Genomic DNA, 531,574 nt, shown 5'->3' on the forward strand with positions numbered 1-531,574 from the left:
CAGGTTTTATTCTCATTAGGACAGTGAGCAGTGAGTCCAACAGATCAGGACTCGGCTGCTGTTGGAAAGATGGTTTATTACACACAGATCCCGAGAGGAAGAGGAGGGGGCCACACAGGAAAGCACTAGGGCCGCTCAGGAGGCAGAAGGAGACAGGAACTGTGGGCAGGAGCCTTCACTGTGGTTTCTGAGGGAAGGAGCAGGCGGGGCGGAATGAACAGGCTGAGGCTTGGCCGGTCTGGATAATCTCAGAGGATGTGGGACACAGGCCATCCCTGGCTGTCTGGGACCTGCCCTGGGCTGATGAGGTCCTGAGTGTGAGACCCAGGAAGACAGGTGGGGGTGAGCAAAGACTCTGGTCCCAACCACTTTTTTTTTTTTTTTTTTTTTTTACTTCTGACTCCCATCCCTGCTGATTCCTTAACTCAAATACAGCCACAGAGCCCAGGGGTGTCCCGAATGGAACCCAGCAAGTATGTGCTTGAATCCATTGTAGTACATTCTTTGGTAATAAAGGGTCACCTTTCAAATGTAGGGACCTGTGGCCAGTGCCAGGGGATGTCCACGCAAGGATGTCAGGAGTTCCTTCAGAAATCACCCTGGGGGATCCCTGGATGGCGCAGCGGTTTGGCGCCTGCCTTTGGCCCAGGGCGCGATCCTGGAGACCCGGGATCGAATAATCTGGGGGATCCCTGGATGGCGCAGCGGTTTGGCGCCTGCCTTTGGCCCAGGGCGCGATCCTGGAGACCCGGGATCGAATCCCACGTCGGGCTCCCAGTGCATGGAGCCTGCTTCTCCCTCTGCCTGTGTCTCTGCCTCTCTCTCTCTCTCTGTGACTATCACAAATAAATAAAAATGTAAAAAAAAAAAAAAAAAAAAAATTTTAAGAAATCACCCTGGGTTTCTTCCAGTAGCCAGGCCAGCACCTGGCAACCAAATTCCTGTGTAGGGTCCTTACCACATAATAGTGGTGACACAGAGAGGCAGGGCTGGGATACCTTCGGAGAACAAAGCCTGGCACATGTAAGTGATTGTGCTGATTGTGATTCCTGCAATCTTAAAGAAATAAGATTTTATTTCTTTATTTTAGAGAGACAGAGAAAGCACGGGTGGAAAGAGGGTTGGGGAGGGGCAGACGGTGAGGGAGAGACAATCCCAAGCAGATGCTGCGCTGAGATCATGACCTGAGATGAAATCAAGAGTCAGTCACTTAACCGACTCAGCCCCCAGGGGCCCCTTGTGCTGGTTGTTTTTATTGCCACAGACAGATGTGGGGTATTTGGGAACCGAAGCCAGCTTGAGGAGAGGATCTGTCTTGATCTCTCATCACCAAAGAACACATTTACGATGGGCTGAGATGTTCAGTTACTCGATTCTGTAGGGGAAGCTGCTGGTGTCCGCAGCTTCATTCAGGGTTAAGGGCTTCAAATCTCAGCAGAACACCTGTTCCTTTAGGGGCTCGCACTCCAGTCTGGTCCATGTCCCGTCTAGTTATCAATAAATATTTGTTCACAATGAGCTAGCTCTTCTCTTCAGATACTATTTCACTTGGGGGGGAAAAAATCACAGGAAAAAGTATATGTTTGTGAAAACATGGAATATCCCTCGAAGTTGGCACCCAAAACTGACATAAGTTTCTCTCTTCAGAGTGGGGAGCTGGGAAACCAGAGGACAGGAAGGGCATGCTTTTCTTACATGCCCTTTTGCGCCTTTGGAATTTTTGCCATAGGCAAGTACTATCTGTGCAAAAGAATGCATTAAACTCATTCAGAACAGCCATCATAAAACTCCGACTTCTTGCTTGGAATTCACAGGATCTTTGTGCAGAGGCGCGAGGAGGTTCTGTGCAGGGAAAAATCAAGAGCAAACAACCACCACCTTGCATCCAGAGCTTCCTGCAGGCGCTGCACCTCCGTAAGTTGTCACTCCATCCCCAAATGATCACACCATAGGAGTCAGGGTTCTCCAGAGAAACAGCACCAATAAGATATCCGGAGATACACGATTTAGTGTTGGAGATTGGCTGTCACAGTTACCAAAGGGGAGATGTCCCATGATCTGACACGTACAAGCTGAAGACCCAGGAAAGTGTGATTCCACCTCCTTTTTTCTTTTTTTAGGATTTTATTTATTTATTTGAAAGAGAGAGCAAGAGAGCAGAAGTGGGGAGGAGGTGGGGGACAAGGAGAGGGAAGAAGTAGGCTCCCCACTGAGCAGGGAGCCCGATGAGGGACTCGATCCCAGGACACCAGGATCATGGTCTGAGCAGAAGGAAGATGCTCAACCACTGAGCCTCCCAGGCACCCCATGATTCCACCCTCTTCTGCCAGTTTGCTTCATCCAGACCCCCAAGGGTGGGACAGTGCCCACCCAGTGCCCACCCGCACCCCCAGGGGACCAGGTGATGCTTCTCCCTTAGCCCCACCCATCAAAAGTTAACTTCTTCTGGTAATGCCCTCACAGACACACCCAGAAATTATGTTTTCCCAGCTGTCTCTATGTCCCTCAGCCCCATGAGGTCAATGTAAAATCAACCATCACACCCATGAATTTTTCACAATAATCCTGCAAGGCAAGTTTCAGGATCCCTGCCTCACAGGTGACAAGCCTGAAGTTTAGAGATGCCATGCCCAGAGGGGGAGGCACCTGGAGGCCCTACCTGGGGAGGAGGCAAAAATGCAATGGAGCAAATGTAATGACCTGATGGGCTTTATTCAATGATTCATGAATGGGGCAGCAGCCCACCCAGTGGGTAGAGGGGACGCGGAGGATCTGTACAAAATGGAAGGATTAATTTAATGGTCAGAAGTGGGGACTTGACAAGGAGGTTATTAGCAAAGAAAAGATGGACTGTTTTGGGCAAAGTCACCTCCTTTTGGGGGTGGGGGGAGGGGGGGTGACCTCACAAGTGAGGTCCCAGGCCTTGAGAGGCTGAAAATGCCATTCGATGAGGTATGAAGTCTTGGGGGGTGTAGTGACAGTGAGTGAAAGTGACTCCACTGCAGGCCTGTTGTTTCTTTGCTTTGTTTTTTTAAAATAAGATTTTATTTGGGATCCCTGGGTGGCGCAGCGGTTTAGCCCCTGCCTTTGTCCCAGGGCGCGATCCTGGAGACCCGGGATCGAATCCCACTTCGGGCTCCCGGTGCATGGAGCCTGCTTCTCCCTCTGCATGTGTCTCTGCCTCTCCCTCTCTCTGTGTGACTACCATAAATAAATAAAAAAAATAAAATAAAGATTTTATTTATTTATTTATTTAAAAGAGTGAGCAGGAGAGCACAAATGGGGAGAGGGGCAGAGGGAGAGGGAGAAGCAGGCTCCCCACTGAGCAGGGAGCCCAATGTGGGGTTCAATCCCAGGACCTCGAGATCATGACCTGAGCTAAAGTGATATGCTTAACCGACTAAGCCACCCAGGCACCCACACACACACCTTTTTAAAGAAAAAATCCATCTTATGCTCATTACTCAAGTGCACATCCTCCTCAAAAGTTAACAGTTGATGGAGGCACCTGGGTGGCTCAGTCGGTTGGATGTCTGCCTTCAGCTCAGGTCATGATCCCTGGGTCCTGCTCTGCGGGGAGTCTGCATCTCCCTCTCCCTTGCCCGAGCTCTTTCTGCTTGTACCCTCTGTCAAATTAATTAATTAACTAAAAAAAATGTAACAGTTGATGGCAAAATCTTCCAAGCTTATTGCAACCCATTTATCTCTATTAAGCGTTATATAACATAGCATGTATTTTTAATTATTTTTTCTGCATGCATTTTTTTAAAGTTTGTATTTGTTTAATTTTATTGGAGAGAGTGAGAAAGGGCATGAGCAGGGGGCAGATGGGGGGCAGAAGGCAAGAAAGAATCCCAAGCAGCCTTCAAGCCCAGCTTGATGCAGGGCTTGATCTCACTACCCTGAGATCATGACTTGAGCCGAAATGAAGAGTAGGAGGCTTACCAGACTGAGCCATTCAGGCTCAGAAAGAAAATATATTTTCCCCTATCCATCGTAGGTTGTGTGGTTGGGACTCTGTGAGTGAGACTGGCAAAGACAGACGAAGGAGAGAAAATGAAACAGAAGTTTATTAACATGGGCATTGCATGGAGACACACTGGAGCACACAGGGCAGAGCAACCAGTGTGGTGGTTAGAATTTAAGCTTAAATAGACCATCTTATAATAACCGTAAGAATCACCTAAGTTAAAACCAAGGCAAAGGGGATTTGGGCTGCTGGTCAGAGGACCAGTGTTGGAACGTGACAAGGAAAAGAATGGGAAAAGAATGTTAAGCAGATGGGAGTCCCAGCCTTCCCCACTGATTTGCGTGGAGAGCCCTCCACTTCCTGTGTGAGAGAGGCAGACTCTTTACAAATGGAAATTACCTTTATAAATGTAAATTTCCTTTACAAAAAAACCCTTGTGCCCTGTTTTTAGAGGTTTTCCTGAATCTGCTGGTTTTCAATGGCTATTTTGCTCAAAAAAACCCCAAAGGCCAAAGAGGCCTATTTTGGGGTGGCATATGCTGGCGCCCCAACCCTTCTTCTCCCCTCCGGTTGCCTGGGAACTGCTCCCAGGACCCCCATCTGAGGACCCTGTGCCTACAGAGGTTGACCCAAGGTACCGATCTTGCCATTCTTGATGTAGTTAGTGTTCAGAATTCTGTAGGGTGGCACGTGGTTGGCGCTCCTGCAGCCCACTCTAGGCTGGACCCCACCAAGGCACAGGGTGCCTTAGGGGCCCAGGGAAAAGGCAATCCCATCAGATGTTAATGTTTGTTGCTGTCGCAGCCACAAAAGTACTTCTCCAAAAACAGCCAGCCCTCTCTCCAGGCAGAAACAGCTGAGCCACATTTGGAGTGCTAACTCTGTGTGTGTGTGTGTGTGTGTGTGTGTGTGTGTGTGTGTGTGTGTTAAAGAGATTCAATGTTTTGGAAGGAAAATCAAATCAGAGTGAATGTGAATGTTATCCATTGCAAGCCTTATGAAGAGGATTTGGTTGGGACTCCCGGGTGGCTCAGTGGTTGAGCATCTGCCCTTGGCTCAGGGTGTGATCCTGGAGTCCCTGGATCAATTCCCACGTTGGGCTTCCTGCATGGAGCCTGCTTCTGCCTTGGCCTGTGTCTCTGTCTCTCTCTCTCTCTCTGTGTGTCTCATGAATAAATAAAATCTTTAAAAAAAGGAGGATTTGGCAAATTGTTTCAAAAGTATTAGCATTCACAGACTGTTTCTATCAATTCTAGAAATTTGTCCTAAGAAGATAATCAGATATGTGCCCAAGTGTGTATGTACAAGGACGTGCATCATAGCTGGATTAATAAATAGCAAAATGGGATAAATGCGGACGCCCAACAATACAGGGATGCTCAAATAATTACAGCCATGTGGTGGGCACTGTGCAGTTATCAAAGACCAGATCGATCTTTTCCTGGGGATGGGCGAGATGCTATCCAACCTGGCTCTTGGGATCTCCTAGAAATAGAAACTGACAAGAGGCTAAACAGGTTTCAGGCAAGGCTTTATTGGGGTTTAAGCTCCAGCACAGGGGAGGCTCACAAAGGAAAGAATCCTCAGGCTGACTCCCCATGGAGGGTGTTTTAAAGAAACCCAGGAGAGGAAAGGGTCCTACCGAAGGATGCAGGGCTGTGGACTTATCAGCACCTGTGCACTCAAAGATGATGCTTCTCTCATGTGGCATGTCTAACTAGCATGTTCAATCTCTACCCCCAGCATGTGATTTTTATTTTATTTTATTTTATTTTATTTTTTTTATGATAGTCATACAGAGAGAGAGAGAGAGGCAGAGACACAGGCAGAGACACAGGCAGAGGGAGAAGCACTCTCCATGCATCAGGAGCCCGACGTGGGATTCGATCCCGGGTCTCCAGGATCGCGCCCTGGGCCAAAGGCAGGCGCCAAACCGCTGCGCCACCCAGGGATCCCTGATTTTTAGTATTATGACAGGAAAAGTTGGGGAAGGGTCACCACTGGGGTCCATCTTGGTGCAGACTAGTTTGGTCCACTCTTTGCCAGTCTTTGTTGTGAGCATCTCCCTCTCAGCTTGCATCCTCCTTCCCTCTGAATTCCTGCAAGATAAGCTATACAAGAAGCATAGAGCCTTAGCTTTTTCTTCTCCTTACGGAGGCAGCCGAAGATTTTGCGGTCAGGGTAAGGGGACCCATGTCCAGCTCCTGCTCTGTCTCTGGGGTGGGGACCACCAAGAATAAGAGGTACTTTTGGAGGTGATGGATATGTTCACTGTCGATTGTGGTCACAGTTTCCCAGGGGTACATGTATGTCAAGACTTACTGAATTGTACACTCTAACTTGTGTGGCTTATTGTACATCAGTTATGCCCCAACAAAGATGTTTGTTTATTTATTTATTTATTTATTTATTTATTTCTTTATAAGATGTTTTTTAAAAGAACCCTGAAAGGGGCACCTGGGTGGCTCAGTCGGTGAAGCATCTGCCTTCAGCTCAGGTCACAATCCTGGGTCCTGGAATCAAACCCCTCGTCAGGCTCCCTATTTCACAGAGAGCCTACTTCTTCCTCTGCCTGCCGCTCCCCCTGGTTGTTCTCTCTCCTCTCTGTGTCAAATAAATAAATAAAATAAAATCTTTTTTAAAAACATAAAAATTAAAAAATAAAAGAACCATAAAAAAGAACCGAGCATTCAACCAAACAATGTTTCAAAAATATTCAATTAAATGGCACATGTTATCAAAATAAAATGAAGGTGGAGGGGAATAATTTAGCTCAGACTTTTGGGAGAACAATTTGGTGGTTTGCTGAAAAATGTGAAAGTGTCTTAACCTAGAAAATTTCCCTTCTTGGTGTTATCTTACCAAGGACACAGCTGGAATGATCTTACACACAGCAGTCCAGTGCCATTATACCCAAAAGAAAAATCCCACTTCACAGTTGCTTGCAAGGCCCTCTGTGACCTGGCAGCCTACCACCTGCAGCCACTCTGGTCTTGCTGTTCTTAGAGCCTGCCACGCTTCAGAGCGCTCTGTCTGCTGCTCTTCACCTGCGAGGCTGGAGTGTGGGTCCTTTCTCCATATGTTCAGGTTCCTGTGCAAATGTCCTCTCCTCACACTGGGCTTGCTGCTGCAAGTCCCTCCCCACAGCGGTGCTGGGACACAGCATGCTTCTGGAAAAGGAAAGAAGCTGATGTGTATTTCACATCATTTACCAGAATAAGGTCCAAATGGATCCAAGTTTGTTTTTTTTTTAATAATTTTTTAAAAGATTTTATTTATTTATTCATGAGAACACAGAGAGAGAGAGAGAGAGAGAGAGGCAGAGACACAGGCAGAGGGAGAAGCAGGCTCCATGCAGGGAGCACCAGACGTGGGACTCCATCCTGGGTGTCCAGGATCATGCCCTGGGCTGAAGGTGGCACTAAACCACTGAGCCACCCGGGCTGCCCTTTTTAATTTTTTTTAAAGATTTTATTTATTTATTCATGATAGACACACATACACACACAGAGAGAGAGAGAGAGAGAGAGAGGCAGAGACACAAGCAGAGGGAGAAGCAGGCTCCATGCCAGGAGCCCAATGTGAGACTTGATTCCAGGACTCCAGGATCACACCGTGGGCCAAAGGCAGGCACTAAACCACTGAGCCATTCAGGGATCCCCTGGATCCAAGTTTTAAATGTAAAATCTGAAAGCATACAAGTGCTGGAAGAGAATATAGGAAAATTTCTTCGAATAATCCTAGAGTGGGAGGACGCATGGGTAGCTCCCTGCGAGGAGCCTGCTTCTCCCCCTGCCTATGTCTCTTCCTCTCTCTGTGTGTGTCTCATGAATAAACAAGTAAAATATTTTTTAAGAAATCCTAGAGTGGGGATAAATTTCTCCATGAGTCAATAGTCAGAAATCAATGGAAATTGATTTAACTATAGAAAACAAATCTTCATTAAAAAAATCAGAGTTGAAAGATAAACTGATTAGCCATCAGAGATATGCAAATCAAAGCCATAGTGAGATACTCCTTCATCCCCACTAATAAGGTGTTAAAAAGCAAAATTCAACTGAGTAAATTTGAAGATCTAATTGGTTTTAATGATTCATGAATTGGGCAGCATCCCACCTAGTAAATAGAAAGGAGCTCCAAGAAGTTGTACAAAATCGAAGGCTTTTACGGCCAGAAAGGGGCAGAAAAAAGTTTCTAGCAAGAGTGGATTCTTCAGGCAAGGTTACCTTCCCTTGGTGGAAGGCAGGGGCCTATCAAGCAGACGACCTCCCTAGTATTGATTAGGAAATTCTAGACTGTTTAAAATTCCATTTTTAGGGATGCCTGTGTGGCTCAGCGATTCACCGCCTGCCTTTGGCTCAGGGTATGATCCTGGATTTCCAGGTTCAAGTCCCACATTGGGCTCCCTGCATGGAGCCTGCTGCATATGCAGGGAGACCTCTGCCTATGTCTCTGCCTCTCTCTGTGTGTGTCTCTTGTAAATAAATAAATACAGTCTTTAAAAAAAAAATAAATTTCCATTTCTGGGAGAGGCTGAAACTGCAGTTAGGAGTTAAGTCTTTGTTTACTGATGTGGGGTTCAGCACAGATGACTCCATTTGGGGGCCTGTCACAGCTTTGTTTTTTTTTGTTTTCTTTTTAAATGTATTTATTCATTTGAGAGAGAGAGAGAGAGAGAGAGAGAGGAGGGCAGAGGGAGGAGAGAGAAACTTTAGCAGACTCCTCACTGAGCTTGGAGCCCAAAGCAGGGCTCAATCTCATGACCCTGAGAACATGATCTGAGCTAAAACCAAGAGTTAGACACTCAACTGACTGCCATCTGGGGGTACCATGGGGCCTGTTGTGTTTTTTTTTTTTAACAATGGCTATAATCAAAGCTATCGGTAATAACAAGTGTTTGTGAGGATGTGGAGAAAGGGGAACCCTCGCGCACCACTGTTGGGAATGTAAAATGATGCTTAGCCAAAAAGAGGAACGAAGCCAAATGTTTCTCATAGATGAGTGGATAAACAAAACATGATCTATCCATACAATGGGACATTATTCAGTCATGAAAAAGGAAATTAGAACTGACATATTACAACATGGTTGAACTTTTTGTTTTGGGGAGGAGGGAGGGAGAGAGAATCTTTTTTTTTTTTTTAAAGATTTTATTTATTTATTCATGATAGTCACAGAGAGAGAGAGAGAGAGAGAGAGGCAGAGACATAGGCAGAGGGAGAAGCAGGCTCCACGCAGGGAGCCCGACGTGGGATTCGATCCCCGGCCTCCAGGATCGTGCCCTGGGCCAAAGGCAGGTGCTAAACCGCTGCGCCACCCAGGGATCCGAGAGAGAGAACCTTAAGCAGGCTTCACACCCTGTGCAGAGCCCGATGTAGGGTTCAATCTAATGACCCTGAGATCATGACCAGAGCCAAAACCAAGAGTCAGATGCTTAACCAACAGAACAATCCAGGCACCCCTTGAAATATATACTTTAAATGAACGAGTTGTATCATATAGAACTTTATTTTGATAATGCTCATTATAAAAAGACATACCAGTTAAAAAGTTATTTTTTCAGCACAATCTATGAAAAGGCCAACAACCTAGTAGAAAAATAGGCAAAATGTATGAGCAGTACACTGAGAAGAAATACAAATATTCCCCAAGTTTGCAAAAAGATTCTCAGCCTTACTCATAATGAAAAAAAAAATACAAATTTAAATGCACTAAGACAGTATTTTTCACTTCTGGGACTGGAGAACTCATCCCAAGCAGGGGGGAGGGCAAACCAAGACAACTCCAAGGAGGGTGTAAGGATTAATTTTATTTGTCAACCTGACTAGGCCAAGGTCGGGGGGGAGCCGATATCTGGTCCCACATGATTCTGGGTGTGCATATGAGTCTGCTTCTAGAGGAGATTAACATTTGATTCAGTGGATTAAGTAAATTAACCTACAGTAAAACTTGCAGGTGGAAGAACTGACTTTTGTGCAGTTAACCATTGCAGCAACTTCATTGCAGTTTATAAAGCAAAAGACAGGAAATGCAAAATGTCACAGGACACAAATAAATCATGGTAAAATAAACTATACGATGGAACACTGCGTACCTTCAAACAATATATAAAGTTAAATGACCCCCCCACCATACTCCCTCTCTATGCAATTACAGGAAAATAACACCAAGACATCTTTTTTAAAAAATCTTTTTAAAAGATTTTTTTTAAGATTTTATTTATTTATTCATGAGACACACACACACACACACACAGAGGCAGAGACACAGACAGAGGGAGAAGCAGTCTCCATGCAGGGAGCCCAATGCGGGACTGGATCCCTGGTCTCCAGGATCACACCCTGGGCTGAAGGCAGCACTAAACCACTGAGCCACCCGGGGCTGCCCCCAACACATCTTTTAAAAGGAGAGGGCTATAGTAAACCATAGCAAGTTTCCTTTTACACGAGAAAGAAGGGAAATATATATATATATATATATATATACACTCTCATTTTTTGGTTGCTGTTCATGATTTTTTAAAGTTTTAATTTAAACTCTAGGGAGTAAACATACATTGTAATATTAATTTCATGTATACAGTATAGTGATTCACCACATCCATACATCACCTGGTGCTCATCAGAAGTACCCTCCTTCATCCCCATCACCTATTTCCCCACCCCCCCCACCACCTACCTCCCCTCTGTAACCAGTGTAATCAGTGTGTTCTCTACAGTTCAGAGTCTGTTTCTTGGTTTGCCTCTCTGTCTCTCTTTTCCCCTTTGCTCATTTGTTTTGTTTCTCAAATTCCACATAGGAATGAAATCATATAGTATTTGTCACCCTCTGACTGATTTTGCTTAGCATAACACCCTCTAGTTCTAGCCACATCATTGCAAATGGCAAGATCTCATTCTTTTTTGATGGCTGATAATACTTTATTGTCTATATTCACCATATCTTCTTTATCCATTCATCAGTCAAGGGGCACTTGGGCTGTTGCCATAATTTGGCTATTATAGACAATGCTGTTATAAATACTGGGGTGCATGTACCCCTTTGAATTCTGTATTTTTGTACCCTTTGGGTAAATACCCAGTACTGCCATTGCTAAATTATAGTTTTATTTTTAACTTTTTGAGGAAACTCCATTCTGTTTTCCAGAGTGGCTGTACCAGTTTGCACTCCCACCAACAGTGTACAACACTGTATCCTTGTATCTGTATCCTTGCCAACACCTGTTGTTTCTTGTGTTGTTGATTTTAGCCATTCTGACAGGTGTGAGGCAATATCTCATTGTAGTTTTGTTTTTTTTTTGTTTTGTTTTTTTTTTTAATTTTTTTATTTATTTATGATAGTCATACAGAGAGAGAGAGAGAGAGAGGCAGAGAGAGAGAGAGAGGCAGAGACAGAGGCCGAGGGAGAAGCAGGCTCCATGCACAGGGAGCCCGACGTGGGATTCGATCCCGGGTCTCCAGGATCGCGCCTTGGGCCAAAGGCAGGCGCCAAACCGCTGCGCCACCCAGGGATCCCCCCTCATTGTAGTTTTGATTCGCATTTCCCTGATGATAAGTAGCATACATGACTCATTTTGCTTGTTTTTTTCCCCCTTGTATTTTTATAAGGAAATATTGGAAGGATAATACAAGAAACCTAAGACTGATTACCTGTGTGTCAGATGGGGCAGATACCACTTTCCCTAGATCTTTTTAAAAATATTGATTTGATATTCAAACCACATTAGTGATCAGAGCATATTTCCCACTCAAAAAATAAAATATCGGGATCCCTGGGTGGCGCAGTGGTTTGGTGCCTGCCTTTGGCTCAGGCCGCGATCCTGGAGATCCGGGATCGAATCCCACGTCAGGCTCCCGGTGCATGGAGCCTGCTTCTCTCTCTGCCTGTGTCTCTGCCTCTCTCTCTCTCTCTCTCTGTCTGAGTGTGACTATCGTTTTTTTTTTTTTTTTTTAAAGATTTATTTATTTATGATAGACATAGAGAGAGAGGCAGAGACACAGGAGGAGAGAGAAGCAGGCTCCATGCAGGAGCCTGATGTGGGACTCGATCCCAGGTCCCCAGGATCACGCCCTGGGCTGCAGGCAGCACTAAACTGCTGCGCCACTGGGGCTGCCCTGAGTGTGACTATCGTAAATAAATAAATTTAAAAAAATTTTTAAAAAAATAATAAAATAAAATAAAATATCCCCTCCTCACCCACATGCAGTGCTTCTAGACAGTGAGCCCCAAGAGGGTGGCATTATTTTGTTCTATTTTGTTCATCTGTTGTATGTCCCCAGCCTGAGAAAGGTGAGGCACACAGCAGGTGCTTAAGAAACGCATTTGGGATGAATGGTTGAAGAGAGTGAGATTGGAAACCAACTAAAAGCGAGAAACAACAGGGACGCCTGAGTGGCTCAGCAGTTGATTGTCTGTTTTTGACTCAGCGCGTGATCCTGGGGTTCTGGGACCGAGTCCTGCATCGGAGTTCCCACAAGGAGCCTGCTTCTCCCTCTGCTTATGTCTCTTCCTCTCTCTCTCTCTCTGTGTCTCTCATGAATAAATAAATAAAATCTTAAAAAAAATACACAAGAAACAACAGAGAATGCTTGAAATAGATAAAGGTGCATTCAAATTGTATAATATCATAAAGCAGTGAAGGACGTAGGTCCAGACCAACTGATTTCCAAAATGTACTGTGAAGGGGGAGGGTAGGAAGCAAGTTCCAGAACCGTATACACAACTTAGTTTGGTGTCACTAAAAGAGAGCTCTAAAATAAAACTGTGTATTTCTAGATATACATAAGGTGTGATGTAAGAAGTGCAAAAAGTCTGGAAGAAGATCTTCCAACACTAAGGATGTTGGTTACTTCTAGAGAGGGGAGTTGGATGGAGGTGGGAAGGGAGGGGACGAAGGGGCTTCCAGGCAGCTTCCATTTATCCCCAAGAGAATCCATCCGTTGGGGAAAATGAATAATGTTAAATTAAGAAGAGAAGATGAGCACTTCATAGGCCCTACTCTACGACTTTCATTTTGTAAAAAGCAGGAAAGGAGGGTCTTAAGATCTATAGAAAGCAGCACAAAGGACAGAAAGGAGGGGCGCCTGGGTGGCTCATCCCCTTAAGCAGGTTAAGCATCAGACTCTAGGCTTCCCCTCAGTTCATCGCTGTCCTGGGAGGAGCCCTGCTTCCCCTCGGGGCTCCCTGTGAGCCGCCGGGAGGTGCCCTCTCTGCACTCCCCCCACCCATACTCCCTCTCGCTAAAATAACTAATAAGTTCTTAAAAAAGAAAGAAAGAGAGAAACGAAGGAAGGTAGGAAGGAAGGAAGAGAGGGAGGAAGAAAAGACCCACCAGAAAGGAAATACCCCCCAGCGTTAGGCCCTGAGATTCCAGGCAACCTTGTGAAGCTTTTTATTTTCATTTGACGGTTCAGTGTTTCCTGCGCTTCCACGACGAACGCACTTTACTGTGTGATTCGAAAACGTGATGAGGACGGACCAGAGCAGCGAGCTGCGCGGCGCCCACCCCGACCCTGCGCCGCCAGCCGCGCCGCCCCCGGGCGGGGACCCCGAGCTCGGGCCCTCGCTCCCCGGGCCGCGCCGCCGCCCCTCCCCCTCCCCTCCCCTCCCCCCCTCCCCCCACCCACACACTCGAAGCGCTAACCAGCTGCCCAGCGCGACCCTGGGACGCAAATGGAGCTGTGGGTGGGCCCCGGGGGGGATGGGTGGGGGGCGTGGGCGCCCTCCCCTGCCCCCAGGACCCCCGGCACCCAGGCGGGCTGCTGCGTCGGTGGGTCCCCCTCCGCGCCGTCGTTTCCGCGTCCCCGCCCCCCGCCGAACTTCCCCCTCCCCTGCCGTCCAAAGCGAGTGATCGCAAGGAAATCGCTCGTCTGGCAGCCAATGAGCGTCCAGGCAATTTCCCTCTTTCCCATTCCACACCAGTCTTGGCGGGTTGGCCCGCCCGGCAGGGGACCCGGGGGCTGTTCCGGATCAGGGTCGCGGACCTTAGGGAAGGTGGAGTGTCCTGCATCCCAGACCTATTGGAAGACCCGGAAGAAGGGGTTCATCAGTCTCTGGGAGAAATCTGGGGAGGGAAATCTTGGAGCAGGTGGTATCTGACTTTGAAGGAGAAGTGAAATTTTTCCATAAAGGAAAAGAAGACCGGGCTGTATTTCAGGGTCAAGTTCAGAGCGGGAGCTGGGCTCCTGCAACCTCCAGGCATTGGAAGCTGATGTGTGGGTGCTCTAGGCATCCGCCAAAATGTCCCTTTGACACACAATGGAATATCCAGCCACAAAAGGGAAAGAAGTCCTGATACCTGCAAAGACAAAGATGAATCATGAAAACACGAAAGGAGCCTGACACCAAGATCACATAGTGCTGGATTTCATTCATATGAAACATCCAGAGTAGGCAAAGCTGTAGAGGTAGAAAGTAAAGTAGTGCTTGCCAGGGAGGCAGCAGGTATGAGAGGAGCACTGCTACTGGGAATGGGGTTTCTTTTAGGAGGGGATTTGTGGGAAATGTTCTGGAATTGCATCATGGTGGTGGTTGCGCAACCTCTTGTATATATTAAAAACCACTGAATTGTATACTTTAAAAGGATGAATGTTATAGCACGTGAGTCATATCTTAGGTTTCTTTTGGGGGGGAGCACTCGCAAGGGCAGGGAGGGGCAGAGGGAAAGAGAGAGAGAGTCCTAAGCAGTCTCCTCCGCACTCTACATGGAGCCTGACGTGGGGCTTGATCTCAGCACCCTGAGATCACACCCTGAGCCAAAATCAAGAGTCGGATGCTTAACCATCTGAGCCACCCAGGTGGCCTTATAGCGTAGATTTTTTTTAAATGGGGGAGGGTTATGAGCAGAACCCCAGGTGGATGCAGCATTGGCCTGGCTGCTGCCCGTTTTGCAACAGAGGAAAGTGTACCAGCTCTGGGCCACGCAGTGGGCAGGGCTGCAGCTAAGCCAGAACTCAGGTGCCCTGTGAGCATTTTCTCTGGAGTCAGGACTAGGTTTGATTTACCGCATCTCCCTTCCTAACGTCTAGCTCATGGCTGTGCACAAAGACAAGCGGTGAGTGGGGAAGGCACCCTGAGCAGGGAACAGTAGGAACAGATGTCCAGAGGCTGGAAGTGGAGTGAAGTCTTGAGGGAAGGAGCACAGAATTCATCGAGGCTTGTTTTTTTGTTTTTGCTTTTTTTAAAGATTTATTTATTTATTCATGATAGACACATAGAGAGAGAGGCGGAGACACAGGCAGAGGGAGAAGCAGGCTCCATGCAAGGAGCCCAATGTGGGACTCGATCCCACGACTCCAGGATCACGCCCTGGGTCGAAGGCAGGCGCCAAACCACTGAGCCACCGAGGGATCCCCTGTTTTTTTGTTTTTTAAATATTTTATTTAGGGATCCCTGGGTGGCTCAGCAGTTTAGTGCCTGCCTTTGGCCCAGGGCATGATCCTGGCTGGAGTCCCGGGATCGGGTCCCACATCAGGCTCCCTGCATGGAGCCTGCTTCTCCCTCTGCCTGTATTTCTGCACCCCGCCCCCCGTCTCTCATGAATAAATAAATAAAATCTTTTTAAAAAATAATAAAGATTTTATTTATTTATTTATTTAGAGCCCAAGAGAGAGCACCAGCAGCGGGGGCGACAGGCAGACAGAGAGGGAGACACAGGTTCACAACTGAGCAAGGAGCCTGGTGCAGGGCTTGATTGCAGGACCAGCCCAGGACCCCGGGATCATGATGTGAGCTGAAGGCAGACAGCTGCCTGAGCCTCCCAGGCGCCCCTTCATTGAGGCTTGTAAGCACAGCCTGGGTGGCTCCTTAAGTACAGATTTAGGAAGGCCTTCAAAGCAGGCCCAGTTTCATGGGTGTGCCACCCATGCTGTTACAAGAGCCAGCAATCAGAGTGGCCCTGTGGTTGGTTTAATGCTCAGCTGTCACCGTCCTCAAATGCTTTTTTTTTTTTTCTTTTTTTTTTAAATTTTTATTTATTTATGATAGTCACAGAGAGAGAGAGAGGCACAGAGACACAGGCAGAGGGAGAAGCAGGCTCCATGCACCGGGAGCCCGACGTGGGATTCGATCCCGGGTCTCCAGGATCGCGCCCTGGGCCAAAGGCAGGCGCCAAACCGCTGCGCCACCCAGGGATCCCCGTCCTCAAATGCTTAATCATTTTCAAACAAGAGTCTCTGCATGTTCATTTTGCCTTGGACCTGACAAATTATGCATCTAGGTCTGCCTGAGGCCACAGGGTGCATCAAAGTTGTTGTGACTCAGAAGGTGACCTTAGGCACACCACGAAGAAGGACAGACAGGAATGAAGTTTAAAGATTCTTGAGGAAGAATTTGTGATGGGTTGAGGACACGGAAAGGAAGGGCCCACTGGGAAGGGCATGAGGGAGCTCATACCCATCTACCCACCCATCTATCCACCCATTTACCCACCCATCCACCCATCTACTCACCTGTCCCTCCATCCATCCACCCATCTACTCACCTATCAATCATTCAGCTAACATTTCTGAGACCCAAGATGAGTTAGGTGGGGTTACAAAGGTTTCTACCTTTAGGAACTTATGCTCCATTGAAAATATAAGCTAGCCTTACCTACCCCATGCTAGGTCATGCACCCTGGGTCCCCCTCCTTGTTTTTTCTCCTTTGCCCTTTCTTTTCACACAAAAGAGTGAATTTGCTGCTTGTCTGCTTCTCCCACCAGAATGAGGGCTCCTGAGGACAGGGCTTGGTTTAAAGGCTCTATTACTGCAGAGTTCCAGTATCTAGAACAATCCTGGCACATTGGAGGTGCTCAGTACATATTTGTCTGATGAATGAATGAATGAATGAATGAATGAAGAAATGAATGAATATGGTTCAGATCAGGGCTGGATTCAGATTTCTTTTGAGAGAGAGAGAGAGTGAGAGAGAGAGAGAGACCACATGCACAAGCAGAAGAGGAGTGAGAGCCAGAGGGAGAGAGAGAGAGAAAATCTTAAGCAGACTCCACCCCCAGCACAGAGCCTGATGTGGAACCTGATCCCAGGACCCTGAGATCATTACCTGGGCTAAAACCAAGAGTTGCCCACTTAACCAATTGAGCTACCCAGGAGCCCCTAGATTCAGATCTTTTGAAAGCCCTCCTTGCTAAAAGGATTAGGGTGACTTCCTCATATGTAATTTAAAAGATACATACTAAAATGAGTATAAGAAAATCCTTCAGAGTTTTAATTTTCCCCTTGGTGGTTATTTGCTGCTTTCTTGGACATAAGAAATATAACACACACACACACACACACACACACACACACACACACACACACCTATTTTCTGTGTGTCCCTGCTCCACTGGCCCCTGAAACTTGCCTTTCTTCCTGGTGGGTAGCTCAGCCCTATCATTTCACCTGGGGAGGGCCCCTCTGGTGAGGATTTGGGAGGATCAGAATGGGGTGTAGTGTGGCCGGGTGGGGGCTCACAGGGGAGCAAAGCTGGTGACGGAGGCAGGGCCAAAGCAAGAGGCTTGGAGCCATATCTAGGTTGAAAGGCAGATGGAGGTGAGCCAGAGAAGGCATCTGAGAACAGGTCCCAGCGGAGGAGGAAAACCTGGGACCAGAGTGACTCACAGGTTACAGGAGGAGAAGGCTCCCGGGAGAGGAAGATGAGGCAATAGTGAAATGTAGCACAGGCTTCCAACAGGATGGGATCTAGAGAAGGAGGCAACTGTGGTTTGCCAAGTGGCCTCTGCTGGTCCAGGGAGCTTGTGGGTCACCACAGTCACTAATGAGCTTCGGGAGGACTCGTGCTGGAGGTGAAGGACAAGATGCAGGATGAAGGGGCCCCTGAGGATCTCACATTCTGCAGTCACTCCCTGGTTAGCTTGTTGCCTGGCATACAGCAGGTGCTCAATAGATTCTTAAAAGTTCTCCCACCCCTCCGAGATGAGTTGGTGTATTTGACCTTCCTTTTATTTTTTTATTTTTTAAAGATTTTATTTATTTATTCAGGAGACACACACACACAAAGAGAGAGAGAGAGAGGCAGAGACACAGGCAGAGGGAGAAGCAGGCTCCATGCAGGGAGCCCGATGTGGGACTTGATCCCGAGATTCCAGGATCAGGCCCTGGGCCGAAGGCTGCGTTAAACCACTGAGCCACCCACGCTGCCCGACCCTCCTTTTATAAATGAGGAGGGCATGCTAGGGACAGGAGGGGACAGGCCTGGGGCAGAAACTGGGGCAGGGCAGTGACCTGAGGCCCAGACGGTTTGTGGAGCATGGAAAGCAGATATGCTTGCTCTGGCTTAAACCTAGAATCTTCAAGTGTTTCCTGCTTGGGATAAGGACCAAAGGAACGTGTCATTGGACTCGGCAGAGCCAGTGCTTTTCTCAGGCCTTGATATTTGCAGTCATCCTAGGTCTTTTTTAAAGGAAAAGAAAATATGGAATACATTGGAAATGTGAGGATAACACCATGTATGAGTAGGAAGGTGCAGTACAAGCTGGAGGTCTTGTACAAATGGTCCCGCGGTTTACCAGCTGCCCTGTGCTGCTCCAGGGGGCTCGTGGGTGTGGGTGCCCCCAACTCTTTCCCAGCAAGGTCTCCCCTAGTGTTGCATTGCTGCAGAAACGCAGGAGGATGCTATGGGCAAAAAAAGAGGTCCAAGCTGCTATCTCAATGTCTCTGCCTCTAAGAAGTTTGACCCTGGGTGGCCTGAGAAGTGAGCCCATTTATAACAAGAGACCCCAGAGTCCTAGGAATGTTTGAAGGCCCTCCTCTCTCATCCTTCATTCTCTGAGACGCTTTGTACCAAGTGTCAGCTCTCGGAAAGGCATCCGGCTCTCATGCACAGTAATGTGTGTCGGATAGGATTTTCAGTAAGTCAAAAACAGGACTCTCAAATACAAAGTGAGCAAATGTCAAAGATTTAAATTTATCTGTGAAGGAAAGAAAAAAATAAATAAATAAATTTATCAGTGAAGGACCCAACAGGATGGTGGGAGGAGGAGGATTCTAGAGGCTGAGTCCAGAAGTTCTGACAGAGGAGAAAGCTGGAACATGATGGCTAGGGAACTATTTCGACTCTGTGAGTTAACAGAAAGTATGCATAGGGGCTCTGCCCACCCCCCCACCCACTCCCGCCCCTGCCCCGCAGAGCTCCTGAAATCCTTGCAAACTCCTAAGCAATAAGAGCGCTGGCACCATCTGTCCAGGCGACTCTGGGGGGACCCCGGGCTGGGGGCTGGTCAGCAAAAAGACCAAGTCAGTATGAGAAGCTTGAAATTCTTGGCTGCCCCCTAGCCCCATTCTTCAGAAAACAGAGAGGGGCTGGAAATGGAGTTAGCAATCCCTCATGCCTACATGAGGGAGCCTCCAAGACACCCCAATAGCACAGGCTGGTGAATGTACCCACGCTTGGAGAGTGATGCATGCCAAAGCCATGGAGACAGAAGCTCCAGACTTGCCCTATGTGCCTCCACTGGGCTGTTCATCAGCATCTTTGTCATATCCTCTAATAAACCAGCAAGTCTAAGTAAGTGTGTCCCTGAGTTCTGTGAGCCACTCCAGCAAATTCCTTGGACTCCAGGAGGGGTCTTTGGAACCCCTGTAGAGGGTTGGCCAGAGCACACATAACAACCTGCTATCTGAAGTGGTGGGCACAGGGGAGCCTTTGGTGAGGATCAAGCCCTTAGCCTGTGGGATCTGACGCTATCTGGGTAGACCATGTCAGAATGGAGTTGAATTCCTAGACACCCTGCAGGTGTCTGAGAATAGCCTATTGCTGTGGGAAAAACCTCCCCGTGTTTGGTGACTAGAAGTATCAGAAGTGAAGTGCTATGATGGTGAGTAGATGAGTCACAGAGCAAACAGACACAGGGCAGGAAGAGCTGCGTTTTCCCTACACAGGAAGGTGGAAAAAAATCTGAAGTTTATCCTAAGTAGGTACAAAACTCCTTAACATCCTACAGGGCAATGAAATCATACCTTTGAGTCTCTTTTCTTTTCTTTTCTTTTCTTTTCTTTTCTTTTCTTTTCTTTTCTTTTTTCTTTTTCTTTCCCTTCCCTTCCTTCCCTTCCTTCCCTTCCCTTCCCTTCCCTTCCCTTCCCTTCCCTTCCCTTCCCTTCCCTTCCCTTCCCTTTCCTCCCTCCCTCCCTCCCTCCCTCCCTCCCTCCCTCACTCTCTTCCTTTCTTTCTTTTTCTAAAATTTTGTTTATCTGACAGGGCAGGCACAAGCAGGGGGAGCAGCAGAGGGAGAGGGAGAAGCAGGCTTCCCAGCGAGCAGGGAGCCCGACAAGGAGCTCTGTCTCAGGACCCCAAGATCATGACCTGAGCCGAAGGCAGACACTTCACCGACTGAGCCACCCAGGTGCCCTGGAATACTTTTTTTTTTTCTACTTTTTTTTTTCCTTGCATCTAATGCAAAGGATTTCTGTTGGACAAAAATCTACTGGTTAACACATAGAATCTTCATAGAGTCTGGGGCCTGGTCGAGATACGTTTCCCCAGAGAAGAAGCAAATCCTTGGATGGGCCAGTTAGACAACAAGCCCATGAAATAATATTCAAATACCCTTTTGCCTTGTTGCCACATTTCAGATTATTTTTCTTAACCTGTGTGAGTCAGGAGTTTGTAAATGGCTTTGGGAGGTTCAAGAATTAAATTATTTACCATGGTTTACATGCGTGCATTTTTTCTGGGGAAAAGGTTGTAGCTGCCAGTAGATTCTCACTAGTGACCCTCCCAGCATAAAAGCCACTGACCCAAGGCGCTAGCTGCCCATCTTCTTCTCCCTCCAAAGCGGGGGAATTTCCTTCTTGACACAGAAGTCTTCTGCTAATGCTCTCACTTGGATTTCTAGGCACCTACTTGCAGGCGCTGTGGGGCAGGGGGGTCAGTCACCTCTTCCCTATATTTGAGGTCCCAGTGTCCAGGCTGGTGCAGTTCCAGCTAGGGACAGTCAAGCTGTCAACTTCCAGGAGTACCCACTGAGCTGTCACCAGCTTTGTGACCAGCACGATGCTCTGGTCCCACTACAAGCTCAGGTCCAGGCCCCAGTGCACACTCTCCAGGCAGGCTGGGCTAGTTTGCGCAGACCTCGGAGATGACCGGGATCTGAAGTCCGAATGGTGGCCCTTGAACTCTTCTGACATTTTCCATAAAGAGTTCCCAGATTTATTTAAAATAAAACTCTACAGTTCAAGAAGCCCAACTTTTTTATCCATGGCTGGCAAGTAATGCATCGGGTCTTGGCAGTCTGGACTTTGGAATAAACATCTGTTGAAAGAGTGGATGTGCCTCATGCTGATCGCAAGCTCTGGCTGACAATCATATCTGCATTTCTGATGACTAAACCAGGAAATAAGTTATTCATTGACTACATTTTATTGTTTATAAACAAAAGCTTTTATTATTTTTTTAAAGATTTTATTTATTTATTTGACACAGAGAGAGAGCACAAGCAGGGGGAGCAGCAGGCAGATGGAGAGGTAGAAGCAGGCTCCTAGTAGGAGGAGGGAGGCTGATGAGGGGCTTGATCCCAGGACCCCGGAGATCATGACCTGAGCCCAAGGCAGACGCTTCACTGACAGAGCCACCCTGGTGCCCCTTAATTTTTAATTTTTGAAATTGAGGCCTACCATGCAGGTAGCAAGAACAGTAAGCGCATAATCTGAGGGATATAGAGCCCTGCATTTTCATATTACTCCACTGAGCCCGCCTGTGGCCTCCTTACTCTGTTTCTCAGTCACCCATCACTGCAATTATTATGCACATTTGTTATAGAAATCATACAGCAAGGGCAGCTGGGTGGCTCAGTCAGTTGGGTGTCTGCCTTCAGCTCAGGTAATGATCTCAGGGTCCTGGGATTGAGTCCCATGCCGGACTCCCTGCTTAGTGGAGCCTGCTTCTCCCTGCACCGTCCCCATACTTGTGCTCTCTCTTTCTACCAAATAAATAAACAACAAATAAATCATATAACATATAAATATTTTGTGTGTTTGTTTGGTTTTCTTTTATATGATATAAGATCTGTAGGATCCATCCACTTGTGTGTTAGCACTCTATTCCTTTTTTTTTTTTTTTTAAGATTTTATTTATTTATGAGAGACACAGAGAGAGGCAGAGACACAGGCAGAGGGAGAAGCAGGTTCCCTGTAGGGAGCCCGATGTGGGATTTGATCCCGGATCCCAGATGCCCTGAGCTGAAGGCAGATGCTCAGCCACTGAACCATTCAGGTGTCCCTTTATTCTTTTTTTGTTGCTCCTTATTGCTCTACTATATGGAGAAATCACAATATATTTATCCATTCTATGTCGATGGCCCCATGGGTTGTTTCTGGATTTTTGTCCATTTGAGTGAAGCTTCTTTTTTTTTTTTAAGATTTTATTTATTTACTTGAGAGAGAGAGAGAGAGAGAGAGAGAGAGAGAGAGAGAACGAGCACAGAGGGAGAGGGAGAAGCAGACGCCCCACCGAGCAGAGAGTCACCAAGTCCCAGAGCCCCGAGATCATGACCTGAGCTGAAGACAGATGCCCAACCGCTTAAGCCATCCAGGCACCCCTTGAGTGAAACTTCTGCAAACATTCTTGTACCAGACGTCTTTGCGCAGACATGTGCTCTTATTTCTCTTCAGTGATACTCAGGAGCAGGATTACTGACTGGGTCATAGGGCAAGCCTATTCAAATAAGAATACCCTTTGGTTGTTACTAGGAGTTCCTGTCACTAGCACATGGTCGAGCTGTGTCTGAAACAGTTTGCTTGCACCTGCATGCTTTACCTCATTTTGTCCTTACCAAACTCCAGCGATGCTGGCTGAGCAAATATTATTGCCACCTGACGTGGGACTGCTGTTATTTGCCCACTACTGACAGCAGCTCAAGGTTCAAGTTCAGAGGGTTTCAAAGCACTGGAGAGGAGAGAGAAGCACAGAACTCCGGGATTACAAAATTGTTTCCTATGGGAAGTGAGAGCTAAATTCTAGAAAATCCCACATGTTTTGGGATCAGAACCGGCTGGGAGCTGCCAGCAATGAATATGGCTGGCAGGAGAGTAGGACTCAGCCGTGCTCTTGGCAGCCCAAGAGGGCCTACAAGCTTTTTTTTTTAAAAGATTTTATTTATTTATTCATGAGAGACACACAGAGAGAGGCAGAGAGAGAAGCAGGCTCCATGCAGGGAGCCTGACATGGGACTTGATCCCAGGTCTCCAGGATCAGGCCCTGGGCTGAAGGCAGCGCTAAACCACTGAGCCACCCAGGCTGCTCCAGGCCTTACAAGTTTTGTATTACAATTGTTGTGCTATTTTAGGTTGGCCAATGGTATTCTTGGTATGTTTTGTGTGTGTGTGTGTGTGTGTGTGTGTGTGTGTGTGTTAGGGGGATGTGTTTTTATTTATTATTATTATTTTTTTAAATTTATTTATTTATTCATGAGAGACATAGAGGCAGAGACACAGGCAGAGGGAGAAGCAGGCTCCCTGCAGGGAGCCCGATGTGGGACTGGATCCTGGATCATGGGATCAGGACCTGAACCGAAGGGTGGCGCCCAACCACTGAGCCATCCAGGTGTCCCACAGGGGAATATGTTTTTACAAAAAAACTTTTGTCTTTCAGAAATCTGTACTCAAGAACAGGTAGACAGAACAGTAGGATTTCTGGATTTGCTTTAAAGAAATCCAGAGGCAGTGGCAGGGGTAGACAAAAACAAGCTTGGCCCTCACTTGATAATTGTTGAAACTGTTTTGCTTGGTTATCCAGGAGTTTATTGATTTCATTAACTTTTATATGCTTGAATTTTTTCATAAAAAGATATTTTCAGGCAGCCCGGGTGGCTCAGCCGTTTAGTGCCGCCTGCAGCCCAGGGTGTGATCCTGAGACCCGGGATCGAGTCCCACGTCGGGCTCCCTGCATGGAGCCTGCTTCTCCCTCTGCCTGTGTTTCTGTCTCTCTATCTCTCTCTGTGTCTCTAATGAATAAATAAAGAAAATCTGAAAAAAAAAAAAAGATATTTTCAGAGTAAAAAAAGGGGGGGTTTCTTAGTGATAATAAAGACAGTACATGCATTTTTTTAAAAAGAGGTTTCTGTATAGCCACAATAGGCAGCTGCGATAGTATGTTCCTTTCAAACTGGGGAAGAATTGAAAAAAGAACAAAAACAGAAACGGACCTTGAGAAAGATTACTCTAGTTTCTGAGGCCGACTCTGGGATATTTTTGGCCCAAAGAGAACACAGGATTCGACAGGCCCGGAGCTCCCCAGAGGCCTAGTTCCTGGGCTTTTTATTAATAGTGGCTGCTAAGCGGCCCTGGGGAGCTGCAGTCTCGGGGAGCAGAGCACAGGAGGAGAATGAGGCCTCTACGCTCTGGCTGGAACTGCTGGCGGGCGTGGGCTTCCTTACCGTGGCCCAAGAGCCCAGTCACTGGGGCACAGGTGACTGTAGCGACCTGGTGGCCCCATGGACAGCAGTCCTGCCTTTGCCCCTGCCTCACCCGGCCTGCAAGGTGACACGGGGACGTGCGCAGGGAGGTGTGTAAGGTCAAGGCCACAGAGCCCTGGGAACATACACAGCGCAGGGCTGATCCCAGAGGGGAGCACCATGGGACTTAAGTGAGGAAGAAAGTGACCTTGGGCTGGGACCTGCAGACCGCCAGCTGTTGTGTTCCAGGGAAAGGAGAGGGAAGAGCATTTGAGACAAGCCTGGAAAGCCTACTTGCCATGATTGTGGAGTAGAGGATGCAGGTCTCTGCAGGTGTGCCCTGGCCCAGCCCACCTGCTTTGGCAGGCTGTGAAATCTGGAGGGGAGGGGTGGGGGGTGTCGCAGCCTGGGATCCCTGGTGGGCAAGATGGGAGCCGGCAGTGGCGGGAAATCTCTAACTTCTAACTTCAGAGAAATGCAAATTAAAATAAATAGCATTATCTACACGCTCTCCTTTAGGACTGAGAAACATGAAGAGAGCGGATAGAGACAGACAGCACTGATGGTCCCTAGAGACAGGACTCCACTCCCATGCCTGGGTAGGAATAGATAGATGCCAGTAAGCTTTTTTGGGGCGGCTCTGCAAGTGACACCAATGTCACCAAAATGTCACAGGTGCCTGCCCTTTGACTCAGTTGCTTCACTACTAGGGATCTACAGAGAGAAATCAGAGCTCAGAGAGGCCCACTCACAGCCAGTGCAGCTTTATTTATACCCGCAATGGTGAAAAGGGGCTCTAAGGGCCCGTGGGGCGCGTTCATCACCGAGACAGAGGAGGTCATCTCTGTATCTCCACAGGCCCAGAGGCTGGAAGTGGAGTGAGTCAGGGGAAGGAGCACAGAATTCCCGAGGCTTGTTTTTTTGTTTTTGCTTTTTTAAAGATTTATTTATTTATTCATGATAGACACATAGAGAGAGGGCGGAGACACAGGCAGAGGGAGAAGCGGCTCCATGCAAGGAGCCCAGGTGGACTCGATCCCACGACTCCAGGATCACGCCCTGGGTCGAAGGCAGGCGCCAAACCACTGAGCCACCGAGGGATCCCCTGTTTTTGTTTTTTAAATATTTTATTTAGGGATCCCTGGGTGGCTCAGCGATTTAGTGCCTGCCTTTGGCCCAGGGCATGATCGGCGGAGTCGGGATCGTCCCACATCAGGCTCTATTGGAGCCTGCTTCTCCCTCTGCCTGTTCTGCACCCGCCCCGTCTCTCATAATAAATAAATAAAATCTTTTTAAATAATAAAGATTTATTTTTTTTTTGGAGCGAGAGAGCAGGCAGCGGGGCAGGCAGAACAGAGGGGGGTTCACTGAGCAAGGAGCCTGGTGCAGGGCTTGATTGCAGGACCAGCCCAGGACCCCGGGATCATGATGTGAGCTGAAGGCAGACAGCTGCCCAGGCCTCAGCGCCCTTCATTGAGGCTTGTAAGCCAGCCTGGGTGGCTCCTTAAGTACAGATTTAGGAAGGCCTAAAAGCAGGCCCAGTTTCATGGGTGTCCACCCATGCTGTTACAAGAGCCAGCAATCAGAGTGGCCCTGTGGTTGGTTTAATGCTCAGCTGTCACCGTCCTCAAATGCTTAATCATTTTCAAACAAGAGTCTCTGCATGTTCATTTTGCCTTGGACCTGACAAATTATGCATCTAGGTCTGCCTGAGGCCACAGGGTGCATCAAAGTTGTTGTGACTCAGAAGGTGACCTTAGGCACACCGAAGAAGGACAGACAGGAATGAAGTTTAAAGATTCTTGAGGAAGAATTTGTGATGGGTTGAGGACATGGAAAGGAAGGGCCCACTGGGAAGGGCATGCGGGAGCTCATACCCATCTACCCACCCATCTATCCACCCATTTACCCATCCATCCACCCATCTACTCACCTATCAATCATTCAGCTAACATTTCTGAGACCCAAGATGAGTTAGGTGGGGTTACAAAGGTTTCTACCTTTGGGAACTTATGCTCCATTGAAAATATAACCTAGCCTTACCCATGCTAGGTCATGCACCCTGGGTCCCCCTCCTTGTTTTTTCTCCTTTGCCCTTTCTTTTCACACAAAAGAGTGAATTTGCTGCTTGTCTGCTTCTCCCACCAGAATGAGGGCTCCTGAGGACAGGGCTTGGTTTAAAGGCTCTATTACTGCAGGAGTTCCAGTATCTAGAACAATCCTGGCACATTGGAGGTGCTCAGTACATATTTGTCTGATGAATGAATGAATGAATGAATGAATGAAGAAATGAATGAATATGGTTCAGATCAGGGCTGGATTCAGATTTCTTTTGAGAGAGAGAGTGAGAGAGAGAGAGACCACATGCACAAGCAGAAGAGGAGTGAGAGCCAGAGGAGAGAGAGAGAGAAAATCTTAAGCAGACTCCACCCCCAGCACAGAGCCTGATGTGGAACCTGATCCCAGGACCCTGAGATCATTACCTGGGCTAAAACCAAGAGTTGCCCACTTACAATTGAGCTCAGGAGCCCCTAGATTCAGATCTTTTGAAAGCCCTCCTTGCTAAAAGGATTAGGGTGACTTCCTCATATGTAATTTAAAAGATACATACTAAAATGGAGTATAAGAAAATCCTTCAGAGTTTTAATTTTCCCCTTGGTGGTTATTTGCTGCTTTCTTGGACATAAGAAATATAACACACACACACACACACACACACACACACACACACACACACACCTATTTTCTGTGTGTCCCTGCTCCACTGGCCCCTGAAACTTGCCTTTCTTCCTGGTGGGTAGCTCAGCCTCCATTTCACCTGGGAGGGCCCTCTGGTGAGGATTTGGGAGGATCAGAATGGGGTGTAGTGTGGCCGGGTGGGGCTCGAGGAGCAAAGCTGGTGACGGAGGCAGGGCCAAAGCAAGAGGCTTGGAGCCATATCTAGGTTGAAAGGCAGATGGAGGTGAGCCAGAGAAGGCATCTGAGAACAGGTCCCAGCGGAGGAGGAAAACCTGGGACCAGAGTGACTCACAGGTTACAGGAGGAGAAGGCTCCCGGGAGAGGAAGATGAGGCAATAGTGAAATGTAGCACAGGCCAACAGGATGGGATCTAGAGAAGGAGGCAACTGTGGTTTGCCAATTGGCCTCTGCTGGTCCAGGGAGCTTGTGGGTCACAGTCACTAATGAGCTTCGGGAGGACTCGTGCTGGAGGTGAAGGACAAGATGCAGGATGAAGGGGCCCCTGAGGATCTCACATTCTGCAGTCTCCCTGGTTAGCTTGTTCCTGGCATACAGCAGGTGCTCAATAGATTCTTAAAAGTTCTCCCACCCCTCCGAGATGAGTTGGTGTATTTGACCTTCCTTTTATTTTTTATTTTTTAAAGATTTTATTTATTTATTCAGGAGACACACACACACAAAAGAGAGAGAGAGAGGCAGAGACACAGGCAGAGGGAGCGGGCTCCATGCAGGGAGCCCGATGTGGGACTTGATCCCGAGATTCCAGGATCAGGCCCTGGGCCGAAGGCTGCGTTAAACCACTGAGCCACCCAGCTGCCCGACCCTCCTTTTATAAATGAGGAGGGCATGCTAGGGACAGGAGGGGACAGGCCTGGGGCAGAAACTGGGGCAGGGCAGTGACCTGAGGCCCAGCGGTTTGTGGAGATGGAAAGCAGATATGCTTGCTCTGGCTTAAACCTAGAATCTTCAAGTGTTTCCTCTTGGGATAAGGACCAAAGGAACGTGTCATTGGACTCGGCAGAGCCAGTGCTTTTCTCAGGCCTTGATATTTGCAGTCATCCTAGGTCTTTTTAAAGGAAAAGAAAATATGGAATACATTGGAAATGTGAGGATAACACCATGTATGAGTAGGAAGGTGCAGTACAAGCTGGAGGTCTTGTACAAATGGTCCGCGGTTTACCAGCTGCCCTGTGCTGCTCCAGGGGGCTCGTGGGTGTGGGTGCCCCCAACTCTTTCAACAGGTCTCCCCTAGTGTTGCATTGCTGCAGAACGCAGGAGGATGCTATGGGCAAAAAAGAGGTCCAAGCTGCTATCTCAATGTCTCTGCCTCTAAGATTTGACCCTGGGTGCCTGAGAAGTGAGCCCATTTATAACAAGAGACCCCAGAGTCCTAGGAATGTTTGAAGGCCCTCCTCTCTCATCCTTCATTCTCTGGGACGCTTTGTACCAAGTGTCAGCTCTCGGAAAGGCATCCGGCTCTCATGCACAGTAATGTGTGTCGGATAGGATTTTCAGTAAGTCAAAAACAGGACTCTCAAATACAAAGTGAGCAAATGTCAAAGATTTAAATTTATCTGTGAAGGAAAGAAAAAATAAATAAATAAATTTATCAGTGAAGGACCCAACAGGATGGTGGGAGGAGGAGGATTCTAGAGGCTGAGTCCAGAAGTTCTGACAGAGGAGAAAGCTGGAACATGATGGCTAGGGAACTATTTCGACTCTGTGAGTTAACAGAAAGTATGCATAGGGGCTCTGCCCACCCCCACCCACTCCCGCCCCTGCCCAAGAGCTCCTGAAATCCTTGCAAACTCCTAAGCAATAAGAGCGCTGGCACCATCTGTCCAGGCGACTCTGGGGGGACCCCGGGCTGGGGCTGGTCAGCAAAAAGACCAAGTCAGTATGAGAAGCTTGAAATTCTTGGTCCCCCTAGCCCCATTCTTCAGAAAACAGAGAGGGGCTGGAAATGGAGTTAGCAATCCCTCATGCCTACATGAGGGAGCCTCCAAGACACCCCAATAGCACAGGCTGGTGAATGTACCCACGCTTGGAGAGTGATGCATGCCAAAGCCATGGAGACAGAAGCTCCAGACTTGCCCTATGTGCCTCCACTGGGCTGTTCATCAGCATCTTTGTCATATCCTCTAATAAACCAGCAAGTCTAAGTAAGTGTGTCCCTGAGTTCTGTGAGCCACTCCAGCAAATTCCTTGGACTCCAGGAGGTCGTACAGGGGTTGGCCAGAGCACACATAACACCTGCTCTGAAGTGGTGGGCACAGGGAGCCTTTGGTGAGGATCAAGCCCTAGCCTGTGGGATCTGCGCTATCTGGGTAGACCATGTCAGAATGGAGTTGAATTCCTAGACACCCTGCAGGTGTCTGAGAATACCTATTGCTGTGGGAAAAACCTCCCGTGTTTGGTGACTAGAAGTATCAAGTGAAGTGCTATGATGGTGAGTAGATGAGTCACAGAGCAAACAGACACAGGCAGGAAGAGCTGCGTTTTCCCTACACAGGAAGGTGGAAAAAAATCTGAAGTTTATCCTAAGTAGGTACAAAACTCCTTAACATCCTACAGGGCAATGAAATCATACCTTTGAGTCTCTTTTCTTTCTTTTCTTTTTCTTTTCTTTTCTTTTCTTTTCTTTTCTTTTCTTTTCTTTTCTTTCTTTTCTTTTCTTTCTTCTTTCTTTCCTTCCCTTCCCTTCCCCTTCCCTTCCCTTCCCTTCCCTTCCCTTCCCTTCCCTTTCCTCCCTCCTCCCTCCCTCCCTCCCTCCCTCCTCCCTCACTCTCTTCCTTTCTTCTTTTTCTAAAATTTTGTTTACCTGACAGGGCAGGCACAAGCAGGGGGAGCAGCAGAGGGAGAGGGAGACAGGCTTCCCAGGCGGCAGGGAGCCCGACAGAGCTCTTCTCCAGGACCCCAAGATCATGACCTGAGCCGAAGGCAGACACTTCACCGACTGAGCCACCCAGGTGCCCTGGAATACTTTTTTTTTTCTACTTTTTTTTTTCCTTGCATCTAATGCAAAGGATTTCTTTGGACAAAAATCTACTGGTTAACACTAGAATCTTCTTAGAGTCTGGGGCCTGTGCAGAATACGTTTCCCCAGAGAAGAAGCAAATCCTTGGATGGGCCAGTTAGACAACAAGCCCATGAAATAATATTCAAATACCCTTTTGCCTTGTTGCCACATTTCAGATTATTTTTCTTAACTTGTGTGAGTCAGGAGTTTGTAAATGGCTTTGGGAGGTTCAAGAATTAAATTATTTTGGTTTACATGCGTGCATTTTTTCTGGGGAAAAGGTTGAGCTGCCAGTAGATTCTCACTTGACCCTCCCAGCATAAAAGCCACTGACCCAAGGCGCTAGCTGCCCATCTTCTTCTCCCTCCAAAGAAATTTCCTTCTTGACACAGAGTCTTCTGCAATGCTCTCACTTGGATTTCTAGGCACCTACTTGCAGGCGCTGTGGGGCAGGGGGTCAGTCACCTCTTCCCTATATTTGAGGTCCCAGTGTCCAGGCTGGTGCAGTTCCAGCTAGGGACAGTCAAGCTGTCAACTTCCAGGAGTACCCACTGGCTGTCACCAGCTTTGTGACCAGCACGTGCTCTGGTCCCACTACAAGCTCAGGTCCAGGCCCCAGTGCACACTCTCCAGGCAGGCTGGGCTAGTTTGCGCAGACCTCGGAGATGACCGGGATCTGAAGTCCGAATGGGCCCTTGAACTCTTCTGACATTTTCCATAAAGAGTTCCAGATTTATTTAAAATAAAACTCTACAGTTCAAGAAGCCCAACTTTTTTATCCATGGCTGGCAAGTAATGCCTGGTCTTGGCAGTCTGGACTTTGGAATAAACATCTGTTGAAAGAGTGGATGTGCCTCATGCTGATCGCAAGCTCTGGCTGACAATCATATCTGCATTTCTGATGACTAAACCAGGAAATAAGTTATTCTGACTACATTTTATTGTTTATAAACAAAAGCTTTTATTATTTTTTAAAGATTTTATTTATTTATTTGACACAGAGAGAGAGCACAAGCAGGGGAGCAGCAGGCAGATGGAGAGGTAGAAGCAGGCTCCTAGTAGGAGGAGGAGGCTGATGAGGGCTTGATCCCAGGACCCCGGAGATCGACCTGAGCCCAAGGCAAGCGCTTCACTGACAGAGCCACCCTGGTGCCCCTTAATTTTTAATTTTTGAAATTGAGGCCTACCATGCAGGTAGCAAGAACAGTAAGGCATAATCTGAGGGATATAGAGCCCTGCATTTTCATATTACTCCACTGAGCCCGCCTGTGCCTCCTTACTCTGTTTCTCAGTCACCCATCACTGCAATTATTATGCACATTTGTTATAGAAATCATACAGCAAGGGCAGCTGGGTGGCTCAGTCAGTTGGGTGTCTGCCTTCAGCTCAGGTAATGATCTCAGGGTCCTGGGATTGAGTCCCATGCCGGACTCCTGCTTAGTGGAGCCTGCTTCTCCCTCCACCGTCCCCATCTTGTGCTCTCTCTTTCTCAAATAAATAAACAACAAATAAATCATATAACATATAAATATTTTGTGTGTTTGTTTGGTTTTTCTTTATATGATATAAGATCTGTAGGATCCATCCACTTGTGTTGGCACTCTATTCCTTTTTTTTTTTTTTAAGATTTTATTTATTTATGAGAGACACAGAGAGAGCAGAGACACAGGCAGAGGGAGAAGCAGGTTCCCTGTAGGGAGCCCGATGTGGGATTGATCCCGGATCCCAGATGCCCTGAGCTGAAGGCAGATGCTCAGCCACTGAACCATTCAGGTGTCCCTTTATTCTTTTTTGTTGCTCCTTATTGCTCTACTATATGGAGAAATCACAATATATTTATCCATTCTATGTCGATGGCCCCATGGTTGTTTCTGGATTTTTGTCCATTTGAGTGAAGCTTCTTTTTTTTTTTAAGATTTTATTTATTTACTTGAGAGAGAGAGAGAGAGAGAGAGACGAGCACAGAGGGAGAGGGAGAAGCAGCGCCCCACCGAGCAGAGAGTCACCAAGTCCCAGAGCCCCGAGATCATGACCGGCTGAAGACAGATGCCAACGCCTTAAGCCATCCAGGCACCCCTTGAGTGAAACTTCCCAAACATTCTTGTACCAGCGTCTTTGCGCAGACATGTGCTCTTATTTCTCTTCAGTGATACTCAGGAGCAGGATTACTGACTGGGTCATAGAGCAGCCTATTCAAATAAGAATACCCTTTGGTTGTTACTAGGAGTTCCTGTCCAAAAAAATACACAAGAAACAACAGAGAATGCTTGAAATAGATAAAGGTGCATTCAAATTGTATAATATCATAAAGCAGTGAAGGACGTAGGTCCAGACCAACTGATTTCCAAAATGTACTGTGAAGGGGGAGGGTAGGAAGCAAGTTCCAGAACCGTATACACAACTTAGTTTGGTGTCACTAAAAGAGAGCTCTAAAATAAAACTGTGTATTTCTAGATATACATAAGGTGTGATGTAAGAAGTGCAAAAAGTCTGGAAGAAGATCTTCCAACACTAAGGATGTTGGTTACTTCTAGAGAGGGGAGTTGGATGGAGGTGGGAAGGGAGGGGACGAAGGGGCTTCCAGGCAGCTTCCATTTATCCCCAAGAGAATCCATCCGTTGGGGAAAATGAATAATGTTAAATTAAGAAGAGAAGATGAGCACTTCATAGGCCCTACTCTACGACTTTCATTTTGTAAAAAGCAGGAAAGGAGGGTCTTAAGATCTATAGAAAGCAGCACAAAGGACAGAAAGGAGGGGCGCCTGGGTGGCTCATCCCCTTAAGCAGGTTAAGCATCAGACTCTAGGCTTCCCCTCAGTTCATCGCTGTCCTGGGAGGAGCCCTGCTTCCCCTCGGGGCTCCCTGTGAGCCGCCGGGAGGTGCCCTCTCTGCACTCCCCCCACCCATACTCCCTCTCGCTAAAATAACTAATAAGTTCTTAAAAAAGAAAGAAAGAGAGAAACGAAGGAAGGTAGGAAGGAAGGAAGAGAGGGAGGAAGAAAAGACCCACCAGAAAGGAAATACCCCCCAGCGTTAGGCCCTGAGATTCCAGGCAACCTTGTAAAGCTTTTTATTTTCATTTGACGGTTCAGTGTTTCCTGCGCTTCCACGACGAACGCACTTTACTGTGTGATTCGAAAACGTGATGAGGACGGACCAGAGCAGCGATGCGCGGCGCCCACCCCGACCCTGCGCCGCCAGCCGCGCCGCCCCCGGGCGGGGACCCCGAGCTCGGGCCCTCGCTCCCCGGGCCGCGCCGCCGCCCCTCCCCCTCCCCCCTCCCCTCCCCCCCTCCCCCCACCCACACACTCGAAGCGCTAACCAGCTGCCCAGCGCGACCCTGGGACGCAAATGGAGCTGTGGGTGGGCCCCGGGGGGATGGGTGGGGGGCGTGGGCGCCCTCCCCTGCCCCCAGGACCCCCGGCACCCAGGCGGGCTGCTGCGTCGGTGGGTCCCCCTCCGCGCCGTCGTTTCCGCGTCCCCGCCCCCCGCCGAACTTCCCCCTCCCCTGCCGTCCAAAGCGAGTGATCGCAAGGAAATCGCTCGTCTGGCAGCCAATGAGCGTCCAGGCAATTTCCCTCTTTCCCATTCCACACCAGTCTTGGCGGGTTGGCCCGCCCGGCAGGGGACCCGGGGGCTGTTCCGGATCAGGGTCGCGGACCTTAGGGAAGGTGGAGTGTCCTGCATCCCAGACCTATTGGAAGACCCGGAAGAAGGGGTTCATCAGTCTCTGGGAGAAATCTGGGGAGGGAAATCTTGGAGCAGGTGGTATCTGACTTTGAAGGAGAAGTGAAATTTTTCCATAAAGGAAAAGAAGACCGGGCTGTATTTCAGGGTCAAGTTCAGAGCGGGAGCTGGGCTCCTGCAACCTCCAGGCATTGGAAGCTGATGTGTGGGTGCTCTAGGCATCCGCCAAAATGTCCCTTTGACACACAATGGAATATCCAGCCACAAAAGGGAAAGAAGTCCTGATACCTGCAAAGACAAAGATGAATCATGAAAACACGAAAGGAGCCTGACACCAAGATCATATAGTGCTGGATTTCATTCATATGAAACATCCAGAGTAGGCAAAGCTGTAGAGGTAGAAAGTAAAGTAGTGCTTGCCAGGGAGGCAGCAGGTATGAGAGGAGCACTGCTACTGGGAATGGGGTTTCTTTTAGGAGGGGATTTGTGGGAAATGTTCTGGAATTGCATCATGGTGGTGGTTGCGCAACCTCTTGTATATATTAAAAACCACTGAATTGTATACTTTAAAAGGATGAATGTTATAGCACGTGAGTCATATCTTAGGTTTCTTTTGGGGGGGAGCACTCGCAAGGGGCAGGGACGGGCAGAGGGAAAGAGAGAGAGAGTCCTAAGCAGTCTCCTCCGCACTCTACATGGAGCCTGATGTGGGGCTCGATCTCAGCACCCTGAGATCACACCCTGAGCCAAAATCAAGAGTCGGATGCTTAACCATCTGAGCCACCCAGGTGGCCTTATAGCGTAGATTTTTTTAAATGGGGGAGGGTTATGAGCAGAACCCCAGGTGGATGCAGCATTGGCCTGGCTGCTGCCCGTTTTGCAACAGAGGAAAGTGTACCAGCTCTGGGCCACGCAGTGGGCAGGGCTGCAGCTAAGCCAGAACTCAGGTGCCCTGTGAGCATTTTCTCTGGAGTCAGGACTAGGTTTGATTTACCGCATCTCCCTTCCTAACGTCTAGCTCATGGCTGTGCACAAAGACAAGCGGTGAGTGGGGAAGGCACCCTGAGCAGGGAACAGTAGGAACAGATGTCCAGAGGCTGGAAGTGGAGTGAAGTCTTGAGGGAAGGAGCACAGAATTCATCGAGGCTTGTTTTTTTGTTTTTGCTTTTTTTAAAGATTTATTTATTTATTCATGATAGACACATAGAGAGAGAGGCGGAGACACAGGCAGAGGGAGAAGCAGGCTCCATGCAAGGAGCCCAATGTGGGACTCGATCCCACGACTCCAGGATCACGCCCTGGGTCGAAGGCAGGCGCCAAACCACTGAGCCACCGAGGGATCCCCTGTTTTTTTGTTTTTTAAATATTTTATTTAGGGATCCCTGGGTGGCTCAGCAGTTTAGTGCCTGCCTTTGGCCCAGGGCATGATCCTGGCTGGAGTCCTCGGGATCGGGTCCCACATCAGGCTCCCTGCATGGAGCCTGCTTCTCCCTCTGCCTGTATTTCTGCACCCCGCCCCCCGTCTCTCATGAATAAATAAATAAAATCTTTTTAAAAAATAATAAAGATTTTATTTATTTATTTATTTAGAGCCCAAGAGAGAGCACCAGCAGCGGGGGCGACAGGCAGACAGAGAGGGAGACACAGGTTCACAACTGAGCAAGGAGCCTGGTGCAGGGCTTGATTGCAGGACCAGCCCAGGACCCCGGGATCATGATGTGAGCTGAAGGCAGACAGCTGCCTGAGCCTCCCAGGCGCCCCTTCATTGAGGCTTGTAAGCACAGCCTGGGTGGCTCCTTAAGTACAGATTTAGGAAGGCCTTCAAAGCAGGCCCAGTTTCATGGGTGTGCCACCCATGCTGTTACAAGAGCCAGCAATCAGAGTGGCTCAGCTGTCACCGTCCTCAAATGCTTTTTTTTTTTTTCTTTTTTTTTAAATTTTTATTTATTTATGATAGTCACAGAGAGAGAGAGAGGCACAGAGACACAGGCAGAGGGAGAAGCAGGCTCCATGCACCGGGAGCCCGACGTGGGATTCGATCCCGGGTCTCCAGGATCGCGCCCTGGGCCAAAGGCAGGCGCCAAACCGCTGCGCCACCCAGGGATCCCCGTCCTCAAATGCTTAATCATTTTCAAACAAGAGTCTCTGCATGTTCATTTTGCCTTGGACCTGACAAATTATGCATCTAGGTCTGCCTGAGGCCACAGGGTGCATCAAAGTTGTTGTGACTCAGAAGGTGACCTTAGGCACACCACGAAGAAGGACAGACAGGAATGAAGTTTAAAGATTCTTGAGGAAGAATTTGTGATGGGTTGAGGACACGGAAAGGAAGGGCCCACTGGGAAGGGCATGAGGGAGCTCATACCCATCTACCCACCCATCTATCCACCCATTTACCCACCCATCCACCCATCTACTCACCTGTCCCTCCATCCATCCACCCATCTACTCACCTATCAATCATTCAGCTAACATTTCTGAGACCCAAGATGAGTTAGGTGGGGTTACAAAGGTTTCTACCTTTAGGAACTTATGCTCCATTGAAAATATAAGCTAGCCTTACCTACCCCATGCTAGGTCATGCACCCTGGGTCCCCCTCCTTGTTTTTTCTCCTTTGCCCTTTCTTTTCACACAAAAGAGTGAATTTGCTGCTTGTCTGCTTCTCCCACCAGAATGAGGGCTCCTGAGGACAGGGCTTGGTTTAAAGGCTCTATTACTGCAGAGTTCCAGTATCTAGAACAATCCTGGCACATTGGAGGTGCTCAGTACATATTTGTCTGATGAATGAATGAATGAATGAATGAATGAATGAAGAAATGAATGAATATGGTTCAGATCAGGGCTGGATTCAGATTTCTTTTGAGAGAGAGAGAGAGTGAGAGAGAGAGAGAGACCACATGCACAAGCAGAAGAGGAGTGAGAGCCAGAGGGAGAGAGAGAGAGAAAATCTTAAGCAGACTCCACCCCCAGCACAGAGCCTGATGTGGAACCTGATCCCAGGACCCTGAGATCATTACCTGGGCTAAAACCAAGAGTTGCCCACTTAACCAATTGAGCTACCCAGGAGCCCCTAGATTCAGATCTTTTGAAAGCCCTCCTTGCTAAAAGGATTAGGGTGACTTCCTCATATGTAATTTAAAAGATACATACTAAAATGAGTATAAGAAAATCCTTCAGAGTTTTAATTTTCCCCTTGGTGGTTATTTGCTGCTTTCTTGGACATAAGAAATATAACACACACACACACACACACACACACACACACACACACACACCTATTTTCTGTGTGTCCCTGCTCCACTGGCCCCTGAAACTTGCCTTTCTTCCTGGTGGGTAGCTCAGCCCTATCATTTCACCTGGGGAGGGCCCCTCTGGTGAGGATTTGGGAGGATCAGAATGGGGTGTAGTGTGGCCGGGTGGGGGCTCACAGGGGAGCAAAGCTGGTGACGGAGGCAGGGCCAAAGCAAGAGGCTTGGAGCCATATCTAGGTTGAAAGGCAGATGGAGGTGAGCCAGAGAAGGCATCTGAGAACAGGTCCCAGCGGAGGAGGAAAACCTGGGACCAGAGTGACTCACAGGTTACAGGAGGAGAAGGCTCCCGGGAGAGGAAGATGAGGCAATAGTGAAATGTAGCACAGGCTTCCAACAGGATGGGATCTAGAGAAGGAGGCAACTGTGGTTTGCCAAGTGGCCTCTGCTGGTCCAGGGAGCTTGTGGGTCACCACAGTCACTAATGAGCTTCGGGAGGACTCGTGCTGGAGGTGAAGGACAAGATGCAGGATGAAGGGGCCCCTGAGGATCTCACATTCTGCAGTCACTCCCTGGTTAGCTTGTTGCCTGGCATACAGCAGGTGCTCAATAGATTCTTAAAAGTTCTCCCACCCCTCCGAGATGAGTTGGTGTATTTGACCTTCCTTTTATTTTTTTATTTTTTAAAGATTTTATTTATTTATTCAGGAGACACACACACACAAAGAGAGAGAGAGAGAGGCAGAGACACAGGCAGAGGGAGAAGCAGGCTCCATGCAGGGAGCCCGATGTGGGACTTGATCCCGAGATTCCAGGATCAGGCCCTGGGCCGAAGGCTGCGTTAAACCACTGAGCCACCCACGCTGCCCGACCCTCCTTTTATAAATGAGGAGGGCATGCTAGGGACAGGAGGGGACAGGCCTGGGGCAGAAACTGGGGCAGGGCAGTGACCTGAGGCCCAGACGGTTTGTGGAGCATGGAAAGCAGATATGCTTGCTCTGGCTTAAACCTAGAATCTTCAAGTGTTTCCTGCTTGGGATAAGGACCAAAGGAACGTGTCATTGGACTCGGCAGAGCCAGTGCTTTTCTCAGGCCTTGATATTTGCAGTCATCCTAGGTCTTTTTTAAAGGAAAAGAAAATATGGAATACATTGGAAATGTGAGGATAACACCATGTATGAGTAGGAAGGTGCAGTACAAGCTGGAGGTCTTGTACAAATGGTCCCGCGGTTTACCAGCTGCCCTGTGCTGCTCCAGGGGGCTCGTGGGTGTGGGTGCCCCCAACTCTTTCCCAGCAAGGTCTCCCCTAGTGTTGCATTGCTGCAGAAACGCAGGAGGATGCTATGGGCAAAAAAAGAGGTCCAAGCTGCTATCTCAATGTCTCTGCCTCTAAGAAGTTTGACCCTGGGTGGCCTGAGAAGTGAGCCCATTTATAACAAGAGACCCCAGAGTCCTAGGAATGTTTGAAGGCCCTCCTCTCTCATCCTTCATTCTCTGAGACGCTTTGTACCAAGTGTCAGCTCTCGGAAAGGCATCCGGCTCTCATGCACAGTAATGTGTGTCGGATAGGATTTTCAGTAAGTCAAAAACAGGACTCTCAAATACAAAGTGAGCAAATGTCAAAGATTTAAATTTATCTGTGAAGGAAAGAAAAAAATAAATAAATAAATTTATCAGTGAAGGACCCAACAGGATGGTGGGAGGAGGAGGATTCTAGAGGCTGAGTCCAGAAGTTCTGACAGAGGAGAAAGCTGGAACATGATGGCTAGGGAACTATTTCGACTCTGTGAGTTAACAGAAAGTATGCATAGGGGCTCTGCCCACCCCCCCACCCACTCCCGCCCCTGCCCCGCAGAGCTCCTGAAATCCTTGCAAACTCCTAAGCAATAAGAGCGCTGGCACCATCTGTCCAGGCGACTCTGGGGGGACCCCGGGCTGGGGGCTGGTCAGCAAAAAGACCAAGTCAGTATGAGAAGCTTGAAATTCTTGGCTGCCCCCTAGCCCCATTCTTCAGAAAACAGAGAGGGGCTGGAAATGGAGTTAGCAATCCCTCATGCCTACATGAGGGAGCCTCCAAGACACCCCAATAGCACAGGCTGGTGAATGTACCCACGCTTGGAGAGTGATGCATGCCAAAGCCATGGAGACAGAAGCTCCAGACTTGCCCTATGTGCCTCCACTGGGCTGTTCATCAGCATCTTTGTCATATCCTCTAATAAACCAGCAAGTCTAAGTAAGTGTGTCCCTGAGTTCTGTGAGCCACTCCAGCAAATTCCTTGGACTCCAGGAGGGGTCTTTGGAACCCCTGTAGAGGGTTGGCCAGAGCACACATAACAACCTGCTATCTGAAGTGGTGGGCACAGGGGAGCCTTTGGTGAGGATCAAGCCCTTAGCCTGTGGGATCTGACGCTATCTGGGTAGACCATGTCAGAATGGAGTTGAATTCCTAGACACCCTGCAGGTGTCTGAGAATAGCCTATTGCTGTGGGAAAAACCTCCCCGTGTTTGGTGACTAGAAGTATCAGAAGTGAAGTGCTATGATGGTGAGTAGATGAGTCACAGAGCAAACAGACACAGGGCAGGAAGAGCTGCGTTTTCCCTACACAGGAAGGTGGAAAAAAATCTGAAGTTTATCCTAAGTAGGTACAAAACTCCTTAACATCCTACAGGGCAATGAAATCATACCTTTGAGTCTCTTTTCTTTTCTTTTCTTTTTTTTCTTTTCTTTTCTTTTCTTTTCTTTTCTTTTCTTTTCTTTTCTTTTCTTTCCTTTTTCCTTTCCTTCCCTTCCCTTCCCTTCCCTTCCCTTCCCTTCCCTTCCCTTCCCTTCCCTTTCCTCCCTCCCTCCCTCCCTCCCTCCCTCCCTCCCTCCCTCACTCTCTTCCTTTCTTTCTTTTTCTAAAATTTTGTTTATCTGACAGGGCAGGCACAAGCAGGGGGAGCAGCAGAGGGAGAGGGAGAAGCAGGCTTCCCAGCGAGCAGGGAGCCCGACAAGGAGCTCTGTCTCAGGACCCCAAGATCATGACCTGAGCCGAAGGCAGACACTTCACCGACTGAGCCACCCAGGTGCCCTGGAATACTTTTTTTTTTCTACTTTTTTTTTTCCTTGCATCTAATGCAAAGGATTTCTGTTGGACAAAAATCTACTGGTTAACACATAGAATCTTCATAGAGTCTGGGGCCTGGTCGAGATACGTTTCCCCAGAGAAGAAGCAAATCCTTGGATGGGCCAGTTAGACAACAAGCCCATGAAATAATATTCAAATACCCTTTTGCCTTGTTGCCACATTTCAGATTATTTTTCTTAACCTGTGTGAGTCAGGAGTTTGTAAATGGCTTTGGGAGGTTCAAGAATTAAATTATTTACCATGGTTTACATGCGTGCATTTTTTCTGGGGAAAAGGTTGTAGCTGCCAGTAGATTCTCACTAGTGACCCTCCCAGCATAAAAGCCACTGACCCAAGGCGCTAGCTGCCCATCTTCTTCTCCCTCCAAAGCGGGGGAATTTCCTTCTTGACACAGAAGTCTTCTGCTAATGCTCTCACTTGGATTTCTAGGCACCTACTTGCAGGCGCTGTGGGGCAGGGGGGTCAGTCACCTCTTCCCTATATTTGAGGTCCCAGTGTCCAGGCTGGTGCAGTTCCAGCTAGGGACAGTCAAGCTGTCAACTTCCAGGAGTACCCACTGAGCTGTCACCAGCTTTGTGACCAGCACGATGCTCTGGTCCCACTACAAGCTCAGGTCCAGGCCCCAGTGCACACTCTCCAGGCAGGCTGGGCTAGTTTGCGCAGACCTCGGAGATGACCGGGATCTGAAGTCCGAATGGTGGCCCTTGAACTCTTCTGACATTTTCCATAAAGAGTTCCCAGATTTATTTAAAATAAAACTCTACAGTTCAAGAAGCCCAACTTTTTTATCCATGGCTGGCAAGTAATGCATCGGGTCTTGGCAGTCTGGACTTTGGAATAAACATCTGTTGAAAGAGTGGATGTGCCTCATGCTGATCGCAAGCTCTGGCTGACAATCATATCTGCATTTCTGATGACTAAACCAGGAAATAAGTTATTCATTGACTACATTTTATTGTTTATAAACAAAAGCTTTTATTATTTTTTTAAAGATTTTATTTATTTATTTGACACAGAGAGAGAGCACAAGCAGGGGGAGCAGCAGGCAGATGGAGAGGTAGAAGCAGGCTCCTAGTAGGAGGAGGGAGGCTGATGAGGGGCTTGATCCCAGGACCCCGGAGATCATGACCTGAGCCCAAGGCAGACGCTTCACTGACAGAGCCACCCTGGTGCCCCTTAATTTTTAATTTTTGAAATTGAGGCCTACCATGCAGGTAGCAAGAACAGTAAGCGCATAATCTGAGGGATATAGAGCCCTGCATTTTCATATTACTCCACTGAGCCCGCCTGTGGCCTCCTTACTCTGTTTCTCAGTCACCCATCACTGCAATTATTATGCACATTTGTTATAGAAATCATACAGCAAGGGCAGCTGGGTGGCTCAGTCAGTTGGGTGTCTGCCTTCAGCTCAGGTAATGATCTCAGGGTCCTGGGATTGAGTCCCATGCCGGACTCCCTGCTTAGTGGAGCCTGCTTCTCCCTGCACCGTCCCCATACTTGTGCTCTCTCTTTCTACCAAATAAATAAACAACAAATAAATCATATAACATATAAATATTTTGTGTGTTTGTTTGGTTTTCTTTTATATGATATAAGATCTGTAGGATCCATCCACTTGTGTGTTAGCACTCTATTCCTTTTTTTTTTTTTTTAAGATTTTATTTATTTATGAGAGACACAGAGAGAGGCAGAGACACAGGCAGAGGGAGAAGCAGGTTCCCTGTAGGGAGCCCGATGTGGGATTTGATCCCGGATCCCAGATGCCCTGAGCTGAAGGCAGATGCTCAGCCACTGAACCATTCAGGTGTCCCTTTATTCTTTTTTTGTTGCTCCTTATTGCTCTACTATATGGAGAAATCACAATATATTTATCCATTCTATGTCGATGGCCCCATGGGTTGTTTCTGGATTTTTGTCCATTTGAGTGAAGCTTCTTTTTTTTTTTAAGATTTTATTTATTTACTTGAGAGAGAGAGAGAGAGAGAGAGAGAGAACGAGCACAGAGGGAGAGGGAGAAGCAGACGCCCCACCGAGCAGAGAGTCACCAAGTCCCAGAGCCCCGAGATCATGACCTGAGCTGAAGACAGATGCCCAACCGCTTAAGCCATCCAGGCACCCCTTGAGTGAAACTTCTGCAAACATTCTTGTACCAGACGTCTTTGCGCAGACATGTGCTCTTATTTCTCTTCAGTGATACTCAGGAGCAGGATTACTGACTGGGTCATAGGGCAAGCCTATTCAAATAAGAATACCCTTTGGTTGTTACTAGGAGTTCCTGTCACTAGCACATGGTCGAGCTGTGTCTGAAACAGTTTGCTTGCACCTGCATGCTTTACCTCATTTTGTCCTTACCAAACTCCAGCGATGCTGGCTGAGCAAATATTATTGCCACCTGACGTGGGACTGCTGTTATTTGCCCACTACTGACAGCAGCTCAAGGTTCAAGTTCAGAGGGTTTCAAAGCACTGGAGAGGAGAGAGAAGCACAGAACTCCGGGATTACAAAATTGTTTCCTATGGGAAGTGAGAGCTAAATTCTAGAAAATCCCACATGTTTTGGGATCAGAACCGGCTGGGAGCTGCCAGCAATGAATATGGCTGGCAGGAGAGTAGGACTCAGCCGTGCTCTTGGCAGCCCAAGAGGGCCTACAAGCTTTTTTTTTTAAAGATTTTATTTATTTATTCATGAGAGACACACAGAGAGAGGCAGAGAGAGAAGCAGGCTCCATGCAGGGAGCCTGACATGGGACTTGATCCCAGGTCTCCAGGATCAGGCCCTGGGCTGAAGGCAGCGCTAAACCACTGAGCCACCCAGGCTGCTCCAGGCCTTACAAGTTTTGTATTACAATTGTTGTGCTATTTTAGGTTGGCCAATGGTATTCTTGGTATGTTTTGTGTGTGTGTGTGTGTGTGTGTGTGTGTGTGTGTTAGGGGGATGTGTTTTTATTTATTATTATTATTTTTTTAAATTTATTTATTTATTCATGAGAGACATAGAGGCAGAGACACAGGCAGAGGGAGAAGCAGGCTCCCTGCAGGGAGCCCGATGTGGGACTGGATCCTGGATCATGGGATCAGGACCTGAACCGAAGGGTGGCGCCCAACCACTGAGCCATCCAGGTGTCCCACAGGGGAATATGTTTTTACAAAAAAACTTTTGTCTTTCAGAAATCTGTACTCAAGAACAGGTAGACAGAACAGTAGGATTTCTGGATTTGCTTTAAAGAAATCCAGAGGCAGTGGCAGGGGTAGACAAAAACAAGCTTGGCCCTCACTTGATAATTGTTGAAACTGTTTTGCTTGGTTATCCAGGAGTTTATTGATTTCATTAACTTTTATATGCTTGAATTTTTTCATAAAAAGATATTTTCAGGCAGCCCGGGTGGCTCAGCCGTTTAGTGCCGCCTGCAGCCCAGGGTGTGATCCTGAGACCCGGGATCGAGTCCCACGTCGGGCTCCCTGCATGGAGCCTGCTTCTCCCTCTGCCTGTGTTTCTGTCTCTCTATCTCTCTCTGTGTCTCTAATGAATAAATAAAGAAAATCTGAAAAAAAAAAAAAGATATTTTCAGAGTAAAAAAAAGGGGGGGTTTCTTAGTGATAATAAAGACAGTACATGCATTTTTTTTAAAAAGAGGTTTCTGTATAGCCACAATAGGCAGCTGCGATAGTATGTTCCTTTCAAACTGGGGAAGAATTGAAAAAAGAACAAAAACAGAAACGGACCTTGAGAAAGATTACTCTAGTTTCTGAGGCCGACTCTGGGATATTTTTGGCCCAAAGAGAACACAGGATTCGACAGGCCCGGAGCTCCCCAGAGGCCTAGTTCCTGGGCTTTTTATTAATAGTGGCTGCTAAGCGGCCCTGGGGAGCTGCAGTCTCGGGGAGCAGAGCACAGGAGGAGAATGAGGCCTCTACGCTCTGGCTGGAACTGCTGGCGGGCGTGGGCTTCCTTACCGTGGCCCAAGAGCCCAGTCACTGGGGCACAGGTGACTGTAGCGACCTGGTGGCCCCATGGACAGCAGTCCTGCCTTTGCCCCTGCCTCACCCGGCCTGCAAGGTGACACGGGGACGTGCGCAGGGAGGTGTGTAAGGTCAAGGCCACAGAGCCCTGGGAACATACACAGCGCAGGGCTGATCCCAGAGGGGAGCACCATGGGACTTAAGTGAGGAAGAAAGTGACCTTGGGCTGGGACCTGCAGACCGCCAGCTGTTGTGTTCCAGGGAAAGGAGAGGGAAGAGCATTTGAGACAAGCCTGGAAAGCCTACTTGCCATGATTGTGGAGTAGAGGATGCAGGTCTCTGCAGGTGTGCCCTGGCCCAGCCCACCTGCTTTGGCAGGCTGTGAAATCTGGAGGGGAGGGGTGGGGGGTGTCGCAGCCTGGGATCCCTGGTGGGCAAGATGGGAGCCGGCAGTGGCGGGAAATCTCTAACTTCTAACTTCAGAGAAATGCAAATTAAAATAAATAGCATTATCTACACGCTCTCCTTTAGGACTGAGAAACATGAAGAGAGCGGATAGAGACAGACAGCACTGATGGTCCCTAGAGACAGGACTCCACTCCCATGCCTGGGTAGGAATAGATAGATGCCAGTAAGCTTTTTTGGGGCGGCTCTGCAAGTGACACCAATGTCACCAAAATGTCACAGGTGCCTGCCCTTTGACTCAGTTGCTTCACTACTAGGGATCTACAGAGAGAAATCAGAGCTCAGAGAGGCCCACTCACAGCCAGTGCAGCTTTATTTATACCCGCAATGGTGAAAAGGGGCTCTAAGGGCCCGTGGGGCGCGTTCATCACCGAGACAGAGGAGGTCATCTCTGTATCTCCACAGGGAACCGTCGTCCAAGGGGGGAGCCAAGTGAAAACAAGAGTGTCACAAACAGCACATATCCTGTGACTTCACTTCAAACAGCCTGGAGAGCGCACACCAACAGTTAACTGTAGTAGCAGCAGTGACGGGGGCGGGAACAAGAGAGAACTTTCATTTTCTCTTCTAAACCTTCCAGTGGTAACCACCAAAGGATACAGGCAGAAAGATGGAGGCAAGCATGGCCTTTTCATTGCCCAAAGAAGTCACTGAGCTCTAGGAGAGCCGGGTCTCTGTTCATAAACCTGGGGCCTTTACGGAGCACCTGTTACCTGCAGGGCCACCAGCTAGAGGGAAGGGAAGGCGCGGGGCGGGGCGGGGCGGGGCGGGGGGGAACCGCTGCGCCCCTGACCTGAGCGCCCTGCGGCAGCTGCCGGCCCAGGCCCCGGGGGTCCGCCCACGCAAGGGTCTCTGGGTCACTCTGTCCCCACTACCAGCCAGGTCTTTCCTGGCACCTACACTGCTTTAGGCGCCTGAATGATTAATTTGCCAAATCTTACCAAAGCCCCCGAGGGAGGTGTTTTTCTCCCGGTTAGATGAGGAGGAAGAGGCCTTCTCAGAAGGGTCGCGGGAACTCGCAGCAGCGGGTTGGCTCCGCGAGCCACGCGGCCTCCGGCTCGCCTGAGCTGTCACTCCGGGGACAATGTCCGATTTGGGGATTTGGGGCGACGGCTCTGGAGTTAGACTTGGCTCCAGCGTCGGGTCCATTTTCTCAGCCATATGGTCATGCGCGAGTTAGTGATCCTTTCTGCAGCCCCGGCCGGGATCGGCTATTTATGGGGGCGCTTTGCGGATTAGAGGCGGCAATGGCTGTGGAGGGCTCGCGTGAACCCCGCACCCTGCTAAGCACTTTTACGGGCTTGGCCCACGGGAGTTGGCCCATTTTTCAGATGAGAAAACCGAGTCTCCGGGCTGAGGAATCTCGCCCCGGGCCCCAGGCTGGCAGAGGCGTTGGCCGCGTGCCCCCAGCAGCCTCAGTTTCCTCACCCGACACGCTCCCCGGGGAGCCGCGGAGGCCCCGCCCCGTCCCGGTCCCGCCCCCCCCGCGGTCCCCCCCCCTCCGCCCGCCCCGCGCGGGGAGTCTCAGCCCCGCCCGCACCGCAGCCCCGCACGCTCCAGCCAATCGGCGGCGGCGGCGTCGGGTGCACTCGGCCTCGCCCGCGGCCCTCCAGCCCCCGGCTCTCGCTCGCTGAGCGCTCAGTGCGCCGCCGCCTCCGCCGCCTCCGCCTCCGCCGCCGCCGCCGCGCCTCCGTTCGCTGACTCGGTAAGGCTGGGCCGAGGCTGCGCCCGCGGACGGCGCGCGGGCCTGCGGGCTGCGGCGGGCTCGGGGGGGGCGCGCGGGGACTGCCCGGGTCCCGACCCAGGCGGGGGCGGGGGGAACCCCCAGCATCCCTCCACCCGGACGGCGGGTTTCGCCCGGAGCCCGAAACGCGAGCGCGGCAGGGACTCCTCACCTCCCGCCCCGGATCGGATCGCGGGGGGCGGGGGGCGTCCGCCGGGGGCCGGTGTGCGCGCGAGTCCCCGGTGCGGGTCCGGTGCGGCCGCGAGAGGGATGCTCGGCCCCCGGACTTGGCAGGATGCGCCAAGCCCGGGACTAGCAGGGCCACTGGCTTCTTTGCTCGCTCCTCTCCCCCTCCTCTCCCGGGAGTGGATTGGGTGTGAGGGTACGCCCGAGGGTCGGCCCGCCGGCGGGTGCGGTGCCGGAGCTGGAGGGATGCGCGGGTCTCCGGATTTGGCTGGATGCCCCCGGCCCGGGGCCACGAGGGGCGCCGGCTCCCACATCCGCTCATCCCACCCTTCTCTTAGGAATGGTTTGGGCGTGGGGGTCCGTCCGAGGGGCGGCGAGGCTGCAGGACGGATGCTCGGCCTTCTGGACTTGGCTGGGCGCCGTCCACCCGCTCTCGATCCCGCCGCATCCCTCCCCCCATCGGGGTAGACTGGGTCTGGGGGGCCGTCCTGGGGTTCCAGGCGGGAGCTAGAGGGACGCTGGGGCCTCAGGACTCCCCGGCGCGCCGTCCGCCCCCCTCCCCGGCTGCCCCCGCATTGCAGCCGTCGGGACACGCCCTTGACGCGGGGCTCCAGGCGCGGCCCCGAGCGTCCGCCGGGGACCACAGGGGCGCCCGGCCGGGGTCTCCGCTGGCGGACGCCCCCCACCCCCCGGTGAGGCCCTGGGTGCGGGGCAGGTGGGCGCCGAGCGTCCGCCCAAGGTCGCGCCCCCCGCCGCGCGGGGGTGGGGGAGGGGCGTCACGTGACCGGGTCCGGGCTCCCTGGGCCCGCAAGCCCCGGCAGGCGCCGTCCGGAGCCCCGACGGGTGCAGCCCTGACCTCCGCTCCCTCAGCGAGGCCACGACCATTTCCTTTCCTTTCGGTTTGCTCGGAAAGGCCGTGGGTCAGCGTGTTTGTTGGCTTTCGTGAAAGCTGGAGGGAACCAAGGTGAGGGCCGACTTGAACACCGAGAGTTAACCATCCCGTATAATTAACCAGGTTCGGTGCAGAACACGCTTAAGCAGTCCCCGCTCAGGACAAGGCCTTCGGTTCCTCGGTGCTCCCTGGGTTGAATTATTTAAAGGGAGATTGTTGTGGGGGAACTGGTAACTTTGTAAGTTGCCGAATAAAATAGAAATCCGTTTAACCTTTTGAAACGTGTATTTTGTTACACCATCCTCTTGCACCGGCGTCGGGTTTCTGGCCATTCCAGATATTCAGGCGTGTTGATTTCCTCCCGAACCTCAAACTAAGGGATTAGAACGTGGCTGGACTCCCTGGTTTTTTTTTTTTTTTTATTTTGTGCCAGCGAACAGCACCCCTCCCAGCCCCCTTTCTCCGAAGTATTTAAGGTGACTCGCGGTGAGTGTGCACGGAGGACGACCTTAATGCAGATAGATGAGCTGGTCTTTGAGGGGAAGCAGGGTCTGGTGGGAAGGCCTATGGGGCCATCGCGTCCCTCGGAACTGAATGCAGCCTCAGACCGAGGGGTCTGGTGGTTGAGCCTCTGTGAGCCTGGGGGCTCCTCTTCGCCTCGAAACGACCCGTTTCCTTCCTGTGAAGCATTGCTAGACCCGGCCTCGCACCCTGAACTCCCATCTGTTGGAGTCCAACAGAAAAGGGCCACCTTTGGGGGCGCACATACTTTGTGTCAGGGTGGCAGAAACTGGCTTCCTGCGCAGGCCAAAATAAGCTTTCGAGTTGGTCCCGAAAACAAGTGGCCTAACCCGGAGGCCCAGGGAGTAAACCTGGCGTCCCCGCTGCTGCCGCCCTTGGCCCGACCCTGGACGCGCGGTAACCCAGCGGTCAAGCCTGGGCCTCCGGGGAGTCCTGGGGCCAGGGCCGCGCTGATGCAACCCGGCCCTTCGCGCCCATTCATAGAAACACTTCATTTTTCCTGGGGCGGGAGTCCCTTCCGGGCGCGCTTTGGGCGCCTGGGGCGCGGGGCTGCGGGCCGGCCGTGGGGCGGCAGCCGGCGCCCGCAGCCCTTCGGTGCCCTCGGGGTTGGCCACGCGGGGCCGGGCCTTCCCACGGACAGGCGCTGCGTGTCGCCGGGGGAGGAGGACGGGCTGCGCCGGCGATGCGCGCCAGCTCGCTCCGGAAGGTCTCTCGGAGCCGGGCGGGTGGAACAGGATCTGAGCGCCGGGGACGCGCCAGGCCGGGGGCGGGGCTCGGGTTAACCTTTCCCCTACTTTTCGCAGCCGTCACGTGACGCCCGCGGGGGGGGCGGGGGGGCGGGGCGGGGCGCGGCGGCCGCAGCTGCCCGCGGCGCCCTCGAGGACGCGTTCCAGGCGAGCAATTAAAGACGCAGGCGGAGCTCGGAGGGCGGTGGGGAGGTGGGAGGCGGAAAGCGCGCCCGCTGCGGCCCGGGGCTGCTGCTGCACTTTGATCCGGTGCAGTTTTTCCTTTGTTGGAGAAAAGGTTTAGTCATTCTGCGTGGTTCTTACCGGCAGGCCAGAGTGCTGCTGCCGCTGCCGCCGCTGCTGCTGCTGCTGGTGCTCCTGGAAGCCTCAACTTCGCTTCCGGAAGAATTGGTGCTGTTAAGGCTAAAATAAAATTGGCATGTTCAGAGTGCGTGTCACAGATTCTCTGCTGGCTTTGATGGGGCCTCTTCTCTTTCTCCCCAGATGCTTGAGCCACTCCTGAGCAGCTCTTGCCAGCACTGTTCTGTTTGACAGATAAGTAAGGACAAGCACAGGGTCCAACATGAAGGCGGTGCTTAGGGGACCCAAGGATGCGCAGAGTTGGCCTCCGCGCCCAGGTCCCCGCTCCGGGGACCACCCTCTCACAGTGCCTTGGGTGCCTGTAGAAAGAGTCTAGGCTGCACAGGGCGTGCTTTAAAAAAAAAAAAAAAGGAAGAAAGGAAAAAAGATCTGGTAATTAACACAAGTAAAGAATATGTTCTTTTTGTTGATTTCTGACGCTTATGCCGCTTTTTGTGAACTTCACCTTTTACCCAGCGCAAATATGGGTGGACCTTGGGTTCCCAGCAGGCCCTGGGTGGAAGCCAACTGACCTTTTTGGGGTAAGGTGATCCTGAGCCTCAGTTCTCTGGAATGTCCACCTTTACTTTCCTGTAACGTGGGTTGTTTTTCTGCCTGTTTTTGGAAGTCAACAATTGAAATTTTGCTGCTGCCTTAGGCTTGCCTCTCTCAGTGTACAGTATATTTGCCACCGTGGAAGGCTGCGAGATTGCACAAGATTATCAACTAGTTGTTGGACACCAGGTAACTCAGGTAAAAAAAGAAAGGACTCCATACCACCAATGCTGTGGGTTCACCACCCACCTGTCCCCGCGGAACCTGAGTGTTCTAGATTCTTTCTGACCGTCCCTGAGTGCCACCTGCTACCTTTGCTTCCCACGTGACTCTTAAACTTGCCTTCCTGCTGATTCCTGTGACCCAAAGTGGCCTTTCAGATATTAATCCAGAGAAGAACATTTGGGATCCGTTCTCCCCTGGATTGCTGCACTTTTCTGATGCGGTGGGGTCCTTAGGGGCTGTGAAAGTCTGTGCCAGGGAAGCAAGCAGCAGACAGAGGAAGCTGTTACGTTCTTCCACCTGCCCGGTGCCCTTGTTTTGCCTTGTGACTGTGCTCAGGGATGTCTGGATGGGAGACCTGCAAGCTCCATACCTCCCACATCAAGGGAGGGACCAGTGACCTCCTCTTCCTACCAGTCTACTGGCTTCCTCCTGAGTCCCGAGGAGGCTGTTGATCCCCAGCGCACCCCTGTCTGGTCACCTCTTTGTTTCCGTGCCCTGGTGAGAAATACGGCTCCATGCAGATGGGACTCGTCCAGTTTCTGAGGAGTCAAGTTCTGAGGGTTAATTCCTTCTCTTTAGAAGCCCTGGCACCTCCTCCCACTGCCCCAGTAAAAGGTAATACGTGTTTAGGTTAAAAGCAAACACAAAATAACCTTGCCTTTAAGAAGTTTTCTTAGGCTGTAACTCTGACTTTACATTTTATGAAAGTCTTCCTCATTTATGAGATAACGCATCTGTCACTAATTTTCCTAAATGTCAACTCCTCTACTGCCCTTAAAAAGATTTAACGTGAAGAGTTTTGGTTTCTTTCTATTTTTTCAAAAACACTCTGTTGTACAATGGGGGGTTAAGGTTAGGGTACGATAAGGTGTACTAGAAATGGATCAGCAGCGCTCCTGCAAGCTGAATACCAGAGTGAGGAGGTCGGTCTGGGAGGTATCTGATGCTGGCAGGGCGTGCAGGGAACGGGGAGAGGGGGGAGAGGGGTCTAGGAAAGAAGTAGAGGGCAGATACACGTGGAAACCCACGTTCCTGGAGCATGGGACCGTAGTTCGGAAGGTACAGTGTGTTCCTACATACTGTGGTGTCAGGCCTATTACTTGATGTGAGGGGGACATATTCTGCATACTTGATGTGCCAGGAAACGATGTTAGGATAAGGCAGTGACATTTGTTCAAGGCCTCCCTCTCTGTCTCCTTGTCTCCCTGTCTCCTACACGCACGCGCGCGCGCGCGCACACACACACACACACACACACACACGGCTAAGTGGCAGAGCTGGAGTTCGAATCCAGATCTGTGTTCTCCAAACCTTGTGCCCCGTCTGTCTCCCTGTCCCAGGCTGCTTCCCAGACCCCTGTGCAGGCAGTGTTGGGTGTTAGCATTGCCCCCACCCCACCCCCCTGGATATGACACTGAATCAGCCTTATATGTGTTTCTGGATTTCCAGTTCCTCATCTGTAAAATGGTGCCTCTGACACCTGTTGATTTGTCTCATGAGTGGGGAGGATCCAGTAAGAGGCCAGATGTGAAAATAGTTTCAAGGGTATGAAGTAGGCATGAGTTTTAGCAAATAATACCATAGCCTCAGGCATGTTTTATGGATAGGACCATCCTCTCCAGGCCCTGAGCTGGAACTGGGGCTTGGCAAGGTCAGCGGCATCTCTGGGTGCAAGAGTGAGGAGCGTGCGAGGGAAAGCCACCTTGCCCTTGGTGTCAGGAACATTTGTGGGAACGATATCTTGCTCTGAGCAGCAGAGGTTCAGGGATCTCTTTTGGGTGGAGGCATGCTTCTTCCAGCAGAGGGGCCGCCATCGGCATGGCTGGTGACACAGGTGCTTATGGATCTGCATCTGGAGAAAAATACTTGAGCGGAGCACAGATGATTGGGGCCTGGTGAGGCATTTTGTATTTTCTTCATAAAAACATGACTCTCGGTGACCTTTCCCGAATTCTTTTCTCTTGCGTGGATCATATTTCTTTGTATTTTTCTGATTGGCCATTATTTACTAGAGTGGGCACGATATCAGGTGTACATTTGAATTTGCTTTATTTTTATGCTAGCTCTGTGGGCAGAAGTTGGGTTTTTCCGGAGCCATAAAACAAACTATGATGATTGAGAATTCCCTCTATAATCTGCCTTGACTCAGCATCCTTACCCCATAAACGTGAATGGTGCCCCGTGAAAGACCGTGCTGCAGGCTCTGCCCACAGTGTCTCCTCTGGAGAGTTTTTCCAGGGTTGGAGGCCCGAGCATCCTCCCTGGTGAGGAGTACGGCCTGTGCTGTTGGAGACCCTGCCTGGTGTTCCACGTGGCTGCTAAGCCGTTGCTTCCTGTGGGTAACCTTTCCTCAAAGGATTCCCACCACAGCTGTTGACCCGCTAGATGAGATGGGCCGCCCTTTGCCGGATTTTAATAGCAGGCTGAGCCCACTCCTGTGCGCGCGTGAATTGTGCAATTCAGTGGAGAGGCTGGTGCCTGTGAATAATTTTAGCGTTGGCACCAATCGTGTTTGTAGTTACTGTAGTTTTATTGCTGACTGCAATCACATCGTTTCGGTTACAACAGGATGACCTAATTTTATATTTGTGTAGCTTTAGGAATCTTACGTGGAACTTTTAATGGAGTACCTACCACTTAACTTGGGAGGTAGGCACGTGGTGTTTGGAGTTGGACGTGGGTCTGCTGGCTGTGACCTTGGGCAGGTGTCTTGGCACCTGCACGTTGATCTGCCCCTTGGTAAATTCTGTGCCCCTTCCCTGGGTTCTCCTGGGAATCAGATGGGTAACGCGGGTGAGACGCGGGTCATGTTGTCCAGTAGCCACAGTTTGGTAGAAGGAATATTTTTGTGTTTTCATTGTTAAAAGCACAGGAAAGAATCTGCTGCATTTGTCTGTCTGCCTACCTACCTTTCTCTCTCCTTATCTGTTGTTTTTAAGGTTAGGTTGAAAGACCTCTGACAGCAACTAATTACATATTTTGGATATCACAGGGCAGGTTTTACTGTTTGTTTATTACGGAGGTGATTTCCATATCTGAATTTACCCCCCGGGCTGTTTTGGAAGCCGGCTAAGCACTTTGCATTGTGCTGACCTTTTACCTCCTTTCCTTAGCCAGCTGCCTGCCCCAGAATCCTGGCGGATGGGGGTGGCACTGGGCCAGCTCCTCCTGAAGGGTAAGGGGACTAGCTTAGGGATGGCTGATGTTATGATTGCTGGCCGCTGACCTTGTGTGAACAAATTATGGTGAGGAAGAGTTGATGGAGGAGGAGGACAAAGCAGGCACATATGAAAAATGAACTACAGAACAATTTTTTTGTCCAAAGATGGGGTGAGTGGCATTGGGCAGTTATCAAAATTAAAGTAGTCTTACTGAAACTAAAGTATGTGTTACGTCAGCCCCCACCCCCCGCCCCCAGCATTCACTTGGCATTAAGTGTTAGAGAGCTGTCTGTCTGTGGTCCTCAATGGATTCAGAGTAGAACAAGGATTTGTGTCCTGGAGACACTCCTCACTTCCGTTGGGAGATTAAATGAAAGATTTTTTTAAAGTTTTTAAAAAGGTTTTTATTTATCAGAGAGAGAGGGAGGGAGCATGCACATGTGAGATGGAGAGGCTGACTCCCCGCTGAGCATAGCCTGACTCAGGGATTCGATCCCAGGACCCTGATATCGTGACCTGAGCGGAAGGCAGATGCTTAACCAACTGAGTCACCCAGACGCCACCTAAATGAAAGATTTACAAATGAAAGTCACCTTCCAGCCTGTGTGGGGAGAATCACCAGCTGAAACCTGGTGGAACTCGGTTCTCTGGGAATGTGGGGTCAAAGGCAGCCTGCAGAAGGGGAGTTTGAAGCTAAGTGTGAACCCAGAAGATGGGAATGGAGAGAGAGCAAAGGCATCCCAGCTGTGAGTTGGAGTTAGCAGGCTCTCCCGGCCAAGGCCCAAGTGGGGGTCTGGCTTGGGAAGCTGTAGGAACAGCCGCATAATAGACCAGTGATGTGAATTTATAAAAATTGCCATAAATAGGTCGTTGCTCTCAACTCGGATCTTGGTGTCTTTCCGAGAGCAGATTAACATAAGATGCTTAAGTTCTCTGGTGCAGACCTTGTAGACTCTCTCTCCAGTAGTGGGCTTCATGATTTTTAAAGTAGCACGTCACATGGTTCCCATGCTCAGCCTGGGGGTGCAGCGCCCAGGTGTGTTCCAGGCCGGGAGGTTCATGCAAGCTCACGTCAGCTGGGGCTCCCAGGTGGGCACTCTCCACCAGAGGCGGCCAGAGGTGGTTTCTGCCGTGCCAGGAAAAATAAGCAGGTCCACAGCCCCACAGCATGCCAAGCCACATAGACCCAGGGGGCTTTCTTTCTATCTTCAGCACTTTGGGTAAATTTCTTCACGTCTCAAGTGCCTCAAGTGGCCACTTCCTGGTTTACCCCTAAACTGGTCTGGCAGGTGCACAGCAAGAGGTGGCCTGACATCAAGAATAGTCCCCAAGGGGCCTTCCCCCTAGCACAACCAGGGCTTCTGGGGGAGGAGGAGCCAGCCTGTGTTCCCAGAGGGTGCGTCTGCTGTCACTCTCTTCCCTCCTGCTCAGATTTCTTGTCAGGGCTTCCGGTGGAGATGATTCGAGGGAAATAATGAGTGACCCAAAGGGGAGTAAAGCTCTCTTTTATGCTTTTGTGGTTTCTTTGCAGCCTCTCCCTCTCCCTCGTCTTTTCTGCTTTTCTCGCCGGTACAGGTGTTTTCTCTAGCCATGTGAGAACTCGGAGTGCAGGTGCGCATCCTGCTGAGCAGGAGGTGGATCCCAGCAGTCATGCCCTGTAAACTTTGTTCCCAGAGAAGCCACCTCTTTCCACCCAGGTAGATAGGTGCTCAGGTGAGGATGGTATGGTGGCAGTGGGGGTGAGGGGCAGCATACCTTTCCAGACTATCAGGTTCTGGTGCTTGCACCCAGCACAGGGGTGAGGTGCAGCATGAGGACACTCCAGCCTGTGTGCATGCCTGGGCCTAGCAGGCAGTGGCGGTGTTAGGGAGGGAGAAACGGGGAGGGTGTGTGGAAGGTGACGGGATGAATTTGCGGTTGACTAGCTTTGGTGTCAGTGGAGGTGTGCATGAAATGGTGAGTTGTGTGTGCAGGGAGAGGTTAGAGCCCCAGGCAGGGTCCTGCGGGGGGCTGAGTCCTGGGGTGCAGAGGGGCTGGAAGAGGAACCAGTGGCCCCCAGCTCAGAATCCTGAGAATCCCTAAGAGGGGCGAGTGGCAGGAGCAGAGAGATTGTGGGAAGGTGTCTGTGCCCGGTCACCTTGTCCAGGAGTGAGTGAGGCCAGCCCATGGACACTAACAGTTTAGTTGTATGTCATAGATTGGACACTGCAGAGCCCAGTGACAGCCCCAAGGGGCAGGGAGGGAGGTATGGCCTGCCCTCTCCAGGGCCACTGTGCTGTGGCCTTCACTGTTGTGCTGGAAGGTTGGTTGGAGGGATAGTGAAGAGGCTGTCGATCGTAAGTGGCCTGCATCCACACGCAGGCCTGGCCTGCCAACTGGCCCAGGGCCCTTCCTCTTCCAGGGTGTTGGGGTTTCCAGCTGTGCTGACAGAATGACAGGACAGCCTTGCCTGGCCAGGGTCTCCCGGGAGGCCAACCCGGGAACGGAGAGTTCAGAGACTGGGCAGTGTCACATGGACACAGCAGGTTCATCGGTACTATTCCAGACTGTGTGTGCAGCATGTATGATTGAAAACTTTTAGAACAGAAGACAGCCTTGCCGTGTAGTACAGTGACGTTCACTGGGGCTCTTTTGAGGTCCCCTGATTCATAATTGTCCATGAATTAATTGATGGCTTGTCTCCTTCCCCTGGGCAGGTTGCCTCTTTCCAGCCTCCGGCGTGGTTGGCCTCCCCTCCAGCCTTTGGGAAGTGACGGTAGCTGTGCCTATATCAGTTACTCCGGCTGTCCTTCTGGGGAGACGGGGAGGCAGGGCAGGCGGGCAGGCTTCACCCACACCCACCTGGGTGAAAGGTGAGGGTGTGCCCCGCTTCCGGTGCAGAGCGAGCAGTTCCTGCCAGGGTGCAGTAGGTCAGGGGTGCTGGGATCCCACAGACAGTCTTTGTTGTTGTTGTTCTAGGTGTAGTTGGGTGGGTCGGTAGATATTCTTATGTTGTGGACACAGTGGAATGCAAGGGCAGGCTTGTGGGCAGACAGCAGCCCTGGAAACAGACCCCTCCTTATTTGACTTTGTCTCCATGCCTGGTTAAGGGGCCCAGCCATGGCTCTGTTGAGGCTGGCTCGTGGCTCGTGGGGCTCAGGGGTGAGGTGTCCCCAGAAGGCAGACACACTGATGAGCTCACAAAGGGCCTGGGAGCTTTGAAAGTTCATTCCTGAGGGTCAGATGTAGCGCTGAGCTACAGTGGACAGGTATTTTATTTTGTTAGATACGTTTTAAGAAATCATGATTTTTTTTATTTGAGAGAGCGCGCGCACGAGTAGGGGAGCTGCAAGCAGAGGGAAAGGGAGAAGCAGACTCTGCTGAGCAGGGAGCCCAATGTGGGGCTCGATCCCAGGACCCTGAGATCACGACCAGAGCCAAAGGCAGGTGCTTCACGGACTGAGCCACCCCGGCGCCCTATTTTAAGAAATTATTAAGAGAGAATCACAAACGTACAGGAGAAAAGAGCCCAGCATAGCAGACCCCGATAACGGCCGCTGCCCGACTTCACCAGTTCCCACCGGTGGCCAGCTTCTACCTCTGCTCCTCTGTGCGCTCCACCCCCAGGGATCTTGAAGCTGACCCTAGACTTGACGAAAGATGAAATTGCATTGATAAATACTTCAGCACGTGTCGGTAAAAGATAGTAGCTCGTTTAAAACATAACCACACTATCCTATGCCACCTAAAAATATTTAACAGTAATTCCTCGATGCTATGAGCTGACAGTTGTTTGGAGGAGGAGTCCTCATTGAGTGGGACACTGATGGCCCTGCCCACCTGCCTTACCTGTTTGGGAGAGAAGGTTTAGGCACATGAAGGTTGAATAGATGACACTTGAGTTTCAGGAGGCTCGAGAGGCTGCATTTTAAAAATAGCAGCTTTAGGGGCACCTGGGTAGCTCAGTGGTTGAGTGTCTGCCTTTGGCTCAGGGCATGATCCTGGGGTCCTGGGATCGAGTCCTGCATCAGGCTCCCCTTGAGAAGTCTGCTTCTCCCTCTGCCTGTGTCTCTGCCTCTCTCTGTGTGTCTCATGAATAAATAAAGTCTAAAATAAATTAAAATAAATTAAAATAATAAAATAAAATAAACAACCGCTTTATGGCGGTATGACTTCACCCACTGTCCCTATGCCCACCCAGAGCATGCACTTCAGTGGGTTGAATCCATTCACACACAGGGGCACCCAGCACCATCCCTCCCCTCGGCCATCCACCCCACTCAGTGGTCATGTGTACCCCAACCCCCAGCAAACACTTCTTCCTTCTGGCTCTGTAGATTTGCCTGTTCTGGACACTTGACATAAATGGAGGTGTACAGTATGTGGCTTTTTGAGTCTGGCTGCTTCCTTCCTATAGTAGGATATCCTCAAGGTTCATGAGTGTGGTAGCGTGTGTCAGGTGCTTCACTCCTTTTTAATAGTAAAGAACATTCTATTGGATGAATAGGCCACATTTTCTCTACCCATTCATCAGTGGAAGGACATTTGGGCTGTTTCTGTTTTGTTTTTGTTTTTTTTTTTGTTATTTGAGTAATGGTGTTATGAACCTCTGTGTACAGGATGTTGGGTGGACACGTGTTTGGTTCTCTAGCATGGACACCGGGGTGTGGAAGTGCGGGGCTGTGTACTAACACCATGTTTTGAGAAACCACCAGACTGGTGTCCATAGCAGCTGCACTGTTGTGCATCCCCAGCGGCAGCACATGGGGGTTCTGGATTCTCCACCGCCTTGCCAGCACTTGTTACCCTCCATCCTTTGGATTCTAGCCATCCTGGTGGGTGTACAGTGGCATTTGGCCTCAGTGTTGATTGGCATTTCCCCGACAGTGATAGGAGGTAGCATTGAAAGCATATATTGTTTTTCTTTTTCTTTTTTTTTAAATATTTTATTTATTTATTTATGAGAGACACAGAGACACAGGCAGAGGCAGAAGCAGGCTCCATGCAGAGAGCCCAACGTGGGACTTGATCCCGGGTCTCCAGGATCATGCCCTGGGCTGAAGATGGCGCTAAACCACTGAGCCACCTGGGCTGCCCCTTCTTCTTCTTCTTCTTCTTCTTCTTCTTCTTCTTCTTCTTCTTCTTCTTCTTCTTCCTTCTTCCTTCTTCCTTCTTCCTTCTTCCTTCTTCCTTCTTCCTTCTTCCTTCTTCCTTTTCTTCTTCCTTCTTTCTTCTTCTTCTTCTTTTTTTTAAACGCAGGCTCCGTGCCCAGCATGGAGCTTGCACTCAGGACCCTGAGATCAAGACCTGAGCTGAGAGCGAGGCGGACGCCTAACCGTTGACGGAGCCACCCAGGCGCCCCTGTGATTGTAAATGTTTTTAAACACGAGTCTGTGGATGCCAGGACAGAGGGTGGGATTTTCACTTACTAGATTTGCACAGGCAGTTCTTCAAACCTTTGTCTGCAGATACTGCAAACCTGGTTCTGCAGATACTGTCTCGCCTGCCTCCCTGACAGAGGTCAGACCCCTGAGCAAACACTGGACCCACACCTTCAGATAGAATTGACTGCAGACGCTATGTTTAGGTTCCATCTCCTGCCATTAATAATCCCTCACATCTGTATAAAGCCCTGGAAAGAGCTTATAAATCATCCCGAGGGTGGCCAGTCCGTAAGTTTGTTTGGCATGCTTCACTCTCTGCAGAGTGATCTCTGTGACACCTGCCTCCTGCCACATGTGTAGCCTGCAGTCTTTGTGGGGAGGGGTTAAGAGGTGGCCTTGAGGCGCTAGCAGAATCCTTGAGCCACCTGGATAGCTTTTTGAGAACAGGATTCAGAGCTGTTGAGGTGCCCTCTTCAACATCCTGCATTATCTGCAGGAGCCCTTTGCTTGGAGATCTTGCTGCTTTCAGACATGGGATCTGTTTCTTCAGAATCGGCCAGGCTAGGGAGCTTGGCTCCATGCCTGCTGAATAACACGTAGATAACCATGAACACTTTGCAGGTTGCGTTAAGCTAAGGTGATTCCCAGTGGATTGAGTTTTGCCGACTTGCTCTTTGCCTCCATGATCATGAAAGCAGGTTGTGTGCTGACTCTTCCCAGGTGTGCCCAGGTGTGCCTGTCCCAGCCTCTCCCTTTGCCCCTAGCCACGTCACATGTGGTTAAGTCCACACACCACTCCTCTGCTCCCACCCCCGACTTGTCGTCCCCAGGCAGAGACTCTCCTGTGTCAGGCAGTGGCTCTTCTGAGCCAGTGATCAAGCCTGAAGCCCCAGGGTGCCTCTGAAGCCTGTCTGGCTGGAGCGGGTTGTCCTCCTCACCCCCACTCATGCCACTTTGGGCCACTGTCTCCTGGAAGACTGACTGCCCTTACTTCTTACTGGTCTCACGCCCTGCCCTGCCCACCATCCATACTGCAGCCAGAGTGGTCTTCTGTCTGTTAAAGACTTACTCATTTGAGAGAGCATGTGAGAGAGCATGAACGGGAGATGCAGAGGGAGAGGGAGAGGGAGAGGGAGAGAGAGAATCTCAAGCACACTCCCCACTGAGTGCAGAGCCATACATAGAGCCTCATCTTGCCACCCTGATACCATAACCTGAGCCAAAACCAAGAGTTGGATGCTTCCTCAACTGAGCCACCCAGGCGCCCCCAGAGGGGTCTTCTTGAGACAGAAACAGTAACTTAAAGCCCCTGGATGCTCTTCCTTCACCCTTAGCATAAAACCCAGCTGCCTCCCCTGGCTGCCTGTGGGTCATCCTCTCTGACCATAGCTGCCTGCTCTTGACACCAGCCACCCTGTCCTTGACCTGCCCTTGACCTCTGCCCAGAGTCCTGTTTTACCTTTGGGCCTGAAAGGCTTGCCCTCCAGCTGATCCTTCTGGGCTTCCATGTCATCTAGGAGGTCCCCTCTTGGACCCTCTCTACTTTTTGGCCTCCCTATGTGAGCTCTAGAGGGGCAGGAGGAGGACTTTACTGCCAATGTCTGCATCCTCCCCGTGGCTGGCATGTGGGAGGCAGTCAACAAACGCTTGCCGAAGGAGCAAATAAATGCAGGCCGCATGCCTCTCTGGGCCTGTAATGGAACCATTTGTTCCAATTAGCCGAAGACTAATAAGCTAGTTTGGCTTTTGTAACTGGGCATCTTTGAAAGCATGACACCTGTTTATATTGGTAGGTCCTCCTCCCACTCAGTAGGCTTCAGAAGGTAAAAACAGGAGAAATTGTGATAAGAAAACATACAATTTTGGGTTTTCATTATAGTTCTTGGTAGCTTTTCCCCCTTCTGTTAGCTTCCTTTTTATTGTGGGGCATCCGGTATAGAGCTTAGGAAGAAGGAGCATGGTCCCGGGGCTCCAGGAGGTAGCAGAGGGGCTGGCTGTGCCGGAGGGAGCCGTGAGGTGCATCCTGAGTCCCCAAGGAAGAAGACAGGAACCATGAGGAAGGGAGCCGGAATAGACCTGGCTCTGAAGCCGTTGAAAGGAAACACACTTTTATTGGTTGAGGCAGGGCAGCTAGCCTGAGCAGAGACACCCATAGACACCCACTCCGGAGGATTCTCTGTGTCTCCTTTTCATGGAGTCTTCAGTGGCGCCTGAGCCGGTCTCTCAAGACAGCAGCCACATGCATCCCCCAGAGTCCAGTGCTCCTGCCTGGACACAAGGGGTTCAGGGCCATCAGGGACTCATCTGTGGACTCTCTGGGTTTCTTCTGTGCCAGACTCCAGGAGGTTGGTGGGTGGCAGTGAGATTGGCAGGTGGCTAAACGGCTGCCAACTTCCTGGGTCAGCTGGGTGTGGCCTGGAGGCCTGATGGTAGGGGTGGGGGTGAGGTTCCACTCCTGGACTCCACCGGCCACCCCGGGCCTCTGAGCAGAGGGGACAGTGGGCTGGGTAGTGCTGGACAGGCCGGGGAGGGGCCAGTGGCCCCTGGAATTGGGTCTATTAATGGAATATGAAGTTTGTTAGATGGCTGGGAAAGACTAAATTCAGAACACATCCCAGGTCCAGGTAAGGGGCTAATACCTGGTAAAATGCTGGTTGTGTCACACTGTCCCCTTCTCCTAGGAGATTGCCGAAGATGGCGGAAGCTCACCAAGCCGTGGCCTTCCAGTTCACTGTCACCCCAGACGGTATCGACCTGCGGCTGAGCCATGAAGCTCTTAAGCAAATCTATCTGTCTGGACTACATTCCTGGAAGAAGAAGTTCATCAGATTCAAGGTTTGTGGATCCTTGTTTAAATCTATGTGGTGCTCACGCTAGCACCTGAGAATGCGTCTGGGTGCTGGTGCAGGATGGGTGTGTCAGTGCTGACGGGCACGGGGTTGGTACTTCATCGGGACTTATGAAACACTTCCACATGTACTGGCTCACTGAGTTCTTTTACTTTTATTTATGTATTTATTTTAAAGATTGTATTTATTTACTCATGAGAGACACACAGAGAGCCAGAGACATAGGCATACGGAGAAGCAGGTTCCATGTGGGGAGTCCAGTGCGGGACTTGATCCCAGGACCCTGGAATCACAATCTGAGCCGAAGACAGACGTTCAACCACTGAGTCACCCAGGTGTCCCAGGCTCACTGAATTCTTGAAGAAATTCTGTAAGGCAGGCAGGCTGGTTTGGCACCCTGTAGGCAGGTAAGGCGGTTGTTCAGGGAAGCAGAGTAAAGACTAAAATCCACGTCTCTGAGTTCAGAACTCTTTACACCTTGGAGAAGGAGGATCATTTCCAGCTGTACGAATCGCAGTGAGTTTATCTAACAGATGCCTCGCTGATAAGACAGTCAGATGTTGAAATATATGCATGTAAATTCAAATAGAGTTAACTTCACATGTTCTCAATTCTGTTTACCTGAAAGACTGGGAATTTATTCACTTTTTATAAAGATATTTTATTTATGAGAGAGAGCACGCACATGAGCAGGGGGAGGGGCAGAGGGAGAAGCAGACTGCCTGCTGAGCAGGGGGCCTGACTACAGGGTTCCATCCCAGGACCCCAGGACCGTGACCCAAGCCAAAGGCGACGCCCAACCGAGCCACCCAAGCTTTTTTTTTTTTATTCAAGCACAAGTCTCGTTTTCCATAATCATAATTTTTTTTTCACTTAATCATAATTTATTTTGAAAATCATAGGAGGAATAAGATGCATGTTTGGAAAGAATTCAAATGAGATGACAGTTCATCAAGTTACCTGCCGCAGGGAATGAGGAAAACTCATAACCGTTTATTTATTTTCCAGTTTCCTTTTCAGAGGGTGTAGCTCAGACTAGCGCTGATGAGAAGGCCAAGGAGCCAGAGTAGGTGAGAGCAGTGACTCAGAAGGGCGACAGGCCCCCTGGGAACCGGCCTGGCTGGGCAGGTGCTGCCCCGGGTGGGGCTGGGGGTCCCCGCACACGGCCCTGGCAGCTCCCGCGGTCGAGCAGGCGCCACCTACAGGGGGAAGCGCGCTCTGCCACCTGACCTTCCTGAGAGCAACACCTTTTACCGCCAAATCCAGGGAAAGAGAGACTTGGGTGCAGAGCTGTGGCCATGTGTCCTTGCACCCCAGTGGAAGTGTTCTTTGGTTTCAAAGACCTTGTAGTACTGCTGGCAAGACCAGTGGATAGGAAGAGAGAGGATCAATAGTGCATGGCTGCACCTGACTGCATGGTTACAGAGGACCATGTGGCTCGGAGCTGGAGGGGCCGCCGGGGGAGGCTGGGGTGAGTGGGAGACCTCTTATCTGGACCCTTCTTGCTTTGGTTTTAATGTAACGTAATACATGTATGTGTCTTCACCTTAAAAGAACGTTTACTTCAGAGAACACCAGGAGAAACCCCCACTTTGTTTAAAATCTCTTTCTCGGGGCACCTGGGTGGCTCAGTGGTTGAATGTCTGCCTTCGGCCCAGGTTGTGATCCCGGGTTGAGTCCCACATCGGGTTCCCTCTCAGGGAGTCTGCTTCTCTCTCTCTGCCTATGTCTCCCTGCCTCTCCTTCTGTATCTCTCCTGAATAAATATATAAAACCTTAAAAAAAAAAAATCTTTCTCTTAGACCTCTAGACAATAGGAAATCTATGGGAATAACATGGAAGGATGCAAGTAGCTTCTAAAATAATTCAGAAGAGCTTTGAGAGTTTTTAAATCCATTGTCTTGGTCAAATCAATCTCTTATTAAGAAGGCTTTAGCAAGAATTTTTTTTTTTTTAATTTAATTTAGTAGTTTCGAAACAAACACCAAAATAAAGAGAATAAGGAGGGCAGCCCCGGTGGCGCAGCGGTTTAGCGCCGCCTGCAGCCCGGGGTGTGATCCAGTCCCACATCGGGCTTCCTGCATGGAGCCTGCTTCTCCCTCTGCCTGTGTGTCTGCCTCTCTCTTCGCTCTCTCTGAATAAATAAATAAATAAATCTTTAAAAAAAAAAAGAGAGAATAAGGAGGCACACTGCTTACCTGGGTTCCAGAATTTTATTTCATAATGTGCTTTCTCATTTCTACTTTTTTTGTGGTTTTTAGGGTGGGGAAGTAGGAAGGTTTGGCTGAAGGATCATATCATAGCAAATTCTCAGCCTGGAATGAGGTCTCCTGAAAATATTTGGGGGTCAACAATACAGCCTCATGATTCAAGAGCAACAGGAGGGGTGGTTTTGGAGCTGGTCTTGGGGCATCCCCAAGGTGTAGCAGGTTGGGAGAGAGGACTTCATGGTTGGTTCAGTTATGAGTCAGTCTAGGTAGAGCTCGGGAATCAGTGTTAATAAACTAGTGCCTTGGGTGATTCTGATGTCTTGGGGTCACTCTCAGAGGAATCTGCTTCAGGGAGAGATTTGGCTCAGATGTAGAAGAAGAGAAGGAGCTGGAGGCTCTGGGGAAGATTTCCTCCAGGGACAACGTGGTCACTTAGCCACCATGTGCTACGAATGCCTCCTTACCACTCTGCCCAGGACTCAACGATACATGTTCTGTTTCTAGAATGGCATCATCACTGGCGTGTACCCGGCGAGCCCCTCCAGTTGGCTCATCGTGGTGGTGGGTGTGATGTCAACCATGTATGCCAAGATCGACCCCTCGCTGGGAATAATTGCAAAAATCAATCGGACCCTTGACACTACGTGAGTACTCTTTTCATATCTTAGATTGTCTAGGAAGCTAGCGATTTCTGTTGCTAATAATTTTATGTCTCTTTAAATATAATGACCATTCCTGTTCTGATTGAATCATTTGAAGCTTTGCTCTTCTCCGTAGGCTTTCTTCTGTGTTAAGGTCCACAGGGAGTTTATGGTCTCTTGCAGCTCTTTTTCTGGAGACAGCCTTGGGCCTGGGTTGTGCTGGGACATCGTGTCAGGGCCTGAGGTAGTGTGGTCAGTGCACATAGCCTGGCTGCAGTACCGCTTTTTTTTTTTTTTTTTTTAAGATTTTATATATTTATTCATGAGAGACACACACAGAGGGAGAGAGAGAGAGACAGAGACACAGGCAGAGGGAGAAGCAGGCTCCATGCGGGGAGCCCGATGTGGGACTCGATCCCGGGTCTCCAGGATCAGGTCGTGGGCTGAAGGCAGCGCTAAACCTCTGAGCCACCCGGGCTGAGGCTGCAGTATCCTTAAAAGAAATCTCTGCTTCAGGAACTGGTTCTGGATACGGTCAGTTCTTTGCACTGGAGTCCATGATCCTAACAAGTAGCTGCTCTGGGGGAGACCTCAGCCCCTTAGCTCTCTGTCAGAGTGGCATCAAACCCCAGAGGGAACCCTAGCACTCCTGAGAGTTTCAGGTTTTTCTAGGAGCTTGAAAATAGGCTCTCTTTTCACCATGATGTTTGGCCTAGAGGAGCCTCTGGGTTATTATGTTTCTGGGAAGGTGTATGTAGTGCGAGAGCACTTATGGAACCCTCCCGGCGTCCTTCCTCTGCTGCAGTCCCAGGGATGGGCCCTGACATGCGTGTAGGACCCCCTAAGGTTCAGACTCTACGCTGTGGTGACCTCTCACTGGGGTAAAGTGAAGAAAGGTACACAGGTACGAAGTCTCAGAGAGGAAGCAAGGGACTGGAATTCAGACCCAGCTTGGCACATCTCCAAAATCTAAGCTTCCTGCAACATGCCCTGAGCCTCCATTCAGAGAACCTTCCTGCCACACATACAACGGGCACCACTCCCTGGTTGGCATTTGAGTGACCAGATGATAGAACACAGGCATCTCTGTCACCCTGTTTGCATCTGGCCCTTTGTCTAGAATATTTATTTTTATTTTCTGGCTAGAAAGTATCCCAGTACCTCTATGTCGCCGTAGCTGTTCTGTGCCAGACCTTCCATTCTGTGTCTCTGTTTCTCGTTTGCACTGACAAACCTTCTAGGTCTCTTCCTAGAAAAATGATGGTCTCCCAAGTCCTTGTCACATAGCCAGGCTTTGTTTGGGGCAGTGGTTGCGTGTGGAGGGTAGGGTCCCCTGATGGACCAGATGGTAGCCCAGGGGTGTCCTCACGTTTCCTGGGGTGTACCTGGGGTGTCAGGTGCTGGCCTGAGCAAAACAGACTCCAGGCCTTTTGATAAACCAGCACTTTGCTGGTTGTTTGGATTTAATGTCGTTCCTGCAGAAAGGAATAAATTGGCAGGGTAGGACTTTAGATGAAAACTCTCAGCTCATGACTGAGTCAGACTCCGATGACTTTGAAGAAGGAATTCAGTGTGTGTGTGTGTGTGTGTGTGTTTTAAGATTTATTTATTCATTCATGAGAGACACACAAGAGAGGCAGACACACAGGCAGAGGGAGAAGCGAGCTCCCCATGGGGAGCCAGATGCTGGACTCCATCCCAGGTCCTGGGATCATGCCCTGAGCCGAAGGCAGACGTTCAACCACTGAGCCACCCAGGCGTCCTGGAATTCAGTGGTTTTATGTAAAGGTGTGAACTTCTGCCTTGAGTGGGTGCCCCTTCCCCTTCCCCTGCTTCTTGTTTAAAGCCCAGAGTCCAGCCGAGTTGCTCATGGCCTCCGAGCTGCCTCAAGAACGCTGGCTCCTGCCTCTATAAGCATCTGCAAGGCCTAGAATAAAAATTCCATCATTTCAGGGGAAGTGTGCCTGGGCTGGACGCCTGCTGATTCCTTGCTCTGCCTGGGGGCTGGGGAGGCTGAGACAGCGACCCTGACACTCCCCATGCTCTGGCCAAACCGTGTTCCTGCTGTCAAGACCCTTGTAGACAGCTGGCCTCTGCATGCTAGGTCGTGCTTTTTTTGCATCCTCTTTACACTGTTGTGGGCTTAATACAGATTTTTTTTTTAAGATTTTATTTATTTATTCATAAGAGAAAGAGACACAGGCAGAGGGAGCAGAGGGAGGAGAAGCAGGCTCTATGCAAGAAGCCTGATGCAGGACTCGATCCTGGAACTCCGAGACCATGTCCAGAGCCGAATGCAGATGCTCAACCGCTGAGCCACCCAGGTGTCCCTTAACACAGATTTTTAATTTACTCTCCACTGTGGGCTCTTTTTTTTTTTTTTTTTTTTTTTTAAGGAAGGCTTTTTTAAATTTTTTTTTATGATAGTCACACACAGAGAGAGAGAGAGAGAGAGAGAGAGAGAGAGGCAGAGACAGAAGCAGGCTCCATGCACCGGGAGCCTGACGTGGGATTCGATCCCGGGTCTCCAGAATCGCGCCCTGGGCCAAAGGCAGGCGCTAAACCACTGCGCCACCCAGGGTTCCCTCCACTGTGGGCTCTTTTTTTTTTTTTTTTTAATTTTTATTTATTTATGATAGTCACAGAGAGAGAGAGAGAGAGAGAGGCAGAGACAGAAGCAGGCTCCATGCACCGGGAGCCCGATGTGGGATTCGATCCTGGGTCTCCAGGATCGCGCCCTGGGCCAAAGGCAGGCGCCAAACCGCTGCGCCACCCAGGGATCCCCACTGTGGGCTCTTAACACTGGATTATATTTAAAAGTGTTGGCTATTTAAAGCCCTATAATAATCTGGATCCTTATACGATTTGTCTCTTTGTGTCTGTAAACCGATTGCAGTGAACTGGGCCATCCCTGGCCCAAATTTAGAAGGACCGGGTTAAGGGTCAGTGTTTTCCAGGCATGGGTCATTCTGGAACCTAGGTGGCTGCTTGTTTGCTTTCTTTGAGAGATGGCAACTGAGAAAGTGAGACAGCACACAAGTGGTAGAGAGAAGCAGGATCCCCGCAGAGCAGGGAGCCCAATGATGCAGGGCTCGATCCAGGATCATGACCCAAGTCGAATTCAGATGCTTCACCGACTGAGCCACCCTGGCACCCCAGGTGGCTGCTTTCACAAGCGCAGATGTACCTGGCCCAGCAGGGTGTGCTCTGCTTTTGTCTGACTCCTGCAATCTCAGAAAGAACCTGTTCTTTAAAAGAAAACTTTTTTTGTGAATGCTTGTCATTGAAGCGCCTGTGTGTGTATATCATATAAAAATTGTGAACGTGTATTTATTTGCTAATGTTAAAATACTGTTCGGTTTTTGTTGGTCAATAGGTATGTGTGTCTTTTCCTTTAGTGACATAGTCCTTTGGAATCTAAAATGTAGATTATCTGAAAGATAGGTTCTTAACTCCTAGCTCCAAGCTTGCTTGTAGATTATATTGTCAGCAAAGAATGTGTAGGTGGAAAGTAGAAGCCACAGCTGAGTCTGAACACAAGATTTGACAGATTATAAGGAAAACATGAGTTTTGAAGCAAAACTATTTTACCTTGAAGACAATTTGTTTCAATACTTACGTATCATAAGATGTTAACTTGATGGTTTTTAAATATTGGAGATACCTGTAGGTTATGTATACTGGTTTTAATGATTTGAAGCACACTGAAATATTTTTTTTTAATTTTATTTTAAAAAAATAAAATAAAATAAAATTTTATTTATTCATGAGACAGAGAGGTGGAGACATAGAGGGACAAGCAGGCTTACGTATGGAGCCTGATGCAGAACTCGATTGCATGACCCCAGGATCATGACCTGAGCCAAAGGCAGACACTCAACCATTGAGCCACTCAGGTGCCCCTGAAATAATTTTAAAAAATGAGATATGATTGATATATAATGTTATGTTAGTTTTACGTGTGTAACATTACGATTTGGTAGACGTATATAGCTTAAACTGATAACCACACATCTAGTTAAGTAACACTCCTCTCCACACGAGTACAGATTTTTTTTCTTGTGATGAGACCTTTTAAGATCTACCTTCCTAGCGATTTTTAAATATACAATATGGCACTGTTACCTATGATCCCTAAGACTTTTTTGTCTTAATGCTGGAAGTTTATACCCTCTTTATTAAGATTTTATTTTTAAGAATCTCCACACCCATGTGGGGCTCGAACTCACAACCCTGGGATCAAGGAGTCACACACCCTACCAATGGAGCCAGCCAGGCGCTCCTGGTAATATGTACCTTTTGACCATGGTCCCCCCCCCCCCCCCCCACTTTGCCTGTCCCCTGCCTCAGGCAGCCACCAGCCCATTCTCTGTGTCTGTGAATTTAGAATTTTGTTTTAGATTCCACGTATAAGTGAGATCCTGCAGTGTTTGTTTTTCTCTGACTTATTTCGCTTGGCATAAAGCCCTCAAGCTCCATGGTTGTCACAAACAGCAGGATTTCCTTCTTTTTTATGGTCGAATAACATTCCATCATATTTATATAGCACACCTTCATCCACTCTCCCATCAATGGACACTTGGGTGGTTTTCATGTCTTGGCTCTTTTGGATGATGCTAAATTGGACATGAGGGTGCAGATACGTTTTCGAGAGGGTGATTTCATGTCCTTCCGATAAATACTCAGAAGTAGAATTGCTGGATCATAGGGTAGTTCTATTTTTAGTTTTTTTGAGGAAGCTCCATACGGTTCTCCGCAGTGGCTGCACCCTCAGTGGCTGAGGGTTCCCTATTCTCTGGGTCCTTACCAACATTTTGTTATTTAAATCCTTTTTATTTTATACTAGGTTGTGGTTTCCAGAGCAACTAAAACTAAAAACCACAAAGATTTTTGACAGTCCCATCTTTACCGTACAGTCTATCCCCTTCCTTAGCCAATGAAAACATTTTCTCTTAAGTTTATTATTACTATTATTTTTTAAATATTTAATTTATTTATTTGACAGAGAGAGAAAGAGCACATACACAAGCAGGGGGAGGGGCAGAGACATAGGCAGAGGGTGAAATAGGCTTCCCGCTGAGCAGGGAGCCCCATAAAGGACTCGATCCCAGGACCCCGGGATGATGACCTGAGCCAAAGGCAGATGCTTAATCAACTGAACCACCTAGGTGCCCCTAAGTTATTTATTTATTTTTAAAGATTTTATTTATTTATTCATGAGAGACACAGAAAGAGAGAGGCAGAGACACAGGCAGAGGGAGGAGAAGAAGGCTCCATGCTGGGAGCCCGATGTGGGACTCGATCCCAGGACTCCAAGATCGCTCCCTTAGCCGAAGGCAGACGCTCAACCGCTGAGCCACCCAGGCATCCCCTAAGTTCATTATTTAAATGATCATTTTGTGGGGCGCCTGGTGGCTCAGTCAGTTGGGTGTCCGATTCTTGATTTTGGCTCAGATCGTGATCTCAGGGTCCGGAGATAAAGCCCTGCTTCGGGCTCAGCATTCAGCAAGGAGTTTGCTTGAGATTCTCTCTCTCCCTCCTTCTGCCCCTCCCCCTGCTCACTTGCACTCTCTGTCTAAATAAGTAAATAAAATCTTTAAAAAAAAGATCATTTTATGCCATCAGTTTCTTCATTTATACATAAGTATGCCTGCCTAGATCAAAAAGAAGCTTTTTTGATATAAATGGCTGTAATGGTTTCCCCAAATGATCTGAGTGTCCCATGACTAATGGTGAAACCCAAAGGTAGGTTTGAGGAGGAGGGGCAGGAAGGGAATGGCCCAGAGTTGCTGTGAGCACCCAGCTGAGCAGGTGGAGGTGGACCTGGGGCATGGGTTTCATCGTGGGCAGGCCACCACCTCCCATGTCACCCGTCACCATCCCTAGACCCTGGAGAAAGATGTGCATCTTTCCCTGAGAACACAGGAGGCCTGGTTTATCCTGAGGATAGGAGAGCGGTGTCTGAGTCTTTCAAGAGTTAGGCTGATACTTAGCGAACGTGGTGTTCTTGGAATGTGGTCTCATTTGTGTTCAGGAAGGAAGGCCGCTCTGGCTGGCAGCGTGTGGCATCCACCCTAATGTGTTCTGGGCTTATGTCGTGTCCCTAGGGGCTACATGTCCAGCCAGACAAAGAACGTGGTCAGCGGCATCCTCTTCGGCACGGGCCTGTGGGTGGCCCTCATCATCACCATGCGCTACTCCCTCAAAGTGCTGCTCTCGTACCACGGCTGGATGTTCGCCCAGCATGGCAAGATGAGCCGCGCCACCAAGATCTGGATGGTAAATGACCCTCCCTTCACTCTTGGGGCTGTGTGCATTTTTTAGAACTGCTTTTTTTGGGGTACGCTTGCTGTACAAAAGGCCTCAGAGCAGTTTAGGAGTGTGCATGGCTCGTTGTGTCTGGAGGTAAGTATGCACCTGGTCCATCAGTGCCGCAAACCTAGCCTTCCCCCTACCCCCAACGCTTCCTCATGTCCCACCCTGCTTTTCCTTTGCGGTTAAGAGCATGTAAGCAAAATCTGCCCTCTTAGCAAAGGTGTAGGTGCACAGGGGCAGCGTGATCAGGGGCCCAGTGCTGCAGGCACCTGCCACCCCCGCCACCCCCCCTTCACCATAGTATTCAGTCTTCACTCAGCACAGTGTCTCAGGCGGGTGGCTTTTACTTTGAAAGGGAGATCCTCATGGGACCTTTCCCCTTCTACAATTGGTTGACCTGGGAGTTGACCTCATTGCTCCAGAGCCGTTGATTCATCTTGACTCATAAGTGTGGGCCAAAGAGTATATTTTTCTTTAATGATGTTTGTCACTTCTGAAGGTGGTATGTTAACGTCTTGCCATCCGGATTATCCATCAAAGAGAAGGGACGCCCATCCACTTCTTTGTAGCTTTTCTGACTAAGTCGAAGGCAGACGTTAGGTGGATTCCCCTGCCGACCGGTCCGACCTGGTCTCCCTGATCCACCCCGTGCTTCAGGGTGTCCTGCTGGCTCCCCTGGGCCGCAGCCCGAGCGGCCCTGGTTTGCCGTGCGCATGGATGCCTGTCCCGGATTCCCTTCCTCCCCGGGGCTGCTTGGGAGAGGCACCCCCACGCCCGGCCCACTCTCACCCCTGGGGTGCACTCTCCCCTGACCGACTTCCTGCGCTGGCCTGGGTGTAGTTTCACTGATTGGCAGAGTCAGAGCTGGTGCCCACCCTTGACGGAGTGAGCTAAACGGCGATCCCCGGGGTGGCCCTCCTGGCGTGTGTCCGGTGGAGTCCCAGCTGCCCGCTGTGAGCCCAAGAAATGCCTTCGAGGTCTGAGATCTCAGATCCCAGTGTGAGATGAGCAGGTGTTAGATCCTTCCAGAGGAAAGCCAGGGCCGAGAGTGGGCAAATGTGTGTTGTCTGCTGGGCTTGAGGCAGCCTCCTTGCTGCTCCACTGGGATCGGCTCGAGGTCTGAGCTTCTCAGCTTTGCCTCTGCTCACCCTTGCCAGCACTTTGAGTCAGTCCCCAGACCAAGAGCGGCCTTGCGGAGGTAGCTGGGTGGATCTTGGGCCACGTGCAGACATACAGTCAGCCGGCAACACCTGGGTGCGCATCCTCGCCAGGGCATATCGAAGCATCCATCAGACCTGGGCTTTCATCAGGCCGGTTTCTGTTTGGGGTTCCCTGTTTGTTTGCTAAGGCCTGGGAGTGTCGGGGTGGAAGACCACAAAAAAATCAGTAGTCAGCAAATTGAGGGCTGGCTTGCATCTTTAATGTGGTCTCATGTTTTAAAACATTCCTTTTATTTTTAAAGGGTATGGTCAAGATCTTTTCCGGCCGAAAACCTATGTTATACAGCTTCCAGACGTCACTGCCACGCCTGCCAGTCCCGGCCGTTCAGGACACCGTGAACAGGGTAGGTACAGCTTCGAGCTCACTGGAACACTCCCACTCCCCCATGTGTCAGTCCTCCTGGGATTAAGATTTATGACCCATAGCAGTTGGCTGGCTATACTCAGCGCCGTACTTGTCTAGCTATTGGAGGAGATCTTCCTTTCTGACATATCAGCACATAGGAGGTGTTTTGTTTTTTGATGTTTTTATTTTAATTTGTTTTTTTAAGATTTTATTTATTTACTCACAAGAGACACAGAGAGAGGCAGAGACCTAGGGAGAGGGAAAAGCAGGCTCCCTGCAGGGAGTCCGATGCAGGACTCGATCCCAGGACCCCAGGATCACTCCCTGAGCCAGAGGCACCCCATGAGGTACCTTTTTTTAAAAGGCAGCACATTTGATAGAGAAACAGCTTTGGAAAAAATTTTTTAAACATCTTTGTTGGCAGCCCGGGTGATTCAGTGGTTTATTTTTTTTATTTTTAAAAGATTATTTATTTAGGGGATCCCTGGGTGGCGCAGCGGTTTGGCGCCTGCCTTTGGCCCAGGGCGCGATCCTGGAGACCCGGGATCGAATCCCACATCAGGCTCCCGGTGCATGGAGCCTGCTTCTCCCTCCTCCTGTGTCTCTGCCTCTTTCTCTCTCTCTATGTCTATCATGAATAAATAAAATAAATCTTTAAAAAAAAAAAAAAAGATTATTTATTTATTCATAGAGACACAGAGAGAGAGAGAGAGAGAGGCAGAGACACAGGCAGAGGGAGAAGCAGGCTCCATGCAGGGAGCCTGACGTGGGACTTATCCAGGGTCTCCAGGACCACTCCAGGATCACCACCGGAGCTGCCCTGACTCAGTGGTTTAGCGCCGCCTTCAGCCCAGGGTCTGATCCTGGAAACCCATGATGGAGTCCCACGTCAAGCTCCCTGCATGGAGCCTGCTTCTCCCTCTGCCTGTGTCTCTGCCTCTCTCTCTCTCTCTCTCTGTCTCTCATGAATAAATAAATAAAATCTTTAAAAAATGAATAAACAGCTTTGTGTGATATAATTCACATATCATGTGGTTCCCTCAAAGTGTCCAATTCAGTCGTCTTTGGTATGTTACATAACTAGTTGTTTTAAATTGTGGTACGTAGTATGTACTATAAAAGTGACCATGTTAGCCACTTTAAGGAGGCAGTTGTGTGGCATTGAGTACATTTTCATAGTGCAGCCTCCACCATGGGCTAGTTCCAGAACTTTCCATCACTGAAACCCCACATGCATTAGCCTGACACCCCATTTCATGTCTCCCCCGCTCCCTGACCCCTGGCACCCACCAACCTGCGCTGTCTCTGTGGGTTTGCCTGTCCTGGATGTTTCCTATAAATGGAATCCTACAGTATGTGCCTCTGCATCTGGCTCTTAGACTGTTTTGAGGATTTGTCTATGCCGGAGTATCTCTCAGCATATCCGACTGGACGATTGGACCACACTGCGTTCCTACATTCATCTGTTGGTGGATGTTTGCCTGGTTTCCAGCCTGCAGCTGTTGTGAACGGTTTTGTTCAAGGACCTGCTGGCACTGGGGTGGGTTGAGGCCTGGAAGTGGGACCTTGGGGTCTGACGGGACCTCTGTGTCACCTGGAGGAGCAGCCGGGCTGGTTGCCACTGCAGCCAACCAGGGCTGGCTTCTGCTTTTGGCCCCATTTTAAAGACTAAGCAGGACATGTTTTGGCTTTTGCAACCAGGCCTGTTGGCTTTTCAGGTTTCTTCTCCTCTCTGCTCTCATGTGTCCTCACCTGCGACGTGGTGACAGAAGCCCAGTCCCGTGGGAGAGTGAGCAAGCTGCTGGCATCTCTGGCTCAGTGGGCATTGCCACTAGGTGGATTGACACGTTTCCCCATACACTGAGGGCCTTACTTTCTATAAGTTTGCTCGTGTGCATTGCAGCAACTTTAGATGACGGTCTCCAAACCCTGCACGTCTGACCTGATACGTGAGCACACTCACTTCAGAGTGGTGCCAGTCAACATCCCGGGGGCCCCAGAACCCTGTCCTGGAGGCCTGGCCTTGACCTGATGCTTGGCCTTCCACAATCCCATCCATTGTGCTGGCTCCTCCTTCCCACCCTGGTGTCTTGGGCTCACTTCCTGGCACTGTCCTAGCACTGTCCTGAGCCATGATCCAGTGGGAATCAGGGTTTTGATTGAGGGCCGAATGATGGGAACTATGGAGATGTCCTTGTCGGCCAAACCGTGATCTTGTCACTCTGGAATTTGCTCTAGTGATCTTGTGGCGATGCGGGTCTGGAGAATTTAAAGGGCAGTAAATGATGAAGAAGTGTGATTGTGTCATTGTCGCTGACATAAAGCCACATGGCTAACTCGTGTGAGGACCCACAAAACCTACCACATGGGAGAGGTTTTTGTTTTGTTTTTTAAGATTTTATTTTTAAGTAATCTTCTTGCCCAACACGGGGCTTGAACTCACGACCCCAAGATCAAGAGTTGTACGTTCCGGGGCACCTGGGTGGCTCAGATGATTAAGTATCTGCCTTTGGCTCATGTCATGATCTCAGGGTCCTGGGATGGAGCCCCATGTTGGGCTCCGTGCTCAGCAGGGGGTCTGCTTCTCCCTCTGCCTACCGCTCTTCCTGCTTGTGCTCTCACTCTATTTCTCTGTCTCAAATGAATAAATAAAATCTTTTAAAATTTATCTACTTATTCATGAGAGACACACAGAGCGAATGGAGACAGGCAGAGGGAGAAGCAGGCTCCTCGTAGGGAGCCCGATGTGGGACTTAATCCCAGGACCCCGGGATCAACGCCCGGAGCCAAAGGTGGACGCTCAACCACTGAGCCACCCAGGCGTCCCAAGCTGGGGAAGATTTTTAAATTCTTAAGCAGGTTTATATGTTTTCTAAGGCACAGATAAGGGATCTGTGTGTTTTAACTCGGCATGTGTGCTTTTCATTAACCCTGTAGTATCTGGAATCGGTGAAGCCTCTGATGAAGGAATCAGACTTTAAACGGATGACGGTCCTTGCTCAAGATTTTGCTGTCAGCCTCGGACCCAAGTTGCAGTGGTATCTGAAGTTAAAGTCCTGGTGGGCCACAAACTATGTAAGTGTATACACCTTATTTCTTGGTGGTGATATTTTCGTGTGCAAATACTTGTCCATGCCACAAACCAGCAGGGCTTCCCCGTGCATGGCAAGTGAAACAAGGTGGGATGTGGAAGAGGAGGTATTAAATGTGATCAGATGACACCAGATGATGAGGCTGGAGTGGCTGCAGTCATTGGGTGGGCAATGTAGGGGCAGGGAACGGCAGGCAAGCTTGCTCAGGTGTGCGCTGTTTTAATCAGGTGACCCGGCTACATGGGTGTGTTGAACTCACACTTGCACTCAGGCTCCTCCAGGCACTGTGATGGGAGTGCCGCCGAGCAGTGATGGCACTCCTGGCACCCCGCCGGCCTGTGTGGCTCCTGCTAAGCTTGCTGGGGGTCTGTCCTATTTGCACCCACAGGTGAGCGACTGGTGGGAAGAGTACATCTACCTGCGGGGACGAGGGCCACTGATGGTGAACAGCAACTACTATGCCATGGTGAGTCCCCTAGGCGGGCAAGGCGGGCATCCCCATGGGCCTGGGGACCACCCAGGAAGCTCCTGCCCCTGCCTACGCTGGCCGGACTTCCTTCCAGGGCCCAGGACCTGCTTGCTGGGCCCGAAAGCTGTGTGGACTTTCTTCTGTGTTTGCCCTGAGCCACCATGGAGAAATTAGAGCCGCAGGAATACTTTCAAGCCCATCAGCTGCCCCTCACAGCAGGGCCTTCCCCTGTTGTCACAGCGGCGTGTGGCCTATGTCCCCGCCACCTCCAGAGCTCAACACCTGGCGGCCCAGGGTGTAGCTTCCTCCTTCTCTGCTCTGGGATGCCAGATTTTTCTTTTTCTCCAAGGCAGTGATAGCCCAGGAGGTCACGTCCCATTGTTTTGTTAGCAGTCCCACAGTCTGGGTTCTGGTAACTGGCGTTTACTACCTTTAGTAACTGGCCATCTCATTATTCTTTGTCTCTTTCTTTCTGTTCTTCATTTCCATTTATTTTCTTGTAGAACTCAAAATTGGCAAAGTATAGGAAATGTACTTTCAATTTCTTCTTTATCAGAGCAGGTGTGATTGAACGCCTATGGAGATACTTTAGCAGCGTGGAAATGCTCTCCTGTGTATGTTAGCTCAGCTTTGCCTGCGAACGTTCCCTCCGCTAACACATGTTTACCTTTTCAGGACTTGCTGTACGTCTTACCCACTTCGATTCAGGCAGCGAGAGCGGGCAACGCCATCCATGCCATTCTGCTCTATAGACGGAGGCTGGACCGGGAAGAGATCAAGCCGGTATGCCCACAAACTGCTTCCTAAAACATTTCTTTTTAGGGTGCCTAGGTGGCTGAGTGTCTGCCTTCGGCTCAGGTCATGATCCCAGGGTGCTGGAATCGAGTCCCAAATTGGGCTTAGAGCCTGCTTCTCCCTCTGCCTATGTTTCTGCCCCTTTCTCTCTCTCTCTGTGTGTCTCTCTCTCATAAATAAATCTTAAAAAAGAAAAAACATTCTTTTTAAACAGCTTTGGTGACTTTGTTGTCATACAGCTGGATGAGTCCCATCACTTTAAATAACGTAGCTCTGAAACCATCCCCACAGTCCAGGTGTAGTGAGCACATCCATCACCCCAAAAGTTCGTTGTGCCCCATGGTCTTGCTGCACCCTGCCATCGCCCGCCAGCTATGCCTCATTCTGCCTTCTGTCACTCCGGATCACTTGAGCTTTCCAAAGTTTGATGCAAATGAGATCTTGCAGTAGGTACTTTCTCTCTCTCTCTGTCTAGTTTCTTTCACTCTGTGTAATTATTCCAAGATTTAACTCTCCTCGCGTACCCCGAATGGATATACGTCTGTTGTACCGCAGCCCCGAGATCTGCCCCAGAAGAAAAGCTCTTGTTTGCTTTTGGAGGAAAACAATTTAGCTGGTGAATTATTCCAGGGAAACAGACATTTCTTTCTTAAATATCCCCGGGTTAAGTGTCAGTTTCTAAATAATCTGTGGTTTAAGTGTCGGTTTGTAAACGATTGATGAGAGCGTGCCCCTTGGGAAGGAAGGGTGCAGGAAACTGAGCCCTGGCAGGTCCAGTGATCTTGGTGATGAGGGTCAGCATCCTGGGGAAGAGCTGCTCTTCCCAGCATGGAAGCGATGAAGTCAAATGATATGTGCAAGGAAAACAAATCCAGTGTGTAATCTGCTCCTTCCCCCCTTTCCCCACCCCCTGAGGAATTTTTTGTTTGTTTGAAACATATTTTTGTTGCAGATTCTTCTTTTGGGATCCACAGTTCCTCTGTGCTCTGCTCAGTGGGAGCGAATGTTTAATACCTCGCGGATCCCAGGAGAGGAGACGGGTGAGTGAGGCTCCTTCGCAAAGCACTTTCTTGCTCCTTCCTCGCCGTGTATGGAAGGTGGCAAAACTCAGCGCACAGATTTGTGCTGACCGCTTCTGAGCATCTGCGATTTTATTTTAGGCTCAGGAACACTGGTCTGTTGAATTTCCTTGGCCTTTATTAGGCCCGGGCATGCGGCTTTTCTTCAGACTTCACAATTTCCCTCTGGTTGAAGGCTGTCTTCTAGGGTGTTCTTCCCACGTCTGGTTAGGAGTCTTCCTTGTCTTCATCTGGCTCCCTCGGAGGAGTTGTGCTCTGGCTCACACACATGTTGGCTTGTGCTTGGGAGACTGGACTTGGAATCCAGCAGCTCACTTGGGGCAGCCTGACCTGGGACAGCGGATCCCACCCTCGACCCTCGCAGAATGCCGGGCGGCCACGTAATTATACAAGCCACGATGCTCTGGAGAATGAGAGGGAGAGATGTGCCATCTGGGACTGTCCCAGGCCAGCCAGGGCTCAGGCTGTGTAGGTAGGAGATACTGGCCACTCTCAGCTAACAAACCGGGTCCTGTCTGAGACCTCGTGGTGGGCCATTATGATGACCCGTCGCTGCCTTTGAAGCTAACTGTATACAGAGTCCCAAGCTCATCCAGCTTTTGGGGGCTGTCGTGACAGCCGGGTACCTCCAGACTGTGAGCCCCAGGCAGTAACTTGTCCCGTGGACGTAGGCATGTGGGTCCTCAGACACAAAAGCTGGCCTCCGGGTAGGCTTCTGTAAGTGGATTCAGCTTGCCTCAGACCCAGGGCTCAGGGGCTTTCTGGAAACTCACTCTAGCAGTGCACTCAGTGCTTTTACAGTGGGGGTATTTCTGGCTAAGAAGTCAGCCTTTATTATGTCTCTCATACTCTGGAGTCCAGTGATCGGTGGCCAGATTTTTGTGAAAAGCAGATGAATTGGCAAAAAGCACTTTTGGGACAGTTGGGGACAGTAATTGCATTCTTAATTTTTTTTTTAATAATTAAAAAAGTATTTATTTTAGAGAGAGATTGTAGGGGGGAGGAGCAAAGGGGGTAAGCAAGAATCAGTGGGAGATTCCCCACTGAGCACAGAGCCCCCATGTGGGGCTTGATCTCATAACTGGAGCCAAAACTGAGAGATGCTCAACCAACTGAGCCACCCAGGCACCCCAGTCATAGCGCTTTTAAAAGTGGTTTTAATAAAACGTCCTACAGTTTTTCCTCTTACCCATGATTTCGCATTCCGTGGTCTCAGTTACCCGTGGCCAGCTGTGGTGTGGAGGCTAATGATCCCCCATAGCAGCCTAACCCCGTGTCACACCTACATCACTCCTAACATCGTCACAAGAAGACAGAACAGGACAAGGTGTTTTGAGAGAGAGCAGATCCACATAACCTTTGTTAGCACACATCATTATTTTGTTTTATTTTTGTTAATTTTTAAAAGAAATTTTAATTACTTATTCAAGAGAGAGAGTGAGAGGCAGAGACCCAGGCAGAGGGAGAAGCAGGCTCCATGCAGGGAGCCTGATGTGGGACTTGATCCCAGGACTCCAGAATCACGCCCTGGGTCAAAGGTAGGCGCTAAACCCCCACACAGGGATCCCCTATTTTTGTTGATTTTTAAACATACCTAGTTTATAAATTAAACTTGATTAAAGTTATATTGATTAGAGAAAACAATAGCGTGTTTGGGGTTCGGTACATTCCACGGCTTCAGGCACCATGGGGGTCTTGGACACATCCGCCTCAGATTGGGGTGGGGGGGCTTCCGCTCTGCTTTTCTCTGCCAGGGTCAGAGTTCTTCCCAACTTCTTTGTTTTTGTTGTCTTCAGTATATTTTTGATTTGTAGGCTACTGAATATATTAGTTTTTAGGGCCATTGTAACAAAAGCACAGACTGTGTGGCTTAAACATTCACTGTCCACCCCTGTCCTGGAGGCTGGAAGCCCGAGGTCCAGGTGCAGGCAGGTAGGTCCTCCTGAGGCCTCTCTGCTTGTGTGTAGATGACCACGCTCTCCCTGAGTCCTCACGGGGTTGTCCCTCCATGTGTCTGTGTCCTAATTTTTTTTTTTTTTAAGATTTTATTTGAGAGAGAGAGAAAGAGAGTCTAGGGGGAGGGGGAAGGGATAGGGAGGAACAGACTCCCCCCTGAGCAGGGAGCCTGACGTGCTCAAGCCCAGGACCCCGGGATCGTGACCTGAGCCTAAGGGAGACACTTAACCAACTGAGCCACCCTGGCACCCCTGTGTCCTAATCTTTTCCTCTAAGTACTCTAGTCATATGAGATTAAGATCCATCTTAATCACCATGTTTTGACATAATTACCTCTTTAAAGGCCCTACCTCCAATGCAGTAGCCTGTGAGAGTCTGCCTCCGGCCTGTGAGTGGGAGGGGCTCAGCTCAGCCCAGAACTCAGGTTAGAGGAGCACAGATGATCTCAGACACTGAGCTTCTACCCAGCTATGTTCTCAGTAATTTAAACAGCTATTTGAGGGAGGTTGGTTGGATTTTCTGTGGTTAATCATGGCTCTGAGAGGCCAGTGTTCCCATCCTTGAATCTCGATTCTTTTTTCTTAGTTTATTTTGCTGGCAGGCCCTGGTGTAGTGTTGAACGGAAGTGGCCCTAGTGTGCATCGCCTTATTTCTGACTCTAAAGTGAAGGCTTTAAGTGCATGTTTGTCCTGGTTTTCTGGGAGAAACCCTTGAACAGGCTTAAGTTGTTGGCCACAGCTGAATACATCCAGTGAGTGGCTGAGTGGAGCTGAGACGAGGTCAAGCCTGACTCCAGAGCTCTCTGCTCTGGTTCTGTACTGAACCTTCTGCAGGCTCTTGAGACGTGGACGGATGAGCTGAGTGGAGGGACGTGGGGTGACAGGGTGGGGCCGCTGGGAAGTCGAGGGGTCTTTCTCAGCGTTCCCTCACATCCTGCCTCTGAATGTTGTGTCTCACCCCCCATCCTGCTCAGACACCATCCAGCACATCAGAGATAGCAAGCACATCGTCGTGTTCCACAAAGGGCGGTACTTCAAGGTCTGGCTCTACCACGACGGCCGGCTCTTGAAGCCCCGGGAAATTGAGCAGCAGATGCAGAGGATTCTGGACGACCCGTCGGAGCCTCAGCCTGGGGAGGCCAAGCTGGCGGCCCTCACTGCGGGAGAAAGGTGCGCGGTGGCTCTGGGACATAAGTCCCACCAGGGGCTTGGCTGGGGGACAGGCGTGTGTCGGTGACTCACCGTGGCCGTGGGGCAGGGCTGGGGCCCCGCCGGCGGGTCCCCTCTGGCTGTGTGTGTGTGTGTGGCAGGTGGGCTTGTGTCTGCACGGGGACCAGGGCACATGCGGGCGGGAGTTAGGCTCTGTCACGGGGCTGCAGGCGTATTTAATTCAGGACACAGAACAAGTGTGTTTATTTAAGATTTTATTTGAGAGAGAATGAGCAGAGGGAGAGGGGAGAAGCAGGCTTCTCCACTGAGCAGGGAGACTGATGTGGCTCGATCCCAGGGCCCTGAGATCATGACCTGAGCTGAAGACAGATGCTTCACTGACGGAGCCACCCAGATGCCCCCCAAAAACAAGTTTAAACCAAGGCCTCTGAGTCAGGAATCAACTTTCTGCCATGTCTGAAGATCATTCAGAGGCTTTTGTTTACCTGAGGAATTAGCTTGTAAAGATGGGGCTGGCCTCCCAGCTTTGGCTCTGTGCCCACTGGGTTGCGTAAATCTTTGGGTGGGGGCCTTGTCCTGTGCGCAGTAGGATGTTGAGCACATCCCTGGCGGCCAGGAGCAGCCACCCTGTTGTCACAGAACTGTCCAGACATTGCCCACTGTCCCTGGGGGGCGGTACTGTCTGCAGTTGAACATCCGAGTTACGGCGATGTGGCAGCTGTTGGGGCAGTATGAGGAGCCCTTCTCATAGAAGAGTTTTCCCCTGCACGCAGAGGGTGGCAGCGGGCCAGCAGGAGTGACGGGTGTCTGGGGGAGCGGACTGCACGCCCCATGCTGGGAGCGACAGTGGGTCAGGACACCAGAACGCAGAGCAGAGAGGGTCCTCATGTGTCTGACTACACTTGGGCTGGATTCAGCTGTCAAAGGGGCTACCCCAGGGACCCGAGCAGGTGTATGGAATGATCCCAGTCCCGGGGCTCCCCAGGCAGTGAGGGCTGGAACAGGCCGTGTGAGCTGGAGGGGAGGCTCGGTGCCAGAAGCCCAGGAGGGATATTGGGCCATAACTGGGGCTCTGCAGGCTGGATGGAAGAGCAGAGGGCGGCGTGTCCTGGAGACAGAGCTCCCTTCCCACATGCTCATGGGCATCAGTGGGCTCGCTGGCCACTGGTTACAACGTGCTGCGAGGAGTGGGTTTGCCTGTGACCACCCACCCTGCGGGGCTCGTGGGCACCCGGCCCACCCCAATCTGTCTACAGTCCTTCTAATAGAGGCCGAGTGTATACATGGGTATCTTACCCTCTCCCCAGCTCTTCACATAGATGCTGAGTGTATGTACATGCCTATCCTCTGCCCGCCCTCTCCCCGAGCCCTTCACATAGACACCAAGTGTATACATGGGTGTCTTGTCCCCCAGAGTCCTTCACATAGACACTGAGTGTATATGTTGGCATGTTACCTCCCTGGAGCATTTCACATAGATGCCGAGTGTATACATAGGTGTCTTGCTCCCTCTCCCCCTGGAGCCCTTCACATAGATGCCGAGTGTATATGCTGGCATGTTACCTTCCTGCCCCTTCACACAGCACTAGGTGCATAGTAGCCATCCTGTTGTCATGGTTGCCCCTGGCAGACGGAGTAGAGTGGTCTGGGCCAGGTGTGTGTGTGTATCCTTGTATTCACAGGTGTGTTGGCATCACAGGCTGCCTTGGAGAGAAGAGGGCGGGAGACAGGCCAGATGACTCTGATCTGGAAGGGTGGGTGGGGTGAAGGACCCCAGGAGGGCCTGGGTGAGGGGCCCAGGAGCAGTCAAAGCAGCCACAGCTGGGGTGACTCTCAGGAAGTGGGTGTCACATCAGCTCCTTGGATCCCACGTGAGGGAGGATGGAAAGAGTCACTCTAGGTGGACTCCCGGGGTGCCTCCTTGTCCCAAGGTGTCCTGTGGTTATTAGTAGCATGGACTGGGGCAGCTTGTGTTTGAAGCTCTCTCTGCCACCAACTAGCTGTGACCGCATCTCCGTGCCTGTTTACCCCTCTGAACGATAGAAACTAGTTTTGATCAGTGAGCTAGCACATGGATAAGGGCTGGAGCAGAGCCAGGCAGGACTTGAGTGCTCACATGAGCTTGCCAGAACTTCTTCAGGATGGCCCCTGGTTTGGGCCCAAGGAGAACTTCTTGGGGTTGCTGCCCCCAGGTGGCTGAGCTCACGGCGTGCATTCTTGTTGCTCAATCAGCATTTATTTTTTGTTTTTTTAAAGATTTTATTTATTTATTCATGAGAGACACACAGAGAGAGAGAGTGAGAGGCAGAGACACAGGCAGAGGGAGAAGCAGGCTCCATGCAGGGAGCCCGACGTGGGACTTGATCCTGTATCATGCCCTGGGCGGAAGGCGGCGCTAAACCGCTGAGCCACCCTGGCCGCCCTCAGTGTTTTTTGTTTGTTTGTTTGTTTTTTCTCAATCAGTGTTTAGCAAACAGAAGTGCACACCATGCCTGTGCTCTGCTCTGGAAATCCGGCAGACAGTCATAAATATGTAGTTTCCCTTAAATTTCTACAAAACAGTGAAACACCCTGTCATTTTGAACATCACATATAAGTAGATGTCAGTCACCACGTTGCTACAGGTTTAACTCCCTTTAACTCTTGTTTCAGAGTACCCTGGGCCAAGTGTCGCCAAGCCTATTTTGGACGTGGGAAAAACAAGCAGTCCCTTGATGCTGTGGAAAAAGCAGCATTTTTCGTGACACTAGACGAAACAGAACAAGGGTATAGGAAGGAAGACCCAGATGCATCGATGGATAGCTATGCCAAGTCTCTCCTTCATGGCAGGTGTTTTGACAGGTAATATTGCTCACACCAGCCTCAGGTGGAGGAATAAGGCTTGCATAAAAACACTTTGGTTCTCTTTTCTGTGCGTGTGCGCGTGTGCACACACACACAGCTCAAGCAGCAGACTTGAGATTTTCCCCTCCGTGCACGACCACCTCTGATGGGAGGTGCTAGTGAGAAGAGTGGCTGTGGTGCCTTGACCAGGCAGGAGAAGGTGGTAGACAGGGCTGACCTGGATGTCGGCTCTGGCTTGCTCACTGAGCTCATGACTATCCTGGAGCCTCCTTTACCTAGTTTGTGCAGGGCCGTCCTGCCTGCCTCGCACGTAGGGGTGAGGTCGGCCCAGGATGGGGTGTGTGGCTCCCGGACAGCACATGCTGTCCCATCTCTCTGCAGATGCCTTATCGATTCCCTTCATGTTAGAGTAACATGTTCTGTTCTGCTGGCCTCTGGTGCATAACTGCTTATCTTTGTGTCTGATGACAGAGAAGTGACCAGAGTTCTGTGTGTGCTTTTGTTATCACTTTGCAGAGATTTTTGACCGCCAGCCAGCTGTTCGGGGTGGGGCGGGGGTGGGGCAGTAGGGGTGGCAAGTGGGGGGCAGATGACCCATGCAGAATAAAATCAGTGCCTAGTTTTTGTTCAACTTGCTTTTTTTTTAAAAAACGGTTAAGTCCCATGAACATTTGTGTTCCATGCAGGTGGTTCGATAAGTCTTTCACGTTCATTGTCTTCAAAAATGGGAAGATGGGCATGAACGCAGAGCACTCCTGGGCTGATGCGCCCATTGTCGGGCACCTGTGGGAGGTGAGTGTTTGCAGCTTTGACATGAATGTGGGGCCTGCCGTTGCAAATCCAAACCCCAGACTGCATTTCATTGTGTGATACCTGCCCCCTGAATCTAGAACACTTCTTAACACACGTTGGTGCTTCGTGTGATGTTAATTGGCTGAACAAAACCTAGGTACCTGTGTCCTCATCTACTGAAACTTAAGTTCTTTCAGTAGAAACACATTTAATGCCATCTCCAGGTGGAACCAAAAATAATGAAATGAGAGTCGGCTTTCAGGCAGGGATTTCAGGGAAGAATTCAGCAAAACCTTCTTTGCTATGTTTTCAAGATTTGTCTCATGGGCTGAGTGTTAGGCCAGCTAGAAGCAAGCATATTAAAATCCTGGTTGATAAAAATGCAACGTGCTTTTTACCACATCATTTAATTCTTAAAATTACCAATTTAATTTAAAAACCACCAAACCCAAACCCCTGTCATCCCATCCCTCTACCCAGCTTGTTAAAATGCAACGTTGGATCAGCCCTGAAAATTCTTTAAATTTTAAAAAACTCATTTCCCCCTGAACTGTGGTAACAGTCTTCATGTTGGCACGAACAATCGAAGGAAGGTTTTGCTTTCTTAACTCCTCTGGTTCTTGTTTGAAGAAGCTTCCAAACTCTGAGATTGTCAACAGTGGACCTGATCCAGAAATTCTCTATTATCTTGGTTTGATGAAACTCAAGGGTAACTTGGTTAAAGCTACAAGGCCCTTTGAAATTCACACTGAACGCTCAGACTGTACTTTGTGGTCTTCCTGCTGCTCTAGCGAGTGGAGTGGAATAATGTGACCCTAATGTTGCTGTTATCTCTGGGAGCTGCACCTTTGCAACCACAGAGTGAGGACCTCCTTGGCCCTCACAGGGCATGGAGCTCGGTCATGTACCTGAGATGATGAAATCATAGTGAACTTGTGAAGACATCTTAATGCATGACCTCTTTCTCTTTTAACTTCTGTGAAGGCTTTGAATCTCGATATTTATTTTTTAAAATATTGGTTTATTTAAGAGAGAGCGTGTGTGTGCACGTGTGCACGAGCGTGGGGAGGGGTGAGGGAGAGAGACTCAACTAGACTCCCAGTTGAGCACAGAACCTAACACAGGGTTTGATCACAGGACCCTGAGATCATGACCTGAGCGGAAACCAAGAGTCAGATGCTCAACCAACTGAACCACCTAGGCGCCCCTCAATGTTTATTTTTAATGTATCGTATGTATTTTTTTCCCTAGAGTCATACAAATCCTGGAGGGTGTCCTGCTGTCTCTTGGCAGGGCCTTGGCATGGCCTTGGCATGTGCCCCCTCCTTTGCCCAGAACACTCTTCCCCTGGCCACCAGCCCTGCCAGGCTTCACTCCTTCCAGGCAGTCCCCTCCCCCTCTCCTGCCTCCTCCCAGTCCTGGGTTAGGACAGCCTGATACTCCTTCCGAGGCTTCTCTTGACCATCTTACCCCTGGTTGGGGTCTCAGCAAAACCTAACCTGCTGTTCCTTTAGCCAAGTGAGATTTCTCTATGTAGGGAAAAAAGCATAAATGAAGGGAAAATGAAGTGTTCCAAAACAGTCTCGAAGATAGTAGTACTATTGGTCCCAAGACATGAACGTATAATAAAGGCAGTCAAGTCTCTTGACCGCTGCCAGTCTATTGATGCCAACAAAGGCTTAACAGTCCTTTCAGCTTAAAACCCAGTGAAGATCCAGCCTCCTTTGCCCTTGGAGGTCTGTCCACCCAGCAGAATAGTCCAGGTCTGCTGGCACCTGTGCTAAGGTCCTGAGTACTAAGTGCATGTTTGTGGATGAGACAGAACCTGAGCCACAGGTGGTGTGGACGACACAGGGTAACTGACCAGGTGGAGTAATCGGGATGTTGACAAGGCCATGCTTAGGTTTTAAGTTCTCCGGAGGAGATAAGGGTAGAGGGATTGTGTGTTAGCCCAGGACCATCACTTAGAAGTGCTGGGGTTTAACTGTTACTATCAGCTGACAGCATGGCCTGTGGTCCCAGGGACGAGCCGGGAGCCCCAGAAGCTTCCCTTGGGGATGGGAACTGATCTGCCCTCTTGTCAGAGGCCCAGGCCAAATTAGAACAAGAGCCAATCTGACCATGGCAAGCCAGTTAAGAACAAATCTGGCCAGGGTTGGATCCTGTTTGCTGCCGTTTGTCTGAAGCTTCACTGTGTTGGGCTCTCTGGGTGCTTTGATGCAGAGCAGCTCAGATACAAATAGGCCTGGCTCCTTTGCCTGCTCAGATCTGTGTGGATGCCAGCCATACCTGCATGTGGCTACCTCCCCGCGCCCTCACGCTGGAGCCCCTGACGCCTCACCACCGGGCAGTGCCACCAGCTGGACTTTGGTTGTGGTTTTGTCTTTTGACTTCTTTGGGCGGGGGGGGCCCTCCCCCGCTAAGATATAAGCTCCCTGAGTGTGAGTGTAGGGATTCCTTTTTTTAAAAAAAACTCTTTTTTATAATTATGAAGATATAATTGACATACCATAAAATTTACTGTCTTAAAGTGTACAGTTTGCTGAGTTTTGTGTATTTACAATCACCAGCATCTAACTTTAGGATGTTTTCATTCTCCCCAGAAGGAACTCCTGCCCATGCCTGCCCCCACCCCTGGCAACCACAAATCTACTTTCTGTTTCTGTGCCTTTGCCTGTTCTGGCCATTTTCGTGGGTGGTTTCCACATTCTGACTACTATAAATACCGCTCCAATGAAACATTCGCGTAGTAGTGAATGTATATTTTCGTCTCTTATGCGTGTGTACCCAGGAGCAGAATGGGTAGGTCAATGTCTGTATTTATTTAACTTCTTGAGGAAAGGCAGAAATTCTGGTCTGTTTCGTACACTGTTCTCTCACTGATGCTCAGAGGGCTGCTGGTGGCCATAGTAGCTGCTCAGTAAATACAGCTGAAGATGTTGATTTGGGTTTCCTCACCAGCGGCAAGAGAACATCACAGCTGCACCTGGGTCCTGGCTCACCGGGAGCATGAACTGGGGCACACGTCTTCCCCCTTGGGAGGCTGTCTCCTCATTTACACAGTGGGAACACTGGGGACTGCCTTCTGGGCCAGCTGTAAAGGCAGTGGGGTGGCACCCGGAGGGCACCTCCAGCGCAGCTGGGACCTGGAAGCAGGCTTCGAGCGGTGTCATGTATGACACGTGCTGGAGTCCTGGCTGTTCTCACTAGCCCATATGCTGGGGAGCCTCCCAAGCCAGGGCTGTTGCTCTCTCCTCTGAAATGGAAATAAGAACTTTCACGGTACAGGACCCCTAGGTGGTTCAGAGGTTAAACTTCTGCCTTTAGCCCAGGGCATGGTCCTGGAGTCTCAGGATCCAGTCCCGCATCCGGCTCCCTGCAGGGGAGCCTGCTTCTCCCTTTGCCTCTCTCTGCTTCTCTCTTTCTGTGTCTCTCATGAACAAATAAATAAAATCTTAAAAAAAAAAAAAAAAAACCTTTCGTGGTAGGGGGCTGTATGGAGGATGTCAGGTGCACAGAAGCATACTCCCAACATACCTCCAGTAGCTACTGCTAAGTCGTCATGGTATCTTGATGAAAAATAAGGTTCTGTGTACTTTGGAGGTCATTACAAAGATGTTTCATGTAACACTGTTGACCACGATAATCTTCTCTGACTTGACGTGTGTATCTCTTCATTTGACAGTACGTCCTGGCCACTGACTGCTTTCAGCTGAGCTATGCAGAGGACGGCCACTGCAAGGGCGACCCCAACCCGAACATTCCATACCCCACCCGGCTGCAGTGGGACATCCCAGAGGAAGTGAGTCTGGGTTCTCAAACACCTGTTAACTTACCTGGGGTGGGAGACAAGCTTAAAGGGTCACAGCCAGCTTGTCCATGCCTGCTTCCTGAGTATGCATCAGCTCAGCTGAAGGCCACAGAGCTGAACTTTGTCCCTGTGTGGGTTCTTCCTGGGGCCCTGGAGCTGTTTCAACTATTGCTGCCTCAGGAGCCCCAGTAAATAATACTTCTGCTTCCAGTTTTGGTGAAGATTGCCAACAGAGATTTCTAGCTCAGACTTGGCTAGATATCAATCATAGTGAAAGAGCAAAAAACAAAGTCACTTCCTTCAGAGTTGAAATACTCTGAAAGCACAACTTATCATTTTTGTTGTGCTTAATGATTTTCATACGCAGGCCACTCAGACGGAAGCATTTTGAGGAAGGAATGTGAGGGTTGGAAATACCACAGTCCAGCTCATCAGATCCAAGCAGGCGTTCCTGGAGCCCAAGAGACTATTGTTGAAGTAGAATATGCCACATGTGGTGCTACACCCTCAGCTGGTCCTTTTGTCCTGCATCTCCAGAGGCTAGTGTGGGCTCCTCGGTGACTGTGTAGCCTCTGCCAAAGAGGGTAGGCTTAGGATGCTTGGACCTGACCCAATCATTCACTATTTCAATTTTTTTTTAAAGAATTATTTTCTTTTATTTTTTAAATTCTTGTAAAGATTTTATTTATTTATTCATGAGAGACCGAGTGGGGCAGAGACACGGGCAGAGGGAGAAGCAGGCTCCCTGCAGGGAAACTGATGCAGAACTCAATCCCAGGACCCCAGGATCATGCCCTGAGTGAGCCAAAGGTGGACGCTCAACCACTGAGCCACCCAGGTATCCCTATTTCAAGTTTTTCTATAGATTTAACTTTCTCAATAGTTTCAGTTTGCCAACACAATGGAGCAGAAAGTCCAGAGAGCTCCCTCACAGCTGCCTGCCCCCTCCCAGTGCATACACATGCAGCCTCCCCCACCACCCATGTCCCCACCAGGGTGCGTCTGTCACAACCCCTGAGCCTTCACGGACAGGTCGTCCTCACCCAGAGCTGGTTGTTGATGTGGGGCACACTCAGGGTCATGCATTCTTGGCATTTGGACAGATGTATGATGGCCTGTGTCCACCAGTGCAGCCCAGAGATCAGGCACTGCCTGTGCCTCCTGCCCCCCAAGCACCTGGCGACCAGCAGTCTCATCACAGTCTCCACAGACCTGCCTCGTCCAGAATGTCCCCTTCTTGGAATCCTATCGAATGTGGCCTTTTCAGACCAGCTTCCTTCACAGCCACATGCATTTAGGATTCTTCCACGTTCTTTCATGGCTTGGTGGCTCATGTCCATTGCATGCTTATGCCATAGTTCGTTTCCTTCCTTCCTTCCTTCCTTCCTTCCTTCCTTCCTTCCTTCCTTCCTTCCTTCCTTCCCTCCCTCCCTCCCTCCCTTCCTTTATTTCATTCATTCATTCATTCATTTATTTACTCATGAGACACACAGAGAAAGAGGCAGAGACATAGGCAGAGGGAGAAGCAGGCTCCATGCAGGGAGCCCGACGTGGGACTCGATCCCAGGACTCCAGGATCACGCCCTGGGCCAAAGGCAGACGCTCAACCCCTGAGCCACCCAGGTGTCCCATCCTTTTTTTGTGTATCCATTTGTTTTTCAAAATGGGTTCCTCGGGGATCCCTGGGTGGCTCAGTGTTTTAGCGCCTGCCTTTGGTCCAGGGTGTGATCCTGGAGTCTCGGGATCGAGTCCCACATCGGGCTCCCTGCGTGGAGCCTGCTTCTCCCTCTCTCCCTCTCTCTCTCTCTCTCTCTCTCTCTCTCTCTCTCTCTCTCTCTCTCTCCCCCTCTCCCTCTCTCTGGGTCTCTCATGAATAAATAAAATATGAAATGAAATAAAATGGAAATGGAAATGGAAATGGAAATATATCCTCATGGTCACCACAGTGGATTTCAAAAACTGAACTCGGACTGTGTGAGATGCACTGAGGGGTCCCACTTGGACTGAGGAGCCCCCAGCTCCTCCCAGCATTCCTTCTGCCCGGGTCACCCCAGCACTCTGCGGCGAGCAGGGGACCGTGGAGAACACTTCCTGAAAGAAATGGGAAGGAACTGGGATGTGTGTATTTTCCAGTAACGGCCCCTGTCAGCTGCACTAAAGTCAGGAACCCTGCCCTCCCCACCAATAAGTAAAACCTCTCTCTCCTTTTTTGTCAAGTGTCAAGAGGTGATAGAGACTGCCCTGAGCAGTGCAACCCTGCTGGCGAACGATGTGGATTTCCATTCTTTCCCTTTCCACACCTTTGGCAAAGGGCTGATCAAGAAGTGCCGGACAAGCCCGGATGCCTTTGTCCAGCTTGCTCTCCAGCTGGCACACTACAAGGTACGAGCCTGGGGTTTTGTCACAAGCGCTTCAGGGTCCTGAGCACATTTCCAGAGCTGCCTGGCTTTCAGGGGGGAGGTGGTGGTGGCTGGACACTTGTCCCAGAGGGAAGCCACCATCACAGAAGCACCACCCGCTGGTTCTTACTCACATGCCATCACCCAGGCCTTCTGCCACAGGAGGGATGGGACGCGTGGTGAGCAGAACCCCTCTTGGGGGCAGGGGTCAAGTCTAGAAAAGAAACCGATACAGGATAGCAAAAGAGGTGATGTTAAAATAAACTAGAACAGATGGGCCAAAATTGTACTTAGAACGGACTCTACCATATAGTCTTTGACAAAGATGATTGAATCACGAAGATTTCTTTTCCCAAGTAACATAGGCACTGACATGCATGCTCCCAGAGCAGTCGGATGGAGGCACAGCCATTGTAAGAGCTCTTTTTCCGATGGAGTGAGAGACTGAAAGAGGAACTGGGTTGAGGAATTGGATTTTAGAATTAATAATTGGATGTTTAAAATTGATGAGCAAACATTTCACCTAAAATGGTGATTAGGGTGATAAAAGGAGGGTTAGGGTGATAAAAGGAGGTGCCGTCTCAGATACAGGGAAGATTTTCCTAAGAGAGCCCCAGGGCCCGTGGTAATACATTTGAAAATCTTGCAATGATTATTTTCTGCAGCGACAGAGGTTAGTAAAGGTGACCCGAGGCAAGGTAAGAAGGCAGGAGGCAGTACCCACGATGAAAGGCAGAAGTTGGAGAGCCACTCACTAACGTGAACCTGCTCGGAAGCTGCTGCATTGTTTTGACGAGCGTAGGGTTCTGGAGGCTTCAGAAAGCTGGGAGCTGCCTGGTTGATTCCCAGGACCAGCTTCATGCTGAGCATTACAAGGAACAGCTGAGAGCCGCCCGGGTATAGTGCTGAGTGCCTCACAGGAGCTGGTTAACAGCGGCTTGGAGGGCCTTTTTCATCTCCGCTTTACTCAGGAGATGGGGAGCTCCATTGCCTGAAGTCTACAGCTCACGGTGGCACCGCTGAGCTTGCATCTAGGCAGGCTGCTTCTGGAACCCATGTCTTAATTTGATGGACGTGAAAAAGAACCATAGGATCAGCGTTGCTCATGAATATAAACACAAAAAAACTAAGTAAAATCTTAGCAAATAGAATCTAGCAGTATATTAAAAGTGTAAGCAGCAGTAGCAGCTTATGGTCCCAGCAGCAAGGAGATGGTTTGGTGTTAGTAAATCCAGTCACAGATTAAATTATATTATTAGATCAGAGAAGAAAACAGTCATTTTGACAGATACTAAAAAGACATTAAAATCCTGGCAGGCATTCCTGATAACAGCTCTAAGTAATAGGGGCTGTTTCCTTCACCTGATAAATACCACCATGTATTAGTAGCCAGAGTGTGGCTTGAGAGGTGAAAAATGTGAGATAACCCCATTAAAACAATGGGGCTGTGATGAGGCTGCCTCCAGCAGCTCCGCTGTTCTCACTGTTCTCGAAGGCCTTTCTGGAAGTACAGTGCGTACAGCTGGGATCATTGGGCAGGAGGAGCATCGGTATGTCTTCTCAGGAGATAGAACCTCCAGAAAAGCTTCTATAATTAAGAAGAGTACTCAGTAAGGAGCCTGGTACAGAATCCTACAAAGAATCAGCAACAAATTATTGTGCTTTAGTAATGAGCACAATGTGGCACTGGGCTGTAACGTGCGCCACGCTGTTCTCTGTGGTAAAGGTGGGGTTTGACATCGGTGTGAGAGGATGAGTCCGTTAGTGGATAGGACTGGGAAAATTGGTTTAGATGGTTCCTTTTGGGAAACAGCCTGGTAGGAAAACGGGAGTCAGAGCAGAAGTTGGTTCAGGGGAGCAGAACAATACAAATTATCAGTGAACGTACATGGAAAATTAAACTTTTGAGGAATCCGATAAGTGCAACGTAAGTAACACTGGATTTTTTGCCTACATGATTCGCAAAGGTCTTCTGACCCTTCCGTGTTTGTACAGGGGAATTTAGGGAAGTGCGTGTGTGGCAGTTGGGCTCATCTAGCTGGAAGTATGTGTCCTGAAAGTATAACCATTTCCCTGGCAAATTCTTCCTTGAGAATTGTATTCTTTAAGGACAGGTTCACAAAGATGTGCTGAAATATCACCCTCGGTAAAAATTTGAATCAGGCTAAATCAGTCTGCATGAAACATGTTAAATTATGGTATTTTTGTACAACGGACTATTGCGTGACCATTAAATGTGTCTGTGGTGTAGTAAAAACGCTTGAACATAAAACACCATGTGAAAGTTTTATTCACTACGGTGATCTGCAGACTGTGTCCCATGGGCCACATCCAGCCCCTCACCTGTTTTCGTGTGGCCCTTGAGTTGAATGGTGTTGTGTTTTTAATAACTGGAAAAAAAAACCCTCAAAAGAATAATATTTTGTGATGTGTGAGTATCCAATGTAATTTCATTGTTCACAGAGAACATTTTGTTAGCACTCAGTCACGCTCGTTTTGGCTGTACTATCCGCAGGTGTTTTGAGTTATGGGGCATGAACGAGCAGGTGCAGCACAGAACCACCTGACCCACAGAACTGTGATACTTGCTACCTGCCTGTTATAGAACATGTGTCCCAGCTCTTGCTTTATTAAATGCAAAATCTAGAAGAGATTTAGATGGAAAATCCAATCTAGATGGAAAATCCAGCAAGGTGCTGTGAAGGTTGATTTGTATTGTCTCACATTGTTCTGTGTTGACATTTTTTGCACAAGCTCGTATTACAATTACTTTTTAAGAAACCAAATTCCTCTGTCAGAGTAGAAGATCACTTATTTATTTTTGATACTTCCATTGGTCCTTTGTCCTCTGGCTAGAAATAATCACCTGCCCCCCCATTCAGTTCTTTATGTAGCCCTCAACCTATTAAGAATGGTCCGTGGATTAAGATGACCCATTAAAAATGTGGGGCAGATCTTTCCATTCAGAAGAAGTTTCATACGTGCTCGGTTGAGCACCAGCTGCGTTGGGGACACGGCTCTCTTTGTGGAGATGTTGTTCAGACCCTCTCTGCTCAGCTCAGAGCTGCGGGATCTCCCCGTGGCTCTGCATAAATCCAGATGTCCTGCATGTTCTGGGGGATCTCTCCCAGACTTCTGACCCTTCTCTGTGCCCCTGGACCTTGTAGGCAGTTTGGGAAAGCCTTTGGGATCCCATTTCACAATAACGTTTACAAAGCATTAAAGGAAATACATATGGTCACAGAGTTAATTGGTTGATAAAAATGCACGTCAAAATATTAAATGTAAATTTGTGGTGCAGTGGATGTAATTAGGCACTAAATTTGGGATAGTGGATCTAATAACGACTATAATTTTGAGTAGTTGTAAGCATGTATGATATTTTGGGGTATCTGCAACAACTATAATTTGTTGTGCAAATAGCTATGATTTTCTCTTCAAAGTCACCACAGTGTTCATAACTACTGTGGTTTTTGCCTGTGCTACTTAATGCAATATTTCAGTTTGAGGTTAGTAGGAATTAAAACATACCTATTTTTCCCTTCTGAGTTAACACATTCCCAAGGTTAGTGACCACCGGCCTGATCCCTCTGCCCTTCCAGCCTTCTCTAATATAATATTTGTCTCATGGACTCAGCTTTAGCTTTTTTGCTGTGCTCAGATACGTCAAGCCCATTCCTACCTCAGGACATTTGCACTTGCTCTCCACGGATAGTTGCTGTTTCCTAGATTGATGTATGGTTGGTTAGGTCTTTACTCAAGCGCTCCCACCTCCTATTAAAATAGCCTGCACTCTATTGCTCTTCCGTCACCCTGCATTGTTTCTGTTCGGTGCACCTGTCACTGTAATATCGAATATCCACATTTCTCCCGTTAGAACATTTGCCCCACGAGGGCAGAGACATGATCTATCTATCCCCAGTGCCAGGAACGTGCCAGCCACAGAAGAATAGGCATCAGTAAATGACAACTGATTGAAGGTTCTTGGCTGTGGTCATAATTTTAGTCAAATATGCCTGTTTGTTTCCTGCATTTGGGTCATGTTTATTTTTCATTTAGAAACTAGACGTGAAAAACCCCCAAGTGCCACCAGCCTGAACACTGAGCCCCGGGGCAGCCGATCCCAGGGTGTGACAGGTTTGTGTCCTCACACCATGCATGTCAGTATACCTTCACAGACCGTGTCTTTTCATCCCCCTCGTTAGGAACCGGTGGTGTTCTGTGGGTGGCAAGCGGCTGCTCTCCCGATGGTGGCTGGTTGTGGCAGGAGAAGTGGCTTGGCTCTCTGAGGGCCTGAGCAGCCTGACAAATGTCAGTGCATTTGCCAAGAGGTTTTTAGATGATCATTTAAAAAGATTGTGGGTGTCGTACATGACTGTGCTGCCCACTCACACAATTAAAAGCCTGATGTTGGCAAGTGGACCTCACGTAAATCATTGGATTGTGTCTCCCAAGCTGACTTTATTAAATTGACTAAAATGCCGGATTTGTATTTCTTCTTCTATCTCCCGCTCTCCTCTCCCTCCCCCTCTCCCGACTGCTTCATCATGTGCCCCTCTGAGAGCTGGTAGGAGGTTCTCTGAAAGGCGCATTTGACAAATAACCTGGACCCCTGCTTACCTGTTCTATTCTTATTCTTACTCTACATAGAATAGAATGAGGAGTTAGAGCCCCTCTTGGACCCCATCCAAGGGAAAAGTAATGACTGGTGTATGGAAGAAGTGTGGTGAGTTGGTGGCTCTTTGTGTTGGGCGTTGGGGGCAGCGTGGAAGCCTTTCGTGTGGGGCAGCACAGGTGGATGGCAGTCAGCGGCGGCTCGTCACAGACCTCCTGGCCTGTGTTCCTCACCCCGTGGCCTGCTCGCCTCATCACGTTACAGGCAGGACTGGGGGAGGGACAGAGCCCCGAAGGCCACTCACAGGCATGGCCCGCACACCAGGAGATTCAACCTTGACTCTGGCACCAGCTTTCCTTACCAGCACCAGCTGGTGGCAGGGTGTCCTCTGTCACCACGGGGCCACCGGGGCCCGAATGCCGAGAGGTGTTGTCCGGTCATAACAGGAATAATCGGGGTTCACAAACTGCCATTGACCACTTTCCCATCCGGGCTGGGAACCTGTGTGTCTTCGAGCCGTGGGCAACCTGACTCCCTCCCACGGCGCATGTGGTGGGACGCCGTGTGCTCCTCGGCCCCCCCCCCCCCCCCCCGCACCCCCTGTCGCTTCTACCTGTAGCCCTTGATGTACTGTCATCCTGTCACCAGCAGGGTCTCCACTTCAGATGCTGCCTCCTCTGTCATCCTGTCCTCCTCCTGGTCCCTGATGCCACTGTTCTGGACCCCACAGCGCCTCCGCCCGTCTTGCCCTCCCTTTTCCCTCTCACTGGGCATGACTCCTCGGTCTGTTGCCCTCCTCCCTGACTATCCCATGGCCCCAGGCACATCAGGACCACCCCTGGTTCAGGCCAGCTCTCCCCTGCGTGGCCTTGCACCCAGGAGGCTGGCATGGCTGCACTCAGACCCCAGAGCACTGGCTCCTTCACTTCAAATTATTGAGCGCTCACTCTGGTGGACCCCCAGGTAGCCCACTCTTAGCCCCTCCATGCCTGTTCCATACCCCTCTTCTCCGACTCCTAGCACCTCCCTGCTTCCTCACCCTCAGCAGACTAGCCGCCTTCTGGGTTCACTGAGAAAAGGAGAAAACATTGCAAAGAGACCTCCTGACCACTCCCCCCCTGGCTACACCCACCTCACTTCATTTCCCCTCCTCTCTGGTGCGGCAGCTTGGCCACCTGCCCTCCTGCTGGGGGACATTACTCCGGACCTGTCCCTTCTCTACTGGGTCATCCTCATTGTCATCCAAACACGTTAGAATATTTCCTGCCAACACCTCGTGTCTTTTAACAATTTCAGACCGTTGCATGCGCATCACCTTGTCATGTGTTCCCTCCATAAATGTGTCTGCACTTGGGTAGGTGTGTGATGCTCAGGAACTTGTGCCATGGCATCAGTTGCATCTGGAAATAGAATCTGGGCTACCCAGAAACTGACCCCCACCCCCAGGCCTTTTCAAAGCTAACGAGTCTCCATCTGCCTGCTGCACAACCCTGTGTGAAGACTGATGAGTAAAAGCTAAAGCTGACCGTAACCCATCCCTTCTTGTGCGTTTGAGGCCCTTGGCGTGCCCTGCTTTGTATTAAAATACTTTTCCTCTCCCAGGACATGGGCAAATTTTGCCTCACGTACGAGGCCTCCATGACCCGGCTCTTCCGCGAAGGGAGGACGGAGACTGTGCGTTCCTGTACCACTGAGTCATGCAACTTTGTGCTCGCCATGGTGGACCCCACCCAGACGGTAATGTGGCCCCAGGCTGAGAGGTGGTGTGTGCACCTTCTCCAGGGGTGCTGGATTCGGCTTCTCTCCCTGCCTCCTTTCAAGGGAACTGAATGTGGTCAGGATGTGCACAGAGAGGTTAACATTTGTACAGTTTCCTGATGTCTCCAAATCTGCTTGGATTCCTTATGAGTCTAAACTAGACTCTCACCCAGCATGGAGAGGCATGGGACTTGGTGCAGTGGGACAGTCTTAGGAGCTGATGGGTGGGTGGGGAACCTGGAACCATGCCCTGGAACCTTCTCCGTGGGGCTAATGGAGCCCACGGCCCACATTCAGGCCCCCTGCACAGGCTCGGGGCTTGAGTTTCCTCCACACTGCCTTTGAGCATCCTGGCAGGAGCCTGGGGGGTATGCTATCCATTCGTTCTAAGGAGCAGAGACGACTCTGAGTTCCGTAAACTGCTGGCCACACAGCTAGGATGTGGCAGAGGCCAGATCTGCACCCAGCAGGCCAGGTGCACGTTGCAGGTGGCGGGGGAGATGCTGGGTAGGGTGCTCTGCTCTGAGGAAACTTTGTTCCCAAGGACTAAGGCTTTTGATTCTTTGGAAGATATCAGTAGGTGTGAATGAGGTGTGCTGGGCAGGCTGCACATGGCACCAAAAGTGCGTCTCCACCGTGCCCCCCCAGCCGCCCCCAGCCTCTGGGCCACCCCATCGGCAGCATGCATCTGGGGAGGGGGCAGCTGGTCAGTGGGGCTTCTGCTGTGGCACTTCTGCTCTGCACGTCTCTCCCAGAGACCCCCTGATGCCTGCTTTTATGGTGCTGTCTGGCCATTGGAGGGAAAGGCCTGGTACATGCATCCCGCACGGTGACGTGAATCTCCCACCCTTGGCTGCTTAGGTGGAGCAGAGACTCAAGTTGTTCCAGATTGCATCCGAGAAGCATCAACATCTGTACCGCCTCGCCATGACTGGCTCTGGGATCGACCGCCACCTCTTCTGTCTTTATGTGGTTTCCAAATACCTGGCCGTCGATTCCCCCTTCCTGAAGGAAGTAAGTCCCCTCTGTGAGTGGCAGCTCACCTGGCTTTATTGGCTAACTGAATACTAAGTCAGGGCAGCCTCACAAGTGGGAAACAGCCCCACAAACAGGTTTTTGGGCTAAACTGTCATCATGGTGTCAGATCTGAGCTGTGTCCCTTCAGCCCCCGGGAATGCTTTGTGTTGGGTTTACCCTCCTGACCTCCTAGACACAGATAACCTCGAGTATGGATCATAGTAAGATGTGCTCAACTAATTAGGAAGTGATGAGCTCTTGCGTATTTATTACTCTTTTTTTTTTTCTTTAAGGTTTTATTTATTTATTCATGAGACACACAGAGAGGCAGAGACATAGGCAGAGAGAGAAGCAAACTCCCTGCAAGAAGCCCCATGTGGGACTCGATCCTGGATGCTGGGATCACCCTGGGCCGAAGGCAGATGCTCAGCTACTGAGCCACCCAGGCATTCCTGTCACTCTTGTTTGTTTTTTCACTCTTGTTTTTTAAGAGAATGTCATTTTAAGTTATAAAATTTAATTTTTAGGCACGACTGGGTGGCTCAGTGGGATCCTGGGATCGAGTTCTGCATAGGGCTCCCCATAGGGAGCCTGCTTTTCCTTCTACCTAAGTCTCTGCCTCTCTCAGTCTCTCATAAAGAAGTATACAAAATTGGGCAGCCCCAGTGGCGCAGTGGTTTGGCGCCTCCTGCAGCCCAGGGTGTGATCTTGGAGACCCTGGATCAAGTCCCACGTTGGGCTCCCTGCATGGAGCCTGCTTCTCCCTCTGCCTGTGTCTCTGCCTCTGCCTCTGTCTCTGTGTGTGTCTCTATGGATAAATAAGTAATATCTTTAAAAAATAAATAAATATACAAAATTAAAAAAATAAATAAAATTTAATTTTTAATAATGTTCTGCTTAACAAGCAGCTTGCAAAATTCCTGAAATTGAGCTCCAGCACAGCACAGCCCCCTTTCCGAATCTTAGTGAACCTGCTCCCTTTTCAGCTGGTGTTGGGCCTTCCAGTCCACATGTCCTCATCTGCCCTGTGCCCTCTACACACACTCTGCCCTGAGCCAGCAATGCTTTCAGGGACACAGGCCTCCGGTGTCTGAGAGCCCAGAGACCCAGAGAGCCCTTTCCTGCCTCCCACTGGGGCGGCGCAGGGACAGAAGCAGACAGCTCTGGGAAAAATGTCATTAGAGCATCATCTTGTTTTACTCAACAGGTCTTATCAGAGCCTTGGAGATTATCGACCAGCCAAACTCCTCAGCAGCAGGTGGAGCTGTTTGATTTGGAGAGGAATCCGGAATATGTGTCCAGCGGAGGGGGCTTTGGGCCGGTGAGTGTCTGAGTATTGATATACATGGAACTGCACATCCAGAGACAGGACGTCTGCCTCCGCTTCATGTCTCCCTGGACTTTGAGCGGGAGTAACATGAGCACCCCTTGTGTTACTTTGTTGAGTGCCTTGCCCCCTCACCGCCCACCCCAGGGAATTCTGCAGGTTATTAATGCTATTTTGTATTTAAAATGTGAGAGGGTGCCATTTTCACATCATCCTCACCACCCCCCCCCATGTTAAACTTCAACTTACTGGTTCTATAGGTTGCTGACGATGGTTATGGTGTATCGTACATCCTTGTGGGAGAGAACCTCATCAATTTCCATATATCTTCTAAGTTCTCCAGCCCTGAGACCGTAAGTACAACATGAAGGCCCTTTTCTAAAGACCAGAGTATTTTTTACTGTTTTCTTCTTAATTTGACAGAAAATATCAGTTCAACTGTATGCTCTTACTTGGTGGGGACATTTTCAAATAAATGAAACTTTAAGTTCTTTCACCTAATTTTACTTCATTGCTATTTTTTTTTTTAAGACTTTATTTGAGGGCAGCCCGGGTGGCTCAGCGGTTTAGCGCTGCCTACAGCTCAGGGCGTGATCCTGGAGACCCGGGATCGAGTCCCACGTCGGGCTCCCTGCATGGAGCCTGCTTCTCCCTCTGCCTCTCTCTCTCTCTCCTCTCTGTGTATTCTCATGAATAAATACATAAATAATCTTGAAAAAAAAAAGACTTTATTTGAGAAAAAGAAGGAGCACATGTGTACCAACGAGGCAGAGGAGGGACAGAAGGAAAGGGAGAGGGAGAAGCTGACTCCCCACTGAGCAGGGAGCCTGATTTGGGACTCAGTCCCAGGACCCTGAGATCATGACCTGAGCCAAAGGCAGATGCTTAACTGACTGAGCCCACTGGCCGCCCCTCTCTAACCTAGTTTTAAAGAAATCATCTTATTTGGTTGCAAATATTTGTTTTTGCCCATAGGAATAGTTTTAAATCTCAATGTTGGAGTGCTCATGTAACTCTCAGACTCTAATGTTGGAGGGTGGACTGTGGTCAGTGTGCACATGGAGAGACATACCATATAAGATGAAGGACGGTCTTTGGTGTTCTCTGGGTGTGGAACCTCTTTCCTTGCATGGCATGCTTAATTCTTGTTTCTCTTCTGCCTTTCTACATTGTATACTACCTGAAAGCATTGCCAAGTTCACTGTTAGCAGAGAGGATTGGAATCCATTTATTGTCGTTTTTTTTTTTTTCTTTAAGATTTTACTTATTTATTCCTGAGAAACACAGAGGCAGAGACACAGGCAGAGGGAGAAGGCTCCCCAGGGAGAGCCTCATGTAGGACTCAATCCCAGGACCCCAGGATCACAACCTGAGCCAAAGGCAGACACTCAACCACTGAGGCGCCCCTATTTATTGTGCTTTATGTAATGCATTGACCCTTGGGGAGGCCTTAAATCAAGACCACACCCACACAAACATATATAAATGATTATCTCTGGGAACCCGCAGCATTTCTCCAGAAAGTGGAAATTCACAATGAAGCTGTTAGGTCAAAGCTTAGAGCACTGACAAAAAGGAATGTTTGTTCTTTGCATCAGGTTATAAGTAGAGAAAGGCTCAAGTGTGGAGATTTCCAGGTCATAACATGTGTTTTGTGTTTTTTTTTTTGTTTTTGTTTTTAAATGAAAGGACTCGCATCGCTTCGGGAAGTACCTGAAACAGGCCATGAGTGACATCATCAGTTTATTTGGGTTCAGCTCCAACTCCAAAAAATAATTCCATTAGAGCCGCCGTGAAGGAAAACGAGCTCTTCGGATAAAAACCAAATGAAAAATAGCTGTGGATCCTGATCGTAGTTCAGGATGAAAAATTGCTCTACAAAACTCAGAAGTTTTCCTTCCAAGGGTTTGATGTTTTTCTTTGTATAGAACAGTAGGTCTCAACCATGTGAAGTAAAACTCCACTACTTCCTGGCAAGTCCTGACTTTGAGAAAGTTTGATAAAATCCCCTCCCCCCCAACCCCCCCCCCCCCCCCCGAAAGCTTTTGCATCTTCCTGGGCTTCCTGAGGGACGAAAATATGATTGAGCTAATTAAGGGAGTAGTGGGGTTGTGACTTCACACATTGGAAATGCGAGTGGCACGTTTCCTTGGTGGTGACCAAATACCTGGTACTTAAACGGGCATTTACTTTAACCGGAGCTTGTTTTGTTCAGAGAGGAAAGCATCTGAGCTTTGGAGATGGGGACCTTTTGTAGCTGATGCATATATAATGCACTAACTGAAACGCTGTGCTTTTGGAAACAGTTTTTGTTGCTGTGGGTAACCCTGTCCTCATTTGCCTCTCCGTGCTTGAAGCAAGTAGTATGCCACACATGTTTAGTTTTACTGACAGAGCAAGTTGTCAAAACCCAGTGCCTTAACAATGCAGGGCCCTAAGTGAAAGGGAGACCGTGGGGAAGATTTACTGTGTCGGGTCTGCAGGTAGAATCATGAGTGTCTTACTCCCTTCCAAGTTTATGGAGTGGGTGACCTGAAAAAGTGTTTCCTATGGTTTCCTTCCCCCTAGAAAGACCAGTTCCCTCCTGAGGGCAGCTGGCCTGGATCCCCCCCAGTCAGACCACCTTCTTCGTATCATTAAGCAACAAAAGAAAAGTGTGTGTGTGTGTGTGTGTGTGTGTGTGTGTATACACACATGTATGTGTGTGAGAAATGGGGAGCAAGGGATGTTGTGGTTAAATGTGAGGTGTCTGGAGCAGTTGCTGCAGAATGAAGGGTAAGCTGTGCCTCAGGACTGCTGCTTATCCAGGCTGACAGCAAGGAGGGCATGACGTTTACCACTGATGAAGGAACAAAGCTTGAGAAATAGAAATAACCTCAGAATGGTCAGGAGAGTGCAGTGCCAGCAGGCCCTGGGAGTGCTTCCCAGTCCCACCTGGCAAGAGAGAACCACGTTCCTTCCCAGAAGAGATGGAGGTAGATGGACATGGTAGGCCACATCATCTCGGTGACTGATGAAGATGCTGTGGGTGACAGGTGCTAGGTTGAACACAGTCTGCCCTTTAGATGGGTGTGCCTTGGGGGATCCCTGGGTGGCTCCGCGGTTTAGCGCCTGCCTTTGGCCCAGGGCGCGATCCTGGAGACCCGGGATCGAATCCCACGTTGGGCTCCCTGCATGGAGCCTGCTTCTCCCTCTGCCTGTGTCTCTGCCTCTCTCTCTCTCTCTCTCTCTCATTCTATGTCTCTCATGAATAATAATAAATAAATAAAATTTAAAAAAAAAAAAAAAAAAAAAAAAAATAGATGGGTGTGCCTTTATTGAAAGTGTCTGAGTGACCAAAAAGCAATTATGCACTGAATTGTCTTCAGTATTTAATGTAAAAATAAAGCATCATGGAATGAAAAGACCCACCACTGCCTCTGGGCTGTAATGACAAGCTTAGCTGTCCATTTTTAAAACTCTGTATTTATTTTTCTGACCACTTTGTTCTGATGGGGTCGTGCACTCCAGTGATACAATGACCAGGCTGGGCTGTTGGAAGAGAGAGGGGCGCTTGCTGCAGAGCACATGTGTTTTATTTCCATATATGTTGTCATGTAAAAATCCCACCTAAATGGGCCAAAGATTTTTTTTTTCTCTTAAAAGCAAGAAGGAATGAAAACAGACAAAAAAGCTAAAATGAAAACCAACAACTATGCTATCAACACCCCCCAGCCCCCATTCATCTGTGGTTCACAGTTAAGGAGGTTGTGGGGGGAGGAGCCCACTCTGCCCCAGGGCAGGCGTGGCTTCCAGTCAAAGCTGGATCAGTCGCTGTCGGAGCCACATCAATCCTGTGCTATTGACCACTGACCTTAGTGTTCACATGTGAATTCAAACGTTGACGTGTAGCACTTAAACATATTTGGGCTTGTTTCTCAGGTTTAAATATTTCAAATGTAATTAATTGTTTTAACCAGTGCAGTTATCAATGCAATTTTATATTTCCTAAAAGAAGGAAGAGTGGGTTTTTATTGTACATGTTGAAAAGAAGAGGGAAGAGTATTATGTATTTAATTTAATTTGGAATAAGCCATAGTCTTAAAGAGCTGTGGTTTGAATTTGTTATCTTGGGCTGTCCACTGCATGTAGATACAATATGCTCTTTTGGATGTAAATCTGAGAACTGCAGTATGAATGTTATCATTAATAAAACATTAATCCCAGTTTTTGTTTCTGGCTCTTTTGTTATGTGAATAAGGAGGTAGCGCTGATGCTGGAGACAAAAGGTGAGAGACTACAGGAGGTTTGCACAGATGGCCTGGCCTGGGCAGAGTGACCTGGCTTAGAAGGGAAGCTGCGGAGTTGGGCTGTGGTTTCCACTCTACGTTTATGCATTTGCTCCCTGTCCCTGTGCCTGGAACAGTGTCCAACACGTAGTAGGTACTCAAATATCTGTTAAGTAGATGCACAACATTACCTTTCTCAATAGTCTTTATTGAGCACCTGCTGTGTGCTAAGCTCTGCTCGGTACAATGGGGACCCCAGTTCTGGCTACAGTGGAGATCGAATCCAGTGGGAGGAGAGAACCAAGACAGCCATTCAGAGGACCTTCAGCGTCCTGAGGCAGATGAGAGGATCATGTGTGGGCAGAGGTAGCTGGCTGAGAAAGGAGGATTTGAGTGGAGGTCTGAGTAACAAGACAGCTGGCTTTGGCTGATCCAGCAGAGCTGAAGAGCATCTAGGAGTGTTGAGGAGGTGCTGGGCCTTCGAGTCTGGCTGGCTTGTGACTCACACTGGAGAGCTGTGCATGCTTCATGCATGGGAACTGCTCTGTAAAAATATGTGAATGGTATGGTCTTGCTCATGCTATTCAAGCTAATCAGATTGTTTTTTGTTTTTTAACGAGGGCTCTTCAGTTTATTTCAGCTGCCTTTAGTTTGGGAAGCCCAAACTGCGTTCTCAGCCCTGCCCTGAACTCAACTGACTTTAACCATGATGCGATTATTTCAGCCCTAAAAGAAGTGAGGCCATCGGCCCTGTGAGGCCCTGGAAACGCCTGGAAAGATACCCAACTGAGGAAAGTGTCTCCTTTGGCGGGCAGCACCACTGGAATGGCACAGTGCTTAAGGGATCTTCAGCTCTATCTGTAGCATTTCAGTATCTCAATAGAGTCATTATTCAATGCAATGAATATGCTAATTTTGATCTGAACAAGTGAGGCTGGTCCGGGCGCCTAGGTTTCCTCAAGTGAACCTAGAGCCCAGGCCCCAGGAACCTCCTTCCTGGCCCTTCCCCCACAGCCCCGCCCCCCGGCCCGAGGCCCCGCCCCCTGCGTGGCCCCGCCCCCCGGTGCCCCGCCCTCAACCGCCAACCGCCGCGGGCACGTGCGGGCCGGCTCCAGCCGGCTCACCCCGCCCCGCTCCGCATCCCCGCTCGGCACCGCAGCAGCCCCGCGGCCCAGGTGCGTCCCCCGGGGAGGCCTGAGCCCGCGCCCCTCGGCCGCCGTCGGATCTGCTCCTGGGCCCCGGGCCCGGCCTAGGGGTCTGCAGGCCGGGAGGGAAGGTGGGTTCCCGGTAGGCTCCTCGGGATGGAGGGACCCCCGCCCGCTCCGCCCCTCGGGATGGAGGGACCGCCCCCCCGGGATGGAGGGACCCCCTCTCCCCGGTCCGCCCCTCGGGATGGAGGGTCCCCCTCTCCCCGGTCCGCCCCTCGGGATGGAGGGTCCCCCTCTCCCCGGTCCGCCCCTCGGGATGGAGGGTCCCCTTCTCCCCGGTCCGCCCCTCGGGATGGAGGGTCCCCCGCCCGCTCCGCCCCTCGGGATGGAGGGTCCCCCTCTCCCCGCTCCGCCCCTCGGGATGGAGGGACCCCCTCTCCCCGGTCCGCCCCTCGGGATGGAGGGTCCCCCTCTCCCCGGTCCGCCCCTCGGGATGGAGGGACCCCCTCTCCCCGGTCCGCCCCTCGGGATGGAGGGTCCCCCTCTCCCCGGTCCGCCCCTCGGGATGGAGGGTCCCCTTCTCCCCGGTCCGCCCCTCGGGATGGAGGGTCCCCCGCCCGCTCCGCCCCTCGGGATGGAGGGTCCCCCTCTCCCCGCTCCGCCCCTCGGGATGGAGGGACCCCCTCTCCCCGGTCCGCCCCTCGGGATGGAGGGACCCCCTCTCCCCGGTCCGCCCCTCGGGATGGAGGGACCCCCTCTCCCCGGTCCGCCCCTCGGGATGGAGGGTCCCCCTCTCCCCGGTCCGCCCCTCGGGATGGAGGGACCCCCTCTCCCCGGTCCGCCCCTCGGGATGGAGGGACCCCCTCTCCCCGGTCCGCCCCTCGGGATGGAGGGTCCCCCTCTCCCCGGTCCGCCCCTCGGGATGGAGGGTCCCCTTCTCCCCGGTCCGCCCCTCGGGATGGAGGGTCCCCCGCCCGCTCCGCCCCTCGGGATGGAGGGACCCCCGCCCGCTCCGCCCCTCGGGATGGAGGGTCCCCCTCTCCCCGCTCCGCCCCCCGGGATGGAGGGACCCCCTCTCCCCGGTCCGCCCCTCGGGATGGAGGGACCCCCGCCCGGTCCGCCCCCCTGGGATGGAGGGTCCCCCTCTCCCCGCTCCGCCCCTCGGGATGGAGGGTCCCCCTCTCCCCGCTCCGCCCCTCGGGATGGAGGGTCCGCCCCCCCGGGATGGAGGGACCCCCTCTCCCCGCTCCGCCCCTCGGGATGGAGGGTCCCCCTCTCCCCGGTCCGTCCCTAGGGATGGAGGGACCCCCTCTCCCCGCTCCGCCCCTCGGGATGGAGGGTCCCCCTCTCCCCGGTCCGTCCCTAGGGATGGAGGGACCCCCTCTCCCCGGTCCGCCCCTCGGGATGGAGGGACACTGCCCCCCTCCCCCAGTCAGACCCTCTGGATGGTGGACTCACCCTCCCTGGCCCTCGGGATGGAGAGACCCCCTGGGGATTCCGGGGCGGACCGCCCACCTCACCTGGTGTGTCCTTGCAGGTGCTCGGCTCCAGGCCGGAAGGAATCCAGTGGCTAGGGGTGTGGGGCGATGCCGGCCCGAGGTCCTGGCAGTGGACATGGAGGAGGCCCCTCTGCTTAGCAGGATGTCCAGTCCGGAGGAGGAGATCGTGACAGACCTTTTCAGTGCCGAGAATCCGTTTGTTTCTGAAAACCTGACCCTGAAGCCCCCGGTAGTGGTGAAGCACGAGGAGGACGAGTTCCACGTGTTTAAGGATGCGTATCTGAGCTCTGCGGACCCCAAGGAGCCCCTCCTGCACGTGTTCAACCCCCCGCTTCACGGGGACTGTGAGAGTCAAGTCAAAGTGGAGCTGGTGGTGGAGGACAACGACGAAGAAGAGATGCTGGCGGAATACCCAAGTCTCCCCGAGCTCCCCCCACTGGAGGACGCCGTGCTGCCCGTGGCCCCGCAGCCGCTGCCACCACTGCCGCAGCCCTACAACGTGCACTTCCTGTCCTCCCTGCTGGCGCCGCATAGGAGTCCTGCTGTGGTGCCGCTGGGCGCCTGGGCCCGGGAAGGAGCTGCCCACCCCGGTGTCCGGGTGATTCCAGTAAGATCCATGTGGCAAGTAGGCCCACGACCTCGGTGCCCCGCCCAAGATAGAGAAGTGAGACCATTGGCTCGGGCCAAGATTCCCCTCTCCAGCCTTTCCACACGTCACTAGCATCCCTGGTTGGATGCACTCATTCCAGCTGAGCACCTCCCTTTGTAAGCCTGGTGTTGACTACCCCGCCAAGCCATTGTCCCTGCAGGAGATGAGGTCCTGAGCAACTGGTTCAAAGTAGCCTAACACTGCAGAGAGCATGCAGCAGAAGAGGGAAGCAGCTAGAAGTGTGTGGCCCTGGGCCTGTTGCTATCACTGGGTTTAGGAAAGAAGCCTCATTTGTGTTTCCCAGTCACTAGTGGGGGAAAAAATGCAATGCAATTGTGTTTTCGTGAAATCAAGACATGAGAGCTTCTCTCTGCTAATAAGGGATTGTTCCTTAACCATATGTAATATAAATCAGAGTCTACGTGAATTCCTGCTAATTTTACCCTAACTAGTGTCTTTAGCTATCATCACTGGTGATTTTCTGCTTTGTTCTTGCTGAACCTAAACAAATCAATTTTTAAAGGAAACGATCCCAAGGGTATGTGTATTGGCCCTCTAAGGGGGCCTGGTTTGAAAACCTAGATTACTTAGCCACAAAATCATTGTAGTATTAAGTTAAACCTCCACAGAGCACTTTGGAGTTGGTGTTGGATGACTGTAGCCTGACTTCAGGAATCAGCCAGAGCTTCAGGAGCTGAAATTTCTGCCTTTCTGGTTCTCCTTTCATGCAATCACTACTCTTTAGTGTAAAGGAAAGCTGGAGAGGAGAGGCTAGACTTCAACCACCCTCGCAGTTTGACATAGAGGAACCCTAGAGCTCACCCAGTCCTACCAGCCTTCACCCACGATACAGGTCTTCCTTGAATCTTTTTCAAATGGCTTGAAATGGCCCCCGCTCCACTTTGCTTCCAGGCCAGACTTGGGTTCTTGGCACCTCTTGCCTGTTGGGCTTAGTATGGCTGCCTTCCTGTACAGAGTGGACCCAGTGAGAATTTACCAGAACAGGAATGGAACTAGCTTATGTCAAAATCATAAAATTCTCTTTTAATGTAATCCAATTTTAACAGAATGTGCAGTTAACAAAATAGAGGAGAGGGTATTTGCATATTTATTTGCTTTTTAAATATTTTATTGCCTATTTCCTAGTTAGGTAGTAAAATGAAAAAGATACAGCATGAACATGTTTATCATTTAAACAGAATGGGATTATTTTTAGTAAATACTGAGAATGAATTGCTAATTTCCTTTTTCTAGAAATTCATTCCCACGTTGACCTTTATTTCTATCTCTTCTGTAAAAATGGGACTTTGCTGAGTATAAGTAGTTTGGATCATAGTTGCATGTGGCTGAGTTGATAAATTTACTATGTAAGTACTTGTTAGTTACAGAGTGGTAAATTAGATGTAATAAACTCAGATGGCGTGTGCCTGGTAAGTTCCTCAAAGCAGAAAGCAGAATAAAATTTAAAATTTTCTCTTTTCTATAAAATTTGAATTATCAAAATAAAACCATAACTTGAAATACAGCTAAACCTTCCTCTTTTTGAAGATGTATACCTTCCTGCTAGTCTGCTGTGCTAAGGAACCTACCAGTAATTATTACCTGTGTGGGTTGCCAATCTCACTGTTCCACATCTCCGTATTCACAGCCATAGCTATACCTTGGAAACATTGTTACCTGAGCTGGGATTTTATATGAGGTCTGCAGAATGCAACCCTACAATCACTGTCTTCTTGGAAGGACCCCAGGACCTGGCTCTCCTGTACTCTGCAAACGGGCACTCTGGGCAGGTTCAGGAAGGCAGGGACAATGCAAAGTGTGGGTTGGATACTGTTCCCAATCCTCCTCATGTTCTTAGCAAACTTTAGAAGGAATCCTCACAATTTTGGAACGCTCAAATCTGATGGTAATTTTTTTTTAACCACCGAGTCTTTCGTTCTTAAATTCCATTAATTTTCAGTACTATCACTGGCATTTCACCCTCTGCTGATTTCACTGTGCGTCACTGAGTTGGCTGTTGTTGGAGAAGATGGCTTAGAGACAGAGTTGGCAACTCTCCTTGCCCTCAGCATTTCTTATTAGTTATCATCCTGCCACTCAGGAAAGCGCTACCATGTAATTGTAAGTTTTGCTGTAAATACATTATCAGTATCACTGAAACATCTGCCGGGATTGTAGGCTTCTTGAGAAAAAACCAAAACAATCATTTGGAACATTTAATACAACTTAATGAGCATGCTCTAAGAATGGTGAGAAAGGATCCACATTTGAGGCCACTTGGGGGAAGGTCCCACAAGGCTGCCAGCTCCTTTAGAGTGGACGGCTGTTGAGTAGCTTGAGAGGCACCAAGGCAACTGGGACGTCTTCTTAGTTCCTTACACAGTGTGTTTGAGACAGCATGAGCACCACATCAAAAAATCACACCTTCACACTTTGCAGACAGGTCGCTTTGGTTCTCAGGGTCCTTAGTTCCTGGAGAGTCTGATCAGATGACTTATCACCCTCCTTGTTGTGTTCCTCCCCCCCACCCCCTCCAGGGTGAATAATAGAGAAGAAGTAAAGGTAAGGATGCTATTTTTTTTTTTTTAGATTTTATTTATTTACTCATGAGAGACACACAGAGAGAGAGGCAGAGACACAGGCAGAGGGAGAAGCAGGCTCCATGCCGGGAGCCCAACGTGGGACTCGTTCCCGGGTCTCCAGGATCACTCCCTGGACTGACGGCAGCACTAAACCGCTGAGCCACCAAGGCTTTCCGCTCTTTACTTTAAAAACATAACTTTGGGGATCCCTGGGTGGCTCAAGTGGTTTGGCGCCTGCCTTTGGCCCAGGGCGCGGTCCTGGAGTCTCGGGATCCTGGCATGGAGCCTGCTTCTCCCTCCTCCTGTGTCTCTGCCTCCCTGTGTCTTTCATAAATAAATAAATAAATAAATACATAAATAAATAAATCTTTAAAAAAACATATAACTTCTACACAGAATTTTCTCTAGTTTGCAACTGTGAAGCCCAGGTCCACAGTGTGGTTTCTAAAATAACAATTGCTTTTTTTAGGTGGAAATAAAGGAAGCAGGTGGTACAATTATAAGTAACAATCCGGAGGAAGCAGCTTTTCAGAACCCTCTTGGCCCTGAATCCTGTTGCAAGTTCCCCTCATCACAAGAAGCAGAAGACACCTCTGGCTGCTCTCACAAGAAAGACTCTAACCCAATGGTAATGATGCCCAAGAAAACGTGTCTCGCTAACATTATCTTAAATATTTGACTCTGATCATTGCTAAGACCATAGGAATTGTTGATTTTGGCCACTGGTTTTCATCCTATTTACTTGAGTCCACATTTTTGGTTGCATCCATCAAAAGCAGAATGTAATTGGGGCCTTCCCAATGCTCTGTTCACTTCTGAAATTCTCATTTCTCAGGTATTAACAAACCAAACAAAGATTAGAACATTGCTGTACTTGCCGAGGAGAGGAACCACAAGTCCCCTTGGCAGTGCAGACTGGGGTGGGCCCAGGGGTGGGGCAGCCTGCAGAGCTGCATGGTTTGGCAGATGGGGCTGCTTCCTGTCCCGTCTGCCCTCAAATTCCTGATTATACCAAGTGACACTCGCGTGAGATAGTCTATTACACATGTGGTTCATGTGATTGTTTGGCATGTTTGTGTTTTCATGTAATCCTCCCGTCAGTACTATAGCCTAGACATTATTTTAATCTACGTTTCATAGATAAGAAAACAGAGATGCTACCTGGCCTGCTTGTAAGTGGTGTATCTGGGGCTCCTGGTCTGAGTATGGTGAGGACTGGGAAGGAGGGGCCCAGAGGATCGGGCCCCATCTGTCCTTTGGCAGAGTCCAAAGAACCAGAGATTGCCTTTTCCTTGGTAGCTCGTTATTCCAAGAAAGGTAGCCTAGGCTGTAAGGCACATACTTTAGGAAATATTTGAAAATGAGCTCATCACAGACTTTGGCTCAACTGTGGCATATGCCAGTACCTGCCGCTCTGTCTGTGGTTCTGCTCAGGTGCATGGGTTCCGAGAGCAGAGCTTTTCCAGGATACCTGGACCAGGTGAGCAGGATGAGAACTTTTCCAGTTATAACAGAGTACTGGGTAGCGTGTGCTCGCTCTTGGGGCAGGGGGTAGGGTGGGGGACGCCCAGGCAGAGCCCAGGAGAGCCTGCTCTTGTGCACGTGTGTACGTGTGCATGTGTATGTATGTGTGTGGCTATAGCTTTGTGCACGTGTGTGTGTGCGTGTGTAGGTATGTGTGTGGCTATAGCTTTATGTTCTAAATACAAATAAAATGCCAACCAAACACGAATACTGGCCTCTTATCCAATGTCAGGGTGATCTAAAGTTTTGACCCAGTGATCAGCACTTTGTTAACATAGTCTCTACGTGTGTTATTCTGCTAACATCGATCCTTTATGCTTATTTGGGCTTTCCTGTCTGGGAAACCCTAAGGCAACCTGAAGTCCGAGACCACAGCTTCTTTGGGTATCTGTGGCTTTACCATCAGAATTAGAAGCTGTGTGTGGGCAGAAACCATGACTTCTCTTGCCTTCATATTCACACCTCACTGCCTTGGATGAGATGGCACCCGGGGCAGGGGGGGCTTTGCTTGACCTGTGTCTTTGACTGACGGACTCACCTGGCTCACTAAGGATTTATTTATGCTCAGAATCCAACTAGGTGATCTGAGAAAGCCAGTCAGGCCCAGGAAAACTGATATGGCTTCTTAGAATCTTCCAGTTCTTGGATTAACCTTTCTAAACTGTACTTGTAGGAAATAAAATAAATGGACATTAAAAAAAACCCACATGTAAAATAATAATACATAGCAGGAAAGAGTAACGTAAAATAAAAGATTATTTATTCTAAGTCTGTGACCAGTTCTAGGGATGGTGTTGAGGATGAAGTCTTTCTTACAGTTAACTGGATCTAATGGGACTGGGGTTGGGCAGATCCACGTACTCTTCATTCACGCAGATGGTGGAATATAAGGATGGCGAAGGAAGCTTTGGTGCATAGTCACCCCATCCTTACCCTAAATCTCCGTGGGCAGCAACCTGTAGAGGAAGGTATGAGCAGGAACTTGTATTCACACACTGAACACATCTCACAAAGCACTTCCTGGGGGATTTTTGCCCTGTGAGACATGGAGTAAGAGTAGAGTAAGAAATGGAAAACAGTTCTTCATCTTGCTATTTTTTTTCCATTGAAACTTAAATTCTGGATTAAAGTTATTTTCTCAGATTTAAGTTTATTTAGGTTCATATTACTGGATATCTTTTAAAAATGAAACCTGATCATTATTTTTCATTTTAGGTGATATGTCAGTTGAAAGGGGGTACACAAATGCTGTGTATAGACAATTCTGGGACAAGAGAACTAAAAGCACTTCATTTGGTTCCTCAGTATCAAGACCAAAATAATTATCTACAGTCAGGTACAGAGTACATTGATTAAAAAAAATATGTCATATTTGATATGTAAGTTGGTAAGTGAATATGTTTGGCTTTGTCTATAGAGTAAAAGTAAATAGGCAGTTAGGTTATTAAAAAGGCAATTTGGCAAACCTCAGAGCCCTTATGAGTGAACTAAGAATAGAAACAAAAATCTTTATAGACTAATTTATGTACATTGTGTTCTTGAATAGTTACCCTGTGCTTCCTTCCCCTAGCTGCAGAGAGCCTTGTGATCCTAACAAATGATTGCTTTTACCAACAAGTGGATATGCCTAGAAGGAACTGGGGTTGAAATATCAGCCTTTCCCGAATTGGGTGGGTGGGGGGGTTAATGGTTCAGGTGTGGTGTTTTTTTGTCTGTTCTTTTGTTAAGATTTTTTTTTTTTTTAAGATTTTATTTATTTATTCATGATAGTCACACACACACACACAGGAGAGAGAGAGAGGCAGAGACACAAGCAGGCTCCATGCACCGGGAGCCCGATGTGGGATTCGATCCCGGGTCTCCAGGATCGCGCCCTGGGCCAAAGGCAGGCGCCAAACCGCTGCGCCACCCAGGGATCCCTTTTGTTAAGATTTTATTTATTTACTCATGAGAGACAGAGAGGCAGAGACATAGGCAAAGGGAGAAGCAGGCTCCATGTAGGAAGCCTGATGTGGGACTTGATCCCGGAATCATGACCTGAGCCAAAGGCAGCTGCTCAACCACTGAGCCACCCAGGCGCCCCTCAGGTGTGGTTTAAATTATATACATTCAAATGGAAACATTTTCATATAATTAGTGAGAACGATGATTATGCTTTAATCACCATGACTTTGAAATAAGTATATCAAATGCTGATTTTCTCTGCCATTCACTCAGAAACATCCTTAAACAGGCATAATAATACATGACCTATAAGTACATAATTATCCTCAAATTACTTATAAATGATAAATGAAAGAATAAATAGCATAAGTTTAGGATTGTGTTTGTAAAAGTTAGACCCTAATTCTTGAAAACTAAGCATCTCTATATGGATTATATACATAATCATGTAATTCTACATCTTGAGTTAATCAGAATATTTTAATTATCAGATATTTTGCTGACCTTGCCAATGATTTATTTTTGTTTTACTTTTTGTTGAAGTATAATTAACCTACCACATTATATTAGTTTTATGTGTACAACAGTGGATTGACGTTTGTATACATTGGGAACTGAACGCAGTAAGTCTTACCATCTGTTGCCACACAAAGTTGATACAGTATTATTGACTATGTTCCCCATGCTGTACTTGCCTATAATTTAGATCAATATTAAATACAGATGTCATTTCAGTGGAACTTTGGAGTTCAAGGCTATAGGAAATATTGCAACTCCTACCCCATCCTGATAGTCTCTTTATTCAGGACCATAACATGCCTTCAAGGCATTTACTTTCCTGTGATGCAGAATCGGGATTGGAGCTTTGTCTTCCAGGAGACCTTGGTCCAGTCCCACCATGGATTTTCTGGCTCCAGTCCCTGTAGGTCAGAGTGGCATCAGATCCTCTGCACAGGCAGAGAAGGCTTCTTTCCTAATTCCCTTCCTTCTGGAACATGACAAAATCCTCATGCCTTTAGGTCCACAGAAGGAGAGAGTTTATACAATGTTCTCTAAATCTCCTTCCTTGTCATAGAATCATACCCCCCCCCCAACAAGGTACATATGAAATACCAGCATAAAATAAATGCATCTTGTTACCGAAGTCTCAAGGTAACATCACTCAAAGGATGCATAAGCCTGGAGCAGGAAGTGTGTTCAGCTGGTAGGGGATTTGAAACACTAAGACACATTTCTTCCTCAGCTTGGACTTATTGAACATGGAGGTTTGCAAGGGCCTGCATATCTCAGGAATGTTTTTCACTGCACCCTTAGACCAAATATCAATCAGTTCCAGCAGTTAAATAGTTTTGGGTCCAAATAGCCCAATAAGTATTTACCTCCTAGTATGTTAGTAACCATTTGAAAAAAAGAATGCACATAAATTGAAAGTAGTTCACATGATGTCCAACAGATGTCGCTGTGCTTTCCTTGACTGTGTGACCATGACCCTGTGGTGAGTTCACTGATGCGCCTGCAGGCACCCAGACACAGTCATACAGTTTGGGAACCTGGACACCTGGCAACAGTTTCGTTTTTAGTATAGTAGGCTATCCCTAAAAGCTTAAGTTAAGCAGTTTTATGGCCAAGAAAAAAGGGTGGTAATAACTTAAAAAAAAAAAAACATGACTCAAAAAGTTTTACAGAATAAAAAAACAAATAGGATCAGGATATGTTTAAATTATTTTGCACATGATAAATCCCTGATACATGATCATGTTTGTACTTCCATGTGCAAGCAGAAAAGGAACAATATATGTTATCAATTAATTTTAATTGTCTTCCTTACAGATGTCCCTAAACCAATGACTACTTTAGTAGGAAGATTTTTGCCAGTACCAGCAAAATTAAATCTCATTACACAACAAGTGAGTCATTGTTTTAATAAAAAAAAAAAAAAGTACATTTGGGCATTATTTTCTCTTAAAATTTCAATTGTTGAAGTTGGAATTACTCAGGAAACATAATTTATCCTGTTTTAAAATCAATGGTAAAACCTTTTCCAAGTATTCAGTAGCTTCCCCACGGTGTCAGACGCTGGGTGTTGGGAGGGAATGGAATGATTGCAGACAAGTTCTGGGCCTGCCAGGTGGGGCCGCCTCGCCCTTCCCCACAGCCTCCAGACCACCTTTCTGCCTCCTCTACGGCCCTGCTGTCTATCCACCAGCATAAATCTCCCATTTGGTGTAGAGCCTTCTTCAATGGTCACAGCATTTCTGCGTGTTTTGGTTTGTTTGTTTGCCTGCATCCACAGGAGTAGAGATCTCATGAGTCTAGTTTGTCTCTGTAAACTGAGAACTGGAACCAAACCTGGCACTTACAGGACATTCACATGGAGTGACTTTCGCTCAATAGGGCAGGCGCTGGTCAGAGCACTTGGACTACATCAGTGAGCTAATAATGCTAAATGATCCCCCTGAACAAAAGCAAAAGCAAACACGTGACTCTACCCCCTGCAGCTTGCGTTTTAGTGTGGGAGACAGACAATAGGCAAATCTAGTCCATAAACTATATTATATGCTAGGAGAGCAGGGAATGGGCATAGGGTACAGAGGCTCTGTGAGAGGAAGGCAGAATACAGGTTTAAACGGACCAGTCACAGTTGGCTGCATTGAGAAGGTGACAGTTGAGCAAAATCCTGAAAGAGAGGAGAGGGTGAGCCGTGTGACTGTCACATGGAAGAGCACCCCAGGCAAGCAAAAGAGCACAACACAGGGTCAGCCTGCTGTGAAAACAGCAGATAGTGATGAGGGGGTCAGGGGGAGGGGATGGAGTGAGCAAGAGGAAGGGAACAGAAGGTGAGGAAGGATGGATGTAGATGGCATTTAAAGCCTTGAGATAAGAAGGTTGTGGGGCAGCAGGTATAAACAGTCAGATGTTAGTCAAGTGAGTAAATAAATATTTCTCAAATGATAACGTTAGCCAGGAGGGCAAAGAGTATTGATCAGTGCAGGAGATCCTAAGCTGTGATCCCCTGAGCACCTGACGCAGAGTCTTGCAGATGCTGCACACAAGCCTCCTGCCTTCTGGCTGCCTCCACTCCACCATCTTCCTTTCTTCACTGTGTCAGCCCCAACCAGAGAGACCCACTTGGACTTGCTCTTGCACATCACAAGGTCCCTTTGGACCACAACTCCTGTCTGTCCACCACCTCCCCATCTTTTCTTGGCTGTTATTCCTGGCCTCATGTCGGGTGCTTCTGACTTCTTACCCTTGAAGCAACCACTTTAGGAATGCATTTGCTGCTTTCTTGCCAAACTTCCAGTTCTGTATATATATTTCTAAGTATTTTATTTTTAAGTAATTTCTGCACCCCACATGGGGCTTGAACTCAACCGAGAGATCAAGAGTCACACATTCCACCAGTTGAGCTGACTAGATGCCCCCAAAGTCTGTATTTTTTAAGCATGTAATGACTCACACTGTGGTGCACGGACCAGGAGCCTGGGCATCATCTGGAAACTTATTAGAATGCAGGATCTCAGGCCCTGTCCTAGACTCGCTGACCCAGAATCTGCGTTTTTGCGAGATCCCAGGTGATGTGAGTGAGGAACCCTGCCTTGGAGTTCACGTCTTTACTCCTAAGTGGCCAACCTTTGCTGAAGAAGGTCATGGGTTCCAGGATAAAGCTGCTCGAGATTTACTACCTATGCCATACTTAAGACAACTCTTTTTCTCTGCTTTATTTTGGGGCTAAATAAGCAAAGGGGAAAGGAGAAATTGTACCTGGTTTATCCAAAGGATTGCCTCGATCCTGAGAACTGTGAAATCCCTTCTCTAAAACACTGCTCAGGTTTTGACTGTCACTGGGGACATAGGCCTGATAGGTGTCTGGTGATGGGAAAGAGGAGGTTTCAGTAATTTGTGAATGCTTCCCTCCTGTAAATTGAGTGAGGAGGGCAGAGCTCCACACGGAAGGGAGGGACCCCTGGGGTGAGGCTCCCCGGAGGGACAGGGCTTTGTGCTGAAGGGCATGGACCCAGGGTGGCTTCTCAGTGTTTTCCAGCCCTACAGACAGTGATAACACACAATTTAACAAGAGGCAGAGAGAAAAAAATGAGTAGGATGAATAAAATATTTGTTTTTCCAGGACTGTACTTTTTAAGTTTTAAGTAATCTCTACACCTAACATGGGGCTTGAACTCAAAACCCTGAAATCAAGAGTCACATGCTCTCCCGACTGGACTGGCCAGGTGCACCCGCCACCCCCCCCTCCCCGCTCCCCTGCAAGACTGTACTTTTTATATAAAGCTTACTTTTAAATTTCAAGTGTTCAGGGGAGGAATTTCAAGTGTTCATCCAGGTGAACAGGATAGGGTATTGAAGTGTGACATATACAAATCATGTTGAAACCTAAATTTATGTAATACTTTACATTTCTTCAGGCTTAAAAGAATTAGGTCATTCCTGACTTTGCTACCCTTTCCTTTTCCTGGGAATATCCTCTGTGAGCCACGCTGTGAGTAATAGAAAGAAAAATAAATGAAAGCCAGGAAAACAAAGGACACAGAGGGGGCAGAGGTTGTGACATTGCTTTTGGACTTGTTGAAACTGACTACAAAGTTGTTTTTTATTTTTATTAGATGAGACACTAATGATTGATAAGCCTTCAGATTTTTTAAAAATATTTTATTTATTTGAGACGGAGAGCAAGCACGAGTGGGATGAGGGGCAGAGAGAGAAGCAGACTCCCCACTGAGCCGGGAGCCCAATGTGGGGCTTGATCCCAGGACTCTGGGATCATGACTTGAGCTGAAGGCAGACGCTCAACCAGCTGAGTCACCCAGGCACCTCAAGAGCTCTTATGCTATACCAAGAATGTACTCATAATTAAAGAACAGTTTCAGTTTACAGAAGTTTGTGATGGAATTTAATTCATAATTTGTAGTCATAAAAATGAAAAAGCCATCCTATAGTGTCCATGGCCAGCCGCTTGACTGCTGTGTGTGGCTGCCGGGCCCTGCATCCCTACCCTGCGGCCCCCAGTCCACACAGGCAGGGCTCTCTCGTCCCCGGCACGGTGGCCGGGAGGGTCTGGGACACCATGGGCTAGGCTCCCCGACTGCTGCAGAGAAGCCTGGGCCAGAGCCCACTCCAGTGTGAGGGGAATTGTCATGGTGGTGGGGCCTGACGTCGTAAAGTGATTGGGTTGTAAACCTCCAGAAGAACATCAGTTATTTTTGTCTATACCTAGGGGTTGGCTGGATGGAACTTTTAAAACATGTACTAATTAGAAATATGCTTGTCTTTGACTTTACACAGCTTGAAAATGGAGCCTTACCGTCCATAGTCAACGGGTCTATTTTCCCTTCGGGATCCACTCTTCCAGGACCACCCAAAATAACTTTGGCTGGGTAAGGATTAAAAGCAATCAATTGTCACTTACTTTAATATAAGAGTTTATTCTAAGTTCTAAATCAACTGTAAGCCTTGAAGACCTCTAAACAATATATTTTACATTAAGCAGCACCACTCACAATGTCGCCCTGTGTGTCTGGTTTGTCGCTGGAAGGGCTTCCACTTTGTCCACTGTCCCGTGTCGGTGATTCAGGGGTCTGCTGCCATTTAGAGCTCTGTCTTGGTCTCATATGAGTTTAAACTGAGATGGTTTATTTCTGTTTCGCAGTCATCAACATCAGTAATGCTGCGGCATGCACTTAACACCGATGATGGCCTAGAGCGTCTTTATGGGCCATCTTTGCCTGCTGCCGAGTCCCTGATGGGTCAGGCCACACTGAGTGGCAGGTGCCGAGGACACAGTCCACATGGATGTGGGCTGCCCTTAGCTGGGGCCTTGTGTTGCCATTTTAAGGTCACATCTATAATTGTAACTAATTAAACTAACCAAGCTGGTTGGAACATTCATCTGCTAACAGTGGACGGGACAGCCCGTCCCGCTCGTGGAGCCTTTGAGTTGGTTACAGAGGTCAGTCTGTTCCTGCCTCTGTGGGTTTGGGGTACACAATCCAATGTTGTCAGACATCCCAATCAGGTCATGCAGTTGATGATGTGTTCACCATGGGCTCAGGTGCTCTCCAGGCCACTGCTGGGCTCATGGCGTTGGTGAGTGGGAGGAGGGATGACTAGGGGCAGTGTGGAAGGCCAAACCAACCCCTTGGCAGAGTTCTAGATCTGTCAATGCCTTCCCCTCTGCATTGCCGCTGGAGCGTGTTGGGGGCTCTCGTGGTTCACTGCTGCTGTGGTTTGAACAGCCTGTCTTTCTGGTGGTTGTCACATGGTACCTGGGCAGACGATGGCTTTCAGTTCGTTGGACGGGATCAGGCTGTGTGAAGCATTCTCCTTGCTCCACTGTCTTGATGAGAGATCAGGGAGGGTGTGTAGTCACTATTATGGTACTCGGTCCTGTCATCATGGCTCTTCAACATTTCTGAGCAAAACAGAAGCTGCATAGTGACTTGTAGTTCCTGCTGGCAGCCTCCCACCTTTGGTTACCCTGCATGACCTATGATGTTACCATCCCTACTATACTCCCTTTATCTTTCTCGGAATCTGGGAGCATCTGGCCAACAGTGTGGCATTACTCTGTGCTTTAGCTGGTCTGGAGCATTCAAGGGAATTTGGCGCTTGTAATGCTTCATTTCAAGTGTGTGCTCTTGGAGTCCCGGTGCAATCCGAGGTCTCTCTGTGTCATGGCTGCCAAAATGCCCTTGTGGCGGATAGTAAGTATCTGTGACCTCACCGGTGTTGTCAAGTTCTATCTCCTTCCAAAGTAGTTTGGCTTCTTCCATCTATATTAAACTATTGTTTTCGAATTTTATGTCATTGACAATCAGTATCAAGTAATTTGACAGCTGATTATATATTATCTTCTGTCCTCCAATTTTTCAATCCTATATGTCTCATGTCCCAAATTATTTGTTGGATTACTCCTGGACTGGTACTATAAATTTTTATACGTGTATTTTTTGGTATTCCCTGAAGCACTTATCACAGTCCTGACCACTTGATGATCCCTCAGGAAATGCCTATTGTTATCTTCCTGATACAGGTTGTTCACTGAGCTATATATACTCTGTCCTCCCACAGTTGTGGCAGGTCACCCCTGGAATGTCTCCATGCACCCCATCCCATTTTTTTTTAAGATTTTAGTTATTCATGAGGGACACACAGAGAGGCAGAGACACCGGCAGAGGGAAAAGCAGGCTCCCTACAGGGAAACTGATGTGGGACTCGATCTCAGGACCCCAAGATTACACCCTGAACCGAAGACAGGTGCTCAACCACTGAGCCACCCATTTTTTAAAGGAAAGAATTTTTGTTGCTCTGGACAGCAGTGCCAGGCCACTGTGGGCCCCATTTTTGGGGCAGGGCTTAGGGCTGAGGGCAAGGTCAGTGAAGTAGGTGTGCAAGCCCACTCCTCTGCATAGCATAGCCTGTGTCTGAATCAGGGTGCATGGGCCAGGGGGCAGTGTAGCCAGATCTGCCACCCTCAGGCACCTTTGGGGACAGAAAGCCGTCGTTCTGCTATGTACAAAGGGGAAAAGTAAACCCGAGGAATAATAAATTAATATAGCATTCAGTGATGTAGTTTCTGGGACATTATCTTTAAAATGGGAGCATCTCCAAAAGTAAGAGCAGCTCCTCCGTGAGCTGGGTACCAAGTATGGGAGGGGATGGGGTGTTGCTAACAGAAGCCTCGATGGTGAGGCTGGGGTGGAGGCCACTAAGTCCGGCATGCCCATGCAGGAGGAACCTGTGCCAGGGCACAGGGAATGAGGGGCTGAGCTAGGATTTAGGATGGACCCCAGTTGGGACTCCAGGTAGTTGAGTAGGTGAGTGCACAGAGTACAAGCAAAGGGGCTTGCCTGGCACACTGTCCTCCGGGCATTTGTATTAGCTACGACCACGGCTCAGAGTATTTCCGTGCTCCACGTGGATACTGTGGCAAACGTGAAGCGTGTGCCACATACCATTGTGGTTTCTGTAGGAAGCCCTAGAGCAAGCTGTGTCCCTGGCCTGAGATAAGACTACTCACATCATCTCAAAGAGTGCTTTGCTGTATGAGATGGCCACACATGATGCAGCAGAGCCCTGTCGCCAGGACCCTCCTTTCCACCTCAGTGTATTAAACTTCTCACATAACTAATATTCGAAGTTCCTCAGTGAGCAGTATTGTAAAGCAGCACTTGGAGCTTTTCCCGATTTTTAATCCACAGCAGCCCCTCATAGTTAGCATCCAGGACTAATGTGTCTCTCCTCCTCTGATCTTCCTCATGATGGCTCCTGGGCTGATCCCCAAGAGCACTTGGGAGAGAGGTCTCCCTCGAAACCTGCTTTGATGTTGGGGTAGTTCTAGAGTGTGGACAGCTCTAACACTGCTGGAACAACATAGAGTGATGATTCACCTCTTCTTGAGATTATACTATTTGTCAGAGTTCAGATTTTGGAAAATACAAAACAGTTGAAATAAAGGAGCTATTTGGTGTGAGGGTCCCCACACAATAGGGGTTGAAACAGATCAAGGGAAGAAAGTCCAGAAGGCTTCTTGGGGAGGGGACAGCGATAGGGTCCTGTTCTGAATCCCGCCCTCCGACCCCCTGGGGGATCTGTGGGCACACAGGTGGGATTGGCCAGGCTAGATCCATCATATTGTAGATATGCACACCACTTCCATTTCATGATCAGGCTCCAGTAAATAATACCCATAACTCCCTGGTGTTGAAGTTTTCAGTATTTGTTCAAAAACACCAGATGCTTAGCTAATTCTCCTTTTAAATAGTAATGATCTGAATATTCTCTTTTTTAATCTTTATAGAGTAACTCTTAGTTCATGGGACACAAAGTCTAAAAAGCCATGTAACTGTACCAAATCCCAGTGTCTGAAATTGTAAGTAATCACAAATCCTTCATTATTAAATAGAAATAAGGTTGTTTAGAAGTCAGTAAGTGGCACAGAGTCCAGACAAGCCTCGGTGGCGAGCAGTGCACAGTCTACAGCCGAGGTCTGACAGCCATGTGCTAGCACTCACCGCCAGCCAGAGCCGCCAGACGCCGTGCCTTCTGCACAAGCCTGGGTCAGGTCTCTTGGGATTATCTTGGCCCATTAACTTAGTAAAGGACCCGGCCTTGCACCTCCCGTAGTGTGACTTTCTTGGGTTTTGGTTTACATCTCTGCCCCTCGGACAGGTGCTGACCATGACATCCTTGTGGAACCCTAACTATGACATTTCCACATCCTGGTTTTTACAAGTTTGGTGGATGGGTTCACTTCATGTTGAATTTTCTCAGAAAAATCCTGCCCCACGGATGCCAGCTCACAGGAGGCTCAGGCAGGGGCAGTAGGGCAGGTTGTGCAGCAGAGTCATGGGCCATGGGCACACAGTGTGGCTGACATGGGAGGTGGATCCAACATCTGCTCCTGCTCTGCCACGTGTGGACGGTATTCATGCTGCCTGCCCTGCTCTCGGCTTTGCCCGGTTTCTGTCCTGAAGGCTTGCCTGGCTTTGAGGTGACATGTTGGAGGGGGAATCCATCCTCATCCTGATGTCTAACCTGTCTCCACGTGGTTTTTCCATTGCAGAGCTCCTGCTGAAGTCACTGGGAGCTCCGCTGATGGGATAGTGACTTGGGGGGTATACAAGTGGGTACAAAGCCAGAAGTCCGAGAAACTTGGTTCACTGAAAAGACAAATCCATTTCTTTCGAAAGCAGTGCTGAAATCTAGGGTTGACCATGTGAAAACATTTGAGCTATCCCTGGTTTAGTCTGTGAATGCCAGCCACGCACCTCTCTGAACGCTGGACGCGCCATGAGACCACTAACATGCAGCTCTGGGTGAGGAGGAAGGAGAGCGGAGGGAAAAGCCTGGACCGCGTGACACTGTCGAGCCAGAGTGGCTGGCCCAGATGGAGACGTCCGCTGCGGTGGAAGACAAAGTGGTAGCGTGTAGAGTGGACAGAGCCAGGATTAGGGCGGGCCTGGGGACCAAGCTGCCCAGCTGTAGTCTTGTCTGGGGACTGGGGAGACCCAATGACCTGGGAAGCCTAGAGCAAGATGTAGAGATTATCAGGTGGGGCTCTAAGAAGGGTTTAACTTACTGATGACCCCACAATGGAAGCCCAAGGACATGGCTTCCTGCCCAGAAGCAGTTTTCCAGATTAATAGGTGACTGATGCATTAAAGAAAGAATCTGCCATCCCAGGTGGGCTGGGTCAGCATTGGAACAAAGGAAAAGGAGGTTCAGAGTGTGTCCTGTGCTCTCAGACAGAGGAGGCACTGTCTCCGAGGGACGTGGGCACCGCCTTCTCAAGGGAAAGGATGTGTGCTGTGTGCAAGAGGCTTACGGCACTCACGTCCTGCTTCAGGACCCTGCACCTCCGACCCCACGCTCAGCACGTCACACCGCCTGGCCGTGATCTCACTGCCCTGGGAGCTCCACGCTGAGAAGCTGGGGGCCTCAAGCATGATGAGCCCTGGAAGGGGATGTTATTTGCACCTGAAATGAACACGTGGCATTCTGATCAGTGCATCACGGTTTGTTGGCATCAATCACTGAGAAACCAATGATCCCTGGAAGGGTTGTTTTCGGAAAGGCTGAGGAGTGGGTAAACTCACCCACCTGTGCAGAGGCAACCACCAGGTCTCTTGGTGGCCGACCGTGCTTGGCGGCAACATGACTGTTTCTGTGCGTGCGCTGCAGGTGCTGGGGAGCTTCGGCCGGGACTCCTTGCTGGGAGTGGATGCTCTGTGGCCTGCCCCACCATCACATAATGAGATAGCTTTCAGTTTCCTTTACTCTTTTTCTCCCCACAAGTCATGTTCTTACAGTGACAGAAGATCATTCTCTTGGGGTGTGCTGGTCTTGCTTCACTGGGAGTATTGTAGGAGAAAGGTCCAGAGGGATTGCTATGAATTGGCCATCAATGAAGCGAGAAACACATTATTGTATTTTTTGAAAATCACAGCGATACACGCACATGGGTAAAAATCAGTCACAATAGCCAGATGACAATGGAAAGTAATAGTACCTTGTTCCACCTCTTCCCATTCTCTGGACTCCTCCCTAGAAGCGACTGTTTTATTGGCTTCTGTTTTCAGGCTTTCTGGGGGGATTATCTACCGCTTGTCCCTGTGAGGGTTTCACTCTGCACCCATGTCCCTCCCTCCCTCTTCCAGAGAAGCTAGAGCCACCCCTGCTAAATCCTCTCCTGGTTTCCTCGAAACTTTTACATAATGGACTTCGACCTTTCTGTGATGTGTCATTAGTCAGCGGAAGTTGGGAATTATTTTTAAATGATAAAATTAGTCTATACAATTAAAATGGCATTGATGTAAACTTAATAAAAAGGTAGATAAATGTTTTGTGATTATCTTATTGAAAATTCACTGATTATTTAAGAGTTTGTGAGCAGTGCACTTCTCCCTTTCCACTGCTACCTATGTCTTAATATTTTCATATATTTTAAACATTGATCTGCTTCATATGTAGTTTATAAAAGCATTGATTGTGAAAGTCACTTCTGTAACAGGATTTTTTTTTATGTAGGCTGTGACATAAGTGTGGTATTCCAGACCTCTGGGCAGTAACTTCACAGAGTGGGGAGGAGTGCTCTCTGTGGGAAAGAGGTCTCCTGAGTTAGTTCACTCTGAAAGGAGGAACCCGCTTTACGGGTATGGATGCTTTTCCACACAGTTTTAATTAGTCCTGAAATACATTAGTCAGCAAATCGAAACAAAGTTTTTTAAGTATCCTTCATTTTGATTCAATTTTTGCTGAGATGCTGGGTGGGATTTGTTAGGAGCAGTTATATCATCCGCATTGTTTTCACCCTAATCAAATCCAAATCAAGATTTTAATCATAGATTGGGCAGTCTCTAATACTGGTTTTTCAAATGGCCTTTTGTCTCTGATTATAATTTTATAATTATTATATAATTATATTACATAATAATTATAATTAATCAGAATCCTGTGGCTAAAAGATCCAATCTGGGTAATCATTTTGTATAATCTCCTCTTTCTTACTTATACTTTAGATTCCTTCTTTTCTGTTACAAAATGTCAAATATTCTAATTCACATTCAGTAGCTCAAAATTCTAATCTTTGCTTGTCTGATTCTAGTGTTCTCTTGATTTTTCACTTGTTACCACATGTATTTTGCAAATATTTACAAATTGTAAATTATAATCACTGGGACTTTATATACAGGAATTCTGAGATTGGCCTGAGGGTGCATTCCTGCAGGGAGAGTTTGTGTTTGCTTCTTCTTTGGCCTTGGTGGCACTTCCAATTTGGACAACTTAAAATTTTTCCTAAGATCTTATTTTAGGACACAGTATGAATTCAAACCCAGATGAGCCCCCTCCTCCCAAGCCAGTGTCCAGATGGATGCATTTTCTTGCCTTTTCTTCTGCAGGGCATATTTTCCTAGCGCACTCACTCACTCCCTGGGTGTAGACCCTCCACTCTTCAGTCTGATGCCAGCTCATGGAGCTGATCTCCTGCTGGGGTATGCCCTAGGCTTTGGGTCGATACATGTAGAACACTTAGAGCAATGGCTGGCATATTCTACATGTTCTTAAACACATTTGCCTTTGGTTTCGGGATCACAGATACCCTCAGATGGCTGCAGCCTTCAACTTTAGCTTCCTTCTCTAAATTTTTGTTTTTCTATGATTTTTTTGGCCTCTGAGGGGGCTCCTTAAATTTTTAGGAAATGCTGAAATATGCATCTAAAAAGGTTTTAAATATTTAATGCCAATGTTTTTTTTTTTAAGATTTTAGTTATTCATGAGAGACAGACAGACAGACAGAGAGAGAGAGAGAGAGAGGGGCAGAGACACAGGCAGAGGGAGAAGCAGGCTCCATGCAGGGAGCCTGACATGGGACCAGATCCTGGGTCTTCAGGATCATGCCCCGGGCCAATGACAGCGCTAAACCGCTGAGCCACCCAGGCTGCCCAATGCCAATGTTTTAAAGTGTTTTGAAGAATTTGTCAGAATGGCCAATGAATTAAAAATAAGTTTAGAATATATGTCATCTCGGGTCTTTTCAAACACATTGAGACTCTAAAATTCTAGAGTACGGTGTTCCTGTGTCCGAACTATTTTCTTGGGCAGCATTTTCACTTTCTTGTTAAGTCGCAGAGTAGAATTACCCAGAAGCATTGAAATGTTGCCCACTTCCCAGCACTAAAGTAATCTCTGTCTCAAAGACAGCACCTATAACAGAGTGATGCTCCTTCATGTGTTTCACAGACAAAAGAGGGACCACCAAAGCTCACTTGGTGGCTGTGGATGTGGTTTCCTAGGCAACAGGAAGAGTGGCCCATGGAAGGGGGCCAGTGCGAGTCCCTAGAGCAAAGAACACATAGACCATGTACAGCAGTGGTGAAAGCACAAACTCTGGGTGTGCTCCTGGAGACCGCCAGCCACACTGGTTCATCCACCAGCTGGCAGTCAGACTTTCTGCCATGGGAGATTTGGAGCCCTGAAGCCCATCTCCACCAGGTCTGTCAAGCAGGGGAGCCTCAGACCGTAGAGGACGGTGCTTTGTTAGCTCTCTTGCTGCTACCAACTGGAGCAGAGCAGTTTGGGCCTTTTCAGAGAGGGAAGTGATTTTGCAGGGAATTTTGAAGGGAATTCAAGAAATCCAGCCATATCCCAAGTTTAAATAGTTGTGCTGTTAAGAGTTTGTTCTAAATTTATGAAGTTTGTTTTTTTCCTTCTGGCCTTAAAGCACCTGGAATTGATATTTATGAATGGGATTAGGTAGGGATCTAATTTCATTTATTCCCCCATTTGTACAACTAATTGTCTAGCACCATTTATTGCAAAACATTAATATAGTTCCAGTGATATGCAGCACATTTCATGTTGGCTGTCAGGGTGTGATGTCTGTGTGCGGTTCTGGTTCTGGTTCTGGGTTCTCAATCCTGCTCTGTGCATGGATCCCACTTGTTATAATGATTCGTCTCTGGACCTCCTTCACTTTTGTATTTAAACAACTGTCTTGTCTGCAAGTAAGGACCATGACATATTTCCCTATCTTTATTCTATTTTCTTTTTTTCTTGTCGTATCGTATTAGCGAGGGCCTCTACCACAGCCTCTACCATGTTGGGAAGTACTTTTGCTCCTGGTTTTATTAGTAATACTTCTAATATTCCCTTGCCTGGCCCTAAATAAGATATTTGCTATAGGTTTTAAGGATATACTCCATGGTTACATGCTGTATAATAGAGACTCTAAACTGCAGTCTTTTGGGGGCTCACATGGCAGCTTCAGCTTAGTCTATCAGCCTCCCTTGTCAGCTGTTCTGCCGTCCTCAATGGAAGGCTTCCCCACCTTCACCTTCATTCCAGCCTCTAGGGAAGAGAAAAAAAGGTGAAGGCACCCTTCTCACCTTTCAAGGCATAACCAGAAATTGCCCAAATCACTTCCACTCTTGCTCCACTGGCCAGAACCTTGTCCTGTGCTCAGATTAGGTGAGGTTGGAAGCCAGGAATTGTGGTCTTGAGTGGAGCCACCCACGTGCTCATCTGAAATGCTACTGCTGTAGAATAGGGGGACAGTGGCTACTGTGGAAGGGCTGCTCCTCCACTGCACACCTGCATCAAGCTAAGGGGGTTTCCTTCTAGTTCTTATGTTCCTAAACATAGGTGTTCTGTTTTTTTTTTTTTATTATTATACATGAGTGGTGAATTTTATCAGTCTTTTTCCTGCATTTGTGGAAATGATCACTGTTTTCTTCTCTTAATCTTATAATATGATCTATTACAATAAATTTTCTAATGTTAATCCTTGTACTCTAGGGATTGAACCCAAATTGACCATGATATACCTATTTTACCTTTTTGTAAACACTGCACGATCTGGTTTTCTAATAATTCTGCCTAGGGCTTTGCATCTTTTCTAGAGTGGAGTAGATCTACAATTTCCCTTTCTTCCATGTCTAAAATTTAGTTTTACAAAACCAGTGTTTTGTATTTCTAATAAAATGCACTGTTAGGCTTCCCTACCCCTACCCCAGGCTCTTCTGTGAAGCCTCTGAGAAAGTTCAGGTTAGGTGGCACTTGTTTGTCCTTGAAGTGTGATAACCCCTCTGCTTGTAAAACCTTTGGGGTTGGGGATCTTTGTGGGCTGCAGTGGGAGAAGGGGACAGGCTACCTGGTCACTTTCTCTCATTGCTATTGCTTTTTCTAAGTTTTTATTTATTCTGGAGTTGATGTTGATGTTTTACATTTTTCTTGAAAATTGTTGAATTCTCTAAATTTTAAAATCTACTTGTATATTCTTATTTATATATTCTTGTATTGTTTTAAAAGTTGTCTCTGTACCTTGTACATTTTCTAAGTTTCCACTATTGTTGCATGTCTCTCTTCTTTTTCTTGATCTTTCCTATGGGAAGTTGGCCTATTTTGTCAGCCTTTTCAGGGCATTGGCTTTTGGTTTTCTGGATTTTCTTGCTTATATTTCTGTTTCCTATTTCAGAGGTACATTAAATTTTGCTCTTTACTATTTCCCCTGCACACCTGTATTATTTTACTCTCTTGCCTTGCTAGCTTTTTGTGCTAAATGCTTATTTTCTCTTTTTAATTTTTTTTTTTTTTTTTTAGGAAATGCCTTTAAACCTTAAGATTAGCCCCTGCACTGCTTTAATGCACACACGAGTTGGTATGAGGTGCTTTTGTTGTTACTCAATTGGAATATTTTTAAATTTTCATTGTAACATTCTCTTCACCCATGAGTTATTCAGGTGCACATTTTGTAGTATCCAGATGTGTATGTGTATATGTATGTTGATATATGTTTAAACTACATTTTAATTGTTAATTTTTTGCTTTGATTATTGTGTGGTCAGATAATGTGGTCTCTATGGTATCAATGCTCTGAAATGAACAAAGACTTTCTCTATGAATTAATGTTTGATTGATTTTTAAAATATATTAACTTAAACATGTATATTCTGTACTTGTTGGATGTATTTACTATCCATTAGGTCTGGTTTGTTAATTTTGTTGCTTAAATGTTTATTAAATGTTGTGTAATTTATCTGTTTTTGATAAAAATATGTTAAGACCTCTCACTGGTTGGGATTTTTCTGTTTTTCCCTATAATCCCATTTGGTTGATATGTATTGAGTCTGTAGTAAAGGGCATATAAATCTATGGTTGTTGTATCTTTTTGTTGAATGCTTCCATCAACTGTTAAATATACTCTGTATCCTGTTGCTTTTTGCCTTAAGTACTTTCCTTGTGGACACTCATGTTGTCACCCTTGTATTCTCTGGTTGGTGTTACCAAGCACACTCCCACTCATTCCTCTCTGCACACACATTCTGTGAGGGTGTTTTATTTTAGGTGTGACCTCTGCAGTCCAACTATAGCTGGATTATAAAAAAGCAAATCTAATAATTCACATCTTTTAATAGGCTTCTTTAATCCATTTGTACTCTTTTTGTCATTATTGATATGTGTGGACATATTTGTACCACCTTATTTTTTTGAAGTTTTAAAATTTATTTATTTAAGTTTTTTTTTGCCCCAGTCAGATGGCAGCATTCCATACATACTTTGTATATCTTGTTTTGTCATGGAGGGTTTTTTTGTGGTAAAATATACATAAGAAAAAATTTATGATTGTAACCATTTTTAAATGTACAATTCAATGGCACTAATTACATCCACCATGTTGTGCAACCATCACCAACATCTACTTCCAGAACTTTTTTATCATCTCAAATAGAAACTCTGTACCCAGTAAATAATTGTTGTCTCCTCTCCCCAGTCCCTGGAAACCTCTGTTCTACTTTCTGTTCCTGAATTTGCCTACTCTAGGGACCTGATATGAGTAAAATCTTTTGTGTCTGGCATCTTTCACCCAGCATCCATGGCTCATCCCTGCTGTAACATGTATCAAAATTTCATTCCTTTTTAAGGCCGACTCCTATGCCATTGTGTGTATAGACCACATTCTGTATGGCTCTTCATCTGGTAATGGACATATGGGTTGTTTCCACCTTTTTGGCTACTGTGAATAATGCTGCTGTGAACATTAGTGTACAAGCATCTGTTTTGAGTCCCTACTTTCAATTATTTTGAGTAGATATACCCAGAAGTGGAATTGCTGGATCATATAGTAAGTCTGTGTTTTAACTTTTTAAGGAACTCCCATACCGTTTTCCACAGTGGCTATGCCATTTCACATTCTCACCAGGAATGCACAATATGCACAATAGCATCTTATTTTGTGTTTTTCTGATTACAGGTTGTTTTTGTTGTTTTGTTTTTTTTTTTTTTGCTTCTTTTTGCCTGATACATGTTTTAGGAAATTAGCACTGATGGCAAAATAGAGGAGGTTGAAAGTGAAATTAGTTAAGAGGCTATATCACAAGACTGTAGAAGAGGTGAGAAAGACCTGAACTGAGGCAGGTATGGTAGCAATTAAGAAAAAAACAGACATATACATTTACTCATTTATTCCACAAATATTTTTGAATGTCTGTGATTTCAGGAGTGAGGAAGGCTGAGGTGAACAAGATAGTTTGTTGTTGTTGTTTGTTTGTTTGGGGAGCAGCTCACTCTTTATTGATAGAAGGCCCTGAGTCACTTGGAGCCGGTGTACTTGGTGATGGCCTTGGTGCCCTCAGATATGGCATGCTTGGCCAGCTCCCCAGGCAGTAGCCAACGCACCGCCGTCTGGACCTCCCAGGATGTCAGTGTGGTCTGGCCCAAGTACTGGGCCAGCTGGGCAGCTTTGCCAGCCAGCCGTTCAAACACATCGTTCACAAACGAGTTCATGATGCTCATGGCCTTGGAAAAGATGCCGATGTCAGGGTGCACCTGCTTTAGCACCTTGTAGATATACATTGAGTATGTTTCCTTGCGCCGGCTATGCTTTTTGGACTTTTTATCACCAGAACCATGTCCCCTGCGGCCCCCAGACTGTGGCTGCTGCCCATGCTCGGTGCCCATCCTCCTGCCTGTCCTCTTGACACACACGGTCTAAGGGGGAGATGGACATGAATAAAATAATCATATACATAAAGGTCATTGTGGAAATGTGGAAAATGTGCCAAAGGAGTAGTAGTGGGTGTGTGTAGGGGAGAGTTGATCAAGTATGAAAGCCAGCAAAGGCTTCCCTAAGGCGCGTATTTAGATGAGGAGAGTTAATCAGATGGAAGTGGATTGAGAGTGGATGACTAAGAGTGTTCTAGACAGAAGAAATAGCACATGAAAAGGCCCTGTGGCAAGAGAAGGAAGGAACAGGGTTCTGGAATGGAAAGGAGGCCAGTGCCACTGGTGTAGTATTGTTTACCTTCCAAAATATATAAAATAACCTAAATGTTCAGTATGAAGAGAGTTATTTTTTTTTAATTTTTTTTTAAATTTTTATTTATTTATGATAGTCACACAGAGAGAGAGAGAGAGAGAGGCAGAGACACAGGCAGAGGGAGAAGCAGGCTCCATGCACCGGGAGCCCGACATGGGATTTGATCCTGGGTCTCCAGGATCACGCCCTGGGCCAAAGGCAGGCGCTAAACCGCTGCACCACCCAGGTTTCCCTGAAGAGAGTTATTAACTGAATTATGATGCTGCTGTAGAAGGGGACACTGTGTAGTCACTGAAATGGTGTTTAAATCAATGTATGTGGGAAATACTCATAATATTGATGAGTAATAAAAACAAGTAGTTAAACTGATTACTGATATTGATAACTAACAAAAACACACTGAAACAGTGTATAGAATATGATCTTGTTTTTGTTTGTGTATAATATGTAATTGAACAACATATGTTTATTTCAGTATGCATAGTTTTAGAAAGTCTGAAATATGTTCACCAAATGGTCATATGTGGAATTCTGAGTGATTATAATTTTTTTCTTTTTGCTTATTGATATCCAAAAACTTGTCTTCAACAAATGTGATTTACTTGTATAAAGATAAAATTTTTAAAAAGACATTTATGAGCCAGAATCAGTAGACTTGAAAACTCCTTAGGTGTGGGGAAAGGTAACTATCAGAAGGGACTCGGGATAATGTTAGCCATGGGTGGCCCCATGGATGTAGAGAGGGAGCATAGCTTGAACAGAGAGGGGTGGGAGAAGATTGCAAGTTAAAGGCCAGACACACTGAATTGGAGGTAAAAATGTCTGACAGGAAGTTGAAAATGTGTTTCTGGAACATAAGAGTGTCACAGCAGCTGAGACAGACGTGCAGTGAAGAGGTCCTTTCATCCCCAGTAAGGAGGTTGTTGATTGCTTTTGAGAGCCAGTGGGGCAGAGAAGAAAGTTGGAGTGAGGTAGAGTAAAAGGTGAATGGGTGACGAGGATGGATAAGCAGCAGATGTAGATAATCCTTTCATGATGTTAGTGGAAGAATAAAATGAGTATTTTAGGGTAAGAGAGTAGGTTTGATGATAAAGATTTAAAAATCTTCAACATAAAGTTGAAAAAAGTGAAGGGCAAGAGTTAATAAATCAAGTCATTCAGCAAAGTATGTAGAACAAGAGAAGAATTGTGCCTGGCCTGGACCTCAGTGAATAAGGGTAGTTTGGGTATAAAATTCTGGATTGTTGGTTTTCCTTTCAGAGCTTTGAAGATACTGTTTTTACTATTTCCCATTATTTCTTTTTTTTTTTTCCCATTATTTCTAACAATAAGTAAGCTGCCAGTCTAGATAATCTGTCTTTTTCTCTCTGAGGCTTTTAACATTTCCCTTCTATCTTTTCTTTTTTCTCTGTATTTATCTTTTTGGGGGCTCGTTAAGTTTTTGAAGTCAGAGGATCCACAACTTTCAACAGTTCTGGAACATTCACAGGCATCCTCATTCCACAGCCTCTTACCTTAGTTCTCTTCTGTCCTGTAATGCTGATCTGCCATTTGCTAGTCCTTCTAACTATGCACCATTCCTCTTAACCTCTTTTCTGTGTTTTTAATCCCTTTGTCTTTTATGATGTGCCGCAATCTAATTTCTTTATCTTTCAGTTTATCCTTTCTTGCTTTTAATTTAGTTATTATTTTTATCCATATTATATACACATAGAGGTTTTTAAATTATATATATATTTATATTTAAAATATTTTATTTATTCATAAGACACACAGAGGCAGAGACATAGGCAGATGGAGAAGCAGGCTTCCTGCATGGAGCCTGATGCAGGACTCAATCTCAGGACCCCAGGATCAACCTCAGCCAAAGGCAAATGCTCAACTGCTGAGCCACCCACGTGCCCCTATTTTTATCTTTTTTAAAGATTTTGTTTTTAAGTAACCTCTATGTCCAACATGGGGCTCGAACTCACAATCAAGATCAAGAGTTGCACACTCCATTAACTGAGCCAGCCAAGCACTCTACACACAGAGTTTTAAAAGCCAAGTAATTATGTAAGACTTGTGACAAAGAATGGTAGCTCCCTGACAATTGTCCATTATTTTTTGATCTCCAGGAATTGTCAACACTTTAAACAGAATCTTTTAATATTTCCACATATGTAAATAATATGCCTGCTTTGCTAACTTCTTGACTTTTCTATTTGGGCATAATCTCTTATTTTAGCATCATGGAAGATGTGGGTTTGGCTCTGTTTCCTCCCCCCTCAACACACACACACACACACACACACACACACACACACATTTCCCACATCCAGACATTAGAAATATGTGGTTAGATCAGTAGTGTTTATATTTCACAACTAGGAAAACACTACTCACTGCTAGACCTTGATTAATTTCCTTTCCTGAACTTCTCCATCTTTTCCTTTGAGTTAGTAGTTGGTACTTAGCTTTCTGTGTACATGGCATTAATTTAACTCTGAACTGCCCTCTGGGTGTATAGCTGTCTTCCCACCATGCTCAGATCTGCTACATACTAGGCTGTGTTGTCAGAGGAAGCCTTTCTCAGAGCCATTTGCCTGCCCCACTCTGGATGGGATGGCTTCCAGGCCTGATGGACAGCTCTGACCATGGACTCTCCCTCTGCCACCACACCAAGGGCTTCCTTTGCTTCCTTCTCAGGTTTGATTCCCTGATTCCTGGATCCCAGTCATCTCCCTCATTTGACTCACTGCATCATTTGATGCAGCACATCCTCCAAGAACATCCTGAGAGAGGGTGCACAGAGATTATCTTTCCAGAACCCCCATGTCTAAACCTGCCCGAATATGTCCTCACACCTAGACAATTATTTTGGATTGGATAGTTATTTAGATTTCCAATTTCAGTTCGATTTTAAATGTTGAATTTTTCTGCAGAATTTTGAAGGTTTTGTTGCATTCTTCTAGTTTTCACTACTGCTATTGAAATTTTGATAGTATCTTTGTTCTTGCCCCTTGTGTGAAACCTGCTTTATTCTTTCTGGAGCCTTGTAGGATCCTCTCTTTGTTCTCTGTGCTTTGAAACTGGATAGTGAAGTCTTGCTTTGCGACTATCTCACCTCTTGTGCTGGACACTTGGCAGTCTTTTTAGTCTGCAAACACATGCCAGATCTCTAATTACATAAATCTTGGACTTAGGAAACAGATTCTACATTTTTCTTTCTCCTGTTGTTTTTACTTCCCTTTTTGGGGGGTGGAGGGCAGGGGTCCTACTTTTCATATCTTCTGTTAAGATAATGCTCTCTGTGATTACTCCCCCCCCCCAAACATCATTTTTATACTCTGTTTTTTTAAGTATAATTTTCTTGCCTCTTAATCTGTCTAAGGCTGCTAGTGCTCACACACACACACACACACACACACACACACACCCCGAGTTTCCTTTCCCTAAACAGTGTGTTTTTTTGGGCTTCTTGTCTTTCATGTCAGGTTTCCTGAAATATCTGCAGATCTCTGGCTGTCACTCCACTCACATTTAAGAATGAGGCATAAGCTTCCTGGGGACTCTTGGTGGTATGACTAAGCCATCTTTTGGGGGACTCACTGTGGGGCTCTTTCTCTCTGTATTCTGTCTTGGTCTGGTTGGCGTCCTGAAAGAAGGCTTTTCCACTGTGGCGCTAGGATTCTAGGGGTCAAGGAGAAGAAATCCTCAGGTCTCAATATTCACCTTTCCTCCTTTGGTTCATTGTGATACCCACCCGTCCTCAACTGTTTTACCCCAGAAAGTAATTTCAGTATCTTGCTACAGTGGTGGAGAGAAGGGTGCTGGAAAGGGGAGGAGCCTGGGGGTTCTAAAGAGAACTTCAACCAGTTCTCTTCTCATCCTACCCTCCTGCACTCCACTCCAGAGCAGACTGCAACTGCTGCATCCGAGTCTTCAGAGCTGCTTCTGCTTCTTCCCTCTCTCCTGATGGGCCAGGGTTCAGGATTCTTCAGTCTGTCATTTATAACTCTCTCCCCTCTGCTTCCCAGCCTCCAAATTTCTGTCATCTCTTCCTTCTTCTGTCCATCCCAGGGGTCAGGAAGCCTTAGGAGACACACTCATATTACCCCTGTGCTTCAGAGAGGGATGTATCTCCACTCCTTCCATGAAGTAGATTTGTGGAGAGGTTGCCTTTCAAGGATCCATGCTTTACATGGTGCGGGTGTTGGGGGGCTCTCTGGTGCAACTCCTCTCATAGTCCTGACTCGGTGTCCTGTCTCCTGCATGAGCAGGCTCTGAGTCACCAGGGACCTGCAGATGCCCCAGGACAAAACTTAGCAGCTACAGAACTCTTCCCTCTAGGTGCATAGTTTTTTCTTTATTTTACCTCTGATAATCTCTTTTACTTTCTTTTGGCTTGACATGCATTTTAAAATATTATTTTAAAAAATTGAAACAAATGTTAAAAGAATAACGTTTAGGAATTCTGTGGGGACTTTTACATACAGTAAGGTTTCTAGAGATATCTATCTGGTCTACCACGTTGCCAGACATTGGCCTTCCTGGCATCACACAGCACTGTAAAGGAAGCATGTCTATGGGATGTCCTGAGCTCCCCTGGGTGGCCCCTTGAGACTGGTAGGTTGGATGCCACGACTTCCATTTTATAGCTCAAGATGCTGAATGACAAATAACCTATATCAGTTAACATGGGGACCTGGTGGCAGAGCTGACATGAGAAACCTGGATTTGAAGCTCTTTTCAATGACTCATGCTCTCAGGAGGGAGCAATGTGGGTCTTCTCCAGTCACGAACGGAAGCTGTGGAGTGGCTGATGAACTCCCGAAACCTCCCTGGGGTTCAGGTTATAGGTAAGATATTGGGAGTCCTTGCCTTAACACTGAATTTTTACATGAGTTGAGAAACATGTCATATCCCTGCCCACACTGAACCATTTGAGCCACAGGCCTATAAATGCCTCTGTTCTGCAGCATGAGAGCAGGAGTCTTACAAGAGCACAGCTGTAGACAGCTGATGGTTTTTCAAGGAACACCGTTTCTGTCACCGAGTAATACCTTTATGACCTCCAGAATACCAGGGCACAGTGGACACATTTGGGGACAAATTCTGCTAAAAAAGCTGTTCTGCAGAATCTGAGTTCCCCAACAGCACTTTTATTATAAGAGAATATGACAGCAGTCACTTCGTACGTGTGTTTCTTCCACCATCCGTCTCTTCCCCCCTAGGTCAACAGGGAGTGGAAGTAAGATCAAGCCCAAGCCACATTCAGCCTCCAGGCCCCATTAGTTTTCACTCATAGTCAATGTCTGGCCAGGAAGAGAACTCAGCTTCAGTTGTGTGGGTGGACTGGGAGTGGTGGTGGTTGATGGTGTCTGCCTGCCAGTGCTCCAGCACTGGTAGTGCTCCTGGGAGAGATTCAGTGGGCACCTAGGGACAGGAGGCAATGGACAACAAGGGACAGGATCCAGGAAATTGTTTTGCTCTGCAAACTCCTATATTATGAAACCAGTGGTTTTAACTGGTTTCTCTTTCTCCTCTGTCACTGGAGAGCATCATCCCAGGTGTTGTAGCTTTCATAAAAAAGGAGTCAGAATCATCTAAATAAAAGTTGTACTGAACTACAGCATGTTGGCAGGCTCTTTTCCTATGTGGGTGCTATTGTCATTTGCTCATGCCATCCACACCTTTGACACACTGTGTTGTTGCTTCACAGGTACTGTGATTGCTTTGCCAGTGGGGACTTTTGCAACAACTGCAACTGTAATAATTGTTGTAACAATCTACATCACGAAATCCAACGGTTTAAGGCCATTAAGGTAACAATTTTTCCACTAAATACATGCATTCTAAAAGTGTTTTAAAGTGCTTAAGATATGGGGTGTCTGGGTGGCTCATTAGGTTGAGCGTCTGACTCTTGATTTTGGCTCAGGTCATAATCCCAGAGTTGTGGATCCAAGCACTACACTGGGCTCTGTGCTCAGCACAGAGTCTGCTTGAGGTTCTCTCTCTCCCTCTTCCCTTTCCCCTGCTCACACACTCCCTCTCTTTCTCTAAAAATAATTTTTTTAAAAAAGTGCTTGAGATATTCATAAAGCTGTCATCTCTAGAGACTCCCAACTGATTTCAATATTGGGAAAACCCAAAGTGTTGATGAGTATACACTGAGTAGGATTCTTCCTGAAGGTGGCCGTGGACAAGAGCTGTAAGGAGTTAGCAGCCAGAGAAAGATCTTTATTCTCTACCATGTGGGATGACTTCAGTGGCACAGCACTGTTGGAAGGTTCTGATTTCAGAATGTACAAATGTCCACTTTGTCTTGTGTTGGGGTTTAGAGATTTGGTCCTGTCATGTAGTACATAAGCCTGAGCTTGAGGAGTGTAGCCTGAGAGGTGTAGAAAGTCTGCTGTTCAGAGAACTGGGTAGAGGTTCTCAGCCACAACTCATGTCTAATTTTTATTCTCCATAGCTCTCAGGTAAGGGGAGAATTTGGACTTTCCTCAAGGGGCCAGCAGCAACTCTGGCAGCCCTGCGCTTGCTAACAGCTACATACAGGAACCTGCAGTTTTCATCCCTTCTTGTAGGCATAAAAGATCATTAAAGAAGGGAGGATGGGTAGGCATGGGGCCACCAGCCTGCTCTGGGGGCATATTTTGGTGCCCCTTGTTTGCAAAGGGCAATGAAGGACTATCCCATGTAGACTTGAGACTGTCATGCTGTCTCGTGGTTGGTCTGTTTTGTTTCTACAATAATTTAATTCTCCTCTTGAATTACAGATAAATCACTTGAAAATATCTTACCCATTTTGATATAGCCGGATCCAGGGGACAGAAGAAAATTTTGATGCCTCTAAACTTTAGTAGTGTAGCATTTTCTTCAGGGTTAAAGGATTGTCTATCATTGGATGTATATAAGTTTTATTTAAAAAGTGTTGGCATTTTCAAGAATTGCTGGTAGGAACATAAGTTGGTACAAGCACTTGGGGAGGTTGTTTGACAATAGCCTCTAAAGATGAACCTTGGTACATGCTATGATCCAGCAGTTTCATTCCTGAAAACAGAGACAATAAAAATGAGTGCATGCGTCGACCACAGACACACACAGTAGCCCCACCCTGGAAACGACCCAGTGTCCATCAGTGGTAGAATGTTGTATCGTATGGCGGACTACTACACTAGTGAAGAAGGCAGTCCCACCATGCACTGCACGTGGATAAGTCCCGTGGGCACTGTGCTGCTGAAGGAAGCCGGGCACAACAGGGTACGCCACAGGGGCCCACATACAGTGAAAGCAGTGGAGGTCAGCACGGTGGCTCCCACTGGGGTGTCAATGGGTACCAGTCCTGGGAGTTCCTGGGGGCTGGACTACCCTCCAGTCTGAGCTGGGCAGAGGTTACACAGGGCACACTGGTGCTCTGTTCATCATGCTCCACCCCACGGATGGGTGCATTCCCTGCCCCTCACCTTCCATAGAAATAAAAACATACAGTAGCAGCCTCACTTGAGGCCAGTGCTGCCCAAAGGACCTTCTGTGGTGATGGGAAGGCCTTGTGTCAGACGGCGCAGACCCTAGCCACTAATCTGTACGAGGAGAGCAAAGGGCAGGGGGTGCTACTGTGTTCCTCAAATTGCATCAAATCACTTCGTTAATAAAAACATGCACACATTTGTCTGTCTAGATGGATCATAGAAAGATACATAAAAAGAGTTAAACCAGCCAGGATAAAAAGCTGAGCATGTTGTGTCAGCAAGGCGTGGCCCGGTGGCCGAGTGTCTGGGCTGGGTTAAGCATAGGGAGAGGGATTCGAGTCCATCACTGGCCATTTATTACTTAACCTCTTGCCCTTGATTTCTTCATCTGTGAGACAGAAACAATAGTATTTGTTCCCCAAGGCTGCGGTGAGGATTAAGGGAAAAAGTGCACATAAATCGCATAGAAGGGTGCCTGGAACACAATCAGTGTTTAATAAATGTGAGCACCATGGCCCCAGCTGTCTCAGGAAAAAAGTACACAAGAAATGCTGGAAAGGAAATAGAGCCACACGGACACAGTCTTTAATATCCAGTTATTTTACAATAAGCATGTCTGACTTTGAAACTCAGGAAAAAAACAATGCCTTTTACAGTGTAAAAGAATTAAATGAAACAAGAAGGGGACACACTTTCTTTTTTTTTTTTTTTAAGACTTTATGTATTTAATCACAAGAGACACACAAAGAGGCAGAGACACAGGCAGAGAGAGAAGCAGGCTCCCTGCAAGGAGCCCATTACAGGACTCCATCCCAGGACCCCGGGATCACGACCTGAGCTGAAGGCAGATGCTCAACCACTGAGCCACCCCAGCATCCCGGGGATGCACTTTAACTATGGAAGGACACACTGCCTCGTGTGGCTCTTTCTTTGTTTATTTTATTTTATTTAAATTCAATTAATTAACATGTAATGTATTATTAGTTTCAGAGATAGAGTTCAGTGATTCATCACTTGCATGTAACACCCAGTGTTCATCCCATCACATGCCCTCCTTCATGCCCATCCTCCAGTTACCCTGTCCCCCCACACTCCCCTCCAGCAACCCTCAGTTTTTTTTCCCTATGATTGAGAATCTCTCATGGTTTGTCTCCCTCTCTGAATTCATCTTATTTTATTTTAACCTCCCTTCCCCTGTGCTCCTCTGTTTTGTTTCTTAAATTCCACATATGAGTGAAACTGTATGATAATTGTCTTTCTCTGATGGACTTACTTCACTCAGCATAATACCCTCCAGCTCCATCCATGTGGTTGCAAATGGTGAGATTTCATCCTTTTTGACGACTGACTGATAGTCCACTGTGCTGTGTGGCTCTTCTAAAGCAGCAACTGGATTAACACAGCAGACAAATGAACTTTCACGGAATGTTGTTCAACTTTCACTGAATGTTGTTTTTAAATAAAAGGTACATCTTGATGGAGTTTTGTGTTTTCTGCCTTAGGCATGTCTTGATCGAAATCCAGAAGCTTTCCAGCCAAAAATTGGGAAAGGGAAGTTGGGAGATGTGAAGCCTCGGCATAACAAAGGCTGTAACTGCAGGCGCTCAGGCTGTCTCAAAAATTACTGCGAGTGCTACGAGGTGAGCCCCCCACCCCACCCCCCAGGGCCCTGGGCTCAGTGACACAGCAGATGTACCCACAGTTCCTCCGGGAGGCTGGCACCTGCTTCGGGCCCACTGCATGGCCCTGCCCACTCTGCCACAGCACTTCGGGAGCTCCCAGAGGTGGGCCTTGCCTCTTGCTCGCAGAGCTTTGTCTCTGGGCTGGCACTCAGAGACCACAGTGGACAGTGGGCCTTGGCTGGCGGACAGCACACGTCGTGGTGCAGAGCCGCCCGTGGACCAGAGCGTGTGCCTGCTCCTCACAGACCCACTGGGGCGGAGAGGCTTGCTCTCTCTCTTCATCTTCCCTCTTCTTTCTTGGTGTTGAAGGAAAGCGAGGGAGAGGAGGGAAGAGCTCTCAGACCTCAGCTGCAAAGCAGCCAGGTAACTCTTCCTTAAAAAGCTCTCCTTTGGTTTGCTTGAGGTCTTTGCAGGGGGTGGAGTGGGGGGGAGGCACCTGTGAATTTTACTTTTAAAAGGTTGTCACAGATGATTGGGCTTGAGAAGAGTCCTCGTGATTCGGGGGACACATGTTGGAAGGCCTGAGTAAGCAGGCCAAGCAATCCCCCAGCTGGGATTGTGAGAATGCAAAGTCGTGCGGAGATACAGAATTCAAACAGTGAGGCACCTCCCCAGCGAAGCAGTTTTCAGATGCACTGACAGCATCCCTGCCTGCTCTTCACAGTACCCTCCCTGCTGCCTGAGACAGAGAGAAGGCTCACTTTCTGGAGGCTGAGCCTCTGCCAGGCAGCAGCCCACATGAGGTGCAGCTGTCCTGTAGTCTCCAGAGGGGACTGGAGATCCTGAAAAGCCTCTTGCTCAAAACAGCCAGAGGTGCAGAGTAGAACACAATAGATACCCTTCGATGTGCATCTCTGAGCTGACGAGATCTGAGGGACAGCCCTAGCAGCTGAAAGAAAGAGGGAGCCACAGCAGTTGGCAGGGCCAGCTTTCAGACTGCCCGGTGGCATGTGTAAGCAAGGGGTTGGGCCCTGGCTTGCCAGGCATGCTCCCTGTGGCAAGAACCGAATTCCACCCACAAGTAAGCAGCAAGGCCTCCCCTCACACCCACTCAAGGCCTGTCTTCGGTGGGTTTCAGCCTCTACCCACCTACACATTCCCCACAAGAGCAGAGCCAGCATGACATGGGCCCACCTAGGAGATGCTGCAGGCTCGATTCCAGACCACAAAGCAACAGAGCAAATACCGCATCCAAGCCAGTCAGATGAAGTTTTTGGCTTCCCAGTGAAGATAAAAGTCCTGCTTACAGGACACTGCAGTCTATTAGGTGTACAGTAGCATTAGGTCTAAAAAACAAGGCGTGTACCTTCATTAAAAAACCCTAATTATTCCCTGAGCTCTTAGTTACCATCACTGGACACAGATCATAGCAAACATAAGAATAACGAAAGGTTTGAAATGTTGAGATAATTACCAAAATGTGACTGAGACACAAAGTGAGCAAATACTGTTGGAAAAATTGTGTCAACAGGCTTGCTGGACACAGGTTGCCACAGACCTCCCGTGTGTGAGAACCACATTGTCTATGACATGCAGTGAAGTGAGGTGAGCTGAGACAGCTAGAATCTTATGACCCATGACACAGTCAGGGGGCAGCACTCTGCTGGCATCCCCTGCAGAGAAGGGAGAGTGACCCCCTCTCTGCTCGGGACTCATGCTCACACTCACATGCCAGCCTTCCAAATCCCCTCCCTGTGTTTGGTGTGAAAATTGCAGATTAAACACACACACACACACACACACACACACACACACACACACACACACACAGGGTTACCTAAGGTCCACATAGAATGTGTTGTTTTTTGATGAATTATAGTGCAGTCTGATTTTATTGAAGTATTTTATGTTACCAGGCCAAAATTATGTGTTCTTCTATTTGCAAATGCATTGGTTGCAAAAATTATGAAGAAAGCCCAGAACAGAAAACACTAATGAACATGCCCAACTATATGGAAATTGGAGGGTTTGAAGGCAACCATCATTTGTCACCAACTAAATTCTCAGGACTACCAAAATTCAGAAAAGATAGGTAGGTACTGTGAAAAGATAGGTAGGTACTCCAAAGAGGGGAAACAGGTTAATTTGAGGACAGTTAATCTCTATACCGGAAAGAAAGTGTGTGTGTCCATGGGGTGGGCATGAGGGATGGGGCGGAAGCAGCAGCTCCCCTGCTTGACCAGCCTTAGGTCCCACTCTGTGTTTCCTCGGGGGCCCCACTGCTGAGACTGCTCTGTCCATCGGTCTTCCTGGGCTGTTACCCGTTTTGTGCACAAGCAGAAGGGCCTTGCAGGGACTGTTGATAGGCCACTGCCCTTGGGCAGTGAGGCCACAATCTCAAGACAGAGACACACAGACCTGAAGTACTCCTTACCATATGAAGTGACAGCGTGCCTACTGTGTCCCTTACTGGAGGGTTCATGGATCTCACAGTAGGTGGATAGTGTCCCATTTAACTATTCCGAGGCCATACTATAATCCTAGCAGATCTCAAAGGTTGAGTGATAATTTTACTATATAGACTAGATTTATCCATTAAAAAAAATGGCTTTCAACTCAATACCATGAATGAAATCATGAAAAAGCACCAGATATCATTAATTCATATAATTCTGCAAAGCCAAGTTTATGCTTATTTGGTCAGAGACATCAGAAACACCATCACTGTGACCTGCAAAGGTCTTTATCAGTAAACATTTACCAGATGTGGCTTCATCTTCTGTGAAGGGGCAAGCGAACATGTTATCTCCTGGCACCGGGACGCTGTGTGTCAGGCTGAATGTGATGGAGCCTCCACATGCTGGAGTCTGGCCTCAAAATACTGTGACTCTTGACCCAAGGGCAGCCCTATTCCTTGAGCTTCAGCAAAAGTCGTTGTGTGTTGTCTGTCTAGAGAGATTTCAACCAATTCCAACTCCTGTGTCTATTTCCATAATCCAATACTTTTTAAGACTATAGGAAGTTTTCCAGAACTTCTGCAGTCTGAGCACTGCTTGGGCAAGTGTCTAGCTAAGCCAGGTTGCCCCTCGAGCCCAGCGGGGGCGCATGGACAGTCTTGTATGATATGGTCTTGCCACCTTTGGGAACCTGGTTAAGGGTTCTAAGGGGCGTTGGGAGGGGAGGCCAGGCTGACAGTGTCCCTCCAACGGGGCAAGTCCCCAGAGCCCTTTGGCATCCTGGAGTGCCAGATGCCCCTGGGGAGGATGGGGCTGACACTAGGACACTGGCTTTCCTGAGCATACATATTCTGCTCGGAGTTTGGACCAGGCTGCATGGCTCACCTGTAAGGCTTATCTCAATCTGAGATTCCTGCTTCCACCGCTGCACAGCCCACCAGCGTGATGCAGTAGCCCCGGTGCCTCTGAATGTTGTAGTGGATCTAACTTTGAGGATATTCAGAATCTGCTGTGAGAAGGAATGTCAAGAGGTAGACCGTTGCCTGTGCTCTGTGTTACTCTTCTGAAAGCAGTCCTTCATATTGTCACAGTTTCCAACATTAGGAAGATACCATTCGATTTTACTGGTGACGTTCTTTAAAATACCATGACAAGGACGTCCCCTTGAACATATAAGATATTTAAAATGTGGAGCTGAGGACGGTGGCCTGTAACTGCTCTGTTTCTGCCAGGCAGTCTTCCTCGTGCATCTCCTGGGAGGTGGTGGAGGCCACGTGCGCCTGTCTGCTGGCTCAGGGTGAAGAGGCCGAGAAGGAGCACTGCTCCGAGTGCTTGGCGGAGCAGATGATCTTGGAGGAGTTCGGGAGGTGCTTATCACAGATTCTCCGGATTGAGTTTAAATCCAAAGGGTTGAAAATTGAGTAGCGTTACAGCATGGTAAAATCTGAATGCACATAGAATTTGCTTCAATATTCTAAGGGAAAGAAATCTATAGTTGAGAGGTGGTTTGAGGAACACGAGGCCGGGTTTGCATCAATGGCTGTGTCACTGAGGTCAGGCTTTCCCTCTGCATCCGGGTGCCAAGGGGATTTACTCAGAGTGGGTGAGGGTCTTGGTGATCAACGGCTTTTGAGGAAGCACAGACACAACTAACCGTTGTTGTCTGGCCCTGGAGAGAGAGCATGGATTCCTGTGATGCTGGGAGGATTGTCTGTATTAACAATGAGGGATGGAGGGAGGAAGCAGGCTCTGGAGAGAAATAGCAGTTCATTGCCACTGGCTTCACCCAGTCTTGCAAATTTTCCTCTCGAGGCATCTCTGCCTAAAAAGCCATAATGATTTTTTACTAAAATTATTTTGAAATACTTTCTCCAGATGGGCTGCTAAGATACAGCGTAAAATCTCTCAACAGCCCTGAGTCCCTTGAGGAATTCCTGAGTGTGAACATTTTCCCAGAGTCACACAAATGCTCTGTCTCCCTTAGGGCCACCATGAAACACAGGCCGTAGGGTCATACTTATGGGGCTGAAATTTATCTAGTTTCTTGTGTGTTTTCATTTGAATATGGAAAAGCTCTATTATCCAATTAACTTCTCCCTAATTACTGTTCTAATATTATTACTGTTTGTTAAAATATGGTTGAAGTAACTAGTTTGCAGAAGCCAGCAGGTAAGATTAGTTATTAAGTTGACTCTCTTTTAGTTCTTTTGAAAAAGCAAAATGGTTAAAATTTCAAATGTCTTCCATTGTTGTAATTAACTTAGTAACTATAAATATATTCATCCTGTTCTGTGTTTATGAATAGCATTGGCCCCTTAGAGTATGTTTAGAAAATTTACTTGCCAGCACAGCACCGGCATAAGCAAGGGGCCCAGCGGCTGGCTGGCGTTTAGTAGAGTTGTATTCAGAACAGCAAGTTCTGATGGGAAACCCTGGAGGGAGAGAAATAAACTTAATTCTTCACCATTTCAATTCCCCTTTGGCTCCTCCGGATGGAGATTCATGGTGCAGGCCAGAGGCAGAGGCCTGGGTGCCCCGGGGCTAGGGGCACTTTCAGCCCCCTGTGCATCTAGGAAGGGGTGGGAGGGGTGCTGCTGGAGGGGACCCGTCCACTCCACCCTCGGCGTTGGTGGGGTCCTGAACCAGGGCTTCCTGATCCCCTTCTTGGGGGGCGGCCTTTCCTCTGCGTCTGTCCTGAAATGCTGCCAGTGGCAATGTCTGCAGGGCCTTACCAGTCACTTCACATTTTCTAGGAGCCATATTTGAAAAAGTGAAGAGGAGTAGGTGAAATTTATTTTAGCAATCTTTTATCTAACCCCATATATTCAAAACACTGTCATGTCACGTGTAATCAAAATAAAAATGATTGAGGTATTTCACATTCTTTTGTATGTACCACATCTTTGAAGTCCAGCGTGCATCTTACAGGCACATCTCTGCGCACACCCAGCACATTTTAGAGGCTCTGGAGCCGCATGGCACAGGTATGGAGGGAGGTAAAGGGAACACTGTTCTCCAGAACTATTCTGAGATAAAGAGCTGCCTATAGAGGTCCCGAAGCCAGGGGTGGTCACCTACAGAGCCCCAAGGAGGAAGATGAGCAACAGCCTTCGGGTCAGGGACCCAGCACTACCCAGGAGCTGGCCGGAGCCCAGGTTCGTGTGAGGCAGGGGACCTTTCGTGCCAGGCCAGAATACTCTGACTGTGGCCAGCTATACTGAGCGGGAGCCTGAAAATTAAGGGATGGCCCATCCCTGTGGAGTTTCTTGCCAGGGAGAATTTATTTATTTATTTTTGAAGATTTTATTTATTTATTCATGATAGTCACACAGAGAGAGAGAGAGAGGCAGAGACACAGGCAGAGGGAGAAGCAGGCTCCATGCAGGGAGCCCGACGTGGGATCCGATCCCAGGTCTCCAGGATCACGCCCCGGGCCAAAGGCAGGTGCCAAACCGCTGCACTACCCAGGGATCCCTGCCAGGGAGAATTTAGTAAGCCCATACAGCTTTTAGAAAATTCAGTATGATAAGTGAGAGCCAAGTAGAGCCGTGTATCAAACCAGTGTAATGCCCAAAGGTGACAGTTACATAGGATGACTTAAAGATCTAAAAGTACATCTTCTGGGATGCCTGGCTGGCTCAGTGGTTTAGTGCCTGCCTTCGGCTCAGGGCGTGATCCTGGAGTTCCAGGATTGAGTCCCACATCGGGCTCCCTGCATGGAGCCTGCTTCTCCCTCTGCCTCTCTCTCTGTGTATCTCTCATAAATAAATAAATAAAATCTTTTTAAAAATAAAAAAAGTACATCATCTGTTGCTGGTAAAGAGCCAAGGCCATTTTAAAACTATATAAAAATAAACATAGCATGCCTTGCTTCTGGATGTGGCTGTGCAAAATGAACTGCCTTGTAGCTCTCTCCTGTATCTACTAAGGCCGCCTCTGTGATTAGGGTGAGACTATCTGCTGGGTTTTCAGAGGGTTTTTTGGTGTCGTTCCTCCCCAAATGCAGCTTAGCTTAAAGCTTGCCTTTTCGAGAATCTGAAAAGAAGTCATAACATGACATGCTGAAAGAAAGCCGCTTCTCCCCTCAGAATAATAGTTAGACATGAGACAGGTGGCATATCCCCTCCACCAATCTATTCTCCATGTCTCTGGACACCAACTGGGTGTCCTAATATTACTCAATTTAGTTATGTCGCTAACTTCCTGGAGTTAGTGTCGGATGACCCAGGTTAAGGGCTCAGTCCCCGCACACTGTCCTCAACTTCAGACACCAGCCAGACACCAGTTGCAAGTACTGGGTCCTGAGGAAAACCCATACACTTCTGTCTGACTTGGCTGTAGTTGGAAGCTTCCAGGAACGCCTCTTTGGGTCTGAGAATCTGCTATAACAGCTCACAAAACTCAGGGAAACATTTTACTTGCTATTACCAGTTCATTGTAAAGGATATTGAAGGATTCATATGAGCAACCTGAGGATGAAGTACATAAGGCAAGGTTCAGGAGCGCACTCTGTCCCTGTGAAGCTTGGGGCGCCACCCTCTGGCCTGTGGTATTCACCAACCCCCAAACTCTGAACCCTGTATTTTAGGGATTTTTATGGTGGCTTCATGTCATAGGCACAATCAAGTATCAACTCAGCCTCTAGCCCCCTCTCCTCCTTGGAGCATGTGGCTTGGTCTTTCTGGTGACAAGCCCCCAGCCAGGAGCCCACCCAGAGTTGCCCCATTAGAACAAAGGCACTCCTACCACCCAAGAAATTACAAGGGCTTTATGAGCTCTATTAGGAAACAGCATAGAGACCAAATACATATTTCTATGTTGCACATGCTGAAAATTTTCCCTCAATTAACCACAAGCTTGTACCCAATACAGAAAACATGAGAACATAGGAAACGGAACCTTCTGCTGCCTGGGGAATCTGAGCAGAAACCTGTGTGTAGTCCTCTTCTTGGCTCTGAAGCTCTTCATCCCCTTACAAAACCCTGCACTGATTCCCTGAAGTTCCACTGAGTGTGGTCGAATTCCAGTGGGGTTGTGGCTTAAAACCACAAGAGATAAATTATTATGTGAACTAGGTGAGGACACTGATTGAGGGAAGTGAAGGTGGAAGTTTCTTCTAAGATGCAGATGGTGCCTGGGGAATCCGTGTGGGGAAGAGAAGAGCACTGGAGGGGCAGAGGCAGCTCCTGCTGCAGGGAGCTCTCCCCACAAAGGACACCAGGCTCAGGAGGGCAGAGGTGACAACATCAGTCAAGTGCTGTCAGGGTTCCGAACTCTGGCCATTCCCATAGGTGTGTGGCCATATCTAGTTGTTTTCTGTTGCAATTCCCTGATGGCCCACAACCTGGAGCATCTTTTCATGTGCTTGCTTGCCTTGCCTTCTGTGTATCATTTTTAGCAACTTGTCTGCACAGGTCTTTTGCCCATCTTTAATTGGGTTCTTCATTTTCCTGTTGCTGAGTTTTAAGAGTTCTTTGTGTATTTTGGATAACAGTCCTTTATCATATATATATGCATTTTGCAAATATTTTCTTCCAGTCAGTGGCTTGTCTTCTCATTCTTTCAATAGTGATTTTGCAGAGCAGAAGTCTTAAATTTTAATGAAGTCCAGCTCATTAATTGTTCTTTTATGGATCGTGACTTTGGTGTTATATCTAAAAAGTCATGGCCATGCTCAAAGTCATCTAGATCTTCTGTGTTATGGGAGTTTTAGAGTGTTGCATTTTATGTTTATGTATATGGTTTACTTTGAGTTTCAATTTTTGTGAAGTGTGTAAGATGTGTCTAGATTCCCCCACCCTTTTCTTGCATGTGGTTGTCCAGCTGTTTCAGCAGTATTTCTTGAAAACACTGTTTTTGCTCCATTGTGCTGCTTTTGCTCCTTTGCCAAAGATCAGTTAACAATATTTATGTACGTCTATTTCTGGGCTCTTGATTCCATTCCATTGATCTATTTGTCTATTCTTTTGCCAACATCACACTGTCCTGATTATAGCTTTGTGGAAAGTCTTCAAGTCGGGTGGTAGCCCATCCTTCAACTTTGTTCTTTTTCTTCAATATCATGTTGGATATTCTCAGTCTTTTTCTCTCCATATAAACTTTAGAATCTGTTTTTTAATTCCTATAAAATAACTTTCAGAGATTTTAATTGGGATTTCATTGATTCTGTGGATCAAGTTGGGAAGAATGGACATCTTCAAAATATTGGGTCATCCTATCCATGAACATGGAATATTTCTCCAGTGATTTAGCACTTCTTTGATTTCTGTCGTCAGAGTTTGTAGTTTTGTTAGATTTGTACCTATGTATTTCACTTTTAATGATGCTAGGGGTGCTAATATAAATGATATATTTTTAATTGCAAACTCCACTTGTTCATTGGTGTTAAACAGGAAAGGAATGAACTTTTGTGGGGTTTTTTTTTAAGATTGATTTTTTAAAACTATTTTTTTAAATTTTTTTTTAGATTTTATTTATTTATTTATTGAGAGAGAGAGAGAGAGAGAGAGAGAGGGAGAATGGCTGGGACACAGGCAGAGGGAGAAGCAGGCTCCATGCAGGGAACCTGACGTGGGACTCGATCCCGGATCTCCAGGATCACACCCCAGGCTGCAGGCAGTGCTAAACTGCTGTGCCAAGCCAATCTTGGGGCTGCCCCAAGATTTATTTATTATTTGAGAGAGAGAGAGCAGGGGGGAGGGACAGAGGGAAAAGGAGAGAGAGAGACTCTCAAGCAGACTCCCCACTGAGCATGGAGCCGGATGTGGGGCTCGACTCCATGACTTGAGATAATGACTTGAGCCAGAACCAAGAGTTGGTTACCCAACAGACTGAGCCACCAAGGTGCCCCTAAAAGCAATTAACTTTTGTATATTAACCTTGTATCCTGTAACCTTGCTATGATTGCTTTTTAGTTCCAGGAGTTCTTGTTGTTGATTTTCTGGTTTCCTACGTAGACAGTCATGTCATCTGCAAACAAAGACAGTTTTATTTCTTCCTTCCCAATCTGTATGCCTTTTATTTCCCTGCCTTCTTGGAAGGACTTCTTGGAAGGACTGGAACTTCCTTCCTTCCTTCCTAGCTAAGACTTCCACTACAGTGTCCCCAAGGATGAGAGGGGACATCCTTGCTTTGTTCCTTATCTTAGCAGGAAAACTTTTGGTTTCTTACTATTAAGTATGATGTTAGCTGTAGGGTTTTTTGGTAGACATTCTATATCAAGCTGAGGAAGCTCCCCTCTATTCCTAGTTTGCTGAAAATTATAAATAGGTGTTAGGTTTTGCTAAATGCTTTTTCTATATCTACTGATATGATCATGTGACTTTTTTTCCTCCTTAGCCTGTTGATGTGATGATTACATTAACCGACTTTTGAATGTTGAACCAGATTTGCATATGTGGGTTAATAAATTCCACTTGGTCATGGTGTGTAATTCTTTTTATATGTTATTGGATTTGATTTGCTAATATTTTGTTAAGGATTTTACATCTCGGGCAGCCCGGGTGGCGCAGTGGTTTAGCGCCGCCTGCAGCCCAGGGCGTGATCCTGGAGACCCCGGATCAAGTCCCACGTCAGGCTCTCTGTATGGTGCCTGCTTCTCCCTCTGCCTGTGTCTCTGCCTCTCTCTCTCTCTTGGTCTCTATGAATAAATAAATAAAATAAAATAAAATAAAATAAATAAAATCTTTAAAAAAAAAAAAAGCCCTGTCCCTTTTAAAAAAAAAAATGTTCAGACTTGGCTGAACCTGGCTGGCTCAGTTGGTACAGCATGTGACTCTTGATCTTGGGGTTATGAGTTCAAGCCCTATGTTGGGTGTAGAGATTACTTTAAAAGAAGTAATTAAAAAAAAAAAAAGGATTTTACATCTCTGTTTATGAGAGATATTGGTCTGTGGTTTTCTTGTAATGTCTCTGGTTTTGGTATTAGGGTAAAGCTAGCCTCATAGAATGAGGATATACTTCCATCTTGGGAAGAGGTTATAAAGAATTGGAATAATTTTTTCCTTAAATGTTTGGTAGAATTCACTTGTGAACATATTAGGGCCCTAAAATATATTTGAATAGCTTTTTAAAAACTAAACTTTTTATTTTGAGATGATTGTAGATGCATGGTTATTTGTAATAAATGATACAGAGAGATGCTATACACCCTTTATCCAGTTTTCCCCAATGGTAACATCTTGCAAAACTTAAGTAGAATATTACAACCAGGATGCTGACTTTGATACAGTCAAGATGCAGAACATTTCCACCACTTCAAGGATCCCCAAGTCATCCTTTATTTATTTATTTTTCCCAAGTCATCCTTTAAAGCCATATCTATCATCCTCCTTTCTAAACCCTGGGAGCCACTGACCTGTTCTCCATTTCTATACTTCCATCATTTCAGGAATGCTATATAAAGGATCATACAGTATGTAACGTTCTAAGATTTTTTTTTTTTTTTTTTACTCAGAGGAATTCTCTGGAGATTCACCTGGATTGGGGCATAGCTTAGTAGTCTGTTACTTTTTCTTGCTGAATGGTAGGTGCGTGGGGTGGATGGATGGCAGTTTAACCATTCACCCATTAAAGGACATCTGGGCTGTTTCCAGTTTTTTTGCTATTACAAATAAAGCTACTGTGAACATTTGTGTGCAGGCGAATTTTCATTCATCTGGGTTAAATGTCCAGGAGTATAATTGGTGGGTTGAATGGTAGCTACATGTTTCATTTTTAAAGAAACTACAGCTGTTTTCCAGAGTGGCTGTACCATTTCACATTTACAACAGCAGTGGATGGGTGGTCCACTTTATCTGCATTCTTGCTAGCAGTTGGTGGTATCACTATTTTTTTATTTTAGCTGTTCTGATAGGTATTTAGTGGAATCTCATTGTGGTTTTAATTTTTATCCCCCTACTGACTAGCGATGTTGAACATCATTTCATATGCTTATTTTCCATCTGTATGTCTTCAGTGAAATGTCTGTTCCTGTATTTTGCCCATTTTTAAAATTGGATTGTTTTCTTCACTGTTGAGGTTTGAGAGACCTTTATATGCTTCAGAGAAATATATCCTTGGTGTGATATCCCTTAATGTGACATGTGGTTTACAGATATTCTTTCCTGGTGCTTAACTTGTCTTTTCCTCCTCTTCCTTCGTAAGAATTACATTAACCCATATATCAAGATGGAGAGAGTCAGCTTTACTCTGTTACAAAGACAAAAAGAAAACCTAGAACTCACCACTGTATCATCCTTGGGTTCTGAGGTCTTCCCTCGTCTTGACCTTTCAGAGTCTTATGCTTGCTTTATACAAAATGTCCAGGGTTGTACTTAGCAAGGGAATCAGGAAGGATTACATCTACTCCATCTTCCTGAAAGCAGAAATCAGCAAACTTTTCTTTAAAAGTTGGATCAGAGGTGGTCAGGCTTTCTGCTTTCTAGAGCCATCTTAGTTTGTATCATGGATAAAATAGGGTGAAATCCAGGCTGTAAAATGGAGCACAGAACCTCTTGCTTTGCAGTGTATTAAAGCAAAAGTTCATGGGCTGCACAGTAATCAGCTGTGATCTTTTGTGTCTTTCTGAGACTCTGTCCCTGCACTGGGACTCCTTAGCCCCCCACACCTCTCCCCTTCCTCCTTCTCCAGGGGCCTCAGGAGCAAGACTCTCCTCCTCAGGCTCTGGACAGACACTGGGGAGGGGCTCCCCGGCTTTGGCCTCAAACTGTGGAAGGAGGGTCTTGATGTCAGTCAGCTTTCATGACTGCACTTTCATGGCATGGAGAGAGCTGCCTCCTGAAGCAGGTAAATAACCTCCTCATTCTCCGTCCTCTTTCACTCAGCAGGTCATCTGGGTTGTTGTCAGAACTACCTATAAATTCTTCACTTCCCCTCATGGCTGGCGGACTTTTTGTCTTAAAAATTCTGCCATTGTCGGCAGCTGAAGTATCCGGGATGGCTGTAGCCCGTTCCAGCCGCGTTCTCTCTGGAAGTGAAGTGTCCTCCACAGATGCCCCGTGAGGACTGTCCATTCATCCATCACGCTGCTGGGCCACTGAGGGTACCAAACCTCTCTCGGTCCCTCACTTCCCTTCCCTGGGGAGCAGACCAGCAGCAGCACTGGGCACTTGCTGGGAGGGCGAGCTTGGGCTCCCCAGAATCAGACTCCCAGAGGAGGCACTAGAGGAGGGCCCGGCTGAGTCGTGGTCCCACAAGCCCCTCCCAGGTCTGGGAGAACTAAAGAGTATTCAGTGTGAGAGAGGACAAAGGAGGCTGGTGGCCACCCGAGATACCGACCAGAGATGCCCGTGTGGCTGGGTGTGCAGAGGACCCGGTGGCTGCTGTTGCACACTGAGCTGGGAGAGTGACCCAAGTCTGAGCACAGCGCTTGCGGGGGGAGGACAGAGCTGATGGAGTCCTGGAACCACGTGGGAGCCGTGGGAGCCGCAGGAGCCTGGGGGGGGCCAGCTTCACAGCGTGGGCAGAAGGACGCAAGGGCTCGGGGCCCTGCCAGCAGGGGCTGGGTAATCGGCCTGAATTCTCACCTGGGGGAGCCTTAGAACACGGCGGGGGGCCTCCAGACTCTGTGTCCCCCCCACCCCGGACGCTGATGTGCGGCAGGGGGCAGAGCCACTCTGCTGTCATTCTCCCTCCCCCTCCCCCAGCTCAGACCTGCCCCCGAAAAGGCTCTAAAACTCCAAGTTCCAGTCACTGTTAACAGGCTTGGCGTGATCTGTTGTTGGCGTGATCTGTTGCTTGGTGTGATCTGTTTCTGTCCCAGGACCCGCCCCACATCTACTATGCCATCCCCCAGGCCGCCCCTCTGCTCACCCACACGTAGCTGAGGTTTCCCAGACACCTGGCTTTCTGCCCTGGCCACATGAATTTTGCTACATCAATCCCCACCTCGGCCCCTGCCCCCGCCCTCTGGTTAGGACTTTCCTCCTCTGTCTCCCTGTCACAGGCACCTCGTAGTTCCCTCAGCCACTATGGTTAGGGCTGCTTTAGGGTTTTTGTTCCCATCTCTCTATAAAGTGCCAGCTCCCTGCAGCCAGGGCTTCTGTCCATCCTGGTTTTGATTGTGTGGGTAGTGGACTTCTCTTCGTGGTTGTGTTTGACTCACTGAAGACCAAGGTGACTCTGTGTCCCCTGGGCACATAGACAACACGTAGCACTCAGAGATGCTCTGGACGCTAGGATTTCCTCTGCTGCTCGTGATTATAGTCAAACTTTATCTGTTAAAACGCACTGGTGGCAGTGGTGACAGATACACACACACAGAAGGAAAGGACACCCAAAAGCCATTGCTATTTTTTATTTTGCTGCTCAAAATAATTACCAAAGGGAAAAGAATCTCCACAACAAAATCCTAACGACACAGCATCAGAGCACAGGGGGACAGGACTGGTCACCATAAGTTGGCACAAGATTATCCATCGTGTCCAAGTTTGACCTTAAGCGACATGGCACAGAGGAACCTGCCCAAGGGCATCATCAGGGCTGCTCCATATCTTCTGCGGAGACCGCAGATGGCAGGTCGGGCAGGTCGGGCAGGGCCCCGGCCTCTGCAACGAAGGAGTGCCCGTCAGAGCCCTACCGTCTGCACCAGGGACAGTGACGCTCAGCACACATGCCAGAGCCACTGTCATTCTCTGGAGGGTCCCAGAATAAGACCCGAAATCCAGGGCAACCCTTCCTATTTCTCACCTCTTACTGATTTAAGTTTCACACTTACTATGCATTTGAAACTGTCGGGCTCTTAAAGTCTCACTTTAATGAAGTATAATTCCTGTTTGGGTAATAGAGATGGGTACCTCTGAGTGAAAGAAGTTCCATATTACAAAATTCTAAACAGAGCAAAGTGACAAACAAGTCCCCAGAAGAATCCATCTGCCCCTTGCAGGAAAAGTCACCAGGAGATTTTCCCCGGGCAGAGAGTCCCCTGCAGGTTTGGCTCCAACAGAGCAGACTTGGTTATGGGTTCTGAGCTGGAAAGTCCTCCTCTGCAGTCTCCGTGCCCACGGTTGGCTCCAAGGAAGAAGCCACCTGCCTTTCACCTCCTCCCTCCCACGCCCACCTGAACCCCTTAACTACAGCCATGGGTACAGCCAGAAAAGCACATGGATCAAAACAGAAGTCAAGAATTAGTCTCAACTCTGCAAACTCACAACAAAATTGTAAAGTGTAAAACTTGACAAACATGTCTCTCCTGGAGAACCCCCCCACCCCATCCCTGTCTCCCTTACTCGGCTCCTGGGGCACTGCCATCTCTGTCCTGGTGCCTTCCCAGGGAGCGGTTTGATGCTCCGTGCAGAGGGGCCAGGCAGAAACAGGCCCACAGGGAGGCCTCACCCGCACCGTGGAAGATACCAGGTCTAGAGGGGAGACTATTGAGATGGGAATGGGGTCCGCTCTGCAGGAAGGCTGCATAAACAAAAACTGGGATCTGAAATATGGGTCAGTTCACCTGCTTACGAGGTGTGGTCTGAGATGGCCTATAGGGAACTGCAGCACTTGTCACCCTGCCACCAAGTATGGCTCGTCCAGCGAGGGAGTGGGGCCAGATGCTCTCTCTGTCCCTGGGTCCCCCAAGGCTCTGATGACCCTCTGCAGGGACTGGGGCAGTATCCCAACCAACTGCCCTGACTTTAGGGATGTGAGCGGATGGCTGGCTACTTCCCAAGAGAAGACTACGGAATCCTCTTGATAGGCTTTTTATGTGTGCGGGGCTCTAAGAGGTAGAATTTAAAATTGGTAATATTTCATGTACCTTTGAGACGCAAGAAAGTCAGAAACTCGATTAACATGCGCACAGCGGCATTCTCTGACAGCGACAGCGGCCCGGCAAAGCCTCCTAGAAAACAGGATCGGCGTCTGCCACCTGCTGCGCGGGGCTCCGTATCTCACATCTCCATCTGCGGAGGGCTGGGCATCTGGAAGCTGGTGGACTGGCCATGACCCCTCCCGAGGGCCTTGCTTAGCACAGTGCGGGGGTGGGGGTGGGGGGAGGGGGTGGGGTCCGGTCAAGGCCAAACTCTTTTGAGGCCTTGAGCCCAGTGACTCTGCCCCTGTGGCCGCCCTGGGGCACAGGATGCTGATGCTGGGTCTTGTACTTGTCCTGGCAGCTGGCAGACCTGGCCAGGCCAGGCTGGGGTAGGGGGTGGCAGGAGCCTGATGCCCCACTGCCCTGTGTGCCCCGGGGGGGTGATGGACAGTGAGGTGACCCAGGCTCTCTCACCTGACCTTCCTTCGTCTTCAGGTGGGAGTTCCCGTTTGCCAGTGAGGCCAGGCTTCTCATGAAATGATCTGTGGTTGTCAATGGCATCTGTTTGCAAATCGGAGAGGAAAACACCTGACGGTTGTTAGTATAATTACACTCTCCTCACTCCCAAAGGAGGACACGCTGGCTGCTTATAAAGCGCGTAGGCAACTGGATGGTAAAGATAAAGTCACAGTAGGGAAGCCATAGCAGCAGAGATATCATTCTCTGTGGAACCACAAACTTGTGCCAATGCCAGAGGCACGGACCTCCCCCCCCACCCCCCCCACCGCCAGGTGCAGGGACTCTGCCAGAGGAAGGAACCCACGGGGCCAGGAGGGAAGCGAGCAGGAGCCCAGCGCTCAGCAGAGCTGGACAGGCCCTGGGGAGAGCGGCTGGTGCAGGGAGAGGGGCTTGAGGTGGTCCCAGAGGTGCTGGCAGGTGAGCTGGGTACCTCTCAGGGAGACCACGGGCTGGGGTCCTATGGCCCTGAAAACGGGGGGCCGCTGAAGAACTGAAGTTCAGACTGATCAGACTTTTCTAAGAGCTCCCCGGCAGTTGTGTGGGAGATGGATTGGAGCAAGCCAGCCAGAGCCGGGGGCAGGGGGGCTAAATGACCGTGTGTGCACGTGCGTGCGTGTGTGTGCTCACGCCTATGTTGGCTGGTGTGAAAAGAGGGAGTCGTGATTGCAAGCAGAGCAGTCCCTTGAGAAGCTCGGAAGGAAAGCAGGAGGTGCTAACCCAAGGGCCCAGCAGGGAAAGAAGCACCGGGTTTGGGTGTTTTGGGGGTGAGGGAGAAGAGGCCATGAGGACGGGGTGAGGGGGGCTCAGGGCCTGTGGCTCAGATGCCTGTGGCATCTGTCTGCAAGGCGAGGCAGGAGAAAGCTGGAGGCCGTGGCACAGCCCTGGGGGCAGGAAGAACCAGGCCGCTGGTGTCATGCCCCCATCGTGGTCATTGTCCCCTGTCCCCCATGTGCGCCTACAGAAACGGGGTGTGCTGGGGCTATAAAGCGTCCTGATAAGCTCGTCTGCAGGTGCCGCCTCTGGCGAGCCAGCTTGACAGAGATGTAAGCTTGATAGTAAACAAGAGCTTGTTTTCTAGCTCAAGATCCAAATCTTGACGAACAGATTAATATTTCAAAGTAACATGAATGAGGATCTTTGCGGAAGGGTTCCTTCTTTCTCTTGGGTCAGAAGCACACAGAGATGAGATGCTTTCTGAGCAACAGAGCTCAGGGTTCCAGAAGGTTCTGGAAAACCTGTGCCCTCTGAGCCCATGTGCCCCTCCTGCCGGCGAGGTCACACGACTTACAGTGACAGGACTATGTGGGGACCTGCCCTTGCCTTTGACCTGACACCAGGGCACCCAGAGGCTCTGCCTGGGGCCCCTGCTCGTCTTGGTCATTTCTATGCCCGTGTTGCTCAGAGCATCCTCCTGAACGTCAGACACCATCCACGTGGGAGAAAAGTCTGTTCAAGTGGTGGGATTAAGAGCCAGCCCTGTGCTAGTTTAAACACGCATGGTCCTTCCCAGTACGCTGGTGGGAAGGGAATGCAACCTACATGCTGCTTGCCTCCTTTCCTGGGGCAGAGGCTGTACATAAATAGGGGAGGGTTGTTTTTCTTAGGGTTGACAGCTGTCCCCAAACCAACCATGTCTGCAAATTTGAGAGCTACGAGCATGTAAGTGATTGAAGGGGGAAATAAAAGGTCTCCTCTGGTCCTCTCCTTTAGGATACTTAAAATCCGAAGGTGCCACTGCAGACAGGACAAACAGGAAGCAGAGGGTGGGGCTAAGGACAAGCGAGGGGGGGCATGGACGCACACAGCCTCTGGGTCCCAGAGCTGCGCCCTTTGGGGCCTGGGTCACCTGGAGGCAGAACCTGCCTGTGCACACCTGCTGCCTCCTGCCCCTACTAAGAATTCCACAGCCCTGAGCAAGCCCTGGACTTGGCGTGCTTATCTACACGCAGCTGCCACATAGGGGATCTCTGAAGTCCCCAGCACCTCTGGGTCCATGGGTTCTCTGCACCCTGAAGGCACTCCAGTCACACTGTGTCCAAACGGTGTCAAATCAAGGACAGGACACCGAGTATTAGTCTACTCACAGGTTGGCAAGGTCTGGGAAATGATGGCTGCAGGTGAACGCCATGCTCTGGTTCTAGGTGTGTGCACACACGCATGGACCCCCACCCACTCCCCCACCCCGGCTGCACATTTTAGCTGGTAGATTCACGGCAGAGTTACGGCCAAGGACGGCCCAGTACCCTGATGGACTACTGCAAGTTGGCAAAAGCATCCTCCGACTCCACACTGCCCAGATTTGACCTTCTGAAGCAGAGAAAGTGCTAATGGGCAGACTGCGGGGAGCAGGCCCGTTCTGGGAACCTTCTAGGACTCAGATCAGCTGACCGGTTTCCACATAGGGCCCACTGTGAGGGATGTGGATGCACCTCCTCCCCCCCCACCTTGCCCCAGCCCAGGCCCCACACTCCGTCAGGCCCAGTGAGACCTCCACGTGTTCGTCACGCGACCCCACCAACCCACACGCTGCAGACTCTTCCTTCTCACCATCCCCTCCTACCGTGGGCATTTTGATCTTTCGGTAATAACCTAAGTCCTGCTCTGTGTTGCACAGATGCCTGAGTAAGAAAAAGCAAGGCTAGAAGGAGGGTTGGGCGGGGGCGCTGATCAAGGGACCCAGGAATTTGCCCATTTGTTGCAAGCGAGGCTTGCGGCAGGGCAGGGGGAAGGGCGCCCCCCTCCCCCCCCCCCGGGGAGGTGGCATTTGAATCCCTGACCCCCTAACCTGCATGGAAAGCCGTCCTGCCTCAAAGTCTCCTGGAGCACCTCCCCACGTCCCTCTATGCATGTAACAGAACGCGGACTGGCTACGAGCAGGATTCACGGAAGTGGCTCCAGTCAGCATCACAAGAGCAGGTTTGGCTCTGAGGGCCGCGCACATTGGGTCACTTACGTGGGCCAAGAAGGTAGCCAGCGCTGTTCAGGGTCCAGCCTCTCTTCTCCTTCACCTCGAATGGGAGAAGAGTCATGTCAGGTATGGGCTGCAGCGGTTCAAAGAAGCCCCAGCAGCAGGCTCGGTTCGTATAGCCCACTGCGGGGGTCTGTGAAGCCGCTGCCCTTCAGGTAATCGCAGAATTCACAGCGCAAAAACATTTTTTTTTTTTAACTGTCACGTAATAGGCCACGTGGTGTAAGCCTGTTAAAGCGAAGTGGATATTAAAGGAAGCCCACCAGGCTTTCCAGGCATGGTGTAGGAATTTGAATAACGCATGCACTTCGGAGGCTGCAAGAAATTCTGGCTTTGCCCCCCAAAAGCTATATTCCACATGAACACTTGCTTTGGCAGGTAATTCACTCTAGGGCCCCAACCCGCAAACGCAGGTGCACCCACTTGCTTCTAAGCCATGAGAGTACACAGGCGTGGAGGGCACCTGCGGCTTGGGCTCCCTCCCCGCGGAGCTGAGCCGCTGCTCAATGGGATGAAATGAGCCTCGCCGGTAACTCCGCGAAGCAGCCAAGCAGGGAGCCCCCGGTTTAAGGGCTGTGCAGCGAGGAGCTGGTCGTGCGCGGGCAGGGGCCAGGCCGGGGATTCGGAGCGCCTCGGCGGGACCGCGCCCCCGCCCCGCCCCCGCCGCGCCCCCGCCGCGCCCCGCGCCCCCGCCCCGCCCCCCGCAGCCCGCCCGGCGCGCGACTGTGGCTCCCGCCCTCCTGGCCCGTAGCGGGGACACGCGCCCGCACTCACCGGTGCCCCGAGCCCCGGGGTGGCCGAAAGGGCCGCGGCGAGGAGCAGCCAGGCGAGCAGGAGGGCGCAGCCGCCCGGCATCTGCAAGGGAAGGCGCGGGGCGGGGCGGCCGGTCGGTCCCGGGCGCTCGTCGGGCCGAGGCTCGGGCGGGGCGGGGCGGGGCGGGGCGGGGCGGGAGCGGCCGCAGGGGCCAGGAGGCGCCCCCGAGCGCTGTGCGCCGCCTGCCCGGCCCGGACGGGGGGCGAGGGGGTCGAGGGGCCCGGGAACGTCCGGGGGGCGGGGCGGGGCTGCCTCCCGCTGGGGCCCCGGGGCGCGCTGTACCTTGAGCGGCGGCGGGTCCGGGGCGGCGGGGGGGTCCCGAGGTCGTGGCGGGTCCGGGCGGCGGCGGCGGGTGCGGGCGTCCGGTCGGGGGGCGGGTCTGGCCGGGGGGCTCACCGCATGGCGCGGCCTCGGGTCCCCGGGGCACAAGCGCGGCGGCTGGGCTCCCTCGACGTGTCCGCGGCCCCGGCGGCCGCCGCTATTTATATGGTGCGTCCGGGAGCCGCCAGCGTCACGGAGCTCGACGCCCGCCCCCCCGCGCCCCCGCCGCACCGAGGAGGGCGGGAGTGATGGTAGCGCGTCCCGCGGGGGCGCCCGCACCGCACCCTGGTCCTGAGCACCGGTGGAGAGGGGGGGGCGGCGGAGAGACCCCAAGCCCCGCGGGGGAGCCCCCCGTCACCCTGCAGAGAGCCCTTGTCACCCCCGCAGATAGCTTCCACGTCACCCTGCAGATAGTGCCCCATCACCCCGCAAGAGCTCACATCACCCCGCAAGAGCCCCCATCACCCTGCAGATAGTGCCCCATCACCCCCACAGAGAGCCCCCATCACCCCTACAGATAGCTCTCATTACCCCCACAGAGAGCACCCATCACCCCACAGTCCTCATCACCCAACAGAGAGCCCCCATCACCCCCACAGAGAACCCCCATCACCCCACAGAGAGCCCCCATCACCCCCACAGAGAGCCCCATCACCCCTACAGATAGCTCCCACATCACCCCGAAGAGCCTCCATCACCGGGCAGAGTCCCCATCATCCCAGGGGAGAGCCCCCATCAGGCCACACAGGGAAACCCTGAAACCTGTGGGGAGAGCTCTCAACGGCCCACGGCCCACATCACTGCTGTGTTGGTGAGCCCCACACCCATCACCCCAACCCAGGTCCTACCTGGAAAGAGAGGCCCCCACCCACACACTGCATTCCCTTGCTACAACAGCTGGGAGCAGGGTGCTCCGGCCACACCCTTTGGAGGAGGAGCCCTCAGCCCAAACTAGGCCAGGTGGGGTGGTCCTGGGGGAGGGGTGCGGTAGGGTACAGAGCAAGTGCCCCCTCCCCTGGGTGGCAAGTGGGTTCAGCCTCCATGAATACGTGGCCTGGAGGCAGGAGGCCGAAACCTGCCTGCCTGCTGGCCCAGCTTCACCACCTCCAGTGCCCAGCGGCCTTTGGGTGCCCAGACCCTTGTCCTGTTTGGCTAAAAAGAGGCAAACCAGCAGGGCCATTGGGCCATCTCCTGGGGGGGCTGATTGACCTCCAGCCTGGGAACTGTGGGTCCCCTCTGTATTCCACAGGCACTGCTGTCTCAGAAAGGTCCCTGCAGATGTTCTCCGTGGTTCCCTGGTGCAGGACACAGAGCTGTTTTGAGCAGGGTCAGGTAGTAGTAGAGCCCTTGGGGGTCTGGGGAACCCCAAGTGAGACGAGCCCCAGCTCCTTGAGGCAGCCGAGGGGTGGGCAGGTGGGCAGAGCAGCAGGAAGAGGCTGTCCTGTGGCAGGTGGCAAAGCAATCACACAGGAGCAAGGACCCCCCCTGGCGTACCCCATGAGTACTTCCTTAGTTTGGGCCAAGTCCAGACTGTTCTTTGCCCTGCTCACAGACACCAAGAGACATACATATAAGGGTGGCCCCTCCAGGCTTCCAAGGAAGGATGAGGCCATCAGCTGAAAATCGCCCAGAGCCCCTCCTCCTACCTGGCTGGACGTCACTGGCCACTGGGGTCCTCAACAGGGGCAGACCCGGGCGGCCCGGCCTGTAGGTGCCTGGCGGCCCCAGTTACCAGGAAGCTGCAATTCTCTCCCCACCCACCAAGCTGGACATTAGGTTGGGTGACGTCACTGGAAGTTCTGGAATGAACAAGACACAGGAGAGATGACAATGATGATGCCCCCCCCCACAGGTGTCCTACATCTTAGCCTTAGGAACCTTCCCACACACTGCGGGAGGGCCATTTGCCTCTGCACGGATGGGAAGGACGCAGGGCGGTGGAGGACTGAGTCAGGGCCCGTTGGCCGGGAAGGAAGGTGCTGACCCCAGCCCTGGTTTACCGCCGGGCGAGGAGGGGTGCTGTCCGGGAGACCTGACTTGGACAGACTGCTGGCTGTGACGGGGGTCTCAGGGGCACACTGGACTTCCTGTCACTCCTGTTTTGGCAAATGGGGTGGGAGGATGGTAAGGGGCAGGAGGCCAGACCGGGACTCACAGCACACGGTAAACCCCAAAGCGTGGGGAGGGAAGAGGGAGTAGGGCTGTCCCCCTGGCCACCTTGGTCAGTGGTGGGCAGAGGGACAGCTGAACAGCTTCCTGTGACACCCTCTTGTGTCCTGTGTGCTCGGACGTACAGGGCTTGGGGGAGTGGGCACGGGCCAGGCCACCGGTGTCCCCGGTTACCTAAGAAATGCCACCACCTTCTGACGACTGCTGGAGAGACGTGCTTTGGTTCTGGAATGCTTGCTCTGCTTCTGAGACTGAGGGCACCCCGACACGTGGCCAATTCCTGCCTTCCCGCACCTTCCATGTTAGATACCTCTTGCCATCCACCAGAGCTTGGATGTCCTGCTCTCAACTCGCTTTGTCAGGGAGCCTCTTTGAAGAAGCGGAAATTATGAGCCAAAGTCCTTGGAACTAATTAAAAAACAGACCCCAAGCCCATCCCTCCCATGGGTGAGGAAGAGAGGACCAAGTCCCACATCGGGCTCCTTGTGGGGAGCCTGCTTCTCCCCCTGCCTGTGTCTCTGCCTCTCTGTGTGCGTCTCTCATGAATAAATAAATCAAATCTTTAAAAAAAGAAAAGAAAAGAAAGTTAACAGCAGTTTTTCTGTTGGGAAGGCCTTTATTAAGAAGACATCCTGCCTTTCGGTCATCATTCTTCCAAACGTATAAAGCGAGCAGGTGGGGAGATGCACCCCTCTGCAGCACATGACCCTTACATGTCCACCCAGATCCTAAAGAAAATGTGGCCTTGGGCAGGCTGGGGGCCAGAACACTGGCCGGGAGCCAGCACTCGGGTGGCAAAGTGGGGAGAAGGCAGCCCTGCAGGCTCATGGGACAGTCGTGTCACCCTTGTGAGGTGATGTGCTTAGGTGGGGCCGTCAGACTATTTATCCATATGACAGCTCCCAGACCTTCCCAGAGGCCGAGCTGGGGGGCTGCAGGGGCACAGGTGCAGCCAGGGGAGGGCGAAGGGTTGCTGGGCCCCAACCCAAGGGGGTTGTGACTCCATTTAACACTAACTTGGAGACAGGAGCTCAAAACCAAGGTGCTTCCTCGAAGTTCCTAAGCACTTTCGCCACGACGCCACTCGGGAGGACCTCCCGCCCCATCCAGCCCCGCCCGCTGCTTCTCCCTGTTTCGGGCCAGGGGATTCTGGAAGGTGGCTGGCGACCCCGGCCCGGGACACCTTGGTGGGCCCAGAAGGGGGGCCGATGGAGCAAGGCGGTGGCATGAAGATGCTGTGACTTCCCGAGGCCAGCAGATGCATTCAGACAAGGGGACAGCACCCCTGAGATGACAGGCGCCTGCTTCCTGGCACAAGCTGTGCTGGAACCCACAGCCAGCCTTATAATGGGCTCTGTGTGCTCAGCAGTGACCCAATGGGAGTCATTGTCAACCTGTCATCTTGAGGACGGCCCAGTGTGTGGCAGGCAAAATGGATCACCATTAGAGTAATGGAAATCAAGCAGAAAGCATAATTTTACCCCCGCACCGTGAGCTGGCCCATCTTCCCTCAACAGCCCTGCTCATCACGACCGCGGACACCCAGCCCAAGGCTGACAAAGCAAAAAGAGCAGGGGCCCGGGCAAACCTGGGCCATGGCACCCCCAGGAGGGGCTGCTGCTTGCCCTGGCGCCCGGCCTGCCCTCGTGGGTTTCACAGTGTAGCGGGGCCGTACGCACAGCAGTTATACTCACAACCACCTCGTTATCATGAGAACCAGGAGGTCCGCGGGCTCAGGGAGCCTGACCCCACAGGTGAGCAGGATTGGCCAGGTGGGGCCCAGCACATTCCAGGGGGGAATCACAAGGGTAGGCCCGCAGTCAGGTCCTCTTCCCTTGCTCCTTCCTGTTGTCTGGAATGTGGATGTGAGGGCTAGAGTAGAGCAGCCATTCTGGGCTGTGAGGTGGTGCCTTTGGATGACAGGGATGACGGGGAGACTGGAGGGCCTTGGGTCCCTGGGCCACCACCCTTCACGCCCCTCTCACAACAGAGAGGAATGAACTTCCCTCCTGTTTAAGGCGATGTTATTGGGGGGTTTTCTATTATATGCAGCTGGAATGACTCCTAATTTGTCTTACACACAGCAGTCAACAGATGCCTAATGAATGAATTAATGACTACAAACAAATGAACGGATGTACACCTCCGGTGCTGGCAGGGAGCTGATGGTGGCAAGAGGAGCTCAGGGAAAGGACAAGCTTGGAAGAGAAGATGACAAAGGGACACAAGGACCCCGCCTACCAATCCCACCATGACCTCACTACTTCTCGGAACACCCTGCTGGCCGGTGGTGTCCAGCTGTGATGGAGCTGGTGACATGGTCTCTAGTTCTGGGTGGTGCTGGTGCCCCACAGAAAGTGGGGTTCTGTGGCTGCAGGGTGGAGGAGCAGGTTCCGCTCGGTCGGGTCCAAAACAATTATTTCCATGATTGCATGTATTTGTAACATCTGAAGTGAGCCAAGAGCACAATCAGTCCAGAACTTTCACTGTGCTGCAGTTGCCCTCACATGAAGTGGTGGAGAGGCTGCCGGCACTTCTGGGTTCTCTCAGGCCAAGCCAGATTGGGGATGCATTTCTTTGGGGTTCGGCAGGGTGGCTTTGTCAGGTGGGTGGAATGAGGGACGTTGCTCTGGATGGTCCTGCTTCGAGTTCTGGGCTCTTTGGCCTGAGCCATCCTTGCCTCCCCACGTGGGGCCTTCCTCTTCCCTCTTCTTCCTCCCATCCCCCTGCAGCCGGCTCCTCCCCTGCCTGGGCTGGAGGCCCCTCACTCTCCTGGCTGCTCCCACCTCTCCGTGGGGTGCCCCCCCTCCCCTTCCTCCTCCATGTCTCCCCCCAGCCCCCCACAGACAGCCCATCTTGAGGAGTTTCTGGTATCCTGGATGTAGCTGCTGGTCAGAGGCTTGGCTCTGAGATTCCATCTGTGCCCCAGGGTGACTCACCCTGTTGGGTGTTGCTCTGGGGGCTCCCCCTGGAGAAAGGGGAGAGCTGGTTTTCTGCCCTCGGGGGGCCAGAGGCTGGTGACTCAGCTGCAGACCCCGGGCAGCTGCACCTGTTTCCTGGCACTTAGGCCCAGGGGGCAGCGGCCCCGGGCCATGTGGGAGCCCATCTGGCTAACAGGATGTGGGTGCTGCGGAGGGCAGGCAGCTGGGGCCCAAAGGGAGTAACTGAGTCAGAAGCAAGGGGGCGCCGCCATCTGGGGGCCTGAGCTATGCAGAAAAGCAGCCTCAGGTGACACCCAAGATACTTTAAGAGACTTCAAAGCGATAAGCATTTTTTAAAAGCCCTTAGTTGAAGAATAATGCACCTACCAAAAGTTGCACAAATGAGCGTGGAGCTGGCCGCGCGTGGGTGGGCCCACACACACCGTATCACTCGGCCCGGCTGAGATGGGCCACCCCAGGTCCCGGGCCCCAGACCCCTCCTGTCCCTACCTGCCACCTCCTCTCAGGACAGCCTCCACCGGACCTGTAGCACCAGTGACCGACAGCTTTGCCTGTTGGGAGCTTTGGGACCGCGGGCTCACCGGGGTCTGCTTCCCCTGGCGGCTCCGTCTTTGCTGCCCCAGAGGGCACCTGTGTGAGCCGCTGCCCTGAGCCTGTCGGGGGCGACAGTGTGCAGCTGGTGGTCAGCTCAGGGGGGGCTGGGAGCCGAATCCCTCCCTGAAAAGGTGCTGGGCGCTGGGAGGCACTGTCGATTTCTGAACGGTTCTCTTGAATCGATTTCAAGACTGAGTCTTCTAGGTCCCAATGATGACTTTTTAAAAAAAAATGTTTAAGATAAGAAACGCAGGGCAGCCTGGGTGGCTCAGTGGTTTGGTGCCGCCTTCGGCCCAGGGCCTAATCCTGAGACCTGGGATCGAGGTCCACGTCGGGCTCCCTTCGTGGAGCCTGCTTCTCCCTCTGTCTCTGCCTCTCTTTCTCTGTGTCTCTCACGAATAAATAAATAAATAAAATCTTTAAAAAAAAAAGATGAGAAACGCAAGTCCTGCCACCTGCCCTCCTAGAAGGAGCCTCTGCAATGAGACACGTGTGTTCTTCTGCAGGCTTGTTTTCACTTTGGTCATACGTGCAATTAAAAACCTAGAAAGCAAAGTGGCATTTTGCGATGCTTCTTTCTCTGCAGCTTGCCCCTCTCGTTGTACACGCCCCAGTGGCTTGCCAGCTGACGACCAGCCCTTCTTTCCGTGGTCAGGCACTACCGTGTGTAGGTGCACACGCCCAAGGACCTTCCCCGGGTGCTGGACGTCCAGTAGGCTGAGATGAACTTCCTCATGCAGGCTTCTCCCAGAATCAGATGCCAGGGACCCAGCGGGTGGGGCTGGGGGATCAGTGTACACAGGGTGCGCACATCTCAACGTTCGTGAGAAACACCACCTCACCTTCTGGAAAGGCTGTGTCCACTTATAGGCCCCTCACAGTGTCAAAGTACTCTTTGCCCCAGACCCTGGCTGGGTGCTACCAGACTTTTACACGATTGCCAGCCTGACAAGGAGATTGCGCTAATTGGCTGGGGCTGCTGTAACAGAGCATGGCAAGCTAGTGGCTCACACGACAGAAATGTGCTGGAGGCCGGCCAGCCTCGGGCAGGGTGTTGGTAGGGCTGTAAGGGGGCACCTGTCCCGTTTACCCAGTCTGGACATTTCTCATAAAGCTGTCATGACGTGTGGCCTTATCTGTCTGTCTTCTTTCACCGTGCAGGAGGCTTTTAAGTGTCCTCCATGTGGTAGCAGGTGTCATTACCTTGTGCCTTTTATGGCTGGGTATTTTCTCAGGTTATGGACAGACCACATTTTTATCCACTCATCAGCGGCCGGACACCGGATTGTGCCCGCCTTGTTGGCGGTTGCAAGCAATGCTGCTGTGAACATTCGTGTATGAGTTTTTTTGGTCTGAATACCTGTTTTCAATTCTTTTAGGTCCGCACTTTAGCATTGATTGTTGGGTCATACAGTAATTCAATATTAAGGTTTATTTGAGGAACTCTGAATTTTTGATATTTTGTTCATCGCGGGTATTTTTACGTTTCCCTTGATGTTTAAGTATTGCATTCAAGTATCTATCTTGACTGTTGTGTTTTTGGTGCTCCGCCAACTTCACATGCACCACAAGTGCCTCGCTCGCCTTGTCCCCATGCTGGTCCTGCAGGGTGGGGGTGGACGGGGTGGGGAAGAGTGGATGGAGTCAGGCCATTTATGGGAGGCAAGCCCACCTCTATAATCCTGCAATTCCTCCTTCCTTGGTCTAGAAAATCTTTCCTGCTGAGATCATCCCAATTTGCCTGAGACCAAAGGGCTTCTGGGCAGTTCCTGGGCAAGCGAGGACAACTTGTCACCCAATTCCCACCATGTCTTTGCTAGCTGCTTCTTCTGCCTCTTTGAAAATCTGGTGTAGCTGGCCCGGACTCGGGACTCCGTGCGTCTTCCTTCACGCCTCCCCCTGGGTGGTTCCTCCTGCTTTTGTGGTCAGCCCCCTAGTGACTCAGGTGTGACCTGCAAATATAAATGCAGGACCCCCAGTTCAATTTGAATTTTAGATGAGCAATGAATACATTTAGAGCAGAAGCGTGTCGCGTGCAATATTTGGGACATGTTACGTGAAAAAGTTATTTGCTGTAATCTGAAATTCAAACTTGACCAGGCGTCCCGTGTCATCGGGCAGCCCTAGTGACTGGGGGTTAGTCTTGCAGAACCGAGACCCTCGGTCACTGAGATGAGCTGTGCCAGATTCATGCCTCCCTCGTTTCCAGTGACAAGTATTTTGGGATCAAATTCTGCTCTGAGCAAAATGAAAAAACCTGTGTCGGTTCTATATTTTTTTTAAAAGAAGACATGGATCAGGTAGGACAGTGGATATGAACAATAATTAAGAGGAAATCAGGTTGACAGTTCCTTCGTGGTAAGAGCTTTCCTCCCCTATAATGCACTGACAACAGAACAGATCGTGAGCGTGGGGAAAAAAATTAAATTCTCAAACCCTGTTATTATATTTGAAGAGTCAGGCTGACTTACCAAAGGAAGGACATTGCCAATTACCATCGCCAGGGCCATCCTTTTCCGGGGAGCACAGCTGTCCTGCAAGCTGCCCAGACTGCAGCCCCCTGCCCGACAGCTGGCCCCCAGCCCCGCCTGCATTGCCAGGGAAACGGTGGGCTGTTTGCTTGGGAGTGAGGGTGGCGAGGGGGTTGCTGTGATCTCGGTAGGAAACGACTCTTGCGAACAGCTATAGAACCTGCCCCGGGCTTTTCCTGGTCACTGGTCCCCGCTAAGCCCCACCAGGTGTCTGTCCGTGGAGTCCAGCCAAGTCCTCCATCGCAGCCTCACCTTGTCCAAGGTTTCAGGCATCCATTGCCATGTAACAAACTGCCTCCAAGCTTTGTGGTTTGAAACACATTTGGTCACAGTCTTGCAATATGGGCAGGATTCGGCAGGGACAGCTCATGCCTGAGGCGTGCAGCATCACCTCGTGGCTCACTGAGGGCAGGTGCCTGCACGGCTGGAGGCTGGAGCCCAGAGCCCCGGGCCCTTCGTTCCCCTCCACGACGCTCCTTGGGCTTCCTTACAGTGTGGCCACTGGGTTCCCAGAGGCAGGAGAGGCCTGGACCTTCTGCTGTGTCTGAGGGGCCAGAGCAGTCAGAGGGTCGGTCCCCATGCATGAGCGGGAGAGACACACTCTGCCTCTCAGGGGCCCAAGAGTCAGAGTATCGGTGGCTGCTTCCAGGGCACTGCCTCGCTGTGCAGGCCGCGTTGTGCAGGCCGCGCTGGGGCAGCCGCTCTGAGCTTTGATCTGACCACACCTCTTTCCTGCTGGGCAACCTGTCAACCCCTCCCTGTCTAAGGAATCGGGTTCAAACGTTTATTCACAGCACTTGAGCCTCTCCGGTGTCCGACCCGCACCCATCTTCCCACGCCTCCCTAAACATTCAGTCCACACACCTGAGCCAAATTGTGTCCAGGGATTACATTTTCCTTTGTTCTGGACACATAATATTTTATACACACAGCATACTTTCTTGTTGGGCTCAGCTCCTAAGGTTAGCAGGTGAGAGAGAGAGAGAGAGAAGGGGGAAGGTGCAGAGAGAGAGAATCTCAAGCAGACTCCCCACTGAGCACAGAGCCCACGTGAGGATCTCACGACCCTGAGCTCACGACCTGAGCCGAAACCAAGAGTCAGACGCTTAACCAACTGTACCACCCAGGCACTCCTTTAAACAGTTTATTTTTAAGTCATCTCTACCCCCAATGTGGGCCTTGATCTCACGACCAGATCAAGAGTCTCACCCTCCACCAACTGAGCCAACCAGGAGCCCCGTGCATTTTTGATGAATAAGAAATTGCATTTCTTCTCTGCAGAGCCTCCGTTCCCGTCCTTTGCCTGTCTGTTCCCTCAGGGAGTTCTCTCTGTATTAGGAAGATAAGTCTTTGGCCTGAGCCGTGAGTGACAGATATTTTTCTGTTTTCCATTTGTCTTTTGACTCTCCTGATGGAAGTTTGCCGGCTTGTTTTCGTGTGCAGAGATTTGGTTTGCTTCCATGTGGTAGAATTGATCAATCTTTCATGGCGTTTGGATTCTGAATCCATTAGAAAGGCCCTTCCCACCCCAAGGTTACAAAGGACACTTACTGTGTTTTCTTCTAAAAACATTTTGTGATTTCACTTTTTATCATTACTTCCATAGGAAGTCAGATTACCCTACCTACCTGCCTCATACACTAACTCTGTGTGTGTGTGTGTGTGTGTGTGTGTGTGTGTGTATCCGGGGAGCCTTATCCGGATGGAAAGTTCTGTGCTGTGGGCTGGCTCACTGTTCCTGGACCAGGAACCACACTTTTATAATTGAGGCTGATACTATGTCTTAAAAACTTTTATATTGGGATGCCTGGGTGGTCCAGTGGTTGAGCATCTGCCTTTGGCTCAGGTCATGATCCTGGGGTCCGGGGATCGAGTCCCACGTCAGGGTCCCCACAGGGAGACTGCTTCTCCCTCTGCCTATGTTTCTGCCTCTCTCTCTGTCTCTCATGAATAAATAACCTAAATCTTAGAAAAAATACTTTTATATTATGGAAAATATCCAAACATTGCATAAAGCAGTGCATGAGTTTCTTGTGGTTGCAGTCCACACGCCTCAGACTTAGCCACTTGCCATGGATGGACAGTCCCATGGCTCCAGAGGCCGGGGTTCTGGAGTCCAGCAACGGCAGGGCTGGTTCCTTCTGGGGGCCCTAGAGGAGGATCTGTTTCTTGCTCTTTCCAGCCCCTAGAGGCGCCACATTCCTTGGCTCCTGGTGCCTTCTGCGTCCACTGTTACACTTCCTGCCTCTGTCTTACAAGGACCTGTGTGCTGACATGTGCCCCACCCGGGCACTCCAGGCCCATCTCTCACCTCAGGGTCATGACTTCATCACATCTGCAAAGTCCCTCTGGCCAGACGACATGGCATATTCCTGGGGTTGGGGATTAGGGCATGGGCATCTTTGGAAGCTACTCTTCACCCAGTCACCACAGAGACAGTTCTAATAAGTTCTTATTAGACAGTTCTAATAAGCCCCTAGGTTCTCATCACCCAACTCCCATCACTGCCCACTCCTGGCCAGCTGCCCTCCCCCCACCTCCCCCAAGAGATTCTGAAGAACAGTTTGAATTATTGACATTATGTAACTTTATCTATAACTTCTGTAGGTGCCATAAATCTCTATAAGTCAGAGACTCTTTTTTTCTTTAGGTAGACTCCACGTGCATGGAGCCCAATGCAGGATTCAAACTCACAACCCTGAGACCAAGACCTGAGCCGAGCTCGAGTCAGACTCCCAACTGACTAAGCCACCCAGGATCCCTGACAAGGATTCTTTTTTTTTGTGAGCACAGCCGCAATGCCATTATACATCATCAAGTATTCGGTAAATTGCCCAAATTTCCAGAAGGCCTAATATCTCCTCATTGTTCTTCTTCTTTTAGAGTTTTCACAGTTCCTCCTATTGCTTATTTCTTCATACAAACTTTCAACCTAGCTTGTCCAGTTCTAGGAAACCCCTTTTAGTGTTTTTTTAAAGATTTATTCATTTAATCATGAGAACAAAGAGAGAGAGAGGCAGAGACACGGGCAAAGGGAGAAGCAGGCTCCATGCAGGGAGCCCGACGTGGGACTTGATCCTGGGACTCCAGGATCACACCTGGGCCGAAGGCGGCGCTAAACCGCTGAGCCACCCGGGCTGCCCCCTTTAAGTATTTTATTGAGATTTTCCACATGCATGAGTTAACTTGGGCACAGCTGGCATCTCCCTGAAGTGGATCCTCCCACGCTGCGTCATGGTGGAACTTCCATGAGGAGTTCCACGTTTTCCTCACATGGTTTTTACCCGTTTCTTGCTGCATGTATTCCTGATTGTTTTACCTCATTTGCTGCCATTATAAATGGGGTCTTTTCCCATAAACCTTTCTATCTGGTTTTTGTTTAAAGGCATGAAGGTTTATGGTTTTACACATTAATAAATGCCCCATCCCTCTCCTAAAGATTCTCAGTTTGGCATTTGGCTTTGTTCTGTTTTAGGTTATTGTTTGCTTTTGTTTTCATCTATTGGTTCAGGGAGGGAATCATTCTCTACCAAGACCAGATGCCCTTGCCTGTAACTCTGCAGAAATACCAGGGCTCTTTTCCCTGGGTCTCTTCCTGTGGCCATCTTGTGCACCATTCATTTAAGAATCACCACCCAAGCTCCTGAGATTGAGAATATACCTGGTCTGTCACACGGTAAACATTCGTGCAGCTCCCTGTCATCCTCGGCCTGCCAACACACATGCACAGGGCTGATCCTGTGAACCACAGGGGACAGGGTGGGGGTGATGCATCCATCCCTTCAGCCCTAAGCAGGTCAGAAGACTGGTGTGGGTCAAGGCATGGCAGGTGGGCCCAGGCTCACTCCTAACTCCCTTTGATGCAGCTACCCATCGGGCTGGTGCTGCTGGACTCCTCTGGATGCCTGGTAAAGTGACACCACCACCAGCACAGCATGTGACCTCTTCAGGCTTGGTACCTGTTATGGGACAAAAGCTGGCAGTATCAGCAATCATATGGATCAGGGCCACCAGGGAACTCCCTCGGGCTTTGTCACGAGCAGTTTAGGGCTGCCTCGTACCTCTGTCCCACGCTTGATGGCTCTTTAGGTGACACTCACGCTGGACCCATACGTTAGAGACCTCCAGCATGTGTGAGGTGCAGCCTGCCCTTTGCGGGGGGGGGGGGGGTGCGGTCCCCCTGGAGGGGACACCGACTCATGCGACCAGGTATTTAATGCCATCACTCTGTCCAAGGGCAACAGAGTGATGCCCTTGAGGTTCAGATGTACCATAGGTCCTCCGGGCCATGGTTCCAACCAAACCACATGAGGATGTTCTTCTAGGAGGGATGGAAATGTCAGACCACCACTGAGAGGGGTCCCCGGTGCTCAGTCCACCCTAAGGCCCCTGTGGAGGGCATGGAGATGGGCAGAGACAAGGCCAATGGAACCGTGGGGTGCAGCATGTGGGGCCCCAGAACACGTGCAGCCACAGGGGACATGGGTCTGCGGGGGGTCCCTCGAGCCTGGGTGTCCAGAGGTGCTCGGGGAAGCACTTGATTCTGGCCTCGAGGGCCGGGTCTGGCAGCACCAGTGCCTCCAGCCAGAGGCCCTGACCGGCTCCTCGAGCTGGGGCTCCAGGGCAGATCTTCCCGAGGGCAGGGCTCATGAGCCGGTTCTGTGAAGATGAAGGGGAAACTGAGGCCCGGCCAGCCCCCAGCCAGACTCAAAGGAGCGGCCTGCATTCCAGGGCCTGTTGTGAAGCGGCCTGGCCCAGGGAGGATCTTCTTTCCTGCGGGGAGGGGGAGTCGGAAGCTCGCGAGGGGCGCCGAGGTGCGCTCCTTCTGGACGTCCTCCCCTTTCCTTTGTGCGCTCCCCGTCCTGGGCCCAGAGGGGACTCGGTGTTTCTCACTCTGCCCTGTGTCCTTGGGCTCGTTTCCCCTGACGTGCTCCTCGTGCCGGAGAACCTCCCCAGCGGGCACACCCTGCCTGGCCTGTCCCGGGGCCCAGGGGCGAGGGCCATCGAGGGCTGGGGGCCTGTCCTGGGCCGGTGGGGCCTGTTCTCCCCCGCCCCCCACCCACCTGCAGGGAGACAGGGCCTGCCTGGGGCTGGGGACCCGGAGGCAGACCCCCTTCCTCCTAGCTGGCCCTGGCCTGTGCCCCCAGCACAGGTGAGGGTCACAGGAGGGTCACAGGCGAGGGGCAGGGGAGCCCTTGGGCGGGGCTGACGGGGGCCTTCCTGGGTGGGGGCCCGAGTCCCAGGTGGGCACCCTGTCGGGGCCCCCTGCCTACTGCATGGGCAGCTCGGGAAGCAAGCAAGCTTCTCTCACTCGAGAGAAGCAAGTGTTCAGGGCAGTGCACCCACTGCCCTCCACGAGAGCATCTTACTCCGAGCCTGGGCACGACATCCCCGAACCCGGTGGAACCCGCGGGACCACACAGCAAGGCATGTGATGACGGCCCCTGGGGGTGCTGGGGGTGCTGGGGTCGTGGGAAGCCCCAGTCCCAGCCCACCCCAGGCACGGCTCTCTCATGTTTTCAGGCATGTTCTGGTCCAAATGTGGCGAGATTCATGGAACTGGGGATATTTATGCTCATTTTGCCCTTGCAGTTTTGATCAAGGAAAGGACATGTCATAAGGATGGTGATTAGTTTTTATATCTAAGGCGGTCACAAAGTCTCCCTGAGGTAATGTGGTCTGACTTGAAGTCTCATGGTGGTGACGATGGAGAAAACAGCTTTATTCTCTCCTTTTGAAAATCATTCTGCCGTGAAAATGACTGTTTGCATTGCAGCCTGTTCACTGAGAAGATATTTGGAAATTATCTTAAAATTTTCCCTTCCCAAGGAACAGTATATAGAAATAAAGACAGTATTTTCACCAAGAATAAAATGTCCAGAAAGGTGAGTTCTTGAAAGCAGAAGGAATGACAATGAGCACACAGTGAGACTTGTCACCTCTGAGGAGGCTGGGGCTGGGGGGAGAGGAGGGCAGAGATGGGGGATGGAAGTGGGGACAGGATGGGGGGGACTGTAGGGGCCCCATTAGGAAAGCAGCTGTTCCCAGGCCAACAGTTGAGCTGGGAAACAGATGAAAGCCGAGCCCTCCTGTGTGGGGCTTGAAGCCCGAGGGGCTGACCCACTTCCCGCGCGGGGCACTTTGCCCGAGTCCCATTAGAGGCTGCTCTGTGTCTGAAATACAGTAATTTGGCTCCTTTGGTCACTTTTTTTTTTTCCCTTTGGTCACTTTTTGATTTGATTTCCGTTTCTCCACCTCCGTGGAGCATGACAGGCTCCATTACAGGGACTTTCATCTGGGGCTTGCTTTTTGAAGCCCCCGATGGCCCTGCCATCGGGTGGAGGTGGAGTGGGGGTGGGGGAGCTGGGGCGCCCCCCCACCCTGAGGAGGACTGGGAGGCAAGGCAGCTGGTGAGGTGAGGCCTGGAGCATGCAGGCCTGGGATCTAGCAGCGGGGAGCTGTCATGGGGCGGGGGGTGCCTTCCAGGTCCCAGGGGAAGTGTGTATGTGGGTCTTCCAGAAATGTGGGAAATGTTTCTTCTCGTTGCAAAAATGTGTTGCCAATTTGGAGTGTTTTGGAGAAACTTCATTTGACAGAGTGCATCCAGGTGGGGAGAGAAGGTGGGCAGGCTTCCCATCCAGCCGGGTCATGGGTGCTCTTCTGGGAGTGGGCCACTAGCTCCCAAACACTCTGGGCCAGGGGCTCTGGGGTGGGAGAGGGGCGCTGGGGGGTGGGGGTCCATGAAGCTGTGCCCTAGGGAGGTGGTCAGGAAGCTCAGAGCAGATGGCTGAGCTATGGCCCCAGCTGTGGGGCACACCCCAGGGTGAGGAGGGGAGGGGCACACACAGGGTGAGGCTCCCCGCATCTCACTGTTATTACCTCGCCATATGTAGCTTTCACCCTCCCCTCCTCTCCCTCAGGCTTTTTGATTTTAGACGATGCCTTTCTCTTATGCAATTTACAGAGGTCAAATTATAAAAGATCTAAGTCATATCATTACAGATATGGTGGGGAACAAATTTAATTCACACCCTAGCTTGGTTTGCAGAGAAGAAAATTTTAAATGTCCCTAGACCTCTGCTTGTGATAAAGTCCCAAGCCACCTCCCTGGTGTCCTGATTCTCCCTGTATGACTTTCTAACAGAATTACTGATCAAACAATCTGAATATTTTTAAGACTCTTGAAATCTGTGACTCACTTCCTAACTCCATTTGGTTCTTCATCTCATGGTGCAAAGTTTCTTGAAGACTGCCTCTTCCTGGGGCTACAGCGGGAGACAGGCCTACAGAGCTGAGCCATTGTAGGGGCAGCAGCCTCCCTGAATTCGTTCTAGTATGTTCTATTGCCAAAATGATGGGGGTGTGCACACTTGGGTCCACAGCAGCAATATTCACAACAGCCAAAAGGTGGAAGTGACCTAAGTGTCCACCAATGGATGAAGGGATGAGGAAATGTGGCCTATCTACGTAATGTAATAACCTTCAGCCTTAAAAAGGAAGGACATTCTGACACCTGCCACTACATGAATGAACCTTGAGGACACGATGCTGAGGGAAAGAAGCCAGTCACCAAAGCCAAGTCCTGTGTGATTCCACCCACATGAGGTCCCTAGAGGAGTCAGAGTCATAGACACAGGAAGGAGGATAACCATCCCCCGGGGCTGGGGGAGAGGCTAGGAAGTCAGTGTTTAAGGGGGACGTTGTTTCTGTTTGGGAAAGGAAAAACTTCTAGAAATAATGTGGTGATGGTTGCACAAGCCTGTGAATATATGCAATGCCAACAACTTGTACACTTGACGCACAAAATTGGCAAATGCCACGTTATGTATGTTTTACCACAATTTTTAAAGTGTGGAGGGAAAAGATGGCCAGAGGGAATAATTATCCTCAAAGTAATGTAATCCTTTACAAATTCCCCCAGAAGGAGTAATTGGGAAAGATGCTTGTACAAATTTCACAAGCTAGCTTCCAGACTCTGCAGTGTTCCTGGGAAAGCAGCAAGTGTTGGTGACAAGGCGACAGGCCGGTGAGGCATGACTAATGCTGTGGCCATCAGAGACGTCCTCGCCTGCGTGGCTGAGCCCCTTAATGTCGAAAATGCCTTCTGATTATTATATAAATTTGTGCCTGTCAAGAGAATCATGAGGGCGCCGTGACCCTTTTGATGGCATTATCCCAACTTCTGGGAGTCGCATTTCTGGGTCATCGTGATGGAAGGGTTCATAAATGAAGATTGTAGTTTAGATTTGAACGCTCCTGGCGTGCCTCTTGTCTGTCGGAAACTCATCTGGATACAGAACTGTCGTGGCCCCGATGGCCCACGGCAGGGGGTGTGGGTCTGTTTCCTCAGGCTGGTCCACCTTCATGGGGTTGCTTTCGAGCCGGCTCCCCAGGATCACTCTCCCTAGGGATTTGGGGACCGTGGAATTGGGGTGCAGGCAGACGTGAGCATGAGAAGGAGTGCTCCCCAAACCAGGCCAAACACATGATCCCCTTCCCTCTTCTCACCTTTCTGCCCAGGCACTGACCCATCTGTCACGGAGTCCCTGACAATACTCAGGCCCCGTTCATCAGCCGTTATCTGCAGCCCCCAGATCGGAGAGCAGGACAAGTGCAGCAGATGCCATCGCGTCGTCCCCAGATTCACCGGGCACCCATGGCCCTTCCAAGTGCTCACCACTCACCACTGCATCCGTCCTGCAGGCCCACCCTCTGTCGCTGGGACCTGCCCAGCTCAGCGATCCTGGGCGGCTCTGCTCCCTCTGTGCAGCCCCTAATGAATGACTAAAAGGTTCGATTTCCTTTCTGAAGATGGGATAACCCTGTGAGGCCGCCAGCACCCCAGAGCTCCTGCAGGACCAGGCTGGCACTCTCCTGGCTTCTTCTCCTGCCCTGTGCTGCTCCCCTCACTTCCTTAAAGGCTTCTCCTGAGGTCACTCCCTCAATAATCCACTTACATAAGAATCCTATCTCAGGCTCTGCTGGAGGGAACCCAACCTATGGCAGGAGTTAAAAACCAAGGGCTTAGAGTTATTGAGACCTGGGCTCAAGTCCTGAATCTTATCATTTGTGCAAGCCAACCGACTCACAGCAACCCCCATACTGTCCCCCTTTATCCACCTGGGCTGGTGCCTGGCAGCCTTTTGGTGCCATGAGGTTCCCCCCACCCCAGGAGTTATGAGACTAGTCTGGGCATCTTGGGCACCTGATTCAGATTGGGTCAATCAGACCTCCTCCCTCAGAATTTGGGACTAGGAAAGAGTTCTTAGGCTCTTGAGGGTCCAAGTCTGAAGAATGAAAGCTTCCTACTAGAAATGTCTCTTCCCGCCCTTCAGGAGGCTGGGAGGAGAGAGCAGAGATGGAGCCTCAGGGCGGAAAATAAGAGACCAAGGACAGAACAAGTGCAGCTATTCCTCTGCCCCAGGTACTACCTGGTGACTACCTGAGGCCCTGATGCCCCCTGGTCCCGGGACAGTCTCCTCTTTAGCTTAAGTTATCTCACGTTGATTTCCATTATATTAAACAAAACTTCCTAAGTCACTCAGGGCTGAAATCATTAACCTCCTTCACCAGTGGAGGCTCAGAGCAGTGAAGTCCTACCCCAGCCGGAAAGGGAGAGCCAGGATCGGAGCCGGGTCAGAGGGGCTCCAGAGATGGCCCTCCAGCACCAGGCCAGCGGGGCTGTGGCAAACAGGCCAGGGCACCCCTCCCCGCCACAGCCCTGCCCTCCCCACTCTCAACCTCAGGGTCTGTCTCCCATGGAGCCCGGCTTCTCCCTTCCTCTTGGCCCAGGGGACAGGCCCTCCTCCCACCTGCCCTGAGTCACTGCTTTAGCCCAGATGGCCTGTCCCCTCCCTGCACTGAGGAGCCAGAGAGTCTCTGGAGACATCTCCCAGTATGGGAGGCACATCTGTTCCAACTTCTAGACTCTTCCAGGGTGCTGGAGGCTGCATTCCAGTTGGGGAAACTGAGGCTGGCCTAGCCTCTGGCCTGGGACGCAGAGGTCCAAAGCAGCCCTGGATGGGGGTCACCGGACTCTGGGTGCAACTCTTCTCCCTCAGACCAACTCCTCCACCCCGCCCTCCTCACCATGAGCCCTCAGGAGACCTTCCACGGCAGAAGTTCCAGGCTGGTCCAGGCAGACGATGGGGAGGACAGTTTCTGTTGTTTTACAGGAACACGTGGTGTTTGGACCACAGGTGCCTCCACGCGCAGGTGGAGGTGGAGGTGGCAGGTGCAAGGTGTCCGCTCAGCTAGCAGGTTATTTTATTTTATTTTTTATTTATTTATTTCTTAGCAGGTTATTTTAGACCAGGACGTGCCTTGTCAGCAGGAGGAACAAACCCCCAGTCCCCGCCCTGCCCCGTAGGAGTGTGTGAGCGGCACTGGTGTGCATGTGTGCAAGCGTGTGTGAGTGTGTGAGTGTGCAGAGATAGACACCATAGTATAAATGGGCATGGGTGCATGCGTGGGTGTTCACACCTACCAGAGTGTGCGTGAGCGTGCGTGTGTGAGCACACGTGCTGCCGTGTTCCAGCCGTGTGTGTGCGCACATGCACTCGCGCTTGTCTGGGTGTGCATCTCAAGGTGTGCATCTCTGAGGACGACCTGACCCCTGGGTTATGGTTGCCTCACCCTACCTGGAAGTCCCTCTGCTTCTCCCGGGTGAAAACAGACCCTTTCTGTCCTCAGGCCTCATCTTCGTGTCAAGGACATCAGGTGGCCCGGCCTGGGGCTTCTGCCACCTGAGCTCCAGCTCCGGAGCGGGACCTGCCAGGGGAGGGACAGGCCTGGTGGCCCCGGGGGCTCTTCCCCTTTCCCCGGCCCCAGGCCTGGCTCTGGGGCGTCCGCTGCTCTGCCCGGAGCCCTGGGCTCCCCAAGCCCCCAGCCTCACCCCGCAGCTCACGACCCCCTTCCCTGCCTTTCCAGTCTGTCCCTCGCCCCTGGTCTGAGCCATGGTGGCATCCAGCTACTTCTGGAAATCGTACAGACTCTACTTTGCCAATCGAATTTGACTTATTGGGTTATGTTTGCCCTTTTAAAAAACATCAACATGCCAGGCAGGTTTCCTAATTGAATAATATATAGTAAATGAACTTTTCTTTAAAAAACAAACCAATCCCATAAAACTGTTATGAAGGTGGGGATACTTCTGCCCGCCTTCTCTCCTGGCCGGCGAAGCCCCCACACATCGCAGCCCGGCGGGCCACCGGGGGCTCCACGTCGCGCGCGAGCTTCAGCGTGGGCAGGACCCTCTCTGGCTAAAGACACCGCCCGCCAAGGGCCAGGTTTCCGGCAGGAGCGGCCCCCGCTCACCCCTGACTCCGGGCTGCACTCGTCTGGGGCGTCTCCCATCCCCATGGCCCGCTGGGCCACCGGGCCGGTGGGTGACAGCCCAGAGCCCCTCCCCGTCGTCTCACATCCCAGCTGCCCGCCTTGAACCCTGGTTTTCCAACCAGGGCCCACGAGGGGAAGGGGGGTGAGATTAGGAGTCACGGGGCAGGTGCCGGGGGGCCTCTGGCGCCCCCGCATAAACGATGTAGAGCCCGGTCTGACTGCCTGGGGACCCCCGGCGGGCAGGTGGGCTCTGGGGACCGTCCTCTGGGCGGCGCCACCCCCACAGGCCCCGGCCCTCTAGCCTCCATCTCCTGGGGCCCAGGTGGGCCCTCGCCCCGTTCACCGTGCGCAGCTGTGGGGGGCGCAGGGGTCCCCACCTCCAGGGCTGTTGCTGAGAAGAGCTCATCTCTGCGCTGGGACAGGATGCTGGGCTCCTGCACCTGCCCGGCAGGCCCGTGGGGCTCGGGGGGCCAGGGAGGGGGAGAGCCTGACCCTGACCCGGGGAACGGCGTCCACACAGGCGGCCGAGGAGCAGGGACCCGCGCTGGGCTCTCATCCGAGGCTGAAAGCGCCGGGACCCCTGCATGTTCCTTCTAAAAGTGGCTCCACGTCCCCACGGCCTGCAGAGTGAAAGCTGGGCGCCTTCCCCTGCCTGCAGGTGCCCCCCACCTCCGGGGCTCCCTCCGCCCGGCCTGCCCGTGTCCTGCCGTGCCTTCGCTCGCACTCTTCCTCCTCGGGGACGCCCTTCCAGGGGGGTCACGAGGCTCGGTGCCCAGGCCAGCCCAGGCAGCTTGAACAAGTTATTTCTCCCGGTCCCTGAGGCCGGAAGCCCGGGAGAAAGGTGCCGGTCCCCCCGGTCGGTCCAGGGGCCTCGTCCCGGGGGACAGGCGGCCGCCCTCTCCGGTGCGCTCCGTGGCCGCTGTGCGCAGGTCCCTTCCCACCAGGCACTGATCCCGGATCCCGGCCTGGCCCCAGCCCCATGAGCTCGCCTGACCCCGACCACCTGCCACACTGTCGCGCTGCGGCCACGCAGGACCGGCCCGGGCACCCGGCTCCTGCCCCGTGCGGTGCCTCCGGGAGCCCACGCAGCCAGGAGCGGCGGCGGAGCTGCGCGTTGGACACCCGCACCCAGAGGGCCTCTAAAGGGCAGGGCCCCCACCATGGGCTCCATAAATCTCGTCAGGGCTGATTCAGAGCCTCCCCCAGCTGAGCTGCAGCCCCCGAAGCCCCCCTGGAGCCCCCGAGGCCCATGGGGGGATGGCTGCCGGCCCAGGGTCGCGGTGTCCCCTCTCCCACTGTAAAGGAGGAGCCGGAGGCCAGGCTAGGGACACCCCTGCCCCAGCCCACACCCCTTGGGCCTGGAGAACAAGGCTCGGCACCCACTTTTCCCCAACAAGGGAAAGAACAGTTGTGGCAGCACATAATGGCCTAATTTATACTGAAATTATCAGTAATTTGGGCCATTGAAGCTCATGGGCTGGTGACTTCTTTTCCTGAACACAGAATACAGACGAGCTCTCTGGAGTAGCTATTTCTGTGCTTACATTTTGGCTTTTTCTTCCTGTGATGTGTTTGCGGGTGAGATCGGAGCTCCCTCCGGCAGAGAGCTGGGACGCTTCCCCTGGAACCAGGGGCCGAGGGCCGAGCGGGTGAGCGGGGGCGGCAGGTCCCCCGGACTCTGGATCTGCCCCCGCACCCCGCGAGTTTCTCCCCATTCATTTGCATTTTTATTCCTTTACTTGCCTCTCAGTTGATAAGTTTAATATTTGAAAACATAAAAGGCAAATGGAGACTTATATTTGCATTTGCTTTGACGTCACCTAATAAGATTTGAGCTTCATCTGAAGCTATTAAAAACACATTTCAAGACTATTTGCCAGAATTACGAACTCGAGCTGAGACGATTCTAGAGAATTGACCCTTCTGAGTGGAGGCCAGCTCGCGGTAGACAGACGGCGGGGAGCAGGGCTCTGCGACCCCCGGACACGCCTCTATGAGCAGAGGGGAGCCGGGCACCCAGGGGTGGGGGGCCTAGCTCCGGGCACAGCCTCCCATCCCCGGGGAGGCCGTCAGGGGCGCGCTCCGAGGTGCGGCGGCCGCACCCAAGACAAGCATTCGCCAGCCCTCCCGACAGGGGCCGGGGCGGCAATATTTGAGGCTGTGCAGGCAGCCGGTGCGGGTGCGGGTGCGGGTGCGGGTGTGGGTGCGGGTGCGGGTGCAGGTTCGGGGCACAGTAGCTACGCCAGGCGCTGCCACATGGAAGGCGCCGCAGGCCGCGCGTGGACGGAGGGGGTGGCTCGGCCCGTAAGACTTTGTGAACCCAGCGGAGGGCCAGGTTTGGCGCCCGGGCCACAGTTGGGCAACCTCGCTCCAAACCCACGCTCACGGGCACCTGGTGGCTCAGTGGTTGAGCATCTGCCTTTGGCTCAGGTCGTGATCCCAGGATCCCTGGATCGAGTCCTGCTTCTCCCTCTGCCTATGTCTCTGCCTGTTTCTCTTATGAATAAATAAATAAAATCTTTAAAAAACAAAAATTCCATGCTCAGCCTTGAAGGGCTGGGGCCGCAGATCCGCTCAGGCTGTTGGCAGGACTGGGCTCCAGGGGTTGTGGGGCTTGAACCCGTCTGCCTGGAGGCCACGGTGGGGCGCGCTCAGGAGGTCGCAGGCCGTCCTGGGAGCCGGTCGTGTGCTGAGGGCCAGCCCCCTGCGGGAGCGGTTCTGGGGCGCGGCCAGGCCAAGGCATGGGTGGCACCCGAGGCTGGCTGGAGGGAAGCTGCACCATCTTCGGTAGGAAATAATGAGACGCGACCCTTGTCAAGGGAGGTTCAACAGTGAGCGTGCAGCCGGAGCGCCAGGCACGAGGGATTGTGCGGGGAGCCGAGTGATGGTGGGGGAGGCCCCCTCCTGCCGGCCTGTGAGCCTGGGGGCTGCCGCTCGTGTCCCCACTCTCAACAGAGACAACCAGCAGAAGCCCTGCCTGCCACTCGAAAGCCCTGCCAGCCTCCCCGGCGACGCCCCACCACAGAGATTTGTTTTCAGAGCAGATTCTCCCTGAACACGAAGACAGTCTGTGGCGTGAGGCAGCGGAAAGAGCAGAGCACGTTGTTCTGGGCCTTGGTGTCCCCAGCAGGGACGTGCTGGGAGACCACAAAACTCCTGTCTAACACAATGACAGTTGCTCAGTAAAAGTAGTGTCTGGACCTTAAAATGTCACCTTGCAGGATGACTGCAAGCGGGGAGCGCAGTGGGTGTGCCCAGGGAACGGGCCTCCACAGCCCCACGCCCTCGCCCCCCAACAGCCGGCCTGGGGGCTTCTGATGGGAACAGGGAGCAGAAGGGAGTTGGAGGGAGGTACAGAGACCTGCTGAGCAGGGAGTGAGGGTGGGGCCACAGGCTGTGACTCGGGGGCTCTCGAATTAGTGTGGGGCTTCCTGGGGGGGCCTCACTCAGATCACAGCGCCCTGGAGCCAGTAATATGTTGTCTGTGTGAGAGCATGCAATCTTTTTTTTAAGATTTTATTTATTTATTCATGAGAGACACAGAGAGAGGCAGAGACACAGGCAGAGGCAGAAGCAGGCTCCATGCAGGGAGCCCGACGTGGGACTCAATCCCAGGACCCCGGGATCACACCCTGGGCCGAAGGCAGACGCTCAACCGCTGAGCCACCCAGGCGTCCTGCAATTTTTTGTTTCTACAAAACAAATATCCATCACACACCATGTAAATTGTGGTTATTTGTCCAAGGAATGCCACAGAGCAACAAAAACCAGTGAACGAGGACCACATACAACCACATGGGCGGTGAGTGAGCAGGAGGGACCCCTTCCCATCTGCCCTGCCTCAATTTACCCTCGGGAGGGCTGCGGGCTGGAAGGGAAACTGAGATGTGGATGTGGCCATGTGGACGTGCAAGAGTGTAGAATGGGTTCTTACAAAATATGACTTTATCGTATCTAAGTTATGCTGCAAATATTTAAGTCTGTGTTTCTAAGCTGATGACAAAACCCACCATGTTTTTATGTTGGCTTTCGTGTGTTCGAGCCCATCACCCCCTGCAGAGCATCATCTCCGGGGACTCAGGGATCATGGGGCCCCTGGTTCCTGGCCTGCTGCAAGAGCCCAATAGGACCGTGGCTGGACGTGAGGTTAAAGGTGGCCTGCTCCCCCCACCCCCACCTGTCTATGCACAAAGCCACTCCCAAGGGAAGTGCCAGCAGTCAAAGCAGAATCAGGTGTAGGGCATCCGCCAGGGTGGGCAGACACGTACCAAGGGAGCAGGGTCAGAGTCTGGGGCCCAGAAAAAAATGGGAAATGGAAGACAATGAGCACGAAGGAGTCAGGATTGGGATTTACAGCAGCAGCAGCAGCACCAAGGTGCTGCTTCCCTGCCCCGCTGGCCCTCTGAGCCCAGGCACCATCCTGTTCAGCTCCATGCACCTGCCCCTAAGAGCTTGATGGGAGGGACCGGGATCCGGCCCTCTGCCATCTCTGCACCAGGGTAGGGTCAGGGGCTACAGCAAGTATGAGCCCCTCACTTCCCTCCGGCCCCGCAGCAGGGACCCCCGTCAGCACTGCGGGGCATGTGGACAGGAGGCAGGCAGGGGGAAGCACCCCAAGGAAGAGCCGGCCCAGGGCCCTGGGGCAGCTCAGGCTGGCTGGTCCCTCCCCTGAGCCGGGGAGCTGAGCTGAATCAAGCTGGGCCTCTGGAGGCTCTTTTGCATCACCTCCCTAATGGGCCTAAGGTCTTGGCTGAATTCTAATGTGAGTAATCTTGCCTCCCACTCACAGATTTCAGGGAAAAAATGCATACAATGGTCCTAGTCTGAGTTAGTGGAGGAAACAAAATAGTAGAAAAATAACAGTAAAGTTTATGGTGCAACTTTCATCACCTTTATGTTTTTATCTGCTTGCTTATGGTTTTTTGCCCCGTTTTCCTAAACTTCCAGCAATGTAGGTTAGGATGAATTTCCGGATAGCATAATATTTTTGGAACCCCCCCCCCCCACTCCCAAGCACAGCTGCTCGCTGTCATTCCCTCCAGGCCATCCTGAGCCCCCCGGCTAATAAGGCTAATTGACAACAGCAAGCATCAGCTGCAATTAGTCACAGACGTCTAATAGTATCACTGCTGCCTTAATTCTCTCCATGAAGGTTTTTACCTATCTTTTCAGTCTCCGTCTGCTTTCAGGATTTGGACTCTGGGTTGTGTGCTTTTCTTTCAAAAGATCCCCTATTTGCCTGGTATTCAATAGCCAGTTTCCTTTTCTTTTCTCTATTTTTTAAGATTTTATTTATTTGACAGAGAGAGAGAGAGCCCAAGCAGGGGGAGCAGCTGAGGGAGAGGAAGAAGCAGGCTCCCCGCTGAGCAGGGAGCTCACCCGACACAAGACCCCGGGATCACGACCTGAGCCAAAGGCAAGTCCTTAACCCTCTGAGCCACCCAGGCGCCCCCTCTCCTGGGTTCTCTTTTCAAAGGCGGAGAACAGTGTGCTGGGATCGAACACTGCATTTGGCTAGTTTTTAAAATAAATACTGTCGGGATCTCTGGGTGGCGCAGCGCTTTGGCGCCTGCCTTTGGCCCAGGGTGCGATCCTGGAGACCCGGGATCGAATCCCACGTCGGGCTCCTGGTGCATGGAGCCTGCTTCTCCCTCTCCCTATATCTCTGCCTCTCTCTCTCTCTCTCTCTCTCTCTCTCTCTCTGTGACTATCATAAATAAATAAAAATTAAAAAAAAATAAAATAAATACTGTCAAAAGTCATCAGCACATTCTAGGATTTGGCAGTTCTGAACATGGACATACTCTGGTATCACGGGTGAACCCGATGCTCAGAACTAGAGGCAGGATTTACCCAAGAAATATCACAATAGAAAAAGACCTGAAAATCTAATGTGTGTTTTAAAGAAAGTAGAACAATCATATACATTTTTGTACCACCGGAAATTCTATGAAAGTGAAGTTTTCAAAATCCCCTCTGGGGATGCCTCACACTGCGGTGTTCTCTCCCCGCACCCTTGCAGGGAGAAGGCCTGGGGCAGGGCCAGGATCTGGCTGGGTCATGCAGAACCAAAGCTTCGTACTTGGTTTCATTCCTGAGAAAAGACATTGGTAAAAGTGCCTGGGACAGATGAGGCTGGCAAGTAAGAGCGTCTGAAATAAAGCTTTCCATGGTGGTCCCTGCAGCCTAGGGGACCTGAAATCACAGGAGACTTTCCAAAGAGAAATCATGGGCTTCCCCTTAAACCCAGGGGAATTTGTCAGGAGACAAGCAGAAAGGAGGGTGGTGGGTAGTACATAGCAGGGGGTCCTGGGGGAGCCTAATTCCTAGGAGATCGACCCCCGCCCACCTCCCAGGCAGAGGTGGAAAGCAGCCTTTCTGGTGGGATCTTGTGGTAGGTCTGGCCGCAAGATCCCTTTTCCTCAGCTGGTGGAGGAATGCAGGTGGTTTACCTCTGAGGCCCCTTTTCTGGAGAGATGCCCTCGCTGGATAGAAACACCCTGATACAGTTATACAAGGACTTGCCCGGGACTTGGTGTGCTCCCCAGCCCCACGACTATAAGCACCGGAAAGCCACAATCTTCCCAGCTCAGTAGGGGGCAGAGTCCAGGGTCCAGGGCTGGCAGAGGAGCTGGAAATGGGGGAGAAATCCTGGAAGCAAGATCACTGCAGAAGGAGTGAGGCCCAGAGTCTGGGTGGAAACGCTGCCCAAATCCCTGGATGACCAGCAAACTACACACGCACGGCGGAGCCCACAGCAGGCACATAGGAGAGACGAGTCTGCCCTTGAAAGACGCCTGCACTGGGGGGATGTGTGGGGCTTCTACTCTTTGCTGTAGGTATTCCCCAACTCATGCACAGCTTGGGTGGCTGGAGGCAGAAGCGTTCCTGGCTTGGGGTGTCAGGGGATAAAGCATGGGATTGGCAGAGCAGCCGGGAAGTGAGGCATCAGCCTCCCTAAACAAGGAGCTGGTGAGCCTGTGCTCAAATCCTTGGCCGGCAGGTAAGTGTGCAGGTGTAGAGGGCAGGGCATAGAGGCTACGGCTGGAAGACGAAGCGCGGAGCAAGGCTGTCATACAGCCGTGGAACAATCAGAAACTGAAAGCTGGAATAAAAACGCTTTCAGGTAAACAAAAGCCTGAAATTTTTGCCAGCTCCTCTTCACCACAAGGGTTGCTAAAGGAAGTTTTGGGTGGAAGGTAAATGACCTCAGATGAACTCACAAGGGACAAAGAATAACCATAAAGAGTAAATAAACATATACATATTAAACACTGCATATAGGTTTGTTTTCTTCTCTTTACTTCTTTCATAGTCATTGTAGCGCTATGCACAATAGCCAGGAGGTGGAAAGAGCCCAGATGTCCAAATGAATGGCATGATAAGCAAATTGTGGTCTATCCATTCAATGGAATATTAGTCATCAAAAGGATGAAGCACTGACATGCACCACGATGTGGATGAACTTTGGAAACATTCTGCTAAATGAGAGCAGCCAGGCTCAGAAGGTGACATGTTCTAGAAATCCATTTATAGGAAATGACCATAAGGGACAGTAAATCTGTAGAGACAGGAAGCAGGTTGGTGGTTGCTAGGGGCTTGGAGGAGGGGCGAGTGGTGATGAAAATATTTTGGTACTAGAGAGAGGTGGTGGCTGTACAGCATTGTGAATGTACTAATTGTCACCGAATAGTTTGCTTTATTATTATTTCTTTATTTATTTTTAAGATTTATTTATTTATTTTAGAGAGAGAGTACATGGGTGGGAGGGGCAGAGGGAGAGAGAGAGAGAGAGTCCCAAGCAGACTCTACCCTCAGCCCAATGATGGGCTCGATCTCACGACCTGAAATCATGACCTGAGCCAAAACCAAGAGTTAGATATCTAACTCACTGTGCCACCCAGGCACCCCTGAATAATTCACTTTAGAATGGTTAGTTTTATATGAATTTCAACTAAAAAAATTATCACAGCCCCCCCCAACACAAAGACATGACTATTTATAAAGCAAAAAAAAAAAACACCAGGTTTATAGTACACATAGATGTAATATATACGACAACAATAGCATAAAGGATGAGGGAAATAAGTGGAACACTTCTGTTGCAGATACCTATAGTCTACCTGAAGGAATTAAATATTAACTTTAAGTATATTTTGTTAAGTCAGAGATTCTTATCGTAGTCCCTAGAGAAGTCACTAAAAAATGCAAAACCGCCAATGAAGGAATTAAAATGGAATACTAAAAAATATTTGATTAATATCGAAGAAGAAAGGAGGGTTAGAAGAACCAAAATAACCCAAACAGGTGAGACTACCACAAAATGAATAACATTAATAAATCTAAGCATATCAGTAGCTGCGTTCAACATAATGGACTAAAGCTAAGGTCAGCCAACTGTAGCTGGCCGGCCAAATACTGCTTACTGCCCATTTTTATAAATAAAGTGTTATTGGAACACAGCCACACATTTATTCATTTATTGTCTATGGCTGATTTCATGCCACAGTGGCAGCGTTAAGTAGTTATGATAGACACTGGCCCAACAAGCCTGAAATGTTCATCAATTCAGGAAATTAGCCTTCTCCTGGACCAAACGCTCCAGGAGAAAGACAGATATTGCCAGATGAAATTTTTTAAAAAGCAGCAATATTCTACAAAGGATATATTTGAAATACAAAGATACAAATAGCTCGAAAAAATAGTGGAAATTCATGCATATACAGTCAACTAATATTTGACAAGGGAGCCAAGAACACTCCATGGGTAAAGTCTCTTCAGTAAACAGTGTTGGGAAACCTGAATATTCACACAGGCAAAGCAATGCAGTTGGATCCCTATCTCACAATGCTCACAAAAATTGACTTAAAATGGACTAAAGACTTAAAGGTAAGACCTGAAATGCAGCACTCTTAGAGGAAAACAGGAAAAAAGCTTCTTGACATTGGTTTTGGCAAGAATTTTTTGATAGGACACCAGAAACATAAACAACCAAAGCAAATATAAACAATAGGACCACATCAGACTAAAAAGCTTCTGCATAGCAAAAGAAACAATCCACACAATGAAAAGACAATCGGCAAATGGGAGAAAATATTTGTAAACCATGTATCTGATAAGGGATTACTCTCCAGCATGTATAAGGAACTCATACAACTTGATAGCAAAAATAAAATAAGTTAAATTAAAAACCCACTTAGACTATGGGCAAAGGACCTAAATACACCTTTTTACAAAGACATACAAATGGCCAAGAAGGACACAAAAAAGTTCTCAACATCACTCATCATCAGGGAAATGCAAACCAAATCCACAGTGAGATGCCACCTCACACCTGTTAGGATGGTTATTACCAAATAGACAAGAGATGTAAGTGTTGGCGAGCATGTGAAGGTAGGGGAACCCTTGTGTGCTGTTGGTCGGAATGTAAACTGGTGCAGCCACTATGAAAACAACAGAAGAGAGTTTCCTCAAAAAAATAAAAATAAAACTACATATGATCCAGTAATTCCATGTCTGGATATTTTTCCAAAGGGAAATAAAAACTCTATCTTGTACCAAAAAACCCCAAACAAACCCAAAAACAAAAACAAAAAACAAACTCTATCTTGTCATATATGGCCTTTGCTATGTTGGGGTACATTCCTTCTGTGCCCTATTTATTGGGAGTTTTGGGTTTGTTTTTCAGAGAGAAAGAGAGAGAGATGGGGGAGGGGGGAGGAGCAGAGGGAGAGGGAGAGAAAGAGAATCTGAAGCAGGCTCCACATCCAGCATGGAGCCCAATACAGGGCTCAATCTCAAAACCCTGAGATCATGACCTGAGCCAAAATCAAGAGTTGGACATTTAACCAACCCAGGCGCCCCTATTGAGAGTTTTAATCATGAAAAATTTTGAATTTTTTCAAATACTTTTTCTGCATCTATGATCATATGATTTTTATCCTTCGTTCTATTAATGTGGTATATCACATCTGATGTGTATTCTTGTGTGCTTCCCCCCATGCTCATATAATCATTGCATATATGCTTTTCTTTGGTCACTCAAATTTCCTTCAAAGAGATTGCTAAACCTGTAGAGACAAGAGTTGTAGGGATGAAAAGCATAAGGCTGCATGTGGCTTACTAGGAGTGATGCCAAATGAGCCACTCCTATTTCTACTTCTTGGCTCCCAGAACAATGTATTCTTTCTATTGAGGATACGGTGCCATATTTAAGGTCTTTGATTCAACGTGTATGCCATGACCTAGCCTCCAAGTTTGTGCTTTGGTTGTCCATTCGGGAGAACAATGTTCTACCAGTTTGATAGCTTCTGGATGGAAGAAAAAAGTGGTGGCTCTCATGGACATGGGCTCATTCCCCATCTCCTTCACTATAAGGTGGGTTCCCTGGTCAGAAGCTGTGTTGTGAGAATCTATGCCTATAGGTGAGACATTTCACAAGCCCTTGGAGATTGGCCCTGGCTGAGGCCCTGTAGCCAGGAAGTCAAACCCACACCCAGAAGTGTCTATTTTTTATGCATACCACTGGCCCTTCCAGAATGAAAGGGGCCCAGTGTTGTCAACAAGTGGCTGGTTGGGGTCCTTGAGGAATAGTGCCACCTTGGTGGATCAGTGGTGGTCTCTTGTTGTTGGCAGGTTGAATATTCAGATGGGGAAGTAGCTAGGTCAGCCTTGGAGAGTAAGAGTCCACACTGCTGTGTCCATGTGTGCCCTCCATGTCTGTTGCTGTGGCCATGTCATTTCTGTGTCCATCATTTTGGTGTTGGTGTGGCTCCTAATAGTTGAGCTATTTTGTCTGCTTGATTATTTAGTGTCTCTTCCACTGAAGATGCTGGGCAGTACTATGCGATCCTTCACACTTTGTGTCCACTCCCAAAAGCCATCACATGTCTCTACTCCACAACTTCTTATCTCTGGTCATTCAATTTCCCTCCTTCTAGGTCCTAAACCAGCCAGCCAGGCCATTTGGCATTAACCATGAGTCTATGTATAGACTATGGTCTATGTAACCTCAGGCTGCTTCTTACACACAAAGTAAACAAGCAGGTGCACCACTCGCAGCTCCACCCATTGGGAAGATGGTCTTTCAAGGCCATCCCTTGACCTTTTCAGTTGCTGGGGTAATTGCAATCCCCTGGCTTCTGGTGGTTAAGTGCTACCACCTGGCCTCCATTGCCTTGGGGCCCTCACATCTCACAGCCATCACTGAGCCGCCCTGTAATGGCCACCTTTCCGGTCATCAGCCAGTACTTTCCTGGCTGTGCTGAATGGTATGATCTCTGGGCCTTCCTTGGCACCATGTGGATTCCAGCATACCCGTGTCCGCAAGCCTTTCTCTGTCCTATGCATGGCAGCTCAGGCATTCCAATTCAGGTCCATTTTTCAGCATGGGTCCTTGCTTTTGACAGGTTTCTAAGAAAGTTTATACCCTCTCCCAGGGTTTGACAGGGTGTTAAATTTTGGATCCCGAGAGTGACCTCAAGTCAATAAATGCTTCCTAATCTAGCCTTATGCTCTGATTCCTTCACATGCCCCTCAGAATCCAGCCTCCTGTATCATCAGGCCCAATGGGTCCAAGTGGGTTACACTGCATCTTAACGTAGGCTCGAGCCTAAGCAGAGAGGAGAGGAAATGCGGCTAGCTCCTGCGGCGGCACCTGTTGCCCCCTGGGAGAAATACCTCTGTATTTTCTTTATCTATGGGGAAGGGTGGACCACTCAGAAAAGTTTGAGGGGTCAAAGTCTCTATAGGCGTCCACCATTCATGCATCAGGATCACAGATTTTCTCAACCAGGGCCCTGATGTTGGCATGAAAGTTCTACCTCCACCCACATTCAACCATCTGAAGTGCTGCCATTCTGAACTCAGTTTGGCTGACGTCCCACTGCGTGAGATGGAAGGAAATGTAAGCCGCTAAAAAGACCCTCTGGCTCTCACACTTGGCTTGTTAATTTTCCCTACTTTTCATTATCCAGCTGAAGGGTCTCAGTGCAGCTCAGTAACATCCACCTATTTCCACGATCCTTAGAGCTCCCACTCCCACGACCCCGCACATTTCCAGTGCCTGTCATCACTCTGAGTGCATTTCCCCCACCAGCTCGTTCTTTTAAGACACTACTGGTCCATGCTGCACCCAGGCAGGCCGTGAATGAGCCAATCCCTAAGCTCTATCTCACCACCTGCTTTCCTGGCCCATTCCTGCTGTTGACTGTTGGGTTCTCCAGGAAGCAGAAACCAAGGTAGAGCTAGGAATACAAAGGGCCTACTGACCAGGAAAGGAAAAAGGATGTAGTTAGGTTGGATGGCATCTCTTTCTACCCAGTGGGGAGCTAGATCCCTGGGACAAAGATTGTTGTTTAGAGAGGTTTCCCCTTCGGCAGAGAAAGCTGGGACCTGGTACCACCACCTGGGTGAGGGCCACTAGAGCAGGGCTTAGGCAGGACAGATGAGGCATGCGGTAAGGAGCTGTTCACTGCAGGCTGCCATCTAGCTCTGTTCTTGGAGATAAAATCAAGTCCTTTCAAAGGGAGCTGAGCAGCCCATCTCTATGGCTGCTACAATCAAGTATAATTCTATTTTACTCCTCTAATAACTTTTTAAAAAAGATTTTATTCATTTATGTGAGAGAGAGAAAGAGAACAAGTGGGGGAGGGTAAGAGGGAGAGGGAGAAGCAGACTTACCGCTAAGCAGGGAGCCCAACGTAGGGCTCCATCCCAGGACCCGGCATCATGAACCGAGCCAAAGGCAAATGCCCAACTGACTGAGCCACACAGGCGTCCCTTCTATAGTAACTTCTAGTTACACCTTTTTTTTTTTTTTTTTTTTTTTTTTTTTTAGTGGTGACCCTAGAGAGTGTATCTTGCATCCTTATCAGAGGATAATTAGTATTTTCAACACTAACTAGATAATGCCAGGATTTTGAAAGGTAAATTGTGTACCTTCTGCCTTCTGTATTGCGGTCACATATCTCTTTTTTAAAAATGTGGAGTTTTTTACTAGTAAAATTAGACATTTACTTGCTTAAACACATTTTTTAAGTTTGGTAAGAACACTTAATATGATACTCACTCTTCCAATACATTTTTATGTGTAGGATACATTATTGTTAACCAAAGGTACAATGTTGTACAGATCTCTGGAGCTTATCTGTCTTAACTGAAACATTATTCCCACTGATAAGGACCTCCCACAGCCCCTGGCAATCATTCCACACTTTGATCCTATAAATATGACTATTTTCATTACCTTATCTAAGACAAATTATGTAATCTGTGTCTGTGACCAGCTTATTTCATTTAGTATAATGTCCTGGAGGTTCATCCATGTTGTCCTAGATTACAGAATTTTCTTGTTTTAACAGGCTGAATGGTATTCCATTGTATATATACATGCCCTAGTTTCTTTATTCATTCATTCATCAATGGACATTTGTTATTTCCACATATTGGCTATTGTGAATAATGCTGCCATGAACATGAGGGTGCTAATATCCGTTTGAGACCCTGATTTCAATTCTTTTGGATAAATAACATGGGATTGCTGGGTCATATGATAGTTCTAGCTTTTAGTTTTTGAGGAACCTCCATATTGTTTTCCATAGTGGCTGTGCCATTTTACATTCCTACAAACAGCATTTGAGGGTTCCAATTTCTCCACCTCTCCAACAATTGTCTTTTTTTTTTTTTTTTTAAGAGCCATCCTGACAGTATGAGGTGGTATCTCATTGTGGTTTTGATAGTCACTTCCTTGATGATGAGCGAGGTCAACATTTTTTTTTCATATATCCCATTGGTCATTCGCACGTCTTCTTTGAAGGAATGTCCATTAAGGTCCTTTGCCTACTTCTTCTTCTTTTTTTTTTTTTAAGATTTTATTTATTCATGAGAGACACAGAGAGAGAGAGAGGCAGAGACACGGGCAGAGGGAGAAGCAGGCTCCTCACAGGGAGCCCGACAAGGGACTTGATCCTAGGTCTCCAGGATCACACTCTGGGCCAAAGACAGGCACCAAACCACTGAGCCACCCAGTTGTCCCATTTTGCCTACTTCTTAATCAGGTTATTCTTCTTACTACTGTTGTAGGAGTTCCTTATACATTTTGGAGAGTAACCCCTTATCAACCATTTGCAAACATTCCATTCCATTCCATTCCATTCCATTCCATTCCATTCCATTCCATTCCATTCCTAGCTACCCTTTCATGTTGCTTCTTTGGCTGTGCAGAAGCTTTTGAGTCTGATGTAATCTTACTTGTAATTTTTTTCTTGTTGCCTGTCCTTTTGGTGTCCTATCCATGAAATCATTGCCAAGACCAATGTCATGAGACTTTACCCGTGTTTTCTTCTAGGACTTTAACAGTTGCAGGTAAATCTTTGATCTATTTTCAAGTTTATTTTTGTGTATGGTATAAAGTGAGGGTTCAATTTCATTCTTGTATGTGGATATCCGGTTTTCCCAACATTATATTAAATCCAAGTATCTTTTCACCTCCTCCACCCCTCCACAAGACACAGGCATATTAATTTCTTTTTGTCAATTATTTCTCTTTCTGGTGCTCTCACTTCCAGCTGGATTTCCTTCTCCTGGGAACATTCCTTTCAATGCAGCTCTGCTGATGTTGAAGTCTCTTGTTTTTGTTTTTCTGAAATTATTTTTATTTTTCTTTCATTTTGAAGGATAATTTGCTAAGCATAGAGTTTCCAGGTTGGCACTTCTTTCAGCGCATAAAATGTCACTCCATACTTTTTCACTTTCAAAAGTTCCGAGGAAAAGTAGTATGTCTATTGAAGGCTATGTCTTTTTCTCTGGGGTTTGGTAGTTGCGGTTCTCGTATTTTTTCCTCCTTGGCCATCTGGAGAATTTACTGAATGTAAAGCTTTATGTCTTTTGGTTAATTTTGGAAAAGTCTTACTGGTGTTTCTTCCACCTGATTCTTATCCCCTTCACTTTCTGGGACTCCAAATACATGTAGCTTTTTGCTACAGCTTTTTGTTGTGTCCTCTATTTCTTGTAGGTGCTTTTCTGGATTTTCCATCCTTTTCCTCTCCACACTTGTTTTCCTGTTTTCTACAGACCTATCATAAGTTCCTAAATCTTATCTTCTGCTTTGTCCAATCTCCTTTTAAATTCATTTATGGGGTTCCTAATTTAAATTATTGTACTTTTCAGTTTTAGAATTTCCGTTTGATTTTTTCTTTGTAATAGATTCCAGTTATTTTTTTTGTAATATATAATTTAAATGTGCCAATTGGACACTTATTGTCTTGAATATATTAATAGTTTAAAATCTAAAATCTCCAAGATCTGGATCACCTGCTTTCTCCAATTTTTAAAAAATATTTTATTTATTTATTTATTTATTCATTCATTCATGAGAGAGAGAGAGAGAGGCACAGGCACAGGCAGAGGGAGAGGCAGGCTCCATGTAGGGAGCCCGATGTGGGCCTCAATCCTAGGACTCCAGGACCACGGCCTGGGCTAAAGGCAGGTGGTCAACCACTGAGCCACCCAGGGACCCCCGCTTTCTCCAATTTTCAATCACTCAGCACGTGTTGTCTTCTGGCACATCTAAGTTTTTACTCAATGCCAACATTGTGTATGGAAAATGGTAGCGGCTTTTTGGATGATACAGTTGTCCTTGTGAGGGGATTTGTTTCTTCCAGTAGTTAAGATTGCTCTGTCTCTGCTGTCCCCTTACCCCTGGAGTGTAGTCCTTTGGTGGTTTCAACATGTTCAACATGTTCAACATGTTCCCTCCTCCTTTGAAGTCCCTCCTCCTTTGAAGTCCCTAAACTCCAATTTCTGCCTCCCCAACACTGAGCTGCCTAAAGACTCTTCTTAGCCTCTTAGTTTCTCAGCTATTTTCTGCTTGGCTTTGTAGCATCTCTCCCTGCATAGCTTAGGAATCATCAAAGGCCTCGAGAGGTTATGTAGTGAATGTCAGGCTCACTCATGTTTCTTTGCCCCAAGATCCCGTGCTGTCGGTCTTGGCCTCCTTCATGGCTATCTGCTCCAATTTGTCTCCCCAGCCTTGTAAGGGCTGAAAGCTTTGAGCCTCTACTTTCTGCGGCTCCTCATACTTAATCAGCTAAGTCCGCAAGGTGAAAAGCGGCATGGACTGTCAGGTTCACTTTGATGCGTTTCCTTTCTCTCTAGGACCCTGGCCCTTCAAGCACATGCAGCCTAGCCTATCTGCTCTCTACTCACTGCCTTCAAACACAAGATTATAGAGGTTCTATTGTTGTCTGCAGGATGTTTAAACTGATGAAATCACTCCGATAGCTGAAAACTTAAGTCCTTTTCTTTGCAATTTCTAATAATTACTTAGCTACCGTATTTATGGTTTGATGCACCATCTCTTAACCTTACCCAGCGGTTTTAAATTTAAATCCTAAACTTAATATTGTCTTTTGTTTGCATTTTCCTCTATCTTCGGCTTTTGTCACTTTTATGTCTTTCATATAAACAATATATTGCTGGTTTTAAGAGTTTATTTATTTATTCATGAGAGACACACAGAGAGAGGCAGAGACACAGGCAGAGGGAGAAGCAGGCTCCATGTAGGGAGCCTGATGTGGGACTCGATCCCGGGACTCCAGGATCATGCTCTGGGTCAAAGGTAGGCGCTAAACCGCTGAGCCACCCAGGGATCCCGCTGGTTTTATTTTCAACCCCAGTCTGACCATCTGTCTTTTAAAAAGACAATCTAGATTGGATGTAACAGATTATATCCTTTCTTATTTTTGTTTGGGAGGAGGATTAGGGGAAACCATTTCTCTCTACCTGGAAGTTCAGAAATAGGTGAGGATTATAATGTGGAAGACAAAACCTGGTTAGAAAGTCTAGCTTGAGATGTGTGGCTAAATGGGCTTGTGAATACTTCATTCCCAATGCAGAATCACATACCTGACTACTTGCAGAGCTGTACAACCACAGGTTTTGTCCAGAGGGACAGAGCTTATACATAGACAAGCTAGAACGTACTCCTCAGTAGGCTGGCAAACGTGAAAAAAAGCACATAAGGCATTGAACCAAAAATGCAGATCCTTTCCCAATTAATCAATCCCTCTCTCCTCCCCTGAGTGAGATTAGTTAGAGAGAGGTCAGGAGTGTCAGTGTAGCAATACGATCCCATAGAGAAATGAGACCAGGAGAAAAAATGATTCCCAATATTGCCCACTTGTTGATCCTTTTAGTCCATTAGACTTCACCATGAAACTATAGTCAACCATTGTGTGGCTGTTCCCCAAGGAAAGGGAAGCAAAGGTGGGACAACTCTGCCCCACCTTCATGCTCCTCCCCCACTGCAAGCTTCCTGCAACAAAATGTTGGTTGCAGTTTTAGTGAAGATAATAAACACTGCCCCCCTCTAATCTTGTAAAGTATCCCCTTGGAGAGAAGACACAGCAAATGTGGATTTACAACATTCGTTTTATTAACGAACCTGTTTTGAAGAACATGGTTTGGGTGTTTCCTAACACTTGATCCTTGGGTTAGACACATTTACCCACCCGGAACAGGCATTGGACAAATGCAAACCTCTATCTCCAAGGACAGAAAGATTATTGTATGGTGACGGGTAACCGAGAATATATCATGGGCAGACAAATCTAGGCTGGATTCCAGAAAACACTGACCCAAGCATGCTCAGGTCCTCTTCCCAAATCCACCAAGATCTGGCCTCTTCTCTTCTGCTGGGGAGGAAAGGGAATGCCCTGGTCACCATGCAACAAGGGCAATGTGTCCTCCCTAATGATGTTCAGTGTTTGCTTTATTTTTTGCTCCTTTTCCCTATCTTAAAAAAAATTTAAGGTATAAATTACGTGTAATAAAGTGCATAGATTTCAGGTGTTGAGTTCAGTGAGTTTTGACAAATGTCTACAGTCATGTAACCTCCATCACAGAAGATCCAAGTTTCCTTGGGCCCCTTTACAGTTAATCCCTCCCTTCTCCTTCAGGAACAAACCATGTACTCATTTCTAGCCTTGTCAGTCTGATTGGTTTTAGAGCTTCACATGAAGTACTCTTGCTTACATGTCTCACTCCTTTCCTTTGACGTTTAAGATTGATAACACTAAATTACATATTAACATATTGCACTTATCATAGTTCCTATTTATTGCTGAGTGATATTCTATTGTATTAATATGCCATAACCCACTTAACCATTTTCCTGCTTTTGGGCATGTTTTTAATCTTTTGTCATTATGAATAAAGCAACAATAAATATGCTGGTCTATCATCTGTGGATATAGATTTTCATTTCTCTTGGATGAATATCTAGAATGGCCAAGTCATAAGGTAGAAATATCCCCAATTTAAAAAACTGGAACCTTGCCCAACAGATTTCCATGTTGGATGCCTTCTTTTAGACAGCAATGTGAGTCCCAGTGGCTTTACATTCTCATCAGTACTTGGTATTGTCAGTTTTTTTTTTTTTAACTTTATCCATTCTTCAGATGGGAAATGCTTTTTGTGGTTTTAATTTGCATTCCTGGAAGACTATTGACACTGAATGATTTTTCATATTCTTGGCCACTCATGTACCTTCTTTGTGATGCTGTCTCCTGCCCATTTGTTAAACTGGGTTTTCCATCTTATTTTTGATTTGCATTTTTCTATCTTCAGGGGATGAGTCCTTTATCAGGGCACCCAGAGATCATTTTCTTCATGGCAGGCCAAGGCCTACTTGTTCATTCTGAAGAACAGAAAAATTTCATTGTGGTAAAATCCCAGTGCATTTTTCTTCTGTGACTTGTGCTTTGTGTTCTAAGAAAACTTTGCTCATTCCAAAGCGGTTTAGATATTCATGTTTTCTTTTAGAAGCTGAAGTGCTTAGGTTTAAGACTTCGAACCTACTCTGAATTAGTTTTTGTAGAAGGTGGACGGTAGTAGTCAACGTTCATTTCTTCCCATACAAATACCCAATCGTTAGTTAGGGGCTGAAAAGACTTCCTCATGTCACTGCCTTGGCAATGCTGCTGAAAGCCAAATAACTGCATTTGTGGTTTTTTTTTTTTTTTTTTTTTTTTTGCATTTGTGGTTCTATTTGCAGATTCTATTCCATCTCCTTGAGCTACTTCAGGGGCTGGCAACCTCTCTGTAAGGGGCCAAGAGTCAGTGTCCTGGGGTCTGTAGGCTCCATGGTCTCAGCTGCAACTACTCCACTCTACCAGTGGATCACGAGAACAGCCAATGGGGGTCAGGTCCAGCAGCAGGTGGGGGCAGTCCCAGAAGTCACCTAAAGGTCTTTATTCCTGTGAGTTCACTCTTCAAATTTAATTCTCACATGCACACTGATCTGCTTCAGAACTGTTTTGAGCACTATTCAGTCTTTGTTAACATTTCTACTGTTTGGCTATCAAACATGCCATGCAGCCAATCTCCATTTGTTGTGCTACTTTGAAATTAAACTGTCAAATTCTAAGCAAAACAAAACAAGGCAAAAGGCTTTGCCTAGGAGTATACTAACAGCTAATATTAAATGCACATTTACAGTCAAGTATTATTCTACTACATAGAATATTGTGTTACACTTAATCTTGACAACTCTGTCACTTGCTAGCTGGGCATCCTTGGAAAAAAACCAGTTCACTTGTACACCTCTTGTGCATGTATAAAATGACAGCAGCTATCTAGCTCATAAAATCACTGTGAAGTAAAGTGAATGCACATAAAGCACTTAGAACAGAGCTGGCATACAGTAAGGACTCTATTCTATGTTAACAAGTAGAGAATCCTCCAGGAAAATAAAAACCAAACTAAACCAAATGCCTCACCTAAAGCAACATGCAGCAGCACTGTCAGCCGCCATGGTCCTTGCCTTTGATGCATGCAGAACATATCTGGGGGTGGGGGTGGGGGGATCGAGATCACTGCAAAGGCAGCGCTGTGTCATCTCTCTTTGGTAAGTTCTGAGTAAGTAGTAGAGATGGTGAAGGCAAAGGGAGCCAGCATATGCTGAATGCTGAAAATTAATGACTGAAAAGGGATTAACACGGATGGGAGTGAGATTGAGAAAGAGGAAAGTACATCAAAGTGAAGAAAGAACACAGGGTGTGCAATGAGTCAAGTGGCGATCAACAGCATATGAATACGCTGTTCCAGTAAAGCTACCCGTAAATAACAGGTGATGGGCTTGAGCTGGCACATGGGATGTAGCAGACCCCTGGAGCCACCTGACTGGAGTGAAGCAGCGTGAGTTTTCAGGAGGCACGGGTTTTAAGTACAACAGCAGGTTCTAAGCCAGGATTAGAAAGGTTAGCTTGTGACTTTATGGGGCTGAGAAGTAAGCAAAGGGTTAACACTAACATTTATTAACCATTTACCATAGGCAAGAACAATTCTACTTTTAGGCCTGTAAACTTTATCAAGTCCCATTCTGTCAGGAAAAGCAGCTGAGACAAAGAGAAAGTAGTCCTTATGAGAGGGTGAGGTGGGATGAGAACACAAGCCCCTGTCTTCAGAGCCCTGCCCTCGATCACCCGGAGGGATGCCCGCAGAGCCCTGGTATGCAGAGGCATGTGCCTGGACCAGCACAGAAACCCCTGGTGAAGACAGGTTCTGAGGATCAGGAACCACACTTGTTTATGTGAACAGGTGGAAGGAGAGTGAAAACCAAGCAGTGAGGTAGTACTGCATGTTAAACATCATAATGGAAAACCTGAGAAATTTTATCACCAAAGAATTACACTACTGGTAGGGCTGAGAGCCAAGAATACAGATTGGAGAAGTGCAACCCATGGAGCAGGTGAGAAGCTAGAGACCAGATAAACCATTGAAAGAGCTAGTGGCAATTCTGTCAGAAGTACACCCACTGAACACTTGTGGGCAAGATGAGTCCCTGACACTAGGGATGGCATACCCTTAACTCGGGATATGAAATACAGCCTGTGAGCTTTGTCAGGAAGCCCTGACCATTAAAAATTAATGGTGCTATAGCAGCAATGTCCATAATAGCCAAAAAGATAGATGAATGGATAAAGATGTGATAGATATCACTCAGTCATAAAAAAAGAATGAAATCTTGCCATTTGCAACAATGCAGATTGAACTATAGGATGTTATGCTAAGCGAAATAAGTCAGAAAAAGACAAGTATCAGATAATTACACTCCTACGTGGAATTTAGGAAACAAAACAGATGAACACAGGGGAAAGGAAGGAAAAATAAGACAAAATTAGAGACGAGACAAACTGTAAGAGACTCTTAACTCTAGGAAACAAACTGAGGGTTGCTGGGGGTGGGGTGGGGGAGATGGATGGGGTAACTGGGTGATGAGCTTGAAGGAGGGCACGAGATGTAATGAGCACTGTGTTATATGCAACTGATGAACCACTCAATTTTCTCTCTGAAACTAATTACACATTGTTAGTTAAACTGAATTTAAATAAAAAATTTAAAACAGTAGGGAAAAAGAAATCAATGGTGCCCTCACATAACTTGTCTGGTTATTAAAGCCTAAGCAAGGTACAAGAGATTTCTAGAAACAAAAAAATTAGACTTTATTTTTGTTGTAGTTATTTTTAATACAGGTAACTGTATTGTAGACATCTGTTAGCCTCGCAATTCAATGAGGCCAATACACAGAAACTAGAGACTAAATGAGAGTGTACTTGCTCCTGGCCCTTGGGCTGGCACCCCCAACAGACTTTCTTTTCATTCTTATGTCTTTTCCCTCCCATGTAAGACAAATTAAACAAAACACTACTCCAAAGAAAAACATCAAGTGCCCTGGCATCAGTGGTAGGTGGGATGCAACAAGATGCTGTTACCTTAGATGGGATGGAAAAGCCAACCAAATCCAAACTGTGGAGGCAGCAGTGCCATCCCTGGAGCCAAGCCCTGGAGGTGGCCAGCAAGGCTCTTCACCAGGCAAGACAATAGTGTACCATCTGTCAGCGGTCCCCGAGGTCCGGCACCATGGAAGTCAGCATTCTTGAGACAAGTGAAAGGAGCCCTGTCCTCTGGTGGCGCTAGGTTCCAGAGGAGAATGCATGAGGACAGTCTCTTCTGAGAGGAGCTCACAACAGAAAGGGTTCCTGAGGAGGCGTGCAAAGGCCAAGTAAGGCACCCTTGCTGTCCGTCCCAGGGCACGCCACAGTCTCTACTGTCCTTGACAGGTCTGCCCTGGTAAGCCTCACACAGAATTTCTACACCATTTACAGTGAAAAAGTAAATAAGAAATAAGGCATTAAACATTTGATTTTTTTTTTTATTTCCATATGCAATGTAATGTTTAGGCACGCTGCTTGGGATGCTAGTTCTAAAAAAATCGTTGGCCATTATTCAGAATATCCTTTTGGTTTTAAATACTGGTCAGGACAAACAAATGATGTAAAAATACGTGAATAGTTGTCTATTACAGAAATGAAAACCTGATCTGCATCTAAAAGTGCAAGAGGTGAAGAAATTTAACCCTTTCCCCAGACGATATGGCAATATATGATATATTGCTTCAGCTGTTTGAGAAGGCTGTGATGTATTTTTATATTGACATAGAAAATTATAAATTACATTGAATTAGTATCCATAATCACTATATATATACACAAACCAGTTCTAAAAAAAATACACTGGTTTAGGAGTTACGAGTGGAAACCTCACAAGGTACAGGAGCACAATTACCATGCTTAGGTGCCAGGTTCTGATTTCTAGTTGGAAACACTAGCCTGTAAAATGAACGTGCTCTAATCCATCCGTAGCACGAGCATTCTTCAACTGGCCTGCCTGATATGGTTTAGGCTTGTTAAATATGCAAATTGCTCAGAAATGTTCATTGGTGATGCTTGTTAACAAGGTAAATTTTGGTGAATGGGTTAAAAGGCAGAGGAACTACCAAAACAAAACAAAAAACAAAAACAAAAACGAAAAACAAAAGAACTCAAACCACAAGCCATGTACACTCCAAATAGTCTAGTGTTTCACCTGTAGGAATAACCATTTCAAGCAAACAAGACTTTAACAGAACATATGGCTTTACAATAACATCAATTTATCAACTAAGTTGTAGCAATAAATACTTAATCTCTACCAATAGACTTACATTTTTTGATCCGTTTAAAACAATACAGAAAACAGTTACCAATCAAAAACTGGTTATAAAAAGAACACCAAATATTTCTTATTCAAAATCACGTTTGTAAGTTAGAACAACCAAAATAACACTTAGAGGGCATTTCAACCCCACATCTCCTTGCCAGCCTGGAAGAGAAATGAATTCAGAATTTTGTACAAGGTGAAAAATGTATGAAAACTGCCTAATACTTTGGTCACACTAATAATTGTCAAATAGTTATGTTTCAAATACAATAGATCTGTGTATTCACTTTTATAAAACTATTCTTACAGCCATTTTAACTATAGTATTACTACTATTATTACATGGGTGGCACGATCTTATTTCACAGGCTACCCATTATTTAGAACAATACAATATAAACATACGCAAAAATTCTTGGTATTTGTCAATGTGCAATATTTTTACACTTCTGGATTTCTCTGTACAATGTCTTAGAATCTAGAATATAAAGGTTGCTGGTCCTGATCCCTTGCAGAGTGAGTGCAGCAGTGACGGCTTGGTGGGCTCCAGGTGACGTCTCCAGAGGCCCTGAACGGTGGCGGCCTGCAGTCCTCAGCCAGCAGCAGCAGGGGTCACTCATCATACGGGGCCATTGACGGATGTGTCGCCTGGCATGCTTGGCTGGTCAGTCCTGCAGAGGAAAAGACAGACATGTGAGGCATGTGAGGCAGAAAAACCAACTTGGTTTAGCTCCTTGAGCATGGGAACATTTATTTTAATATTGTTTATGCAATGCCTAGCACAAAGCCTGGCACTTATAGTTACTTATTGGAATGCTTCAAAAACGCATTAATCGAAAACTCCAGGAAATCTAACGGTTCCTAAGCTTCACCTCAGCTCTGGTTAACAGGCATTTAGCAAGGGCTGTAGCAGAGCAGAGTTCCATGAAACCATCCCACTTCGGCCTCCTAGAAGCACACTGTAGACCAGGTCAGTGGTATTTAGACTGTTGCTCCCAGACCCATCACGAGCCATGTGCTCATCCCCTCCTTCAAACAGCTTTTTATTTGTTCCATATATTGGACTCCACATAAATTACACTTGAAAAGCAGGATTCTTCTACTGAAAGAGGAAAAAAAAGGCTTGTAAACACGACCAGCTTTTGAAAACAGGTGTGTACTTTAACAAATGTGCTCCCACCAGGCAAGTGTTAGGGCTGAAGTTGGGAGAACAGAAGAGGGAATGCTAGGGGCGCCTGGGTGGCTCAGTTGGTTAAATGTCCAACTTTTGATTTTGGCTCAGGTCATGATCTCAGTCTTGGTGGCATTCCCAGATTTTTACAAAGCAGGCTTGGGAAAGGGTGCTTAGAGATGTACCTAGAAGCACATGGGTGCTTCTGGACCAGCTCACAGCTCACAAGCTCAAGGCTTCAGACATTTGCTAATTGTAAGAGAGAGCCAAAAAGCTGGCTCCACAAGCAATGCACTCTGCTTACACTGATGGTGTCTCCGTACCTCAGAGACCAGGGGACTGGGGTTCTGCCAGCAGACACACCGAGTACAAATCACACCATCACCACTCACAAGCTGCCGGGTCTCGAGTCCATCTTCTAACCTCTCCCAGTTCAGCTCCTCCCCCTGTGAAAGGGGGACAACAACCCCCCTAAAGGTGGGGGAGTATGTGAAGTATACAAAGTGCTTGGCATACAGGCTGGCATGTGCTTGATAAACAATAGTTAAAAAGTTAAATTCCGTGGCAGTGCAAACCATTAAGTGCAGTAGTGCACGCCTGTCAACCCAAGGGGCCCTGATACCTGGTTGTGACACAAATCATGTGGGGAAAAGTGCAGACAGAAAGGCCCAGTGGCTCTCTTCACCTCCCATACATTGCTCTTAGAACACAGATGGGCTCGCGGAACCACTTACCTTCTCCCTGCCATCATAGCAGCTCAATGCCACCTTCTGAGCAGCCTTCTCCACTGCCCCATCTAAGTGGGACTCCTGATCTCCCATCCAGCTGGCCCGATCCTCCAGCAGCACCTCTTTCTACATGTGCCTAGATCATCTGGGTGTCTGTTATGCTACTGCTTTACCCCCAGGCCTAGACCACTGGCTGCCACACTCACGTGTGTTGGGTAGAGGAAGGACAGATGGATGAACGCATGGACACACGTGATGCCCTTGTCTTCGTCCACTGGCCCTCCTCAGTGTTTCCCCCACCACCTCAGTCCAGCAGATTGAGGGGCAGGACTCTTCACACCAGACGTCTCTAGGTGGGTAGAAGAGCAAGCAGGTTCCCCCAAGGCAAATAATTTTGCACTCCAGAGAGCCAAGGAAATGATCCCAGAGCTTCCTGTATCATTTATGTCTGAGAAACCAAGAAGAGACTCCTGAATCAACTCGAAATTGGAACAGACCTGGATTGTCCTGCTTTCTAAACAGATCTCGATATAAAGGAATGTTGTAGACAGAAATTAGGGAAAGGACATAACTGACTGGGAATAAGATCCTACAAAATACCCTTGAAAAAACATCCACTGGAAACCGCAGGCAAAAAGAGGTGACTTGCCCAAAACACTTAGAAGCATACCTGGGGCCGGATCCATCAATGCTGTAGTGTCACCATGCCTCCTCCTCCCAAAGCTTTCACTAGAGCCAACATGCTCAAATAGTTCTTATAATTGATTTGTTTTATACACCAAGATTTTTTTTTTTAAATCATAGAAAAGCAAACTCCTCATTCTGGCTATAATTCCCATGAGAAACAAAAGCAGGGTTTGGGCCACAAAAGAGGTTTGTCAACCAGTGAACAGAGTGTGCCCCCTGCTGGGTCCCACTGGTTATGTCACCCCTAACATGACTGATTTTGGGGGTGAGGATCTGGTGAGGGGGAAAGACAGCTTTTCTGAAATGGCTTTAAAGATTACTTTATTCCTTATGCAAGGAATGTACAAACTTAGGTACATATAACAAGAAAAGTTAACTCTGGGAAGTGCTGAGCAAAGTTCCTTGTGGTCCAAGGGCAAATCCTCATCTTCTGGCGCGAGCTCTGGAGCAATCGGAGGCCGCCCTTGCTCTACCTGCGAGGCCGTGTGTATGGGCCAGGGCGCCGGCCCTCGGAGGCTGAGGCTTTGGCTTGGCCTATCCCTTCAGACCACTGGCTCAGTCTAAGCAATAGGTGACTAGAAAGAAAACATCACATTCCAAATCACTCAGCTCTGGCAGTGGGATTATCACACGTAATCAAGACAAATATTTTGCATAAACAAAACCATACAGGGAATCATCTGAGTTAAGAATATTTAGAAACATACAGAAAAGGGTCTCCAGGAAGGCTCTCCCCATGTGTCACATGTGCATGATTATGGGAAAAGGAGTACCACCAGGGGTTGCTTGTGGCTGGCAGCTGGTAATCTTGTGGACCCCATGAGAACTTGGCTGCCACAGCCTAGTGGCCCCCGATCCCAGGGGAGGCTCAAGATCAGCCTCAAATTAGTACTTCCTTTAAAAAAAAAAAAAGTACAGGGGAAGGTTATGCCAGCATTGGAGACCCTTCCCTTCCATTTTGAGGAATTTCTTTAGAGAGCGAGTGATATTACCAAATCTCCAAAAACCAGTTTTTGACTTTTGGGGTAAGGAGGTAAACCGTTCTGAGTTCTTGGCCCAGGTACCCTGCCTAGATGTAGCCTAAGATAATGCTACTATACTGAGTAAGTCACTGAATGCCTGAGGACAATGACTACTCCTATCTCTCCTGCTTCCCCAACTTCCCTCCCAGCTTCCAGGAGAAAACAGTGACAGCCAGAATAGGACCTGGGCAGGTTGGAGGAAGTGAGGAGTTACCTCTGCTCTGGGTTACTGTTGGGGGGCCGGGGGCCCACAGACTTCACCTCTGCTGTCTCAGGGCTCTCCTCAACATCTTTACAAGCAGCATCTTGAGAGGTAGACAGTTTTCCTTCCTCACTGCAGTAAAGAGGAGGACAGGCAGTGTTAGGCACCCCAGGTACCGGCAGGGGTGGAGGGTGAAGGCACATGCAAATGACCCTGGAAGTCATGGGTGCCATGGAGTAAAGCCCTGGGGCTGAGCATGCTCAGGGGAGGGACCACAGGGGCCACAGACAGTGACTGGGAAATCACAAAAGGAAAGGATCACACACAAGAGGGAACCAAAGGAGGGACAATGTAATGCAGCTGGTGTCTGATAAAGAATGGCCCGCATTACTGTACATACCGATAGGATTTCAACACTCTGAAGCCAAGTGTGCAAAATAGAAAAAGAAATGTACAAGAGTTTCAGAATACTCCTATAAATGAGGAATGTGGGGGGGTAATATGTCCACGACTGCACATAAGCAGAACTGCAGACTCGGTGAAGGTGTCAAATGAACCTGTTTGAAGGAATGAGTCTTTAGTTAAGGCATTTTGCTTTCAGGGCCCAGCCCAGCATTAAACAGTCAGCAGGAGCAACCCCTATCAGCTTGCTGCTCCTATCATATGAGCAGGGTACCAGGTGCCTGCACCAGGATGCCTTCTGACAATGCATGAGAAGTACATCATAAAGGGAGAGCCAAGAAGTAGCCAGAACAGGTAAAAGCTGATCCTAAGAGGGCAAACAAAAATATAGAAAGGGTTATCTCCCCCTCTCCTGGCTCTTGGTGGAGAAAGACAAGTAGCAAATGCTTTTGATTGACTGTGGGGTAGAAAGTTAGCTATTCTGTCTGGACTTCCCATTTGACACAATCAAGACAGCACTAAAATAAGCTCAAGGGCAGCTAGAGGTTCCCTCTGGGAAGGGCCATCATTCTCAAGAGGGGAGTCCTGCCCTGGACTTGGTTATGAAAAGCCTAATTTTAGGATGATCTCTTGGGTGCCTTTCAGATGGGTCTAGGCAATTTATAAGGAAGAACTTGAACTAAAGTCTAAAGATTTGTTAACAACTCGAGCTACCTGGTTCCTTACTCTTCTCTATCCTCATTATCCATGCCCTCCCCAGAAAAGCAACTATCCTGATGTGTTTATGTATTACTTTCATTCTTATAAAATGTACAGTCATTGCATATGCATATTTTGAGGCAAGTAAGTGGCTCTGAATTGTATACCTCATTGTATTTATCTCTGTAACTCAACATACTCTGGAAGATCCATGTGTTTCTAGTGTCGATGGCACAGTGCCTGATGGTGTGCACTGCCCAATTCCACCTGGCTTCTCACAATGCCCCTCTATGCACAGTGCTGCCATGCTCACCACTGTGGCCTCCACGTGACTACTCTTCTTCTGGGACTGCTTTTAGTGGCACTTTCAAGTTTTCTCTATAGATAAATGGGTTTAATTATTTAGGAATTTTCTTAACTTTGATGTAGTTTATGACTGGTATTTTGCCTGTTATTATACATCCTAATTGCTGATTACTGATGCAGAGAAAGGTTACTGATGTTTAAAACTGATCTGTTCCCCCAGTAGCTTTGCTGAACTCTTACTAGTTACAAAAGTTTGCTACTGACTTGGTGGCAGGTGATGATTATTATATTATTATAATCGAGCCCACAACCACAAGATCACAACTTGAGCCGAAACCAAGTTGGATGCTTAAATTGACTGAGCCACTGAAGTGTCCCTGTTTTGCTCAGTTTTAATCATATGTGGGTATGGAACTTTATCAGAAGCATCATGAAAAGCCTCAAATGATTTCCTCTCAAGCTATTAACATATTGTAAATGACATGGGCACTTTTCTTGGCAGTCCAGGGAAAACCATAACTTAATGTTATGAATTATTTTTAATGTGCTACTGGATTCGGTTAGCAAATATTTTCTACAGGATTTCTGCATTTAGTTCGCTTGTAAGTGTATAAACTGATTGCTTTCTGTAATCATCCTTATCTGGTTTTGGAATTAAGATTTCACAGCCTCATAAAAAGATCCAGCAACTTCTGCACTTTTTCTACTTTCTGCAACAACTGAGACAGGAGTGCGCAGATGAATGTGCACAAAACAGGATCGAATCATTACTACAACCAGCACATCCTATTTACTTGTAAAGCTGGCCTGCCCTGGAGCTGGCTTGCTCCTTGTTTTCCACCACAGATAATGGCTCGTGTCTTTTGTCCATTTAAAACTTATTATTAGCTTGTTTTTTTCTTGTTGATATTAGGTTTTTCCTTTACCCTGCTCCTGAATCTTCCTTTGTAGGTTATGGCACATCTTTTCATTTTATCATGTTTTTCAGAATACCAGAAATTAAATAAAGAAAATTCATCAACTTTTTTCCTTTATGGTTGGTTTTTTAATGGTTAAAAAACCCTTTAACCTTCAAATTATAAAGATACGCTCTCATGTTTTCTTCTCAAAGTTGTAGTTTTGCCTTTCATATTTACGTTGAGACAGACTCAGTTTTATTTTTCTCTGACAGAATTGTCATTACTTCTCAGGCTATTCTTTCCTTGCCGACTATAACACCATTCTAGCATGCACCAAGTTCCTGTAACTGTGGTGTCTACCTGCACAGCATGTCCAAAAGGAGATCTCACTTGGTGATGCCTCTGCCTCTCTCCTTTCCTTCCTTCTTCAAAATGACCTTGGTTATTTCTGGCTCTTTGGTCTTCTTTACGAATATCACTATCAGCCTCTAATCGCCATGAAAAGCTCCACTGGGATTTTGATTAGAAATGCAATCATTTTATACATTAACTTGTTAAAAAATTGCCAAAGGAGCAGCCTGGGTGGCTCAGCAGTTTAGCACTGCCTTCAGCCCAGGGTGTGATCCGGGAGATCCAGGATTGAGTCCCACATTGGGCTCCCTGCATGGAGCCTGCTTCTCCCTCTGCCTGTGTCTGTGCCTCTCTCTCTCTGTCTCTCATGAATAAATAAATATTAAAAAAAATAAAATTAAATTAAAAAAAATAAAAAATTGCCAAAGATGAGCAGCCCTGGTGGCTCAGCAGTTTAGCGCCGCCTTCAGTCCAGGGCGTGATCCTGGAGACCCAGGATCGAATTTTGCGTCGAGCTCCCTGCATGGAGCCTGCTTCTCCCTCTCCCTCTCTCTCTGTCTCTATGAATAAACTTAAAAAAAAAAAAATCTTAAAAAAAAAAAAAAAGCCAAAGATATCGTCCCGTGGCATATCTCTACTTATTTAAACCTTTATTATGCCTTTCAATCTTGATAGACAAGGCTTAACATTTTAATTTTAAAAGGGGGAAAAAATAAAAAAAGGGGGGGGCGCACATCTAGGACACCTTCTATCGATTTACAGGATGCATCTGACTCACATGTGTCTAAAAAACTTGCTAAACTTCCCTAGTAATTCTAGTATTTTTCATGAAACTGCTGGGAATTTTTTGTGCAGAAAATCATAATCTACAAACAAGAACCATTTTAGTCTTTCAAATCTTTGTATGCTTTGTTTTTGTTTATGCAGCATGTGCTAAGACCGCTAGCTAGTACAGTGCTGAAGAGAGCAGCAGTGACTACAGGCCCGTCTCACTGTCCAGGTCATGTCTTGGAAGGGAGCATTTCTCATACCTCACATCTCACTGTGAACAATCAAGTCGGCTACAGATTTTCAGAACACACCTTTAGCAGTTTCAGGGAGCTACTTTCTCTTCCTAGGCTGCCAAAAAGTCATGAATGGCTTTAATTTTTTCAAATACTCCTGTCTACTAAAGGTCCGAATAGATTCTATCTTCTTCAGTCCGAGAATCACATTTAGTATGCTTCACCAGGTCACCCTGTCCTTGAGTGCACCTTGTGACTCAAGAACACATAGGTGGATTCAGTTTGCTAGCTTTTAACTTTAGAATCTCTCACATATGTACCCCCACGGGGAATCCATGCTCCCCTTCTGTGCTGGCTGTTCTGTAGGGACCTCACCACAAGGTGGGACACATCCCTTCTTCTGTGCTGAAGGCTCTGCAGAGTATCGAGACGCAGTGACGAGCGCCGACCCAGCTGCAGCACCCAGTTCGAACAAAAAGGCTGTCACTGCTCTTTCAGGTTTGTGTTCCTATTTTGCAGTATGATTTCTTTTTTGGTCCATGAATTTAGAAGTGAGGTTAAACTGACTGTTTAAGCTATCACTCTGCTATTGAATGTTCTGGCTGTATTATGTCTGGAGAAGACGGTGTGCAGGGCACTGACCCTGTTCTAGATGGGCCAGTGTCTACTCTTGACTACAGACATGTCCATTTTTATTGTCCCATATTTTGAACCTACTAGACTTAATCTACAGTCTTCTGAGTACTAGAAAGGCAGAGGAGAGGTACTTGGAGACCCCAAACTCTCCCTCTCTTCATTCAGATTCATGGGGCTGAACAGAGGTGCTCGGAAGATGTCAGGCTAATGTCTGAATCCACATCTCAATCCAATTGAAGATGTTAACACTTGAGATCCCCAACCCAACCTGAAGCTGCCAGCAGGACCTGGCCTGGTTACCTTTTGAAAACTGCGGTCTCTGTCTTGGCATCTACAGTGAGGCTCAGAGTTTCCTTCATGCCGCCATTCATCACTGTCTCAGTTACCTTGTCTGTACTTTCTGTATCCTCCTCTCCGTCAGAGCTGGCTTCCATGGCTACACTGGCTGGCGCTGAAAAGAACACATGGTGGATGGTCACCCTACCAAAAACAATAAGCATCCCTCACCTTCTGTGGGGACCCAGCCACCCGATGTTCCATCTACTGCTTGAGAAAGAGACAGTTTGCCGATTGTTGCCTAAATCGGTTCTTGATGGGCACAGGATTCTTGAAAACGCCCACTAGAGACGTTCCATAGGTTTTCATCTCACAGGGCCAGCAGAACCCTGTGGCCTTCCCAGCCCAGAGTTTACCCACACTCTCAACTCCTCCCAGTCAGCCCTCCCATTCCGGGGCTGTTCCAATTCATAGCAGAAGGTGCAGTGGGCAGCTGGATATATTCAGCCTCTGCCCACTTCAGCCTACAAGTGCTGAGATTATAGTTTGTTCAGGGTACTGGTCTCAGTGGTCTTTTTCCTTTCACTTGGGTCCTTTTTTTTTTTTTGTTTTAAAGTTACTTTCTTATGGTTCCTTGTGGATTATTATTCCGTTGTTCTGTACTAGTGAGCCATATGCTATATTGGTTATAAGTGTGGGCTCTGAAGTCACATTCCCTGAATTCAAACCCCAGCCTCACCACTTACTAGTTGTTTCACTCTAGGGCAAGAGTTCTCTTATCTGTAAAATGAAGTTACCTAAACCCACCTGCAGAACTCAGGGTAAAATGGGGTCAACTCTATAAAATTTGGAGAAGAATGACAAATCAACTTTAAGTTACTGGTTTTATGACCTCTCCTGTCCTTTGGTTCTTGTGCTCCCCTCCATCCCACCTAGGTCCTCATTTCTTTTTCCAAGACTTGCTTTTTTTCCCCCTCTACATACTGATTCCTCACACCCGTTTCACCAACCTCTCCCCCTCCCAGCTCCCAAGCCCCATTCATCAGGCTAGAAACAGCTCAGGGCCTCTGCAAGGAATAACATGTGCAGTCTGAACAACGAGACAACCCACTGGATGTCCCTGACCATTTCAACTGTTCATAAAGGTGAAATGAAAAGAAATAGCCTAGGGCAGCCCCGGTGGCTCGGCGTTTTAGCGCTGCCTTTGGCCCAGGGCGTTATCCTGGAGACCCGGAATTGAGTCCCACATCGGGCTCCCTGCATGGAGCCTGCTTCTCCCTCTGCCTGTGTCTCTGCCTCTCTCTCTCTCTCTCATGAATAAATAAATAAGATCTTAAAAAAAAAAAAAAAGAAAAGAAACAGCCTTATGCCTGAAACATGCTAAGACACACACGCATGCTCCAGCAAAGCAAATTCCAAAGGACAAAAGAACTTGGTACCAGCGAGGCTTGAAAACACTGACACGCCTAATTCTGATTTTATTCACACTGGGCATTGCAGGCAAAGATGTTCTTCTTTTCTGGGTCTGTTTCCATTTCTGTATATTGATAGGACTGAACAACTGACCACTTAGGTCCCTAATGCCTTCTAAAATCACCATGCCATGGTTCTGGAATGAATACACAATTTATCAGTTGCCCTGAGGACATCAGACCTACCACCTCAACTCCCTGAGCCCTTTGAGCCCTTGAGCCTAAGAATCAAGACTAGCTTTATAAACTGTTATGTAGACAAAAGCAACTCTTCAGATCTAGAAAACTAAGCATACAGTCAAAGCCTGAACAACAGTCAGGTGAAAGGCCAGCAGGCTGGGTCAGCTGGTGCCCTGCTCTCCACACCCACCTTCAGGCTGCGCAGCCAGCGTGCCAACGCTGGGAGTCAGAGGGCCCATCGGCTCAGTGCTGGTTTCCATTTCCACTGGAGAATTACTCCTTAAAGAATCTTTTGTACTTTTAGAAAAGAGAAAATTCAGATGTTAGCAGTGGCAAATAGCCCTCAGTTACCATGATTCATTCACAAAAACCCTTTCAAAGTTGTAGGCTCGCTGGGGTGACAGGAGCAGTCTGTCACAGACTCCAAGTACACAGAGATAGATCTAGGTGCAGAGGGCTGCTTGCAGAGCAGGTGAGCGCAGGCAGGTAAATATTCTGCTAAGTCAGTAGGATAGGAGCATGGGGATTTCGCAGAGGTTTGCAGACAGGTTCAAAACGCACCAGTCTCTCATCCTCCCCCTCGGTCCCAAGGGCTGGGACAACAGGGGCTGACACTGTGCACCATCAACTGTACCTGCTGTGATTTTTACAAAAATCCCTACTTACCTTGAGCCAAACTGCCTGAGGGCCTTAGTGATATTTAACAAGAAAACATGACCTGAGCACAAGGGGTAAAGGGCAGCAAGCTTCCAAGTAACCAGGGGGTCTTATCCTCTAGTTACAAAAGACAGAAAAAAAACAAGAGGTGGAAACCCGACTGTTCAGTGCTGGAGTGGAGTTAGTGAAATAACTTAAAATACTTTGGAGACATTTCCCACAACCTCACTTTTGCCCCTGACAATGGCTTCCTGCTATCCTTGAAACTGCTGTAAAGCCACACAGGTGTCAGCCAGCCCCCTGACTGTTGAAGATGGTAACCGTGAGCTTGTGATAGTTCACGCTCCCATCTTGCCTATTACCAGTGATTAGTTAAAAAACACACTTTTTTGCTCTCCATGACAGCACGGAGAGCAACAAAGTCTTTTAAATGTGTAGTTGAGACAAAACAATGTTTAGCAAATCAAACTAAGCCTAGTAAGACATGAAATCCATGGTTAATATTCAAATGCTGGCAATATTATTCAGGAAAATTATGAAAAGATAGGTTGCTGTCAACAAAAATACTACAAATAACAAGACTGACAGCCATCCTATCACGCCCTGTAATTTACAGCACCAGATTAGCTACAAGTGAAATGCAAGCTCAGAGTATCTGTTAAATTCAAGATACACTGTGCATTCTTCTGTAACACTCCACACAGAGGTGCCTGTCAGGAGCTCTCGCTCTATCCTGTTTCTATCCTCCTCAATCCTGTTTGTTTTCTGATGGTCTGCACCCTACTATATAACCTCCTGGGGCCCTATCTTCCTGGGCTACTATGTGTACACAGCCCACTGCCTTTCCCAGCTCACCTGGATAAAAGGAATATAGAGACTAGTTTCCTTGTTAATCCATAACTGTGTCGCTAGCTCCCCTGTGCTGATTTGTGACTTAGCGTAGAGCATTATCTTCATGTAGGGAGTAAATCAAGGTGAGAGACAATGTCTGCAGCTGACCCCGTCCCCTTTCCCAGTTCTCCTATGGAAGGTTCAGGGAGCGAGCACACACACACTCACCTCAGGGAAGATGTGAACTCTGAGAAGGAGGCCCAGCCCGTCTCCTTAGTTGGCACCGGCTCCTCTGTGCTCCAGACATCAGAACCCACGGAATCTAAGGGAGCACCATGAGTTGTCTCCATGGGGACATCAAAGTTGGCTGACCAGTTGGGTGCTAAAAAGAGAGCAGAAATCTCATTTTGAGAATACTTCAGAAGTTCAGTGCAATCCAAGATATTTTTCAGAAACATTTGCAAGGAGGCAGCCAGAGTGGTGGGGACAGGGCACTCTAACACACCCCTGATAGAGGTGGAAACAGCAGAATCAGTGTCAGGCAATGTGATAACATCTATCTTATTATAAAACTGTAGACTTCCTTTAATCCCTAATTCCCATTTCTGAGATTTTTTTCTCCACCAGAAATATCACACGAGGATGCAAAGATACATATAAAAGAATATTATAATTTTTCTTTTTTTTTTGAGAATATTAGAATTTCTTACTTTGGACAAAGGTACCAAGATTATATGAACACCAGGAGGAAGATGGGCGAAGGAAGGGTACACAGCCCCAACTCCCTGTATAATCTCTGCAACTTTTCTGTAAATCCAAAGTTATTCCAAAAAAAAATTTTTTTAAGCAGAATGTTGTATATTCAACTGTAATAAACTGGAAACTTTAAATGCATCTCAATCCAGATGTGGCCCCACTTCATACTTTTAATGGCCTTCCCACAGTCCACTGTAGCTAACACAAAGAGGAAGACTTCTGGTGACACAAGAAAAAATACATATTTGTGTTCAGCTCACCACCACCTCCAAACCCTTGGAATCTCTGAAGTAGTGTCTTGTATGCTAAAGAGATGACTGGTGGCCTCAAGATGGGGCTCAATACTGGGCAGGCTGCCAGGAGAACTAGCCTGGGGTTAGAGGGCTAGAACTTTTATCCCTATCCCATAGCCCACCCTCCTAGGAGGGAAGAGGGGCCAGAAGTGGAGAAAATCACTAATGGCCAGTTATTTGATCAAAAGTACCCATTTAATGAAGATTCCATAAAAAACTCAAAATTTCAGGGGTTTAGAGCTTCTGGGCTAGTAAACAGCAGGTGGCACACCCCAAACTCCATGAGAACAGAAGATCCTATGCTCAGGACCCTTCCTGACCATATCCCTACTTCTCCTTTCATCTGGCTGTTCACCTCTATCCATCAAAACAGCCTCATGGCACGAACTGCTGACCAAGGTTGGATCTAACCTGTAGGTCTGTTTTAACGTCACTTCCTCGGGGATGTGTCCTTTCAGGTGAAATTGGGTCTGTTTATGTGCTCTCACTGCACACCATGCTAGGCTACACAGAAATGACCTTCCCAGGGGAGCGCCCCAGAATCTACCACAATCTCTCCATTCTTCAGGAGACTCTAGACTCTAGATGGAGTCTGTGTTCCACATCTGGCACATAGCTGGATCTCGATAAAGGCATGTGGACTCGAACTGAATTAATAGAGAAAAGCCCACTTTTTCCTCCTGAAGATGGTGAGCTGGGAAAGCAATGAGGAGAGAGGCCAAACCTCTTTTCCTCCATGGCTCTCGCTTTCCAGGTCTGTCCCATGGGGCTGTGCTGGGTTAATATTAAGGTCCTGGCCAACTCTGCAGTAGTGAGGTCCACTTGATGCCCAGAGCTAGCTTTTAGCCTCCAGGACTAAGGACACAAAGGCCTTCCCCAGGAACATGAAGCACTGTCAGCCTTGAGGAAAGCTCCAGTGTCAACCCACACGGCTCTTCCAAATAAAAATGTACCTGGACTTTCAGAAGTTAACAGGCATTTTTTTTAAAGTCCAGTGAAAGCAAGTCGTCTTAGCAAGTACCAGGACATGAATAAGCACTGAAGCCAGACAAGTTTTAGGTTATAGGCTTCATAAATCAACTCTGAAGAACCCATTTCAAATTGTCTCAGCTTGAAGTTGTTTCCTCTGGTTTAGTGGATTTCTGACTCCACAAATACAGCCCTTCCTTGTCTTCCCTAATTCTGGTCTCTCCCCTGCTGCCTGGCTCCTAGGCCCTGCAGCCAGAGGCTAGACCCCCCAGTGTGCTCTATCCCTAGCCAGACTCACACAGTGGGGTGTCCACACTGTAAGAGACACCGCATCATCGGAAGGAAAGTCATTCCTTCCCTCAGGCCCTGTCCCTGACACTTACACCTCCAAGGGGACTCAACCTAACTCCCATCCTGCAGACCAGAGTGCCTTGTTTAAAAATACACCTGTTTCCAACACACAGTGACTAATACAGAGGAAGAAACAGCTGACTTACGTTCATTCAAGTCTACCTCCATTTTGTCCTCTGTACTGGTGCTACTGGGTTCAAACAAATCTTGTTTTGCTCCGTCTTCTTCTTCAGAGTCTGTACTTTCTTCACTGTCTGTACTCCCCGAGCTGGGGGGGGGAGGGGGGGGGGGGACACAAAGACCAAAATAAAATATTTAATGCTGCCTATCAGTCACTGGCTAAATCCAGGACATTCTGAGGTCATCCAGTAAGAAAAAAAATCATATGCACTCCAAAGGGCTCATTCTTTGCCTTCATGAGTGTGTTGCCTAATCTTGGTCTCAGCTGTCCCCACTGCACCTGGCTCTGCATGAACATGTGGGCACATCTACAGACGACCTTCCAATAGGGCCTAGAGGCAGCTCACTGTGGTGGTCATTTGCATTTCTCTCATGGCCAAGATGCTGAACTGCTTTTCATGTGCCAACCTACCATCCACACATCTTTTCTAAAGGATCTTTTTACACCTTTAGCACAGTTTAAAAAACGGTTACTGTCTTTAATTTGTATAGAATCCTAAGAGTCCTTTATGCACCACCCTCCAGAGAGGCCCTATGCCAGGCACGTAATTTGCAAATGTCCTCCCTGAGTCTACGTACCATCCTCCTTTTCTTCTAACTAATGTTGCTAGACGAGTAGAAGTGCTTAATTTTGACAAGTCGAGCTTATGAAAATTTCCTTTCATGCAGTGCTTTTGGCATCCTACCTCAGAAATCTTTCCCTAACCCAAGGGGACAAAGATTTTCTAGTGTAAGTTTTATAGTCTGATGCTTCACATTTAGGTTTAAGATCCATTTGGAATCCATGTGTATATATGGCAAGAAGTTCAATAATTTTGCATGATGTTCACCTGTTCCAGAACTGTTTGTTTAAAGACTATCCTTTCCCCACAGAACTGCTTTTGCACCTGCATCAGAAGTCAGCTGTCTTTATACTTACTTATTTACACTTTTCTATCCCCCAAACTACTCTGTCTTCCCAAACACATTGTCTCAATTACTGTATTTTGAGATCAAATACTGTTAGTCTTCTAACTGTTCTTTATGAAACTTGTTTTGGGGGTGCCTGGGTGGCTCATGGTTGAGTGTCTGCCTTTGGGTCAGGTCGTGATCCCGGGGTCCTGGAATCGAGTCCTGCATCAGGCTCCCTGTGGGGAGCCTGCTTCTCCCTCTCCCCATGTCTCTGCCTCTCTTTCATGAATAAATTAAAAAAAAAAAAAGTTGTTTTGGTTCTTCTGGCTCTTTTGCATTTTCTTTTTAATTTTTATTTATTTATGCTAGTCACAGAGAGAGAGAGAGAGAGAGAGAGAGAGAGAGTGAGGCAGAGACATAGAGGGAGAAGCAGGCTCCATGCACCGGGAGCCCGACGTGGGATTCGATCCCGGGTCTCCAGGATCGCGCCCTGGGCCAAAGGCAGGCGCTAAACCGCTGCGCCACCCAGGGATTCCTCTTTTGCATTTTCATATGAATTTAAGCACAAGCTTAAATCACTAAAAAAAAACCCTATTATCATTTTACTTGAGATTGCACTGATTCTAGATCAATCTGGGGAGAATTGGCATGTTAACAATATTGAGTTTCAAATTATAAACATTTATCAATTCTTGATTTCTCTCAGCTGTCTTGTAATTTTTAGCATCTAAGTTTTGCACATCTTGCCAAATTTATCCTCACATATTTAATATTTTGCTGCTTCTATGAATAGGATTTTTTAGTAACTTTAATTCCAACTGTTTGTTGCAGTACTTAGAAATGCAATTATATTGACCTAGTACCATACAATCATGCCAAACCGACTTAATTGTTCTAATAATCTTTTCGTAGATATCAACAAGTTTTCTACACTGACAATAACTGTTGTCTGTGAATAAAGATAATTTTACCCTTTCCTTTCTAACATAGATGGCTTTTATTTCTTTTTCTTGACTTATTGCACTGGCTAGAAGCCCCAGTAACAATAGAGAAAAGCTGTGGTAAGCGTAAACATCTTTTGATTTGTTCCTAATCTTTGAGGGAAATCATTCCATTTTTACTATGCAGTCAGCCAGCCGTAGGTTTATTGTAAAAGCTTTAATCAGACTAAAGAAATTACCTTCTGTCTCCAGTTTGCTAAGAATTCTGATAATCAGGTATAGATGTTGGATTCGGCCACATGCTTCCTGATTGATTTTCAAATGTTAACCCAACTCAGAATTTCTGAAATAAGCCTTCCTTGGTCATGATGTATTATTATTCCATTATTTACTAAAACCTTTAAAAGAGCATCTGCATCCACATTCACAAAAATAACTGAATCACTTTTCATGTCATGTCATGTCATGTCATGTCATGTCATGTCATGTCATGTCATGTCAGCTTTGGTTATCAGGTCACATTGATGTGGCCTCATAGATCGACATGGGCACTCTATTCCTTCCTTTTCAATTTTCCAAAAGCTTTTTATAAAGCTAGTGGTGTAATTCCTGAAATGTTTGGTAGAATTCACCAGAGAAGCCATCTAAGCCTGGAGTTTTTGTGTGTATGTGGGAATTTTTAAACTATAAATTCAACTTCTTTAATAGATAGAAGACTTCTTGGGTTTTTGTTTTTTGTTTTTGTTTTTTGCTTAAGCTTTGGTAGTCTGTGTCTTTCAAAGATCATCTAAGTTGTCAGATTTATTGGCACAGAGTTGTTTACAATTTTCACTTACTATTCTTTTAGTACCAGGAGTGACATTGCCTTGCTCACTCCTGGTATGAGCCATTCCTTTTTCTCCTGACCATTCTGTCCAGAGGTGCATCAACTTCCTCAATCTTCTCGAAAAACAGCTTTTTGTTTTGTTTTAGATTTTATTTATCATTCACGAGAGATACAGAGAGAGAGGCAGAGTCATAGGCAGAGGGAGAAGCAGTCTCCCCAAAGGCAGATAGTCAACCATTGAGCCACCCAGGCGTCCCAAAGAACAGCTTTTGCAACAATTTCCTCCACTGTTTTTCTGTTTGCCCTTCATGCTGGTTTTTTTTTTTTAATTTTTATTTATTTATTTATTTATGATAGTCACACAGAGAGAGAGAGAGAGAGAGGCAGAGACATAGGCAGAGAGAGAAGCAGGCTCCATGCACCGGGAGCCCGACGTGGGATTCGATCCCGGGTCTCCAGGATCGCGCCCTGGGCCAAAGGCAGGCGCCAAACCGCTGCGCCACCCAGGGATCCCTCATGCTGGTTTCTTAAGCTGGAAGCTAAAGTTATTGGTTTGAGAGGTTTCTACTTTTTAGATATAAACAGTACAAAAACGATCCTTTAAATACCCCCCCCCCTTTGATTTCTTCTGTAACTCCCTTATTATTTAGCTTCCACATATTTGGAGGTTTTCTAGAGACCTTTCTGTTACTGATTTCTAATTTAATTCCACTGGGGTCAGAGAACATACTTTGTAGGACTTGAAACCTTTGGAATTTGCTGAGACTGGCTTTATGGCCCAAATATGATCTCTCTTGGCATAAATAGGTCATGTGGTACACTTGAAAACAGTGCCTGTCCCTGCTACTGTTGGGTCGAGTGCTCTGCAAATGTCCAACAGGGTCATATTAGTTGACAGTATTCAGTGCTCTGTGCCTCTGACTTCTGCCCATCATCAATGACCAGAGCAGGAGTGCTGTAGAACTGGACTAGAACTGTGGATCTGTCTACTTCTCTTGCAGTGTACTCAGTTTTTGCTGTGTTATTTTGAAGCTGTTATTAGGTACACACGGACTTAGAACTGTTATGTCTTCCTGAAGATCTGACCTCGTTATGACCCTTTCTTTACCCTTTTCCTCTGAAATCTGCTTTATTTATAATGTGTAGACTTCTTTTAACCCGTTTGTGTCTATATTTAAATTATTTCTCATAGGCAGCTAATGTTAGACCAGAATTTTTATCCAATCTGACAATCTCTTCAGTTTAACAGGTTTTGACGTTACTTATTTAACAGCATTCAGTAATACCTAATGGGGCTGCCTGGGTTTAATGTTATCATACTGCTAGTAATTTTCTGAGTGTCCCAACTGCCTTTTATTTTTTTTGCCCTCTTTTAGATATTTTTTATGATGTAACTTCTTTTGTTGGCTTATTAACTATAATTCCTTGTTTTGTTGCTGCGTGGTTGCTTTAGGGTATATGATATACATCCATAACTTACCACAGTCTATTCTCTAGTGATATCAAAGCCCCAAACTAGAAACCCAAATGTCCATCAGCAGGCAAATGAATAAACAAATGCACCCATTCAGTAAATAGTACATCCCTTCAACAGAACACTGCACAGACATTAAAACAAATGAACTATTGATACATCACCCAACATGAGTGACTCTCAAAGTTGATGGAAGAAACATTAAGTAGATAATGTACAATCTGATTTATATAAAACCTTAGAAAACATAAATCATCCTAAAGGAACAAAAAGCAGATTGGGTAAAGGCAATATAAAAGAGCATGAGGAAACTTTTGCAGGTGATGGGTAAGTTCATAATCTTGACTGACATAATGGTTTCATGGATGTATTCTTAGATATATTCATATGTTCAAACTTACCACATTATATAATTCAAATACATAGTTTACTCTATGTCAATTATCCCTCAACAGAGCCGTTAAATAATAGAAAGTTGCCTTTTCTCATCATCCTGTGTTCCCTCTGGGGATCAATTGTCACGTCCTCCAGATACTGTCTTTCTCACCATACTTCTTTCTCTACATGCTCTACAAATGGTACTCCATTGGGACATACCACACTGCTGTAATAATGCGTGAGTATGGTCTGCCCCTAGAGGACAGATGGCAGTAGGCAATGGCCATTTAGTGAATTCACTCAACATTAGGACCAAAATTTCACAGTAAATGGTGACAAGTTTGGAGCTTTATCTTAAAAACAAACAAACAAAAGGCCATTTAGACATTTATCTCTTGCTTCCTGGTTCTGGAGCTTTAGCTACCTTGTGGTTACAAAGTAATAAGCCAATATGCAAAAGATGAAAAAGTGGGCATAAAAAAAAGCAGCTAGGTTGAATGACCTTAAACAGCTGTGGATCATGAGACAAATATACTTTTCCAAGTTTGAGTCACAGTGAGGTCTTCTGTAACCTGAAACAACAAGCCTTTCTAAGAAACCCAACATAACTGCTGGTACATGCAGAGAACAGGCAAGAAAGGCTGGCATGCTCTGTTCAGCAAAAGGAATAAAATGGGTAAGAGATTGGTGTGGGAGGGAAGCTTTACTTTTTTGGGGGGGATAAAATGGGTAAGAGATTGGTGTGGGAGGGAAGCTTTACTTTTTTTTGGGGGGGGAGGAGAGCTTTACTTTTTTTTGGGGGGGGAGGAGCTTTACCTTTCACTGTATATTTTGTTTTCTCTGAATTGTATGCTATGTGGAAACGTTACTTATTAAAAACAAATGAAATAAAAACGAAGGTTCAGCTGCTGTTCTCTCAACTATGAAGATTCTGGTAATGGATTCTCAGATAACAAGAACTCCTTGTGTACTGAAGCAAATGTATTTAGGTTCTTGGGTTAGAGTAACTTCAACAAATTATAGAGGAAAAAACCCAACTGGATTGATCCCAAAGCATCCCCATGGACAGAACTGTCTCCCCCAGTTAGATAAACTTTTATTTTTTTTTTTTTTTTTTTTTTTTAAATTTTTATTTATTTGTGATAGTCACAGAGAGAGAGAGAGAATGAGGCAGAGACACAGGCAGAGGGAGAAGCAGGCTCCATGCACCGGGAGCCCGACGTGGGATTCGATCCCGGGTCTCCAGGATCGCGCCCTGAGCCAAAGGCAGGCGCCAAACTGCTGCGCCACCCAGGGATCCCTAGATAAACTTTTAGAAACAACTTTGCCCTTTCTTGGGGAAACTCTGTCTTTCATAGGAAACAACAGGTAACTCAGCAGCAACAGGTGTTTCTGGTAAGGGAACATCTATTCAGAGTACTTAATACTACATTTCTCAGCAAGGCCTCCCATTCACAAGAGGCTGTGTCACAACGCTTTATGAACTCTGTCTAAACACTTCCAGTATTTTCAAGTTCATCACATTGACTCGTCCACACTCCTGTCGCACTACAGACAGGAGTACCAGTACCATCTCGCAACAGTTAATAAGGGCATATTTCTCTCTCTCTCTCAAGTAAGCTCTGGGCCCAATGCAAAGCCCAATGTGGAACTTGAACTCACAACCATGGGATCAAGACCTGAGCCGAGATCTATAGTCAGATGCTTTACTAACTTAGCCACCCAGGTGCCCCAACCCGGGCATTTCTGACTGTGACAGAAGCACTGGTCTCTAATTCACACATATACATCTGCACAGGATACAATGTATGTTTCCTAACCATCATCTACTTTATGCACTGGATATTACTGCTACTGTAACAGACTCTTACCTGGATCGTCTTTGGGATTCTGGTGTAAAGGCAATGTGCTTTTCCTCCCAGATGTCTTCCTCATCAGAGCCACCATCATCAAACTGCTGTATTCTTTCCTTACAACATGCTTCAAACAAGGCAATATTTCCCTAAATAAAAACAAGAGAGAGAAAAAGAACAAGACAAACATTTTATCCAAAAGTTGCCAATATAAATCATATTCTTCATTTCCTTTTTTTTTTTAAAGATTTATTAATTTTAGAGAGAACACGTGCATGCAGACAAACCAGGGGAGGGGCAGAGGGAAAAGGAGAGAATCTCAAGCAGAATTGCTGCTGAGCGTATAGCTCAGTGCTAGGCTCAATCTCATGACCCTGAGATCATGACCTGAGCCAAAATCAAGTTGGACACCTAACCAACTGAGCCACCCAGGTGCCCTCTTTCATTTCCTTTCAAAAACAGTGCCTAGCATATACACCAAAATAAAATGTAAAAGCATCTAATGTCAGCTTTGTGTGACAACAGAAAATTCCCCCAAAAAGAATGGATTTAAAAGGCACGTAGGGGCAGCTTGGGTGCCTCAGTGGTTTAGTGCCACCTTCAGCCTAGGGTGTGATCCTGGAGACCTGGGATTGAGTCCCACATCGAGCTCCTTGAATGGAGCCCTCTGCCTGTGTCTGCTCCCGCCACCCCCCACCCCCGCCCTGTGTGCGTCTCTCATGAATAAATAAATAAGATCTTTTCATAAATAAATAAATAAATAAATAAATAAATAAATAAATAAATAAAAGGCACGTAGGAGCCTACACTGGCATCATGGACTCCCTTTCATCTGACAAAGCACCGGGTTACTTCCAAGAGCTTCCTTGCCCCAGCACCTGAAATGCAGTCCCAGATCTGCCCCAATAGCAAAGCAACCTCCATTTCCTCCATATCTGGCAGTCCAGCTAAGCAGTCAGGAGCATCAACAGTCTGATCAGTTTCTACCTTATCACATCAGCAAATAAACAAGTGGTCTCTCATGTTAATCAACATAAAAGTCAAGACTGTGCCCACTCAAATGACACTAATCCCATGTCATCTGCTGATGGGACTGACTTGGTATCTGAGCCCTGCCTGGGGATGACAAGCTGGCCCTGATCTAACCCAAGTTTCTTTCCTGGTGACAGACAGCTGAAGTAAAAGGTGGCTGGCTAGACTCAAACTGCAGTCTTTAAAGATACATGTCTACACTGTAATCACAAATGAGCCCAGTTTTGTCAGCCCTGCTACATCTTAAGAAAACCATGGCTGCAAGCTCATACCCACAGGGAGCATAAAGGTCATGTGAGTGGGTGAAGCAACACCAAACTAAGATGAAGTTTCCTGGAGCACAGAGGGTCCTGACACACATGGCATCTGCATGCAGACAGATCCTAGCTTCCCCCGTCCACCCTTCACATACCTTGTCACTCACCAGATGAAACATTGATACTTACACTTTCATTTGTATTCAGAGTAAAGTTGATGTCTGATACCCGATCGAAAGAAACACTATAAACAAAATGTAAGTATAGGAATAATTAGCAAAAGACTGACATAAACACTATTTATGTAACTTTTCAAAGTTAAAATATTCATACCATCATTAAAATCTCCATAGGTGAAATAAAAATAGAAACCTGCTTGCATTAAATGATGCTTTCTCCCTTAGTATTAAGGAACTCATACAGGGTGGAAAGGCCTAAGACAGAATAAACACACCCTCCCTCGAAGCCTTCCTATAAAAGATTTTTAACACCCACGGTAACAACCATGGTTCCTGGGGCCATATTTACTTGGCCAAGAAATACGTTATTTGCAAAGAAGAAACAAGTCAAAACATGAAAAATTACCCAAGAGTTGTCAGACACTGAGCTTTCTCCAGGGACGGACAAATTCATATACAGAAGAGACACCTCAAAAATCCTCTAATAGGCATAATGAGGAAGAAAGTAGGGGGAAGAAAGCTCCTAGACTGTGAAATGTAACTTTCTGAGTCAGTATAATTCTTACAAGATCTATTCTAATCAATCATTACACCAACCACACAATATAAATTCTAAAGCGATGGATTCCTAACTAGTAACACTTACTGACAGTGGGGATGGGGGTGTGTGTAGAGATGCCAGTGGGGAGCCTACAGGCTCTGGTAAGAGCACCTCTGGGACACAGACACAAACACCATGTGGACAGTCCTTGCTCTTTTTGGATCATATGAGTTGATTCTTAGGGCAGCTGATAGCCTATAAGTCTTGCTCTGTTTACAGTGAAGCCTCCATCCATGGCGCTAACAGCATATTGCATGGTACAACTAAGAGTGTGCTCAAAATCTCCAACTTCTCACATGCTAGAAACCACAACTTGAGGTAGAAGACAGCTCCACTGACTGTTGTTAAGCCACAAGGACCTAATACAGTAAGGAGCCACAGAGATGCCAGGTATTGACGGGCATCACCAGGCAGTGGCTGGGGAGTATTAGAGCCATCTAACACTCAACTCTGTTCTCAGTGATGTAGAATACCCTCCTTGTAAATACTTTATTTATAAACTCCTCTCCTTTCCTGAGGCCAGATGCTATACCATTTGTTTTCATTTCTGTAGATCACCTATTCATTAATCTGGTACAGTACCAATAATTCCCATTTCTGTGCTCCTCTTCCCCCGCCTAGCAGAATGAGTGGTCTGTCTTCCAAAATACCCAGCTCGACCTTATGGTGAGTCAGCCAGATAAGGCACACACGGTGAGCTGCTCCTGTCACAAAAGAATACCAGCTGCTGATGTAAAGGAACCATGCCTGCTCCAACCCACTAACTATACAGCAGGGACTCGTTACTCCAGGTAACACTATCCAGCACTACAACTGCAAGGGGCAGGGTTTCTAAGAGAAGCTCGATCTAAACAATAACAGACCCCTGGGAGAGAAGCCACACCAGAGGCAGCCCCTCTTGTGGGAGTGACCCTCTCATCCTTACTTGTCTTCCGGTGCTTCAGTGCCCAATAGGCCGGAACTACAAGGACACCTTGGAGGGCAGGCTCCTCTTAACACATGAATGTGGAAGAGTCCCCAGAACCCACATGTCTCACAAAAAGCAGGAGTGCATGAGAGAGGGGAACAGGAAAAGATACTCACTTGCCAATGTCATCTTGATCTGCAAACTTCTCATCGTTGAAGCCAAACTGGTCAATAAAATTGGACGTCATTTGTTGCATCTGATAATCAGAAAAGGCCTGGCAACCCCAGGACCAGTGACAGTGATATAATGATTCTAATGACACTCTACATACTATTTGCCCATTTGTGTTCCAGAAACCATCTTATTTATAGAGCCTTAGGGCTTAAAAAGTTGGTGTGTTTTTCTAAGAAAAAAAAATCAAATAATTTCAGACACCATTTGCCCAAAAAAGGAAATTTTGGAATTTAGCCCACAAGTCATTCCAATGCACATGTCACTCACTATAAGAAATGTTAAGTGACCACTCTGTCCTCTATTGCGAATTATCTTTAGAGAGGTCTCGCTTAAGACTTGTTCAAAGAGGCGATCAAGTGACATGTGACAGTCTGAAATTATAAGATGTATCAATCACCTCTGGACACAACCAACCTTAACCTAAGATCCAGTAAGTGGTGACCACCCGGCCTCCCTCTGTATCTCCCACCCCCAATCCACTACAGTAACATTGCACCAGAGGAAAAACAACTAATAACCACATTCACCATCCTATGACACAATGTTCAGGGACACTTTTCTTAAAAAAGAAAAAAAAAAAAAGAAAGACTTCAGTCTCAGAAGTTGGGAAAAGTATGAAAGTAGCTTCTATCCTACCTACCTTAGAGAGACAGGACAAACTTTTCACACTGATCCAACAACACTCTGAAAAGCCTACAACTGTAAGATCCATAGAGGAGCCTGTTCTGTTTCCTACACCATTTCTAGAGAGCACCAGGCTCACTTGGGTTTTCTTGGTGAGAAATGGGGGAATGTTAAAATGGACTTCACAGAAATGTTGATACTCTGATTTAAAACAACAAGCAGGCCCAGCAGAGCAAGAGAAATGCACAAATGCGTTCTACGTTATCAGTCAGGAGTGAAGGACAATGAAGATAAGCAAGTGCCACCACTCCTCATTCTACCCCAAACAATAAATGAGGCAGATAAATACCAATGTGTGTGCTGTCTTGTGGACAGAGCTCTGGATAGCTGAGAAAGCTCTTTCCTGCAGGTGAACCCCAGACAAGAGCATGGGCAGTAACTGGTGGCTGAACTGAATAAAGGCATCACCCCTGAGGCCACTTGCTGGTATGGAGGCAGCTATAACTGAGTGAAACTGAACCCTCTTTGGTTCTCTTTTTGAGCAGAGCCCACAGATTCCACCCTGCAGACATCTGCTGCAAAAATGCCTCTACTGTTAATTCCTGATTACTCATTCTTATGGCAGGGAATTATGGCATGGATAATCCAAGTTAAAGATGATTAAAAAATAAACCTTATATTTGGCTTTGGAAGGCATCTCTTCTGGTCTGAAAAAGTGGTATCTAGTTTACCGAGAACCTAAAACCTCACTTTTTTCTAACTCTAGAGACCCACCGCCCCGCTGCTCACTCGCACACTTCCATGCCATCCTTTATCTTGCCTGCAGAGGTGATACTATATGAACACGGGGGCAGGGGGCCAGCCTCACAAGGAATACCACGGCTGAACCATGGGAGTATGGGTGAACGGAGAAGGTCAGGAACAAGTTCTGCAAGGTGTGGCTGAGTCTTGAACATATGGATGAAAAATATGACATGTAACACTCATATTCGTAAAAACCAACAAGGAAGAAACCAATTCCTCTGAATTGCATCTTTATCTTCTGTAAGGTAAAATGGGATGTGTGCCACCTTCAAAGACACAGTAATGAAATCATTCTTCTGAGCAATGGCATAAGCTGGGCTCTGAGTTTATTTCTAGAATAGAAATTTGGTCACACAAAGGTAAAGGTCCCTCCCCAGTTGTTTTGCTTGATTCTTTTTTTCCCCTTTAATTTTTTTGTGACTCTGGTGTTTCTATATGAATCTTTTTGGGAACAAAAGGAAAGGAATGTTCCCAAAAGTGTTTAGTTAAATGCTTCATAAAGAGCATACAAATACTAATTATATATGTATATACATGAACACACATACATATGTACAAATACACATACATATGTACACACATACTTACATCATCTGTCTCCCTATCTATCCATTTATCTACTTACGGAGATATATAGCTGATAGACCCAAGTAACTTAGAGGGAAAAGAAAACCAACAAACTACAGTCCTCATTACTTCTAAGACAATTACAGCTTCTAGGAAGATATAAGCTAGCAAAGAATTTCAGGTTTCAAATACAGTTTTTGCTAATAAAGCTATCAGAGCTTCCTAAAGCCACATATGTAAAGACTGTTACTATACTGTATTTAAAGCTATAGAAGAAGTACTCTGGACAGGGAGAAATCCAAGTCTGGAAAGTACCATATGGCTGTGTAATTATTAAAAACTTAATTATTAAGGAAAAAAACCCCAAAACCCACACTTCCCAAAACTATCATCCTGGCCAAAGACAGTCACTGAAAAGTGAGCCTACCATTTTATTAAGCAAATCTCTTTGGAGGCTCCACTTGAGCCACAAAAGTCCTGGTGTGCCCCATCTCACGTGACTGCCTGTGAACAGGCCTGCTTGGATGGGGGAGTGGGAGGCTGCCAATCAGACCTCTAGAGCCTGTCTCTACAAGTCAACCCTCATTCTCCAGACCCAGCAAGAGGAAGACCTCCTCAGCTTCCTTTCCACACTTCTTTCAGAATCAGAAGAGTCAAACGCTGGAGGTGAGGAAACCAGAAGGGACAGAAGACAAAAGCTGTGAAGCATTCCCTGAGCCAAGTATGGCCCCACCAGTGACATGGTCAGGTGACCTTGTTAAATGGTCTGCCCTGTTTCTACACTCAGAACTCTACCAAATGAGACCTAACTGCAAATGTGAATGAGAAACTGAAATGGATAAGCTAATATTCTAATTACAATGGAACTCAGTATAAAATTCTTAAGTTAACCTAATCTTGTCTTTCCAACTTTAAAAAGAAAGGGTTTGGAAACCTATTTCTTATTTGCATAATGATCCATGGCTCCATGGCTGATTTATAGTTTAACACGCAAAGAAAGGTTTACTAGAGGCTTGTTCAGCAAAAAGGAATGCTTTTTCCTACTTCAAAGAGTCCTAGGATGTAGATGAAAGCCACAGGGCAGCAGCCCACTGAGGACTCTGCTGGTATGGCAGTTGTGTGATAGGGGCTGATCCTGTGCATGCCAGCAGTTAGTCAACCCCAAAAATTGTCAGAAAAACTTCTCCCCAAAACAACCATGGAATCAGATTATGAGAAGGGAACCCACTCTCCAGATAACTAAATGTAACCACTCTTAGGTTAAATCAGCTGCCTACAGTTTCAAGGTTATTAGCTTATTTACAAATAGGTAAATTATTTTCTTAGAGCTATTTCAACAGGTTCAGAATCACCTTGATAATTTACATTTTATACCAATGAGCTTCATCACAAGGGTGGAGAATGTGTGGCACTGGAGTTCATGCCAGGCAGAGTGGACTCTTTCAATACTTTCCAGGTGCTTCTGTGGGGGAGAAAGTGCTTCCTGGGCTAAACCCAGAGAACTCTGGATCCAGAAAGAAGTGCCTGTAGATATGAGGGTTCACAGTGAGCCAGGTGGGCGCCCTGAATGGCTAGTGCTGCCCAACAGCAAGCCAAGGCAAGAGGGTGGCAGTAAGGGGCTGCTGTGCTCTACACGAAGGTCCTGCTGCTCCACAACCGCCCCTACAGGCCAGGTGCTCTCTGCCAAACCCTGAAAGGTTGGCTTCTGAAGGGCAGCAGTGTCGAAAATCAATGGAGAAGCCAGCGAAGTGCTGAAAAACCACCTCAGACCTGCCCTGAAAATGTGAATGTTAAACTGACTGTGTACCGAAACCAAGCAGCTGTTTGACTCAGCTTTTACCAGAGTAGCCTATCTGGAAGCCAAAAGTCAGGGTCAGCAGTCGTCAGCAGCTTCACCCTGGCCCTGGCCCTGGTAAAAGATATGGCTTAAAGAATGAGAGAAAAAGTAGCCAAGCAAACATTCAGTGCCAGGTGGGAAGGGAACTACATCAATCATACTGCCACACCAAAACAACTGCCATGCCAGACCTGGTCCTGACTGAGGAGGATTTCTCCATATGAAGAGCTGGTAACTTGAAAGAGCAGCTTCTACTGTTAGCTTCCAATTCTGATACCTAGACAAGCCAGTGAGATCAGCGGTCGCCTGCCTCTCCAAGAACCACCACTGAGTGACAGATAAATCAGTACATGTATTTTTATATCCTGTTTTCTCCCCCACAGAGTATAAGCAACTGATAAATGGAGATGAAGGTGGGGCAGGAGGGTAGGGTGGCAGTGAATTACTTCAACTAAAACTTAATTTAGGAGTCACTATAAAAGACCTCAGATATCAGAAACATATAAGCCATTTTGTTTAGAGATTTTTTTGAAAGTTACTTTTACCGATGTTAAAAGCATTATTCCCATTAAGCAACAACACAACTACGCACAGGTCTGCATAATGAGCATGTCTGAGACACTTGCAAAACCATTCAGTTCTTTCAAATCTGAAAATTTACCCGACTTAGCATTGTTGTTATCAGATACAAAACATTTCCTGGAAATATCAATACAAACCTTCCTCTCACATACCCAACACTTCCTATTTTAAATGCTTTTGACTAACTAATAAGTAACCCCAAATCACATCCTAGTGCATAATCTGCCTCTGATGCTGAGTCATAGATGGCAACTAGACTAAGCATTTAAAATAAAAACAAAAAGCAAAGCTTTAGGCATGACTCACTTGCTGCAAAGAAGAATCCTGTGAGAAACCCGTTTCTTTAAAGTCAATTTCATCATCACTGGATGAATGAATATGGCAGGTTGTAACCTATATGCATAAAAATGTAAAAAACTATTTAACAGAAAAGTTTTGGACATTTGTATCAGCATTTTAATGGAAAAATCACATTAGTTTTCTCAATGTGTAACAACAGCAAGAACAAAAATAAATAACAGTTAAGTTGTAAAATCCACCCAAATAATTCAAAGGCCCACTTCACTCAATCAGATGGTCAGTTACCTATCCTTTTTTGTTGCCCATCTGTGTTATCTGTCTCATTACTGATTCCACCAGAAAACAGGTAAGAGGTTAGTTACTCCATTTATGTGATTTTAACGATCATCTCCAATTATTAATGTTTACTAAGGGAAGGTAGAAGAACGACTCAGATAAAATATCAGGTAACTTGTAAGTGCCCAGCTTGAGGGGTGAAATTGCAATCCCTAGGGGTTACTAGTGAGTCACAAGGAAGGTCAGGTTTAAATACAGCATTTCAGTTTAACTTCTTGCATTGCCTGTCCACTCTAAGAAAAACACTGTCCATAAAGCACTATTTAGTGCTTAGTGACTGTGAGCCAGCAGTACCCTGCTCAGAAGAAGACCCCCAAATCTTCTGTCCCTTAAAATTACCCCCTGCCCTCAAGACTTACAACCAACTCACAGTAATTAAACAAGAACACAAACATGAACTGCTCACTAATATACAGTAAGTGATTTTTAATTAATTCATAAATGACACATAGTATTGGGGAAATATATTATTAAAAATAAAGACATGTAAGTGACTAAGCAGAGCACAAGCAACGGCCACTGCTATACAGCAAGTAAAAATATCAACAGTCTGCAAAATTCTAAAACAAGCAACTGTACTTCTAAGAGTAACTAATACTGTACTTTGAGTTATTCACCCTTTACTCTTACAGAAGTGTGACTGGCAGAGAGCACTGTCACCATGGGAAGACATGAGCGGCTGGCACCTGCCAACCCTTGAAGCTGTCTGTGCCTAAGAGCCTGGAGCTACAGAAACTGGCCTGGTTTGCTTTATGAGGTTCCAACACTGGTTCAAGAAACCCATAATAGAATCCAAATAGGTCTATGTGTGGTATGGCTGATGAAATTCTGAATACATCACTGCTGGAATAAAATCAATCTCTTTTTCCTTTGACCATCTTTGGTAAAGATACCATGCCAAGTGACTAATCCAGTATTTCCAATTAATTCCCTCTCCCTCTTCTCTGAGGATGAATATAGCATTCACACTGTGATTTGGGAACTGGTCTGATGAAGTCAAAGGCAGAATTTGTGACCAATGAAGGGAACCTGCTTGGGTCAGTCACTGGTTTAGCGAATTAGTGGGGAAAGATGTGCAGATGTAGACATTCCAGGAGAGCCCTGCCAGAATGCAGAAGGGAGGAGGCAGATACTGCTTGGTCATGGCATCTGGCACCTTACAGGAGAACTGCAATCAAGAACAGGTTATGCCATTCTACTGCAGTGGATTTAAAGGAACTCCGGGCTACTTGGAGGGCAAGTTAGTATAAGAATCATACTAAGCCAGTATATGTTTTAGGAGTGCAACCCCATGGTAGGGTACAGAACCACAAGACAACTCAAAGAGCAAACTAGGTCAACTAAACAACAGAGAACAACAACAACAAAAAGATTTGGATACTCTCAGCATGTCTTGTCCAAGTTCAAAAAGGATACAATGTTTCCTCATTCATATAGTTTTACTCTTTGCTATAAATCAGTTCATTAATGAAAGGTAAAAAACTAGTTTTTGTTGAGCAACTACTATATGTCAGACACTGTGACCCCTTTTCACATAGTCTCCATAATTTGTATTCTCAAAGCAATTCTGAGAGGTTAAAATAATTTTTTCTCCAAAAAGGAAGTTTTAGAAAGTTAGTAATAACACAGTACATATACACTTTTGCATTTATGTATTGAAATATATGGTGATTCTGATTCTACCCACACCATACCTGGCCTGAAATCATTACTAAAAAAACAGGCTATAAAGATGATTGGATCCACCACACCCCTGTGGGGAGAGGGACTTGCTAACTAGAATGCCACTGAGTTCACCACACAGATGCAGCCACCAGCGTCCCTGACCTAAACTTCCAAACACACTCTTTCTGAGGCATCTTCATCTCAGATGTCACTTGTTTTTTCCTTCCTCAGCTAAAATCTTGGCCATCTAGTTTCTTCTGTTCCACCCAAATCTACTCACTCCACTGTCAAAACACAGCCTAAAAGCCTATCGCTTCTCATCACTCTGGTCATCTCTCTCCAGTGCAAGCCACCATCATCTCATCTAGATTAACACTTGTTCTTGGCAGCCAACCAGTTTCCTTGCTGAGACCTCTCACTCCCTCTACAGTCTAATCTGAATCTAGCAGCCATAATAATCCTTTAAAATGTCCATCAAATTATAAATTATATCCTTTCTTAATTCAGTACCTAATGGCTTTTCATCTTACTAAGGTTACAACCCAAGGCTCCTGTGTGGATTAAAAGCAGTATGAGATCTGGCCTGCAGAGCCCCTAGGACCTTACATCCCGTTCTCTCCCTCTGGACAATATGCCAGTTTCTTACTAGCTAGCTCTTTCCCTGCCACTTCCCGCAAGCCTCTACACAAATATTTCCTTCTCAATGAGGTTTTCCTAGACTACATAATCTTAAATTGCACATCTACCCAAAACTAATCCTGGCTCCCTCTCCTGGAGTTTATCCATCCATTTGTTTATCCATTTCCACCGAGGCAGGGATTTTTGCCAATCAAGTTTACTGTAACAGCTTCAATGCATGGCACACAGTAGCCACTCAAATATTTATTGAATTAATGAATACCAACAAATCACTGAATGAGAATACAATAATAATTTTCAAAAAAGTAACAAGTATATAAGAACACTGTGACCAAGCCAGATGTGTTCTAAGTATATTCTTGATACTTTTGAGATGTTCCCTTCTTTCATAATAAAATTTAAGTTTTATAAACTGTAATTACAGGAAAAATAAGAGTGCTTTCTTCATCTTGGCTGATTGGATTGCTAAGAAGATCATAAGCATGACTGAAGTTAACCTAAGTGAAACGAGGAAGTCACAGATTCTTCCTCCTGGCTATAGTGGGGTCCTGCTGTGGGCCCCGGGCACCTCCATGACCAGAGCTGCCTAGAACATAAACTCTGGGAGGTTCCACCCCAACCTGTGGGATATGTAGGCAATCCACAACTGCATATGTGTATCATTCTACACAATCTCATCAGTGATGCGAAAGAAGCACCAGTACTTTAGAAAACACATTCTCCCCCATGGAGAGGAAGGGAGACAACAAAGCAAACTCTGCCTTCCAAAGTCAATACCAAGACATCTCCTATGTTACCTAGATAAACTGTCTAAATCTTCACCAATTTTTACCAACACACCCACAGAGAGGTCTCTAGATGTAAGTAATACACCTAATTTCATCTATAATTAAACTCCCAGGGCAGCCCAGTGGCTCAGCGGTTTAGTGCCGCCTTCAGCCCAGGGCGTGATCTTGGAGACCTGGGATCGAGTCCCACGTCAGGCTCCCTGCATGATGCCTGCTTCTCCCTCTGCCTGTGTCTCTGCCTCTCTCTCTCTCGCGAATAAATAAAACCTTTAAAATAATAATAATAAATATAATAAAACTCCCAAATTAAAAACATAAGCAATCTATGAGTCTACTTATATATAATACTTGGGCGTGATGAGGTCAACAGATTAAAGTACTTCAAAGACCTCAGACAGAGGGTAATTAAAAAGCTGCCCCAGAAGTGTTAAGAGCTTGGGACTGGCATAGCTTTCCCGACATAAGTGTGCAAGACCTCTGGCCCACAGCCAGTAGTGTTCAATGAATTTATAAACGAATCCTTGCCATGGCTAGAACATAAGAAGAGGCCAGGGCCGTATGACAAAGCATCAGCCCAAGTATATGGTGCTGAATTACAGGTTGACTCAAGTCCTTTTTTTTTTTTTAAGAATTTATTTATTTATTCATGAGAGACATGGGGTGGGGGGGGTGGGGGGCAGAGACACAGGCAGAGGGAGAAGCAGGCTCCATGCAGGGAACCCGACATGGGTCTCCAGGATCACTCCCCGGGCGGAAGGTGGTGCTAAACCGCTGAGCCACCCGGGCTGCCCCAAGGTTGACTCAAGTCCTATGAATATACTGGAAATGACTCCCAGAGAGGTGTCTGAGCCATCATAAAAACAACTAGTAAGTTAAGGCATCAAGACAGGGGGTCTAATCTATATCTATTTAGGGAGGGAACAGGAACTAAGCAATCTATTACTCAACTGTCAATTTTAAGAATGAAAATGTCTGAAACGCTTTTACTTAGATTTTGTGCTACGTTATATGGGTGAACACCCTTTCTGTGAGTTTTCACAAGGGCAGGACTCACTACATTTACCAAGTTGTGTTTATAATAATATTCACTGGAACATGGTACCCAACCCCCTAGGATATAACCTGACATATTCTGGGCCCAAAAATGGAAAGCCTGGAGGCTGCAGGGAAACTTTCCCTCACGGCCTAGGATATGTGAACATCCTCAAAAACCCGGAACCTATGTACCCCTAAAAATACTACACAGAGTAAAATTCCCTCCTGGGAGGCCTTAAAACTTAAAGAAGGTGGTATAAGTACTAGACATGTGGGATCAAGGAACTGAACAGGTCTTAAGACATCAACCCGAAAGTCCCACAGACAACAAAATTACAGAGTGGGGCTAACTCAACACAGGCTCTACAAGTCTGACAACTTTTAGCAAAGAGAACTAAGCAGCCATTTGTGGTAGGTTGGCCCAGGATAATTTTCAACACAGGTATAAAAATCTAGATCTAGACTCAAAGGGCTGCTGCACATTAATTCTGCACTGCATGTCCATATTCTATCATGTAGCTAAACATAACAACTACTACGGTAAACATATGGTGAGCTCATACGATAAAGCCTAAAAACCCAATAGATTATTGCTCATACTATTCCTATATAACCGAAAGGCTCTTTTTTCCCTGAGTAGTAAGTGACAATGTGAGAAATTATTCCGAATCCGGGCAGGATAAGAATGTAAACTTCAGGATGCCCGACAGTTATGGACCAGATTACTGATAGCATCATGAAAAGTAGCTGTTATATGAATTGCAATGAAGTCTCTCTTTATACAGAACTGATCACAAGAGAAATCAGTTTGAATTACCAAGGATAAAGACATTTTTGAAACTCCTGATAACAAGTTTAACTGGACATTTTTGAAGTCTACCTCTGAAGTCAATTCTTTGAAGGTACAAGTTTTAAAGAAGTTCCCCAAACAAAATCAGAATTAATATTCCTAAATATTCCCTTATAAATAAGAAATAAGACAAAAATCCCTTTAAGGAGACTACATTGCCTGTATCCTTAGCAAAGAATCAAAATGTGGCTTCTTAATTAAAATGGTTCAATTTAACAGTAGAAGAGAGCAATTTCACCTTACAATAAAATCCCGATTATCCAGAATTTTAACCAATTTGATTGGGGAAAAAAGCAACCTGCTGTGGATAATATGTTCATCAAAAATTAACTCTTCCTTGATGACTCAAGGCTGTCAATGTGGATGTCAGTTTCTCTGCTGGGCTATGATGCACTGAGACACCAAGGGCCATCAGATCTATTTTAATTAAATGGCTTCACACAACTTCCCTTATAGTCACCTCTTAACTTCATAATTCTTCCAACTCTTACTGATTCTATCATTATACCTATCCTTAACAAGCCATTACCCAACCAATCTGTGAAGAGTCTAGAAAAAGATAACCAAATGTGTTAGACAATCTACCAAGTAGGAGGCAACAGCCCCGCTGGGGGTGTGACACAGGAAGACCTAGGGACTGCTCTGTAGCTATTACAGTGTTTCGGTTTCTAAATTCTGCTCTGAACTGATATGGCTGCCACATACCTGACTGCCTAACAAGCAAGGCATTAATGTGTATTAGAAATTCAGACTGTAGCTGCTGAATTTCAATCATAGAATTAAATGCCTGACACATCTATTGCCATGTAGAGTTAAGGCCACCACCTCAATTATCAGCTGGCATGTGCTTATGAAAGAAATGCTTTTCCCTATCTTTAAAAGCAAAAGCAAAAGCAATACTTACCTTAAATCCTAATGCATTAAAAAAACAAATAATACATTCCAAAGTCCAATATAATTTTAAAAAATATTATCAATGCCATTATTCCCTGGCTAATCTGCTGACGCACTTATCTGTTAAAGGTGGGGTTTCAAAGTCACCTACAAAATCCCACCCCACGCCCTCACCCTGGGAACAATTTAAAATGAAGGTAAACTCAACTCAGTAAAGTTAGGAAACATCCAAAGGTGTCCTGAGGATTCTAACCAACCAGGCTTATCTGAGGCATAAAGCAACAAAGCCAACAGAGTAGGTTAGCAGTGGTTTTGTTGAGGTGCTTAGGGAACAGGGCACTGTGGAGGCGGGAATGTAGAGACAGTGGCCTCTCTGTACCCTCTGATTCAACCCAGGCAGGAATTAGAAGCTGACTAGACAAGTAATCAAGAATAGGGTGAACACTGACCTCTCTTCCAGGTAAAGAAACATGAACTTATCCTTGGCCCCAAATTACCAAGGTAAACGAAAGATCTTGCATCTTTTTCTGAATAAGCAGGCAAAGGCTGAGAGCACTGGGGTCACAGAAATGTGACCTGGTAAAACCTACTAGATCTACCGTGTTCCTCTTGTTAGTTTCTCCCAAGGAGCTTGCGCAGAACGCCTCCCATCGCTCCCTGATTGTGTCTGGAAGGTCTGCAGAGGGAGAAAGAAAAAAAGGCATTGCCACTCTAGTGACCTGCACACAGACACATAAACAGGACATATAAGAGAGTGCCACCCAATCGGTCCATCAAAGGCAAACATGTCCCATCATCTGAGCACCTGACTCTTAGAGAAACAGAGTTATAAAGCCTTGCAGCAAGAGGCCCAGGAATTTCAGGAACTAGAACCACCCCCAAAATGGCTCATGCTTGATGCCAAGGGTGCTAAGCAGCTCTGTGAATTTAACAAGCTTTTAAAAATCTTTTGGTAAAAACTAAACCTGGAAAATGTGTTTCTAACAAACTTCTGAGGAGTTAGCAGGTCTTTAAGGTAGGAGGAAAAGCCTTCTTCTTCCATGATCATTCAAGTTTAGGAAATGCTACCAATGCAAGCTCCTATACACTCATCAGATACCGTGACTGGCATCTAGCCAGTGAATGCTCCATGGAACCCAGTCTGCTGTTTCCTAGATGTCTGTGCCCACTGGCCAGCCTCTAGATACATAGGCAATAGTGAAATTCTACCTTCTAGAGAAATTTTATTTATTTTAAAATATTTTATTTGAGAGAGCAAGAGAGAGACAGAGACAGAGTGAGTGAGCGAGCACAAGCAAGGAGGAGAGACAGAGGGAGAAGTACACTCCTTGCTGAGCAGGGAGCCCAATGCCGGGCTCAATCCAGGACCCTGAAATCATGACCAGAGCAGAAAGGCATACACTTAACTGAATGAGCCACCCAGGTTCCTCTATAGAGAAACAAAGAAAAGAAACAGAAAAGAAAAGAAAAGAAAAGAAAAGAAAAGAAAAGAAAAGAAAAGAAAAGAAAAGAAAAGAAAAGAAAAAAGGAGAGGAGAGGAGAGGAGAGAAGGAGAAGGAGAAGGAGAAGGAGGAGGAGGAGGAGAAGGAGAAGGAGAAGGAGAAGGAGAAGGAGAAGGAGAAGGAGAAGGAGAAGGAAAAGGAAAAGGAAAAGGAAAAGGAAGGAAAAGAAAGGAAAAGAAAAGGCAAATGCTTCTGAGAAAAAGAAACCCTGGCTATAATCTTAGAAGCCTTCCTAGAGTTATCCTCTGACAAGTGGTTTCAACACACATGCGTATGTGTACCTTCCCCATTACCTGGTAAGCAGTTTCTGTAAAACAAAGCCTAATCTAAAGAAAGTATCACGCACATGGCCATTTCTCCTTGGTAAGAGCATCAACTGTGATGGTCTGGCTTGTACCTCTTTCAAGAAGCAAAATTAAGGGAGGGCAAGCCCCAATTGCTCCCTCACTTGGAGCAACTCTTTCAGTATGTGCTCGACAGGTTAACCTCTCAAACACACAGATATTCTTTAAAGACAAATAGAAGGATAGACCGGGAAACAACATCCAGTTTTAGCAAGTTGAATCTGGACGAATTTGGTACCGCAGAGGTTAAAGATTTTCACACTCACAGTAAGTCACAGGACTGGTCCAATCCCCAGAGTCCACAGAGATCTTAGGGCTCTTGGTTTAGAGGAGACAGACTCACAGCCTGGGCACTAGTAAAAGGCATCTGCATTTTCTTCCCAGCAACCTTGGACTGATTACATTTAAATACTGGTATAGAAAGCATCCTTTAAGGTCCATTTTCCCTCATCTTAGTAAGAGAGAGATGTCAAACATGTGGATAAATGTTTCAGTATCCAGCTAAAGGAACTCAATCCACAGGCAATGCAGGGGCTTTCAGAAGAAAATAAAAAGCAAGTGTGATCATAGCTCAAGTGACTCAACTGTCAGCTTATGGGGACCTCATGCACACCAGAGCAGTGTACTGAGCAGGCTCTGACAGAGAAAGAAGAGAGAAGAGAGAAGAAAGAGAGAGAGAGAAGTTAACTTGGCCGAGCCTGCCAATACCTACTAAAAGGACTACAGACATACAGCAAAGAATGACACTGCTCAAACATATTCTCGAGAACTTCATTCAAATTTCCAGATAATTTGCCAAGTATACAGAAAACTCCGTAGACTGCTATTTAAAAAAAATGCCATGAACATTTCCATTTACCCTTGAATCCTTTCTCTAATCCAACAAAAACATAATTAAATTTTCATAAACCACTTACCTTTGATAAGCTGCTGGACTAACACACTGTTGGGGCCTTTATCAGTGCTGTGCACAATACAGTTAGCTATCCTTGTCAGGTGTCCCATGTAGCCATGCCGTCTGCCTCCCTCAGCCCTGACAGGGGAAAAGGACAAAATACTCAGACTCCTGATCGGATAGAGTGATGAAGCAACTTGGTAAGTACAGTGAGCTGGAATAATCGTTCTAAAATCTGAGGCCCTAAAGATGAGAATGGACAGAAAAGGAGGTGCCAGAGTCACAAGGTCAGGCAGGGGTGGGGGTGGCAGAAATGCTCTGCTCAAGGACCACATGGTGGTCACAATGGGCAAGGTTTATTCTATACACAAACCAATCAGTGATCTTCAATTACAAGTTACTTTAAAAAAGATTAGAAAAGAAGCCCATTCACTGATGCCTAAGTTTCTGTGACTTTCCTTCGTATAGTTTCTTTCCGTGAAACTATTTTTCAGACTTTAAAAAGACTGTAGGAACATTAAGGTGAGAATTGTGCTAAAAGACATCAAATCTTCATCACATCAGTTCAATTAACAACATAATTGCCTACCAGTGGCATTTCTCAAGTTAAAATAGTGGCTGATTTTGAGATTTGGCCAATATGAGGTAGTCAGTTGGTATTTGGCCCGCACTGCACTTGGGGGCCAAGTACTCACATGTACATCAATGAGTCCCTATCCCTTCCCCCCACTTAGGGTATACCCTTCCCACCCAGGACCCATCTTCACTAAATCTACCTACTTACCTACCTATTTGGGGATAGAGGGGGAGGGGAGAGGGAGAGAGAGAATCTTAAACAGGCTCCACGCCCAGCATGAAGCACTTGATCCTATGACCCTGAGATCATGACCTGGCTGAAATCAAGAGTTGGAGGCTTAACTGACTGAGCCACACAGGCATCTCAAATCCATCCTTTTATTTATTTTTTTAAGATAGACTTATTTATTTACTTATTTATTTATTTAATTACTTACTTACTTATGAGACTGGGAGGGCCACGGGAGAGGGAGAGAATCTCAAGCAGACTCTTCACTGACCGCAGAGCCCAATGTGGAGCTTGATCCCACCACCCCGAGATCACAACCTGAGCGAAACTATGAGTTGAATGTTCCACCAACTGTGCCACCCTGGCGCCCCCCAAATCTGCCCATTTAGATAAACTTTTCACACTGCTGTGATTTCTCTGCCTATTTATAAAGTGCCAGGGCTTTAAATTCTATGAAACAACAGACTTTTGCTTGCAGATAGGAGGCAACAAACTGAACAGATTTTTGTTTAAAGGGAGAACCTTTCAGGAGCTGCTAAAAAACAACAACCCATACTACGCTTGAAGGCTTGCCTGGGGGGGGGGGGAGAATATCTGCTAATCATCATAGAAGGTCAGGACAGCTAAGGGTCAGAGGCACTGAGCTGATCTCAAATGAGTTGCTAAGAGGCTCTTCTGGTTTCACAATAAGATCCCAAGACCTCTCATGCACCTTCTCATGCACCTTCCTCTCATGCACCTTCTCAGTCAGTTACTACTGTACCATGCTCCCACAAGCGCCCAAGTAAAAACAAATGCCCACCTGCCAGTGTTTTGCCCCAAGGCTATCGATGTTCTTTAGGCTCCTGGGGCAAGGAAACATTAGAAAAACTCTGGTCAGGAACCCCCAAATCGGGGCACTATTAATAGTTGAACCTCCAGAAGATGGAGCTCAGGGGGAAATAGAGCACATGGGGCTAACAAAGGATCAAACACATAACCAGAGATGTCGACCTAGCCACACACAGCACCCCCAAAGGAGATCCATTTGAAAGAATGTACCTGAAGTCTACTGAGATGAGCCCCCTGCTACATTCAAATTCAATCAGGTTTACCACAGAGTCATTAGAGCCCTACCAGTGCTTGGGAGCACTTTTAAAACAAACCTTACAAAATAAAACTGACACATCCCTTTAGTTCCTAGGTCTCTCCTAGAGGCCACAAGAGGAATTGGAACAGATACACAGAGCAAGAAAAGCCCTGGCATAGGTTCACTTATAAAGGCACATGGATGGCTTTTTAGGCTGATGGAAATAAGCCGTGCCTGACCGAAGTGCTTACACAACTGCATGCATTCATCAGAGTTCCTAGAAATGTACACCAAAAAAGGATGAACTTTCAATTTATTGAGGATTATACCTCAACAAACCTGACTTAGAAAACAAATGCAAGAAGCGTGGCCCGAGAGTGTCTCCCAAACATACCCTATCTACCTCAGAATCTATGGGATGGCATAAAAGCCTCACAGGCACAAGAAAGAAAAAAAAATCTATAGGCAAAGCTGCTTACATGTGTCAATACTCCAAGTAATCTTGTCAATCAGCTAATGGAAATTTTCTAAACAAAAAACACTAGGCAATTCCCCCGACATTCTCCTCCCATGCACAAAGGGACTCTTTCCAGTGAGTCCGGGGGGTAAAAGGGACAAACCTGCTAAGTTAAAGCATCGTCAGGGAGGACTTGACTTTATGACTTTTTTCTTTAGACTTCGCACTCCTGCCAGAAAAACAGTTATTCAAATAGGACCAGGAAGTTTCAAAAGCAGCCAGCCCCTGGGTCCCCCCTCAAGAGAGGTAGAAAGACCAGGCAATCTAAAAATTGTTAGAAAAAGATCTGCTATGATAAATAATCCGGAAGTCCCGAGAGAACTATTTATAACCGTAGAGTGGCCTGTATCACATCATTATTTTCACTGTTCTCTAAGGTAAGGCAGATATTTTCTTCAAATTAAAAATCACACTGAATTTCTATGGGAAAACAGTGTACTTACTGTTTCTTCTCATTCATTTCCCAGGCATCAAGTATCCGTTCTATTAGCTGACATTTTTGAAAAAGCTGAATAAAAAGGAATATTCCAGTTAACATGTATATAAATGTCCAACTGTCAAAAATTTAAAGTGAAACAGAACTCAATTCAAATAGAACAGTGATATGTATTACCCAGCAAGCTAAAACTAGTTGTGAATTATTGGCTATATCATATGCAACATGATAATAAATTTACTCAAGGCCATCAGAACACTACAGGGATTCAAGACTGGATCCACACCTTCAACAGTGTAGCAACTGGGAAGCAACAAACATTTCATGTACGGCTTCCGGCGAGTAGCTGACCTAAAGCAAAGCCATGTTTTATTAGCCATGAAAATTGAGCTCGGAAATAGAGCCTGACCCAAATTTAAAAGGAATAAAGAAGGTTATGCCCTGCAAAAATGCAGCACAGAATCCGCAGCAATACTTGTACTTTTGAAACATGAGCAACACTTGCTCCTGCACAGGGAGTGACTATGGTTACTGCGTTCCGACTGCACATGGGCGCCATGGGCTATCTATGCTTCGGCACGTATGCTGCTAGCTTTACCCAGCGTCGGTGGTCTTTCCCTTTTGTTACTCCAGAGGGCTAGCCTCTCCCACCCTCCCAGGTTTGGCAGTAACCCACCGTGAGCTAGGCAATCTGATACAACCACAGAATTTGAGAGCAAAAAGAAATGTGAAGACTGCCTTAATGAAATCACCTATTTAACGAAAGGAAACAGACTCACAGAAGAGGTCCTCACAACGCTGCACGGAGCCCACTTCTGCTACCATTCTGTCCTGAGTTCAGCCCACAAATTAAAACTGGTACGCCAAACAGCTGTTCAAACACTTTCTGCACTCTCTAAATTCTTATAGGTCTTTTAATCTCCAAAAAATTTCTAAATCTTCAACTCAATTGTTTTTACCAAATAAGGAGGCCGCTTAGACTTCTTCCAGGATGTGACTTATAGAATCACTGGCCAACAGCGTGAAGAACACAGGAGTTAAATATTTGGACTCTGAGATTTATTTATTTAAAAGATTTTATTTATTGATTCATGAGAGACAGGGGGAGAGAGAGAGAGAGAGAGGCAGAGACACAGGGAGTGAGAGAAGCAGGCTCCACGCAGGTAGCCCAATGTGGGACTCGATCCTGGGTCTCCAGGATCACACCCTGGGCCGAAGGCAGGCGCTAAACCGCTGAGTCACCCAGGGATCCCTTGGACTCTGAGATTTAACTCCCTGCCCTTAAACTCCACTTCATTTCATGCTGAAGTGGGAGAATGCTATAACGAGGAGAGGTAGAAACCAGCCCAGTAAGCTTACATGTTTCAGTAACAAATTGTCACCAGTGGAGTCTTGATCAGTAATTGTGCTATTTTCTGTATTTTCAAAAGGACTTGCAAGGATCAGTGCAATACAGATTTCCACTTGTGTATGTAAAAAGTTATTCCATGTGTATTTGAAGAACATGTCCTACAAAAAAGAAAAACAAGGCTTTCTTTTATCCAGTTACTTGGATATTTAAATCCACTATTTTAATACATTTCCAGAACAGTGATTTAATAAAATAAAAATGATATGTTCTTAGTCCAATAGGAATAATTAAAAAGAACACAAGTTTATTTTAAAAGGGGTTTGAAATGCCACTAGACAAAGTAGCATGATGTTTGCTCCTTCAACATGCCAGCATTTGCATGGAATCTAGTATAAACAACAATGAAAACGGGAAGGCAATGGTAAGTTCCCCAATGAGAGTATCTTTTTATATTTTCCAGGCAACTGACACAGGTATTAGTAAGTTCAGTAAACTTCCAACACTTTTCCAATAAATTTTTAAGACTTTTACTTACTTTGATTCAACAAATATTTACTGATGGCTTTTGTGCAGGGCATGGTGCTAGGTGCAATACGGAGACAGTCTCCAATCTCAAGGTACTCACACCCTAGTGTCAATAACCACTCAGTTATAACCACTCAAGCATCTGAAACTCCTGCAACTATCAGTGAATGGAGCAAAACAAGAGGGGTCTGAGAAGCAATGACATGTGGACCTCCTGAAAGTACATGGGTTTTCCAGATTGCTTGAAAAGTTGATAGTACCACAAAAAGGAAAGACAATTCCTAAAAGCACAAAATGCATCAAGTATATATTCAGAACATTCTTTTGAGTCTGGTTATCTAAATTCAAAATAAAACTGTAATGACTCCTCCCATTTAGGAGTTTTATCAAATTTGTTGTGACTCAAAAGTTGTTCTAAAGATTAATGATGGAATGAATTAGCAAATTAACAATAGTTGTACACTTACTATCAGTAAGATTAGAGGCTAGTAATTGACGACTTCAGGGACAGGAGTAGAGTTTATATATCAGACAGAAGGTAGAGCAAACAAAAATACCCTACCTCAGAGGACAACAGTTAAATTCACCAAAGAGACTGTGATCCTTTAATGTTTCATATTGCTCCAACATGTTCCTGCTTTCTATCCCTAGAACTGCCATGATTTAACCCGAAGGTGAAATATAACTAAAAATAACTAATGACACCAGGTGGCATAACAGTGTGGTTGATAAAGCAAGCACTGGTTTGAAACTAAATGTGAATTCAAATCTTGGCTCCACCACTTATTAGCCATAGAATGTATTCCCTTCTCTGGGCACAATCTGCAAAATAGATCCTCTCTCTCACACAGACATTTATACCCAGCATCACACGAGAAATGCATTTAAAGTGCACAGTACCATGCTTTTCATTCATGTAGTGTGAAAACCAAACCCACCCAAATGTACGGTATGACCAGATGTCTTATGAAACCTGTGTTAGCCCTGGTGCCTTCTGTGCTGTGGGGTGGCAGGACAGACCGGGCAAGCACGGGTACGAGAGCTGGGCCTCCAGATTCTAAACACAAACCTTGGAACGGGGGGACTTAAGGGTCAGGGAAGTCCAGATAACCCCTGAGCTTCCCTTGCTGCCTCCACTAACAAGTAGACCCAAAGCTGTGTGTATCAAGGAAGGGTCTGGACTCAAATCACAAGATCACATACAGATACATTATACAGATCTAGGTCAGTGGAAATACAATAAACACTTGTCCCTTTGCTAATTAGGACCAGAAAATGATGCTGTAACAGCAGTCATTTATTGCTAACATGACCCCCCTCAGGAAGAGGGCTATACTCGATCCATCTGTGCCAACCTGAGCTTCTTGAAGAAGTCTATGTCTTAATCATCTTTGAAATAATAAATACTGAAAACTTAAAAGCATTAGAAACTGACGATAAACTCAAGGCAAAAACTATGTAAAAGACCATTTGTGCTCAAAACAAGAGTCACAGACACGTATGTAAATTTGTGAGGTTTTAACTTCAGTTGTCCATAAAACATCACGGGCAAATTAAATTATCATTTGGGGGAAATCTTACCAATATAACCCCAATGCTATTCAGCTCCATGAGGTCCCCATTGATACTGCTGGTGTTTGTCTGAAGGAGGCTGGATATCAACCTGATCACATTCAATCGGGTATTTCCCACCGGAGGGTCCAGCACACCCCACGTGGTCTTCATCACACTTTTCTGAGGGAGAAAAAGCTTTCCAATCAAATCCAGTTCCGTAAGAAACCAAATGGGTGGAGAGGTGTGTACTAATACGTAACACTAGGTAAACTAACCCTGCAAATCATGTGGCCCGAGTTCCACATCTGAAGGAAAATCCAAAGCTGCTTTTGAGATCTTCAAGATATGATGAAATAACCAAGAGGGGGAATCAAGGAATTCCCCAGGACTAGAAATTCCACAGGAGATCAGGTATCCCCCTGCTTCAACATTCCAACTGCCAGAGGAAGAGAGCAGGAAGCTGCAGAAGTTCATGGGGAGAAAAAGTGCAATATTCCAAACCTAACCAGAAATCTTGGAACTAAGACAAGTTACAAGTGGTTTGGAACACAATTATCAATCTTTGCAAAATCCGTGAGAAAAATGCAAACTCAGAAGTTGCTTCTGGATCATGATCCTGAAACAGGATCAACTTCAAACTTGTTCTTGCCCATAAAAGGGAGTCTCTATACTTTAAATCACAGAAGACAGATACAGGACACTTCAGAATTTCACAGGTTTGACAGGAAAAGGTGGCAAATTCTAACCCAGCAGTGAGCCTGACCTTTCCCCATGCCCCTGCCTGCTCCTCTCAAGGCTTTAATGGAATTGGAAGGCTACCCCTTGTATTCCATGCAAGGCACCTCCAATTAACAGACATGTTAAAAGGTTTCAGGAACCTACACAGATACCACATCATGTGGTAAAACTACATACAAACTGAACTCACAGACTCCTAGCAGAAGACAAGAAACCCAAACGAGAGACTGCCTTGCTTTTGAATCAGGGCCAAGAACAACCCACCTAGTGTGGGTAAGAATCCACACTAGGTGCTGCCTTTTTGTCCACCTAGAAAGAAGCAGGCAGGCCATGAAGACACAGGCTGGAGCACCTCCTCACACATCCTCTTCTCTCATGGCTCCTTCTCCCACCTCCAATTTCCACCTGGGATATTCTCTCTTCTTCATCTGAATAAATACTTTCTTTCTCTTTCCTTACTCTCCCATTCTATTTCTCATGTCTGCCATGAAGGACGCCACTGACTGTAACTATGAAATACCAGCTGAGGCACTGTGCCTGAGAGTGAATGCCAAACACGCTGGCCCACACCCAGATCTGGCTGAACACAGACAAAACTGCACAACACAGGCAGGGTAGCACCGGCTGTCTGAAGAGGCCATCTGGAAGCTAACCTAGATGCCCTGCATCATGGACATAAATTATTCTATGGTCCCCCTCCACAAATGCTAAAAAAACACATAAAGCATCTACTGTGGAAGGGAGAAACTAGTATCTTAAATTCCTAATACCATGCACAGCAGATGCTACAGAGACGCACTACAACAGCTAGGCCACTGGTTGTGATGACACGGGACAGAGGAAAAAGGAAAGCATGAGAACTGGTGCTGGCAGGGGACCTCTCACAGCCAAGTGTTCCACAGAGACTCTCAAAGGAAGAGCTTCTTACCCTAATCTAAATCCCTACACCAATCCTGGGGAGCAGCAGCAGAACAGCCTGTGAATAGCTCTCTTTTGTGGGGCCTCACTGTCTATCATCTGTGCTCAGAGCAGACTGCCAGATTAAAGTCACTGTTGGATTAGCATGTGGATGGCTCCTGATGGAAAAACTAGCACTCCAAGTCAGGCTCAGCCGACTTGTCCTTAAATAAGATACCTGGCCATTAGACTGATACAGCACTCCAACTCTAAATAAGGCAACTCAGTGTCAGAGATCAGTTCCTAAAAGACTGACTTTACCTCAAAGGTGAAAATAACACACTATGAGAACTGTTTATTTTGTTGGCATAAAAGTACCCAGGATTCATAAAAAGAAAGAAAAAGCTGAGTTTCCTAAGTAGATAAATATTTTGCCTAATTTTAATTTTACCTCATTCATCAATGCAGACACTATAGACAAAAGCAAATTAAAAACTAGCTCAAAAATGATAAAAACAACTGGAAGGGCTAGTTTGTACATGTTGGTTGTAGCCCATTCTATTACCTACAAGGTTCATATATTTTCTAATAATTCTTTGAACCAAATTATTGACCTGGCCAGCCATGACCCGGCCATGCTTAAGGCAGCTGCCCTACCTTGGGTGGCTCAAGCAGGAGTTCATGAAAAGATCCAAGTCTTCCTCGGATAGCTTCTAGAACACTCTTGTTGACCGAACAAGCTGAATGACTCATGCCTGGTGGGCAGATCTCTATATGGCCTTCAAATCTTGAAACAAAGCAAGTTAATTTTATTATAATTTCATCCCTATCAGCATGTAGATACATTATAACTACATAAATGATTATATCAATATTTCTGGAGAGATAGGAAGAGGGTGTAATACAAGCTTGCTGGGAAACAGCAACAGGACCTGAAATCCACAGGCCTACTGTGTCAGGAGAGAAATTACATGTGATTTCTTCCCATTCTCCCAAACCTTCTAAGCTCTTTATACCCATTATACTAAAGCAGGTCTCTACCAGAAAATCTGGAAAGCAAAAGGAGATCTGATCCCTGAATTATAGGGCATACTATACTATGCGCCATTTGAGATGTTGATAACCAACAGGCCTATATTTGTTCCATATAGTTTTTCTTGGGAAACCAACATTGCTTCCTACTTAAAAAAAAAAGTGTAAGTCACTCTACCACATAAAGCTCAATCATTATAATCTACTCTTTATAGGAAAGCAATTATAAGTAGAATGAGATGCCCAATCCCAATGGGCCTTAGTGAGCATGTGGGCCAAGGGGTCTCGAAATGGGAGGAGGAAGGACCTCAGGAGGTCAGGGGCCTACGAACATGGGCCTGCAGTTCAAGTGAAGAGACAGACCTGAGAGTGGAGTGCCAGTTGGACATGAATGCAAACTAGAGCCCAGCCCCGCCTCCTCCCCACCAGCTGTGTATTCTACTGTGGATATGGGGAGCCTCTACATGGTCTCTCCCAGGCCCACCATGAGGGGCGCGCTTACGCAGAGGGCTGACAATGTTGCCTGGCACCCAACTAACACCCAAGAGCCGTTATTAGGACTCTTCATTTCAAGGTATTCCTTGAAAGGTATTATTTCAAGGTATTCCACACATATATGCCACTTCTCACTCACAGCTGCCTGTAGCAGCATTCAGAACTTCAACAGAATGCAAAAGAGGAAAGGAAAGGGTTTTTGGTTTGGTGTTTTTTTTCTTTAAACGTTTAGGGGTTTTAGTAAATAACTGGTGTGGCCAAATACAGTTTTATTATAGCTTTTGTACTTGGAGCTATGCTTTAAAAGTTCTTTACAAGCCCATAATTCTAGGATTTTTTAATATATTTTTCCTCCAGTATTTTAACTCATTTGGAATTTATTTTTTACACAGAACAGGTATAGCTTTTTCTCAAATGGTGAGTCACTTTCCAAACCACATTTATAGAAAATTCCCATTTCCCCACTAATGTGAAAAAGCATACTAAAATTCCTTAAGCATTCATGAAAACTTTGTTCACATTTAATAAATACTTGGTGAGCATCAACTTCTGTACCAGCCCTGACTTAGGTGCTACAGCCAACATCCAGTGTTTAATAAGACTTGCACTGGTATCACATCGCCACATTTTTTTAAAAATTTTTATTTATTTATGATAGTCACACAGAGAGAGAGAGAGAGAGAGGCAGAGACACAGGCAGAGGGAGAAGCAGGCTCCATGCACCGGGAGCCCGACGTGGGATTCGATCCCGAGTCTCCAGGATCACGCCCTGGGCCAAAGGCAGGTACTAAACCGCTGCGCCACCCAGGGATCCCCACATCGCCACATTTATTACAACAATAATGTGACTGTAATATGCAGGAGGTGACTTAATCATTGCTATTGCTCAGAATCTCTTGGCTAGCCTCACATTTTCATTCTTCCAAATGCATGTAAGAATTTGCTGATTCCAAAACAAAAACCATGTTGATAGTTCCATGTAGAACTATGTTAAATTTGGAAAGGCACAAGAAATAATGCATGTTTTACGTATCAGAGTCCATTCCTTTTTACTGCTGAATAGCAATCCACTACAGATAGACCACGGCTTCTTTATCCGTTTACCAGTTTAAGGACACTGTGGGTTGTTTAGTTTTGTGTGATTATGAATAAAGATGACATAAACATTCACTTACATTTTGTGTGACACATTTTACTTGTAACAGTATCTAAGAGATTGTTGGCTAATACAAAAAAAAGTCTGCTTAACTTTGTAAGAAATGCCAAATATTTCTATAAAGTGGTTATATGACTTTGCACTCCCAAGAGCAACATGTGAGACTTCAGATGTTCTCCACTGGCACCAGCACTGAGTATTTATGGTGGTGCTGTGCAGTGGGCAGAACGGTGCCCCCTCCCAAAAGATTATGTCTACACACTAATCCCCAGAGCCTATGAATGTTACCTTAATTGAATATGTAATTAAATAAGGATCTTGAGATTATCCTGGATTACCCAGACAGCCCCTATATGACATCCCAAATGCCCTCAAAGAGAAGAGAGACACAGACACACAGCAGAGAAGCTGATGTAAAGATGGAGCAAGGTGGCCATAACCAAATGGCCACTAGACGGTGGAAGAGGTTAAGGATAAGTGTCTGCTTAGTGCTCCTGGATGCAGTGTAGCACTGCTGACACCTTGATCTTGGAGTTCTAGCATTCACTGTGAGAGAATAATTTCTGCTGTTTTAAGCCACAGTTTGTGGCAATTTGTTACAGCAGCCACAGGAAACAAATACAAATCATTCAAAAGGTACATAGTGGTATCTCAATATGGTTTCAACTTAAATTTCAGTAATGACAATGGACAGTCCTTTGCCATGTATTTATTTGCTATACAAATACATTTTACTTATTAAGTTCCACTCAAATCTTTTGACCTTAAAAACCAGATTGTTTTTCTTGTTACTGAAACTTTGAGTGTTCTTTATATATTTGGATGTAAGTCCTTTCTCAGACACACAATTTGTAAATATTCTCTGACAGCCTGTGGCTTGCCTTTTTATTTTCACAAGAGTGGTCTTCTTTTTTCTTTGTTTTTTGTAAAGATTTATTTATTTGAGAGAGAGAGAGAGAACAAGATAGGAAAGGGCAGAGGGAGAGAAATCCTCAAACAGATTCCCTACTAATACTAAGCATAGAGCCAGATGACGCAGAACGCAGAGCTTAATCCCTGAGATCACAACCGGAGCTGAAGTTAAGAGCTGAAATCAAGAGCTAGATAGTCAATCAACGGAGTCACCCAGGTGCCCCGCAACAGAGTCCCTTAAAGAGCATTTTATGGAATCTGCATTGTCAACTTTTCTTTTACCAATTGGACTTTGGTGATGCATCTAAGAAATCTCCGCCTAACACAGGCCACTGATCTTCTCCCAGAACATTATAGTTCTGGGATTTACATTTAGTCCTATGATCCATTTTGAGTTAAATTTTGCATAATATGCAGGGTACATATCAAGGCGTCCTCATCCATTTTTTTTGCAGATGGATCTTCTAACACCATTTGTTGAAAAGGCTAGCTCTTCTCCACTGACTTGCTTCCACAGCTCTGTTAAAAACCAATTGACCATATACTGTGTGGGCCTGCTTCTGGACTCTATTTTGTTCCAGTGAACTCTGTGTCTATCCTTTTGCTAATCCCACACTGTTCTTTTTCTTTTTTTAATTTTATTTTTATATTTATGATAGGCACACAGTGAGTGAGAGAGAGGCAGAGATATAGGCAGAGGGAGAAGCAGGCTCCATGCACCGGGAGCCCGACGTGGGATTCGATCCCGGGCCTCCAGGATCACGCCCTGGGCCAAAGGCAGGCGCCAAACCGCTGCACCACCCAGGGATCCCTCCCACACTGTTCTGACTACTGCAGCTTTAAATCAGAGAGTGCCAGTACTACAATTTTGCTTTTCTCTTTCAAAATTGTTGTGGCTACTTTGCTTTCAATTTCCATTAAGTTTTTGAATTACGCTTGTTAATTTCTACAAAAACTCCTGTTTTGATTTTATTGGAATTATACGGAAATTCCAGATCAGTTTGGGGAGAATCAATCAATCAAAAGCCAACAATATTGAATTTTCTAATCCATGAACACAGTATTTCTCTCCATTTATTTGGGCAGTTTGTGAATTCATCAATATTGAGTGGTTTTCAGCATTAAATCCTGCACGTATTTTGTATATAGATACATGTCTAAATGTCTTCTGTTATAGTAAATGGTATTTCATAAAAATTCCAAATTCCAGATGCTTATTGTTATTATAAAGAGATGACTAATTTTTGAATATTGACCTTATATCTTGCAATTTTGCTAAATTTACTTATCAGTTCTAGGAGAGGTTTTTTTGGTACATTCTTTAGGATTTTCTACAAAGACAATTCTGACTTCTGCTAACAGATTCAGTTTTCTATCTTCCTCTCCTGTCTTACTGCACTGGCTGAGACCTCCCACACAAGGCTGTCTGGGACTGGCAATGGCAAAGATCCTTGCCTTGCCATGTTTCTTTGATTTTTGGGTATATCATTTCAGTCTCTGATTATTACGAATGGTGTCAGCTATGGATTTTTTTTTTAAGGGGGCTTTATCAGTTTCCAGAGTCCTTTCCATTCTAATTAAGAGATTTTTATCATAAAGGAATTTACTGAAATGACCACATGGTTTTTCTTCTTTATCTGTTAATATGAGTTATACTGATTGATTTTGTATAAGATTTTATTTTTATAGAGCGGTTTTAAATTCATAGCAAAATGGAGAGAAAGGTACAGAGATTGCCCCCACACGTGCACAGCCTTCCTCATTATCAACCCCCTCACCCCCAGAATGGTACACTCATTTCAATCATTGAACCCACACTGACACAACACAATCACCCAAAGTCTATAGTTTACCACCATGGTTCATTTTTGGTGTGGTACATTCCAGGGATTTACCCAAATGTATGACACACATCCATCACCATGGTCTCATACTATTTTTATTGCCCTAAAACTCCTCTGTGCTCTCTGCCTACTCATCTTCCCACTGCCAATTCCTGATCTTTTCAAGGTCTCCATACTTCCTCCGCCTTTTCCTGAAAGTCATACAGTTAGAATCATTCTGTTTGTAGCCTTTGCGTTGGCTTCTTTCGCTTAGTAATATACATTTCAAGGTTCTTTCATGTCTTTTGAAGGCTTGACAGCTCATTCATTTTAGCACTGAGTAATATTTGTCTGGATATACCACAGTGTGTCTACTCACCTACTGAAGAATATCTTGGTTGCTTCCAAGTTTTGACAAGTGTGGATAAAACTGCCATAAAAATTCACGTGCAGGTTTTTGTGTGAACATCAGTTTTCAATTCCATTCAGTGAGTATCAACGAGCCAAACTGCTGGATTATATTTGGTTTTGTAAAAAACTGTCAACTATCTTATTTACTTATTTGAGACAGAGAACATGGGGGTAGGGAGAATGGTGCAGAGGGAGAAGCCAACTCCCACTGAGCATGGAGCCTCACGTGGGAGCCTGACCCTGGGATCATGACCTGAGCTGAAGGCAGACACTTAACCAACTGAGGCACCCCAGGCGTCCCCAAGACTCATTTATTTTTTAGGATTTTATTTACTTATTCATGAGAGATATATATATAATGAGAGGCAGAGACATAGGCAGAGGGAGAAGCAGGCTCCCTGCAAGGAGCTCGATGTGGGACTCAATCCCAGACTCTGGGATCATGCCCTGAGCCAAAGGCAGATGCTCAACTGCTGAGCCACCCAGGTGTCCCAGACTATTTTTTTTAAAAAAAGACTTTACTTATTCGGGAGCCTAGGTGGCCAGAGAGAGAGTGAGCACACAAGCAGGGGGAACACGAGAAGCAGAGGGAAAAGTGACTCCCCGCTGAGCAGGGAGCCGGACATGGGGCTCAATCCCAGGACCCTGAAATCATGACCTGAGCCAAAGGCAGATGCTTAACTGACTGAGCCACCCCGGCGCCTGTTAGAAGCTTTTAAATAGGAATTACATTTCTTTAATAGGGACGCCTGGGTGGCTCAGTGGTTGGGCGGCTGCTTTTGGCTCAGGTTGTGACCCTGGAATCTGGAATTGAGTGATCCCACATCGGGTTCCTGCGAAGAGCCTGCTTCTCCCTTTGCCTATGTCTCTGCCTCTCTTTCTCTCTCTTTGTGTCTCTCATGAATAAATAAATAAATCTTTAAAATAAATAAATAAATTTCTTTAATAGGTCTAGGACTGTTTATCCTAGCTATTGTTTTTTGGAGTGAGCTTTGGCAGTACTACTCCTTTAAGGAACCTGTCCACGTCATCTAAACTGCTGAAATAGTTCACCAAGTTGTTTACAATATTCTCTTATTATTCTTTTAATGTCTGTAGGAATGCAGTTATGTCCCCTCTTTTATTCTTGTAATTTGTAATGTGTATCTTTTCTACATTTTCTTAGTTAATCTGGCCAGAGATTTACTAACTTTATTGATCTTTTCAAAGAAACAGCTTTTAGGTCTCACTGATTTTCTGTATTATTTTTTTTCCCTCTTCAATCTCTTGGATTTCTGTTCTTATCTTTATTATTTCCTTCCTTCTGTTCGCTTTGGGTTTTATCTGCTTTTCCTTAAGGTGGGAGCTTAGGTCACAGACACAAAACTTGGTCTTCCTTTTTTTCTTTTTTCTGTCTTCCTTTCGTAATATAAACATTTAATGCTCTAACTTTGCCTCTACTACTTTCACTACATCCCACAAGTTCTGACATGCCCTGTCTCATTTATCTAGTAGTTCAAAATATTTTCTCATTTCTCTTTCGTCGTTTCCTCTTTGACACTGGGATTATTTAGAAGTGTGCTGCTTCATTTCCAAATATTTGGGGATATTCCAACAATCTTTATTACTGATTTCCAGTTTAAACCCATTATGGTCTGAATAAATACTGTGCATGATTAAATTATTTTAAGTCGTTAAGGTTTGTTTGATGGCTGAGAGTCTGGTCTACCCTGATAAAGTTCTGTGTGCATTTGAAAAGACTGTGCACCCTGACATAGCCAGGGAAGGCTCTGCAAGTATCACTTATGTCAAGCAGGCTACCACTGCTGTTCCGGTCTTCTGTATCCTCACTGGGTTTCTGTCTAAATGCTATGTCGATTTCTGTTAGAACCATTTCAGATTAACAGAAAAACTCCAAAGGTAGTACAGAGCATTCCCACATAACTGACACCCAGTTTCCCATTAACATCTTACATTAGTACTATAAATATATGTCATGATCAATAAACCATTGCTGGTACATTAAATCTACACTTTATTCAGATTTCCTTAGTTTTTACCTAAAGTCCTTTCTCCATTTCAGAATCCCACCTAAGATATCGCATTTAGTTGTCATGTCTCCTCGGCCTCCTCTTGGCTGTGAGAGTTACTCAGACTTCACTGACAAGAGTATAAGCTGTCAACACAACTTATCATTTGCTAGTCACTTTGATGATCTGGCTGAGGAAGTGTCTGTCAGAGTCACTGTCAAGTTGCTCTTTTTCTTATCTTTCATAAGACCTCTTTGGAAGGAAGTCATGGTGTGCAGTCCACACTGAAAAGAATGGACAGTTCTGTTGTTCTTCCTTGAGGAGGAAGCATCTACCAAACTATTTGAAATTCTTCTGCAGGGGAGATTTGTCTCTTCTCCTCCATTTATTTGTATCGGTATGAACTAATGAATATTTTTGGACTTTGGGTTATAAGACAACAGTACTTTATTTTATTGTACAAATTATTATGCTGTTGTTGACTGTGCAAATCAGCTTTGGCCATGAAAGCTCTTTCAAGCTGGCTCCTGTGTTCCTCTGACATAACCCCTGCCACTCACATTGTGGGCTTTTGTAGGGTTTTTTATACTTATTTTTGTACCACACAATGCTGTAGGCTCCTCTTGCCCTTCTCTAAGGAGCCCTGGTTCCCTTCCCTGGAGAATGGTGTGAGAAACTAAGATCTGAGCCCTTGTCCTTGTTCCTTGTGGTATGTCATTACTTCTAGACCCTTGAAGCTCACCAATCAAGTCTTTTTGGTTTAACTCTTTATGGTTCAGTGTGGGTAATTTCTCATGTCCGTATTCTTTCCTGGACTATGGCCAAGTTCACCAATAAGCCCACAGACATTCTTCATTTCTGCTATGGTTTTTAGTTTTTAGTTCTAGCATATTCATATGATCTTCCAACTCTCTGCTAAAATTCCCCACCTGTTCACATACTATTTTCCCCACAATCCTTTAAGATATTAATGAGAGTTATTTTAAATTACCTGTCAGACAGTTCCAGTACTTTTAAATGTAGTTCTATTGACTACTCGTGTTTATGAGTTTTCTGGGATTCTTTTTATCTTGTCTGTCTTGCAAATTTTGGTTGAAAGGTGGACAAGTTGTGTAGGGTAGTAGAAACCAATGTAAACATTATTTCTGGAATGAACACCTCTCTTTTTCTCCAGATCTTTAGTGTGGGTTTTAAATCAATCTAGGATCAGTAATTGAGCTAGGTGTGCTGTGATGATTTCCCTCAGTGCCTTACAGACTTCAAATGTGTCTCAAGTTACTTTGTATTTATAGTTAGGGCTGGTTTGCCACAGTTTTTTCCAAGTCACTCTTTAGCTTACACTTAAGCTAAAGTTCTTCCCTTTAAACTTGCTCCCTTGCGTAACAAAGTCTCCTCCCACACTAGCTTGTTCTCTACAAGCCGACTGCAGCTGTCACTGAAGGCCTGCTGGACAGGACGGCAGGGAGAAATGCTACTGTTTTGGGTTAGCTTGTCTTAGGCAGCTGAAGAGTCCCTAGGTCTCACTGACCTTGCTTTAGTGGTAGGGATCTCTAATATTTGGGGCCCAGAATGTGTCCCTGCCTCTTCTGTGGACTAGAGAATTTTTTCTGGTGCCTTCTTCCCACTGCAAATGGTCTTCACCTGTGTCTTTATGGCTTTAAGATTTCCTCAGTAGCCTATGACTTCGTTCAGCAGGCGCTAGGGGAATGATTATGGTGGGGACTCGTACATTTCCTCCAAAGGCTGTCCCTCTGCAAGGGAAGCTCTCTCTGGTCTCCACCCCACCCCGCCACCACTTGTTTCCCCAGGAAGGGCTTGAAGGTGTGTGCAAATTACCCTGGAGAACAACTCTCAGGTTTCTTTGACCTCTTTGTCCCCGAGGGAGCTTTGGAAGTTCCAAATCCTACTATTATTCTACATTTATGGAAAACATATCTGAACTCTCAATTTTTCCAAGATAAAAAAAAGAAACTTCCTTGGTGTAAGAACTAATATATACTAACTTATTCCTTCTCCTTATTTCTTGAGTTTTACTAAAATAATCTAAGATTTATTGTTTTATTTCCCATATGTGACTTATTCAACTGTTCAATTCTGAACACTTAGCTTTCACATTCATTAATCATTTTCACTCCCTATCCATTTCATTTATCATCACTTTTTTAATTTTTTAAAATTTTTATTTATTTATGATAGTTACAGAGAGAGAGAGAGGCAGAGACACAGGCAGAGGGAGAAGCAGGCTCCATGCACCAGGAGCCCGATGTGGGACTCGATCCCGGGTCTCCGGGATCGCGCCCTGGGCCAAAGGCAGGCGCCAAACCGCTGCGCCACCCAGGGATCCCTATCATCACTTTTACCAGTATTATTTAAGTTCTTTATTCTAACTTATTTTCTGTTTGGTTTTGGTGAAGTCCATCTTCAGGTATTTCACGTTGGGAACAGAAGCCATATGGAACACTAAGGTTGCAGGGGCCAGAGAATGCCTGCTTTGCCCTCATGCATCAGCAGCAGCATATCAGGGGCACAGACCTGTCCTCTGCTTTCCAGTCTTTATTTAGCTTGACAAATGAGATGCTTGGCAATCTGATTTGCTTTGTGGTTAACCCATTTTTTCTTATCCAGATGCTTCTAGGATTTATCCTTTCTTCTTGGGATTCAGAAATCTCATCAGGAAAAGGCTAAAATATAAGCCCCATCCCCTACTCCTTTTAAATTTAATCTTATTCAGCATTCCATCACTTTCTGATGATCTGAAGACAAGTTTCTTCTGGTCAAAAATTTCCTTCTATTGTTTCTCTTATTATTGTATCTTCTCTGCTCTAGACTGTGCAACTATGTGTTTTCTCACTTCTATCTGTAAAGATGTACTTTTTTTCCCCAGATTTATTCCTTTCTTAAATCAGGGTTGTTGATACAAGCATCAGGACCATTTCCGGTGCTTTCAAACCATTTGAGGAGATGGTGCAACTGTCTTGAAGCATGAGGAGCAAGAGGACGGTCCTGTACCACTTGATTAATACCTTAAGTTACTGGTTACATTATTTAAAATAGAATTTGCAGAAAACACAGACACAGTCAAAATTGCAGACATACATCTCCAAATTACAAGACCTTTAAAGCAGTACTGCCCAACTGCCCTTCCATTACCACTAACCAAAGATTAAACAAACCAGGAATAGAGATCAAGAATTTGGGAAGTGGAATGATTATGTTCACTACTTTGCTAGAAACCAAAATTACTTCATTAAAAGTATATCCAGAAACCTTGGATGACGACTGAGATTTTCAGATGCTGAGAGCAGCCTTCTCTGTTCTCTTCATGCCCTCTGGTTTACTGGAGAAATCTAACTGTGAGTGATAAAACACAAACTCTAACCTCTAAACCGCATATTCCTGGAATGCTCATATATATATGTAGCTCTTCAAATCCATGCTCTGGGAACAATTAGAAAATTCTAACAGTAAGTGAATTAGCACTGGACATAAACTGTAAAGAATAACATGACAGACATCATATGGCTAGTGCAGGGCACACACACGGGAAAAGCAGACCATGTTTCTGATTCTGAAACACTTGGGACAAATTTTTCCTTAAAGGCTGCAAGCCACCTGCCAACCCATTTTAAAACAGCCTCACAAACTGCAGTGCCCTCATGTGAAATCCCCGAAGGACCAATATGAAGCCTCAAGTTAGCATGCATAGAAAAGAATCACAAGACAGAAGGTGTCCCAGAACTGCCACTTGGAGGGGAGAGAGCTGCCCACTGACCAGGAGGAACACCTATTTTCAATTTTGATAATCAAGAAATAGGCTTCTCTTGTGTTACATGTTTTGTGTATGACCCCACTTATTGTAGCAATCTTCTCTAAACTACTAAATACCCAAACACTGCCAGTGAACAGCGCTCATCAAACTATCTTTAACTTTTTCCCTCCATCTGCACTCACACAAAACTAACTCAGAGTTCACATGGTAGAGGAAGACTGAACGCCTGCAATTCAAGGGCATGAGGTTGTAGCTTATCAACCAACTTTTAGTTTCTAGAAAATCTAAAAGCAAAACAAAATGGTTTAACATTTATAAGACAAAAGGAAAGCTTACGTGGGCCGCCGTGTCTCAAGTAAAGTCAGCAGTATCTGGATTGCACTGACTATGGCTGATTCATTTTTCTCCTTGTGGAAAATATTTGATAGAAGCTGCTCTATAATTTCTTGCCTAGGGAAACAAATCAATAGTCAAGTGCTAATTGTAACAGGATTTAATAATAACAGAAAAAGAGCATGGTACCAGTAAGGCAAATACTTTATCAAAGTTCAATCTCACTGGGGCATATCTGTTTCACTTAACAAATATTTTATTTTTCATACATTTATTAAAGTAGACCAGTGATCCTGCTTATTATAAATGCAACTCTCCCACATGTATTCTCCTACTCCCTCCCCTCAGCAGAATCACCTGAGCCCTCCCTGCCTTTGCCAATCTCACTGAGAGCCAACAAATGTTTTAAGATTGGAAGTCACCTCCCACTCAGACCAGGGTGCTGGTGGTAGCGGCTGTGGGTGGTAAGATTTGGAGCTCTTCATCCCACAAAAGGAGGGGAATTTTTCAAAAAGGCTAATTAGAACCCACAAATGTCTTCCCACAAAGGCATTAATGTATAATTAAGATCTAAAACAGGTAAAAGACACGATCAATTGTTGCATTTTACCCTATAATTAAAATTTGGCAAATCAAAATAATAAGGTAGCAATGAAATGGATTTGCCTGAACTACTGCCCAAAATGTATTCTCTCTCTGTAGGCTATTCCCATTACACACTCAAGGCCATGATTAATGTAAAACACAAGGGTAACTTGTTAGGTAAATTTATATGGACAATCTCAAGGAAGATCTCCACTTCTTAAGATCTCAGTAATTTTCAGAATCCAAGGGAACAAAAGACTGGAATCTCCCTTACAGTGTGACATACAGCTAGGTTGTCCCTGTTGCTCACCCAGCATAGATGCCAGTCATCCCAAGGTATAGCTGTGCTCACTGCATTCCAACACCAGTTCTCTTACCAGGGAGGGGCAGAAAAGAGGAGAGAATCTCTTTTCATTTGGGGAAAGCAAATAAAACTGACATATAACCTAACTTCAGAGGAACCCCCCCGCCCCCGCAACCCCTTGCTGGAAGGAGATTTTAAGAACTCCTACGCCAGCACTAAAATGTTGAGACCTTTACCCAAAACAGCACTACAAAAGTCGTCACTCAACACATAGCAGTCTATAGAATAAATACCAGGTTTGGGATTGGGCTGTGGAAAACAAACAGCTTTTTCATAGTAAATATGTATAGTATGTATAGTTTTCAAAAAGTAGCCTCTTGGGTAGCCCTGGTGGTGCAGTGGTTTAGCGCCACCTGCAGCCCAGGGTGTGATCTTGGAGACCCAGGATGGAGTCCCACGTCAGGCTCCCTACCTGGAGCCTGTTTCTCCCTCTGCCTGTGTCTCTGCCTCTCTCTCTCTCTGTCACTCATGAATAAATAAATAAAATCTTAAAAAAAAAAAAAAAAAGTAGCCTCTTGCCAGCCAGAAGAGTATGGACACAGCATCCAACTGTAGATGTCCACGTTCAAGTGTAACATTCTTATTTTTCAGAGTGTAATCATAGTTTCATAAATGCTGGTGCCTGAGAGAGTGGCTAACAAAGAAGCCTCACTAGCTCATGGCTTCATCAGTCGACTATATTCATGAAAGCATCCTACTAATGGACAAAAACAATATGATAACTGGCAGGAATTTGAAGGTCAGGATGCAACATAGTAGCTGAACCATATTATGAGTCTAGTATCATCCAATACAAAAGAAATCATAGACTGAAGGACTAAGCTATTCAAACAGGATAAAATGAATGCCTTCGTATTCATTAAATACTAAAGCATCTACTTAATTTTGAGAGAAAATATATTTATACTTTCAACATTTAAAAGAACTGGAGTTCTTGGATGAACATTAGTAAACTGCCCATAGGAATTGTTCTAGGCATGAAGCCCGCCAGGGACTCCCTCCATGCCTTTGAGACAATGGTGCACTTTTGTTTCTGCTTTGTAGGTGGGCAGGCTGAATAAAGACTCACTGTCCTCAGCTAGCTGGCCAAACTGGGATCAAGCTCCAATTCATTCTAAGCTCCTTCGACCTTCTTTACCACCTTCCCTATCACCTTCCCTACCACCACTGGCTTTAAAGGATTTTTGAACTTCAGAATCCCAGAGCCCCCGCATGTACTCAGGCCCTGACTGCTTCCCATGCCACTCACTGTCTAACACTCCCGTCCACCTTCTCAGACACCTTTTGGTATCTCTACCCATCTTTACCATTCTCTCCAAAATGAACTCATTTTAAACTTTTCCTTACATGCTACACTATACATACGTGAAAGTATTTGTATACATGGTGGCGCCCTACCTGTGGGTTATTTGGCATTATAATCTAAAGAGCTGGGTAACCCATCTACTATGTACTGCCAGGAGACTATAAAACATAATACAATATTCCTGTATTATTTGATAGTTTATCAAATATAAACAGACATTATACATTATTGCCTAATATATCAACCATATACAAAAGCTATTACGATCAATAAGTTTATCAAGCCTTTGATCACTGTGTGTTTTCTTAACCAACAGATACTAGAAGAACCACCATAACGTGGAGCATGTCTGATATTAAAAGGGTTTGGTCTTCATTCTCAAGAAAAGTGCAGGAAGACTATTATAGAGTAAGTCTCCCCGTTGCTAAGTGCAGTGAAGACATAACTCAGTGACATCATGGGACCCCTGACTTGTCAGGTCCATGAATTTGAAGAAATTTACTCCAACTAATACTTAATGATGCCAATTCTGAGCATGCAGCCATATGATTCAATTTATAGGTATCTGATCCAGGACTAAGGACACAGTCTGCACCCTAAGAGCTGGTGCAGATGCAGGCTCCAAGGGCCAGCTTCCACATCTGAGGGAGCTCTGGTGGCACTGAAACTCAGTGGTTACTGCTGATCGTCTGGCATCCAGGGGGAACCTGCTCTCCCAGATGGCCAGAGTCAATCACCACATAAGGCCACTGCACTCAAACTGTAACTAGTCTGAAATGACCTGTCCTGAGTGTAAAATACACACTGGGTTTCCAAAACTTTGTACAAAGAAAAGAATGTAGAATACCTCAATGAGCATATGTTCAAATATTTTGTATCAATTAAATAAAACATTATTAAAATTAATTTCACTTATTTTTTACTTGAATGTGGCTATGAGATAATTTAAAATTACACCTGACTTATTTCTATTGGACAATGCTGTCAAGAACCACGGGACTGTTGGTATGCAACATTTTTTTAACCTATGCAAATGGCAGCTTTACATGGATCAACCTAACACTACTATAATTACTAGTATTTGAATGTGGAATGTCTTAGATTTACAGAAAGAGCACATACACCATGTGCCAAGAATAACAGAAGTGGGGAAGGAAAATGATATTTTACTTAGAAACTGATAATTTAAATTTCACTACTTCAGAGAATTAGTCAACCCCATCCTATTCTATGACACAAATTGGGAAAATACAACTCTACTTCTCAGATGACAGACTTTAAAAATGATACCACATCACTAATTTGTTCCTTGCTCATCTCACACTTGCCAGGTAAATAATACACACAAATGTTTTATTTTAATAAAAGGGCCTTCCAGGCAGGTAAGCCAAAAGAAGTCAAATGAGTGTCAACATATAGCAGGACCAGAAGAGGCCTGACAAAGTCACCAGCAAGAATAGCAGCAGTGGGGCAGCCTGGGTGGCACAGCGATTTAGCGCCACCTTCAGCCCAAGGCATGATCGTGGAGAGCTGGGATGGAGTCCCACATCAGGCTCCCTACGTGGAGCCTGCTTCTCCCTCTGCCTGTGTCTCTGCCTCTCTCTCTCTCTCTCTCTTTCTCTCTTACGAATAAATAAATAAAAAATCTTTAAAAAAAAATAGCAGCAGTGGCAGTGAGCTGAAGCAGGACTGCCATCTGTACTCAAAAGTGCTAACTGTATGTACACTCTCGATTTACTCATCCAAAGTGGGGAAATGCCTGATGTTTCTCTATTAAAACAACTAACTAACTAACTAACTAACTAACTAAATAAATAAATAAATAAATACAACTTGCAGCTATATGGATGCAGATTGAATGTATGCTCATGCTCAATGCCAAATATTCTTTCAGAAAATGTGTGAATCTAGAAAAACTGGTGTCCATGGGTTGGCCATTCACAAATTTCAAAACAGCACACCATCCGCAAGCTATCTTCCACCCAAACAGGAGATGGCTGTTCACAAGGAACTGTCCAAAAATAAGGGCAGGGTAGTACAAAGAAACAAACCATACAAGACTTGTAACCCTTCAAATCAGGTGTGGTCAGGTTGCCCCTAGTCAGCTGCAAAGGTATATAGTAAACCCTAAGAAGATCTTCTGGTAAAAATCATTGACTACATGAGTTAGTTTGTGTATCAGACTATTCTCCACCAAAGACTTGTGGAGCAGGGACCATAGTCATGATGCACTATACCATCTTACGATGGCTTTATGAAATTCTAGTTTACAGCTATTTGAAAAGTTCAAAGTCTACATATAAATGTCATTTATTTACATTCTTACCCTGTAGGTTTCCACTGGGCATCATAAATGGCTGAAATCAGATAAGCTGGTTCTCCTACTTTCTCCCCCATCCCACGGTTATTTTGCAGGAACAGGATTCCCACAGATGGAAGACTTACCAACCACTCATTCCGGTAACACATTAAATAGTATCAGTTGAAAAAAAAATTTTTTTTTAAAAGAACAAGAACAGAGTTTTAAACATACTTTTCTAGAGTGGCAAGCAGGGGATCTGGTTCTGTACTGTTCTGAATTTGTAACATCTGGTCTCTGCTCAGGCGAACAATTTCACAAAGTGACTGTGAAGCATTTGAATGCCGCTAAAGGAAAAAAGTACAATTTTAACTATAAAACACATAAAATGTCAAATTTATAAGAAAACGATAGCAAGGAAATTGCTTAAGAAATAACACAAATTAACAATGGCCCTAAGAAGCTGCAGTGAGTAAAAAGTCAAGCTCAGAAGAAGTAATGTAGGTCGACACAGGAGGATTTGGTTCTGCCAGGGTAATGAACTTCACATAACAATACTGCACAATACAGATCACTTTATGTAGGGACATGGGATCAAAGTTCTGGCAGGGGAAAATTTCTACGACTGAAAACTTGAAAAAGACACACCCCCAATATACAGCTGACCTTTGAACAGCATGGGTTTGAAGTGCACAAGTTCACTTACACGCGGATTTTCTCAATATGGTAGAGTACTTATTTAAATGTATTTTCTCTTACAATTTTCTTAATAACATTTTCTTTTCCCTGGTTTGCTTTACTGTAAAAATATGGTAGGTAACACATGTACAAAATATGTGTTAGTTGATGATTTACCTTACTGGTAAGGCTTACAGCTAATAGCAGGCTATTAGCAGTCAAGTTTTATGGAGTCCAAAGTTTTATATGGATTTCTGATTTCATATAGGGGGTTGGCACCCCAACCCTTGTTGTTCAAAGGTCAATTATATTTGCTTTTATCAGCATAGAAGCTAATAAATCAACACTGATTAAAAAAAAAAAGTCAAATATAGCTTTCTGGAATATACCAATGGGTAAGAAATATTGCATCTTCTCCCACTGTTATCATACAATTTTCACCTTATAGGAAAGGTCTAAAGTCAGCCCCCAAATGCATTATGTCTCATGGCACATGGCACTGAGCACAGTCCACAGACTGAGCAGCTATGTGCCCAGCACAGGGAGACAGTGAAATGCCAGCACTAACAACACACACCAACATATCAAAATCTACTGACTAGAATTAGGAATTTAACATTTCCTTAATAAATATAAACTGGTCCGTATGATTTTAGCATATAATTTATCACTTAATACAAAAGAGAAGTATTAATAGGACTTTCCAAAGGCAAAATTAACTTTCTTGCAAGTCAGGTAAAGAAGGTGCGAATGCCTCAAATGCTTTGTCCTTCAAAAGAAGAGAAAAAAAAAAAAAAAAAGAGCTGCAGACTTGGGCTTCTCCTTCATCAGTTTCTTCTGAGCCTTGTAGAAAGGCAGAATTTCCTGCTGGGCAATCAAGTTCTTCTGTTCAAGAACGTGAAATCCTAGCAATAGGCAAGCCTCGTCCATGGACATGTATTCCCTGTGAATAGGAGAGGTCAAGCTCCCATCATCACTCTCCATGGCCCACACTGACCACACATTTGTATCACACAGGAAACATGCTCAGGAACCATAAGAGGCGTTATCAGCCCACTCAGACTGCAGGCTCCCTCTAAACAGGACTTCTCCCACTCCACACCCAATACAGGTACATACTGGAATGTGTTCTGAATGTTAACAGGAATGACACTGCACCAGAGCACCAGATACACTGTCCCAAGGGGAAGATGGGGAATCAGTGGCACATTTAATGATTAACTTGGCAGAGGGAAGGGGTTGCTTTAGATGAACTCCAGGTATCAAAAGTTTTTGAATATACCAGAGTAGAGGGGCTAAGTCAAAATGAGTGAGAATTTCCTCTGGTTATACACTTTTACCTTTGTGCTAATTCTTCCATGGTGCTCACTCTTCAATCTCACTGGCAACCTCTGTAATACAAGAAGGTCACTTGACCTTCCCATGACATATCCTGCATATCTACTTTGCAGAAAGGAGGCTGAGCAGTAGAGAGCTGTCATGTCAATAGGCAGAAATGGCGAAATACCAGCAAGTCCGTAGGGCTCAGGCTGCAACAGAGGGTGGCAACAAGAATAGCAGCAGAGCAGAAGAGCGGACAGCTTCCTCCACAGGGGCCGATGGGCTAGGCCAATCCTGGAGACCCGACCCAGAAGGGCATCCTCTCAGCACAGAGCTCAGTCTTCAAACTCCAGAGCAGCTTCAATCCTATATTGCCAAGCCAATCCCCAGCACCAGGGACAAAGTTAAACCTGCTGGTGCCAGAAGCCAGGCCAACAAGTATGACTGCCAAGGGTCCAACACTTAGGGGTTCAACGGTGGCAAAGATTCTGATGTGCTGCCAGGACAGCTTTAGCCAGAACAGAAAACCCAAGTGCAGATGTGGCTACACCATTTGGGCTAATGATGTGTATACAAGGAGAAAGAAGTAGGATGGAGGAGGTCTGTGACAAAGTTAAGCAGATTCAGCACAAAATCCCAGCTCCAGAAGATGGAGGTAGAACCATTTTCCAAATTTTGGAGCTATTTTCCATATTTCTGAAGATGATCTACACATCAGCAAAATGTAGTATTTTTTAAAGCTTTGGGGTCTTAGAAAATTGCCCACTTTAAGAATGCCAGATTATACCTGTCGTCTACATCCATGTCTCATACAATTAAGATTAAGCTCTATGCTCAAATAAAAAGGTTTCAATTTAAAAAAAAAAATCAAGTTTACAGTCACACAGAAGAACTTACATCTTCTTCTTGCGATGGATGAACTATTTCCACAAGTCTCTGGATAATTTGCTCCTCATTTAACCACTGTAAAACACATTGTAGAGGTAATCATAGCAATGCGTGGCTCTTGTTCAAGCCCCAATGAAGATTAACATACTTGGAAATATCCATCACATTTTAAGTAGAATGTTACAGGTTTCTCTGGACTTTGAACACTACAGGAAATTAAAAGTCCCCCAAGGAAAATGCCAGTGAATATATTATTTAAACAGTAGCCAACAGTACAAACTATGCCCCAAATTACAATTCCCACTTAAAAAATTCTAACATCAGCTTCTTAGCCACAGGGTAATTCTCAGACACTAAGCACTAAAAAGGTCTATATTTTGTTTGAGGGTGTGTGTGTAATTTATAGATTTTCTATAAGACAGTATTCACCCTAAGACAGTTTCACAGGGGCTTTGGGTAGCTCAGTCAGTTAAGTGTCCTGATTTGGGCTCAGGTCATGATTTCAGGGTCAAGCTCCATGCTCAGAGGCAAATCTGCTGAAGATCCTCTCTCTCCCTCTCCCACTATCCCTCCCCTTACACACGCACGCTCTTGCTCTCTGTCAAATAAATCTTAAAAAAAAAAAAAAAAGACAGTCAGAAAAATTGAGAAAAGCATGATTTAGTATCAAGCCTCTTAAAACATGGTAAGTTAAAACATGAACTTTCAGACTCCAAAACCAAAACAGCCACAGGAGACATGGGGGGCAGGGCACCACAGCCGGAGAGTTTATCTGCCCAGTCAGGAGTTAGTAAAGAGCTAGTATCCTGCCTAGGCAACCTCTTTCTCACCTACATGTGAAGTAGTGCTGTAAATGAAAATAGGAGAAGAATAAGGAAGAATAAATTAAATATCAGCTAGCAGAATGTTAGGCAGGACGGAAACACCATACTAAACAAGGCATTTACAACCAAGAAAGGACACAGAAACAAAAACAGCCCGAGAACAAAACCCAAAGGTTAAAGGGAAATTGGAGGAAGTAGGGAGGCACAGGGCTGGGGAGCAAGGAATCAAACACAATTTGCTAAGGGCAGAGCTGCCTGCTCCCGAAGGAGAAAGGTGCCCAAGGAAAATGCTAACAAAGCTGCTAGAGGGTAAAGCTACTAGAGGTCCAACTTTACATTTTAAGATCAATTTTTAAATGGGCACAGGAATCACCCTCCTGGGGATCTTGCGAAAATGCAGAGTAAGGCAGAGGTGACGCCTGGGGCCATCCTTTAGTAGCAAGGGAGGTGGTGGGGGGAGTTCCTGACCACCAAGAAAGAAGGAAAGAAGCTTTGTGAGCTAGGGAAGGATCAGCCCCACACCCCTACTGCCTGCAGAGCCACTAATAAGCACTCCCCCAGGGCGGGCACCCAAGTCAAAGTTTCTAACTACTCTTCCCCTAACCTAGGTCTGTATTAACTGCCTATCACCATATCCCTCCAGAAGTTCATCTATTCCTTTAGAAATTGCCCTAAAATTCAACCCAGAAGTGGCCAAAGGAATTCTAAGAAACTATATTTAATAATTTTCTCCCAGAGCAATCCAAATGTAAAGCTGACCCTCCCTCCCCCTTGCCCTCAACAATCTTTTCTGGAATCCTCAACATGTTGAGAAAAAATATCCACAAGAAGACATCTAAAAGGAACCAGCACCCCAATTTAGGGTTCCTTCCCACAGACAACTCCAAGACATTCACTAGATACCCTCAGTTGGTGTCCTCACAATGACCAGGTTCTCCAGACTCAGCTCTGACCCCTCCCCCTCACACAAACACGCATCCAGGCATGCCTGCTCACCTCAGCAGAACATGCCCTTTCCTGGAATACTACCTTACAGAACCTCCTACCTCTCTTCTCTGGTTCTTTGAATCTTTAATTAAAATTGGCATTTCCAACAGAACTTATTTCAAAGAAATGAGTAAATACTAGGGTTCAAGGCTGAGTTTTAAGGATGGAACGGATTGGGGAAGGTCCTGGAAGAAGGCAATGAAAAGAAGGAGAGTGGAGGAGACAGAAGACAAGAAGAAGGGGCAAAGATAAAAGCCTGTGAGAAATCTCATCTTCCAGTCACTCATACTCTCCCTGTTCCCACCCAAATTCCACCTAAGACAGCTCTTCAAGAGGCACACATTTCCTAAAATAACTCTCTACCAAAATTTTACAATGTGTGCTTTTGGAAATAACCTCCATTCTCCTTCCTATTCTATGATCCAAACAACCCACAAGAGGAAAGTTACCCTGAAGGCTGATTTCTTGGAAACACCTGCCCCCATCTCTGCAGCCATGACCCTGAAGTGTGATCACACTCCCAAGAGTGATGGCCCACAGTATCCTCAGATGAGATGCGTAACTCCCAATCTTCTGCTCTTACCACCAGACCAGCTCTAAACACATCCTCAACCCATTCTACCACCCCACTCCCACTGAAAATCAAACCAGTAAAGGGTAAAGGACCCTTCACAAAGAAACATCCCAGGCACCTCTGGATGTGCACATCTCAGAAACTAATCCTGCAAAGTCAGAATCTCTTTCTACCTAGGAACAACCTTCCTTCCCCGCTCCACCCTCCTCTCTGCCCCCGCCTTACCTCCTAGTTTCCCAGGCAACCTTCCTCTCCAATCCCGTGGAATCCCTCCCAGCACCCAGCAGCCCTGTGGGCTCCTGGGCCACTTCCCACCCCAGTGAAGGTGTCCTAATTCTACTCACATTCAGCACATCTTGCCTGGGCTGTGGAGGCTCGATGCATGTCAGGAGCCTGAGCAACAAATCCATGATGGCCGAAGTTCCTATGTGCTTTATTATAAGGTCTACAAAATCACGTTTCTTCTTTAAGAAATCCACAATCTAGAGGAGAACAAACCAAACCTGAAAGACACGTAACTGGGGAACTGTGAACTTTAGCATGTATTCCACCTCACCCCTCAAATTATTGGCTCTCAAATCCCACCACCACCTGAAGTTGAAGAATGGTAAATGCTGAATTAGTAATCACATATAAAATTGGAAAGTCCACTATAATTGTTATAGAATGCAAAAGCTCCTTTGGAAAAAAACCTCTCAAATTATCACACTCTTTCATATAAATACACCATAACAGAATATCTTATTTCTATTCACTCTCATTATTAATTTTCAAAAAATAAGGATAACTTAACAGCCCATAAAGAGCAAAGAATGTATCATAAAACAGTTTATGGATAAAGCAAGTTCATTAGACTTTGTACTAAAATGCAGGATAAATCTTCAAAATCCTAATTAGTCTCTCGCAAGTAAGAAAAAAAAATTCAAAGCATCAAGTATCACCTGCTATAGCAACATCACATTTGGGTTTTATGTCAGCAGTCCCTCTGACTAGATTAACAAGAGGAGGGGGAATGCAGAAGAGACAGGTGGCTACACAGAAGAGACAAGAGAAGCTACAACTACAATCAGGGTCTCTCTTCTGTACAAGAAGAAGAGAGAGAGTGTTCTGTCCTTTGCGTGCCTCCTGTCCATATGCACCAAGTGTCTCTTCAAAAGTCCTCAAAGCAACATGGCCAGTGTGGCAGCAGCTAAGTCTCACCAAAATCTCTCAGGAGGCCCTAACATGGGGCTGACCACTCAGCATTCTAGACGAGGAAAACAAGGCACAGATCAGTTAAGCATCTTGCTAGAGCCAAACGTGGCTGCCCTGAGGATTAAGCTTAGATTTGTATGCCACAAAAGCCACAATCCTGCCATTATCCCACATGAGGAAGGCTATGAGCCAGAGATGAACAAAAACTGCTTCATGCTCTCCAGTGCAAACGCGGGAGCAATGATCCTATGAGGATCCTCTGAACAGTAAGGTTAGATGTTACAAAATAAACCTCAAGAAGTTATATACAATTCATACACTCATAACTGAGTCACAGAGTTGTTTTAAAAGCACAATAGAGGAGAAAAGAAGAAAAAGGCAGACATAACCAAAATATTGCATGATTCAGTGGCAAAAGCACTAGCCCAGGAGCCCAAAGGCACCGAGTGCTGCCAGTACCGTGGACAGCACAGCAAGGATTAAAGGTGTCCTAGATCAAGGACAACACTGTGGAGATGCTAACCTCCCCTCCGCCCAACGCTGAAGGTATCCTGTAGCTGAACATCCTCCCTGTGAGCTAATGAATGACTGCATTGGCTAAGCCCCCGCCATCACCTGCAGTTGCATGCATCTTCACTAACATCATGAGACGAGAAATCTTCACTGGCAATCTTAATTCTCAAACGGAGAGAGGTGAAGAACGAGGGTGACTGAATTCTCTCATTTTCATTCCAAAAGTCCCAAGCCAAGAAGCACAAAGAACCATGGAACGACTGGGCCCCTTTCTCGGAATGTACTCGGCATATGCCATCACCTGTGCACATACGTCTGACCTGGAAGGCCAGCACAAGCACTGAGAGTCCCAGAAAGTTTCAAGTGTATTCTCACTTTATATAAAAGGTCTGGTGAACTCTTTGATGGGGTCTAAGGGATGATATCTCAGACACAGACGTAGAATGTAGAATGAACGGACTTGTGCCCCTCCTTGGAAACTTGTGGTGGTACCACCCTCTCTATATCTTGTCTAGATCATTAATGAGCAAAATATAGAATAATTTTTTTCTTTATTATAATTTGGTTTGGGACAGGAAGTCTTGGTGGCAGAAGTGGGATAGTAACCTTAGGCGCCAGTTTACCAACTACCTATCTTCTCCTTCTACTTATTTAAAACTTTCAGGATGTAATTTCAGGAAAAAAGTTTATTCCTCAGCCCAAACTTCTGTTTCCCCTCAACCCTAACAGCAAATAAAAAATAAAATTGCAGATGTAAAAATAAAGTAATAAAATAAATAAAATAAAATAAAATAAAATAAAATAAAATAAAATAAAATAAAATAAAATAAAATGTCTGGTGAGACCTGGGGCCCTGAACTTGGGCTCCCCTCGCATCGAATGAAGAGAAAAAAAGTATGATGAAGGTGGAAGGCCTGTGTCAGTAAAGGCTACAACCACCTGAAAGGACCAGTACCTTGTGTTGATGGGACGGCGTGCACTTTGCTAGAACACTCAGTGGGACTATTATTTCTCACCAGAAGGCGGAACAGGGAAAGACAGCCTGTATTACAGTAATCATGATTTGGGGATTACTATCTAAGAAAAAAGAACCTCAATTCCAATACATTTAGGAGGATAATCCTTCCTAATTAAGAACATGAAAGAACAATCTCGTCTTTCTAAAATAAAACATGCATCCACTTTGCCTTGGCAAAGGACAGACATACTATGCCTAAAATAGTTCTATCCCTCCACGTCTGCTGACAGCAAGGATGGGTCACGGACCCTGTTCTCCATGGGGAAGAAGCCAGGCCCAGCTGGTCTGACCAACTGCAGTTCTGGCATCACACCCTCGCTTGCCACGCTCTGGCAGGTCTGTTTGTACTGGAGCCTCGGAGGCTCTTGCTGCTCCTTGGGTGCCTATTTCCAGAAGTGGATCATAATCTTCTGGTAAGCATATCCTTCTTCACACCAGTATCCACTAGAGCAGTGACTCTCAAATTTTAGTATGCATCAGTCATCTAGAAGGCTTATTAAAAATTCCAAATCACTGGGCCCCACCCTCAGGGTGTCTGATTCATTAGGCGTGAGGTGGGGCTTACAAACTTGCATTTCGAACAAATTCTCAGGTGGTACTCATGCTGCTGGTCAAAAAACCATACTTTAAGAACCACTACATATGTAACAGGTCCTCGGAAAATCAATTTCCTAATTATATCTGAGTTGTTGAGGAACAAAACAGATGTGAGGGGTGGGGATGGGAGGGGGGAAGGGGAGGAGCAGAGGGAGGGACAGTTCCTGCCACAACAGTAAAGGAGGATTTTCTGCCCAGCACTACTGGACAGAACAGCAGTCTAAACAGAGAAGTCCAGGGCACCTGGTGGGCTCAGTAGGTCAAATGTCTGATTTTAGCTCAGACATTATTATAATAATAATAAAAATAAACAAAGATGTCCAAGCTAAACACTTAAGTTCTTAAGTGGAATCAAAATAGAAAATAATCACCATATGTATAAACTAATCATCGAGATTACATTTATGGAAATGCTTTTTTATTTAAAGCTTCATCTGTGTTGTGGTCATTTGGGGGGAAAAAAATAAACTAACTGTCGCTTCACCAGAGTCACTATGGAACCTGGATGGAAGGCCCACTCAGAATACTGAAGCAACAAAATCACTGGGGGATCATTAGCCCTAATACTTACCTTCTGGAAAATGATATTTACCTGTTCTGGTTTTCTGCTGATAAGAATACTGAGCACCTTGCTGAAGAAACTGGCAAGTAGCGGGTTCAAGGGGGAGTCGTTTAGGAGGAAGCTATATAACCTCATGAGCAAGGACTCGTCTTCCCCCAACCTATCGTTCATCTGGGAGACATCAGAAGTGAGCAACTCACAAGATATATTTGGGTACCTAGAAGAACAGGACACTTGCATCATCATCTGTATTAACAGTTTCATTATAGAAAGTAAAACATAAATCTGAAAGGCTTCCTAAAATTTTGTGAAAAATAACAAAATCACCTCTGAATTAGGAAATTTTATTCCATTCTGTCCAACCTCTAAATTAAAGTGAAATTCTCTACTGCATCTATAAAGTTACTTCTAAAGCAAGTTTCAACAGGATACACTTTCCCCAACAAAGCTAGAGCACACCTAGGACTCAGGAAGCCTGGGAGGCCATGCTGCGGGACAGGGTGTGGGCCTTCTTGGACAGGACTGGCCAGATGAGGCAGGTAAGAGCCAGCAGCCTGCTCTGGCAGGAAAGTGGCAGAGCTGGTAGGACAACCATAGGGGACACTGGTTTCCAGGAAATTGCACTACACACAGTACAACACAGTACCTCCTTAACTACTTAAGACACATTCAGGTTTCAAGACCCATCAGCCACCTCTATTTTCACAGGAGTTGCAAATGTACTAGAAAGCTCTTTTGGGGGGCTCATCAAGTATTCAGTCTATATTACACCATAAGAGAATAAATATTCTAACATAGGGAACTGGAGAACAGGACATCAGCCTGAGTCACCCAAATGGGAAAGTTGTGTACAAAACACAAGCTCTCCTGCCAGCCTTCCCAGCCTTCCAAGGTCTTCCAGGGATTACCCAACTGATAGGTCTCACTGCTGTGGGTCACAGACCTCTTCCACAGACCCCACAGCCCTGGAAATACCTGCACCCCTATATCATGCTTGCCTCTGACCATCAGAGCTCTCTCTCTCTCTGAAAACCAGACAGCTGATCCATTTTCTCCACTCACTCCTTTTACCACAATCTCTCTTCCGTTTTTAACAGCAACAAAGGCAGACTCCAAGGCCGGTCCACATGACATTCTCTACCACCCCCAATTTCATTTATCTGCTCTTTTTTCCTCCTTGTCAAGCAGCCAGGATCCAGTACCAACTAGTCATCTGGAGTGGCAAGTCAAAGGTTGGCTGGACAGGAAGGTGACAAAACAGCCACAGATTGCTGTATGACAAGAGAGAGGCAAGGACTGTAGTCTGAAATAGAGACAACACCCTTTGAGGCACCCAAGATAAGCAAGGGCTGCCTGCTCTGAGGCCACTGGCTCAAGAGGCTACTGGCCACAGACCAGAAGGCCGTAGACCCTAAGAGGGTCTGGTGTGAGGCTGGAAGATGTAACAGTATGAGAATGTCCCCAAGTGAACCTTTGTAGGGAGGAAGAGAAAGGAAAAGAAAGACAACAGAACTGGCAGGTGTGTGGGCATGAAGATCATATTATCAAATAGCTGTCTTCTGTGGCTCAGTCAAATTAAAGTCTTTCCTCCTTACTTTATGAAATATGTGGGCTCAAAGATGCCATAATAGAAAGTTGTCATTATGCCAGGGCAGGATAATGCAGTGGTTGCAGGTGCGGCTTCTGGACTCACACTACCTAGATTCAGACTCTGTCCCTGCTATTTACAAGCTGCATGACCTTGGACAAGTTAACCTTCCTGGCCTCAGTTTTCAAGTCTGTAAAATTAAGAAAGTAACCTTTACCTCATGGAGAAGGATAACACAAAATACTGAGAAAAAGATGGCCTAGAATAAACAAAAGCTAGCTGTTTTTATTCCTCTGTATTTTCTAAGTTATAAAACTTCTGAAATACTGCTGTAGGGGGCTAGGGGGTGCACTGTCTCAAATGCCCCAATTTGAAACTGCTGGCAAGTAAAGCACAGGTAAAAGACAGTAGACCTCAAGTGAGGCTGCAAACCAAATGCATAGAGTGTTCTCCAAATTCTGACACACAAGGTCCAGAACAGAGCATGGGCATTTACAATATCTTTTTTATGAAATTTTCACCTATTTTCCCACAGTGACTGAGACATATGATCTAGCTAAAGAAGCACATGTAAAGGGTCTGGGCCCTATACGTAAGGTTCACAGTCCTGGTTCCAGACAGGCTGGGGCTCTTCTCTCTTTCCTAAACATTAAACTAGCTCTAAAACACCCAAAGACCCCCTCCATTTCTCCCCTCCCCCACTGTATGCTCTGACCTCAATTCCTCTGTAGTGAGAACACAGAAGCAAACAGAAGAGAACTGCACACCAACCTACATCTGGGCTCTTCCTCCTCCCTACCCACAGAGCTGACTCTGCTCCTAAAGCCACCCTCCACTTGCCCTTTTGATTGCATGGCCTCCCACCTACTCAGGCACAGTACATCCCTGGATGTCCCACTCCCTGTTCCTTCTTTTCCCTCGGTACTGCATGGCTCTCATCAGCATATAAATGTCCCACTATTTTTCCCACAGGGATAAAAACACCACCACACCTTTACTGATTCCCATCTGCCTACAGCACCCACTTTCTCTCTCTGCTCTTTTTCTGGGAGACTCTTGAAAGAGCTGTCTCTGCTTTGTCGCTAGTTCTCCTGAAAGACATTCCAGCCAGGCTTTCACCTTCAGCACTCCAGAAAACCTACACTGATGGAGCCACGTGCTCTGTGTTGCAAGCGCCAATGGTCATGTGTCCGGTCAATAGCAGGCCCTCGACCCACCTGTCCATCCCTCTGTCCTGAAGCCTGGCTTCCCTTAGCTTTCAGGGTGGCAGTCCCTCCTGGTTATTCTTCTCCCCTATCTCTCCTCCTCTGCAGTCCCTCTGTAGGAACCTTGACTCAACCAACAGCACCTTAGCTTTAGGATTTATTATATTACTTAGAGCCCTATTCTCAAAGTTCTTTTAGTTCAAATTTCTGCTATATTATTTGGAACTGAGAGATCTGTCATTATGATTAAAAAGATCAGTGCAAAATGACAAATGTTTAATACCCTGTATATGATCACTGACTTAGAACAGTGTGAGTTCAGTTCACATGTGTAACTAATAAAGTTATGAGGTTCACAAAATACAGCAATCACTCTATCACCCAGACTCTATAAACACTAGTCTAAATTTCCTGAGATGACCACAGGTCAATCTCAACCTTGAAAAGCTTTCAGATCCCATATGAAATACCCCTCTGCGTATCCAGCCAGGCATATCATGTATCTCTCGCACAGCTGGTGTCTCCATCTTGGCCAGAACTGTAGCACAGACCTCATCTGCCCAGCATAAGTCATGTTCCTTCACAATGGTGCCATCCAGAAGACTGTGTGTCCAGGGAGGCACATCTGTTCCCTCAACTTCAAAGGTAGTACACACACACTCATTAAAAAAAACCACTGGCAAGGCAATACTACAAAAGCCATGACTACTTTTTGGTTAAATAAGCACCTTCCCTAAGGTGTGGTATGCCTATTCTTCCCAGTTAAAGAGGTATTAACTTCATTCAGCTGGTGAGAAAACTGACACCAGAAGGGCAAGTCCTTTGGCTCACATTCTCTAAGAGGGGGATACAACAACCCTCCAGGTGGGCTCAATGTAAAGCCCACAGCACATGGCTCCCACTAGGATGAGCCCCTTGACAAGTAGCACCCACGTGTGCTGGCTCACACGTGAAGGGAATTCCCAAACAGCAAAGTGTCTGTCTTCTGGGGGATGGGAGTACACTAGTATTCCTGCTGCCACATTTCTTTCCTCTTCTTTTTTAGGGGACTGATCTGCGTGGATGCTGTTGCTAATGCTAGATGTCCATCTTAATGGCCGCCAAAGAACATAACCTCACCTGCTTGAAAGTCCAAGCCACCAGCACTTGAAAGCATTAATAAGTATTATTTCTCTGACAGCAAAACTCTCCCCACAAAGAAAGAAAAAGATATTTGAAAAGAGGAACAGACTGGGGAAGGGGCAGGGGGATCTACTAAAAGTCTTAATTCTCCCTATTCCATTGTTTATTTAATGCATAATCAATGACTTTTTGTTCCTAAATCTGTCCTATTTTCTGGGGAGGAGGGAAAGTATCAAATATTTCAATTAGAGTTGGAGACAGAAAGAGAGTTCACTGAAACTTCAATACTTTCAATGCACATGGAGTGCTCACTAAGAGTTTCCAGACATGTGTAGTCCGAGTGTTGAAAGAGACAGTGATAAAGGGCCCCATCCACTACTGTTCTACTGTGAGCAAACTGGCAAGGAGGACATAAACCTGCTACAGTCATCCGAGGCACTAGCTACTTAAATTCAGCTCTGCTGATGTTCATCAAGATCCATTCCCTTATCATAAGCTAACAAGTCAGAATTTCTTGTATCAGCCATAGTCTTCATAGCCCAAGCTCTGGCTTAGATTTGGCATGTGATCTGGGACAGTCACATAATTTCTATCTTCCTATTTGCAAAGAAGAGAAAATACTTACTTGAAGCGTCTTACTATTTTCAGAAACTTCCATCACTGTTCACAAAGCACTTTGCCCTTCCACAAAGCCTTCTGACTGCAATTTAGAACACTCATTTTAAAAAACCATGTGATTCACTGGACATGGTTCTAGAATGGATTACATGCTCCACTCAGTCTGTCACTTTTGACCATTTTAACACTCTAAATGGTCTACAACAGCCCTGGGGAATTGCTGGATAACAAGAGTAATATTCTACCCCCACTTCACTTCAGTCCCACCCTAAAGAGAAGATTGAATTTTCTTACTTGTATCTGATCTTTTCATCCATGTCTTGAGGTGGTTCTTCTATAATGAATGAGACTAAATCTTCGAGACATTCTGCTTTTAACAGAAACTCTATAAGTTTGCGGTTCTGAGCTTTACATTCCTGTAAAACATCTTCCTCATCCATTAACTCCTTCAGTGTTACATCTTCTCTTTCTAGAAGTGTGTCTATGTGGGATGATGAATGAAGATCAAATTTCCAAAACATGCTGGTCTAAACAAAATGCAGAGAGTATTTCAAATAAAATTTCAACTTCACATATTAATTTTTCAAATTTCAGTTGAATTTTACAGTCTATAATGCCAACTTGAGTCACATAAGTAAAATGTGTCATATTGAACATATTTAAAACACTTTGTAAAGGAGTAAAATCAACAGGACTTTTCCTTCTCAGAAAATAGTTTTATTAACAAAAATTTTTGACTTAAAAATGATGAAAGAATGCTTAAACTTGGGATGATTTTAACCTACGAAATTAACCCATCCACACTTTGTTGAGAATTTAACCCTGGGAGGGGTGCTTGGATGGCTCAGTCAGGTAAGTGTCTGACTCTTGATCTCAGCTCAGGTCTTGATCTCACGGCCATGAATTCGAGCCCCAATACTTTAAAAAAAAAAAAGAATTTAACGCTGGGAAAGGAAGAAAGTAAACCCTTTCTTACATTTGAAGAACACATGCTTACACAGAAGTAATATATTCAAGCAACAAACAACAAGTACTGTGATCTAAGTACATAGTATTCTTCAGAATACCAAAGAATTAAATAAATCATCATCACAAACCAGTTACCTTCAACCACTGAGAACACTTTCACAGCTGAAAAGTCTAAAGGTCATAAAATGATAAAATCTGTCCCATTCTTAATAAAGAAACTAAACAAATGGAACATAATTCTTGAGAAATGAGGGAAACCAACATCCTTAGCTATCAGGAAAACCACTGGACATGAACAGGACCACGTGCATACTCTTCCTTCCTCTTCCTCCCACCCTTCCTCAATAGTGAGAACACAAAGTTTGTTTTCTTCAAGTTAAAGAGTTACAGAAAGTCCTTACTGGTTACAACTGGAATTAGGAAGCACAGGAGTCACTATGTAATCTACAGCAGCCACAAGACACTTTCAAACGCTACTTTTGAGCAACACATGAAAAGCTGACAGCATGTAACTGAAGTCCTGATCAGGGATGGGACTAGCCACACAAGTCATTATCTGTCCACCATGCTCACTGCAGAATTTCTGACCCAGGCTTTGGTAACACACATACATACTTCAAGTAACCCCCAAATCTACAGATCAACTGCAGCTTTACTATTCACTCAGTGTAGTGGCTCCTGTTACCATTATCACCAAATACATGTTAATATCCACCTGTGCTCAAGTAAAATCCTTTGCTGGAAGAGCCTAGGTAGAAGAAAGGAAGCTGCAAAGCTCATAACCTATGTAGAGCACACACACACTTTGAGAAGTATTTGTTTAAATCATCCGTATTAGGAGATCAAGTAGGAATATAATCCTGATTTAGCATTTTCATTAACATTTGTTCAAAATAATATTTTAAAAATTAGACATCATGGAGGGCAAATTTTATTTATACAGCCAGTCATACTGATTGATCCAGGAATAGAAGACTACATGCCACAGCAGGTCACGTAAGGACGTGTAGAAGTATATATGACTTCACTATTAAGTATACAATCACAGAGTTTAAAATATAGGCAAAGTTTTAAGGAATCTAAAAAAAGAGGAAAAAAAGGACTCCTTAAGGGAACAAGTTTTAGGTAAGATTATGAAATATGGTGTTATAAAAGTTGTCTCTGCTTCAAAAAAAAAAAAAAAAGATCTTTAAATGTTTCAAAAGACACATATGGCAATATGCTTCCATCAGGAAGCAACAGGAAGCCACAGTTAGGGATGAGAAGGTACTCTGACAGTTCACCTAAACCAGACTGACAATGCCTCCCTCCAGAGGAACCTGCATGTGGACACACTGCCCACAAAGCTCAGTAGATGACACAAGTGTGAGGCACAGCCATCTCTTTTCTTAATGATTAGGCCACTAACTATGTACATAACATGCTAAAAAAGCAATGTCACAATTCCCAGCATGGTCAGCAACCACCCACATGCCAGGCCTCTCGCCTTCAAGACCAGGAACAGGCAGAGTGCTCACTGGCACTGTAACACTTGTGGTAGTGAAGGACTGAAATGTATGCTTCAAACAGAGGAGCAATCTACTTCTACTTCTAAGGGAAGAAGGACAAAGGTGATATATCCCTAACAAGAAAGGAACTTCAGGGAAAAGGATGGCGGAAATAAATAAAACCATAAATGCTTTTTTTGGTTTTCAGATTGGGGAAGATGGGAAACAAACAAAAGAGACGTTATTATGCCATTTTATCCTCATAAAACTGACGACAAGGGAAAAAAAAAAGACACAAGGATAGCAAGAGCTAATTCCAAAGGAGGAAAAAAAGCAGCTTTCCAAAGTAACGCTGTCAGCACAGACTACAACACTTCTGGCGGAGCAACGTGGCTCATTTATCTGGGAGTTTAAACTGCAAATCCTAAAAACAGCACACTCTACCCCTCTGCCTCCTCCTTGCTACTGAAGTGTATGAGGACGCAAACAGCTGTGTTCACACACAGACACAAGACACAGCACACGAGTCACAGGCCGTATTTGGACTCTAGGCACATACTAATCCACAGTCTTTAAGAGTAGATAGATACAGGCACCTAAGACAGATGCTGGAGCTCCAGGTCAGCTTAAGGAACAAAGCACCTGAAAGAACTGCCAAACCCTCACCATCCATGTCAGTACACCTTGCCTTCAAAGTCAACCATGGAAATTTTGATCCTGAGATGTCTACAAATGGACAGAAGAGTTCATTTTACTTATTTTATTTTATTTTATTTATTTATTTTTTTTTAAAGATTTTATTTATTTATTCTTGAGAGAGAGAAGGAGAGACAGAGCCAGAGACACAGGCAGAGGGAGAAGCAGGCTCCATGCACCGGGAGCCAGACGTGGGATTCGATCCCGGGTCTCCAGGATCGCGCCCTGGGCCAAAGGCAGGCGCCAAACCGCTGCGCCACCCAGGGATCCCCATTTTACTTATTTTAAATACTTTAGCAAAGTCACTGACTGAAAAGCTACCAGGTGTATTCAAATACTTTCCCACGCTCCACTGACATCAGGTCAGACTGTGCTTATTTTGGTCTGTAAATCAAATTTCTGATAATCTAATAGAACAGTCTCTCCACCTGAATTCAGAATACTGGACACAGTTAATAATTCAGCCCAAAGTATTTTTTTTTAATTAGGTCTCTAAATGAGTAGTATGCTTTTTTTTAAGGGCGCCTGGATGGCAGAGTTGGTTACATGTCTGACTCTTGGTTTCAGCTCAGGTCATGATCTCAGGGTTTTGAGATCCAGCTGGGGGTTGGGCTCCGTGCTCAGAGCCAGTAGGCTTGTCCCTCTCCCTTCCCCTCTGCACCCTCCCCTGCACCCACGCTCGAAAATAAGTAAATAAATCTTTAATAAATAAATAAAGTGGTATGCCATTTTCAGGCACCTGGGCGGCTCTGAGCACCTGAGTGACTGCCTTGACTTCAGCTCAGGTCATGATCTCAGGGTCCTGGGATGGAGCCCTGCTTCTGACATCGGGCTTCGTGCTCTGCTGGAAGTCTGCTGCTCTCTCTTTCCCTCTACCCCGTCCACCCTGCTCATACCCTCTTCAAAATAAATCAATCTTTAAGAAATAAAATACTATACCTTTTTTATTTTTTGTAATCCCATATAGAAAGGCAAAAATATAATGAAAAATACTAAGAAATCAATTACAAAAAAGCAAAGCTGATTATCAAGACCTTGCAACTGGCTAGTTATAAACAAGATATACACTCACATCCGTCAAGCGGAAACTATAAATGTCCACAAATAGAAAGTCCATACTCCTCAATTATGGGTCAGAATATAATCACATCGACGTACTGCAAGCAAAAACTGACTCTCCAAATTTCAACCTTATAAAGGTAACTCATTAAATACTGGATTTAGGGACGCCTGGGTGGCTCAGTGGTTGAGCGTCTGCCTTTGACTCAGGTCATGATCCCGGGGTCCTGGGATGGATTCCCCCACATCAGGCTTCCCATAGGCAGCCTGATTCTCCTTCAGCCTGTGTCTCTGCCTTTCTCTCTCTTTGTCTCTCATGAATAAATAAATAAAATAAAATAAAACATAAATAAATACATACATACATACTGGATTTATAAGAAGACAGGTAATTAGCCATGATGAAATAAGAGCAGGAGTTGGCCAACTGCAGCCCACAGACCAAATCCAGCCCACAGCCGGCATGCTAAGAACGGTTTAGATATTTTTAAAGTGTTGTTTTAGGAAAAGAGAAGAATGTGCAGCAGAGACCAAAAGTGGCCCACAGAGCCTGAAATATTTACTACCTGGTCTTTTACAGAAGAAGTTTAGCATCCCTTGCTCAGGAGGAAATCAGGTTCTCACTAATGTTAATTTTCTTTCCTTTCTGCTATCTCTGAGCCTACATGGGCATCCACCCTGGGTCTTTGCAGGCCATCTGGCGAAGTGCAGTCACATGGTGCTGGGCCAGATACCTAGAGACCCACTCTCCTTTCCCCAGGCGCTTACCCAGACCACATTCCCAATTTCTTGGGAAGGTAGGTATTAACACATGACAATGTCTTCCCCAGTGTGCCATGAACCATAAAAACCTCCATGCCTTCTCCTCTGCATCTGGCTGGATGCCCAAGATAAAAAAGGTTCTAAGGGATGGCAAAGCCAAAAGATGGAAGGTGCCTCTACATCCCCAAATCACCACCTGGGAGAAAGCCTCCAGCAGGCTGTGCTGTGGTGAGCCATCACACACCTGGTCTGTGTGTTCTAGTAGTGTATCCTACCTGACCAGCCAGCTTCTCAAAACCCCAAGCCTATGACTTCTTATTTTATTATACTTATTTAAGCACGAGAACAGGAATTTTTTAGCAACTCTTTTAAAATGCCTAGGTCCTTTCATTTTCCACCATCCTGAATTAGATTAGCATTTTTAAAATCAGAACACTTTGAAATATGCATTTCTACAGTGCACTTTCTTTAAACTTGGTATGTTATAAACTTAAAAATAAAATAAAGCCACAGTAGACTCCTTAAGCAAACATTATGTATTTTATCTTTTGGCCAAACAGCAAATCAACTGGAAATGAATGGCCCCAGTAAGTTAGTTACCCTAGCTTCTATTTGTGCCCTTTGAAGTAGAAATAAGCTAGGTATGAACTAACGGTTACAAAGTTCAACCAAAGCCCTGTGGTAAAATAGAGACCTTGCAAAAATACAACTACGATACCCAGAAAAGCTGAAAGGAGCCAGCACTTCAACAGCTAGTTTTTAGTTTAACATAAATACACTTTAAAATTCATATCCTAGCTATACCTGAATAGGATTTAGGGAGAAAAGGGAATACAATTTCTTACAGTAAACCAAATCATGGGCTTTTCTATTAACAAGAGGGAAACGGTAACTAAAACTAGAGAACCTGCCAGTTTCCTTCAAAATCCTAGAGTCGTTTTGTTTCTTTAGGATTTTATTTTATTTTATTTTTTTAAGATTTTTACTTATCTGAAAGAGAGAGAGAGAGAGATTGAGCATGGTGGGGAGGAGCAGAAGAAGAGGGAGAGAGAGTCTAAAGCAGACTCCGCAGTGAGCATGGAGCTCAACATGGGCTTGATCTCACAACCCTGATATCATGATTTGAGCCTAAACCAAGACTCAGATGCCCAACTGAATGCGCCATCCACGTGTCCCTTTAGAGTTGTTTTATAAATTGGATTAAGTAGCTTGAAAGCAGGGTTTTCTCTAAAACAGCTGAGGGTCAGGTAGGCGAGTCATTGGGGAGTGACCCATCAGCTTGCCACAGATGGCCTCAACTGTGCTCTGTATTCCCCAGAACTAAAGACACAGGTAAAATTACCATCTTACATTCACAAAACAGGACCAAAGGATCCATAAACCTATGCAGCTCACATCAACCACTTTAATTAAAGGTCCTCTAAGATTATTGAAATATATTCCTTCTTGGAAGCAAATTCTGAGCCATGCTACCTTTATTTCAAAGCAATTAAGCAGTGACACTTTATTTCTGGAAGAAAAGGTATACCCTGTCTATGACAATAGGAACTGTGTTAAGCTATCTATAAGAGGTATGACAAGAATATCAGACCCTCCGTAGAATTTTCCAGGGCGCTGCCAGGAGAATATATTCAATAGGGGCCCAATGGTGGCATATGTAAACCACTTACAATCACTTGCCTTCACCAAATAAACAGCATTTCCCTCCCAGGCTTGCGAGGACTGTTAAGCATCTAAGATGACCTGGCTTCCCATGCTGGTTCCACTACTGGCTGGTCCCAAAGCCTTGGGAAAGCAACCATACCTCTCTAAATCTCAGTATCCTCACACAGCAAACTGGTTGTGAAGAGTCACTGAGAAAGGCCTGGTATGGGAGCTGGAACACACATGCACTTCGACCACTGGAAGTTCCATGTGCAATAAGCATGCCCCCCACAGAAGTGTGTGAGGTGTTTAAACCAGTGCTTCCCAAATTTTCATGAGCACAGGAAACACCTAAGGGTCTTATTAAAACACAGTCTCAGATTCAGATTCAGTAAACCAGGGATTGTGCATCTCTATGAAGTTCCCAGATGCTGCTGTTACTGCTGCCCTGGGTTTAAACTATTGCTGATCATTTGCAACAAATTGCAATACACACATTCAAAATGCTTACATAACCATGAGAAAAAGAAAAAGGCATATGATGCAAACAGGTGACTATGTTATTTATTTCAGAAACTCCCTGTGGACAGGCTGATATTAGTAGGGTTTTTTCAATATAACAGATGTAAAACATAACACACTGTATCACTTTCTAACAGGAGCCCAGAAAAAATGAGACAAACATGGTGAAAGATAAACTAGTAGCACTCTGAAGGGAGAAACTGCTGATTGTCCTCCCTACAAATGATAGAAGTAAACTGAGGGAATGACAAAGAGTGTTAACTTAAAACTCAAAATCTCCTATTTCCCATGAACTGTGCTTAACCGTTCTACCTAAGCAGGAGAAGCTGCCATAAAACCCCCACCATACACTACTATGAACTGTTGGCTAGGCCCAGGGCAAAACATTCAAAAAAAGATTCCAAATTTATTTAGAATTTCTGAGCTTATGAAAAACAGCTGGGCACGAAAGCAAACACTTCTGGGCGTGGGGCCCTGAGACCACATTGGTGGCACATGCATGAAGACAGCCTGTCCACACCATTTTATCACTGGCCCCACTGGAATTGCCAAGATCTCATGTCCTAAGTAAATATTTGCTAACGTCTTCCAGTTTGACTTCAATATACAGAGTACAAGCGACAAAGAGAAAAGGAGCAGCTGCTTATGTCCAAGACAACACAAAGGAAAAGACTTAACTCTATAAACTAAATGTTTTAAATTTTTAATATTTTTTTCTATTTTATTTGTACTATGAAGGGAGTATTTGTAACAGATTTTTCATGATCTCAACAAAGACATACAAGCACATACTGTCAAAGTTCAAACCCCCATGCACCTCAGGGGGTGCATTCCTCCCAGGCCCCTGGCTCTGCCTACTGGCTAACATGACCCCCGTCTAACAAACTATCTAGCGAGAGCCATAATGTGAGACATGTAAGTTTAAATTTTCTAGCAGCCACATCAAAAAAGTAAAAGAAACTGACTACATAAATGTTAATAGTATATTTTATTTAACCTCATATACCCAAACATTATTATCTCAACATGTAATTCTTTTGGTATTAAGTCTTCAAAATCTGTGTGTATTTTACACTTACAGCACATCTCAATTTGGACCAGCCATATTTTATGCTTAAGACTCATATATGGCCAGTGGTTGCTGTACCGGACAAAAACAGTTCTAATTATATATTACTACAATTATGATTCAAAGTTTCTCCTCTCGTACTAAAATAACACCCTCCCCCCAATCTCCTTCCACAGCCAAAGTCAACAGTTAACCACCTTTTCCACATAGGGCCAATGTGGGGTCAGTGAGGAGAGGTTATGGGCCACGTTCTTCCCTTCTTCTAAAATGTAAACATACATGAGAAATCGCATTTATTCTTAGATATGTAAAGCAACTTGGACATTCTTCAACTTAAAAAAAGTAGGTCACTGTTTTTCAGCCTCTAATATCTAGAAATGTTTGTAGGAATTAAAGGGAAGTTTTCACATGGTTCACCTTAAAACAATGAAGGGCTAGCTGGTTTTAGTATAATCCACCAAATTGTAAACCAGGCATGTGTAATTTTCTAAGCTAACTCAAAAATATAGGGGTGCCTGGGTAGCTCTGTCAGTTGGGCATGTGATTCTTGCTTTCAGCTCAGGTCATAATCTTATAGGTCACGGAATCAAACCCCAAATCGGCTTGAAGATTCTTTCTCCCCGTCCTTCTGGCCCTCTCCCCCACAAAATGAATAAATAAATCTTTTTTAAAAAAGATTTTATATATTTATTTGAGAGAGAAAGAGTAAGTGTGAGAGAGAACATAAGCAAGGAGGGAAGAGGCAGAGGGAGAGGGAAAAGCAGGCTCCCTGCTGAGCAAGGAGCCCAATACAGGGCTCAATCCCAGAACCCAGGATCTTGACCTGAGCTGAAGGGAGATGCTTAACCGATTGAGCCACTGAGGTGCCCCTAAATAAATTTTAAAATATATATATATTATAAAGAAGAAAAAAATGCCTAGGTCACTCAAATATGGAAACAATGATGTTTCATCAATGTAAAAAAAAAAAAAAAGCCACTAGATTCCCTATCATCTTGGGAGTACACTGAACCTTCACAGCCCACATTTAGATTGAAAACAACTTGCTTATTCCACGGCAGCAGACAGTTACCCCACACCTCTGGTCAAGTTTACAAGCAGCGTGGGAACAGGATGTATTGGACAAATCAAGCTGCTGAAAGGCTGCTCATACTGGCTCACCTACTCCTGCCAGCATCCGGACACCTGGAGTATCAGGACTCCCTTCCCTGGGCTTGAACTCAGGTATTGGGAGAACTTAGTTGGGCAGCATATGACAAGACCCAAATGGGGAAGTGCTGGGCTCAAGGAGGGCAGGTGGTTGCTCACTTGGTACAATGAAAGCAGCATGCCACAAGAAGGGGACAGAGAGCAAAGCACCTATAAATAGGACCATGCAGTGTCATCTGAAAGAAGGTTACTTCTGTGCTACACATTAACAATAAACTTCCTCCTCACAAAGCTGAATGCCTAGGCAAACGTTCCAACTTTCACACAAAAAGGCAGAAACACGGAACACAATGAAAAGAGTTAAGAGCTAGACTCTGAGAGACAGCTCTCACTCAGTACCAAGGAAAAATATCACAAAGGACTAGAAAGTCCACACAACAGCTGCTCCTCCGTTTCCTACAGTTGCCCTCCCCAGCCCTCAAAGACTGGACTAATTAAATCAAAGACCAGAGTGTCTCTTAGAGATACATATTTCCTTAGAGGAAAGGGCAATACAAACTCTGGACCAGAGTTTGCTTTGCAACGGATTCTTCAAAGAACATGTCACAAGTAATCACCTTTATACCACTCAGATATTCCAGAATCATTTTCAGTTTTACTTTGTAATTTCTTTGATATTTCAGGGTTTTTTGAGAGTAATAAATAAAGGAGCCAACTCCATTTATTATGTGTTATATCAACCAGCAGATACTCTGAATATAGGAATAACATGATAAATGGTCCCTACCCCCTCGAAAAATACAATAAAACTAAAAAAAGAAAAAGAAAAAGAAAAAGAAAGAAACACAGAATGAGAGGTATCAACTCCAAGCTTATTCTGTAGAAAGAGAGCTCAACAGAGGGGAACTTGACCAGAAAAGACTTCCTTATATATGAGGCTCAAAAGACAGGTAGAGTTCCATAAGTGATGCTATAGCAAAAAGTATTCCAGGCTAGTAAACATAAGCCTGCAAGCACGGAGAATAGGACAGGTTTCTAGTAGCTTCAGGAAAGTCATGGCAGGGAGAAAGCCCTGATAATAAATGCCACTGAAAAGGCTCAAAGATAAGCTTAGGCATCAAGACCAGGTCTCAAAGGGCCCTGAAAAAGTACACTACAGAGCACCATAGGCTTGCTGCAGAAGCAGAGAGAAAGAGAACTGGTGAGTTTTAACTAAGATAAACATATATTAAAATATCTACAGAAAAGACAAAGCAACATATTTTAATAACATATGGAAAGAAATCATTCTGAGCAGAAGCAGAGGAAAGTGACACACATAGAGGAGATGATATTTAAGCCATGGCAGGTATGCTTTCAACAGAGGCTGGAATCCTACAAAGGTGAAGAGAGGGAGAGGTCTAACCTGTTCTGGGTATGGCCAAGGTTTTGGGTGTGACTGAAATATGGGGCAGGGAGGGGGTGCTAAAGACAAGGCCATGAAGGTGGGACAGAGCAGAACTGTGCATGGGAAGACATAAGCGGGAGAATCCAGTAAGAAGAGGCAAATAAGCAGCGTCAGATGTGTACTTTATATACGAACTGTCTACAATGCAGCAGATGTACTGGAGACAGAGAAGCCTAAGAGTGAGCAACCCATCCAGAAGCCTCTATCAGAACCCACAGAAGTTGGAGAGCCCTGCAACAGCCTCCACTCTGAAAACCAAAGCATCCCCTAAAGATTTCCCACTAAACTACCTCTCTTCTTCCAGCATCAACCATGATTCTGCCTCTGCAAAACCCGATTTTCATGTTTTCTTCAATCGTGGCTATACTTTGTGGTATCAGATGATACAAATTTATGGCTTGCCTTTGGAATTCTGAGCTGCCTGGGAAATACATGACCCTCAGAAAGCAAACATCACCCCCATATTGGAGCTCACTCCAAATCTAGCACTCAGAGGCTGGGCAGGGCACATGCTGCAATGTCATCAGCTACTTCACTTTTACATTAAAAAGCCAACTGCTAAAAAAAAAAAAAAAAAAAAAAAGCCAACTGCTAGGGAAAACCCAGTCTTTTTTCTGTCACCTGGTCCGCATTAAATCAAGTAATGCGTTCCTGTACAAAGTATCATGAAAACGCAAATGTATATGCATTTCTTTTTTTTTTTAAGATTTTATTTATTTATTCATGAGAGACACAGAGAAAGGCAGAGACAGAGGGGAGAGCAGGCTCCCTGTGGGGAGGCTGATGCAGAACTTGATCCCAGGACCCCAGGATCATAACCTGAGCCAAAGGCAGACACTCAACCACCGAACCACCTGGGTGTCCCTGTATATGCATTTCTATGCATAATTTCCACAATTTCAAAAACTTTAGTCTAAGTATATGTAAAGCATAACACTTTACTAGGAACAAGGTTTGTGAATCTTTTCAAAGTGAGACTGAGGGGTTGGGAAGAAAAAAAGACAAGTAATTAGGGGGACACCATGGTGACCAAGTTCTTGCCAGAAGCCTGAGATCAAAAGAATGAAGGCAAAAACCCAGCTGCATCTAGGTATTGTGTATGTACACCCATGGGGGGGGTGGGGGCAGAGAGTGGGGAGAGACTGCACATGCAAACAAGCAAGGATAAGAGAGGGTGATACCATCAAAGTCACATCAGAAAATTCTTATGGGCTCTAACAGCGGATTTTTCATCTCAAGCTCCAGGATTCTCTGAATCTCTAAAAGCCAGTAGGAGAATCAACAAATTGGCATCAAACATCAGACAGAAACAACATATAACTGGAGAGCAAGAGGGTGGCTGCTGCTCTCTTCCCCAGTGCTGCCTGTGGAGGCAGCAGCCGCCTCCTGTCCAGCATTAGAGCTGCCCTCAGACCTCTAGGGAAGCCCAATATCATTAAAAAGATCAGTAAGTTTAACCAGCACAAATCAGACTGATATGTCAAAATTAAATTCAACTGGCAGAAACCCAGAAGCACTGGCAGGAGGGTATACCGAAGATTCAAGGACAAGCTTTTGATGTCCTACACTGGTTATGGGAGCAACAAGACAATACAGCGGCTTCCAAAAGTTCATAGTCCACAACATCAAGGAGTTTGAAGTGCTGCTGATGTGCAACCAATTTCACTGTGCAGAGATTGCTCACATGTCTTCTCCAAGAACCACAAAGTCACTGTACAAAGGGTGGCTCAGCTGGCCATCAGAACCACCAATCCCAATGCCAGGCTGCAGAGCAAAGAAAATGAATAGACAGCTCATGTGCACGTTGTATTTGTGTTAATAAAACCATAAAACTACAACAAACAAACAAAAAGAGGCAGCAGTCACCTGGCACAGCACAGAACAGTTCTGAAGTCTGCAGCTACAGGGGAAGGCCCTGGCAATAGAGCAGTGACAGAAGAACCGAGGCATAAGCTAGAAAGAGCTGGTCAAGTTAGACGGAAGTAGGTCCAAAGATTTTAGCTGACTGAAGCTCAACATTAAGTCATATTCTGATGTGACTAAAAACAAAGCAACCTCAGAATAAAGTCAGATGAATCTTGTCTAGGACCATGGAAGATCTAATCCTACTGTAGCCTTCCTAGGCAAATCACCTTCTGCCAGGCAATACCACACCCTGTTCTGGAAGGAGGAAGAGACTGCCAACCACGTGGTACCTAAAGAGATGACCACGCAAAGAGACTCATCACCGGGGATAAAAGAACTAGCTTTCTATCTTAAAGCTCTTTTATACTATTATTTATAGGTCCCAAACATAAAATGAGAGCCAATGAGTGAAAAATATAGATGATGTGTGAGTAGTTACAGCAAGAACTCATTAAAGATGAGGCTAAAGGGAACCCTGGGTGGCGCAGCGGTTTAGCGCCTGCCTTTGGCCCGGGGCGCGATCCTGGAGACCCGGGATCGAATCCCACGTCGGGCTCCCGGTGCATGGAGCCTGCTTCTCCCTCTGCCTGTGTCTCTGCCACTCTCTCTCTCTCTCTGTGTGTGTGACTATCATAAATAAATAAACATTTAAAAAAAAAAAAAAAGATGAGGCTAAAGGTTGTGGCTGTGAACATACACAATGCCCCAAGCCTGAAGGAACTCTGGCCAAAGCCTAGATGGTTGTCTCCTTCAGGAAAGGAAGGCAATACTAAGTGATGGCCGTGCTGCTTCATAAATCTCTTCTCAAGTCCATTTGATATAAAAGGCATGGCTTTATTGGCGCTGACATGGGGCCTCAACAAGAAAATGAAAAGATTACACAACGTTCCAGATGTTTACTGGGTAAACACAATCTTCTACTCCTCTGACAACTCAAGCAAGACAGCAATAAAGTAAAAAAAGAAAAAAATGCCAATAAATGTATGAAAGTACAGAAAATAGAGAAATAATTCAGAAATCCAACGTCCAAATAACATAAGTTGTAGAAGAATATATTAAAATCCACAATCACCTGCCTCACCAAAAAAAAAAAAAAAAAAACAAAACCTCCCCAGTGTAAAGAATAGGACTCTCCCATCTAGGACTTACAGATCCTATCACAGTGAGTGGTGAAACAGACCTCTAAGGCACAGTGTGAAAATTCAAAGTATCAGGGATAAAGACATATCTCAACTTTTCTCATGAGGAAAAAAACACTCAAAAAAGGACTGAAAATCAGAATATCAGCTTCCTCAATAGCAATTCTAGAAAAGAACATTTTCTGACATGGAAGGTCAGAAAGATACATTCACACTTTCTCAAAAAGCTACCAGAAAATGGGCTCCACCAAAGCTTTGCAGTAAGCCAGGAGGGGTGCCTGGCTGGCTCAGTCTGTAGAGCATGGAACGCTGAATCTCAGGGTTGTGGGTTCAAGCTCCATGATGAGAGTACAAAGTACTTAAAAATAAGGGCGTCTGGGTAGCTCAGTCAGTTCAGCATCTGCCTTTGGTTCAGGTCATGATCCCAGGGTCCTGGGATTGAGCCACACAGGGCTCCCTGCTCAATAGAGAGCCTGCTTCTCCCACTCCATCTCCCTCTGCCTGCCACTCTCTGGCCTGTGTTCTCTTTCTCTCTGTTAAAAAAAAAAAAAAAAAAAAAAAAAAAAAAACTTAAAAAAAGTACTTAAAAATAAAATCTTAAAACAATATATAAAAAGGCATGGCAATAAGCATGATGGGAAGACATGGAATACATGGAACCAGGGATCCCACACACTAAGAAGCAAAGATAACTCTCAGAAGAAAAGTAAGATAACACTTGCCACTACAGATGAAGTCAAGAGGAATCTGCCGGGAGCGAGGCATGCATGAGACAGAGGGCTCTGAAAAGGATGTATCCACACAGGAGATCTATGTGCCAGATATATGTGACCATGCTGAGAAGAATTTTACTAATTAAGTCAGAGACCTAGGGAATAATTAACCAAGATATACATACTTTTATACTGATTTTAACCAAAGTTGAGCTTAAACTATGTTAGAAGATGGGGGAGGGAAAGAAGCTGTGCGTGTAAAAGCTAAACTTTCACCTTCATTGTCAGAAGTCAGCTAGATTAGAAACAGCTATAGGCACACGACTTAGAAATATGAAAGGAAGTAAATGTGAGAAAACAGCTAAGAGATAAAGGTAGTGGCCCCTACTACATGATTAAGGGATGAGGAAAGGAAAGGATAGGAAAGATGGAGCAGATGACTATTATTTTTTATTGTAAATTTTGTGGTACTGTTTGACTTTTAAACTATGCACCTATATAAACTATATACCCAAGTATGATAAGATATTATGAAAGAAATGAAAATATAAAAGTATTTACTACAATCCTGGCACTTAATAAGGGCTCTACAAACGTAGGCTCAGTCTGAAATCAAGACATTGTGAAAGATTAGCTAAGCTGCCCACTCATATGTAAAGATAGGAAGTAGCTGCATATACTTAAGAGTCTGTGTATAAAAAACAAGCAAACAAAGAAACAGAACAAGCCAAGCAAACGAGAGCAAAAACCACAAGGGTACCTTTTTCACATTTAGGTCCTTTTTTTCACTTCATTCTTTCTGCCATCAGCATGTGAGCCAACTCCAGAGACCTGGGACCTGGGGGTACAGTACTGAAGTTGCCAAATCTGGTCTGCCACCTATTTTTATGCAGCTCCTGAGCAAAGAATGATTTTCAGATTTTTAATTGGTTGGGGGGGAATCAGAAGACTATTATTCCATGACTTATGAAAAATCTTTCAAATTCAAGTAAGTTTTCCTGAATCACAGGCACAACATCCACTTAAATCCTGCCTCTGGCTGCTGTCACACTACGAAGGCAGAGTTGAGCGTGGCAGAGACCACCTGAGGGTACTTATCACTCTGCACTGCTGCTCGCTGGATCACGATGACACAGTCCTAACTTGGGGCAAAATGTTGAACTGCAACACTTATTTTATTATCCTTGCATCCCCAACAAATCAAAACAAGAAAAGAAAAACCAGACTTCACAAGTTGTGTTTGTAAGACAGAGTGGGACGGTGATTCTTATGTCACAAAATCAGATGGCAAAGTGCTGTGTCTGCAATGTAACGACACCATACCTGTACTAAGAGAACATAATGTTATGTCCACACTTCCAGACCACGCAGTCATCAGAGTATTCCCAACGCATAGGAAGGCATGTGTCAGAAACATTTAAGCTTTTAACTGGATTATCTTGTAACAGGAAAATTTCTTCACAAAAATAGAAGATGAAAATGAAACCTCAAGCAGAGCTGGTCTCCAAGTAGCTTATTAGCCATATGGCAAGGAAGCCAAGGATAGTTTTCCTTTGGACTCTTGAGGAGTTCACAGATATGACCGATGCAGCTCAGCTGTTATTTATTTGAGGCATTTGACATGATGACAAATGAGTCTTTAAGAGCCCACACAAAACAGCCACAGGCCAGGTGTTTTCAGAAAAGCTAGACAAAGTCACTACAGTGTGTAGCAGAGTTCGGCCATGAGTGACGTGTTACAGCTGATAATGGTAAAATAACATGTAGAGCAAAAAACGGCTTAATTGGACAAATTTACAAAACTTGTGAAAATGTACTGTTCAAAGTTTACAGTTCTTGATTTTCATCAGCAGGTCCTTTGAGAGGTTTTTTAAATTCCTCATGTGTTACTGTACTGGTAACATCAACAGCGAACCTCATTTACTCTCCAGACCTGTCATCCGACCCTGACTTTTCCTATCACCAGCAAGCAGCATAATGGCTTTTAGCAAGGGTTAATGTCTTCTGCAACTTTTTGAGCTCAGAGTCAAGACTGAAATCTTTCTGAATGAGAGAATAACCCTCAACCACTACTGCTAAGCCCTGAATGGCTCTGAAAATTGGCATTGGCTTAAGTCTTGAGGCTTCTTAGTGAATTCAACCTAAAACTACAAGGCTAATCAGCACTGGTCTGCAAACCTGCTGCAGTGGTAAGGTCATTTCACTACTAACTTTGTTAGGATCATAAATTCAAACTGCTTCATACCCTTCCCATGTTGTCAGAACCTAAAATTGAAGTGAGATCTCTGTTTCCATACAAATTTGCAGTGGGTACATTTTTTTTAGCTCAAACTACAGTTAAAAGAATTTTTCAGACCTTAATGCAAATGTAAAGGAAATTATCCTATTGCAAAATTCATACAGCTATACAAATGAGAATTTTCCTAACCATCAACTAGAAGTAATCAATCTACAATGTAATGACATGCTAAAAGACAAACACTAAGAGAAGAATCTAATAGAATTCTATAAATGCCTTCCAAGTAATGAATATACATGCTTTTAGAACTGATATCAGAATGTGGCAGTACCTATTTGTGTAAAAAGATATTTTCAAAGATGAAATATGTAAAATCTCATTATAGCAGCATTAATAGATTAGATGAACATTTACAATAGAGTTTGAGAGGGGAAGTCTGGCTATGAACACCATTTAGGTGAAATGGTATCCCCCTAGAAAAAGAATTCCATTCTTCTCATTAATAGATCTGTATTATAGAATATTGAACTCAAGTACTCTTAAATTTTTAATTCCATCAATAATATCTGTGAAAATTTCCTCTGTTATGTAAATACCGATACAATATTCTCCTTTTTGCCTTGTGGTCTGCAAAACCTAAAATATTTCCTATCTGGGGATCCCTGGGTGGCGCAGCGGTTTGGCACCTGCCTTTGGCCCAGGGCGCGATCCTGGAGACCCGGGATCGAATCCCACATCGGGCTCCCAGTGCATGGAGCCTGCTTCTCCCTCTGCCTCTCTCTCTCTCTCTCTCTCTCTCTCTCTGTGACTATCATAAATAAATAAAAAATTAAAAAAAAAAATTTCCTATCTGGGCCTTGATAAACCCTGTCTAAAGGACCCTATATTTACAATGCTGCTCCTCTTTGGGAATCCTTCTCTACCACCTGGTACTGATTCTAGGACTCCTAGAGACTAATGGATAACTTCCTAAGAGAAGAATTCACCTGGCATCAGACAGCATATGATGAACAGAGGGAGTGAAAAAAAGAAACAGAAGGAATACAGCTAATGGTAAGGAATTGTTCTATCCATTGCCACAACTAAGAGTCATCAGCAAAGAACAAAATAAAACAAAAACAAAATGAGAGGGAGAAAGTCCTAAAAATGTCATCCTAAGAAATGTTTCTGAAATTTTAGCCCTACCACTATACAATTAATGATACCTATTGTGTAAAAAGTACTAAAAATATCAAGTAGAAGTCAAAAATCCTTGCTTGTGGAATGCTTAAATGTACTCAAAGAAAAAAAATAACGCTAAAATAATTGAGATTTTTTTAAATAATAAATTTATTTTTTATTGGTGTTCAACTTGCCAAAATACAGAATAACACCCAGTGCTCATCCCGTCAAGTGCCCCCCTCAGTGCCCGTCACCCATTCACCCCCACCCCCCACCCTCCTCCCCGTCTACCGCCTCTAGTTTGTTTCCCAGAGTTAGGAGTCTTTATGTTCTGTCTCCCTTTCTGATATTTCCCACACATTTCTTCTCACTTCTCTTATATTCCCTTTCACTATTATTTATATTCCCCAAATGAATGAGAACATATAATGTTTGTCCTTCTCCGATTGACTTATTTCACTAATTGAGATATTCTAAGAGTTCACAAAGGAGTGGCCACAGAGAAATTGAAACAATACAGAAAGATTTGCCAATAAGGTAGAAAAAGAGCTGAGCCCTAGTAAAAGGGTAATCAAATACAGAGAATAATAATAAATCCGTATGATGGGGGGGTGGACAAAATGGGTGAAGGTCAAAAGGTACAGACTTCAAGTCATAGAATAAGTCATGAAATGTAATGTACAGCATTGTGACTACAGTTAATAATAATACTGAATTATGTATTTGAAAGTCACTGTGAGAGATCTTAAAAGTTCCCATTACAGAGGCATCTGGTGGCTCAGTTGGGTAAGCATCTGACTCCTGATTTTGTTTTTTGTTGTTTTACTAAAAATTTTATTTATTTTTAAAATTTATTTATTTGAGAGACCATGCACGCGAGCAGGGGCAAGGACAGAGGGAGGGCAAGAAAGAAAGAGAATCCCAAGCAGACCTCCCACTGAGTGTGGAGTCTGCTACTAGGGCTCAATCCCATGACCCCAAGATCACTAACAGAGCCAAAACCAAGAGTCAGATGCTGAACTGACTGAGCTACCCAAGTGCCCTTGACTCTTGATTTTGGCTCCAGTCATAATCTCAGGGTTGTGAAATTGAGCCCCGTGTCTAGCTCCTCAGAGAGCATGAAGCCTGCTTAAGATTCTCTCTCTCCCCTTTTGCCCCTCCCCAACTCCTTGTCTTTTTTTTTTTTTTTTTAATTTTATTATTTATTTATTCACGAGAGACACAGAGAGAGAGAGCAAGAGGCAGAGACACAGGCAGAGGGAGAAGCAGGCTCCATGCAGGGAGCCCGATGTGGGACTCGATCCCAGGTCTCCAGGATCACACCCTGGGCCGAAGGCGGTGCTAAACCGCTGAGCCACTCGGGCTGCCCCCCAACTCCTGGTCTTAAAAAAAAAAAAAAAAAGTTCTCACCCCAAGAAAAAACTGTGTGATGATGAATGTCAACTAGACTTCCTGTGGTGATCATTTCAAAATATATACAAATATCAATTCACTATGTTGTGTGCCTAAAATTCACATATTGGGCAGCCTGGGTGGCTCAGCGGTTTAGTGCTGCCTTCAGCCCACAGCATGATCCTGGAGACCCGGGATCGAATCACACATCGGGCTCCCTGCATGGAGCCTGCTTCTCCCTCTGCCTGTGTCTCTGCCTCTCTCTCTCTCTCTCTCTGTGTCTCTCATGAATAAATAAAATCTTTAAAAAAAATAAAATAAAATACAGTAAAATTCACATGTTGTATGTCAATTATATCTCAATTTTTTACAGTTGTATGGTATTATTGAAACAGCTTTAAAAATCATTCTTTGATAGTGTCACAATACCCACAATGAAAAGTGGGTAACTATTACAATTTACAAACAGACAACAGTCCCATAAACAGAAAAAAGAGGTACAACCTATAAAATAACCAGCTGAATTCAAGATGGAAGTCTTTGGGGGCCCTGAAATTTGTGCCCCCTCTTCCTGTTACTCCCAGCTCTGAACCAGCTGATCAAAAGGCAGAATAACAGCTCATGTGCATCATAAACCACTTTCTTTATTATAATCAATGGGCCTACATGGTCAGACCACAGTTGTAAGCATGTGGTCCCGACTTTCTCAAATCTGAACCCTCAACTTGGGATGAATTCTTCCACACAGTCAGGCAGGTGGGAAATGGAAGTGGCTTTACCCACAGGGTTAGAATGTAACCCGGGGCAGAGAAAGAGAAGAAACAGCTGGACACCCCTACTCCCCAAAAAAAGGTGCCTTACCAGACAAGGCACCAAGAGGTGAATGAATACTTAGAGGAGAATTCTCCCCGTCAGGATTTTTACAGAGAAAAAGCTGGACAAGTCAGAAGATTTATGTAAGAATCCTGAATATCAGGAGGCCCAGGAGGTGGTGCTTCACTGCATAAGCACGGAGAGAGGCCAGAAGGGGGAGGAGAGTCATTTATGAGGGGCTGAAGGAAAAACTGCCTTGGGATGAAAAGCAGAGAGCTGCTATAGCACCATAACTAGACTATCTCCTGAGATAAAGAAGCTTGAACTGTATATAATTAAGTGGTTTATGCCCACCTTTTCTTCAAGATACAATGGAGCAAATGAAAATGGATTAAAAATGTGTCACATCCTCCAAAGACCCTACTGGACCACTTTCTGAGGTGCCAACTATCAAATACGCAAAATTAACCTCCGATGTTTAAGAAAAAGTTTCAGTAAAGAGTTCTAAAATGATAGCAATTAAGACTTGAAAGCAGTCAGATGGCTAGCTAAAAGCCAGAGAGAGATGGCCTTTGGCTGGTGTAAAACAAAACAACCCAAGCTCAATCTCTCTTGTGCCAGCACACACATACTTCCAGGTGACCTAGAAGCAGCCGCTGAGTCTGAAGAACCAGTCATTCTCTGTGTGCTCCTTCAGCTTGCTAGGCCTGGCTTATCCTTGGGACCCAGATCAACTCCCCTAGGAAATGAGGAAACCCACACATCGTGTGTGCTGTAGATTCCAAAACTTGCAAGAGCAAACTACAGAGGCTATTTAACTTGCTAAAAATACCACACTGCCACAGAACCATACTGTACCTGGTCTGGCCCTGGTCGACCTAGACTCCAGGGTCTCACAAAAGAACACTGCCTTCCTTGATGAACTCATGGAAGGAAACTCCTGATAATTTCAATGGTCTTACCTTTCAACCAAGTTTAAAAATTAAAAGAAATGTTTTCTTCTCTGTGGCTCCTTGCCCATTACAGGTTATGCTGGTAACAGTTGTCTTCCAATTCACTGCATTAGCAGACTAGCCAGAGGTAAAGTGGGATGTGGAAGCAAAACAGAAGCTCTCCTGTAAAGAAAAAAGAGCATATTTTCACAGCATGTTCTGTTTTGGTCTGGTGACATCTGACATTAAAGATACTGGTTGAAGGTCCTGATTCACAGAATCTCAGAAGATCAAACAGTTCTAGTTAACTGAAATTTTTTCTATGTGAAAATAGGGGGAGGGGGCAGCCTGGGTGGCTCAGTGATTTAGCACCACCTTCGGCCCAGGGTGTGATCCTGGAGACCCGGGATCAAGTCCCATATCAGGCTCCCTGCATGAAGCCTGCTACTTCCTCTGCCTGTGTCTCTGCCTCTCTCTCTCTCTCTCTCTCTCTGGTCTCTCATGAATAAATAAATAAAATCTTAAAAAAAAAAAAAAAAGGAGAGGAGGAAAGGCACTATCATCCCTCTGCCTCAGTTTTTACCCTACACTAAACAATAACCCAGAAACACAGACACCATAATAGCACTATCAGTAAGAACATATAAATGTTCTTATCTTTATGTTATGAAAACATCAATGATATTCTTACCCAACACAGGGTTGACTGTGATGGCACCATATTTTAAAATACTAAATCAAATTTTAAAAGTAGCCGCCAAGTAGCCCCATGTTAATACCTTTAAACACCATAACTTTCACCAGGAAATGAAAGCAGAATATTGAGGTCACTGAAGTACTAGCTATAGTCAAACTGTGTCTCTAATGTCAATTAATCAAACACTACACATGAAAGGACTATAAACCATTTTCCAAGGCACTTTATGGATAACACTGCAGGAAAAGATTCAAATTATGGACAATATGCTAATTAGAAATCCTGTAAGAAGACAGTCTACAAGGCATCTCAAAACATAATGCTGTTCATTGGATATGTTTCTTCCATAAAACTCACTACACTCAAGCCAATGTTTTCCATCAAATAAGATAACAGAAACAATGCTGACTGCTGACTTCTTATTAAAACAATAACTTGAGGGGCACCTGGGTGGCTTAGTGGTTGAGCATCTGCCTTTGACTCAGGGTTCTGGGATTGAGTCCCACATCAGGCTCCCCACCTGCTTTTCCCTCTGCCTATCTCTCTGTGACTCTCATGAATAAATAAATAAAATCTTTAATAATAAAAAAAGAAACAATAAATTGAATCAACCAACAGTAACAAACCCAGCTTAAGAAATTATTTAATTCTAAACATAAAACATTTTACCAGTCAAATGCTTTCTAAACAAACGCTTGAAAAAATTGACCAACTAAATTTCTGCTTTAAATTTTAAGACATCATGTGCCATCATGTGCTATTACAGTCCTCAGGCATAACAAGGCTAACGTGTTATTATAAAAAGTGTATCACTAAATGTTGCAGGTAATTCTAGCCCCATCCCAACCTTCTGTGTGCCCAGGGTTCCAGGTCCTTTTAAGAATCCGATGAATTTACATGCATCACAAAATGTACACTTACGCACGCACGCACACACACAATTTAGCATTTAAATGAGTGGTTGTAGGACCCTCAGAGATGATCTGCAGTTGTTTCTTCCAGGAGCGAAGATCACTCACTCCCCCCACCAGTAGGTAGATCACAGGCTCCCAGCAGAGTTGGACCAACCTGCCTGCCTGCCTCACCATGCTGCACACTCCATATTCAGGGAAGCCAAAAGAAAAAAAAACAGTTATCAAATGTGCTCATGGCATTATGAACCTGGGTGCTTATTAAATAGTAACAAGTGTGCTGAGACTTAATCCATTTTTCTGGAATAAGGTGTTTGTATAATTGCTCATACTCTTTTCACTTGGGCTAATGAGGGAAAAGAGTGGGTCTATAATACTGATGGTAAGAAATATAGTCATTCTAAAGTGTGAGAACATGAGAAACAAGACCAAACCACGGCAAATAGAATGGAAGAGTGTCTGAGTGTAGCCGTGGGCCTCTTGAGTAAAGAGTGTATGTCAAATACACATTGAAATGCCTCTAGATCTACAGTAAAAAGACTATTTTGGTTGTTTTGCCTTAAAGACACAATCCACAAGGACCAGGAGAAGGCAACCAAATTAGAGAGGTGTTGAAAGGGAGCAAAAGGAGTACAGGCTGAGAAAGTTATTCACTGAACATTTAGATCCCTAAATATCTTCACCCTCTCCCATCCCTGCCAGCTCGGCGTATGACAGGATGATGAGCCATGAAAGCAGGCCTCTGCACTGGAGAGCCTGGCCAGCACAGCTTGTTATAGCTCGCCACCCTGATAACAGAGGTACTGCGGGAACTACAGAATAAATGCTGAGACACAGGCATACCCCACGGCCCACCCCAACTCCAGCCATGTTTTCCTACTGGGTTCTTCAGTTTCCCAGCTAGGCTGAAGACAGGAATGTCTTCAGAGTGAACTAACTGACCTTGAGAAAAAAGAACTTGAAAATATTGACACTAGGAATTTCCCAACCAAAGAAGCACTACTGGTCACTGCTGGAAAGTTCATAGCCAATGAGCCCCTCCCATGATGGGAGCCTCCAATCTACCATTCTTAAAAACTAGTATTTTTTTAAAAAGCTTTTCATTGCAAATTTGCAGAACAGTTACAAGAATAGTAGAGGAACAGGCAGCTTAGCAGTTTAGCGCCGCCTGCAGCCTGGGGTGTGATCCTGGAGACCCGGGATCGAATCCCACGTCGGGCTCCCTGCATGGAGCCTGCTTCTCCCTCTGCCTGTGTCTCTGCCTCTCTCTTTCTCTGTCTCTAATAAATAAATAAAATCTTAAAAAAAAAAATAGTAGAGAAAACTCCCACTAAGCCTTCCCCTGGACTCACAACTAATCATTGTGTCACTTTTGCTTGAGCACCTCCTCTCCACGAATATCCCAACCCCTTGATAGTTACTATAGATCACTGACCTTTCCACCAAACAGTTCACTGTGTATTTCCTAAGAACAAGGACACTAATTCACACAACCACAGTACGTATGTCAAAGTCAGGAATTTAACATAGTACTTACTGACTAAGGATTAAATAGTTCATATTCCAATTTTCCCAAATGTTCTACAATGGCCTTCGTGGTAATCCTCCATCACCTCCATCCAGGATCCTATGTCCTAACTCCTTCATTTCCTTCTGTCTAAAACAGTCCTGCATTATTTCTTTGTCTTTCATTTCACTGACATTTTTGAGGAATACACGGTATACATTTCTGGCATGAATAAATGAAGTTTTGTTGTTCCTGAAGTATCACATAAAGAGGGTGTCAATTTGTCCCACTATTGGCGAGCATTTAGATCACCTGGTTAAGATGATATGTGCCATACTTCACCGCTGTAAAATAACCATTTTTCTGTAATAAATAAGTAATCTGTGGAAAGATTTTTCTTTTTAGATTTTATTTATTTATTCATGAGAGACACTGAAAGAGAGGCAGAGACACAGGCAGAGGGAGGAGAAGCAGGCTCCATGCAAGGAGCCTGATGTGGGACTCGATCCTGAGAATCCGGGATCACACCCTGAGCCAAAGGCAGACGCTCAACCGCTGAGCCACCCAGGTGTCCCTGTGGAAAGATATTTTGAGCTTATGTTCTTAAAACATTCACTCAGTAGTTTTACTACCTATTGGCAATTTTTGTCTGATCAACTGTTCTCTGATGGCTAAAAAGTGATTTTTTTTGTAAATCTACTGTTCTTCCATCAGATGATATTTTAACTTTAGTAAGGTATGCCCTCCTCTTCTCACTCATCCTCTAACTCCTTAACAATATGGACTCACAGATTCTTATTTTATTTATTAATGCCATCATCCACTCTGATGCTCAAATTGTCCCACATTCGGCCAGTTAAGAGTCCTGATTCAAGCAGACTCCTGTGTGCTTCTCACACTCTTTGAGCACTTCCTTATTTCCTGGCATAACAACATGACATGTTCCAGATTCATCTTGAACATTCTTTGCCCCAACTCTGAAATCATTCATTTCTCCAGGAAGCCCTGGTTCTTTTAGTGGAGAATGTAACATAAAAATGAAGATCTGAGGGCAGCCCCGGTGGCGCAGCAGTTTAGCGCTGCCTGCAGCCCAGGGCGTGATCCTGGAGACCCTGGATCGAGTCCCACCTCAGGCTCTCTGCATGGAGCCTGCTTCCCCCTCTGCCTCTCTCTCTCTCTATGAATAAATAAAATCTTAAAAAAAAAAATGAAGATCTGAGAAGTAAAGATGTTCACAGATAGGAAAGCTGGGAAAGAGCAATTTCATATAATTCAACTCTTTGTGCTGTGTATCCCTGACTTTTAGATATGAAGGAAAACAAAGATTATCATGTATCTCAGGAAAGCCACTATCATGAAAAGTCAAGGGCAAAACAGAAAAATACAAGCTGGAGGAAAAATAAAAAACAAAGAGAGGGATCCCTGGGTGGCACAGCGGTTTGGCGCCTGCCTTTGGGCTCAGGGCGCGATCCTGGAGACCCGGGATCGAATCCCACATCGGGCTCCCGGTGCATGGAGCCTGCTTCTCCCTCTGCCTGTGTCTCTGCCTCTCTCTGACTATCATAAATAAATTAAAAAAAAAAAAAAAAACAGAAAAAACAAAGAGAATATATAAAATAATAATTGATGTCCTCAGAAAGATAATAATACATCCATAAACAAAAGAATACTATTTAAAAGGGCACACAGAACAAATAACAAATGCAGAAGGAAAATGATTTCCAACCATCAATCAAGACTACACAGAAAGAAACACAAAGTCAAAAGATTTACCTCCCACACAAGTTATTCAGAGAAGACACTGAGGAGAGAGATTATGCTCCACTAACACAGAGGGAGAGCTCTGAAGACAGCAAAGAACACGAGAACAAGAGAGGAAAAATCCCTGGGATCCCAGGAGACAACTGGGCTCCCAGCAGGGAAGGCTAGCAAGGCAGCCTGGAGCTGGGGAAGAGTTCTTCCAAAAGTGAAAGCTGATTGAATACCTGAGCATGGAACTGACAAAAAGTCTGAGGCTAAAATAGTGACTGAATTTTTTTTTTTCTTAAAGTGATGGGGCACCTGGCTTAGTCACTGAAGCATGCGCCTCGATCTCAGGGTCAGAGTTCAAGCCCCACACTGGGTGTAGAGATTACTCAAAACAAACAAACAAACAAACAAACAAACAAACAAACAAACGTTTTGTGAAAAGTGATACACTTTCAAGGAAAACCAAAAGTTGTTCAGGAAAAGTATTCGTAATTCACTATGTAATATATAAATAGCACACAGGGTCATAATGATAAAACTAAATATTGATTTAACCACAATTGCAATAGAATTATTTTGGAAGGATGGGGAAGATAGAATGTGGGAGGTGAGAAGAGAGAGCTAATCCTTACCTTCTGTATCTTTTCATAACAGGAAATCAACGGATATGCTTGAAACTAAAAATAATTCAGCGTACAATCATGCAAGTATGAAGTTTTCAAATATGCTCTTCAGACACAGGAGGTAAATATATAATATGTATATATATACACACACTTTTTTTTTAATTGGCTAAAGGTGTTCTGGACAACTGCGTGGCTCAGTTGGTTGAGCGTCTGCCTTTGGCTTGGGTCATGATCTTAGGGTCCTGGGATGGAGCCACTAGACTCCCTGCTCAGAGAGGAGTCTGCTCCCCCCCACCCCCACCCCCCCTCCCTGATTAGTGCCTGCTCAAGCGCTCTCACGTGTGCGCTCACAGTCCCTCTCAAAAGAATAGAAAAAAATCTTTAAAAAAAAAAAAAGTTCAAAAAATTACAGTGGCCTTCAGGAAAAGCAAAAAGAGGGTGAGGAGGCTAAGGAAGGCTGTTAATCTCATCCAACCTCCTAGAACTAGCTCACTTTTAACTGTGGATGTGTAATGCTTTGACCAAAAAAAAGAAAAAAAAAAGTCCTTAATAAATTTTTAAGAAGAATGCTAAACTGGAAAAAGGTATTCAATGTTGAGACTAGACAGCTATAACATGAGCAACTCCCTAGCTCTAGACATGAGCCTTCTATCCATCCTGACTATCCATCCATTCCTCCATCTATGAAATAAAGAGTTGGACTACTTAACTCTAAACATTGTTCTTCCTGCTTCAATAACTTATGAATCTAATATAAAAATGAAGTAATCTAGGCTTTAAATATGGTGCCAGTGGCTACAGACATTAGTCAATTAAATTATAGAAAGACCTAAGCAGGACCAGTGAAAGAATAAATGGAAAGAGAAGTAAAATGGGGGGAAAAACTTTGCTTAAAGCCCCTGGGGACCGACAGGCTGCTGATGGTGAGGGAGAAGTTAGACACGCACAGTTTAGGGCCTGAAGACAAAGAGTTCCGGATCCCAGCCTGGAAAGAATTTAACTGACAGTATACAGACAAATTAGGACACAAGACCACTGGAAAAAAAGCTACGTAAGCCAAAGAGAGAGGTTTGCTTTGAAAGTTAAAATATACAGATGATGGTGGAATCCATGAAGATGACGAAAGCTGCTTCCCTCTCAAAAGGGGGGAACTCTCTCCAGGTATTTAACTTGCAGGAAACCCGAGTTTTACATAATAAGAAAAGGGCCTTGGCCAGAGAGCAGAGTACTGAAGGATTGGGAGCAACAGTACAATGTGTGGAGCTAAAGGAGGAAAAGTAGGGCTTTGCTAGTAAACAATATAATGTGAGCTGTAATAGTGGATGTCCTAGTCTATTTAGGACACTGTAACAGAATACCATACTGGGTGGCTTATAAACAAGAGAAATTTATTTCCCACAGTTCTAGAGACTGGAAAAGTCCAAGATCACACCATGTGCAGATTCAGTATCTAGTGAGGGCTTGCTTCCTGGTTCATAGACAGCTGTCTTTTTGCTGTGTACTCTCATGTCAGGAAGGGCCAGCAAATCTCTAGGGTCTCTTTTAGATCTCATTCACAAAGGCTCCACCTTCATGGTCTAATCACCTACCAAAGGTCCCCCATCCCAATACCATCACACTGATGAAGTGTGAAGATTAGGTTTCAACATATGGATCTGGAGGGGGGTCACAAACATTCAGTCTATAGCAGTTGGTATCATTATATTATTCTCTCAGAGGAAATGGATCTGGAGGGGCCCCTTCAGAAAAGGAAATCAAGATTTAAAAAAGAGATAATACACTTTTATATTTATTTTTGCCAACCATTCCTTAAAGGAGCCACATTTTCTTCAACAGCCATACAACCCAATCCTATCACAAAGCATCTCAATTTTTAAATACTCTGACCAAGGCCAATAAGGAGAATGCAAGAACAATATAACTATAAAAATAACCAGTCAGAAATGAGGACTGGTTTAGCCTAAAATGGTGAAAAAACAGATTCTCAACTCAACAGTATCTAAATATGTACTTGCTTAGTCACAGAATTTGAGAATAGCAAGAATGAACATCTACCCTTACAAATCCTTTGTGCCAGCATTATACAAGAGCTTTCAATCCTCTTAGGTATTAATTCCTATTTTATAGCTGAGGATAATAAGAAAGGACTTACTCCATATAAACCTTATGGGAACTAGGTTATTTCTTTAATATATCTTAGGAAAAAAGGCAATGAAAATCTCTCCGCGCTATCATGTAAATTCCAAGATATTCCTCACTGATGCAAATTCACACAAGGAAGCCATAACTATTACAGAACATGCAAGAAAGTTAATTTCTCCTTGTATCATACATCAAGAACAATAAACACCTTCTCAATTACAGACAAGTGATACAGCCCAAAGACCGAACACATAAAAGCAAGTAACTCTACTTTTACTAACACTAGGCAGCCCTCAGGTAGGCCAGCTCAATCAGAGTAGCATTTTAACATGGATATTGATCCCATTTCTGCAAGTGTTCTCACACATGCTCTCCAAACTGCCCAAGTCCTAAGAGATAGAATATAATGAGATGGGAAAATAATCCATCTCTTTGAGGTCTCGTTCACCATTTTAGCCTCAATGCCCAGGCTATGAGTAAAAAATTTTAAAAGTCTACAAAAATTTGAATACAAAAGTCAGAAAAGAATACAAAAGTCATCAAAAATGAGCATATAAACAATTCATAATTGGAAGAAAAAACCTAAATAAATAATTCAGATGGCTTGAGAGGCATCTTTCAACAAAAATTTAAACACATATTTGCATGTAAATATTTAAATCTATTTATAGGGAATCCCTGGCTGGCTCAGCGGTTTGACGCCTGACTTCGGCCCAGGGTATGATTCTGGAGTCCCAGGATCGAGTCCCGCATCAGGCTCCCTGCGTGGAGCCTGCTTCTCCCTCTGTCTGTGTCTCTGCGTCTCTCATGAATAAATAAATAAATAAAATCTTTAAAAAAAAAAAAATCTATTTATATATCGATATATATCCATACATATAACTCAGCTAATTTTAGAAACACCAATCATTTTAATACAAGCCATGGCAAGAACACCAAGATTTGTAAATCAGTAATCAAAAATCACCATACCAAGAATGCAAAAAGAAAAAAAAAAGACTTTATTAAAGTATAAAGCATCCAAGGTAAAAATCCATACTACCACCTTTTAAAAGCAAAATCATATGCGTAAAGTACTTTAGGTAAAAACTTTGGCACCTGATTGGATTACATCACCGTCTGGCTATGCGCCCTAATGGACAACCAAATCACTGCAGTCATGCATGAAGCCAACCCAATCTAAGTTGCTATTAAAATGAAGCCAAGTCATAAATCAGTAAATTAGCATACAAAGTAAAGCCCAGAGAACCAACTCTGCCTATTACAACAACAGTGTGAAGAAACGTACAGCAATGGTACAGAAGAGTACACAATCCCAACTGCCAGCTATACTTAACTGGCTCAGCCATGACAATCAAGTTTAATTTGATGTAAAAGCTGAAATTTCCATAATCCAGAGTACAACTGCAAGAAAGGCATCAAAACTTTCTGTAGGGTATCTTAGTAACCAAGTGATTAATAAGTAAAAGTACAGAGACTAAAAAATGTGCTAAGCACCATGAAAGTGAAAGAATTTGTCCACTGAAAACTCAACCCAAGAATGAGATTTTCACTGGCAAAACAGGGTAAAAGACACACACGCAAAAAAATAATAAAAAGATCTTTATAAAGGTTCTTGATTACTCTCCTAAAGAATGGACTTAATATGAACCAAGAAAAGGCCCATGCCACAACCAGTTGTAGCTCTGTCAAAAGCTCCAAGAGCACATTTCTCCTCCTAGCTTTGAACAAAAGCCTAATTTCTAGTTGGCAATTCTAATCTTATTCATAAGCCTTGGTTTCTTCCACTAATACTTAAGCAGCCCTCAAAATAATTGTTTTAAAAAAGGTAAGTGCTGGGTGCAGAGGTGGCTCAGTCAGTTAAGCATCTGACTCTTGATCTCAGCTCAGGTCTTGATCTCACCAGGCTTGTGAGTTCAAGCCCTGTACTGGGCTCCAAGCTTGGTGTGGAGAAGGACTGACAAACGGGAGGGAGGAAGAGAGGAAGGGAGGAAGGGAGGAAAGGAGGAAGGGAGGAAGGAAGTGCCCCAGATTGTGCTGTCCAATACAATAGCTACCAGCCACACATCGCTATTAAGTACCTGGAATGTGGCTGGTAAGACTAAGAAACTAAATTTTCAATTTTAATTTAAATAGCCACACTGAGGACAGATAAAGAATATCATTATACAAAGTTCTGCTGAACATCACTGCTCTAATTCTGACTCACCTTAAAAACTAAGCACAAAATAAATGGTCTACAATCTTGGATGAGTAAGTTCACATGTCTAGGCAACTTTCTCAACAACAACAAAAAAAATGTAAAAAAAGGTTCAGCTAGATTGTCTCTGTGATTGTAAATAATTTAGTGCAGCATATAAATTATCTGCATTAGAACTGCAGCAATGTAATTAAAATGACACCTCTCTCAAAATGACGGCAGGTTACTTCTACAGATGATGCAAGGTACCATAGTGTCCTGCACATCACCAAACCTCATGGGGAAGACTTAAAAAGAACACAAGAGAACACAGTCAACCTCTGGGCAAGTAATTCATTCTCTTTATTCTCTTATCTGTGAAAATGAAAAGATTAGACTAAATTATCACTTAACATGCTTCAAATCCTAAACTTCGGAAATATAAAATGAAATATAAAATAAAAGTGAAACCAGGATATTCAAAGAAATGAAGAAAAAGGAATCAATAACTACAGTCTCAAACTCTTAAGAAATTAAATAAATTTAAACAAGATCTTAAAGTATAGAGTCCTGGTACAGAATCAATGTATTCTGCTAGGAAACTGATTTGGTCTGTTCAGGTGTGCCTGATTTTTCATTTTGCTTTAAGTCCACATGTGAACACATTATCTCCAAAGAAAGCCAAATGGCAGAAAAGTCAGAACACAGAGCTCAGAAAGGTTTGTACTGTTCTCTTCCCATAAAAGTTGACCAAGAAAGTCTTCCCCCTACACCAGACTAGTATAATCCCCATTGCTACATTTAGGGTTCTCAAACATTATCATATGCTTGCTTGGTCAATGACCCACACCAAGTACAATTTGATGCCCTTTTGATAGGAGCTGTAGTTATTTTCAGGTGCTGTAAGATAAACTGGAGTGTGAATTCATCTGCGAAGCTTTTAAGATACACCGCACTCACCTCTCCTCTAGGCACATATATATATAAAACAGGACAGGGTCCTTGGAAAAGAATCCCAACAGGTATCCAGACAACAAAATTTAGATCAATAACTTATGTGAAATGTGTTAAACAGGCAGAAGATCACGGCAGAATGAAAAACTTAACATAGCTCTTCAAAGGCACATTTACAAATATCTTCTATAACCCATACCAGACATAACATTTTTCTCAATCTTTAAAAAGGGAAAATAGGGATCCCTGGGTGGCGCAGTGGTTTAGCGCCTGCCTTTGGCCCAGGGCGCGATCCTGGAGATCCGGGATCGAATCCCACGTCAGGCTCCCGGTGCATGGAGCCTGCTTCTCCCTCTGCCTGTGTCTCTGCCTCTCTCTCTCTCACTGTGTGCCTATCATAAACAAACAAACAAACAAATAAATAAATAAATAGGGAAAATAACCACTTTCAAAGGGTTTGATTTACAGCATGGTAGGAAAAAAACAAAAACAAATTCTACTTTCCTACAGAATAAATGTTTTACCTGATATAGACTTTTCCTTGCATTACAGCTGATTTCACTAGGTCACCACTGATGATCAGTTTTCAATTTTTACTATCACAAACAAATGCCAGAGTTCCCAGGAGTGGAATTGCCAGATCAAGTGTGCATTTCTAATGAGAACATTTTGGCAAATGGCTCTCCATGGAGGTCATACCTATCTAGACTTCCCCCCAGCAACACAGGACTGTCGTTCCCCAACACCCTTGTCTTTGGTGGTTTTCTCTTTTGAGCACTGTTTATATGTTTGAGAGCCATTTACACTTCGCTTTTTTGCCAACTGTCTGTTTATATCCTTTGTCCATTTTTCTATTTGGCTGGTCATCTCAATGATTTGTAGTGGTTATTTCAAAGAAAATGAGCCCTTTGTCTAATATTATTCCCTCTTCAACTCATTCCAATCTGGTGTCTATCTGTACCACTCAACTCAAACTGCTCTTTCAAGTCATCAGTGACCTCCAGATAGGGCCAAATCCAAATGAAACTCTTTCTGTCCTCATCTTACCCTCAACATTCAGAAGCTTTCAACACAGCTGACCAATAGACCCTCCTTACTAAACATTCTCCTTACTTGGCTTCTTTAGTCTCCTACGTTGGAGGTTCCCTCTTCTCCTTTCTTCCCCTACTACACCCCTACTAAGGTAGAAGCTGATGCAGGGTTCAGACTGTGGACATCACCTATTACACTCTCCAGACCAGTGACCACACTGGTTGGGATGTCAATTCACACTTGTTCCATTCATGCTGTTGCCCCAGCAACTAAAACAAAACCCAGGAGACTTAAAAAAACAAAAAACAAAAACAAAAAACCACTTCTGTTGAATAAATGGTAGGTTTTAAAAATACCTCTATAAACACAGTTAAGACACAAATTTATAAAACCAAATACCCATCTTTGCACTTCGTCCACAGGTACCCAACTGCTAGCAGAATTTCCCCTTGGATGTGTCACAACCACATTAAATTGAGTATCTTCAAAACAAAGCCTTTTTTCGTCTATCATACACCAACACTGACCCCCCAATCAAATCTTTTCCTCCTCAAGTCTTCCCTGTCTCAGAAAAGGCACATCTGGAACGCCTGGGTGGCTCAGCGATTGAGCGTCTGCCTTTGGATCAGGGTCGGATTCCGGATTCCCGGGATCAGGTCCCGCATCGGGCTCCTTGCGTGGAGTTTGCTTCTACTCCCTCTGCCTGTGTCTCTGCCTCTCTGTGTCTCTCATGAATAAATAAAATCTAAAAAAAAAAAAAAAAAAGAAAGAAAAAAAAGGCACATCCCAGTTGTGAAAGACAGCCTAGAAACTGCCCTAGCTCTTCTTTTCCCTCCCAATCCAATTCCATCTTCTGAGTGTCTCCCCTCCTCCATTTTCTGCCACCAACTAGAAAGCAGAAACAGCTTCTTACTTGATTTCCCAATGTCTTCTCTGGCCCATAAGCCACTGTTTATTTGGGTTCCTAGTCAGTTTCCTCTTCTACTCCATGTGAGCCATGGTAATAATAATTCTGATCTATGTGGTCCAGTATAGTAACCACACAAGGCTTCTGAGTACTTGAAATGTAGACAATTTGAACTGAGATGTGCTGTAATCACAAAATACACACTTGATTTAAAAGGCTTAGTATATGGGCAGCCACCGTGGCGCAGTGGTTTAGCGCCGCCTGCAGCCTGGGGTGTGATCCTGGAGACCCAGGATCAAGTCCCACGTCAGGCTCCCTGTGTGGTGCCTGCTTCTCCCTTTGCCTGTGTCTCTGCCTCTCTCTCTCTCTCTCTCTCTCTCTCTCTCTCTCTGTCTCTATGAATAAATAAATAAAATCTAAAAAAAACAAAAACAAAAAAAAAAACAAAGGCTTAGTACAAAAATAGAAGTGAAAATATCTCATTAATATTTTTTATGGGGGGCCTGGGTGGCTCAGTCAGTTGAGCATCTGACTCTTGATTTCAGGTCAGGTCAGGGTAGAGGAAAGGAGTCTGGCATCAGGCTCTGCACTCAGCAGGAGTCTGCTTAAGGATTCTCCCCCTCTGCCTCTTTGATCCCACCCCCACCCCACTCACACTCAACCTAATAAATAAATATTTTTAAAATATAATTTTATATTGACTACATGTTGAAAAAAATTAAGATTATATATGTAGCCTGATTATATCCCTTATTGAGACACTGTCCTGAGCATTTCACTGAAAGCACCAGCACCAAAGCCATCTTTTTTAAGTAGGCTCTACCCCCAGTGTGGAACCCAACGTGGGATTTGACAGCTCATGATGCTGAGATCAAGAACTGAGCTAAGATCAAGAGTCAGACGCTTAACTGAGCCACCGAGGTGCCCCTTTAGCCATCTTTTTAACCACGTATGACTAAAGCCTGGAAGTGCCAGGTCTGGCATGGGGCAGGCACCAGGAGATATTTGGTAAATGAATTATGGCCAAAAATCAGTATCATTAACGTGCGCTCACTTAAAAACAAAACACTAAAAATATAACTCTTACTTGAAGCTGGATGACACTTACAATACAACTGGTATTAAGAAAATTTTCTATGTTTAAACTTTAGACATACATGCATCTTAAAAATTAATCTATTTCTTTAATGTTCATTCTAATGTTGTCATTAATTTTTCTAATTTCTCATGGCCAAGATATGTGTTAAGAGACCAAGCCTGGGGAAGACTGGAAATTCAAGCTCACCTAAAAATAAGATTCTGACTCATCAATTCTTAAAACATTGGTCATTACAACTCAAAAAATCAGCCACAAGAGAAGGAAAGTGAGTGGACAGTACAAAGAGAAAAAACCAAGTAGAGAATAAACACGGAAAGTCTAAGATATGAGAGCTGGACCTCATTTTGTAATGCCCTGAAACATTATTAAATCACCAGAGGGCATGGTATATGCTCAAGATGACAAGGCGTACAGCCATTATGTTGTCATTCTACAAAAAAACACTGAAAAAGCACTCTCAGATGGCCTTACAAACACAGAAAGTGATGGAGTAGAACACACTCTGAAACGATCATTACATTTTAAGTATAGAACAACTATGACCTGAGTGAATTTCTATGTAATTTAGGTTGAAAGCCCTTTAGAAATTTCAATTTGGGTCCCCATTCAACCTTCAGAGACAGATCACAACCAAAGAAGCAACACTAGTGAGAGGACAACAAACTTTACCCCTCAGGCAAAGAAACTTACAGCTACCTGCTAACAGGACACAGAACACTGTGGGGACACCACAAAACAATCTAGGTCTTCCAAAAATAGAGGACAAGAGGGGAAAAGAGTGATGAATGAGGAATCTTTTTTTTTTTTAAACTGGTAGACCTTATTTGGATCCTGATTTGCCAAAATTAGAAAACTGTATCAAAAAAATTATAATATTTGACACAATGGAAATTTCACTCTGATTGGGTATTGGATTGGGTTTTGTTTTGTTTTTAGAAATGAGAGCTTTGTGGTTATGTTTAAACAAAAATATCTTTGAAAGGCAACACACACATACATATACACTCTGACATATTTACAGAAGAAACAAAATAATTATTTTGGGATTTCCTTCAAAGTAATATGGAAAGAACTAACCATAAAAGGAAAAGTAATAAACTAAATTGCATTCATAATGACTTCTCTTCCTCAAGTGACACAATGGAAACCCACAGAGCAGATGGAGAGAGACATTCACCACACTTAGATCTGAAAAACTCATATCCAAAATAAAAGAAATCCTACCAAGTGTCATGTTTGAAAACATGTCCTAAGGACAGGACACGGAGGATCTCCAACAAAGGCCCACATGAAAAGGAACTGTGGCCAGCCACCAACAGCCAGGACCAACCTGCCATGTGTGTGAATGAGCCACGTTGGGAAGGATCCTCCAACTGCAGTCAAGCCTTCAGGGGGTAGACACAAGTTCCTATCCCACAGAAGCAGAGACGGAAAAGGGTTTTTGTTGTTACGAGCTACTAAAAGTTTAAGGATAATTTGTTATGCAACAAAAGACAATCAGCAGGATAGGAAAAACAACGCGGTAAAAAAAGACTTTAAAATATACTCTTCAGGGATCCCTGGGTGGTGCAGCGGTTTGGCGCCTGCCTTTGGCCCAGGGCGCGATCCTGGAGACCCGGGATCGAATCCCACATCAGGCTCCCAGTGCATGGAACCTGCTTCTCCCTCTGTCTGTGTCTCTGCCTCTCTCTCTCTCTCTCTCTGTGACTATCATAAATAAATAAAAAAAATAAATAAATAAAAAATAAAAAATAAAATATACTCTTCATAAAAAGGGGTATCCAAATGACCAATAAAAAAACATGAAAAGGTGCTTGACTTCACTAGCGCAAATTAAAACTATCTTAAGTTGTCACTACACAGCTAGAAGTGTGGCTACAATGAAAATGATGGAAAATATGAGCTGCAGGAGAGGATATGGAGTAAGTGAAAATCTGACACACTGCTGATGGAAGTGTAATTTCATTCAGTACAACCACTTCAGGAGCTGCAGCCACAGTTTTCCAAAAAAATGTACATATACCTTAAGGACCTAGCAGTTTTACTCCTAGATACATTCGCAACAGAAATATGTATGTATATCCACCAAAAAACACACTTGAGATGTTCAGAGTAGCACTATTTGTTACAGCAAAGCTGCCAACTCTCTAGATGTCCACCAACAAGAAAGTAATCTCATACAATGAAATTTCATACAGCAACAAGAATAGTCAACAACTCCATGTAATAACGGATAATCCTATACACAATGACAAGAGAAAGAACTCAGACACAACCTAACATACTGTAGGAGTTCACTTACTTAAGAACAAAATTGGACAAACTAATCAGTTCAGGTAAATGTCAGGATACTGGGTACCTGAGACAGGGAGGGTACTGGAAGGAAGCAGACAAAAGGGGCATCTGGGATGTCAATTACCCATGTGTGTTTCAGTGTGAAAATTTATTACAATATGTACTTTTCTATATTTCTATTATAACTATTTCAATAGAGTTTTAAACTAGTAACAATTCAGGAGAGAAATGAGGAATGGGGGAGGAAATAACAGCAATGTCCTCCAGTATACAGCTGTTTGGAGCTCCCCAAACGAAGGATCACTATACTATTGTTATATATTTGTGCATGTTAAAATTTTCCCCTAATAAAGATGTTTAGGGGCACCTGGGTGGCTCAGTCAGTTAAGTGTCGGTCTTTGGCTCAGGCCATGATTTTGGAGTCCTGGGACTGAGCCCTGTGCTGTCAGGCTTCTTGCTCAGGAAGGAGTCTGCTTCTTTCTCTCCCTCTGCCCCTCCTCCCTGCTCATGCTTGCTCTTGCTCTCTCTCTCAAAGAAGTAAAAAAAATTTTTTTTCAAAGAAGTAAAATTTTTTTAAAGATTTTAAAATTTCTTAATATAAAACTGGGTGGAGGCAGCCCAGGGCGTGATCCTGGGGACCCGGGATCAAGTCCTGTGTCGGGCTCCCTGTGTGAAGCCTGCTTCTCCCTCTGCCTGTGTCTCTGCCTCTCTCTCTCTCTGTGTGTGTGTGTCTCATGAATAAAGTAATAAAATCTTAAAAAAAAAAAAAAAAACTGGGTGGAACTGGTGGCAAAAGTATAAACTTGCATAACTGTTCTGGTCCTAGATATCAAAAAGTGTTGAATTCTTCACATTCTTTGACCCAATTATTCAGCTTCTATGACTGTATCCTAAGGTGTTTATACTAAACAAAAAGTTTTATATATAACAATGTCCAGAAAGTTTAAAACAGAAAAGAGAAAAATGTGTAAATATAGAGGACACAGGACACTGTAGGGACTACCAGAGGACAAATAATCCAGGTCATTCACAAATACATGGCACCTAAATATCCAATAAATAACAATGGCTTTATCTGCACCAAGATTCTTTTATCCATCCAATGAAATATAGTCATTAAAAATGATATGATCATCTGAAAAGATGCTCCATATTATTATGTCATGAAGAAAATGCAAATTAAAAAAACAGTGAGACACCACCACATACCTATTAGAATGGCCAAAATCCAAAAAGGATACCAAATGGTGACAACACTATGGAGTCTGGGGAACTCTCACTCAGTGCTGATGGGAAAGCAAGATGATGCAACCACTTTGGAAGACAGACTGGCAGTTTCTTACAAAACTAAAAATACCATACCATCTAGCAATTGTGTTTCTTAGTATTTATACAAAGGAGATAAAAACTTGTGATTTACACAAAAACATGCACACAAATGTTCAGAACAAATTTATCCATAATTGCCAAAACCTGGAAGCAACCAAGATGTCCTTCAGTAGGTGAGTGGATAAATAAACTGTGGTCCATCCAGACAACAGAATATTATTGGGTACTAAAAAGAATGAAGTAGCAAGCCATGAAAAGTCATGGAGGAACCTTAAATATATATTACTTAGAGAAGCCCATCTGAAAAGATTACAGACTGTGATTCCAACCATAGGACAGTTTGGAAAAGGCAAAACCACAGGACGCTTAAGAGATCAGTGGTTGCAGGATGGGGGTAAATAAGCAAAGGACAGAGGATTTTTAGGGCAGTGAAAATACTCTGTATGATACCAGAATGATGGATACATGTCATTATACATTTATCCAAACACACAGAATGTGCAACACCAAGAACTCATACTGTAAATTATGGACTTTTGAGCAATTGTGATGTGTCAATGTAGCTTCATAAACTGCAACAAATGTACATTCTGGGATGCTGATAACAGGAGAGGCGGTAGATATACAGGAAATCCCTGACCTCCCTCAATTTTGCTGTGACCTCAAAATGCCGTAAAAAATAGTCTTTAAAATGATGTAAACAAAACTCTTAAAAAAAAAAAAAAAAAAAGGAGTAAATCTTTGTGACATTAGGTAAAGCCTTTTTAGATTATACCAAAAATGTAAGAAACAAAAAATAGATAAATTGGGCTTCAAAGAAGTAAAAAATTTTTGTGCTTAAATGACACTGTTGAAGAAGGTGAAAAGACTATAGAATGAGAGAAAGTATTTGTAAACTGTGCATCTAATTAGGACTTACAGTGTGAGAAACACAACTCAATAATAAAAAGCCAAGCAGCCTCATTTAAAAGCTGGCAAATAATTTCAACAGACATGTCTCCGGGGCACCTGGGTGGCTCAGCAGTTGAGCCTCTATCTTTGGCTCAGGTTGTGATTCTTGGGTCCTGGGATTGAGTCCAGCATCAGGCTTCCTGCGGGGAGCCTGTTTCTCCCTCTGCCTCTCTCTGTATCTCTCATGAATAAATAAATAAAATCTTAAAAAAAAAAAAAAAAAAGGACTATCTCCAAAGAAGATGGGCAAATGGCTAATAGCACACTAAAAAGACAATGTCATTACCTATCAGGGAAATGCAAATCAGAACTATGCAATGCCACCAAACAGCCACACTAACGTGGCTATAATCAAGATGACACACAGTAACAAGAGTTGACACAGATGTAGAAAAACTGAAATTCTCACACACTGCTGAGAACCTAAAAGGAGTCACACTGGAGATTATTTTGGCATTTTTTCAAAAGTTTTTTTTAAACACAGAATGACCTTATAACCCAGCAACTCTGTTCCTAGGTATATATCCAAGAGAAAGTAAAGTGTGTATCCACAGAAAAATTGTCCACAAAAGCATTATTCATCATAGCCAAAAAGTAGAAATACTCAAATATTCGTCAGCTGATTAATGAATAAATAAAAGGTATGACAGAATAATACTTAGCAAAAAAAGGACTGGTACATGCTACAACACACATGAATTTTGAAAACACAGCTAAGGCAAAGTAGCCAGTCATGAAAGACCATATTTTCTATGGTTCCATTTATGTGAAATGTCCAGAGGAGACAAACCCTTGGGGTCAGAAAGTAGATGAGTGGTTACAGGGCTGGGGGATGGGAGAGAAATGGGAGTATGACTGCTAAAGAGTATGAGGTTTCTTCTTGAGGAAATGAAAACATTTTAGATGTGACTGTAGTGATAGCTGCACATGCCGTGAATATACTAAAAAAAAAAAAATCAACAGTATGCTTAAGCATGTAAACTGTATGTCTATATGTGCGTTATGTTTCAATAAGCTGTTATAAGATGCAATATGTACGGATCCCTGGGTGGTTCAGCGGTTTAGCACCCACCTTCAGCCCAGGACCTGATCCTGGAAACCCAGGATCGAGTCTGACGTCAGGGTCCCTACATGGAGCCTGCTTCTCCCTCTGCCTGTGTCTCTGCCTCTCTCGCTCTCTGTCTCTCATGAATAAATAAAAATCTTAGGGATCCCTGGGTGGTGCAGCGGTTTGGCGCCTGCCTTTGGCCCAGGGCGCGATCCTGGAGACCCGGGATCGAATCCCACGTCGGGCTCCCAATGCATGGAGCCTGCTTCTCCCTCTGTCCGTGTCTCTGCCTCTCTCTCTCTCTCTCTCTCTGTGACTATCATAAAAAAAAAAAAAAAAAAAAAAGTGCCATATGTACCTGCAAAGAAAGGTGAAAAAGTTGTTTTTAAAAACAGTAGAATCTATACCAAACGTATTCATATACATTCTCATCTGAACCTCACAACAATCTTACATGAGAAGTTATATCATTTTTTACAAGTAGGCAACCTGAGGTGCAAAGACAAGGAGTGAGTGACTCAGGTCACAAACTGAGGAAGTGGCTAGGCCAGGGACTTGGAAATACCTTGCTCTTCCTACCATTGTGCCACCTTCAAGATTGTTAAAAGTGAAGCTTATCCTACACGTGGAACTACTGTAACAGCTGCACCATTTGCAGACGGTCTAATATGATGAGCCAAGTGGTTCTTAAACATTTTCATACCCAGCACTTAACAGGCACTCCAAAATTTTGGTAAATAAATCACATTCATTTCTCATAACTCCATTTATAACTGAAGGCATTAACACTAAGAAATTGAGTAACCCAATCATGACTACACTCTAGTAAACTTATTTGATATAAATGTGTTTGGGGGGATTCGTTATAAGCATACAGCTCAACTACAGAGGTGAGATGACTATAAAACAGAGCCCAGGGATCCCTGGGTGGCGCAGCGGTTTGGCGCCTGCCTTTGGCCCAGGGCGTGATCCTGGAGACCCGGGATCGAATCCCACATCGGGCTCCCTGCATGGAGCCTGCTTCTCCCTCTGCCTATGTCTCTGCCTCTCTCTCTCTCTCTGTGTGTGACTATCATGAATAAATAAATAAAATCTTAAAAAAAAACAAAAAAAACAAAAACAAAAACAAAAACAGAGCCCAGAGAAGAACAATGGCATAAAAAAAGGAACAGGAAATCTTTCCAAAATGTGAAGGAGTATACTGAAACCAGAGGATAATTTTTCAGCTATACAATGCCTATTGGAGAACTGAGAAAATCGAAACCTAATGGTCGAAAGATCTGAACAGAGTACTTTCATTAAATTAAAAAAAAAAAAGTCAAAACATAAACCAACATGTGAAAAATGTCTAGCATGGCTAATTTTTGAAATAAAAAAATCCATGAGGTATTCTTTTATATCCCGTGAATCAGCAAACAAAAAATAATTAGAATTAAAACTGGTAGGAGAATATGGGAGAAAAGATATTTCACTATCACTAATACACTATAAATAGGTATGAGCTTTTTAAAGAAGAATATGCTATACAAGATTAATAATAATGACTACCAATGCACCTGAATGGCTCAGTTGGTTAAGCATCTGCCTTTGGGGTCCTGAGATCAGCCTCTTGTCAGGCTCCCTACTCAGAAGGAAGTCTGCTTCTCTCTCTGCCTGCCACCCCCAACCTTGATCCCACTCATTCTCACTCATATGCTCTCTCTCGAATAAATATTTTTAAAATAAATAAATGAAATGACAGTACCTTTTATTGTCTTGCAAGTCTTATTTAATGAGTAATCTCATGAAAATTAAAAAGAATTTTATCAAAAGGGAAGAAAATTATTTGTACAAAGGATAATAGTAACTATGGTTATACTTACTACAACTCATGTATGCTATAATGTGGATGTTACATGAACTATCATTTAATCCTCATAAATACATCATTTCTATTGTACAAAAGAAAAAAACAAAATTCAGAGCTCAAACAACTATGATTTGGCAGTAACAGGACTCAAGTTCACCTACATTACCCGGTTCATTACTGAGTTTGGGACAGAAAGATTATGAATGAGAATGCTCTGCAGGTAGCTGGAACCCAACAGAAAATCAGGGCTAGGGACAGATCTAAGCACCTTTAGCGTGTACCTGATAAACTCAGCCATGAAAGGAGAGATTGCACAAGGCAAAGTGTGGAAATAAGAAAGGCTGAAGAACAAAATGTGAAACTAGCCTGGAAGAAAATTAAAAAGAAGGCCAAGAACGGTAGGAAGAAAACCAAGAAAATATAGCGTCAGAAACTTGTAAATCCTACAAAGAAAACTTCCCTGGCTTTTGCTGCCAGTAAGATTTAAACAACAAATAGTGTTTTAAAGCTCCTAAGGGGATCCCTGGGTGGCTCAGCGGGTGGCGCCTGCCTTTGGCCCAGGGGCGCAGTCCTGGGGTCCAGGGATCAAGTACCACGTCGGGCTCCCGGCATGAGCCTGCTTCTACCTCTGCCTGTGTCTCTGCCTCTCTCTCTCTCTATGTCTATCATGAATAAATAAATAAAATATTAAAAATAAATAAATAAATAAACCTCCTAGATAAGTCTGCAAAAAAAAAGATGTGCTAAAGAGGAAAAACTGAACTCTTGTGCACTGTTGCTGGGAATGTAAAATGATGCAGTTTTTATGCAAAACAGTATGGTAGTTTTGCAAAAAAAAAAAAAAAAAAAAGGAAAATAACTTCTGGGTACATACCCACAAAGAATTGAAAGCACAGTGTCAGAGTGATACTTGTACATTCATGTTGTAGTACATAAATCAGAATAGTCAAGGTAAAGGTAAGTATCCAGTGACAGATGAATAAACAAAATGTGGTATACACTTATAATGGAATATAGTTCAGCCTTAAAAAGGAAGGAAGTTCAGATACATGCTACAATACAGATAAACCTTGAAGACTTTATGCTTCAAGTTATTCAGCAGAAGGACAAATCCTACCTGATTCCACTTAATTGAAGTACTTGGTCAAATTTGTAGAGCTAGAAAGTAGAATGCTGGTTGCTAGGGGAGGAGGGAATGGAGAGTAATTAGTTAATGGGTATGGAAATTCAGTTTGGGAAGATGAAAACATGGCTGGAGATAGGTGGTGGTGAAAGTTACACAACAATGTGAATGTACTCGATGTTGATGAACTGTACAAGTAGAATAAAACTTCTAGTTTCTCGTCCAGTATGTAAGGAATTTCTAAGTTGCCACTCTGTCCCAGCAAACAGTAAAAAGTTGAACTAAAGAAATCAACAGCTTTTTAAAGATACATCAGAGAAATAAGGTCCTAAAACTGTGGAGAAAGAAAGGCAAATACAGAGTCACAACTTACCAGAGAAGAACCTGTGAACAAAGAACTTCCATGGGAACCACTGCCAGGTTAGGAAAACCTCAACTATAACGAATTGCTGGAGGCTCAGTGGGGACAACTCATAGACTTACAAAATCCAGGAGGATTGTTCTACCAGGTCCTAACAGGGAATATAAAAGAAAAATCTCCTGCTTTCAGCAGGGGGAGGGGAAGAGAACGCTTCCGAAATACGTCAGTTTTCTGTTCTTTTTTGTTTTTAATTTTTTATTTTATTTTATTTTATTTTATTTATGATAAGCACACAGTGAGAGAGAGAGAGAGGCAGAGACACAGGCAGAGGGAGAAGCAGGCTCCATGCACCGGGAGCCTGATGTGGGACTCGATCCCGGGTCTCCAGGATCGTGCCCTGGGCCAAAGGCAGGCGCCAAACCGCTGCGCCACCCAGGGATCCCTCAGTTTTCTGTTCTTAACAAGGCCTGCCCTCAGCAGAAATTATTTTACCAGAGCCTAACCTCTGGGGTTTTATCAGAACCTATACTCTCTGGAGGAAGGGAAATACAACTCAAGGACACCTTAACCATTCTGTCCCATCTAAGGAGAGAAAAAGTGGCGAAGCACTCCAGTTCAGTTGAGGGCCACAGGCTTATCAAAACAGAGACCTAACCACAGGACTGCAGCACGGCTTCCCCTCCCCTGAAATTCATCACATTTCTAAAGGCCTATTTACCACAGTTCTACCCAGTGCATCATATCCCCTTTTCAAAAAAAGATTACAAAGCATACTAAAAGGCAAAAAACAGTCCAAAGAGACCAAATAAGCAGCGGAACCAGAGTCAGACATGACAAGGACGTCAGAATGATCAGACAAGGAATTTTAGAAAGCTATGACTAACATGCTGAGAGCTTTAATGGAAAAGGCAGACGATACGCAATAACAGATGGATAATGTAAGCAGAGAGATGGAAATTTGGAGACAGAATCAAAATGAAATGCTAGAGATCAAAAATATTGTAACAAACAAAGGATGCCTTTGATGGGCTCGTTAGCAGCCTGGACATGGCTGAGGAAAGAATCTCTGAGCTTGAAGATTTGACACAAGAAACTCAAAATAGAAAAGCAAAGAGAAAAAAAGATTGAGGGAAAAAATAGAACAGAATATCCAAGAAGTGTGGGACAATAGCAAAAGGTGTAACTTACATGTCATAGGGAAACCGGAAGGAAGAGATAAAAGGAACAGAAGCAATATTTGAAGGAGTGATGACTGAATATTCCCCCAAAATAACATCAGACACCAAACCACAGATTCAGGAATCTCAAAGCACACCAAGCAGGATAAAAACAAAATACAAAGAAACAAAAGCCAAAAAAAAACTATACAGACACATTATCATACGTTGTCTACCACTTTAAATTTAAAGACACATACAAATGAAAGTGGAGGGAGATATAGCACACTAATGCTAATTAAAACAAGTGGGGGCAGCTATTTTAATTAAAGACAGCAAACTTGAGAGAAGGAAAGTTATCGGGAATAAAAAGGGGCATTACAAAATGAAAAAGGGGTCAATATTCTAAGAAGACATAACAATCCTTAATGTTACACACCTAACAACAGAGTAGAACCAAAAACAGAACTGCAAGAAGAAACGGATGAATCCACCACTGTAGCAAGGGGACTTTAACACCATTTGGGTCAGAAATGGCCAAATCCAGCAGGCAGAAAATCAGCAAAGATGTAACTGAACTCAACACAATGCAACACAACTCAACACAACTCAATCGACTACATATAGTTGATATGTTCAGACTACAGCAGCAATTACACATTTTTCTTAAACTCACATGGGACACTCACGAAGACAGACCACACATAAAACATATCTCAACAAATTTAAACGAAGAGGAATCATAACAGTGTCTGCTCTCGGACCACAATGCAATTAAACTAGAAATCAGTAACAGAGAGCTGGAAAATTCCAAAGTACTTGAAAATTAAACGGCACACCTATAAAGAACACATGAATTGAAGAAAAAAATCTCCAGAGAATTAAAAAAAATTTTTGAACAAAATGAAAATAAGATATACAACGTCCCAAAATTTGAGGGATGCAGCAAAGGCAGTGCTTAGAGGAAAATTTATAGCACTGAAAACACATATTAAGAATGATTTTAAAAATCAATGACCTAAGCTCCCACCTTACAAATCTAGATAGAGTAAATTAATTCCAAAGCAAGCAGAAAACTGAAATAATGAAAATTAGCAAACTCAATGAAACTGAAAACAAGAAAATCAGTAGAGAAAAATCAAGAAAACCAAAAGCTGGTTCTTTAAGGAGGAAAAAAAAAAAATCAATTAAATGTATAAGCCTTTCTCTAAGCTAAAGAAAAAAGACCCAGGGGCGCCTGGGGGGCTCAGTCGGTTCAGTGTCTGCCTTTGGCTCAGGTCAGGATACGAGGGTCCTAGAATGGCGCCCAGCATCAGGTTCCCTGCTCAGTGAGGAATGTTTCTCCCTCCCCCTCTGCCCCTGCCTGTGCCTCTCCATCCACTCATGCTTTCTCTCTATCTCTCTCTCTCTCTCTCAAATAAATAAAATCTTTCAAAAAGGGGGGGGGGAATCAAATTGCTAGTATCAGAAATGAAAGGAGTATCACTCCAGATGCCATGAACAATAAAAAGGTAACAGCACATGGCTGGCTCAGTTGGAGGAGTGTACAACTCTTGATCTCGGGTTTGTGAGTTCAAGCCCCATGTTGGGTGTAGAGGCTGCTTAAAAATAAAATCTTAAAAAAAACAAAAAAAAAGGATAACCAAAGGATGAACAACTCTACAGCCACTAATTTGATAACCAAGATGAAATGGACCAATTCCTTGAAAGACAACATCTCTCACAACTCACACAAGAGGAAATAGACAATCTGACTAGGTCTCTATCTATTAAAAAAGAGGTATCAGTGATTAATAACCTGCCAAAACAGAACATACTATGCCCGGATGGGTTTACTCATGAATTCTACCAAACATTTACTGGAAGAAATGATACCAATTCTCTACAATGCCCTCCAGAAAACAAAAGCAGAAGGAGTACTTCCTAACTCATTCTACAAGACCAGCATTATGCTAGTACCCAAACCAGGCAAAGACCTTACAAGAAAACTACAGTTCAGTATCTCTCATAAATAGATGTAAAAATCCTCAACAACAGATATGCAAATCAAACCCAACAACATATATAAGGAATTATAAACCAAGTAGGATTTATGCCAGGTATGCAAGACTGACTGGTTTAACATTCAAAAACCATTAAAAGAATTCATGTCAACAGGCTAAAGAAAAAAAATCAAATGATCATATTAATAAATGCAGAAAAAGCATTTGACAAAATCCAACACTCATTTGTGACTAAAAACTTCCAGCAAACTAGGAATAGTGGGGAGTTCCTCAATCTTATAAAGAACATCCATGAAAAACCTACACCAAACACCAAACATCATACTTAAGGTGAGAAACTCAAACCTTTTCCACTGAGATCAGGAACAATTCCAATCAAATACAATCAAAATCCCAGCAAGTTATTTGGTGGTTAATGACAAACTGATTTCACAGTGTATACGAGAGTCAAAAAAACCCAAAACAACAAACTCCATATTGAAAAGAACAAAGTTGGAAGACTAGCACTACTCAACTTAAGACTTACTACAAAGCTGCAATAATCAAGACAGTGTGGTACTAAGCAGAGGACAGAGCAATGAACAAGACAAAAAAGCCCAGAAATAGATGCACATAAATGATCTTTGACAATGGAGTAAAGACAGTTGTTTCAACAAATGGTGCTGGAACATCATATGCAAAAGAATTTACCTAGACACAGACCTTGTACTCTTCACAAAAATTAACCCCAAACAGATCATAGACCTAAATGTAAAATGCAAAACCATAAACCTCCCAGAAGATAACGTAAGCTAAAACCTAGATGACCTTGCCCAATAAACTCAGTATTTTTGACCCCTCAAAATTCATATGCAGAAATTCTAACCCACAGGGACACCTGGCTGGCTCAGTCGGTTGGGTATCTGTCTGCAACTCGAGTCATGATCTCTGGGTCCTAGGACAGGGCCCTGCATCAGGCTTCCTGTTCAACAGTTAGTGTGCTTCTCCCTCTCCCTCTGTGATCTCTCTCATTCTTTCTCTCAAATAAAATCGTTAAAAAAAAAAAAAAAAAAATCCTAACCCACAAGGTGACAGTATTAGAAGTGAGGCCTTGCAAAGATAATTAGGTGGAGCTCTCATAAATAGGATTAGTGCCATTATAAAAGGGACCCCAGAGAGCTCCCTTGCCCTCTTTTGACCATATAAAGATATGATGAGAAAATGCCTATCTGCAACTCTAAAGAGTCCTCACTAGAACCCAATTATGCTTGCACTCTGGTTTCAAATTTCTAGACTCCAGAACTGTGCAAAATAAGTTTCTGTTGTTGATAAGCCACTCAGACTACAGTATTGTTATACCAGTCCAAACTAAGAAACCTTGAACTATGGCAATGACTTTCTAGATACAGCACTAAAACCCTGAGCAGACACCTCACTTAAGAAGATATATAAAGGGATCCCTAGGTGGCGCAGCGGTTTGGCGCCTGCCTTCGGCCTAGGGCGCGATCCTGGAGACCCGGGATCGAATCCCACATCGGGCTCCCAGTGCATGGAGCCTGCTTCTCCCTCTGCCTGTGTCTCTGCCTCTCTCTCTCTCTCTGTGACTATCATAAATAAATAAAAATTAAAAAAAAAAAAAGAAGATATATAAAGACGCCTGGGTGGCTCAGTGAATTAAGCGTCCGACTCTTTCTTGATCTCAGGCCCCCTATGGGCTACTTAAAAAAAAAATTACATACACACACACACACACACACATATATACACACACACACACACACACACACACACATATATATGGCAAATAAGCATATGAATGGATGCTCAATATTAGGGAACTGCAATTTAAAAACAATGTTACCAAAAAAAGGAGAGGAACACCAGGATGACTCAGCTGGTTTAGCATCCAACTCTTGGTTTCAGCTCAGTTCATGATTTCAGGGTGTCAGGCTCCACACTCAGTGGGGAGTGTGCTGAGATTCTCTCTCCCTCTCCTCCTGCCTCTGCCCCTCCCTCTTCTTATGTGTGTGTGCGCGCGCATGCGCGCACACACACACAGGCACACACCCGTCTCTCACACACACAAATAAATCTAAAAAAAAAAAAAGGATACCACTCATACCTATCAGAATGGCCAAAATCCAAAACCGTGATTCCAACTATATGACATTCTAGAAAAGAAAAAACCATAAAGACCATAAAAAGATTAGTTGTTGTTGCGAGTTAAGGTAGAAGGGAGGAATGAATAGGCAACATAGAAAATTTCAAAGGCAGTGAAACTATTCTGTAGGATCCTATAAAAGTGAATATATGTCATTATACATTTGTCAAAACCCACAGAATATACACTAAGAGTGAACCCTAAAGTACACTGTGAATTTGGAAGGATAATGATGTGCCAGTATTGGTTCACGGATTGTAATGGATGTACCATTCTGGTGCTGATGTCCATGGTGGGGATTAACTGTAGGCAGGGAATATATGGGAGCTTTTTCACTTTGGCCTCAATTTTGCTGTGAACCTAAAACGACTCTATGAAATAAAGCTTATTAATTTTTAAGTGTTTAAAAAATAAATCTTATGTGTATTTTACAACTTAAAAAAGACTGCTAAATAATTGTTCATTTTTAATAGAGCTTAAAAATGTCATATGTCATATATCATTTGAATGAAAAAGAAAGGGAGATAAATGAATAATTTTCTGAAAGAAAACAAGGTTTTTCCGCTGCTTAATAGTTGTACTTTACATGCAAAACCAAAGAACAAAGAATCCAGGTTATAATTTGGCATTTTCCTATTTCTGCAGCAAACACTGTGTTTCTAAAAGCTTCTAAAAACAATGTACTTTGTTATGCCAAACGAAACAAGCTGAATTACTGGCTATTAAAAACAAAACAAAACAAAACTCTAAAGCCCACCGATATGGGAAACGGCTGCAGGAGACCCTTTGACCATGCAGCAATCGAAGTGAATGAGGCAAAGAGCTCTCTGTACTGCCAGGACTGAGAAATGATGAGTGGTAAAAATGTGTATGTTCCCAACACAGTACAGTTTCCATAAGCACATATATAAGTACGCAAATACACAGAAAAAAATCAAGAAGTCAGACACAAAACTAACAGCAGAATGTAGAAAAGGATCAGGAGGTGATCAGAAGAGAGTTTGGTATTATCTAGGACTACTTTTTTTCAAAACAAATATAATCTCATATTTGAGTAAAAAAAAAAAAACAAAAAAAAAAAAAAAAACTAAGTTTTCATCCCAAACAGAAAAATGGCAATAAACTTAAAAAGAAAAATCCACAATATCCTACACTTCTAGTCAAGATTTCAAAACCAAAGCTAGTAAAAGTTCATCAAATAAGCTATTAACCACTGAGAAAGTCAGTTTGTCCTGAACTATTTGTTCTGTCAGTTTGTGACTTCTATACTAGAATGCTTGCAAAAAATAAAAAATAAACACCCATAAATTCAAATTACTCAAAGTTAACATCACTGTTTTATGTGAGAAACATGCTCAGAAAGGTGAAATAATTTGCCCAAAATCAGACAGCTAGTCTGGTCAAGCCAAGGTTCCAATCCAGTTCTCATGAACTTAATCCACCCTTCCTCTAAACCATTCTGGCCATACTGCCTACCTCCCTCCCAGAGGCTCCTTCTTGATATGAAAGATGAACATCCCACACTTATCTTGAGGGAAAAAGTTAAAAATAATGTGTACAATGAATCAAACACAAGTATAGCTATAATAACAGGCACAGGGCAAACAAACTTAGAAGAGACACAATTTACATCTACCAGGGTAAGGCATGTAGGCATGCAGACTTGTAATTTCTCAGGTCTTCTGAATACTGATTGAGCTTATGCAAAACATGTATCTGGCACATGGTTATTCAGAAACACAAGACACAAAGAGTAACCCCAAATAACAGATAACGTCACCAGGCTGGTGGCAGTTTACATTAATTAGGAGGCAATTCAGTAGTAACTGACTGTTAAGTGTCTCCCTTCGGCTCAGGTCATAATCTCAGGGTCCTGGGATCAAGCCCCACATGGGGCTCCCTGCTCAGAGGGGAGCCTGCTTCTCCCTCTCCCTATGCCACTCACTGTTCCTGCTGTGGGCGCATGCTCTAATAAATAAAATCTTAAAAAAGCAAAACAAAACAAAACAAAACTGAACAGGCCTGACAATACGGTAAATGGCAGGAATGGACTTCCTTTATATTTTTCTGGAGATACATACAAACATGCCCAGTAATATTTATTTTTAATCCTCACAATAATTCTGCTAAGCCAGTTCTCTCTCCACCCCATTCCCCCAATAATTCTTTCTTTCTTTCCTCAATGCCCCAGAAGATTATGGAGCTTTATTTTTTGAAGTTTGATGGAAACAATAGTTACATTGTCTATGCATTTCAAACACTTTGTCCTCATTGAAAAACCACTGGGATAGGACTAGAAGTAGCTATTAAATCTTCACTCCCAACATCAGCAGTGTTGGCATCAAACCCAACTCTCTCCTAGGAAGGCTGTGGCAGAAGCAGGACCACAATCTGCAGGGCCTGTGAACCACAGGGTCACAAAGTGAGTTCCAACCCTAGCCCAGCCTACATACCCTCCAGTCTCTCCATGCTTCTTTTGTTTTTGACTGTCCCTCTTTCATTTATTAGTCAACGTAAGAAAAGATTTCATATAAAAAAATAAGCACAGAACAGTCCTTCCGCTCCCTCGGAATAGGCCATGTGCTCTAAATGCTAAAATGCACTCTCTCTCTCTTTTCACTTGGCTCATAATCTATTTTGATCCACATCCCTTTTCCAGATTGTTTTTGGTGTTCTGCACTAGGCCAGTCACATGTGAGGTCCACATAAATGTTTTCTAGCAATTAAATGATCCCATTTTAAAAAGGTAATATCTTTGAAAACTTTCCCATCTCTAGACATAAAAATGACCTAACGAATGTGAAGAAGTAGAAAATCCCTAAGAAATCCCTTACTGACACAAAACCCGCTCCACACTAATGGAGAAAAAAACTCCATATTTGCCAGTTCTTAACAAAATTAATATCCTCTATCACTTGTAATTTCTCAGGTCTTTTTAATACTGATTGATACTTATGCCAAACATATATCTGGTACTTGGGTATTCAGAGGTAACAACAAAGAGTAAGGGTGCCTGGGTGGCTCAGTCAGTTAAACCTCTGCCTTCAGCTCAGATCAAGATCCCAGGACTCTGGGATGGAGCCTGCATCAGACTACTGCTCAGCAGGAAATCTGCTTTTCCCTCTCCCTCTGGTCATGCACTAGTGGGTGCACTCTTTCTCCCTCGCTTTCTCTCTAAAATAAATAAATACAGTCTTTTTTAACAAGACACATGTAAAATGTTAAGGTAACAAAAAGTTTGTTCGTGAAAGGGCAGAAAAATAGCTATTAAGACAAACATTAACCAAAAGTCACTTGGTATAGCTACACCAATATCTGACAAAATATACTTTAATGGAAAAGTATTCCTAGCGAGACAGATTCACCACAAGATGATTCTAAACCTATGGGCACAAAGCAAAACCTAAGAGCACCTCAGAGATGTGACAGGGCTCCCATTATAACAAAGGATTTCAACAATACTCCTCTGCAAGTGACATAACAGCAGACAAACTAGATACTAGTCTGAATGCGAATCAATTAATGCATTTCACTTAATATACACAGAAAAACCTCACCTTAAGTATATGTGCTGCTGAAGCGAGCACAAAAACCTCACCTTAAAATCAGAAACACACTGGCTTTTTAGACACAGATACACTGGAAGACTGATAAAAATTTACCACAAACCAGACATCATTAAAACAGCCTCAACAGGGCAGCCCTGGTGGCTCAGTGGTTTAGCACCGCGTTTAGTGCTGCCTTCAGCCCAGGGCCTGGGCCTGGAGACCCCGGATGGAGTCCCACGTCGGGCTCCCTGCATGGAGCCTGCTTCTCCCTCTGCCTGTGTCTCTGCCTCTCTCTCCCTCTCTGTGAGTGTCTCTCATGAATAAATAAATAAAATCTTTAAAAAATAAATAAATAAATAAATAATTTTAAAAAATAAAACAGCCTGAAACAAAATTTTAAAAAAATCAAAATCACAGTGGATCACACTTCATTAACACGATATATGTTAGCAGTCAATAACAAATATTAAGAAAAGATAAAACTACACCAGAATTTTTCAATATACTTTCCAAACTCTTTAATCAAAGAAGAAATCATAATGAAAATCTTAATATATTCAGAACTGAAAGATAAAAATTCTACATAGTGAAACTTGAGATATAGTCAAAGTAGTATTTAAATGAAAATTACCTTACTTAGAATATATGTACACATAAGTAAGTAGATGAAAAAGCAGAATATTATAGACCTAAACATTCTATTTAATAGGTTAAAAATTAGTGACTAATTCCAAATTAGGCAGATTCAAAAGAAATTAAAATTTCCTGCCAATATATTTGAAAATGAAGACAAAATAAATTTTAGAAAAAATGTAAATTACCAAATGTGACTCAAGAAAAATAAAGACCGGGCAGCCCACGTGGCTCAGCGGTTTAGTGCCGCCTTCAGCCCAGGGCCTGATCTTGGAAACCTGGGATCGAGTCCCACGTCAGGCTCCCCCACAAGGAGCCTGCTTCTCCCTCTACCTGTGTCTCTGCCCCTCTCTCTCTGTCTCTCATGAGTAAATACAATCTTAAAAAAAAAAAAAAAAAAGAAAAGAAAAAGAAAGACCCCAATGATCCTGTAAATGTTAAAGCAACCAAATCAGTAATTTTAAAATGTCAGACAGAAAATATCAGGCAGGCTCTGATAGTTTTACAGGCAAATTTTATCAAACATTGAAGGAACAGGTAATGCCAATTTTACATATTCTCTAAGAGAATGTATTATTATAGAGGAAATACCATAGCTTATTTTATTAGACTAGAATAACCCTGATTATAAAACTTATCAAGGTTGATATAAAAAAAGGAAAATTATAGACCAATCTTACCAATTAACACAGATCCATAAATCCTAAGTTATTTAGTGAGTCAAAACATTAAAAAAAATACCAGAAAAAAATTTTAATAATACAGTATTTCTTTAAAATATGTCATGATCAAGATGGATTAATCCCAAGTTCATTTCAATATTATCTTAATTTAAAAATTGCCTTAATTTTTTCCACATTACCAGATTAAAGTTGAAAATCATGTTATCATCATCTCAATAGATGGAGAAAATGCATTCAGTTGAGTTTAATACCTACTTGTGATTTTTTTTTAATTATTTCTCTTTAATACTGAAGCAATCATCCTCGACCTGTTAATGGGGAAAAAAGTACCATACATTTAAGGATGAAATATAAAAGCATTTCCTTTAAAACTGAGAATAAGACAATGATGTCTGCCATTACCAGTTATAGTCTCCACTGCAATGGCTGTCCTCAAGCAGTGCAAAAGGACTAGAATAAGATATAAAAAGTAAAAGTACTGGAAAGAAATGAACTGCCGTTATTCAAAGATGAGATGATTATCTACATAAAAACCCCTAGAGTCCACAGGCAAATTATTAGTTAGAGAATTACAGCATAGAAGGGCTGCATATAAAGGTACCCGCACTGCCATTTGGCAAATAGAAAATTTAACTTAAAAAATCATTACCAATAGCAACAAAAATTATAAAGTACCCAAAGAATAAATCTAACAAAAGATGTGTAAAACTTTTAGGGAGAAAAACCATAAAACTTATTTTTTGTTTTTATTTATTTTTTTAAAAGATTTTGTTTATTCATGAGAGACACCGGGAGAGAGGCAGAGACACAGGCAGAGGGAGAGGCAGGCTTCATGCAAGGAGCCCAACGTGGGACTTGATCTGGGGACTCCAACATCATGCCCTGAGCTGGAAGGCAGACGCTCAACCGCTGAGCCACCCACCCAGGCATCCCCATAAAAGTTTTTAAAAGACAATTACCTATAAACCAAAAGTCTGTTTCCTCTTGTAACTGGCCAGTACACCAATAAGATCAGGTCAGAAGACATGGAGATCCTCTTTTGCCCTTTTATTCCATGCTTTCAAAAAATACTTTTTAAAAAGCCCCATAAACACAGTAAATAAACAAGTCATCAATTGGGAAAAGTATTCTTCACACAGATAATTAACACAAGACTATTAATCAGAATACGCAAGAATTCCTACAAGGATGCCTGGCTGGCTCAGTCTGTGGAACATGCAACTCTTGATCTAGAAATCATGAGTTCGAGCCCAACATTGAGAGTACAGTTTACTTAAAAAACAAACAACTCCATAGGCAAAAAAAAAAAAAAAAAAAAGACATAAGCAGGCACTTTAGAGAGGTAGAAATGAAACTGCCAAAAGCATACTTCATTAGTAGTTAGAGAAAAGAACATTGTAACTATGCAAAAATATACTAATAAAAATGGGCAAAGAGGGACACCTGGGTGGCTCAGAGGTTGAGCATCTGCCTTCGGCCCAGGGCATGATCCTGGAGTCCCTGGATCGAGTCCCACATCGGGCTCCCTGTGTGGAGCCTGCTTCTCTCTCTGCCTATGTCTTTGCCTCTCTCTGTCTTTCATGAATAATTAAATAAAATCTTTAAAAAAAAAATGGGCAAAGGATTTGAAGAGAATTTTCTCTAGAGAGAAACTTCCAATGAGCACAGGAAGAGATGTCAAACAGCAATAGTCATGAAGAAAAAGCAAATCAAAGCCACAATGATATACCACACTTCACACCCACTAGGATAGCTATTAATTTTAATGGAAAATAATAAATGTTGGTAAAGGACATGGAGAAATTGGAACCCTGATACAGTGCTGGGAAAAGTTTGACAGTTCCTCAAAATGTTAAACACAGAGTTACCATGATACCCAAGAATTCCACTCCTAAGCATACACCAAGAAAAATAAAAACATATGTCCACCCAAAGACTTGTACACAAATGCTCATAGCAGTATTACTCATAACAGCCAAAAAGTAGAAACAATCCAAATGTCCATCAACTGATAATTGGATAAGAACACTGGGCATATCCATATGACAATGTATAGGACAATAAAAAGGCATGAAGTACTGATACTGACACCTGCTGCAACACGGATGAACTGTGAAACCTGACACTAAGTGAAAGCAGCCAGACATGAGAGACAGTGTATCATACAGTGTATGATTTGTCATATCCAATGTCCAGAATTGGCAAATCAATACAAAGCATAGGTGGTTGCCTTGAAGTTAGGTAGAAATAGGGAAGGACTGCTAAAGAGGACAAGGTTTCTTTTCAGGGTGATGAAAATGTTCTCAAATTAGACTGTGGTCTAATTACACAATTCTATATTACAGAATTACACAATTCTGTGAATATACTAAAATGCATTAAACTCTACACTTTACTTTTTGTTTTTTAAGATTTTTGAAGAGAGAAGAGCAAGCATGGAGGAGGGTATTGGGGGAAGGAGAAAGAATCTGAAGCAGACTCTGCACTGAGCATGGAGCAGGATATGGGGCTCAATCCCACAATTTTAAGATCATGACCTGAGCCAAAACCAAGAGTCAGACGCTTAAACAACTGAGCCACCCAAGTGCTCCTGGACTCTATATTTTAAATGGATGAAATGTAGATGTGAATTATATCTCAATAAAGCTTATTTTTTTTAAATTGGCAAATATAAAAAAAAATCTTACAATATCAGTGTTGGCAAGGATGCAGAATAACAATGCTGGTAGGAGGGTAAATGGGTACAACCACCCTGGAATACAATTTGCACCATTTACGAAAGTTAAAAATGTATATAGGTCCCATTACCCTACAATTTTCTCCAAGGTATATACCCTGGAGAAATTGTTTCTGCATTTGTTCAAAGCAGCACTGTTTCTTTACTGGAAACAATTTTATCTTCCAATGACTGGACAAAGATTGAGATCTACCCAGTCTGAAACAGAACATAGAACTGAAAAGGAATGAAGTATAGCTTCGTGCACCAATACGGCCAAACCTCCCTGTCCACACATCCTCACTTCCCTCCCTTCCCAGCTGTAATTCCATGCTCCCTACCCCATTACAATCACTCCGTTAACCTCTTGCTCAGCCACTTATAACCCAGGAAACCCACAACCCCAACACCACTGCAGCACTACCTACTCTGCTTCTGGTAAAACAAACTCAAGTGCTGTCTGTTCTCACTTTAAACTCAGGATCACTTCCCTGAGGTTGGCCTGTCCCTCTTCTGTTTGTCCCTACCAGCCTCCAGTCACCTAATCTTCACTGACTGCTGATAACTTCTATTTCATCAAGAGAAAAAAGAAAGAGAAGCATGTCCACATGCTCCCACTACCCCAACTCTCAGCAAGGAGGACCCCACAGGCTCTCTACCTGGGCACTCTGCCCATTTCCTGCCACCTTCCCAAGAGCACAGCTCCAGCCAGTGTCTGCCTCCTGCCTCACTGGGTTGCTGACTCCATAAAGAATCATCTCCCGCCACAGATACCAAAATTCTGTCATTTCTGCCATCTCAACAAAACCTGCTCAGGGTCCCAAATCTCTCCCTTTGGTGTCATGGCACATGCCCATGAAAGAACTTTCTTTACCTGCTGTCCTCTTCTCTCCATCCTCTGTAAGCCTCCCTCCCAGGCTTCTCAGACACCAGCACGTGGGAACTGCTCTCAAGGCTGCAGGCGGCTTCAGCACTGCCAGAGTCACCCAACAAGCCCCGGCCCTCTGTTCACTTGACCTGACAGCAGTGGCAGTGAGCACAGGTTCTCCCTCCCTCCTTGGCATCCCAGACAACACACTAGCCTGATCCTCCTACACCTCAGAGACGGCCCATCCCTGTTGTCTCTGCTGATTTGGCCCCCATTCCACCTTGGGGTGCTCAAGTGTCATCCAAACACTGAAGCCTCAAACATTTCTAGCTTCAGCCCAGACCTCTCCCCTCAACTCCAGACATCTTAATCCTCCATGTGTCTGGCTGGTTCTCTAAAACCTCCACAAACTTCACATGTCTAAGCTTAACCCAAATCTTGATGTGACATCCACAACCCATACCTCCCATGGTCTTCCCTTTCTTCACACACGACAACTCCCACTGCAAGCAAAGCCCCTAGTACCATCCTTCACTCCACTCTTACACCTACATTCAATCTGTCCACAAATCCTGTCAGTCTACCTGCATCCAGAACCCAACCACTTCTCATGGCCACCCTGTGCCCCCTCAGCCCGAGTTGCAATCATTGCTCAGCTGGATCCTGAGGCAGCACAGGGGCAGCAGCTACCCTGACAGCTTCAGGTCTGGTATCACACTTGTGCTCAAAACACTACAATGACTTCCCATCTCACTCAGAGAAAAAGATAAAATCCTAACAATGGTCTGTGTGACGGCCCCAAGGACCACCCCTACCCCCCTCTGATGTTATCTACTACCACTCTCCCTTGGGCTCTCCCTCCAGCCAGTGGGCATCCCCAGTGTCCCTTCAACATAGCAGGCACAACCCTTCTTAGCATCTCCAGCAGGACCCTACCTGTAAGGGTCCTCCCGCAACTCTACCCCACCCTCACCCACAGCCACAGGGCTCCTTCCCACACCCCCTTCTGTTCAGAGGCCCCCTTCTCAGGAAGTCCACCCTGACCACCTTTCAAACCTCACAAAGTCTCCATCCACCCACCTCCCTGCTTCACTTTTCTCCCTGCTACATAAATACTGCTCTATCTTTGACTTACATGTTAACTCTTTCCCCCAATGAAATGTAAGCTCCATGAGGGCAGAGACTTTTGTTTGCTTTACTCATGCTAACATATCCAGCATCAAAATATATACCTTAGTGCCTAAGACATACTCAAACCTCAAACATTTGAATAAAGGAATTTAAAAAACAATACTGAGGGGGAGGGGCATAGAATAAAATGATTCTATCCTAGTTAAAGACTTAGAAAAAATTAAGTTACATTATATAAGAATACTTTCACATATGGCAATAGCATAAAGCAAGAAAATGCTGCATGCAGTGTAGTGCTTGCCTTCTGGAGATGGAAGAGGAAGAGGTGGTCAGGGTAAGACATTCAGCCAAAGGTAGTGGCAACATTCCATTTCTTAAGCTAGTTAGTCGGTACATAGTTGCTGGTTTTAACATGTAGTACCTACACATGCCACTATATACTCTCTGAATATATGATCACATTAAAAATTAAAATAAAAAAGTATATTAGAGCAGGACAGGCCAAATCCAGCCCACCATCTGTTCTGTTTGTGAGGTCCTGGTTTTCAAAATAGTTTTATTATTTTTCCATTGACCTTTAATTAAGAAACAATATCATATTCATTTGAAATGTACAACTTGGTTATTTGGTATTTATATATTCCACTTTGTTTTTGTAAATAAAGTTTTACGGGAAGACAGTCATCATTTTTTTGTTGTTGTTTAGGGTGTTTTTTTTTGGGGGGGGGGTTTGGAGGGGAAGAGAGAGAGATGGGGGAAGAGGGGACAGAGGGAGAGAATCTTAAGTAGGCTCCACACAGCAGAGAGACTGATCTCACAACCCTGAGATCATGACCTGAGCTGAAAGCAAGAGTTGGACGCTTAACCCACTGGGCCACCTGGGCACCCCAATAGCCACCTTCACTTGTTTAGATTTTGTCCGTGGCTGCTTTCATATCACAATGACAGAGCTGACTAGTTAAGAGATCACACAGCCTGCAAAGCCTAACATATTTACTAACCGCCCCTCTACAGAAAAGTGTTGTCCAGGGACACCTAGGTGGCACAGTCATGATATCAGGGTCCTGAGATTGAGCCCTGGTCAGGCTCACTGCTCAGCTGCTTCCTTTTCCTCTGCCACTCACCTGCCACCCAGCTCATGCTTTCTCTCTCTCTCAAAGTCTTTAAAAAAAAAAAAAAAAAGGTATTATCTGGTTATAACACGGAATCTGTAAAGAAATTAAGTGCAAAATAAAAAAGATCCAATTATCTGTTAAAATGCATTGATCCCTCAAAGCATATATGATTTTCTTCAAGAGCACAGTACACTGAAAAATATGGTTCTATGTAACATAGGAGACTCTAAAGCAAATAGTTACCTTTATAATGTCATAAGTGCCAGAAACAGAAATTTTAAACTGTTTTATAAAGCAAAATGCAAAACTTCAAATTTATGGTCTCTACTCTCATCAAAGTAAGAAAATACCACATTTACCTAAGTAAAGCATATATAACACTATCCAAATTTAGAAAGAAAAAACACTAATTCCATAACCTCTAATATATAATATAAACACTACCTCCTCTCTCTCTCTCTATATATATATATACATATATACACACACACAACTCCTCTCTCTCCCTCTCTACACACACACACACACACACACACACACAAACACTAATTTCGTAACCTCTTTTAACCTGTACCATCATCACACAGGACCTCCCCAGAGCCACTAGTCAGACCTCAAAGTTCTCTAAGATCCCTCAATATTCCATTTCACTTCTTTAGGAGATTCACTGCACCTCAGTCATTTCTGTACTTATTTCTATTGTTATTAGGAAGAAGGCTGATAACAGTAATAATATCAATAAAACTACTACTGTGCTAGACATTGTACTAATCAGTTTAATTTATTTTTAAAGATTTTATTTATTTGACAGAGAGAGGGAGAGAGAAAGAGAGAACGCACATGCATGACCAAGAGGAGAAACAGATGGAGGAGAAGCAGGCTCCCAAACAAGCAAGGAGCCCCACATGGGGCTCCATGCCAGGACCCTGGGATCATGACCTGAGCCAAAAGTAGACGCTTCACCAACTGAGCCACCCAGGTGCCCATAATCAGTTTACATTTAATATTCATGTCACAGATAAGGAAACTAAATGAACAAAGATGTCATCTAATATTAGGATTACAAAGCTGGAAGACTGTGGGAATCAGAAGTCAAAGCCCATTATTTTAGATCCTTATGTACTCTTGACCTTCACAATATATTCTGAACTGGGGAAGGAGAACAGTATTAATCTGTGAAAACTCCTTTAGTTTAAAATACTATGCACCTATCATAGGTACCAAATACACAGTCGTTGAATCCATGTAAGGGTGTAATAAATCAAGGATGAGAGGTCCATAGTAGAAAGAGCATTTTTTAATCAGAAGGGGCAGGGTCTTGCTTGCAGGCAGCAGAGTTAGATGATTTGTGCACAATGTCCAGAGGCAATAGAAACCCTGTGTGTCTCCAGGTCAAGAAAAGAAAACTGGAAACACTATCCCCTCATCTGCTACGACAGAAAACTGACAAGTACTACCACCAAAAGGAAACAACTCAGAAGTTAAGCATTTATTCTCAACTCTAGTGAGATCCAGTTGTGATGTCACTCTTGAAGCAAATCACACTAGAAATTGCACTCTGGGGGGGGGGGGGGGGACACCAAAACCCTAAGGAATCACCCAGGAACTGAAATTTGTCAGCTGCCTACAGGTCCCTTCTCCAGCAATGGCCTGCATTTTTTCTCTAGGAATCAATGACCTCTAATGTCTGTTCCAGCTCCAAAATCATGACTCTCAAGAAAGGAAGCCCCAAATAGCCAATCAAGTCAGTACTTTTCAATATTCCTCCTGCCACTGCCCCCATCCATGGACCAAAAGCCCAGATCTTACCAAAGTCCAGCCAATGTCTATGGACTACAGGCCACTACAGAACACGCCTCAGTGGGTTAGTCACACCCCTGCCTTACTTGCCCTGACTGGGGTCTCAGGGTGCCTTGGCTGTTCACATAAGCTTTCCTTTTTCCTCTTGCGAAAGCACATCTCTGACACCAGCACTATTGTTCATATTTATATCCAGGTAAAGGAACTCAAGGCTCCAACCAGCAATCCAAATAGCCTTCTCCAAGTCTAATTCAACACCCAGTCAGACTCCTATTCCTGCAGCCTTTTTGTTCTTCTAATGTTCCAAAGTAACAATCTTTAATTTATCTTTCCTGTAGGTTACCAGATTTCATGGCAGTCAGCCTCTGGGTTACACAGACCATTCCAAGTCAATATATATTCCCATTGCAAGAAATTTTGGAATACAACCCTATTTTTCTCCAAAGTCACCAAAAAGTACAAAAGCAGAGCTTCTTTATATCAGTAAAAAGATGTTCAGGACCTATCAAACTTTGTATAAACTCACAGTTCACTGTGTTGTCCTAATACTTATAAAACAAGTCAATGCTAGCCAGCTGTAAGTGACAAGTGGTAAAACACCTCTGCTCAGAGTAAACTCAGATCTTTGCCAAGTCTGTGACATGAAAATATCCCCAATAAGGTGAGAAGCCTTTCAACTACTGCCAAAATTCCCTTTCCCCTCCTTTTTTAAAAAAGAGAGTGTGACAGAGAGAGCAAACATGGGGGGGGGGGGGGGAGATGGAGAGGGAGAAGCAGACTCTTCACTGAGCAGTGGGGCTTGATCCCATGACCCTATGACCTGAGCCAAAGGCAGACGCTTAGCCAACTGAGCCACCCAGGTGCCCTGGTTCCCTTTCCTTTGACCTGCTTCTTCGCTAGCTGATCTACCTGATGTCAGTGCATCATCATTCAAACCCTGAAATAAACTGAGTATTGATTAGACTAGTAACTATCTCCTCTCTCCAAGTAAATAAAAATAAATGGGAAGGGAGAGCGGAAGAAAAGGGGTTTCTGTGGCAACTAAATCTAAGCCAAAGTCAAAAGACCACAAAAACAAATCTCCAGTCAACCTAGGTCCAACTGCAGCAGGAAAAAAAACCCATTCCCGTTGGTGGCACAATCAACCTCAAGGATGCTTAAGAAACATGGCATGAATCTACAGCAAACCTCCGATCGGTATGGAACCTGTCAGTGTTTCCGGTATGACTGACTTACAACCAACATCTGTGGAGCAAAAAACAATACAGCCCAATCCTATTTGTCATTATAAAACAGCTTCACCAGCACAGGAACAATGGGATTGCTTTCTAATTTACACCAAACCAAGGAGGCAAGTCAAAGTAACCACTTAGTAAATATAAGAAACAAAGGTGTAACTACTTTATTATTTGGCAAGAGACTTCAGGCAAACTCAACCTGCAAAGGAGCAAACCTCCCAGGCCAGTAGAGCCTCCCTGAGGAGCCCACTTACACCATGTACAATTCTAACAAGCTTTGTTACCTGGTCTCCCAGCCAAAACTGCATCCCTTTCCTAATTGCTACCTTTCACTCTAAACTGCAAGTCCTTAAGTGCCTGTTCACGAGTGAATCCCTAATACAGTTCCTGGCAAGGTAAGGATTCAATTACTATATTTGCTGATCAAATAAATGAGGATTAGAAGAAGTTGGTAGGGGAGGGGTCGCTTGTCATTCTCAATAACAGCCATAAGCTGAATTTCGGGATGAAAGATTAGGAAGGCCTCCACGATTGTCTCCCTTTTATATATTCAGATACTAACATTCCAGTTGCTGAAAATTTGTATAGTTTTAATAGTTTTTAAACTAATATTCTTTCATTCAATAAACCAGACGATCTAAATTGTAAGTATGTGTGAGAAAAGGACATCTGCCTTTCTACTACTGCACCTCATCCCTCTCCGTCCGTCGCCCCCTCCAGAAGGAAAAAACACTCACCCATTTGGGCCAGAGTCCAGGGCCCAGAGGAGCCCCTTTTACTAGCAAGCAAGGGTCTGTGTTAAACGTGAAGCATGAAGTATGCCTCTCTCGCCTTCAAAACACAAAACTGGCAAACGGATCCTGGGCTAACTCTCTGGAAATAGGTCTTCATTACAAAAGAAAAAAAAGATAATGATGAAGCTGGCATCTAAAAACAGAACTGACAGCTAGCTGACTGGATGAGAGCACAGGATATAAAACTCAAAAATCACGGTATAAAGTTATTACGCATAAGAGCAAACAACCCTAAACACCCAAGAGTGCTAAGTTTCAGCACAATATGGTAATGTATTTTCATGAGATAAAGGCAAAAAAGTTTCTAAATTATATCAAGCAATCAATTCATTTAAAATTTCTTTCAAAGGTCAGTCTTTATGCACCTGAAAACAACATGTATACCGTCTCTCCCTACTACTAAGTAATCTCCAAGGCAGGATCTAGGGACCACAGAGACCGAGCTCACAGATCACCTGAAGGATTCCCTGACCCACAAGTAGTCACTAGTATCTGTGGTCTTGCAGAGCAGTTCCAAAACCTAGCTATACTTCAGTTATTACCTGGGGAGCTTCCGAAAAATATATTCTCAATACCACCAAAAATTTCCAGAAGTGGAGCCCATCATCCATGGTCTTAAAAATGTCCCAAATGATTCTAATGCAAGCCAGCCTACCCTCTATCTAGAACAGGGCTCCTCAGTTTCTGCACTATTAATATTTGGGGCTGGATAATTTTATGTTTCGGTGCTATCCTGTGCATTATAGGATGTCCAGCAGCATCCGTGGTGTCTACCCAGGTTGCACATTGCCCATCCCCACAGGTATGACAGGCAAAAATGTCTCCAGACATTGCCAAATGTTTCTTTGGGGGCAAATCACCCCTGAATTAGTTAACATCTATCTACAGTAAATTTAAAAAGCCAATTACTTGACATTCTTTAAAGAAGAAATAAGAAAGCTGCTTAGGGGATCCCTGGGTGGCTCAGCGGTTTAGCGCCTGCCTTTGGCCCAGGACACGATCCTGGAGTCCAGGGCTCGAGTCCCACATCGGGCTCCCGGCATGGAGCCCGCTTCTCCCTCCTCCTGTGTCCCTCTGTCTCTGCCTTTCTCTCTCTCTCTCTCTCTCTCTCTCTCTCTCTCTGTGTGTGTCTATAATAAATAAATAAATCTTAAGAAAGAAGAAGAAAGAAGAAAGAAAGAAAGAAAGAAAGAAAGAAAGAAAGAAAGAAAGAAAGAAAGAAAGCTAGCTGCTTAAAGCTAAGAGCCCAGGCCTATTTCTTCAGTCCACCTGACCTAAGTAACTAACAAACTACTCCGCCCACATGGGGACTCAGATCTTGACTTATGAAGACCAAACCACAACTTCTTGTGCTTTTTATGAAATAAACTAAAGGCTGAGTTTTAGGTGAGCAGATGATTAGAACTTCATTGTTACTAGCATTTATTCTTCTTAGGAGTATTAAAACATTGCAAAATTTTAGACCAATATACACTCATGCTGCCTCTCAAATATCCAAAATATAAAACCGCAAGACACAAGTTCAGGACAGTAACAAACTAAATACTGATCCTGACAAATACCGTTTTAAGGAAGAGATTCTTGCAACTAACTGCAATTCCAATACAAACTGGGGGGCAGGGACTTTTGTCTGCTATAAGCACATTACTTTTATACCAAATTGATGCAAAAATTATCTTAAAGAAGCAAATCTCACCATGTCAAATCTTTTTTTTTTTTTTTAAGATTTTATTTATTCACGAGAGACACAGAGAGGCAGAGACATGAACAGAGAAGCAGGCTTCCTGTGGGGAGCCTGATGTGGGACTCGATCCCAGGACCCCGGGATCACTACCTGAGTCAAAAGCAGACTCTCAACCACTGAGCCACCCAGGTGTCCCACAAATCTTAATCTTATTACCATTCGTTTTCTGTCCAGCTATGGTCTGATTTTCATACTCTCAAGTACTTAATTCAAACTTGTAAGTTTTTGCATTGTCTTGCTACACTTCACATAAAAACTATAGTTTTCTAATCCAAAACAACCTTTTTCCGGTTCTTAAGTTATACCAGCAAGATGCTCACTTCTACTTACAACTGCCTAAAAACATTTCCCCAGTGCAAATAAAGCAAGCCAGATCCCAAGCAATAATACCAAAAGACCGGCAAGCATGGCTTTGAGTACCAGGAAAAAGAGCATAGGGCAGGAATTTGAAGACTGAGTATTATGTGTAACTTGAGTGAACGGCATTTTGTTAGATACTGCAGAACTCCATAATCAGACACACTGAAAGGCAAAACAGCTTCCAAAGCATCCATGCAGGACAACAGTTATCTCCCAAACTGGTTTCACTGAAGTATATGTCAATGCACAGCAACCTTTCAAACCTCAATAACCCAGAGGTACACTGAGAAATCTTGGAGTTGATATGGGGACCAATCACACTCAAGACCTAGTATCCCAAGGACAGAATCTAACCCAAGCTTTTGATGGGCTTTTCTTTATTTAACCACCTCTTAGAGGAAACATCCTAAGGCACCACCACTCATTTATTGCTCCCAGAAACATCTGTTATTTAATGAATCTTCAACCATCCCTCTTCTGAAAAAATTTAAAATAACTTCCAGTTCACTTTCTCAGCAGAACTAATGTTAAATACACAGAGCTGGGACACCTGGGTGGCTCAATGGTTTGGCACCTGCCTTCGGCCCAGGGTGTGATCCTGGAGTCCTAAGATCACATCCCACGTTGGGCTCCCTGCATGGAGCCTGCTTCTCCCTCTGCCTGTGTCTCTGCCTCTCTCTCTCTCTCTCTGTCTTTCATAAATAAATAAACAAAATCTTTAAATAAACAAATACACAGAGCTTTCTGAAGATAGTCACCAAGTCACAAACACTCACCTAACTTCCAGATACTAAACATTTAAAAATCAAAGTTCAAGTAGTAATAGCCACTAATTGCACTAAGCTGATTCTACAGGCCAGGCCCCGTTTGTAGCCCATTTACTCCCGACACGCTTACGAGGCTGACACTACTACTATTATTGTCACATTACAGGGAGAGCAGAGAGGTGGAGGCACTTGTCCAAGGTCACAGGGCTAGAAAGTGGTGAAGCCAAGACCTGAGTCCGGGAAAGCCTAACTTCGCAGTCAAGAAAGCGGAAACACCAGCACCACTTAGGAGACGTTTATTCCCGTGGCTGGAAATCCAGTGTCCCTTTCCCCACTTGCTGCTGCCTACCTGCCACATGACCTTGGGGACATAAATCAAAGTAAACTTCACATGGTCACAAAGTGGAACAGCATCCACGTTAACAAGGGCCGTGGGGACGAAAGGAAACCACCACCAAGTGCCCCTCCCATAAAAGCAAAACATAAACAAAGCTCCAGCCGACCCAGAGAGAAAACGTGAAGAAACGATAGGAAGCGGAGGCTGAGACGTCGGACATAGGGTAACAGCCGTGGGCTCGTCTCGTGCACCTACAACCCACGGCGCAGCTGCGAGGAGAGCACGCCGCGCGCGCAGGAAAGCCCTCCGAGTTCACCACGACGGGCTTCTTTAAGAGGAGGTACTTCCAGCCGCGCGGAGGACCACCCCCCTCGCTCATATTCGCCAGGGAGGCGTCCGTGACCAGGTCTACATTCGAGTCACAACACCGGAGTGAAGAGCCCCGCTCGGAAGGCTGCGGAAACACTCCGCGCTGGGCTCCGCGCGTGCCGAGGGCTCTGCGGCGGAAGAGCAGGACCCCGCAGAACTTGTTCCACGCAGCACGGAGTCCAACAATGGCCCGCGCCAGTCTGCCGCGAGCGGCCGCCTCAACTTGACACGCTCCCGGGCCCGCGCCCAGAGAAGTTGTCCCGGGCGGGCGGCGGGGCCGCAGAGGGGCCGGGCCGGGCCGGGTGAGGGGCGCGCCCCGCCCGCCGCCGCCGCCGCCGCCGCCGCCGCCGCCGCGCAAGGCCGCGGACGTCAACCCGGGCGCAAAGTTCGCTGCCGGCCCGCGGCCCGCCCCGGCGCCCGGCCCGGCGAGGCCCCCCGCGCCCCGCGGCGGCGGGCAGGCGGCTGACAGACGCGGGCGGGGACCGGCCGGGGAGCCCGGGCGCCGCACCTCCCCGGCCGCCGAGCGGCGAATTCCGGGGGGGAGGGGAGGGGGCCGGGACGCTCCCTCCCCGCGCCGCCGAGGCCGGGCGGACGGGCCTCGCCGCCGCCGCCCGCGCGCCGCGCGCCCCACGCACCCCGCGCCGCAGCCCGCTCCGCCGCCCCCCCACCCCCATTACCTGGAGGTGCCCGCGACCCGCCGCTAGTTGCGCTCAGGCGGGAAACGCGCTCACCGACACCATCAGCGAAGCGCCCAAAATGGCGGACGTATCAAGCAGGCCTTGAGTTCCCCCCGCCCTCCCTCCGGCCGCCTCGCAGCCAATCGCTGCCCAGTCTCCGCCCCCAGGCCCGCGCTCATTGGCCTTCCTCTCCCGCCCCCTGCATCCTATTGGGCCGCCCCGCGGCCCGGTTGCGCCCACTCCGATTGGCTCGTGGGCCCCGTCAGTCAAATGTGAGGGAGCATTCTTTTCCCAGGGACTTGACGGATCCGGAACCTCTAGGACCCCGGAGTCTGGAGAAACAAATCAGAAACCCGGAGAAACCTGGCTGGGTCCTCCTAACGCCGTAGCAACAGCAGGGCCTCCGCCTGACGGATGTTTCGGGCCACCAATCCGATAGCCAACGCTGTTTAAAACTCGGTGGAGCCAAACCAATCCTGGCCGCGGAGCTGGGAGCAGCGGGAGGACCAATGGGGCGGCGAGGCCGGCGGGCGGGCGGGTCGGCGGGCCCGGAGGAGACCCGTGGTGACGTGAGCCACAAGGCGTTCCGGCGGCGGGGCCCGCCCGAGCTGGGGAATTAGCTCAAATGGTAGAGCGCTCGCTTAGCATGTGAGAGGTAGCGGGATCGATGCCCGCATTCTCCACGGTTGAATTTTACAGAAGATGTAGGGGGGTGCGTCTGTCCTGGGCCCTTTCCTACAAAGTGGTGGTCGTGTTCGGAGTTGAGGTCAAGGTGAAGGACGGGTGAGGGTGACATCACCCCTGGGGCCCAGGTGAGGGGCCCGCGCGCGCCCCCGGTTGTGCCTGCATCCCCTGGAGGGAAACTGGCAGGCCGGGCGACCCTTTTGTCTTACGAAAGGATTTACACTGGAGCCTCTTCCGAAATGCTCTCCCGGACTCCCCATCCTGTGCGCGGGCTCCCCGGGGCGGGGGAGGGGGGAGGAGGGCCAGGACACAGAAGAAGAGCCTGCCTTGGCCCATCCTGGGCACTTTCCAATGACCTGTCTGGCTTCTAAATAGAAGCGAGGCGCTGTCCCGAGTCCCGAGTAAATCGACGGGAGGGCGGAAGGTGGCGGCAGGGCTGAGAAGCCCAGGCCAGGTGAGGGTCCCGCGGAGCCCAGCCCGAGCTGGGCAGCACGCAGCATCGCACACCCGCGAGTGCGCATGCGCTAGGGGAGGCGTGCGCTGCCCCCTGGGCAGCCCTCCCGGGAGCATCTGCTCCGTGCCCAGCCTGCGCGGGCGCGTGGGGAGCAGAGGGTCCTGGCTCTGACGGGCGGACACTCCATGTGAGTGACAGGCCGCAGAGTGGTGGGGGCCCCTCCTGAGCAGGTGGCATTTCAACCCACCAACAGGAAAGACAGAGCCATGGGCTCCTGGGTCCAGGTGGCAGGGAGAGAGACCAGAGACCCGGAAGCCGAGCGTTGGAGAGGCAGGCGAGGAGGTAGGGTTGTGGTGAGAGAGGGACATGGCAGGGACTGGAGGTGGCAGAGGTGGCTGCATGGTGCAGGGCCTTGGGGACAGTGCCACCACGCCAAGGAGAAACCAACACTCCTCAATGCCCAGACTTCACTTGGGCACCAGGCCTGGAGTCATAATGGGGGCTCCATGCAGGGAGGTTGGTGGTCTCCCAATCTTTGTGGCAGCTCATTCTAGTGGTGCTGGCTCGGTCAGGGATGGCCACTCAAGCTCAAGGAAGGCAAGGCATGGTTACTGTGGAGCGTCCCCAAGCTGCATCCTGAAAAAAGTGACATAACTTGGCCACTGGGGGTAGGGAGGGCAGGACCAGTGGAGTTGGCCACCAGATTGCTCTCCAGATGCTCAGCATCTTTCTGCACCCGTACCTTCATCCTTTGCATCACCCCCTGCTGGCCCGAGCTCCCTCCATCTCACGGGCTTAGGCTCCCTGAGTCCCCATGCCAAACAGCAGGGAGAATGAAACCTAATGGAGCTGAGTCCACCCCACTGCCTGGGAAGCTGGGCCTCTGGTACAAACATGCCCCTCCCCCAGCTCACTCCCTCAGCAGAGCCTGAGGCAGACTCTAGAAAGACTTTGTGGCTGGTAGCTCCAGGACAGTACAGTATTATCATCTCCATTTTACAGATTAGTTAACAGAAACCCAGGAAGCATTCAGACACCAGGTGTGGCCCATATCAGCTGAGTAAGCTTGGCTGGGTGATCTGACCTCTCGGACTCTCCAGTTCTTATCTGTAGAGTACCGCTAATACTGACTCACCTGTGTCCGCGAGTGCTGAAGGGTGCTGGACCTCTAGGGAGGTAGCAGCCAAGGGCAGATGTTATTTGCATTGATCCTGCTGCTCAGAGCCTCTAGGGGAAGACCACTGGGCTCATGAGGAACATACACGGTCAAGATTGAAACCAGTTCAGGAGGTGTGCTGGCGCAGAGGGTTTGAGAAAGAACGAATGCACAGATAGCCTGGGCAGGGGAACCGCCATGCCTGGTGGAGAGAACTGCAGAAGGTGGGAGCAGAATGTCCATTGGTCAGAGGATCCGGTGGGGGTGACCCAGGACTGGGGGAGGAGCGTGGGAGGGAACTCACAGAGGCATTGGAGGATAAGCCAAGTAACTTCGGGTTTGTGCTCAGAGACAGAAGGCAAGGAAAACCTTCTGAGCAAGAAGGGGCATGTTTAGGACTGGCCACAGGTTAGAAAGGACAGATTAGAGCAAGGGCAGCAGAGCTGTGCTACTGGAATAGCGCAGGGCCAGAGGGGCAGGCCCCAGGAACTAGACCTAGGAGCATGGGAGTGGCTACAGGACACCCCTGGACAGGGGGTGGTGTCTGAGAAGGAGGCTGGGCGAGGGCTGGGACCTGCCCTCCAGAGAGCCTGCGGAGAGCCCAGCCACACACAGAGATCCCTTCACTCATTCATCATCAGAGAACTTGCCGGTACGTGCTTCAGGCTCTTCCATCCCAGACTCTGAGGAGGGTCACAGGGACATGTGCACTGTAATTACATGAAATAATGTAGTACCTCGCCCAACTTAAGTGGGCCCCAAAAGTCTCCAATTATGATGAGCTAACCTAACTGGAAGGGTTGAAGTCCAGGAGGACTTCCTGAAGGAAGAGGAGGCATCTGAACTCAGCCTGTCCCCTGAGGGCCATAGAGAGTCATTGACAGGATTTAAGCAGGAGAGTGACTTTGAACCTTTGCATTGGCCTCAGCATCCACCTAAACTTAAAAAAAAATTATGTGAATATGTTCAAACCTATTCAACAGTAGAGAGAAAAGTTTATGGTTTAATTTTTAATGTTTAAAATTTCAATCCACCTGGACTTAAAAAAAATATGTGAATATGTTCAGACTTATTCAACAGTAGAGAGAAAAGAATAATGAATGCCCACATACCCATCACCCAGCTATTGCCCCCTAATTTTGGGAACAGACACAGAGCTGCCAAATTTTAATTCTAGCAAGTAATGATTTTATTTAAAAAAAATTTTTGGGATCCCTGGGTGGCGCAGCGGTTTGGCGCCTGCCTTTGGCCCAGGGCGCGATCCTGGAGACCCGGGATCGAATCCCACATCGGGCTCCCGGTGCATGGAGCCTGCTTCTCCCTCTGCCTGTGTCTCTGCCTCTCTCTCTCTCTCTATGTGACTATCATAAGTAAATAAAATTTAAAAAATAAATAAATAAAAAAAATTTTTAAGTAGTGATTTAAAAAAAACAAAACACTTTATACTATTGCCATGATTTCATAAAAGCAAGGACATTTTAACACATACATACCCTCAGAAAAAGGCTTTAAATTGAATAAGTTCAATTTAGAGAAACTGACTCCCCATTACCTTTCCTATTGTCATGTCCCCAGGGCTCAGACCTGGTCTGAGGGCTAGAGTGAGGCCACCCTGGCAGAGGTGAGCAGTGCCGGGCCAGGTCACCTGTGCAGCCTGGAGCGGGCAGGGCTGGGTAGGGGGCTCTCGTGGGTAGGAAAGGTCAGTCCATTTTAATGTTGTAAACTTAGTTGTTCCGTTTCCTTTATTTTTCTTCAATGTGTTAAGATTCAATCTAGGTTGTGGAGGAAGTGAGTATCTTGCTTCCTACCCAGGACCGTGTGACCCAAGGGTTAATAGAAAGGGGAGCCACTAGTGTTGCTAATGATCAAGGCTTCTGGCTTATAAAAGAGGAGAGAGCATCTGGGGAGAGAGAGAGGGAGATGTACTCAAAGGGATGAGCCAACAGGGGCGGGGGTCCCCCTAGTGGGAAGCCTCCCTGGTGAGCTGAGGCTGAGGTCCAGTAAGGGGAGCCCAGTGAAGTGAGGAGTCAGCCTTGAGTGGCTCTCAAGAAAGAACCCTGCAGGAGCCAAGTGCCACCCAACTTCCCCCACCCCCAGGTGTCTCAGGGTCAGAGCCTTCCACACCTGCCACATCTGTGCTCCCCAGCGTCCGACCTGGCAGTGGATATGACCAAGATCTGGCAACATGGATTTTGTTCAAGCGCCCACGGCAGCTGGAGACCCAAGGGGGCTGCTGGGCCCAGGCCAGAGAGGATCTTCACACTAATATTCTGGATGAGGGTTGGGGGGCTGAGTGCAGCAAGTGCTAGGGCCAGTGGAGTAGTGGGACCCCTGCAGGACTCAGAGACAGGCGACAGGATGGAAGTCCTTGAGCAGTGCCCAACTGTCAGTACTAAATTATTGTGTAAAGGAATGATTGAACAAATGAGTGGGAAAAAATCCTGGCTTTACTGTTTTCCCTTAAACCTTGGCTTCCTCAACTCCAAGCTGGGGCCACAATCTACCTATCTGGGCTGTTGTGAAGTTTAAATGAATCAAAGCAGGTTCATTTCACTCCATTAAGACACAGCTCAGATATTGCCTCCTCTAGGAAGTCCTCCTGGCCCTCCCATCTGAATAGGATATTCTCTCTGGGCCCCAGGATATCTCAGCACAGAGCTCTCCCCTCAGCTTTGGAAACTGTCTGTAGCACCCTCAAGAGAGGCCCACATCTGACTCATCTCTGGGTCCCCCAGCATGCGGTTTAAGTACGGGGCTCTGCACATAGTGGGTGCTTAATGAAGGCTGACAGGTTCACTTAGAAGGTAGTAGTGGCCAGCAGGTCGGCCCCCATTCCTCCTCGCTCACCTCATGGCAGGAACGGGTCCCGCAGAGTGGCCTCTAGAAACATGCCCGGGATGCTGGGGGGAGGGCTAAAGAGCAGGTCTCAACTCCCCTGAGCCCAGGCAGGCTATCACCAGGGGGCGGCAGCCCAGGCCACCCTTCACCCTTGCCTGATCCCTAGCTGGCCTAGGAGAACACATGAATGAAAGGAAGGGCAGGAGCGTGGGAGGGTGTCCTGGTGGACTCCCACAATGCAGCTCCTGCTTTGGAGTCAGCCAAGCCTCCCACCCCATCTGCCCGGGCTGAGATTAGTGCTTCCAATTAGCACCTCAGGGCTTGTGACCCAACCTGGAAGAACAGGAACCCCGAGTGCTTGGGAGGCCCCAAACCCCTGCAAGCAGCTCTCTGGCGGCAGGGGACCCCACCTCAGGCCTGAGAGCTCTGAGTGCACCCTCTAGCTCTGCTGGTCCTTAGCGGTGTGACCTTGGGTGAGCATGTCACCTCCCTGAGCTTGAACAGGTCACAGGTTCCATTTACTATGGAAGTGCTACTTGCCAGGCCCTTACTGGGCAAGGCTCCTCTCTCGATAGGCATTATCTCAGGGAAGCCTACGACGGTCCTGAGGGTGGGTGACAGCGCCTTCCTTAACAGAAGCGGCCAGCTGGTGAAGTGGATAAGTTGTGAAGCTGGCCTTCCCCGGGCAAATCCGATGCCTCCTGTCGCAAAGGGTCCTGTAGTGTAGGTCCCCACCAGGACCGGACCTCCTGCACAAACTGTTGCTTGCACTAGTGGCAGGTCACCTCATCCTCTTGTCTCTTGCAGTAGCACCAGCAAGTGCACCAGCCCCCAGCACCACCAATGCTAACCATGACCTCAGGGGACTCCTGGGCAATCAGGGAGCAGGGGAGGCAGCTCCCCAAAAGTCTCAGGAAACCAGGCCTGGCAGGCTTACGTGCCTGATGTCCCCAGCTATGTCCCCCGGTCGAGCAGTCTTGGGAGCCCCGAGGGCCACCACCTGTCCCATCCTGCCTCCCCAGCACCGGGGCCCCAGGATCTGAGTGTTCTGGGGCTTCCCCATCCTGGAGCCTGTCACCTCCACATTCCAGGCCGTGGGGGTTGGCCAAGGGTCCCATCTCCGGTCCTGCTGGGAAGCCCTTCTTCCAGATCTCCATGCTGATTCCCGAGTGGAGTATGTGCCCGGCACCAGAAGTAGTGGTTCTCCTCTGACCTCCCCACAACATTCTGGTTGGGGTTTGGCCCTTCCGGCCTGGCACCAAGGGAACAGCCAGGCTTCCTCATGACTCATGACTTGCTGACTTCTCCATCTCCTGAAGGCTGGAGATACCCCCTGGGCAGGGAACAGGCCTTATCTCTTGGCCTCCTCCAGTACCACCCCAGTAGGTACAGGGCAGGCCTGGGGCAGTGTTTACTGACTGCCTCTGTGAGGACCCGGCTCTACAGGGCCTGTCTGCTGGCAAGTCTGCTGGAAAGGACAGGGCGGCAACTGGGGAGGCAGGAGGGCTGGGAGCTTCCCACCCCACCCTGGGTGAATGCAGCCTGGCAGCCTCATCCCCAGGGCTCCACATGGACGACAGGGCTGGGAGGGATCCCCTGGCCCCATCTCCATGGACTGCAGAAGCCTGGGCCGGCCACACACAGAGGTCAGGTGGTAGCAGACACCGCCAAGGACCAGCCCAAAGCCCACGTACGTAATCTGTCGAGCCCAGTGCAAAATGAAAATGCAGGGCCTCTTCCTTAAAAACGATTTAGAATTCCGGGGTGGCGACAGTGGCACACAAAGCAAGGTGCAGGGGCCCTTCAGTACTGCATGACTCAGGCACCGGCCTGCACGCCTCTGCCTTGGGATTCAGCCTATCCCGGGGGAGCCTTATGGAGACACGGTGCTCAGAAGGACGCTTGCACAACCCTGACAGCTGCCCAGGGGAGGGCCAGAGGTCAGGATGCACTCCGGGAGAGCACTCAGTTCAAAAACACACATGGCACAAAAGAATGGCAGTGACGTTTAAAAAAAATTAAGTTTATAAATATTTTCTCCACTGTACAAAGTTTTCCCAGCCCTGCCCACCCCATCACGGTTCACATTTCTCATGTTTTTAAAATCCCAACTCTATTTATTTTTTTTAAATCATAAAATATATTTTTTTCTTTGTTCATATTTAAAACTATTTACAAGGGCACAGAGAGGCCAGGGTGGCCCGGCAGGGGTCAGGATGAGTCCGTGCAGGGGGACGGAGGGGGAGGGAAGAGATGGAAGTAGCTCCTCTCGGTGGCCGGCGAAGGGGGGCAGCTGTCCTCTGCAGACAGGTACTGGCTGTGGGGCGTGGGCGGTGGTGGGTAGGGGTCTGAGTCTGAGTTCAAATCCAGGTAGTACTTGCTGGCCTTCCAGCGGGTGGCGCTGTAGTCACTGTCGCACACATCCGTGCTGCAGGGTGTCGTTGGGGGTGCCACGCCTCGGATGATGTAGGGCCTGAAGGAGACAGAGGCACCCAGTGGGGTCTGGGCTCAGAGAACAGCCCCGGGGGCCCCTCGATCATGTGGCCTCCCTGAGCCACACGCCCCCCCCCCCCTCTAATGCAGGCAGGCCTGTACCCGCGCTCCAGGGCTGCAAGCCCCGGCCTTGGCAGGGACCTCAACCCTGGGTCAAGGGTGCCTTCGGGCCAACACAGCCTCCAGAGCCTACCTGGTTGGCCTTGGGCAACAAACTTAACTCCTCTGGGTTTCAGTCTCTCCGTGGTCAAATGAGGAGGAGAAAAAGAGCACCCCATTCAGTAGGGGGCTGTGGGGGCACCAAAGTACTCAGCGGTTGAGCATCTGCCTTTGGCTCAGGTCATGATCCCAGGGTCCTGGGATCCAGTCCCGCATCGGGCTCCCCATGGGGAGCCTGCTTCTCCCTCTGCCGAGGTCTCTGCCTCTCTCTCTGCCTCTCGTGAATAAATAAACAAAATCTTAAAAAAAATAAAATAAAAAAAAAAAGTAGGGGGAGCTTGTGAAGGTTGGATGAGATTCTGCACAGAAAGTGGAAGACACAGTGTAGGACACCAGAAAGCGCTGGACACCTGCTCCCCATGCTATCATCACTATAAATATCAGAGACCGATGGGCCTGAAGAGTCCCCTACCAAATTAAGACAATCCAACCCAGGAGATGCCTCCCAGATGCCCCCTGCGCCCTAAGGTTCTATGTGGGGCAGCCGCTTGGCCTGAGCTGGGGGGGCAGGGTGTGTTCAAGAGCCCCAGTGGGCTCACAGAGGGTCAGGAGGTGTAGCCAGCACCTCGGAGACAGCCAGGGGCACCTGGTGCTGAGAAAGAGTAGCAGGAGGATGTGCCTCACAGGACCCTGGGGAGGGGGGCAGGAAGGGGCCCTGACACACAGAGGGAGGGAAGAGTTGGCCCCCAAATTGGACATAATGAGTAGAGTAGGGGGTGGACCAGTAACTGAGGAGATTTGGAGACGCACTGGGACGCTGACACACTGGGAGGACCAGTTCAAGTCCTTGACTAGGGCAGCACCAGTAACACTGGGTGCCTCTCCTCTTCAGGCCCCAGAGTTCCTGAGATGGCCACCAGATGGCGGGAGGCACCATGCTCTAAGGCTCCTCTGCGGGACACCTGGTGGCTCAGCGGTTGAGCATTGCTTTGCTCAGGGCCTGATCCTGGAGTTCAGGAATCAAGTCCCACGTCGGGCTCCCTGCATGGAGCCTGCTTCTCCCTCTGCCTGTGTCTGTGCCTTCTCTCTCTCTCTCTCTCTCATGAATAAATAAATACATAAAATCTTAAAAAAAAAAAAAAAGGCTCCTCTGCACCAGGCAACTCTAGGGAGGAAGAAGAGGAGGAGGAGGAGAAGAGGAGGGGGAGAAGGGGAAGGAGGAGGGGAGGGGAGGAGAAGAAGGGGGAGGAGGAGGAAGAGGAAGGGCCTCCACTCCCAAGATCCGCCTCCAATGGCCCCTTCAGTAGCTCCCTTGGGGTGAGGGGTCCTGTGCACCTCTGCAGTAGGCCCTGTAGGCTGAAACCACTGGGTTGAAGGTCATCTCAGGCCCTGACCTGGCTTCTGGACACAAGCCAGGACACCCAGATCCCTCTTCTCAACATTCTCAAGTGCCCCCTCCTGACCCAGGGAGGTGGGGAATGTGACCCCAACACAGACAACCTGGGGCCCTGAGCAGACCTGTGGGTTTCCCTGTAGTGGGTGGAAGAGGGGATCATCCATTCAAGGGCTCGCCGTGGCAGGTGCCACAACTGCACTCAGGTGATTTGGATTTGATCGTCATGGGATGGAGGCAGCGGCGGCATCACTACTGGGGTCCTGCAGCTAGATTCTGACACAAACCTTCGCCCCTGTGCATTAGCCTGGGCAGTGGGGCCAGCCGTGCCACAGTGGGAATCCCTTGGTGGCACCATTCCAGCCACGCCTGCTTGGATGTGTCCCGACTCACAAAACACCCCCAGAGATACTTCTAGATTCTAGAGCTTGCTCAGAAAATGTGATTTGATCGGTTTCTGTACTCAACAGGCAGGCCAGGTAGGGTCTGAGGGGCCAGGAGAGCCTACCAGAACCCTGGACCTCTCTGCCAGGGGTCTCTCACCCAGGATATGGGGACAGGGCCCCCCCTCTACCATAGGCTTGTGTGGAGGCCCAGATGGCCACGGGTGGGGAGGGCCAGAGCAGGGACTTCGTACCTGTAGGGTCTCGCAGTGGTGGGAATGTTTGAAGAGTAGAACACATCCACGTTGTACAAGGAGGGGTCTGTGGCGGGGGACGGCGGCGGGTTCAGGATCTGAGGAGAGCCAAGCAAGGGTGATGTGGCCTGATGGAGCAGCGCGCTCCTCGCGGCCCCCTGAGCAGGCGGGTAGATGGGCACAGGCCTACTGGGCTAGGCGGGCTCCACATTGTGGGTACAGCTCTGGGTCAGGGGTGGTGACACTTGGAAAGTGGACTGGAATCCACAGCTGTCACGTCACCCCTGGAGGTCATCACAGTGAGAGGCAGGGTGCCTGTGGCCCAAGTACCCGCCCTGCAGACTGGTGGGGACCCCCAGGCCCAAACCCAGATGCTCAACCCGACTCGGAGGGGTCCCCAGGTGCCTGCACCAGCCCCTTGCACTGGCCCCCACACTGGGCAGCGGGAAATGTCTCCCCAGCCCTGGGGTGTCCCGCGGTGCCAGGGGGCACCTCGCAAGGGTCCTCTGGGACATCTCCAACTCCCCTCTTAGACCACTACACCCCCCTCTCTCCCCACAAGGTGCGAAGACCAATTCCTACAAGACATTCCTTATTCCCAACGCCAAGGGGGCTCCACATTCCGGCTGGAATCCTGACCACGTACAAGGGTCGCCAAGCTGAGAGAGGGACCCCAGCCATGCTGCTGGCCCCCACGGCACCTTTCTCAGGGGAGGTACTGCCCCAAACTGTGCTAATGAATACACAAGCTCACCAGGTAAATGCATCTTCCAGAGCTGGGCAGCCCACAAGTGGCCCCACAGAGGGATAGAGGCCTAGGCCCCAGTGACCCGCCCAGGTCTGCATCTCCGCCCGCAGCCACCACTCACGACACTAACAGGCAGCTGTGTATGAGTCCCGATCCATCACTTCCCACTGTACCATGCCCCCTGGTGACACGCAGATAGTAACCCATAAGAAGTGCCCTCTGGGAACTGTCAAGGGTCCCCATTGCTTATTCTGGGGAGGGTCCTCTTCAGCCCAAATAGCCAGCCAGAGGATTCCTCAGGACTTGACCCCAAAGTCGGGAGGGCACGATACAGAGAGGGTGTCATTCAGAAGGGGAGCAGAAACCAGGCAGGGAAGCCCAGCAGGAAGGGCCTCCTATACTGCCCCCACACCCTTGGGGTCCTGTTTCCTCTTCTGCCCAAGAATCTATCTGGATCTGCTTTCCCTTGACCTCTACCCCCAGGGGAGCTTTGAGATCCTGAATCCCTTCCTCTGCTGCCAGTCAGGGCCATGGCCCCCAGTGCACTGTTGTCTGGCAGCATTTCCCAAATTCCATGGGGTGGAAGTTCATCACAGCGCCTCCTTCTGGTTGGGTTACTGTCACATGTGGCGAATGCATTCGCCAGCTGGGAGCCTCACAGGTGCTCAGAAAAACCAGCTTTTGGGACACTTGGGTGGCTCAGTGGTTGAGCATTTGCCTTTGGCTTGGGACATGATCATAGGGTTCTGGGATCGAGTTCCGCATCAGGCTCCCAGCATGGAGCCTGCTTCTCCCTCTGCCTGTGTCTCTGCCTCTCCCTCTCTTTCTCTGTGTCTCTCATGAATAAATAAATAAAATCTTTAAAAAAAAAGAAGAAGAAAAAAAGAGGGCAGCCCCTGTGGGTCAGCGGTTTAGCGCCGCCTTCAGCCCGGGGCGTGATCCTGGAGACCCGGGAGTCCCACGTCATTCCATGTCAGGCTCCCTGCATGGAGCCTGCTTTTCCCTCTGCCTGTGTCTCTGCCTCTCTCTCCTCTGTGTCTCTCATGAATAAATAAATAAATAAATAATCTAAGAAGGAAGGAAGGAAGGAAGGAAGGAAGGAAGGAAGGAAGGAAGGAAGGAAGGAAGGAAGGAAGGAGAGAAAGAAGAAAAAGAAAGAAAGAAAGAAAGAGAGAAAGAAAGAAAGAAAGAAAGAAAGAGAAGGAGAGAGAGAAAGAGAGAGAGAGAGAGAAAGAGAGAAAGAGAGAAGAAAGAAAGAAAGAAAGAAAAAGAAAGAAAGAAAGAAAGAAAGAAAGAAAGAAAGAAAGAAAGAAAGAAAGAAAGAAAGAAAGAAACTTGCCACAGGATGTGCCTCTGGTGGGGGGGGTTCTTGCTCAGGATGAGGAGGTGACCGTCTTTTTGCTGTATATTCTATTGTACCTTTTGAATTTTGTACCATGAGCATATATTACTGATGTGAAATAATGCAGTTAATTTGAAAACAGCTAGCTTCACGCAGGGTTTTTTATTTTTTTTGGGGGGGGGGAGACGAAAATGTTCTAAAACGGTGGTGAAGGTTGCACAAATCCATGAATATACTAACCACCACCAATTTCTCCCCTTTACGCGGGTGAATTGTATGGTATGTAAGTTTATCTCAACAAAGCTTTTTTTAAAAAAAAATAGCTGTCTGGTAACAGAGTTATCCTCTGGCTGCTAAGAAGACCCCCCCCAGCTCCCAGCAGAGCCAGGGGACAGAGAAGCCAGGGGACCGAGCCTCCTGGTGTCTGCATGGGGGGGTCCCAGGGGCTGTCCTGGAGTGGGCTCGGCCTTTCATGATTGCTGGTATTTCTAGCTGGTCATACAGCACATGTGAGAGTCAGGGGATGACAGCAGCAGAGAGGACCAGAGGGATGGTGGGGAGGAGTGTAAACTCTAGGCTTGCGGCTCCTCACTTTGGCTGCCCCTAGACACAGCCCAGACGTATAGCCTCTAGGAGACGCGGTTCTCAGCAGCCAGAGCCGAGACAGAGATCCTTGCTGCTCCCTTCCTCCGGGGGCTGCCAGTGTCAGATGTGGTAAGGAGGGGAGACCGGATAAAATTTTTTAAAAAGGGGGGGGGGGGCGCCTGGGTGACTCAGTGGTTTGGTGCCTGCCTTTGGCCCGGGATGTGATCCTGGAGTCCCGGGATTGGGTCCCACGTCGGGCTCCCTGCATGGAGCCTGCTTCTGTCTCTGCCTCTCTCTGTCTCTCATGAATAAATAAATAAAATTAAATTTTAAAAAAAGGTGGGGAGAGCGGGACATGGAAGACACCAGGAAGGCAGAAACACCAGTTCTGGCAGGGGCAGCTTCCTGGAGACCCCAGAGAAAGCACAGGAGGCCACATTCATCTTAGAAGGGCAAATGTGGCAGGAAGTCAGGTCTTTAAGGATTAAAAAGTATAGAACTACATAAAGTCAGACCCTGATGTTTGTCTACATAGATTGACTCTCGTGAATCAAGTTCCCTGGGGCTGTACTCTTGCAAATGTCCCTCCTAGCCAGCCTCAGGAGAGGTCCCCTGGCAGGATCCTGGGGATGGGGGCGGGGACACTGGGGGATTTAGTGTTTCACCCTCTGTATGGTCATTTCTCTATAGCATGGGGCCAGGCCAGGTCCTCACCCTACGTGGGCTCCTTGGAGTATTTCAGCCACAAAAGTCACCTGTGAGTGCCAGTCCTTTGGAAAACAATCCAGGTACTTCCTGGGACCCAGCAGTGGGGAGGGAAAATAGGATGCTTGTAGCAGAGACCCTAAGGAGAGGTCACATAAGCAGACTTGGAGCACTTGGTCCAGACTGGCCCTACAAGAAGTAGTCACAGGGGCGGCCCTGTGAGGAACACAGGTGCTCACCGGGACACTGACATGCCAACAGCAACCCCAGGAGGTGGGACTGTGGGGGAGACTCCATCCGTGATATTTTTATGAGGTTTCCAGATTAGCTACAATGAATAAGGGGTATACACCCCTTCTTTTTTTTTTCACCCCTTCTAAACAGAAAAAAAAAATGCCATAGGAGAAAGATGACAAGACACACACAAGGAAGAAAGTGAACACTCGCACCATTCTCTGTGCTGGTAGGACAGCTAATAATTCTAGGCACCCTGAGGTCATCGGAAGTGGCCCCTGGCCAGCCACTGATGGTGGAGGAACCCCAGATGGCCAAGCCTGCTCCCGCCCCCACTTACCGGTGGGTACAGTGTAGCCTTGGTGCTAGACGAGCTGCTGGACGAGGCCCCAGTGACATGGTTCCGGTCATAGAGGGGCACTCCGCTCCGGCCCCCCATCAGGCTCACAGAGCTCATCATGGACTTGCCACATGAGATGCCTGCCCGGGGGAGAGGGACAAGGCAGGTCAGGGGCCAGGGCGCTCACAGACAGACACAGCACACGCTGTGGCTCCTGCTGCCCGTAGGACCCAGGCTCAGGGGCACGAGTCCTGTCCTGTCCTTGCCCCCATAGGCCCCTCTGCCCCCTCGCCCCACACCGTGCCCACCTCTGCCCAGGATCCCCGCACACATCAATCAGCTCCTCACCTGGGAAGGGACCATGCTGGGAGCTGCCAGGGGCTATGAAATTGAGGGGAACATGGGGGGTCCCGCTGACATACTCATGCGGGAAGGGCCCATTGGCCCCCGTGTAGCGCTGACACACCACACGCTGGCAAACAAAGTAGACCCCGCCCATGACGAAGAGGGAGAGGATGATGCCGATGACCGGCCCGATGGCACTGCTGTGGGCCGGGGTGTCATCGGAGGGTGGCTTGGTGATCTCTGCCAGAGAACAGATGAGACAAGGGACATTAGGCGCCAAGGAATAGGCTCACCCCTGGGGGTGGATACTGTGTGCCCTGAAGGGGCTGGTGCAGGCACAGCACCCATTGGGAAGAGGGAGATGCTGGGGTGCTGGGGTACCACATGACCTCAGTACCACTGACACCTGCCTACCTGGCCTGCCTGGAGCACCTCTTCCCTCCTCCTCTCCAACCACCCTCCCTTACCCCCTCCCGGCTGGCTAAGCTTTACATACTTTCCAACAACCCATCAACAGCAACTCCTCTACAGTAGCCTCAGATTCACCCCTGTGTCTGGGGGCTCTCTGGGTGGCTGAGAGTGTGCGCCCTGGAAGCTCTGTGAGTCACGCCCCTAAGACAGCAGGGCCAGGAGGCCCCTGGAGCCGGTTACCTGGAGCTGACCATGGGGCCACAGGTGTGGGGCAGGTAGGCAAGGCCTAGGGTCCATGAGCCTGTCTAGCTGGGGACTACCCACGTGTAGGGACTGCGCTGGGCTGACGGAGGCACCCACGGGTGGAGGGCTTCACCACAACAGGGCTCACGGTGCCCCCCATGCCTGCCTGAGACAGCGGCCCACCATGAGAGTAGCGTGAGGGGCAGAGTGTGATAGGGCCTGGGCTTGGGGCTCTGTCAACCTGCGAAGCCAGAGCCCGCTCAGGACTACAAGGTACCTGGAGGTTTTTCTGGGTGCCCTGACAGTGTGCCGGCCAGGAGGGGACAGTCCTCAACTGGCTCCACTGTCAAAGCCTGGGGCATAGGGCAGGAGCATGGAGGCTCTCAAGTCAACTTTGACAAAAGGACATTCACTTTCCCATTAGGCTGGCCCAATGGTTCCAAGGGTAAGCCACTGTGACCCTCCTGCCAGCCTAAACCCAAAGGGAAGGAGGAAAAGTGTTGGCTCGGGTGACAGGACCAGACTGTGGATAAATGTCACCCCCGACACTGGAGCCACCACCATGCCAGAGGCTGAAGAGAGACACTGTCAGAATGACACATGCCCAGCAACGGGGTGGGGCTTCAGACCCCTGGTGGCACCCATCTCTGCCCGCTGACCCCAGGGACCCAATTTCTTGAGATAGTAACTGAGGTGCCTCACTTGGCTTCACTTGAAGGTACAAAAGTGTTCGGGGACCCCTCCTCCTTCCCTGCCCATAAGACCTCTCTCCTGTAGTCAGCTCTCAGCCTAGGTACCTCTACGGTAAATAGAGAGCCCATGTCGCCAAACATGTGTACACATTCCCACTTCCTGTCTGGGACTCCAGCTCTCTTCCTGTCAGAATCAAAGACAGGCTTTCAAGAGCCACCACCGCCAGGAAGCTTTCCCTGACTGCCCTGGCCTCACATCCTGTGGCTCCTGTATCCCTGACTGTATAGGCTGCATCACTCAAGAGGTATGGAGCATATGTGTGCATTTGCATACTGCAATTCCTCTGCCAGAGAACAGTCTGCCAGGGAAGGGGCCACCCTAAGTCCCATCAGTAACCTTGCTGCCTGACAGATGCTGCTGAGTGAGGTCCTAGTGGGCACAAGCATTCCTTCTCAGGCAGTCAGCCTCTTCCACAGGGGGCCTGTCTCTCCATGGCTCACAATCCTCTTTCTCCATCCTAGTTCAGCCTCACAACTGCCTCCACTTCCTCCTTCCTCCCTTGCCCACCTCCTCCACAGGCTGAGTACTCCCAACCTTCTAGCCTCTTCGTTTGGCCCCCAGCATACCTCCTCCCTCGAGACCCCACCCTTGTGGGGAGGAACCCAGCCCAGGGTGAACCCTCTACAGGAAGCTGGCTCACCACACATGAGCTCATCTGAGCCGTCGATGCAGTCGGGAAAGGAGTCGCACTGCTGCTTGATGAGGACACACTGGCCACTGGCACATCGGAATTGGTTGGGCAGGCAGACGGCTGCAAGGAGGAGTCTTGCATTCAGAGAGGCTACAGGGTATGATGCAGCCAGGTGTGCTAAGTGCATAGCCACCAACCATTGCTCCCTGCCCCGCCACTGAGACCCAACTGAAAGGTCTGGGTTCCAAAGCAGAATGGACAAATGGGACCCTTTCTAGGATGGGGTCAGGGAGTGGTCACAGCAAATCCAGTCTCCACCCTCCCCTCAATGACCCCTGTTCCAATGTCTATGTATAGCTGGGGTAGGACTGGCAGGAAAGAGACCTCAATGACTCCCAGGAAGTATTTATCAGCTCTTACCATGACGGGTCAGCCCATGCAGAGCCAGGACTAACACAGCCCCTGCCCCAAGGCTCTCCTGAGTTATGGGGAGGTAAGAGCCAATTGTAGGAATGATCCAGAATGGGTGAGGCAGGAGACAGGTGATACATCTCAGCACAGCTCCGTGGGTGGAGAATCAGGAAGGCGGAGCAGAGCTCAACCAGGAAGGCAAAGGCAGTTCACAGCCTTTTGGACTAGGAGGAAGAAGGCTGGGTATGGCTTGCTGTCCCTGTCTCACTCCATGTTCCAGAAGGCTGACCTGGAAGGAGCTACAGCTCTAGGCACTGAAAGGCACTGCCTGGGGAGGCTCAGCCATCACCCACCCCCAGGGCTTGCTACTTCAGCTCCCCACCTGCCCTGGCCTGTCCCGAGTGCCCCTTCCTGGGAACTAGAGATGAGGGAAACCTGTCCTTTCAGTGGGTGGGACAATTTGTTGGTAACAGAACAGGGGAGGAAGCTTCTAAAAGACGGTAAAGCCCAGAGCCTGAAACAGTGCCTGCGGTCAGCACTGCACTTTGCACCGGGATAAACATTTACAGGGGAAGAGGCAGGGAAATGGTGCCTCATCAGGGCTCCTGTCCTGCTCTGAGATTGTCACCAAAACACTTGCGCTAGGGCAAGAGTGGGTGGCAAGGCTCAGCAAACTCTTGTAAAGGGCCAGGTAATAGGTATTTAGGCTTCAAGGGCCACAGGTCTCTATTGTAATGACTTAATTCCACTGTTTTAATGCAAAACCAGCCACAGACAATACGTAAACAAATGAGCCTGGATATGTTCCAATAAAACTTGAGGAAAACTGGTGGAGGTCTGGATCTGGCACTCAGGCTGTAAGCAGTCTGCCAATCTCTGGTCTCCCACCTCCATCAAATCCTCAAAGGGTCCATAGGCAGGAAAGACTTCACAACTGCAGCTTTATAGAAACAGCTGAAGAAGTCACTCCCCCCACCCCCAGGCCCTCATCCTCCACAAAATGGATACATATCATGAATGGGGACAGGGGACGGTGACCAATGAGTTAGATAGTTAGTTAGATAACGTGAGTTATCTAAGAACAGCATCTGGCAGCTGTTGGGGGCAGTTAGAGCAACCCACTAATAGCTCAGTCATCGGGCCATGGCCCTGACGATAGATACGTGGCAGGAAACAACTGAGCAAGTCATTTATAAAAAGAAAATTCAGAGGATGCACACAGATGAGGTTTCACTGTTAAGGTCTAAAGGAAGATCCTGCTGGTCAGAGTGGACTGGGGATGACCAAGCAAATCTTTTTGTCACTTTCGGCTCAGTGGGATGCTAGAAACCACCCAGGAGTAAGCATTATCCTACAGACTGCTCTGTGGAGGACAGCACTACCTTTTGGGATGGAGATTAATAGAGTGTGCACCATGGAAATCCTGCTGACTACTGGATTTGCCTTGGGTTTTTGTGAAACTCTAGCTCCAATGAGGGAAGGCAAGATAGACTCTTAACAGTCTGCCTTCAAGTCAAATTGCCCTGCAGGACAGGACAGAGTGGATGGCAAGGTTTTCCTCAGTGGACCTAAAAGGATCCTTGAGGATCTGACAATTTTGCTCCTGGCAAAGGTTCTACACCAAACCTACTCTTGTGTGGCTGGACTGAGCCCAAGCTCCAGGAGGGCAGGGCAAGTGGCTTGCTGGGGCCGTTATCTCAGGGAGGGCGGCAACCAGGAAGGGGCCGGTCCAAGATCAGGTAGAAGTGGGGGCGGGGCCAGAGCAGGCAGGGGTGGGACCAGGCAGAGGTAAGAGAAGGGTCGGGAGCGGGCTGGGGTAGGGGTAGGGTCAGGGTGGGGGCGGGTGGGGGCAGGAGGGGCAAAGAGCGGAGGTAGGGCCAGAGAAGGGCGGGGCTGGAGCAGGGTCTGATGGAGTGGAGGCGGCTCAGGGAGTGGGGGCGGGACCAGGGAGGGGCCAGGGGTAGGTCATGCAGAGCTGGGGGCGGGGCCACGGAAGGGCGGGGCTGGAGCAGGCTCTGGTGCAGCAGAGGCGGCTCAGGGAGTGGGGGCGGGGCCGGAGCGGGGTGCGGGGGAGAGGAGGTGGGGCCAGGGTGGAGGCGGGGTGGAGGCGGGGCCGGCCTCACCGTCGCAGTCGACCTCGTCCGAGCGGTCCTGGCAATCCGCTTCTCCGTCGCAGCGCAGACGCAAGTCCACGCACTGGCCCCGCGCGCAGGGGAACTGGGCGGCCGAGCACACGGGGCAGCCCTCCTCGTCGCTCTGGTCGTCACACTCGGGGAAGCCGTCGCAGCGCCAGGCCCCGGGGATGCAGTCGATCTCCCCGGTAGCACACGCAAACTGGTCCGGGGAGCAGGTGGGAGGCTCTGCGGAGAACACAAACACCATCACGCACCACCCTGCTGGGCTTCCAAGCAGGAGACGCTCGGCTCGATCACGGTGCTATATCCACGCGGTCTCCACTGCAGCATGACCTGCCGCTGTCCCGCCTCCAGCCCCAGAGTAAGATGAAGGCGGGGATCCTAAATGTTTGCTGAAAGGAGACGTGAATCTTTGTTGCTTTTTTACTGTGGAGGAGAAAGGATGCTGATTTGAACGTGAGCTTTAAGCTGCAAACACTACACCAAGTTGAGCAGGAAATGCTCTGAGCTGGAAACTCGACCCTGACCGTTGAGAAGCCAAGGCAGACTCCCGTAGGTCTCCAGTCTCCTCACATGCACCTGGAGGCACTGGACCAGGTTTCTGGGGATGCCCACTGGAGCCTCACCTTTGCCTCCCTGGGGTCCCAGGTCTGTGTGCATACCTGGCTGGCCACACCTGAGCATCCACTGCATGCACACGCACATACACCCCCCACACACACACACACCCCTTAGGAGATGGAGGGTCAGAAAGCAGGTGCTTAGGACCTGCACCCATTAAAGGTTTCAGGCAGCTGGAGCAGTGGGGCTGGGACTCTGTGAGTGGCCAGCATGCCCACAGATACAGCAGGGGGGCTAGTGGAGGACCTACCAGGCATCTTGTTGAGAGGAAGGCTAAGGAGAGGCGGGAAAGCGAGGATACCATGGTGGGAGAGTGCAAGAGGGAGTAGGAAGGCTCCTGGTGGAAGACGTCACCTGAAGGTGGGGAACTGGGTGAACAGGAGACAGGGGACCAGGGGCCAACTCCTTCCTGGTGACCATGGCAAGTCGCTCTACTCCTCATGTCTGACTACCTCAGTGCAGGCCAAGTGCAGGCCAGGACACAGCTGGAGAGCAGGGTAGAACCATGTGGGAGCTAGACAGCTCTGGGGTTGAACGTAGGCTCCCCCTGGCAACTTTGCTCAACCAGACAAACGTCCCAACCTCTCAGGGCCTCTGTTCCCTCATTCCTAAAACAGAAGTTTAGGAAACAATGCTACATCCTATGCTCCTCACAGGACAGCAAAGTAAGCGTGGGGGTGTGTGACTGCACATGGCTCAGAAGAGCTCAAATGGCTTTGGGACTGATGCGCCCTGAGAATGCTGAATGAAGCATGTGGTTGTACCTCCACCATCTGGTTCCTGCCACTTCACAAGGCACAAGGGCCCACTGTCACCCCCAAGAGTCCCTCAGAGCTCTCGTCCTCTTATGCTCTCCCCAGAGAAGTAGCCAGGCAGCCCCAGTCTGAAGGGCTAAGGGCACGGTGGGGAAGGGGCAGGGGGCACATCGTTCCCGTCATTCATGTCATTCACATAGAGACCCAGGGTTGCAGTCCAAGGGACGGCTGAGTGCTCTGTGTGGTCCCCTCTTTGCCAAGGCAGCCTGGACATCTGTGGGAGTTGCCAAGCCACTCAGGCCACAAAACCACATGAGCCCTGGGGTTGGAATTTGGAGAAAAGCCATAAAGAGCTCAGGAGGGTCAAGGTAGCGGGGGACAGGCACAAAATGTCCTCTCTTCTCTGCGCACCACTCTTGGGGGTTCAGAGTGTAAGGCAGGGCAAGAGAAAGCTCCAGAAGGACAGACCCTGTGGTCCTACTCCCCAGGCTCCTGGGCAGTGGATATTATCTCCAGGGGCAGGGTGAGCTGAGAACAGGCATCAGTGTACTGACGGGCATATGCTGAGCACCTGCTGTGGGTAGGACACAGTGTGCAGGCCGGGCCGTAGGGGTGAAGATAAGCAGAAACAGGACAGGATAAAAACCAGCACCCAGGAACTCAAAGAGAGTAAATGAGAGGATTCAATGTTACCTGGAGGACACTGGGGGCAGCAGAGAGGAACCCTGGGATTTGGGCTTCATCACAGTGATAACAATTGTCTCTTTTTATTATGACTGCCCAGTGTCCCACAACCAATAGCAGCTAGCATTTCTGTGTGCCACATGCCAGGGACCCCGCAAAAATGCATGTTACCACGACAACTCCAAGGTTACCAGGCACTCTCAAACTCTCTGTTCCACAGAAGAGAAAGTGGAGGCTCAGAGAAGCCAAGTGACCAGCCCAGGATTGCTCAGCTGGGAAGTGGTAGAGCTAGGATCTGAACCAGATATGTCTGACCCCAAAGCTTACATTTTGACCACTCCCCACCCAGCTTTAGGGAAGAAGAGGATCAAGGGTGGAAGGAGGGAAAACGGACAAAATTACAAAGAGAAACAGACAGGCCCACTATTGGAGTTGGAGACTTCAACACCCTCCTAACTGAGAGCTCACAGGCAGTCAGGAGGGATATAGACAGCCTTGAACAACACCATCCATCAACTGGATCTAACTGATGTCTACAGTACACTTCCCCCAAAGGGAGCAGACAACACAACCTTTTCAACGTGGAGCACTTGCCAAGAAAGACCACATGCTGTGTTGTAATACACAAATGAACAAAGCTAAAGGATAGAAACCATACAAAGTATTCCTCTGACCACAGCGGAATTCAACTTGAAAGCAGGAGCTCCTGGGTGGCACAGTTGGTTGAGCATCCAACTCTTGATTTTGGCTCAGGTCATGATCTCAGGGTCCTGGGATTGAGGCCCACGTCAGACTCTGTGCTCAACAGGTAGTCTCCTAGAGATGCTCTCTTCCTCTGCTCCTCCCTCTGCTTGGATTCTCTCTGTCTCTCTCTCAAATAAAAATAAATCTTTAAACTAGAAATCAGTAACAGAGAGCTGGCTGGGAAATCCCCAACTATTTTGATATTAAAATAACATACTTCTAAATAGCTCAGAAGCCAAAGAAATTGTCTTAGGAGAAATTTTATAATGTTTGAACTAACAGAAGAAAATAGAACTTATCAAAATTTGTAGGATGCAGCAAAAACAGTATCTCAAGGGAAATTCATAGCCCTGAATGCATACACTGGAAAAGGACGGAAGACAGAGAGACAATTGTCCCTGGAGACTGGATGCCACAGTGACTGTGATTTTAAAAGGATGCTGGGGAGGGACCTGACAGACAGGAATCCAGTCCCTGTCCATGTCCCAAAAGAAAGTGTTGAGATCACACCTACCACCACAGGTCAGCAGATTCTGCAAGAGCACGAGATGGACTGGGCATGAGCACCGTGGTGTCCCATCTCCCTTGGCAATGCAGATGTGGGAGCAGCCACCGTTGTCCCGGGCACACGGGTGGGCCGCTGTAGAGACAAAAAGAGGGAGGGGGTCAGGCTCTGCCTCTCACCTCAGGACTGCAGCCCAGAGGGTGCTAGAAATAAAGGCCAGGTGAGAACTCACAAGAATGTGTGCTCCTGTGGCCAAGCCCCTACACATCATCCCACTTAATTTCCAGGGCAGCCTACAGAGTCTACTTTCTCAACAATGTGCATTCTACAGAAGGAAAATGGAGGCTAAAAGCACTCTCATCACAGCCAGCCTGTCTACACCAGCTCCCACTGCACCCACAACCACCACTCTGCACTGTCTCTCATGGTGTGCGGCCTCCACGCATTCACATCCTAATGCCTGGAATCTGTGAGTGTGACTTTATTTGGAAAAAAGGGTCTTCACAGATGTAATCAAATTAAGGATCTGGAGATGAGATCATCCTGGATTTTCTGGGTGGGCCCTAAATCCAATGACAGGTGTCCTTGTAAGAGACCACAGGACAGGTGAAGACATGGAGAAGTCTGTGTGATGACAGAGGCAGAGACTGGAGCCCTGTTGACCCAGGGAGCACCTGCAATCACCACAAACTGGAAGGGGCAAAGAGTGTTCCCACCCACAGCCTCCAGGAGGGGTGCAATGCTGCTGCCACCTTGTTCTTGGACTTCTGGGCTCCAGACTGTAGGAGAATACACTTCAGTTGTGTTAAGTCACCCAGTTTGTGGTGATTTGTTACAGCAGCCACAGGAAGCTAACGTACATGGGGATAAATACCAGGTCAGCGAATCCCCAAGGAATGTGGTGTTTTTGATTCAATTAGCTGGATTAACTAACACCCTAACAATAGGGTGAAGCCTGGGAAGGCGCCTGCCCTCCCTCAGGTGAGGGGAAATGAGAGAAAGCGTGAGCCCAAGCCCCAACCCCACAGAAAAATCAGTGGCCTGCCTCAATCTCCAGGACTAAGTATATAAAGTGATAAAAATCATGGTTCAGAGCAGGGGTCAGCAAACTTTTCCTATAAACAAGAAAGTAAGTAGTTTTGGCTTGACGGGCCAGACCATCCATCACAGGTCTGCCAGCTGTCACATGAAGGTGGCTGTACATGACACATTAACCAATGGGCATGGCTTGGTGCCAATAAAACTTTATTTACAGAATCAGGAGATGTCTGGATGGGGACCAGAGGCCGTGGAGCGCCACCTCTGGTTTAGAGTTTACTGTAGAATTTCCTGAGTAAGCAGGCTGGGTGCTCCATGTCCCAAATCAACACAGGGGAGCACACTCAAGGATCTCCCAGCCTCCTCAAAAACGTCATGTCACCCTAGACACTGCACAACTGCATGCACACGGGCACCCCAGTGTCCAACCTCATCCCTTTTTGTTAAATATTTCCTGGCTCTCCCACCCCCTCAGGTCTAAGGAGCTGCTGGTTATGTGCCTAGCTTTGCGCCAACACCAGCAGGTCTGGACATCCGTGGCCTTGAAGTTCACCATTTGGACCACATGCCAGCCATTCTGAAGGCTGTGACACCCAAGAATCTGTGGCTTCACTGACAATGGTATGAGGGGCCAACGGGAACTCAGGCACTCTGACCCATCTATCGGGCATCTGAGCCATCTGGAAGTCACTTACCCAGTGACTTCACTTATCCAGGACCCGACCAAGAACCCACAGGACAGGAACCAGCCACCCAACAGTCGCCACAGAAGTGACCAATTCAGTTTGTCACAGGTCACATCCCTAGCTCAGAGCAGGGAGCCCCAGAACCCCACTCAGACCCACGTGTTTGTACTCCACACACCTCTGCCGATCTCAGCTGCTAATCTACCTACCCCACAGGAGGTAAGCATCAGAAAAGCCCAGTGTGGAAACCCAGGCCCCCAGACCCAAGCCCCACCCTGTGTACTAGCCACTTGACAAGGAAAGCTAACACCCTTTCTGAACCCTGCTCTCCTCGGATATAATGCAGAATTAGAGTAAAATAACACGCATAACATAGTGATGCACTTGGGCACCTGGGTGGCTCAGTCGGTTAAGCATCTGCTTTCGGGTCAGGTCATGATTCCAGAGTCCTGGGATCGAGTCCTGCACCAGGCTCCCTGCTCAGTGGGGAGTCTGCTTCTTTCTCTCCTCTCCACCCTGCTCACGCTCTCTCTTTCTCTCTCTCAAATCAACAAAATCTTAAAAAACCAAAGAGTGATGCACTGAGCACAAGGACTGGGTGCTATCCTTCAGAGCGGCGTGGCTGAGCAAGGAGGCCAAGAGAGAAGCTTATCCACTGAGAACACGACACTTGGGCTGAGGGGAAGCCAAGGAATTAGCAGGATTCACTCAGAGCAGGAAAGGGGATCAGAGACAAGGACTCTGGGGAGGAGTGGACATGTCCAGTGGGAGGGTGAGGGGCCCAGGTGAGGTGGGCAGGTGGGGCAGCCCCCAGGGCCTTGAAGACAGGCAGTTTGAAGGAAGCCAGACCAGAGGCATCACAGGACAGAGATAGTGATGGCCCTGTTCACTGCTCTGTCCCAGTAGCAAGCATCTAGCTGGTAGCTGGGGAATATTTACTGAATACAGAGTGGAAAGACAGATGCACACATGCCCCTACATCCATCTACAGCCATAAATGGAGAGGGTGGAGGAACAAGAGGTCTTAAGTATAGGGGTCCCTCTCTCCCAGCCCTTGGGCACAGCCCAGACTGTTGTATGTGAAATCCTAAATCCCATTCCTCAGCCTGATCCTCACTCAGCACAGTGGGTGTGATGAGCTATCATGCCTGTGGTTTTGTTACCATATACAGTAGAGGGGTTTTACAGAGCATTAAGGCTACTCACCAGTTGAGTTGGAGTTAATTAAAAGGGATGCTAATTTAAAGGTGTGTAAAACTAATCACAGGACCTCTGAAAGGCAGAGCAGGTTGTCCAGCTGGTAGTAGAGGAGGAAGTCAAACCTGGATCTGTTGCTGAGACAGAGGCGCCCAATGAGGGCCTAAGAGTGGCCCCGGCCAACAGCCAGCCCCGCAGCCATTGCACTGACCAGCCTCCTACTTGCTAAGAGGGGTTGGCTCAGGGCTCTGCACAGATGCCCACCCTCCTGTCAGGGACCTGCCCGCAACACTTCCCCTGCTCCACGTACAGAACTCCTCTAGGCTGACATCCTCCACAGCATGGATGCCGGTCAGGTGGGCGACTCGGCCCTGGACTCGCGTCCTCTTGTCCCCGGTGGTCTTCTCCACACGCTCAATCATCTGCTGCTGGCGGTCAATCCAGTAGAGGTGCTTGCCCAGGATGGTCAGGCCCAAAGGCTGCACGATGTTGGCATCCTCCAGGGTCAGGCGGTTGGCCCCTGCAAGTGAGACAAATGCCCCCTGAGTGGAAGCTGACCCTGAGAGCTCAACCCTTGCTCATCTCAGAACAGAGGGCTGCCAGCGACCCTGGGGGATTCTGTGCTCTGGCCAGGGCCAGGAGCTAAAGCAGATTCCCTGGAAGCAGACAGATCTGAAACCAGCCCTCCGACAGCCCTGCTCCCATCTGGGCCGGCCCCTCCCTTACCTCACCTCACGTATGGAAGAAAAACCCCTCGAAGCACCTCTCCAGCCTCAGGGCATCCCAGTCTACGAGGCAGCCCACAGCAGAGTAGCTACAAGTGTGGGTGCTGGAGGTGGAGGGGTCAGACTCCTGTTCCAGCCCACGCTATGGGACCCTGGACAGGTCACCCACCCTCTCTGAGACTCCTCTTCTGCCTCACCACATGGAGATCATTCACGATCTGTGTCCTGGAATTCTTGGCTGGGACTATATATTGTAGACACAAAGCTGCAACACAGTGCCCACCTGAAACAGATCCTTGACGCATGTGGTGGCTGGTACCAAAATTACTGATGACAAGGGAGGCTGGCTGGCCCTGGGAAGGTCAGACCTGTCGGTTGCAGAGGAGCCCAACCCCTGGGGGGGCCCCCAGGGCACCAACCTGACAGGTCACAGCTTTCGATGCGCTTCAGGTCCGCGTCCACCCAGAAGAGCTTGCCCAGCCTGTTGTCCACCACGAGGGCCACAGGCCGAATGAGGCCTGTGGTGAAGAGGACCTCACGCTCAGTGCCGTCCAAGGCTGCGCGCTCAATCTTGGCTGCTCTGTCTTGCATGTTGGTGAAGTACAGGTACCTGTGGGAGGGGAGCAGGTGAAGGTCAGGTGTTGCATCCTGACCTGCCATGTCTTCATCCAGGATTGAGTGCACAAAGCCCCTGATCCAGCAGGCCTTTGGGAAGATAACAGTCACACGGCCCTGGCCCGTCAGGGCTGGCCCCCAAGGCTGTACAGAGTTGAAGGGTGTCCCCCAAGAATTCATATCTGCCCAGAGCTCAGAATGTGACCCTAATTGGAAACTGAGTCTTTGTAGATGCAATTAAGAATCAAGGTGAGACCATCTGGTCAACACCTGGAGCCCCCAGAACCTGGAAGAGAGACAAGGAAGGGTCCCCACAGAGCCTCCAGAGGGGGCACAGCCCTGCTGACACTTGACTTTAGACTTCTGGCTTCTGGAACCGTGAAAGGACAAACATCTGTTCTTTCAATCCCCCCAGCCAGTAGTCATTTGTTGTGACAGCCTCAAGGACGAGCACACGCTCTGTCCCCTTCCACAGCTAAGAAGTCCCTGCCTCCATGTAGGTCAGCCTCAAGGGACACTCATTAGGTTGCTAAGGAGCCACCTGAAATAAATGGGTTTGTGTTCCCCAAGCCCTTGTGGGCTGCAGGGGCTGATACCATCATCATCCCCAATTCTCAGATAAAGACACCAAGTCCCTGAGGTTACAGCACCTGCCTGAGGTCGCAAGGGCAGTAAGTGATGGGGTCAGGTTTCAAACTTGCACCTGGCCAGCCCAGGACCGGTGTTCACACTAGCTGTCCTTACCCCTCCACCAAGTGGTGCCTCCACAAGCCTGAGTCCCGCCTGGCATGGCAGCCCTGCAGGTATCTGAAGTGGCTGCCATGTGCCTGCCACCCACCTCCAAACCTCCGCATGCTTAACTTTATTTCTGAGCTTTATGTCACGCGGCTTTCTGGTCTCCCTCTTGCCCTGGTTATTCCCTTCGCGACCCTCCAAGTCTGCCTACATCTTCATGGAAGGAGGAAGCTCTCAGGAGTTGGGCTGCACCCAGGAAAGGAGTGAGCTCCCTGTGGTGGAACGTATGCAAGTAAATAACAGCCATCAGCCAGCATGCTATGGAAGGGATTTTTGCATTGGTTCAATTTGATGGGGATGGTACAAAACCTATTAATTAAAACTATGTCCTTCCAATGTCTCCCTGCTGAGGTAAAACCCCACGCTGCAGTGCCTGCCCACCCCCGGCCTCGCACCCTCGCTCAGCATTGACGACGATGGCCCGTGGCTTGTCGCGATCCCCACGGAGCACCACACCCATGGCGTCTCCATTCAGCCGGTGGACGTTGATGGTATTGGCGGCCTCGCACGTCCAGAACAGCGTCCGGCTGTAGATGTCGATGCTAAGATCGTGGGGCTGCCTGTCCGGGTTTTGGCTCTGGCTCGGAGAGGTCAAAACAAAGGGCTGTAAGACAGGAAGAGACGAGCATTGGCTACAGACCCCAGGAGAGGGTGGAGGCTTTGGCGCCTGAGTCCAGAATGAAAGTCGAGACTCCTGCCCTGTCTGGGGACCTTTCCTGTTGGATCAGCGCACCCCTGTGTCCACCTGAGAGGAAGATGGATCAAGCAGCAGCTCCTGGGAGGGCGCTCGCCCATTAGCTCAAATCTCCAGCCCACTCATTAAGAAATTCGCAGTGCGCTGTCATGTTCCATGCCCTCTGGGTCCCGTTCCTGCCCCACAGAAGGGCCACCTGATGGTTCAACAGTTACCACCCCACACACAAACCACAGCCTCCTTCTCAAGACATCTCTCTTCCTGCTTATCATCTTGGACTCATGCTTTTGGATTAAGACCTTCAGACCTGGGACACCTGGGTAGTGTCCAGAGTCCTGGGATCAAGGTCCGCATCAGGCTCCACAGGGAGCCTGCTTCTCCCTCTGCCTGTGTCTCTGCCTCTCTCTGTGTGTCTCTCATGAACAAATAAATAAAATCTTAAAAAAAAAAAAAAAGAACTTCAAACCTTGTCATTTTTTAAATTCAGGGTGCCAGGACAATTAGATGTATTGAACAGAAGCCCACCTCTCGCAGCCCTCTTCCCTGAGGGAGAGACCAGGGCTGCGGGCCCTGGCAAGGGTGGATGGGTGACACACAGCGCACCTCCAGAGCAAGGGGCCAGACACCTCTCCCAGCAGTGGTTCTGTCTACACCCTGGGTCTCTGCCCTGGGAGACTCTCTGGAGAACTCTGCCTGACTCTATGCCATCTGCTGTGTAGCAGGGTCGAGCCCTGGCTTTTGGAGCTCCCGACAGAGAATGCGTTTTCCAAAATGCCGCAGGAGGAGGGGAGAGCCCAATGTCACCCTCATCTCCCCTACAGGCCAGAAGCCTGGCTCTCTGTTGCATGTGGGTCCCTCGGGGGTACCCTGAAAGACTGTGTTCAGGTTCTCAGGTGACACGACCTGGTGCAAAGTGGACTTCCCAGAGGTCCCACCAAGGGTTTAGATGAAAAGTCCTTCCCTCTAAGAAAGGCATCATTAAGATGATGCTCTGCTAAGAAGTCACTGCAAATTTTTTCTCTTGTTAACAGTCAAAACAAAGTCTCCTGGGGCAAGAAGGGGCTTATAGCTGAAAAGAAGCCCAGCCTCTTGAACCCAGCTAGAAAGGAACACCACCCCACACACAAACCACAAACAGCAGCCTCTGATCCAGCCACACTGGGCTGCTAGAAGCGTGTGATTCACGTCTGAACACAGAGAACTGCTTTCGAGGGCCATGGATCCCTGCTGGTAAAAACAGCCATATCCCCAAGAGTTGGGGGCTCTGGGAGCCAAGCATCAGCTCCAACTGCAAACATCCCCTTCCCCAAAGCCACAGACTCTGGCCAGAGACCACAGCCCAGAGCAATTGCCAGGCTGGGAGTAAAGCAAGGTTCTAGCTGGCCTTAGTAGGAATCAGGCTCTCTGTGGAGGGCAGGTCTGTGAGGGCCCAGGCATAAAACCAGACTTTGGGACACCAGCCATCAGAACAACCAGCCAAGAAACATACGTGGTATGAGGTGACCCTCATACCTCTTCCCAGGGCAGATGAGCTGTAACGACTAGCCAGCTATAAAATGCAAACTCCAATTTTAATATCAGTAACAAAACTTAGGCTAATGCAAAAGTTCTTTTTTTTTTTTAAAGGTTTTATTTATTCATGAGAGACAGAGAGAGAGAGAGGCAGAGACATAGGCAGAGGGAAGCAGGCTCCCTGCAGGGAGCCCAATGCAGGACTGGATCCCAGAACTCTGGGATCACATCCTGAGCCGAAGGCAGCCACTCAACCACTGAGCCACCCAGGCATCCCTAAATGCAAAAGTTCTTAAGAGAATCCTATTCGATACCACAAACACCACCACCCCTCCATACCAGTACAAAGTAGCACCTGGCCACGGGGGAGTGTCCATAGCAGTGCAGTCATGACAGCCCAAGGACCCGGGATCCGTCAATGGGGACAGAGGGGGTGCCAGGGTGGCTCAGTGGTTGAGCATCTGCCTTCGGCTCAGGTCATGACCTCATGGTCCTAGGATGGAGCCCCATGTCAGGCTCCCTGCTCAGCAGGGAGATCTGCTCCTCCCTTTCCCTCTCTCCCTCCTCCTTGTTCAAGCTCTTTCTCTCTCAAAATAAGTAAATAAAATCTTTCTTAAAAAAAAAAAAACAGATGGACAGAGGGGCAAACTGTGGTATATCCCCTGTGGAGTATTTTCAGCCTTAAGAGGAAGGAAACTCTAACACCTGCTACGATGTGGATGAACCTTGAGGACATTATACTGAGTCAAAGACGCCAGGCACAGAGAAGAATACAGCATGATTCTACTTACATGAAGTATTTAGAAAAACCTAATTCATGGAGACACAAAGTAGAAGGGAGGTTGCCAGAGCTGGAAGAGGGGGCGGGGGAGCTAGCGTTTAGTGGGGACAGATTTCCAGTTTGGGAAGATGACAGAGCTCTGGAGATGGTCATGGTGACAGCTGCATGACCATATGAAGGTACTAAGTGCCCCTGAGCCATATACGTGCAAATGGTCAAAATGGTAAAATCTGTGTTACATATGTTTACTGCAATAAAAAAAAGGTTTACTGCAAACACAACTTGGTCAAGTAGATAATAATTTAAAACATCATCCTTGAGTGGTGGGGAGGGTCTTGGGTAGCTTAGTTGGTGATGCATCTATGCATCTGCCTTCGGCTCAAGGTCATGATTTCCGGGTCCTGGAATCGAGCCCCACGTGGGGTTCCTTCCTCAGCTCCCTCTCCCTCTGCCCACTGCTCCCCCTGCTTGTGCTCTCTCACACTCTCTCTCCCAAATAAATATAATCAATCCATCAAATATAAATAAATAAATAAATAAATAAATAAATAAATAAATAAATCCATCCATCCATCCATCCATCCATCCTTGGGGGCACATCCCTAATAAAGAATGAAAGCCACCAGAGGGTGGAGCTTAGCAAGACTCACAGGGAGGGAAACAGATGTGTCCCAAATTAAGTAGAAACCCAGAAGGGAAAAGAAAAGAAAAGAAACCCAGAAGGTGTCCCTAAAAGACTTTTCCTTCAAAGTCTCTCCCTGCTTTTGGTGGACGCTAAGAAAGAACACCTCTTGATGAGACTTCAAGGCAATTTGCACCCAGTACCTGCCTCCACAGGGAAGCCACCAGCCATCAATTAACACTTCCCGTTCTCCAAAGGACTCAAAGTGACTGTCACCTGCACAGTGGAGGGATGGTGGAGGGATGAAAGGAACGCATTCCCACCATTCCACCAGGCTCTGCCCCCTGCAGAGATGATACCACAGCTGCCCAGGCTCAGCTGAGGCTTTTATTCCCAACCAAGGACACAGACTGCCAATGTCCTATCTACATCGTTGTGCTGTCAGATGGAATACTTTGTCGAAAGTGATGCCCAGCCTGTACACACAGCGCTGGTGCTCAATTCAGGGTGGAGAATGGCCAAAGGAATTCAGAGGCACAAAAATCGTCTGAAAATCTCCACCAGCAGCATTTCTCTGTGTCACTATTGTAATGGTGCCATGATTTCACTGTGGAGACGTGAGTTCCTGCCCTGACCATGCCACAGAGAGAGGGACCCCTAGGTTCTGTAGCTTTCATAAAAGGATTCTTTGGAAACTGACACAGTGAGCCAGGCCAAGTCCGTGGATGACGCACCAGCGGATGCCAGCCACAGCTGCCTGCCACGTGGAGACTCCGAGTGGGTCCCAAGGCCACAGTGAGAATGTCCTTCGTGGAAAAGGCCACAAAAACTTAACATGAAGGAAGTTAGTTCTGCTAGAATAAGCATTTTGAAAATGCTTATTTGTTCTGATGGAGCAATACACCAGGGCTAGTTTGAGCCTAACATAGATTTTGCATTTGCCAACACACAATTTTAACCCAGTGAGAAATGCTAGGAGAGGGCGAGGACAGCACGCAGCATGGAGTGAGCCACTAAGGAACACACAAGCACACACACCTCCAACGCTTCCACCTCCCTTGTGCCGTGAGCCACGCCTGTCTGTGACTGCTGGCTCCTCACTCCTGTCCCATTTCAGACTGTTCCCTCCCGTCAATTCCCGCAAACCCACCAGCTGCAGCCCTCTGGCCCCATGTCCTCAGCCAACTTGAAGGCTTTCCAAGGTAAAGCAATGGTCATAAGGAGTTATGTCTTGACCCACTTAACATATGCAAAAAAGTGTGCCTGTATTTATGAGGTCCCTTTCTCTTCTTCATATATCGCCAACAAGAGTTTTGAGTGCTGTGTGCCTCATCCCCTTCCCCTATAGCCCTGTGATTTTACTGTGTGAATCTGTACAGTGTAGTGAGTTTTAGGAACCTATATGTTGCAGGACACCTGGGTGGCTCAGTGGTCAAGCATCTGCCTTCGGCTCAGGTCGTGATCACAGGGTCATGAGATCGAGTCCCAAATTGGGCTCCCTACAGGGAGCCTGCTTCTGCTTCTGCTTATGTCTCTGCCTCTCTCTTTGTCTCTCTCAAGAATAAATTAAATCTTTTATTATTAATTTTTTAAAGATTTTTTATTTATTTATTCATGAGAGATACAGAGACAGAGAGAGAGAGAGGCAGAGACACAGGTAGACGGAGAAGCAGGTTCCACGCAGGTAGCCCGATGTGGGACTCGATCCCGGGGCTCCAGGATAACGCCCTGGGCTGAAGGCAGGTGCTAAACCACTGAGCCACCCAGGGACCCACCTAAATAAAATCTTTAAAAAGAAAAAAAGGGAACATATATGTTGCATTACAACAAAACTGACTATATAAGTCCTATGAACTAAGAATAAATCCAGAATAACCAATAGCAACTAGCTTTGCACAAAACCACTGTGGAAAGAAAAAAATCCCATTTCTACATATAATCATAATCTAAGGGTTTCACACTGCTCAGATTATACCCTAGGATGACATAATTAGAGCCCAAAGGGTCGTTGACGCAAGCCGTGCTCTGTTGGCACCCCCTCTGCTAGGCAAAAGGGGTAGCAGCCTGGAAACTGCCCAGGGGAGTTCCTCACTGAAGTGACCCCTGTGGCTCCCCAACGGGTACACTTGCCTGGGTCCCATCATCCTTGGCTCGTTTGATGTTCTGGCGCCCATCCACCCAGTAGATGAACTTGTCCAGCGGGTCATAGTCGATGGCCTTGACGTTCCTCAGCCCATGTAGGGGCAGGATGAGGTCTGGGCTGTGCTGGTCATCAGGGATCATGCGGCTGATGGCACATTTCTGGCTGAACAGCAAGAAGCTGGTGGGCGCTAGAATGGGGCGAACAGACGAGGGGGCTGCACATCAGCGTCTGCAACTGAAGCCAGGTCGGTGGGGATGGACAGCATTCCGCTTTCTTGGAAGAGGCAGATTTGCATATGCACCTACTAGATGCAGTGGGGAAAGCACTGGAGCCAGTGGTGGCGGAGGGGCGGGGTACAACTTTGGTGAATTTTACTCTCCGTGTTATGTGTGTCTCTGCTGTTTCGATATTTGGTAAGCGCACGAACTCTTTTAAAATACAGAGCATGTTTTAATTCTCAAGACTTAAGACAGAAGAAAGGTAATGGTAATAAATATGAAACTCCCAGCCATACACGTACTTAATGCTCGGGTAACCATATTATTTGCCTTATGCCTAGATGTGCTCAAGTGAACGCTAAAACTGTATGAAGTGAACATGACATGAGAGGGGACACTGTATGGGGGTGGCAGTGAGCAAAACTGTCTAGGTGCAGAAATGGCACTGCTCACAATGTGTAGGAGGCAACCGTTAGAGTCACAGTCAGAGAATTACAGTTGGGTGGTTTGAAACTATGTCATGGCCCCAAGTCTGCTGGCCAAAAGCAGAGACTTGCATTACAAGCATCCCCACCAGCGGGTTATGTGCACCTCTGCTTGATCTTTTCAAGGTTATGGCCCCCAGGGGAAGGGGACAATAGGACCAAAGGGGGTGCATGCGCAGGGAGGTCCAGGCTGCATAGAGGACCTGTTGCTTCATCAAGACTCAAGGAAATGGGCTGAACCCTCAGCAGAGACATTCCATAGGAGGATCTTTGGGTATAAAAACCAATCACTGAGGGACGCCTGGGTAGCTCAGTGGTTAAGCATCTGTCTTGGCTCAGGACGTGATCCAGGAGTCCCGGGGTTGAGTCCCACATGGGGTTTCCGGCATGGAACCTGCTTCTCCCTCTGCCTGTGTCTCTGCCTCTCTCCCTATGTCTTTCATGAATGAATAAATAAAATCTTTAAAAATAAATAAATAAAAATAAAAACAAAAAACAATCACTGGGAAAAGCCCTCGTTTCCACAGCCAGGTCTAGGCTTCCAGGTAACATGCAGCTTATGCAGTGTACAGTCTACTCAACCAGCCATGAACACCAAGGCACCTCCAGCTAAGAAGCTCCTTCCTGCCTCTGTGCCCAGGGCCAGCCTGATCTGATATGGAGGAGAGGCACACGAGCAAAGCAAGGCACTTACGGCTGCAGTTGCGGCTGCTGGGGTCTAGGGTATAATGTGAGGCACAGCCACAGCGGTGGCCGCCAGGGATGGCGAGGCACAGCTGCCCACACTGCCCATTGTTGTGCATGCAATCATTGAGGCCATCCTGGCGGGAGGAGTGGAACACCAGGATGTCCATCACAAAGTCCAGATGGCCCTGGATAAGAGTGCGGTTCCGGCCACTGGTCTTGTCAGCCCTCTCAATGCTGTGCAGGTTCCAGTCTGTCCAGTAGATGTAATCGCTGTACTGTGTCAGGCCGAAGGGGTGTGGGAGGTCGTCAGCAATCACAACCCGCTCCTGACCTGCATGGAGATACACGGGCACAGTGTCAGCAACGCATAGCCAGCCACAGCACGGGGCCACGTGCTTCAAAGCTGCCTGGCAACCTGGGTCAAAGTTCAAGTGTTCAACCACTTTGGACAACAAGCAAGATCGGCTGGAGCTGGATGCCACCTACCCTGTGACCGGGCAGGCCCCCTCCTACACCACAGCAGAAATGCACTCATTTGTGCACTCAAATGACAGAGACCATCATATGCACAGAAGCAATTGTTTGTAAAAGCCAGAACCAGGAAAGAACCCAGATGACCATCAGTAGTAGAGTGGATAAAAAAATGCTCAATCTTGATAGAACAGAAATGACATAGCAATAAAAAATAATAATGTGGGAAAAATCTCACACAATTGTGAGGTTGAAAGAAGCCAGGCCCTAAAGAGCACATGCTGTATGATCACAAGAATAGAAAGTTCTAAAACAGCAAAAGTAGCACCTGAGACAGAAGCCAGGGCAGCAACCACCCCTGCACTCCAGCAGCAGAGGACTCTTGAAATGAACCATGGGATAATCATACGGTAGCAGAGCCGTGTGCGGAGCACATGTGTATGCACCTGCTATCTACCAATTATCGGCTGTGTGTCAAGGAAAGGAGGTGAACGTGCTGGCTCAGGGGGATGGTGCCAATGGGGGCTGAACCATGGGGGAGGCAGAGCCCATGTGCAGGGCCTCTGTGACCTCAATAAGCTCTGTTCTTCCACCCTGCAACGTTCTCCAGGTCTCCCACCTGTCAGACCCTGTACTACGTTGTATGAACACTTCGAGCATGTTCTACATCATAATAAGGAGGGTGTCGGTGGAAACACGTTAATGGCATGAGAACATGCTTGTGATACTTGCAAGCGAGAGAAACCAGAACGAAAATTACATATGCCATGACTTGAAACAACGCTTTAGGAATTATTTTCGAAAAGTAAAAACGTAAGAAAAACTTCAGATATTCACAAGGATATTTAGATTTAAAAAGTCAAGTAAGGGGTGCCTGGGTGGTTTAGTCAGTTAAGTGTCTGACTCTTTTTTTTTTTATAATAAATTTATTTTTTATTGGTGTTCAATTTACCAACATACAGAATAACACCCAGTGCTCATCCCGTCAAGTACCCCCCTCAGTGCCCGTCACCCATTCACCCCCACCCCCCGCCCTCCTCCCCTTCTACCACCCCTAGTTCGTTTCCCAGAGTTAGAGGAGTCTTTATGTTCTTTTTTTTATTTTTTTTATTTATGATAGAGAGAGAGAGAGAGAGAGAGGCAGAGACACAGACAGAGGGAGAAGCAGGCTCCATGCAACCGGGAGCCCGACGTGGGATTCGATCCCGGGTCTCCAGGATCGCACCCTGGGCCAAAGGCAGGTGCTAAACCACTGCGCCACCCAGGGATCCCCAGGAGTCTTTATGTTCTGTCTCCCTTTCTGATATTTCCCACACATTTCTTCTCCCTTCCCTTATATTCCCTTTCCCTATTATTTATATTCCCCAAATGAATGAGAACAGTGTTTGTCCTTCTCCGATTGACTTACTTCACTCAGCATAATACCCTCCAGTTCCATCCACGTTGAAGCAAATGGTGGGTATTTGTCATTTCTAATGGCTGAGGAATATTCCATTGTATACATAGACCACATCTTCTTTATCCATTCATCTTTCGATGGACACTGAGGCTCCTTCCACAGTTTGGCTATTGTGGATATTGCTGCTAGAAACATCGGGGTACAGGTGTCTCGGCGTTTCATTGCATCTGAATCTTTGGGGTAAATCCCCAGCAGTGCAATTACTGGGTCGTAGGGCAGGTCTATTTTTAACTCTTTGAAGAACCTCCACACAGTTTTCCAGAGTGGCTGCACCAGTTCACATTCCCACCAACAGTGTAAGAGGGTTCCCTTTTCTCCGCATCCTCTTCAACATTTGTGGTTTCCTGCCGTGTTAATTTACCCCATTCTCACTGGTGTGAGGTGGTATCTCATTGTGGTTTTGATTTGTATTTCCCTGATGGCAAGTGATGCAGAGCATTTGCTCATGTGCTTGTTGGCCATGTCTATGTCTTCCTCTGTGAGATTTCTCTTCATGTCTTTTGCCCATTTCATGATTGTATTAAACTCAACACCAAAGAAACAAACAATCCAATCATGAAATGGGCAAAAAGACATGAAGAGTGTCTGACTCTTGATTTCGGCTCAGGTCATGATCTCAGAGTTGTGGGATCAAGCCTGGTGTTGGCCTCTGCACTCAGCAGGGAGTCTGCTTGAGAATCTGTCTCCCTCGTCCTCTGCCCCTCCCCCAGCTCGTGCATTTTCTCTCAAATAAATAAATCTTTAAAAACTTTTAAATTAATTAAAAGAGTGGCTGGCTTAGTCCATGGAGCATGGTCACAGGTTTGGGCTCCATATTGGGGGTAGAGACTACTTAAAATCTTTACAAAATCAATTAAAGGGCAGCCCGGGTGGCTCAGCGGTTTAGTGCGGCCTTCAGCCCAGGACATGATCCTAGAGACCTGGGATCAAGTCCCACATTGGGCTCCCTGCATGGAGCCTGCTTCTCCCTCTACCTGTGTGTCTGCCTCTCTCTCTCTCTCTCTCTCTCATAAATAAGTAAATAAGTAAATAAATAAATAAATAAATCTTTAAAAAAATCAATTAAAAATTTTGAGACTAGAAAAAAATATGCTGACATGTCAATATTGATTATCACAGGGTGATAAAAATTATGAATAACTACTTTTTCTTTCTGTGCTTCTGTGTTTTCAGAAATGCCCTATGTTGATTATTTTACCATTAGGAACAAACCAGCTATTACATAAAGATGCTCCCAAACTGCCTCCACGTGCCCCTGGGTCCTGCACCAGGAGCAGGTTCCCAACAACCGTCATCAGGGAGAAGTGCTTTCACCCTGACTGCTTCATTCAATTCTCCCCATGGCAGCTATGGGAGGAAAGTGCCATCAGTATCAAGGAACCGAGGCCCAGGAAGGTTAAGTAACGTGGTTGAAGTCACACAGTAAAAGGCACGGCCAGGACTGCAACCTGACAGTGAGGCCCCCAGTGCAGGAATGTCTGCGGTGTTAAATAGAGAGTGTGCAACAGCAGTGATAGGCAGGCCTGCGGCACGGGCCCACCCTCGGTCTGCAGGGCTGTGCAATTTTCAGGGGCTCCTGCAGATTTCCACCCAAGTATGTCTACCCCCCCACCCCAGGGCAATCAGTGAGCTTCCTTATTTCAGGCAACCCCTGCTGTTCAGTGATGGGTTCCTCATCAGGCACCAGCCTCTTGTAATTCACTGTGGGGCTGGGGTGGCTGTCTCAAAGACACCTTCAAACCTTGCCATCAGCCTCAGAAACCTGGACAGTCAGCATTCAGGGTGGCTGCAGCCTGCCCTGAGCAGAAACCAGGACACTGGGGTTCTAGCTCTGGTTCTGCTCACACAGTACCTGGCATAAGCCTCTCAACCAGCCTATGCCTCTGTTTTCTTACCTGCAAAATGGGTACAACCACACTCATCACAGGGGAGCAGCATCAGTGATCAGAAAATTAAATTCTCTCTATCACACAGGGCAGCCCTATCACCCGGTGCATCACTGGAGACAGCTAACACAACCACTCCCCTCCAGCTGTACAGAGTCTAGACTTGTGTGCCCTGCCCCTGCTGGCAGGTGACTTGGAATAAGGTATTTTTCTCTTTTTACCTAATCCCAGGATGTTGGGGGTGGCCTGTGAGGGGTCCCACAATAATGCCCAGCACATGGTAGGTGCCCAGGATCATATGGAGATTATGTGTGTAGCCCTGGAATCTGAGCAATGCTCTGCGACCTCAGAGAAATCCAGTGACCTCCCTGGGCCCTAGCTTCTCCATCAGTGAAAACCTACACCATGTTAGGGTCCTGGCCCAGGGCTTAGCTGGGCCCCAGCTCTTGTAGGTGTGCAGAAACAGCTGTCACCAAGGCTTTGGCCGACATGCCTAGAGCAATGGCACAGGGTGGAAGGGGACAGCCCCTGGGAGAAGACAAGGCTGGATGGGCAGCCAGGGCTGTGTGCACACTTCCTGTGGGGCCTTGGGACTTGCAAGTCAGAGGGAATGGTGCAGCAGGGGCTGAGAGACAGCCAGTATCTCAGCCGCAGGAGGCCCCAGCCCAGCAGGACCCCACCTGGCTCTCACCCAGCATGTCGGACGACTCGATCATGTTGGTGTCCAGGTCCGTCCAGTAGAGACGCTGGTCAGCGTAGTCGATGGTGAGGTCATTGGCCCGACCCACCTTGTCCACCAGCGTCATGCAGTTGGTCCCATCCATGAAGGCCCGCACGATCCTGGGTTTCCCACCCCACTCAGTCCAGTAGATGTAGCTGGAAGACACAGGGAGGGCAGGGCGGGCTCAGGAGCGTCCACTCATTACAGGGCAGGAGGACACGACCACCACCGTCTCCTCGGCGTGGCCCTCTCCATCCTGGAGAAAGCCACATCGGTGATATCCCTCCAGGAAGTAGGAACAGGGCAACACCCTGGGAGCCGCCCACAACCCTAACATCCCCCAGGTGCATCACTGCAATGCCTCCTACCTCCTGGATTCCCACAACAGTTCACCTGCAGGGTAAGTGCGAATATATCTGTTTACAGACACAAGCCGGGTGCTCAGCTGGAGTGACCATGTAATAGAATGCCCAGGTGAGATAAGCTGGACAGGATGCCAGGGTGACGGGGAAGCCAGGATGAATGTGGGCAAATCAAGATATACAAGATATCCCCTTACTCAAAGAGGGCAGAAGATAAGAATCTGAGGCCAGTGAGCACTACCGGGCCAGGATCCAAACTCAGCTTTCCTGCTTCCAACGGGTCCTCTTTCTTTGTTCTTCAGCAGCTCCAAAAAAAGGAACCCCGTTCCAGAATTGTGTGCATTTTCCTTGCCTTTTGACTAAAACTCGGCCTTTCCCTCTACTCTGCCATCCTAAAATCTTCCTTTCCTAACTAGTTGCCTGCAAAGGCAGGGCTTAGGAAAAGCTGTACACATCACTGATGTTAGGGAGCAAGCGCTGTGTCTGTGGCACAGAAAGCTCTGGTGCAGAGGAGACTCCACCCTGGCCCCTCTGGACACCCTGCCCAGGGCAGGGCCCCCTGGCCACCTACAGATAAAAGCAGGTACCTGGCAAAGCAGGTGACACCCTGCCTAAGAGGCCTGTGAGGAGCCCTTTCTGAGCACTCTGGAATCCAAGTGGGGCGAGGAAGGAGCCCAGCTCTGCTCTCCCCAGTTATGTGACCCTCAGGAAGTCACTCAGCTTCCCTGAGCCTCAGTTTCCACATCTGTGAAATAAACTAGATTCTTCCTCAGGTCCCGCTGGCCCCAGCCACCTCAAAGCTAGTGGTGGTCACCAGGGCTAGTAGTGGTCACTAGGGCGCTAATCACAGAGTGCCAGCTGGGCAGCCACCCCCCTCGGCCTAGGGTCGTCATACACTGGCTGATGTACAGAAGTGGGAGGGGGGCAGGGACACGTATGACAAAAACAGCTCTTACCCTTGGGTGGGGTCCAGGGCCAGTGACCTTGGGTTGTCCAAGTCCCTCCACACGAGGACCTGCCGGAACTGTCCATCCAACCGGGCCACTTCGATCCTGTTGGTCCCAGTGTCTGCCCAATAGAGGTTCTTGCCCACCCAGTCAACGGCCATGCCTTCCGGGTAGTCGAGGCCAAACTCAATCACGTGCTCCACGGAGCTCCCGTTCATGAAAGCTCGGCTGATGGTCTGGGAGCAGGGGGCAGGGGCCACGGGTTAGGAGTCAGCATTTCTGCAGACCTCTAACCACAAGATGCTCGGTCACTTGGAGCAGCTACTGACCACATCTGGGGCCAGATCGCCAACATTTGACAGTTTTTTTAAAAAATGCTTGATATACAGCAAGACACACTTTTTTAGGAGAAAAATGACTTGGCAAGAGTTAAGCACTTATATTTATATATGTATATCACATAGAGATAAGTCTTTTCATCCAGTAATCCGTGATGTGAAGTTTTATCCAAGGGAATAAAAATGCAAAAGATGAGACACTACTAAAGCAACACAGAGGTGCTCATGACCATGATAAGGTTTAGAGCGGGGGAGACTGGAAGAGAACGGTTACACAAAATGGGGAATATCTGTGCAGTGGAACACTTCACACATCTAAAGACTTGTATTAAAGAGTTTGTAACAGGGGCCCCTGGGTGGCTCAGTCAGTTAAGCGTCTGCCTTTGGCTCAGGTTGTGATCCTGGGGTCCTCGGATCAAGCCCCTGGTCAGGCTCCCTGCTCAGCAGACACCTGCTTCTCCCTTTGCCCCTCCCCCTCCCCCTGCTCACTCATGCGCATGCTCTCTCTCTCTCTCAAATAAATAAATAAATCTTTTAAAAAAAGAAAAAGAAAAAGAAAAAGAGTTCCTAACAGCTTAATCAATTACCTCTTATAATGTTAAGTTAAAAAAAAAAAAAATGAGGATACAGAATCCTCTATAGCACCTACTGGTGAATGTCAGGAACATTAACATCAGAACTACCCTAAAATGCTGGCTGGGGGGTTATGAGTGAATCTCATTTTTTTATTTTAATTTTCTTCTGCATACTTTTCTATTGCTCTCTTTCTCTAGTGAGCTCCCATGAGTTTTAGAATCAGAAAGATTGGAGAGCTGTGTAATATAATCGATAGAATAAAAGATCAAGGGCCACGCAGAAATGTTGCAACTACCCAACCTAGTGGCACAAATGCAGCTGTAAACAACCCATAAACAAATGGGCATCGCTGTGTTCTAATAAAACTTTATTTACAAAACCAGGAGGCCAGCCCGGGAACAAGTTTGCCAAATCCTGCTTTACAAGATGAAAAGGCCCTTCCACGTGTTCACATATATTCACACCATGCATAAAGATAGCATTTGCTAAGCAGGTGGGCACCTGCTGAGGGTGTGAATCCAAAGACAGTGTCAACTTACCACAAACGTTTCACAGATACACAGTCTAGAAAAGCCCATCTGTGTGTCTACTGGATCTGCTTGTTACAATTGTTCACGTTAGTTTATTAAAAGAGCTCACTAATACTTTGTCATAGATCAAATTACAATAAATATTACAGCTCTTTTTAAAAAAATTTTTTAATAGGCTCCATGCTGGGCATGGAGCCCAATGTGGGGCTTGAACTCACAACCCTGAGATAAGACCTGAGCTTAGATCAAGAGTCAGACACCTAACCGACTAAGCCACCCAGGCACCCCTAAATATTACAGCTCTTTTAAAAAGAACGTAAACGCCTTTGAGGTGGTGCTGTCACAGGCAAAGCTGCATGCATAGGATACTTGGCAGACTGTACCTTCAGGCTGACATCCGTCCAGTAGATGTGATTGTTGGACACATCAAAGTCTAGCGCGGAGGCCTCCTTGACGCCCGTGAGTGGGATGGCCACGTCATTGTTGTTGGTCTCAAGGGAGATCCTGTGGATGGCAGCTCTGCTGGTGAACACCAGGAAGGCCTCAGGGACGATGCAGGTCTTCATGTCACTCAGTAGCTCTAGGCCGATGGGGCAGCCGCACTTGGTCGCGTGAGGCGTAAAGAAGCAGAGGTGGCTGCACCCCCCATTCTTGTCCGCACACGGGTTGGTTCCTGGAAGTAAGCATACTAGCTCTAAACCTTGGCAGTCCAGCAGAGAGAGGCGTGCATCGATCCACAGTCACGCACGGCTTTGCCTCAGCCGCACATCACATGAGGATACCAGTGGGGATGATGGAAACCGAGGTCCTCCCCCAGTACAGGGAAGGGCAGTGGCAATGACAAAGTGGTAGCTCTGGGCCCAGTGCGACCCAGTGCATCTGAACTCACTCTGTCTGCCCAGCAGCCTGGGAGGTGGGAGCCATTCCCACCCTTTTTCCAGTCTCGAAAACTGAAGCTCAGAGAGTCTGATGAAGGTGACGTAGGCAGGAAGTAGCACAGATGTAAGAATGTCACATGACAGGACAAGTCACACACCCCCAACCTCACCCCAGGCCTGGACTCCAGGCCTGCTGTTTGGACTGACCACCCGCATGGCCCATCCACTGCACCAGTTCTCTGCAGCCTCACAAACCCAGATTCACCCAGGACCACCAAAGGGGTCTCTTCTTTATTAAAGCAGAGTACTTAGGGTGTTCATTTATTTTTGGCCAGCCTGTTAATCTCACTTACCTACTGAGGTGCTATTAAAATTGGCTTTAATTTAGTGTTAAGTATTTCAGCTAAAAAAAGAATCCTTTTCCCCATCTCTCTCAGGAAATCCTGAGATGAGAGAGAGAGATGAACCCAATTTCTCAACTTTAAAGCACACCCGACAGACACATCTTTTTTCTCCTGTCGGTTTTACTTTTTTTTTTTTTTTTTTAAATTTTTATTTATTTATGATAGGCACACAGTGAGAGGTGAGAGAGAGAGAGGCAGAGACACAGGCAGAGGGAGAAGCAGGTTCCATGCACCGGGAGCCCGATGTGGGATTCAATCCCGGGTCTCCAGGATTGTGCCCTGGGCCAAAGGCAGGCGCCAAACCGCTGCGCCACCCAGGGATCCCTCGGTTTTACTTTTTGTTTTTTTTTTAAACAATAACTCACAGACAGGCCTCGCCTTCCATGGTAGATAATCAACATGTTCTGAAAGGCGACTGTTAAACTAAGTTTATCAGTCAGTCCCATCACCTCTTTATCAGGAACCTAGGTCACTGGAAGGGAAGGCCCATCCCAGTGACACAGAAGCACCAGCTGCTCTCGGGTCACCCCACACCACCTCACTCCTAGGCCTTTGCTCAGCTGCCCCTCTGCCAGGCAAACCTTGCCCCCACCTGCTCTCTGAATTCTAAGCTCAAGTGACCTCCCTTATGCTTTTTTTTTTTTTTAAGATTTTATTTATTTATTTGAGAGAAAGAGCAAGAGAGCACAAGCAGGGGGAACTGCAGAGGGAGAGGGAGAAGCAGACTCTCTGTTGAACAGGGAGCCCAACCCAGGGCTTGATCCTAGAACCTTGGGATCGTGACCTGGGCCAAAGGCAGACACTTAAACAACTGAGCCACCCAGGCACCCCTAGTGTCCCAGCTACAGTCACTGCCTGGCAGTAGAGCTAAGGAGTGTCTCACCCTCTAGACCATGAGCTACTTGAGGACAAGCTCTGCATCCTCTCTGCTCATTCATTCATTATTCATTCATTCATCCAGCAAAGGTCTGTTGAGTACCTCTGACATGCAGGTACTGTACTAGGTGCAGAGACCTCAGGTGGGAACAGAGGCCCTGCCCACATGGAGCCCATAGCCCTGCTTCCAAACTCCCCCTACCACACCTGGATGCTACTGTCTCCAGTGTAGCCTAATGACTTGCATTTGGAATCCTTTTTCATAAAGAGACAAATCATGTAAAGGGAACCTTTTGCAGATCCTGGCTTTCAGATAAAAGGTGTGTATTTGGGGCACCTGGGTGGCTGAGTTGGTCAAGGGTCTGACTTCAGCTTGGGTCATGATCTCGGGGTCCTGAGATCAGGTTCCACACTGGGCTCCATGCTCAGTAGGTAGTCGGCTTCTCCTTCTACCTCTGTCCCTCCCTCCCCTTAGGCTCTCTCTCTCTCTCAAATGAATAAATAAAATCTTAAAAAAAAAAAAAAAAAGGCATGTATTTGAAGGTCCAGCCTGGCCACTGTGGCTGCCCCGCAGGGAGGAGGCTGAGGCAGACTTGGGTGAGTCCTGAGCTCAGCCAAACATCAGCCATTCCTTCCAGTGTAAATGGGGCAATACTATAATTAGCGCACAGGGTTGCTTCAGGCACAAAGGCACTTAGCCAGAGCCTGGCACACAGCAGGCACTTAATAAACATTAGCTATTATTATAATAATTATCACCAGCAGTGCCTGTCCACAACCAGTAGCGAGTCAACATTCCTGGCCGAGGTACCATGTGTATTCCCACTTGTCCTTAACCAGGTACTGCCATATCCTGTCCTGCCAGTTTCCAGGGTGAGCGCCTGTGTGAAGGGCCGCCCCGAGCCCACAGCCCCTTTCTGGTGCCAGTCGGCGTGGCTCACCCGTGGCTGGAGGCCCAATAGACTCACCAACAACCTTGGCCACGTTCACGGCCTTGAGCCCCATCAGGTCGGGCAGCTGGTCGATGATGACATCGCGGCTGGCCTTGACCTTGTGCACGCGCTCAATACTGCGCCGCTGCCAGTCAGTCCAGTAGATGAAGTCCCCCAGGAGCGTGAACCCAAAAATGTGTGGTAGCTTGTCCTCTAGGAGAGTCCGCCTCTTTGTCCCATCAACGTTGATCACCTGCAGGACGGCAGACACAGGTATGAAGCAGCCTCGGTCCTGAGCCAGAAGGAAGTGGGCTCAGCTAGTGGGGTGCACAGCTCTGTCTGCAGCCTGCGAGGCTACGATACAAAGCCAAGGGCTGTGGCTCACTGGCAGCTGGACGGATGACATCTTCCGAGCTGCGGCTGGCTCGGGGCTCTCCCTGCAGCCTCCCCTACCTGGGTACTGACACTGTGCTGAAAGGGCCAGGCGGGGCAGATGGGCATCTCCACCCTTCCTGTTGCTGACTGCCGGACAATGGCCACCTGCAGTCCCAAGGCATGGGACTCAGACCCGGGGCAGCCTCTGATAGCAACGTCTGCCTGCATGCAGCACCAGAAGGCATCAAATCACACTCTTGGTACACACTTGCATTTCCGGAGGCTGGCCTGTGAACATGCCGTGGGCCCTGGGCCAGACCTCCCACTGGCCTGGGGACCAAGGTCGTGCTTGGTCAGGACCAAATGAACTCTGAGGGCACTTCTGGCCCTTAGCCTGAGCCCGTAACTCTAAGACGCTTTCCACCCCCCACACGCCAGTGGTCATTTATTCTGAGATAGAAAAGCTAAGTCTTCTTGAAGAATCAGTGCTGATGAAAAGCATTAACCACAAAAGCCACAAAGGAGAAAACTGCTGTCAGACATCAAAACGCCTTAACCAACTGAAACACACAAACGGGGTAAGATGGGATTCTGATGACAGATGATCCTGTAGCAGCTTCTGTTGAAAGGAAGACTCGATAAAACACAACATCGAGATTCTCAGGCTCTCGGGCCAGGATGAAAGCGACATGACGAGTCCCAACAGGCCTCCTGCAGCCAGATTATGTTTCCAGCCCGTCAGAAAAGCGACAGACCCTCTGCTTTGCAGGTGGTGAGAACAGAAGACAGATAAAATTCATGCCGAACAGAAGAGGCTTGGGTCCTCTGCTGTAGGACAGCATAGGACAAAACTGCTAGGTCAGCTGGGAGGGGTGGGCAGCTCTGGGCTGACCCAGCAAGCCCCCACACCCCAAGGACCTGAGTTTGCCCACCTGTAACTGAGAGGAGCAGCTGATGTCATCCAGGAAACTTCACCAAAGACAGAACACCACCCAGGCCCCAATCTGAGGCAATTCAGCCAGCAATGGGGGGCCCTGGCCCAGGTATGGGTCCTGAAAGCAGCTCCCCACGCAGGTGTGGTTCCAACACACAGCCCAGGTGAGAACACTGGATTAGGGGATGCCCTTGGACGGTGAGCCGGGGAGCTGCCAGCCTCACCCGGAGGGAGGAGCTCAGGTTGTACCAATTTCTGTGAGGATCTGGGCACTATCCCGGCCGGCCCCTCTGGCTAGCAGTAAATGGCAGGTGACAGACCACCTCTGCAAACGGCTTGGGCACTGGCTCCCATTCTATCCCCCTGCCAACGGGAAGGCACATAAAGATGAAAACTAGAACACAAGGAATTCCTCAGAGGACACTCAGCACAAAACTTGTCCCCGGGAGGGGTCACATTGGGGCTCATGGCCATGGAGGTGAGGCTGGGAGGAGAGAAAGACAGTGTGTCCAGGAACACGTCTCGTCAGGGCAGGGATCAAGCGAGGCCTGGGGACTCCTGCTCCCCCCTCGGCTCAGGATAACTGGGGGGGTGGTCAGAGGGTGGTCTGTACATGTAACCGTATACAAAGAAAATTGTCCACATCTAGAAAAAAGATTCAGCTTTAATACACCAAAATGTCAATATCATCTCTGTATGAGATTTTCCTCTTCCTTCACTATTTCCATATTTTCTCAATTTCCTTTAATAGCTGAATTCCAGACATAAATAAATACACATTTCTATTGAACTGAGAAAAGGAAGTACCTTTTTCCTGGCTCAGGAACAATGAGAATGAGTCCACGGAGGACATGGGGCCAACGGGGGAGGGTGGGAGGGTGGCCAGCATCACCTCCTCTCTCCACCCCTGCCCCCTCCTTGCTGCCCACCTGTGCTGGTCACCTTCCACCAATTAGAGAACCCACGAAGCTCCCATGGGAACCCATGGGCTCTCCATCAAGACTCTTAACACTTGAGAAAAATAAATGAGCCCAAAGTGGTTTTCTTTTTTCTTTTTCTTTTAAAGATTTTATTTATTTCAGAGAGAGAGAGAGAGAATAGGGAGCAGGGAGCAGAGGGAGATGGAGAAGCAGACTCTCTGCTGAGCTGGAAGCCCTACATTGGACTCTATCCCAGGACCCCAAGATCATGATCTGAGCCAAAGGCAGACACTTAACTGACCGAGCCACTCAGGCACCCCCCAAAATGGTTTCCTATGGCAGCTTTTAGCACCTCTTGAGCAAATCCAGCCCATCTGTAAAAGTAACTCTGCTGGACCGGGCCTTTCCTCAGTCCTGGAGCACTAGTGGGGCCTGTCTACAGGGAGCACACATATTTCAACATTCCAGCTTTCCTAGAGCCCTGAGAAGAGCCAAGAGTAAGGAGACAAGACCCAGGGCACATATCCTTCTGACCCCTGAGGGGATAACACATCCAAAAAGAATTCAGCAATAACAGAATAAAATCTAAACATCCAAGAATGTTGGAGCCAACGGGAGAGCATGGGAGACAGACTTTCCAGGTCAGGAGCTGGCAAACTTTTCCTGCAGCAGATCATAAATATTTCCAGCTTGGTGGCCATATGGTCCTTTCAGCGCAAGAGCAACCACAGACAGCGTATGTAAGTGAACAAGCAGGGCTATGCTCCAACAGAACATCATTTGTGCAAAACAAAACAAAACAAAATTTTGTGGATCATGAAATTCGAATGTCATGTAATTTATACACATCATGAAATACTACTTTTCATTTTTTTCCAATCATTTGAAAGTTTAAGAATTTAAGAGTGGTACAAAAACAGGCAATTGGGTCACAGGCTATAGATTCTAACCCCTGTTCTAGAACAGAAACACCTGTGCATTTGATCCTCAGGAAAGGAACCACCTCTCCAAGAACTTATGCCAAAGGCGATCACATCAGATGCCGAACATGCCCAGAGTCTTGCTCTCTCTGACCTCTGGCTTCTGTCCTCTTGGCTTGGCCGACTCTGCACTCCATGCCCAGATCTGGGGTCAGAGAGGGGGTGGCTGAGACGTGGGACAAGCAGAGCAGATGCCTACAGATCCAAAAGAAGCCCACTCTCAGCTGAGCTTTGAGCGGCTGAACCCACGGGGGTCTGGAGGGAGGCCCACACAATGGTGGACCCCAGAAAGTCACCATGCAAAGAGATACGAGACCAAGACCAACCCTTTGAAAATACATTTTTAAAGGGAAAAAGACTTCTGTTTTTTGATGCAGTAATTGTCACAGTTGGGGATGCCTGGGTGGATCAGCAGTTGAGCACCTGCCTTCAGCCAAGGGCGTGATACTGGCGTCCCAGGATCAAGTCCCACATCGGGCTCCCTGCATGGAGCCTGCTTCTCTCTCTATGTATGTCTCTGCCTTTCTCTATCTCTATGTGTCTCTCATGAATAAATAAATAAAATCTTTAAAAAAATAATTATCACAGTTGGACATAAGCATCAAATTAAAACTGCCCTGGTTATTTTGTTCTACATAATAAAAAAGATCTTAAACACACACTTGCATGCACATGCGCAGGGCTCATGTTCTAATGTCCTCCCTGGGGACGAAGGACACACAGCCATCAGGCCTCGCAACCATTACTCTTGTGCCAAGTATTTACTCTGGGCATACCAGAAATCCCCTCCATTGACCTAGGACATGTGAGGAACAGGGACATAGATATATTTTTAGTTTCTCAGGCTGTGACTTATCCTCAGCCCACCCACCAGCCAGCCCCACCAGGTGTGTGGATCAGATCCTCGGATCCTCCATCTGAGAGCCTACCCCAATGGCAGATGTCAAGGGCAGGAGATGCAAGCTCCCACTGTCCTGGCCAGAGTGAGACAGCAGGGTGCCTCAAAGAGCCCAGATGATCTACGGGGGTTGGGGTGGGGGCCCCAGCAGGTCCACCGTAAGCCCACACACTGGTGATATTTCCTGCCGCAGGGAGCCTGGGTTGGCCTGCAAGACCTCTGCTTGGTCTGTCTTGGAGTCCAGACAATCCAGAGGGAAACAGCTGAGGAGGAAGCTTTAGAAAGACAGCTCAAGACTTCAAAGGGGCAAGACCAGTCCCAGTTTTGATTCAGTAACAGCTGAAACCACCCTCTGTGGACATGTATTGCGGTGTGTGTGTCTGGCTGTTTAAATGCTTTGCCTGTTTGAGCGTCGCTCATGGGCACAATTCCTCCCTCTACTCTAGAAACAGAGGCAACAGAATCTGCACAAATAAGGCAGAGAAGACAGGGCTTCAGAACAAACGCGGCTGGAAACACAGCTGAGGCGCCGTCAGGGGAGCCTGGATGTCACCCCCCAACCACGGTGCCCCATCGCCTCTCCTCAGCATCCTTCTAGAGCACGGCCCGCCTCCAACGTGCTACAGCTGTCAGGTCACCCCGTGTCCATCTCCCCTCTAGAACATCTGCCCCACCAGGGCACAGGGCTGTCCCTTGGTGCTCCTCCAGCACGAGGCAGTGTCTGTGGATGCTGGAGAATGAATAGGGGTGTGGAGGGGTTGGGGGGCATGTCGAGAGCTCTGTTCAGGGGCCTGCTGAGCAGCCGTGGGAAAGGGGGACCTGCTCAGAGGGGGACAAGAGGAGGGGGCCCAGCAAGGGGCAAGTGGGAGCGACAGAGAGTGTGGGAGGGAACAGAGGAGGGCACTCCCGATACAGACCCGGTGTGTCTTGAGTCTCCACCCATGGTCAGCACGGAGACCCTGACTCAAGCTGGGCCCAACAGAGCTCCCGTCTGCTTTGGGAGACAAGGCTTGCTCACAAACTAGGGAAGGGGTGAAAATAATGATGCTGATCAACTGGGTGATGGGCACTGAGGAGGGCCCATGATGTGATGAGCACTGGGTGTTATACTCTATGTTGGCAAATTGAATTTAAATGAAATTTTAAAAAATTAATAATGACAATGCAGATGATCTGGTGACTAAGCCAGAGCATGGGCACTGGACGGGTTTCAAAGGTGCTGCGGCTTCCAGTTGTGAAGAGCCGTCCCCACGCCTGAGACCTGGGGGCGGCCGGGACAGGTGCAGCTGCCTGGGGGAGGCCCCACGCGGGGCTGTCACGAGCCTGGTGTCTGCCAAGCAGCATGGACAGAGGGAGAAAGGACGTGGCATCTGCCAAAAAGAGAGAGAGAAGCGCAGGGCCCCAGTGGCCACTGGTCAGAGCCAGCTTAGGGAGACAGTGAGTCCCAGCTGCTTTCATGAATCAGGCTGACCTTTGGGACACAAGACCTAAGACTGCAGGAGGGGCTCCTCAGCCCCCACCCATCCCACGTGGCTCCAGCCTGCTTGTGCTGGGGGAGGTCGGGGCTGCCTCCCAGTGTAAGCCTGGAGGGAGCGGCCTGAGGCCACCGCCACAGGGGGAGCCACCCTGCGACTCCCATGATGGCAGCTCGCTGGACAGCTGAGGGGCTGCCCCAGGGCTGGCCTGAACCCCATGTCCAGACAGCTGTCACCAACAGGGCCAGCAATTTGGCCTGTTCTGTAAGATGCATCTACGTGCCACTAATGCCATCCAGATGCAACCCTGTTTCACACGTCCGGCCTTTCCAGACCTTCACTCTCCTGGTTAGCCACAGCTGCTCTATGAAGTCCTTCTTGAGGGCCCGGTGGGCAGAACACAGGAGACTGATCACCTCTTCAAAGGAAAAGCCAGTTTATCACCATCTAAAGTACCTTTCTTCCAGTGCCTTCTCTCTGCATTCAGAGCCAGGCCATGCACACAATGAGGCCGCATGGAATCCGTTCTCCCCGTCAAAGGCAGCCGCATGAGGTAAGCCCAAGGCCAGTGCTGGGGCTCCTTAGCATCTGGCCTGGCCATTCCATTGTCACTGGGCATAATTTCTTGGAGACATTACCACGGCCAGAAGCATGTCCTGTTGCTGACCTAACCTGGTTTCTGCCTCCCCTGACCACCCCTCCCACCTGGAAACTGAAAAGTAAACACAGCCCCTGGTTCCTCAGCTGTTCCCCCTGAAGCCCTCAGGATCCTCTGTGACCTCTGGCAGGGGCTTCTGCACCCAAGCTGGTGGCCTGATCCAAAGATCTGTCCTGAGGGGCACACCAGAGGAACATCTATTGGGCATACCTGCCAAGGTGGCCACAGCACTGGGAACAACGCTGGCACTCACCAGGTGTTCGTGGCAAACCCTGGGACCTGAGAGTAAGGAGTTCACAGCAGGAACATGCAGACACGTCCCCTAGCATGGTTGGGCCACCTCCAAAACATTCACCCCTGTGTCTGGGGTATTTCACCACTGAAAAGAACACTAGAGCCAGAGGAACCAGCACGACCAGAAAGCACCCGTGACTCACCTGGAGCATCTCCCACTGGCGGGATAAGACTCCCTGAGTTTATGTGGAGGATGGTCTCCATGTCTGTCTGTGCATGTCAGTAGCCTCCCTAGGGGCAGGGGTTGAGGGGTATCCTGCACAAACCCCGCAGCTAGGGTCAGGCCTGGATGTGTGGGAGGCAGCAGCGACAGTTTCCACCGGGGTCAGCATTCCCACAGTGTGTGCCACCAGAGCCACAGCAGGGAAAGAAAGGGACCCTCGATCACACGGTTTGAGAACACTTAACGTGCCTCATCCCCTCAGAGCAGCTCAGCTTATGTGAGCATGTGAAAGGCTCCCACAAGAGGAGTCCTACAGGGAAGTCGCCGCATGTTTCCTGAGTCTGCTTGACCCAAGATTCTCAAACACTTCTAACTCTGCAGCCCTTTCTCTTTATGCTTTCTGGTGATTAGCTCCAAATGGATAGATGTAACAGGCCTGTGGTGCACATTCCTGGTTTGCCGGCGCAGCCACTGCGTAGGCGAAGCCTCTTCCCTCACTCCGGGCCTTCCCTCACCCTCATGCCACTGTGCTGGCACCGTCCTAGTTCCTCCATTGGTTACCCTTGAAACCATGCTCCTACCTCACCCCAGCCTCACGCCTCCTAACTTCCGTCCTTTCTACTTAGTGGTTACCACAAGGGATAACGTTTGGATTCTGAATGGAAGCCTGACAGTGTCTTTGGGTTCTGTCTGTGGATTGAGTCTAAGAGCAGAAAATAAAAAACCACCCACTTGCTATATGACCCCGAGCAAGGTACCATCCCCCTGGACCTCAGTTCCTGGTCCACAAACAGGGACCTTGTCACATACTATTGTGGGGCGAACACATGAAAGGTGCTGAACATCAGGAAATGCAAATCAAACCCATGAGACACCACAGCCAGCATGGCCACAATGATAAAGGACATGGAATGTTACAGCAGGTGAGGCTATGCTGAGAGTAGAACACACCTACGCTGCTAGCGAGAGTGCCAATCGATGTAGACTGTGGACTAGTCTGACTGTTCCTCAGTAAATCACACATAAAATTCCTACATGACCCAGCAATTCTGCTCCTCAGTACGTACTCAAGAGAATTAACAACAGGCGCTCAAACAAAATGTGCACACAGTGCTCTTCCCAGCACTGCTCACAGCAGCCAAAAGGGGGAAACAACCCAAAAGTCCATCAACAGATGAGTGGATGACCTGTGGTCTGTCCACCCAACCAGTGTTATTCTGCTGTAAAAAGGAGGCGGAGACAGGTGCCACGGCGTGGATGAATCCTGAAGACATCATGCTGCATGAAGAAGCCTGGCACAACAGGCTGTATACTAGATGACATCCGCAACAGGCAACCCCAGAGGGACCAAGATGAGATCTGTGGATGCTAGGGGCTGGGGAGGGGAGACTGGGGACCGGCTGCTTAATGCGTATGGTGTCCCAAGGGATGAAGACATTCTGGAACTAGGTAGCAGTGATGGTTGCTGTGTGCACTGAATGCTCAGCACACTTTAAAATGGTTAAGATGGCCATCGTAGATCACATGTATTTCACCACAGCAGACAACACCCTGCCGTGGAAGCACACAGAGCCATGCCTGTAATGTGTCCAGTGGTGTGAGCTGGACACACGCATCCCCAGCCTGCTCCCAGGGGTGGGTGGGGTCCCTGGAGACGAAGCCTCCTCTGCTGACTGTACCAGAATCAAGGGTCTCAGCTTCAGGCTCAGAGGCTCAAAAGAAACTCCCTTTTGCAACAAGATTGTTTGTAGGGAATGTGACAGGAAATGGCCACTCTGGCAGCAACTTGTTGGGGAGAGGCATCCACCCAACCCTGAGTCCCCTTCACATTCCTGCTCAGAAGCATGGCTGGAAACTCTGAGACACATTGGGATCCTCACTCCCTGCAAGCTGCCTGGTAGGGGGCTCCCCATGAAGCCGAGAGAGGAGAGACAGTGACTCCTAGGTGGTGATGCCGATAAATAGTGATATGACCAGAAACACCAGAATGATGCAAAAGTGACCAGAACCGAGGGAGGCGTCCTCACTGAGGACAGGCATGAATGTTGGGGTCTCCCCTCCACAGTGACAGATCTAGCTACCATATCAAGAGCACCTCAAAAAAAAATACACCCATGAGCAAAAACCAAGTTGCCAAAGAACACATTCAGACACCACTTAAATCAACCATGTAGAATCATTCACAACAAGACTGTTCAGGGGAACACCCATGTAGTCAAAGAAAATGTCTTGGGAATGCAACACCAAATTCAGGACAGTGGTCACCTCTGGCTTCAACTATGTTGATGAGATTTTATGTCTTGAGCTGGGTGGTGGGCATGTGCACATTATTTTTCATTAAGATGTTGTATTTTGAGGGGTACCTGGGTGACTAAGTTTAAGCCCCCAACTCTTGATTTTGGCTCAGGTCATGATCTCAGGATCCTGAGATCAAGCCCTGCATCGGGCTCTGTGCTCAGCGGGGAGTCTGCTTGAGGATTCTCTCTCTCCCCGCCTCTCTCTACACCCCCCACATTCTCTCCCCCTCTCTAAAATAAATTGATTTATGAACTAAAAAAAAAGACTTTTGTGGGACACCTGGGTGGCTCAGTCAGTTGAGCGTCTGCTTTTGGCTCAGGTCATGATCCTCAGGTCCTGGGATCCAGGACCTGCTCAGCAGGGAACCTCCTTCTCCTTCTCCCTCTACCTCTATCTCTGCCTGCCACTCTGCCTACTTGTGCTCTCTCTCTGTCAAATAAATAAAGTCTGTTTTTTTTTTTAAGATTTTTATTTGTTTATTCATGAGATACACAGAGAGGCAGAGACATAGGCAGAGGGAGAGGTAGGTTCCCTGTGAGGAGCCTGATGTGGTACTTGATCCCAGGACCCTGGGATCATGATCCTAGCCAAAGGCAGATGCTCAACCACTAGCCACCGAAGTGCCCAAATAAATAAACTCTTTTAAAAAAAAAGATTTTGTATTTTGAAATAGTCTTAAAATTCACAAGAAGTCACTCAAGTGTCTCCCGTGTGCTCTTCCCCCAGCTTCCCTGGGGTAACACCTCACATCACTACAGTATATCCTATGATGGCATTCACTTGGCTACATATATCCTTAAAGGCCTCTTACATGTCAGAAATGTATCATAATAAATTATTTTATCAAGGATCCTATTTGGTCAAATATCAGAGCACAGAGGTTTAGCTGGTTAAGTGTCCCACTCTTGATTTTGGCTCAGGTCATGATCTCAGGGTCGTGAGATCGAGACCCGTATCAGGCTCTGTGCTAAATGTGGAGACTGCTTAAAATTCTTTTCCTCTCCCTCTCCCCACGGCTTGCACACACACACACACACACACACACACACACACATGCACACATGCATGTTCTCTTTCTCTAAAAAAATTAATAAAATCTTTTAAAAAATAGCAGAGCACAGGCTTCCATCTGATGCCCACCTGGTACACGTGATAGGCCACAGGGGTGGCCAGGCCTGGCTTCTGCCTACAACAGTGCTCCAGGCCTGCCGGGCTCTGCCAGGCTGCACAACCTATCTTAAACAGCTCCAGGAACCAACGCCCACTGGTGGGGATGACTCACCTCAATTTTGTCCGTCTTGGCATCTCCCCAGTACAGCTTTCCTTCCTGCAAGTCCAGGGCCAAACCATTGGGCCAACCGAGGGATGTGTTCACCAGGATGTGCCGCTCCTGCCCATCTAGGTTAGCACACTCGATTTTGGGGTTTTCCCCCCAGTCCGTCCAGTACATGAGGCTGGAGAAGAAGCACATATCTGTTTGGCACTGTCTGTTTAGTCCCGGCTGCAACCCCAGGGCTGAGGACACCTCCCTCCCTGCCCCATGGCAGGTGCTCGAGAAGTGCTGGCTGGTGGACAGATGAGCACCAAGCCCCTAGGCAGGAAGGACCAGGGGCCCCACGGGAGCAGTGGTGCCCACAGTGCAGGCCTAACTACATGGGTCCTTGATTTAGAGGGGGCTGCTGGGACTCATCTCCCGGGCTGTAGGTTGGCAGACAGCAGACACTCTGCTGAGAGAGCCATGAGCTGGCGGGACTGAGCACCAGGATGAGGAAGAAGTAGATAGCCCCCATGTACAAGGCGCAGGCTCCACGGGCAGACAGGCCCAGAACCCTAGTTCTGGCAGCAGGCACCTCAACAGGTCACTGCATGCTCTGAGCCTCAGACCCAGGGAAATGAGAGAAGCAGCTGACATCCAGTGGGTGCTCCGTGGACGGCAGCCAGTTACCACGGTTACTATTACTGGCTTTGCTACTCCCCACAAGGCATGGCTCCCAGGGCTGCCTTCATGGGTTGCCCTCCGTTTTGTCCTTGCAGCTCCTCCTCCAGGCCATCTCTGGGACACTGTCCATATCCTGCACAGAGGGTGGGAGGCCTCCCGGCAGCCCTGGCTCCACCCACCAGGAGCTCCAGCTGTTCTTCCTCCCTCAGGGTCTGCCAGTTTCACATTGTTGGCCATGAACCCCCAGGAAGGGGGCTGCGACCCTGCCCTGAGCTGCTGAAATTCTCAGAAAGGCTCCTACATCCACTCACAAGCTATTGTCACAGAATCCTAAAATGGAAAATTGGAGCCAGGCTGCCAGATCCAATCCCAACCTCCTAGCTATGTGACCTTGGGCAAGTCCCTTAACCTCTCTGGACTTCAGCTTCCTCCACTGTACAACTGCTCTGACCTCATGGGGTGAGAGGAGGAGGTAAAGATTCACTGTGTGTAATGTGTTAAGAAGAGGCCCAGACCATACATAGTAAGGACAAACCGTGATTAGCCTGGAAACCACCCTGGTGGACCGTTCCATGGGAAGGGTGAGGCCCATGGGAAGAAATGACTTACCCAAGCTCAACAGGCCCTCTATACACATGCACAATAGCCTGTGTCAGAGCTCCTCAAAGTCTGGTCCCTGGACCAGCAGCAATAGTATCACCAGGGAGCTCGTGAGAAATTCAAGTTCTCAGGCCCACCCCAGACCTCCAGAATCAGGATTCCGCAAAGAGGGCCCAGCCACCTGCATTTTAACAAGCCCTCCTCCAAAGGATTCTGATGCCAGAGAAAGTTCCAGAACCACTTGTCTCACTTCTGGATGGCCTGGCTCCCAGTCCCCACCAGATGGGAGGTCCACCCACCCCCATCCTTACCCCATCACAGGGTGCAGCACGATGGCACGAGGCTCATCCAGGTCATCGGACACAAGGATCTTGCGGGAGGTGCCATTGAGACGGGTCACCTCGATGCGGTCAGTGCCTGTGTCCGTCCAGTAGAGATTTCGGGCCACCCAGTCAACGGCAATGCCGTCAGGGTCATTGATCTCGGTGTTGACCAGCGTCTGTGCACCCGACCCATCCAGGTAGGCCCTGCGGATGGCCCGCACCTCATCGTCTGTCCAGTAGACATAGCCCTCCAGCGGGTCGTAGTCGATGGCGATGGCGTGCCGGATGTCATCCACCTGCAGCACGATGTCAGTGAAGTCTGGTGTGTCCAGAGAGATCCGCCGCAGGTCCGTCCGCCGGGCCAGCAGCAGCACCTCCTCGGCCCCTGTGGATGCACAAGCAGTGGGGTCAGAGGCCTGCAGCAGGACAGCAGCCTGGGCCTGTGCTGAGACTGGCAGGGAGGGGCTCAGCCAGCCCTCGGGGGCAGAGCTTCCTTGCAACAGCAGGTGACTTTGGGGAACACTTGCCGAGATCTTCCTACGTGGTCACTAGTGCATCCTCGTAAGGGCTCTGTGAGGCCGGCGCAATTTGTACCATCATCTTACAGATGAGACGAGGTAGGCACAGAGAGGTCAAGCAACACAGCCACCTGACTTCAATCACTATGGAAGAACCGCTTCACATGCAGTCCCCCTTCGCCCCTGCCAGCCCCTCTCCTGGCCACAAGCTAGATCCAAATACAAGTCCCACACAGACACTGGGCTCCAGACATCAACTGCCAGCCATACTTCTCAAAGCCCCCCTGGGCCCTGCCTTCCACATGCTCATCCTTCACGGTTCAGTTCAGTTACCACTTCTTCCCTGAGGCCCTACCCCTGCCCCGCTCACCCCCCAGGGCAGCTTCATGCCACCTAAGCACACACATCATTGCAAAGTCCGATTCTTCCCCATGTGGCTCTCTCACTGACAAGGGTGAGCAACTGGGGCCTCGGCCACCCCAGCAGTATTAATATTTTGATTGTGTCCTGGACCCTCCCTGCTGGGATTTGTCAGAACTTCCAGGACAAACAACACAGGGAAGCTCACAGTGCTCCCCAGCCTTGACCTGGACACCTCTGGAGGCTGCCGGGGTCAGGATGCGGCCCCTCCCCCAGAGCTGGGTCACTGTCCACTCACTCATTCTGGCCCTTTCTGGTCTCAATGACCCACAACCAAGATTAGGCCCAGAGACCACTTTGGGAACTTTGGGACCACTTGCCTGGTTTGGTGAAAGGCCCAGAATGGGGAAGGACCCACCTCAAGTCATGCAGCCACGCAGGATGGGGACAGGGCGGAACCAGCAGGGCACACTTATCAAACTCAGGCCCCCAGGCCCAGCCTCTGCAGCCAGCTGCCTGGTCAAGCCACAGCCCTCAAACAGCAGGCTGTCTCCTTCACCCAGTGCCAGCTTCTTGCCACAGCAGCAGAGCCCCCCGGAGCCTGGTGATTGTGGAATCCACCTGGGGTCCCTCGCCTGGCATTCAAGTAAGGGTAGGACAAGGATCCTCACTGTTGGGCTCCTAGACCTAGAGGTCATAATCCGATTCCTCCACTAGAGGGCGCACACACGACAGCAAAGGCTTTATGAGCCCAGGATGGGAAACTGAGGCAGGCAGTCCTCAGAAGGTTCCCCAGGTACCTGACTACACTGGAAACCGCCAAGGCCCAAGTTCAGATTTGGTCGTGATCTGGTGTGTGCTGGAAGGAGGGGAGGGGAATTGTGAATTTCAACAAACTGTCTTCCTCTGGGCTCCATTCCCAAAATGTTCTATGGACATCTGCCCTGTCCTTCAAGACCCAGGTCACATACCTCCTCCTCCTCCAGGAAGCTGTTCCTGTGACACTCACCCCCATGGATCGGCTGACCACACACACACACACACACACACACACACACACACTACCTGCCCCTCTGCGTGGGCACCACACTTAACAGTTCGTTGGGATTCTGGCACATGCCCCCCTGGTCCTCTGCAGACCCAGAGCCACACCCAGAGCAGATGCTGACATCCTAAGACAAGCAGGGAGAACACAGGGCAGAAACTTCCTGGCCCTGCTCCCACTGTGTGACTTTGGACAGATCCCTAACCCTCCCTGGGCTTTGGTCTCCCCGTTTATAGTGAAGAATCAGCCCAACCTGATGGTGTCTGAGTTTCCATCCAGCTCTGACATCAAAGGAACCAAACTCCATGAAAGGCTCTGGCTTAATCTGCCACCATAGATGGAAGGAGGAAACCCCCCGACCCCACAGCATGGCCAGGAAGAACCCCGTCCAAGCGGGCATCTGCAGAATTGTACAAAGAGGCTGTCAGCCTCCCAAGCTGAGCCCGGGACAGCTCAGTCTGTGAAGCAGAAGGGTGTGTGTCGAACCCCACTTGACTTCAAGCAGCCCTTCTTCCCCAGAGGAAACATTTGTCCCCAAGGAAAACCAATGTTCTGTCCCAAAACACATTTTTTAAAAAAAGATTTTTATTTATTTACTAGAGAGAGAGCATGAACAGGAGGAGGGGCAGAGAGAGAGGGAGAGAGGATTGCAAGCAGACTCCATGCTGAGTGCAGAGCCTGACGCAGAGCTCAACCTCACGACCCTAAGATCATGACCTGAGCCAAAAATCACGAGTTGGACAACTAACTGACTGTGCCCCATAAAACACGTTCTGAGCTTGTTTCACCCAACCCTGTTCCTATGATCCTCCAGACACAGTCACCTAGAATAGTATGATCCTCACACCAACCCCCTGAGGTATGATGATGCCCCATTTTACTGAGGACGACCTTGATGCACAGAGAGGTAAAGCTCCTGGCTCAAAGGCACACAGAAGCAAGAGGGAAAATAAGGTCCCGCAGACACTTGGATCTCTGGAGATGGCACACATTGGAAGCCCAGGGTTAAAGCACTGCCCCACTAGCTCGGTCACCCCACCAGTATCTCTGCAGGCAGCTACTTCACACCAGGCCCTGGACCAGGAAACTAGGGGTGGGGGTGGGCAAAACCAACACAGGATCGACCCCCATGGTGCTCCTGGGATCGCAGGGCAGAGACCTTCAGTGAGGAAGACCACCAGTGAACAAGTACTAGGAGGAGAGCTGGGGTTACAGGTGGGCCTGCTCAGGGCACCAGTGGAGACTGGGGAGGTTGGCTGCCAGCTTCAAGAACCTCAGATTCATGAGGCTGTGACTACGTAGTAGATCCCTGCAGAGTGTCCCCAGTGGGCTCAGAGCTGTCAAGTGTGTCTGGCCCCAGTTCTCTGTTAACCAGGTCAATGCAAAGTCCCCAGCACACCCACTGCCAGGGAACCCCATTATCAGCATCCCTTAGAATTAAGTCTCTGTGGCTGAGGCAGTAATTGAATGCCAGGATAAATCTGTAGGTGATAATTGATTCCAACGGGGGTGTCTGACACCCCTTGGGCTGCAGAGCCTTTGAAGTTTTTATTTGAGCTTTGCCTAGAAGACCAGGACTTGTGGGCAAGAGCCATGGCCCAGCTCATTGCCTGAAGCGTAAAGGTGGTAAAGCACTGTGTCCAGGGCCAGGCCAGCGGGGGGTGGCCACGGAGAGAGGAACCCGGAGAGAGAGAGCCCTGGCCTGGGCTCCGCTGAATGCTTGCCGAGGCTGCGGCTCACAGGTGACCTCCAAGGTTGTTTGCAGTGAGGTCTGAGCAGCAGCCCCAGCCTTGGGCCGCCTGGAGGGTGTAGGGCACTGTGCCGGCCATGAAGAGGAGAAGCCAACCCCCTCCCTGGGGCCAGACCCAGATCCTGGGTAGGAGTTTGTTTAAACACCAGGGAAGTAAATTGTTTAGAAACTAACAGTTTGGCCAAATGGTTTTCTTTGGGGTTGTTTAAACAAATAGCCTACCCTACAGCGCTGCCAAGGAAAGTGAAACCTTCCCCTTGCTGGCTGGGCAGCAGTCCCCGGAGCCTCCTTCGGGCGGACTCCTGACCTCTCCCCTTCCTCCCTGCAAGCACACGCAGGAAAGAAGGGCAGTGCCCCTGTCCTGAGGCCAAGCGCGGGCGCGGAACACAGGCCAGGGCACAGCCTTCCTGGCAGCAGGCGTTCTCAAAACAAAAAAATCAGACCTGACGGATGGCCCAATGTCATGGGCATGTCAAGCTCAACACCATCCCTCCCTGCCAACATCCCTGAGGAGCAAGCTGCCTTCCATCATGGGGCACTGTCCTGTGGGCCACACAGAGCAGGCAAGATGCAGGAAAAGGCTCCTGTAACACATCAGCACAAATGGGGGTTGGGGTGTGTGTGCTTATAATAACGGACTCTTTCACAGTTCTGGAGAATAGAAGTAAAAAATCCAGGTGCTGGCAGGGTCATGCTCCCTCTGAAGCCTCTGGGGGAGATTTCCTTGCCTCTTCCAGTTTCTGGCAGTTACCAACAAGCCCTGGATGCTCCTTGGCTTGTGGTTTCACCATTCCAACCTCTGTTTCTGTCTTCACACAGTCTCCTCCCCTATGTCTCTGTGTCTCAGTGTCCCTCTTATTAGGTCACCAGTGATTGGATTTAGGGCCCTTCCTACACCAGTATGACCTCCTCTTAACTTGGTTACACTGGCAAGGACCCTATTTCCAAGTTAGGTCACATGTATAGGTTCCAGGGATTCACCATGTCTTTTGGGGGGACACAATTCAATCCACAAGAGATGGGGAGTGGAGGTGAGAGGAAAGCTTCCATGGGAGGACAGGCAGGTCCAAGGGGTGGGGAGACTCCAGGCAGGGGTGCACCACACCGTGGAGGCCAGAGTGCACCGGGCCATTTCTGCAGCTCGGATGGGCAGGGATGGGGCTGGCCCATCGACACTAGCCCCACCCTGCCACCCCACCCAGGGCGAGTCTGGTCTGAGCTCGGAGGCTGGGTGCCTTGTGTACAGGATGCTAGGACAGCCCTGAGCCCACCCCTGTCTACAAGGAAGCCTCGTGCAAACAGCACGCTGTGCATACAGCAGGAGCCCAGCCACAAGACAAACAAAAGCCATCCTAGAACAAAAGCCTGGCAGGAAACACACGCAAATGTCCACAGCAGCTATCTTTGGACCATTCCCGGTCTTCCTTCTGGTCTCCAGCAGGGGGTCTGCACACGTTTTCTGTGGAGCACCAGCTGTAAGCCTTCTAGGCTCTGCGGGCCACAACCACCTCTGTCGCCATCAGGCAGCCCCAAGTTGTAGTATGAAAGTGGCCACAGAGAACGCATAAGCAACAGTGTGCAAGGCAAACTTCGTGCATGAAGTGACACTGAAATCTGAGTTTATCAGTACTTTCCCACATCATGAAACATTCTCGTGATTCTCTTTTCAACCATGTAAAAACACCAAAACCATTCTGAGCTCGAAGGCTGCACAAAAGCAGGTGCAAACCATGCGGCCCATGGGCCAAGGGAGCTTTGCTGACCCTTGCATGGCAAGTACATGTGCCTTTTACAACATTAGACAGCACATAGCAATAACACTGAAAACTGTCTACGGAGGGAGAGCGGATACACAGGAACTCTCGGGACCCTCCACTCGGTTGTCCTGGAAACCTAAAACTGCTATGCCAGATAAAGTCTATTCATTTTTTTAGTACACCAGAAGGTGGATACATCAATAAGAAAACCGCCCAGATCCCAGCAGCAAGCAGGTGAAGACCACAAATGCAAATTAACAGGAGAAAAAAAAAAAAAAAAAAAAAAAAACCACAGTCAAGAAACCTGAGAAAGGAAGGTTTCTAGAGGTGGAAAATGCTGGCAGCCCAGCATGGCCACAGCCAGGCCCCCGCCTCCCAGAGGACCGTACCCAGCGCACGCTTCCTGGCCGGCAGTGTGGCTCAGGGACCCTCTGACCCAGCAACTTCCCCTCTGAGAACCCAGCCCAGAGCGGCTGCTGAAAATAAATGCACACGGATTCCTGGCCACAGATTCCTCCTGGTTGCAGAGGGTCACCATGGTGTGGTGATAACAGCAAAGCCCGAACCTGCAGGAAGAGCTCCGTAGGCAAGTGTCAATGTCCTACTAACGCTAGAACATCGAGTAAATGAGGGACCCGCTAAAGCAGCGGGCTCTGGAGAAGGGTCAGGGTGGACGTGCCTGCGAAGCGGTGTGTGAGGTGAGGTGCAGTGGGGCTCACACGCTGTGATGGAATCATGCAAACCCAGCTCTGAGCATAAGCAGAGGGCAACGAGGAGCGATAAGCTTAGCACAAGGTTAGCAGCAACGATCTCTGGGCGGCAGCATTCCGGGTGGTTTTTATTTTCTGTTCTTTTGTGTGATGTTTTCTTTTTGAGGGTAAACACAAATGTTACTTTTTAACAAGAATAAAACAAGACTTTAAAACATGGTGCCCCCGCTTATGGGTAGAGGCCTCGTGGTTCCAGTGGGCAGGGGCGGGGGGGGGGGAAGCTCTGGGGACAAGGCTTTCTCACCCGACGACCAGGGGAAATGGAGCAACCACACGGGGCTGACCTCTTTAGCCTCCAGGTTCTGGGCGGAGTGGGAGGAAAGAACCATAGGAGGGAGGCAGGATGGGGCAGAAGGATCCACAGCCTCCTACAGCCCAGCAGGAGGAGGGCCTGCTGGCAGGTCGTCCAGCGAGACCTGGAAGGTCCTCGAGGTTAATCTCCTCTGTACTCCAACATGGGAAAGGATTTTTCAGGATGAGCAAAACCACACATATCAGGATGTGGACTGACCAAATCAACACAGATTAAAGAGGCAGCACCCACAACCCCTGCGCCACCCGCCACCCAGCAGCAGGGCCTGGCCTTCCCAGCTGGCAGAGTGGACATCACAACTGTCCCCACTGAAGCAATGGCATCTCCGAGAAAGGATGGGTGCCCACCCAGATGCTCACACTACCCCAGGGCCACTCCTCCTACTAGCTTTTCATCATGCTAGACTTGGGAAGCAGAGCCTCCTACCTCTCTTCTGCCCCAGCTCCCCTCGCTGCCCCCCATCGCTGACTTCACGTGGGCTCAGGAGTGGGCCTGGAGTCGCGTGGGCAGAGCCGGTCCCGGCGCAGGCCGCCGTCCACACTACAGTCTCTGAGGCCATAAACAGCTTCACAGCTGGTAGGCAGCCAACTTATTTTTGTTTTTTAGCAATTGATTAAGTTTCTCCACTGCCCCCTGGGGTAAGCTGTTGGACAGGCGCTGAGACCACAGCCTGGCGCCCTGGCCCAGGAGACCATGCCGAGTGACCACAGGGGAAGTGGCTGGGCCAGGCTCAGCCTCCACTAGAAACCTGAGGCCCGAGCAGCTGTCTGCCTGCGCGGCCCACCCCAGACCTTCTATGAGCCCATGGGAGGCCAGAGCCCGCCAGGAGAGGCCAGGCAGGTACCTTGGCCCAGGGTCCTGGCCTCCTTCTGCACAGCTCTACACAGAGTCACTCCTCTGCCTTAAGGCCTGGGGCGGCCAGGGTAGCAAGGTCAGTGCCGGCCTCAGGACTTCCTTGCAGCCAGCCCCTTCCTCTCCTCTTCGCAGGCATCAGCCCTTCACGTCGTCCTCTGCCACCTGCCTCTCCCCCTCAGAGACTATTCACCATCCAGGCCACACAGCCCAATGGTCACACCCAACTTCGGCCCCCAGCCACATTTCCTCACTGAGTGACCCTGGGTAAGCAACCTGACCTCCATCTCCTCACACGTAAGAGTCAGGAGTAGATAAGGCTCCCCAGCGAGGCTGGGAGGTCCCATGACAAAGTCAGTGAGGCCCTGAGCCCAAGGCTACAGCCCCAGCACATGGCTCCCTCCCAGGGGCACGGAGCATGCTCCAGGGGACCTCCCTTAGGCCACATTCTCTCTGAGCCAGCAGCAGAGAGGTGCCCTGAAGGCTCACGACCCAGGCCACAGGATCTTGAGAGAGAGAGACATGTGAACAAAGTGCAGTTGGTTGGACTCATTGAAGGCAGGCTACCCAGTCACCTGAAACGGTTGTGGGGCTGGAAGCTATATAACAGGCGGTGACTCACATGATGGGGAAGGCAGGGTCCCACCTCTCTGGGCACATGGCTCAGCTCTTTAAAAAAAAACAAAATAGAGTGCCTTCCGGGGTCCAGGCATACTATAGGTGCCCTGCAAACAGCAGCAATCCTTCTTGCTCCTGATAACATCCACAGTTGTGAAAGCTCCCCAGGGCCCCAGGTTCGAATCCCACCTCCATCCCTTCTTCTGTGGCTTTGAGCAAGCTCTGAGTGCCCAAACTTCTGAAGCAGGCTGGTCTGTCAAGTGCACCCGCATGGCGGCCCCCAGGCAACATCATTACTGCTACTGTCCACCCTGCTCTGGGGGTGGAGGCCGGAATCACAGAGCAGGCAGGTGGCGAGCACTGGTGGGTCACACGGTTCAACTTAAGTCAAGTGCACTTCACCTTACAGATTGGTTGGAATTTTTTTTGTTTTTTGGTTTTTGTTTTAAGTGGGCTCCACACCCAGCATGGAGCCCAACATGGGGCTTGAACTCATAACCCTGAGATCAAGATCTGAGCTGAGGTCAAGTAGGACACTTAACCGACTGAGCCAGTCAGGCACCCCAGCACCTTACAATTTAACACAAGCTTGTTTGATACTCCCAGGCCAATAAGACACGAAGATCCTACATTTCATCAGGTCACAGCCACATCTATAGGGCCAAGACCAGACTCAGATGCCTTGATTCCTACCAAACCTGGGGTGGCAGGGAGGGGACAAGGAGAGGTCCCTTTTGGCACAGTCACCAAAGTTGTCCCCAGCTCCAGGATGACCATGGCCAATGCTCTTGAAGGTGTCTAACCAACTTTCCCAGCATTCTTCCCGGGCCTGTTGGTCCCATGGGAAGCCAGGATCCCTCCCTTGCAGTGGATGTGGGAGCGCATCACGACACATCTATCGGGGACTGTCTGAATGGAGGAACATCAGGTGGGGAGCTACAAGGAAGGGTGCTCTAGACAACGGGCACAGCACAGGCAGAGGCAGAAGGGAAGTCCTCAGAGGGAAGGGGGTGAACCATCCATCTCCTCCATGGGAACAGGAGGCAAAGTGAAAAAGAGCCTCCTGGAGTCAGCCCAGCCTGGGAGGGCAATCGAGTCACTGCCTCCAGGGCACTTGGAATTGGGGAGGGCACAGTCAGTGGGAGGAACCAAGACTGAGGACCTGTAGCCATCCGCAAAGCCAGAGAGGGCATGAGGAGCCCATGGTGGAGGGGCTTTCTCTGGCAGCCTGAGGGCTCCACCGGGGCCCAGACCTCAGGCACAGAACCTGACTCCACTCTGGGGCCAAACTCAGGTAGCACCAGCCAAGGGGACGCTGGACAGGGTGGGTGGGGGGGAAGGTTGGTGGAGGGGACAGGGCAGGGACACAGGGCCAGGGCTGGGAGTGACTGCAGTGTAGCTCTCAGTCAGTGGACCCAGGGTATCCAGGGAGCTAACCGCACCCAGGAGGCACCACTCTGTCTTATCCCGGGGCTGCAGGATGACAGTTTTCTCTTTCTAAGAATACGGCATGCTCCCCTCTTCTCTTTCATTAGATTTAGTAGTCTCTAGGCTCAGACACAAAAGAACACATGCTGTGTGGTTCCATTTCTATGATGCTCCAGAACAGTCAAAACTAATCCATGGTGATAGAAATCAGGACAGGGCTGCCCCTGTGGGTGGGGAGGGGGCACCCGGGAATCCCCCGGGCGCTGGCCATGTTCTGTATCCAGACCAGCGTGGGGGCTTGGCAGGTGCATACAACTCTCAAAGCTACATCACAACATATACTTAGAATCTGTGCATTTTATAGTCTGTGAGTTATACCTTCATCTCCAAAAACTAAGAAAAAAAAAAGTTAGTGCTTGGCCTTGTTACACCATTTCCTGGGACTGTGCAATCTGATTTTCTTGCTATTAAAAATTCACGGTCCATGGCTGAGAACAGCAGCTGCCTTCTGTTTGCAGAGTCAACGCCAATCACAGCCCAGGCGGCATCAGCCTCGGCCACAAGGGCCTCCTTTCTTTTCCCTTTGACCTACTTCCCTGATAAGTGACAAGACAGCCAGACCAGGAACAAACGCGCCCCTTATTCCTCAGCCCTGAGCCCCGGCTAATCCACCCAGAGAGACGGATGGATGTGAGGGGCTTTGAGACATCGGCCCAGTTGTCAGTCTGCGCGTCAGACCCGACAGTGACGCCTCTGTTCGCCCGGCCCCCACCACCGCAGCCCCCCACATCCCCTCGTCCTTTTGTTTCCTGTCCTCACGAACATCTGTTAAAGCTCCTTCTTGGCGTAAATCATGAAGGCCAAGCCTCCCGCCTGCCCCAACACGCAGCCACGGCCTCCTCTAGGAAGGCCAAGGTGGAGGGCATGGAATGGGCTGGAGGCTGGCCGCTCTGGACACGGCCCCAACGCATCACCTGCCCAGGTCATTCAGGCCCCGAGCAGGGGAGCAGGGCTGCACAATGCCCGGAAGCCCCCAGCGGAGAGGGGTGCAGGGGGATAAACGTCAAAACAGCAGGGGCGTATCCTACAGAAAGCCTGGGCCAGAGCGCGGGGGGCGGAAGGCTTCCTTGGACAGTGGTGGTAACTCCCAGATTGGGCCCCGCTACTGCTGTTTGTAGCCGATCCCACATAATTGGAAAAACATGGGGAAAACCAAATCCAGCTGGGCGCCCCCGTGGGCCAGGCTGCTGGGGAGGGGCGGGGGCGGCAGGCGCTGGAGGACGCTGGCTCGCTGCATGGGATCACGGCCGGCCCAGGCGTCCTCCCCTGGCTCTTGGCTCTTGGCTCACGAGACAAGAGTCACTCGGGCCCCAGGGTCTCACCAAGCTCACCCCCTGCAGAGCTGGGACCCAGCAGGGGCCGCTTGCTAGGACATCAATGGTTCTAGTCTCCTAGCCTACAGGACCTCCACTGGGGCCCCTTGAGGAGGGGCTTGGGGACCTGAGACGTCACACCCTGCGGCGAGTGTGTGTCACCCCACCCACAGGGTCATGGGATATAAGCCAGTGTTGATCTGAAGGAAGGGAGTCCAAGTCTCCCATCCTGTCTGTGTGGCCCCCACACAGGTGCTGCGGAAAGTAGCCTCTCAACTGTCCCCCAGCTACATGGAGGGGTGTCACCCTGCTCTCCCCATTTCACAGGTGAGAAGGCAGCAGCCGGGATGTGACCCTCTGCACCCTGCCTTGTGCCATCCTCTGCCTCTGGGGTACAGATTGCAGGCCCTGGGTTGTCACCACCACCACCACCCCCATCCACTGGGGTCTGAGCATCTCTGCCACCTCAGCCCCTTCCTTGGGGAAGGTGGCGTCAACTCTGTGCACAGGGCTGGCTTTCATTTGCTCAAAAGCAGGAAAAAAATAGGACTCATGCATATTACAAAAATGTCTTTAGATTCAAATCCACAGCAAAGATGGTCAGACGCCCAGAGTGAAAGCCCCAGGAATCCGCCAAGCCATGCCTGAGGCCGTGGCTCCGGGTCCTGCGATGTTCCCGGCTGTGTGGAGGTTCCCCAAATGCAGCACATGAGCCACCTTGGGTGCGTGTCAAGTCCAGACTCAGCCTTCTGCCTCCCATACCTGGCCCTTGTCCTGGGGACTCTGATTTGCTGGGGCCTGGGGAATCTGCACATGATGTAAGGGTCCGAGTAATTTTGACACATCCAGACCTCTGCCTCAGACCCCAATCCTGCCCTGCCTGATGCTGGCCTTCATCCCTGGAAAGGGAGCCACATGCCCAGTGCCCCCAGAACATACCCCTCACTCTTCTGCTCCCCACCCACCCTATGCCATCTTCAAAACTCCTCTCGCCACCACCCAGCCTCATCATCTGATTTCAAACATTCAGGGAAGAATTGCTCTTCTGGCCTCAAATGAGACTAGCCTGTCTGGCTCCAAGTTCAAGTTTAAATTTGAGCACAGCTCATATTTGTTGGGTGGCCAGGCCTTCCTCCCAAGAATCAGGTACTATTATCATCTCTTTCTACAGGGGAGGAAACTGAAAACAGAGAGGCCGAGTTATTTTCCCAAGATCACACAGCCAGGATGTGTGTGCAGGTATCAAAAAATGGTGACTGGACACACAAAGCCATCACATAATTGGAAACTGATCTAAATTCTGGGTCTCCCCAAGACTGGATTTCCTCACCACTCCAAAAGTCAATTAAAGAGCAAAGCTACATTCTATAGAGCGAATGTCACTTCTGATGCCTCCCCTTTTAGAAGACGGGAAGTTGTGTCAGCAGGTGCCTTCCGTTCATCTTTCCTGCCAGCGCCTGCCTTCCATCATCCTACCGGCCACCAGGAAGCCTCTCCCGAGCACTGGCAGCCTCCACAGGCAGGACTCAGTGTTTTGCTTTCTCCAATTTACCCTCATGTTTCCAGCTACTATCTCCAGGCTGCTTTCAGGATCACCTGCACAAAGCCAGCAGTCAAAATCCACGCTGCACAATGTAAGTCATGCCTACCCCCAGGCAAAACTACAGGCGGCAGACATGAGGCCTGGAAGGCCACGCGAAAAAAGCAAATCAGTGGACACACTGGTTTCATCAAACGTCTTCCTTTAATGTGACATTCTGTGGCAAGAAATGAAACCTGGAGGGCAGATCTGTGTCCTAAAACCCAGCCTGCCAGCGGAGTTGTCACGTTGTGTGAAGTCCGAAGCCCATGGTCCTGGCTCACGACCCTATCTCTGACTCGCCATGTCTGTCCCCCAAACAGACACCCCTCAAAGATGGAATCCATGTTTCACTCATGCCCTGATACCTCTAGATTAATATACATGGACAGATACATACCTCAGTTCCACCCCGGATCTCCAGAGAGCCACCTTCGTGGCAAACCCTTGAAATGTTCTGAGAAGCTCTGGATTTCTTCTCAACTCGAACTAAAATCTTGAGGAAACTCTGTTTCCCCTTTCCCACAAAGCTTCAAGTGGTCCCAGGGCAGGAAGCTACAGAAGCCCCATGCAGCCTCCAGAGCCAGTCTATTTAGTGGGAAGCACACGGGGTGGGAACCATTCTTATAAAAACACAGAACTCTCATTCAGAGCAAAAGTCCCAGCCCATCCCTTCTGTGTCCTCTGGTAGCTTCCCCCTCCTGTGACACACCCTCCAGGGCATTTGGAGCAAAAGCCTGAAAGAGCCCCCTGAGCTGCTCTATGCAGACAGATCCACACACCCACACACCCAAGGAGGCTGCCCTGAAAGACAACAAAAATTTTTTCTTCCTCTCACTTGGCATTCTCCAACTGAGTTATTTGTAAAAGTGCCCTTTACAGTTGGGAGATGGAAATGGCTCTCACAAGACCTGAATCCCAGGGGAATCTGCAAGCTGGCCATCCTTCCTGAAGGATCAGCTCCCTGCCAGACAGCTTCCCACAGGGCCAGGCCCTGCTGCTAACTCACCAGGTTCAATCCACAAGGGTTGGTGCCAGCTCTCCACCAGAGCTTCCAGCCAACCCCCTTCACCCTTGTACAGCCTCCTCCAGGAGGGCCTCTCCCCCAGGGCATCTCTCCTACTCTGCCTCCTGTACCCCACCTCCCACAGATGTTTGCAGAAAGAACAGGATGCCCTCAAAGGGCTTGACCACAGGCAGTGGTCCCCAGAGCTCAGAGGCTCCAGCTACTGGAATGCAGAGAACCAGAAAGTCCCTGCTCCTCTGCCTGGAAAAGAAGGCAGCCCTCCCCCAAGGGGTGGGAGGACTGTGGACCATGGAGACAAACTTAGGCCTCCGGAAGACCTGCCCTACTCCCTCTGGCCCAACGTGAAGACAGATCCCAATGGTGTGAATGGTGGGTGTGGCTGCCATGTATGTGCACAGACTATGCACTGGGTGCCCTGCACAGCACTTCTAAGTCCTATCCATACACTGTCCTCCCAGCTCCCCTGGGCAGGGGGTGGTCGGTGAGCCCTACCTCTCAAATGAGGAAGAGAGGCACAGAGTGACAAGGCCCCAGACACCGTCCACCCCTGATGACCAACAGCCGTTTGTACACCAGGGTAGCCTGGGCAACCCTTTGGGGAACTCCAGGCTTCTCTAGCTGTATAGCTGCACTGGGCCATGACTCTGGGATTCTAGGGGGCTCCACACTCCAGTCCTGGATCTGTGGGTGCATGGATCTCCTGCTTCACATGGCAGCAACAGACACCATGTTCAGATCCCTCTAACTCTAGGGCCAGGCCCCAAGCTGGCTCTCTCATGGCAGCATGACTTGGAAATAGCAAAAACATAAATAAAACAGAAATGCACAACTGGGGACAGATGTGTCATTGGATAAACATTTTTCAGGCACTAAAACTCATGTTTTAGAAGCATATACACCTCCTATAATTGCAAGTATTCCTGCAATAATATTGAGTAAAATGCAGAAACACCCATGGAAAAGCAGCAGAGAAAGAAACAGCAAAATGTTAAGACTACCTCCAGATTCCCTTCAGTTTCTCCTGCACACAAAGCAGGACTGGCTACATATATTGCAGGGCCGCTGCGAAATGAAAATGCGGGGCCCCCTGTCCAAAAATTATTAAGCATTTCAAGTCAGCAACAACAGAGCACCAAACCAGGGCTCTTCTGAACTCAGGGCCCCGAGTGATTGCACAGACCAAACCCCTGTGAAGTCAGTTCTGACACCATCTAGCTTTTGCTCCAGGGCTGTTGCACATGCTGTTCCTTCTCACTGTTCCTTGCCCTTCCTCCCTGTTAATCCTCAAGTCTCAGCCTGAATGGTGCCTCCTGGGAAGGACTTTCTCTGACCTTCCACCCTACCCCATCTGAATCTCTCCTTTGTGCCCTTCCTTACTCTGATCCAAATTTGAATTGGTTTTATTCATTTGTGTACCTGCTGGCCTCCTGTCGACCCCACCCCAACTTGCACATGTGCTCTAAGAACGGCGGGGGGAGTGGGGTGGGGAATAGGCCAGTGTCACTTACTGCTTTTATTCTCTGCACCCAGCACATAACAGGCATGCGGTCATTGCTTGTGGATACATGGAACTTAATATACTCCATATTTTTCAGATTTGCCAAGATGAACTTTTTTTTTTAAGATTTGTTTATTTGAGAGAGAGACAGAGAGAGTGTATGCTGGGGGCGGCACAGAGGGAGAGAGAGAATCTCAAGCAGACTCCACAGTGAGCACAGAGCCCAAGGTGGGGCTCAATCCCACAACCCTGAGATCATGACCTGAGTCAAACCCAAGAGCTGGGTGCTCAACTGAGCCCCCCAGGCACCCCTGAACTTTTTTGTTCTAAACCCATGCTCGAGTTCTGGTAACACTACCTCCCCTCCGCCCCTAGGTCCCCAGGGAAGTCCCTGGCCCAGGGGCAGCTGCTTCCTGACGTCTCTCACCAGCACCTCACTGGCCACTCAGGCTCCACCCAGCCGCGCTGGGCCCTGGGCATCCCAGAGATGGCTGTATCCTGGACGCGCATGATGTCCAGAAGAGCACACTCTGAACCTGACACTTGGAAATGAAGAGCTTCAGACACTGTCCCGGACCAGGGGGTGGCATGTCATTAAAAAATAATCATACAAAAAGTCCTGGAAGCGGCAAGTGCTGAGAATTAGGGAGGAGAACAAAGAGGCTGACATATACCTGAAGCAAAGAGAAACACCTGTGTTCAGGAAGGGACCTCCACTGAACTCCCTGTGCCTGAAGTGTTCTCCCATTGAGCATGTGCTTGCAAGCTGAATTTCCATGGGGCAGGTTAGTAGGGCACAAAGGCCCCACGGAAAGCGGATGCAAGGACAGAAATGAATCCCAAGTGTGCAGCAGCGCACACTCGGGAGGGATGGAGAGGCAGGAAAGGAGACCGTACCTCCCTCAGGGTACCTCCCGGCTCCCTGGCCACTCCCACCCCACCCTAATGTCACTCTTACACTCCACACAGTTTTCACGTGGCAGTTGGCAACAGTGAGCATCTGGACTACAACCACACTGTGCTGGCGGCCCACTGCAAGCTGGCCCGATGGACCAGAACACAAGTCCGGAGCCCGGAGCCTGGGAACGTGCCCAGCGGGCAGCAGTACCCAGATCCAACCCCAGTCCCAGCTGCTGGGCTGCCCCCTCTCCGCAGCACCCCGGCTGCCCCCAGCCGGCGCTCCCCGTCTCACCTGCCTTGCACGTCTTGCCGTTGTCCTGAAGCTGCACACCAGTGGGGCAGGCACACGTGTAGAAAGGCTCCCTCGGGGACAGCAGGCACAGGTGGGAGCAGCCACCATTGTCCTCCGCACACCGTGTGTGGACTGGGGAAGACAGGGAAGACTGAGGAAAGGTTCTAGAACAGGGCCCTCGACCCTACTCGACCCTACTCCCACCCCCATGCACCACTCCCGCTGGGAGCATCCTCCCTGCTCCTCCCCCCAACCCTCTATGATAAGAAACTCTTGTCTCCCAAGCCCCTCAGACAACACCTCCTCCATGAAGGCCACCCTCAGCCTTCCCTGCCACGATCTCAGGACCTGCCCATGCAGTATGGATCGGGGGCTCCTGGAGCAGAGGTCTGTCTTGTCTTTGTGACATGCTTGGACCCCACCGGATATGCACCAATGCTTTGGTGGCCACACCTGCACACTCTCAGTGCTGAAAACAACCCTTTTCATTCTCTCAAGACTGTCCACAACTAGCACGCTACTGAACTGAATACTGCCGTCATTTCACTCTGCCCAGGGCAGGCTGGGGTATGGTACCCTAAAATGCAAAGTAGGAACCGCCCCACCCCCGACAACTGGAGCAGACTTGTAGGGTGGTGCCTCTCCTGTCCCTAAAGCCGCCTTCCGGGGTGGGCTGCCCCAAGTGTGGATCCATTTAAGGACCATGATGTTCTCACCAGAAAACGATTCCAGAGAGCCCCACCTTCCCTTTGGCATTGACAACAGTTGCCCCCTTTGGGTCTCCACTCTTGAGTTCAAAGCTGGAACCTTCTACATAAGCCCAGGGCCCCCACTCTGCTATCCACCTGTCACAGGAGCCCTGAGCCCATGTGTTTCAAGCTTCTCACCAACAAAGACCCCAGCCACCACCGTATGGGGATCCCAGGCTGAGTCTCAACTTAAAGCCTTATTGATTGTTCGTCAATAATTCTGTAACTTCTGTCGGCCTTGAAAACAAAGCAACCTTCCTTGGGGAGTCCCTCTGCCACCTCCGAAGAGAGGACAGCAGGGGGTGGGGGGCACATGAAGCAGCCCCCACACCAGCTCTGCAGAGAGCTCCCCTGGTTGCCCCTGAACCTGGCCCTGCACTCTGCAAACACCTCCCTCCCCTCTACCAGCACCTCCTCTTCTCCTCCACTGCTCTGAGGCCAGCACCCCAAGACTAAGGGCTTCAGCTGAGGGAAGAGGCCAGCCACCCCCTCCCCAGCCCCCCACTTACAGTAAGGCTGCCGCTCTGGGCTGAGCACTTGAATATCCATGGGTGAATAGAGAGCGCTAAGGATCTCCTTCCTCTTCTCTCCAGTCCTCTTGTTACAGGCGTGGATGGAGCGGGTCTGCCAGTCTGTCCAGTACAGAGTGTCCCCAGAGAGTGTCAGGGCGAAGGGGTGCGTCAGGCTGCCCTCGACCACCTTCTGCCTGCAGGTGCGGGAGGAGACGGAGGAGCCATCAGCAGATTCCCCACAGCCCCGCACGCCCAGCTTCGAACACCCTCCGTACCGGCCACGGTGGACCCATTCACATCACATAGGATAACCGTGGGGCAGGCATCCCAGGAATTGGCCCATGTGTGCAGGGCAGCTCCCAGACTCAGCCAGCCTCCTGCCATCCCTCACGGTGACATGGGCCTCCCCTCCCCACCTGTTTCTACAAAAGTGGCTGGCGGCAGAGTGCCCCACAGGGAAACAAGGGGGAGCCACAGCTGATGACAGCGAGCTGGTGACAAGCATGCCTGCTCAGCCCTGATGTTTCCACAACGTAGTACAGATTGGACCAAATGTGCCTGCTCATTCCTGTAATGCCAATAACTTACAGTACCAGAGTAAATTGAAGTTGCTATCAGTGCCAGAAAAAGCAGCTTTTTCATGTGTTTATAACGCCCAGCAAACAACTTTTTTTAAACAGGATTATGAAAAAAAAAATAAACAGGATTATGGACGCCGGTAATAGACTCATAATTTTACACCTGGTAGCATGTGTGATTATCTGGTTTAATGACCCTCCCCCGACTACAGGCTCCTGGGGCGGGGTGGGGGGGTGGCCTGCAGGGGGCTGGTCACCACCACCTCCCCAGCCTGTGTAACTTTTAAAATAAACTCATTGAGGTGACATTCACATAACACAAAATCAACCATTTTGTTAAGTGAGCAATGCGGCGCCGTGCAGCACATTTACAGTGCTTTGCCACCACTCCCTCCATCTACCTCCCAGACATTCCCACAGCTCCTCAGGAGAACCCGGAGCCCACTTGCCTGTTCCTCCTCCCATCCCCTCCACCTCAGCCCCCAGAGGCCACCAGCCTACTCTCTGTCTCCATGGATCTGCATGTTCTGGACGTTTCCTATAAACGGAGTCCTTCTGTGTCACCCACGTTGTAGGCATGCCAGTGCAGCTTTCCTTTTTATGGCTGAACAATATTCCACGGCACAGACGGACCATGCTTTGTTTATCTATTCATCTGCGATAGACACCAGGGCTGCTTCCACCTCTGGGCTACAGTGGGCACTACTGCTACGGACATATGTGCACATGTATTTATTCTGATACCAATTCTCACTCCCTTTGGGCATCTCTCCCCGGAGTGGAACTGCTGCATCGTACGGTCACTCAACGTTGACATTCTGAGGAACCACCCAACTGTCTTTCATGATGTCCTTTTTTAACCAAAGAAGCCAGAGGCCCATCATATCTCAGGCTGTTCCCCCCAAGCCCTGCCTCAGCCAGAGGCACCACAGGAAGCTGGTGCAGGCTTCAGCTCCCCTCACCCACCCTCACCCCTCCTCTCAGGTGCTGGCCCAGCCATGCCCACCCCACCTCCTGTTGGGTCCAGGAACTTCCTGAGCACAGCCTTTATTGAGTGCTTACTGTATCCAGGCACCATGCAATGAGTTTGATGTCTGTTGTTGCATCAAACCCTGTGAATACCCCTAGAAAGTATAATTGCCACCCCCAATTCACATGTGAAGCCCTGAGGCTCAGAGCACTGAAGTGACCCAGCCATGGTCACAGCTGAGAGGGGACCAAGCAGGTCCATCTGGCTGCAGTGCTTGCCCTCTTTACCAGCAGATTATGCTTCTACTGGAACGGCCCTACACACATCCATAAAGAGTGTTAGCCACCTGCAGAGCCAGAAGAATCTGGTGCTGAGGAGGACAGAAGAAGGGCTGAGTGAACCCTGGAGTCATAGTGCCTGGCTTCCTATCTTGACTCTGACTAGCCTTGGGGGGGTTCACATGCCTCTCTGTGCAATATCATAATACGGGATTATAACTACTAGCACATGAGGGTTGGTGTGAACATGAAACAAACTGATAAATATCCTGGCAAACACCAAGCGGTATGGAAGGGTTAGCCACCATCACCACATCACCATGTCATTGCTATCTTCACCACCATCACCATCACCACCACCACCATCATCGTCACCACCATTAGTATCATCACCACCACCATCATTACATCACTATCACCATCATCACCATAATCATCACCGTCATCATCATGTCTTAAATGCCACCACCATCCCTCCTGTCTTGTCACAATCCCTCTGCCAGGGACCCCCAGCCTGCAGCCTTTCTGGCCTCACACACTCCCTTCACAATGGCCAGGGTCATTCAACTTCCCAAGAATCACAGCTCTTCAGGCTGCCACACTTTCCAGGTCTCCATCCAGGCCCCAGGCCAGTCTGTGCAACAGAAACAATGGGATAGAATGTTTCTAACCAGCTAGGCATGGTCTGCAGAGATCAAGGAGGAGCTGAGGCCTCCTGCCAACCACCATGAGATTGATCCTCCGGTCTTGGTCAAGCCTTCAGATGACCAAGCCAAGAGCTGGCTTATAACCACAGGGCACACTCTGAGCTAAACCAGCAAAGCCACTCTCAATTCTTGATACCCCTTTCTTGCAAAAAACCCTGTTTGTTGATTTAGGTGGCCACATTTGCGGTAATTTGTTACACAGCAATAGCTAACTAATACACAGGCCTGGATAAAATGTGGCAAACTGGCTAACATCCTCACATCTTATGGAGTTGTCATCTGCCTGTGTGGAGAGATCCGGCTAAGTGTTCCCAACACCATGTGACTGCAGCCCGTGGCACCAGCACCCACATATGCCCTGCCTGGTTCAGAAGCTCCACCATGCAGGAACAGGGTCTGTCCTTCCAGGAGGATCCCCAAGACCTGGCACAGAGCTAACAGGCAGCCTTTGGTCAATAAATAAAAAATAAATAAACACCTCCGCATGAGAGGGACATTGCTACATCTATAGGGTAATGAGGCAGGGGCTGTCAAGCTAAGCTGACCAGAAAGTTCTAAAAGCAATTACCTAATAAGTAAAAATCCTTTATATTTCATTCACTTAACCCATTTTACTGAGCAACTACTATGTATAAGGTCCTCTCACAAGACTGGGGGATGCAATGAACACCAAAACCAACCCTGCTCCTGCCCTCAGGATGCGTACTTGGCACAGGGACGAAGGGGGTACACAGCCGAACAGCTCACAACCCTGTCAGATCCCCTGGGCTTTAGGTCTGCAATCCCTTATCTGCAATTCTGAAATCCAAAAAGCTCTGAAAATTTCTAGAGTTCTATTACTCATTTGGTGGCAAAACCTGTGTGTGACATGGGGCTGTTTATCGTCTTCCGACCCCACTTAGAATGAACATTCTGTGGTTTTTTTGTGAATGCATTCCCACAGTGGATGGCAGACCTTGCCTGGGTGTGGTATTAGACATGCCCTGGGCACTCTCTGTTTGAAGTTCTGAAAAGCCCAGACCTGGCCAAGGCCCTGGCGGTGGCTGGGGAGCAGAGTAAGAGGTGGGGGCCCACTTACCGGAAGGAGCCGTCCAGGTTGGCGCGGTGGATGAAGCTGAGCTTGGCATCGGCCCAGTAGAGCTTCTGCTCCTCCAGATCGATGGTCAGTCCGTTGGGCCAGTAGATGTCCGAGTCCACGATGATTTTTCGGGTGCTGCCGTCCATCCCTGCCCTTTCAATTCGAGGTGTCTCTCCCCAGTCTGTCCAGTACATGTACCTAACAAGGAGGCAGAGCACAAGCAGACAAGGCTAGCCCAGATCTGCTTTCGTCCTCATTTTCTATCCACACAAATGTAAACATGTAACATAGAAGCAGTGAATTCATCCTAAAATCTCACCCACTAGAGAGAACCAGTGCTTAGGGGCTAGGCTATTATTGCTTCCAATTTTTTTTTTTTTTAAGATTTTATTTATCCATCTGAGAGAGAGAGAGAGAGAGAGAGCAAGGGGAGTGGCAGACAGAGGGAGAGGGAGAAGCAGGCTCCCCACTGAGCAGGGAGCCCGATATGGGGCTCGATCCATGACCTGAGTTGAAGCCAGACGCTTCACCAACTGAGCCACCCAAGTGCTCCTCTAATTTGTGTTCTAAGCAGTTAGTAACATATTAATTTTTAAACAATGTTGGGGGGCAGCCCAGGTGGCTCAGCGGTTTAGCGCCACTGCCTTCAGCCCAGAGTATGATCCTGGAGACCTGGGATCGAGTCCTGGAGACCTGAGATCGAGTCCCACATCAGGCTCCCTGCATGGAGCCTGCTTCTCCCTCTGCCTATGTCTCTGCCTCTCTCTCTCTCTGTGTCTCTCATGAATAAATAAGCAAAATCTAAAAAAAAAAAAAAAAAAAAGTTGAGTAATCAAAATACACTGTTCCCATGTGTCCTCAGTTAGCAATATACTAATAGATATCCTCCTTGTTCTCTTAATGTACTATAAATTATTTACACAACTCCACATTGGGCGTTTGAGTTGTTTCTGATTTTTTGCTACTACAAAAATGCTGTAAGTGAACTGCTAAAGCCAATTAAAAATACGGAGAATGGAATATTATTCAGCAGTCTAAAAAAATGAGCCATTAAGCCATGGAAAGTCATGGAGGAATTGTAAATGTATATTACCAAGACAAGCCAATCTGAAAAGGCTATATACTGTGTGATTCCAACCACAGGACATCTCAGAAAAGACAAAACTATAGAACAGAAAGATGAGGGGCTGCCAGAGGTGGAGGAGAGAAGGACAAACAGGTGGGGCAGAGAGGATTTTCGACACTGGTGGACACATGATGTTAAATCATGGTCAAAACCACAGACTGTTCATAGGTATACGGGCAATTTCTATACCTTCCCTTAAGTTTTGTAGTGAACCTAAAACTGCTTAAAAATATAAAGTCTATTAAAAAATAAAACCCACATGGGTGGCGTTGTGCCCTGCAATAGTAATAGCATTTTTGCCTGGGTGGGTTTGTGGGTGATTTGGCTCTGCTTATCCACATCCTCCAGCTTTCAATAAGGGGCAGGTGCCTCACATCCATTGAGAAGCCACCCTACCTCCTTAAAGTCTTCCTTATGTGATGTCCCACCACATAAGCAGACATAATATGCAGTGACACTAGGCAGCTGGGGTGACAGGCCAAAAGCTCACCAGCACCCAGAGAACACATCTAGTTCTCCAGGTGGGGTGACCACCCAGCGTGCTCCTCAAAGCCAGGCATGGGTCTTGGTGACAGCTGAGAGGAACCACACCAGCCTGGAGGACACATGACCCTCAGGTTCCAGTCGGACGTGGATAAGCCACAGGACACAAATGGCAGACCTATTTTATTTGCTCTGCCCAGTGTCTCTCGGCAGATAAGTAGGACAGTGTCCCTTTGAGAAGCCCTGCTGCCACGTGTGGTCTATGAAGCTCTCCTTCTGAGGTAGGTGTGGGTGGGTCCTGGTCAATCAGCAAATCCCATAACCCTGGGCCAGGCTTTGTTTTAAAAGCAGGCAGCTCGTCCATGCTGGGCCAACAGGAGTTAGCCTGGAACCCTGACCCAGGAAGGCAGGGAGCTCCCGGGCCCCATCTGTGCCATCATGAAAGGGCCTGCTGGGATGGCAAATCCAGATGGGGAGAGCCTGTGGCCTGTCCCTTCTCAGGCATCCTAGTTCCAGGGCCCATGGACTCTCTCTCCCCTTCGAGCTTCTTCCCTCCCACCAAGCAAGTCCCCCCCCACCCCCCCACTGCTCTTGGCTCTACCTCTTCCCAGATTTCATCCGTTTTCAGCCAATCCTGAGCTACTGCTGTGCGCCAGAGGTCAGCACATTCATCAGGGGTGTGGGGAGAACAAACCCCACCTGGCCTTTCATGGGTCCTTGTCCATTGGGACCCCGGCGGCCACAGAAGGTGTGGGTGCCTGAGTGACCAGCTGCATTGTGAGGCTGTGCAGCCTTCCCAGAGGGGTGTCATTTCCGAGCCAGTGCCATTACTATCTGCTGGAGGAGCTGTGACAAGGTCACTGAGAATGAGCCTGCAGGGGCTTGGTTCAAAAAGCACCCTCTGCCCCATGTGGCAGCAAGCTTACTGTCACCAAGCTCCCCTGCTCTCCATGCCCAGTGGGGACAGAGAGAAGAAGGCACACCTCACACGGAACACCTGTCCCAGGAGCCTCTCCTGCACTCTCTCCTCTGCATCTAGCGAGTACTCAGCAGATGAAGGGGAAGCAGGAATTACTATTCCCACTGGACAGATGGAAAAACTGAGTCTACAAAACTGAGGCTGACCTGCGCCAGCAGTTCTGGGAGCACCGTGTGGTTCTCTGAGTAAGACCAGAGCCCAGCCATCATATGACTCACCCCCGTGCCAGCAGGCCCGGGGCGTTGGTGCACTTTTCCTGGCAGCCCCGGGCTGGCAGGTGCTGTCAGCCAGCTCGGCAAAGGCTCCCGCCGGCCTGCTGTAGCCGCCTTTCTTCCCAACGCTTTCCCTGCCCCCAGCAGCCCAGACAGGGCCCAGCCTTCCCACCACCCGCCAAGAAGATATCAGGAGAATAAATCTCAGAGCGATCCACTCATGACCTCCCTGAATGCTCCACTGCAGCCAACGAGAAAGGCCGGAAAATGTGAAGGCTCGGGACCTCCGTGAGGAGCATAATTCAAATTCCTTCCCCCGGGTTTCATAACAGAGGCCCGCTGGTTTCCTTAAATGGGGAATTTGCGAGCCACTCCATTACCAGAGACCAGTTGGCGTGGATGTGCTTTTGCAAAATCTTGAACACTGCCCCAGGCCCGGCCAAATTCCACGGGGAAAATCAACTTCCGAAGGAAAGCACGGCTGCCTGGTCTCTCTGCAGAGGCTGGCTGCGGTCGTGGTGGGTCGCGGTTGTGTGTTATTTTAGGGAAGGACCATTTTGCATTTTAAAGAAGGGGTTGGGTTTCAGCCTGGCTTTAACTTGAGACCCAGGAGCCACTGCAGCCCCTCTTGGGCTGATGCCAGCTGGGCCTCCCCTGCACCCCTGGCCCTGTCCCCGGCACCAGGTACTCAGGGCCAGAAGGTCTCCCTCAGTGCCTGCTCTGCCCCCCACGTGGGCACGTGGCACTGGGGAGGGGGTGTCCACCCTCTACCCTACCTGGACGTTTGCACTTTACTACCTATGCTGTGGAAACCATGTCAAGCCTAGTGTCAGGACCAGGGCCCTCCTGGCTGTGGGCTCTTGGTGGCGTGAACACTGAGATGGACTGCGAATCTACCCTCCTGAGGTCCGGGTCCCCTCATCTGATGTGGGAAAGGCTCCCATGGGACCGGGAAGGGGCGCTACTGCTCTTGCAACCTCATGCTTGTGGCCAGGAGAGAGCACAAGATCCACTGTCTCTATTCTTTAGGACAGTGGTCCTGTCCCCAGGACTCAGCCCCAACCTGTATTCAGCAAGAGTAGTGGTGCTGCCCATGGCATCTGGGTACTGGCTGGAGTCTTCCCCTCCTGGCAGCATGGTGCCTCTGACCTTTTCCCCAGGGGAAGTGTGGGGGAGAGGCTAGGGCCTCAGAATGCCCTACCCAGGGCATCAATACCAAAGTCAACTTCACCCCAGGCGCCAGGCTGTGGGAGCGAATTCAGAGCCAAGATCAGAAAGGATTTCAAACATTTAATAAGAAAAGCCAGAGCCAGAGACTGAGCGACTCGCAGAGATGGCACAGGCAAGGCCAGCCTGGACGTGAACATGGAGAAGACCCAACCAAGCACCAAGCACCTCTCTACCAAGTGCCAGGCATCTCCCCATTAAGTACCTCCCTTCCAAGCACCAAGCACCTCCCCACCAAGCACTAAGCATCTCCCCACCAAGCAACTCTCCACCAAGTACCTCCCTACCAAGCACCTCTCCACCAAGTACTGAGCACTTCCCCACCAAGTGCTGAGCACCTCCCAACCAGGCACCAAGTACCTCCCAACCAAGATGGTGAGAGGTCATAAGGAAGAAAAGAGAGAACTCTGTGCACAGACAAGGAGACTGTATCTGGGGTGGTGAGGCAGGGGCATTTTTAGTGTAACAACTACTAATATTTACTGAAGCCACTAATTGTTCTTGGTGTTTTCTGCATGACATGACATGGTCACACCCTGTACAGATGGGGACACTGAGGCACAGAACAGCAAGTCACCCCTGCTTCTTATCTTTCTAACCTGCATGCAAAGAACCAGCAAACCCATGTGATTCTGCCTTCAAAACATCCCAAATCTGGCCACTGCTCACCCATAGCCCACTAGCTTCCTGATCCAAGCCTCCACCTTCTATCAGATCACAATGATAGCTTGATAGCTGCTAATGAGCGCCCTTCCCACCTCAAAGTCCATCCTCACTCTAACAGCCAGAGGGACTCCTTTACATGAGTCGGAAGAGCAACCCCTCCACTCTAAACAGGACCTGCCCCTCCCCTACTTTGTGTCCTTCCCTCTCCCCCTCACTCCACTACAGCCCCTCCAACAGGCCGGGCCTCCTCCTACCCAGGGCCTTTGCACTGGCTGCTCTCACTGCCTGGAATATGTATCCCTGGGATGGCCATGTGGCTCTCACTCTCATCTGCTTCAGGTCTCTGCTCAAATGTCACCAACAGATGTTCCTAGTCTCCTGACCTACAACAGGAAGCCCCTTGCCTCATTTTCTTTGTCCTCAGGCCCTGCACTATTCTCCTCTGTGGCATACATCCCTCCTGAGCATACAACATTTATGGTCTTCTCCCCCTGGTGCATCATAAGGGCCTCCAGGCAGCACCCCTCAGCCTCTCCCATCACTGACAATATTCCCTCTTAGCCAGGGAGACTCAGCCCATGCCAGCTGCCACCTCCTGCAAGTCCTGGAGCCACACAGCAGTATGGGAGAGGTCTGAAATGGGGAACATCTTGGAAGGGCAGCCTGGCCCTGAGCAGCTCAGCCTGCTCAGAAGTTGGGCAAGAGGGGCCTAAGGGAAGTCACTGTTAGGCTTGGCCCCTCAGGATGCTGGGCTGGGCTGCTCCTCTCGTGGTGGAGGCATCAGGCTTGTCTGGCCTGACTTCAGTGAGTCAGACACCAGGGCCATAAATCCCAGACCATCCCATACCTCACACGTGGTGGACAGCAGAGTCAGCGAGGTACATTTTCTAAGTCAACCGAGCACCCCCGACCTAAGGAGGTTTACTCGGCCACCACAGCACCCCTTCAACCAACCTGTTCCCTGAGTTACTCAAATGACAGCCCCGGCAGGACAGGTCAGCACTTCCCAGCCCCTATTCCACCCACCCTGGGGCAGGCTGACAGGGCAGAGCAAGTGGGTGGCATCAGGACCAGAACCCGGGGGTCTTATTGTGTTTCCGTTCCAGATGTCAGGGAGCCATCCACCTCTGACAACGGAATCAGCAGAGAACTGGACACACATCAGTGGGTCAGCTGCTGATAGCAGGTAGGCACCTGCTGCCCAGGTAAGACTGTGTCACTCCCAGGCTGTGGGAAGAGGGGACTGAGGGTGGAGGGGTCACTGAGCAAAAGCTCCCACTCAGAAAAATCTAGAATGAGCCTGGCCAAGCTGGGCAGTGACACTCAGCCACCTCCCCACGATCTCTCCCTCCCGGCCTTCAAATCCAAGGATGTTCTTAGCTTCACTGCCACTCACACAATCCCACCTGGAACTCACGGCTGGGCCCTGAGCCTTCGTGGGTCACTGTGAGCTCAGCCAGACCAGGGACCAGAGGGGAGCAGAGGGCTTCCGGAGAGCTCAGAGAAACAATCCCCTAACAAGTTCCTCATATCAAGGGAAAATGATTCTCAACAAGTTCTGAAAGGTAAACTCGTAAGATTGTCAGGTTTTCTCTGAAAAAGTTGCTCGGGCTCAAGCAAATTCAAGAAGGAAACCCCGACCCCCCCTCACCCCCACCAAGAAGGAAGGCAGCTGGGTTTACCCATGAGCGGGGTCCAAGGCGATGGCCCGTGGCTGGTCAAGGTCCTGCCAGAAGAGGACCTTCCGGGACGTCCCATTGAGGTTGGCCACCTCGATGCGATTGGTCTCTGAGTCCGTCCAGTACAGCTTCTTGCCAACCCAGTCACAGGCCAGGCCATCAGGTGACACCAAGCCAGAGATGACCACATTCTGCACAGCAACCCCCGTCTGGTTCAGGTAGGTCTGTTTGATGGCCTCCTCGCTCACATCCGTCCAGTACACGGCTCCCTTGGAGAACTGGAAATCCACGGCCGCCGCATCCTCCAGGCCGCTGACCACGATGGTGGACTCCAGCTTGACTCCGCCAGCGTCCACCAGCCGCACATCCCGGCGGTTGGCAAACAGCAGGAGTGGTGAGGCTGCAGGGGGTGGAAGCGAACCATGAGGACCACTCACTGAGCCAGAGCCCGCACAGCCTGGCACAGGGGGCCGTGGGCACTGCGCACCCCCAGGCCCTCTGCTCCGTCCTCCCACTCCCCTGGGCACAGGCTGGAAGGTGCCCAGGCAGGCCCAGGCCGGGCCATCTCAAAAGCTCCTCTAAAGCAGCAAACATTAGCTCCCCTAATTCCTGGGATCATGGAGGACCCCGTGCAGCACCCCAAGCCTAGGTGACTCTGCCTGCCATGCCCACACCACATGGCACCCCTGGGGGCTGCAGAGAGGTAAGTCACATCAGCCTGATGCCAGAGAAGGGGACGGGAGGGCACAGTCCCGGCTGGGCCACAGTCTCAGGATTCCCTTACAATTCCCCAACCTGCTGTCCTAGCTCAGGCCTCTTCCTGGGACTGTGGCCTCAGTCTGCCACTCTGGAATGCCACCCCCTCAGCTCAAACCCTTCGACAGCGCCCTGTGCTGCTGGGGCTGAGGTCAGGCTGCCACAGCAAGTGCCAGGCTCAAACCTAGGCTGCACCTCTAGAGGACACAAGGACACAAGGACGGCTGAAGGTGAGGACCCCACGGGCTCCACCACTGCCACCATCACCATCGCCATCACCAGCATCACTGCGTCATGAGGCAGGAGGGGACGCTTGTAAAGATCAAGTGGGGGTGGTGCAGACACATCTGAGCCGGCGTCCCGACCTCTTGCAAGGAGGGACCTCTTGCAAAGTACTCTGTCCTCGGATCTCACCCCTCCCTGCCCCAAACAGATGCAGACAGTAAAGAACATTCATCATCACAGGCTGACAGCTCTCTGCAGCTCATGCACAGTACGCAGAGCTGTGCGGGCTCGTCAGTAAGTCCCCTGGGAACCCCGTGCCCAGGTTTGGGATGTGGGTGACATTGTGCCCACTTCATGGAAGGGAAAGATAAGCCTTTGAGAGGTGCCTGCGCAGCCCAGTTCAACAGTGTACCGAAGGCCCCTGCACTGTGGGTCGCTTACGGTATGCTGGTTGCACAGGTGTATTCAGTTTGTAAAAATGCATTGCTTTTCTGTTGTATATTCACTTCAATAAAAATTCAAAAATGGTACTTTTCCTGTTTTCCTGGCTTCTTATAGGAATCTTTCCCAATATGCCAAGGGTCCACTGCCTGGCTGAGAATGCTCCTGCCCCTGCCCCAGGCCCGTGCACAGGGGCTGCTCTGCAAGTGCACATCACCCACCCCACCCAGCCTACGGCATCCCCCAACTTTAAGAAAGTGCATTACCTCTGCCCTGTGAGAGGTGGAGAGGGAAAGCAAGACTGTCCAGAAGGGTGTGGGCCCCCACCCCCAGCCAGAGGCTCTGGGTAGTGAAGCAGGGATGCCCACCCCCACGGCTTGGCCGGCAGTTAGGTGCCACGTGAGAGCTGGGTCCTGGCCAGCCGTGTAAGGCAGTGGGAGAAGGTAGATGAGACCCAGGATGAAGGAGGGTCCAGAACCTTCTGAGAGGAAGAATCCATGAGGCCAGAGGACGGGGGCCTTCACTGTGAGCAGGGTCGCATGTGGGATCTGAAGGACACAGTGGCACAAGTGGACAAAGCCACCCAAACGCAGACACCCCTCAGCACACCCAGGGTGATGTGGCATGCCTAGACAACATTCCCATTCATCATCGCCATGATGTTCCCGGCCACCCAGAGCAGGGATTACCAGGAATCCCGTCCCACCTGAGAGGTTTACAGTGCCCAGGCTCCTGAGGTTCCCTGCAGCACGGTCCCCTGGCTCATCCCCACTCCTCCAGCCAAGGCATGACCTGCCGGGGCATGAGGAGTCAAAATTCCACACTATGGTTCTTAACCTTCTGAGGGTCACAATGCTCTCTCTGATAAACTGATCCTCTCATCCGACACAGACACCCACAGGAGCACACTCAGTGATGTCACCAAAGTCCCATGACCTCCCCCTGGCAGGGAGGACCCAGCTCCAGCCCGATAACCCCTTGTTAGGCAAGTGGGGAGGTAAGGGGAGCTACTGACCTCTCTTTCTATAAAGTAACCTCTGTCTCAGGAGGGAGCAAGCTCCCTGTTGCCAGGTATTCAAGTGTTAGTCCGGGACTACAGGTGAGGGGCCGCAGGTGAGCCTCGCCGGGTGTGAGCACCATCGGGAAGACAGCTCCATAGAGGACTGGCCTCCAATCGGCTGCTCTCCAGCCAGGAGGGGAAGCGCTGGGGAGGAGGTACGGGGGCGGGGGGGTGAGTTGCCAGACCCAGTGTTAGCCAGAAACCCAGAACACCCTACCCTGCAGCAAGAGGTGCCTGGGCTGTGGAGATGGGGAGGAAAGGAGCTCCTGGAAGCTGCCCCAGGCACAAAAAAAATTCTAGCTCTGTTCTGTACTTTCTCCCCAAACTGGAAAGACCACATTTTCACCACGGTTTACACTCTGGGCAGTTCAGGTGCACCCTTCAAAGGCCACAGATGGGGAGTGTTTTTCAATTTCTTATGCTTTTCCCAAAGTGAAACTCTTAGGGAGGGGAACCACCCTGGGGAGCCAGGGGTGGATGAGTGGGTGGCAGGCAAGCTTCCACGCCACCCGGATGGGCGTGGCCCCAACAGGCAGGCTCTTTCCAGGAGGAGCGGCTCCTGCTTCTAGGATGTTTAGAAAGCATGGGACACTCCACTTCCAGGTCTACAGGGGCACCCACCTCACTCTCCAAGTACCTGGGAACTCAGAGTGAGGGCGGCTTCCCCAGCTGCCACAGGCAGCACCTACCCTCCTCGTGGCCTGCTCAGGGCCTGGGTGACCCCGGCCAACATGGCCCTCCCACCCGGCCTCCTTGGGACCTCTCTTCTCCCACTGGTGGAGAGACGCTGGGCACAGAATGGACAGGAGCCAGCCAGCCATGGGGATGCTGGTGGGAGTGGGGCCAGATGGAAGAGAACAGAGCAGAGCAGAAAGGCAAGGAAGCTCTCAGGACAGCAGTCAAGACGGGCAGTGTGTTGCACTGAGACCACAGCAGAGACAGCCAGGAGAGTGGTGGCAGAGGACCCTATAGCATCACCCCAGACACACAGAACCCCCTTCATGTCCTCTATGATGGTAGGGAAACCGTCATAAGCAATAAATACAATAGACAGGCAAAGTTAGTACCTTGAAACATTAGTGCTATGGTTTGGAAAAACAGAGCAGGGTACAGGGTCTGGGAGTGGGGGGGCTCTCATTTCACCTAAGGCAGTTAGGGCAATCCCCTGAGAGAGTGACACCTGGCAGAGACGTGAAGGGGTGAGGGAGGGCTGAAGAGAAGGCATCATCAAAAGAGGGAACAGCCAGTGCAAAGGTCCTAGGGTGAAGCATGGAGGAGGAGCAGACACGGGTCGTAGGTCCTCCTTCCCTGCCAGGCAGCGCGCCTGTATGCCCCAGACCCTCGCATCCCACAGTCCTCTGTGGGTCAGAGGTCTCAGCTGCATATCCCCCAGGTGAGAGGACTGCAGCTCTAAGAAATGTACCTTGACCTTCTCTGGTCACTCCACCCAGGGATGATTTTTTTATTTTATTTTATTAAAAAAAATTTTTATTGGAGTTCAATTTGCCAACATACAGCATAATACCCAGTGCTCATCCCGCCAAGTGTCCCCCTCAGTGCCCATCACGCAGTCACCCAACCCCCCCCCCCGCCCACCTCCCCTTCCACTACTTGTTCATTTCCCAGAGTTAGGTGTCTCTCATGTTTTGTCACCCTCACTGATATTTTCACTCATTTTCTCTCCTTTCCCTTTATTCCCAGGGATGATTTATTGACTCAAGGCCTGAGCTTCTAGGGGATCCCTGGGTGGTGCAGCGGTTTGGTGCCTGCCTTTGGCCCAGGGCGCGATCCTGGAGACCTGGGATCGAATCCTACATCGGGCTCCCAGTGCATGGAGCCTGCTTCTCTTTCTGCCTATGTCTCTGCCTCTCTCTCTCTGTGACTATCATAAATAAATAAAAAATTAAGAAAGAAAAGAAAAGAAAAAAAAAAAAGGCCTGAGCCTCTGGGCAGCAAGAAGGAATCGCAGGAAGAAAGAGTGCAACGCAACAGGGAAGAGGAAGGTAGGGTGGACAGGCTGAGCGGAAGCCACTGGGCCCAGCCACCTCCAAGCTCCGGAACCCACATGGGTCACCATGAAAAACAGACTGTCACCTGATGGCCACGGACACCAGGAAAACAGTTTTGGAAAACACTGTAGCACCTGGCATTAAGGGCCATGGAAATGTCTCCCCAGGGCTCACCCTTGCAGGAATGCATCCGAAGGAATACTGGAGGAAGGAAAAAGATCTGATCACAGTATTTGCTGCAGCCTTATTTGCAATAAAAATATAAACAAAATATCTCCACAGTCAGGGGTAGCCAGACTGTTCTCCCAGCGTAAAGTCACATCCACAGAAGTAATAAAAAAGTGGTTGCGGGGACATCAGAGAATGTGCACGATATCGTGTTAAGTCAAAACACACCCACACGAAATATCAGAAAGGGAGACAGAACATAAAGACTCCTAACTCTGGGAAACGAACTAGGGGTGATGGAACGGGAGGAGGGTGGGGGGTGGGGGTGAATGGGTGACAGGCACTGAGGGGAGCACTTGACAGGATGAGCACTGGGTGTTATTCTGTATGTTGGTAAATTGAACACCAATAAAAAATACATTTATTATTAAAAAAAAAACCACACCCACATGACCTAACTCTAATTGTACTTGCACTGCGGTTTCTTTTTTTTTTTTTTAAGATTTATTTATTTATTTTTATTTATGATAGACACAGAGAGAGAGAAAAAGAGGCAGAGACACAGGAGGAGGGAGAAGCAGGCTCCATGCACCGGGAGCCCGACGTGGGACTCGATCCCAGGACTCCAGGATCGCACCCTTCGCACCCTGGGCTCAAGGCAGGCACCAAACCGCTGAGCCACCCAGGGATCCCCTGCACTGCGGTTTCACCAACAGGCTCAGTGGGGACGAAGATTGAACAGGAGACCGGGAAAGATGACCTCGTTGGGTCTCTGAGTAAATTTACTCTTCATGTCTTCACCCTGAATTCCATTTATGTGGCTACAAACTTATCTGTGCCAATAAGTTTTTCAGGACCATGGATCAGAGGGGCCTGCCAACCAGGTCGGCGCTCCGAGTGTGAGCGCTGGAGCCCACTGGGGGCGACGGTTCAGGCCCGACCCTCTCGGACGGCCGCGTCTGGCCTGAAATGGGGGGGATTACTGTCCGTCTAGTTCAAAGACTGTGGACTAGACTGGGAGCCAGGACGATTCATACACAGGCTTGACCCAGACAGCAGCCGGGGTGGGGCAGTATCCTCCATCCAGTACTGGGCCAGCTCGGCTCCAAAGGAATGTGCACGGACTCACACTTGGGGGTGGGGGTGGGGGGACACTGGGCTCTCACTGTGAAATTTGGGACAAAATTTTAGAGGCAGGAAATGAGATCTACCCTTAAAAGGGCACCACCGGGCCCGGAGTGGACCAAATCCCCCTGTGATGTTTCCTCTGTCCTGGTCTCCCAGTTGGTTTAACCAGGCATAGGTTACCCTTTCCGTGGCCCTGGATTTGCATGGTCCCTTCTTGCCATAACCCTCAGGACACCCCCCAAAGAGTCCTGTGGGTTCCCCACCCCTCCCTGTTAGGGGCCTGGGGGCAGGTCCTCCCACCTGGTTGCAAGTGGTCTGACGTTCCCAGCACCCTCAGCCAAACAGCGTCGGACACAGGCCGCTGGCTCCTTCTCCCTCCTCCCCTGGGTTTCAGGACCCATGACCAATTTCCAAGTCTGAAAATCCAGCGCCAGCCATCCCACTCTACCCCATGTAAGCATATCCAGTATTTATATATAGAATTCATAGCAGATGTCTGGGCTTCCATTCCAATAGCCTGTATTTTATACTGTTCACATGGTTACTCTAAACACAACGCAACTCAAGGTAACCCAATCCTCTGCTATTCGACCAAATAAGCAACATTTTTAGTGCACGCCTTATTGATACTCACCAAGCGTTACATTGCTCACTGGGCTGGCTAGCCCGGGACACAAGCTGTGGATTTACCAGCCAGGAGTGACCCTCCATCCCACACCAGCCCTCTAGGAAAGGAAGACTACATGGGTGGGACACATTCAAGGATTTAGTCGGGCAGGACACACACTGCACACACACAGTTTAACTAAACAAGAAGAAATGGCAGGTGAGTGCCACAGACAGGAGATATCTAGAGCCTGAAGGAAAATGAACTGTTGGCTGGACCTGGCAGGCTTCCTGGAGGAAGGGAGACCAGAGCCTGGAAGGATGAATAAGGCTTTGTGAATACCGAGTGTGCCCAGGCTCAATACCAAGATATATCTATGCACTTGAAATAATTTTACTCACAATTGCTTACAAGCAACTTATCCAACTCCTAACAGCTCTGGATGCCTTCTAGCAGTTTCTCAAATGGGTATTGATGCTACCCTCCTGCACACCCCATCCCCAGGAGCTCCCCTACTCATGCCATATCCCCAGGTATGCCTGGGTCCCTCTGCCCCTGTCTACCTGTCCAGCCCTGAACCAGCAGCACACACCCCAACACCTGGCAGCGCCAGCCCCTCGTTTCCTCCTCAGGATGTCCTGGCTGTCCTGAGCCTTCTCCACATTTCACAACCAGCTTCCTGAGTTCCAGAGTCTCTGCTGGGATGTTTTATATGGGATCTTAAAGTGTTCACAGTATGAAAGGCAAAAATGTCACAGCAAAGCCGGCAGGACAGAAAGATACACCAGGATGCTTATCGCGCTGCTGTCTCATAGCTTCAGGAGTGTATACATTACTGTGGGAGGTGGGTGGAGCGGATGCTTCACAACAGGGTGAATGTACCCCATGCCACTGGGCTGGACGCTTTTACGTGGTTACAATGGCAAATTTTATATGATGCATATTTTAACACAACTTAATGGTATAAATAAAAGCGCATGGGTAGTAACATCACAGAATCGTACAAGCTACTGAAAAGAATGACTTAGAACTGCAGGTAGAGCCTGCATTCAGGATTTTATCTTTAAATGTTGGGCAGTCATTAAAGCATGTCTGCAATGTGCTACTTATTTATTTAAGCCCGTGTAGACTCATCTATTCTTAGCTTTTTTTTTTTTAAAGATTTTTATTTATTTATTTGAGAGAGAGAATACGAGCACCAGGTGGGGGGTAGGGGGAGAAGGAGAAGCAGGCTCCCTGCTAAAGCAGAAAGCCCAATGCAGGACTCGATCCCAAGACCCCAGGATTATGACCTGAGCCAAAGGCAGATGGCTAACCAACAGAGCCACCTAGCCACCCCTTCCTAGCTCATTAAATGGATTAAGGTCCAATATTCCCATTTACTATGATGTTTATACTTCCCTACATTTGGACAGTGAGATTCCCTTCACGCTGACTCCTACTGGCACACCTCCACTGCCCCCTGAGGATTTCTTTACTTTCTGCCCCAATAATATGCTCCAGGCACAGGGGCCCCTTTCCCTACCTCAGCCCTGGCTCTGGCCTTTCCTCTGAGGAGCTCTGGTTCCTCTCCAGGGACAGTGAGCTTTGGAAGCCCAGACCTGGGCATGGGGTCTGCTCACTGCTACTTGGAAATCACCATCCCCGGGGTTGTCAGGAGGTGCAGCTAGAAAACACGAGCACAGGCCACCCTCGTTATCCAAATATCCCATCTCTTAGTTGGCCTATACTAAATTTTCTTTACAACCCTCAAGTCATTGGCAAAGCTCCTGTGATCACCAGACCCTCTGTGCACACACAGAGGGAAAGAACTGTCGTCTGATGTGCATGTCCCACTGAGGCAGGACGAGGCGATGCTCTGCCTCCTTGTTTCTGCTCTCAAACTAAACTAGCATCCTGTTTTGTGCCCTAGTGAGTGCCACGTTGTTCATATTTCTGGGCTTTTTGGCGGGGTCACCATTACAAACGGTCCCTAGGCACGGTGCTCAAATGCTGTGTGGCATGCCCGCATGCAAGAAGGCCAAGGCCAGCCTTACAGACACAATATGGGCTGCAGGAGCTTCCTGAGGGCATGACTCCCAGCACTGCTGGCCATGCATTCATGCCATCCATCCTAAACAAGGAGTCTTCGACAAACTCATGTGGGAAGTAAGACTACATACTGATCGGTAGATGAAGATGTCAGGACGAGAGGCCCACAGAAAGCCAGCCTTGCATTTCCCGGTCTTCACTAAGTCAGTGTCTGTAGAGACTTTACAGGACACACTGCTATAAATAAGGAGAACCAACAGTCGTGAATCCATGCACTTTTACACACAGAGACACCTAAAATTGTATTTCTATATCACCCTCTGCATGTGCGTGCACATGCAGGAAAAATCCATTTGAGTGTGTGGCACTCCTTGCGATTTTACACATTTCTTCAGGGTGCTTTCTAATCATTCTTTTTTTTTTTTTTTTGGCGATTTTTTTTTTAAAGCTTTAATTTATTTATTCATGAGAGACACAGAGAGAGAGGCAGAGACATAGGCAGAGAGAGAAGCAGGCTCCCCGATGAGCGGGGAGCCCAATGTGGGACCCAATTCCAGGACCCCGGGATCATGCCCTGAGCCGAAGACAGACGCTCAACCACCGAGCCACCCAGGCATCCCTAATCAGTTCCCTTTCTGCGTGTGTTAGTATCTTCTCCAAAGTGGAAAACTGGTGTTTGGGGCTGTCCATTGACTGACTTATTTGCTCAATATAACCAACTTCCCAACCACTCCCCAGCCTCTGCCGCCCGCCACTGCTCACAGCACCCCTGCTTGCTTCCCGGACACCGGGCACCCAGGCCACATCACCACCAGCACCTCCACACCGTACCCCACCACCACCCCGCTTCCTCACATGCCAGGGGCTAGCACCTATGCCCTGGGAAAGGATAGACACAGTGGTTCGTGTAGGGGAAGTAACACCTCCAGGACTGTGTCTTCCTATCCATAAACATTTATTTAAATATTGTTTAGGTCCTTCTACAAAACTGTATTCTTTTCCCAAACCGTCTTGTACATACTACTTAGATACAATCCCAGGTACTTTAGATAAAGCTCAAACCATCATTTACAAAAACAAAAAAACTAAGGCGGGCACTTGATGAGTTGAGCACTGGATGTTATACTGTATGTTGGCAAACTGAATTTAAATATTTAAAAAAAATTTTTTTAATTAAAAAAAAACAAAAAAGGGGGGGCACCTGGGTGGCTCAGTCAGTGAAGCATCTGCCTTCGGCTCAGGTCATGATCCCGGGATCCCAGGATCGGGTCCCGCATTGGGCTCCCTGCTCATCCGGGAGCCTGCTTCTCCCTCTCCCTCTGCTTCCCCCCCTGCTTGTGCTCGCCCTCTCTCCCTCCCTCTCTCAAATAAATAAAATCTTTTAAAATAAATTAATTCATTAAATAAAAAACAAAAAAAGTAGCATGACTTGAACAGAGAGAAACTGCAGAATTCCCTCGAATGTTATAATAAAGCATACCTCAGAGGCACTTGGGCTGGGGTGGGAGCCTCTCCCCACCACTGGGCAGGAAAGTTCTATTTCCCCTATAAGAGGAAACACAGGAAAGGCGCTGATCTGGCTAAAATGACGGGGATCAAGGAAAAATCTGCGTGGTCCCCAAAAATGCAAGTGAATGAGGCTCCCCAGGTGTGTGCACAGAGAAGTTCAGTCCCTCACTTCCGAGTCCGAGAAGCACACGCTGGATCGCGGAGCACAGACTGCGGGGATGTTCGAATGGCTGGAAAATGTCTGCAGCTCCACCATAGGAGCACCGAGCTCAGCAAAACCCCACTGCAACTTCTCAAGGCAACTTCTTGATTAACGTCATGTTAAATGCCCAAAATCCCTTTTACATGGGCAGTTCCTCGGAGCTGGGAACCTCCCACCCTACGCCTCCGCCCGGCGCCCAGCTCAGGGGAGCACCCTGTCACTGGGGTGCAGAGGCCACGTGCGGCCACCATCCCAGCAACGGAGCTTCACCTTCCCTCTGGGGCTTCTGCCCAATGAAGACAGGCTCCCCTCAGTGACACATTCTGCGGTTCCTAAACATTCTAAAGGGGACACTTGACATTTACAACAATCATAAATGTTGGGTTTCCTTTAACTAAACAGATGTTCTGCCTTTTATGGAAATCTCAACAAACAAACGTGTTGGCCTGAGTGGGCTGAGCTGGAGTGGAACTCTCCATAACCTCTCCCAAAGCCCCAGAAGACTCGGCTCTCCCAGCTCCCACCTGGCCTGCCCTGTCAGAGCCCCCAAAGCCTCCCCCACCCATCTATCCACCTCAGACCCACTCAGCCAGGGATGTGCCCAAACTCCTCTCGCACCCCCAACCTGGCCTCAGCCGCCCAGGTTCCTCGCAGGCTCCAGCTCCCACCAGAGCAGACCAAGGAGACTCCGCTCTCTACCACCATGCCTCCACCATTCCTACCCCCTGAGCCCTCCCTCGTCCCACACCTGGCCCAGGTGAAAGCCAAGTCCTCCGTGAGACTGCCCAACTCCCCTCCAAGGCTGGCTCTGGCACATGGGGCTTCGGGCAGAGGGCCCTCCTTCTCCCTCTCTGTTCAAGGTGCTATCCTGATAATGACCTATCCATCAATCAGGTATGCTGACATCTGCACTATATTAATAAATAAATATTGTACTTTGCTTCAAATCCAGAGCAGATATAGCCACAGTTGGCATTAAGACTATAACCCATTACAAAGGATGCTTATCTACTCCCAAACCAAGGCTGCTTGGGATAAAAAGAAATAGCTTTTATTACGACCACAAGAGTGGGGAGTTCAGAAGACAAAACTTGAGTGGTGCCTCCTGGGACAGGGCGGGCAGGGGAAAGCTAGAAAGCAGCTCGAGGAATCTTCCGGAAGTTATACTCTTGACCTGGACTAAGACGCATGGCTGTGGACATTCATCAAGCTGCTCTCTGAGGTCTATGCACATCACTGGCTGCAGAGGCAAGGTCACCACCTCTCATCCCACCTGCCCTGTCCCAGCCCAGTCACGTGGGTTGGTGCCCAGTCCTCAGGTTCACCTTGCACCTGCTAGACTCCAGTTGCCTCCCCACCTGCTCCCCCATTCACAGGCTCACCAGCCTGGGCTTATGGCACAGCTCAGAGCCAGCCATCTTCCTCCAGCTTGGTCACCCCGTTTCTACAGTTCCCCAGCTGCTAGTTTCCCTAGCCTTAACACGCACCCGCGCACACACACACAGGGTACTTAACCCTGAGGCCCAGGAAAGCTTCCAGAGCAGGGACCATATTTCAAAGGTCAGGGAAGCAGGCGGACAGGAAACTATGAGGGCAGGTCTGGGGGGAGTGGAGCAGGAAAGAAGAAATCAGTTGTAAAAGATACAAGAAAATGAAGCTTCAGATGTCTTAGAGTACAAAGAAGTTTAGAAAAAAACCCTTAAATAGTATTTTCATTAAACAAGGAGCTGGGCTGGGCAGGGGGTGGGGGTGGGGGGGTCCCTGCTGCCACCCTGTGTAAGGGGGCTGTGCCCTGGGGCAGGCAGGACGACACTGTGGCCCATGCTAAGGAGGAGCCTGAGTTCAGCTACTCTGGAAAGTCCTAGAAGATGAGCAAAGCCCCAGGACCTGACACAGACCCACTGAGCACCTGTCAGAGGGACCCCTAGGAATCAGTTGGGGTAGCACACTGCCCCCAAGGGCCACTCTGAAGGTCCTGACCCTGGCCCAAGTAACATGGACCCCTTCCAGAGGTGACTATGGGGCCGTAATTCCCACCCAACATAGGCTCACCCCCAATGCAGAACACCTCCCGGGATGACTGTCAGATGATCATCAAGCCTCCCACCTGGCAAGTCCTGGACACCCCTTCACAACTGAAGCCAGCTCCCCCAGCCCCCAGCCCAACTCCCACATGGGTCAGCAGACTCCAGAGGGATCTGCTGTGGGCTTACTGCCCACTCACTCTCTATCTTAACCCAACTCAATCTCATAGCACCTTCCCTGCCCTGCCGCCTGGCCTGAGGGAAGAGCAGTTTTACCTCTTTCTCTTTTTTTTTTTTTTTTTTATGACCAAAAAAAGCTGGACCTCCAGCAGCTCACTGAGGCCACATAGCACACAAAAGGTGGGGCCCAGGGGTGGAGACCCCGATCCTAAGTTGGCTTTTTCCTCCACTACCACCCACCACACCACACGTCACCCACGTCTATCTGAGGGCACAAATCCCAAAAGCAACCAACAGGCAACCTCAAAGAATGTAAAAGTTGACAGATCTCACTAAATCTCTTGACAGGAGTGGGCAGGGGCTTACTCTGACCTTGGACCCAGACACAAAGCCAGGCTACTCTATACAGTCAGCAGAGTGAGGAGACCACTGCCCAGAGGTGACAAGTGTGAAGAAGCAGTGGTGATGGGAAAGAACAGTGCCAGTGATGTCCCCTGTTACCTTGGGCACTATAGAGCTCACACACCAGTAACCACCCCTTTTCCCCAACCTGTGGAGTGAGCCTATAGAGAGCAGACACCATCTAGCATGTAACTGCCATTTTAAAGGCTCTGAGAAGTCCCACAATGAGGAAACCTAGTTCATGTCCTATACCCAGGATTTCCCAAGTGCATCTGATGAAAGAGCACCATTTAGTTTTGACCTAGGGGACACATTTTGAGAAAAAGTGGCCTGGAGGTAAAGTGAAATGGAAAACACAAAAGCAAAACTGAATGGGACACGTCAGCAGAGACTGAGCAGAGGCACCACAGATCCTGTCTCCAGCCCATCACACTTACTTCCCATCCCCAGCCACCTCCTCCCCTTTTCGTGAACAAGAAGACTGATATATCCAAGTCTGGGGGCTCTCTGAGGCTCTCTGGGGGCTCTCACATGGTCTTCTGGCCAGAGGATGTCAGTCCTGACAAAGAGGCTTTCTCCATCCGGTTACTGGGAAATCATTTGCAACCAACCACCCCAGATACCAATGACCCAACAAGCTCCAGGATGCTGGTCTACACAGGCAGGTAAGCATCCTACCCCCACAACATGGCTCAGAACTGGAAATGACCCCAACTGCCTGGGACCCCAAGCCCAGTTCCTTGAACGCAGCCCCAGAAGTGCACGGGGCTCCAGAGCTGGTGCCAATGCCAGGGAGGGAGGGCACAGCCCACACCAGGGCCAGTTACCAGAGATGATCGCCCTTTCCAAAACAGAGTCCATTAACGGAGTGCATTGGTGGTGGATGTCAGGGTCTGGTTACAAACACTGCAGAGATTTCCCTGTGAGGGAAAGTGCTGCTCCCTGAAGCCGTTTCCTCTACCAACTATGTTGTATTTGGGCAAATATATAAGTTTCACTGCGGTGACCCTGTAGGTGCTGACAGGTAAGGGAGCCAGAAGCAGGGGCCCAAGCACCTGTGAGGGACAGAAGTGGGTTCCCCAACAGGCACCCCAGTCTCTCCTTCCCTCCTGTTCCTCATGAGCTTGTGCTCGCTCTCTCGTGCTCGCTCTCTCACACACACACTCACATGCACTCACTCTGCAAGCCCTAATTTAGCAACCGTGGAATGTTACTAGCTCAGTGATACCTAGGACAAGTTTGTAGGAAATACGACATTTGATTTATGTTTGCAAATGTGCGTTTTCACTAATTAGAAGGTTTAGGGCAGAGTAGGGAAAAATATGTATTTCAGAGTCCCAGTTGGACTTGCCAGAAACCAGCCCATTACTAACATTCTTATTTTCGACAAAATATAGCATTCTGATTACATACCATTTCGGCTCAACAGCTCCCCGCTCCCGGAAGTGGCCCAAGGCCATGGCAGGGACTGACCCGGAGGCCCTGGGGGGCTGACTCTGCCAGCCCATTCCAGCGAAAGGGGAGGCAGGAGCTTCCACCCAAAGTCCTGAAGGCCCCATGGAAACGGGCACCAAGGTGGCTGCTCAGGTTCGTACAGAAGGTGGGGCCACCCAGGAGAGCCTTCTGGCCTGGGTCCTCCCCACCTCTTATAATGAAGGCCACGTATCTAAATGCACTGGGGGCTCTGCAGCCTATTTCCTTTATAGATGAAAGAAAACACTTTTATAATTCAAATTGCAATTAAGGAGTAGGCAGTGGGGCCTCAGTCTGCCAATTTGAGTTCTGCGTGATCCCAAGCAAGTTCTGCAGGCTCTCCTAACCTCAGTTTGCTCATCTATATAATGGGCACCCAGTCCCCAGAGTGGCAGCAAGGATTCAATGAGTCAATCGAACATCCCTCAGAACCTGCCTGGCACACTGTAAATGTGTAGTAACCGTGAGCTACTTTTATTTATTAAGCCTAGTTATGTGTATCACGGGTGTTCGAAGGCAGGGTACCTTGACCAAAAAGTAAAGATATCATGTAATGCACACCCTAAATAAAAACGCACACCCCAGAGAAACATTCTTAATGGACATCAGTATAAAATCCATCCTAAGTGCAAGCTTTTATGGGTCTCTTAACAGTCCTTGGAAATTAACCAAGGAGGTGCTAAGGATCCTGCACTTGTGTGCACGCATGTATTATGTGGGAGCACATGCAGCTGTGCGGTCCATGGCTCCCAAGGAGCACATGCATCACCCATGTCAAGCGCAAAAGGGACAGGCCAACCAGCCAAGGAAGGCCCGAGGTCCTGCCGACTCTGGGGATGTCCACCGGGGTCTACCTGGCTCTCCGGCCAACTCTGCCTCTGCAATGTGTCCTAGACACCTGCCCTTTGGCCAGGGACACCAGTATTTGATGCCAGAAAGAAGGGGCCAGATCAGCTCCAGGTAACATAGTCCCAGGATGCACAAAGGCAATGCACATACAAGAATTTAGTGCACGGCCACACAGCAAACTAAAGAGTTAGAAACAAAGGTGCACAGGGCCCCGGTGCCTCTAAGCAACCCCCCTTCCTCCCCACCCCCCGCCAACAGTCAGTGGGAGTGTCAGCGGGAGTCCCTAACCCTGCTGGCACAGACTGGTCCTTTCCACTGAAGTGGGAGAAGGTGGGACGACTGCAGCGGCCCCACCTCGCCCCAGGCCCACTGGCGAGGAAGACTGCGTTTTCCCTGTGTGGTCACAGAGATCTCATTGTTCTGCTCCACAGAGAGGAAACGAGAACTGAGCTCAGAATGCATTTTGGAATTGGCAGAAAAGAACATCTGGGAAAGGAAATGCATTTCAGAAACAAACATACCTTTGTACCAGCTTTTATTTTCTTTAAGTGTTGCACAAAAAAAAATAATAATAAAGGCGTGCCAAATTTACCATCACTCTACAAAATCTCCTTTTTTATGGGGCAAGACTGGGAGGCTCTGCTTTCAAATGATCTACTGTTCCTGAAAAAAAAGCAGCCCGCTAGGTGCTGAGGCCTCGAGGCTGCTGCCAGGAGCCAAACAAAAGACCTCAGGCTCGCAACACTTCTGTCCCAGGCAGAGCAGAGTGGACAGATAGAAACCATGGTTCTTGGTCCCTGCTGAAACCCTGTCCAAAGCCCCTCCGGCCACTAACATGTCTTGAAAAGCTGGAGCTTCTGGGTCCTGAATATCTTATGCAGGTCTGGGGGCTGCCTGTAAATGCTCAGCACTTTAGACCAGCTCTGATTATTCTCATTATACTTGGAAACAAGTTAAGCTTCAGATCTGAAGTTTTGTAAGAATGTGGAGAAGCCTGAAATGAGCATTTGGGAGGGCCCTGGGTGTGCGGGGGGGGGGGGGGGGGGGGGGGGGGGGGGCTTTTTCAGTATGTGGGTATGTGGAAGAGGGGACTGGGTAACCTGCCCAAAGTCACCCTCTGCTAATCAGCAACACGGGAGAGCAAAGAGGACAGGTTCGTACCAAAGCACTTGAAATTCACTCATTCAGGGCACCTGAATGACCCCCAGATCTCTCTGCAGAAGGGTCAGACAATGGAGGGGCATCCAGTCCCCAAGGCACTGCGGTGACCTACCACACTCCAAGGAAGAAGCCCAGCATCTCAGCCTCTGCCCCCAGGGATGGTGGCCTCCCACCCCCTGACCATATATCTGGGTCCTGTGTTTCAGTACAACCCTTCTGTGCCCAGGGAGAAGAAACGGAACAGAGAGATGCACCTGGAGCCTGGGACTCCAACTGCTCCTTCTTGCGCAGAGAGAGTAGGTCCCAGAAGAGTGCTGCTTAGAAGGGGGAGCAGGTAAGGCTGGTGGGTCGGCAGGCCCTCCTACTCATCTCCGTGGCTCCTGCCCCAGGCCCCCCGACCCCCAGCATCCCAGCAGAACTCTGTACAGGGTCCAGGTGCTCCTCAGATTCAATGTCCACATCTGTAGGAAGGGGGTAAGGACATACCAACCATTAAAACCACACGGCAACCCGGCACTGTGCCTACACACTCCCCAAGGGCCCCCTTATAAGGACCACTGGGCTTCAAGAGTGCCTCAGGGGCTCTAAGCCTGGAGCTACAGGTCTCCCTCATGACAGAGTCTAACATTTCTGTCGCACACTGAGCAGCATGCAAGGGTGGAGGGAAGGAGTGCCTGCCCCTCACTGGCTCACTCTCCAAACAGAGGTCAGCACTCTGAGCCTCTCTGGTGACCATGGAGATGTGGCCCAGCCTCCCTGCCTCCGGGGCTGCTGTGAAGGTCAACCATGGAAGAAGAATGGCCCGCCAGGGAGAGAGGCCACCCCACTCTCCCAAGAGGGAGTGACCAATGCCAGGGAAATCAGGGTCCAGATAGCACAGGAGCCAGGCCTGGGCAACAGGCACAGGGTGGAGGGGTGCCCTCCCTTCACAGCCTCACCTCCAGGACAATCACCACTGGCCAAGGGTCAGAGTGTTCTATTCCCAGATCTGGCCTGGCCATGACAGAGCCGCTGCCTGCCTGTCTTCATCCTGTTCCAGGGGCCTAGTTTGGGGCCAGGAGCACCTGCTAGGGGCTTAAATTACTCTCGGGCTAGAGGCAACAGGAAGTCAGGAAAGCCAGCCTAGGCCGAGGAAGGGACGGGCAGGTCCCACCTAGGTTCATAGCCAGAGGGCAGGTGCAGAAGAAGGGCCAGGAGCTGAGGGCTGCGGGGTCTGCTCCCCTCCTGCAGGCTGTAGAGAGAGGGAGATGGCAATGGGAGACCCAGCCTGGCACCCGAGCTGGAAGGCAGCCTCTCTAATTACGGAGTGCCTGCTGGGCACAGGGCCCCATCAGGAACCCAGGGCAAAGGCACTGACTGTCCCCATCCCAGGACAGGGAAGCCAGATGGAGCAGGGACCTCACCTGAGGGTGAAGACTTGGTGCCTGGGCTCCCTTCTCTGCCTCCAGGGGGAAGGCCAATGGACACAAGAGGACTAGAGATGACTGCTGGCTGGCCAGGTGGCCGATCCAGTGGACAGGAGGCCCTGCCCAGCCCGGGAGCCTGCCAGGCAGGCCAGTGAGCCAGCAGTCAGAAGACAGGCAATGGGGAGAGAAGAAAGCGGGGCTACCAACAACTTCCTGTGAGCGGGGGCGAGGCAGGCAACACCTACAAATAGACGGGGTGGGGGCTCCAAATGAAAGAACTAGAGGTAAACACCCCCCACCACACCTCGGACAGAACAAAGTCCCAGGAAGATCCTCACCCCCACAGACACAAGCACCTGCTCTCCCAGCCGCAGGGCTTCCAGAACACACCCCTACCAGGCTTTACCTGGGCAAGGAAGCAAATTCAGCGGAGTGATTGGGTTCAACATGGCCATTACCGCAACGCAGCACTCCACCTTCTAACGAGTCTGAGCTAAGATGGTTTCAGCCAAGCCACCGCTTAGCTGGAGTTGAACCTGACTCCAGGATCCCCTGAGGGCCCTCTCCCTGGAGAATCACAATTACGATTGTAATAATAATCCTAATAGCTAATAATTATTGAGCCCTCACTGGGAGCCAGCCCCATGCTAAGCACTTTACAGCCTCGTTGCATCCTCAGGCAACAATTTTCCCCTGACATGTGAGGAAATTGAGACCCAGAGGGGTTAACACACTTGCCCAAGGCCACGGAGCTGCGAGCAGAGCCAGGAACGCAGGCCAGGCCGGAACAGGTGGAGGCAGCCTGCACTGCCCGGGCTTCCAGGCTCCCAGGGCCCCCGGGGCTCCCTACTGGGATGCCTCTGCAGCCCCCTCTGCTGCTCATAATAACCCTGGGCAGGTCAGCAGGGGAGGACACTGCGGTACAGCATGTCCTCGGTCCAAGGATCCCCACCACAGTGACTCTGCTGGGAGGCAGAAAGCTCCGAGGGGCAGCTGCTACATGGAAACCCATACCACACTCATGTGCTACAGTGACCTTCCCAAGTATTCCCCAGTGACCCATCTGGCCTTTGGTACCATAGGCAGGCAAGAAGAAATGAGGCCTTCCTGCCTTCTTCACACCCACAAAGAGCAGAAGGGGGTCACTTTAACCAAATGCGTCCCCTATCCCTTTTGATAGGGAGGACCTCACTGGCCATGGATGGGAGCACACTCCTAACTCTGCATTCCCACTTGCTTCTGCATCCTGCTCTGCTGATACCAGCTAGTGAAGCTCAGGAAAACCCAGCACCTCTCCAGCTCCCAGCCATCTAGGAGAGACCTTGCACTCTTACTGTGGTAAGAAGAAATCAGTGATTACATGCCTGGAGACTCTGGAAACTCTGTCTCACAGGCCCCTGGTCAGGAAGCACCCTAAGAGGATCCCTCTGCCTGTGTAACAGAGTCCCATCTGTGAAACATCCTATTCCATCCTGATGGAGTGGGGCCCCAAGAAAGCCTGGTCACACAGACAGGTCTCAATAAGTGGGTCTCACAGGGATGCAGGATGCAGGAGCCTGGCTGGAGAAATGCTTTGGGGTGGTGGGGGTAGAGAGTTCCTGAGCAGGTCTTTCTGGATCCTCATAGATGGAGCCCAGCGCCTACCTCATGGCCAGACCTGCCTGGATCCTGGCATGGGTTCCATTCACCCTCCAAATCAGTTATTTCCAGCCCATATCCATGGCCCTAGGGGTCATGGACACTGAGAGGTGCCACTGGTACAGAAAAGCTGAATGCAGACACCCCTCTGAGGGCAAAGGGAACACGAGCCTCAGTTTCTGGCTGCTGCTGGTGGGCCTTATAGAGCTCTAACCAGCTGTGCCTGGCCACCTGCACATGCGCAGCCGCAATCAATAAGCAGGAAGGGTTGGGGCACCTGGGTGGTTCAGTGGTTGAGCGTCTGCCTTCAGCTCAGGGTGTGATCCTGGGGTCCTGGGATCAAGTCCCACATCAGGCTCAGCGGGGAGTCTGCTTCTCCCTCTGCCTCTGTGTGTCCTCACAAAGAAAGAAAGAGAAAGAAAGAAAGAAAGAAAGAAAGAAAGAAAGAAGAGAGAGAGAGAGAGAGAGAGAGAGAGAGAGAGAGAAAGAAAGAAAGAAAGAAAGAAAGAAAGAAAGAAAGAAAGAAAGAAAGAAAGAAAAGAAAAGAAAGGAAAGAAAAGAAAGAAAGAGAAAGAACCCAGGAATGGTAACAACCAAACAGATGAAAACTGCTCTTTTGAGTGATCGTCCTCAAGCTCCACCACTGGCCGCACAAGTGCCTCCAGCAAGAAGGTGGGGATTACATGAAAACTAGAGGAGCGTCAGCAAGGCCATTCCACCTACTGTGCTGTGCTCACCTGGGGGCCACACGGGCAGAGACCTCCCAGGGCTGCAAACGGCACACACTGCATCCTCCCTAGGGACACGACACAACATGACACGCTGTACCCAGCCCAGCAGGTTGGGGGCCTGGGGCAAAGGGTGACATGTCGGGGCTGCTCTGTTCAGCAGATACAATACCAGGCAGTCACCTGCTCTGTGGAGAGAGGCAAAGCTAGGGCCACAGCCAGCACCAAGATGACCAGGCCGACACTCCTCTCAGGCAAGAGGTGCCCACCCAAATCCCCTGTGCCGGGGCTGCTCCCTGGCAGGGCTAGGGATCCAGCACCTTGGCCCTCATGAGCTGATACTGCTCTGGCCTGTGGAAAAGGAGAACTCTGTGCAAACACAGGTGACACCGAGAGAACCAGCACAAATGACCCCCAGAGTGGGTAGGTATTTCATGGACGCTGGACTCCAGTTAAGTATGTTCAGGATGCACTGGGTTTCTTGAAATAAAACAGCTTTATTTGTAGTAGGCCCTCTCAGAGTCCATATCTCAGGAATATGACTCTCCATTGGGGAAGTGGGTCCCACACTTGGCCCCACAAGCCTTCTGTTATGAAGGACAGGTGCTCTGTAATCTGGGAAACACAGCATGCTGGATGCCAGGATGGGGGTGGGAACTTACCACACTGTAGATCTAGGGGCCAGAGGGGATAAGGATAGGAAAGATTGGCTCCCTGGACAGACGAGGTCTTGGGAATCCTCTAGATAGCTACTGAGCATCTACTACATGCAAGACAGCAGGTGGAAAGACAAGCATGAAGGCAGCCCCTGTCCCCAAGGCCCTCTCCGGCTGAGTGGGTCATGGAAGTTTCTGGACTCCAAGGAGACAGCTCTGTCTGGAGAAGCACTCATCCCAGGGAGCACAGGAGAGGGCTAAAGCCAGCCTGGGGGCAGCGTGGAATCCCAGGCCAAAAAGTCCCAACTTCAGATGTTGGGAAATTGCTGTCATTTTCTGAGAAGGGGAAGGAAGGACATGATGAAACTAGTTTTGGAAAACATAATCTGGCCAGAGTAAAAGGTAAATGGGCAGGGGGAGGTTCTAGGAGACTTGCTAGAAGCTGGTACAGTCTCCCACCCCAAGGGTGAGTACTGTGGGGGCCTAGAGGGGAGGTCTTGGAGCTGGGGAAGGGGTGGTGATGGAGAGGAAGGAAGCACCAGGGCTTTCCAACATGTGGGAGGGAACAGAGACCAGGCCTGCACCACAGAGCAGAGGAAGAATGGGTGTCAGAATCAGCCCCGTGCTCCAGCCTCAGTCAGGAGGAATCTGGGGCATGGGGCAAGGGGGGGGGGGGGTGGGCAAGACAGTGTACACTCCCACCAGGCTCTTTTTGGAACCAAATCTGTTCTGGGGAAAGTTCAGAGAAATGGTCTTCCCTCCCTCCTCCACCCCCTCACCCCCGCAAAAAAAACAGCTGGAGGACACATTTTGCTCTGAAACCATCTTGCAGCGAGGACATCACTTCAGCTCCCATCTCGGAAAAGGCCTGCTCCTCCCAGGGTGAACTCCAGGGTGGCAGCTGCTGCAAGTGGACAGTCTGGAAGGCACCCAGGCACCCCCGGCTAACATGTTCTGGCCAGGGCCACGCGCTCGGGCGGCTTTTAATGCCCTATTGAGCAACTGCCTTAGAGTTCTGCTAGGCAGGAACCAACTCCCTATTGGGCTAATAAAGGGGTGCAAGCCAGGTAAGAAATTAAAGTTACTCACATTTTGTTCTGGAATGAACTAGGGGAGGGGAGCAGTAATTTACACGGTAATTATATTTCCCTTCGGGCTAACGATGGAATTGGTTGCATTAAGAGCTCATCTCCCGAGCAGACGCTGGTGTGCCGGGGAACAGGAGCGTGGCTGGCTATCTGGCACAAATGTCACCTCTGGAGCACTCCATGTGCCAACAGGAAACAAAAGCATGAAGACCAGCTCCTTCGTGGCGGAAGAAGATGAATTTACTTCCACAGCCTGAGGCCAGCTTACTTGTCAGAGACCACTTCTAAAGTCCAGCCCTCTGACACCTGTTGAATGTGACCACTCACTGTCTCTGGATCAAGAGATCAAAGGATGAAACCTGATAGGCTGGCTCTGAAGTTTATCACCAAAGAATAAGCGTACAAGAACAGTCAATACAATGTTTTAAAGACAATAATGAAGAGGGAGTCTCTGAATACACTCAGTCTCTAGATACACTGTGATGCTATAGGAGTTGAAACAGCACACTGGTACAGAAAGACACCCACAGGTCAATGGAGCAGAATAGAAGATGTCAGAATAAGGAGCCACGCCATCTGTGAACACTGCACATGACATAATGAGTGGTATTTTAAGTGAATGAGGATAGAATGGGCCATTCCAGAAATGTGTTGGGACAATTCTCCATCCACTGATGGAGGTGGGGGAGGGGCACATCAGGAACAGCTCAGATCCTTACCTGATACCATATACCTCCCCAAAATCAGATAAAATAACGTCTGAATACAGAACACAAAACAATAACAGCCCTGGAAGAAAATAAAGGAAGAGGTGTTTATAATCTAGAGGTAGAGAAACGAAGCACAAACCCACACACCATGAGGGAATAGACACAGGGTTTTGATTACATGAAACTTTTTAATGCCTTTAGGATAATAAACCACCAGAAATAAGCATGAAAGACTAACTACAGATCAGAAGAAAAAACTGGAACAAATATAACAAAGAGTTACTGTCCATGCCCATAAACAGCTCCCACAAATCAATAAGAAAGAGAAACAACTCCACAGAAAAATGGGCTAAGGACAAGAGTAGGTAATTTACAGAAAAAGAAATACAAATGGCCAAACAGCCAAGAAGCCAGTAATGAAGGAGGTGCAAATCAAAACGTGTTCTAATTTTTAAACAAACTGATGATTTAAGAACAATAAAGTCTGGTCATTGCCAGCACTGGAGAGGGCACAGGAAAACACATCCTTTCACAAATGCCTGGGAAGGTACAAACTGGTGCAGCCTCTTTGGAGGACTCGGTCAGGAGCTCGAGAAACTTACAAGCGGATATACTCTTGGACAAGGAACGAATCCTACAGAAAAGCCTGTACACAAATGCATAGATATGCATGAACAAGGCAGTCACTGTGGCATGCCTTGTAATAATAATAATAATAATAATAATAATGCCTGATGGTGGAGGGGGGGTGGGGTAAGTGGGTGATGTGATGAGCACTGGCTGTCATATGCAACTGATAAATTATTGAACATTACATCTGAAACCAATGAGGTACTATATGTGGGCTAATTGAGTTTAAATTAAAAAATAAAACAATATGGGATCCCTGGGTGGCGCAGCGGTTTGGCACCTGCCTTTGGCCCAGGGCGTGATCCTGGAGACCCGGGATCGAATCCCACGTTGGGCTCCTGGTGCATGGAGCCTGCTTCTCCCTCTGCCTATGTCTCTACCTCTCTATCTCTGTGTGACTATCATAAATAAATAAAAATTTAAAAAAAAAGCTATGAACTGTGGTAGATCCATATTATAAAACACTACTTAGGTTTTAAAAAGAATGAAAATCTGAAAGTAAAGATACAGAAAACATTTAAGATTCATTAGCAAGTAAAAAAGGCTACTGAATCACAGGTAAAGAGTGACTGGGTTTAGGTAAAAAATATGAACACAGCGTTCAAAACAATGTAATACATTTGTTACGATATGTATTAAAGGTCTAGTCATCTCTGAGGAGAGAAATAAAGTAGGCAATAAACAAAGATGTCCATCCACATGGAAATAAGAACCACAGTTAAGCAGAGCATATATATTCATGTATGTCTTGCATTTAAATATTTATGCGTATTTATAAAAGAAAATGGCCAACTGGTAGGAGCAAAGATGCTCAACGTCATGAGCGTCCAGGAAAAAGCAAATCAAAACCATAATGAAGTACCAGTTCACATCTACTAGGATGGCAAGAAAAGAAAGAAAAGAAAAGAAAAGAAAAGAAAAGAAAAGAAAAGAAAAGAAAAGAAAAGAAAAGAAAGGAAAGGAAAAGAAAGGAAAGGAAAGGAAAGGAAAGGAAAGGAAAGGAAAAGAGAAGAGAAGAGAAGAGAAGAGAAGAGAAGAGAAGAGAAGAGAAGAGAAGAGAAGAGAAGAAGTGTTGACCAGGATGTGGAGACACTGGAATTCCAGGGCTGCTGCCGGCTGCATACAATCGTGCAGTTAGATGAATCCTCCAAAGAATCAAACACAGATGCACCATATGGTCCAGCAGCTCCACTTCCAGGCACATCCCCCAGAGTAACACAGAGGCTCAGGGAGGTGCTCACACACCCACCTTCTCAGCAGCATTGTTCACAACAGCCAGCGGGGCAGGAGCCCCGGTGACAGGTACGTGGACAAACAAAACATGCATTACCCATGCAGCAAAGTATCATTCAGCCATAAAAGGGAATGGAGTTCAGTCACACGCTGCAACTCGGATGGACCCGAAAACATTACACTAAATGAAACAAGCCACACAAAAGGACAAATGCCGTGTGATTCCACGAAGAGGGGGTACGTACAACAGGCAGATTCGTGGCCATGGGAAAGTAAGAAGGCCACATCTGGGATGGAGCTGTAGAGAGGGAGAGATCATGGGGTTTGACTGCTCCACGGACACTGTTTCTGTTTCAGGCAATAAACAACCAGGGAAATAGGGGCACCTGGGTGACTCGGCAGTTGAGCGTCTGCCTTCGGCTCAGGGAGCGATCCCAGGGTCCTGGGATCGAGTCCCACATCAGGTTCCCCGCAAGGAGCCTGCTTCTCCCTCTGCCTGTGTCTCTGCCTCTCTTTCTCTGTCTCTCATGAATGAATAAATAAAATCTTAAAAAATAAAAAAACTGGGGAAATAGTGGTACCGGTCGCATGCCATTGTGAATGCAATTAATGCCACTGAATCATACACTTATAAGTAGGGGGAAAACAGGCAGAAATGGCAGAGCTGGGCGGGGGTGACCATACTCCAGACCCGAGGATACAGGATTCCCAGGGGAAAGGGGAGCCCCGAGGACCCTGGGGAAGCCACACAGCCCAAGGGAACAGGAGCCGGGAGCAGCGGGGCCAGACAGTATGGCAGACAAGGTGCCTCTTACAGGAGCAGCCCTCCCAAAGACCTCTGAAGGGAGAAAAATGAAAGCCTCATCCTAGAAAATACCTCCAAGTTTAGGGCCAACTTGTTTCATTTTACAAAGAAGGAAACTGACGTTCATGGGAAGGAAGTGCACCCAGGACCTCAAGAGGGAGCCCGCAAGGGCCCAGTGTGTGTGCACCACTCTCTGGCTCTTCCAGGGACAGGAGCCTTACCATAGTTCCAAAGGGACACCTGAGACCCCAGAAAGCCTAAACTCTCCTCGTCTCCCTGAGCGGATCTTTGCTTTCCTTTAAGCACTAGAAAACTACTACGAGGCAATCTGAAAGCACTAAATTAAATACCAACAAATAAAGCAGATAATACCCAGAGAGTACAGATCCCCACCCCTGTGAAAGGGCTCAGATGTGACATCACCATGATAACCTTTCAAGGGGTCCATGGCAACGGAGACCCTGAGCAAAGAGGACACAGTGGACATGTGATTCTGGGCACAGACTGCATCTAGACCTGAGTTCCAGTGCTACTCGGCTGCTGTGAGGTAAGCACTCCCCTGGCAGGTGAGCAACAGGTGGGGCCTGGGGAGGGTTAACTGTCCACAGCCAGGTGGGTAAATGCTGGCCTGGGAGGCACACAGGAGATGGGGCTGCTTGGGGCTCAGAAGGGGCAGGATGGATGTGTACAAGGGCCCAAGGTGGCTCAGGGGAGTGGGACACCCTTACTTACAGGGAAGAGTCAGCAGCCAGGTCTGCTCCTGCTTGGAGCACCCCTTGGGGACAAGCTGGCACCAAACCCAGGCCCCCATCAGGTCTCAGCACTCCTGCCCACCCCCCCACTGGGGAAGGTGTTCTCAACCTTGACTTTGATCATGCTCTCCAGCACTTTGAAAAGGTAACCTGGCTACCTAGGGCAGGACCTCTTGGTGTCCTTGGCACTGCAGCCTGTCTTGAGGGAAGAGCCTCCTGGCCCCTCCTCATGGACACTAGACACCCTCCTCACAAACCCCACAAGCTAGATGCCACTTCTGCCCATGAGGAATCTGAGGCCACAAGCTAGCAGACCATTCCCAGAGTTGAAGAGAAAGCAGGGACCAGCCAGGAACAGCAGGCAGGACCCAGGGAGTCAGCTCTTGGCCAGACCCGCAGCTGCCTTGACAGGTCAGCACTGGGACCCATGCTGTCCCCAGGACAGCCACCCCCCACCTCCACCCCGGGAGCCTGTCCTACGGTACATATACTACTGCTTTCTGAGCAAATGTGCCAGCAGGTCCTGGATACAGCCCCTCACTCCATCAGAGTCTCCCCATTTTGAGAGCCTGTTAAGTGACTGTCCAAGACGCCGAATAAGCCACAATGTCCAGTGTCTCTCAGTGCTCTGGCAACACTAACCACAGCACTACAGCCCACCTCCCAGCATCCCTCCTCCCAGAGGCCAGCACCGGCCCTTAGCTTGTCCCCAGCCTCAGCCACCAGCTGTCACATCTCTGAACCGAGACACGGATCTAAGAACAAATCTGTTTGCTCCCAGCCCAGCTTAAAATGGCTTTCCTGTCCCAAACCCCACTCAGCACAGCCCATAGCCTGGGCCTGTTGAGAGGTCCCTAACCAAGATTGACCCATTGATGGGGTTGTTAAAGTGCACTCTATCCGATATACGATGGATATTGCTCAGCATTGAAAAGGAATGGAGCATGGACACATGCTACGGCATGGATGAATCTAGAAAACACTGACAGTGACATAAGGAGTCAGACACAACACAAAAGGCCTACATATCATATAACTCCGTATACATGAAATGTCCAGAATAGGCAACTCCACTGAGACTGAAAGCAGACAGTGACAGGGGAATGGAAAGTTCTTGTCTAACGGGTGTGGGGTTTTATTTCAGGGAGACAGAAATGTTTGTAACTGGATTGAGCTGGTGGCGGCACAGCCTAGTCAATGTATTAAATGCCAATAAATTATATCCTTAAAAAAGATTAATTTTATATTACGTGATTTTCATTTCAATAAAAAAAAAAAATCAAGTTGACACCTTTCACCTAGGACAGACCTGACTCCAGCCTACATTTCCGATCCCTCTGACTGAATTCTTCCAGAAGCTCCCATTGCCTTCTGGATCACATCTAGACTCTACATGGCAATCTGGTCTCTTTCAGTGGAGAAGACCACCTGGTGGTTGAGGACAGGACTCTGGGACTGTGAGGGAGCGCCCCCAGGGTCCACCTCTCCCACAGCTGCATACTTAGCTTCTGTCTGCCTACCTTCCCCGTCTACACAGGACGCCCTGACAGCAAAAGCCCAGCCTCATCTGCCATTCTATCACCGCACTTCACATGGCACCAGGGGTACCAAAGAGTAACGGCAGCAATGATAAGATCTGATGGAGTGCCAGGCAGGTGTTAACTCACTGGGCTAGTGATAGGAAGTATTATTATTCCATTTTACAGAAGAGAAAACCAAAGCACACAAGGTGGGCTCGTCTGCTCAAGCTCCTCCACATGGCAAGCACCAAGGCTGATGTTAGGCCCTGGTCCTCAGGCTCTGTCTGTCCCCACTGCTGATCACCTCGAGACCCCACCAGGGTTGCAGCAATAAGTGAGTCAGGGCAGTGGACTAAATATCGGATGCCGAAAAAAAATCCAGCTTGTGTAAAAACGGCTTTTGGACCTCCAGGCCAAAAAGATCAAGGACCCTATTACACAACAGGCATTGCAGTTCGGCCACCACTGGTCCCCACACCTGGGCCAGGGATGGTGCTAAGAGTTGTACACACAGCATTTCTTGCTCTTGAACTCTCCGGGGTAGGGGGGACCAGGTGAAGACATTGGACGCAGAAAAGCTAATCAAGTCATCCAAAGCCAAATAGCTCCTGAGCATGTAAAATCCAGGTTGGCCTGACCCCAGAGCTCTCCAATCTCAGCCCTGGCAAGCCCAAGCTGCAGGGCAGGCAGCCGTGCTGAGTCCTCACCTGACTGCAACCCCCCCACCCCACCCCTCCCCAGGGCACTGGGCAAATTCTGCTAAATGCCTGAGCAGTGATACAGTGTAGCTGAAATTAAATGGGTTCCAAATGCGGCAGGATCTCCACAGCAAATGTGGGATCATACAGGTTGACCGGGGTAAATTCTTGGATTTGAACAGGGAGGGTCAAAAGCATGTGGGCCCTGCTTTGAAAACAGGGGTTGGGGGACCTCTCTCAGTGGACTCCACACAGCACTTAATTATTAACTAAGCAGGACCCACCTGCCAGGCAGTGGGCCAGGCAGTAGGCATCTGCAGTAACCACCCTGGGAGGGAAGGGGGGGTCCCAGACAGGTGGTCCTGCAGCAAGTGCTGTGAGGCCAGAGGGTAAGGAGGCCTGGGCCCGTGGAGCTGGGGAAGGCCATTCCCAGCACCGGGACCACTAAAACAAAGGCATTTCCGTGGGCTCACAGCTTCAAATTGCAACAGGAAGCAATCAGGAAAAATAATTAGCCACCAACTTACTGGCTCCACTCCGGACTAACGCATGAATCTAACACAGAAATCGGGGACAGAACATATCAAGAACAGTCAAAATAGTTGTGCAGAAAGAGCCCTCCTTCTCCTTCCATTTTAGGACTGGGTAGCCACTTTAGCCAGTGCTCTAAAACCCTTGTGTTGACATGCTTCCTAATGTTAAAATAATCAACTCTATTTTTGCCTCCTACAGAACTGCACTCCACAGATGTGATTCCTTCTCATTAGGGGCTTGAACCACAAAACGACAGGCGTTTGACTCCAGCAACGTCACCCCAAAAGGTACAGGAAATCCAAAACTGTAACGAAGTGAAAAGCAACACAGCCGGCTGAGAAACCCCACCTTTAAAACAAACATCTTCCAAAAAAAAAAAACTTTTGCCTCCGTGATCCAGGCATTTCCGGAAAGAAAAGAAGCAGCGTTGGCCTGAACTACCCAGATACTGTCATTGTTTTGTCATCACCTTGTTTTGCTAGTATCAGACATGGCCGAGAAATGTAAACACGCTCCTGAGGGAGATAAATTTGGGGTGAAACCGCCAACATTCTCTAGGCTTGGGCTGGGAGGCAAAAGGACCTGAGGAAACGCTCCCCTCAACGCCCCCCAAACCTCAATGAAGGGGCTGCAGCACTGGGAATGTGACCACAGAGCCTGGCCAGGACACCTCCCTGCAATGTCCCAACTGGAAATATTCAGGGAGACAGCTGTTTGCCTTAAAGAGGCCCAGACAAAGGGACCTGAGCCACCCACCACCACCGCCACCACCACCGCCACCGCCACCGCCACCGCCTCCGCCACCCCCCAAAAAATCTGCTACCAGCAGCAGAACAGCAGCCCGGGGAGCCCAGGGCTCTGTGGCCCTGTCCAGTCTGGCCAGCCACACTCCAGAAAAACAAAACACTCACGTCCAAACAGAATGATTTAGGTAGCAAGAGATTTGCTTCAAAACCACATGGCAATCTCCAAATTAAAAGAACATGTGTAGCGTTTCACGAGGCGCTTAGGTTTCCTGAGTCCTCCTGACCTCAACTCCACCCCTCGCTCGGGACACACCAAAAGTCGGAGAGAAAGGTGCCCGGCCCCCAGCTCCCCAGGCCCGCGCACCAGGGCCGCGCACCAGGGCCGTGCACCGGGGCTGCGCACCACGGCCGTGCACCAGCGCGGCACACGCGCGCTCCGACCGCGCCGTCGGCCCTCGCGGCGGCCCCACGCGCCCGCCCCCGCGGGGACAGCGGCCCGGCGCCACGGCGGGGGCCCGGGCGGCCGCAGGGGCCCGCGGACACCTGGCAGGTGTCGGTCCGCCCGGGGACGCGGCAGCGCCACAGGCCAGGCCGCCCGCCGCCGCGTCTCCGAACTTTCCCGCAACTTAAATCAGTTCTGGGGCGGCAGGCCCGCCGCGCGGCCCTCGGAAGCGGGCGCGCCGGAGTCCCCGAGCAGGGCGGCGAGGCCTCTCCGGGCCAAAGTCCGCGCTGCGCGCCCGCCGCCGCCCGGGGGCCACACGGTCCCGCGCGGCCGCACTGCGGGGCGCGCCCCGGGCCGCGGGCAGGTGAGGACCCGCCCGCGCCGCACCTGGCGGGGCCGGCGCCACCCGCACGCCCTCCGGCCGGCTCGGGGCGCGGACGGGCCCGGCCTCCCCGGGAGGGGCCCGGCGGGCGAGACAAAGGGCCGGCGCGCGGCCCGGGCGGGGGGGCCCCCGCGGCGCGCCCCGACTCGCCCCCAACTTGCAAAGTCGCTTCCGCGCGCCGCGCACTTGGCCGCCGGGCCATTGTCCCCGCGGCCCGCGCCACCTACCCGCGGCGGGGGCCAGGCTGCAGCACAGCGCGAGCAGCAGCAGCCGCGGCGGCGCCGCCTCCATGTTGTCCGGGGCCGGGCGGGCCCGCGCGCGCTCACTCGGGCTCCATGGCGCGGCGGCGGCGGCTCCTCGCGCGGCTCCCGGCGCCTGCCGCCTCCCCCCTCGGGCGCCGGGGACCAGGACGGCGGGGGAGGAGGGAGGAGGGAGGAGGCGCGGGAGCGGAAGCCGCGCCGCGTCTCCGCCCCCCGCGCCGCCGCGCCCTCCCGCGGGCGCCCCCCGGAGCCCCCGCGGCCCTCCCCGCGCCCCCCCCCCGCGGCGCTGCCCCGGGGCGCGGGGAGGGCGCCGGCCTGACAGCCGCGGGGGCTCCGGGCCCCGTCGGGTCCCGGAAGCAGGTGTGTCACCTGTGGAGCAGCGCCGGAGCCGGCCGTTACCGACGGGGAAACTGAGGCACGGGGGGCGGGGCGTGGGAAGGGCGCGCGACCGGGCCCGTCTGGCGTCGGGAGCCCGTGCGCCGTCCCGCGACCGCAGCCGCTCTGGCAGGGCCCAGTGCTCGGGCGGCCCCAAGACACCTGTTCTCACCGGTGAGGGCGCACCCGAGGGCAGAGGAGGGCGACCGCGACGTCAGCTGGAGGCAGCCCCAGAAGCAGACGGTGGGCAAAGGCAGGAGCTGCAGGGGCTGACAGTGGGGTGGGCTTGAGGCTATTTTTTTAAACTAAATGCAATACCCTACATATTGGTCACAGCGCATGAACACTGAGCAGTAGGCGCACTGTTCTTCCAGATGCGCTTCCAGGCCGGCTGACGGGAAAGCCCCCCTAGGATGGCAGACCTCACCTTTGGTCCCTAGAGCAGGCACCGAAGGGAGCCCGCCGCCCCCACCCCATCCTTCAGGTTCTGTGCCCAACTGAGCTGGTGGCTCAGCTCTGAACCCTCAGGGCACAGGAGGGCCTGGGAGGTGACAATGCACTGGCTCTTGAACTGGGGGCCCAAGCTCAAAACTCCAGCTCTGCTGCTTCCTAGAAGTAGGTGTGCCCTTGGGCAGGTCTAAATATAAACCTCTCCGGTAGTCTTTCCTCCCTTATAAGACAGGTAGGGCAATGCCTACCTCGCAGGCAGGTGCTAAGCTAGCTGTAACTCACACGAGCAGCCACATGTGCCAGGATACCCACATTCTTCATATATTTGTGACAGCTTGACCAAGCTATTGGTCAGGCAGGAGTCTCTGTCCTCCCGGTGCTTATGTTCTAGAGAAGGAGACAAAACCACAAGAGACAAGCAGATTTAAAACAGAAAACCAAAAACACTGTTAACAGACAACAAGGGATGCCATGAAAAATGGATGGTGTTGAGCTGCAGTGTCTCAGGACATTGTGACTTTAGGGAGGTGAGGACTTTCTGGCTACAAACCAGGAACAGGCGCATGGTAGGGAGGGCAGTTCAGGTGGAGACAGCATTAAGGGTGAAGGCCCTGGGCAGAGGCCCTCCAGGATGCTGGGCTCGTGGGAGGAAGCCCGGAGGCCAAGGTATGCAGAGGCCGGGGTGGTGGGGGAGAGGGCCAGAGCCGCAGCGGGAGAAGCTAGCTGGGGCCACACATACAGACCCGGAAAAGGCGTCAAGAATTTATCCCAAAAGCAACCGGAAACCATCACGGGGTTTAAGTAGCAAGAAACCCTTGCTGTTTCCTCACGCAGGCCCCATGCCCAGCTCCAGGAGCACATCCTGCTGCCTCTCCTGGGGCCAGATGCAGACTCCCAGTTCTTGTGGCCCCTCCACTACCAACACCTCCCAAACTACGCGGGTCTCCCACTTCCTGCCGTGACCCCCTTCAGCCTCATTTCTCAGCAACCAGAATGAGCCTCTTGAAACAAGACAGATCCCGTTCCCTCATCTGCTCAAGAATCTGCTATGACTCCCATCTCAGAAGAGAAGCAGAAGGCCTTAGGGCACCTAAAGGCCTGACCTGGCCACATCTCTCTTGTTTTTCTCTCCAACTTCTTAATGCACTGTCCTTCCTCTTCCTCACCCTGCCCCAGCCACGGAGGTCTCCTGGCTGGTCCTCAAACACACCAGGCACACTCCTGCCCCAGGGCCTTTGCGCTTGCTCTTCTCTCTGTTAGAACTCTTTTACCCCAGTTATCCATGTGATTTATTCCCTCACGTCTTCAGCTCCTCAGCCAGGCCTTCTCTGACACCCTTTGAAAATAGTACACTACACCCTTTCCATCACTCACCCCTGCAAATACATCCTGCTCCATTTCTTTGTTTTACTTTTCTTCTTTGCTCTGACCAATATCTGACACACTGTCTACTTAACTTTTCTGCCCTCCGCTAGAATGGAAGCTCCAGAGGACAAAGATTTTCATTTGTTTTGTTCCCTGTGTATCCTCCCGAGTCTGGACTAGGGCCCAGGACACAGTAGGTGCTCAATAAAAGTTTGTTGAATGACAGAATGAAGCAAAGAGCTGATTTATGTTCATAAAAGGAACATTCTGGCTGCTGAGTAGGGACAGGAGGACCAGAGAGAAGGGAGGATGTGGGAGACTGGTCTGCATATGGGTCCCATGGCAGCAACCAGAAGAGCTAGTGGCTTGGGCTGATGGGGTTGGGGAGCAAGAGGCTCACAAATGGCTAGAAGGAACCAGATTCAGCATGCTTTGGGAAGATCTAATGGGACTTGTTGAGGGCACAGGGGAAGAGGGCCCAGGGAGGCCAGCTGTAGGGGCTCTGCTAAGGGGACATGTACAATAGCAGCTGATCCAAAGTTCAAATCATGGTTCTAGATCTGAGAAGGAACATAGAGTGGCTGAAGACCCTATGCCCAGTTATACAGATGATTAAAAGGAAAATGAACCAAGAATAAAAGGACAGACAGAGATTCTTTGCCCTCAAGGAGGGAGATGGAAAGCTTGACAAGAATTCAGTGGGAGAATTCAGTCAACAAGGAAGACACCGTGGAGGTCAGGTGATGGCGGGCTGGCAGCAGCTCCAAGCATGCCCCACGGTTTCCTGTGAGGACTCTTGAGATGCCAGTGGTGGAGAAGCCACCAGAGACTCTCCCTCCCAAGAAGGGAAGGACTGAGCCCCAGGTCTCAAGGCATCATAGCAAGATCTGAGGTTGCTTGATTCCTATCAGAACTTTGAGAAAAGTCATTTACAGAGAACAAATGAGAACTAATCACGATTAGATCCTACAGGATTCCGACATCACAAGGGCAGTCATTTTTAGACTCCTCACTCACATAAGAAGCAACCGGAGAATGTGCTAAGCTCCCACTTCCCCAGAAGACTGCCTGTCACAGCTCATCACACCACCGACCTTTTCTTAGGCCTCACATTTGGAAGTGTTCACTCTCAATTCACTGCTCAGATGCAAGTTCCATCCCAATGAGGTAACGGGGATCGGCACCTGTCGGATCTAATCGTTTCCGGGGACAGGGGCTCAAATGGGGTCCCTGTAGGGCCCATCAGGGGATGGCATCTCAGCCCTGTGACACTTGGGGGAAGGTGCCTTTTTGGTTGCCCTCCCAAGCTAGGACATGCTGACTCTGTAGAGAGTTATTCTGAGCAAAGAGCCCTCCTGCCCGTCCGGCCTGGCCACTGTGATCAGAGGTGTGCACTGGGTACCCAGTGTCCCCAGGCTCTCTGGGCCACAAGCGTCGTCCGGAGGGCTGCTCAGTAGAGGCGTGCAATGGGAATGTCACCGAGCTCGCCGGACCTCTCCCCTGCACCACCTCCCAGCAACCTGCACCAGGGCCAGGCGAGGGCAGATGGCCACTGCTGCGAGGGGATGGGCAGTGGAAGGCTTCGATGGTAGCGGGCATGGTCACTGTGGAAGCTGCTGGGCTGTGAGGGACATGGGCCGGACTTTACTTCTCTGAGCCTGGGTGTCCTCAATCGTTAATATGACAATGGTGGTATCTGATCAACTTCTTACCTGTCGGTGCTGATGTGACCCTCCAGTAAGAGGAGACTCAGAAATGTGCTCTTTAGATGTTAAAGTCCTGCCTGGATGTGAATTGTGATTAATATGGGCCCAGGACAGGGCAGGAGGATGGATGTGCCGGCACCCACTCAGTGTCACCTCCCCACCTCCCCTGCTGACCGTTGTCACCAACACTGACTTTCTGTAGCCTGAGTTCCAGCCCTGCTGATGGTTCGGCTGCTGTGTAAGTTGTGTCCTTGGGGACCATGTTCTTCATTGAGCCACACAGGTGTCTGATCCACCTCATTTTCTCTTTTGCTGCAGATGAAGAAGCTGATGTTCCGGTTTCATTTTCCTTTTAGGGCACTTTAAAGACACCTGTAGTGGGTCGAATGGTGGCCCCCCAAAAGACATACCCATGTCCTAATCCCAAGAACCTGGGAATGTTAACTTACTTGGACCAAAGGTCTTTGCAGGTATCGATAAGTTAAGGGTCAGGGGTGCCTGAGTGGCTCAGTAGTTGAGCGTCTGCCTTTGGCTCAGGCCGTGATCCCTGGGTTCTGGGATTGAGTCCTGCATCGGGCTCCCCAAGGGGAGCCTGCTTCTCCCTCTGCCTGTGTCTCTGCCTCTCTGTGTGTGTCTCATAAATAAATAAATACAATCTCTTTTTTTTTTAAAGTTAAGGATCATAAGATGAGGAGATGATCCTGAATTATCTGGGTGGACCCCAAGTCCAGTGACAGTTGTCTTTATACCAGAAAGACAGAAGGTGATTTGAGACAGAAGAGGAGGAGAAAAAAGGAGAAGCCCATGTGAAGACAGAGGCAGAGACAGGGCCATGAGCCAAGAAGTGCCCGGAGCCCCCAGAAGGTGGAAGAGGCACGAAGGATCCTGCCCCAGAGCCTCGGAAGGGAGCGCAGCCTTGCTGACATCTGCATCATGGACTCTGGCCTGCAGGCTACAAGAGAATACATTTCTGCTGTTTTAGGACGTCCAGTCTGTGGTTTGTTACAGCAGCCGCAGGCAATGAATATAGCTCCTAATTTTTTCAAACCCAGGGAAGGAACCTGAGGTCAGAGAGGTTTATCCGGGGTGCCATCCCCCAGCTGTCTTTATACGATCAGGGCAAGGTCGAGGAGTGGCAACAGAGATGGTGTGCCTGCAAAGCCTAAAATGTTTGCTATCTGGTCCTTTCCAGACACATTTTCCACCCGTGCTTTGGGGAGTCCTATGGTAATGCCTGTCCTGGAAAAAATAAAGCAGGGGAAGAGGGTCAAGGGGTACCGAGTTCCTAGGGTCGCCTCCCTAGGAAGGCAACAGCCTTGCAGGCACCTGGAAAAAGGGAGGGAGGGAGCCTGCAGTCAGCAGGGAAGGCCAGTGCAAAGGCCCAGAGGCACAGTGAGGGGCCAGTAGAGCCGAGGATAGAGAGCCAAGGTCAGAGAGGAGTGGGCCAGCTCTGCCATCTTCTCTCTGAGTGAGACAGAGGCCAGGAGCAGAGGGAGCAGAGGATCTGATTTCCATGCTATGGAATCTCTCTGCTACTATGTGGGAAACAGACTGCAGGGGCAGGAGAACCAAGCAGAGGCCAGTGGAGAGGCCATTGCAGGAGCCCAAGTTCAAAATGGTGGGAACGAGGCCGGCAGCGGTGAGAAGTGGTCGAGTTCTGGATCTCTCTGAGAGGAGAGAGGACACAGAGAGCATCGTCAAGGCTGAGAGGAGTCAAGGATGCTGTCAAAGCTTTTGGCCTGAGCACCTGGAGGCACGGCTACCATTCGCTGAGATTGTAAGGGTTGCTGAGTGAAAGGGAGGAGACCCCCGGGTTCAGGGTGTGGTGTCCTGCCTTGAACTTGCCTAGCTACTAGACTTCCCAGGGGAGGAGTAGAACAGGCAGGGACTGGGGTTCAGGGAGGAGGGTTGGGCTGGGCATAGAAAGGTGGGAATCTTCAGTGTGGAGGCCACAATCCTAGGGAAGCATCCAAGCAGAAAGGGGTTCAAGGCTACAGGTTGGGGTCTCCAAGCTTATAGGTGAGGGGACCAGAAGCCGGAGGGAAAAAAGTGAGTGGAGGGCCAGGGCCGAGTGTGGCTGCTGCCCAGACGGGTGGCCTGGGGATGGAGACTTGTCCATACTCAGCAGGTGGCTGGTTGCTGTGACCTTGAGAAGCTGTTCAGGAAGACACCGTGGCTCACACGCACCTGGCTCTGCCCTGGAACCAGGCACACAATGTACAGTCCGTTGAACACCTGGAGGATTCCACTGATGGAGGCAGAAATCATTTGGGGCCATGCACCTGGGGGGAAACTGAGGCAGCTGCCACATCTCTCTGGTCCCTCTCAGGTGCAGTGAGGCCCTGGGGTCACTTCTGGGCCTCAAAACAGCACTGGTTAGCAGCGGCAATTCCAGTTCTGGCTTAATGACCCAAACCAAAGTTTATTCAGTCACTGCTTCTCCCTTCCTCCAGCTGGACTGGGCTGGGGGCAGGGGAGCCGCAGCAGGAGGGAGCTAGCTGGCCTCTGCTCTCCTGGAGCAGGGGGAGGGAAGGACATGGTGGCGGGAGAAGGCTGGGATGTAGGGGAGGAGGGACGGGCAGGCCTCCCTGTGACCAGACTAGGGGCCTGTAGGTTTGGGGATTCCAAATGTCAATTCTTTCCCTATCGGGCTCTTGGTGGGCACGCTGGCTATTTCTTAGATGCCATCTGACACTTGGACACGTGACTTTGCTTAGTTCCGTGGCCACCCAGGCAGCTATAGCAATGGCCTTGCCCTTTACTTTATCAGGCATGGAGGAAGCACCAGACTCATGTGTTGGCCCCTCCAGCCAGACCCAGCTCCAGGGACAATCGTCCCCCTGGTTCCTCAGATCCCCTTTTTTCAGGTCCTAATATGAAAGGGACCCACCGCAGAGCCTCTCTTTCTTCTCACTGTGTCTTCTCCTCTTTCATGCTCTCATGGTGGGCAGTGGGCTAATTAGGTGACCAGCCATCCCTGTTTGCCTGGCACTGGGTGTTCCCAGAACTCCGGACTTTCAGAGCTTAACCTGAGAAGGTCCCAGGCAAACGGGAATGAGTTGGTTGCCGTAGGGCTGGTAAAACCAAACTCCCCTCTGGCAGGCCCTGACCCCAAGCACGTTGCAGACCCAGGGCAAAAATATAAAGCAGGCCCTGCACTGTGCCTGCCACCTAAAAGTTGAAAAATCCCTCCTGAGCTCATCAATGTCATTTTTTGTTTAAGTAGAGGGATTTTCCTGAATACAAAGAGATGAAAGAGAGATCCTGACTGATGGTATCCTGCTTAAAAAATAATTTTGATGACATTAAGAATTATGAACATTTTATTTTATTTATTTCTTTTTTTTAGAATTATGAACATTTAAAAAAAGATTTTATGTATTTATTTGAGAGGGAGAGAGAGCATGAGCATGAACAGGGGGAGGGGCAGAGAGAGAGGGAGAAGCTGACTCCCCACTGAGCAGGGAGCCTGACTTGGGGCTGATCCTAGGACCCCAGGATCATGACCTGAGCTGAAGACAAGTACTTAAGGGACTGAGCCACCCAGTGCTTCACGAGCATTGTTTTTTTTTAGATGTGACAAACTATATGTAGGAGGATTCTCCTAGGAGATCTCTTCCAAACTATTCAGTGGAGAAACACCATATTGTCTGCAACTGTCCTCAATATTTATATTTTTGGCAAATGTGGCAAAACCTTAGCAAATTTAGAACCTAGGTAATAAAATTATGGGCGACCACTGAAAAAAAAAGTAATGAATTAGGTGCACAGACTATGGAACACGGAGTGTTCGGTCCTCCTGGCTGGACAAACACACCTTCCTAACATCAGGAAGGCAGTGGCACATAGAACTTTTTGATTTCTTGGAGTTCTGCGTTGGAGCCTGGTAGCAAGAGTCAGGCGAGCTCACCTGACCTCTGCCCCAGGAGACATCAGCAGGTGGGGGGATGGGCCTGGCCCCTGTGCTCTGTGCTGTCCCAGCAGGGATTCAGAGTCCAAGGTGGGGTGGGGGGCAGGGAACGTGTCTGCTGTGGGGGATGGGGAGGCTGGTGGGGGTGCTTGGAGCCCCAGGCAGATGGCACTGTTTTGTTTGAAGCCTTCGATATCAGGCAAAACTGGGGTGGAAAGTCCCGCGTGAACTCACCCCTCAGGAGAGACACCACCGCTCGGCACGGGTGTGGCTCCTGCCCAAAGTCACGCAGCTGGAAAATGGCCAGGCTAAAATTTGAACCCAGGTCTCCCGGCTCTGCCGAGGCCCTCCTCCTGCCAGGCTGACCCCCTTCCTTGCACTGACCACCTCTCCTTCCCCGGGAACCCACCTCCTGCCAGGACCACTCCGGGCACCCCCCTCCTCCAGCTCTACCTGTTCAGCTTGCAAACCGCAGCATGAGTCTGCCCTCGTAAAAAAGCACAACCCAACCTCCCCATTCCCCTTCATTCTTTCCTCTCTGCTCCCCCCACAGCCCCCCACCCCTGCCAAGCCTCTCCAACCCACCGTCTACACTCACTGCCTCCTGTCCTCAGCCCCTGCTCATTCAATCCTGCCCCTGCCGTGATCTTCCCATTGCCAGCCCTAAAGGCCTTTCCTGCTGTATCTTGCTTCTGGATTCTGCAGCTTTCTCCACCCCAGGCCTCCTTCCTGTGCTTCTTTGAGTCCAACCCCCCTCAGTGGTTCCCCTCTCCTGGGCCTAGCCTCTCCTGCCCACACACATTGCCCTGCTCCAGGCATGGCCCACCACTGTGCCACTTTTCTCCATCTCCAGGGCCAGCTTCAGGCCCCCCAGGTTCTCCCCCATGGCAGTCTGGCCATCGGCATAACCAGCCCGACGGTCCTGAAATGCCCATCTGACCATGGTCCTCCCTACACACAAATCCTCTATGGCTCCCCAGTGCCCGAGGGCTCCTGCTTCTGCCAGCTTCCAGGTTTGGAGCATCCTCTCCTGCTGGCATCCATCCCTGGCCAGGCACAGATGCTCCAGACTGGTCACAATCCTCCCAGAGCCCTGGGTCTCTGGGTCTAGCTGCTGCCCTTCTGCAGACATGACATCAAGGTCACCTTTCACTGGATGAGGCCTACAAGGCTCAGATGGAGATAGAGGGAGGAGCAAAGAGAAAGTAAATACTGCAGAGACTCCGTGTGGGGCAGGCACATGCCAGCCATGGGCGAGGGTGAACCAGGTGAACTATGCCCTCACCGAGGGTCAGCTTGGACGGGCAGCCATGGAGAGGCTGGTTGTCTCTGGAAGGAGACAGGGTGCATGCATGAAATGGGGCCAGGAGCAGCTGGTTTCTGGGGTGCGGAGAGGAATGGGATCTGTGGGTAGGCAGGCTGTAGGGGCAAGGACCCAGACAGGGGATCCCCCTAATGAGGGCTCTGCATTGGTGGAATATTGTGCATTGTGCCCTCAGGGATGCTTCTGGAGCCCAGCTGTGGGGTGGGTCTCAACCCCTCCCTTCCTGCAGGACACACTCCTTCCCAGTAGAATCCTGGGATGTGGGCACTCCAGTAGCTGTGATGGGAAAGGAAGTCATGGAAGGCACCCAGGACAGGAGGCTTTGCCTGAACAAGGTGGAGAAGGGTGCAGATCTCCGGGCTGTTTGTGGCTGACGGCACGCTCAGGGGTCTTGTGTCCCTACAAGTCCCATGAAGTCCCCTCCCTCCCCCTGCAGAGGTCTTCAAAGCTGCAGCAGCACCCCTGGGCTCTGGTGGGCGTGGCCTCAGCCCTTATCAGGTACTGCAGGCAAGGGGAGAGCCTAAGGCTTGGGGTGTCTCCTGCCAGTGTTCCCTCCCAGGCTAGGATCACACATTCCTCCTGCTTTTCCAGAATTCTCCGACCAGAGATCACAGCGGGCAGAGGACAAGGGCACCCAGCGCCTTCGATCTGCAGCCGGCTGAGCCCCTTGCCTCCTAACAGCCCTTCCAAGGCCTCATTTATGCCCATTTTACAGAGGGCGAAACTGAGGCCAGGGGCAAGATGGGAGACATGACTGAGGTTCATCAGTGTGCAAAGGATGGAGCTGCAGACTCGGTGATTTCCTCTCTACACAAAGCTCTGAGTCCCTTCTGGGGAGAAGAAGCTGAGGTCCGGGAGGGTTGACTCAGGCATCTCCACGCTCTGGGCGCTCCGGGTCCTCGGGCTTGCGGTAAGCCATGCGGCCAGAAGGGGGCAGCAGCAGCCTGCCCTGCCCTGCTCTGCCTGGCTCTGCCTGGCGCTTGAGGAACCCAAGAAATCGCTCTCAGCGAAGCGGGGCTCCCCAGAGAAACCACCTGATGCTGTCAAGATAGGAGGAAGGAAAGCAGGCTCCCTGATCCGTGAACACGTTTGGAATGCCCGCCTGGGCGAGTTGTTGAACCTGCCCCCCCACCCGGGGGTCCTCAGTTTTCTAATGGGTGCTAATGATAATAGTAGCTGCTGGCTTGGCTGTGTTGGGGATTAAGATAGTGGGTAGAGAGACCTGGAAAAATCTTGCCTGAACATCTAAGGTTCACGTTAGTTACTTAAAGGGGTTTGGTGGGAAGAATCCTCAAAAGGGAAAAAAGAAAGGTACCCAGGTAGCATGCGTAAAATGTTACTGGCAGGGTCCTGAGGGCCCCCAGGCAGGGTCAGCAGCAAGGACCAGGGCTAGGCTTCTGCATGTGCCTGGAGGAGGGATCCTGAGCATCCAGGCTGGGACCTCATAACACCTGGGCAGGTGCCCCTCAGGGCAGGGCTGCTCTGAGTCTCCCTGGTCTGCCCACGACTTTCAACAGCCAGGTATGTTGTTCCTCGGCCAGCGCTGGGACCCACATCTAGAAATGCATGACAGCCACTGAGCATCCACGTCACACACACACACACCCCACCAGGGAGACTCTGGTATCTCCATTTTGTGATAAGAAAACAGGCTCAAAGAGGCTGGGTACCTGGCCTGGAGCCATCACCTGCTTCAGCCAAGGATCCCAGGAGCTGGGATTTGTGGGGGTGGGGGTGGCACCCTCCAAGTCCTACACAAACCTGCACAAAAGGCTGTCTGAGTGACTTCTGCATGGTCAGGGACGTTCATTTCCTCCCAAACCCCCTCAACCAAGGTGAGAGCTGCTGATGGACATTTTGACAGTTGTCCTTCCTCACATCAGCCCCCCACCCGCTGCATGTTTGCCAGATTTCCTACGAAAATTTTTAGGCAGAGCTCCACTGTTGGTCTACCTTGCCTTCTCTCCACTGGCTCAGGACGCTTAGCCATGAGCAAGACAGTGGGAAGCCAGGGGGGATGCAGACAGGAATCTCCCCCCACTCATCCCTTGCCAGCCCCAAAAGACTGAGGAACATGCAAGTGTCCTGGGGCAGCCCTATCATCATTATAATAAGGTGTCAATAAGGCTGAAAGTCAAAGACAGAGAAGCTCAGTTTCAGAGGCAGTGCTTATGGTTTCATGGGTTAGAGTAATGGGATTTATTTTGTATTCTGATTATAGAATACAGATAGGAAAGGATAAAGAGGACAACAAAAATCATAAATGATCTATGACAGAGCTCTCACTACTGTTAGCATGGTTATTTATTTCCTTCCAGTCTTTTTTTTCCTAGGTACATATGTGGAGATGACATCTTTTAAAAAGATTTTAATATTTATGTTTTATTTATTTTTAAAGATTTTATTTATTTATTCATGAGAGACACAGAGAGAGAGGCAGAGGGAGAAGCAGGCTCCCATGCAGGGAGCCCAACGTGGGACTCAATCCCAGAACTCCAGGATCACGCCCTGGGCCGAAGGCAGGCGCCAAACTGCCAAGCCACCCAGGGATCCCTAAAGATTTTATTTTTAAGTAATCTCTGCACCTGACATGGGGCTCCAACTAACAAGAGTCACAGGCTCAACTGACTGAGCCAGACAGGTGCCACTGAGATGATACTTTTAAAGCAAGATTGTGGTCAGAAGCTTCTGTTTCTGGCAGAATGACAGGCTAGATATCCAGAGAGGACCTCCTGATACAGAATGTGTAAAAATACTGAAGCAATATTAATTTTAAAAAGCTTTGTTAAGGCATAGTGGAGTTGGCAGGAAAGTAGGGGACATTTTTCAGGCCAGAAATAACAAAGAAAGCCATATTCACATTTTTGAGGCAACTGGCAGTTTGAGCACTGATTAGAGCAGAGACATGAACACTGCTGATACTAGGGAATTATTATTTTAAATTTTTGTGTGTGAATATAGATGCTTTGGCTATATTTTTTTAAAGAGCTCTCATCATTTGGAGATGTATACTGAAGTATTTTCTGATGGAATAGCGTAATGTGTAGAATTTGCTTCAAAACCATATTGAGAGCAGGTGAGCTTCAAAATTGGCCATGTCATTAGTTCACTGGGGTCATTACATTATTCTTTGCATAGTTATGTAAATTTGAAATTTTCTTTTTTTTTATTTTATTTTATTATTTTTTATTTTTTTTTATTGGTGTTCAATTTACTAACATACAGAATAACACCCAGTGCCCGTCACCCATTCACTCCCACCCCCCGCCCTCCTCCCCTTCTACCATCCCTAGTTCGTTTCCCAGAGTTAGCAGTCTTTATGTTCTGTCTCCCTTTCTGATATTATTAAATATATCTGTTTCCATTAAATGAAAACACAATCATGGAGGGCTACATCTAGCTTTGCCCCAGGGTGTCTCTGGTCCCAAGAACCTCAGAGTTAGGATGCCCTGGAAAGGCAGCACATTCCAAACAGGAGCAAAACTCTGGGCCTGAGCAAGGAGGAAGGTCATGCTAGAAACCCCCAAGAAGCTGAGAATCCTCAGAAAAGAGACATCCTCAGTGAGTAAACTGCAACAAAATTATCTCCCCCATGGAGGGCCATGGGGGTAAGAGGGAGAGGACTTCCTTAGCTTGGCTCTGAGTAGAACAGAAAAAGTTAGAAGGAAGAAAGAAATCTTCCTGAGAATGTCTCAGTGTGGTGCTATACTCACAGGGGCTTGGAGCAAGAAGCCACATAAAGTTTGAAGGTTTTGAGCACCTGGGTAGCTCAGTGGCTGAGCATCTGCCCTTGGCTCAAGTCCTGATCCCAGGATCCTGGGATCAAGTCCCACATTGGGCTCCCCGCAGGGAGCCTACTTCTCCCTCTGTCTATGTCTCTGCCTCTCTGTGTCTCTCATGAATAAATAAATAAAATCTTAAAAAAAAATGAATGAAGGTGTCACCCAAAGTGGTCCCCATTGGTAGAACTCCACAGAGCCTGGCAAAGCAAAGGCAACTCAGGAGTAAATGCACTTCAGACGGAGCCCTCAAAGGCTTCCCACTCATAAAGTTGTGCAATTCAAAGAGCACATCGGGAAATGAACCATCATAAGCAAGAGTCGGCAGGAAAAGCAAACTTGTCCAGAGCCAAGACTCTAAAGTTCAAGAGAAAGTTTAGTTTGGAGCCATAAAAAAAAAAAAAAAAAAAAAAAAAAAAAAAAAAAAAACCTTCTTCAAATGTTTATGGAAATAAAACAGGATATTGAAAGTATGACAAAGAAACCAGAAACCACCACATTTTCAGGGAAGTTATAGGAAAACACTAAAGAAGGATTCCAGAAATAAAAATTATAATTGAAATTGGGAGCCAAATGGCCAGGTTAAGGATCTGACAAGACTGTTAAGTGCTCTGGAAACAGATGGAATAGATTGCCCCGGGTGAAGTCCAGAGAGCCAAACAAGTAAAGGGGAAGTCAGGTCCACATTTCTGGTGGCAAGATACAATGGTGTGTTCTACATTGTTTCTATTGGAAAAGCTCTGGGGGCTCATATAGGTTACATATAGGGCCACCACATTCCCAGGCATCTACTCAAGGGAAACGATGACAAAAATCCACACAAAAATACACGTGAAATTTCACATCAGCATTATTCATGATAGACCCAAAGTAGAAACAACCCAAATGCCCCGGGGTCCAGAATGTGGTGAATTTGATTTATCGAATATAATATTATTTGGTAATAAAAAGGAACGTGGTGCTGACACACACTTTAATGAGGAGGAATCTGGAAACTATTATGCTAAATGAAAGAAGCCAGGCATGATAGACCCCATATTGTATGATTCTGTTTATTTGAAACATCCAGGATAGGCAAATCCACAGAGATGGAAAGCAGACTAGAATTTGCCAAGGGCTGGGGGGATAGGAGGATGGGGATGGGTTTTTTTCAGCATGATGAAATGTTCTAGCGTCAGTTGAAGGGGTGGTTGCACAACTCTGCGAATGTACAAGAAACTATTCTACTCTTCACCTTACATAGGTGACCTGTATGGTATGTGAATTGCATCTCAACAAAGATTTTTTTAAGAGAGATGAAGAGACATGGAGGGTGGGACAAGAATATCTCATAGAGAGCATCATCCTACAGAAGGAAAAACCACAGAGGGGCAGAGGCAATATTCAGTGTGGTAATGGTTGAAAGTTTACAGAAGTGTACAGAAGTAGTCACTGACACGGAGTCCTCCTCAGACTCAGAAAACCCAGTGAATCCCAAGCAGGTTTTCATAGGAGAAAGAAGAGAGGAAAAAAAGAAAACAAGATGAAATCAGAGAGGGAGACAAACCGTAAGAGACTCTTAACCACAGGAAACAAACTGAGGGTTGCTAGAGAGAGGAGGGGCGTGGGGTGTATGGGGGGATGGGGTAACTGGGGGATGGGCGTGAAGGAGGGCACATGATGGAAAGAGCACTGGGGTTATAGATGACTGATGAATCACTGACCTCTACCTCTGAAACCAATAATCCATTATACATTAATTAATTGAATTTAAATAAAATAATAAAAAGTAGTAATAATAATTTTTTTAAAAGACTAAAAAAAGAAATCCACACCTAGGCACATAAGGATATGTTGAGAGTCCAGTCAAGAGACTGGAGAAATCCCCCCTTGAGTGCCAGGGAAGCCTGTTGTGCAGAGGTGTCCTGCTGGTGGCCCTGCGCTAGGAAGCTGCCCAGGGCCCAGGAACACACTGAAGCTGGACAAGCAATCGGTCCTCCACTCCACTGTCCCCTGCGCCTTCTGGGTCCCTTGCCACAGAGAAGACAGCAAGCTTGCAGCTGGCCCAACAGTGAGACCGCAGGACGGCAGACAGAAAGAGCTCCTAAAGCCAGCTGGAGGGAAGGATGGAATGCCAACGGGCCAGTGCCAGCCAGCCTGGCCGGGGGCAGTGGGCCAGGGGGACCTTGGAGCAGAAGCACCTCCACTGCGCATCCCAGACCCAGGAAAACCATCTTCAAGAATAAGGCCAACTTGGGGCTCCTGGCTGGCTCAGTGGTTGAGCATCTGCCTTTGGCTCAGGTCATGATCCCAGGGTCCTGGGATCAAGTCCCACATTGGGCTCCCCACAGGGAGCCTGCTTCTCCCTCTGCCTGTGTCTCTGCCTCTCTTTCTGTGGGAGAAGTTATAGGAAGTTGGATTTTATTTATTTATCCATGAGAGACACAGAGAGAGAGGCAGAGACACAGGCAGAGGGAGAAGCACATGCAGGGAACGTGACGTGGGACTTGATCCTGGGTCTCCAGGATCACATCCTAGGCTGAAGGTGGCGCTAAACCGCTGAGCCACCCGGGCTGCACTAAAATAAAATCTTAAAAAAAAAAAAAAAAAAAAGAACAGGACCAAACAAAGCCTTTATCAGACAAACGGAACGAAGAGAGTTTGCCAACATACCCTCCGCGGAGAAGCTGCCTGAACACATTCTCCAGGGAAAAGGTGTGAGTTGTAAAGGAATGGGAGGCAACAAAAATGGTAAAGGTTTGGATAAATGGAAATAAATGACTGTATACAGTAGTCATAACACCCACTGTGTGTGCAGGAGGAAGCCACGTGGATCTGAGAAACTGCAGGACAGCATTCTGCATTTCTTCATCTTTCTCACTTATGTAGACTTGTGGACTCACGGATATTGGTTTATTCTTTGGGTCATAATCACAGACTGCCCTTATTTATTTTGCGAGGCCAGCTGTTGCAGCGCTGGTCATCGAGCTCTGTCCTTTGCTCCTGTCCCTGTAAGGTGCACACCCCCACCAGCACTTACTGAGTGTCTGGCCCCATAAGACACTCCAGGACCATCTTGTATTTTCCCTGCTCCAAAGCTAGAATAATCAGTTCTCCCAGGAGCCCTGGCTCCTTTGGCAGGATAATGGTACTTAGAAACCAAGATCTGGATGCTAAGTCTGTCCTGTTTCATCTTGTTTTTTATTTTTTATATTTATTTATTTATTTATTTATTTATTTATTTATTTATTTATTTATTTATTTTTATTTTTTATTTTTTTAGTGAGAGAGAGTGCATGTATGAGTGTGAGTGGGCGTGGGGGGTCGGGTAGAGGGAGAGGGAGAGAGAGAGAACCCTAAGCAGGCTCCACACCCAGCAGGGACCCTGACTCTACTCCATCCCAAGACGCTGAGATCGTGACCTGAGCCAAAATCAAGAGTTGGACACTTAGCCAGCTGAGCCACCTAGGTGCCCCTGTGTTTTAATTTTTTAAAAAAAATTATCTTGGGTTTTCTACTTAATCACATTACCTACCAAAAAGAGAGTTTTACTCCCTCCTTTCCAATATGTCTACATATTATTTCATTATTTTATCTAACTGCATTTTAAGTACACATTTTATTTTTGGAACAGTTTCAGATTTGGAGTTACAAAGAGAGTATAAAGTGATCATATATAGCCCACACCCAGGTCCCTGTGGTATTAATATCTCTCATTAGCATGATACATAATTAATGATCCAATAACATTCTTAGTATCTGAAATCCATGCTCTATTCAGATTTCCATAGTTGTGTGTGTGTGTGTGTGTGTGTGTGTGTGTTAAGTAGGCTCTATGTCCAGTTTGGAGCTCAATGCCAGGCCCTGCTTATGACCCTGAGATCAACACCTGAGTTAAGAGTTGGATGTGTAACCGACTGAGCCCCCCAAGTGTCCCCAGATTTTCAAAGAGTTTACCTGATGTCCTTTTCCGTTCCAGGTGCCCATCTGGGATGTCACATCACATTTAGTAATGTCTTCATAGGCTCATCTGGACTGGAACAGTTTCTCAGACCTTCCTTGCTTTTGTTCACCTTGACGCTTTGGAGGAGCACTGGGCACTCTTCTGCAGAACGTCTCTCCTTTGGAATTGTTTCCTCATGGTGAGACAGGGGTTTGGGGCTGGGGAGGAGAAAGACCACAGAGGTAAAGCACCTTCTCATCACATCACATCACATCACATCACATCACATCACATCACATCACATCACATCAAGGGAACATAGGATCAACATGACTGGTTTACCACCGTTGCTGCCAATCTTGACCGCCTGGCTGAGGGGCATGTGTGAGATTTCTCCACCGCAGTTACTCTCTTCCTGTTTCCCTGCTGTACTCTTTGGAAGAAAGTCCCTCATTGCAACCCACATTTAAGGAAGGGAGTGGTGCTTCACCTCCCTGAGAGTGGGGTATCTATATAAATTATTTAGAATTCCTCTGTATGGGACATCGAACTGCCATCTCCCTCCTCCTATTGACTTAGTCATTTACTTATATCACTCATGGATATTTATTTTATACTTAGGGTTTAGCTCAATACTATTTTACTTGTTTTCTTTTTTAAATATTTTATTTTATTTATTTATTCATGAGAGACACACAGAGAGAGGCAGAGACACAAGCAAAGGGAGAAGCAGGCTCCATGCAGGGAGTCCCATGTAGAACTTGATCCCGGGACCTGGATCAGGCCCTGAGCCGAAGGCAGACGCTCGACTGCTGAGCCACCCAGGCATCCCTATTTACTTGTTTTCTTGCTCAAATTACTCCAGCTTTGGTCATTGGGAATTCCTTCAGTTGACTGTGTCCCTTTGATAAATACTCTCCATTATGAGTACTTTATTATTATTATTATTTTAGCATTTCCCTACATTTTAGCTCTGTGAGTTCCTCCAGGATTATTTGGTATATTCCCTGCCCAGCCAAGAACCAATCACTTAACCACTTCTCCAGGGAGCTTTGTTTCTTTTACAAAGAATGGTATTTAGGGGTGCCTATGTGGCTCAGTTGGTTAAGTGTCTGAGTCTTGATCTCAGGGTCTTGGGATCAAGCCCCACATTGGGCTCCATGCTGGGTGTGGAGCCTACTTTAAAAAAAAGAAAAAGAATGGTATTTAGAAACCAAGATTGGGGGCTAGGTGTGTCTTTTTTTTTTTTTTAATGTTGATTATCTTGGGCTTTCTAGCTGTTAAATCATTTCAGCTAAAGAAAGAGAGGGTGATTTAACTATTTCCGCCCTACATTTATACCTATTTTTTCATTCTTTTTTTTAAAGATTTTATTTATTTATTCATAGAGATGCAGAGAGAGAGAGAGAGGCAGAGACACAGGCAGAGGGAGAAGCAGGCTCCATGCAGAGAGCCTGACGTGGGACTCGATCCAGGGTCTCCAGATCACGCCCTGGGCTGCAGGCGGCGCTAAACCGCTGCGCCACCGGGGCTGCCCCTCATTCTTTTTTTGGACTGCATCTTTTATTTTGTTCTTTACATTTCTTTTTTTTTTTTTTTAATTTTTTTTTTTAAATTTTTATTTATTTGTGATAGTCACAGAGGGAGAAAGAGAGAGAGGCAGGGAGAAGCAGGCTCCATGCACCGGAAGCCCGATGTGAGATTCGATCCCGGGTCTCCAGGATCGCGCCCTGGGCCAAAGGCAGGCGCCAAACCGCTGCACCACCCAGGGATCCCCTGTTCTTTACATTTCTAAGACAGCCATACATTTACATAAAATTCATGAGACACAAAGAGTAATTGCATTTTGTTTTTTGTTTTGTTTTGTTTTTAGTAATTGCATTTTGTATGCAATTTTTATCTTGCTTTTTTTCTTTTTTTTTTTTCTTGCTTTTTTTCCCACCTGGTATTATATCTTGAACATTTTCCTTTATTCTTAGCCGTCCTTCACAGACATCATTTTTATTTTTTTTAAAGATTTTATTTATTTATTCATGAGAGACAGAGAGAGAGAGAGAGAGAGAGGCAGAGACACAGGCAGAGGGAGAAGCAGGCTCCATACAGGGAGCCGGACGTGGGACTCAATTCCGGGTCTCTGGGATCACACCCTGGGCTGAAGGCGGCACTAAACCCTTGAGCTACCCAGGCTGCCCCAGCAGGCATAATTTTTTAGTAGCTGCTTAGTTATTTTGCTTGTGGAGGACACCCGGGTGGCTCATTGAGTTAAGCCTCTGCCTTCAGCTCGGGTCGTGGTCCCAGGGTCCTGGAATGAACCACACATCGGGCTCCCTGCTTCTCTCTCTCCCTCTGCCCCCCATGCTCTCTCTCATTCTCTCCAAATCAAATAAACAAATAAGATCTTTAAAAATAATAATTTTGCTTATGGATATACTACAACTGCATACCATCTAGCTGTCCCCATGTTCTCAGCATTGGACCTAATACTGCAGCTAACATCCTGCACATACATCTTTGGGCGTCTCTCTGTTTATGGGCTCAGGTGATAGTATGCATGACAGTCCCCTGGGCCAGACTTTGCTTAGACTCCAGGTTCTGAATGTAGCCATGACACAGGGCTGGAAGTTGGGAAAGATGTAGGGGTCAGGTTCAAATCAGAGCTGAGACAAACGGTGGTACACAACTCTACAGCCATGAGTTCAAGCCTCACATTGGGCTAGAGATCCTGCATCAAGGTCCATGCTCACTCCCTCACTCCCTCCACGTCCCGAAGTCCATGAGCGGTCTGTCATTGTTTCTCAGTGTAGAGTCTGCTTGGGATTCTCTCCCTCTCCCTCCCTCTCTCTCTGTCTCTCTCAAATAAATAACTAAAATATAAAAGACAAAAAAAAAAAAAAAGGACTTGTAGGCCCACAAATGTGCATGAGCAGACATGGGCTGCCAAAGCTGGACATCACCCAGGGAGGGCATAGTCCCCAAGTGTACACCTCAGATGTGGCTGCAGGCGACAGTGGCCAGGGAAGACTCTCCCAGAGGCTGGGGCCAGTGCTTTGTTATTCCTTCCATCCCTACCCCATCTCTACTCCCCTTTTCCTTCTGGAAGTTCTTTTTCTTTTTTTAAAAGATTTTATTTATTTATTTGACAGAGAGAGCATACGCAGGAGGAGCAGCAGAGAGGGAGAAGTAGACTCTGCTGAGCAGAAAGCCCAATGCGGGACTGGATCAGGACCCTGGGATCATGACCTGAGCAGAAGGCAGCCACTTAAGCGACTGAGCCACCCAGGCACACACCCTTCTGGAAGTTCCATCATTCATGGGGGGGGGGGGGGTTCTCCAGATCTGTCCTGCAGCTTTCTGCTCTCTTTCATGTTAATTTCCATTTTTACTATAATTCTGCTTTGTTCTCAGATTTTCCATCTGATATTTCAGAAGGTTCTCTGTCGTGACTATTGGTTTTTTATATTTCCTCTTTTGAATTTTTAATTTTGGAAATGACGTCTTCTTGGTCTTGGGAAACTGTCCAGGACCTATTTGCATCCACTTTGAGGCTCCCATTACTCTCTCTCAGCCTGTTCTGCGAGCTCTGACTCCATGGGAGCTCCATGCTCAGCTTGGCCTCACTCCCTCCACGTCCCAAAGTCCACAAGCGGTCTGTCATTGTTTTCTCTGCTGATGCAAATGTGCAGGTTCTGGGTGCCTGGGGGGCTCAGGGCTTGAATGTCTGCCTCCCACTCAGGTTGCAAGCCTAGGGTCCTGGGATCGAGTCCTGCATCAGGTTCCCCACAGGGAACCTTCTCCCTCTGCCTATGTCTCTGCCTTTCTTTGAGTGTCTCTCATGAATAAATAAATAAAATCTTTAAAACAAACAAACAAACAAACAAAAGACACAAATGTACAGGTTCCTTTGGCTTCTGGTAGGGCAGGCTTTGAGGTTTTGCAGTACACCCCGACAGACCCCCTACATCTTTCTTCCCCCAGAACCAAAACACTCACTCCCCAGCCACTTGAGGTACAAGTGGAGTTCTCTCCTGGACTTGCTCTCAGACAATGGAAGCTGCCTGTCCCATGATCAAGGCCCTTCCTGGGGCAGCTTCATTCAATGACTGGTTGATGTCGGGGAATAAAGGCCCAAGCTTCTCACCTCCAGTCCAGAGATCCCTCACAAGATGAGCTGAGGCTGTGCTCTTACTGCATCTCAGGCCAGTTTATTTCATCCTGTCCTGGGTCCTGTACTTCCCCACACATGTCCATCCCAAAAACCTCCACGATAAACCTCTTGCATGCAAATCTTGGCATCTCAGAGTCTGCCTTCCAGGGAACCTCACTACACATATAGTGGATGAAAAAAAAAAAAGAAAGCCCACATGCAGTGGATGACAAGGGGGCTTTTGTTTGAGTGGCCTGGCCACAAAGCATTCAATAAGCTGGGCCCTCCATGTAGATGTGTTGGGGATGGGTGCTGTCTTTTCTCAACGGCAAGTAGAGGTGAGCGTGTGATAGACAGGAACACTCTGCAGCTCCGAGGAGGGTCACTTCTGTTGTAGTCAAAGGGATGAACAGAAAGCATGGAAATAAATAGAAACCACCCAAATGACACAAACAGAGGATACAGATTGAGGCTTGTTACAATAAGGGAGTCAACCACCATCGCTTGTGTTTAGCAGAGACTCAGGGCAGGCAGAGCAGTGGGGAAGCTTCATTGGTGGGCAAGGGAAGGCTCTAGGTGTGCCTTGATTGGAGCCTGGTGGCCTGGGAAGTAGTAGGCAGATGGACTGGAAGTGGGGCATCCTGTGTGACTCGTAAGGGGAGCATATTTAGCTTCCTGCGGTTGGCCTTAAGTTGGAACCAGGGACAAAAATTATGGAAATGGTCAGTTATTAATCAAATCCTGGCCATATTGGCTGGTTGTTACAGAAGGTATTGTTTAGCTTCCTGTATTGTTACTAGAGATCTCAATGTGGATTCCTGCACGTCTGACTTACAGCAGGATGCTTTCCCTAGTCATGATCTCACTATCATGGGGCCAGCACCAGGCAGCTGCTCGGTGTGGAATCTGCTCCAGATTCTTTCTCTCTCCCCTTGGGCCCCTCCCTCTGCTCATGCTTTCTCTATCTATCTCAGATAAATAAAAATGTAAAAATAAATGAATAAATTGCTATGTACCTAATAACACAGGCTTTAAGTAAGTAAAGCAAAATTTGATAGAATAGCAAGGAGAAATGGAAAATCTACAATCCACAGAATATTATAACCCTTCTCAATCCCTAACTGACAGAACAAGGAAACAAAAAGTCAGTAAGGGTATAGATTTGGAAAACATATTTTTTTTAATTTTTATTTATTTATGATAGTCACACAGAGAGAGAGAGAGAGAGAGAGAGAGGCAGAGACATAGGCAGAGGGAGAAGCAGGCTCCACGCACCGGGAGCCCGACGTGGGATTTGATCCCGGGTCTCCAGGATCGCGCCCTGGGCCAAAGGCGGGCGCTAAACCGCTGCACCACCCAGGGATCCCTAAAGATTTTATTTATTTATTCATGAGAGACAGAGAGAGAGAGAGCAAGAGAGAGGCAGAGACACAGGCAGAGGGAGAAGCAGGCTCCACGCAGGGAGCCCAACGCGGGACTTGATTCCTGGACTCCACGATCACACCCTGAGCCAAAGGCAGGTGCTAAACCGCTGAGCCACCCAGGCGTCCCAGGAAAACATAATTAACGAATGGCTTGATACATGAGTATAGAGCACTGACCGTCACACATTCTTTTCAGGCACACTCAGAACATTTGTGCAAAGTGACCATACACTGGCTTATAAAGCAGTTTGAAAAGAAAAAAGAAAAAAAAAGAAAAAGAAAGAAAAAAAAGAAAAAGAAAATATAAATAAATAAAGCAGTTTGAAGAAATCTCAAGGGACTAAAATAATACAAAACATACTCTCTGACCACAGTGCAATTCATCTAGAAATCAAAAACAAAAATTTTACCAAAGAGGAAATTGGTCATCGTATACAATCCCTATTTGTTTGGAAATTAAGAAACACACATTCAAGTAATAAATAGACCCAAGGAATAATTCAGATAGGAATTGAGAAATATTTTGAATTAAAAAAATAATACCATATCCCCAAAATGTGGAGTATGTGAAACAGCACGTAGAGGACATTTTTAGGGATCCCTGGGTGGCGCAGCGGTTTAGCGCCTGCCTTTGGCCCAGGGCGCGATCCTGGAGACCCGGGATCGAATCCCACGTCGGGCTCCTGGTGCATGGAGCCTGCTTCTCCCTCTGGCTATGTCTCTGCCTCTCTCTCTCTCTGTGTGACTATCACAAAAATTAAAAAAAGGACATTTTTAGTCTTGTGCACATATCTTAGGAAACAACTCAAGGTTGAAGATTAATGGAATAAACATCCATCTCAGGAAGTGAGATGAGAACTCGAGTGTTTTACTGTCAACGGGAAGATGCCAGTAGAGAGGAAGAGGTGGGTCAGACAAAAGGGAAGTAGTTAGTTGGCAGACTCAGGTTTCACAGGAAACAATAGACACAGGTGAGGAGATCATCTTTTACAGGAGAGAACTCTTCTTCCAACTTGATAGGAAGGGAGAAGAGAAGAGTGGCCGAGGAACAGGCCTATCCATGTACAGGTGGAGAAAATGAGCACAGGGTTTTGAAGAGGATGGAAGGAAGTGGAAGCAAAGGGCCTCCCAGGAAAGTGTGGGATTCCTGGCAGCCAAGAAGACCCCACCAAGGCCAGAGACTACAGATCTTCTCTAGCACCCAGGTGTAGTCAGAAAAGAGGTGGACAGCTGGGTTCATCCAGGGGTGTGGTGTTGCCATGTGGTTGTGCTGAAGGACAAGGAAGCTGAAGATACCATGTTGGCAAAAGAGTGACTTACTTGTTGGATCGCAGAATCCCAGCTGGAGGACAGCAGGGCAAAGGAGGAAAAAGCAGAGAGTGGAAGGGGCTGTAGGTGAGGATGAGGCTCAAGAACAGGTACAGTGGGAGTAATGAAGTGGGATAGCTGGAAGGAGGGCCCAAGAGCGGGGAGCCTCTGCACAGGAATGATGACAGGTTCTGGATCTTGGCCTTGAGATGGCCAACTGAGGTGGAGAAGCCTGGAATTCACCGTGACAGGGGGCAGAGAAAGTCAGAGCACACAAACAATGGAGTCCCCCTTAATGATGTCAAAGGAGGGGTGGGGGAGGACTGTGACCTGATGCCATCAGAGGTGGGATGGGGATGTTGGTAGAAGGCTGTGGCCAGGGATGCCTGGGTGGCTTAGCGGTCGAGCGTCTGCCTTCGGCTCAGGGCCTGATTCCGGGTCCAGGTATCGAGTTGCACATCGGGCTCCCTGTGAGGAGCCTGCTTCTCCCTCTGCCTGTGTCTCTGCCTCTCTCTGTGTGTTTCTCATGGATAAATAAATAAAATCTTAAAAAAAAAAAAAAAAAAAGAATGCTGTGCCCAGCGGCGGTAGAGGGTAGCACAGTCTCCCTAAAGTACCTCCACATGCATTTTTCAAGGCATGGAAAGGTCTTCCCTAGCACTTCTTCCAGGCTGCCTTTCTGGAAACACTAGTTGGACATTCTAAACCAGCTTTAGGACAGTCAGACATCTCCCAAGAGGTGAAATGCATGGGAGACAAAATCTTAGGGATCTACAGGTGTGTGTGTGCGTGTGTGTGTGCGTGTGTGTGTGTGTGTGTGATCAGTGAAATCTAAAGGCCACAGGGAAGCTTAGCTGAAATCAGACATGAAAGGAAAGGTTCCTGGTTAGGGTTTGCCTCCACGCACCTTGTGATCAGGCTTATAATCAGAGACAGGAGTGAAGTTCAGTGTTTAGAATTGGTCAAAACTACCTGGGCATTCCACTTCATTTGACTGGAATTAAACACACAGATGAGACTATTGCGTTTATAGCTGTTGTGAAAAAAAAGCAGCCTTTACTTCTCAAGATGATTACTGTCCAAGCTGGGGACTCCTGTTGCTTGTTTGCTCCTGTTTCAGGTTTTACAAGACTGTAACTGGTTTGTTTCTTTCTGTAGGCAAGACAGTATCAAATCATCTGACTTCTTCCCAAAAAACTATTTTTCCATTTCCTTTGTCAGTTTTTTAAAGCAGAGTAATTTGAACTTCTTTTAAAGATATTTTATTTATTTATTTATTTATTTATTTATTTATTTATTTATTTATTTATTTGACATAGTGAGAGAGAGAGAGCGCACTCACAAGCAGGGGGAGCAGGAGAGGGAGAAGAAGCAGATTCCCTGCTGAGCAGGGAGCCCAATGAGGGTCTCTATTCCAGGACCCTGAGATCATGACCTGATCCAAAGGCAGACCCTTAACCAATTGAGCCACCAGGCACCCCATAATTTGAACTTCTAACAATTATCTGATAAGGAATGGATAGAGCCATAGTAGAGAAAGGTTTTTGTATCAGTAGTTACATTCAATACGTATTTAAAAATATGTATTGGGATTAGTTTATCTTTTGTTTTTGTTAAAGAATACTTTGCCTCCAAAAAGTTTTTATAACAGAAAACCTTTTTCCACAATAAAAACAATTCATATTTTATAGAAAATTTGAGAAATATAGAAAGGCATAATAGTATCTTTGCTATTTTCACTATTTAGTCTTTCAGATGAACATTAGCATTTTTTCTTCCAAATTTTTATTTAAATTCTCTTTAGTTAACATATAGTGTAATATTGGTTTCAGGAGTAGAATTTAGTGATTCATTACTTATATATAACACCCAGTGCTCATTATAACAAGTGCCCTCCTTAATCCCCAACCCCCAGTCAGCCCATCCCCACACCCCCTCCATTCATCAACCCTCAGTTTGTTCTCTATCATTAAGAGACTCTATGGTTTGCCTCCTTTTCTCTCCTTCACTCTTTTTCCCCTGTTCCCACACGTTCATCTGTTTTGTTTCCTAAATTCCACATGAGTGAAATCATATGGTATTTGTCTTTCTCTGACTTATTTCACTTAGCATAATACTCTCTAGCTCCACCCATGTCACTGCCAATGGCAAGATTTCATTTTTTTAAAATATATTTTTATTTATTACTGAGAGAGAGAGAGAGAGAGAGAGAGAGAGGCAGAGACACAGGCAGAGAGAGAAGCAGGCTCCATGCGGTGAGCCTGACCTGGGACTCAATCCCAGGTCTCTAGGATCAGGCCCTGGGCTGAAGGTGGCGCTAAACCGCTGAGCCACCAGGGCTGCCCAAGATTTCTTTTTCTTTTTTAAAGATTTTATTTATTTATTCATGAGAGACACAGAGAGAGGCAGAGACATAGGCAGAGGGAGAAGCAGGCTCCCTGTGGAGAGCCTGACACAGGACTCGATCCCAGGATCCCAGGATCACGCCCTGAGCCGAAGGCAGATGCTCAACCGCTGAGCCACCCAGCTGTCCCAAGAACTCATTCTTTTGGATGGCTGAGTCATATTCCATTGTACACATATGACACCTTCTTTATTCATTCATCAGCTGGTGCACATTTCATAGTTTGGCTATTATTGATAATGCTGCTATAAACCTCAGGGTGCATGTACCCCTTGGAATCTCTATTTTTGTATCCTTTGGGTAAATATCTAGCAGTGTAATTGCTGTGTTATATGGTAGTTCTATTTTTAACTTTTTGAGGGACCTCCATACTGTTCAGAATGGCTGCACCAGCTTGCTTTCCCACCAACATTGTAGGTGGGTTCCCCTTTCTCCGAATCCTGCCAACATCTGTTGTTTCCTTTGTTGTTAATTTTATCTATTCTGACAGGTGTGAGGTGGTATCTCATGGTGGTTTTGATTTGTATTTTCCTGATGATGAGTAATGTTGAATATCTTTACATGTGTCTGTTAGCCATCTGGATGACTCCTTTTAAAATATGTCTATTCATGTCTTCTGCCCATTTCTTAACTGGATTATTTGGTTTTTGAGTATTGGGTTTGATAGGTTCTTCATAGATTTTGGATATTAATTCTTTATCAGATATGCCATTTGCAAATATCTTCTCCCATTCCATAGGCTGCCTTTTAGTTTTGCTGACCGTTTCCTTTTCTGTGCAGAATTTTTTTACCTTGATGAAGTTCCAATGGTTCATTTTTGCTTTTGTTTCCCTTACCTCTGGTGAGATAGCTAAAAAGAAATACAGATGAATACTAGATCTTTATTTTATTATTTTAGGTAGGCTCTACATCCAACATGGAGCTTGAAGTCATGATCCTGAGATCCAGAGTTGCATGCTCTACCAATTGAGCCAGCCAGGCACCCTAAATGTTAGAATTATTTTCTCAAGTTCCAAAAGAATACAAAGAGTCTTTTTTTATATTTTTCTTTTTTTATTTATTATTTATGATAGTCACACAGAGAGAGAGAGAGGCAGAGACATAGGCAGAGGGAGAAGCAGGCACCATGCACCGGGAGCCCGACGTGGGATTTGATCCCGGGTCTGGGCCAAAGGCAGGCGCCAAACTGCTGCGCCATCCACGGATCCCTACAAAGAGTCTTTTTTATTAGAATTCCATTAAACCTATGGATTAATTTGGGAATATTGACATCTTTCGTTTTCCTACCCAGGAACATAATGTATCTCTTCATTTATTCAAGTTTATTTTTAAGTTCTCCATATAAAGCAAGTTAGAAAGCCTCCTTAAGTCCTGAATGTTTCTCGCTAATGTATATCTAGGTATTTTATAATGTTATCAGAGTAACTGATGTTAAAATTTTTTTAGAGGAGCCTGGCTGGCTCAGTGGGTAGAGCATGTGGCTTTTTTTATGTATATATAAAGATTTTATTTATTTATTCATGAGAGATGGAGAGAGAGGCAGAGACACAGGCAGAGGAAGAAGCAGGCTCTCTGCAGGAGCCCGATGTGGGACTTGATCCCCAACCCCGGGATCAGGCCCTGAGTCAAAGGCAGACACCCAACCACTAAGCCACCCAGGCGTCCCGAGCATGTGACTCTTGATCTTGGGGTGGTGAGTTCAAGCCCCACCATTGGGTATTTCCCTTAAGTTCCCTAATTGATTAACTACTATTAGTTAATTAATTAATTAATTAAAAAATATTTTTAGCTCATTACTGTTGGTATGCAAGAAATCTACTGACATATATTTATTTTGCATCCAGGTAAATCATTGACTTGTTCTTATAACTTTTTTTAAAGATTTTATTTATTTATTTGACACAGAGTAAGAGAACACAAGCGGGGGGAGGAGCAGAAGGAGAGGGAGAAGCAGACCTCCCTGTGAGCAGGGAGCCTGATGAGGGGCTCAATCCCAGGACCCTGGATCCTGACCTGAGCTGAAGGCAGATGCTTAACTCACTGAGCCATTCAGGTGCCCCTAATTGATTTTTAAGGTGACTCTTTTAGACATTTCAGGTAATCATATCATATGTAAATAATGAAAGCTTATCTTTAAAAATATATATTCCATTTATTTTTTTGTCTCATTCCTTTGACTAGAACAACGTTCACTAAGAGTTTGAGAATAGTTACCTTGTTTCTGATCTTTCTAGGAATATCTCTAGCTTTTTAAAAAATCTTAATCAATAACTTTGATGTGGGATAATAGTTCAAAATAATCATTATCACTTTGAGTAAATATTGTTTGATTCCTAGTTTGCTAAGGATTTTTATAGAACCATGTTAGCCATTTTTTTTACTAAATTGTAATAGAAATTCCTGTCATTTCCTCTCCATCCATGTCATACATAGTGAACACATGCTTGGAACAACGACCCAGAATCCTTTTTTTTTTTTTTTAAGATTTTATTTATTTATTCATAGAGACAGAGAGAGAGAGGCAGAGACACAGGCAAAGAAGCAGGCTCCATGCAGAGAGCCTGACATGGGAGTCAATCCAGGGTCTCCAAGATCACACCCTGGGCTGCAGGCAGCGCTAAACCGCTGCGCCACCGGGGCTACCCATGACCCAGAATCCTTAATCAAGATTTTTAATGATGATCTCTTCAGAATTTTGGAAATCAGGATATACAAGATACATTATTCGCATAAGTAGGAGATAAATATTTAAAACAATTTTTAAAATCAACCATTTCTTTTTTTGCTAAGATTTTATTTATTTTTTTTTTAATATTTTATTTATTTATTCATAGGAGACACACACAGAGAGAGGGAGAGACACAGGCAGAGGGAGAAGCAGGCTTCCTGCAGGGAGCTGATGCAGGACTTGATCCCAGAACTCCAGGATCATGCCCTGAGCTGAAGAAAGATGCTCAACCATTGAACCACCCAGGTGACCCAAATCAACCATTTCTGATGAGAATCCTTGCTTGACCTCAATGTTTCTGTACCCTCAGTTTTTCATTTCTTGGATTCTGAGCCATGCTCCTTGGGTTCCTGGAGTATGAACACCTCCAGCAACATGCAGCCCTTGTTGGTGAAGGCAGCAGGAGGCTCTGAAGCATTGAAAGAGATGCTGGTAATAGCCCCTCCTTAGACTGGAGAACTTTGCAGTGGAGCGAGTATCGGTATTGGATGACTGGGGACCCCCAGGGTTTGCCAGCAGAACTTTCCCTGGACAAAACGGCCATGTGGGGCCAACCCAAGGTTGAAGGTGAGCCAAGGCAACTGGTTAAAACCCCAGTGTTAACTGCAAACTTGATAAGCATACCCTTCTTTTTTTTTTTTTTTTAAGATTTGTTTATTTATTTTAGAGATAAGGAGCATGAGCTGGGGTGGAGGGAGGAGCAGAAGGAGAGGGACAAGCAGACTCCACACTGAGCATAGATTCCAACATGGGGCTTGATCCCACAACCTGAGATCATAACCTGAACCAAAATCAAGTCAGATGCTTAACTGACCACACCACCCAGGTGCCCCAATAAGCATACTCTCAAACTTTTCCCTCAGGACACCCACTAATGCTACTGACTCTTCAGTTATTGGGTGGAGTGATCTCTATATGTCTAGGAGGCCAGGATTTGTCAGTGGTGTCATTCAAGTCTTGAATGATCCTACTGAGTTTTGTAGTTGTTGCTGCTGTTGTTTTGTCCACTTGTTCTGTACATTATTAAAAGGAACATATTCGAATCTATGTTGGGGATTTTTCTCTTTCTCTTCTGCCAATTATGCTTTGTATATTTTGAGGTCTTATTATTGGGTGTATTCCCATATAGAATATTTAGAAATGTTACATCTTCCTTTTTTTTTTTTTAAGTGGAACCTAACATGGGGTCAGAACTCACAACCCTGAGATCAAGATCTGAGTTGAAATCAAGAGTAAAACACTAAACCAATTGAGCCACCCAGGAGCCCCTGTGTTACATCTTCCTACTGTGTTGGATTTTGAATCAATTTGAAGTGACATTCTTTATTCTTAGTGTAGTTTTTTAAAAACCAACTTTATTGGGATACAATTTACATGCAACAAAATGCATCCATTTTAAGTGCTCAGTTCCACTTATACACACAGGCACATACACTCATGTAACTACGAATATAATCCCTTAATTTTTGCCTTTCTTTACAGCAAAGTATTTGTTTTTAGTTAAATGTATTGAGGCATAGTTTACATTCAGTAAAATTCACATTTTCATGACCTGTAATAAATGCATACAGTTGTGCATCACCACAATCAAGATATAGAATATTTACATCATCCCTCAAAATTCCCTTATGCTCCTTTGTAGTCAATTTAGAGTTGCCAGATTTAGCAAATTTAGCTGGGCAACCTGTACTTTATTTGGCAAATTTAGCCAATTCTTGTACCCTCTCCTATCTCCTGGTGACTACTGATTTCTGTTTCTATACTTTTTTCTTTTCTTTTTTGTTTTTCAAGATTTTATTTACGTATTCATGAGAAACACAGGGAGAGACAAAGACATAGGCAGAGGGAGAAGCAGGCTCCTTGCCAGGAGCCTGTTGCAGGGTTTGATCCCAGGACCCCAGGATCATGACCTGAGCCAAATGGCAGATGCTCAACCATTGAGCCACCTATACTTTCGTCTTTTCATGAATGTCATATAAATGGAATCATATTGTATGTAGTTGTTGGTTTGTAACCTCTTTGGGAGCTTTCTGTGTATAATATGAAACTGACCCCAAAATGCAGAGGGCAGGAAGAGACTGAAGAAAGAGAAAGGGCACTCCAGTTTGGTAGGTGGCAGTTTTAATAAGTGAAGGGAACTTATATATGAGGCTTGTCTTAGGTGGCATTAATGTGAGTGAATCCCTTCACCACCTGCTGAATCTTGGAAGTTTATATACAGAGAAGTCTTAAACAGTGTCAGTCACATATATTGCTCAGGTGTTCTCAACACCAACTCATTATCTTAAGCCTATGTCCTTGGAGCAGCCTCTGAGAGCGGGAAAATCAAGCAGAACCCACATTCCATGGATAGGGGAGAGGCTGAGTAGCCTCTGAGAGCCCAGGTCCAGCTCACAGGTCAACTGAAAGTCACATCTTCTTTTTTTTTTAATATTTTACTTATTTATTCATGAAAGACACAGAGAGAGAGAGAGGCAGAGACATAGGCAGAGGGAGAAACAGTCTCCATGCAGGGAGCCTGATGTGGGTCTTTATCTCAGGACTCGATCCCAGGACTCTGGGATCATGCCCTAAGCCAAAGGCAGACGCTCAACCTCTGAGCCACCCAGGCGTCCCCAGAAGTCACATCTTCTTAAGGACCTTCCTCAACAGTAGTTTCTCCTGTCTGGTTGGTTTCTCTTAGCATAAAGCTTTTGAGATTCTTCGGTCATGGTGGCTATATCAGTAATTCTGCTTTCTACGACTAATAGTCCATCGTATAGTACAGTTGTACCAAAATTTTATATCCTCTCACCCACTGACTGTCATTTGAGTGTTTCCAGCTTTTAGCAATTATCAATAAAGTTGCTGTAGACATTTTCATGCAGGTCTTTGTGGGTATATATGTTTTCACTGCCTCTGGGTAAATATGTTGGAGATTGCCAAACTTAGTATTTCTGAACACTGTAAGTGACAGGTCAGGAACATCTGCCCAATAATGCATACAGAATTATATTTCTATTTTCATCATTAGCCATCTTTATTCTACAAATTTTCATAATTTTTAATGTCCTTTTCTGTTTACAATAAAAACAAACCTTCGATTAATAATGACAATGAAGGTGAAAATTGTCCTTGTTTTTTTTTCTTTTTTTTCTCCTAGGAGTGATGGTTCAGAATTCACTAAGTCAGTCTTCATGGAGACCTTATTGAACATAACTACCATGGGTAATGATAAAACTGAGGCACAGAATGCCTAAGCCTCTTACTTGCTGTCACTCAGCTAAAAAGTGGGGCTGGGGTTTGAAGCCAGGCAGGGTTACTCCAGAGCTCTTTACATGTGCAATCTAGCATGGACTATATTCAAATAATAATGTAACTCAACAACTAAGAGGACTGGGCTCTGAGTTTATTATTAGCTCTTTCTGCGTAGAAAGCACCTGAGATGATCTGTGCCCTGAGACAAAAGCCTGAGGATCTAAATGGACCCTTCTCTTAACTTAGTGCACCCACTGCCATCAGGAGCAGCACAGCAGCTCTGCTTCACTCTACAGAAGCAGCTATGCGATTCCCAGAGCTGTGCTCAACACTAGGTTCCAAGTGACCCCAATCCATTGAAAAGGTGCTAGATTCCTCTGCAAGAGAGTGAGTTTCCCTGTATTCTGGACCATCTTGACAAGATGGTTCCATTGCTGTCTGAAAATCATTAAATCATTTCCTACTCACATCTTAGACTGGAGGGTTCATAAATATTTTCTGTAAAGGCAGGCAGTAAATATTTCAGGTGTTGTGAGCCATACAGCTTTTGTTGCAATTATTCAACTCTGCCCTTGCAGTGCAAAAGCAGAGAGACAAAAACGTGTAACTGTATTCCAATAAAACTTTACTTACAGAAGCAGAGGGCCAGCAGACCTCTGCCCTAGACTATGAGCTCTTCCAGGAGGCTTGTGTCTTTATCTTTGTAATTTCACCCCTAGCAGTAAAAATTGTCCTGATTTTACCAAAGAGGAAATTGGTCACAGACATTGACTTATGAGGAAGACGGGCATAGAACAACTGGCTGTGGGGTGTATTTTCTCGAGAACATGTTAGATCTGAGCGAGTTGGGGAAACCAAAGCAAGCACAAAGCAAAAAAAGGACCTTGTCTTCACAAACATTCCCAAATGGCTTAGGTCCCAGTAAACTTGTCTCTGCGGGGTGAGTTCTAAACAACTTGAAATTATGAGGTTGAACTGGACATTGCAGCTCTAAGTTGCATTTCAAGGGCTCCCAGGAACTCAGAGCAGGGAGGCGATCTTGGATTTGCACACCGTGTTTTCCCCGCTCTGGTGTATGTAGTTCCTTAGCCCAAGACCCCAAGACGAGTTACACACTCGTCTGAAAATAAAGCCTTTTGTTTATTCCCAAGGGAGCATCCTTCACAGGCTTTCTGGTCTTGGGGGGACCTGAGAGAGTTTTACAGAATGGGATTTAGTCACAAAACGGGTGATTTGCAAGCCTACTTCTTTTTTGTTTTTTTATTTATTTATGATAGTCACAGAGAGAGAAGCAGAGACACAGGCAGAGGGAGAAGCAGGCTCCATGCACCGGGAGCCCGACGTGGGATTCGATCCCGGGTCTCCAGGATCGCGCCCTGGGCCAAAGGCAGGCGCCAAACCGCTGCGCCACCCAGGGATCCCTGCAAGCCTACTTCTAAGTCGAGTCCTATACGCTTGCCCCATTCTTATCCTGCGTCTTAGAATTACTAAACACTCTGAGTTTCAGCTTCTGCATCTATAAAATGGGCGCAAAGCGCCTAGCCTGCCGCCGCTTAATTGAATCAATGACCTTGCGCTGGGCACGTGGTCAGCGCTCAGAGCACCGTGGCCGCACCCCGAGTCCTCATGCCCGGCCCCCAGGGGCGGGACCAAGTGTGCGGGCGCAGAGCTGCACGCGGGCCACCCCCACCCGGGCACCCACGGCCCCGCTGCCCAGGCCGAGCGCCGCCACTTCCGCCGGACTCTCGCCCGAAGGCGCTCCTTCGGGCCGCTTCCGGCCACGCGAGCCACAGGACCCGCCCCGCCCCGCGGTGGGCGGGGCCCGAGGGCGGCCACGCCCCCCGCTTCCGGCTCCCTTTCGGCGGTGCCTGGCAGCGCCTAGCCTCTGCCGGCTCGGGCCGGAGCTGCCCCGCCCTCCTGGGCCCGCCTCCCGTGACATCAGTTCCGGGGCGGGGCGGGGCGGGGCCGGCCGGGCGGGGCGCCAGCTGGGGCGGCTGCCCTGAGCAGTCTGGCTCGGGTGCGCTGACTCCGCTGCCCGCCACGTCTCTGCGCGGGGCCGCGGGCACTTCCCCGCCGTCCGACGGCCGCCCGGCCGCCGCAGGCCTGCCGCGCCCGGGTAAGGGGCCCGCGCCGCCGGCCGGGGAGCTGTTGTCACGGCTGCCTGAACCGGCTTGCGAGCGAAAGAGGGAGGTAGGGGCACGGAGGCAGGGGGGGACCGAGAAGAGATTAGCGGGGGCGCAGGTGCCAGACGAGGGGACAGGAGAGAGGAGGACGCGGAGGGGGTCAGTCGGGGCACGCAGGGGGGACCGGGAGGCCGGAGGGAGGAGCAGGAGGAGGGCTGCAGGGGAGACGCCCGGCTGGTTCGCTGGTCCGGCAGCGGAGGATGGGAGAGGCGGGACACTCCCATAGGCGCGGGGACCTGGAAGGTCTTCCCGGGGCAAGGCTGGGCCCCAGGAAGTGCTGCCCTGCAGGAAGGAGGTGGCCCTTTGGATGCCCCAGGCCTTCCCCAGGCCCTGCACCGCGGAGGGGGTTGTGCCTTTCCATCTGCCTGCCTCCCTCCCCCCGGTGAGCCTGGTCGCGTGCAGTTACCCATCGGCTGACAGGAGGAAGCGGCATCCACATGGTTTGCCATGAGACATGAACATCGTGCTTAGAAATCTGCCTCTACCGACGTGCAGCTATTTTTACCCCCCGGAGGGAGCATCTCCAAAAATTGCAATAAAATCGGTGACGAAAGTAAAATACAGATTTTCCTCTTATATGCTGGACTTGCTTCACGGACAAAGGAATGCCAGATTTGTCCACGTTGCTAACAAAAACTAGCCTTCCATCAGCATTTAGCTGTGATACCAAAACTTAGAGAAACCAGGAAGCAAGTAGTGTAATTAAGATGATATCCGCTTCTCCAGGTTTCCATCTGCCACGTATACACATCCTTTAGACCACAGGGCAATGTCTGTATACACAAAACCGTGAGCCTGTGTTCCTTGGGTTCTGCTGCCAAAGTTCAGCCAGGTGACGTGTCAGTATTAGGTATCTGTGGTTTGCCCTGCATCTGTTACTGCAGTTCCTGCTTCTTGGTCTATATAGTTTCTCCAGCTTGGAGTAGGGGCCCAGGCCATCCTGCTAGTGATTGAAATCCTGCTAGAGTGCCAGAATGTGGGAGTAACACTTACAATCCTTTACCAAGCCTAAGGATTACTTGCATTGGATCTTAGGAACCCGTTTGGACCAGAAAAAGGAATCCAGCAATTTGGAGTCTGATTCCATGTGACTTGCACACAGCATTCAGCATTATAACAAGCAGGTTCATAAAAAAGAGTTTTTTAAAAAAAAATCAAGCCAAGGTTGGGAACACAAGAATTCAGAAACAGGGGCACCTGGGTGGCTCAGTGGTTGAGCATCTCCCTTTGGCTCAGGTCATAATCCTGGGGTCCTGGGATCAAGTCCCACATCAGGTTCCCTTCAAGGAGCCTGCTTCTTCCCCCTCCCATGTCTCTGGCTCTCTCTGTGTCTCTTATGAATAAGCAAATAAAATCTTTTTTAAAAATTTCAGAAACAGGAGGTATTGGGAGGCATCACAAGATCATGGACCAAAATAGGATCAGGAAGTTGACACCTAGGGCCACAGTCTGGGGGTGTCTTTCTGATGGAGTGTCACCTGGCTCAAGGGGTGCTACCTCCTCCCAGCAGAATTTGTGGGGAGCTGACTGCTGAAAAAGAGGGACTCCCAACACCAGCCTAACTCCTGTCTTTCTATCTGCAGGTCTTCCACTTCATAATAACTTAATTCTTTCTTGTTTATTCCCTCTTGCCCCAGGGTCTCTTTCCTTTCCATCCACTGTAGTCTGAAACCTTGGTGTACCCAGTCTCCCTGCACCCTAATAATGTGAGCCCCTCACTTAAGGCTCACTGAAGCATTTGCAGGACAAACTATTATTTTAAATCTTGTTGAGGGTTTGCCATTGTGAGTCAACTCACAAAGATGAGTGCAGGTCCCCACACGTGAATCTTGACATTTAGAATATGCTTTTGGAAAATGGAGGCAGGACCATTCCAGAGAGATGAAGTCATGGCCCAACTAGGGCCCATTCTGGAGTCTAAGGCGGTCAATTCCCGTTTCTGTGGGAGTGATCACTAGTCCCACCGCCTGGGAGTGAATAGCAATGATGGTATCCAGTAGAAGTTTCCTAAGAAACTTGTGGAGTTTCTTGACATAGTCTTAGAGAAATGCACCATGTATGCGTTCACCCTTGTGTTTCTAACTGTGTGTGCAATAGCACACACATGCATGTATACATATGTGGCGGTATGTGGGCATGTGTGTGCCTATACATGTGTGTAGCTGGATATGCATGCAGTTGTATGCACACATAAGTGTGACTGCATGTGTGTGCATGTGCATTGTGCATGTGTGCGGCTGTGTGTGCCCTTGTGGGTGTTTGTACGAGGGAGTGGGCCCATGGTGGTCCTCACACATCACCACCTACTAATATCTGTCACAGTAGGAGGTGATGAGCTATTTCTTAGTCTCCCGAGTTTACCTTAAATATTCATCAATGAGAGAATCGTGGACCAGAATATCTTTGCATTACAACTATCCTCCTGGTTCCTCTAAAGTTTTGGTTGGCTCTAGAAAAATACAACTCCTGGTATATAAATTATGGAGTTTCTCTAAATTATTAAAATCTCCATGTGAAACTGTATATATCCAGTGGGGTTATTTCTGTCCCTTTCTTCCCATAGTTCAAAATACTCAATTCATTGTTTTCTTTCATGAGCCTTTCAGAAATGTTTTCCAAAACTGTTACATGCTTGTGTGAAAAAAAATGCATTTGTTTGTTTGTTTGTTTATTTAGAAGTAGAAGATGGAAATCACCAGTATACGTATTTTCCCCAGGCATAACCATCATCATGTTCTTGTGTAAATCTCTGTAGACCCCTTAACAAATGTCTGTTTAAGTAAAAAGGATCATGGTGTGTATACTATCGTATGATCTGCTTTTTCAATCATTTTTTTTTTTTTTTTTATGATAGGCACACAGTGAGAGAGAGAGAGAGAGGCAGAGACACAGGCAGAGGGAGAAGCAGGCTCCATGCACCGGGAGCCCGACATGGGATTCGATCCCGGGTCTCTAGGATCGCGCCCTGGGCCAAAGACAGGCGCTAAACCGCTGCGCCACCCAGGGATCCCTGCTTTTTCAATCATTAATGATACATGCTGCACATCTTCCCATGTCAATAAATAGGAAACTATATCTTTTTTTAAGATTTACTTTTAAGCAATCTCCACTTGATGCGGGGCTTAACCTCACAACCCCGGGATCAAGCGCCACACGCTCCCCTGAGTCAGCCAGGAAGTTATATGTTTTTGAGCAGCCGCCATGATATTTGTTTCTTTTTTTTAAGGTTTTACTTATTTATTCATGAGAGACACACAGAGAGGCAGAGACACAGGCAGAGGGAGAAGCAGGCACCATGCAGGAAGCCTGATGAGGGACTTGATCCCAGGACTCCAGGATCACGCCCTGAGCAGAAGGAAAACGCTCCACTGCTGAGCCACCCAGGCATCCCAGCCACCATAGTATTTGATATGTGGGTGGGACTGTATCCCTATGTAACCATTCCATTCTGTTTTGCTGTTATAAATAATGCCACGATTAACATCTTTTTAGACCTCCATCTTTAAACATCCATCCAGTTGCTTTCTTTGAAGAAATCCAGCAGTAGAAAGTGCTACATCAGAAGTCTTGACTTTGAAAGTTCTAATACACATTATCAGCTTCCCAGCATGATCATCTATTTAGTGCTGCTGTTTCAGTGCCTCCCTTCTCCCTGGATTTTTTCCCTAAGCTTTTCCTAAGAAGTATTTACTCTTTTTCAAATCCTAGATGCGTCTGTTCCCAGAGTGGAGCATCTGCCCATGTCCTACATCTGCCGCAAAGCATGCCATGGCCTGCGAGTGCTCCCCGAAGTTGCTCTTACCTCCTGCAAAGCCAGACCTCACCCAGAACGCACACAGTGCCAAGCCCACAACTCTCCAAGGAAGCAAACAGCCCAGCCAGGGAGCATGCCCTAAGCAACTCCCTCTGGTGAGTGTCTGTGGCCCTGCGTGTTAGCACAGTATCGGGATAGTGAGCCCAGAGAGGGCCACAAGAGGGCTTTGCTGCAGGTGGAAAAAAGAAAGAGCAAAGCCCAGAGGGCTGAGCTTTCCCATAACCAGGAGGGGCCCATTCTGTGGCACTTCACTGTCTGGGGTTCTGCCTTCCGAGGTAGACCAGGAGCGTGGGCCACGAGCTGGGATGGACAGGCGGGGCTGGGAGCATGTGGTCCTCTAGGCCATCTTCTGTTCTCGTGACACAAATGCCAGACACCTCGAGAGGTTTTCTCTTGCCCTCTTGTTGAGATCTTACAATGCCTGCATGGGCCCATCCTGCTGCACAAGCAGGGTATGTTGGCCCTCACGGATGCCAGGGTTGGAGGAGGAACCGCCGAGCAGCAGTGGCCCAGGAGGAGATAGACAAGAGGCTGCCCAGACCACAAACAAGACAGTCTGTGTCTGTCCTGCATTCATGCAATCTATTCAGCACGGTGGATTGGTCCCCCTGTCCCTTAGCAGGATTATCAGCTTTGAAGTTCATCCAAGTGCTAGAGCTGGGTTGGCAAACTATGGCCTGTGGGCCAAATCCTTCCTGTTGCCTGTTTTTGTAAATAAAGTTTTATTGGGACACAGCCACACTCATTGTTTACAAAGGCCCACAGCCCTTTTGCACTAGAGCAGCAGACTTCAGTAGCTGAGACAAAGACTGCGTGGACCCCAGAAATCTAAAACATCTGCTGCCTTGCTCTTTACAGAAAAAATTTGCCAACCTTGCCCTGGAGATTTGTAGTAAGAGGGGTGTAGCAGAAGGCGCTAGGGCCTGGAGTACATTCAGGAAGCCTTAGTCACATCATCCCAGTACAGCGGACCCCAGATCCAGGCCTCACACACAGGGAGCATGCTGGGTTCAGCAGTGGTAGCATTTTAAATGCATTCAGTAGATGTGACTGGCCAAAGAAAGAGTCATTTAAATGCATTTATTAGTTTTTTTCTTTATAAATGCATTTATTTACCGAAAGCCCAGCTGCATTGCCTCAGCTCATGGGGTAAGTGTAGGTTCTTTGTCCCTGAAACCTTCCAGTTTCAATTCTTTCTTCTCATGGTGTCGGCCTGTTTCTTCTCTCCCCACCCTCCCCCACTTGTTTCTGTCAGAACAAAGAATGCCTTTGCACTCTAGAGAACAGATGCAGATCTGTAGCCTGTAGGACTGAGTCCTCTAGACCTGTAAGCTACCAAGAGCCCTTACGGACAGTTTTGGATAGAACGTACAATTTGAGGCTAAAAAACAGCTAGGGACGCTTGCAAAGGTGTGAGAAGCATCAAAGAATGCACCAGGCTTCCAGAAGAGGTGGTGCTCCAGGGGGTTTTCCAGTCTTGGAATCACTTTACCACAATCTCCTCTGATCACAGGAGGCAGAAAGCCGCCATGTGGCCACCCTCCATTCATCCCTTTCTGCTGCACAGGGGCTGCTTGGCATAGCTCCCAGCAGGACTGGAAGTGCTTGTTGGGATGGACTGGTGGCTAAGCCTGGTGCTGGGTTGGAACCTTCAGGTATTCCACATGCCCAGTGGGACTGGGACCACTGGGAAAGAGGTAGCAGGGCCAGATTTAGAAGGCTACCTTGGCTGTGTTAATGAGTTTGGGGGTTATCTTGGGATAGTATGGGATTTAAGCAGTGGAGACAAGGTCACCTTTGTGGGTTACAGGATCTTTCTGGAAGCTGTGTGGGGGCATGTGCATCAGGGCTGGGGTAGGGATGCTTGAAGGTGATTCATTTGTGACTCAGGGCTCATGGGAAGACAGCGAGCCTGCTGTAACCGCCAGGAGCTGGCCTAATCACAGGGCAGTGGACAGCCTCCATGCCAGGTGAAGAATTGATCAGGACATTTTCACTTAGTGTGACTTGAGGGCCTTCCAAGATGTTCTCTGCAACCCAGGAACTTCATGGTGAGGGCCAATGGAAAGACCAAAGGTCTTGGGTGTCTTCAGGCAGGACTGATTTTGGAGGTGTCTTCAGGAGCTCCAGACTCCTCGCCTGCCCTGCAGCTCCCAGCATGCCTGTGTTCTATATTCCCTGTGCTCAAATTGAGTGTTTAGTCCATGGGACCACCCATGACTGCACGTGACCGCGTCATAGCCTAGAGAGGACGTGGGCCTTTCAGGCAGCTACGCGGGACTCAGGCAGGTGAGGGCTGAGGACAGGTTCAGGGCACACCCAGGACCAGCAGGGCAGGAAGCAATGGGATGCTTGAGGCCAGTGGGCCCCTCTACTCCCCACTGCACCCCTGCAGTGAGGGACCCCAGCCTGCCAGCATACTGGAGGGCCCCAGGGTAAGGGTGGGGAGACTCTTGTGTACTCAGGAAGCCGGCTCTGGCTGGATCCAGTCCTCCTCCTGGTGAAGCTCAGCGTCATGGCATTTCTGGAAGTTTCTGCAACCAGCTGGGTGACTAGATCCTCACAACTACCTCTGTCTCTTGCAGTGGCACCCCCCTGGTCCAGTCCTGCAGCCTCCTGTGGCCTTGTCCCCTCCTGCCTGCATTACTACCCCTGCCACCTCCTTGCTGGGCTCCGCTCATGCCTGCCCCTCATCTGTCCCTCCTGCCCAAGCACCTGCTGTGCTAGTGACACACCTGCCTCAGGCCTGCAGGGGCTTCCCCCACACATCCCAACTGCCTGGTGGTGGCCTGCCAATCTCTGATCTAATCCCAGCTCTCAGCCTCTGGCCCTGCCGCTGTCATCTACTCTCTCACTCGCCTCCCCCACCTCTTCCCCACCAAGTGGATCCCATCCCTTGTTTCAGAACATGGCTCATGTGTTGCTTTCCCAGGAAGCCTTCCCTGGCCACGCCCCTCCACCCACCAGAATTCAGTGCCCCCTCCGAGCCCCACAGCACTCTGTCCTTCCCCACCCACCTTTGGGGCCTCCACACAGAGGATCAGGCTCCCACTTACAGGTCAAGGCCTTCCCATGTGCCATGCCCTGCCTGCTTCCAGGCACTGAGTCACACCTGCTCTGTGCTTGCAGCAGCGTGCAGTGACCTCTTTCTGTGTCTCCTACGGGATGGCAAGCTGCCTGGAGGAAGGAGTTGTGTGGCTTTCATCTTTTTGTTCTGTTTGCACTGCTCAGCACATGAGCAGGGAATCAGGGAGTATTGGTTGAATGGAGGGGTGGATGGATGATGGATGGATAGATGGGTGGGTGGTGAATGGGTGGATGGATGGATGGATGGGTGGGTGGGTGGTGAATGGATGAGTGAGTGGTAAATGGGTGGTGCATGGATGGGGTGAATGGATAGATGGATAGATGTTGGATAGGTGGATTGATGGGTGGGTGGATCATAGATGGGTGAATGGATGACACATGATGAATAGATGAATCTAGATCGATGGATCAATCGATCGATCAATAGATAAATGAATGCTTTCTCCCATGTGAGTCAGAGGATGCCTGGGTGGCTCATTCAGTGAAGCGTCTGCCTTCATCTCAGGTCATGGTCCCAGGGTCCTGGGATCAAGTCCCACATTGGGTTCCCTGCTCCTCAGGGAGCCTGCCTATCCCTCTCCCTCTGCCTGCTGCTCCCCCTGCTTGTGCTCTCACTCTTTCTTTCTCTCTCTGTCAAATAAATTTTTAAAATCTTAAAAAAAAAAAAAAGGTGCGGTTGGCTATCATGGGGTGTACAGAAGTAGCTTGGTCCAGATATACATGATCTTGGCTGATCCTGATTACCAAAAGACCTTGACCTCTCTCTACTGCTCTTTCACACTAGGATCTCTGGGTAGGAAGGTCGGTCAAGGCATGCTTTAAACCCATCAAATGCAGGCACAGAGCAGATCACTAGACCACCATGGTTAAGACGTATCACACTTCCTGGGCGCCAGGCCTTGGTCTAAACACTCAGCTTGGTTTGCACCCTGGTCCTTGCCAGAACCCTCCATGACAGGTACCGTGCCATGCCCCATGTCCCAGGTGAGGCTGTGCATTACTGACCAGACACCTTCTTTCTTGACCACAGACCCTTCAGCCAAGCAGCAGGGAACCATTAGCAGCCTGAGGATTGGCCAGCTGGGAGCCTCAGGGACCGCCCAGCCTTGCTCCTGGCTCACCCAAAAGATGTGGACAGCCCTTGTGCTCGTTTGGATTTCCTTCTTGTCCTTATCTAAGAGCCAAGTGTCAACTCAGGATTCATGTAAGTGAGAAAGCTCTGTGACTGCTGGTCAGGCCCACAGTGGTCCCAAAGCACCCTGAGCCCAAGGGATATATACAAGCCTAGGCTGGTGAGTTGGGGGCCCCAGTGCTGCCTGGATGCTGCTCTGGGGAGGGTTGTCAGGCCACGCTTCTTGGGGGCCAGCTTGGGTAGAAAGCCCCCAGGGGACTGGGCCTTTGAGTCCTGAGAGGGTCACTTGCTTGGCCCTGCAAAATCTTTTCTATAAATCTGATCTTCACTGGGGAATTCATCTGTTCATACATCAAATATTTCATTACACTCCTGCCGTGTGCCAGGCACTGTTCATCTCCAGAAATTCCTGCCACAAATTCTTTCGTAAAGCCAAGAATTCTTTTATGGTGTGAATATCTGGGCAATGATTTACTGCTTTGTAAACTTAGGTGTGTGTTTGATGGGTTTTGTTAATAGTGATTCACACCTCTACGGTGAGACTTTCACTCTGTTTTGGGAATCGGATCAAAGAGTGAAGCTCTCGAGCCTTCCAGGGGTTCAGAGGACGAGGAGTTTTTACATCCACTCTGCTGGGCAGCAGGCTTCATGTGCTCAGGGGGAAGATAAGAGGGAAGCGTGTTCACACATCACGTTTGTTCTCACCGAGCCAAGGGGAAAGCCACCCACGCCAGGCCAATAGGCCAGCAATTAAGACACTCTTTGAATCATCCACCTGCCCAGGACGAAAAGTGATGGTATCTCTTTCTTCTCCCCTTTTTTGACTTTAAGGGCACTTACTCCCCAACCAGACGGATAATCCAGCCAAGATAAATGCATCTGTGATGACAGTTATAAGCATCCTTAATGGAACGTCTAAAACAGTGTCTGTGGTGGCACCTTCTCCTGTCACCTTGGCTGCAGGGACTCCGGAGGCCAACCCCAGCTCTCCTGTGGTCATAGCAGGGAGAACACTCAGGACAGACACGGGGACAGAAGGTCCCTCTGACCCAGTCACCTCCAGCCTGCCCCTGCCACCTGCCCTGACGTCATCAGCACGGCAGACTCTATCCTCCAGCACTGTCATCAGCACATCCCCAACGCAGGTGCCAAGAATAGCAGCTCTGACGACACCGGCCACTAGTGCTCAGACTGCCCCTGGGATGACACCAGGTGCCAATGGCCTGACAGGCACACAGGGCCCTTCCGAGCACATCCCTGGCAACTCCCCAGCCAGCCTGGCACCCTCCTTGAGTCCCCAAGCACTTAATGAGTCCATACAAGTCTCCACCATCCAGACGCTGACAGCCTGGCCTATGGATGGAACAGCAAGTGGGCCCACACCCACCCTCTTCAACACAACCTCAGAGCCCACCCACATATCCGTGGCTTCTGTGGCTTCTGTGTCCACCACCACAGTGACTACCACCATGACACAAGCCCAGGAGCTGACTACCAGCACAGAGCCAGCACCTGCACCTCACACCAGCCCAACCCCCGAGGTGGAGGTCACGTCCCCCACGACACAGCCAAGCCCTGCGCCGTTGACCCGGGGAGCCACAGGACCAGGCACACCTGGGACACCAGAACAGGTGCTGCCTGAAACATCACCTGGTACTGCTTCCACCACCCTGACACCCGGGAGTTCAGGGGGCTCTAAGATGCCAACCACAGACTCGTGCTCGCTTAGCACCCAAGGCCAGTACCTGGTGGTCACCACCAAGCCCCTTTCCCAGTCTCTAGTAAACAAAGGCTTCCTCCTGGCACTGCTCTTGCTCGGGGTGACTCTCTTCATCATAATTTTGGTTCTGTTTGCCCTACAAGCCTATGAGAGCTACAGGAAGAAGGAGTACACACAGGTAGACTATCTAATCAATGGGATGTACGCGGACTCAGAACTGTGAGGAGTCTGGGAGGCTGAGCCCACCCCTCCTTCCATTTTGCCTGAGACCAAACCCAGTGCTTCCAGATTCTTTTGGTGCAATTCGGAGCTATGCCGGACGCTTCAACACATTTACATGCTGTCAGACAAATTCCACGATCACTCGAGTTGCTGCTTTTTCATATTTATTTTTGTAAACAGTCATGTTCATGGAGCAGGCAGCGATCCCCCCGTGGGCGGGGCTGGCAGGGCCCCAAGGTGGATCCCGACCAGAATTAAAGCAATGACTGCTTTCCATTCAGCCCTGTGTCTCCCCATTTGTGTAGGCCGAGTCCTTCCAACCCTTACGTCGTGGTGAGCCTGCCTGGGACACGCATGATGGGGTTCGTGTTCATAAACACTTGCTGTAACCCCAGGCCCTGGGATCTGTTATGTCTGTGTAACTTTCTGGGGCTTCACTCTTTTTTATTTTTTTTTTTAAGATTTTATTTATTCATAGAGACACAGAGAGGGCGGGGGGCAGAGACACAGGCAGAGGGAGAAGCAGGCTCCCTGCAGGGAGCCTGACGTGGGACTCGATCCCGGGTCTCCAGGATCACGCCCTGGACTGAAGGCAGGAGCTAAACTGAGCGTCCCTGGGCTGCCCTTGGGGCTTCACTCTTATGCCCACACCTGCCCTGCCCTTGGCGAGGAGCGTGCCAGCCTCTGGGCACCCCTGGCACCACATGCGGATGGGGCCTTCCCACAGACATCCTTTTGCTGAATTGTTTAGTGGTGCGTGCTTAGAGTCTGATCTGGGCACGAGAGAGCTGAAGCCAGCACTTTAACCACATGTGAGCTGCCCGGCATGGCGGGTCAGCCTGGACCTGCTCGGACTAGATTCTCAGTGAACCTGCATAGCTCACGCTGTGCACTCACCTCATGGAAACCCAATCAGCTCATGTGGCGGGACAGTCCTTACTAACACCTTGCCCTGTGTCACCCTAGAACACAGAGGAGCCCCCAGCGTGAGGGCACCCAGGGCCCTCTCCTGCGCAGGATGACGTTCCTGGGTTCCCGTGTTCCAAACAGCCCTCAGAGCCCACACAGGGGGCCTGTCATGTGTGCGTCAGGTACTTAACTGTCCTGGCTACTCATACTTCACACACTAACCCGCTTAACCTCCACCTTGACCCTAAGACAGAGGCATGGCCATCCCGACCCCACTGAGGCACAGAGGAACAGGAGACATACTCACCCCCTGAGAGCCAGAATCAGGGTTAAACCCATTCTGGAATCCTCTCTCTTTACTGACTCCCCTGCCCAGGTGGAGGTTGGCCTGCAGCCTTGCTCAGCCTACCTGCCCAAGGCAGTGAGAGCTGGTGGGCAACACATCAAGCTGAGTCCCCAGACCAAGTGTGCAGTGGCCAACTGCGTGACTTGGAGCAAGTGTGGAATGCTCTGGAACTCCACTTCTTCATCTGTGGAATGGGGAGACCTAGAATCACCTAGAAATCCCGTAGGAGCCAAGGGAGGAGAAACAGAGTAGGGAGCAGGGATCAGAACACCCACGTGGTCCTCACCGCCTTCTAGCTCCTGCAGCCTGTCTGTTCTGCCTGTCTGTCTGTGGTCTGTCCACCAGCCCCCTTTCCCCTCTCAGGCCTCTGCCTGTCTCTGAGCCATGCCATGTGTCCTGGCAGCTAGGCCTCAACCAGCTTGTGCCTCTGGTTTCTCCCTTCCCCAGAGGACACCATCGCACACCGGAGCCCATCGCGTGCATGCTCATAGGTATTGGTGCTGGCTGTGGCTGGAAGGTGCTTGTTCCAGCCCCTGGCTCGTCATTCTTGCTCCTGGCCGGAGCTGCCACCCATCTTGCATCACTGTGCCCTGACAGCTGCTCTGCATTTCAGGGGAGAGCATCAGGACTTTGGAGCATGCCCTTTCCTCTGCCAGCCAGCGCTGGCAGCCTGCACCGGGACCTGTCTGCGGAAGGCAGGTCTCATACCCAGGCTGGTTGAGTCTCGTGAGAGCCAGAGACTCGGACCCATGTGAACCAGGGCTTGGAGGCTATCCCCACAAATCGGGTGCTTTGTTCCCTTCTGGAGAGGTGGGATGGGGGACAACCCACAGGGATGGCTTTCATCCTCAGCTTACGGCCAGGGGCCTCTGCCTGGCACCCCTATGTACAAGGAATGAGGGCACAGGACGTCAGGGCCTGCCTGCCTCCCTGCCCCAGCCAGAGACGTCTTGTCCTTTCATCCCCTGAGAATTGGTTGCAATCTCCATCCCTCCCTCCGTGGGGGGTCATGTTCCCAACCATCTAGTCATCTTGGCTCCCTAGGTGGGCCACGAGTGCCTCAAGCCATGGCGTCCATGGCCAAGCTCAGCATTGGGCCCCAGAGTGTCCTGGGCCCTTGGGGTTCTTCCTAAACCTACAGGCATTGCTGCTTACCTGAGCTAGAGACCCGTGCTTCAGCCCAGGGTCCTGTCAACCACCCACAGACTCTTTTCCTTTTTTAAGATTTAATTTTAAGTAATTGCCACACCCGATGTGGAGCTCAGAGTCCCAACTTTGAGATCAGGAGTCACTGAGCCAGCGATGGGCCCCTTCCCCATATTCTTGTGAACAGGCCCCTGCTGCTGCCCTGCCTGGGACCTTGCCGCCAAGTGCCAGCCCCAACCCAGCCATCCTCCACCCTGTAGCCAGGGGCCCCTCGAAACACAAACATGACCACACCATTTCCAGTCAGTATTTCTTCCCAAGATAAAGGCAAAGCTGCTCTGTCTGGCATTCTAGAAATAGGCAAACTTGGCTAGTCCTGGCCAAGCAGAGCATGAGGGAAAGAGCCAGTCTACAGAGAGCTCACAGGAGGTGGAGACCATGCATGTCCAGTCTGGGGGGTGGGGTGCCGCAGGTTTGAGTCCCGAGCTATCCCCCTGCCTTGGAGGCCTCCAGCCCACAGTGAGCAGGCATTCCTGGCCTGCTCAAAAGACCCATTCAGCATTAGCTCATCAGGTATTCATTGAGCACCCACTGTTTGCCAACCAGTTGGGAATTCAGAGACAAATCCACCTGCCCTGCCCACAGGAACTCACCATGTGGTGAGTGAGATGTGACAAACACAAGGAGGGAGGCAAGAGGTGAGCACATGGAGGAGGTGCCTTACCCTCCTGGGAAGGTCAGGGAAGGCTGCTTGGCAGAGAGGACTCAGAGCCCCTCTCTTCCTTGCGTTTTGCTGTGGTGGCCGTGGCTGTGGCTGGTTCAGTGGCCAAAGCAGCACTGACGCAGAGGAGCAGGGTCCCTACTTGAGAGTCTAGATGGAAGGCCGAGGTGCAGTGAAAATCAGACTCGGGGCTCGGCCTCCAAACTTCCCTCCAGTGAGGAGACCAAGGTGTGGGAAGACCGAGGGGCTGCCCAAAGCCACCCTCCAAGCAAGTGGCAGGACAGGATTCACTCTGGGAGCACAGGCAGCTGGGGCACCCAGGGACCCAGCCTATCTCCTCTGGGGGCAGCCACGTATCCCCAAGCCAGGGAGGTCCACGGGCTCCCCCTGGCGGCCAAGCCTCACTCCTTCATCCTGAGAGGGATGAAGTCCGTTCAGTGGGATGAACGCCCTGGGTGCTAGTCCCAGCACCACCCAGCACAGCACCCCAGCTTTCCCCTCGCTGCTCGGGGGTCTCCCTCCGTGCTAGCCCCCCTGGCACTGGGAGGCCCCCCTGGGAACCCCACACTGAAGAGCTCTTGCCCCTGCATGCTCCCAGCTGGGGGTCTCTTCCTGTAGGACAGACTGTTCTGGGTGGAATCCTGTCATTTGTGCCTGCAACCATCTCCCCCTAAAAGGAAATCAGGATTTCGGGGAGAACGCAGTACCCTCCCGACCACAGCCCTGCACTTCTGTCCCAGAAGCAACCAGCGGGGCATTCATGTCCATGCTCGGCCACAACAGCTATGCTTCAAAATAAGAGAGACCAGTGTCTAGGCAGCACAGGCACTGATGATAACTATCATCTCATTTAATAATCTCAGATTTCAGTCTTCCTGCTCCCCCACCCCCTCACACAAGTCATCCTCCAAGGCAGCCAGAATGATGATTTAAAAATACAACCCAGATCAGGATACCATCCACCCCGCCTAGGTCCCTCAAAGGCTTCTCACCATAGTAGGAAAAAAAAATCCAAATGTGAACTAAGGATGCACGTGGCCAGAGAGAAGCATTCACGAAAAATCTGGAAAATGGGGATCCAGGCAGAAGGAGGAGGGGAGTAGTCCCTGGATAGAGAGACACTGGTGGGCATGGACAACTGGAGGGCAAGGGGGGGAGTGACAGACGGTGGGGCCGGGCTGGGAGGACATGGCCAGTGTGGGGCAAGGAAGAGGTGGAGGCCCAGGACTCTGCTCCGCAGATTAATGTCCTCTGATTTCAGGTTGAAGCATTATTTTGTTGCACTGAAGTCTTCACAGATGAAGTGGGTGCCCCTGGGGTTCACTTTTTTCTTTTTAAGTAGGTTCAATGCCTAAGAACGCGGGGCTTGAACTCATGATGGAGATGAAGAGCTGCACGACGGGGGGGCCACTACCTACTCCTCTGTGTGCATGTCTGGAGAGTTCCATGATGAAAAGTTAAAAAGAAGAAGAGAAAGGAAGGGAGATGTAGAGCTGCCATTTTTTTTTAAGGTTTTATTTATTTATTTATGGGTGACACAGAGACACGTAGGCAGAGGGAGGAGAAGCAGGCTCCATGCAGGGAGCCCAAAGCAGGACTCGATCCCAGGACTCCAGGATCGCACCCTGAGCCGAAGGCAGACACAACCACTGAGCCACCCAGGTGTCCCTAGAGCTATCATTTAAATCTCTTAGGTAAATGATGGCTCTGGTTGTGATGTGGAGGGAGGCTGGGGGGCAGCGCATAATGGCCAGTCAGTTGGGAGGCTGCTCAGTGTCCCAGGCCGTGGTGATGCGGACACGGCTTGGACTGGGGAGTGTCCCAGAGGGAGAGACGCACATGAACATGGGGATGTGTTTTGGAAGCTGAGTCAACAGGAAGTCCAGTGTTTCTTTCCATACCACCCCCGCCACACACACACACACACACACACACGGCAGAAGCCAGGATGGCCTCTCCATCTGGAGCTTGAGGATGGGATGGGGGTGAGGTCATTTCCAGGAGCTGGGGAGCAGGGCACCCCTATTCTCCGCACTTTGCACAGTAATTCATTGCTACAATCCTATGAGACAGAAGCATCCTTATCATCATCACCCCTAGCCCACAGAGGGGAAACTGAGGCCAGAGATTAGTGAGTCTACCCGATGTCCTACAGCACGAGGGGGCAGAGCTGGGATTCACACCCTGGAGCCACACCCCAGCTTCTGTGCTTTACCACGAGGCACCACTGCCTCCTGCCGGGAGGGTGCGGGGAGGTGGGCAGGGAACCCAGTCTGAGTCTGTGCTGAGGCTGGGATGTCGGTTAGGCCATCAGGAGGATGTGGGATACGGGTCTACAGGCCTGGAAGGCCCCCACGGGAGAGACGTCAGGAGCCATCAGCAGAGATGGGGTTCAACGCCAGGAGGCCAGAGCAGGTGGTCTGAGGAGAGAGGGGAGGTGAGGCCGAGCAGAGGAGAGAGACGACCTGTCTTCTTCCACCAGGAGAGTGGGGCATCCTGGAATCCGAGAGAAGCCACTGTTTCAGGGAGGAAGGGGAGCCACATCAGATGCTGCCATGGGCTGGGTCCATGGCAGGGAGTGGCTGCTTGTGTGGGCAAGTGGCCTCGGGGAGGCAGCCTCAGGAAGTCCATGTGGAGGGTTAGGAAGGAAGACAGGTGAGCAAGGGGCAGTGACCTGGGGCAACAATCTGGAAAGGTTTGGTTAGACGTGGGGATGGAGAGGGGGCACAGGGCAGCAGGTAGAGGTGGAGAGGGGACCAAGAAGGATATTATCAAATTTCAGTATAGTTAACACACAGTGTTGTGTTAGTTTCAGGTGTACAACCTAGTGATTCAACAAGTCTGTGCATTACTCAGTGCTCATCATGATAAGTGCACTCTGTGTAATCTCAGTGCCCAAGAAGGACTTTTTTTTGAGAGAGAGAGCATGCATGAATGAAGGGCGAGCAGAGGGAGAAGGAGAGAATTTTTTGAAGCTGTTTTTTTTTTTAATTTTTTATTTATTTATGATAGTCACACACACAGAGAGAGAGAGAGGCAGAGACATAGGCAGAGGGAGAAGCAGGCTCCATGCACCGGGAGCCCGACGTGGGATTCGATCCCGGGTCTCCAGGATCGCACCCTGGGCCAAAGGCAGGCGCCAAACCGCTGCGCCACCCAGGGATCCCAGAATTTTTTAATTTAAATTTAATTATTAACATATAGTGTATTATTAGTTTCAGAGGTAGAGTTCGGTGATTTATTGGTCTTATACAACACCCAGTACTCATCACATCATGTGCCCTCCTTCATGCCCGTCCTCCAGTTACCCCACCCCCCACCTGTCTCCCCTCCAGCAGCCCTCAGTTTGTTTCCTATGATTAGGAGTCTCTTATGGTTTGACTCTCTCTCTGATTTCATCTTGTTTTGTTTTTCCCTCCCTTCCCCTATGCTTCTGTTTTGTTCCTTAAATTTTACATATGAGTGAAATCATATGATAGTTGTCTTTCTCTGACTTATTTTGCTTAGCATAATATTCTCTAGTTCCATCCACATCATTGCAAATGGCAAGATTTCTTTCTTTTTTAAAAAATAATTTTATTTATTTGAGAGAGAGTGAATGAGCATAAGTAGGGTGGGGAAGGGTAGAGGGAGAGGGAGAAGCAGACCCTCCACTAAGCAGGAGCCCAACGCCAGGCTTGATCCCAGGACCCTGAGATCACGACCTGAGCTGAAGGTAGAGGCTCAACCAACTGAGCCACCCAGGTGCCCCAAGATTTCTTTTTTTGGTGGCTGAGTAAGAGAGAGAGAGAGAGAATCGATAGATTATATATATCTAATATATATAATATCTCCTTAATCTTCTTAATCCATTCATCTGTCATGGACATCTGGGCTCTTTCCATAGTTTGGTTATTGTGGACATTGCTGCTATAAACATTGGGGTGCAGGTGCCCCTTCAGATCACTATGTTTGTATCTTTGGGGTAAATACCTAGTAGTGCTATTACTAGATCAGAGGGTAGCTCTATTTTCAACTTTTTGAGGAGCCTCCATACTGTTTTCCAGAGTGGCTGCACCAGTTTGCATTCCCACCAATAGTGTAAGAGGGTTCCCCCTTTCTTTGCATCCCCACTAACCTCTGCCATTTCCTGACTTGTTAACTCCAGCCATTCTGACTGGTGTGAGATGGTATCTCATTGCAGTTTTGATTTGTATTTCCCTGGTGCTGAGTGATGTTGGGCATTTTTTCATGTGTCTGTTGGCCATCTGTATGTCTTCTTTGGAGAAATGTCTTTTCATCTCTTCTGCCCATTTCTTGATTGGATTATTTGTTTTTTTGGGTGTTGAGTTTGAGAAGTTCTTTATAGATTTTGGATACTAGTCCTTTTTCTGATAAGACATTTGCAAATATCTTCTCCCATTCTGTCACTTGTCTTTTGGTTTTGTGATTGTTTCCTTTGCTGTGCAAAAGCTTTTTATCTTGGTGAAGTCCCAATAGTTCATTTTTGCTTTTGTTTCCCTTGTCTTTGAAGATGTGTCTAGCAAGAAGTTGCTGTGGCCAAGGTCACAGATGTTGCTTGCTGCCTGTGTTCTTTTCTAGGATTTTGATGGATTCCTGTCTCACATTTCAGTCTTTCATCCATCTTGAGTCTACTTTTGTGTATGGTGTAAAAAAAAATGGTTCAGTTTCATTCTTCTGCATGTACCTGTCCAATTTTCCTGACACGATTTGTTGAAGAGACTTTTTTCCATTGGATATTCTTTCCTGCTTTGTCGAAGATTAGTTGGCCATAGAGTTGAAGGTCCATTTCTGGGCTCAACATGGAGCCCAACTTGGGGCTCGGTCTCATAACCCTGAGATCATTACCTGAGCTGAAATCAAGAGTCAGATGCCCAACCGACTAAGCCACCTAGCCACCCCCAAAGAAGGAAATCAGTGCTTCACTGCCTCCCACACAGGAGGAGCAACTATTGTGCCCATTTCCAAATGGGAAAACTGAGGACAGAAGATTAGGTGACTTGCCCAAGGCCACATAGCTAAGAACTGAGCCAGGCTCTGAGTTCAGTCCATCTGGCTCCAAGTCACACATTCCCACTGCCAAATTGAGTAGAGCACCAGGTTTGCTCAGTTGGGGGTGCCACATCCTGTTGGCCAGTTATTATACTCAGTGAATAAGCTCACTGTGCCCCGTAAGCAGGGTACACAGCGGGGGCTTGGCTCCACTTTGCCAGTGCTCAGGACACTGCGTGAGGGAAGCAGGTACAAAGGAATCCAGGTAGGTATAGAGGAAGCACAAGGGGACCTTAAGGGGTCGGCCCTGGGTCCTGTAAATAGAAAAGCTTGAAAGAGGAGACCTCATGCCCACTTATGGCCTTTCTCCTGAACCTTTGGGAGACCCCCAGTGTGGCATCTTGGGAGCCCCAGAGAACAAGTCCACTTTATTCCATAAGCCCTGAGCAGCTATTTGTCTCAGACAACCTTGGATTGCTAGCAACAGAAACCTTGGGACTTTCCAAAGTGAGGGGATTTGTCACAAAGATAGAAGAGCCAAGACTCTGGGAGCTGTGCTGTGTGCTCCTCTCCGTTTCTTCTTCTCTCAGCACATCTCCACTCTCCTCTGGGCTGAGCACCTGCCTTTATAAGTCTTAGGGTCTGATCTCCCCAAGTGACTCTGGTTGTAACCTTGGCACCAACCATGGCCCATTTCAGCTGCATTGTCCAACTCCTAAGGTCATCCATTGTCTATCCACCATGGCCATGAGGCTGTCCCTTGTGGGCTGTGGGTGCAGCCCAGATGTTATGAAAAGAGTGTGGACAGAGAAGAAAGGATGCCCACATCTTGGTGGGTTTCTGTTCCATGTGCCAGGCCCTGGGCTGAGCTCCAGGGCACAATGACTCAAGAGACGTGCTTCCTGCTCTCAAGGAGTTGCAGGCTTGTGGGGCATTCAGATGGTGGACAGTGAGGCGCAGACAAGAGTTACAAAAGAAACGGAGGGCCCCTAGGTCCTGCTTCAGAGCACAATTCATGCAGGCACTTTGCAGGGCAACTGACCATGGTATTAAAACACAGATGTAATCACATGCCCCGGTTTCTGCCCTACGGAAGCACAGGAGAGGCACGGATTAGAACACCGTTGACCACATTCTTTGTAAAGGCAAAAATGCAGATGCTCTAAATGGTCTTCAGCAGTACCACCAAATATGGATAGCAGTTTAAAAGAAAGAGCTAGAACGATCTGTGATAGAATTGGTAGTTTCCAGAGACATATTTTTGAGCAAGAAAGGAAAAGTTTCCGAAGTCACAGTACAATACTGCTTGCATTTTCCAGTTACCTATCACAGTTTTTGTGAGTCAGGAATCGGGCCCGACTTAGCTGGGTCTTCTGCTTCAGGGTCTCACAGAGCTTTAATCAAGGAGTCGGCCAGAGCTGCATTCTCATCTGAAGCTCACCTGAGGAAGGAGCTCTTGCACGCTCACATGGTGTTGGCAGGAATCAGTTCCTTGCAAGGCTCAGACTGAGGGCCTGGGTTCCTTGCAGGTGGGGGGTGAGCCTCCTGCACCTCCCTGCCACATGGCTTACTCCATAGGCAGCTAGAACTTGGCATCACATTCTTCAAAGCCAGCAAGGGAGTCTCCAAGCAAGATAGACATAAAATATTTTTATATAATGTAAATCTTTTACACAACATAAAATTTACCATTTTAGCCGGTTAAAAGCATACAAGTTCAGGGGCATCAAGCACTTTCATGGTGTTGTGTAACTATCACCACTGTTTCCAGAACTTTTTCATCATCCCAAACAGAAACTCTGTACTCATTGAGCAACAACTCTCTACTCCCCTCCCCCAGCCCCTGGCAACCTCTACTCAACTCTCTTGTCTCTATAAACTATGCCTGAACCAGATACGGTGGAATCATAAGTAGAGCCACACACTACTGGTCCTTCAATTGCTGGCTTTAGTTATTTGAGTGTTCTTTCTTTTTCTCTTTCTTTCTTTTTCCTTTCTTTCTTTCTTTCTTTCTTTCTTTCTTTCTTTCTTTCTTTCTTTCTTTCTTTCTTTCTTTCTTTCTTCTTTCCCTTAGTTCATCTAGCCAAAGCTTTGTCAATTCTGTAGAGCTTTTCAAAGAACCTACTTTTGGTTTCACTGATTTTCTTGATTGTTCTTTCTCCTCCACTGTTTGCCTCTAACTAATCCTTACTATTTTCCTTCTTTCTGCTGGCTTTGGGCTTGGTCTGCTCTTCTTTTCTAGTTCTTTAAGCTATATGGTTAGGTTATTGATTTGAGATCTTTCTTCCTTTTTTATTTTTTAATTTTTAAATTTTTATTTATTTATGACAGTCACAGAGAGAGAGAGAGAGGCAGAGACACAAGCAGAGGGAGAAGCAGGCTCCATGCACCGGGAGCCCGACGTGGGATCCGATCCTGGGTCTCTAGGATCGCGCCCTGGGCCAAAGACAGGCGCTAAACCACTGCGCCACCCAGGGATCCCTTTCTTCCTTTTTTAATACAGACATTTACAGCTATGAATTACCCTTGTAATTACCCTGCTTTCTTTGCTCTATCTTCATTTTCATCCATCTCAAGGTATCATCTGATTTCCCTTGGGATTGCATCTTTGACTAGGTGGTTCTTTAAGAGTTTGTTGTTTGATGGACTATTGGGACTTCATCAAGAGAAACAGCTTTTGCACAGCAAAGGAAGGAATCAATAAAATTAAAAGGCAGCCTATGGAATGGGAGAAGATATTTGCAAATGACATATATGATGAAGGGTTAGTATCCAAAATCCATAAAGAACTTATCAAACTCAACACCCAAAAAACAAATAATCCAGTTAGGAAATGGGCAGAAGACATGAATAGACATTTTTCAAAAGGAGACATCCAGATGGCTAACAGACACATGAAAAGATGCTTAACATCACTCATCATCAGGCAAATACAAATACAAAACCACTATGAGATATGACCTCACACCTGTCAGAAGGGATAAAATTATCAACTCAGGAAGCAACAGATGTTGGTGAGGCTGCAGATAAAGGAGAACCTTCCTACACTGTTGGTGGGAATGCAAACTGGTGCAGCCACTCTGGAAAACAGCATGGAAGTTCCTCAAAAAGTTAAAATAGGGCAGCCCGGGTGGCTCAGCGGTTTAGCGCCACCTTCAGCCCAGGGCGTGATCCTGGAGACCCAAGATCAAGTCCCACGTCAGGCTCCCTGCATGGAGCCTGCTTCTCCCTCTACCTGTGTCTCTGCCTTCCCTCTGTGTGTCTCTCATGAATAAATGGATAAAATCTTTTAAAAAAAAGTTAAAAATATAACTCCCCTGTAACACAGCAATTGCACTGCTAGGTATTTACCCAAAGGATACAAAAATAAAGATTTGGAGGGATACCTGCACCCTGATGTTTATAGCAGCATTATCAATAATAGCCAAACTAGGGCAGCTCCGGTGGCTCAGGGGTTTAACACCGCCTTCAGCCCAGGGTGTGATCCTGGAGACCCGGGATCAAGTCCCACATCAGGCTCCCTGCGTGGAGCCTGCTTCTCCCTCTGCCTGTGTCTCTGTCTCTCTCTCTCTCTCTCTCTCTCATGAATAAATAAATAAAATCTTTAAACAATAATAGCCAAACTAAGAGAAGAGCCTAAGTGTCCATCATCTGATGAATGGATAAAGAAGACACCACACACACACACACACACACACACACACACACAGGAATATTACTCAGCCACAAAAAGAAGGAAATCTTGCCAATGGCAGCAATGTGAATGGAGCTAGAGTGTATTATGCTAAACAAAATAAGTCAACCAGAGAAGGACAATTATCATATAATTTCACTCATATGTGGAATTTAAGAAACAAAACAGATGAACATATGGGAGGAGGAAAAAAGAGAGGGGGAAACAAGCCATAAGTGAGTCTTAATGATAGAAAACACACTGAGAGTTGATGGCAGAAGGTAGGTAGGGGATGGACTAGATGTGTGATGGTATTAAGAAGGGCACCTGTTGTGATGAGCACTGCGTGTTATATGTAAGTGATTAATCACTATATTCTACTATAGAAATCAATATTACACTATATGTTAACTAAAGAGAATTTAATAAATTTGAAAAAGAAAAAAGAGACTGTATTGTTTGAGTTCCACATATTTGTGAACTTTCTTGTTCTTCTTCTGTTGTTGCATTTCAGTTTGTTCCCTTGTGATCAGAAAAGATATTTTGTTTCATTTCAACCTTTTATGGTTTACTAAGACTTGTTTTGTGCCCTAACACATGATCTGTCTTGGAGAACATTCCACGTGTACTTGAGAAGAATGTATACTCAGCTTATTTAGTAATCTCTAGGAATGCCTGGGTGGCTCAGTGGTTGAGCATCTATCTGCCTTTGGCTCAGGGCGTGATCCCAGGGCCCTGGGGTCGAGTCCCACATCACATTGGGTTCCACGTAAGAAGCCTGCTTCTCCCTCTGCCTATGTCTCTGCCTCTATCTATGTGTCTCTCATGAATAAATAAATAAAATCTTTTAAAAAAAAAAAAGTAATCTCGGGAAGCCTGGGTGGCTCAGTGGTTTAGCGCCACCTTCGGCCCAGGTCGTGATCCTGGAGACCCGGGATCAAGTCCCACGTCCGGCTCCCTGCATGGAGCTTGCTTCTCACTCTGCCTGTGTCTCTGCCTCTCTCTCTCTCTATCATAAATAAATAAATAAATAAATAAATAATAAATAAATAAATATTTTTAAAAAGTAATCTCTACACCCAACATGGGGCTCGAACTCGCAATCTTGAGGTCAAGAATCACACACTCTTCCAACTGAGCAAGCCAGGTACCCCAAGTGCTCAATTTTTCTTATTGGTCTTCTGTTTTAATGTTCTCTTATTGAAAGTGAGGTATTGAAATCTCCAACTGTTATGGTAGAACTGTCTATTTCTCTTTTCAGCTCTGTCAGTTTTTGCTTTATATATATTTTAGGGCTCCTTTGTTAGGTAAGTATAGGTTCATAATTGTTATATCTTCTTGCTGGATTGAAACTTGTATCAGTACACAATGTCCTTATTATCTCTGATAACTGTTTTGGCTTAAAGACTATCTTGTCTGAAAATAATAGAGTCAGCTCTCCTTTGGTTACTATTTGAATATCTTTTTCCATCCTTTTGCCTTGACTTCTCTGTGTCTTTGGATCTGAAGATTCAATTCAGTGAGTCTCCTATGAATGGCATATAGACAGTATGTTTTTATGCCAATATTACCATCTCTGCCTTTTAATTGAAGAATTTAAGCCATTTATATTTAAAGTAATTACTGATAAGGATTTACTGTGCCATTTAGCTATTTGTTTTCTGTTTTATATTTTTCTGATCTTCAATTTCCTCCATTACTGCCTCTTTTTAAATTTGTTTATAGTTGATTTTTTGTAGAAACCTATTTTGATTCCCTTCCTCTTTCCTTTACTGTATATATGTCTTTTTACTTTTATTTTTGAGAGAGAGCAAGTGGGGGGCAAGGGCAGAGAGAAAGGAAGAGAGAATCCCAAGCAGGTTCCATGCCCAGTGCAGAGCCCAACTTGGGGCTCAATTTTACAACCCTGAGATCATGACCTGTGCTAAGATCAAGAGTCAGACACTTAAAGGACTGAGTCACTCAGGTGCCCCTTTTTTTCTGTATGTTTTTTGTTATTTTCTTAGTTTTCTTTGGGGATTACAATTAATCTCTTAGCAACCTAATTTGAGTAATACCAACTTTGTTTCAGCAGTATATCAACACTCTGCCCCTGTAAATCCCTGTCCCTTCCCCTTTATGTTGTTTTTACCACAGATTACACCTTTATTGCCCATTAACATAGATTTATAATTATTGTGTTATGAACTTGCCTTTTAAATCATGTGTGAAAAAAAGATTAGTTACAAATCAGAAGTACAATAATACTGACTTCCATATTTACCTATATAGTTATATTTACCAATGTTCTTTATGGCTTCACGTTACAGTCTGGTGTCCTTTCAATTAAACCCGAAGGACTCCCTTTAGCATATCTTGTATATAAACTCCATCAACTTTTGTTTATCTGGAAATATATAAATTTCTCCTTCAAGAATGAAGGAGAGTTTTGCTGGATATAGAATTTTCGGTTGAATTTTTTTCTTTCAGGACTTCACATATGTCATCCCGCTGCCTCTGGCCTCCGTGGTTTCTGAGGAGAAATCAGGTAGCTATGTTTTGAGGATTCCTTGTATGTGATAAGTTGCTGTGCTCTGCTGCTTTCTAAATTCTGACTTTGGATTTTGACACTTTCACTATAATGTGTCTCAGAGTGGATCTCTTTGAGTTTATCATACTTGGGATTTGTTGAACTTAGATATGCCTACTCATGTTTTCTTCAGATTGGGGAGGTTTTCAGCCATTATATCTTCAAATAGTCTCTGTCCCTTCCTCTCTTCTTCTCAGATTCCTATAATGCATATGCTGGTATGCTTAGTAGTGTCCTACAGGTCCCCTAGGCTCTGCTCATTTTTATTTATTCTTTTTTCTTTCTGCCTGTCAGATTGTGTAATTTCAATTATCTTATCTTTAAGTTGACTGCTCCTTTTTTCTGCCTGCTCAAATCTGACGCTGAACCCATCTAGTGAGCTTTTCATTTCAGTTATACCATTCAGCTCCAGAATTTTTATTTAGTTCCTTTTTCTGTCTCTATTTTTAATTGATATTCTCATTTTCTTCAAACATTTTCCTGATTTCTTTTAGTTCTTTGTTGATAGTTCCCTTTAGCTCAATGAGCATATTTAAGAATTGATTTCATGTTCTTGACCAGCAATACCAATGTCTAGGCTTCCTCAGGGATGTATTCTGTCAAGGTTTTTTTTTTTCTTTCCTGTGAATGGTCCATTTTTTCCTTATTTGTATGTTTCATAATTTTAGTTGAGAACTGGATCTTACAAATATCATAATGAAGTCGCTCTGGAAATCTGATGTACCCAATCCTCAGGGATTGCTGGCTTTTGCTTGTTGAGGGCTGAAACATCCATTTGTGCCTTTTCCAAACTATTCTTGCAAAGTGTGTATTCCTTGTTGTGCATGGTCAGGGAAGTTTCTGTTCCATTAAATCTGTGGTCAGTCAGTGACCTGACAAAGATTTCTTTAAATGTCTGGCTCAAAAAAAAAAAAAAAAAGTTTTTGTCTCTTTAAATCTGCCCATAGATCCTGCCAGGGGAGCTAGGCTGCTGTAGCTGAGAGGTCTGAAACCAAGGCAAGCATCTGCACTGGCCCCTCAAAACACTGCCAGACCAACCAAAATGTACCATCCCAAATATTTGAAGAGTAAGGACCCAATGGCCCACCCTGGCACAAGCCAGTCTCTCCAGCAACATGGGTCCCTATCTCCACAGCTGTGGCAAGACTGAGGAACAGGGGATGATAGATGGTTACTGAACACTTCTCTCTTACCAAAGAATAGCAGCTTCTCCCTTCATTAAACATTCCTCTGGGGCAGCCCTGGTGGCTTAGTGGTTTTGCGCCGCCGTCAGCCCAGGGTGTGATCCTGGAGACCTGGGATCGAGTCCCACATTGGGCTCCCTGCATGGAGCCTGCTTCTCCCTCTGCCTGTGTCTCTGCCTCTGTGTGTGTGTGTGTCTCTCATGAATAAGTACATAATATCTTAACAACAACAACAACAAAAACATTCTTTTGATTGTTATAAGTATCCAATCAGGTGTCAGAGTTCAAAAATGGTTGGTGGTTCCAGTCATCTTTCTTACTCTCTCATTGCTTCTGTGGAGGGATCAACTCCTAAAACTTCCCACTCTGCCATTTTGTGTGACATCGTATGTAATACCATCACTTACTGTGCTCACAGATATTCTGCATTCTACTGGTTATAAGAAGCAAGTCATAGGTCCTTGTCCTTCCCACACTCAATGGGAGGAGCTTACATAACGTCATGAATACCAGTACGCTGGGACAATCCAGGCTACCTCAGTCCATCCTCCATACTGCTTATTTATGATGTTATTTCTAAATAAACAAACATATGCATATATATGAAAGAATGGGAAAGTTCTGGAGAAAGATGCACTGAATCATTTTTTCCTTTTTTTAAAATTTAAATTCAATTTGCCAACATATAGTCTAACACCCAGTACTCATCCCATCAAGTGCCCTCCTTAGTGCCTGCCACCCAGTTACCCCATCTCCCCACCTACCTCGCCCTCTGCAACCCTTTGTTTCCCAGAGTTAGGAGTCTCTCATGGTTTGTCTCCCTCTCTAATTTTTCCCACTAAGTTCCCCTCCTTTCCCTTATAATCCTTTCACTATTTCTTATACTCCACATGTGAGTGAAGCCATATGATGATTGTCCTTCTCTGATTGACTTATTTCACTCAGCATAATACCCTCCAGTTCCATCCGTGTCGAAGTAAGTGGTGGGTATTCGTCTTTTCTGATAGCTGAGTAATATTCCATTGTGTGTGTGTGTGTGTGTGTGTGTACACATCTTTTTTATCCATTCATCTGTCAAAGGACATCGTGGCTCCTTCCACAGTTTGGCTATTGTGGATGTTGCCGCTATGAATATTGGGGTGCAGGTGTCCCAGTGTTTCATTATATCCATATATTTGGGGTAAACACCCAATAGTGCAATTGCTGAGTCATAGGGTAGCTCTATTTTTAACTTCTTGAGGAACCTCCACACTGTTTCCAGAGTGGCTGTACCAGTTGATGCACTGAATTCTTAAATAATAGAAGGCTAAGGGCAAGGATTGTTTGCAGAGTATAGGAAAAAGTAAGGAGGTAAAGTTTTACTTTTTTTGAAAGACAATATATTTAAATATTAACCAAAAAATGGCTAAAGAGCTGTAAGCATCTCCTTCAGAGAGGAGATAAACATTAGTATTTGAGCTGAGTCTTGAGTTCTTTGGGAAGAAGGAAACATCTATTAATTTAAGAATTTCCACTGATTCTCTTTGCCCCAAATATTCGCAGGATCCAGTCCAAGAATACAAGTGGAAGCAATGAAAATGTGCAAAATACTTAGATGTTAGAAATCTCTTCCATTTTCTCTTTCTTTCTCTTCCCATCTGAACAATTCAGCCCAAAAGCCTTTAGAGAGGGCAGAAATAGAAGGGTTTCATGTAGGTGGAGGCAGAGTTTGACAGCTTAGAGTGAGTGAAGATACAGGGCCAGGACTAGGGTAAGAAGAGTGAGGTACTCACCTTGGCTGAAAACTTTAAGAGGGTGTTAAAAAGCTCATTAATTAAGATAAATCACATTTTAACGTATTACTTTAAAAAAGCAAAGTAAATGCAAAAAAATCCATAATGACCAAACCATCAAAAATATTAAACAAAGGATCAATATACTGAATTATTCTTTTGCCTCAATGGGATCCCTGGGTGGCGCAGCGGTTTGGCGCCTGCCTTTGGCCCAGGGCGCGATCCTGGAGACCCGGGATCGAATCCCACGTCGGGCTCCCGGTGCATGGAGCCTGCTTCTCCCTCTGCCTGTGTCTCTGCCTCTCTCTCTCTCTCTCTCTGTGACTATCATAAATAAATAAAAATTTAAAAAAAAAAAAAAAGTTCCAATATGACTCAGTGCAGCACTATGATTTCAAGAGGGCATTCATGTGAGGGTATGGCCCAATGCAGGGTGTCAGAACCTTACCAGAGTCCATGAAGTGTCCACATGGGTGACAGCTCAGCACGGGGTTTCAAGAGCCTAGTTTAGGAGAGTGTTCACTTACAAGGCATCTTGGTGCAAAATGTCAGAACCTTAGCTTGGTGAAGAGGACACGCACACAGTAGTGCCAGGTGCAGGAGGTTAGACCCCAAGAAAGGTGAGGAGAGTGTTTATGAAGAGGGAAGACCAGTGCAGATTTCTAGAGCCCAAGGAGGTTGAGAAGAGCTTCCAAGTAGCTATGTGCATCCAAGCATAAGTTGTCAGAGTCTGAGTATGGTGAGGGGGGCATTGGCATTGGGGAACATCAGTGGCAGAGTTGGCTACATTGAAAGGAATTGATTAAGGAAAGAGATTAAGGATTTAGAGAGACATGTTTCTCATGGTTGGACAACCGAAGTACAAATTTAAAAGGGAGAACTCATGAATGGGACCTATGGTATTGAATGGGTTTTGGACATATTGGTCTGACATCACAATTTTCAATAAACTCTTAGTTTCTCCATTTCATCCTTTGTGCTAAATGTTTGTCACACAGCTTACTTTCACATATGCTATAAATTATACATTGTTGGAGGCATTTGAGTGGCTCAGTCGGTTAAGTGACTGACTCTTGGTTTTGGCTCAGGTCAGGATTTCAGGGTTGCAAGCTCTCTGCGTTGGGCTCCACGCTCAGTGAGCAGTCCGCTGGAGATTCATTCCCTCTTTTTCTCCCTCTACCTCTCTTCCTCAAATAAATAAATAAATAAATAAATAAATAAATAAATAAATATTTTAATAATTACACATTTTACTATTTTTGCTTTAGACAGTTATGTCCTAGATTAGAAAAAATGTTTGAGTCTTTTATTTTTTAATTTTTTTAAAAACGATTTTTTTTTATTTATTCATGAGAGACACACAGAGGCAGAGACACAGGGAGAGGGAGAAGCAGGCTCCCTGCAGGGAGCCCAATGTGGGACTCGATCCCCAGATCCAGGATCACTCCCTGAGCCAAGGCAGATGCTCAACCACTGAGCCACCCAGGCGTTCCTGTTTGAGTCTTTTAATATTTACCTTCAATTTAACCATTTCCAGAGTTCATTTGTGTGTGTTGGCCAAAGTTCCTGTTTGGTACTATATTCCTCCTTAAATCAAATTCCTTCCCGAAGAACTTCCTTTACATTCCTTTACAGTTTTTGTAGCACAGGTCTGCTAGCAATGAATTTTCTCAGATGTTAGTTTTTTTTTTAATGGTTTTATTTATTTATTCATGAGAGACACAGATTGAGAGAGAGGCAGAGAGACACAGGCAGAGGGAGAAGCAGGCTCCATGCAGGGAGCCGGATGTGGGACTTGATCCCGGGACTCCAGGATCACGCCCTGGGCTGCAGGTGGCGCTAAACCGCTGAGCCACCCAGGCGGCCCGATTTTTTTTTTTTTTTTCTTTAGGAGTCTTTATTTCACCCTCATTTTAAAAAGATATTCTTCCTGTACAGAGAATTCTGGATTGACAGATTTTTCTTTCGGCATTTTAAAGATGTCACTCTATTTTCAGCTTGCCTATTTTCTGATGAGAACTTAGCTATGAGTCTTATCTATGCTCTTTTGTAGGCAATGTACTTGCCCTCATAGCTGTGTTCATTATTTTCTCCTATCAGTTTCTCAGTAGTTTGAATATGATGTGTGTGTGTGTGTGTGTGTGTGTGCGCGCGCGCGCACCCCTGTAGGGCTTGGGTTCTCTGAGATTCTTGGATCTATAGTTTGTTACCTATCTTTGCTTTTGTAAAATTCTTAGAAACATTCTTTAAATATTTTTTCTGCTCCATTCTTTCTCTTTTGAGACTCTGATAAAATTATTTAAAACTTTTTAGGACGACTGGGTGGCTCAGTGGTTGAGCGTCTGCCTTGGGCTCAGAGCATGATCCTTGGAGACCCGGGATTGAGTCCCACATCAGGCTCCCTGCAGGGAGCCTGCTTCTCCCTCTGCCGGTCTCTCTCCCTCTCTCTGTGTCTCTCATGAATAAATAAATAAAATTTTTAAAAAATAAAAATAAAACTTGTTATCATTCCACAGCTTTTTGATCCTCTGTTCAACTTTTTCCCACTCTTTTTTTCACTTTGTATTTCAGTTTGGGCAATATCTATTGACATATATTCAGGTTTACTGATTCATTCCTTGGCCATATCAAGTCTTCTGATGAGCCTGTTGAAGGAACTCTTCATATCTGAGACTTTTAAAAAATTTAATGTGTTTCCATTTGATTCCTTCTTTTGGTTTCCATCCCTCTGCTGGAATTCCCCATCTGTTCATGCACATTGTCCACTTTTTCCACTCAATTACCTTCTGCAATTATTGATTAGTTTGCATTTTATAAAGCTTTCTGTAAATGGAAGAATACAGTATGTGTTTTCTTTTTGTTTGGCTTCTTTCATTAGTACGTCATGTATGTCAATGTTTCATCCTTTTTGTTTATGAGTAGTATTACATTGTATGAATATACCACAATTTCTTTGTTCTTTCATCTGTTGGTGAACATTGTGTTATTCCCAGTTTGAGCTATTAAGCTCTATCAGTATTTGTGTGTGAGTCTTTTTGTGTGCATTTGCTTCTGTTTCTCTAAGGTAAATAACTAGAAATGGAGAGGCTAGATCACATGGTTGGTGTCTTTAACTTTAAAAAAAAATTTTTTTTTTATTTATTTGAGAGAGTGAGTGAGAGAGAGAGTGAGAGACAGAGAGCACCAGCAGGGGCAAGGGTTGAGGAAGAAACAGACTCCCTGCTGAGCAGGGAGCCCAACATGGGGCTCCGTCCCACCTAAGATCATGACCTGAGCTGAAGGCAGATGCTAACCTGACTGACCCACCCAGGCTCCCATATTTGCACTATTTCAAATTCCAACTATTAGTGTATGAGTGTTCTAGTTGCTCCATATCTTCACCAACATTTGATGCTGTCAGTCTTTTTAACTTTAGCCATTCTAATAGGTATGAGTAGTATCTCATTATGGTTTTAATTTTCATTTGTCTAAAGTCTAATGCTTTAAGCATATTTTCCTGTGCTTGTTTGTTATGCATGTATCTTTCTTGATGAGTTGTCTATTCAAATCTTTTGCCTATTTTTAATTAGCTTATTGTCTAATTACTGAGTTTTTGAGATATGATATAGATATAGATATATAGATATGAGCTCTCAGTGCAAGTCCTTTATCAGTATGATTTGCAAAGATTTCTTCCAGTATATAGCTTATCTTTTCATCCTCCTAATGATGTCTTTTATTTTGTTTGTTTATTTATTTATTTGACAGAGAGAAAGAGGGAGAGAGAGAGAGAGAGAGAGCACAAGCAATGGGAGAAAGTGAGGGAGAAGCAGGCTCCATGCTGAGTCCAATGCAGTCCTTGATCCCAGGACCCCAGGATCATGACCTGAGCCAAAGGCAGACCCTTAACTGACTGAGGCATTCAGGCATTCCTAATCATGTCTTTTGAATAGCACAAATTTTTGATTGTGGTGAAGTTAATTAACTAATTTTAAGATGTTATGTATTTATTTTAGAGAGAGATAGAGTGAGAATGGCAGTAGGGCTGGAGGGAGAGGGAGAGAGAGAATCTCAAGCAGACTTCATACTGAGTGCAGAGCCCCACTCAGGGCTCAATCCCACATCCCCAAGATCATGACCTGAGCCAAAATTAAGAGTTGGATGCTCAACCAACTGAGCCACCCAGCCAGCACAATGAAGTCAAATTAATAAATTAATGGATCATGTTTTTGGGATTGTATCTAAGAAACTTCTGAATAACCCAATGTTACAAAGATTTTCTTTTTTTTTTCTAGAAGTTTGATATTTTACATTTAGGCCTATGATCTATTTTGAGTTAACTTTTGTATAGGTTAAGAAGTATGGATTGAAATTTGCTCCTGGATGCACATCTGCGATTATTCCAACTCCATTTGTTAAAAAAAGAAAAAAACAAACACTGATTTGCTTTTGTACTTTTTTCAAAATGAGTTGTACATATATTTGTGGACTTCTGAAATCTCTATTCTGTTCTATTGCTTTATTTGTCTATCTTCATGTTAACAGCATACTATTTTGTTACTGAGGCTTTATATTAAAACTTGAAGTCAGTTAATGTTAGTCCTCCAACTTTGTTGTTCTTTATGAAAACTATTTTGAGGGATGCTTGGGTTGCTCAGTAGTTAAGTGTCTGCCTTTGGCTCAGGGCATGATCCTGGAGTCCCGGGATCGAGTCTCACATCAGGCTTCCTGCATGGAGCCTGCTTCTCCCTCTGCCTGTGTCTCTGCCTCTCTCTCTCTCTCTCTCTCTCTGTCTGTCTCATGAATAAATAAATAAAATCTTTTTAAAATAATAATAAAATTTTATTTTTTTAAATTTTTTATTTATTTATGATAGTCACAGAGAGAGAGAGAGAGAGGCAGAGACATAGGCAGAGGGAGAAGCAGGCTCCATGCACCGGGAGCCTGATGTGGGATTCGATCCTGGGTCTCCAGGATAGCTCCCTGGGCCAAAGGCAGGCGCCAAACCGCTGCGCCACCCAGGGATCCCAATAATAAAATTTTAAAAAAGAAAACTATTTTGACCATTCTAGGTCTTAGAATTGCCATTCAAATTTTAGAATCAGCTTGTTAGTTTCTTACAAAATAGTCTACTAAGATTTTGATTGAAATTATTTTGAACCTATAGATCAGTTGGGGAAAATTGGCATCTGAACAATACTAAAATTTCCAACCCACTAACAAGGTATGTGTCTCTACTTATTTAGGTATTCTTTTGTTTCTCTCAATAATATTTTATAGTTTTTGATATGTAAGTCTTACACATCTATTTTCTCATTTTTCCAAAATATTTCATCTTTGATGCTATTGTACATAGTATTATTTGTTACTAGTAGGTAAAAACACAATCAAGTTTTGTATCTTGCAATCTTGCTACACATCTTTATTAATAGCTTTTTTGTAGATCTCATTGGATTTTTAACATAGACAATCATGTCATCTGTGAATAAAGGCAGTTTTACTGCTTCCTTTCTAATATGATGTCATTAATTTCCTTTTCCTGCCTGATTACACTGGCTGGAAACTCCAGGACAATGTTGAATAGACATGATTAGAGTGGACTGTTATGTATAATGTTAGCTGTAGGATTTTCATAGATGCCCTGGTCAGGTTGAAGAAGTTCCCTTTGTTCATAGTTCACTTACCCATTTTTACAGGATAGATGGATGTTGGATTTTACAAAATGCTTTATGCATCTATTAGATGATTATATAGTTTTTCTTATATTAGATGATTATAGTTTTTCTTTTTTGGTTTGTTAATATGGTGTATTACATTAAACTTCTTGAATTTCCCCTTGTTAAACCAATCTTGCATTCCTACAGTAACACAACTTGGTCATGATATGTTATCCTTTCATTGGATTGGATTTGCTTAAAATGTGTTAAAATGTTTGCATTTGGAATGCCTGGGTAGCTCAGCGGTTGAGTGTCTGCCTTCAGCTCAGGGTGTGATCCTGGGATTTAGGACCAAGTGCCGCATCTGGCTCCTTGCATGGGTTGGGGGTTGGTAGGGGAGCTCACTTCTCCCTCTGCTTGTCTCTACCTCTCTCTGTGTGTCTCTCATGAATAAATAAATTAAATCTTTGGAAAAAAAAAACATAAAAAAAAGAATGTTTGCATCTATGTTTATTAAGATAGTGGTCTACAGGGTCTTTATTGTTTGTTTTTTTATTTGTTTGTTTGTTTTTCCCGTGCCACCTTGCCATGTCTCTGTTTCAGAATCAGAATAATTCTGACCTCAAAGAATGAGTTAAGGGGATCCCTGGGTGGCTCAGCGATTTAGCGCCTGTCTTCTGTCCAGGGTGTGATTCTGGAGTCCCCAGATCGAGTCCCACGTCAGGCTCCCTGCATGGAGCCTGCTTCTCCCTCTGCCTGTCTCTCTCCCTCTCTCTGTGTCTTTCATGAATAAATAAATAAAATATTTAAAAAAATGAATTAAGAAACATTCTCACCTCTTCAATTCTCTGGAAGATTTTGCATAGAAATGGTGTTTTGTTCTTCCCTAAATGTTTGTAAGAATTCATTAATTAAGCCATCTGGGCCTAGAGTTTAATTTGTGGGAGGAATTTTAACTACAAATTACATTTATCTAATAAACAAATGGCTACTTGGGTTGTCTATTTCTTCTTGAGTGAGCTTTAGTAATTTGCCTTTCAAGGAATTTGTCCCCTTCATCTAAGCCATTGTTGAATTTTTAGCATGTTGTTCATAATTCTTAATACTCTTTTAATATATATGAATCCTATAGTGAGTCAGTCACCTCTTATGTGACTGAAACTGGTGATTCATATCTTCTCTCTTTTATTTTTGATTAATGCATTAGAGATTGATAAATCTGATTGATCTCAAAAAACCACTTTTGGATTAGTGGATTTTTTCTCTATTGTTTTTGTCTTCTATTTCATTGATTTCCAGTTTTATCTTCATTACTTCCTCTTTTTTGCTTATTTTGGGTTTAACATTCTTATAAGTGGTTTCTTAAAGTGGAAGCTGAACTGAAGTCTTTGAAACCTTTCTTCTTTTCTAATATACATATTTAGTGCTCTATGTTTCCTCCTAGATACTACTTCAGGTACACATTTTGATATGTTGTATTTCATTTCCATTGAGTTCAAAACACTTTCTAATTTCCCTTCTGAATTTTTGATCCATTTATTATGTATAAGGGTGTTGTTTAGTTTCCAAATATTTGGAGAATTTCCAAAGCTATTTCTGTTATTCATTTCTAATTCAATACCATTGTAATCAGAGAACATACTTTGTATAAAGTGAATCTCTTTAAATTTACTGAGATTTGTTTTGTGGCTCAGAATCTGGTCTAGCATGTGAGCTTGAAAAGAATGCATTCTGCTGTTATTGGATGATGTGTTGTATAAATCGTAATAAAGTCAAGCTGTGTGATAATATGTTTAACTCTTCTATATCCTTACTGATTTTCCATCTACATGTTCTATCAACTATTGATAATGAAGTATTAAATCTCCAGCTAAGGGGCGCCTGGGTGGCTCAGTCATTAATCATCTGCCTTCTGCTCAGGTCATGATCCCAGGGTCCTGGGATGAAGCCCCACATTGAGCTCCCTGTTCAGCAGAGAGCCTGCTTCTCCTGATCCCTCTGCTGTTCCCCTCACTTGCGTTCTCTGGTTCTCTCTCTCTCTGTCAAATAAATAAACAAAATCTTTTAAAAAATAAATCTCCAACTAAAATTGTGGATTTGTGCATTCCTTCTTATATTTCTTTCACTTCTTGCTTCATGTATCTTGAAGCTCTGCTATTAGATGCATAAACATTTAAGATTGTTGTGTCCTCTCAATGAATTGATCTACTTTTCACAATGAAATAAAATTGATACCTAGTAGTATTCCTTACCCTAAAATCTACTCTTTTTTTAAAAAAGATTTCATTTGTTTACTTGAGAGGGGGAGGAGGGCTGATAAAGAGAGCGCTTGCATGTGCACATGTGAACGGGGAAGCAGACTCCCTGCTGAGTGCAGAGCCTCAAAGGGCAGGGGAGGGGGGGGGGGGCTCAATCTCAGGACCCTGATATCTTGATCTGAGCCAAAATCAGACACATAACCAACTGATCCACCCAGGCACCTCAAAAACCCACCTTGATACTAACATAATAACCTCCCCAGATTTCTTTTTACTGGTGTTAGTTAGCATGGTCTCTCTCTCTGTCTCTCTCTCTTTCTTTTTTGCCTTTAATCTAGTTGTGCCTTTACTTTTAAAGTTGATTTCTTGGGGGCATGTGGATGGCTCCGTCAGTTGAGTGTCTGCCTTCAGCCCAGGCCATGATCTCAGGGTCCTGGGATGGAGCCCTGCATTGAGCTCCCCACTCAATGAGGAGTCTGCTTTTCCCTCTCCCTCTGCCCCTCCACTCCACTTATGCTTTCTCTTGATCTGTCTCTCTCATGTAAGTAAGTATAAAATCTTTTTATAAAAAGATTTTATATTTATTCATGAGACACACACAGAGAGAGAGAGAGAGAGAGAGAGGCAGAGACATAGGCAGAGGGAGAAGCAAGCTCCATGCAGGGAGCCCGACATGGGACTTGATCCCAAGTCTCCAGGATCACACCCTGGGCTGAAGACGGTGGTAAACCACTGAGCTACTCGGGCTGCCCTAAAATCTATTATAAAAAATTTAAAAATAAAGTTGATTTCTTGGAGGTAGTATAGAAGGGGAGCTTTTTTTAAAATAGAATTTAAGGGCACCTGGGTGGCCCAGTGGTTGCGCATCTGCCTTTGACTCAGGTCGTGATCCCAGGGTCCTGGGATCAAGTCCTGTATCAGGCTCCCCACAGGGAGCCTGCTTCTCCCTCTACTTATGTCTGCCTCTCTCTCTCTGTCTCTCATAAATAAATAAATAAATAAATAAATAAATAAATAAATAAATAAATAAAATTAAATAAAACAAAATAAAATTTAACTATCTCTGCCTTTTAATTGGGATAGACAATTTAAATTTAATGTGTTTATGGATATGATCAGGTTTAAATATATCATCTTGTTATTTGTAGGTTTTTTGGTTCCATCTTCTTTTCCCCCCTTTTTATATTTTTTCTGCCTTCTTTTCTACTAATTACAAATTTTTTAGAATTCCATTTTATCTCCTCTGTTGGCATATTAGCTAAAACTTTTCAGTTTTGTATTTTAGTGGTTGTTTTATACTATATATCTTTAATTTATCACAGTCTACCTTCAGCTGCTATACACCACTTCATGTATACTGTAAGAAACTTACAATAACATGTTTCCATTTCTTCCCTCATAGTCTTTATGTTGTTGTTACCATATAGTTACTTTTATGTAAACCCCACTACAACCACTGTAAACCCCACTGTTAATATTTTTGTTTATACAGCCATGACCTCATAATGAGATCTAAATCATAAGAAAACATCTTATGCAGGGTTACCATTTCCAAAGCTCTTCATTCCATTCTGGTTTCCCTCAGGTATCATTTCCCTTCTGCCAAAGGACTTCCTTTGACCTGTTAGTTGCATAATCCTTGTTTTTGCCATGGCTAATCTGCTGTGAATCCTATCTAACATGTGTTTTGTCTCAGAGATTGTAGTTTTAATATCTGCATGTTTACTTTGGGTATTTTAACAAATATTTTCCATGTCTCTACTGAACATTCTTTTTTAAAAAGATTTTATTTATTTATTCATGAGTGATATATATAAAGAGAGAGGCAGAGGCACAGGCAGAGGGGGAAGCAGGCTCCCTGCGGGGAGCCGGATGTGGGACTCAATCCCTGAACTCCGAGATCACCACCTGAGCCAAAGGCAGATGCTCAACTGCTGAGCCACCCAGGCGTACCTCTACTGAACATTCTTAATCTTTCCTTTAGTTTCTAGCATATGGGATACAGTTATAGTAACTACTTTAATGTCTTTCTTTTTTTTTTTAATTTTTTTTTAAATGTCTTTCTCTACTCATTCTATTATCTGTGTTATTTCTAGTTCAGTTCAATTGATTGAATT

At 47.6% G+C, this 531,574-nt stretch overlaps 7 protein-coding genes and 3 long non-coding RNA genes across 56 annotated transcripts; 5 read left to right on the forward strand and 5 right to left on the reverse strand.

The window, feature by feature from the left end:
• The first annotated feature begins 865 nt into the window (after window positions 1-865).
• On the forward strand, window positions 866-40,953 carry LOC125752880 (uncharacterized). 2 transcript variants are annotated; one of them, XR_007403435.1, is made up of 3 exons: window positions 866-1,023; window positions 1,815-1,914; window positions 39,976-40,953. It is a non-coding gene; the product is annotated as an uncharacterized LOC125752880 (long non-coding RNA). The 2 variants fall into 2 exon arrangements; XR_007403433.1 differs by lacking the exon at window positions 39,976-40,953 and adding an exon at window positions 20,169-21,147.
• A 3,948-nt stretch (window positions 40,954-44,901) lies between these two features.
• Window positions 44,902-46,079, reverse strand: LOC118351362 (uncharacterized). Its single transcript, XR_004806697.2, has 2 exons — window positions 45,548-46,079; window positions 44,902-45,093 (listed from the first exon to the last, which is right to left on the reverse strand). It is a non-coding gene; the product is annotated as an uncharacterized LOC118351362 (long non-coding RNA).
• An 82-nt stretch (window positions 46,080-46,161) lies between these two features.
• Window positions 46,162-103,227, forward strand: CPT1A (carnitine palmitoyltransferase 1A). The gene is made up of 20 exons (XM_025445769.3): window positions 46,162-46,311; window positions 61,000-61,153; window positions 63,882-64,021; window positions 70,126-70,297; window positions 71,796-71,897; window positions 74,837-74,974; window positions 75,380-75,457; window positions 76,136-76,243; window positions 77,208-77,295; window positions 80,264-80,459; window positions 83,112-83,300; window positions 83,990-84,095; window positions 87,781-87,897; window positions 90,124-90,288; window positions 96,523-96,657; window positions 97,540-97,692; window positions 98,903-99,016; window positions 99,283-99,375; window positions 100,712-102,091; window positions 102,325-103,227. The coding sequence occupies exons 2-19, from the start codon at window positions 61,013-61,015 to the stop codon at window positions 100,796-100,798; spliced, it is 2,322 nt and encodes a 773-aa protein (XP_025301554.1). The 5' UTR covers window positions 46,162-46,311; window positions 61,000-61,012; the 3' UTR covers window positions 100,799-102,091; window positions 102,325-103,227.
• A 1,142-nt stretch (window positions 103,228-104,369) lies between these two features.
• On the forward strand, window positions 104,370-145,381 carry TESMIN (testis expressed metallothionein like protein). Of its 14 annotated transcripts, none has more exons than XM_025446130.3 (12): window positions 104,370-104,465; window positions 105,976-106,562; window positions 109,638-109,796; window positions 111,908-112,028; window positions 114,467-114,543; window positions 117,938-118,029; window positions 121,452-121,523; window positions 136,672-136,774; window positions 139,927-140,064; window positions 140,416-140,469; window positions 141,963-142,138; window positions 143,735-145,381. In XM_025446130.3, exons 2-12 carry the CDS (start codon window positions 106,053-106,055, stop codon window positions 143,925-143,927), a joined length of 1,695 nt encoding a protein of 564 aa, XP_025301915.1. In that variant the 5' UTR covers window positions 104,370-104,465; window positions 105,976-106,052; the 3' UTR covers window positions 143,928-145,381. The 14 variants fall into 14 exon arrangements, with proteins under 14 accessions (XP_025301915.1, XP_025301922.1, XP_025301913.1 ...); XM_025446128.3 differs by having other exon boundaries at window positions 104,412-104,566; XM_025446135.3 differs by having other exon boundaries at window positions 104,412-104,566; window positions 143,739-145,381.
• On the reverse strand, window positions 130,241-130,609 carry LOC125752927 (histone H2B type 2-K1-like). The gene has a single exon (XM_049096562.1). The coding sequence runs from the start codon at window positions 130,607-130,609 to the stop codon at window positions 130,241-130,243; it is 369 nt and encodes a 122-aa protein (XP_048952519.1).
• An 8,402-nt stretch (window positions 145,382-153,783) lies between the features above and the next one.
• On the reverse strand, window positions 153,784-160,002 carry GAL (galanin and GMAP prepropeptide). 2 transcript variants are annotated; one of them, XM_049096676.1, is made up of 7 exons: window positions 159,830-159,902; window positions 159,509-159,589; window positions 158,720-158,774; window positions 155,722-155,808; window positions 155,254-155,337; window positions 154,219-154,272; window positions 153,784-154,048 (listed from the first exon to the last, which is right to left on the reverse strand). In XM_049096676.1, the coding sequence occupies exons 2-6, from the start codon at window positions 159,587-159,589 to the stop codon at window positions 154,256-154,258; spliced, it is 324 nt and encodes a 107-aa protein (XP_048952633.1). In that variant the 5' UTR covers window positions 159,830-159,902; the 3' UTR covers window positions 153,784-154,048; window positions 154,219-154,255. The 2 variants fall into 2 exon arrangements, with proteins under 2 accessions (XP_048952633.1, XP_025302189.1); XM_025446404.3 differs by lacking the exon at window positions 154,219-154,272 and having other exon boundaries at window positions 159,830-160,002.
• A 33,628-nt stretch (window positions 160,003-193,630) lies between these two features.
• LOC118351364 (uncharacterized) lies at window positions 193,631-203,182 on the forward strand. The gene is made up of 3 exons (XR_004806701.2): window positions 193,631-193,805; window positions 201,130-201,572; window positions 202,997-203,182. It is a non-coding gene; the product is annotated as an uncharacterized LOC118351364 (long non-coding RNA).
• PPP6R3 (protein phosphatase 6 regulatory subunit 3) lies at window positions 201,634-345,945 on the reverse strand. 27 transcript variants are annotated; one of them, XR_007403685.1, is made up of 27 exons: window positions 345,800-345,945; window positions 298,991-299,143; window positions 293,184-293,261; window positions 278,157-278,389; window positions 273,360-273,546; window positions 269,790-269,927; window positions 267,070-267,135; window positions 264,409-264,521; window positions 259,624-259,737; window positions 248,338-248,467; window positions 246,073-246,225; window positions 243,975-244,124; window positions 242,623-242,687; window positions 239,811-239,926; window positions 237,638-237,723; window positions 230,847-230,933; window positions 226,069-226,166; window positions 224,395-224,449; window positions 222,935-223,065; window positions 216,520-216,641; window positions 214,233-214,386; window positions 212,707-212,813; window positions 210,889-211,039; window positions 206,692-206,709; window positions 206,304-206,423; window positions 203,354-205,642; window positions 201,634-203,152 (listed from the first exon to the last, which is right to left on the reverse strand). XR_007403685.1 is itself a non-coding variant. In XM_025446114.3 (25 exons), the coding sequence occupies exons 3-25, from the start codon at window positions 278,381-278,383 to the stop codon at window positions 203,101-203,103; spliced, it is 2,589 nt and encodes an 862-aa protein (XP_025301899.1). In that variant the 5' UTR covers window positions 278,384-278,389; window positions 298,991-299,143; window positions 345,800-345,944; the 3' UTR covers window positions 201,634-203,100. The 27 variants fall into 27 exon arrangements, 13 of the variants coding, with proteins under 13 accessions (XP_025301899.1, XP_025301897.1, XP_048952782.1 ...); XR_007403684.1 differs by having other exon boundaries at window positions 293,184-293,319; XR_007403690.1 differs by lacking the exon at window positions 293,184-293,261 and having other exon boundaries at window positions 226,069-226,115.
• Window positions 345,946-353,124: 7,179 nt separating this feature from the next.
• LRP5 (LDL receptor related protein 5) lies at window positions 353,125-460,142 on the reverse strand. Of its 3 annotated transcripts, none has more exons than XM_025445771.3 (23): window positions 459,985-460,142; window positions 429,568-429,964; window positions 423,193-423,390; window positions 419,579-419,775; window positions 418,321-418,452; window positions 402,229-402,625; window positions 400,661-400,832; window positions 390,420-390,636; window positions 387,677-387,966; window positions 385,859-386,085; window positions 384,511-384,695; window positions 380,011-380,334; window positions 378,601-378,800; window positions 373,257-373,465; window positions 371,871-372,061; window positions 371,037-371,246; window positions 367,815-367,940; window positions 364,485-364,721; window positions 361,960-362,070; window positions 359,916-360,152; window positions 359,568-359,707; window positions 355,614-355,711; window positions 353,125-353,404 (listed from the first exon to the last, which is right to left on the reverse strand). In XM_025445771.3, exons 1-23 carry the CDS (start codon window positions 460,046-460,048, stop codon window positions 353,143-353,145), a joined length of 4,821 nt encoding a protein of 1,606 aa, XP_025301556.1. In that variant the 5' UTR covers window positions 460,049-460,142; the 3' UTR covers window positions 353,125-353,142. The 3 variants fall into 3 exon arrangements, 2 of the variants coding, with proteins under 2 accessions (XP_025301556.1, XP_025301555.1); XM_025445770.3 differs by having other exon boundaries at window positions 361,960-362,100; XR_007403697.1 differs by lacking the exons at window positions 353,125-353,404; window positions 355,614-355,711; window positions 359,568-359,707; window positions 359,916-360,152 and adding an exon at window positions 362,371-362,650 and having other exon boundaries at window positions 361,959-362,070.
• Window positions 460,143-494,050: 33,908 nt separating this feature from the next.
• C18H11orf24 (chromosome 18 C11orf24 homolog) lies at window positions 494,051-504,531 on the forward strand. 4 transcript variants are annotated; one of them, XM_025446172.3, is made up of 4 exons: window positions 494,051-494,209; window positions 497,985-498,185; window positions 502,208-502,381; window positions 503,141-504,531. In XM_025446172.3, exons 3-4 carry the CDS (start codon window positions 502,306-502,308, stop codon window positions 504,250-504,252), a joined length of 1,188 nt encoding a protein of 395 aa, XP_025301957.1. In that variant the 5' UTR covers window positions 494,051-494,209; window positions 497,985-498,185; window positions 502,208-502,305; the 3' UTR covers window positions 504,253-504,531. The 4 variants fall into 4 exon arrangements, with proteins under 4 accessions (XP_025301957.1, XP_048952787.1, XP_025301958.1 ...); XM_025446173.3 differs by having other exon boundaries at window positions 494,085-494,283; XM_025446175.3 differs by lacking the exon at window positions 494,051-494,209 and adding an exon at window positions 494,492-494,820.
• Window positions 504,532-531,574: the final 27,043 nt, after the last annotated feature.

Source organism: Canis lupus, chromosome 18, assembly GCF_003254725.2.
Source record: "Canis lupus dingo isolate Sandy chromosome 18, ASM325472v2, whole genome shotgun sequence".
Taxonomy (NCBI): domain Eukaryota; kingdom Metazoa; phylum Chordata; class Mammalia; order Carnivora; family Canidae; genus Canis; species Canis lupus.

Excerpts from the sequence above, each read along its gene's own strand:
- TESMIN (XM_025446130.3), top strand. The coding sequence starts at position 106,053 with ATGGAGGAGGCCCCTCTGCTTAGCAGGATGTCCAGTCCGGAGGAGGAG. Across the intron at positions 121,524-136,671 it reads AAATCCCAGTGTCTGAAATT|GTACTGTGATTGCTTTGCCA; the intron begins GTAAGTAATCAC and ends GTTGCTTCACAG. Across the intron at positions 136,775-139,926 it reads AACGGTTTAAGGCCATTAAG|GCATGTCTTGATCGAAATCC; the intron begins GTAACAATTTTT and ends TTTCTGCCTTAG.
- PPP6R3 (XM_049096825.1), bottom strand. The coding sequence starts at position 278,383 with ATGTTTTGGAAATTTGATCTTCATTCATCATCCCACATAGACACACTT. Across the intron at positions 269,928-273,359 it reads TCAGCAGAAAACCAGAACAG|ATTGTGGATTTCTTAAAGAA; the intron begins GTAAATATCATT and ends GTTCTCCTCTAG. Across the intron at positions 237,724-239,810 it reads AGTCCAGCAGCTTATCAAAG|ACCTTCCAGACACAATCAGG; the intron begins GTAAGTGGTTTA and ends CTCCCTCTGCAG.
- CPT1A (XM_025445769.3), top strand. The coding sequence starts at position 61,013 with ATGGCGGAAGCTCACCAAGCCGTGGCCTTCCAGTTCACTGTCACCCCA. Across the intron at positions 90,289-96,522 it reads TCCAGCTGGCACACTACAAG|GACATGGGCAAATTTTGCCT; the intron begins GTACGAGCCTGG and ends TTCCTCTCCCAG. Across the intron at positions 99,376-100,711 it reads AGTTCTCCAGCCCTGAGACC|GACTCGCATCGCTTCGGGAA; the intron begins GTAAGTACAACA and ends TTTAAATGAAAG.
- GAL (XM_025446404.3), bottom strand. The coding sequence starts at position 159,589 with ATGCCGGGCGGCTGCGCCCTCCTGCTCGCCTGGCTGCTCCTCGCCGCG. Across the intron at positions 155,809-158,719 it reads TGGCTACCTTCTTGGCCCAC|ATGCCATTGACAACCACAGA; the intron begins GTAAGTGACCCA and ends ATTTGCAAACAG. Across the intron at positions 155,338-155,721 it reads TGAAGACGAAGGAAGGTCAG|GAGGCTTTGCCGGGCCGCTG; the intron begins GTGAGAGAGCCT and ends CCTGTTTTCTAG.
- LRP5 (XM_025445770.3), bottom strand. The coding sequence starts at position 460,048 with ATGGAGGCGGCGCCGCCGCGGCTGCTGCTGCTCGCGCTGTGCTGCAGC. Across the intron at positions 429,965-459,984 it reads CAGCCTGGCCCCCGCCGCGG|CCTCACCACTCCTGCTGTTT; the intron begins GTAGGTGGCGCG and ends CACCCCCTGCAG. Across the intron at positions 400,833-402,228 it reads GTGCTGCACCCTGTGATGGG|CCTCATGTACTGGACGGACT; the intron begins GTAAGGATGGGG and ends CTTCTTCTCCAG.
- LOC125752927 (XM_049096562.1), bottom strand. The coding sequence starts at position 130,609 with ATGGGCACCGAGCATGGGCAGCAGCCACAGTCTGGGGGCCGCAGGGGA.
- C18H11orf24 (XM_025446172.3), top strand. The coding sequence starts at position 502,306 with ATGTGGACAGCCCTTGTGCTCGTTTGGATTTCCTTCTTGTCCTTATCT. Across the intron at positions 502,382-503,140 it reads AGTGTCAACTCAGGATTCAT|GGCACTTACTCCCCAACCAG; the intron begins GTAAGTGAGAAA and ends TTTGACTTTAAG.